The 576,716-nt window shown below is 42.6% G+C and overlaps 16 protein-coding genes across 46 annotated transcripts; 7 read left to right on the top strand and 9 right to left on the bottom strand.

Moving 5' to 3' along the window:
• Positions 1-14,295: 14,295 nt before the first annotated feature.
• LOC106572407 (chemokine-like protein TAFA-1) lies at positions 14,296-59,689 on the top strand. 2 transcript variants are annotated; one of them, XM_014146546.3, is made up of 6 exons: positions 14,296-14,755; positions 16,737-16,884; positions 54,756-54,896; positions 58,389-58,513; positions 58,678-58,747; positions 58,852-59,689. In XM_014146546.3, the coding sequence occupies exons 2-5, from the start codon at positions 16,737-16,739 to the stop codon at positions 58,711-58,713; spliced, it is 450 nt and encodes a 149-aa protein (XP_014002021.1). In that variant the 5' UTR covers positions 14,296-14,755; the 3' UTR covers positions 58,714-58,747; positions 58,852-59,689. The 2 variants fall into 2 exon arrangements, with proteins under 2 accessions (XP_014002021.1, XP_014002020.1); XM_014146545.3 differs by having other exon boundaries at positions 16,734-16,884.
• Positions 59,690-66,002: 6,313 nt separating this feature from the next.
• On the bottom strand, positions 66,003-68,346 carry LOC106572409 (chemokine-like protein TAFA-4). The gene is made up of 4 exons (XM_014146548.3): positions 68,247-68,346; positions 67,609-67,764; positions 67,277-67,401; positions 66,003-66,014 (listed from the first exon to the last, which is right to left on the bottom strand). The coding sequence occupies exons 1-4, from the start codon at positions 68,344-68,346 to the stop codon at positions 66,003-66,005; spliced, it is 393 nt and encodes a 130-aa protein (XP_014002023.1).
• An 8,455-nt stretch (positions 68,347-76,801) lies between these two features.
• Positions 76,802-102,331, bottom strand: LOC106572411 (NEDD8-activating enzyme E1 catalytic subunit). 8 transcript variants are annotated; one of them, XR_014380683.1, is made up of 13 exons: positions 101,964-102,331; positions 101,833-101,871; positions 95,553-95,664; positions 95,377-95,457; positions 92,299-92,357; positions 86,152-86,234; positions 85,904-85,984; positions 85,733-85,776; positions 80,865-80,978; positions 80,572-80,625; positions 79,287-79,387; positions 79,060-79,178; positions 78,940-78,967 (listed from the first exon to the last, which is right to left on the bottom strand). XR_014380683.1 is itself a non-coding variant. In XM_082962130.1 (12 exons), exons 1-12 carry the CDS (start codon positions 101,981-101,983, stop codon positions 78,861-78,863), a joined length of 960 nt encoding a protein of 319 aa, XP_082818256.1. In that variant the 5' UTR covers positions 101,984-102,331; the 3' UTR covers positions 76,802-78,860. The 8 variants fall into 8 exon arrangements, 3 of the variants coding, with proteins under 3 accessions (XP_082818256.1, XP_082818258.1, XP_082818257.1); XM_082962130.1 differs by lacking the exon at positions 80,572-80,625 and having other exon boundaries at positions 76,802-78,967; XM_082962132.1 differs by lacking the exon at positions 80,572-80,625 and having other exon boundaries at positions 76,802-78,967; positions 101,802-101,871; positions 101,964-102,330.
• Positions 102,332-102,360: 29 nt separating this feature from the next.
• LOC106572413 (PRA1 family protein 3) lies at positions 102,361-107,147 on the top strand. The gene is made up of 3 exons (XM_014146556.2): positions 102,361-102,606; positions 103,533-103,750; positions 105,999-107,147. Exons 1-3 carry the CDS (start codon positions 102,428-102,430, stop codon positions 106,175-106,177), a joined length of 576 nt encoding a protein of 191 aa, XP_014002031.1. The 5' UTR covers positions 102,361-102,427; the 3' UTR covers positions 106,178-107,147.
• A 2,738-nt stretch (positions 107,148-109,885) lies between these two features.
• LOC106572414 (FERM domain-containing protein 4B) lies at positions 109,886-135,015 on the bottom strand. Of its 2 annotated transcripts, XM_014146557.3 has the most exons (23): positions 134,774-135,015; positions 124,515-124,580; positions 124,273-124,367; positions 122,007-122,102; positions 121,708-121,792; positions 121,367-121,423; positions 121,251-121,273; positions 119,695-119,778; positions 119,427-119,492; positions 118,925-118,982; positions 118,693-118,779; positions 116,883-116,959; positions 116,646-116,784; positions 116,334-116,475; positions 116,015-116,148; positions 115,623-115,739; positions 114,692-114,920; positions 114,525-114,581; positions 114,152-114,422; positions 113,184-113,953; positions 112,802-112,940; positions 111,688-111,812; positions 109,886-110,646 (listed from the first exon to the last, which is right to left on the bottom strand). In XM_014146557.3, the coding sequence occupies exons 2-22, from the start codon at positions 124,578-124,580 to the stop codon at positions 111,710-111,712; spliced, it is 2,895 nt and encodes a 964-aa protein (XP_014002032.1). In that variant the 5' UTR covers positions 134,774-135,015; the 3' UTR covers positions 109,886-110,646; positions 111,688-111,709. The 2 variants fall into 2 exon arrangements, with proteins under 2 accessions (XP_014002032.1, XP_014002033.1); XM_014146558.2 differs by lacking the exon at positions 111,688-111,812 and having other exon boundaries at positions 134,774-135,014.
• An 8,396-nt stretch (positions 135,016-143,411) lies between these two features.
• Positions 143,412-185,571, top strand: LOC106572415 (microphthalmia-associated transcription factor). Of its 6 annotated transcripts, none has more exons than XM_014146560.3 (10): positions 143,412-143,637; positions 164,165-164,429; positions 178,165-178,368; positions 178,643-178,738; positions 179,194-179,308; positions 179,524-179,616; positions 180,097-180,150; positions 180,295-180,370; positions 182,253-182,400; positions 182,615-185,571. In XM_014146560.3, exons 1-10 carry the CDS (start codon positions 143,531-143,533, stop codon positions 183,035-183,037), a joined length of 1,581 nt encoding a protein of 526 aa, XP_014002035.1. In that variant the 5' UTR covers positions 143,412-143,530; the 3' UTR covers positions 183,038-185,571. The 6 variants fall into 6 exon arrangements, with proteins under 6 accessions (XP_014002035.1, XP_014002034.1, XP_014002038.1 ...); XM_014146559.3 differs by having other exon boundaries at positions 180,094-180,150; XM_014146561.3 differs by lacking the exon at positions 143,412-143,637 and adding an exon at positions 161,728-161,877 and having other exon boundaries at positions 180,094-180,150.
• A 7,717-nt stretch (positions 185,572-193,288) lies between these two features.
• LOC123727330 (2-epi-5-epi-valiolone synthase) lies at positions 193,289-196,959 on the bottom strand. The gene is made up of 5 exons (XM_082961502.1): positions 196,751-196,959; positions 195,101-195,323; positions 194,396-194,620; positions 193,993-194,266; positions 193,289-193,350 (listed from the first exon to the last, which is right to left on the bottom strand). The coding sequence occupies exons 1-5, from the start codon at positions 196,957-196,959 to the stop codon at positions 193,289-193,291; spliced, it is 993 nt and encodes a 330-aa protein (XP_082817628.1).
• A 5,021-nt stretch (positions 196,960-201,980) lies between these two features.
• LOC106572418 (forkhead box protein P1-B) lies at positions 201,981-219,651 on the bottom strand. Of its 8 annotated transcripts, none has more exons than XM_014146572.3 (16): positions 219,509-219,649; positions 213,255-213,410; positions 209,451-209,582; positions 209,146-209,235; positions 208,882-209,008; positions 208,545-208,686; positions 208,338-208,445; positions 208,114-208,201; positions 207,917-208,000; positions 207,529-207,745; positions 207,337-207,395; positions 207,123-207,224; positions 206,841-206,968; positions 206,422-206,479; positions 202,976-203,058; positions 201,981-202,867 (listed from the first exon to the last, which is right to left on the bottom strand). In XM_014146572.3, exons 2-16 carry the CDS (start codon positions 213,399-213,401, stop codon positions 202,711-202,713), a joined length of 1,722 nt encoding a protein of 573 aa, XP_014002047.1. In that variant the 5' UTR covers positions 213,402-213,410; positions 219,509-219,649; the 3' UTR covers positions 201,981-202,710. The 8 variants fall into 8 exon arrangements, with proteins under 8 accessions (XP_014002047.1, XP_082818252.1, XP_014002048.1 ...); XM_082962126.1 differs by having other exon boundaries at positions 202,976-203,055; XM_014146573.3 differs by having other exon boundaries at positions 208,882-209,005.
• Positions 219,652-219,716: 65 nt separating this feature from the next.
• Positions 219,717-227,988, bottom strand: LOC100194507 (eukaryotic translation initiation factor 4E family member 3). The gene is given in 7 exon segments (NM_001139593.1): positions 219,717-221,160; positions 221,306-221,461; positions 225,284-225,350; positions 225,471-225,531; positions 225,645-225,739; positions 225,917-225,989; positions 227,730-227,988. Coding segments are annotated over 7 exon segments (663 nt in total). The 5' UTR covers positions 227,894-227,988; the 3' UTR covers positions 219,717-221,113.
• A 12,073-nt stretch (positions 227,989-240,061) lies between these two features.
• On the top strand, positions 240,062-248,611 carry p4r2a (Serine/threonine-protein phosphatase 4 regulatory subunit 2-A). Of its 2 annotated transcripts, none has more exons than XM_014146449.3 (9): positions 240,062-240,256; positions 240,682-240,791; positions 241,071-241,241; positions 241,384-241,477; positions 241,700-241,737; positions 242,819-242,893; positions 244,827-244,967; positions 245,096-245,361; positions 245,524-246,493. In XM_014146449.3, the coding sequence occupies exons 2-9, from the start codon at positions 240,694-240,696 to the stop codon at positions 245,871-245,873; spliced, it is 1,233 nt and encodes a 410-aa protein (XP_014001924.1). In that variant the 5' UTR covers positions 240,062-240,256; positions 240,682-240,693; the 3' UTR covers positions 245,874-246,493.
• A 1,656-nt stretch (positions 248,612-250,267) lies between these two features.
• LOC106572426 (guanylyl cyclase-activating protein 2-like) lies at positions 250,268-251,564 on the top strand. The gene is made up of 4 exons (XM_014146603.3): positions 250,268-250,548; positions 250,705-250,854; positions 250,959-251,073; positions 251,329-251,564. Exons 1-4 carry the CDS (start codon positions 250,345-250,347, stop codon positions 251,475-251,477), a joined length of 618 nt encoding a protein of 205 aa, XP_014002078.3. The 5' UTR covers positions 250,268-250,344; the 3' UTR covers positions 251,478-251,564.
• A 2,242-nt stretch (positions 251,565-253,806) lies between these two features.
• Positions 253,807-255,908, top strand: LOC106572424 (ADP-ribose glycohydrolase OARD1). The gene is made up of 5 exons (XM_014146602.3): positions 253,807-254,365; positions 254,605-254,770; positions 254,963-255,021; positions 255,118-255,230; positions 255,330-255,908. The coding sequence occupies exons 1-5, from the start codon at positions 254,195-254,197 to the stop codon at positions 255,502-255,504; spliced, it is 684 nt and encodes a 227-aa protein (XP_014002077.3). The 5' UTR covers positions 253,807-254,194; the 3' UTR covers positions 255,505-255,908.
• Positions 255,909-257,447: 1,539 nt separating this feature from the next.
• Positions 257,448-346,952, top strand: LOC106572421 (synaptotagmin-1). Of its 6 annotated transcripts, none has more exons than XM_014146591.3 (12): positions 257,449-257,593; positions 257,725-257,780; positions 298,096-298,157; positions 325,983-326,083; positions 329,612-329,827; positions 331,074-331,234; positions 334,752-334,883; positions 335,571-335,738; positions 338,048-338,215; positions 339,689-339,806; positions 340,447-340,580; positions 341,009-346,952. In XM_014146591.3, the coding sequence occupies exons 5-12, from the start codon at positions 329,638-329,640 to the stop codon at positions 341,222-341,224; spliced, it is 1,287 nt and encodes a 428-aa protein (XP_014002066.3). In that variant the 5' UTR covers positions 257,449-257,593; positions 257,725-257,780; positions 298,096-298,157; positions 325,983-326,083; positions 329,612-329,637; the 3' UTR covers positions 341,225-346,952. The 6 variants fall into 6 exon arrangements, with proteins under 6 accessions (XP_045552133.2, XP_014002066.3, XP_014002065.3 ...); XM_014146590.3 differs by having other exon boundaries at positions 334,746-334,883; XM_045696177.2 differs by lacking the exon at positions 325,983-326,083 and having other exon boundaries at positions 257,448-257,593; positions 334,746-334,883.
• A 232-nt stretch (positions 346,953-347,184) lies between these two features.
• LOC106572423 (protein phosphatase 1 regulatory subunit 12B) lies at positions 347,185-386,824 on the bottom strand. Of its 3 annotated transcripts, none has more exons than XM_014146597.3 (11): positions 386,301-386,817; positions 383,230-383,320; positions 382,814-383,032; positions 382,508-382,622; positions 382,058-382,182; positions 356,587-356,603; positions 356,218-356,347; positions 355,161-355,265; positions 354,795-354,845; positions 354,434-354,484; positions 347,185-348,495 (listed from the first exon to the last, which is right to left on the bottom strand). In XM_014146597.3, exons 1-11 carry the CDS (start codon positions 386,504-386,506, stop codon positions 348,409-348,411), a joined length of 1,197 nt encoding a protein of 398 aa, XP_014002072.1. In that variant the 5' UTR covers positions 386,507-386,817; the 3' UTR covers positions 347,185-348,408. The 3 variants fall into 3 exon arrangements, with proteins under 3 accessions (XP_014002072.1, XP_014002074.1, XP_045552132.1); XM_014146599.3 differs by lacking the exon at positions 347,185-348,495 and adding an exon at positions 353,796-353,911 and having other exon boundaries at positions 386,301-386,810; XM_045696176.2 differs by lacking the exon at positions 347,185-348,495 and adding an exon at positions 353,822-353,914 and having other exon boundaries at positions 386,301-386,824.
• A 2,468-nt stretch (positions 386,825-389,292) lies between these two features.
• Positions 389,293-397,653, bottom strand: LOC106572422 (uncharacterized). 2 transcript variants are annotated; one of them, XM_014146592.3, is made up of 5 exons: positions 396,890-397,653; positions 393,706-394,172; positions 393,442-393,601; positions 392,311-392,695; positions 389,293-390,160 (listed from the first exon to the last, which is right to left on the bottom strand). In XM_014146592.3, exons 1-5 carry the CDS (start codon positions 397,166-397,168, stop codon positions 390,156-390,158), a joined length of 1,296 nt encoding a protein of 431 aa, XP_014002067.1. In that variant the 5' UTR covers positions 397,169-397,653; the 3' UTR covers positions 389,293-390,155. The 2 variants fall into 2 exon arrangements, with proteins under 2 accessions (XP_014002067.1, XP_014002069.1); XM_014146594.3 differs by having other exon boundaries at positions 393,451-393,601.
• A 2,349-nt stretch (positions 397,654-400,002) lies between these two features.
• Positions 400,003-439,681, bottom strand: LOC106572420 (immunoglobulin-like and fibronectin type III domain-containing protein 1). The gene is made up of 30 exons (XM_082961501.1): positions 439,518-439,681; positions 436,493-436,595; positions 433,093-433,128; positions 428,542-428,664; positions 427,970-428,109; positions 427,786-427,885; positions 427,646-427,690; positions 423,162-423,204; positions 421,882-422,071; positions 421,455-421,568; positions 420,834-420,996; positions 420,449-420,721; positions 419,685-420,176; positions 418,634-418,753; positions 415,526-415,642; positions 414,283-414,390; positions 410,655-410,762; positions 406,134-406,241; positions 404,814-404,938; positions 404,578-404,719; positions 404,068-404,361; positions 403,495-403,791; positions 403,126-403,305; positions 402,887-403,015; positions 402,417-402,725; positions 402,169-402,254; positions 401,861-402,053; positions 401,330-401,626; positions 400,737-401,063; positions 400,003-400,615 (listed from the first exon to the last, which is right to left on the bottom strand). The coding sequence occupies exons 2-30, from the start codon at positions 436,539-436,541 to the stop codon at positions 400,611-400,613; spliced, it is 4,713 nt and encodes a 1,570-aa protein (XP_082817627.1). The 5' UTR covers positions 436,542-436,595; positions 439,518-439,681; the 3' UTR covers positions 400,003-400,610.
• Positions 439,682-576,716: the final 137,035 nt, after the last annotated feature.

Below are 576,716 nucleotides of genomic sequence, written 5' to 3'. Positions count from 1 at the left end.
ATACCATACTACTGTTTGAGGAGAGCGCACAGTTATGAACTTGAAAATGTGTTAGCTCACAGATCACTGCACCTGTACATAGCCCATCTGTAAATAGCCCATCGAACTACCTTATCCCCATATTGTTATTATTATTATTTTTTTGCTCCTTTGCACCCCAGTATCTCTACTTGCACATTCATCTTCTGCACATATATCACTCCAGTGTTTAATTGCTAAATTGTAATTACTTCGCCACTACGGCCTATTTATTGCCTTACCTCCATAATCTTACCTCATTTGCACACACTGTATATAGATTTTTTTCTATTGTGTTATTGACTGTATGTTTGTTTATTCCATGTGTAACTCTGTGTTGTTGTTTGTGTCACACTGCTTTGCTTTATCTTGACCAGGTCACAGTTGTAAATGAGAACTTGTTCTCAACTGGCCTGATCACCGACAATGATCAGGCCTTTCATATCCAGATGCTACTCTTGTTTTGTATCGTTCCAAGTTTATTGCATTATTAAACTCAACCCCTGCACCTTCTTCTCGACTCCCAGTGTCTCTGTCACAGTAATATTGGGATGCAAACTCAAAATGGAATACATTTCAACCCTATCTGAAATGGTACCGGTGTCTTTTTAAGCCCATAACCATGTGTGTGAGGTGTATACTTTTGTTTGAATGTTGATTTTGTTTAAGACTACCAAGAAACACTATGTGACCCTGATTTAGCCAACTGCAGTAAAAGGTTAGTGAATGACTTTTCCCAAGTACAATGCTTTTAGTTTTTGAAATATTTAGGATTGATATATTTCTTGCCTCCCATTCTGAAACTGAATGCAGCTTTTTGCTAAAGATTATCGATGTAGAAATTGCTCCACCATTTTCTGGTTGCTAAAATTTTAATAGTTCGCCTGTTTGTGACAAAACAAAGTTTAGTGTAGAGAATCATTGTACCATCTAAATTGCTGTGAAATATATTTTCCCTAACCAAAAATAAGAATTTTCTGCTGTTTGAAGCAGGTGTACAAAACCGAAAGTGAAAGACACAAACACAACTTAAGAACGAGAAGCATAGAAACAAACAGCGCACAGAACAGATCTACCACTTCTTAGACTTGCTTTCAATTAGAATGACAGATCTTTAACTCAGATTTCTATATGAATTTGGTCGGGTCGCCCAAAAAGTTAACGCTGCAATATGTAAGTGTTTCAGTGATTTCACTTGCTGTGGTAGCTGACGTGTATAGTGTTGAGTCATCAGCATACATAGACACAAAGGCTTTACTCAGAGCCAGTGGCAGATCATTAGTAAAGATTGAAGAAAGTAAGGGGCCTAGACAGCTGCCCTGGGGAATGCCTGACTACCTGGATTATTTTGAAGAGGCTTCCATCAAAGAACATTGTCTGTGTTCTGTTAGACAGGTAACTCTTGATCCACAATATAGCAGGGGATGTAAAGCCATATGTTTTTCCAGCAGCAGATTATGATAGATCATGTCAAAATCTGCACTGAAGTTTAACAAAACAGATCCTTAAATCGTTTTATCAATTTCTCTCAGCCAATCATCAGTCATTTGTGTAAGTGCCGTGCATGTTGAATGCCCTTCCCTATAAGTGTGCTAAAAATCTGTTGTTCATTTCTTTATTGTGAAATAGCATTGTATCTGGTCAAACACAATGTTTCCCAAAAGTTTGCTAAGGGTTGGTAACAGGCTGATTGGTCAACTGTTTGAGCCAGTAAAGGGTGCTTTGCCATTCTTGAGTAGCGGAATTACTTTTGCTTCCCTCCATGCCTGAGGCCACACACTTTCCTGTAGGCCTAGATTGAAGAGATGGCAAATAGGAGTGGTAATATTGTCCACTATCATCCTCAGTAATTTTCCATCCAAGTTGTCAGACCCAGGTGGCTTGTCATTGTTGAGAGACAACAATCATTTTTTTCCACCTCTTCCACACTCACATTATGAAATTCAAAATTACAATGCATGTCACATAATTTGGTCAGATATGCATGGATGTGTAGGTTCAGAATTTGTTGCTGGCATGTCATGCCTAAATTTGCTAATCTTGCCAATGAAAAAAGCAGCTGTATATCTGGTTTTGTGATGGCTATCCGTGCTAGGATTTTTTTTATTATTTTTTTTGCTAAGGTGCTATGCTAAAATAATCTAATGTTTTGCTTTCACCGTAAAGCCTTTTTGAAATCGGACAATGTGATTGGATTAACGAGTAGAGTATCTTTAAAATGCCGTATAATACTTGAATTTTAATTTTGAGATTATTTTGTTTTGAATTTCGCGCTGTGCTATCGCACTGGTTGTTGTCCAACCAATCCCGTTAACGGGATTTTATCTCGAAGGTGTCCTCAAGAGGTTATTAAGTAGTTGGCAATATCAGTGAGTTTTGTGATGAATGAGCCATCTGATACAATGTTCAGAGTTTGACTTTTTGCCAAATCATTTCATGCTCCAAAGCTTTTTTTTACTATCATTCATCTTTGTTTCATAGTACAGTTTCTTCTTCATTTTGTTCAGTTTAGTCACATGATTTCTCAATTTACAGTACGTTTGCCAATCGGCTGTTCAGCCAGACTTATATCCCATTCCCTTTTCCTCATCCCTCTCAACCACACAATTTTGAAATTCCTCCTCAATCTCCAGGGATTTAACAGTTTTTACAGTCGTTTTCTTAATGGGAGAATGTTTATTAGTAACTGGAATAAACCATTTTATAAGTGCAGCATCTAGTTGCTCCTCATTACACACCACAGAACAGCAAATATTATTTACATCTTCAACATAGGACTAATGTAACGACTGTCGTCGCAATGAGACCAAGGTGCAGCGGAGGATGTGTATTCATATTCAAGATTTTAATCAACCGAAAATAGAACACTATACAAATAAACAAAAAATCGACAGCCGACAGTTCTGTCAGGTACTCACAACGAAACAGAAAGCAATCACCCACAAACCCCAAAGGAAAAACAGGCTGCCTATGTATGACTCCCAATCAGCAACAACGAACTACAGCTGTTCCTGATTGAGAGCCACATACGGCCAACCAAAGAAACAAACCAACATAGAAAAATAAACATAGAACGCCCACCCATGTAACACCCTGGCCTAACCAGTCCCTGCCGATGAAAAACATCCCCACAGCATGATGCTGCCACCACCATGCTTTGCTGTGGGGATGGTGTTCTCAGGGTGATGAGAGGTGTTGGGTTTGTGCCAGACATAGTGTTTTCCTTGATGGCCAAAAAGCTACATTTTTGCCTCATCTGACCAGAGTACCTTCTTCCATATGTTTGGGGAGTCTCCTACATGCTGTTTGGCAAACACCAAACGTGTTTGCTTATTTTTTTCTTCAAGCAATGGCTTTTTTCTGGTCACTCTTCGGTAAAGCCCAGCTCTGTGGAGTGGACGGCTTAAGGTGGTCCTATGGACAATTACTCCAATCTCTGCTGTGGAGCTTTGCAGCTCCTTCAGGGTTATCTTTGGTCTCTTTGTTGCCTCTCTGATTAATGCCCTCCATGCCTGGTCCGTGAGTTTTGGTGGGCGGCCCTCACTCGGCAGGTTTGTTGTGGTGCCATATTCTTTCAATTTTTTTATAATGGATTTATTGGTGCTCCGTGGGATGTTCAAAGTTTCTGATATTTTTTTATGACCCAACCCTGATCTGTACTTCTCCACAACTTTGTCCCTGACCTGTTTGGAGAGTTCCTTGGTCTTCATGGTGCTGCTTGCTTGGTGGTGCCCCTTGCTTAGTGGTGCTGCAGACTCTGAGGTCTTTCAGAACAGGTGTATATATATACTGAGATCATGTGACACTTAGATGTCACATTGGTGGAATTTATTTAAATAATTATGTGACTTCTGAAGGTAATTGGTTGCACCAGATCTTATTTAGGGGCTTCATAGCAAAGGGGTGAATACATATGCACGCACCACTTTTTCATTTACATTTTTTTTAATTTCCCTTCACCAATTTGGACTATTTTGTGTATGTCCATTACATGAAATCCAAATAAAAATCCATTCAGATTACAGGTTGTAATGCAACAAAATAGGAAGAACGCCAAGGGTGATGAATACTTTGCAAGGCACTGTACCTTATCATGCATTTCACACATATTATCCAGATATTCACTGTTAGCACTTGGTGGTCTATAGCAGCTTTGGTCAATAATGGCCTTTAGGTGTGGCAAGTGAACCTGCTGCCATATTACTTCAACAGCATTTGACAGAGGAAGACATGACAGTGATATTTATGTTTGAGCTGATAGTGCAGGGTGAGCTGCACACAGTGGACTTCCTACTAGGGCCAACTGCCTCAGTGCTAACAGTATAACTCAGGTTCATAGGCACATGATTACTGCATACTGATCTGTTTGAGCTGTCTTTGTGCTTGTCTCCACCCCCCTCCAGGTGTCGCCCATTTGCCCCATTATCCCCTATGTATTTATACCTGTGTTCTCTGTTTGTCTGTTGCCAGTTCGTCTTGTCTCGTCTACCAGTGTTTTTCCCATACTCCTGTTTTTCTCTCTAGTCCCTGTTTCCCCAGTTTTGACCATTCTGCCTGCACTGAGCCTGCCTGCCGTTCTGTACCTTGTGACACTGCCCTGAATTATTGACCTCTGCCTGTCCTGAGCCTGCCTGCCGTTCTGTACCGTTCGGACTCTGCTTTGGATTACTGACATCTGCCTGCCCTTGACCTGTCATTTGCCTGCCCCCTGTTTTGTAATAATCTTTTGTTACTTCGAACTGTCTGCATCTGGGTCTTATCCTGAGGTCTGATACATACAATAGCTGTAGGATTGACAGAGGCATTCAGAGGAGTTAAAGGGACATAAAATAGGTTACTTTACATTGTGACTGCCAACGCCCCTGGGACAATGTACATTTGCAGCAGCACTACGACAACTCAGCAACACAATGGGAGAGATTATCTGAGCAGGGCTTGGGTCACTGATAAGTCATTGTCTCAATTCAGCCTTGAAATGCACGGACAGGGTCAAGGAGTCAAGATGATTTTGATGTACTTTGCATTCCTCTAGAGCATCTTCTGTTTCTTAAAGGTGTCAAAGTTATCTATAAAAAAGATAGACCAACAAAGCTACAGATACATTGTTAAAAGCAAGAAAATAATATACTGTATAATTGAATATTTTCCGCACCTGGTTGCAGGAAGAGAATAATAGAGAGTTGTTATAGCAGATCTGGGGAGAAGCAGAGGCACTTACTGAGATGGAACGGTGAGGCCCTGGGCCAGAAGGCAAAGCATCTGCTCTCCCAAGAGACTGTCATCAGCAGTTTGGGATAAAAGAATGGTGAGTTATGAACAAATGCATCTGTATGTCCTTTATTTTCTGCCTAAGATTGCACTACTGTATTCATCACTTTCAAAATTGCATGTGCATGCATTGATGTTACTACTTAGGTGTAAAAGGGTAAAGATGTAAAAATGGGGGAAATTGTCCCATAATGATCTCAAAAAGATGACTTATACAGATAGGCTTTGCATATTGCTCAGTCTTTTTATAGATCTGGGCCCTACTAGAAACCAAAAACCAGAGCGTATATTATGTAAACATCTTAAAGAGCGACTCCCCCTATAAAACAACTAATCTCTTTGAAAACGACCTATGTGGAATCAATATGAGTCAGAAACATTTAAGATTAGGAAGTATGTTATTTATAAGGATTGCCTGCTGCAGTTGTTTGAGAGATGTCCAGTTTGCAGCCAAACATGCAACATAGAGAAGACCAGCAAGAAGACCCTCTGTATCATACAGACATGCCCTCGCTGTGAGCATTCCTATAAATTGAACAGGGAGGACACTTTAATGAAGTTGGTGACATTTAACCTAGTCAAAGGTCAAATAAGTTTTGACTTTTGTCCCAATTCACCTTCATAACCTAGCCTGGTGGAACCAGCCTGATTGCTGTGTTTATCATTCTATTTCACTTCATATATCACGATATCTGAACTGAACTAGAAAGGTGAATACAGCGATCAGGTTGGTTCCACCATGCTAATCATAACCATCATTGATAATGTAATCAGTGCTCTGTGTGTGTGACCTACCAGTATCTTTGATGAGGGACCAGGAGCTGATCTACGCTGTCCTGCCCATAAAGGGGGCACTGGCAAAGACCTTACCTTCAGCCTCACCTCTTGCCTGCTCACCAAGGTCGTCGATAGGGAGACCAGAATTAGGTAGGTTTAGTCTGACTTGTTCAAACTTAAACCTAGTATATGATTGTTTGTCAGATATCACCTATCCTAACTGCCATTGGTGATTGAACATTGACTGTGTATGTGTTCACAGATGCATCTATGGAGCCAGCACTTGGAGACTTGCAAGATGATGTGATGAACTCCAAACTGATGGGCTTGATATTGATGTCTCTAAATTTGTGAGCAACCTAGCATTTGGCATTGCAATTTTACTAGACAGAACTTTTACTTATATTGTCTTTTTTTAGTATTGAATTCAATGGTGTCAGTCAATATGGGGAGTGAGAAACCCTGTGTATTCTGCACCAGGATCAGGGACCTCCTGTTGTATACAGGACACCACACAGGAAGGTATGACCACTCTGACATGTTTGCCAGTGTAGCCCCATTACCACCAGACAAAAGTATCTGTATCGGCTGGGAATGACAATGAAAGCTGAAAGGTGCACATTGTAACATTAGCAGAACACTGATGCTATGGTATTATGTAAAGGGTTGTTTATTCTACATGGACCTGTTACTACATTTGAAAGTTCTCAAAACACTTAGTTTAGAATATCTAAATAAATTCAGCAATCTCATATTACTCTGTAGGCTACTGACCTATTCAAAGCTTCCTCTGGCATGTCATCATACATCGATCTGCCTGTAGCAATTGAACTCAACCTTCAGGAGGTTTGTTTGTTGTGGTTGAGCGCGGGAAAACAGCCTCCGGCAAGGTTCTGACAGATGGGTGTGTCTTGGTGGTGGCAAGGACACACCCAAGAAACACCCACATCATACCACCACCAAGCCAACTCACGTTTGGTTTCTGTCATGGCCACAAGCATTTCTTGAGGAGCAAGCCAAAAAAACAAGGCCAAATCAGCAGGTGCAGTTCCCCTTTAAACTTCTGTGTCTCAGTTTCCAACTGAAATCACGTCGGGGTAAGAATAGTGAAGTTGTGCCTGGTAAGTTAATGAAGTGTTTGCTGGGGGAAAGATTACAACTGTGTCTCACTGTCATCCATAACAAAAATCTATTAAATGTTAAGATCATCAGGTGTAAAATGTGGAGACACTCAATTTCCATTAAACACGAGAAGGCAGTACATTTAAAAATACCCAGCTTCCTCAGATCGAGACCAAAGTTATTCTAATAGTGGTTTGATGGGATCCTACCCAACATTAGCGCACCACAATATAAGATACAAGGCTTTGGCTTTCAGACTTTTAGATTAGGTCTCCCTTTAAAGATAATCATATTTCTTACTTGGCTGAACCTGCAAGAGGGCTCATGCAGATGGACCAGCCCCTAACTGTTTACCATTGACCCCTAAAAGAAACAAGCCGCAATTGCTGCTTAAAACAGAATCACTCAATGAAAATGCTAATGATTGGAAGTTGAAAAGAATCCCTCATCGCCTCATGCTGTCTTCCCAGTGTGGTTTATTGGCACTGGTGACTGATATGCCTCTGAGAAAATGCATTTAGACCAAACAATAAAGGAAAGGCTTTTCCCCCTCTTTAAAAAGTCTTGAGTGTTTTCTCAGCATTAAAACGGCTTTTAAATGATACTCTTTATTAATGTCAGTTGAGGAAATTATAATTAGATTATGAACAGCAGAGCCTTGTAGGGTGGCCGGCACATTCACAGCTCAAGACTGCAAACATGTCTGTGTCCGTCTCGGTGTCTGTTTTTGTCTCTGAATCCGTATCTGTCTGTCTCCATGGGCAGATTCGATTATGCTAAGCCGTGGGGAACCGGCCTATGGCCCATTACGTCATCGGGCAAAAGCAGGGAGGGTGGAGCTCCCTTCTCAAATGGAACAGTAATCTGTGCCAATCTGTCATTTTGTCAATAAGGCAGTATGGTGCATCGTCCAGAAACATCTCTTTTCCATAAAATAAATGTTTAAATTTTCTAACTATATTTTACATTGGAAAGGCAGATAAAGCATTTTGCATGGGAAAACATTGAATCCTAATCATACTTAATTGCATCACTTCTGTTTTGAGCGGACTTCACCTTGGGCTTTGAATGGGGCACCTGTTTCACACACGGGAGGCAGCCCGGTTCCAAATCGAATGCAATCAACTTTCAGCTGATGCAAACGCGCCTACACGGGTACCCGGGGCAGGATTAATCGAACCCCCTCCATCTGTCTTGGGAAAGACAGAGAAATGAATGCCCATTCCTGTTGCAAAAACAAAACACACACCATGAGGTTGGGAAAAGTTGGGTGTGCCTGAATACACAGGTGACAATGAGTAAACCATACAACCAAGACTCAAAAAAACAAGTTCACAGAGCCATCAGGCAAGTGGTGGCTGAAGATCCTACCCGTTTGGCTTCCCTTACTAAGGCAGCGTCTTGGCTTCTTCGAAAGTGTTAAAATAAGTTATCCTTCTGAGGAACCTACAGAGAGGGACCTAAAACACAATTAGTGGGTCTGCTGGCGTGCTGTGGTTGTGTCCTTCCAACTGCACCACTGGTGTGGAACCTTCATGCCACTGTGTTGACTAGAGAATGCCTTGCAGGTGTGTTGATTATTAATTCTATACAGGTATGTTGAGTGACAAGGCGCCGTCCTTTGCCAGCATGGTGCTGTAGTGATTGGGGCTGTAGCTGTCCAGGTTGCTGAAATTGGGTTTCTTCACTGTGATGCAGCGAACAGAGCTGTCCATGGAACTGAACTAGAGCATCTTGATAGTGCTGTAGTGAGTAGACCTGTCTATGGTGCTGAAACAGGAGCTGTTCAGTCACGCCTATGCCCCTCACTGAGCTACACATGTGGAATAGCAATACATTTAATGGTGTGAAGATTTACAATTGTTAAAGTTTTTATTTCAGTGTAAAGGTATCAAGCTTTCCCACTATGAACTCTTTTAGTAGGTTCGACATGTTGTATTGTTCTGAATGAACAACAATACTGGTATAATTAAGAATTTTGACACACTCCATGAAGTCTTAAAACAATGAGCCTTCAGGAGTAAATGTCAATGTCAGCATTAATATAATTTCCAAATGTCATGTGCAGTTTTTGGAACACCAAAACCTTTCAGAATTTTGGTCACTCACGACAGCAATAGACATTACTGTTGCTGAGGGGAAAATGTGAACTAGTTTGGGATACTGCAGGTCACAATTGCATCAGTGTATATGCACTGTTCACTTTAGACACATGTGCATTACTGCCACCATCTCACGGAGAGGTTTTGAGATATAGGTAACTGACAAAACAATGGAAACACTTGAGTAAATGAGGGATACAAAGTATAATGAAAGCAGGTGCTTCCACACAAGTGTGGTTCCTGAGTTAATTAAGCAATTAACATTCCATAATGCTTAGGGTCATGTATAAAAATGCCCACTTGCCCATTATTTTGGCTACCATGGCTAGAAGAAGAGATCTCAGTGACTTTGCAAGAGGGGTCTCATAGGCGCATAGGGGGTTTAAAATGTGTGTGTGTGTGTCTCAGTCACCAGATCTCAACCCAATTCAACACTTATGAGAAATTGTGCAGCGGCGCCTGAGACTGTTTACCACCCCCAAATTATGGAAGAGGGGTGTCACATCCCTCCAATAGAGTTCCAGACCCTTGTAAAATCTATGCCAAAATGCATTTAAGCTGTTCTGGCATTTTATGTTTGTGTTTCCTTTATTTTGGCACTATCATAGTAAGGGACAGACCAAGGCACAGCGGGTATAGTGCTCATCTTCTTACTTTATTTAGAGAGAACACTCAAACAAAATAAACAAACGACTAAACAGTTCCATAAGGCACACAGGCTATACAGAAAACAACCACCCACAAACCCAAAGGAAAAAAGGGCTGCTTAAGTATGGCTTCCAATCAGAGACAACGAAAGACACCTGCCTCTGATTGGAAACCATACTCGGCCACACATAGAAAACGAACATAGAAAATGAAAACTAGAACAAATCCCCTCTAAATAAACCAACCCCAAAACACACAAAAACAACACCCGCTGCCACACCCTGACCATACTACAATGATAAAAGACCCCTGTACTGGTCAGGACGTGACAGTACCCCCCCCCCCCCCCCCCCCAAAGGTGCAGACCCCGACTGCACCTCAAAACAAAAAAAAACACAAAAACAACCCCAAACCTAAAGGGAGGGAAGGGAGGGTGGTCATCGTCAACGATGATCCCTGTGCTACACCCCCTCTTCGCCAATTCTCCCACTACGAAGGTGGCTCTGGGCGTAGCTCCCGTTCTGAAGACTCTTGGCTGCAGACCACCGCTGAAGGCTCTTGGCTGCAGACCACCGCTGAAGGCTCTGGGTTGCAGACCACCACTGAAGGCTCTTGGCTGTAGACCATTGCTGGAGGCCCCGGGCTGCGCGGCGTCGCTGGAGGCTCCGGGCTGAGAGGCGTCGCTGGAGGCCCCGGGCTGAGGAACGTCGCTGGAGGCCCCGGCTGAGAGGCATCGCTGGAGGCTCCGGGCTGAGAGGCGTTGCTGGAGGCTCCGGGCTGAGAGGCGTCGCTGGAGGCTCCGGACTGAGGGGCGTCGCTGGAGGCTCCGGGCTGAGAGGCGTCGCTGGAGGCTCCTGACTGAGGGGCGTCGCTGGAGGCTCCGGGCTGAGAAGCGTCGCTGGAGGCTCCGGGCTGAGGAGCGTCGCTGGAGGCTCCGGGCTGAGGAGCGTCGCTGGAGGCTCCGGGCTGAGGAGCGTCGCTGGAGGCTCCGAGCTGAGGAGCATCGCTGGAGGCTCCGGGCTGAGGAGCGTCGCTGGAGGCTCCGGGCTGAGAAGCGTCGCTGGAGGCTCCTGAGTGAGGAGCGTCGCTGGAGGCTCCGGGCTGAGGAGCGTCGCTGGAGGCTCCGCGCTGAAGAGCGTCTCTATAGGTTCCGGACTGGGGACCTTCACTGCAGGCTCCGTGCCATGGGTCATCACTACTGGTTCCGCGTCATGGATAATCACTGGAGGCTTTGTGCCATGGATCATCACTGGAGGCCCCGGGCCATGGGTTATCACTGGAGGCTCCGTGCCATGGATCATCCCTACAAGCTCTGGGCCATGGATCATCACTGGAGGATTCGTGCCTTGGATCATCCCTTGGGGCTCCGGGCCATGGATCATCACTGGAGGCTTCATGCCATAGATTATCGCTGGAGACGTCGGACCATTGACCATTATTAGAGGCTTCCTTCGGGGCGCTGGAACTGGTCTCACCGGACTGGGGAGACGTACTTCGGACTGTGTGCTCACAGCGGGCACCTGCCTTACTGGGCTATGGTGGCGCACTGGAGGTCTGCTTCGTGGGGCTGGCATAGGAGGCGTCAGGCTAGTCACACACACCTTCAGGCTAGTGCGGAGAGCAGGAACAGGATGTACTGGGCTCTGGTGACGCACTGGAGGTCTGCTACGTGGGACTGGCATAGGAGGCGCCAGGCTAGTACCACAAACCTTCGGGCTAGTGCGGGGAGCAGGAACAGGGCGTACTGGGCTATGGTGGCACATTGGAGGTAGAGTGCGCGGAGCAGGCACAGGGTCCACTGGGTCTTGGAGGCGCACTGGAGGTCTGGAGCGCACGGCCTGCACAACCTGCCCTGGCTGGATACTCAACTCCGCTCGATCACTGTGGGGTGCGGGCACAGTTCGCACCAGCCTTTGTATGCGCCCTGACGACAGAGTGTGCGTCACCGCAAAATACTGTGTCTGCTCCATCACTTGCTCCTCATAGTAAGCCCGGGAAGTTGTCTCAGGACTCCATCCTGACCCTGCCCAACTTCCCTTGTGCCCCCCCCTAAAAGTTTTTTGGGGCTGCCTCTCCGTCTTGCCTTTAGGTGCATTTAGAGCCTCCTCTCGTCGCCGCTCTGCTCTGGCTGCCTCCACTTCTTCCCATGGACGGCGATTCCATCCCTCCTGGATCTCCTCCCATGTCCAGGATCCCTTGTCGTCCAATATCTGCTCCCATGTCCATTCCTCCTGCTGCTCCTTCTTCCGCTGCTTGGTCCTGCTTTGGTGGGTGGTTCTGTCATAGGCGTCGTAAGGGACAGATCAAGGCACAGCGGGTATAGTGCTCATCTTCTTACTTTATTTAGAGAGAACACTCAAACAAAATAAACAAACGACTAAACAGTTCCATAAGGCACACAGGCTATACAGAAAACAACCACCCACAAACCCAAAGGAAAAAAGGGCTGCCTAAGTATGGCTTCCAATCAGAGACAACGAAAGACACCTGCCTCTGATTGGAAACCATACTCGGCCACACATAGAAAACAAACATAGAAAATGAAAACTAGAACAAATCCCCTCTAAATAAACCAACCCCAAAACACACAAAAACAACACCCGCTGCCACACCCTGACCATACTACAATGACAAAAGACCCCTTTACTGGTCAGGACGTGACAGGCATTTACCTGTATATCATAAAGATATAGTCATATAAGTCATATAGTCACAATAAAGAAAAATAATAGTCCCTCAGAGATTAGAGAATTTACTTCCCCGGAGACTGAGCATTCAGAGCTGCAGAAACTTAACGTGTGCTTGGTTGATGCCAGGACTTATTGTTTTTCAATGAGATCCTTGCATTTTTGCACTGCTTTGACAAAGTAGCTTAATCCAATGGAGCTTTGAAGCATATCGTTCGCTCCTAACGCTGTCAAAGACAAATCTCATTCATTCAATGTTAAAACAGCCCTGTTGTGGGCTGCATGCTGAAGATGTCTGAGGCTGGGAATGATTGTCTAACTCTGATTCTGCTCCAAGATATTTAAGTTGTCTCTGTTTGTTTCTCTGTTTTCCTCTTCTTCACATCGTGTCTCCTCCATCCCCATCAGAGTGTTGATTATTACATAGCCTCGCAGCAGAGACGCTCATTCAAAGTGACATTATGCCCATAACCCCTGAGAGGAGTGTGTCACACTTTCTCCTCTTGCTCCAAGTTTTTATTCCATCCTTGGCCTCCATGGGAATGAACCTCACCTTTCCAATCAAGCTGAAAATGTTTTCACCACTTTTAGAGCAGTGTGATTTCAGGGCCAGGGGCGTGTTCGGTATACCAGCGATAATGCAGTGGAGGAGTGGAGCTGGCTTTCAGTCATACCGTGGGTATAGAGGAGGGAGGACAGCCTCTCTCAGCCTTACTGTCTTCCACACATACTGATCAGGGCTGACTTACTCCCTTTAACGGCACTTACCTCTCCCTTATTTCCTATGATAGCCATTAAACCATCACGTGACTGATGAACTTGACTATTTGAATATCCCTCTCAGACGTCCAGTTTATGGTTAATGATCCTTCACCAGAAGGTTGATTTCAGCTCTCTTCTTTAAACTTCTTATTTCTATTGGGTGGCGATTTGGTTATGAATATATATTATCTGCAGTCACCATGAAGAGGATCAAGCATATGAAATGTACAGGGCAATTAGATGGTAACAGAGTGATACTGAGACTTAGATTTTTCACAAAATGAATGCCAAACAAAAACCAATGATTACAAAGTTAAACAAAACAGCCAACTCTATGCAGATGCAAAGTTTGGTGACAAAATGATGGCACAACAACAGCACAAACCATCACAGCACAACGTTGCATCTGCACCGTTCTTCAAGTAAATGTGTTTTGGTAAAATATTCAGTGGAAATTGTCAAAAGTAGCCCATGTGCATAGAGTTTTATGGTTTGTTCAACTTTTCAATCATTGTTTGACATTTTTTGACATACATTTTAAAGTGAAAATCTGAGTCTCATCATCACTCTCTTTGCGTGGAATTGCCCTACATGAAATGTAGCCTGGTTTGTTTGCACCCACTTGCGTGTCATATTACCATGTTATGCTGTGGGGAGAAGTGCATCAAAAAATCTGTGTAAGATGTACTAGGTAAATATAATCTATGTAAGTGTCTATAGGTGTTCTTAAGTGGGTGTTCCTATGTGAGACCACCTGTGTTGATTTCCAATGGTAAGAGGCTGATAATCAGGACTGACCATAAGGTACCTTGCCGTTTCAGTGTGATACTGGGGCAATCTTGCTTTAAGACCTGATAGTCTTTACACTCAGGCAGGCTGTAGAGGAACAGTCATTACTTAGTGCTCGCTGAGGGGGACAGAGCTAGAACGTGTGCTCAGAGACTGCCTGTCAATGGGAGGAGGACGCAGACGGACAGAGCGAGAGAGAAAGAGAAAGAGAGAAAGAGAGAGCGAGAGGGGAGATTCTACAGCAGTTAATTAAGGATCACTCTGTATGTGCCTGTAAACGCAAAGAGGCAAATCTATTCTGTGTCAGTGCCAGGGTCTCCTCGAGGGAATACAGTGATATTTCAAAGGAGGAAATGGCAAGGCTCTAAATCTGTTTCAGTCTCTGTGCTCATTGCCGTTGGTCGTCCTCAGACAAAGTGAAGAAAGGCAAGCCGTGAAGTGTCAGAGGAGTTTGGTAGTCTCTTCACCTAAATCAAGGATAAAGTTGTGGCGGGATTCACATCAGCTTTGGGATGGATGGATTTAAGATAATGTGATAGAACAATTATTTACTCTACCAGGATTACCAGGATCTTTACTCAGGTAGGAGATTTACTGTATAAAGGAGAAAGAGATGTTTAGTGTTTCGATGGAAGTAGAAATAAAACTGTACCCAAGGGACTTTAAATGAACAAATATGGAGACAGTTTCATAAAATCTGCATCACTTATATGTTTAACTTGTTCATAAAGATTTAAGTGAGTTTGTACGTAGTTATGCGTTGAGTAAATTCCTTAAAAGTACTGTGCTCTGTTTTTATGACATACTTTTGCTTGCTATTTGTAGTAACATTACTTTTACAATATTTACTGTTTGCATAATCTTGTGGATTTCGTGTTCCTCTTTTATCCCAAGGCTGATTTATTCCAAAGGTTACATCCAGTCTGTTGAAATACATAATGTATTGAACTATTAAATGTACTGACAGTTTTTTGGAAATTTTCTGGACCAATTATGTTATGTACAGTGCTTTACTGTACATGAACACACACGAGAACATCGATAGTGCATCAGAAAGAAAATACATGTCATGTGTTTTGCAGACTATGCCACCTTTTAACAGACGTAAGGTCCTTTAAACAGGGAAAACAGAGACTTTAATATCTAGGCTGAACTACGATAGGATCTTAATGTGATCACCCTGTTGAAGGAGAGTTTCTCCTGCAATGCAGGAAATGTAACACTTGTAATGTATTTAAGGTTTTAAAAGGCTTCTGAAGTTTTTCATTTGGACTTAGACATTTCAGTCTTGATTTTCCCTTATGAAAAATTTAGCAACCCCTACAAAAATGTTCATTAATTATAATCCACATAATAATTACATTTCCTGTTACTGCAGGAATTTTTTATTGTTGTAGCAAACTGGCTCAAATGAAGATCCTATACCTATACTGTAGGACATGTGGAATGAATAACAAAAGGCCAGCTACATTTTTTTTCTCTGAAGCACTATCATTGAAAGCCAATCCAAGGCGGAAACACACTCTAGTCAAATTTCACACAGACACAGTACGCTACATTCAAAAAAATATCTAAAACCTAATCTAATACAAAATCTCATTACCTATTAAAGACACCTGCATAAAAGCACATTTTCCGTTGACATGCTCCTTGAAAGAAATTCACATTTTGTAATTTGTTGAACAGAAACACTGCTTGCAGGCAACACCTCTAGTATGTTGACGTAAAGATATGTTGACGGTGGTAATAATTTCGATTATAACTGAGAAAAAAACAACACTGAAACTGAATCTAATTACATGACAAAGACACCTGCCCAAAAGCTATTTTCTCTTTCACAAGCTTCACTAAAAATGAATACATTTGTAATCTGTTGAATACAATCACAATTTAATGCTATCACCAAAACGTTTGTTGATGTCAATATATTTTTACAGAGGCAATTATTTAAAATATTGACTCATTCTCAACCCAACCCTAACCTTAACCTAGGATCTGTATGTGTCTTATCTAAACAGCTTTGTGAGAGACATTACATGATTGTTGATTCCCATTATGGTTCTGTCACTTTCACAGCCTTGTGACATCCAAAAGACACCCATAGAAAAGAGTTGGCAGCTAACTGCCTGCGAACCAGGAGAGAAATCTTATCTTTTTTATTTCTAATTTTGGTTTAAAGGCAGGCAAGAAGAGATAGTCAGGAGTTGAAGAGGGGGATTCAGCCTGTCAGGGGAAATCTCAGCTGCATGGAATAAGTCTCCAGGGACCATTCCACATTTGCTGCTGTGCCGTGGCTGACGGACAAAATAGGGCAGGAATAAAAAGATCACAAATGAGCAGTTGATTATCACGCTGAATGATACACTGTTTATTATGAGGTTTATGTGGAAGTTCATTGGGTCAATGTGCCAGGACCTGGTTATCTCTGTGTGTTTCTGTGTGTGTGTGTGCGTGTGTGTGTGCTTTCATTTGGTCATGAGTGCATCTGTGCTTGCGTGTGTGTTTCTGTGTGTGACATGATGACCTATGACATTGACTGTGCCCCTCCCCCCCGCTATAGCAGATGTGTGCTGTCATGTCCTGGCTACTTTGCCTGGTCCTCTGGGTCAGTGGGACGGCCATCCAGCTCTGCCAGGCCACCTTCTATGAGACCATACAGCTACAGCAGCACCATGTGACACGGCCTGGAAGGACTTCCATTCACATGATTGGTGAGTCATCAACAACACCCTCCTCCACTTCTACCTCTGCTTTGTTCCACTTTTGAGCTGTGTAAATGTAGGTCTAATGGAACATTGCAAAAGGTTTTGTCCCTTTTTATAGCCTTTGTATGGATAATTGCGTTACAGAGTAATGGTTGTTTACTAGAACAAAACAAGATAGGGAGGAGGGCTTGGGCAATATACGTATATATTCTATGTAGAACTTTGTGTGTTCTTTGTAAATAGTCACTGAAAAAAATGACCAACTTTCCCTAACCTCTTGCAGGTTAGTGTTTTTCGTCATGAATCTTGTTCTGGAGGCAGCTCTGCAGAGTGGTCACTAGCTGGTACAGCCACTAAGTCATACAATCTGATTTTAAACCTAACTTTAACCCTAACCTTAACCCAAACCTTAACCACATTGCTAACCCTAATACCTAACCCTGACCTTAAATTAAGCCCAAAAAGTGAACTTCTGTTGTCATACATTCTTACAATATAGCCAGTTGGCCCATCTAGCGGAAGTCACTAAGTTCTGCCTCCAGGACAAGACATCCCAATAAACTTCAACCTGCTAACCACTTTAGAAAAGGTTATGGTGCGTGTGGTGTCTGTGGGGGCTTCTTTTGACAAAGCCATTATTTTCTAATGGATGACAGGCTAATTAGCTATGACTAATCACCCATTAGCTAACTAGCATGCACATTGCACTGTGTTACATTTGTCTTTTGTGTACAGAGGGTTTGCTTCAAAAGTCCAAACCAACGTGGCAAGACTGTGTGTTTATTCATTTTGAGCTACAGTTTGCAGGATCTGGCGGAAATATTTACTCTTGGGTCCACCTCAGCCCCAATAACTCTCATGCTGATTTATGAGTTAATTTACCAACAAACGATTCTCCTCCTTTTGGTTCGGGTGATTACAATCTTTATGAAATTGTGCTGAATTGAAATTGGACTACCGGTACTTTTGTTTTCAGGAGGCCTGAGTTATGGATATTGTGAATGGAAGTATACATAGGAGAGAATCATTCAAAAGCTGCATAGTGAATCTTGTCAAGGCTTTGCAAAGAAAGCTGTGCCAGTGCTTTTAACTGAACGTGCAGCACTCTTCAGTGGCTGTTCTATTTCCAACGCCCTAGTAGTGATAAAGCAGGTCAACTGCTTCTTGTATTCAACATTTGATGTCAGTGTCAGGACAGTAATTCTCGCTACACCACCTTTGTTTCATCGCTCAGTCACACGTGAGTATGATATAGTATGTGCTATCAAATGTGGACAAATGCAGCCCAACCAAATCCCAATGCATTATAACATGTGGAAAAATGCAGCCCAACCAAATCCCAGGGCATTATAACATGTGGACAAATACAGCCCAACCAAATCCCAGGGCATTATAACATGTGGACAAATGCAGCCCAACCAAATCCCAGGGCATTATAACATGTGGACAAATACAGCCCAACCAAATCCCAGGGCATTATAACATGTGGACAAATACAGCCCAACCAAATGCCAGGGCATTACAAGAATATTTGTTTTTTTAAATAAATATATAACATAAAATGTGATAAAACGAATAAATACTTGAAATATGACTAAGCATAATTTCTTTCATTGATGCGGAGTGCAACTTTTAGTCTTTAATACAGCCCAACCAAATCCCAGGGCATTAGAACATTCCATGTTCGTGTCCTGGTGCCTACAGAGGCTACTGAGGCAGCAATAATGACTGGTTCAAAAGACACTGTGTCACAATATAGCCTCGAATGCACAATTTCAAAGGTTTTATACAGTACATCCTCCTACTGTATTTTTAGAATACTAAAAGTACATTTTGTGTGTTAATTATATGTTTTTCTTGGGTGAATGTAATGTCAGCACAACATACAATAGACTAAATGCTTATTGGGTTTTGTTCTTTTCCACTTTAGTGAGATGTATTTGGAGAAAGCTGGGAGCCTGATTGGAGTTACTGCTCTCTTGTGAGTCTTTGTTGTTTAGATGCCCCTGATCATAGGCTTTCCTGAAAAGATTGATTGGTCTAGCTGCTCCAATCATAAAGCAATGATGGAGGAGTAACACAACATGGATGTCATATTAGTACAGTGGCTTGAGAAAGTATTCACCCCACTTGGCATTTTTCCCATTTTGTTGCCTTACAACCTGGAATTAAAATTTATTTTTTGGAGGTTTGTATCATTTCATTTACACAACATGCCTACCACTTTGAAGATGCAAAATATTTTTTCTTGTGAAACAAACAAGAAATAAAACAAAAAAACTGAAAACTTGAGCGTGCATAACTATTCAACCCCACAAAGTCAAAACTTTGTAGAGCCACCTTTTGCAGCAATTACAGCTGCAAGTCTCTTGGGGTATGTCTCTATAAACTTGGCACATCTAGTCATTGTCCTGCTGGAAGGTGAACCTTAATCCCAGTCTCAAATCTCTGGAAGACTGTGAACAGGCAGTGGCTCGGGTGGTTGTTGTCCTTGATGATCTTTTTGGCCTTCCTGTGACATCGGGTGGTGTAGGTGTCCTGGAGGGCAGGTAGTTTGCCCCCGGTGATGCGTTGTGCAGACCTCACTACCCTCTGGAGAGCCTTACGGTTATGGGCGGTGCAGTTGCCGTACCAGGCGGTGATACAGCCCGACAGGATGCTCTCAATTTTGCATCTGTAAAAGTTTGTGAGTGTTTTTGTTGACAGACGAATTTCTTCAGCCTCCTGAGGTTGAAGAGGCGCTGCTGCGCCTTCTTCACCACGCTGTCTGTGTGGGTGGACCATTTCAGTTTGTCCATGATGTGTACGCCGAGGAACTTAAACTTTCCACCCTCTCCACTATTGCCCCGTCGATGTAGATAGCGGGCTGCTCCCTCTGCTGTTTCCTGAAGTCCACAATCATCTCATTTGCTTTGTTGACATTGAGTGTGAGGTTATTTTCCTGACACCACACTCCGAGGGCCCACACCTCCTCCCTGTAGGCCGTCTCGTCGTTGTTGGTATTCAAGCCTACCACTGTAGTGTCATCTGCAAACTTGATGATTGAGTTGGAGGCGTGCATGGCCACGCAGTCGTGGGTGAACAGGGAGTACAGGAGAGGCTGAGAACTCACCCTTGTGGGGTCCCAGTGTTGTTACCTACCCTCACCACCTGGGGGCGGCCTGTCAGGAAGTCCAGGATAATAAATGCTGAGGTGTAGTCGATGAACAGCATTCTTACATAGGTATTCCTCTTGTCCAGATGGGTTAGGGCAGTGTGCAGTGTGATTGCGATTACGTCTTCTGTGGACCTATTGGGGAGGTAAGCAAATTGGAGTGGGTCTAGGGTTTCAGGTAGGGTGGAGGTGATATGGTCCTTCACTAGTCTCTCAAAGCACTTCATGATGACGGAAGTGAGTGCTACGGGGCGGTAGTCATTGAGCTCAGTTATCTTAGCTTTCTTGGGAACAGGAACAATGGTGGCCCTCTTGAAGCATGTGGGAACAGCAGACTGGGATAAGGATTGATTGAATATGTCCGTAAACACACCAGCCAGCTGGTCTGCGAATGGAAACACTTTGAAGTTTGTGGAAATGTGAAAGGAATGTAGAACAATATAACACATTAGATCTGGTAAAAGATAGTACAAAGAAAAAAATATTTTTTGTATTTTTTTTGTACCATCATCTGCAAGAGAAAGGCCATAATAGATTATTCTAGCCCAGGCGCAATTTAGACTTTGGCCACTAGATGGCAGAACTGTATTTGCAAAGTTTTAGAGTGATCCAGTGAAATCTTGCACATCTATACAAAATGTTGTATCAAGACTGCCCAAATGTGGCTAATTGGTTTATTCATACATTTTTGAAGTTCATAATTGTGCACTCTCTTCAAACAATAGCATGGTATTCTTTCACTCTAATAGCTACTGTAAATTGGACAGTGCAGTTAGATTAACAAGAATTTAAGCTTTCTGCCCATATCAGATATGTCTATGTCCTAGGAGTATTTTTTGTTTCTTACAAGCTCATGCTAATTGCATTAGCCTATGTTAGCTAAACCGTCCCGTGGACGGGACACCGATCCTAAAGAAGTTTTTAATGAAAGCCAGTCAATATTTAGGTCACCCAGAAAATATACATCTCTGTTGATATCACATACAGTGGCTTGCGAAAGTATTCACCCCCTTTGGCATTTTTCCTGTTTTGTTGCCTTAAAACCTGGAATTAAAATTCATTTTTTGGATGTTTGTTTCATTTGATTAACACAACATGCCTACCACTTTGAAGATGCAAACTCTTTTTTCTTGTGAAACAAGCAAGAAATAAGACAAAAAACTGAAAACTTGAGCGTGCATAACTATTCACCCCTCCAAAGTCAATACTTTGTAGAGCCACCTCTTGCAGCAATTACAGCTGCAAGTCTCTTAGGGTATGTCTCTATAAGCTTGGCACATCTAGCCACTGGGATTTTTGCCCATTCTTCAAGGCAAAACTGCTCCAGCTCCTTCAAGTTGGATGGGTTCTGCTGGTGTACAGCAATCTTTAAGTCATACCACAGATTCTCAATTGGATTACAGTCTGGGCTTTGACTAGGCCATTCCAAGACATTTAAATGTTTCCCCTTAAACCACTCGAGTGTTGCTTTAGCAGTATGCTTAGGGTCATTGTCCTGCTGGAAGGTGAACCTCCGTCCGAGTCTCAAATCTGGAAGACTGAAACAGGTTTCCCTCAAGAATTTCCCTGTATTTAGCGCCATCCATCATTCTTTCAATTCTGACCAGTTTCCCAGTCCCTGCCGATGAAAAACATCCCCACAGCATGATGCTGCCACCACCATGCTTCACTGTGGGGATGGTGTTCTCGGGGTGATGGGTGGTGTTGGGTTTGTGCCAGACATAGTGTTTTCCTTGATGGCCAAAAAGCTAAATTTTAGTCTCATCTGACCAGAGTACCTTCTTCCATATGTTTGGGGAGTCTCCCACATGCCTTTTGGCGAACACCAAACGTGTTTGCTTATTTTTTTCTCTAATCAATGTTTTTTTTCTGGCCACTCTTCCGTAAAGCCCAGCTCTGTGGAGTGAACGGCTTAAAGTGGTCCTATGGACAGATACTCCAATCTCTGCTACGGAGCTTTGCAGCTCCTTCAGGATTATCTTTGGTCTCTTTATTGCCTCTCTGATTAATGCCCTCCTTGCCTGGTCTGTGAGTTTTAGTGGGTGGCCCTCTCTTGGCAGGTTTGTTGTGGTGCCATATTCTTTCATTTTTTTTTATAATGGATTTAATGGTGCTCCGTGGGATGTTCAAAGTTCCTGATATTGTTTTATAACCCAACCCTGATCTGTACTTCCCTACAACTTTGTCCCTGACCTGTTTGGAGAGCTCCTTGGTCTTCATGGTGCCGCTTGCTTGGTGGTGCCACTTGCTTAGTGGTGTTGCAGATTCTTGGGCCTTTCAGAATAGGTGGTGAATACATATGCACGCACCACTTTTCCGTGTTTTTTTTCTATAATTCTTTTAAACAAGTTTTTTTTCTTCATGTCACTTCACCAATTTGGACTATTTTGTGTTTGTCCATTACATGCAATCCAAATAAAAATCCATTTAAATTACAGGTTGTAATGAAACAAAATAGGAAGAATGCCAAGGGGGATGAATACTTTTGCAAGCCACATCACGGCACCATTTAAAACCATACAGAGCGCCATTTAAACCTACACGGAGCACCATTTAAACCTACACAGAGCGCCATTTAAAACTAAACAGGGCACCATTTAAAACTAAACAGGGCACCATTTAAAACTACACAGAACGCCATTTAAAACTACAGAGAGTGCTATTTAAAACTACACAAAACCCAATTTAATGGGATGGCCTTGTACACAGATACACAATGCATAGATACACACATTAGATGGGACTAATATAGGACTGTAATGCTGAATGTTTCAGTTGTGTGTCTGTCCCATAAACATTTCTAAACAACAATAAAGGGGAACATGTTTTCTGAGCTCGAGATTCCCAGCTATCGAGTAATGACCTTATGAAATCTCCTCTGAGACATCAGTGCTTACTGCTGTTCTATGAGCTTTGTGATGGTACAGACCATAATTACATTCTCCCATTGAAGAATCAATCACTTGGGATGTTGGCATTCAGCTGTAAAGACAATACACTCGACAAACACACATTTCCGACAAGGATTTGAGAGAGATTTCAAATTCAACCAAAAATGTGAATACTGGTTAGTTCATCTTGTAGAAAGCATACAATCCTTAATTTTCTGTATCAGGGGAAAGAGTAAAAACCTTGTTATTCCTGAATACCATAATTTGTCTTGTCCTCATGCCAGGATAAATGGGATGGCAGTGTTATGAGAGCAGAATGGGATGCCTGGATTGACTGTGACATCAGGGCATTTGTTCTGCGTTGTGTGTTGTGTGGCTGTTGGATTGGTAGCAGTATTGAGGTTGACGGGTCATGAATTGGTGGCAGGAAGGACATTGGCTGTAGACCGTTGGGCCAATCATTGAAGCCGGTGACATGCCTTAAATTCTCAGTGACTGGTACTACCACAGGAAATTGAGATCACAAGGGGCTGGAGATCAGTTTTTTCCTTGCCAATGAAAAGTGTTGGGCTGTAGAGGTAAACAGGTTCTCTAAGCAGGATAAATGGTAGGCATAGTGCAATGAAAGGTTTTAATATGCTGATTACAGCTAAATGCAACTCACATGGTCCAATATGAACACGAACAACACCTTATTCCAAACAACAGACATTGATTTCGAAAGCCTTGAACAAAGGTAGGTCTATGTGTATAATTGCCTTGAGCCAATTTGAAATGTATTGCAAAAACAACACAAAGCATCCCAAGGGTCCCAAGTGTCCCAGGCCCAGCACGCACTAACTCTAGCTGGAGGTAGGATTCCTGAATAGATGATTATGTATGTCCAGTGAATCAGGAGGAGGTAGTGTACTCCTCTCCACCCTTCAGCTGTACTTATAGGTTGCAGCAGCAGCCGGAGCTTCACTCTCAGACGTGCTGTGGGCTGTTTTACGCTCCTCTGGTGAAGACGAACAGTGCAGTTTGCTGAGCTACGGGTTGCATGATTCACAAGGTGCCGTATTTATTCCATGCAAAGAGCGTGAACAGCAGCAGGAACAGATTGTGGTTGTCGTGCATGCAAAAGGGGCATCGGCTTTGTTTTTAGGGTCATGAGTTGACATGCAACCATCCACCCCCAACAGGGATCACAGGAAACACACTAGAGCACTCAAACGTAAAGCCCTCTTGCCACTGTTACAACGTTTTATTGTGTTTTTCTGATCACACTTTATCTCTAGAACTCATACACTTTAACTCATACATAAGGCTTTGTCCCATGGTTTGAACTTACTTTACAAACTGAACCATATTGCTCAAAACAAACAAACAATGCTAACTACAATTAATCTATAGTGATATGGTTATATAAATGATAAGGTTACATAGTATTTTTAAGTGTATGAAAGGGGTGTGTTGACAGGGACTTTTAAATGCTTAATGCTATCTGTCAGACAGTCCATTTTCCCATGTGGTGTGTGTGCACATAAGAGTGATGTATATAGAGAAGAGGGAAACATAATGCTATCTTAAATTAATCTGGAGTGATTGTATTGTAATTTTGTACTATCTTCAAATAGGAGGAAAGATTTGTTTTTAAATGGTAAGAATTCTATTGAGTGGTTGGCCTGAATCTCAGTTCCATCTGAAGATGTCAACAGAGCCGCCTCTTCCTATACGCAGACTAGGCGCTGCGTGTAGGGCCCCACACAATCCAGGGGGCCCCAACCTCCCGCACACAAAAAAAGGAACTCAGTCAAGGTCTCAACTTACTGTTGAGAGTTAGAAAAGTAGAGCACACAAGGTAGTGCATCAGCAGTTTTCCACTTGTTATGTCAGTCCCTCAATTAGCCCATGGCAGCTACATTTTGTGGGGATTGCTAGGTAATTGCTAGCCCTGGCCAAATCTCGCTTGGGGCCCCCAAAAGGCTAGAAGCGGCACTGGGTGTCCACAGAGAGACAACAAATAGGAGTTAGGAGGACACAGAAGTCTGAGGTTGTCTCACTCATCAACTCCCTCTCACCTACACTACGGCTGGCAGGGTTTGAACTCAGACAATACTGGATTGAACTTCACTCGGCTGAATGGTTCTTTCCTAATTGCCCTGAAAATACATCAGCATCTGGTTTGTGTACTGGACTCCCAGTATGTTCATTTGAATTCTCAGTGCAAATACGTACTTAAATTTACAGACACCCAAACATTACACCCCAAATTATATAGAAATCAGACACACACGTCAACATATAATAAGGGGCAGTGGGTATACGTAAGCTATACCATAATGTTGCTTGCAAGCTACATATTTTTCATTGTGTATCTTTCTGTAAAAGAGAGTGAGAGAAAAAAGAAGGAGCAAAAACATTTCCCCATGCTCTCTAACAAAGGAGAGACATAGTACAGTGCTACATCCTCGCCAGAAACAAACATGAAAAATTGATTTTCAGCGGTCGCAAACAAAGGTTGCATCCTTCTAGACAGTGACAGCTTAATAGCCTTATATAATGCCTCTCGCAGGCACATTCTTTTGACTTACATGTCGCTCATCCTCCCCTCAGACCTCCTCTAAGGAGGCTTGGGTTCAAATACTATTTGAAATCTGTCATATACTTTGAGCGTCTGCATGGAGCGCCAGATGTTAGAGGTTTGCACTTTTGAGACTTTGCATTCCAACAGGAAAGGTTAATCAAGCACAGGTACAATATTTGAGAAAAAAAAATCCAATATTATTTGAACCCAGGTCTGCCTCTGAGCCAGGAAGCCATGCTTTCACTAGGTCTCATCCCAGCCTACCTGCAGTGTCTATGGGAAGTGGCATGCAGCCTGAGCCTCAGGCTCTACTACATCTAGTGCCTGCCAAGCCCACTTTGTCCCAATATTCTCCATACATGCCAGTGTGACCCCAGGGGACCAACACTCCATACAACTCCATTATGCAGTGGTGGAAAAATTACTCAATTGTCATACTGGAGTAAAATTAAAGATATCTTCATAGAAAATGACTGAAGTCAATCAATCAATAAATCAATCAAATGTATTTATAAAGCCCTTTTTACATCAGCCGATGTCACAAAGTGGTATACAGAAACCCCGCCTAAAACCCCAAACAGCAAGCAATGCAGATGTAGGAGCACGGTGGCTAGGAAAAACTCCCTAGAAAGGCAGGAACCTAGGAAGAAACCTAGAGAGGAACCAGGCTCTGAGGGGTGGAGATTATAACAGTACATTGCCAAGATGTTCAAATGTTCATAGATGACCAGCAGGGTCAAATAATAATAATCATAGTGGTTGTAGAGGGTGCAACAGGTCAGCACGTCAGGAGTAAATGTCAGTTGGCTTTTCATAGACGAGCATTCAGAGTTAGAGACAGCAGGTGCGGTGGAGAGAGAGAGTCAAAAACAGCAGGTCCGGGACAAGGTAGCATGTCCAGTGAACAGGTCAGGGTTCCATAGCCGCAGGCAGAACAGTTGAAACTGGAGCATCAGCATGACCAGGTGGACTTGGGACAGCAAGGAGACTTCAGGCCAGGTAGTCCTGAGGCATGGTCCTAGGGCTCAGGTCCTCCGAGAGAAGAGAGAAAGAGAGAAAGAGAGAAAGAGAGAGAATTAGAGGGAGCATACAGACACCGGATAAGACAGGAGAAATACTTCAGATATAACAGCCCCCCGACACATAAACTATTGCAGCATTAATACTGGAGGCTGAGACAAGTGAAAGTCACCCAGTAAAATACAACTTGAGTAAAAGTATTTGGTTTTAAATATACTTAAGTATCAAAAGTAAATGTAATTACTAAAATATACTTAAGTAATTAAAGTAAAAGTATGTGTTTAGTGATTAGTGAGTCTGCCAGATCAGAGGGAGTAGGGATGTCATGTGAACTGTGTGAATTGGACCATTTTCCTGTGCTGCTAAGCATTCAGAATGTAACGAGTACTTTTGGGTGTCAGGGACAATTTATGGAGTAAAAAGTATAGTATTTTCTTTTGGAATGTAGTGAAGTAAAAGTAAAGTTGTCAAAAATATAAATAGTAATGTACAAAACAAAACAAAAATACTTAAGGACGTTACACCACTGCCATTATGCTAAGGTACCTTCTTAGACTAATTTCCAGTCTATAAAGTAGTATTTCCATGTCATTTGACACATTTTTATGAATTTTTATTACTTATGTAACCTTTATTTAACGAGGCAAGTCAGTTAAGAACAAATAATTTTTTCCAATGACGGCCGTATTTGTGGTAATTATTATTAATATTTTTTAAATGTATTTCACCTTTATTTAACCAGGTAGGCTAGTTGAGAACAAGTTCTCATTTACAACTGCGACCTGGCCAAGATAAAGCAAAGCAGTGTGACACAAACAACAACACAGAGTTACACATGGAATAAATAAACATACAGTCAATAATACAATAGAAAAAGTATATATACAATGTGTGCAAATGATTTAACACAAGGGAGATAAGGCAATAAATAGGCCATAGTGGCGAAATAATTCAAATATAGCAATTAACCACTGGAGTGATAGATGTGCAGAAGATGAGTGTGCAAGTAGAGATACTGGGGTGCAAAGGAGCAAAATAAATCAAATAAATAACAGTATGGGGATGAGGTCGTTGGATGGGCTATTTACAGATGAGCGATGTACAGGTGCAGTGAACTGTGAGCTGCTCTGACACCTGGTGCTTAAAGCTAGTGAGGGAGATATGAGTCTCCAGCTTCAGTGATTTTTGCAGTTCGTTCCAGTCATTGGCAGCAGAGAACTGGAAGGAAAGGCGGCCGAAAGAGGAATTGGTTTTGGGGGTGACCAGTGAAATATACCTGCTGGAGCGCGTGCTACGGGTGGGTGCTGCTATGGTGACCAGTGAGCTGAGATAAGGCGGGGCTTTACCTAGCAAAGACTTATAGATGACCTGGAGCCAGTGGGTTTGGCGACGAATATGAAGCGAGTGCCAGCCAACAAGAGCATACAGGTCGCAGTGGTGGGTGGTATAAGGGGCTTTGGTGACAAAACGATGGCACTGTGATAGACTGCATCAAATTTGCTGAGCAGAGTGTTGGAGGCTATTTTGTAATTGACATCGCCGAAGTCAAGGATCGGTAGGATAGTCAGTTTAATGACGGTATGTTTGGCAGCATTAGTGAAGGATGCTTTGTTTCGAAATAGGAAGCTGATTCTAGATTTAAATTTGGATTGGAGATGCTTAATGTGAATCTGGAAGGAGAGTTTACAGTCCAACCAGACAACCAGGTATTTGTAGTTGTCCATATATTCTAAGTCAGAACCGCTGACCACCTGCCCGCCCGTGCTGGACGGGCGGGCAGGTGTGGGCAGCAATCGATTGAAGAGCATGCATTTAGTTTTACTTGCATTTAAGAGCAGTTGGAGGCCACGGAAGGAGAGTTGTATGGCATTGAAGCTCGTCTGGAGGTTAGGTAACACAGTGTCCAAAGAGGGGCCACTGTTGTACAGAATGGTGTCGTCTGTGTAGAGGTGGATCAAGAATCACTAGCAGCAAGAGCGACATCATTGATGTATACAGAGAAAAGAGTCGACCCGAGGATTGAACCCTGTGGCACCCCCATAGAGACTGCCAAAGGTCCGGACAGGCCCTCCAATTTGACACACTGAACTCTGTCTGAGAAGTAGTTGGTGAACCAGGCGAGGCAGTCATTTGAGAAACTGAGGCTGTTGAGTCTACCGATAAGAATGTGGCGATTGACAGAGTCGAAAGCCTTGGCCAGGTTGATGAATACAGCTGCACAGCATTGTCTCTTATTGATGGCGGTTATGATATCGTTTAGGACGTTGAGCGTGGCTGAGGTGCACCCATGACCAGCTCGGAAACCAGATTGCATAGCGGAGAAGGTACGGTGGGATTCAAAATGGTCGGTGATCTGTTTGTTAACTTGGCTTTCGAAGACCTTAGAAAGGCAGGGTAGGATAGATATAGGTCTGTAGTAGTTTGGGTCTAGAGTGTCTCCCCCTTTGAAGAGGGGGATGACCGCAGCAGCTTTCCAATCTTTGGGGATCTCAGATGATACGAAAGAGAAGTTGAACAGGCTAGTAATAGGGGTTGCAACAATTTTGGCGGATAATTTTAGAAAGAGAGGATCCAGATTGTCTAGGCCGGCTGATTTGTAGGGGTCCAGATTTTGCAGCTCTTTCAGAACATCAGTTGTCTGGATTTGGGTGAAGGAGAAATGGGGAGGCTTGATCAAGTTGCTGTGGGGGGTGCAGGGCTGTTGACCGGGGTAGGGGTAGCCAGGTGGAAAGCATGGCCAGCCATAGAAAATTGCTTATTGAAATTCTCAATTATCGCGGATTTATCGGTGGTGACGGTGTTTCCTAGCCTCAGTGCAGTGGGCAGCTGGGAGGAGGTGCTCTTATTCTCCATGGACTTTTCAGTGTCCCATAACTTTTTGGAGTTTGTGCTGAAGGATGCAAATTTGTGTTTGAAAAAGCTAGCCTTTGCTTTCCTAACTGCCTGTGTATATTGGTTCCTAACTTCCCTGAAAAGTTGCATATTGCAGGGGTTATTCGATGCTAATGCAGTACGCCACAGGATGTTTTTGTGCTGGTCAAGGGCAGTCAGGTCTGGAGTGAACCAAGGGCTATATCTGTTCCTGGTTCTACATTTTTTGAATGGGGCGTGGTTATTTAAGATGGTGAGGAAAGCACTTTTAAAGAATAATGGGTTTCTGACAAGACATCGAGGTCTCTTTCAGGGGAGAACTGATGTGCCAGTTTTGGATTTTGGATCTGGGCCACATTTTGTCAGTTATTTTGTGTGAGCAGTAGTCATATTTTGATACAACACCTTGCACATGCCTGATTATGTTCAGTATTGGTGTGATATTACTACATGAATACTACATGAATACTACATGTTCTCTCTTGGACTCCATTAATAATTCTGTTCACGAGACCCACGTGTGCTTAGTGCTTGTAGATATTGGTTTATACACCATGTTTATAGAAAACGTACATGCAGCAGCATTGTGCAATGGGCTATGGTTTTGTGTGTGCAAAATGAATTTCGGAGGCCTAAAGCTTAATTAATTACACAGCACTCACTGTCCTCTGACTCTGCCAGCTGTTATCAGCCTTAGATACTCTGTATGAGGATCCTCATGCATTAATAACCATGCTACATCACTCCCACCAGGCTCAGCGGCTGCTGGCACAGGGGGTTCTCCAAGAACACACACACACACTTGCACACACACACACATACACAATCACACACATACACACCCCCTAAATAGTGTAGAGTGGAGGGGAATTGTTTTGTTTTGCATGTTGGAGTCAAGGCCACCAGCCGCGGAGAATAGTAATCCATCAACACAGTGTCAAACAGCCCCCACATTCAATTTGATCATTCTCTATTCACTTTTCACAATTTCTTCTCCACAACATACTGTGTGAGGATGTAGGGCAGAAGAATACTGTTCATCCTAACCTTGGATAAGATCTGATTCTGAAACAGAGTAAAGTGATAATCCTTCCATTGAATTGATCATGCCTCAATGACTGACAGAGCAAGTTGACCCACAGGTAAATGGCTTCCACATGACATGTCAACATATGTTGTCAGCTATAGCAAATTCACTACACAGTGGTTGATGTGATTGGGTAAAAAGGAATGCAGCCCTTACAACAACAAAAAAACACAAAAAAACTTTGTTATCAGACACGTGTGACCTTATATCAAACATATTCACATTTTCACGAGTCAGACGTGGTTTTCAGACACGTGTGAAGCTTCACATGTTGTATCATTTTTCACATGTTTTTTCCCTTCACATGTTTTTCCCTCACTTCCAGCTACATCTAGTCTCCCATCCAGGGATTGACCAGGGCCAACCCTGCACTCAGGCTCCTAAGTGGTGCAGCGGTCTAAGGCACTGCATCTCAGTGCTAGACATGTCACTACAGACACCCTGGTTCGAATCCAGGCTGCATCACAACCGCCATGATTGGGAGTCCCATAGGGTGGCGCACAATTGGCCCAGTGTGATCTGGGTTTGGCTGGTGTAGGCCATCATTGTAAATAAGAATTTTGTTTTTAACTGACTTGCATAGTTGAATAAAGGTTAAATTAAAAATAAATAAAATGGAGGCAAACCAGCAGAAGAACTGTAATATCCTATGTTTCTCAGAGGCTGAACAAGAACGTGGATAATATACATCTAGCTGTTTTTTCTATGCATTGGCAGGACAGAACGTCTGCGTTGGGTAAACTCAAGGGGGAGGTGTCTGTCTCTTTGTTAACAACAGATGGTGTGCAATCTCTGATATTAAGGAAGTCTCGAGTTTCTGCTCGCCTGAGTTAGAATACCTAATGATAAGCTGTAGACCAAACTATTTACCAAGAGACTTTTCAGCTATATGTTTTATAGCTGTCTATTTACCATCACAAACCGATACTGGCACTAAGACTGCACTCAATGAGCTGTATAGGGCCATAAGAAAACAAGAAAATGAAATGCTCATGCGGAGGCGTCGCTCCTAGTTGCAGGTGATTTTAATGCAAAGAAATTCAAATCAGTTTGCCTCATTTCTACCAGCATGTCTCCTGTGCAACTAGAGGTGAAAATATCACCTTTACTCCACACACAGAAAGGCATACAAAGCTCTCCCTCATCCTCCATTTGGGAAATCTGACTATAACTCTATCCTCCTGATTCCTGCTTAGAAGCAAAAACTCAAACAGGAAGTACCAGTGACGCGCTCAAAATGGAACTAGTCCAATGAAGCGGATGTTAAGCTACAGGACTGTTTCGCTAGAACAGACTGGAATATGTTCTGAGATTCATCCGATAGCATTGAGGAGTCACTGGCTCCATTAATAAGTGCATTGACGACGTTGTCACCACATTGACCGTACGTCCATACATATCCCAACCAGAAGCCATGGATTACAGGCAACAACCGAGTTAACTTCTTTGGGCTAGGGGGCAGTATTTTCACATCCGGATAAAAAACGTACCCGATTTAATCTGGTTACGACTCCTGCCCAGTAACTAGAATATGCATATAGTTATTGGCTTTGGATAGAAAACACCCTAAAGTTTCTAAAACTGTTTGAATGGTGTCTGTGAGTATAACAGAACTCCTATGGCAGGCAAAAACCTGAGAAGGTTTCATGCAGGAAGTGGCCTGTCTGACAAGGTGTTGTTGTTCTTGCTTCTGTGTATTGAAGAGTCAGGATCTTAGCTGTAACGTGACATTTCCTAGGGCTCCAATAGGCTCTCAGAGCCCGGGAAAAACCTGAACGATGACGAGGCAGCCTCAGGCTGAAACACATTATCGCCTTTTCCAAGTGGCCCATCAGAGGACAATGGAATTAGGCGCGTGCCCGATTCGACCCCGTGCAGTATTTTCCTTCGGCTGTTTAGCTAATTGCAGATTCCCGGTCGGAATATTATCGCTTTTTTATGAGAATAATGGCATAAAAATTTATTTTAAACAGCGGTTGACATGCTTCGAAGTACGGTAATGGAATATTTAGAATTTTTTTGTCACGAAATGCGCCATGCGCACGACCGTTATTTACCATTTCAGATAGTGTCTGGGACGCACGAACAAAACGCCGCTATTCGGATATAACGATGGATTATTTTGGACCAAACCAACATTTGTTATTGAAGTAGCAGTCCTGGGAGTGCATTCTGACGAAGAACAGGAAAGGTAAGACCATTTTTGTTATAGTAAATGGGATTTTGGTGAAGGCTAAACTTGCCGGGTGTCTAAATAGCTAGCCCTGTGATGCCGGGCTATCTACTCAGAATATTGCAAAATGTGCTTCATCCGAAAAGCTATTTTAAAATCGGACATATCGAGTGCATAGAGGAGTAATGTATCTATAATTCTTAAAATAATTGTTATGCTTTTTGTGAACGTTTATCGTGAGTAATTTAGTAAATTGTTAGTAAATTCCCCGGAAGTTTGCGGGGGGTATGCTTTTTCTGAACGTCACATGCTAATGTAAAAAGTTGGTTTTTGATATAAATATGAACTTGATTGAACAAAAAATGCATGTTTTGTATAACATAATGTCCTAGGTGTGTCATCTGATGAAGATCATCAAAGGTTAGTGCTGCATTTAGCTGTCTTCTGGGTTTTTGTGACATTATATGCTAGCTTGAAAAATGGGTGTCTGATTATTTCTGGCTGTGTACTCTGCTGACATAATCTAATGTTTTGCTTTTGTTGTAAAGCCTTTTTGAAATCGGACAGTGTGGTTAGATTAACGAGAGTCTTGTCTTTAAATAGCTGTAAAATAGTCATATGTTTGAGAAATTGAAGTAATAGCATTTCAAAGGTTTTGAAAATCGTGCCACAGGATTCAACTGGCTGTTACGTAGGTGGGACGAATTCGTCCCGCCAGTCCCATAGAGGTTAAAAGCTTGAGCTGCCGCTTTCAAGGATGAGACACTAATCCGAACACGTATAAGAAATCTCGCTACGCCCTCCGACGAACCATCAAACAGGCAAAGCATCAATACAGGACTAAGATCGACTCCTACTAAACCGGCTCTGATGCTCGTCGGATGTGTCAGGGCTTGCAAACTATCAAAGGGAAACCCAGCTGAGAGCTGCCCAGTGACGTGAACCTACCAGACGAGCTAAATGCCTGAGCTATGCATGAGCGCACCAGCTGTTCGGGACGACTGTGTGATCACGCTCACCATAGCCAATGGGAGTAAAACCTTTAAACAGGTTAACATTCACAAGGCCACAGGGCCAGATGGATTACCAGGACGCATACTCAGAACATATGCTGACCAGCTGACATTTTCAACCTCTCCCTGACCCAGTCTGTAATACCTACATGTACATGTTTCAAGCAGACCACCATAGTCCCTGTATCCAAGAACGCCAAGGTAACCTGTCTAAATTACTATCGCCCCATAGCACTCACATCTGTTGCCATGAAATGCTTTGAAAGGCTTGTCATGGCTCACATCAACACCCTCATCCCAGTCACCCTGGACCCACTCCAATTCGCACACTGCCCCAACAGATCCACAGATGAAGTAATCTCAACTGGACTCCACACTGCCCTCTCCCACCTGGACAAGAGGGACACCTATAGTGAGCTCCAAAAGTATTGGAACTGAGGCACATTTTATTGAGGTTAAAGTGCAGATTAACAGCTTTAATTTGAGTATATTTTCATCCATATCGGATGAACTGTTTAGAAATTACAGCACTTTTTGTACATAGTCACCCCCATTTTAAGGGACCAAAAGTATTAGGACAATTTCATTTATTTGTTTTAAATTAGTCAGAAGTTTAGTATTTGGTCCCATATTCCTAGCACACAATGATTACATCACGCTTGTTACTCTGATGCATTTGCTGTTTGTTTTGGTTGTGTTTGAGATTATTTTGTGCCCAATAGAACTTAATGGAAAATAATCTATTGTGTCATTTTGGAGTAACTTTTATTGTAAATAAGAATAGAATGTGTTTGTAAACAGTTCTACATGAATGTGGATGCTACCATAATTACGGATAATCCTGAATGAATCGTGTATAATGATGATAGAAAAAGTTACAGAAGTATAAATACCATACCCCAAAACAAATGCTAACCTCCCCATTATTGTAATGGTGAAAGGTTAGCATGTCTGTGCATCTGTAACATTTGTGCGTCTATCATCTTCTCACTATGAAAAGGTGAGACTCTCACGAACACGATGGTGTTCTCCATTTTGCTCTATGACCCCCACAAGTGTCACGGGACTCATCTCAAGTAACCCATACAAATGAATGGAAGTATATAGGAAGTTTTTTGCCAACAAAAATAAGGGAACATGGACAAGTGCAAACAGTCCAGCTATATCCTCCGTAAGGCAATCAAACAGGCAAAACGTACGGGCCTCCCGGGTGGCGCAGTGGTCTAAGGCACTGCATCGCAGTGCTAGCTGTGCCACCAGAGATGCTGGGTTTGAGCCAAGGCTCTGTCGCAGCTGGCCGCAACCGGGAGGTTCATGGGGTGATGTACAATTGGCCCAGCGTCGCCTGGGTTAGGGAGGGTTTGGCCAGTAGGGATATCCTTGTCTCATTGTGCACTAGCAACCCCTGTGGCAGGCTGGGCGCAGTGCATGCTGACCAGGTCGCCAGGTGTTTCCTCTGACACATTGGTGTGGCTGGCTTCCGGGTTGGATGTGCATTGTGTTAAGAAGCAGTACGGCTAGGTTGGGTTGGGTTGGGTTGGGTTGTGTTTCGGAGGATGCATGGCTCTTGACCTTCACCTCTCCTGAGTCTGTACGGGAGTTGCAGCGATGAGACAAGACTGTAACTACTACCAATTGGGGAGAAAAAAGGGGTAAAATAATAATAAATAAAAAAAAACAGGCAAAACAAGTACAGAAACAAAGTGGAGTTGCAATTCAATGGCTCAGACACTAGATGTATGCGGCAGGGACAATTACAAAGGGAAAACCAGCCATGTCACAGACACTGATGCTTTGCTCCCGGACAAGTTTAAAACCTTCTTTGCCTGCTTCAAGGAAAACATAGTGCCGTCGCTGCCAGTCACGAGGACTGTGAGCTCTTGTTTTCCATGGCCGCTATGAGTATGACATTTAAGTGTATTAACCCTCGCAAGGCTGCTGGACCAGACGGCATCCCTAGGCATCCTTTATTTTCAATGACGGCCGGTGTCGTGTCTCTGACTTATCATTAAATGTGAAGACTGTTATTTTATCAAATCTATTCTCTGTAATTATTATTACGTGATAAACTATTCATGTAAATTTTATTAACTAGGAAGATGGGGCACCACTGAAAATGTTGGTTTACAGAGTCATAATTTTCTGAATATAACTCTTCAGACATTTTAATATGTGATCAATTAGTCTTGTATTAATTTATTATTATTATTACCTTCCGTCCGTCTCATCTGAACGTCGTAAAATTCTTGGTTATCTGCACAAACCCAGCCTCTACTATGAATCATTCATACACCAATTGGCTCAATTATTTATTTACTAACTAATTAAACAATTACAGAATATACAATACATAATAACATTATACAGTAAATACCATCCCTAGTGGACTAAACAAAAACAGCTTGGTTATAACACGTTAGATTCAGGGAGAAGAGAAAGGGGTTTTGGAAGGAAGACTAAGGAATATGGGTCTCTATCGGACCTGGGAAGCTATTCTCACGTAAATACCTATGCCACTAATGATCGCTCATTCGGAAAAGTAATGTATCGTATTTATGTGAAGCTGGCTTCGATAGTTGAGCTGGTGATGTGAGGCGCTGGTTTGCCCAGTCGATGTCGCCATTTTCCTTTGTAGATTCTTCCGCGTTTTCATGTGACAGGTTCACGTGGTCTGAAAGGTTCATCTCACTGTTGAGATTCCTCCGGTTCGGTCAGTGTTCTCGTACTAGATTTGCTACCTTTCCAGCTGCAGTCTGTTAGGTTGTAGTCTAGGACTCACTTCTTCTTGAGTGATCAATAGTTCACAGTTCATACCATTTCACATGTGGCGCAAGCACTCTCGTTTCCTGCCCTGTATAGTTGAAATTAGCCCTTTTCAAAGTGGAGGACAAGTCCTCCCGTTATTTGGAACTGAGTTGACTTTTCGTCACGGAGGCTTTTATTCAAGAATAGAAAAGGGGTTGGTTCATCATTTCTAACCAATGTCTATTCACTTGGGCGTGGCTACTGACTTAGTTAAACTTTACATTGGAGGCCAATTCTCTCATTTTAAAGGTTAACATCACATTACATCATTTCGCAAAAATAGTTTAATCTTTACTCATTAATTTTATACAAGAATTAGATGCAAGCCTCACAACTGAGGAACCTGTGTAAACAGAGTTAGGGTAATGTGGCTGTATTGTCTTTCATGAGGTCACAAACATGAAACAAAATTGACCAGGTCGTAGCTGGCTTCTCCACCGAACGTTTACACATTCTCCAAAATAGGAATATTGTTCAATTCTCAAATTCTGGGACGTAATAGAATTTGGCAGGAGAGTTCTTTTGTTCTACTGTGACCCTCTCTCTCTCATACAGCATGGTCAGGGAGACAAGAGTCTCTGCCACCTAACAGGAGAGGGGGGGTTGTTCACATTTCTGCTAGCCAATTCACTGAAAGGGCTAGCGTCATGACACAGGCCAAACCCGGACGATGCTGGGCCAATTGTTCACCTCCCTATGGGACTCCCAATCACGGCCGGTTGTGATACAGCCTGCATATCGCCCCAACAGATCCACGGATGACGTAATCGCCATCGCACTGCACACTGCCCTTTCCCATCTGGACAAAATGATTACCTGTGTAAGAATGCAGTGGTAGGCCTGATCACCGATGACAATGAGACAGCCTATAGGGAGGAGGTCAGAGACGTGGCAGTGTGGTGCCAGGACAACAACCTCTCCCTCAACATCAGCAAGAGAAAGAAAATTATTGTGGGGAACAGGAAACGAAGAGCCGAGCACGCCCCCATTCACATCAACAGGGTTGTAGTGGAGCGGGTCGAGAGCTTCAAGTTCCTTGGTGTCCACATCACTAACGATCTATCATGGTCCAAACACACCAAGACAGTCGTGAAAAGGGCACAGCAACGCCTCTTCCCCCTCAGGAGGCTGAAAAGATCCTCAAAAAGTTATACAGCTGCACCATTGAGAGCATCTTGACTGGCTGCATCATCACTTGGTATGGCAGCCACTTGACATTTGACCACAAAGCACAACATAAGGTAGTGCATGCGGCCCAGTACATCACTGGGGCTAAGCTCCCTGCCATCCCTGACCTCTATACCAGGCGGTATCCCTAAAAATTGTCAAAGCCTCCAGCTACCCAAGTCATAGACTGTTCTCTCTGCTACTGCATGGAAAGCGGTATCGATGCACCAAGTCTGGAACCAACAGGACCCTTTAACAGCTTCTATCCCCAAAACGACTAAATAGTTAGCTAAATAGTTCACCAATAGCTACACAGACTATCGGCATTGACCTTTTTTGCACTAACTTTTATGACTCATCATACACTTCTGTTACTGTTTATTATCTCACTTTATTACTAGTTATATGTACATACACTATATATACAAAAGTATGTGGACACCCCTTCAAATTAGTGGATTTAGCTATTTCCACAACAGGATGACATGGAGAAGGGTACGAGTAATGGAGGATTTGAAACTCCCTGTATGGCTCACCAGCATACTCATAGCTACTGATGAGCCTGGTCTTTTAATGGACAGGTAGATATGTAATGTCCTGTAGTTCCACAATACAGACAGCTCTTGGCGCTCAGTCTGCATAAACGTTCAGCAGGAGACAATCTAGCCCTGCCCAGTTGCATCGGCTCCGGAGAAGGCAAGTCGACAGCCCTCTGTGATTCCCGAGGGAACTCGGGTGGCATCGGATTCTCTTTAACCACCTCTGATAATCCACGAAGGAAAATGTCGAACAGAGACTCCGGATTCCAGGCACTCTCAGCGGCCAAAGTGCGAAAATCCACTGTGTAGTCTGCCACACTACTTGACTCTTGACACAGTTGAAGTAGCTTCCGAGCAGCCTGTCTCCTGGAAAACGGAAAATCGAACACCCTTCTAACCTCCACCATGAACTCCTCCAGACTGAGGCAAATGGTGGATTGTTGCTCCCACACCTCCGTAGCCTAGGCTAGTGCCCTCCCGGACATCAGCATTATCAGTTACGCTATCTTTGAGCAATCTGAGGGAAACGAAGAGGGCTGCAGCTCGAAGATGAGGGAGCATTGGGAGAGAAACGCCAGACAGGTTCCTGGATCTCCAACGTAGCGTTCCAGAGGAGGTAAGCGGGGTTCTCTGGAAGCCGGGGTAGGCTAGGGAGAAGCGCCGCAGGTAGCAGGGTTATTGAGAGTCTGGAGGGTTACCGTAGTGACTTGGTGCCTATTAGATAATCTGCAGAATTTCTCCAGCAATGCATTGAAAGTGAGATCCTGGCGTTCCGCCAAGGTCGGGAGTCCTATCATAACGTTTTGAAGTAGCCCCTCGTGCCTTCCAATGCTGGCTGCTTGGGAAGAGACAGCATTGCGAAGCTGGTCTGAGTCTGCTGGGTCAGTCATGGCCAGTTTGTACTATTACACCTCAGGATATGACCCAGATGCAGACACAGGAGGCGGATAGTTTGATTCTCAGAATATTTAATATAATAAAGGGGCAGGCAGAAAGGTCATAACCGGGAAGACTAGAAAACAAAAACTTGAGAACAGGAGAAACGGGAAACACGCTGGTAAGACCTGACAAAACAAGACTGTTCCTCCAAGACATTGGTGCGGCTGGCTTCCGGGTTAAGTGAGCAGTGTGTCAAGAAAAAGTGCAGCTTGGCGATATCGTGTTTCGGAGGACGCATGGCTCTCAACCTTCGCCTCTCCCAAGTCCGTATGGGAGCTCCAGCAATGAGACAAGACTGTACTAACAATTGAATATCACGAAATTGTGGAGAAAAGGGGTAAAAAATACAAAAAATAAATAAATAATTAAATAATGGTTTGCCAAAATCGGTGTGGAAGAACTTGACTGGCCTGCACAGAGCCCTGACCTCAACCCCATCAAACACCTTTAGGATGAATTGGAACGTTGACTGTGAACCAGGCCTAATCTTCTGTGGCACAATGGATGTCCCCGCAGCAATGTTTCAACATCTAGTGGAAAGCCTTCCCAGAAGAGTGGAGGCTGTTATAGCAGCAAAGGGGGGACCAACTCCATATTAATGCCCATGATTTTGGAATGAGATGTTTGACAAGCAGGAATCCACATACTTTTGGTCTACCTCAATTACCTCATACCCCTGCACATCGACTCGGTACTGGTACCCCATATATTCACGTTATTGTTAGTCATTGTGTATTTATTATAACTTTTATTATTACGTTTTACTTTTCTACTATTTCTGTCAATTGTTGGGAAGTGCCCGTAAGTAAGCATTTCACTGTCTACACACCAATTTTTTTATTTATTTCGATTTGGGATACAGAGTACTATGTTGCTGGAATGAATGTGCCTAAACGTGCACCTGGAAAAAGGTAGTGAAAGCAAAGTCCAGGGTAACATAACCAAAGATGTGGAATATTGCAGGAAAGAGGGAGGCATTTCATTTATTTGTATTATTGTAACATATACCCTAAGAATCGGGAAACAAGTACAGGGAGTGAATTTACTAAATAACGGAACACGGAACAAAACAAGAAACACAAGTAGCGTACAGACATGAAACACAGGAACAGAGTCAATAATGCCTGGGGAAAGAACCAAAGGGATAGACAGATATTGGGGAGGTAATCAGGAAGGTGATGGAGTCGAGGTGAGTCTGATGAGGCGCAGGTGCGCGTAACGATGGTGGCAGGTGTGCTTAATAATGAGTAAACTTTCGACGTTGAGCGCTGGAGAGCGGGAGCGGGAGTAGACGTGACAGTTATCATTAAATAAAATCACTGAAAAGTCCATTTACAATTAATTTGCTCTCACATAAAAAAATATAGTTTTTCTATCAATACCTTTGAGTCTGTTTTGCTTTCAATTTCATTCAAATGTAATTTTCACATGTGAAAGTGAGATTTTCACACGTGGAGTTTTCTTACATGTGAATCTGCAAATTTCACGTGATTGATTTTCACATGTGATTGATTTTCTGGTCACACTTTATTTGGATAGTCCGGATAGTCCATACTATCAACAAACTATCTGTTGTTAAGCAACTACTTACTAAGGTTACGGTTAGGGTTAGGTTTTGAATAAGGGTTAGGATAAGGGTTAAAGTTAGGGCTAGACAAGGGTTAGGGTTAGTAAGTAGATGGGAAGTTGAAGTGTTACTGATAGTCAGTAGAGCACCTACAGATGGACAATCCAAATAAAGTGTTACCGAGTTTCCTTACATGTGATTGATTTTCACGTGAACTTGCATATCCACATGTGAAAGTGATATTTTCACATGTGGAGTTGTTTTACATGTGAAAAGGCAAATGTAATTTTCACATGTGAAAACACAATTCCACATGTGAAAGTGGGATTTTCACATTTGGAATATTCTTACACGTGAAACGTAAAATGTGGTTTTCACATGTGAATGTTTTTCTGATGTGAAAATGCAATTCCACATGTGAGTTAGATTTTCACGTGAACATTTTTACATGTGAAACTGCTTATCCAAATCTCACGTGAAAGTTTTTAACATATGAAACCAAAAATGTCACATGTGAAACTGCAATTCAAATGTGAGGTGAAAACATGTTATTCTCCTCACATGTGAAAAGGTGGTGTTAATGTTAACATGTGAACTATGGTTTCATATGTGAAAATGCGATTTTTATATGTAAAACTGCAAACCTTTTTTTGTAAAGGAGGATATGCTGTATGAATGATTTACACGTACACCATATTCATTTGAATATCTGATAAACTGCTACTAAAGTGGCATATTAACAGTGATACCTTTCACACCACCCGACCAGTTGATGCGAGTTTCTGAATAACATTAATTTGTCATTATACCAACATCAGCTCTAAATCAAATCAAATTATGTTTGTCACTTGCGTCGTAAACAACAGGTGTAGACATACTTATGGGCCCTTCCCAAAACAAAACGAAAAAACTATTAGAAATAGTAGAAAAATTGAAAAATAATAACACAAATAATAAATAGAAACATTATAGCACAAGGAATAAACACACAATGAGTAACGATAATTTGTCTATACACACTGGGTATCAGCACAGAGTCGATGTGCAGGTGTACGAGGTAATTGAGGTGGATATGTACATATAGGTAGTAATAAAGTTACTAGGCAATGGAACAGATAATAAACAGTAACAGCAGCGTATGTGAGTCAAAAAAGGGTCAATACAGATATTCCGAGTAGCTATTGGTTAACTATTTAACTAACTATTTAGCAGCCTTTCAGCTTGGGGTTAATACTGTTCAGGGTGCTATTGGTTCCAAACTTGGGGCATCGGGACCGCTTGCCATGTGGTAGCAGAGAGAACAGTCTCGGACCGCCTGCCATAGAGCTCGGCCCCAGTGATGTACTGGGCCGTATGCACTACCCTCTGCAGCGCCTTGCCGTTGCCAAGCAGTTCCCATACAGTTGCCATACCAAGCGGTGATGCAGCCAGTCAACATGCTCTCAATGGTACAGCTGTAGAATGTTTTGAAGATCTGAGGGCCCATGCCAAATCTTTTCAGCCTCCTGAGGGGTAAGAGGCGTTGTTGTGCCCTCTTCATGACTGTGTTTATGTGTGTGAACCATGATAGTTCCAGAGTGATGTGGACACCGAGGAATTTGAAGCTGTCAACCTGCTCCACTACAGCCCCGTCGTTGTGGATGGGGGCCTGTTCGGCCCTCCATTTCCTGTAGTTCACAATCTGCTCCTTGGTCTTACTGACGTTGAGGGAGAGGTTGTTGTCCTGGAACCACACTGCCAGGTCTCTGACCTCCTCCCTGTCGGCTGTCTCATCATCATCAGTGATCAGGCCTACCACCGTCGTGTCATCTGCAAACTTAATGACGGTGTTGGAGTCCTGCGCGGCAACGGAGTCGTGGGTGAATAGAGAGTATAGCAGGAGACAAAGCACGCACCCCTGAGGAGCCCCTGTGTTGAGGGTCAGCGTGGCAGATGTGTTGTTGCTTACCCTCACCACCTGGGGGCAGCGCTAATCAGTATTCCAATTTTAGTGTTGTTTGTCTGGTGTGTATCTCAGTGAGTCAGGACCCTTAGGCCTTCCTCAAAAAATACCCCCCCCCCAATCAGATTCTGTTTGGGATATAAAAAAAATACAGAATTTGGGATTCTCTTATGTATTTTTAAATCTGCAGTGTATTTTCTTGCCCTTGTCCTTGTCCTGCCTATCCCTTGCAAAAAAAGGTGTTATGCTATTTAACCCTAATCCCCAACCCTAACCTAGCTTCATGTCCAGACCCCGGCTCAACCCCAACCATTGGCATAACCCTAACCCTCGCTTCATGTCCACACGACGGTTCAACCCTAACCCTAGACATAACCCTAACCCTTACCTTAATCCTAACCCTAGCTTCATGTCCAGACCACGGTTCAACCCTAACCCTAGACATAACCCTAACCCTTACCTTAATCCTAACCCTAGCTTCATGTCCAGACCACGGTTCAACCCTAACCCTAGACATAACCCTAACCCTTACCTTAATCCTAACCCTAGCTTCATGTCCAGACCACGGTTCAACCCTAACCCTAGACATAACCCTAACCCTTACCTTAATCCTAACCCTAGCTTCATGTCCAGACCACGGTTCAACCCTAACCCTAGACATAACCCTAACCCTTACCTTAATCCTAACCCTAGCTTCATGTCCAGACCACGGTTCAACCCTAACCCTAGACATAACCCTAACCCTTACCTTAATCCTAACCCTAGCTTCATGTCCAGACCACGGTTCAACCCTAACCCTAGACATAACCCTAACCCTTACCATTTTTTTATTTTTACTTTTATTTAACTAGACAAGTCAATTAAGAACAAATTCTTATTTACAATGGCGCCCTACAAAAAAGGCCTCCTGCAGGGACGGGGGCTGGGATTAAAAATGGAAAAATATAGGACAAAACACACATCACGACAAGAGAGACACCACAACACTACATAAAGAGAGACCTAAAACAACAACATAGCATGGCAGCAACACGTGACAACACAGCGTGGTAGCAACACAACATGACAACAACATGTTAGCAACACAACATGGCAGTAGCACAACATGGTAGCAGCACAAAACATGGTACAAACATTATAGGGCACAGAAAACAGCACAAAGGGCAAGAAGATAGAGGCAACAATACGTCACACAAAGCAGCCACAACTGTCAGTAAGAGCGTCCATGATTGAGTCTTTGAATGAAGAGATGGAGATAAAACTGTCCAGTGTGAGTGTTTTTTGCAGCTCCATCCAGTCGCTAGCTGCAGCGTACTGAAAAGAGGAGCAACCCATGACTGTGTGTGCTTTGGGTACCTTTAACAGAATGTGACTGGCTGAATGGGTGTTGTATGTGGAGTATGAGGGCTGCATAGGTATCTCAGATAGGGGGGAGTGAGGCTTAAGAGGGTTTTATAAATAAGCATCAACCAGTGGGTCTTGCGACGGGTATATAGAGATAACCAGTTTACAGAGGATTATAGAGTGCAGTGATGTGTCCTATAAGGAACATTGGTGGCAAATCTGATGGCTGAATGGTAAAGAACATCTAGCCGCTCGAGAGCACCCTTACCTGCCGATCTATAAATTACGTCTCCGTAATCTAGCAAGGGTTGGATGGTCATCTGAATCAGGGTTAGTTTGGCAGCTGGGGTGAAAGAGGAGCGATTACAACAGAGGAAACCAAGTCTAGATTTAACCTTAGCCTGCAACTTTGATATGTGCTGAGAGAAGGACAGTGTAGCCATACTAGCCATACTCCCAAGTACTTGTATGAGGTGACTACCTCAAGCTCTAAACCCTCAAAGGTCGTAATCACACTGGTTGGGAGAGGGGCATTCTTCTTACCAAACTACATTACCTTTGTTTTGGAGGTGTTCCGAACAAGGTTAGGGGCAGAGAAAGCTTGTTGGACACTAAGAAAGCTTTGTTGTAGAGTGTTTAAAAACCTCTTTTAAGGATCCGTCCCTTTTTTTTCCAATTTTCACCTAAATGTATGTCATACATATGTCATACTCAAATCTAACTGCCTGTAGCTCAGGACCTGAAGCAAGGATATGCATATTCTTGATACCATTTGAAAGGAAACACTAAATGAATGTAGAATAATATAACACATTAGATCTAAATAAATAAGATCTAAATAAGATAATACAAAGAAAAAACAAGAAAAAAACATGCATTTAAAAACAATTGTACCATCATCTTTGAAATGCAAGAGAAAGGCCATAATGTATTATGCCAAGTTCATAACTGTGCACTCTCCTCAAACAATAGCATGGTATTCTTTCACTGTAATAGCTACTGTAAAATGGACAGTGCAGTTAGATTAACAAGAATTTCAGCTTTCTGCCAATATCAGATATGTCTATGTCCTGAAAAATGTTCTTGTTACTTACAACCTCATGCTAATCACATTAGCCTACGTTAGCTCAACCGTCCCGCGGGGGACCCACCGATCCTGTAGAGGTTTCAGAGTCACTCTCCCCAACAGAGCAGAGAGGGGCGGGGGTACCTGTACCAGACAGGGGGAGACAGGCCAGGGCAGACGGTGAACAGATCGGCAGGTGGAATCCAAGCAGCAGTGCAGCAGGCATCGGGAGTAGGTGTCACACCCACTTGGGAGAAGCTTTTTTCAGGAGGCAGATTCCTTGTAGAAAATCCCAGCTAGCTAGCTAACGTAGCTGTCAAGTCTCTGTCCACCATTTTTTTCCACATGGAAAAGGAGGTCGTTAGTTGGCTATATCTCTTCAGTTTCAGCGAATGGTCCTTTACGATGTCCAAACAAAGTTGTCCTGTGGCTGTTGTATTTTGGAGATTGCGAGGAGGATATCTTCTGATGTGATCAAAGCAACAATATTGTTTCTTATTGAGGTAATTTACAATTGAAGTGTCATTGCTGCATATCAGTTCAAAATAGAGATGAATCCAGGGGGTACTGTATTGTTACAACCTCTGCACCGATGGGGGGGCTTCAAAGACCTCTGCCTTTGGGTGGGAGAGGATGTGAAACTCTCCTGACATTGTTGGGCTCAAGGGCTTTGACACCTCTCACTTACAGCCGGATCTGTGCTGTCCTTAGCTTAGAATTCTGTCCTCATAAAGTAATATATATCATTGTAATTTATTTTTCTTCTTGGCTTTAAAACTAGCTTCAGACTAACATTACTCACTCAGTTCCAGGTTGGATGGTGTTTTCAGGTTTCTTGTGCTTCTTTTAGTGGTTGTTCGTTTGGTAGTAGGAATCCTTCAAGGTATTTTGTCCAAAATCAGGTTGTAGGTTTGGAGGTTTGATTTGGAGTGAAGGTTATGTTGTACCCTTACCCTAGCTTCATGTCCACATCGTTCAACCCTAACCCTAGAAATATATATATTTTTTATTTAACCAGGCAAGTCAGTTAAGGACAAATTGTAATTTACAATGAAGGCCTACCCCGGCCAAACCCGGATGGCGCTGGGCCAATTGTGCGCTGCCCTATGGGACAGCCGGATGTGATTCAGCCTGGATTCGAACCAGGGACTGTAGTATTGCCTCTTGCACTGAAATGCAGTGCCTTAGACCACTGCACCACTTGGGAGTCCAATAACACTCACCCTTACATAAAAATGAATGACTTGTCAATAAGGGTAACTACAGTGGGGCAAAAAAGTATTTAGTCAGCCACCAATTGTGCAAGTTCTCCCACTTAAAAAGATGAGAGAGGCCTGTAATTTTCATCATAGGTACACGTCAACTATGACAGACAAAATGAGAAGAAAAATATCCAGAAAATCACATTGTAGGATTTTTTATGAAATTATTTGCAAATTATGGTGGAAAATAAGTATTTGGTCACCTACAAACAAGCAAGATTCCTGGCTCTCACAGACCTGTAACTTCTTCTTTAAGAGGCTCCTCTGTCCTCCACTCGTTACCTGTATTAATGGCACCTGTTTGAACTTGTTATCAATATAAAAGACACCTGTCCACAACCTCAAACAGTCACACTCCAAACTCCACTATGGCCAAGACCAAAGAGCTGTCAAAGGACACCAGAAACAAAATTGTAGACCTGCACCAGGCTGGGAAGACTGAATCTGCAATAGGTAAGCAGCTTGGTTTGAAGAAATCAACTGTGGGAGCAATTATTAGGAAATGGAAGACATACGAGACCACTGATAATCTCCCTCGATCTGGGGCTCCACGCAAGATCTCACCCCGTGGGGTCAAAATGATCACAAGAACGGTGAGCAAAAATCCCAGAACCACACGGGGGGACCTAGTGAATGACCTGCAGAGAGCTGGGACCAAAGTAACAAAGCCTACCATCAGTAACACACTACGCCGCCAGGGACTCAAATCCTGCAGTGCCAGACGTGTCCCCCTGCTTAAGCCAGTACATGTCCAGGCCCGTCTGAAGTTTGCTAGAGAGCATTTGGATGATCCAGAAGAGGATTGGGAGAATGACATATGGTCAGATGAAACCAAAATAGGACTTTTTGGTAAAAACTCAACTCGTCGTGTTTGGAGGACAAAGAATGCTGAGTTGCATCCAAAGAACACCATACCTACTGTGAAGCATGGGGGTGGAAACATCATGCTTTGGGGTTGTTTTTCTGCAAAGGGACCAGGATGACTTATCCGTGTGAAGGAAAGAATGAATGGGGCCATGTATCGGGAGATTTTGAGTGAAAACCACCTTCCATCAGCAAGGGCATTGAAGATGAAACGTGGCTGGGTCTTTCAGCATGACAATGATCCCAAACACACCGCCCGGGCAACGAAGGAGTGGCTTCGTAAGAAGCATTTCAAAGTCCTGGAGTGGCCTAGCCAGTCTCCAGATCTCAACCCCATAGAAAATCTTTGGAGGGAGTTGAAAGTCCGTGTTGCCCAGCGACAGCCCCAAAACATCACTGCTCTAGAGGAGATCTGCATGGAGGAATGGGCCAAAATACCAGCAACAGTGTGTGAAAACCTTGTGAAGACTTACAGAAAACGTTTGACCTGTGTCATTGCCAACAAAGGGTATATAACAAAGTACTGAGAAACTTTTGTTATTGACCAAATACTTATTTTCCACCATAATTTGCAAATAAATTCATAAAAAATCCTACAATGTGATTTTTCTGGAGAAAAAAAATTCTCCTTTTGTCTGTCATAGTTGAAGTGTACCTATGATGAACATTACAGGCCTCTCATCTTTTTAAGTGGGAGAACTTGCACAATTTGTGGCTGACTAAATACTTTTTTGCCCCACTGTATATGTCCAGTACACCTACAGTATTTCTGCAGGATGATCCCTTACTGAGTTGTTACCCTTCATTCTTACTTATTTCAAATGCTCGACAGGGATATTCAATTCATTATCATGACTTAAACCTCATTAGAATTCCTAATTGGGTCCAAGGGGGAGAGTTGGTATGATAAATAAGCAAGGTAATTAATACTGTGAGTATCAGGCTCTATTGCAGATTTCAGCTTCTTATGCCTCTAATACCTTCTTGGTTTGCCACAAATCACTTTGCATATTTAAACCACAGATCCAATTACAGCAGGTTCAGAGTTGGTGATAAGCATGCAGCATGCCGAGGTAGAGTGGTGTGGTATGATAGAAATGACTGCTCTGTTGCAATAATGAGAACCCTATCATAGGATGAGTGATGGAGTTAGGCTGGAGAGCATCAATTGGGGCAGAGAATGAGTAGTGTGTTGTTCTCACATGGGACATGTGATAAGAAAACACCTACACTATGTTAATAGAGATGATGACTGGTGTACTGTCCCCTCACAGTAACCAAGTGGTATACTAATAGCAAGCATAAAGAGTGCAATTATTGTACTTTCATACAATAGGCTGCATACGTCACCAACACCCACATATCTAGTCTATTATCAATGCACAATAAAGATGATTGAAAGTGATCATTACCTAAGACATCTCTGCACAACACCAGCATATTGGATTAGTAATTAACCATTTCCTTCAACTCCCATTACCAGCCCTGTCACCCTGCGAAACTTAGGTAAATCATTACTACCCAACCCAGGAGAGCACATGTCTTATTGAATGACAGGTAATTTAAGCATTCTACTATGCTGTACATTATTTACACAGAGCAAATGTTGCAGCAGAGTGCATTTGCAGGGCAGCCAGACACACTTGTACCCTGCACCAGACTACTGCAGCGTCCGTCCAGCACTGAGAGGAGAGGACCTACACTCAAACAAAAAAAGTGATATCTAGAACCTAAAATGGTTCTTCGACTGTGCCCCTTTGAATAACTCTTTTGGGTTCAATGTAGAACCCTTTCCATAGAAGGTTCTACATGGAACCCAAAAGGATTTCCCTGCAACCAAAAAGGGGGACAGCCGAAGAACCCTTTTGGAACCTTTTTTTCTAAGATTGTAGCTACAGATACAAGCTCAGCAGCTTTCCACTGACAACTCTTTGAATAGTGCCCACCTTTCATCTTCCCTCTTTTTTTAATTTCTTTTTTTTTAATGCAGACTGGAAGTGTTTCATCTGGGAAGGCTATATACTGATATTAAATACCTGGAAACGTAGAAGGCAGCGAGAGCTAGGGAAAGATGGATAGATAGGCAGACAAAGCATTGACATTACATTTTTGGAAAAGAATAAAGAAGAATAGAGACTCATGTTCAATGTTTCTTGTCCTATTTTTACCAAATGGAACGTTTTTGTTTCATTGCATGATTGCTGCTGTAGTTTGCTGTCACGCCCAACAACACATACAGTATATCCATAGCAAATCACCATGGGCATTTTGTCACATAAGGATCCTCCTCCTCAAGACTGAGAATATGATTTTATGCCCTTGATCAATACCAGTTTTACAGCAGCCTTTGCGTCCCTGTGTGACAGCTGTGGAGACAGGTTTTGAGGCTCAGATGCAAATAGAAAAACCCATTCCCTTTCTCTCTCGGATTCCTCCCTTTCTCTCTCTCATTCCTCCCTTTCTCTCTCTGGTTCCTCTCCTACCGTTCCCTCTCGGATTCCTCTCTCTGGTTCCCCTCCTCCCTTCCTCTCTCTGGTTCCCCTCCTCCCTTCCACTCTCTGGTTCCTCTCCTCCCTTTCTCTCTCTGGTTCCTCCCTTTCTCTCTCTGGTTCCTCTCCTACCGTTCCCTCTCGGATCCCTCTCTCTGGTTCCCCTCATCCCTTTCTCTCTCTGGTTCCTCTCCTCCCTTCCTCTCTCTGGTTCCCCTCCTCCCTTCCACTCTCTGGTTCCTCTCCTCCCTTTCTCTCTCTGGTTCCTCCCTTTCTCTCTCTGGTTCCTCCCTTTCTCTCTCTGGTTCCTCCCTTTCTCTCTCTGGTTCCTCCCTTTCTCTCTCTGGTTCCTCTCCTACCGTTCCCTCTCGGATCCCTCTCTCTGGTTCTCCTCATCCCTTTCTCTCTCTGGTTCCTCTCCTCCCTTCCTCTCTCTGGTTCCTCTGTTCCATGCTGTTTTCATGCATCTTTAACACAGGAGGGTAAAAGATATGGTCAGGTGCAACGGGCCTCTGAGAATGGACAATACTTTATTGAAATGCAAAATAACTACTAAGAGGACGGAGATGCTACTGCTGTTAAGTGACAGTGCTGCCAGTCATATATTTCATAAATGTCCTTGCTTATATTAATTTTCTCATGGGCCGTACTTTTTCTGAGTAGCAATTTATATTTTTCTTCAGCCATGTGTAAATTGTGCATGCTGTGAAAAAGTACTTTGCTAAATCCAATTCAGAGGGGGAGAGTAATTCTTTCTGGTCTGGGAGGGTAAAAGTAAACACACACACCCTTACACACCACACACACACAAGAAGGGACTGTCGAATCCCGATTTAGCCTTCTTGATCAGTGCGTTATTAGGACTTCTTAGCGCTTTTCAAATCCATGTTATTTGCTCTAAGAGAGAAAAGAAAACATTGATCTTACATTGTTCATAACATTCAGCTATTCCGTTTTAGTTTTCTCTCCCATGACTCACACGATTCATCTAGATGTCATTTATGATTGGCATCATATCATGTTATCATCCGTTTTTCTTTTTTGCAGAAACAAATTTGTCATGATTGGCACACAATTTATCATGCAATAGTTCTCTCCATGTTCTTCCCAAGCATTTGAGACCAGAATAACAACAGCCCTGCAAGGACTTTACTGGGTTGAAAAACCTAGTCTTTCAATTTGACACCATGCAGGCTTGTGTTTTGTGACTCTCACTGTCTTCCATCTGCATTAATTTGACATTCTCTAATCTGGTTGTCTCATTTCCTGCCAGTGACAGGGCTGTGGTAGCCTGCTGGCATGGACACAGAGAATGAACTGTGAGCGCGGCCTATTACAGGTCACCTTGAGCGAATCTTCTATTTAATGGTGAGAGGCTGGCTACTTCCATTCCAAACATGGGCTGTGGTTTGCCAGAACTCGTGGAGATGTGTGTGTATATGGGAAAGAACCATTCACAACGTAGTACGTGTGCGTCCACAGAACCTCGGAAAAGAGCCATGTTACCTGCTAAATTGAGCGTCTAAGGCTTTCCAAGTGGATGGCAGTGTGAAACACAGCAGAGAGAGCACAGTACATTCAATTGGAGGTTCATATTTTGTTTTAGACTAGCGTGCACACACACACACACACACACACACACACACACACACACACACACACACACACACACACACACACACACACACACACACACACACACACACACACACACACACACACACACACACCTGCTGGAGAGGGAAAGATTGTACCCACTACCCATTGAGATAGAATACATGCGGTCAGATCCTCTGGAGACTACTTTACACGTGTTTATTACAGTAGACAACAAGTCTTGGCATGCTTACGGCATATAGTGACATTTCTAGTGAGATGTAGCGAACATTTGCATCTGAGCAATAGCAGCTTCATCACTGGTGAATAGCCATTTATTGGTCCCATATGGCCCCTGTTCACATCCATTAGGCACAGAGAATCTTAGATCCACGCAATTGTAGAATGTCAATGTTGTGTGTAATTGTCATGCATGGGTTGACACTACAGTATGAACCTCTATAGCAGGGGTAATAAGTCCTAATTCCTCATTTCTACTGGCTTTCATTTCGCTTTCCAGACCCCTCAAACTGATTTACTCCTCTGTTACTCCTCAGAAACTGATTTACTCCTCTGTTACTCCTCAGAAACTGATTTACTCCTCTGTTACTCCTCAGAAACTGATTTACTCCTCTGTTACTCCTCAGAAACTGATTTATTGTGGCCACCAGGTGTTGTGACCTGTCCAAATCATGGGTTCCTAAAACATTAAGAGCCCACACAAATGTCTTTCTCTGCAGCCCCCACAAACCAGGCCACCCAAGCCCCTTTTCAAAAGGTCGATGTCTCTAGCTAAATAAATGTGGCCCAGACCTATTGGGTTGCAGGTTGTATGGCACCTGTGTTCTGACAAACCCAATGTTTAGATTACTGTACAGACAGGAAGAGGGCACTGGCAGAAACATGGCATGGTATGGCAACTAAAATAGTGCGTTACTAGCAGAAGCCCTCCTGTTCCTGCCTGCATTACCCCTCTACCCCCTGGAACGACTGTCTCAGCAGGATTCCTGTTCTCTGCCAGTCAACACAATAGTGGGAGAAACAATAAGGAAAGAGATCAGGAACTGGCTCATGACCTGCTTAACATAATGTGCTTTTCAGGGAGAGATGGGATATTTTGTGCTTTCAGAAAGCACACCATCCCACCCAACCTTTATACAATATCACAGCTTCCATGAGACACATAACTACACAAACACACACACACAAGTTCTGAAGCCATTTGTCATTAGGGCAGCTGACTTTGTTCTCAGTGATTGATAATGGAAGAGGGAATGGAAATACAGAAAACAATTATATCCTGGCATGGCTCCAGCAGCCGTCACCTGATGAGGCACTATTCATCTCCAGCCATGTTATTCTCCATCTCACCCTGATATATTCCTGACGCAGAGATGTGGTCTCTGAGCATGCAGCGTGTGTGCGTAGAGATGGAGTCTCGGAGCATTAAGAGTGTGGCAGTCACAAACTGAGCCACACCGACTGAGCTTAAAGAACGCTCATCAGTTTCACATTACTTTTGTTTAAAGCCACCGAATACACCTACCAGCTGGAAATAACCAAGCCTATTTGCATTTTTATTTGATTTTAATATATTCTTCAGAGGTGACGATTTCCAAATATAGAGTATATCCAGACTCAAACTTCTCCTGTTCTCGTTGCTGCTCCTCTCAACAAGCAACGTAAGCAACGAACAAAGTGGATTCTGTTGAGTAGTGTGGTTTTTAATAGATCAAAGGATTCATCTGGGTCTTGTCTTATGCAATTAAGAAGATGCATTAAAGAGAACTAACCCCTGTGGGCTGTTGTTGTTTTAGCTGATGGCCTACTGCTTCCACTGCTAAATAAAATCTGGATTATCATTGTGCAAGCATGCCCCGTTGTCATACAGGTTCAGAGATAAAGTTTGTCTCCCCTCAACTCCTGCCAAAGGCCTCGAGTCATGAAAATCCCACTGAAACCACACGGTATTATTGAGAAATCTGGTCAGACAGAGAGATTTGGAAAGCTAAGGTCTTTAATTTATTTCCTCCCATTCAATTAAACTTAGTCAATTACCATTGTTTAATTATTCTATTACAATTATTTCTGCCAATTAAACCTCTAGGCTGTCTCCAACGGAGCTTCCAATCTCTATTGCTGTTATTTGCAGTCACTTCTCAGTCAAGCTAGGCTCAAACAACACTTCAGATAGCTGACAGGGTGATGTACAATGCACACTCTGAAAAACACAATGTTATGTATAAAGGCAGTGTGTGGGTGAAGTATATAAAAAATCCTAATTAAACCCTAACGTATAATGGTAACGTTTGGCAGTCTCTACAATTCTTTGCATGTTGTATTGAAAATGTTTAAACTAAATCCTCTTGCTATTGAGATGAGGTGGTGGAATGAGTGAGTCAGTCATTAGTAGAGGAGAATGGGCTGTGTGGTGTCCTTTCAATCAGGGGTCAGGAGGTCATCCAGGGTTCAGGAGAGGTCGTGTTAGATCATCTCTCCAGGCTTTAACATGATCACTGAATTATAGCATGAAGCTGACACCGACTCCTCTCCAACCTGAATTGAAACTCTTTTAAATGTCTATCTGGGTTTTGACTCCAAATATGGGTCTCACTTGAAATCGTACATCTTAGAAGACAAATCTACATTTCTATCTAGTTGGGAAAAAGTCATTTGACTGTATTTGACTAATCTTTGGATACTGCACAGGGTAAGGTGATAGCATTATTATTCAACCCAGTCTCATAGGTTATATGTTCCATAGTATTACTTTCATCAGCAGGTGATATCCACTGCTGCTCTGCAATTACATTCTCTAGTCGTAACACATTTTGAAAACGTAATGGCATATACGTTTCTCTCGAAAAACTCCACCAAATGGGAAACATTTCATATTTACCTCCTGATTCACATATAAACTTTCCTTGTCTTTGGTCGGCAGACAGGCCTAATTATTGGATTGGTCATACTTGTGTTGTTAGTGTTAGTTGTAGGGGCAGACCGCTGAGGACAGCAGGTGGGGCATCCTGATAGGGAGATGTTCCGTAGGCAGAATAAGACAGCCAGCCTGATGAGGGGGGTGGCGGGGGACGGTGTCCTGTAGGCAAAGTGAACCAACCTCCTGATAATTACATGAAGGGACATTATTCAGACTGAGACGGAGGGAGGGCCCCTGGAGGCCTTCTCATCCTGATAATGTCTTTATCTAGTCTCTCACACAAGCTAGGGACCTCTGGGGCCTCACTCAATCAAAGCACAAAACGCACGACAGACATTGCCCTTGTTTATGGTAAACATATTAATAGCTGTCACATGTAATACACTTGTGATATCTTGCATAAAGAGATACCATCTACAGTATGTTGATATTGAGATAAAGCCTAGAACATACACAGGAATTTAACATGCCAACAAAGGGCCTACCAACATACAGTAGCTACATAAATCTAACTTTGCCATTGACTAACCTAAGAAGTTATTTTGAACAGTTTTTACTTGTTTGCTGTTGTTTATCTTTCCTAGAAGGAGGAACATGTGAAGTGATTGCGGCTCACAGATGTTGTAATAAGAACAAGATTGAGGAGCGGTCCCAGACAGTCAAGTGTTCCTGTCTACCAGGGAAGGTGGCAGGGACCACCAGGAACAGACCCTCCTGTGTCGACGGTGAGTAGACGAAGACTAGCATCCCAACCCCCATTGGCAATGCAGGTGCAAGGGAAGGGTGTGCCCTATCACTGATTGGACTCGCACACACCGATGCTGCTTATAGAACCAGTTCTTGAATATTTTTTTTATCAGGGTTGCATAAAAGTAGTACAATATATAACTTGGATTGTATATGATGCTTCAGCCTTTCCCAATAGATCTGGGATAGCATTTCACACAGCAGGTGGCCAGTAGAGACAGAGATGCACCATCCCTTTCTTTTGATTAGCTCACTGCAGAAGTATTAACCTGAGAGAATGTATAGAATGTTTTATAGAACATACGCTTTCATCAATGGCATACAGTACATTCCCTAGAGAAGTTGCAATGGTTCTTTGTGTATTATGCATCTTGTTTTGATTCGTGCCAGGTCTAAGACAGAGCAGCCTAAGGAGTTGTTGTTTAATAGATGCACTATAAACTTTGTTCGATCAGACTCCTGGCAACAAACCACGGTGACCCTCTTCACCGTAAGGAACAGGTCCAAGTGGAAAACCACTTAGACTAGGACAGCCAAGAACACTCAGACAAAACTTTTACTGAAGTTGTGGCCATACTCAACTACCTAATTTTGTACTGTGGAAATCTACTGTTGCTTTATGAATTGTATGTATTGGCTTTTTGACAGATGAGACACAATTTTAGCATCTCTAGTAAAGATCCAACAGAAGACAGTAGTAGCCTATATTACTGTCTATATACTGTATTTCTTCCTATGCTGTGGGGTAGAGAGAAAATGCTAAAATTGTATACTCATTTTGCCATGTGGTGAAGCTACATTTTTTGCAGTTTTAAAGCTAATCTCCTGCAATTCTCCACATTTTGCAATGACTTATGCCATGTTAATGATCTCTGAGTGAAAGTGACTAACAAAATAGTACCCAGTTGGTATTTGTCCGTAATTACTATAGTTAAGTGATAAAGCCCGAGAAGCCGGTTTTGGAGGATATATTGGCATGAGTGTTGTTTTGTGTCGGGCTGGCAAACGGTGCCAATATATTCTCCAAACACCAGCTTCAAGGGCATTATCACTTTTATACAACAGGTTACCAACATATTCAAATAATGATTGACATATTTTCATTAAAAAGGTTATTTGGATACTATTTCATCCTTCCATGAGATATAGTCCCGACACAAATCTAAGGTTTCTACCCAGGTTCTTCACACTCAACAGTTTCCCATGTGTATCAAGAATGGTCCACCACCTAAGGGACATCCAGCCAATTTGACACAACTGTGGAAACGCTTTAGACACCTTGTAGACTCCATGCCCCAACATATTGAGTCTGTTCTGAGAGCAAAAGGGGGGGGGACAACAACTCAATATTAGGAAGGTGTCCTAAATGTTTTGACCACTGTTTTACATTTTTTGGGGTCACTTATGTCGCTTATGCCTGGGGCCGGCCCTGACAACAAGCATCACTTCTCACCTGCTTGTATGCTTCTTTAGATTCTAACCATTAGGAAATGTTTCCACAATTACTGAGCAGAGTACACAGACAGAGTGAGGGAATTTGAGTTCTCTTTTGTCTGTCAGGACTGACAGGGTATTTTTCTCTGTCAGACGTCCAAGATGTGTTGGACATTTACCCTGTATTTAAGGCAATTTTCTCTTTCCAGAGCAAGAATATGTCCTGCATTAGTTACAGCTATGCCCCCTCTTTCAATTAACATGTCTAGACGTCTAGCTTTCTCTTTGATTTGAAATATATGTAAGAAATGCTTTACAGTGCCTTGCAAAAGTATTCATCCCCCTTGGCGTTTTTCATATTTTGTTGCATTACAACCTGTAATTTAAATAGATTTTTATTTGGATTTCATGTAATGGACATACCCAAAATAGTCCAAATTGGTGAAGTGAAATAATAATTTAAAAAAAGTGAAACGGAAAAGTGGTGCGTGCATATGTATTCACCCCCTTTGCTAGGCCCTAAATAAGATCTGGTGCAACCAATTACCTTCTAAAGTCACATAATTAGTTAAATAAAGTCCACCTGTGTGCAATCTAAGTGTCACATGATCTGACACATGATCTCAGTATATATACACCTGTTCTGAAAGGCCCCAGAGTCTGCAACACAACTAAGCCAGGGGCACCACCAAGCAAACTGCGCCATGAAGACCAAGGATCTCGCCAAACAGGTCAGGGACAAAGTTGTGGAGAAGTACAGATCAGATTTGGGTTATAAGAAAATATCAGAAACTTTGAACATCCCACAGAGCACCATTAAATCCATTATTAAAAAATGGAAAGAATATGGCACCACAACAAATCTGCCAAGAGAGGGCCACCCACCAAAACTCACAGACCAGGCAAGAAGGGCATTAATCAGAGAGGCAACAGAGACCAAAGATAACCCTGAAGGAGCTGCAAAGCTCCACAGCATAGATTGGAGTAATCGTCCATAGGACCACTTTAAGCCGTTCACTCCACAGAGCTGGGCTTTACGGAAGAGTGGACAGAAAAAAGCCAATGCTTAAAGAAAAAAATAAGCAAACACATTTGGTATTCACCAAAAGGCATGTACTCTAGGCAGATGAGACAAAAATTTAGCTTTTTGGCCATCAAGGAAAACGTTATGTCTGGCGAAAACCCAACACCTGTCATCACCCCGAGAACACCATCCCCACAGTGAAACATGGTGGTGGCAGCATCATGCTGTGGAGATGTTTTTCATCGGCAGGGACTGGGAAACTGGTCAGAATTGAAAGAATGATGGATGGCGCTAAATACAGGGAACTTCTTGAGGGAAACCTGTTTCAGTCTTCCAGAGATTTGAGACTGGGATGGAGGTTCACCTTCCAGCAGGACAATGACCCTAAGCATACTGCTAAAGCAACACTTGAGTGGTTTAAGGAGAAACATTTAAATGTCTTGTAATGGCCTAGTCAAAGCCCAGACCTCAATCCAATTGAGAATCTGTGGTATGACTTAAAGATTGCTGTACATCAGCGGAACCCATCCAACTTGAAGGAGCTGGAGCAGTTTTGCCTTGAAGAATGGGCAAAAATCCCAGTGACTAGATGTGCCAAGCTTATAGAGACATACCCCAAGAGACTTGCAGCTGTAATTGCTGCAAGAGGTGGCTCTACAAAGTATTGACTTTGGAGGGGTGAATAGTTATGCACGCTTTTTTTTTCATTTTTTTTGTCTTATTTTTTTCTTTACAAGAAAAAATATTTTGCATCTTCAAAGTGGTAGGCATGTTGTATAAGTCAAATGATACAAACCCCCCAAAAATCCCTTTTAATTCCAGGTTGTAAGGCAATAAAATAGGAAAAATGCCAAAGGGGGTGAATGCTTTCGCAAGCCACTGTAAATACACCTAAGGTTGCTTCAGTGCTAGTCACCAATCCATCTTCAAGTGGTATACTGCTATCTCATATTGCCTCCGTTTCCACTGGGTAAGACATACTCAGGTCACCTTATGGTTTTGTTGCCTGCAGCATCCATAGTGATTGGTAAGTGGTGGTGCGAGATGGAGCCCTGCCTGGAGGATGAAGAATGCAAGACGCTGCCTGACAACTCAGGCTGGATGTGTTACGCTGGGAACAAGATCAAAACCACCCGGGTAAGATTAACCTCTCATTACAATTTGAATCAGAGTTATATTGGAGGAGGGATAGGTACAGTCATGGGAGATTTGCACCAACAGACCAATAGAGTTTTATATTGACAGACAAAGGCACAAGGTATTGACTCAAGAATATGAGAACTGTCTCTTTTCTTTTTTAGAACACCCAACAACCTGCAAGCAAAGGATACCTCTAACTCTAGATGTTCCATCTTCCATGGAGCTGTTAATGTATACCATCTTACCATAAACCATCTAATAATCAAGACTATTTTAGCTGCACCTCAATATACTGTATCGCAATATCTGAGTGCTCTCCCTTTTGTTTGTTTCAGATCAATCCAAGGACCCAGACATTCAGCTTACCTTACAGTTATACGTGTGAACTTCCCTGTATAGAAAGGTGTGAATTCTCAAAGAAACTGCTGCTCAAGGGCACTGAGGAATGATGCAGCTGAAGCATAGCAATGGGAAACCCAGTGATTTCACAATGTTGTAATTTGATGGAACACTGCATTTGGATGTACAGCACATCTGAACTGCGTCTGATATTCGTCTGAGAATCTACTGCCGCCACTGTCCCAGCTCTTCGTTCTCTGGTATCAGCAGACTCAGACAGACTCGGCGAAAGAGAGAGACATTTCTGGGTTACTTTGAGGAAGTACTTGCCGTGGGGACTCAGGATTCTGTATTATACCATGTTTCAGTCTCTTCATGTGAACAAGAACATTGTCTACAGTATGATGGTGGTGAGATGTAAATGATTCCAAACCCTGATCTGTTCTGTTCTTGTCCATGTGTTCCAGATTCCAGACCACAGCCAAAGGTCTAGTGTTTCTTAAACATACAATAACCTATAGGTGTAGATCATGTGAGGATGAAAATGTACATTGGGATCATTTGGCCAATAACAAGACATGTTTCTTTTATCAAAACTGTTTTTGTACTTGAATTCCTTAGGTCATCTCTGTTGCTTTCTTTTATAGTTCAGTTATCCATCAAACGGTTGAGTGTTCACCAAAAAACACAGTAGGCCGACGTTTTTTTGTTGTTGTACTTCTTTAGATGCCTTGTGTGTCAAATTCTTCAACAACATTCAAGGTCTACCATTGCTTTGTGCATAAATATTAAATTAAACTATGGTGTGTTGTGTAATTAAATATCTATTTTGCATTGGCTGCTTGAAGTATCAACAAAATCAGCTTATCGTAAGTGATGAAAGCTGGATAATAATTGCCTCCACAGATGTCAGAAATCCCAACGATCACAATCAACTAGCCTGCTAACTGGGTTAAGTAAGTAGAGGAAATCACATGACCAGAATACCAATGTTTAATTTGTACATTCAGAGGTGAAAGTATATTTATTTTCTTACCGCCCAAGTAGTAGTGAAATAAATGACAGTCCCTATACTTTCAATGCATTTTTCTGCAAAAGGTGGGTAAACTGTCCAGTCCTCTAAAAATGTGGGTAAACTGCATTGTTTACCCTCCACTACACCACTGTGGTAATGTTAAATAATGTTTTAATAGCCTATAGTTTTATTGGCATTTTGTGTTAATTATTGTGATAGACTCACATTTTACCGGTATAGCGTACCCCCATTATTTATTTTGCCGGGGCGCCATAATGGACCGTACCGGCCTACGTTCACCCGTGTACATGCATCTTTTGTATTGGGTAGCCTACTAGACCAGTTGAATCCATAAAACAGTAGCTACAGAGCTGCAGCACTCTGGGAATTCTACCCTAACAGACTGGGGTTTTGAAGTGTTCTGCTCGCATTGTAAAGAAGAAATTAACTTGACGAATAAGGACAGTCAATAAAAAACAGATTTACTCTGAAGTCTTCCGCTCAACAAAGGATACCCAATGGAGCATGAAGCAGATTATATAAAAGATTTTTATATTACAAAGCACCAGGAACCAAGCAGTCAGCGGGGAGATGTAAAACCACCAGACACCCTGAAGGGATTTTCTTAGTAGTGTTGCTCTCTGGCACATGTTGTCTGGAATCTCCATCTGTGCTTGTGGGTCAAACACAGCGTATAAACACACACTGAAATCACATCGCACCAGCACACGCAAGGCTAGTGGCAGCACAAAGTAACATGCAAGTAAAGGCACTGTATCCTAACTGTATTCTGAAATCTGTTCTAAAGTGTATTCCAATCTGAACAACTATTGATGAACTGCTAGTGTACATACAGTACCTGTGTAAGCACACAGCCTAAGGAAGCAAATTAATTACTAAACCACTGTTTAATGGAGGTGGTGCTTCCTTTAAAGGCTCCCTTTACAATCATGCTGCAGATGAAAAGATTAAGCTGGTGGGACTGGGCTACTGGGATTCTGTGAAAAAGATAAATGAGACAGAGGTGAACAGTAGTTGAAGGTGAAACCATGGTATGCAGCATTGTGTCTCATGGAGGGAATCATCGGCTAAATTGAAGCACTCTGAAAAGTTATCATCTTCAATTATCTGTGGAAGAGCTGTTGAAACTGAGGTCTTGACTCAGTGGTCATTAAATATCTTGTGGCTAGAACAGGGGTGATAACCCCGGTGCCCTGGCCTGGATAGATTCCCAACATGGCTGCTCATCCTACCAATGGCTACTCAACCGCAGCTTCCAATTGTCTCATTCAGCTCTCCTCTTACCCAGAATCTGACATTCAGCCATATTCTGTTTCTAACTAAAGTCGTTTGTTTGACAGTAAAACAGATCCTCCATCACACTACCAAACACTATGACACTAATGATAATTTAATGTTAGCTAACTGCAGGAGATTCTGAAGAAGCACCAGCTCCATAAAAATCAGACACACTCTAGGCTGCTCCCGCAGGGCCTGATGGCTCACATTTGGGTGCAGAACTGTGACAAATACGTGGCAACTGTTGTTGATCCACCTTGACTTTCTGTCAGGACGTAAGTGAGGCATCAGGGGACAATCGTGAGGTACCCATAGGACCCCTTCTCTGCTGGATCCCAAGGGGCCAGGGTTCTGATCTAGAAACAGTTTTGACTACTCCTACAGTTTTGCTTCGGTACTGCAGTTTAACTGATGCCCGCCCCAGAAAGACAATTTCCATAAACAGCCACATAGAAAAGTCCGATTTGAAAATTCCTAATGAGACACTTTAGTCATCACCTTTGTGCACAAATCCATATATTTTTTTCACATCACAAGATATTAACAAATTATATTCATCCAATGTCTGCCTTGTTTTTGGATGATGTGATGATGTCGTCGCTACTTGCGCTGCTTCATGTGCGCTAGTGCACATGTGATGTTGGTCGGTATAAACCGGATGCAACCCGGATGTAGACGGTCCATGAATCGACGTCTACGAGCGTGAGTAGATTACCTTGAAAACAATAGTTGAACATCTTGGATGCAGTCTCCAGTTCTTATTACACCTCAGTGCTGGATCCCCATGGGATATTCTAGATATAAACATATTCCAACTGGGTGACACTGACAGTGCTCATGCTCAACACCTGCACCAACCCATTTACGCATTTTGTACGTCAGTCAAACTCAATATCATGATGGGTAGTGTCAGATATTAAGTCAATGATTGTACCAAGATGGAGTCAATTAATAAGTGTGTACCACCACTTCAGCCACCACTACATTAGGTGAATGTGCCATGTACAGTAGTTTATGTGGACAACTGGCAAGAAAACTAAGCTCGGACCCCGTACATAGCCTACAGTAGAGTAAAACAAACTGCTCTAGTGTTTGCCATTCTCTCCAAGTACAACAGGCAGCAGCCAGCCACCAAGATATTACCAAGTCTAATCACATCCTCTCAAACCAGGCACTGTCTCCCTGTTTCCCTGTGGGATGCAGGGATTTCAAAGTCAAGGTAATGCGGACCAAACTCGATTCTAATTAAAGTTGACATCAGGTTCCTCTCCCGGCTCCTCCAGCGTTCATCTAAATCATTCATGCTGAGAACGCTGGTGCCGCCAAACCATTTGGGCTCCATCAATGATTAAAGACTTGATCAGGCAAACAAAAACAATAACACATTTACAAACAGTGATAAATCTACAGGGTTGGTAGTGTGTCAGTGGTGACCTGCTTTGACATGTGTTGAAACTGACTGACTATAGCCTCACTTATACCTAGTTCTAACATGAGTCACTTGTCCTGATCTTATCCACATTCTGATTGTGCCCACATTGTAGCCGTTGCATCTACACATGGTATTAAAATGTGTCTCTTGGCCTCCCGAGTGGCACAGCGGTCTAAGGCACTGCATCGCAGGGTTGCGGCGTCACTACAGCCTGAGGTTCGATCCCAGGTTATGTCATTACCGGCCATGACCTGGAGTCCCATAGGGTGGCACACAATTGGCCCAGCGTCGTCCGGGCTAGGGGAGGGTTTGGCCGGGGGGCTTTACATTGCTCATCACGCTGTAGTGACTCCTTGTGGCAGGCCAGGCGCCTGCAGGCTGACTTCGGTCATCAATCAAACTGTGTTTCCTCTGACACATTGGTGCAGCTGGCTTCTGGGTTAAGTGAGCGGGTGTTAAGAAGCGTGGTTTGGCGGGTCATGTTTCGGAGGATGCATGACTCGACCTTCATCTCCTTAGCCCGTTGGGGAGTTGCAGCAATGAGACAAGATTGAAATCACGAAAAAGGGGTTAAAAGATAATAAAAACATTTTTTTAATTGTCTCTTATCTGTCCACTGTATCCACATTGTGACCAGATTTCCTGGGGCCTCCCTGTATGCAGATTATTTAACACATATCCTTTCAAAATAATATGCATTTATTTACTTTAAGACAATTATTGATGCCATAAGTCAATGGTGCTACCTGTCAATGATTTTAGAGACCAGTATAATTATGATTTAAATGGTTAGATCATCCAGATCTGTTTCAAATTGATTGATATCCAGATACAAATGGTCCCTGACTACCTCTGGAGGTGGTCGTCTACACTTGTCTAAAAATGTGGGCACATTCAGAATGTGGATAAAATCAAGACAAAGGATGCATGTTAGAAGCAGGTATAAATGGGGCTAATGTGTTGTGGGCCTGTCTCATTGACCTTGTAAACTCAGTGTACCTTACATCAACATTACCCCGCTGATGTTCAGGAGGCAAAACGTTTAAACGCACAGTTTTCCCCTTGTAAAGTAAACCCACGGAAGACAAAGGTTAATAATTGATTAACTGTAAAATGCATGTTGAGGGATTTTCTGGAGAAGATACATCTTGCTGTGGATAGCATACTCATGTTTGGTAACAATAGGACATAACGTTACACCAATATTACTCATGAAAACAGGCAGTGCCTGAGTCTTTGTGTGCTCTCCCTATCTGTTGTGTCTTGCTGTGGGGTTATTTTCCTCTGTTGTGAGCTCAACATGTTTACTTTAAAAGAGTGTGACAGTAAATTACAATTATCCACAAGCAAGATACTTTCAAAATAGTTCAGGAAATTAGGCTGTACTAATAGGACGGTTGCTTTATAAGTCAAAGTGTATTTTACATCATGCATTTTAAATATGAAATAATTTATACCCATGTTAACTTCAGAAAATGTCATAGTTACCATATGATATCATTAACATCACAGCACAATGAAAACAGGGAGAGACTAAACTATGGTTTTATGTATTTGATTACAAGTAGCTCCAGTATGCATCAATCTGCCTACAGTACAACTATGACGCATGACCATGCATGCACTATACATGAATTAAACACAGGCAGATGAACCAACATTGTTATTCCAATTAATATTATATTCATTAAAATATAATTGTTCAACTCTCTAATTATGTTAAATGCAATTTCAATTCTAGACATCATGCACATGACAAGACACATGGAACATATCTTTGAGCCATAACCAAATTACACTCAGTCTATCGCACTGAGTAAGTTGGAGGCATTTTAAAACCAGTGGGATTTTAATTATTGTCTCCCCAGGCAAAACACGCACACCCACATGCATGCACACAAACACACAGCGCAATAATGGCTTGTATTTATCATATTCACACTTTATTAATTAGCTGTGTCCTCTCTAGGTCATTAAGAGAAAGTTGTGCTGAATAAATTAGGAAGATAAATATTTGTGTTGAGTAAAACTGTAGGTTAGGCATCATTTACACTAGCATTAATTATTATGTCATAAACACAACATTACATCTGATCCTTTGTGACAGCTCAGAAGATATAATTGCCAAATCATTTTACAGGGTAATAATTTTGGCGGTGGTGAGCAAACACCTCTTATGTTAGGCTTGACAAGCTGAATTTGAATGGCTGTTTGGCATGTTCTGATGGGATGTTGTTTTGGGAATAAGTAGGTTTTTATCAGTGAAGCTCTGTAACATTTCTGCATTGTCATGTTAAACTGTAAAAACTCTCCTGCTTTCTCAAACTACTTTAAAAGAATGAACAAAAGAATGTCAATTATTATGAGTAAGCATAGATGTACAAAAAGTGTTGAGAGGACAGAAACTGAGGAAAGTAAATGACAGTAGAGTGAATGTTCTATTTTGCTTGTAGCCACAATTTGCTTGAAGGCACAGGCAATTCTGCACCATTTCACATCATTACTATAACAGAGGTCCTCTCAACAGGAGACAGCAGTTAGAAAGACAAACAAATGCGTGATGTAAATACTGTCGGCATTGAAGAAGCCCCTTTCCTCTCTCCTCCTCTCCTAGTGATTAGCATTTCAAACAGCCGTTGTTTTGCATCTGAGTTCCATGTTCATTTCCATGCCATCACATCCTTGCATGTGTGAGTGTGTGTGGCTGAATCTGGAGTATCTCGAGGAGCAGCCCAGGCATGTCAGGCCCTTTCCTCCAAAATGTTGGACAGGACAAATCAAATGACAGTGTCTCTAAACAAAAAGTATCAATAAGAATGCCCAAAACAAATGAAGACAGCGTCTCTCCACAAAACATATTGATAAGAATGCCCAAATCAAATTAGCTTCCACTCATCAATAGCAGGGCACATTGCTTCATTGAGACAGTCAAGACAAGAGCCTCTGTTCATAGTCATTGGTCCAAGTTCACAATCTATTTCAAATGTCCAGTTGTCTCTCTGGGTGTGACTCATCCAAACAGACAATGCATACAGCAATCATCAGCTCAGCATTTATCTCTCACTGAAAGACAATGTCCCTCTGACAGAACACAATATGGAATCCAATTGAGAGATGATGTTTTTATCTGCCCCCCATCTCTGTCTCTCAGAGGACACAGGCAGGGGAGTAGGGATACATACTTTATTGCACAGGCTCCTTGAGTTCCTTTTGAGTTATCCTTTTCATTCACACCAGTCACTTTATTTATCTGGTAGGGCTGCTCATTTGCTAGTGTATTCATAATTGTATCCCAGGAACTGCACGAGATCTTCACTTTGTTCAAAGAAAAAAACGAGTGAGATTTACTGTAGGCCAGGGCACATTCAGGGTCTCAGTCGATTGGCTGAGATGGGTTTTTGCTACCGCGCTACCTGGAAAAGGTAAAAGGAAGAACAGATGTAGAATCTTAGAGTCAGTTTGCCACAGCAGGAAATTAATCCTGCAGCAACAGGAAAAGTGAATTATTATGTGGATTCTAATTAATGGACATTTTTGTAAGGGTTGATACATTTTTCATAAGAGAAATTCAAGTCTGAAATTTTTAAGTGGAAATTACAAACTGCAGAAGCCTTTTTAAACCTCAAATACAGTTAAAGCAACAACAACAACAAACCCTGCAACAGGGTGCAATCCAGGAACTTCTGAAAGGTCTATTAAATGCTGGGTCACCCTGTATCAACAGCCTTCACTAGAAATCATTATTTCTACTGCCTGATCCAAATCTTAGACATAGTGTATGTAGTGGACAGGGAAATGGCAGAACAGAGTTTCTTCCTGGGGCAACTATAAAATCAGATGGGTATAGAATACCTGTCCAGAAAGATTCATGTTGGAATGTTTGTTTCAGTTTTTATTCATTAATTACTTTATGCAGTATATGTTCAGCTGTTTTTCTATTCCCTTTGACTTGACTCATGATAGGTTTCCCTACTGCATATATATTTCAAGCTGATAAAAGGCAAGACATCACAGATTTGCACATTCCTAAAGGCAGCAGTTTGTCCACTGGCATGAAAGGCTGTCAGATTGAATTACATTCCATTTAGATCTCTGTATCAGCTGGTTTACATGTATAAAACGGTCTCATTTCATGTTTGTCCTTTTGGCCCCATCTTACACAGAATTACCAAATAAAGCTTGCTTAGCCCTCTGTGACTGACTGGGAGCAGTAATCATGCCAGATTGTGGGATATTTTATCATCAAAGCAAGGCTTATTGCATGTACTGTAAACGCATGTGATGATTCTGCACAAACGCTGTCATTCAATCTTTGCATTAGCTAGATGTGCAAACATAATTAAGCTTCATGGGGGAGGGGTGCAGAGAGAGAGAGAGAGAGAGAGAGAGAGAGAGAGAGAGAGAGAGAGAGAGAGAGAGAGAGACACAAAACAATCAATAATTTCATTAGGTTATTTATCATCATCTTTACACAGGGACCACTTTGAAGCATGTATGTATCATTGGTGCCTTTTCCCTGATGTAATACTAGTTGAAACAGATGTATAGTTTTCTTGTCATTTAATGATTGTTTTCTTAATAGGTTGGTTTCATTGCCTTCCAACTGTACTGTAATAATGCATGAATTCAAAGTCCTTCATTTAATTTCCTTTGCTGTCCCTTCACATAAACTCACCTTGGTGGTCTTGACTTTGTTTCCAGAGCTGCAGGACCAGCCATTGAGATCAGGCAGTACTTTACTCTCCTCTCCCTTTAGACAGGGCTGCATCTGGCACCACCACTTCTGAAGCATGATGGATGCTGAAAAGAACAGGAGAGAACACAGCACAGTGGGCAGTCAGTCACTTGAAATGAGATGAGTTGCAGCGTGTTGTTTGGAGAGCACTTCAATAAACACTGATTTCCGCCTGGAAAAACGGGCGAGATAACTGTAACATTGACAATATGTTGTTGTAATAAAAACCCTTGAAGTACTGAAACTCTACCATCTTATATGAAGCATCCTACCTTCAACACAAGAGGGCATTGCCCTTGTTTTCCCAGCGACCTGGCCAGGGAAGCAGGAACACTTGACAGTTTGAGAGCGCTCCTCAATCTTGTTCTTATTGCAGCAGCGATGGGCGTCCACCACTTCACAGGTACCTGTCTTTACCTGTGATGAATCTGAGACAAAGGGTTTAGGAAAGGTGGTAACCTGACTAGCATGCATAGACATAGATGAAAAAAATTAAACCAGTCCTTAAAATCTGTCAAAAAGACACGTCCCTGCCTTCACATACAGATGTAGGATCTTCATTTGATCACTTTTTTGTTGTTGAGCATTTTCTTGTAGTGTTTTTGAACACTTGGTTATTAAAGGGAAGAGAATAAATTACTGACAATTACCTGTTTGTTATTTATGAATGTGTAGCTGATTATTGTAGTATTTTGTAGTATCTTCCTACAGTCGCTGTACAGTAATTGCAGCATCAGCATATGCTGTGTTTAAATTCTACCATACAGACCAGACCAAACATCTCTTTTCACCTCATTAGTATTGGCCGTGCTCAGTTCCCAGTAGAGCTAGGCATACTGGTGGCCAGGAGCCATAATGAGTCTTTTGGGGGCCAGGGGAGGGGCTGGTGTGGGCTGGCTCTGGTACCTACCCGACTGCCCCAAGGGGCTGTGGTTGCCGGTGGACATTGGTTGGCAGTAGAGGATCACTATGCAGAGCAGGAGGCCGCCCCAGTGTACCGGCCACGCCATCTCTCAGCTAATAACCTTCATCCTGTCAGCCAAGCAACAACAGAGAAATATGTTGTTAGTGGGAAGGTATGATACATCAGCCATCGCACAGTATGGGGGATGGGGTCTGAAACGTCTGTTAGAATATTCAGTATTAGTTCAAATACTTTGCTTACAGCTACTTCAAATATTTGATTTCTTAAAATAGAAAAATGTTAGTTTAACACTTTTATATCTACATATTGTGTCTACATTTCATCATGAAGTTTTATGAAAGCTTGATAAAAGACACAATACAATACGACATACAATTACTGCCACCCAGTGGTTAAAAAAAACAGTTATTGGGACAAAAGGTGAGAAGAGCTAAACTCATGAGGGACATGGACCAAACATTTGTATTCAATCAACAGTTAGCCTATCTGACTGCACCCATGAGTGGTGTTAGACCCAGCTTGCTGAGACCACCAACGGTCAGACTGAGCCACCAACTGGTATAGTGTTTACAGTGCTGCCATAGTATAGGCCCATTCAGCGCTGCAGGTTCTTGAACTTTTGATGTCTGATGGCCTGCTCTGTAGCCAATTCCGTTGTCTGTCTCGTTTATATATAGGTTATTTTAAAGTGATTCCACATTCAAACACACTATGTTACACGAGTTTTCAACTTTAATATATATCTTTATACAGTATGTAAGGATTTCCTGACCCAATAACCTAGGCCATACCACCCTTTCACAACCCTCTGAGAACTTCTACCTCACAAACCCCCTCCCCAGTCCACAACAATACCCTAAATAACCGCAAGTATTTCCAACACAACCAAGTCGTCCCAGAAAAACTAGGACAAGGATTTCTTCTTTTACATTTAATTACAGTGCTGAATAATGCAGAGAACATTGGGAGAAAAAAAGTTAACCTACTGCTGTTGCTCAGAGATTCTCCCAGAAGAAGGATATCAGGAGTATTAACTACTGTATTTTTAACCAGCATCTGTTCTTCAACAAGGTCTTAAACCCGTCACTGTGTCTGTATGCAGTAGGTAGCCTACCTCAGTGATGCAACCTACTAAGGTGATCACATACTGTATCAAACACCACAGACAAGACTAGCATTAGATAGACAAGAATGTGTTTGAATTCATGTGGATTTATGGCAAACATATCTAATAATTATTTCCCCCTTGGTCCATAGTGTATCTGCTCCCATTGTAATAAAAAACAATCTCGGCCACCCGTCAAACTCAATATTAAAGAGAAAATCTGCTTTGATATTAGGCCTACAGTATCTAAAAAAGATTGTGTTCTTCAACACCTGGTGAAATAGAGCTACGCTACATGACCAAAAGTATGTGGACAAATGCTCATCAAACATCTGATTCCAAAATCATGGGCATTAATATGGAGTTGGTCCCCCCTTTCCTGCTATAACAGCCTCCACTCTTCTGGGAAGGCTTTCCCCTAGATGTTGTAACATTGCTGGGACCTGCTTCCATTCAGCCACAAAAGCATTAGTGAGGTTGGGCACTAATGTTGGCGGATTAGGGCTGGTTCGCAGCCGGCATTCCAATTCATCCCAAAAGTGTTCGATGGGGTGGAGGTCAGGGCTTTGTGCAGGCCAGTCAAGTTCTTCCACAACGATCGACAAACCATTTCTGTTTGGACCTCGCTTTGTGCACGGGGACATTGTCATTACGAAACAGGAAAGGGCCTTCCCCAAACTGCAACAAAGTTGGACGCACAGAATCGTATAGAATATCATTGTATGCTTTAGCGTTAAGATTTCCCTTCACTGGAACTAAGGGCTCTAGCCTGAACCATGAAAAACAGTCCCAGACCATTATTCCTCCTCCACCAAACTTTACAGTTGGCACTACGCATTGGGGGGGGGGGGGGGTAGCATTCTCCTGGCATCCCTCAAACCCAGATTCGTCCCGTGGACTGCCAGATGGTGAAGCATGATTCATCACTTCAGAGAACTCATTTCCACTGCTCTAGAGTCCAATGGTAGCGAGCTTTACACCACTCCAGCCGATGCTTGGCATTGCACATGGTGATCTTAGGCTTGTATCCGGCTGCTCGGCCATGGAAACCCATTTCATGAAGCTTCAGATGAACTGTTCTTGCGCTGACGTTGCTTCCTGGACCAGTTTGGAACTCGATAGTGATTGTTGCAACCAAGGACAGAAGATTTTTACATGCTATAGGACTCGGTGGTCCCATTCTATGAGCTTGTGTGGCATACCACTTCGCGGCTGAGACGTTGTTGCTCCTAGACGTTTTTGTTTTGTTTATACCTTTACAGTCTTGTCTTATTGCTGCAACTCCCCTTCTAGGCAGAGTTCCTCTGTCCAGGGTCTGTGTTCTTTTGCCCATCTTAATCTTTTCTTTATATTGGCCAGTCTGAGATATGGCGTTTTCTTTGCAACTCTGCCAAGAAGGACAGCATCCCGGAGTCGCCTCTTCACTGTTAACGTTGAGTGTTTTGCGGATACTATTTAATGAAGCTGCCATTTGAGGACTTGTGAAGTGTCTGTTTCTCAAACTAGACACTAATGTACTTGTCCTCTTGCTCAGTTGTGCACAGGGGTCTCCCACTCTTTCTATTCTGGTTAGAGACAGTTTGCGCTGTTCTGTGAAGGGAGTTGTACACGGCACTGTAGAAGATCTTCAGTTTCTTGGCAATTTCTCGCATGGAATAGCCTTCATTTCTCAGAACAAGAATAGACTGAGGAGTTTAAGAAGAAATGTCTTTGTTTCTGGCCATTTTAAGCCTGTAATCAAACTCACAATACTCAACTAGTCTAAAGAAGGCCAGTTTTATTGCTTCTTTAAATCAGCACAACAGTTTTAAGCTGTGCTAACATAGCTGCAAAGGGTTTTTCTAATGATCAATTAGCCTTTCAAAATGATAAACTTGGATTAGCTAACAACGTGTCATTGGAACACAGGAGTGATGGTTGCTGATAGTGGGCCTCGGAACGCCTATGTACAGTCGTGGCCAAAAGTTTTGAGAACGACACAAATATTAATTTTCACAGTCTGCTGCCTCAGTTTGTATGATGGCATTTTGCATATACTCCAGAATGTTATGAAGAGTGATCAGATGAATTGCAATTAATTGCAAAGTCTCTCTTTGCCATGCAAATTAACTGAATCCCAAAAAACATTTCCACTGCATTTCAGCCCTGCCACAAAAGGACCAGTTGATATCATGATAGTGATTCTCTCGTTAACACAGGTGTGAGTGTTGACGAGGACAAGGCTGGAGATCACTCTGTCATGCTGATTGAGTTCGAATAACAGACTGGAAGCTTCAAAAGGAGGGTGGTGCTTGGAATCATTGTTCTTCCTCTGTCAACCATGGTTACCTGTAAGGAAACACGTGCCGTCATCATTGCTTTGCACAAAAAGGGCTTCACAGGCAAGGATATTGCTGCCAGTAAGATTGAACCTAAATCAACCATTTATCGGATCATCAAGAACTTCAAGGAGAGCGGTTCAATTGTTGGGAAGGAGGCTTCAGGGCGCCCAAGAAAGTCCAGCAAGCGCCAGGACCGTCTCCTAAAGTTGATTCAGCTGCGGGATCGGGGCACAACCAGTACAGAGCTTGCTCAGGAATGACATCAGGCAGGTGTGAGTGCATCTGCATGTACAGTGAGGCGAAGACTTTTGGAGGATGGCCTGTTGTCAAGAACGGCAGCAAAGAAGCCGCTTCTCTCCAGGAAAAACATCAGGGACAGACTGATATTCTGCAAAAGGTACAGGGATTGGACTGCTGAGGACTGGGGTAAAGTCATTTTCTCTGATGAATCCCCTTTCTGATTGTTTGGGGCACCCGGAAAAAAGCTTGTCCGGAGAAGACAAGGTGAGCACTACCATCAGTCCTGTGTCATGCCAACAGTAAAGCATCCTGAGACCATTCATGTGTGGGGTTGCTTCTCAGCCAAGGGAGTGGGCTCACTCACAATTTTGCCTTAGAACACAGCCATGAATAAAGAATGGTACCAACACATCCTCCGAGAGCAACTTCTCTCAACCATCCAGGAACAGTTTGGTGACGAACAATGCCTTTTCCAGCATGATGGAGCACCTTGCCATAAGGCAAAAGTGATAACTAAGTGGCTTGGGGAACAAAACATCAATATTTTGGGTCCATGGCCAGGAAACTCCCCAGACCTTAATCCCATTGAGAACTTGTGGTCAATTGATAATGCAAGAATGGGCTGCCATCAGTCAGGATGTGGCCCGGAAGTTAATTGAAAGCATGCCAGGGTGGATTGCAGAGGTCTTGAAGAAGAAGGGTCAACACTGCAAATATTGACTCTTTACATCAACTTCATGTAATTGTCAATAAAAGCCTTTGACACTTATGAAATGCTTGTAATTATACTTCAGTATTCCATAGTAGCATCTGACAAAAATATCTAAAGACACTGAGGCAGCAGACTTTGAAAATGAATATTTGTGTCATTCTCAAAACTTTTGGCCACGACTGTAGATATCCCATTAAAAAAAAAATCAGCCGTTTTCAGCCACAATAGTCATTTACAACATTAATAATGTCTACAATGTATTTCTGACCAATTTGATGTTATTTTAATGGACAAAAAAAATATGATTTTCTTTCAAAAACAAGGACATTTCTAAGTGACCCCAAACTTTTGAATGGTGGTGTGTATAAAAATCAAATACTTTCCAAGGTGTTTAGAATTTAATGAACAACGCTGCAGCTTCAGATCATTCGACTGACAGTTGTTTGCAGATAAAGCAGTCAGTCATTTTCTGATCACGATAGTGTTTAATCACATTCATGAAACAATGGATTCAATTTAGATATGAATACTCACTTACCTATAGAGCCATATATCATTGTGATGACAGCTAGCACCTAGGCTACTTTCCTGATTGTTTCTTGAAGTTGCCGTCCATCAACCAGACAGTTTATCGGTCCAAGAACGCACTCACTATTGAGAGGAAAACATTCTCATGCATGATAAAGTATGCCTACACTTCACTCTGTTCGTATCTTTCTTTGCCTTTTACAGAGCTAATTTCGTATTAACCCCTAAAAACCGTGGTTCCTACATCAAAAAATGTTGTCCACATCAATGCGCAATAGGCTAGATATAATGCTGGAAATAATGGTTGAAAGAGTCCCCTCCTCAATAATTATTGATTTCCTTGAGTTTGTTTCTGTTCAGTAGCCACCTCATATTTGATCCGAAAACAGACGAAACCGCGTGATAAGTCACTCCAATTCAGACTATTAACGTTGAACAGGATACAGTCCGAGGCAGAAAAATAGAAGGGTTAGAGAGAAATATCTCTCACTGCTGTTGAAATATATTCCAGCCCATGCTTCAGAGCTATCCTCTCATCATTGATGGACTAATTTGGAAAAACACAGGTATCATATCTTCATGCAGTCGCTACTGGGGCAAAACGTATGAATGGGTATGATGTACTTCCCCAGAGCTTAATGACTACATGAGGGCACAAGACACCAGTTTTCACATGATACTGACTGTTTAGCATGCCATGCGGCTTTCTCGTCATTTAACAACTTAATCAAGAAACCATCTTTCTCCATACCACACCAAACCTCATTCAATATGACACGTAAGGACTAAGGAGCTTATGCTGATTTAACACAGTGATAGTGTGTGGGTACATTTGATCTGCTCACTCACTGCGGGGTATGAATCCTGTACCAGGGCTGCATTCAGTAATTGAACGGAAATGGTGCTGTACTGAAAGACAAGTTGAAAATGGGGATGGGTTGGGGAACGATGTCAGCATGACCACTGTCCTTTAAGTACATCACTCATTGCTTCAAGCCACCCCACACCATCAAATGGGAGCAAACCAGTGGCGGTCAGTGCATTTAAGATGAGGGAGGACGATTATATTTTAGCCTTATTTCTATTACTTATTTCTATTACAGCATATTGGATGACTGTCATTCATATTCCATTCACCCAGCTCAAAGTAATAGCGATAGGTTTAGGCTACTACCTGATACTAAAATCATAGCAGCCACATATAAACAGCATCATCCCTTTGATCGTTGGATAATTCTTTCTCGCATCTACACGCTCTCCTCCTCTCACCTTTTCCCCTAGCTTCTGGACTAAAGTGCAGAACACAACAGCGGTCTGTGACCAGACGAAAAAAACTTTCATAGTCAAACCTAAATATCATAACCACTACATACAGCATACATCGTTGTCACCATGTCAGCTAATGTCAAGTCAACATAGCTACTAGAACTAACGAGTTAGTAAACCCGCTACAATCAGGGAATACAGTGTACAGGTAGCAAGCAATTTAGCAGTTACCGGCAGGTACCAAAAGCTTACTTGGAAGAGTTCCGGTGTTGGATAGCCATAGCCAGCTAAGTAACATAGCAAACCCTCTGAGCTGGGTGTTTGAGTTGGCTAAACTAGCTAGCTACATTCACTAGCTAAGTAAGTGAAAGAAAATAAAAATATAGCCATCTCTTGCTTCTCCATTTTTGAATAAATTAATTTGTTCAAAACTGTTAACTATTGTCTTTCCTCTTTGAGTCAACTAATCTCCACATTTTATGCACTGCAGCGCTAGCTGTAGCTTCTGCTTTCATTACTAGATTCATTCTCTGATCCTTTGATTGGGTGGACAACATGACAGCATGCTGGAAGAGCTCTGATAGGTTGGACGAGGTCCTCCGGAATTGTCATAATTACTTTTTACTGGGGGAGGTCGGGTAATGTAATTATGTGCATGAGCACAAAACCCCACATCTGTAATTTTACTCCTGTCCGCATCTGCCATATCAGTAATTTTTACATGGCAGGAGTATAACAATTCCAGCCAGAATAGCCTAGTTTTTTGGGGAACTCCAAGATCTGACAATACTAGTCCTGTTGGAATTGACATCCCTGTGTTTTGAGAGAAATATCTGAGTTTGACAGGTGATGCTCGCGGTTTGAGCAAGAAAACAATAACTGATTAGATAAATTGAACAAAGTGCTAATGGCCTACATGTATCAACTTTCACAGTGAATACTTTTGTTCATATGTTTTGTGCGAATTAATTTAATATTGTGAAATGTATCAGTAAAACATATAGTGCCGATTTAATGCAACACCTAGTGGTTAGAACGTTGGACTAGTAACCGAAAGGTTGCAAGATCGAATCCCCGAGCTGACAAGGTAAAAACCTGTCGTTTTGCCCCTGAACAAGGCAGTTAACCCACTGTTCCTAGGCCGTCATTGAAAATAAGAATTTGTTCTTAACTGAAGGTGAAATAAATAAAAAAATTATAAAAATAATAGATTGCAAAGCAGCATACAACTGACCTAAACATTTGGAAATGACAGGTTAACTTCCTCATCCAAAACCTTAAAACTCAAATGCACCATTTAGCTTACATCTGAAGAATGCAGTCATTTAGGACATGAAATATCCTAAAGATTATGATCACACTTCCTCAATTCAAATATTATGGTGACACTATACCAAAGATAGTTTCTAAATCATACTAAAACTTGGGAACCAAACTCTAGTTAACAGTGTAGCCCTGTTGTCACCTGGACTTGTTGAAATACAGTATCTTCACACCTAGAAAGAAACCTCCAATAACTGTCAATTTATTGAAAAGAAAGTAAGAATTACAGGGGGGGGTAGTTTGGAAAACACTAATCCCATCCGAATTGTCCTCTGGAATAATGGACATTCTGGGGAAATAATTACATAACCAACGTTCTCTAGTAATACTAGTCCTGTGCGAATAGGGCTTACGGAAGGGGGTGAGAACCACAAGCCTCCTAGGTTTTGTATCGAAGTCAATGTACCCAGAGGAGAGAAACTAGCTGTCCTCCGGCTACACCATGGTGCTACCCTAGAGTGCTGTTGAGGCTACTGTAGACCTTTGCAAAACAGGGTTTTAATAAATTATTTGGTGACGTCTGAATACGTTTAGAGGTTTTATCTAAAAAGGATAACTTTAATGTTCCAATATTTTAATGAAATTTGGTGAAGAGGATGGTCCTCCCCTTCCTCCTCTAAGGAGCCTCCACTAGAGCAAACATACCTGTCTGTTCAATAACGTTTTTGCTCCACAATGTAGCAAACCTGAACACACCACAGAAGTATTTTATAGCCGCTAACCTCATGTGCAGACCATGGTACTAGTCCTCCTATTGTGCTTAGTAAAATAGGTGTCAACTCGTAATTTCTTTAAGTCGACTACAAAATGCCCCATTTACAATTTATTTAATTGAAATCTGGGCTAGTCTATGACTATGAAGTTTAGCCATAGAGTCCAGGAACTACTAAACCATATACAAAAAAAATCTAATGATCAATATCCTAAAAAGTTACATTAATTTGGGTTGGTGAAACCACCTCTAATCAAATCATGCTATGTCAGTGGTGTGTTGGGTATATAGCGTCGATCTAGTGCAGACTAAGGAAACCCTCTTTGCGATAACTTTCATTAACGAAACACTTTATTGCAGCACAGTTTGTCATAATTACAAACAGTACCAGCTAAACGTTTGGACACACCTACTCATTTATTTTTTCCTATATTGTAGAATAATAGTGTAGACATCAAAACTATGAAATAACACATTACAAATCATGTAGTAACCAAAAGTGGTAAACAAATTAAATATATTTTAGATTCTTCAAAGTAGCCACCCTTTGCCTTGATGACAGCTTTGCACACTCTTGGCATTCTCTCAACCAGCTTCATGAGGTAGTCATCTGGAATGCATTTCAATTAACAGGTGTGCCTTGTTAAAAGTTCATTTGTGTCATTTCTTTCCTTCTTGATGTGTTTGAGCCAATCAGTTGTGTTGTGACGTGACAAGCTAGGGGTGGTATACAGAAGACAGCCCTATTTGGTAAAAGACCAAGTCCATATTATGGCAAAAACAGCTCAAATAAGCAAAGAGAAACAACAGTCCATCATTACTTTAAGACATGTAGGTCAGTAATCTGGAAAATTTCAAGAACTTTGAAAGTTTCTTCAAGTGCAGATGAAACTGGCTCTCATGAGGACTGCCACAGGAATGGAAGACCCAGAGTTACCTCTGCTGCAGAGGATACGTTCATTAGAGTTACCAGCCTCAGAAATTGCAGCCCAAATAAATGCTTCAGAGTTCAGACACATCTCAACATCAACTGTTCAAAGGAGACTGTGTGAATCTGGCCTTCGTGGTCAAACTGCTGCAAAGAAACCACTACTAAAGGACACCAATAAGAAAAAGAGACTTGCTTGAGCCAAGAAACTTAACCAGCAAGGCTACCAAAGCATTCTACAGCGATACACCATCCCATCTGGTTTGCGCTTAGTGGGACTATCATTTGTTTTTCAACAGGACAATGACCCAAACACACACATCCAAGCTATGTAAAGGCTATTTGACCAAGAAGGAGAGTGATGGAGTGCTGCATCAGATGACATAGCCTCCACAAATCACCCAACCTCAACCCAACTGAGATGGTTTGGGATGAGTTGGACCGCAGAGTGAAGGAAAAGCAGCCAAGAAGTGCTCAGCATATGTGGGACCTCCTTCAAGACTGTTGGAAAAGCATTCCATGTGAAGCTGGTTGCAAAGCTGTCATCAAGGCAAAGGGTGGCTACTTTGAAGAACCTAAAATATATTTTGATTTGTTTAACACTTTTTTGGTTACTAGATGATTCCATATGTGTTATTTCATAGTTTTGATGTCTTCACTGTTATTCTACAATGTAGAAAATAATAAAAAATAAACAAAAACCCTGGAATGAGTAGGTGTGTCCAAACTTTTGACTGGTACCCAATATAAACGACTGCTCTTTTGAATGAGGGAAAGACAGCCGTTTGGAGCAAACATTTAGGAGTAAAACATTAAGAAACATTTTCACAGACTGATTCCACATATAGTGATATAGAAAGTTGATGGCCATCAGCTACCTCCCATAATGGGCCAATACGACAGAGAAAATGATCTTATATACATTATCAGACTAAAATATATTAAAACCATGCCACGCTGTATCACTTGCCACTTTCTCCCCAAAGGTTGTCAAATGTCTTGACAGATTCTGCATTTTAAAAAAGGTCCAATGCAGTCATTTTTATCTCAATATCAAATCATTTCTGGGTAAGAATTAAGTACCTTACTGTGATTTTAATTGAAAACAATGGTAAAAAAGAAACAAAAATAGCTTCTTAACAAAAACCTATTTCTCAAGCAATAATTTCGTTAGGACTGTCTGGGAGTGGTCTGAGAGGCACCTAATTGGAGAAGCTTAATGGGAGGGATATGTAACCTGAAAACTAGCTGTTATTGGCAGAGGTTTGGAACTCTGTTATTGGTCTATTAACACCGCCCGGTAATGTTGCCAGGCAGGCCAAAACTCCACCCATGCAAAATTACCTGAAATTTCAGGCGTTCTTTTCAAACAAGCTTACATTAAAAGGGTATTATCATAATTTTCACAGAATTATTCCAACCTCATAGTGTGGAAATATAGATAAAACATAAGAAAAATCACATTTATGACTGCACAAGCCCTTTAAAGGTGAGTTTCAACTTGAAGAGGACAGTCTGAGGTGTGGTGACATCCGCCACTGCTAGTTCCTGTCCATCAGACAATCCCAGTTCTGCAACAACACAACATTACATTTACAAGATGGCTGAAATAAACACATAGCTTTATATGATCTACCACACACATACAATGCACACATCTTACCTTTCAAGGTTTTGCAAAGGTTTGGTCTAGTTCTTTCTTCAATTGAAGCTATAGTCTGTAAATACAGTGTCTTATTTTTCCCTTCCAGGGTTGCTGTGATGGCTGGAGATTTCATTTGTCTGGAAAACAAGTAAATTTACACTTCAGTAACCATAAAAAACAGCCTCTTCTGTGTGAAGACATGACAGACATCAATATCAGTCAATCTGGTTACTAGATGTACTCACAGGGAGGCGTTCTCTGTCAAGTACTCCAGGACCTCCTGTAGCTTGGCAGAGGGTGGGAACTGTAGATCCTGGGGCACCTGGCTACAAGCTGAGCAGTTCTCCTGTCAGACCAAACAAGAGCATGAAGGCACAAGTAGCCTGAAACCACGCCATACCCTTATAGCCTTGTGTGTCAATAGCACCGTCAGTAACAATACAGTTCTCCTAAATAAAATGGGCAAACATATATCCATTAAGGACACTCATCTGGGTACATCGAAAACATTACTAACCTTTCGCTCTGCCTCAAAGGTGTAGGTGTACAGTCCATCCACAATATTAAATACCAGATAATTATTCAGTGGAATATAAGTGCTGCAAAGTCAGAGAAAGGTAATATGAATGATACCTAGTATGGATTTGACCATAGTATGACCTAGTATGGACCTAGTATGGAATCTCCAGTGAGTCCATCATGTGAAAAAGGGATGAGTCATAGTACTAACCTTGAAGCCATTTTAAAAACTTCAGTGGAACAGGCAGCTACAAAGCAACATAAAATGTGAAATACGTTACACTTTACTTTAGGATTCTTCAAGATAAAACCCAATGACAGTCATTGGCCCTGTCCGGGGGTATCATCGGATGGGGCCACAGTGTCTTCTGATCCCTCCTGTCTCAGCCTCCAGTATTTATGCTGCAGTAGTTTATGTGTCGGGGGGCTAGGGTCAGTCTGTTACATCAGTCATGTTATATCCAGTGTCCTGTGTGTATTTAAATATGCTCTCTCTAATTCTCTCTTTCTGTCTTTCTCTCGGAGGACCTGAGCCCTAGGACCATGCCTCAGGACTACCTGGTATGATGACTCCTTGCTGTCCCCAGTCCACCTGGCCGTGCTGCTGCTCCAGTTTCAACTGTTCTGCCTGCGGCTATGGAACCCTGACCTGTTCACCGGACGTGCTTGTTGCACCCTCGACAACTACTATGATTATTATTATTTGACCATGCTGGTCATTTATGAACATTTTAACATTTTGACCATGTTCTGTTATAATATCCACCCTGCACAGCCAGAAGAGGACTGGCCACCCCTCATAGCCTGGTTCCTCTCTAGGTTTCTTCCTAGGTTTTTCGCCTTTCTAGGGAGTTTTTCCTAGGGAGTTTTTCCTAGCCACCGTGCTTCTTTCACATGCTTTGCTTGCTGTTTGGGGTTTTAGGCTGGGTTTCTGTACAGCACTTTGAGAATATCAGCTGATGTACGAAGGGCTATATAAAAATAAATTTGATTTGATTAAGGGTTTCCTACCAGCTATTACAGCATTAGTTGACGCCACAGCAGGGATGATCCTTTTCACGACGCCTGAGGCAAAGCCATGTCAAAAGAAATCTTTAACTCCACTGTTCAGAGATTTCAGCAACCAATACTTGTAAGCGGGGGAGTTGGTGTCAAAACTTCTATAAAAAAAACATTTAAAAATTCTAATTGAAAATGGAATTGAGAGCAAATTGTGTGTACTATACAGTATGTATGGCTGAAAGCTGGTAAAACATGAGTTTTGCCATCTCCAGGACAGGGTGTTACAGTATGGTTCTCCTCACCTTGTGAGAGTCTGTATGTGACTCCTGTGATGCTGTAGTCAGCAGCTCTCTCCTGGGCCCTCTGGAACACCCACTGGATGTGCTCAGGGTTATCCCCATCCAAACCAACACCATCTGAGGGACAGACATGAGCCGGACTGTCATTAGCTGCCATTATCTATTATAAATGGGTATAATGTTGATCATTATGATAGTGTTATGAAGAAATTATGACCACCAAAAGGCACATTGTGCAATGCCACAGTTTGGGGAGGGGTGGGTGGGAGAGGTTGAGGGTAGCTGAAGGCTGGGACTAAAAACAAACAAAAAGATAACTAATGTAAAACATACTGTCCAGCAAATGTACATAGCATGTATAAGCTGTATTGTTGTCCATGAATTTACTCCAATTAGGGGAGGGAGGTAGGTTTATGGGAAAATAACAAAGAACAAAAATATATTTATTTAGTTTACTCCAATGAGGTAGGGTTATAGATATATACACACACACAAAAGTTTGAGGTTACTTAGAAATGTCCTTGTTTTTGAAAGAAAAACTTTTTTTGTCCATTTAAATAACATCAAATTGATCAGAAATACAGTGTAGACATTGTTAATGTTGTAAATGACTATTGTAGCTGGAAACGGCTGTTTTTTTTTTAAATGGAATATCTACATAGGCGTACAGAGGCCCATTATCAGCAACCATCACTCCTGTGTTCCAGTGGCACGTTGTTAGCTAATCCAAGTTTATCACTTTAAAAGGCTAATTGATCATTAGAAAACCCTTTTGCAACTATGTTAGCACAGCATAAAACTGTTGTCCTGATTAAAAAAGGAATTTAAAAAAACTGGCCTTCTTTAGACTAGTTGAGTATCTGGAGCATCAGCATTTGTGGGTTTGATTACAGGCTCAAAATGGACAGAAACAAAGAACTGTCTTCTGAAACTCGTCAGTCTATTCTTGTTCTGAGAATGAAAGCTATTCCATGCGAGAAATTGCAGAGTGACTGAAGATCTCGTACAACGCTGTGTACTACTCCCTTCACAGAACAGCGCAAACTGGCTCAAACCAGAATAGAAAGAGGAGTGGGAGGCCCCAGTGCACAACTGAGCAAGAGGACAAGTACATTAGAGTGCCTAGTTTGAGAAACAGACACCTCACAAGTCCTCAACTGGCAGCTTCATTAAATAGTACCCTCAAAACACCAGTCTTAACGTCAACAGTGAAGAGAAGATTCCGGGATGCTGGCCTTTTAGGCGGAGTTCCTCTGTCCAGTGTCTGTGTTCTTTTGCCCATCTTAATATTTTATTTTTATTGGCCAGTCAGATATGGATTTTTCTTTGCAACTCTGCCTAGAAGGCCAGAATCGCCTCTTCACTGTTGACATTGACACTGATGTTTTACAGATATGCATGCATGCATGTATGTATGAGCATGACTAGCGTGCACACACACACACAAAATATAATTATAAACTGGGTAATTTGAGGGCTGTATCCAGGCACTCTGCGTTGCGCACATGAACAGAGTAGCCGTGGTATATTGGCCATATACCACACCCCCTTGTGCCTTATTACTTAAATGCAACAATTAACGATTTCACTGAGTTACAGTTCATATAAGGAAATAAGTCAATTAAAACACATGAATTAGGACCTAATCTATGGTTCAGGGCCTAAGGGGGCATAGGCCCACCCCCTTGGGAGCCATGCCCACCCACTAGGGAGCCAGGACCAGCCAATCACATTAGTTTTTCCCCACAAAAGGGCTTTATTACAGAAGGAAATACTCCTCAGTTTCATCAGCTATCTGGATGGCTGGTCTCAGACAATCCAGCAGGTGAAGAAGCCAGATGAGGTCATGCAATGGTTACACGTGGTCAGCGGTTGTGAGAAATTAACAAGAAATTCTCTGGCAACAGCTCTGGTGGACATTCCTGCAGTCAGCATGCCAATTGCACACTCCCTCAAAACTTGAGACATGTGGCATTGTGTCGTTGTGTCGTGTGACAAAACGGAACATTTTAGAGAGTGGTCTTTTATTGTCCCCCGGCACAAGGTACACCTGTGTAATGGCTCCCTGTGGCTCAGTTGGTAGAGCATGGTGTTTGCAATGCCAGCATGGTGTGTGCAATGCCAGGGTTGTGGGTTCGATTCCCATGGGGGGCCAGTAAAAATTTTAAAAAATTAAATGTATGCATTCACTACTGTAAGTCGCTCTGGATAAGAGTGTCTGCTAAATGACTAAATTTTTTAAAAAATGTAAAAGGTAATGATCATGCTGTTTAAATCAGCTTCTTGAGATATTATCTTGGCAAAGGAGAAATGCTCACTAACAGGGATGTAAACAAATTTGTCCTGAAATAAAAGATTCCAGAAATGTTCCATATGCACAAAAAGCTTATTTCTCTCAAATTCTGTGCACAAATGTGTATGGTGTGTATGGTGTTTCCTCCAACACATTGGTGTGGCTGGCTTCCGGGTTAAGTGGGCATTGTGTCAAGAGGCTGGGTTGTGTTTCGGAGGACGCACGGCTCTCGGCCTTCGCCTCTCCCGAGTCCGTACGGGAGTGGGACCAACACTTTACATGTTGCGTTTATATTTTGTTCAGTATATATGGGGGATTGGAAATGATGCAGATAATTACTTTGGTAGAAGCCACAATATATCTGCCATATTAAAAAAAAAAATAATAATATATAGATTCCTGGCTGTTTCTGCTCTATCTTAAAGCAATCAGCAAGGGCAGAAACGGCTAAAAAAACAATGCTGTATTGCAAACTGTATCATTAGATAGTCATATTATAGGACCTCCCGAGTGGCGCAGTGGTCTAAGGCACTGCGTCGCAGTGCTAGCTGTGCCACTACAGATTCTGGGTCCGAGTCCAGTCGGCCATGACTGTCGCAGCCGGCCGTGACAGGGAGACCCATGGGGCGGCGCACAATTGGCCCAGCATCGTCCGGGTTAGGGGAGGGTTTGGCTGGGCAGGGATGTCCTTGTCCCATCGCGCACTAGCGACTCCTGTGGCGGGTCGGGCACAGTGCATGCTGACATGGTCACCAGGTGTATGGTGTTTCCTCCAACACATTGGTGCGGCTGGCTTCCGGGTTAAGTGGGCATTGTGTCAAGAGGCTGGGTTGTGTTTCGGAGGATGCACGGCTCTCGACCTTTGCCTCTCCCGAGTCCGTACGGGAGTTGCAGCGATGAGACAAGACTGTAACTAACAATTGGATACCACGAAATTGGGGAGAAAAAAAGGGGTAAAAATAAAAGATATTATGACTACCTATTATAACAGCTGTGGAGGTATTATGACTATGTCAATCTTTATGATAGTGTTATGGCGGTATTATGACGGTCGATACAGCATAATCATTTTCATCCAGCCATTCATCCAACGCCTGGCGATGATGGAATCTAATCCACAAACAATAATATGGAATTCTACAAATAAGAGAAGAAAATGTGTCAGAGCCATTGTTTTACAGTGCATTCAGAAAGCATTCAGACCCCTTGACTTTTTCCACATTTTATGTTACAACCTTAATACCGCATAATGACAAAGCAAAAACTGTTTTTTCGCTAAGTTATTCAAAATAAAAAGCTGAAATATTACATTTACATAAGTATTCAGACACATTACTCAGTTCCTTTGGCAGCGAATACAGCCTCAAGTCTTCTTGGGTATGACGTTACAAGCTTGGCACACCTGTATTTGAGGAGTTTCTCCCATTCTTCTCTGCAGATCCTCTCAAGCTCTGTCATGTTGGATGGGGACCGTCGCTGCACAGCTATTTTCAGGTCTCTCCGGAGATGTTTGATCGAAGTCCGGGCTCTGGCTGGGCAACTCAAGAACATTCAGAGACTTGTCCCGAAGCAACTCCTGCGTTGACTTGGCTGTGTGCTTAGTATCATTGTCCTGCTGGAAGGTAAACCTTCGCCCCAGTCAGAGGTCCTGAGGGCTCTGGAAAAGGTTTTGGGTTCATCAGACCAAAGAATCTTGTTTCTCTTGGTCTGAGAGTCTTTAGGTGCCTTTTGGCAAACTCCAAGCGGGCTGTCATGTGCCTTTTACTGACGAGTGGCATCCGTCTGGCTACTATACCATATAAGGCCTGATTGGTGGAGTTCTGCAGAGATGGGATAATCTTCCAGAAGGACAACCATCTCCACAGAGGAACTCTTGAGCTCCTTCAGAGTGACCATCGGGTTCTTGGTCACCTCTCTGACCAAGGCCCTTCTCTCCCAATTGCTCAGTTTGACCAGGCAGCCAGCTCTAGAACGAGTCTTGGTGGTTCCAAACTTCTTCCATTTAAGAATGAATGCACTGTGTTCTTGGGGACCTTCAATCCTGCAGACATGTTTTTATGTCCTTCCCCAGATCTGTGCCTTGACACAATCCTGTCTTGGAGCACTACAGACAATTACTTCGACCTCATGGCTTGGTTTTTGCTCTGACATGCAATGTCAAGTGTGGGAGCTTATATAGACAGATGTGTGCCTTTTCAAATCATGTCCAAGCAATTGAATTTACCACAGTTGTACTCCAATCAAGTTGTAGAAACATCTCAAGGATGATCAATGGAAACAGGATGTAGCTGAGCTCAATTTCGAGGCCCATAGCAAAGGGTCTGAATACTTATGTAAATAAGGTATTTCCGTTTATTAATTTAGCAACAATTTTGAAAAAAAAAAAAAACAGTTTTCGCTTTATTATTATGGAGTATTGTGTGTAGATTGAGGAAAAATATTTATTTAATCAATTTTAAAATAGGGCTGTAACGTAACAAAATGTGGAAAAAGTAAAGGGGTCTGAATACTTTCTGAATGCACCGTAGGTACAAATGATTTTAGAAAACTCCATAATGTACACAAAGTTTGCACTTACGTCTGTAGAAAGATTAATCAAAGTCTTGGATTTTGTTGAAATGTCTGAGCAGGATACTATTTAAGAAAAATAGTATCCTACAAATGTTCACATGCTCAAGCTTAGTAATGCAATAATGTGTATGGGGTAATCCTACATGCCGGTATTCACCACGTCAGTTGTAAAGGATACGGGACGACTTGACATCCAGGGACGCGACCATTGACAAAGTCAGCAGCCACATCTGCTTTTGGCCGTCCAACATCTTTGGTCCTAAACAGGGTATACAGATGAGATGTGTGTGTTTAACAGTAAACTCTTAAGACTCTTTTTCTTTCAGTAGATTTTTTCTATCAACCGTGAACACACTAAGGTTGGTATCCATCATAAAGTAATAGATTAATGGACATAGGAGAATGTGGGAAAATGGCAAGCCAAACCTGAAAAGGAACTGCCTGTTGAGATTGGAGATATCAATGGTATCCATGTCAACAACATGAATGTGACGAAAACCTGACAGGGCCTAGAACAAGGCAAAACCAAACATTAAAGTGGAACTGACAGCATTTCAGCAACATTACATTTTATTCATACACAACCCAAGGAATAATATGAGGCCTTTTACATTGTCTGACAAGCGAGCAATTAGATATGATTATTTTCATAAATGCATAGAATGTTTGGGAAATACGTAAATACCACAGGAGTCCTCTAACATTTGAGAACTTGACAGTCCTATTGATCAAACAACCATGAAAAGGTAGACTCTCTCCCTCAGTTGCCTATGTACGTCAACAACTAATGCTAGCCAGAGCGAGATGAGCTCAAATCTAACGAAGGAATATTAGATAAACACTCACACTTTTTCAGCTAGTTGGCCGTCAAAATTGCACTGATAAACGATGGGGGAATAGTAAGTAGCCTGCTCGTCCTTCTGCAGCTTACCTGCTAATGCATGCTTGTCACAACCCATGTTTTGAAAACTGAATAGGAACTTCCCTGCCTACCCGCCCATTTGATCAATGCCAAATACATTTGATCACAACTAAGAGATATACTAACTGTGGATAACAGTCGTTCAAGTTCAGCTTTGCGAGCTAGCAAAGCAATTCACATTTCTCGCTAACTAACCAAATGACAGCTGCATCTCTAGCTGTAGCCACCGAAAAACGATCAGGGGGAAAAAGTCGGTCACTCACACACTCGTCCAATAACATGACATCCTCCTAACAGCTAGCTAGCTAACGTTAGGCTCTGTGTTTTTAGCTTGCTAAATAAATACGCTAGCCCAAGGGTGTCAAACTCAATCAGTGCACGGGCCATATTGAAAAAAACTACGAATTTGCGGGCCAGATATAGCCTACTTGTTTTTACAACAAATAATAAAAAAAGTGAAACTGGGACGCAAACTGGCCATTGTTTTATCAGAAAAAAAAAGATGTCCCTTTATAAAATGTCCACTTATGTACATAGAATACGGTATATAAAATTGTTACATATTAGAACAAAATATAAATATGTGTACAGCCTTTGCTGCTATGCATAATATACTGCGACCCTAATCCAAAAAAGTACTGTAACGACCCGGTATTGTGTTCTGTGTTTGTGGGTGTGTTATGGTTCTCATGGCTACTAGCAGGGGTTAAATATGTCAGGACAGAGGGAAAGGTTGGGGGGGTATGATGGGTAATCCCGCGGGATTTGGAAATGCATAAATAGGGATTACTGTCTCATTTTATCTCTTTTTCTGTTCGGGGCCTTGATCTGTTCCTATGGGAGTAACCCTCAATTAGACTTGGTATAATTGTGTACGTTCGGCATTTAGCGGCGTGGGCTGTGGCCTGAACAATAGCCCAGTTTAGGAATAAACCTGTGTTCTGACCTGCACACCTAGAGTCCGTCTCTTTTTCCTTTATGACCCAGCCGGGTCATTACATTGGCGTCAGAAGTGCTTTCGAACTACGGGATCAAGACTAGGCGAGTTAGCTGTTCAGTATAGGCCGGGTTAGCTTTAGCGTGACTCGCATCTACGGTCATGATGCTTGGGGCGAGGCGGAAAATTAAGGAAGAGTCGGACAATGTGTCCGTTGTGGGCTCGGGGGTACCCGGTCGGGAGGGTCGGGCGGCGACTGCCGTAGAAGAGCTGGAGGGCCACATGGCGGGAGTTAAATTGTCAGTCAGCAAGATGGCAGAACTGGCGGGTTTTCCTTCACACCGCTCGAGAGCAGACGTCACGGCGACGGGGATATCGACGTCACCGGGTGCGGAAATGGCAGGGCCTGCTTATGTAAACAGAGATGGCAGCGGCCTATTGCCATTAGCCACGGTAGCAGCTAAACTACCAAAGTTCAATGGACAAGGTAAATGGGAAGTTTTTTTCACTCAATTCGAGTTGTTGGCTAGAGCCGGGAGGTGGTCTGACGAGACGAAAGCGTTACAGCTTGCCCTGAGCCTGACAGAGGAGGCGTCGGAATGCCTGTTAACGCTAGCCCCGGACGAGAGGGGCGCCTACGGTGCGCTAGTGGAGGCATTGGGGAGCCGTTTCGGCAGCGACGCGCAGCCCAACATGCTGCGGATTGAACTGAGTAACAAAAAGAGACTTCAGGGGGAATCATTAAAGGCGTTGGCAAGTGGTATTCTGAGCCTGACCAGGCGGGCTTATGCAACTATGCCAATTGGGGTGCAAGACGAGCTGGCACGGGACAGTTTTATTAGAGCACTCTCTTCCACCGAACTGGGTAAGCATGTTCAGATGGCGGACCCACCATCTCTGCGGGCTGCAGTGGAGGTAGCCAGGAAGAGGGAGCTGATCTGGGGTGAGGGAGTGAGAGTGGAAGTCGCCAGTCAACCAGAGGTGAGAGCAGTGGTGGCTGGGGTGCCAGGGGTCACGAAACCAGAGTGGGTCGACGAGTTGGGCGGGCTAGTCAAGACTGCTTCGCTTGTCATGGAGAGGGGCTCCAGGCAGCGTCGCAGTGTCAGCTCAACTCCTATTGTCTGCTGGGGTTGTGGCCAGCCTGGCCACATTCAGCGGGAGTGTGGCAGATTCCCCCGTCACCAGGGAAACGACGGCGGGTTCTCGCGCAGGGGGCAGCGCGGACCCACCCCCCCGCCCCCGAACCCACTGTAAGCAAAAGAGGTACCCAGCAGCGCAGACAAGAGGGTGGGGACCTGCTCCCCCAGGGTGTAGCTGCCGCCGTGTTTCCTAGTCCGGTAGTTGTGGTGGGACGTACCACCGTTGGGGACTTCTGCAATGTCATCGTCAAGGTAGAGGGGGTGGAATGTTTGGCCCTGGTCGACACGGGCTCTACAGTAACCCTGGTGAGACCAGACATACTACCTGTTGGGGTGCGGGTGGAGCCGACCCTTGTCCAGCTACGGACTGTCACGGGAGAGCTAGCCCCCATGTTAGGGAAGTGTCAGCTATCTGTGACTGTGGGGGGGAGAACTGTGGGGTGTCTGGCGTGGGTAGCAGCGGTGCAGGACCCCTGTATACTGGGAATGGACTTTTTGAAAAACTGTGGGGCTCAGTTGGACTTAGCGTCGGGCACTTTGAGGCTGTCGGGGGGGCCCACAGTGGGAATGTCGCCTTCGGGAGAGCCAGCAGGGGGCAGGGCTCTCCCTCAGTCTTCCTCCAAGCTTGCAGAAACTCCACCGGTCATCCCGGCTGCTCCCTTGGTCGTTGTGCCATTCCAGCAGCTGTCTCCGGCGGCGACGGCCTTCACTCCCCATCATGGTGCAAGCACAGGCAGCTCAGTAGCCCAAAACACACTGGCTCCTTCACCCCATCAGCCCGACGGGGGGAAGGAGGAAGCTATCGACGCCGTCGAGGCTGTGTGGCTGAAGAACTGTCAGGGTCTGGATGAGAGACAACAGAGACAGTTAAAGCAGCTGCTGTTGGACTTTAAAGATAGCTTCGCTTGGGGGGAAGATGAGGTAGGACAAACGCACCTAGTTCAGCACGAAATAGACACTGGGGACGCCCGACCCATTAAAATTCGTCCCCGTCGTATTCCCCTTGCCAGGAGGGAAGCAGCAGACACAGCTATTGTTGACATGTTGCGGGCTGATTTCATTGAGCCATCAGATAGCCCATGGTCCGCGCCGGTCGTCATGGTGCCTAAGAAAGGGGGTAAACTTAGGTTTTGTGTTGACTACAGGGGCCTAAATTCTGTCACCACTAAAGACTCTTATCCCCTACCGAGGATTGATGAGTCGCTAGACCACGTGAGAGGGTCCTCGTGGTTCTCCTCCCTTGATCTGCGCAGTGGCTACTGGCAGGTGCCCCTCTCGCCAGGCGCACGTGAAAAAACGGCCTTCTCCACAGATAGGGGCCATTGGCAGTTCAAGGTGCTGTGCTTCGGGCTCTGTAATGCTCCTGCCACCTTTGAGAGGCTCATGGACAGAGTGCTGGCGGGGGTTCCGAGAGACGAGTGTGTTGTGTACCTAGACGACATATTGGTGCACGGCACATCGTTCGAGGGGGCACTGGGGGCACTTAGGCGAGTGTTGGAGAGGATCTCGGGGGCGGGGCTAAAATTACATCCGGGAAAGTGCCATTTCATGCAAAGGGAGGTGGCGTTCCTGGGGCATCAGCTGGGTGGTGAGGGCATCAGCACGATGCCAGACAAAGTAGAGGCTGTGAGGGGGTGGCCAGTTCCAGGGGGAAAAAAAGAGGTTAAGAGCTTCCTGGGGCGGGCATCCTACTATCGTAGGTTTGTGAAGGGGTTTGCGGGGGTAGCGGCTCCTTTGAACCACCTTCTCAAGGAGGACACTGTTTTTCAGTGGACCGAAGAGCACCAGCGGGCGTTTGAGGCTCTCAAACGTGCCCTGATGGAGGCCCCTGTCCTGGCCTCACCAGACCCGAACCGTCCGTTCATCCTGGACACCGACGCAAGCAATGAGGGTTTGGGGGCTGTGCTGGCTCAGCGTGGTCCGGATGGGGAACACGTAGTAGCTTATTACAGCAGGACTTTTGATAAGGCTGAAAAACGCTACTGCGTGACAAGGAGAGAGCTTTTGGCTGTCGTGGCAGCAGTACGCCATTTCAAGTACTACCTGGGGGGCCTGCCGTTTGTGGTCCGGATGGATCACTCCGCCCTGCAGTGGCTTCTCTCCTTCAAGGAGCCAGAGGGTCAGATTGCCCGCTGGCTGGAGGAGCTGCAACCCTACGACTTCCAGGTGGAGCACAGAGCCGGCCTTCGCCACAGCAATGCAGACGCCTTGTCCCGCCGCCCGTGTGCTGAGGATGGCTGTGGGTACTGCGCCAAACGCATGGAGCGAGAGAGAGAACTGTGCAGGGAGGAGGGAGTCACCGCCACGGTGAGTCAGCTGAGTGTGACAGAGTGCCGGGAGCTTGAGGCTGTGGACGTTGGGGAGTGGAGGCGTCGCCAGGAGGACGCAGAGCTGCGTCCTGTGCTGCGGTGGGTGGAAGAGAGAAGACGACCGCCGTGGGGGGAAGTAGTCCCTCTATCACCAGTCACCAAGGGACTGTGGGCTAAATTCACAGTCCTTAGAGTGGCTGAGGGAGTGCTCCAGAGGGGGTGGAAAAAGCCAGCGACTGGAGAAATTACGTGGCAGGTAGTGGTGCCCAAAAGGCTGCAGGGGAGCGTGTTACAGCAGCTTCATGGGGGAGTTGGCGCAGGGCATTTTGGGGTCTCCAAAACGTTAAAGCGCATGCGTAAAGGCTTCTATTGGGCCAGGCACAGGAGGGATGTTGAGGACTTTGTAGGCAGTGCGACGAGTGTGCTGCTAAAAAAGGACCTCCAGGTCAGTCACACGCCCTCCTACAACAATTCCCAGTAGGGGAGCCCATGGAGAGACTGGGGGTAGACATAGTGGGGCCGTTTCCAACCACAGACAGAGGTAACAGGTGGATTCTAACCGCTATGGACTACTTCACCAAGTGGCCGGAGGCTTACGCTCTCCCAGACCAGGAGGCAGAGACAGTAGCTAATGCGTTGGTGGGGGGAATAATCAGTCGGTTTGGGGTGCCACAGTCTATTCACAGCGACCAGGGGAGAAACTTCGAGTCACGGGTGTTCTCAGAGTTGTGTAGACGGTTAGGCGCGGAGAAGACGCGCACTACTCCGCTTCACCCCCAGAGTGATGGGCTGGTGGAAAGATTTAACAGAACGTTAGCACAGCAGCTGGCCATCGTTACCTCAAAACACCAGAGAGATTGGGACACCCACTTACCGTTTATTCTTATGGCATGTAGGTCGGCTGTTCAAGAATCGACTGCGTGCTCCCCAGCGCTACTAATGTTAGGTTGTGAGTTGCGCACCCCAGCCGAACTGACGTTTGGCCACCCTCCTGATAATGACGACGGGGTTTTGCCTGGCCCGAACTATGTGTGTCGTCTGCAGAACCGGTTAGAAGCGGCTCACACCTTCGCAAGAGAGCAACTCGAGAACGCAGGGGTGCGCCAAAAGCGCCACTACGACTCGCGCGCTAGGGGGAGGCACTTTGGAGCGGGAGAATGTGTGTGGCTTCACAACCCCACGCGCAAGAAGGGGCGGTGCCCAAAGCTGGACAGTGCATGGGTGGGGCCGTGTCTGGTGATAGAGAGAGTGGGGGAGGTTACGTACCGGGTGGAGGTCCCCCCACGGAGCAGGAAGGTGGTGGTCCACCGGGACCGATTGGCACCCTACAGAGGGAGGAAAACGGTAGGAAATGGGAGTGAGGTCTCTGATGTGAGCCCACGGGAACAGTCTAACGAGGAGACTCTAGCGCAACCTGAGCCTGGGATGGGGGCTGCTTCTTCGGAGGGCGCTGGAAATGACATTGGGGCAGATGAGTGTTCTGGGGGTTCACCGGTGAGAGCCACGGGGAGGCCCAAGAGACTGATGCGACCTCCGGGTCGTTTTAAGGATTTTGTTGTGTAACCCTAGGGGCTAGGGTTTAGAAAGGGGGGGGCTATGTAACGACCCGGTATTGTGTTCTGTGTTTGTGGGTGTGTTATGGTTCTCATGGCTACTAGCAGGAGTTAAATATGTCAGGACAGAGGGAAAGGTTGGGGGGGTATGATGGGTAATCCCGCGGGATTTGGAAATGCATAAATAGGGATTACTGTCTCATTTTCTGTTCGGGGCCTTGATCTGTTCCTATGGGAGTAACCCTCAATTAGACTTGGTATAATTGTGTACGTTCGGCATTTAGCGGCGTGGGCTGTGGCCTGAACAATAGCCCAGTTTAGGAATAAACCTGTGTTCTGACCTGCACACCTAGAGTCCGTCTCTTTTTCCTTTATGACCCAGCCGGGTCATTACAGTACTTTAAAAAACGTAGCAATAAGTTGTAACATTTAAACTTAAAACATGTTTTCATTTTTTTGCACTGCATGGATCACGGGTGCAGTTGAATACAGCATTGCTGTATGGTGACATACAAATGTGTTGTAGTCAGTAGCCAACCTAGCTTACTGCTCAAAATTGCTGTAATAGGCCTACATGTTTCTCCTTTGCGTGGAAGTTTGTTGCAGGTTTTTTATTTTTTATTTATTAATTGAGCACAGTTACACGCACACAACAATGCGATTATTGTGGATAGTCACGGCAATATAATAGTTTGTTTAAAAAGTTGACATGGTTTGCAAGAAGAACGATTTCCCTAATAATCCTGTTTACATGGACACATCTGAAATCAGGCTACTGATGCAACTTTTGAGAAATACAGAAATTCTCTAATAAAAAGTAACGTTCTACCACAGTGACAATGTTATTTTTGCGAATTGTTCTTGATTCTGATTTTGGACATGTACCTTTTTTATGTAAAAACGCTGGAACGCCGATTATGCTGCTTACATGTTTTAGTAATTAGCTAGATTGCTTAGAAAACCAGGTGTTAATCGGCATATGCTTACTTCGATTATGACTTTACACTGATTAAGATAAGCAGAGTTAGGTGTTTACTGATGCCATACTCTACCTTCTGCCACAATCAGTTTAATATCAAATTACTAGTGTACATGTAAACGTACTCACTGTCAAGCCTTAAAAACCAAAGGCAGACTGCAACATTTTAGTAGCCTAACTAGGCATGTGTCTGTCTGTAAACTTTCCCATTCGCTACGCGCTGTAAACAAGGAAGCGCATCAGGCAGTCATTTCATAAAGTAGATGATTCAATTTGACTCATTTATATTCGCTTGTGTATGACACGTGCGCTAGCCAATTTGCCACGTTATGACTGACTTTTGATCATTGATAGTTTGATTGTATTGACATTCCAAGCCTTAGTTACAGTCGTCCATTTTTGGTCAAAATATTGAGACATTTAAACTGAAACAGTGCATCCAATGGGTGGAGGCAGCAAAACATGGGCCAGACCATCTGTGATTTACAACCTGATAGCAATATTTTTTGGACTACCAAGAAATGTATTGGTGAATTATATTAATAATGCATTGAACTCCTTCGATATACAGTTGAAGTCAGAAGTTTACATACACCTAGTTGGAGTCATTAAAACTCGTTTTTCAACCACTACACAAATTGCTTGTTAACAAACTAGTTTTGGCAAGTCGGTTAGGACTTCTACTTTGTGCAAGTAATTTTTCCAACAATTGTTTACAGACAGATTATTTCACTGTATCACAATTCCAGTGGGTCAGAAGTTTACATACACTAAGTTGACTGTCCCTTTAAACAGCTTGGAAAATTCCAAGAAGCTTCTGATAGGCTAATTGACATCATTTGAGTCAATTGGAGGTGTACTCAGTGCCTCTTTGCTTGACATCATGGGAAAATTAAAAGAAGTTAGCCAAAACCTCAGAAAGAAAATTGTAGACATCCACAAGTCTGGTTCATCCTTGGGAGCAATTTCTAAATGCCTGAAGGTACCACGTTCATTTGTACAAACAATAGTACGCAAGTATAAACACCATGGGACTATGCAGCCGTCATACCGCTCAGGAAGGAGACGTGTTCTGTCTCCTAGAGATTAACGTACTTTGGTGCGAAAAGTGCAAATCAATCCCAGAACAATAGCAAAGGACCTTGTGAAGATGCTGGAGGAAACAGGTACAAAAGTATCTATATCCACAGTAAAACGAGTCCTATATCGACATAACCTGAAATACCGCTCAGCAAGGAAGAAGCCACTGCTCCAAAACCGCCATAAAAAAGCCAGACTACGGTTTGCAACTGCACATGGGGACAAATATCACACTTTTTGGAGAAATGTCCTCTGGTGTGATGAAACAAATATATAACTGTTTGGCCATAAAGACCATCGTTATGTTTGGAGGAAAAAGGGGGAAGCTTGCAAGCCGAAGAACACCATCTCAACCATGAAAAACGGGGTTGGCAGCATCATGTTGTGGGGATGCTTTGCTGCAGGAGGAACTGGTGCACTTCAGGAAATAGATGTCAGGAATTGTGAAAAACTGAGTTTAAATGCATTTGGATAAGGTGTATGTAAACTTCCGACTTCAACTGTATTCTGCCAACAATGCCTTATTATAAGTCATGGAATTCTGATTAAAATATAACCTATTTTTAAAACTGCTTATAAAGTTGGTTTTGAAGCATAAACTGGGAATGTCATATATGCAAAGTAGTTCAAACGCTGTCAGTTCCACTTTAAGATATTGATGTGCAGAAACAGACAAAGAAACAAAAGGCTTGCATGCATTTGCACCTGGATGCTGGACATAAACTCTCATACCAGATTTTTGAGCAGCTCACACCCAAGTCCTCCAGCTCCGATGACCAGGATCTTGCATGTCTCCAATAAGAACCCAAGGGACTGAGAACATAAAAGAGTTGGTTTGGTGAATGATTATCTCTATCCCCTAAATAAAGGAAATGTTATTAGTTATCTATTTGTTATTCCTTCCTTACCTCAATGCTTGGCTCAAAGTCAGGATGAGTGAATGGGCCGGGTCTCTCGAGGAACTTCTTCACATGGTTCCATCGGCCATCCCAGTCTCTACTGTCTCCATCTACAGCCATTCTGCACACAGAGAACACACGGTGCTCTTCTGCACATATCAATCAGAAATCATTCAAACCTTTACCACAAGTGTGATGAGTCAAAATGAGAGAGCTAGCTAGGTAGACACAGGTCTGTAACTTGTACATTAACATCATGATGATTTCCCTAGTATAACTAGCTAGCTAGTACCTAAACAATTTTTCGATTATCATATGTGAAAATTCAGGCTGCAGATTTCATCATTGGCAGCAGATGTTGCTGCTGCTAACTAGCTAATGGAAACTAGCTGGCTACCATAATAGCTCTCCAAAACGCTAGGTGGCATTCTGCATTATCCCTACTACAGTTCTCAGCGGTTAGCGTCTCCCACGACTGGCTCATGTGAAACTACAATCCTGACGCTGTTTTAAAAGGTGTACTAAGCAGAATTCGCTCCGCCATTTCCTGGTTGCTAAAATTCTAATAGTTTGCCTAATTTCAGTTTGTGTGACAAACAAAGCAAGTATAGTGTAGAGAATCATTATACCATCTAAACTGCTGTGAAATATTTCCCTAAGCCAAAATATTCAGGTTTCATACAAACAGTGGCAAGTCAAATTCAAGGACTTTTAAGTACCTTGAGCTAGCAAGACGTCAGACTGAAATATCAGCAACTCTTTAACAGTTGTACAATCATTCTCAGAGAGTCGGGGGGTTGTTTGGGGGGGGGGGGGGGGGTTGTCTATTGACACGGCAGGAGTCGAGGGATTTCAATTTTTTTTTAGCGGTCTCTCTGACACTTGCCACTTTAGGTCTGGGCTGAGGTAGTTCATTTCACGTCTCAGCTTATGTCGTGGGCGGAGTTTCCCATTGGACAGTGTGGTGAATGAAAGCGCTGCTAACCGAGGGAGCAGGTGAACATAACGAGCATATATGGGGGGGTGATAAGGGACATATATATATATAAGCCTTGGCAACTGTACCACCTGACATGATACCAACGCCTTACTAACGTCTGTGTGACACCTGCATTGCGTGTTAATGACAGTCATAATGTGCATAGTTTACATTTATATTAATTAAATCTCAACCATAGACGTTACAAATGTACAATTTTCCCCGTGCAAGCAGACATTCCGACATAGCCACCTTGGACTATAGTGTAGCCTACGGCTTGTGTATTTCCTGTTATCGCTAATGGCCTAGAAATGATGATGTGGGTTCGATTACAGGCATAAAATGGCCAGAAACAAAGAACTTTCTTCTGAAACTCGTCAGGCTGTTCTTGTTCTGAGAAATTAAGGCTATTCCATGCGAGAAATTGCCAAGAAACTGAAGATTTGTCACAACACTGTACCACAGAACAGCACAAACTGGCTCTAACCAGAATAGAAAATGGAGTGGGAGGCCCAGGTGCACAACTGAGCAAGAGGACAAGTACATTAGAGCGTCTAGTTTGAGAAACAGACACCTCACAAGTCCTCAACTGGTAGCTTCATTAAATAGTACTTGCAAAACACCAGTCTCAACATCAACAGTGAAGAGGTGACTCCAGGATGCTGGCCTTCTAAGCAGAGTTACAAAGAAAAAGCCATATTTCAGACTGGCCAATAAAAATAAAAGATTAAGATGGGCAAAATAACACAGACACTGGACAGAGAGACTCTGCCTAGAAGGACAGCATCCTGGAGTCACCTCTTCACTGTTGACGTTGAGACAATCTGAAGGTAATTATCTTTGCACACAACACAGCAGTGTCCAGGCCTCCAGACTATTCACTCTATCACCTGCTATATGGAGGGGGGCTGCAGCAGTTAACTGATGTAAACAATGCAATTGTATATAACATTATTGCATATACTGTAGTATACTTTTTTTGATTGACTTAGTGTTTTTCTTTTGCTGTTTTTTGTATTAACGCACTTTGAGGTCACTAATACTCCACCTGATGTGGTAGAAGTTGTCGAACCAGATTAGAACTCCTTCAAAGACCACCTTCAGGCACGGACTGAGAAGGATGTGGAGGTTTTTGACCAGGTAAAAATTGTCCGCTGTTCATTTATTTTCTGGCCTTCCAAGAGATATATAAGAGATGTATTTGTAATAATATTAAATATAATTGCATTTATTTTAATTATCAATCAAGGTGAGACTGAACATGGACTGGGTGCATGAGAAAAAGAAGAGCCACCTGAGAAGAATCAAGGGGACCAAGTGCTTCGACATCTAGGTGAATGACTTGGCTTGGAAGAAGGACGAAAGGAAGGTGAGACCCGGGAAAGCTTGGTGCTCTTTCGCTCCTAGCTGGGGTCAACATCCGTTAAGGGGAATATAAAAAATCTCAGATGGTAACTATTTGCCTTTGCTGCCTCGTGGTGGATGGCATCGCTATGCTGTCAGCAGTACCAACACTGGCCTAGGTGTTTCTCAAAATAGTCCATCTCAAGGCTAACCACTGGGTCACGTTAAGTAACCGCCACTTCCAGGTAGGTACTGTTAAGGTGTATGACTCCAGTGGTCATGACACCACCCTGGAGTTTCTCTCAACTCATCTCTCCATCTTTCCCAGGGACCATCCCTTCCCAACCCCACTGACATCAAAAATAATAAAGGTATCCTTTATTTTCTGTCTTCCATTAACATTAATCCATGTCTAATCAAACATTTAAAGTAAATAATTAAATAACTATTTTTACATACCTGACAATCATTTAACCTGTGTGTTTGCTTGTTTACGTCTGTCTCCTACCCTGTTCCCTTTACTCTGCTCCTGGTCTCCAGGACCTAGGGGTTCTGCCTAACACCCAGACATGGATCCACCTGATGTCCTCCATTACCAACCACCCTCCAACTTTTCATTACATCAGCTACTGTTATTGTCAAGTTGTCATTATCTGCTAAGAAAGAGCAAGACAGCTATCATACTGGGCACATAATGTGAGCTGCACAGATTAGCTAAAAACACTAGCACTGCAAACACCCAGAACAGAGGGCAGCAGCGCCTGAACTTTGCAGTTTCCCTCTTCGAGTCCACTACCTGTTTAAAAAAACAAGTGACAGGCAGAACCTCCCATCCACACAAGACCCACCTCCTCTCTATTCGACACACCAGAATTCTGTATTTCAGTCTATGATTGCCATGTGAGTGTACAAAAAATCTGAAAGTAAATTGACACACATGTACCAAAAGAATATCAATGGTTATGTATTTAAATCTAAAATATTGCTAAATTGGTTTTCACAGCTGTTTCATAAGGTGTTTGTTATTGTAAATTGTAATGCATCACTTGATGGTATTTGTTAGTTCAACATTATTATTTGTATCATAAGACATACAATAGATATATATTCAACCACAAGGGTGTACTAATGAGCTATGACTTTTTAAAATCATTATTGAGGACTAAAATTATTTCAGTGTAGGTAAGGGAATGCCTGTTTAAAATGAAAACATGCCAGCCAGACAAGCCAGTGTATGAATCAAATGTATTTGCATATTAATGGTGTGGAAATTGGTTCACTTTGTGATCTGTAAGGTAAGTAACATTAATGTGTGTGGGGGGGGGCATTGAAATTATATTATGTTTACCCTGATGCCTGTTTACTCATAAAAGCAGAAGATGGTAAATATCATTAAATCGCAATGGTTAGCCTATGCAAATTAATAGGAATACATTTACCCTAATTGGTAATATGACATGGGGGAAAGTCAGGATCCTAGTCAGGCTTTTGTTTGTCAATTCCAGATTAAATATAGGTCTTCATGTGTATCAAATCCTTAGGCAATTGTGGGCTAAATCAATGACAAACAGCTTAAATGTTCAGGCTTCATCATGATCTGTGATCAAAACAGGCTGGGGTGTTTACGATTCCGTTTAGTCTAAGGATATGCGTAAGAACGTAACTGCACTGAAATGAATAGCCTGATTCAAATGGATTCTCCTGAATAATAAATGATCTGTTCAATCAAATGTATTTATAAAGCCATTCTAACATCAGCTGATATCACAAAGTGCTGTACAGAAACCCAGCCTAAAACCTGAGGCATGGTCCTAGGGCCTCTGTTAAGCTGTTTGGTCTATGCATAGATCCATACCGATTCTAACTTTTGGGTATTTTGCATTAGGCATAGCTCTACATTGCAGAGCATTTAATAAACCAACCACATTTTCCTGGGATGTTTAGGCTGCGCAAGACCTTCAATAGACCAGTAGACTGCGGAAATAATCGTGGAGTTTATCATTGTTATAGCCTAGATCGCTTTATAAAATCTGGACTGTTGCTTTTCCTATGGCTAAGCAAACAAGTGGTAGCATATGCTTTTTGCACGTCTCTACAACAAGGCCTATATTCTCACATAGCCCCTCAATTCGAACCCTGCTTTTAACCATAAGACATCTCTACAGAAATGTATAGACGAAGGATTGCATGGTGACAGTGACTGTGACTGTTAATCCAGTAAACTGGGAAGTGGGGGGAAAACAAGGTCAAATCATGACATCAGTGATTTTCAGGTCAAAGAAAGATGCCAGAGATTCCGAGTTGGATGACTGTTCAAAACAAAACTAAAATCCCAGTCTGAGATAATTTTTCCCCCCCCAGAGTTCCCAGTTGTCTTGAACGCACTGAAGTCGAAAGTCAGATTGCAGACTTCCGAATTGTTTTGAATGCGCCAATAGGGACCTAGACTACCCCAACAAAGAAAAGGGGGATACCTAGTCAGTTGTACAACTGAATGCATTCAAATTAAATGTGTCTTCCGCATTTAACCCAACCCCTCTGAATCAGAGAGGTGATGGGGGCTGCCTTAATCGAAAATCCACATATTCGTCGCCCGGGGAACAGTGGGTTTACTGCCTTGCTAGGGCAAAACGACAAAAAAAGTTTCTCTTGTCAGCTTTGGGATTCGACCTTTCGGTTACTGGCCCAACGCTCTAACCACTAGGCTACCAAGAAGCCCTTGTGTCTGTATTAATGCGAGAAATAGGCATATCTACACGGTAATGGTGGCTGCAATATCAACTAGCCTAATAAGTTTTGCATTGAGGTGATAGGCCTATTTTAGCTAAATCGACAAATGAACTTGCTATACTAAACAGAGACTTTAACACATAACACATGTAGACGTTTTTAAATTGTTCGTTGTAAAATCATTCATAATAAACTTACACGCAAACTGACACATGACGTATCAGTGACACGTTACGCAACGTGAACACTATGTCCACATGACGTGTACATGTCGTGAACGCGTCGGCAGTTTGAAGCCTTAAAAACAAACTTGTCTCCATTGACAGTCCATGTTAATTCATGGCGCTAGGAAGACGTTAGTAGACTTGGTGAGAGGTATCAGTAGCTTCATGAGGCTTAATTCTGGCATGTATCACTCCCCATAAGCATACATGAATCCACTCGTTAGCACAGGTAGGCGCGATTAGAACTCAGATCAATAAGCCTTCTGAATGTTGACCAACGCAATAATAAGTGTGTAAACGATAATTAACTAAATTAAAAAGGTGCGTAAACGTCGTTTATCCTCCACTACATCCCTGGTTGTGTCTGGCAAAACCCCATTCATAAACGTCAATATCCTGCCAGACTATTTAATAAATGTAAACAAGCGCTGTAACATGTAGATATGGCCATGTGTGTACTCTAACCCTATAAACAGGTGTGTATCAATTTAACCTTTTGTTTTCTGAAAATGGTTTCTCACTGATATGAAAGATAAGGTCATTATGCTTCCAAAATCGTACCACAAGCGATGCGTGTTCAGACCGAGCGTCGGGCTGTTAACAAAACTCCCGCATACCGAATACGCCTTCGTCCAATGTTGACTCTTATGTGTAATGTTCCAGGCTGGTAAACTAGATAAGTTACCTATCCGTTACCCGATTTTCATCTGTGTGGAACTGCGAGTCATGATCAAGGGCTAGCTAACGTTACCATAACTAACTGGTCTTCTTTGATATTGCAGAGCTAGAGCCTCTGGCCGAGGTTAGATTTGGTACACTTTGACTAGGCCTATAATTCCTTGCTAATATGTGCCAGGTCGTTATAGTAAACTAGCTAACTACTTGAATTGGTCCAATTTCCAAAACTGAAATTGTTGAATGAATGAATTTCCACACTCCATGCTAACAGGCTAGCTAACTAGTTGTGCAACTCAAACCTACTGCTGACAGTTTCAAGCATTTCGTCACTAACGTCTCAGTCAGCTCCTCTATTTTCCTTATTTTCTTCTCCCTAAAAATGAGAGAATAAAAGAAGGTTCAATGCTTGTTTAACAGCAGCATATTTATGTCAGCTACAAAATCTATTTTGGTAATGTTACTTACGGCTCTTCAGCATCCGCCATACTTTCACGCTGCCATGTCCCCAGTGCCTGTACTGTATATTCACACAAATCAAACCTGCGTTAGCATTATGTGCTCAAATTTTGCAGTTATAATGGTGCTTTCAAGACAACTGAGAACTCAGGTAAAACGAGGTCAACTCATCACGTCAGTGATATTCAGGTCGGAGCTCGAGATTCCGAGTTGGATGACCGTTCAAAACGATATTTCGTTTTTTCCGAGTTCGTTAATGCTCGGAAGTCGGAGATTTCTGAGTAACCATTTGTTTTAAACGCGGCATGTGAAGCCATAGACTGTTTTAAAAAATAGGGTGAAGCACAACGTAATTTTGATTCACATCAACGTTACTGTGCTTGTCCTACGCTCGCGAGAAGCTGAACTGCTAAGAACGAGAACTGATTTGATCAGGTGATCAGTCAAAAATACTCGCGCAGTGAAACTCAGAGATGGCGAGTATGGAGCTTGCACCACTTAGACCGTGGGATGACTTCTTCCCAGGAGCTGATCGATTTGCAAAACCCGACTTCGGAGATTTAGCTAAATGGAACAACAGGGTGATCAGCAACTTGTTATACTATCAGACCAATTATTTCGCCGTGGCCATTGTGGTTTTCCTGATCGTGGGGTAAGTCAACATGACAGCGCGAGCTGCCTAGCATTTTCCACCCAGCTGCTATAGCTAGCTAGCTAGATAACTCGTTTCTTTGATTAGCCTGCAATCCGATCCACGCGCCAGTCGTGGGCATTTATTCATAGTAATGCGCAGTCCCTATATACCTTTTCATATTACTGCAACGACAAAATAAGAGATCCAGTCATGTCATGGAATTCGAATGGAGTCTGGCATTAGCTACTGTAGTTGGCCTGCTAAAAACAAATCTCATTGCACCACTTTTCCTGAATCAGCTGCCAGCAACTGTGTGTGACATTTTTTTAAATCATGGGAGCCATGATGAACATAGTAATTACAAGGTCATGTAGGGCTTAGGCTAATAGTAACCAATTTCGTTATAGTCTAATTTTCATTTGAGTACTTGAGTACCTTTTTGTCTTTTGAAATAAAGATAAATGGTACTCAAAATATAAAAAGGTACTCAAGTACGAAACTGAACTCTGTAAAATTTGACAGAGATGAGTTTCCTGTCACATTTCTTTTCTATTAATAGTCTCTTGAGTCAACCTGACAATGACAACACATGGATGATGCTGCAAGTTGTCCCAGCTGTTGGGACCTTATCTCAGCCACACACTGATCCATGTCAAAGTATGCTATTAATACAATTGATAAGATACCTGAGGAACAGCTTTGTATGCGTCCTAATTACTAAATTGCAGCTACAGTAGCTTGAAAGTTATGATATTATTTTAGAAAATGGCTCAGATAAAAATAAATCAATAATGTAAAGGTGTTGATCATATTCCAGCCACCAGGTTGTGCTCATCATTACATATATTATGTTTTAGAGGCCTAATTGTTGTTTTGCATTGCCATGTATAGCGTTTGAGTGGATTTAGAGGTTGTGTAATCTGTGTTTCCCTTGTGTTGTGTAGGTTTCTGAACCCTCTTGGCATGTTTCTGGGCGGTGCGGTGGTCTCTCTGGTCTTCATGGGCTCGGTGTGGGCAGGAGAGAACAAGAATTTCATCAAGAACTTCAAGAAGAAGAACCCCACTCTGTTTGTCATCGCTGTCATGGGAACGAGCTACTTCCTGCTGTCGCTGTGTGGTGGAGTGATGGTCTTCATTTTCGGAATTACTTTTCCCTTGATGTGTGAGTCTCAAAAATTGTACACTCATAAGGCCAGCTTTTTGGACACAGATTAAGATCTTTGTACAAGACTAGGCTTTATCTGTCTGGGAATTCAGCCCATAGGGTCAGAATCCTGATAGTCACACAATGCACAAGTATGCACACAGTAACTAGCATGTAGATTTATCCTAGCTTCCAGGCCTTTTCCAATGGTAACTCCATTGGAATATGGTGCAAGCTAGCTACATTGTACACAAAATAATGTGATATAACCAACGTTTTTGGTGTCCATTACTGGCTGTTACAGGAAAGCCCCATACAAACTGCCACCATAGATTTTTCAACTAAGCTGTCCTTGACGATACTTTCTTCATTTTCGATTTGGTGTAAGAAGTATCTTAGAAATGTCAGTTTCCAGTTGCAGGTGGTTCTACAAAAATCAATGGAACCCCCCCCCCAAAAAAATATGAAATCCATGTTTTGTTCCTCACCATCTTAGCTGCCGCACATCTAGCACTTCCCAGCATCTTTGCAGGAACTATTCATTTCTATGCAACACGCCCACCATCTACACACATGCAAGAGGCATATCTCATACAAAACATGGATTAAATATACACTGAACAAAAATATGAATGCAACAAGCATACTCATCAGATATGTCACCCATTGAGCATGTTTGGGATGCTCTGGATCAAAGTGTACGATAGCGTGTTCCAGTTCCCGTCAATATTCAGCAACTTCGCACAGCCATTGAAAAGGAGTGGGACAACATTCCACAGTCCACAATCAACAGCCTGATCAACTCAATGAGAAGCAAATGTGTCGCGCTGCATGAGGCAAATGGTGGTCACACCAGATCCACGCCCTACCTTTTTTTTAAAAGGTATTTGTGACGAACAGATGCATATCGGTATTCCGAGTTGTGAAATCCATAGATGAGGACCTTATGAATTTATTTCAATTGACTGATTTCCTTATATGAACTGTAACTCAGTAAAATATTTTAAATTGTTGCATTTATATTTTTGTCCAGTATAGATAAATGCAAACATTTTTTTTTACCATAATGGGCCTTGTGTTCTAAAAATATACTCCCCAAAAAATCATGAGTACTCGAATAATCAAAACATTAAACACCCATCCCTACTGTAAACAGACATTTCTAAGATCTTTTCTTCCGTCTGTTTTCCGTAAACAAGTGCTGTAACATGGAAATATGGCCATGTGGGAACCCTAACCCAATAAAGGTGTGTAGTAATTTAACCTTTTTTTGTTAAATCTTTTCTCGCTGATATGAAAGATACATTCCTAATGTTTCCAAAACTGTGCCGCAACACAAGAGATGTGTGTTAATGTTTAGAGCAAGAGTCTGGGCTCTTAACATAAGTCCCCTGGTCAGCAGATACTATCGTCAATAGATGCTAAAGCAGTTAGCATCTATGAATGGGGTAGGTGAAAACATGGGGGATGAGTCCCAGAAGATGGAGCAAACAGATTTTATTTAGATTTTTTTATTTAACCTTTATTTAACAACTCTCACTGATTTAATGGGTTCAATATGGAGAATGCATGTGCCACTGTTTGAAAAGAAATAGCCTACACCAGTGTTTCCCAATTCCAGTCCTCGAGTACCCCAAACAGAACACATTTTAATTGTAGCCCTGGACGAGCACACCTTATTCAACTTATCAACTAATCATCAAGCCCTCGCTAAGTTGAATCAGGGGAGTTTGTCTGGAGCAACAAAAGTGTGTGTGGTGTTGGAGTAGACTGGAGTTGTGAAATGCTGGCCTAGACAAACTGCTACATTCTGAAATACACAGTACAGAACACAATGTTTAGGGTAATTGGTGGTTCTGAGAAAAGTACAGGCAACAACTAACATTGTGGTGAAAAAACAGGAGGCAGTCAGTATGTGACACAGCCTATCCCAAGAGGGCTGTCCTGTGGCTGCCGACGTGGTTGCTATGTACTGTCTGTACTATAGACTCCACTACGTTTACTGGCTTACATCATGCAGTCGGCATCTCTGACAAGGGAAGTAAAGATGCCTCTCCTTAACCCGTTAGTCAATTGTATTTCATAATAACATACCTGGAAAATAATTATCCTTCTCAGTTGAAGCTGCGTAAGAGTAAGGCACACCTGTGTACTTTTACAACATGTTTCCAGCTGACAGAATGGGAACATACTACCATGGGAATCTCCATTGAGGATAGCACATCCTGAACGGGTAGGAAACTAATCCTGCCTTTCTTCCCTATAGTGATCCTGGTTCATGCGTCTCTGAGGCTGCGCAACATGAAGAACAGACTGGAGAATAAGATGGAGGGAGTGGGCATGAAAAAGTCCCCGATGGGCATCATCCTGGATCTGCTAGACCAACAGGAGGAGAAGATCAACAAGATCCAGGACTTCCTGGAGTCAAAGCTAAACAAGGATTGAGGGGAGAGAGCCAAAATGACACCCGCACCCTCATTCTGATTAAATTCAACATGGTTTGCTTTTTCCTTTAACACCAAAATCAAGTGTGTTGATTTGTACCCCATATAATGTCAGTAGTGTTGTATTCCCCCTATTTATCATTCTCACTCCATTTGTTTTGTTATATTGAAACACCTTTGTACAATTTGTGTCACACAGCCCCTGATTTTCTTTGGAGCATTTCAGAAAGATTTGTACTGTTGTGTATGGATCAGATGTTGGGGGGAAGGCACTTGGCACAATGAAATGAGGCATGAGCATTCCTGTGTATATTGTGTGTCCATTCAAATAAACACACAATACACATGTCATTATGTAATTGCAATATGTATCCAGGCACATTTGACTTTTGAGCGTGTGTGTACAATGTCAACAATAAAAAAAGCTGCATGCCAGAATGCAATAACTATTGCATGTTAAACCAATTGTGTTCAGTAGCGTAGCATTTTGAATTATCTTTTTTTAAAGATATCAAAGCATTTAATCAATTAGAACCAATTTATTTGCTACCTCAGAAGAATAACCATCGCTGTATTTCCTCTTAAGCTGAACTGGTGTCACTGGGCTCCCCCTTATGTTCACTGGACCAGCGACTGCTTATTGACAAGTAGCAATAATGTCCCTCTTGTTACTTCAGACCCTGTGGGTTGGGCTTGAGATGAACATTATCAGATCACAGTTATGCAATATGGGAAAATGAATGGCAAATGCAGCTTTATTAATTGAAGTAGTCATGTTGTATATGTTAAAGTTGTGCTTTCATGTATCACCACATTTTCTGTACTTGTGTGTTCAGCATAAAGCATAAAGCATGCAGAAAACAAATGTTTGCATTACACAAAGGACAGGGTAAGGCACCAAAGTATTGATGGAAAAATTATTAGTGCAAGAATGTTACCTCTGTACTATTAAATATTACACACATTTTGAATGTTTGGTGTATTTTTGTTGTGTATTTGAAAATAGGGGTTCTGATTGTATTTTCCTGTATTTCCCAGATGTTTGGAGATTTTTTTTGTCATATTAAAATGCCTATCCAATTCCAGGGATCACCATTGGTAATTCATATAAAACGATTAAATAGATTGTAAGACGCTATTCAGATCCCAGAATGCAGTCAAAAACATGATTTCCTGTGTTTTATATATAAACTCAGCAAAAAAAGAAACGTCCTCTCACTGTCAACTGTTTATTTTCAGCAAACTTAACGTGTAAATATTTGTGTTTCAGGGACGCCCTGATGTCCTCCACCAACTGTTGCTTTCAGATCTCACAGGTTTGCACACATCTCAAGACGGATTTTGTCCCACTCCTCTTTGCAGATCTTCTCCAAGTCATTAAGGTTTCGAGGCTGACGTTTGGCAACTCGAACTTTCAGCTCCCTCCACAGATTTTCTATGGGAATAAGGTCTGGAGACTGGCTAGGCCACTCCAGGACCTTAATGTGCTTCTTCTTGAGCCACTCCTTTGTTGCCTTGGCCGTGTGTTTTGGGTCACTGTTGTACCCATTTTCAATGCCCTGGCTGAGGGAAGATTTGATGGTACATGGCCCTGTCCTTCGTCCCTTTGATGCGGTGAAGTTGTCCTGTCCCCTGGAGACTGGCTAGGCCACTCCAGGACCTTAATGTGCTTCTTCTTGAGCCACTCCTTTGTTGCCTTGGCCGTGTGTTTTGGGTCACTGTTGTACCCATTTTCAATGCCCTGGCTGAGGGAAGATTTGATGGTACATGGCCCTGTCCTTCGTCCCTTTGATGCGGTGAAGTTGTCCTGTCCCCTTAGCAGAAAAACACCCCCAAAGCATAATGTTTCCACCTCCATGTTTGACGGTGGAGATGGTGTTCATGGGTCATAGGCAGCATTCCTCCTCCAAACACGGCAAGTTGAGTTGATGTCAAAGAGCTCCATTTTGGTCTCATCTGACCACAACACTTTCACCAGTTGTCCTCTTGAGTCATTCAGATGTTCATTGGCAAACTTCAGACGTACATGCATATGTATTCTGAGCAGGGGGACCTTGCGGGCGCTGCAGGATTTCAGTCCTTCACGGCGTAGTGTGTTACCAATTGTTTTCTTGGTGACTATGGTCCCAGCTGCCTTGAGATCATTGACAAGATCCTCCCGTGTAGTTCTGGGCTGATTCCTCACCGTTCTCATGCTCATTGCAACTCCACGAGGTGAGATCTTGCATGGATCCCCAGGCCGAGGGATATTGACAGTTCTTTTGTGTTTCTTCCATTTGCGAATAATCGCACCAAATGTTGTCACCTTCTCACCAAGCTGCTTGGCGATGGTCTTGTAGCCCATTCCAGCCTTGTGTAGGTCTACAATCTTGTCCCTGACATCCTTGGAGAGCTCTTTGGTCTTGGCCATGGTGGAGAGTTTGGAATCTGATTGATTGATTGCTTCTGTGGACAGGTGTCTTTTTTACAGGTAACAAGCTGCAGTTAGGAGCACTCCCTTTAAGAGTGTGCTCCTAATCTCAGCTCGTTACCTGTTTAAAAGACACCTGGGAGCCAGAAATCTTTCTGATTGAGAGGGGGTCAAATACAATTTATAAAATTTTTGACATGCGTTTTTCTGGATATTTTTGTTACTCTGTCTCTCACTGTTCAAATAAACCTACCATTAAAATTATAGACTGATCCTTTCTTTGTCAGTGGGCAAACGTACAAAATCAGCAGGGGATCAAATACTTTTTCCCCCACTATATATTGTAATTACTTCACCACCATGGCCTATTTATTGCCTTAACTTACCTCCTTTGCACTCACTGTATATAGAGTTTTTGTTTTCTTTTGTTCTACTGTATTATTGACTGTATGTTTTGTTTATTCCATGTGTAACTCTGTGTTACACATGTGTTGAATTGCTATGCTTTATCTTGGCCAGGTCACAGTTGCAAATGAGAACTTGTTCTCAACTAGCCTACCTGGTTAAATAAAGGTGAATCATTTTTTAAATTTTTATTCAAGAAAAGTGCAAGGGTACCATTATTTTTTGACGCAACTGTAAGATCATACAAATGTATGTTAATGAAGGAAAGATTGACATCTGAAACATTTTGTATGTACACTGATTTGTTATGTGAATACAGTTATTATTCCAGTCCCTCAACCACTGATCCACAGTGTTTTACACAGTAAAAGACTAAGGGCTGGATTCAATCCGTATTGCCAAAGTATCACGGAAGATCCACATTATAGCTCATTGAAATTTAGGGCTTTATTTCAATCTGTATTGCTAAAGCCTTAAATATTAAATATTTATGGTGCAAGAGGGTCAAGGGAGACATACTAACATATTCCTTTTTCAGCAGCTTGAGTCAGCTCAACAGGCTTCATGATCTTTCAGCATGGCAGTTGATTGGGAGACAGGAAGAGGGGGAGATAGACAGTAACAGGTGGATTGTTTTTTTACAGGCCTGGGAAGGAATCCTAGGGTCCACTGCGTAGAGGGCTCCGCCCAATCCCCCAGAGTTCCCTGAAAAATGTAATAATATCTCCCTAAAGTGATGCACAACAATGAACAGCTGATATAAATGAGAATATCTGATATGTAGGGGGTTGCTATACTCAATGGGAATGTCCTGTTATCAGTATGACCCCCTGTAGCATGTAATTGAGAAAGTCTTGTTTATCACACACAGGGCTAAAGAAGTCACACTACAAATAAAGTCTCACACTGGTTTTTATTAATGTCCCAAATCCAAATGGGAGATATTCACTCAGAGTAGGAGAAGACAAACAACACATGGACAATGTAGAAATATGTAGAGAAACAAATAAAGGAATATTATTTGAGAGTTATCCAGTTCAAAGACATATCTTTTTACATCATACAAAAAAACCTACTTATCAAAAGTTTATGTTCTCCACATGCAAACAATTTACACCACAATAACACATTCACAAATAATAATAATCTATAAACATGTACATTCAGATTCATACTTGGGAGAGGAGAGAGTGTCAGTCCATGGATTGACAACCTGGGACTAAAGATGGGTTAATTTATTATTTTGTTATCACATTTTGTGAATAATAACTCCAAAATGTATACCTAAATGTTTTACAAAGATATTAAAGTTGATTTACAATATGTATAATGTCATAATACAATATGTTCAATATATGTGAGTCAAAGATATCCCAGGGTTTGAAATTCACAATGATGAAGTTGCTTTTCCAGATCAGCAAAACTTTGCATTTGTGCCATCACCACATCCATGTCTTCCTGAATAATATCAATCTCCATCCAATCCAAGGCACATGGGAGAGTCATTCTCAAGCTTCATAGTATGTATAGAGATTGGTTAGTTGACATCCTTCCAGAGGTCTGTGCTTCCAGTGTCAGGGTCATTGTGACAGATTTCAATCCAGTCCTCTTACCTTCAGTGGATGCTCATGTAATTTCCATCCATGTATATTCTCCTGTAATGAAGAGATGAAAACATACACATTTGAGTCAAGGTCAATATAAAAGACTCCCATACTTTAGGATAGCATATTACTGCATGAAACCCCCTGCATGCTGCAACAGCTGAGATTATAATCTACTGTACAGGCATGAAAATGGAACAGAACAAACCAGGGAAACACCATGAAAAAATATGTTATTAGAAAGGATGTTTAACAAAAGCAAACGACCTACTGTCTTGTCAAGCATGCCATGCAATAATATAAGGAATGTAAAATGTGAAATTAGAACTTTCCACTTATATGGATCACAATTTACACTAATGAGAGGCAAGGGAAAGTAGGTGAATTCTACTACTGGTGCTATGAGGTACAGTATGTGGAGGATGTGGTGTGTAAACTGTGCATGAGAAGGTAGACAATGTGAAAGTGGGGTTTCTAGCTACAGGATGTAATGTAACATTTGCTTCACATTTCACTGGGCACAGACGTCAGTTCAACGTCTAGTTTTGATTTAAATGGTTGAGTTGTCAACTAATGTGAATTCAACGTGAAATCAACAAAACATTTCACCATGTCATTGGATTTAGGTAAAAAGTTGGATGTAAAAAATGCTAAATTCCCTTACATTGATGACATTTTGAAAATCCAATCAGTTTTACATGATGATTCAACGTCATCACATTTAATTATTTTGTTGAAATGACATGGAAACAACGTTGATTCAATCCATTTTTCCTAGTGGGATGCAGCCATACTGAATTTGTGAGCCTGCTAATAGACCAAGATAATTTGGCAAAATCTTTGATCGAGCGGGTAAGGCATGGTCATCCATGAGCTAGAAGTATCTGGGTTGGCCTTGGCAGAATGTGTTACCACTGCTCTGGCTGTACATTTAATGGATGGTCTACATATTGATTTCACCTTGATTTTCACGCCACTAAATGAGCTACACTATATTGATCAATATGACAAATGATGAGACGCAGATGGAAACTGTAAACAGTGGCACTGATGGAAATGGATTACCACTACCACAGCCTATTTGCATCTCACCCTTCTGTGTTTGAATGGCTGCCTAATGGTCTTCCTCAGTGCTATTGGCCACAGCACCAAACATCTCTACTGACTCTACCGGCATCGTATCAGACCTCTTCAACACATTGCATTCTGGGGGAAATCTATGTACATGAGGATTGAGGATGGACAGATCGTGAAAGGAGAGAAAGATAGGAAGAAAGTGAAAAGACCACCAGTTCACATAGAACACACCCACACTCATTAGAGACTGCTTCGTTATTGGGGTTTAGTTTCACACCAACAGGCCAAACACACTGATGTCACTTACTATGAAAGACTGTTCATAGATAAGGATAACATTTTAAAGTCTATCTGACAGCCAAAATGACCTGTCCAATCATGAGGAACAGGATGAAGGTGGAGAAGAGGAGAATGCAGGAGTATTAAGAGCAGGTGGAAGGATAGCGGCAAGTGGTGACAACGAATGCTAGGATGGTCCTGAGGCTCAATGTCATTACGGGCAAACACAGAGTCAACAGAGATGACATCCACAAGAATACCTGCCATTGTGCATAGGGAGGAGAAAAATATGAGCATGTTTTTACCTGGTAAGTTCACTGAGAACACATTCTCATTTACAGCTTCAATCTTGGGCATAGTTACAGGGGAAATGAATGAGTTAATTGGAAACTGGGGATGATTAGGTGGTATAAGGACCAGATTGGGAATTTATCCAAGACACCCCAACTCTTATGTTAGGTGCCATGTGATCTTTAGTGACCACAGAGAGTCAGGACACCTGTTTAACATCCCACCCCTACACAGGGCAATGTCTCCAATCACTGCCCTTGGGAATTTAGATTTTTTATTTTGACCAGGGGAAAGAGTGCCTCCTACTGGCCCTCTAACACCACTTCCAGGAGCATCTGGTCTCCCATCCAGGGACCAACCCTGCTTAGCTTTAGAGCCAAGCCAGCAGTGGCTACAGGGTGGTATGCTGCTGGCTAAGTAATCCTCATAAGACTGGTCTTGATTGAACCATTTTATTTCCCTTAGTTTAGGTCACACAATTAGTGCTACTATTTCCTCTAAAATCATATGGGATATATAGATGACTACATGTAGGTGTGGGGCTGTGGTAGGTACTCACCTGATATGGCTGGGGCTCCGGTTGTAGGTGCCATGGGCTCCTGGGTGATGGTGCTGTGGTGACTCTGCCATGTTATCATTGTCTGTTAGACCCACAGTTAGCTGGCTGCGCCAGTTTCCTGTGCTGGTGGATGAGGAAACTAGAAAGAGAACACTTTTTAGTTGCACTAAAGAGACAGAAACATAAAGGGGAGTCTCAGTGAATGACACCCTAATCCTAACAATCAATACAGAATAATATTTTCATACAGTATGTTAGGAATGTATGAATTGTATTAATCAGAAAAAAACCATGTCCCTCCGTGTTACTGAGGGTGAACAGACAGAGTATGGTTTCTGAGGTGACCTGTTGCAGTATGATGAGAAGCAGGATCAACCCCTACCTGAGGAGTAGGAGGTGGTTCGGCTGGAGTGGCTGAAGGGGGCTGGCATGGTCTGGTATCCAAGGCTGAGCTGAGAGCCATTATCGTAGTCATACCCAGCCAGACCTCTACCTGCCTCTATGTGGCCCCCACTGCGGTGGTACCAGCCTCTCAGGTGCTCAGCCACCATGGCCTTCTGCATGTTCTTCTGTAAGGGCTCATTACGGGGCCCATGTCTGGTCCGGGGCAATCTCATGGTAGCGTAGGGGTTCTGAGCAAGGCTGTCCGCCCGATCACTACTGTAGGTCCTGTATCGCTCGTGTCCGTAATTGTGGACTTGGTAGGAGGGGTTGACATTGTAGTGGCCCTCCATCTCGTTCTCATAGACGTAAGCACCGTTGGAGTAGGGCTCCATGTCTGGACAGGGGTAGCCTGCCACATAGTAAGCAGTTGGCGCGTAGTGTGCCTGGCGCTCGTAAGTATCACTAAAGCCGATATGGTTCTGGACCAAATTGGGCATACTGCCTGTATTACCGTAGACCTCCACCCTCCTGTGCAGCTGATGGTTGCGGGTCCGAGAGTCCAGGGTGCAGTAGTGGGGGTTACCTGCGTAGTCCAAGCTGGACTGGCTGGTGTAGGAGGAGCAGTCCTCCAGGGCTTCTGTGCTGTTGTTCCTGCAGGCAGGGGACTGGGTAAACACTGGCTTCTCTGAGTCAGTATCCTTTAATAGCCGTTGCTGTGACTCCAGACTCCCACTGCGGTGCCTGAAGGACTGAGAGTTCCCATCCGACCTGCAAAAGTCACACAAAAAAAAAGAAGCAAATAGTATGGTTAAGAAATCCAGATGTACAGCATACTAAATTACAATCGTTTACTGTTAAACAGTGGGATGCAGGTAAGGTAGGAGAGTATAGGTTAAATGTTCAGGGTCGGGGTGAGAGGGTAAGGGTTTGGCTAGGCATGGTCTGAGGGGGGGTGGAGGGTCTCACCTGAGCTGGCTGCTGCTGTAGGCATTGCGGGTCATAACGGGGGTGGAGGGCATGCTGCGTGCGTCCCGTGGAGGTCTGGGTAAGGTTCTGTAGGGGCTGCTGTGTGTGGATGACACCTCTCTGGGGTGGTAGTGGTGTGAAGCATCCTGGCCGTCAAACGCTAACCTGTTGAGACTCTTGTTGTTGTGGTGATCTAAGGAGTGCGCGGGGCTGAGCTGAGGGGAGCACTGGACAGACCGTGACCGGGGCCTCTGAGCACCATCAGAGTCATCTAGACCAAAATACAAAACTCATGGTCAGATGGGATTGGTAAAGCAGCTGTGCAACAAAGGTCACGTAGCTACTGTATGACTGAACTCTGTGTCCCACTCACCGTCATCCAGAATCTGACTATCTGACAGGGAGCTGGTCTCTACACGGATAAATTCATCTGGGGAAGAGGAAGGAAAGTATATAATAGGCTACAGATTACAGTACAAATGTATAAAGTCATATTGTGGAATGTGAGTGCATGTGTTTGTCGATCTTTATCTCCAGTACCTGCGATAATCACAGAGGCTCTTTGGGTAGGCTTCTTGCCTTTCTTGATTCTGTACTGGTTCATCTCGTCTTCAACCTGCTGCAGTTTCCTCATGGCGTCCTGACAGTTCCTCCTCCTCTTCCTCTTCACCGTCTTACAGAGCTCTGCCTCTGAGGCCAGCTTCTTAGCTGCTTCTACGATCTTCTGCTGCAGAGCAAACCTGCTCTCCAGGTTCCTCAGATAAGGGTCCTAAAGGTCAGAGTACAGACAATATTATAGACAGTATTACAGCAGCAAATGGCAGATCCATTTCAATTTCCACTGAGCACTTTACATGCAATATCCAATTGTAAATTACAGTATAATGTAGTCATATCAACAACATAATATTTTGCAGTATGTGCCTGTATTGGGAAATGCATCTGGCAACTCATCAACACGTGATCCATACGAAACAGGACAGGACATGATGCTAAATTCATCACGTTCCATTCATGACACCATTTTTTTTCAGTGTACGGTACAAGTGTTTCTCTGCTTAGAGTATTATCCTAAAACCCCAAGTTCAAATCCCTGAGGAATTCATGGAATTCATGTTATGTCATATTCTGCAAAATATTAGTCTTGTTACAGACTTAACAAGGCCAACATGTACAACGGACGTCACACTGCTTGCACAGCAGGTACCGCTTCCTGATTGGGCACACACAAAGGCTGGAACACAGGACCTCTGCCTTGCTAGCACACATGACCGCCCTCTTGAAGTGTATTACCAGTTCGGCACCACCGAAAAGCTAATAATTCGGCAGCGCAAGTGGCGGCATTTCAGGCTGAGGAGTAAATTTCACACATCCCCATGTGCTACACATGAACGTGAGATTTGGTTCTGGGTTCCTAGATTAGTTAGCAAAATATATGTCATATACTGAACAGTGCAGTTTCAATACAGACCTCGTTGTATGGGAAGAGGTCATCCAATTTGAAGGTCGTTCCAACACGTCGTCTGACATGAGGAGGTCTCTCGCCTGCAAACAAGGGATACTCTTTTGGCAGTTTGCCCGTGAGCTCCTGGAAACACACAACAAAACATCCAGGTCAGTTAGCTTTACAGAAAACAACGTGAGAAAACACAAAACAGACACTCTCTGTGGCACACAGGCTCGTACTGTTACACAGTGTTTCACTCCAATAGTCTCAGTTGCCCAAACTAAAGCAATTTGTACAGTAGCTTGACTGGTGTTTCACTGACTGACCCTGACTGAAATGAATTGCTGAAGTCTATCAGCCTAGCACCTCCAGAAATCAATGTAAGTCATTGTCTAAGAGAAAAATGGGTCTCTCACCGCCTCCAGCAAGCAGATTTTCTTCAGCTCCTTTGTTTTCTGGGTCAAGACGTCTTGGATCTCTTGTTCCTTCTTCTTTAGCTCAGAGATCTTCTCCTTTCTCTGCTCTTCGTCCACCGCTGAATCAGCAGACCCTGTAGTGGTGACATTGTTTACACTATAAATGTACCGTAGGCCTATGTGTTAGTTTTGGTTGTACTTTTTCTAACACAAAGTGCATACAAATAAGGGTATATTTTTCCTAGCCCTTTATACAGGTATTTCAAAAGAGAAACACTTAGCTAAATAGAGACTTTGAGCTACCAGAATGCTGACCTACCTGTTGACGCCAGGCTACCAGTGCTAGCCATAATGAGGTTGTGCTTTAGGTTATCTCCTAGTCTGGTTATCTTGGTTCCTCCTCCATGCTCTGTTAGATCGACGGCAATATCACCCAAACTTTTCGCTGCAATTATTTTACCCTGTTGGATTAGGGATTTATGGGGTGAATACATACTACAAACCTACACTGTCTACATGTAAATATCAGCATTTAATCCTACATGAATACATTTATTAATTTAGGGACGCATGAAGGTACAGAACACAGGTACACTGATTAGGTCATAATATGACATGGTAGCTTGCTTACCTTGCTTTGCTTCCTGTCCAAGTAAAACTGGTGCTGACTGATGGCCATGACCCAGATAGTTTTGATCAGTGAATGGCTGGCGTACCATGTGTGGATGACCAAGCCGGTCTGGCCGAATGTACGCTTGGTCACTGCCCGCCTGTTTAGAGGTAATACATTAGGCTCAGGAAGAAGAGCTTCTTTAGTTGTCTAGGAAATGTAGTTGTGATAAATATTTATAGTTTGACTTGCCCTCACCTGTGAGGGTCATTCACCTCAACAGCAAATTTCTTCTCCCGAAAATACAAGTTCTCCAGTTGCTTCCACTGATACAGCTATGGTGGTAAACACAGAGAGACACAGAGAAACAACTGATTAATGATTGGTGAAACATTTTCCTTGAACTTGGTGAAACATTTACTTGTATCCTGCATATGACACCTTTATATGTACCCATATAAGGTATATGATTAAATAATAAGCATCTGTAATGATGAATCACAACAGATATATTACAATGACCTTATACTGACCTGGCTATGTCATAACACATGCCCACATAGTCAATCCCATGATGTAATAACTAGCAAACCGCAACCTTTAATCAAGTAAGTTAAATCACAACTATAACTTGAACTGCCATGAAACAGGCAAGGGCTGTCAGGTCTATGATAGCATTATATCATTATGCAGGTGCTAGTCCAGAGTAAATAGCATTTTGCTACAAAGGGGCATACCACAAAGACAAATAACAATGTGTAACAGCTTCCATGGCTCATCACATTGCTTAGTAACCCCTCCAGGTGCTGACTGTTTACAGTAAGATATGAAGAATCCACAGAGGTGCATGACTCATCACCATGTCTAGGTTTGCCACACGAGGCAGGCAGATACAGCCTTGTTACAGACCCAAACTAACGGTTGGATTTTATAATCCACACCTCTCTCTCCTATTAGTTCTGTAGCCTATCTGGAACATTTACTAACACTATTGTACCTGTTGCATAATATCAGGGGCAGAAAAAAAACAATAACCCAAATTGTGCTACCATTAAAAATCGCATCATAAAAAAGCATGATATCATCATATATGTAGTTGTTTTTCATTTGACAAAATGTTATTGTCAACATCCAATATTTAAAACTGTTGCTTTATCTCTTACCAGTAGAGGTCCAGATAGTGAACAATCCTGTTTCTATAGTAATGCTGTCTCTAATCCTTTTTGTCAAGCTCAAACAACTCCTTCTCTCTGCTTCCAACATGTCTCCTCAGGTACTCAGCACTCTGAAGGGTAACGCCCAGTACCCTGCCTTCCTGTCTTTGACATCACATACACACCATCCTCCCTCCTCTCAATACTAAATGTCTGCCCAACCAGATCTCCTTCTCTCTCCGTGTTCAAACTCATTCGCACATAGATCATTAACTTAATACCGTGATCATGTAGAGGCAGACCACAAAGCTTGGTGTTTGTCCAGGAGAACAGCAAGCTATAAAACATCCACTCAACCAGAAGAGCGGGTTACACACTTGACACTTTATGTAGGACTCTCAGAATTATGAATATATCTACATGTATTAACTGATCTGGTAAAAGTTGAGCAGGCATACCTCTGTTATAAGTGATAGACAGAAATATTATAAATACAGGCCTCCAAAGTAATGTTTACCTAAAGGGATTGATCACAGAGTTGTTATAAACTATATATTCAAGTCTGGCCTTCTTCAGCTGTATTGAGGGCCTAACCCCGATCAGATGAATAGGTGATGAATGTGTGTGAGAGTTTAGTGAATCGTGATAGTGCTACGTGCTGGAGATATCTTTATCCCTGCCATTTTCATCTTTCCTCAAACAGCCTGCTGAAGCTCCTAGCGCTGTCAGGTATAATACTACAGTAGCAGGCAGACATCTTATCTGCAAAATGAATCTCCTATATGCCTGTAAAGGCTATACTGCAAAACAACCGCTGTACGCTGCCAATAAAATATCTCATGCAAAACTAATGCTGTACTCCTCCATACTGTAAGTAGAGAAGAACACAAATGGGAACAAACAAATAACTGTACCTTCCTTGGTTTCAATTTGTCCTGCAAATCATATTGGCCAATTCCTTTGTAGCTGATCCCAAGCCACCATGGGATACCTTGCTTGTCCTGTGAGGCAAAAGCATAGTTTCATGACTGAACTGCATACATCCATTCCCTTATAGAAATCTGATTTATAATTTTATTTATTAGGATGTATAAGTGCAATACACAGCTGTTGTTTTGTGCATAATGCAATATACTGTATTATTACCTTTACTTCATAATAATGAACACCATACGTGGGTAAGGATTCCACTAGAGTCAAATACCTGAAATAAAATAATTTTCTGTTACAGTAACATCCCCGAATCACTCTTTAACTTCCAAAAGGTGGTTTGCCAGGGATATAATAGATGGTACAGGACAATGAGAGCATGATATGTTAAAGGTGCCTACAGTGAATCACGCTGGCCAGACAGTAACTGAACTGGGTTATTGATTTCTATCAGACCTTGGCTGCGAGAAAGGAGAGTGTGAGAAAGAGAGAGAGAGAGAGTAAGGGAGAGAAGAAAAAGAGAGGGAGAAGAGAGAGAAGAGAGTAACGAGTGAGTATTTGAGAGAGAAAACAGAGAGCGAGAAAGGGAGTAAGAGATAGAAAGAGAAAAAGAGAGAGGACTGAGAGATAGCCAGGGCCTGATGTTTTCAATCTTATGGCTTGTGGTAAACAGGCGTGTGTGAGGGGAATGAGGGATCATTGTTTTTCCAATACTCACTGCACTATGGCATGTCCGCGGGAGACTCCTTTCAGCTGTTTGTAGTGCTCTATCACTCGATCCTCACTATAATAAGCATTGTAAAAATGCATGATGATGACACCTTCAACTTCTAAGTTATGGGCTGCATCCCTCCTCCCTCTCAGGAATGAATCATTCATCCTAAATTATTGTCTGATATAACATTGCTTTTGAAACTATTTTAATTTTGCAGTTTTGTAAACTAAAAAGTTACTAAGGATGCACATCATATTCAAGGTTATTTTACCAGTATGTAAGTGATGGGTGTTCCTTTAGCACCTTGTTGGGAAGAGTTGGGAGCTTCTTCAGATCCATTCTGGTGGTTTCATCACTGATAATAATGATAAAACAGAATGTGGATGGTGAAATACAATATACTGTAGGCCCAATGCAGACGTTTTTATCTCAATATCAAATAGTATCTGCGTAACAATTAAGTACCTTACTGTGATTGTTTTCATAATTTTTTCTATCCAAAATAAACAAAAATTGTCACGCCCTGACAATAGAGATCCTTATTATTCTCTATGTTTGGTTAGGTCAGGGTGTGACTCGGGTGGGGAAGTCTATGTTTTCTGTTTCTTTGTTTTTGGGCGAGTGTGGTTCCCAATCTGAGGCAGCTGTCTATTGTTGTCTCTGATTGGGAATCATACTTAGGCAGCCTGTTTTCCACCTTTGTTTGTGGGAGGTTATTTTCTGTTTAGCATTCTGAGCCTGACAGAACTGTGCACTTTTGTTTTTTCGCCGTTTGTTATTTTGTTTGAGTGTGTCTTGAAATAAATTATCATGAACACTTACCACGCTGCGCCTTGGTCCACTTCTCCTTCTAACGATGAGCGTTACAAAAATAGCTTCTTAGCAAAGAGCATTTCTCAAGCAAGACATTTACTAGGACTGTCTGGGAGTGGTCTGTGGGGAGGGGAACACTGAAAACTAGCTTTCTTGGCAGAGAGGTTTGGAACTCACTTTCTTATTGGTCTATTAACTAATGTATCACCTGGTGATTTCACTAGACAGGCCAAAACTCCATCCCACCAAAACATCATAGTGTGGAAATGTATATAAAACACAGGATAATCACGTTTTTGCCTGCACCAGGCCTTTAACTAATATTATGTACATAACAGTTAGCAAATTACCATACAGAAATTATGTAGAGAAACCAGTGCAATGAGATCTTCTAAAGTACAAACAACTTGGAATGAGCTGCTAAAGGATATCACCCCTATTTAGTCAGACGGTCTGACCTGACCCACAGGTGCAGAAACCTCATTGGCAGACATGTTCCAGGTGCATGGCCACATGCAGAGGAAGGTTCTTCATAATGAACTAACTGAAGCTCCGTTCTCTGGCCATCTAACCCCTGTAATTTCTGTTAATTTGGAATGAGACAGGTGTAAATGCAGACAAAGATCCACAGTGTTCCATAATTCTCTGTCTACAGTATGGTTCCAACTGAATGCTCCCTGACAGTAAAGAGGGTGCTGCTCTTGCAATATAAGCTTTATTAAAGGTGGTAGAGCTTTGATGTTAGAATGCAGCCCTGCAGAATGTAGTAGCCTTGGCCGAGCTGTCAGTGGTATGATACTCATTCGAAGGCCTGTGTGAGATTTCAACACACCGTGGCAGGCCTCACAATAGACAACATCTCTGCCTTCCCTCTTATAACTGCCTTCGCTGTCATTGATTTTACTGTTTTGTCTGGAAAAACAGTTCCAATATTTAAAGTCTTTGCTAAATGTGTGATGTCTTGTTGCTTAGATAGCTGTTGTGTTCGATACTCATTAGAATGTATGTCCTTACCTTGAGTAATCCCCCTTTGCTTCCTGAATTGATATAAAAACAACATGTCAGAAGATGTATGCTTTAGAGTGGCCAATTAATATACAGTACAATTCCCAAGCAAATAAGAAACTAACCTGCAAGGCGTTTGCTGCTAATTTGAATACATTCTCACTTTCCACCTCTATATCCCCCTGTAAGAAATAAAGCATCATCATAAATGTGTTAATGTACATATGGGCTGCTGAGACACTTTGCAGATGTCTGTATCTGAGCTCTGTTCCTATGACTAACACATATTCATCAAAATATAATTCTCTTGGACTAAACAGCAATCTACTCTTTCTGACTGTCTCATCTCATTCCAACAAAACAGTGTCTCACGGCCACAGTCGGACTGAGGTTTGGTGGTTTATGACAATGAGACGGTGAATTACCATTTATCTCAACACACAGCAGAATAAGATAAGTAGCTTACATTGTAGACGGCAACTTTTGCATTTAGGAAGAATAATTCTACTGTTGTGTTGTCTTTCAGCAGTGTTATACTCTCGATGTAAAACCTGCAGGGATACATACAAAGAAGTTTCAAAGACTATTTGTTGAATTGAATTCTAAAGTACATATTCCATGCATAATCAGTAAGACATCTCATCACCCACTACTAGATATTCCCTAATGTAATAAAACTCCTTCCGTCATATCATCTTAAACCAATAACAGGAGTGCCCTACTGGTAGATATGTGGTACAGATATGGACCTGGTGCAATAACTACCTGACCAGGAAGTTGAGGGCGATTGGCCCAGTAGCCTTCTTAGAGAAGTCATGTTCTAGAACTCTCCGGTCCAACTGCAAGTATTTACACTGGCCACTGCAAGAGACAATGAAGAAAAGTTTTAAGTTAACAAACAGCACTGGTAAGACACATACAAGCATACATTTATCAGTAGAGGCTCCTCAGGGGAGGAAGGGGAGGACCATCCTACTCAGTGAATTTCCCCAAAAATGTAAATAGATAAAACATATACTAAATATATTATCGGCAATATATTAACGTGTGATTAAAACACACTGTTTTTCAATGAAGGTTACAGCCTCAACAGCACTCTCTGGGGTAGCACCATGGAGTAGCCGGAGGACAGCTATTTTCTGTGTACATTGACTTCAATACAAACCTAGGAGGCTCATGGTTCTCATGCCCTTCCACAGACTTGCACAATAAATATGACGACTTCCGGAGGTCATCCTCCAACCTATCAGAGCTCTTGCAGCATGAACTGACATGTTTTTCACCCAATCAAAGATTCAGAGAATTAATCTAGTAATGAAAGCATAATCTACAGCTAGCTAGCACTGCAATGCTAAAATGTGGTGAGTAGTTGACTCAAAGAGAGAGAAAGACAATAGTTGAACAGTTTTTAACTAATTTATTTCTTAAAAAATTAAGGAGAAGCACCAGAGAGAGAGAGAGAGATTTCATTGTATTTTTTTTAACTTATACTTTCACTTACTTAGCTAGCTAATGCAGCTAGCTAATTTAGCCTACTCAAACATCATGCTCAAACAGAGAGGAATGCTATTTATTTTTGTTGGCTAGCTAAGGCTATACAACAATAGAACTCAAGGTCAAGGTAAGCTTTCGGTTTTATGAATTTATTGCCACTGGGGCCCACCGGTGTAACTACTAAACTGCTTGCTGTACACTGTACTGTGTGATTGTAATGGGTTTACTAACGTGTTAGCTCTAGTAGCTATCTTGACTATGGAGTTAGCTAATATGGTGACAACGATGTACGCTGTGTGTAGCTGTTAGCGGTTATGATATGAAGGTTTGGCTCGGAAAGGCTTTTTCGCCTGGTCACAGACAGCTGTTGTGTTATGCACTGAAGTCCACAAGCGAAGGGAAAAGGTGAGAGGAGGACAGCGCTTAGATGCGAGAAGGAATTATACAACGAGCAAAGTGCTGATGCTGTTTCTATGTGGCTCCTATGAAAGTGAACTGTGTGTGCGGGTGTATTCCTTCCACCGATTCTGTTGAAAAACTTTTCTTAAACGGAAGCACACAGAACGAAACGGGGATAAACCTACCTGAATTTGTCCAATAGAACCTCTCGTTTGCAACTGTTGGTGTCATACCCTGATCGGTTTCAGCTGTCTTTGTGCTTGTCTCCACCCCCCTCCAGGTGACGCCCATCTTCCCCATTATCCCCTGTGCATTTATACCTGTGTTCTCTGTTTGTCTGTTGCCAGTTCGTCTTGTCTTGTCAAGCCTACCAGCGTGTTTTTCTTACTCCTGTTTCCTTGTGCCCGTTTTCTAGTTTTCCAGTTTTTTCATCATTCTGCCTGCCCTTACCCTGAGTCTGCCTGCCACTCTGTACCTTTTGGACTCTGCCCTGGACTACCGACTCCTGCCTGCCCTTAACCTGTCCTTTGCCTGCCTCCTGTTTATATAATAAACGTCCATTATTCGAACTGTCTGCATCTGGGTCTTTTCCTGAGCCGTGATAGTTGGACTAATGATTACACTCTAGATCAGCTAGATGCAGGCAAGAGTGTGCAAGGCGGTATTTGATGTGTCACTGTCTGTCACCTTGATTACTCCAATTTGTCTCTCGACCTGTGCACCTACGTTATAAACTTTCATTCATAGGCTAGTTTGTAGCAATCTCATGATGGGTATAGGGAAAAATGTGGTATCATGTAGTAGCCTAAACCTATCAATGTTACATTGAGCTGGGTGAATGGAATATGAATGACAGTCATCCAATATGCTGTAATAGAAATAAGACCATGCTCATAAAATGTTTCATTGTCCTCCCTAATCTTAAACAGCCACGACCGCCACTGAGCACACTCAAGCACTCACACACACTGGCACAAACACACACACACACACACACACACACACACACACACACACACACACACACACACACACACACACACACACACACACACACACACACACACACCACACACACACACACACACACACTGTATGCTCTAACACCCATATACTTACAAAATAAGCAGTGTCTTACCTGTCATCAACAAATGTTAGGCCGAAGTATTCCTTCTCTTTGAGGTTAAAATGGGAGGACACCAGATCTAGCAGTTCACGGGACAACAGCTTGGGCTGTGGAATAGGAAATTGTTTGAAGAGGGCATTAGGCCTATCTATTTGAGGGCATTATCATTTTTGGTCCAAATTATTTGAAATTCATAATAAACTAAAGTACTGTTACAATAATCTCATAAAATTATTTAAGATATTGTACTGTACCTGAACCAGCAGCTCAAGTTTCCTGTCGTCAAGGAGATGCACCTGGCAGAGTCTCCCCTCCGTCATCTACAATGGTGTACAGGAAGTAAATACTGAGTATTGGATTTGTTCATACTGTCAATCAACACCAACCCTGCTTAGATAATGCAATTAATGACAATTGTAGGACATTTCAGTTGTGTAGAAATCTTGTCTCTGTCAATATAAATTGACAAAATCAAACATCAGCCAAGGCTTTCTTTATTTTTGTAAAACCTTATATTTACCCCTTTTCTCCCCAATTTAATGATATCCAATTGGTAGTTACAGTCTTGTCCCATCACTGCAACTCCCGTACGGACTCAGGAGAGAGCCATGCGTCCTCCGAAACATGACCCTGCTTAGCTGCACTGTTTCTTGACACACTGCTCACTTAACCCAGAAGCCAGCCGCACCAATGTGCGGCTACAAAGGAATTGGCCACAGTGCAGCTACAAAGGAATTGGCCACAGCTGGCGACTGAAGTCAGCGTGCGTGCACCCGGCCCGCCACAAGGAGTCTCTAGAGTGCGATGGGCCAAGGACATCCCGGCCAGCCAAACCCTCCCCTAACCCGGACAATGCTGGGCCAATTGTACACCCCCGCTTCATGGGTCTCCCAGGCGCGGCTAGCTGCGACACTGCCTGGGATTGAACACGGGTCTGTAGTGACGCCTCATCACAGTGCCTTAGACCGCTGCGCCAATCAGGAGGCCCAGGGCTTTCTTTTTAACAAAGGCAATGCACAGGACAGAGAGCTCAATCCTGTTAAGGAAATAATAACTTATGTTGTTTTTAATCACAAGGACTCCATTGTCTCATGGATTTAGCACTATGGTAACCCAAGGAGGATTTGTTGTTCTGAAGGTTTTGAAGTAATTCTGTAGGGGAGAGTGGGGTAAGTTGAGACATTTTTTACATTCAGCATCACTCCACCAAGGGAAACATGGTATTCCTTCTAACAAAGATATCTACACATATTTCAGTATGTTGTGTATCCCTGAAACTAATCAGAATTCATGTACATTTCAGTTTTGAAAACATAGCTTATCAAAAAAAAAGTGGTCACTTGGCACAAATTACACCGGGTATTGGGTAAGTTGAGCCGCAGGTAGGGTAAGTTAAAACCTCTACAGGATTGGTGGGTCCCCCGAGGGACGATTGAGCTAGCCTAGGCTAATGTGATTAGCATGAAGTTGTAATTAACAAGAACATTTCCAAGGACATAGACATATTTGATAATGGCAGAAAGCTTAAATTCTTGTTAATCTAACTGCACTGTCCAATTTACAGTAGCTATTACAGTGAAAGAATACCATGCTATTGTTTGAGGAGAGTGCACAGTTATGAGCTTGAAAATGTATTAATAAACCAATTAGGCACATTTGTGCAGACTTGATATAAAATGTTGAACAGAAATGCAATGGTTCATTGGATCAGTCTAAAACATTGCACATACACTGCTGCTATCTAGAGGCCAAAATCTAAATTGCGCCTGGGCTGAAATAATACATTATGGCCTTTCTCTTGCATTTCAAAGATGATGGTAAAAAAAACTGCATGTTTTTCTTTGTATTATCTTTTACTAGATCTAATGTGTTATATTCTCCTACATTCATTTAACATTTCCACAAACGTCAAAGTGTTTCCTTTTAAATGATATCAAGAATATCATATCCTTGCTTCGGGTCCTGAGCTACAGGCAGTTAGATCTGGGTATGTCATTTTAGGTGAAAATTGAAAAACAGGGGCGGATCCTTAAGCAGATTTCAGTACTGAATTAAATATTAGCATTACCTTTTAAAAAACATGTCTATCTTTATTTCCAAAACACAAATAAACTAAATCACTAAATCATCGCTTTTTTTGTCTTTTAATCATTTGAAGCATCTTTTAACACAGGCTTAACAACTATCAAACACTGTACTTTTTTTTACATAGGCCAGGCCCTGTTGTTTCCTCATATCCAATCGATAATGCCTTGCATTACGCCTGTGAAGTAAACTTTAATTTGCTCAACTTGCCATGGGCTCAACCATTGGCTTAACTTATCCCATGGCTATTGGCCCAATTTATCCCAAAGCAAACATTTTGACTATATTAGCCCACACAGCTACAAGGATGCATTTTCATGCTAGGTTTAGAACTTCATACTGAAGCTTACAGAAACCCCAACTGAGGTTTACAGCAATTTTAAAATGATCTACTTTGGTTTAGATACAAGCATCATGAACCCTCCAACACAATACATTCATTTGACTTGGCGAAAATCAATTTTTTGGACCTAACTTTCTTACCACTTTTTTCACGTGATTTCTTCCTTCACAGACTCCATGAAATGATGACATCTTCCTAAATATTTGGTCAAATTATACATTTTTTGTATGGTTTCCTAGAAATAAGGGTGGCTCAACTTACCCCTCTGGCTCACCTTACCCCACTCTTCCCCAACAGCCTTTTGTAACATTTAAAAACATAAAATACATACACATACTCCCAAAACAATCAACACCACACCTGACTCTAATCTGTGTCCACCTACCAAATTATGGCATAAAATATAGAATATACAACCTGCAATGGCTCACAAAACATTCTCAATATCACATATAGTAGTTACAGGTAACACTAAAGCAGGCAAAGACACACACTTCCACCAGCCCTGTCCTCTAACGTCCCTATATTGTAAATGACAGAAAGGGGTTGACCAGATGAAGTCCTACTGATCTATAGAGTGCTGCTGTACCTGGTAGAGCTCCCCTGGGAGGACACACGTCTGAACACATCCCTGTCCAGAGCTCATCATCCCTAGCATGTAGCCCTTCTTCCTCAAGATCCACACACTGACATCCAGCACAAAGCGAGCACCTCTGACCAACAGCTTGTCCATACTGCACACTAGCTAACACCCACCCGGGCTTTGGCTTGGCCGTCCCTGCCCTGCAACGCCTGATACCAAACCCAAGTCTGGCTGGGTTGGTTTGCGTAACAACATCATTGATATGTGCTGCTAACCCATTGAGCTAAGGCACGTCTGGGTCAGATGCTAGACTACAGACTTTTCTTTCAGAGCACTGCTTCTGCTAAGCCTGAGGGAACATGGGTCAGCCTGGAGACGTGGTGCAGGTGACTCCTATTGTAGCCAAATCATTTATGCTCTAGGAAACATAGGGCATGAGGAAACCGAGGTGTTGAATACCAGACAGTAATACCGCCTCTGTCTCAGACAAGTCTAATAATAATAATACATTTTGTAGAGCGCTTTTCATTACATAAAATAATCTCAAAGAGCCTAAAAAGCTAAACCAACAACCAACAAATTTAAATTGAGATGGTAGAGATGGAGATTGAATGTCTCTATTTGGCTTTGGATGAAAGGCTAGGAGTTGAAGCAATTCAGATAGGAAAGTCATAATTAACAAATCACCCTCTGTTAATTATGCTAATTAACAATCATTCAATTAAGGGGTCTGATTTAAAGGCCCTGTAACACTGACAATGTGATCAATTAAAAAATATATAATCTAATGTTAAATATGCACATTCAATGGATCCAATTAATTTTGCATGACTGCATGTCACTCACAGTGAACAGAGACCTACAGTACTTGGCACAGTGCACTGACATTGTTATGCCAGTATTATAGCAGCAGGATGTCTAGTGTATTTGTGATGACAATGCCATCATGGTTTACTGTGTTCAGATTGCAGAACCAGCTGCCAGGAGCAGGACAGTTGTAGCTATTACATTTTCAGCATTAGATGGGTCATGGTGATTTGTCACTACAGTGAGTATTCTATGTGGGGCAGAAAATGTCAAGAAAATGTTTCTTACTTAAGGCCCTCATGTGCCTGAACATGTGAGGATTCATTTCCAATGTGTACTTAGAGTATCAGCCAATTTAATTGAATGAGCGTTTTGTGATTGGTTTGCCCACATTTAACATTTGGACAATGGGAAATGTCAAATCCTCTCAACATGATCTATTTTTATCACTCTGGACAGAGCTTTCCACAAGCTTTTCCAGATGCACAGATCTAGGAGCTAAACCCTAACTTCTATGTCACTTCTAAATTCTATTTCACTTTTCTTTAAGGATGTTTATAGCCAACCCATCCTCATATCAAGCCCCATTGAGATTCAGCCTGTACATACTGTAGCAATAATATTTGCACGTATAACTATATAAAGTCCATTTATACTAATGCATGAGATGATAATGATATTGATTGACTGGAATACTGATTCCAGTTCTCCAGTGTTGTGTTTATCCAAGACCACTGACACTGCTTAGTCAACCAAACACATTCCATTCAACAGCTTTCAATAAAACACCACTTGCCTTCAGGGCCGAGACATGCAATTAATCCCACATGGCAGAGATGTAGCGGGACATGATGAAAGAAATGTAAAGGCTTTCTGTGTGTCTCTGGAGCCTGACTGCTGTCTGAGAAGTGGGCCACAGGCAATGGGCATGGGACTATAAGGAATAGGGCCTAGGGGCCTGGGTGATATGGAGAGTTTGTCATGGATGGCCTGTTACGGATTGGCGCTGGCCCTCTGCACTAATACCAACTGTGTTAAGTGGATTTAAACATTACCCTCTTATAATGCTTGACTTGCATATATGTCATCATAAATGTCTTACTTCACATAACGTTATCAACAATGGCACTTTCACATGGCAGTTTGTAATGATTATAGACTACGTGACAATGATAATGAGATTTAATGACAGGCTAAGTATTCAGGCATATTGTTGCATGAACCAGTATCTGGGCAAAAGTGACGATGAATGTGACGAGATCTCCTCTCTGCCCAGGAAGCTTCCATTCATCTTGCCATTAGACAGCTCTGCAAGCGTTATAATGTTAAAATAAGTTATTTACACACCAAATATGCCTGCCCTGCCTGCAACTATCATCATTTACTGCCGTCACGCCCGGCATGTACTTCCAAGAAAGGTCTAAATAAAAATGGTCAAGCAACCCCCCAAAAAAGGTATAGATTGTTTTTGACCGGAAGAGGTGCATCTTCCGGTCAAAAACAATACATTCATGTTTTTCCGGTTGCTTGTACATTTTTATTTAGACCTGTTTAAAAAGTACATACCAGGTGTGACAGCAGTAAATCACATGAAACGGTTGGTTTTGTCATCATGGCCTGGCTGCACCCCATCTTATCTCGGTTTCCTGGCTTCATGCATTATTGATGAAACCTGGTCTCGCACGCCAGCCCATTTCTGCTCTTTAGACTTACATACATGTCCTCTGCACATGGTTTAGACATGTACTGTGATGCAGGGCTAAATGATCTCTTGATTCCTTTATACACATTTCTATGATCAGGTTGACATTTCCTGGAGTCATACTGCAAAGCAATGTATAAGACTTAGTCTATGTTTTTGTGGTAATTAGCCTTGATGTGTCAAGGGTGGATTTAACAACTTTAGTTCAGTAAAAACTCATTAGGAACTGAACTAGTTAACATCAGGGTTCCCGCTCCAAAAGAAAACCAAACACTCTTAAGCAGCCAAAACTATGTCTTCCTGTGATTTCAGGTGTCTGTAAACAGCCTACTAAACAGGATACCCAGCTCCAATTCTATCAAGCCAGGGTGACCTCAATGTAATCAAGTAGTTTTCCATTCAGTCACAACACTCTTTTCAGTTAGGGCACCACAAAACCTCTCCAGTGTTGTGACACGAGACCACTTGTTGGTTGCTTGCGAAGGCAATTACCCTAAGCAACTTGTAACTTGCATCTTTGACTTCTGCTGATGACTGGTCATGACCTCCAGCACCATAGCTAACCTCTAGGTAAGGCTACACAGAGCAGCAGTATTTGAGGGGAGGGTGGGACACTTGTTCCCCCAGGCTTAGCGCCTTCTGGGATCCTGAGGCAGTGAGCTGATAGGAGTGGTGTTTGGAATTCTACCATATCTGATTTCTCCTTTGGCCAAATTTTGTCATTGGTAAAATATAATGATCATGGGCTTCAGCTAGCTGGAAACGGAAGATTTTTTTAATGGAATATCTACATAGATATAGGTCTGTAACAGTTTGGGTCTAGAGTGTCTCCCTCTTTAAAGAGGGGGATGACCGCGGCAGCTTTCCAATCTTTGGGGATTTCAGACGATACGAAAGAGAAGTTGAACAGGCTAGTAATAGGGGTTGCAACAATTTCGGCGGATAATTTTAGGTTGTCTAGCCCAGCCCAACATTAGAATGTCTAGTTTGAGAAACAAACACCTCACAAGTCCTCAACTGGCAGCTTAATTAAATACTACCCGCAAAACACCAGTCTTAACGTCAACAGTGAAGAGGTGACTCTGGGATGCTGGCCTTCTAGGCAGAGTTCCTTAGTCTAGTGTCTGTGTTCTTTTGCACATCTTAATCTTTTCTTTTTATTGGCCAGTCTGAGATATGGCTTTTTCTTTGCAACTCTGCCTAGAAGGCCAGCATCCCGGAGTCGCCTCTTCACTGTTGACGTTGAGACTGGTGTTTTGCAAGTACTGCAATCAAAGAGCACTCAGCACTGCACACTAACCATGCTGTCTACGCTGTCTAATCATGACAGCTGTAGTAGCAGTATTTTCAGAAGTAGTGGAAGTATTAGCACTAAGTAGTGGTTAAGGTAGCAGTAGAGGTAGTAGGCTAGTAGGAGTAGAAGTAAAGTAGTAGCAGCAGTAGTAGCAGTAGTAGTAGTAGTAGTGGTAGTAGCAGTAGTAGCAGTAGTAGTAGTAGTAGTAGTAGTGATAGTAGTAGTAGTAGTAGTAGTAGTAATAGTAGTGGTAGTAGCAGCAGTAGTAGCAGTAGTAGTAGTAGTAGTAGTAGCGGTAGTAGCAGTAGGAGTGGTAGTAGTAGTAGAAGTAATAGTATTGGTATTAGTAGTAGTAGTGGTAGTGGTAGTAGTAGTTGTAGTATAAACAGTAGTAGTAGTAGTAGTAGTAATAGTAGTAGCAGTAGTAGCAGCAGTAGTAGTAGTAGGAGTAGGAGTGGTAGGAGTAGGAGTGGTAGGAGTAGTTGTAGTATAAGTAGTAGTAGTAGTAGTAGTAGTAGTAGTAGTAGTAGTAGTAGTGACAGTAGTAGCAGCAGTAGTAGCAGTAGTAGGAGTGGGAGTGGTATTAGTAGTAGTAGTGGTAGTGGTAGTGGTATTAGTAGTTGTAGTATAAGCAGTAGTAGTAGTTGTAGTAGTAGTATTAGTAGTAGTAGTGGTAGTGGTAGTAGTAGTTGTAGTATAAGTAGTAGTAGTAGTAGTAGTAGTTGTAGTACTAGTTGGAATTGTTGGAGTAATAGTAGTAGTGTAGTATTAGTAGTAGTAGTAGTAGTAGTAGTAGTAGTAGTAGTAGTAGTAGTAGTAGTAGTAGTAGTAGTGGTAGTAGCAGTAGTAGTAGCAGCAGTAGCAGCAGTAGTAGTAGTAATAGTAGTAGTGGTATTAGTAGTAGTTGTAGTACTAGTTGGAATTGTTGGAGTAATAGTAGTAGTGTAGTATTAGTAGTAGTAGTAGTAGTAGTGGTAGTAGCAGTAGTAGCAGCAGTAGTAGTGGTAGTAGTAGTAGTAATAGTAGTAGTAGTAGTAGTAATAGTAGTAGTAGTATTAGTAATAGTAGTGGTGGTGGTAGTAGTAGTTGTAGTATATGTAGTTGTAGTATTAATTGTAGTACTAGTTGGAGTAATAGTAGTAGTGTAGTATTAGTAGTACAGTATTAGTAGTAACTGTTGCTATCCCTTCACTACAGCTGCTATGCGACTAGAATGAAAAGCTGTTTCTCTATAGGGTGTCAGAAGCAGGTGCTGTAGTGAGGGGTTTGCATGCCTACTGAAAGGGACTGCAGAGTTGTATTATCTGGAGCTGCAGTGACTTTCTGCAGAGCCCTGGGGAAGGAGCGAGGCACTCAGTCACTGAGGAGCAGAGTAGAGATTGGGATATTAATGATGTTGCAACGCTTGATGTAGGTAACAGAACTACGAATCACAAAGCTTTTATAGATGCTATCATCAAAAGATAACATTGGCTGTCAAAACAATATTATCGTGACACGTAGCACTATTAATTTTATTGAAAATTAGCATTTACTATCATCAGTTATTATATGTACTAGCAAGAGCCGATAATCTGGAGTATGTAGAGTTATGGAGTTGAACAGGTGTGTAATTACCAATGAATGCTTGAGGATGAAGACTGACGTAACACTTAGGCAGTTTCATAGAATGTGTATACTTCCCTACCTATGGACTTGTAACAGTATTTATGTAACGTAACAATATTTAACTCTTCCAGGATATGAATAAATGCAGGATAACCAGCCTTTCCAAAAAGAATCCTCTCTTTAGACAGTGTGTTTCATGTAAATCCTCAGGAGACGTCAAGGTTCCTGAAAGGAAAACTGCCAACTGAGTGTTGTGGTGTGTTGCTCATCACCAGCATCAAACAGCCTCACAAACCATCTCTCATGTACTGAGGTACACTCACAAGAGGAAAAGATGTAGAGACAGTAAACTAGCTGAAGTATATGCCTACATGGTCTATGTTTATTGTTAAAGGTACAATGTATTATTTCAGTTTACTGTATATTTAGTTACCCACTTAAACAACACTTGTTTGTTATGACCCCTGTTGCTTGTTTCAAGGGGCCAGTCATTGCTTTATGTCGTGGGTTTTAAACAATGCCCCCCATCTCCAGTGGTGCTACATCGCATTAGTCACCATACTGTTTTCAACAGGATATCCTGACCACAACGGCAGGGGCCATCACAACGGGATAAGTATCAGGATAGTAAAGTTCATCCACTTCCATTTCTAAAAAAAACAGCCATCAAACTAGCAATTCCTGTTTACCATGCCGGCTGCCTAAAACTACGTCAAAAGCCTTTCTTTTCCTGAATCTCACAGAGAACATGACAAATAGTGACAACTTGTGACAAAGTCAGAGGAAAATTCAGTGATGTTTTGCTCTTCTTTCTTTGTTCTGTTCACTGCCAGATCTATACAGTGTAAAAAAAAGTTTTGAGAATTGAGTCTACTTTTTCAAATAGTTTTTAACGAATTCACTACGTAGTCAATCGGTAACATCAGGCCAGAGCTGGCCGAAACAACTGCCATTAAACATTACAATGTCTTAAACTACTGCTTCCACCACTTGCTACTGGCACTGCCACATGTACAAGGACATTATACTGTGTGCTGCTGTTTGCGTTGGCTGCTACTACACAGGTGACATGTTTCTCATGAAAATGATGGAGTGAGCCTGCTAGCTCCCTTAGAGCAGTCATTGACAACGTACAATGCAAAATAAAGGATGCAAATAATCCACAACTCTTTATGACTATCAACATGTAGCCTAAGTAGGCATACACAGAATGGACATACACAGCATGAACAAAAACAGATCGGAAAACGGATAGACAGTATACTTTCAGAGTAAATTGATGTTGCTAATTAATCAACTGGACTTCGTTTCTGATGCTAATATATGAATTGTAATCGCTTACTGTATTTACTTACAACAGGCCTAATCCTAAAGATATCCTTTATGTAGATAAATAAAGCTACATAATCATTGCCTTACTGTACCCAACCCAATTTCTGTAAGGAAGCCTTCTTTCTGCACTGTATCCTTCCTCACTGACCAAACCCCGGTCCATATCGGTCCCTAACCGATCCCTTCTATACACTGCTGTTTAGTGCAGACTAGACTGTATGGCAAGGTGTGTCAGACAGAATGCAAATGTATTGTGTGTCTTATCTCATCATCAAAAACATATTTTAGTTTATTCCATTCACATAAAGAAAAGTATTTACCAATTGTATACAGTAGGCTAATAACCCATTAAAACGTTGTATGCTAACAGTAACACGTATTTCACAATGAGGTAGAAACAATGACTAGGTTACTGTACATTGGTGGTTATGTTCAGTCAACTGACAAACCTGAGTCCCCGATTACAGAAAAAGCTAAATAAAAGTATATGAATCGGCATGATTCTTTTGTTGAAAGAAAAAACACTGATGCCAATATTGATAATACAATAACAATAATACAATTACAATAATACAATAATACAATAACAATAGGATAGCCAAGCCTACAATGATATGATAAAGCCGGTTAATTAATTGATCACTCGAGTGGGATCCCATTCCGATGCGTGAATGACCTGGTATACTTTGTTCCCTGCACAGTTCAGAGAATACTCTCCCCATGATCGTTTATTGTCACGTTGTAACGGGACAGTCTTACCTTCGTTTTGGGCGTTTCCTTTTATTTCAGCTGGTTGGTTTCTTGAATCTAACATAGGTCTCCCCCGGCATATAGGAATCGCATTCAATGCATCCCTGTTATGTTTTCAGCAAAAGGAGAGAGCCAGTGAACTGTATCGCAGTCAACTATTAGTAGCCTTCTCTCGTAGGGCTACTCGCGCACGCTTGCTTTCTTCCACGCTCACCACGCCTTCACCCCGCAGTTATTTATGTGAAAGGAGATTTTAGCGCTCGCTGTCCTCAGCTACGGCGGCTGTACTGAACTGCTATACACAATGGGTCACAATATGCTCATTGCTGGTTATAAAGGTTCATGTTTTAGAATTAGACATGATGCAGACCCATGCGGAATACCATTTTTTTCTACCCGGGTATTATCGCAAACCTATCTACAGGCCTATCAGGGTTTTTCAAATAATAATAATAATAATTGTAGCCAATTGTGGCCATTGTATAAATGAATGCATGTCCAATATACTGTGTGTTGGCTGTGACATAAACCGCACCCACCCATTGCCTTCAAAAACATCTATTCATCAGCAATTAATAGGATTAAACTAAAGTGACATAAACTGCTCTATATTTCAGAAAATCTAAAATGTAAATCTCATGAAAGCAACCTGAAGAAATGTGTGGTTTATAACATGCTGCCAAGAAGAACCAGATCAAATAATCTCAGTGTTGGGAGTGATCAGCCAATGATCATTGTCATCTTTTTGGGTTGCCTAATATCCAGGAGCCAAGACCAATATTCTACCAGGACATTGGTCCCAAGATCCAGACACAGTGAGTTGAGACCATGACAATTTAAAAACCAAATGAATATGGTCGTGAGTGGTCTCAAGACCAAGACCACTGGGGACCCAGGGACCCTCCATTATATGTTAGCAACAAAAAAAAACTCACATCTTGTCTTATCATCAGGTGAATGATAATGGCAAGTAAAGGGTTTCAACATTTTAAAATGAATACGTTTGCTAGACAGTTTCATTATATATACACTACCGTTCAAATGTTTGGGGTCACTTAGAAATGTCCTGGTTTTTGAAAGAAAAGCACATTTTTTGTCTATTACAATGACATCAAATTGATCAGAAATACAGTATAGACATTGTTAATGTTGTAAATGACTATTGTAGTTGGAAACGGCAGATTTTTTATGGAATATCTACATAGGCGTACAGAGGCCCATTATTAGCAACCATCACTCCTGTGTTCCAATGGCACGTTGTGTTAGCTAACCCAAGTTTATCATTTTAAAAGTCTAACTGATCCTTAGAAAACCCTTTTGCAATTATTTTAGCACAGCTGAAAATGTTGTCCTGATTAAAGAAGCAATAAAACTGGCCTTCTTTAGACTAGTTGAGTATCTGGAGCATCAGCATTTGTGGGTTCGATTACAGGTTCAAAATGGCCAGAAACATAGCACTTTCTTCTGAAACTCGTCAGTCTATTCTTGTTCTGAGAAAAGAAGGCTATTCCATGCGAGAAATTGACAAGAAACTGAAGAGCTCGTACAACGCTGTGTACTACTCCCTTCACAGAACAGCGCAAACTGTCTCTAACCAGAATAGAAAGAGGAGTGGGAGGCCCCGGTGCACAACTGAGCAAGAGGACAGGTTCTTTAGAGTGTCTAGATTGAGAAACAGATGCCTCACAAGTCCTCAACTGGCAGCTTAATTAAATAGCACCCGCAAAACACCAGTCTCAACGTCAACAGTGAAGAGGCGACTCTGGGATGCTGGCCTTCTAGGCAGAGTTCCTCTGTCCAGTGTCTGTGTTCTTTTGCCCATCTTAATCTTTTCTTTTTATTGACCAGTCTGAGATATGTCTTTTTGTTTGCAACTCTGCCTAGAAGGCCAGCATCCCAGAGTGACCTCTTCACTGTTGAAGTTGAGACTAAGGTGTTTTGCAGGGGAAAAAAACTGTATTTAGTTCCAATGACTGTAATTTCCTCTATATTTAAGGGATAGTAAGAGATTTTGTCAATGAAGCCCTTTATCTACTTCCCCAGATCCAGATGAACAGGAACAGCTAGCACTGGTTATCATTTGCCTGTGAAACTACCTCTAACTTCTTTCATACTGGACGCAGAGACATAAAAATGGTATCCATGATGGTATTCTGTTGCAGCTAGCGATATTCATAAAATATATATTTTTTTCACATGACTAAATCCCGCAAATATTTTTTTAAATAGAGCACAATACAGAAAACTACAATACAATTACAATTTTAGCAGACACTCTTATCCAGAGCAACTTACAAGTGGGGGCTGTCCTGTCCCAATTTCATTTCATGCATTTTTTTTTCTTCGTACTGGTCCCCCGTGGGAATCGAACCCACAATCCTGGCGTTACAAACACCATGCTGGCGTTGCAAACACCTTGCTCTACCAACTGAGTCACAGGGAAGACAGTACTCTACAGTACTGTCTACATTGATTACATCCTCGTCTTCTCCCGCTCCCCCCAAGAACACGTGCTACACATCTGACAGGTTCTCCAGCACTTTCTGGCGAACCAGTTGTTAAGGCGGAAAAGTGCGAGTTCCTTCATGCCACTATTCCCTTTCTGAGCTACATCATCTCTGCCGGGAGTGTCCAGATGGATCCCGAGAAGGTGAGAGCGGTGGTGGATTGGCATCAGCCCACGTCCCGGTTGCAGCCGCAACACTTCCTGGGGTTCATCAACTTTTATCGCGGCTTTATCCGGGGTTACAACACCCTGGTCTCCCCCCTGTCTGCACTCACCTCTACCAAGGTTCCGTTCACGTGGTCCTCTGCCACTGACCGGGTGTTCTGGGACCTCAAACACAGCTTCATCACTGCTCCTATCCTGGTTCATCCTGACCCTTCCCGTCAGTTCGTGGTGGAGGACGATGCTTCGGATGTCAGAGTGGGGGCTGTCCTGTCCCAATGTTCTGCCCTGGTCCTTAAGCTACATCCCTGCACCTTCTTCTCCCACCGCCTCAACGCCACGGAGAGGAACTATGATGTGGGGAATCAGGGGCTTCTCACGGTGACGATGGCGTTGGAGGAATGGATGCACTGGCTAGAAGGGGCGGAACATCCATTCATTGTGTGGACCGACCACAAAAACCTGGAGTATCTCCGCCCCTCTCCACGCCTCGCCTCTCCGCGCCTCAACTCCAGGCAAGCAAGATGGGCCATGCTGTTTACCGGTTCAACTTTTCCCTCTCCTACCAGCCGGGGTCCAAAAACATCAAGCCGGATGCCCTGTCTCGCCGTTATAACCCCATGGTTACCACCCCGGAGCCCGAGACCATTCCTTCCCACCTCGTGCCTGGCGACGGCACTCAGCTGGCGTATAGGGAAACAGGTCCGGGAGGCGCAGCAGTCCCAGCCGAACCCTGGGGGGGGTCCCAGATAACCGGATGTTCATACCTGACGTCGTCCACTCCGTGGTCCTGGAGTGGGCCCATTCCTCCAGGCTTGCCTGTCACCTGGGCTCTTGTCAGAGCCTGGCCTTCATGCAACAACGCTTTTGGTGGCTTACTATGGTTCCGGATGTTGCTGCGTTTGTCGCCGCCTACATGGTCTGCGCACAGAACAAGACTCCTCCCCAAGCTCCGGCTGGTCTTGTCCAACCACTGCCTGTCCCTCACTGTCCCTGGTCCCATATATCCCTAGATTTCGTCATGGGTCACCCCCCGTCTGAGGGCAACACTGCCATCCTGACTGTGGTCGACTGGTTTTCCAAAGCCGCCCACTTCATTCCTCTCACCAAACTACCCTTGGCCAAGGAGACGGCCCAGCTTATTGTGCACCACGTCTTCCGGATCCACGGACTCCCGGTGGACATGGTCTCCGACCGGGGTCCGCAGTTCTCATACCGGTTCTGGAAGGTGTTCTGCACGCTCATTTGGTCGTCGGCCAGTCTGTCCTCCGGATTCCACCCCCAGTCCAACGGCCAGTCGGTGCAAGCCAACCAGGACTTAGAGAACTCTTCGCTGCTTAGTCTCCGCCAACCCCACCACTTGGAATCAGCAATTGGTATGGGTTGAGTACACCAGCAACGCCTTTCCTTGCTCTGTCACGGGTCTCTCGCCCTTCGAGTGTTCCTTGGGATATAAGCCTCCGCTCTTCTCCGGGCAAGAGGAGGAAGTCAGCAATCCCTCTGCCCAGATGTTCATCTGCCGCTGTCGCCGTATCTGGAAGAGAGCCCGGGACCGCTCTGTTGAAGACCTGACCTTGTGCTTGTTTCCACCCCCTCCAGGTGTCACCCATCTTCCCCATTATCCCCTGTGTATTTATACTTTATACTGGTGCTCTCTGTTTGTCTGTTGCCAGTTCATCTTCTTTATCAAGTCAACCAGCATTTTTGTCTCAGCTCCTGATTTTCCCAGTCTCTCTTTTTCTCGCCCTCCTGGTTTTGACCCTTGCCTGTCCTGACTCTGAGCCCACCTGCCTGGCCACTCTGCCTGACCCTGAGCCTGCCTGCCGTCCGGTACCATTGCCCCACCTGGTATACTGAACACTGCCTGCCTTAACGTGTCTATTGCCTGCCCCTGTTGGATTATTAAACCACTGTTAATTCAACGTTGTCTGCATCTGGGTCTTACCTTCATACCTGATATTTTTCTAAGAGATTGTCAGTTGGATAGGCTTTCTGCAAGGTTTTGTACATATTACCTATCATAAGAGTATCCTTTTCTGACTCAAATAGGATTCCCTCAACATTGCTCTGACGTCCAAAAGATTTCAGTCGAAATTTTGTGATAAACTTTTAAGTTGCATGTATTTGAGAATCTCTAAATTGGTCAGTACAAAATTCATAAATTCTGTCATGGAAATAATTGTCAATGTTCTTAGCTTTATCCATTTAAAATAGACACGTGACAAGATTCTGGGGATGAGCATATCTTCAATATGTACACATTGTTCCTCTTTAGTGCATTTAACAATGTTTTAAGTAAAAGCCTTGGGTGGTGATCGATACAATTCCAAGTCTGGAAGGTTAAAACCACCCTCAGACTTAGGAAGATGTAAAACTTTAATTTTTATTCGATGAGTTATAAAGAATTGGTGGATTATTTTGTTACACCTAAAATCAGGGGCACAACTTTCATTGGGGACAGGGGGGACACATAATGAAATATCATTTTTGCCCTCCCCCCAGTTTTATCATTGGAATGTGATATAAAACGAGGCAACATTATGCCTTAGGACCATGCGGACGCCTCCAAGTGGTCGGGTTAATGAAGCTGCCAGTTGAGGACTGTTTCTCAAACTAGACACTCTAATGTACCTGTCCTCTTGCTCAGTTTTGCACCGGGGCCTCCCACTCCTCTTTCTATTCTGGTTAGAGACAGTTTGTGCTGTTCTGTGAAGGGAGTAGTACACAGCATTGTACGAGATCTTCAGTTTCTTGGCAATTTCTCACATGGAATAGCCTTCATTTCTAAGAACAAGAATAGACTGACAAATTTCAGAAGAAAGGTCTTTGTTTCTGGCCATTTTGAGCCTGTAATCGAACCCACAAATTATGATGCTCCAGATACTCAACTAGTCTAAAGCAGTGGCGGTTCTAGACCATTTCAACTGGGGGGGCCAAGCTGGGGCCAGTTGCACTGTTAGAGGGGCCAGTTACATTAGACGTTATTGTTGTCATATCATTTTCTTCACTGCATTGCAGGCATTAGCAGGCAAAAGACCATGTTCATAATCATCATCCTTGCCACTGTCTAATAACGGATGTAAAAAAAGAATGATAGCAATAATTGGTTATGTTAAAAGTATTTCATACTCCACATTTAGGGGTGCCAGAAGGGGTCCAAAATTGTTGTGTCCCCCCCCTTCTTTAATCAGAACAACATTTTCAGCTGTGCTAACATAATTGAAAAAGGGTTTCCTAATCAATTAGCCTTTTAAAATGATAAACTTGGATTAGCTAACACAACGTGCCTTTGGAACACAGGAGTGATGGTTGCTGATAATGGGCCTCTGTAAGCCTTTGTAGATATTCCATTAAAAAACAGTTGTTTCTAGCTACAAAAGTCATTTACAACATTAAAAATGTCTACACTGTATGTCTGATCAATTTGATGTTATTTTAATGGACAAAAACATTTCTAATTGACCCCAAACTTTTGAACGGTAGTGTACAGTCGTGGCCAAAAGATTTGAGAATGACACAAATATTAATTTTCAAAGTCTGCTGCCTCAGTGTCTTTAGATATTTTTGTCAGATGTTACTATGGAATACTGAAGTATAATTACAAGCATTTCATACGTGTCAAAGGCTTTTATTGACAATTACATGAAGTTGATGCAAAGAGTCAATATTTGCAGTGTTGACCCTTCTTTTTCAAGACCTCTGCAATCCGCCCTGGCATGCTGTCAATTAACTTCTGGGCCACATCCTGACTGATGGCAGCCCATTCTTGCATAATCAAGAGAGAAGTAGCTTTTTTGCTGCCCTTCTTGACACCAGGCCACCCTCCAAAAGTCTTCGCCTCACTGTGCGTGCAGATGCACTCACACCTGCCTGCTGCCATTCTTGAGCAAGCTCTGTACTGGTGGTGCCCCGATCCCGCAGCTGAATCAACTTTAGGAGACGGTCCTGGCGCTTGCTGGACTTTCTTGGGCGCCCTGAAGCCTTCTTCACAACAATTTAACTGCTCTCCTTGAAGTTCTTGATGATCCGATAAATGGTTGATTTAGGTGCAATCTTACAGGCAGCAATATCCTTGCCTGTGAAGCCCTTTTTGTGCAAAGCAATGATGACAGCACGTGTTTCCTTGCAGGTAACCATGGTTGACAATGATTCCAAGCACCACCTTCCTTTTGAAGCTTTCAGTCTGTTATTTGAACTCAATCAGCATGACACAGTGATCTCAAGCCTTGTCCTCGTCAACACTCACACCTGTGTTAACGAGAGAATCACTGACATGATGTCAGCTGGTCCTTTTGTGGCAGGGCTGAAATGCAGTGGAAATGTTTTTGGGGGATTCAGTTCATTTGCATGGCAAAGAGGGACTTTGCAATTAATTGCAATTCATCTGATCACTCTTCATAACATTCTGGAGTATGTGCAAATTGCCATCATACAAACTGAGGCAGCAGACTTTGTGAAAATTAATATTTGTGTCATTCTCAAAACTTTTGGCCACGACTGTATACATCACAAACTCAGCTTTTCAGCAAAATGAACGTGTGTAAATATTTGTATGAACATAACAAGATTCAACAACTGAGACATAAACTGAACAAGTTCCACAGACATGTAACTAATATAAATGGAATAATGTCTCCCTGAACAAATGGGGGGGGGGGGTCAAAATCAAAAGTAACAGTCAGTATCTGGTGTGGCCACCAGCTGCATTAAGTACTGCAGCACACTCCTCCTCATAGACTGCACCAGATTTGCCAGTTCTTGCTGTGAGATGTTACCCACTCTTCCACCAAGGCACCTGCAAGATCCCGGACATTTCTGGGGGGAATGGCCCTAGCCCTCACCCTCGGGTCCAACAGGTCCCAGACGTGCCATGGCAGAACTCTGACATTCCTGTCTTGCAGGAAATCATGCACAGAATGAGCAGTATGGCTTGTGGCATTGTCATGCTGGAGGGTCATGTCAGGATGAGTCTGCAGGAAGGGTACCACATGAGGGAGGAGGATGTCTTCCCTGTAACGCACAGCGTTGAGATTGCCTGCACTGACAACAAACTCAGTCCGATGATGTGGTGACACATTTTATTTTATTTGTCACCTGCAGACTCAATGGTGATGATGATTGTCCTAGCTTTACACTGCCGCCCAGTGGTGAATAAGGGAGTTTTAAACGGGGACAGTGCAGATTGCAAGGCACAGGAGAGTCGCCTGTGGTGATCATGGCTTTTGCTTTTAACCTTTCCACGGTACAGCCTGTAATGAAACACTATGCTATCGCAATACCTAACTGGTTGTAAATTAAACTTTATGTTCAGACTCCAGTACCATTGCTAGAGTGCAGTAGGGTACAAGCTCAGATAATAATAACCTACATTAATCAACATAGTACATAACCTACCCACATTTGAAGATCACATTTTCTCAATGTTATTCTCCCATCATCATAAAAAAAAAAAACATAAAACAAACATTGTCAATATTTGGGTCAATGCTATTAACAAGGCAATGTAGTCTACGAAATGTAGAAATAGTCAACTCCTCTGATGGTTTGCAATGTGATTTGTACATGGTAGTTGGCTCGTAGTTACAATGTAATTACACTATAGGTATACAATGTTGCACAATAGGCTTATAGTTGTAGTTACACTGTAGCCTACCTTTCATAGACAGAAAAGTAGGGTATGTGTGAAAATGATGGAGCTGTTAATAAGGCTATTATTTTTAAGAACGAATACTGATATTTGTACATTGAAACAATGTAGCCTGCTATGGTAATTTACCTGAGCAGATTTGAAGGTAAAATGTGGTAAAATCCCATCGGATGTTGCGACCAATGAAAAAGCTGCTGACATTGACAGATCAAAACACCAAACGTGTGGCTTATGGTGCTTGTAGTTTTCCATACCACAAACTCCCATTGCTACGAGCGTCATTCCCTGCTCTACAGAACTACATATTTTTTGCATTGTTTGCGCGCTGGGTCTTGGAGCAAGACGGGTTTGCGCTTTCAGTGGCTGTTACAGCGAGTGTTTTAGAGAGGTGGCCATAACATCGTTCGTTTCTTTATCATTTGAAATTACCAAGAAGTTGACAGCCGCAAGTATGCAAGCGGAATCGGGTATAGTTCCCGACTTCGAGGTTGGAGAAGAGTTTCAAGAGGAACCAAAAACGTATTATGAATTGAAGAGTCAGCCCTTGAAAAAAAACAGGTCAGTGTTTTGACTGTGCACTGCTATTTTATGCGGTAAAGAGGAATTTGATATTCGAGGGATGTTTGCAAAAGTTTTAATTATTGTGGAAATGTTTTTTTTTGTGTGGGTATAATTACATTATTTCCAATGAAGGCGATTCCACAAGGATGTTATCCTATAGCAAACTGTCCTATCCTATTGAGGACTTTCTAGGAGGGATTTGTTTGCTTCCCATTCCTTATGTCTCTTCTATATTGCACATTTAGTTATGCAACACTTGGGTGTTGTCTTGTTAACATGCAACTTCAAATATTAGCTTGTGAAGAATACAGTTTGTTTGTGTATTTTGAACAGCCATACCAGGGAGTAAACTATGATGTCTTCTTCACTGTGATTACCATAGCGAACTAAACTCCACTCCATGGTGAACTTCCTTCAGTTTATTCCGCTGCCATAGTTCTTTTCCACATGTATAGTCTAAATGCATTTTCTTTTGAAATAAATATATTTCATGCATTGTAAATGTCATTACAATATCAAGAAAAAATGTCATGTTAAATGGTGTTGTAATGTGTGTTCAAATGTGTGTCACATTTCACTGGTGTGTCAGTTTGTGCATCAGCTGTAGGGATATTTCTAGTGCTCAGTGAATTCTTAATATTATTGATATCAATATATCAATAGAGACCTAGTAAGAAAATGTGTTATAGATTCTAAAATTAAGTAAATAAATATTGTAGGAGCCATGTTACTTTCCAATATAGCTTATTGAACTACATAAAGGAAAATGTATAGATACTTTCCTAAACAGTTGACAAATGACTTAATAAAGAGCTATTTGCATCCATATTGTGTCCTCTGTCCCTAGCGCTGAATAAAGAGCAGGGAGCTGAGTCAGGTCTGTTCGCTGGACATGACCTTTTACCCCCTTTTGCCGCCTGGGGTCCAGGCCTCCGCTGAATTGTTGTCACTTTGGTTATGTCTCTCTGTGTAAGATTAGAATGTACAAATAACTGGGACTTTTCTATTCTAAAGACTTATGCATCAGTGGGGTCTGCTGAGGGGATGACGGCTCATAATAATGTCTGGAATGGAGTCAATGGCGTGGTATCAAAAACATCAAAGATGAGGTTTCCATGTGTTTGATACCATTCCATTGACTCCATTCCAGTCATTATTATGAGCCGTCCTCCCCTCAGCAGCCTCCACTGTTATACATTTAAGTCCTTATACCATAATATTGCCTTCTGTGTAATTGCGTAGTTCATGGGGTTGCCGACTGTGAAGCTTGATTGACTGAGACAAGCGTTACATTGAGCAATGGTCTAAAATGCCTGTCAATACTGTGTGCTTGGCTGCATGCCTATTGCCAGGAAGTAGTTCAAAGCAATATTGTCTCTTTTCGTCTGTTAATTATGTATGACTTCATTATTGTGCTTAGTGGTGGAGGCATGTGACCTTTCTAAACATGACAGTGCTCTTCTGTGTCTAGATTTCCTATAGCATACTTGTGGTGGACCCAATCAGTCTTTCCTTTCTGGATCTTTTTTTCCCACTTCTTTTTTTAGGGGATAGATCAGCTATGAAATGATCAGATAGAATTGAAGTCTATCAAATAACATTACCTGCATCATTTCTAATCCCCTTCTTTAGTATATATATTTTATATACACTACCGTTCAAAAGTTTAGGGGCACTTACAAACGTCCTTGTTTTTTTAAAGAAAAGCACATATTTTGTCCATTAAAATAACATAAAATTGATCAGAAATACAGTGTAGTCATTGTTAATGTTGTAAATGACTATAGTAGCTGGAAATGGCAGATTTTTTATGGAATATCTACATAGGTGTACAGAGGCCCATTATCAGCAACCATCACACCTATTTTCCAATGGCACGTTGTGTTAGCTGATCCAAGTTTATCATTTTAAAAGGCTAATTGATCATTAGAAAACCCTTTCTCAATTATTTTAGAACAGCTGAAACTGTTGTTCTGATTAAAGAAGCAATAAAACTGGCCTTTAGACTAGTTGAGTATCTGGAGCATCATCATTTGTGGGTTCGATTACAGGCTCAAAATGGCCAGAAACAAAGACCTTTCTTCTGAAACTCATCAGTCTATTCTTGCTCTGAGAAATGAAGGCTATTCCATGCGAGAAATTGCCAAGAAACTGAAGATCTCGTACAATGCTGTGTACTACTCCCTTCACAGAACAGCGCAAACTGTCTCTAACCAGAATAGATAGAGGAGTGGGAGGCCCCGGTGCACAACTGAGCAAGAGGACAAGTACATTAGTGTCTAGTTTGAGAAACAGACGCCTATCAAGTCCTCAAATGGCAGCTTTATTAAATAGCACCCACAAAACACCAGTCTCAACATCAACAGTGAAGAAGCGACTCCGGGATGCTGGCCTTCTAGGCAGAGTTGTAAAGAAAAAGCCATATCTCAGACTGGCCAATAAAAAGAAAATATTAAGATTAACAAAATAACACAGATACTGGACAGAGGATCTGTCCCATATATTGAGCATTCTTTTTGTGGTGAGAATTTTATATAGTAGTTTAAATGGAAAAGAACGGATGGATCCGTCAATTGTTGTTTTGTATATCAGTTCATTAATCCGATGCCTTGGTATTTCCTTTCCGGAACTTGGGATTTTGTCAGCAATTTGTTCGATATTTTTTGCAATGAAACATTGCTGTGGAGTTTTTTGCTTTTATTTTTCCCAAAATTCCACCTAAATGTCAGAGAGAGCGAGAGAGCAATCACCATCTTGTGCAGCCCTTTAACGTAATTCATAATTTAAAACCTCCTCCCAGCTGCCCACTGCACTGAGGATAGGAAACTCTGTCACCACCGATAAATCCACTATAATTGAGAATTTCAATAAGCATTTTTCTACGGCTGGCCATGCTTTCCACCTGGCTACCCCTACCCCGGTCAACAGCACTGCACCCCCCACTACAACTCGCCCAAGCCTTCCCCATTTCTCCTTCTCCCAAATCCAGTCAGCTGATGTTCCGAAAGAGCTGCAAAATCTGGACCCCTACAAATCAGCCGGGCTAGACAATCTGGACCCTTTCTTTCTAAAATTTTCTGCCGAAATTGTTGCAACCCCTATTACCAGCCTGTTCAACCTCTCTTTCGTGTTATCTGAGATTCCCAAAGATTGGAAAGCAGCTGCGGTCATCCCCCTCTTCAAAGGGGGGGACACTCTTGACCCAAACTGCTACAGACCTATATCTATCCTACCCTGCCTCTCTAAAGTCTTCGAAAGCCAAGTCAACAAACAGATTACCGACCATTTTGAATCCCACCGCACCTTCTCCGCTATGCAATCTGGTTTCAGAGCTGGTCATGGGTGCACCTCAGCCACGCTCAAGGTCCTAAACGATATCTTAACCGCCATCGATAAGAAACAATACTGTGCAGCCGTATTCATTGACCTGGCCAAGGCTTTCGACTCTGTCAATCACCACATCCTCATTGGCAGACTCAACAGCCTCAGTTTCTCAAATGATTGCCTCGCCTGGTTCACCAACTACTTTTCTGATAGAGTTCAGTGTGTCAAATCGGAAGGCCTGTTGTCCGGGCCTCTGGCAGTCTCTATGGGGGTGCCACAGGGTTCAATTCTTTGGCCGACTCTTTTCTCTGTATACATCAATGATGTCGCTCTTGCTGCTGGTGAGTCTCTGATCCACCTCTACGCAGACGACACCATTCTGTATACTTCTGGCCCTTCTTTGGACACTGTGTTAACTAGATGAGCTTCAATGCCATACAACTCTCCTTCTGTGGCCTCCAACTGCTCTTAAATACAAGTAAAACTAAATGCATGCTCTTCAACTGATCGCTGCCTGCACCTGCCCGCCCGTCCAGCATTACTACTCTGGACGGTTCTGACTTAGAATATGTGGACAACTACAAATACCTAGGTGTCTGGTTAGACTGTAAACTCTCCTTCCAGACTCACATCAAACATCTCCAATCCAAAGTTAAATCTATAATTGGCTTCCTATTTCGCAACAAAGCATCTTTCACTCATGCTGCCAAACATACCCTCGTAAAACTGACCATCTTACCGATCCTCGACTTCGGCGATGTCATTTACAAAATAGCCTCCAATACCCTACTCAATAAATTGGATGCAGTCTATCACAGTGCCATCTGTTTTGTCAGATGGCACTGCGACCTGTACGCTCTCGTTGGCTGGCCTTCGCTTCATACTCATACCCAATCCCACTGGCTCCAGGTCATCTACAAGACCCTGCTAGGTAAAGTTCCCCCGTGTCTCAGCTCACTGGTCACCATAGCAGCACCCACCTGTAGCACGCGCTCCAGCAGGTATATCTCTCTGGTCACCCCAAAGCCAATTCCTCCATCGGCCGCCTCTCCTTCCAGTTCTCTGCTGCCAATGACTGGAAAGAACTACAAAAATCTCTAAAACTGGAAACACTTATCTGCCTCACTAGCTTTAAGCACCAGCTGTCAGAGCAGCTCACAGATTACTGCCCCTGTACATAGCCCATCTATAATTTAGCCCAAACAACTACCGCTTCCCCTACTTTATTTATTTATTTTGCTCCTTTGCACCCCATTATTTCTATTTCTATTTTGCACTTTCTTCCACTGCAAATCTACCATTCCAGTGTTTTACTTGCTATATTGTATTTACTTCGCCACCATGGCCTTTTTTGCCTTTACCTCCCTTATGGCACCTCATTTGCTCACTTTGTATATAGACTTATTTTTCTACTATATTACCGACTGTATGATTGTTTTACTCCATGGGTAACTCTGTGTTGTTGTATGTGTCAAACTGCTTGCTTTATCTTGGCCAGGTCGCAATTGTAAATGAGAACTTGTTCTCAACTTGCCTACCTGGTTAAAAAACAAAAAACAAAATCTTCATTAGTTCATTTCATTACATTGATACTAAATCAACACTATATGGGCTTGCTGTAGCAGATGCTTTAAGTTGTGATTTAATTTCATTTTTTTATTGTGACTTCTATGTGTCTCCAAAATTATCTGACATGCATGAATTAAAACACTTTTCTGCTTTTCCTCTGAACCTGAGAATGCCCTGCTAAAAGCAGTGCATCCTAATGGCTTTGCAACCATGACAGAAAGCCAAACATTGAGTGCAGTCGTTTTAACCATGCGTATCCTTACATACCCTTGTGGTTATTACACTATGGTTCATTAGTTTGATCAAAATAAAATAAAATTGTATTTTTAACATGTGTGTCACAACTGTCATCATGGAGAGAAGAAGTGGACCAAAATGCAGCAGAGTTAGTGTTCAGCATCATTTAATTCAAAAAAAGATCACTGGAACACTACAAAACAAGAAAATAACAACAGCTCAACAGTACTGACAGCATAACACACTGAACAGAAACAATTACCCACAACCCCAAAGAAAAACACACACTCCTATATAGGACTCCCAATCAAAGGCAACTCAACACACCTGCCTTCAATTGGGAGTCCTAATCACCAACATAACCATTCACACACACAAAAACCCTGCCACATCCTGACCAAAACGAATCCAATTGCTCCCTCTGCTGGTCAGGATGTGACAGTACCCCCCCTCAAGGTGCAGACCCCGTAATGCACCTTACAAAAAGAAAACACAACAAAAAATCCCCAATACCCCAACAAAACCAATAAACAATAACCCCTAAACAATAAGGGAGGGAAGGGAGGGTGGCTGCTGTCAACGACGGCACTGTGCTACACCCTCCCTCCCCAACCCACCTATCCTGGAGGTGGCTCAGGTGCGGGACGTGGACCTCTCTCCACCTTCGGCGTCGCCCACTTTGGTGGTGCCGATAGCTGCGCCGGGCAGACGGGCCACTCGGGCTGACCCTGGCAGACGGACCACTCGGGCTGTGCCGGAGGGCAGGCGGGCCCCTCGGGCTGGGCCGGAGGGCAGGCGGGCCGCTCTGGCAGACCCGGGCAGTCGGGCCGCTCTGGCAGACCCGGGCAGTCGGGCCGCTCTGGCAGACCCGGGCAGTCGGGCCGCTCTGGCAGACCCGGGCAGTCGGGCCGCTCTGGCGACTCCTGACTGGCAGGCCGCTCTGGCGACTCCTGACTGGCAGGCCGCTCTGGTGACTCCTGACTGGCAAGCCGCTCTGGCGACTCCTGACTGGCAGGCCGCTCTGGCGACTCCTGACTGGCAGGCCGCTCTGGCGACTCCTGACTGGCAGGCCGCTCTGGCGACTCCTGACTGGCAGGCCGCTCTGGCGACTCCTGACTGGCAGGCCGCTCTGGCGACTCCTGACTGGCAGGCAGCTCTGGCGACTCCTGACTGGCAGGCAGCTCTGGCGACTCCTGACTGGCAGGCAGCTCTGGCGACTCCTGACTGGCAGGCAGCTCTGGCGACTCCTGACTGGCGAGGCTGGGCTGACACACTAGACGCCTGATGCGTGGGGCTGGTACTGGACGTGCCAGCCTGGAGACACGCACCTCCATGCTAGTGCGGGGAGCTGGCCTGGGGCTCCATTCTTGCCCCGCAAAACTGCCCTTGTGCCCCCCCCCAATTTTTTTTTTATTGGGGCTGCCTCTCGAGTTTACTAAACTCTTCCATCGCCCTGGAAACGCTCCTCCTTATCTCTGCCCACGTCCATCCTTCCTCCTCGTTCCTCTGCTGCTTGGTCCTGGTTTGGTGGGTAATTCTGTCACAACTGTCATCATGGAGAGAAGAAGTGGACCAAAATGCAGCAGAGTTAGTGTTCAGCATCATTTAATTCAAAAAAAGATCACTGGAACACTACAAAACAAGAAAATAACGACAGCTCAAAAGTACTGACAGCATAACACACTGAACAGAAACAATTACCAACAACCCCAAAGAAAAACACACACTCCTATATAGGACTCCCAATCAAAGGCAACTCAACACACCTGCCTTCAATTGGGAGTCCTAATCACCAACACAACCATTCACACACACAAAAACCCTGCCACATCCTGACCAAAACTAATCCAATTGCTCCCTCTGCTGGTCAGGATGTGACAATGTGCCGAATACAACAGGACCTTACAGTGAAATGCTTACTTAGAAGCCCTTAATCAACAATGCAGTTTTAAGAAAAATACCTAAAAAAAAAGAAATAAAAGTAACAAATATTAAAGAGCAGCAGTAAAATAACAATAGCGAAGCTATATACAGGGGGTACCGGTACCGAGTCAATGTGCGGGGGCACCGGTTAGTCGAGGTAATTGAGGTAATATGTACATGTAGGTAGCGTTATTAAAGTGACTATGCATAGATAATAACAGAGAGTAGCAGCAGCGTCAAAGGGGGGGGGTCAATACAAATAGTCTGGCTAGCCATTTGAGTAGATGTTCAGGTGTCTTATTGCTTGGTGGTAGAAGCTGTTTGGACCTACACTTGGCGCTCCAGTACCGCTTGCCGTGCAGTAGCAGAGAGAACAGTCAATGACTAGGGTGGCTGGAGTCTTTGACAATTTTTAGGGCATTCCTCTGACACCGCCTGGCATAAAGGTCTTGGATGTCAGGAAGCTTGTCCCCAGTGATGTGCTGGGCCATACGCACTACCCTTTGTAGTGCCTTGCGGTTGGAGGCCAAGCAGTTGCCATACCAGGCAGTGATGCAACCTGTCAGGATGCTCTCGATAGTGCAGCTGTAAAACCTTTTGAGGATCTGAGGACCCATGCCAAATCTTTTCAGTCTCCTGAGGGGGAATAGGTTTTGTCCTGCCCTCTTCACGACTGTCTTGGTGTGCTTGGACCATGTTAGTTTGTTGTTGATGTGGACGCCAAGGAACTTGAAGCTCTCAACTTGCTCCACTTCAGCTCTGTCGATGAGAATAGGGGCGTGCTCGGTCCTCCTTTTCCTGTAGTCCACGATCATCTCCTTTGTCTTGATCCCTTTGAGGGAGAGGTTGTTGACCTTGCACCACATGGTCAGGTTTCTGACCTCCTCTCTATAGACTGTCTCGTCGTTGTTGGTGATCAGGCCTACCACTGTTTTGTCATCGGCAAACTTAATGATGGTGTTTGAGTCGTGCCTGGCCGTGCAGTCACAAGTGAACAGGGAGTACAGGAGGGGACTGTGCACGCACCCCCGTGTTGAGGATCAGCGAGGCGGATGTGTTGTTACCTACCCTTACCACCTGGGGTGGCCCGTCAGGAAGTCCAGGATCCAGTTGCAGAAGGAGGTGTTTAGTCCCAGGGTCCTTAGCTTAGTGATGAGCGTTGAGGGCAATATGGTATTGAACGCTGAGCTGTAGTCAATGAATAGCATTCTCACATAGGTGTTCCTTTTGTCCAGGTGTGAAAGGGCAGTGTGGCATGCAATAGAGATTGCATCATCTGTGGATCTGTTGGGGCGGTATGCAAATTGAGTGGGTCTAGAGTTTCTGGGATAATGGTGTTGATGTGAGTCATGACCAGCCTTTCAAAGCACTTCATGGTTACAGACGTGAGTGTTATGGGTCGGTAGTTATTTAGGCAGGTTACCTTAGTGTTCTTGGGAACAGAGACTATGGTGGTTTGCTTGAAACATGTTGGTATTACAGACTCAGACAGGGAGAGATTGAAAATGTCAGTGAAGATACTTGCCAATTGGTCAGCACATGCTCGGAGTACACGTCCTGGTCATCCGTCTGGCCCTGCGGCCTTGTGAATGTTGACCTGTTTAAAGGTCTTACTCACATCGGCTGCGGAGAGTGTGATCACACAGTCGTCCAGAACAGCTGATGCTCTCATGCATGTTTCAGTGTTGCTTGCCTCGAAGTGAGCATAGAAGTAATTTAGCTCGTCTGGTGGGCTTGTGTCACTGGGCAGCTCTCTGATGTGTTTCCCTTTGTAGTCTGTAATAGTTTGCAAACCCTGCCACATAAGACGAGCATCAGAACAGGTGTAGAACAATTCAACCTTAGTCCTGTATTGCTTTGCCTGTTTGATGGTTCTTATAAGCTTCCGGGTTAGAGTCCCGCTTGTTGAAAGCGGCAGCTCTACCCTTTAGCTCAGTGCGGATGTTGCCTGTAATCCATGGCTTCTGGTTGGGGTATGTACGTACAGTCACTGTGGGGACGACGTCATCGATGCACTTATTGATGAAGCCAGTGACTGATGTGGTGAACTCCTCAATGCCATCAGAAGAATCCCGGAACATTTTCCAGTCTGTGCTAGCAAAACAGTCCTGTAGCTTAGCATCTGCTTCATCTGAGCTTAGTACGCGTCTCTGTGTGTGGAGTAAAGGCGGTCTGGAGTTTTATCCTTCTGATTGCACATTTAACATGTTAGTAGAAATGAGGTAAAACGGATGTACGTTTTCCTTCATTAAAGTCCCCGGCCACTAGGAGTGCTGCCTCAGGATAAGCGTTTTCCTGTTTGCTTATGGCCGTATACAGCTCATTGAGTGCGGTCTTAGTGCCAGCATTGGTTTGTGGTGGTAAATAGACAGCTATGAACCTGTTAGGGCTAGGGGGCAGTATTTACACCGCCGGATAAAAAACGTACCCGATTTAATCTGGTTACCACTCCTACCCAGTAACTAGAATATGCATATACTTATTACATATGGATAGAAAACACCCTAAAGTTTCTAAAACTGTTTGAATGGTGTCTGTGAGTATAACAGAACTCATTTGGCAGGCAAAAATGTGAGAAGGTTTCATTCAGGAAGTGGCCTGTCTGACAAGGTGTCGTTCTTCTTGTCTCTGTTTATTGAAGAGTGAGGATCTTAGCTGTCCCGTGACACTTCCTACGGCTGCCATAGGGTCTCAGAAGGCGGTAAAAAGCTGAATCGTGGCTTTGCATTCTCTGGCTGAAAAAAAGTAGCGCGTTTGGGTAGTGGCTGGTTACAGTACTGTGAGACTCAGGCTCGTGCCCGCGTCGACCGAAAGCTTTGTTTACTTTCCTCTGTTTAGCTAAATGGACATTCCCGGTCGGAATATTATCGCTTTTTTACGAGAAAAATGGCATAAAAATGGATTTTAAACAGCGGTTGACATGCTTCAAAGTACGGTAATGGAATATTTAGATTTTTTTTGTCACGAATTGCGCCATGCGCGCAACCCTGATTTACCATTTCAGATAGTGTCTGGGACGCACGAACAAAACGCCGCTATTCGGATATAACGATGGATTATTTTGGACCAAGCCAACATTTGTTATTGAAGTAGCAGTCCTGGGAGTGCATTCTGACGAAGACAACAAAAGGTAATCAAACTTTTATAATAGTAAATATGATTATGGTGAGTGCTAAACTTGCCAGGTGTCTAAATAGCTAGCCCGTGATGCCTGGGCTATGTACTTAGAATATTGCAAAATGTGCTTACACCAAAAAGCTATTTTAAAATCGGACATATCGAGTGCATAGAGGAGGTCTGTATCTATAATTCTTAAAATAATTGTTATGCTTTTTGTGAACATTTATCGTGAGTAATTTAGTAAAATGTTAGCGAATTCCCCAGAAGTTTGCGGGGGGTATGCTAGTTCTGAACGTCACATGCTAATGTAAAAAGCTGGTTTTTGATATAAATATGAACTTGATTGAACAAAACATGCATGTATTGTATAACATAATGTCCTAGGGTTGTCATCTGATGAAGATCATCAAAGGTTAGTGCTGCATTTAGCTGTCTTCTGGGTTTTTGTGACATTATATGCTAGCTTGAAAAATGGGTGTCTGATTATTTCTGGCTTGGTACTCTGCTGACATAATCTAATGTTTTGCTTTCGTTGTAAAGCCTTTTTGAAATCGGACAGTGTGGTTAGATTAACGAGAGTCTTGTCTTTAAATAGCTGTAAAATAGTCATATGTTTGAGAAATTGAAGTAATATGATTTTTAAGGTTTTGAAAATCGTGCCACAGGCTTCAACTGGCTGTTACGTAGGTGGGACGAATTCGTCCCGCCTAGCCCAGAGAGGCTATGAAGTATATAGATAAAAACTCTGTAGGTAGATAGTGTGGTCTACAGCTTATCATGAGATACTCTACCTCAGGCGATCAAAACGTTGAGACTTCCTTAGATATCGTGCACCAGCTGTTCTTTACAAATATACATAGATCATCACCCCTTGTCTTACCAGAAGCTGCTGTTCTATCATGCCGATACAGTGTGTAACCCACCAGCTGTATATTATTCATGTCGTTATTCAGCCACAACTCGATGAAACATAACATATTACAGTTTTTAATGTCCCGTTGGTAGGATATACGTGCTTGTAGTTCATCCACTTTATTATAAAGCGATTGTACGTTGGCCAATAGTACCGATGACAAAGGCAGATTAGCCACTAGTCGCCGGATCCTCACAAGGCACCCCGATCTCCTTCCGCAAAACCTCAGTCTCTTTCTCCTGCGAATGACGAGGATGAGGGCCTGTTCGGGTGTCTGGAGTAAATCCCTTTCGTCCGACTCATTAAAGAAAAATTCTTCTTCCAGTTCAAGCGGAGTAATTGCTGTTTTGATGACCAGAAGCTCTTTTCGGTCATAAGAGACAGTAGCAGCAACATTATGTACAAAATAAGTTACAAACAATGCAAAAAACAAACAAATGCTACACACCCTGACTACTACAGTAAAGCAAGGCCAAAGATAAGACATAGACTGACTGGCCTGATAGGTGTAAAATGCAGATTTCTTCATTTGAAATCATGACGTTGATAACATCATGAATTAGCTTGTTTTTACTGACAGAGGTTACTTCGCTTTCTTTCTGTCTCAGAAAGCTTTTGGCACAGACAGCCGAACGATCCCCTGCAGAGTCAGAGCCAGAGCTGTGTGTTCTTAATATAGACGTGAGACAGACGGTGGAACTTGTCTTCTATGCGGTGTAAATTAGCTCTGTAAATTTAGCAATGGATATGTCACCTCCAATGCAAAGCAGGCCTGGCGTTGTTTGTTGCTGGGATTTTTTAGCAAGGTAACCCATGGAGTCAGCTTCACATTTTAATTAGACTGTCAATATTCTGCACGTTTCTTGACAGGATTTGTTCACGTCTCAGCTCATATATTTTGCTTCTTGTAGGCCCAGAATCAGGATTGGTCAAAGTATGTGCTGCACCATTTGTAGGGCCAGAGAACTAAATGGTGAAATTTACATGAAAATAGTAATGACATAGTTAAAAGCAAAAATGTAGATACAGTTTAGAGAGATATTCCATGTCACATTATGAATAAAAAATATGTAAAGTCACTGTCCAATGGTCACATACCTGGCATACTGTATCTTTCATCTGTCAAAGATGTGGATGAGAGGTAAAGTGTCAATGTAGCATGAACCTCATCAAAGCATGTGGCATGGGCTCCTGAGTGGCGCTGCATCTCAGTGCTAGAGGCGTCACTACAGACACCCTGGTTCGAATCCAGGCTGTATCACAACCGGCCGTGTTTGAGAGTCCCATAGGGCGACCCACAATTGGCTCAGCGTCATCCGAGTTTGGCCGGTGTAGGCCGTCATTGTAAATAAGAATTTGTTCTTAACTGACTTGCCTAGTTAAATAAAGGTTAAATAAAAAAAATTACAAATAAAATGTCTGTAAGTCAATTGTCAATGTTGCGTCCTTTTTCCACCATGGATCTTCCCGTTTATGTAATATGATGACTCATTGAGCGGTTAAGGATACACTATTCATGCAGTCAAACACTACGTAGAGTATATGACGCTTTCAAGGAGCAGAGATGTCCCAGTTGTCCTCCAGTGACCATGCACTCCATGCCCCCGAACTGGTTTTATAGATTCCCTACAAGTCCCATTTGACCTAGAAATTAAAGAATATCAAAGAGCAGAGGTTGTCTTTATTGTGTTCAATGCTCTTCCCAAGCCACATCTTGGCCTAGGCATTGAAGTACATATATGGTAACGTGTATTCACAGAAAGTACATACTGCATTGCATTATGATATGGATTTTTACATGAGCATCCAGTATCCAGTGCTGGTCTCAATGTGGCCTTTGTAAGGGACACTCAAAGTCTCAGGGAGCGCTCTGTCCTGTTCTGTTTCTGGGAGTCCATATCATATACCAAAGAGGGAGGTCAGGACCAGGGTGTTTTTCTACCGATCCAGGATGGGGATCTGATGGGGTCTGAGTGACACATACAGGTGCTAGAGTGGAGTGAGATACTACACAACCCAATCTTACGTAATCACTCTGACCGCATCCTTATTCCCACTTTGGCTCTAAACACATTCACTGGACAGTGGCCACGAAGGTGTTAATTTCATTTCTCCATAATTCCAGTTAGATCTGATAGTCTGAGTAAACAGATGTGAGACTGGCAAAGGATTTTCTTTATCAATCAATCAAATGTATTTATTAAGCCCTTTTTACATCAGCTGATGTCACAAAGTGCTGTACAGAAACCCAGCCTAAAACCCCAAACAGCAAACAATGCAGATGTAGAAGCACGGTGGCTAGGAAAAACTCCCTAGCAAGGCCAGTACCTAGGAAGAAACAACATTATGGTAGCCACTACATTACCAAGAGTATGTGGACACCTGCTTGTCGAACATCTCATTCCAAAATCATGGGCGTTAATATGAAGTTGGTCCTCCCTTTGCTACTGTAACAGCCTCTACTCTTCTGGGAAGGCTTTCTTCTAGATGTTGGAACATTGCTGTGGGGACTTGCTTCCATTCAGCAAAACTGTCGCTACAAAAATTGGAAGCACAGAATCATCTAGAATGTCATTGTATGCTGTAGCGTTAAGATTTCCCTTCACTGGAACTAAGGGGTCTAGTCCGAATCATAAAAAACAGCTCCGGACCATTATTCCTCTTCCATCTAACTCTACAGTTGTCACTATGCATTGGGGCAGGTAGCATTCTCCTGGCATCCGTCAAACCCAGATTTGTCCGTTCGACTGCCAGTTGGTAAAGTGTGATTCATCACTCTAGAGAACGCATTTCCACTGCTCCAGAGTCCAATGGCGTCCAGCTTTACACCACTCTAGCCGATGCTTGGCATTGTACATGGTGATCTTAGGCTTGTGTGCGGCTGCTTGGCCATGGAAACCCATTTTATGAAGTTCCCGACAAACAGTTCTTGTACTGACGTTGCTTCCAGAGGCAGTTTGGAACTCGGTAGTGAGTGTTGTGTGCTCGATTTTATACACCTGTCAGCAATTGGTGTGGCTGAAATAGTAGAATCCACTAATTTGAAGGGGTGTCAACATACTTTTGTATATATAGTGTATTTTCAAATAGAGAACACATTGTTGCTGTCAAGGATAATTTGAAGAGCATGCCTGTAGTAGGGCACGACTTATCACACATTATAGCCACCCACCATTCTGTATGCAGCAGCAGCAATATTACTGCAATACATTAATAATCTGTGTGGTTGTTTTTTGATGTGCTTCAGAGTGCTGTCCTAGTCATAGCATGCAGAGAGAGGAAGGCAAGCTGGACTGGAGTAGGCCATACTACTGTAAACAAGTGATGAGACTCATGAAAAGCATTAAACCTAATTACAGAAATAGGACCCGGCAAGTTCAAATTATCCCAACTGGACCTTCTCTGCCCGTAACTACAACAACAAAGAACCCCATTATTTGTTGTGGTAGTTGGCAACTTGCTGTTTTGTTTTCCTTGCATAACATACACTGAGTATACAAAACATTAAGAACACCTGCTCTTTCATGATATAGACTGCCCAGGTGAATCCAGATGAAAGCTATGATCCCTTATTGATGTCACTTGTTAAATCCACTTCAATCAGTGTAGATGAAGGGGAGGAGACAGGTTAAAGAAGCCTTGAGACAATTGAGACATGGATCGTGTAAGTGTGCCATTCAGTGGGTGAATGGGCAAGACAAAATATTTAAGTGCCTTTAAACGGGGTATGTTAGTAGGTGCCAGGTGCGCTGGTTTTGTGTCACACTCAGCTGTCTCCTGTGTGTATCAAGAATGGTCCACCACCCAAAGGACATCTAGCCAACTTGACATAACTGTGGGAAGTATTGGAGTTAACATGTGCCAGCATCCCTGTGGATGCTTTCGATAACTTGTAGAGTCCATGCCCCAACGAATTGAGGCTGTTCTGAGGGCAAAAGGAGGGGTGCAACTCAGTATTAGGACGGTGTTCTTAATGTTTTGAGAACTCATCGGATACAATTATACCTAAATTGTATTTATTTGTGACCCGAGCGCTCTTAACTTGTCTTACTTAACCAAAGCACTGCATACAGAGTCTTTCCTCACTGTGAGTGTTCTTCACAGTTATGTCATGGTCCATTTTATCTGTGTTAATGTGTCTCTTTCCTTACTGTAGTCAATGTTTTAGTTTACATGACCTTTTAACCAGTTAACCTTTAAATTGATTGACTTGGGTCAAATGTTTTGGGTAGCCTTCCACAAGCTTCCCACAATAAGTTGGGTGAACTTTGGCCCATTCCTCCTGACAGAGCTGGTGTAACTGAGTCAGGTTTGTAGGTCTCCTTGCTTGCACACGCTTTTTCAGTTCTGCCCACAAATTTTCTATGGGATTGATGTCAGGGCTTTCTGATGGCCACTCCAATACCTTGGCTTTGTTGTCCTTAAGCCATTTTGCCACAACTTTGGAAGTATGCCAGGGGTCATCGTCCATTTGGAAGACCCATTTGCAACCAAGCTTTAACTTCCTGACTGATGTTTTGAGATATTGCTTAAATATAGCCACATAATTTTCCTGCCTCATGATGCCATCTATTTTGTGAAGTGCACCAGTCCCTCCTGCAGCAAAGCACCCCCACAACATGATGCTACCACCACCGTGCTTCACGGTTGGGATGGTGTTCTTCGGCTTTCAAGCCTCCCCCTTTTTCCTCCAAACATAACAATGGTCATTATGGCCAAACAGTTCTATTTTTGTTTCATCAGACCAGAGGACATTTCTCCAAAAAGTCCGATCTTTGTCCCAATGTGCAGTTGCAAACCGTAGTCTGGCTTTTTTTATGGCGGTTTTGGAGCAGTGGCTTCTTCCTTGCTGAGCAGCCTTTCAGGTTATGTCAATATAGGACTAGTTTTACTGTGGATATAGATACTTTTGTACCTGTTTCCTCCAGCATCTTCACAAGGTCCTTTGCTGTTGTTCTGGGATTGATTTGCACTTTTCGCACCAAAGTACGCTCATCTCTAGGAGACAGAACGTGTCTCCTTCCTGAGCGTATGACGGCTGCATAGTCCCATGGTGTTTATACTTGCGTACTATTGTTTGTACAGATGAACGTGATACCTTCAGGCATTTGGAAATTGCTCCCAAGGATGAACCAGACTTGTGGAGGTCTACAATTTTTTTTCTGAGGTCTTGGCTGATTTCTTTTTATTTTCCCATGATGTCAAGCAAAGAGGCACTGAGTTTGAAGGTAGGCCTTAAAATATATCCACAGGTACGCCTCCAATTGACTCAAATTATGTCAATTTGGCTATCAGAAGCTTTTAAAGCCATGACATCATTTTCTGGAATTTTCCAAGCTGTTTAAAGGCACAGTCAACTTAGTGTATGTAAACTTCTGACCCATTGGAATTGTGATACAGTGAACTATAAGTGAAATAATCTGTCTGTAAACAATTGTTGGAAAAATTACTTGTGTCATGCATAAAGTAGATGTCCTAACCAACTTGCCAAAACTATAGTTTGTTAACAAGAAATTTGTGGAGTGGTTGAAAAACTAGTTTTAATGACTCCAACCTAAGTGTATGTAAACTTCCTACTTCAACTGTATATGCTAGAGGCACCAGGCAGCAGTGTTCTGAGCAGAGGGGGTTGGTTGGGTAGGTCAAGGTTCTGAGCAGAGGGGGTTGGTTGGGTAGGTCAAGGTTCTGAGCAGAGGGGGTTGGTTGGGTAGGTCAAGGTTCTGAGCAGAGGGGGTTGGTTGCGTAGGTCAAGGTTCTGAGCAGAGGGGGTTGGTTGGGTAGGTCAAGGTTCTGAGCAGAGGGGGTTGGTTTGGTAGGTCAAGGTTCTGAGCAGAGGGGGTTGGTTGCGTAGGTCAAGGTTCTGAGCAGAGGGGGTTGGTTGGGTAGGTCAAGGTTCTGAGCAGTGGGGGTTGGTTGGGTAGGTCAAGGTTCTGAGCAGAGGGGGTTGGTTGGGTAGGTCAAGGTTCTGAGCAGAGGGGGTTGGTTGCGTAGGTCAAGGTTCTGAGCAGAGGGGGTTGGTTGGGTAGGTCAAGGTTCTGAGCAGAGGGGGTTGGTTGGGTAGGTCAAGGTTCTGAGCAGAGGGGGTTGGTTGCGTAGGTCAAGGTTCTGAGCAGAGGGGGTTGGTTGGGTAGGTCAAGGTTCTGAGCAGTGGGGGTTGGTTGGGTAGGTCAAGGTTCTGAGCAGAGGGGGTTGGTTGGGTAGGTCAAGGTTCTGAGCAGTGGGGGTTGGTTGGGTAGGTCAAGGTTCTGAGCAGAGGGGGTTGGTTGGGTAGGTCAAGGTTCTGAGCAGTGGGGGTTGGTTGGGTAGGTCAAGGTTCTGAGCAGAGGGGGTTGGTTGGGTAGGTCAAGGTTCTGAGCAGAGGGGGTTGGTTGGGTAGGTAAAGGTTCTGAGCAGAGGGGGTTGGTTGGGTAGGTCAAGGTTCTGAGCAGTGGGGGTTGGTTGCGTAGGTCAAGGTTCTGAGCAGTGGGGGTTGGTTGCGTAGGTCAAGGTTCTGAGCAGAACAGCGTGCAGTAGTGCTGCTCTAACTCCACCTCCAGCAGGGAGACTGTGTAGTGCTGTCGGGAACACCTGATCCAACCAGGAACCAAGACACCTGCAGACTGCAGTCACTGGACTCTGGGCTCTTTGTGTCTCAGAAGGTGATTGTGAAGGTGAGCCCAGAGGAAGAAGTGTACCTTATGGTGGGGGAAAGGGGCGGGGCCAGGATAACTCCTTGTATTTACTTGTGTCCTTCTGCACACATGGCTACTCATTGTTTGACCAGGGTCAATCTTTCCGGTCTGAGGATCTTGATGTTGATGCAGTAAGGAATGTAAGTAGCTCAGTTAGTGTACAACACCTCCTGTTAGTGTACAACACAGCACTGCTCCCGTGCTCTAGCCCACTCTCTCTCTCTCTCTCTGTCACTGTGTGTGGATTGGTGTTGACCGGACGGGGCTGTTCCTCCCTGGGTAGCTCTATGTAGGGATTGGAGTTCCCAGGCCTGGCCCAGGAGCCTCCCCCTTGTGACACACTTACAGGGCTGCATTGGCAACATGACTTTCACTGCTCTCCAAGGACAGCTGTCTGATGCACCTTCAGGAAAAACGAACAAACATGGAGGCCTTAGGAGTCCAAGTGCACAGACCCTGCTCCTTTTACACTAACCACCTGTGAGTAGCATGCTGCTATGTGTGCATGCAGGTGTGTGTTTATGTTTGAGAGTTGAATGTGCGTGTGTTAGAAAGAGTGAGATAGAAGGTTTATGTGGGTGCAGAGTGAAACGTGCATTTGGACTATAAATACAATACATCTATATGGCTATTAATAGCACTCTCTCTAGGCAGTAACTTTAGGTTGCAGTTTGTTTGCTGCTCAGGGTTTTACTTGCCAATGCAGTGTTTTGATTTTGGACAGATGGGTCAGAAGCTTTTGCATTGGAATTCAAGAAATGTATGTGCAATTTAGGCTAAGTACTATAGCCAGAATGCATTTAATGCTTTGGTGCATTATCCTTTTGTTTGGAACTCATATGTAATTATACAGATATGTAGATCTTGAAACGTGAAAGATATTCAGCCAAGATTGAAGGACAATTAAAAGTTGACTAGAGAAATACTTATTTAAATGTTTTGTCTAATAGCATTGTTATGATGTTTGGAGACAGAATACAAAGCACATAGATATGATATAACATGAATTGTTTATTGTGTTGTCATTATCACTATTTGTTTTTTATAGGTATTAGTATTGTTATTGAGCTGTTATTGTGCCATTGTTCATTGTGAGGCTAGATTGATGGCTCTCCCACTAGGCCAAGCCATTCTTTATCCAGCAGGTCATTAAGGTGTGTGAGGGTGGGCTGCAGCCTCCTCTCCTAAGCCATTGAACCACCTCCAGTCCAGGAGCTCTCTCTCTCCATTAAAAACCTCTCGGCCAGAGGGTGTGGCCATGCGAGACTGTGCAGCCATTGTGTTTCCTGATACATATGCACAGAGAGGAGGTGTGTGCACACACAATAGTGGAAAGTTGAACCAGACAAAAGGTCTTTTTTATGGGTTTCAGTATTCTGCTTAGGAACAACTGGGCAAAAAGCCATCTGGCAGCCAGTCAATGTGTTAGTGAGGGCAGAACCTACACACACAGTGGTCAATGGTTGTAATCTTGAGTCTGCCTCAATACAGTTCTGCTTATTCTACTATGTAAGATGATAGAGGTATACCATATACACAAGGGTTTACTGGTTATGAAACTTTTTCGGATGCATTTTGTAAATACCACAAGTGCAAGAGTTGAGAATCAACATTTGCTGATCTTTGTCTCTCTTGAATGCATGTTAGGGAATGTCCTACATATGAACTTAATGAAGGGCCACAGAAGCACAACAGATCGATATTATCTGGAGATTCCAAAATGTAAAGTGAGGATGAAAATTATTTTGAATCCACCACAGGAAGCATTTTGGTCTTGTGTAAGTCAGGTCTCTCAACCGATGTGTGTCAAAAGAGATGATTCACTTGCCCCAGACAAGCCATAATCAGTTTGCAAAAATGAGGAAAAGGCACCGACTGAATTTCCTCCATGTTCTAGACCTCAGAGATGTATATTAATCATTGTGGTTAAAGTGTGGAAAATGGCATTTGGTGTCAGGCTTCTTCAAGTTTATGAACATTTTGGGGCCTAAAATCTAGTGTTCGTACGATTACATAAAAAAACGTTATATAAAGTATGTAGACCTATCTTTAATGCATCTCAGTTGTCAGAAATATGATGCGTAAGATCACGTTTTTATTTTATGAGGGGTTGACATGAGCTTATATAAAATAAAGGGAAAGCTCAGTGCGGAGGGATGGCTGTAGACCAAGGTTGCGATTGACCAGACTGGCTAATTAGTCCGATTACTACACAGCTTGATTGGCAAGGCGTTTTTCTGAGTTTTTTTTATCAAATCACTCACTCAAGGAAGGCTTCATCCAGACAGCTTCTGCTCCAGCACACCCTCTATATTTTAGGCCTACAGCAAGATTCTGTCTGGAAAACAGCAAGTGTCTACATTTGAGAACATAGGGAGAACTGAAACTGTGTGAAGAAAAGTTCCCCTTTCTGAGTCATTGTTTTGATCCAAGTATGGGATGTTGGCTACATTTAAACACTATACAGACAAGACTAGAAGGAGATACGTTAGGGTTAAGATTCCTCCTCAGGGATGGTGTTCAGTATTCTGCAGCAGACACAACTTTCTGGCTTGCAGACCAGCAGGAGACATTTAGAAGAAATCTTTAGGTTTTCTCACTGTGATGTGGCGTCTTCCTGATCCCAGTACTGTAGATCCTAATGCTCCAATGCCTCTCCCTTTTCCTTGACCTCTCTTTCACTCCTTAACGCTCACTCTTACCTCCCTAACCCCCCCTCCTCCTCTCTCCTGATGCCCTGCCTGGTGTTTGTCTCTCCGTCCTGCAGTAATCCGTTAGACCAGAAATGCTCGTCTTCCAAGCCCCCGTTGGGCTCTTCCGCCATGACATCACGAATCCTGCTGCGGCAGCAGTTGATGCGAGAGCAGCTCCAGGAGCAGGAGCGGCGGGAGCAGCAGAGACGTCAGGCCTCCTCCACCTCGTTGCACCACCAGACCACCGACGGCCACATCCACACCCAGACCCCAGCCATCAACGTCAGCGCGCCCCCCAGCCTTCCCCCCGCATCCCAGCTGCCCATGGAGGTGCTGAAGGTAAGCAATAAGTATTGTCAGTTCTCACACCTGATGACACAGGTGACACACCCCCTCTCTGGCTGGCTGCTTCACTGTGATCTGCCAAACATGCCAATCCTCAAACAATTCCAGAGGTCTCACTATCACCTCTAGATGCAGGCTTTCACACTCAGATGTTGTTTGAAGAAGTTACTGTGGGTTGGATGACTCTATATTGGCAACTTGATCATGAATCTTCTGGACAGTCGAGCAAGCAAGGTTTACTATGATACGGTGTAAAACACGTGGAGGTGAGAAGTGTTTTAAAACGCATATGGGGATGATCTTTCCTGAGAGAATTCCTCTTTAATGCATGCTGTGCTTCCATCCATTTGGATTTAGCCATCTTTAATCCTGTTTGCTGAGCTACATTCATATCTTTTCATAGCTTTGATTCATTGTTAATCTGCTCTGGGTGACTAGACTGTTGCAAATTTTCTGAAAGCTAGGGGAGACAGAGATTGATAACTACCACAACGCACTACTATACTATAGTACATCCAGCAAAACAAAGATCATTTGTTAAGTTTTTTTTAGATTCCTTTATATTTGTTTGTCCTTCTTTAGAAAAAGTATAACTAAATATAAAAATACTAATAAAAAAAGGTAAAGATTAAGTGTTGAAGTGTATCCCAAACTTCATATCTAAAGCATGACTGGATAGATATTTCTCCTTTGCGTTTTCCTTTGAATATGACAAATTTCCTGTTGTTTCCAACATTGTCACTGCAACATTCTGATTGATTGTTATCACTGGAAAAAATTGAATGTTTTCATTTCTTAAGAAAATTCAGAGAATATGAATCATAAACAATACAGATAATAACACAATGATACCGTTTTATGACACAATGATACAGGACGTGGTAGCTTCATAGCATGAACTGCCTGACAAGCATTTCTTAAGAGCATACTGCCACCCATTAACAAAACAGTGAGGGTATGTTTTTACAATGTATGCATTATTTTTTAAGTTTTCACACTTTTCTGAGGCACAACCTAATTTTAAGGAGATCAGGCGAGACTGAGTCATTTCTGATTATGACTGCTTTAGGACTTGTTTATTTCTGAACCCTCTGAACATGTAGATTCACTGCAGATTTACTAGAAGTATTGTAGTAATTTAGCAGTAGAAAAGCCCTAGTCCATGTTTTACTGCAATTTGTGTAATTGTTGTGATTGAAGTTTACGCTGGTAGGATTTTGCCATCTGGGTAGTCCATTTATAACCATTTCGGTTTGTTAAAGTAGGTTGTATGTGTGCAAGTGTTCTATATCAATGTAATATTTCATTATAGCAAGTATGTTTAATATTCTATTAATTGATAGCTTTTGTGGAAATATAACACAGATTATATATTTACAGTTCATTTGGAAAGTATTCAGACGCCTTTACTTTTTCCACATTTTGATACAGTACGCTACAGATTTATTATAAAATGTATTTTAAAAAAATTAAAAAATCCCTCATCAATCCACACCAATACCCCATAATGACAAAGCAAAAACACGTTTTTAGAAATTGTTGCAAATTTAATACAAATAATACACCGAAATATTACATTGACATAAGTATATAGACCCTTTACTCAGTACTTTATTGAAGCACCATGGGCAGCGATGACAACCTCTAGTCTTCTTGGGTATGATGCTATAAGCTTGGCACACCTGTATTTGGGGAGTTTCTCCCATTCGTCTCTGCAGATCCTCTCAAGCTCTGTCAGGTTGGATGGGGAGCATTGCTACACAGCTATTTTCAGGTCTCTCCAGAGATGTTCGATCGGATTCAAGTCCGGCCCACTCAAGGACATTAAGAGACTTGTCTCGAAGCCACTCCTGCGTTGTCTCGGCTGTGTGCTTAGGGTCGTTGTCCTGTTGGAAGGTGAACCTTCACCCCAGTCTGAGGTCCTGAGCGCTCTGGAGCAGGTTTTCATCAAGGAGCTCTCTGTATTTTGCGGCGTTCATCTTTCCCTCGATCCTGACTGGTCTCCCAGTCCCTGCCGCTGAAAAACATCCCCACAGCATGATGCTGTCACCACCATGCTTTACCGTAGGTATGGTGCCAGGTTTCCTCCAAACGTGACGCTTGGCATTCAGACCAAAGAGTTTAATCTTGGTTTCATCAGACCAGAGAATCTTGTTTCTCATGGTCTGAGTCTTTAGGTGCCTTTTGGCAAACTCCAAGCAGGATGTCAGGTGCCTTTTTCTGAGGAGTGGCTTCCGTCTGGCCACTCCACCAAAAAGGCCTGATTGGTGGAGTGCTGCAGAGATGGGATTACCTTCCAGAAGGCCAACCATCTCCACAGAGGAACTCTGGAGCTCTGTCAGAGTGACCTTCGGGTTCTTGGTCACCTTGCTGACCACGGCCCTTCTCCCCCGATTGCTCAGTTTGGCGAGGCAGCCAGCTCTAGGAAGAGTCTTGGTGATTCCAAACTTCTTCCATATAAGAATGATGGAGGCCACTGTGTTCTTGGGGACCTTCAATGCTGCAGAACCTTTTTGATACCCTACCCCAGACCTGTGCCTTGACACAATCCAGTCTCGGAGCTCTACGAACAATTCCTTTGACCTCATGTCTTGGTTTTTGCTCTGACATGCACTGTCAACTATGTAACCTTATATAGACAGGTGTGTGCCTTTCCAAATCATGTCCAATCAATTAAATGTACCACAGGTGGACTCCAATCAAGTTGTAGAAACATCTCAAGGATGATCAATGGAAACAGGATGCACCTGAGATCAATTTTGAGTCTCATAGCAAAGGGTCTGAATACTTATGTAAATAAGGTATTTCTCTTTTTTATTTTTAATACATTTGCAAAAATAAAATAATGTCATTATTGGTTATGGTGTGTAGATTCATGAGGAACATGTTTTATTTAATCAATTTTAGAATAAGGCTGTAACGTAACAAAATGTGGCATTTTTTTTTTAAGGTAAAGTTAAAGCCTTAATTCCATTATGTAAAATTCCATTCCATATAGTATAAATTATTAGGATAGTAGTAGAAATAGTGCCCCCCTCTTGTCATCATACTGAACATGTGTGGCATGGGTCCAACAATTGAAACCATTGCCCTCCACATACAGCATAAACATTACTTATCCTATACTCTGTAAAATCGTTAGCTCTTTGAAAGGTTTAGGATAACCCCATAAAAGAGTACAATACGACAAGCTGGAAGACATTTCTGTGATTCAAGTTTGGAGCTTATGGGCATTCTTCATTGACTGAAATTCCCCCATATGAAAGGCCTGTTCCTGTCTAGCACTAAGCACTGTAGACCAGGGTTTACCTGCTCGCCTGTCTGTGACTAGATTAGCACAGTCCACACACAAAGCTGCACAAAATTAGCTTAGGGGTACCAGGCGGGGCTGCTGGACCTTAAAGGTGAAAACATTAAGCTCAGATGAGTTTGTCTAAAGACAGATTGGGTCCTTAATTAACAAAGTGACCACTGACCTTTGGAGGAATATGTACGGTATCAGTTTGGGGATCAGGACAAAGGCAAGCAGTCTTACTACACACCCTAACTCTAATTCAGCGAAGAATGCTCATAATTAGCCCCACTGCTTTCATTCCATGGCATAAGGGGAAAAAAACACTAGCTTTGAAATGTATTTTGGATCCTTTCCTAAAAGGGTTCAACATGATTTCTAGATTTAGTGAAAAGGAATTTAGCGTATTATGAGAAGAACAAAGCACTGTGCATAGTGTTCAGCTCTGAAAATGACAGGATGTGTTCTTTTGTATCGCGCTGCATCAAAAGTATGCATTAATGAAACATGTACAGATGTAGGATCTTAATTTGAGCCAGCTTGCTACAGCCGGAAAATAATCCTGCAGCAACAAGAAATTTGAATTATAATGTGGGTTATAATTAACCTCTCTAGGGTAGGTGGCACCAAATCGTCCCACCTACGTAGCAGCCAGTGTAATCCCGTGGCGCGTTATTCAAAAAACCTAAAAAATGCAAAAACTTCAATTTTTCAAACATATGACTATTTTACACCATTTTAAAGACAAGACTCTCGTTAATCTAACCACACTGTCCGATTTCAAAAAGGCTTTACAATGAAAGCAAAACATTAGATTATGTCAGCAGAGTACCCAGCCAGAAATAATCAGACACCCATTTTTCAAGCTAGCATATAATGTCACATAAACCCAAACCACAGCTAAATGCAGCACTAACCTTTGATGATCTTCATCAGATGACAACCCTAGGACATTATGTTATACAATACATGCATGTTTTGTTCAATCAAGTTCATATTTATATCAAAAAACAGCTTTTTACATTAGCATGTGACTAGCATGTGACTAGCATTCCCACCGAACACTGCCGGTGAATTTACTAAATTACTCACGATAAACGTTCACAAAAAGCATAACAATTATTTTAAGAATTATAGATACAGAACTCCTCTATGCACTCGATATGTCCGATTTTAAAATAGCTTTTCGGTGAAAGCACATTTTGCAATATTCTCAGTAGATAGCCCGGCATCACAGTGCTAGCTATTTAGACACCCAGCAAGTTTAGCACTCACCAAAGTCAGATTTACTATAAGAAAAATGTTATTACCTTTGCTGTCTTCGTCAGAATGCACTCCCAGGACTTCTACTTCAATAACAAATGTTGGTTTGGTTCAAAATAATCCATTGTTATATCCAAACAGCGGCGTTTTGTTCGTGCATTCAAGACACTATCCGAAAGGGTAAATAAGGGTGACGAGCATGGCGCAATTCGTGACAAAAAAATTCAAAATATTCCATTACCGTACTTCGAAGCATGTCAACCGCTGTTTAAAATCAATTTTTATGCAATTTTTCTCATAAAAAAGCGATAATATTCCGACCGGGAATCTGCGTTTAGGTAAACAGACGAAAGAAAATAAAGCATTCGGTCGACTCGGGCACGCGCCTAAGCCCATAGTACTCTGATCGGCCACTTGCCAAAAGCGATAATGTGTTTCAGCCAGAGGCTGCCTCGATATCGTTCAGCTTTTTCCCGGGCTCTGAGAGCCTATGGGAGCCGTAGGAAGTGTCACGTTAGAGCAAAGATCCTCAGTCTTCAATAAAAAGAGCCCAGATGAAACACAACTTGTCAGACAGGCCACTTCCTGCATGGAATCTTCTCAGGTTTTGGCCTGCCATTCGAGTTCTGTTATACTCACAGACACCATTCAAACAGTTTTAGAAACTTTAGGGTGTTTTCTATCCAAAGCCAATAATTATATGCATATTCTAGTTACTGGGCAGGAGTAGTAACCAGATTAAATCGGGTACGTTTTTTATCCGGCCGTGTCAATACTGCCCCCTAGCCCTAACAGGTTAATGGACATTTTTTTGTAGGGATTGGTAAATTTCGTGCGGCACCTCGCTCTGCGGGTAATATTACATTTCATTACATTACATTGGAACGATTTGATTAGTGTATTGTTAGCTAGCTACACAGTTGTATCTGCTGTCTTTGTATCAAGGATACAGGTGTAGCTCTGCGGAACTAACAAGGTTAGCTAGCCAGCTGTATTCGTTCGTTCGCGCCGTTTTCGAAACGGCGTCAACACCACAACGCCACTGCTAGGTAGCCGACTTTACCAATTAGCAGTACAGTAGAAACGATATACATTACAACGGAACGATTTGACTAGTGTAACGTTAGCTAGCTACATAGTTGTCTTTGTATCAAGATAAAGGCGTAGTACAGAGTAACTATCGAGGTTAGCTAGCCAGCTACATTTTCTAACAGTCTACAACGCGCCCACTGCTAGCTAGCTAACCCTACCAGCCAGCTGTATCATTTTTAGTCAATCAGATTTTTGCAACGTAATGTAACGACCCTGGATTTATAAGCGCGGAAATCGACTCTGCCGGACGAGCATACTTTTGCGGCACAGTCGATAGCGCGCCGGACTTCGGGCTTGAACGTCGAGGGTTCGAGACCTGCTCCCTGCTGCCTGTTTCATTACAGTAAGCTTAACTTTCTGAACATTCGAGATGTGTAGTCCACTTGTGTAGCTAGCAGGACTGACTTTGTGTTAGCTAGCCAATGTTTAATTACTTCTGCGTTATGAACTAGACACGGACACGAATGATCCATTGGTAGCTTGTTGTTACCAAGTAATGGTGCTAACCGTGTGTTATAGGATGCTAGCATGCTAGTTAACTAGTTAGCTACGGCGTCATAGGACACGGTGCGCTAGGTTGGTTTTCACGGAAGAATACTGTACCAAGTTATCTAGCGGAATAAACTAAGTTTGAGCCTATTCCTGGAAACATTGAACCTCTGTAGTTTACATCAATTTTAATTTCTAGTGGTAGCTAGAAAAGTTATATTTTAGCGTTTTAGTGTTTCAGTGAATTGTTAGTGATGGAGGCCCTGCTCTCTCGCTTCCCCAGTTGTTTAGTTAATTTTTCATGCCAATCTCCTTTGCATTAGCGTAGCCTATCAACTATGTGTCGGTCTATCCCTGTTCTCTCCTCTGCACAGGCCATACAAACGCTTCACATCGCGTGGCCTCTGCCACTCTAACCTGGTGGTCCCAGCGCGCACGACCCACGTGGAGTTCCAGGTCTCCGGCAGCCTCTGGAACTGCCGGTCTGCGGCCAACAAGGCAGAGTTCATCTCAGCCTATGCTACCCTCCAGTCCCTCGGCTTCTTGGCGCTGACGGAAACATGGATTACCACAGAAAACACTGCTACTCCTACTGCTCTCTCCTCGTCTGACCACGTGTTCTCGCACACCCCGAGAGCATCGGGTTCAGCGGGGTGGTGGCACGGGAATCCTCATCTCTCCCAAGTGGACATTCTCTCTTTCTCCCCTGACCCATCTGTCTATCTCCTCCTTTGAATTCCATGCTGTGACAATCACTAGCCCATTCAAGCTTAACATCCTTACCATTTATCGCCATCCAGGTTCCCTTGGAGAGTTCATCAATGAGCTTGACGCCTTGATAAGTTCCTTTCCTGAGGATGGCTCACCCCTCACAGTTCTGGGTGACTTTAACCTCCCTACGTCTACCTTTGACTCATTTCTCTCTGCCTCCTTCTTTCCACTCCTCTCCTCTTTTGACCTCACCCTCTCACCGTCCCCCCCTACTCACAAGGCAGGCAATACGCTTGACCTCATCTTCACTAGATGCTGTTCTTCTACTAATCTCACTGCAACTCCCCTCCAAGTCTCCGATCACTACCTTGTATCCTTTTCCCTCTCGCTCTCCTCCAACACTACTCACTCTGCCCCTACTCAGATGGTATTGCGCCGTCGCAACCTTCGCTCTCTCTCTCCTGCTACTCTCTCCTCTTCCATCCTATCATCTCTTCCCTCTGCTCAATCCTTCTCCAACCAATCTCCTGATTCTGCCTCCTCAACCCTCCTCTCCTCCCTTTCTGCATCCTTTGACTCTCTATGTCCCCTATCCTCCCAGCCGGCTCGGTCCTCCCCTCCTGCTCCGTGGCTTGACGACTCATTGCGAGCTCACAGAACAGGGCTCCGGGCAGCCGAGCAGAAATGGAGGAAAACTAGCCTCCCTGCGGACCTGGCATCTTTTCACTCCCTCCTCTCTACATTTTCCTCCTCTGTTTCTGCTGCTAAAGCCACTTTCTACCACTCTAACTTCCAAGCATCTGCCTCTAACCCTAGGAAGCTCTTTGCCACCTTCTCCTCCCTCCTGAATCCCCCTCCCCCCTCCTCCTTCTCTGCGGATGACTTCGTCAACCATTTTGAAAAGAAGGTCGACGACATCCGATCCTCGTTTGTTAAGTCACATTGCCCTACCCTATGCTTTGACCTCTTTCTCCCCTCTCTCTCCAGATGAAATCTTGCGACTTGTGACGGCCGGCCGCCCAACAACCTGTCCGCTTGACCCTATCCCCTCCTCTCTTCTCCAGACCATTTCCGGTGACCTTCTCCCTTACCTCACCTCGCTTATCAACCCATCCTTGACCGCTGGCTACGTCCCTTCCGTCTTCAAGAGAGCGAGAGTTGCACCCCTTCTCAAAAAACCTACACTCGATCCCTCCGATGTCAACAACTACAGACCAGTATTCCTTCTTTCTTTTCTCTCCAAAACTCTTGAACGTGCCGTCCTGGCCAGCTCTCCTGCTCTCTTTCTCAGAATGACCTTCTCGATCCAAATCAGTCAGGTTTCAAGGCTGGTCATTCAACTGAGACTGCTCTTCTATGTGTCACGGAGGCTCTCCGCACTGCTAAAGCTAACTCTCTCTCCTCTGCCCTCATCCTTCTAGACCTATCTGCTGCCTTTGATACTGTGAACCATCAGATCCTCCTCTCCACCCTCTCCGAGTTGGGTATCTCCGGCGCGGCTCACTCTTGGATTGCGTTCTACCTGACAGGTCGCTCCTACCAGGTGGCGTGGCGAGAATCCGTCTCTGCACCACGTGCTCTCACCACTGGTGTCCCCCAGGGCTCAGTTCTAGGCCCTCTCCTTTTCTCGCTATACACCAAGTCACTTGGCTCTGTCATATCCTCACATGGTCTCTCCTATCATTGCTACGCAGACGACACACAATTAATCTTCTCCTTTCCCCCTTCTGATAACCAGGTGGCGAATCGCATCTCTGCATGTCTGGCAGACATATCAGTGTGGATGACGGATCACCACCTCAAGCTGAACCTCGGCAAGACGGAGCTGCTCTTCCTCCCGGGGAAGGACTGCCCTTTCCATGATCTCGCCATCACGGTGGACAACTCCATTGTGTCCTCCTCCCAGAGTGCTAAGAGCCTCGGCGTGACCCTGGACAACACCCTGTCATTCTCCGCTAACATCAAGGCGGTGACCCGATCCTGTAGGTTCATACTATACAACATTCGCAGAGTACGACCCTGCCTTACACAGGAAGCGGCGCAGGTCCTAATCCAGGCATTTGTCATCTCCCGTCTGGATTACTGCAACTCCCTGTTGGCGGGGCTCCCAGCCTGTGCCATTAAACCCCTACAACTCATCCAGAACGCCGCAGCCCGTCTGGTGTTCAACCTTCCCAAGTTCTCTCACGTCACCCCGCTCCTCCGCACACTCCACTGGCTTCCAGTTGAAGCTCGCATCTGCTACAAGACCATGGTGCTTGCCTACGGAGCTGTGAGGGGAACGGCACCTCCGTACCTTCAGGCTCTGATCAGGCCCTACACCCAAACAAGGGCACTGCGTTCATCCACCTCTGGCCTTCTGGCCCCCCTACCTCTGCAGAAGCATAGTTCCCGCTCAGCCCAGTCAAAACTGTTCGCTGCTCTGGCACCCCAATGGTGGAACAAGCTCCCTCACGACGCCAGGACAGCGGAGTCAATCACCACTTTCCGTAGACACCTGAAACCCCACCTCTTTAAGGAATACCTGGATTAGGATATAGTAATCCTTCTAACCCCCCCCCCCCAAAAAAAGATATAGATGTACTATTGTAAAGTGGTTGTTCCACTGGATATCTTAAGGTGAATGCACCAATTCGTAAGTCGCTCTGGATAAGAGCGTCTGTTAAATGACGTAAATGTAAATGTTAGGGCAAATCAAGTCTGACATTTTAAAGTGGAAATTACAAACTTTAGAAGCCTTTTTACACCTCGAATACACTACAAGTTTGCATTTCCTGCTGTTCGGGAAAATTATCTGCAACAAAGGAGTGATCAAATTAAGATCCTACATCTGTAATTATCCATGGGTGTCACATACTGTAATTTTCGTATTTACTAGTTTACAGATGGTCACTTTGGTTTAGCTTCAAAGAAACCATTGAGTTAAACTTGAGAAATTCATCAAATACAATTATTGAACCTTTGAGACATTAGACATTGTTTCATAATATAATGAAATTAATAGATCAGGAAAAATTGCATTATGTTTCATCTCATGGATTAGATCAGGGGTTCCCAAACTTTTTACTCATCATTGGGTATTATGTATTCATGTGATATGAGTGACTAAAACATTACAACAAAATCTATGGGCTAAAAAAACCTAGCTAAAAAAATAGTAATTGACTTTATCGAGGAGGAGTTGCTTGTTGCCTCAGGACTGTGTTGGCCTGTCTTATTTTGGAAGTCAGATTATTTATTGTTTCTTTTATCCTAGTAATATCCCATTAATCAAGTTTGAGCTAAGACTAAATTCAAGACATGTATCTTCAGACTTCACACTCGTTACTTGCATTTCTCTCATGGAAGTTATAAACACCAAATGAGAACCGAAAGGCAAAGAACATGTAGTGTGGTTTGGAAGAACTTCTAGTTCAGTTACTAAAGGCATAAAGTTCAATCTGTATTGAGTGAAATCAATTCGACTAAGCCTGCATTCTGTATTCTGGCCAATTCTAATGCTTATTTTATATAATGTACAAGTAGTGTAGATTTTTTGTGTGCTTCTTGGCTCACTATATTGAGGTAATCCAGTGTTATAATCCATGTTATTATTCCAATTTAAATGTCAATCAATCAATGTAAAAAAAATAACAAACAATTGCTGATCTTGTTCCATTGTCTCAATAACATCCTGGTACATATCAATTCAAACCAATTCATCATAACAAAAGCAGTATTTACACACCTTCCATATTCAATATTAGCAGAAGGAATTTGACCAGGTCATGAAAATACTGAGGCAGATTGGTCCCGTGTGGCTCAGTTGGTAGAGCATGGTGTTTGCAATGCCAGGGTTGTGGGTTCGATTCCCACGGGGGACCAGTACGGGGGAAAAATTTAAAAAAAATAATGAAATGTATTCACTATTTGGACCCCTAAATGACTAAAATGTAAATGTAGATTGTCTGGAAGTATGTCTTGGTATTCTCTGATGGGAATGGATGTAGGACTGGTGTGAGAAATTAGAAAGATAAGTGTAAGATGTAGAACTCTGAAATATACAGGAAACATAGTGTCAATGGATTCTAACTTATGTTTTCCATATGTCAGATTTGCAGCAACATTTGCCTGTTCTCTGTACTGTACAATTATGAAATGTATCGTAACTGTCGGAGGTTGTGCATGTAGCCGTCATATTAGTAGTTATAGTAGCGTTAATTGCATGTTAAGACGTTAAGAGACTTGTTATCAGATTGTTCAGCATGCTAATTATTTATATTTTTTAAGTGAATAATCGAACACCTGTGTACACAAACAGTGCAACTAGTACTTACTCCTCAATTACAGCTCAGAGGCTAATTACGTGTCTAGGATTGTTGGATGATTATTTGGCGTGCCATTTACAGCACATGAACACTATATAGATACAAATCAGGGATTGCCTCCACCTCTCTGACATTTAGAAAATATTATTTGAACGGTTCCATTTGTTTAGGATGCATCTAATTATACACAATTCCTCCACCTCATATTGTTGACAAACAGTGCATTTAAAGGACATTTAAAGCTGGCCCAGAAGGTTTTATTGCCTAATTGGTCAGGATGTATTCTCAACTTTGACCCCTTCAGTTATCACATGGTCGACATGCCTGAAATAACTTTCGACTCTCCCCAGGGGAATTCCCAAAATACCTCAGAGAGCTATTAATAGACCTGCCAGTTAGGATACATTCCTTATGGAATGACTAGAAATAGGGAATGACAATTTACATTGAGCAATACACATCTATTGAATTACCTTTTTAGTTTTTGTTGCATAAAACAAATAGGCCTACCAGTAAATGCTTATTACCATGTTATAGTAGAACAGTGTATGATATTCTCTATTGATGCTAGTGTGGTGTCAGTTGTTACTGTAGATACTATTTGCAAGGTTAAATAACCCCAACCGTCTGGTTCTGTTGCTGTGTTGTTGAGCCAAGAGTTCAGGAGGTGAATGGGGTTGTGAGGAGCTCCATCTGCCTCAAGCCTTTCCAAATAACCAGACTCTGTCATCCACACTTGGTTATCCTGAGCTCATTAACCACCTCACCAGTGAAATCAACTGCCATTCTGTAAGGCTGTCATTACGCTTTTAAAATGCACATTATGAACCCCCTTACTATCCTTACAGAAAAGTAGTTTGTATATTCTGTTGCTGTCAAAGCTGTTGCCTTTTGTTTTTTGGTGGATAAGAGTACAGCTGTAAATGCTCTCTAACAGTATTTGGTTTAATTTGAAGTTATTAACATTTGATTGCCTTTCACATTTACCCCCTGTTTTGTCACGCTTTTTGTAACCCAGGATTCTTGTGAAGGGCTTGAAAAGGAAAGATTAGATAGTTACAAATTTGTACTTTTGATGGTAAGACATACTTTCTTTATCCAGAGCTTGTCTGGTCTTGGCTACAGCCAATTTCCACACGTGTTGGATAAACACACATGCTTCAGTACAACCGATTCTAAACTGAATTCTATCCCATTACTGGTTTATAATTAGTAATTTATCAGTTGGTCATCTTTGCTGTTGTTGGAACCCTTGAAAGCAGTGATGTACTGTCCTGTTAGGATTCAGGAATAACTTCATATTAGAGATAATGTTACAGGTAGCTGAAATCACATGTTTAGAAACATCTTATTACAATCTGCTTTCTACTCAGGTTTGAGTAAAGAATTAATAAAGTAGCCTCCCTTCAGCAACGTAATCACTTTATTGATTTTTTGTTTCAATTAAGATGTTTAGACAAACAACAAAATACAGTATATATTTTACTATATTATGAAGCATGTAGTTTACAAGAATAGTTTTAGCTCAGTGAGCCTATCATCCAAAAATAGCAGAGGAACCAGCCAGTGTGCAACAGCCATACATGTGGTTAAAGAGGAGATGAGAAGTTATCTGGCCTGGGGCAAGTGTCAGTAGACAGGGTGACCTGGTATAGGCTGTAGAAAGAGCCTCTTTGTAAGACTCCCACTCTGATGTCAAACTAGCACCATAAAGGCATAAATTCATATTTTACATAAAGCATCACAATCTTTAAAAGGTTCATTGTGTCTCACTTAGACTTGTTAACATGCGTAGCTAATTACTTTTTTCTGCCTTTTATAAGCTGAACTAGAGGTGTTCCTCCCCATATTATCAGTGTTGAAAGCAGCGGATGAAAGAGGAAGACAACCTCTCTGGTCTTGCATAGACTTTGAAAGGGAATATAATTAGGTTTTAAGGATCTCTTATTTGTAGTTGGAATATAAATTGTGCAATATGTTGGAGATGCTTGAATACCACCATTATTAGGTAGGTCCAGTATTGTGTTGATTGAAATATATTTTATTTTCCCCCCTTTTTCTTTTGGGGTATGGTAAGATAAACATAACATTTATTCAGATGGTACGTGTGACATGAATTGTGAATACATGTATTTATATCTAGGGATTATTTAGCTATCAAGAGATAGCACAGAAAAAAAATATAAATGAAAAGAAAAGCTTACGGCTTACTGCTTTGGGATTTGCTAGTAATATTGATACATTCTAACATTTCAACCCATACTTGACTTTCTCTGGTCAAGTCAAGGACTCTTATCGCTAGTTGAGCTGACGTATTTTATTTTGATATTAATTAGTAATCCGGTTCTCTTTATTATTATACATGTATGGAAACATTTTCAACGCTGTTTCTTGCTTATTTAGTAAGATAATATTCAGTGAGATATGAGAGCTCTTTTCTTGAGTGCACAGCACAACTGCAACATGACCAACGATCATCAACCCATCATAACAACATTTGAGGATTCTGACTCTCACTTATGTCTCTCCCTCTCCTCTCTCCCTCTTTCACTCCATCTCTCCCTACCTCCTCCAGGTGCAGACTCACCTGGAGAACCCCACCAAGTACCACATCCAGCAGGCCCAGCAGCAGCAGGTGAAGCGCTACCTGGGCAAGCTTGGCTCCCTGCCCTGCCCCAACCAGTCCTCTGACCACAGGGGCATGGCTCTGGGGCCGGGCAACAGTGCCCCCAACAGCCCTATGGCCTTACTCACCCTCAACATCAACTGTGAGAAAGAGGTAACGCAAAATGTAACATGGCCATAGGTGCCGAGCTACAATGCAGTGTGTGTAAATTCAGTGTGCTTTTCACACCATGATATCTGCCAATTTTTGATTACTTCTACTTCAAAGCAATGTGTATTTGAGTAATGAATGGTAGTAGCACCATGGAGTTGGATAATACATATTCATTGATAAGGAAATGTGATTTTCTGTTGATTAACCCTTAATTGAATCACTGTCTGTTAGAAAATATGTTATCTCAAATTCAATTTTTTTATTTTTATTATAGATGGATGATGTCATTGATGACATAATTAGTCTGGAATCGAGTTATAACGACGATATCCTTGGATTAATGGACCCAGGGCTTCAGATGGCCAATACGGTATGATTGCCTTAATTTACTGTCTGCTTGCATGAGGCCAGTAACTGAAAGGCTGCTGGTTCGAATACCTGAGCTGACAAGGGGAAATCTGTCTATGTGCCCTTGAGCAAGGCACTTAACCCTAATTTTGTCCAGGGGTGCAGTACTATGGCTGACCCTGTAGAACAACACATCTCACTGCACCTATCCGGTGGAGGCCTATGTGACAATTCATAGTAGATGTGTCTACAAATACAGCAAAGTGTTTGCTTCCAGATCATTGTTCCTAGGCCGTCATTGAAAATAAGAATTTGTTCTTAACTGACTTGCCAAGTTAAATGAAGGTAAAATAAAAAATTAAAATTGTGTAAACACATTTTTAAAGTGTTAACTACTCATGTGTCAAGCACCACCTGTGCCAGGTATATTTGACCCTGCTAACATTACTATTGTCTGTGGTTATCTTTTCTCATCAGATCGCTGTCAACACTAATCTCTTGGACATTTATGGTAACCAGGGCATGCCCCCTCCAGGCCTGGCCATCAACTCCTGCCCTGCCAACCTGCCCAACATCAAAAGGGAATACTCAGGTGAGCATGACCCCATTACATGGAAAACATCCAGATTCAAACATGGGGTTACAAATTACTCTCCAGACCTTTGTGACTGAGCAATATGTCTAAAAGGGTCAGGGAAATGTGTATGCATGTGCTTTGCATTGATATTGTTTTTGATTATTGTAAACTTTGTTATTTTATCATTCAAAATAAAGAGAAATGCATTGAAAATTGTATGTGCCAAATAGTTTCCCAATCTCCAGCCATCATGCAAATGCTGGACAAGTCTGGATCGTGTAGCAAGTTTGAGAACTATCAAAGGCCTGAAGGGTTTCCTGTAGGTATGTCTGCATAGTCATATTTACTTTAGCTAACTGTGAGTTTGAGTTAGGTTACACGGGTGCATATTGCTTAGCCTATAATGTGCTCAGCACAGTTTCATTTATTTTCTTCCCGAAACTAACTAAACGTTTCTGGCATAACTGTTTTGTTGTGTGTCAACATCAGTGTTTTGCCATTGTCTTACAGATGTAGGATCTTAAATTGATCCAGTTTGAAAATAATCCTGCAGCAACAAGAAATGTGAATTATTATGTGGATTATAATTAATGGGCATTTTTGTAGGGGTTGGTACATTTTTCATAAGGTAAAATAAAATCTGAAATTTCAAAGTGAAAATTACACATTTTAAACCTCAAATACACTACAAGTTTTACATTTCCTGCATTGCAAGTATGTTCTCCTGCAACAGGGTTATCAAATGAAGATCCCACATCTGTAGTCATTGTCCATACCTAATGCTAACTGCTTTGTTTCAGAAGCAGAGGTCAGGGCAATGGCAAAGGAACGACAGAAGAAGGATAACCATAATTTGAGTGAGTTTTGTTATACAGTAATTATCAGCTATCTAGTAATATCATGTGGGTTGTTTAGATATGCTGTGATATTACCTTTTCATTATTACATTTTGCATGATTGATTGTTTCTTATTGTTCTCTTCTCGTCCCTATTTCCTGTAGTTGAGAGAAGACGGAGGTTTAACATCAACGACCGGATCAAAGAATTGGGGACCATGATTCCTAAATCAAATGATCCGTAAGTTGCGTATGCTGACGTGGATTTTAAGTCTTTCTATCAGATACAGCGCAGTCTGGAATTATTGGGTCTCTTGATAAAGATGAGCAAAAAAATTTATAAAATCAGTAACACAAATACTGGGCTATATTGTATACTCCAAAAATTAGAACAATTATATTATTTAATACTAATACAATTGCTCGGAGAACGAGATTTTGTGTAACAAGTAATTAAAACAAATCTCAAAAAGATATGGGTCAAAATGATTGAATCCCATTTTTGACATTTTAGTCATTTAGCAGACGCTCTTATCCAGAGCGACTTACAGTAGTGAATACATACATTCCATATGTTTTTTATTTATTTTTTTTATATTTTTTTCTCCGTACTGGTCCCCCTGTGGGAATCGAACCCACAACCCTGGCGTTGCAAACACCATGCTCTACCAACTGAGCCACACATCCCCTGTTTCCAATACTCCAGTAAGGGAGTTGTACACCTGAATACATTCAACTGAAATGTGTATTCCGCATTTAACCCAACCACTCTGAATTAGAGCTGCCATAATCGACATCCACATCTTCGGTGCCCGGAGAACAGTGGGTTAACTGCCTTGCTCAGAACAACAGATTTTTACCTTGTCAGCTCGGGGATTCATCGGGTATTCAATCCAGCAACCTTTCGGTTACTGGCCCAAAGTTCTAACCACTAGGCTACCTGCCGCCCCCCTCCCCTTGTAAGGATAACGACAATGAGCCTTTTTCTAAAATGTTTTATGTGATTGGGGAACACACTAGGAGGGATCTTAGACCATTCCTCCATACAGAATCTTTCCAGATCCTTGATATATTTTGTCTGCGCTAATCAATTGCCCTCTTCAATTCAAACCACAGGTTTTCAATATGTTTCTGAGATGGCCATTGCAAAATGTTGATTTAGTTTTTTTCTTTGTGGATTTTGATGTTTACTTGCTGGAATATTCACTTGCTGGAATATTCACTCCTGGCAGAGGCAACCAGGTTTTTGGCTAAAATGTCCTGGTACTTGGCAAAGTTCATAATGCCGTTGACCTTAACACGGACCCCAGGACCAGTGGAAGCAAAATAGCCTCATAACATCAAAGATCCACCACCATATTTTACAGTAGGGATGACGTATTTTACTACATATGCATTGTTCTTTCGAAGGCCAAAACCACCGCTGGTGTGTTTGCCAAAGACCTCAATTTTCGTGTCAATTTTCGTGTCATATGACCATAGCACTGGTTCCAATCCAAGTGCCAATGACGTTTAGCAAACTCCAGGCGGTGCTATGGTCAGATGACATGAAAATAGAGGTATTTGGCCACGGGTTTGGCCTTCAAGGATCTGGAAAGATCCTGTATGGTGAAATGGTCTAAGATCTCTCCCAAAGTGTTCTCCAATCTCATTAAACATTTTAGAAAAAGGCTCAGTATTGTTATCCTTCCAAGGGGAGGGTACTGGAGTATTGAAAACAGGGGATCCAATGCTGACCCCTATCTTTTAGCATTTCTTTAAAAATTACTTGTTCAATAATATCTCTTTCTCTGAGCAATTCTATTAGTATAAAATAATATAATTGTTCTTTTTTTAAGCATACAACAAAGCTCAGTATTTGTATTATTTATTTCATACAGTCTTTTTTGCTCATCTTTATCAAAGGATCCAATAATTCCGGACCCCACTGTATATATAATGGGTCAGACATTGACCCTAGGCTAGAGTTTACGATAATTATAGATCAATGCCTCACTTTATTTTCAGTGCATCCATATCCTTGAGAATTGTGTGAGTTAGAACGTTGTCAGTGTACTCTAGAATGCTAACAGTTCAGGCTGATAAAATCTTGCTGGCCTGCCGTGCCCCTCTCTGGTCCTCAGGGATATGCGTTGGAACAAAGGCACCATTCTCAAGGCATCAGTGGACTACATCAGGAAGCTACAGAGGGAGCAGCAGAGGGCCAAAGAGCTGGAGAACAGGCAGAAGAAGCTGGAGCACGCCAATAGACACCTGATGCTGCGGATACAGGTACAGCATGGTAGGCCGTGGGGCACTGGGAGAGATAAGGAGCTTCTAGCCATGCCTTCAAAATGTCACATACTGTATTAGCCAATCAAAGTAGGATTGAATTGAGATGAGGCTCTTCTATATTCTGGATGGTGTCAGATATGCAGCATGCAGACAGACAATGTTGATAACACTCTCTTTCCTTTCTCTTTCTCCCTCCCTTGATGGGGTTCAGGAGTTGGAGATGCAAGCTCGTGCCCATGGTCTGACCACAGACACATCTGCCCTCTGCTCAACTGAGCTCTCAGCCCGAGGCATCAAGCAGGAGCCAGCCCTGGGAGACTGCCACCAGGATCTGTACCATGTCCACTCTCAGCACCAACACCACCCAGCCTGCACTCCAGACCAGGTTCAGTACACCACCTTGGAGCTCAACGATGGAGCATCTCCCTACACCAAGGGCCACGGGGGAGTCTCAGGTGACCAGAGGCCTTACGGCGGTCATCTTAAGGGGGCCTTGATGGACATCCTGATGGACGACACCTTGTCCCCTGTGAGAGGGGGAGACCCCCTGCTTTCCTCTGTCTCGCCCGGGGCTTCTAAGGACAGCAGCTGCTCAGGCAGCAAAAGCATGGAAGAGAACGACCAGAGCTGTTAGCACTCACTGCTGCCCACTCCACTCACCTGCATCTTTATCTCCACCCCTTCAACCTGTTCTGTGTTGTGTTGAGGCCTCCTCAGACGTCTCCCGTCAGTAGCTATCTTCAGCCAACTGCTGGTTAGTTCGTTTGTTTTCAGGTGTTTACACATATTACATTTTTCATTGTTATTCTTTTGTTTGTTTATTATATGGTATCATTGGGTTCTGAAAGCCGTCAAACTGAATTTAGTTCAGTTTCGATTATAAATTACATTTTAATAGATCATGCTCTGATTTTATCTATACTTTTATGACAATGAGTCAGGGAGCGATATCTCACACATACTGTACCTGTGTATAGTCATCATGGTATAGGGCAGGCTTATAACAGTTATATGTACATAGTTATAAAACCCTGATTATAGTGTGACACAGTCACACTACTTGCTTTATAGCATGTCTATTCAGCGCAATATGACAGAAGCGATAATACATTATTTTGATTACTTTTGTTTGTGCTTTACTTTTGTGCTTTTGAACTTGAATGAGATAACGTCTTAGTCAGGAGATTTGTAAACATTTCACATATAGCACAGAACATACCAATATTGGTAGAAATGCAACATTGATTTCCATACAGGCACATTTGGTTTATGAAAATAAGATTGACTTGTCCATTTTCTAAATTATTATTGTTTTGTTGTACACTTAGGATTTGCCTGTCCATCCATTTCGTGTTTAAGAGATATTCAGGATATTTTTTTCAATTATGTGAATGTTTATATTGCTAGGAATATAAGGAGATGTACATGTATAAAGTTGTTTAAACACTGGAATGACTTCCATAATTTTTTTTTTTTTAATATATATATTTACTAACGATTATATTTAGGTTTTTCAAACTATTGATTGTAGTTAAAACTATAAGCTGTACTGTTAATGTATATTTCTACTGTTTAACAACTGTAGCAAAGTACTTAAATATGCCTTTGATAATAACTATCTACTGTACATTACACCACTGTATTGAGAACATGGTTACAGTGCACCCTCAAGTCTGTGGAACTATGCAATGATTACAGTCGTGCCTGTTTTACACAGAAGACAGACACATTAGGCTGGTCATATAATATGTTGTAATGATTAGTAAGAAGCACCTAGCAGAATGATTTACATTGAAGTGAAGTGCCTTACTGTTAGTTTTTTGTTTTCCACAGATCTAGGAAGACTACTAGACACTGGTTTGTTGTTCTTGTTTCTGGTGTTTGGTTCTTCATGTATGAAGTGTTGAGCTGCAAGGTCCCTACAGGAAGCAGTAGGGAAGGGCCTATTGTCAGACAGAGTAGAAAACCATGTTACGGGCCTCCAAAGTCTCTCTAGGCCATCCATTTTGTTTGGGATGTTTTTGATGCTAGAGTTCTGTTTTGAGGTCAGAATTCCACTCGGAGGGCAATAATCAAATCATTGCTTTACTGAATTCTCAGCTTCTTTTTTGAGACCAATTATTTTTCTGAATGTAACGTAACTCAGTGTTGACTGCCAAAATGTGTTGCCAAAATCAAAGTGAAGTCTAAAATATGCAAAGAAGGAATTAACGTTGTTATTTTCTGATGTTGTACTTTTGTGTACGGATGTTTCTTCTTTATTTATAGAGCAATAATTTAAGAATAATTACTATCAGGCTGCACGTAAAGCTAAGCACAAAGTAGTCCATGCACTTATAGGCGCATTCTCTGCAGTACAAATCCACTGCAGAATGGCCCTCATGGTCAAACTGCACCCAGGTCTGTCTGGTAATATCTAGACACAGGCCTGTCATTCACTCACTGTCCTTTGACTGAACCCAGATCAGCATATCATTTCCCTAGACAATGTCACCCTCTTGTGTTGATGACACCACTATGCACCAAGATTGGTTTTCAACCACAGAACTTAAATGCATAGAACTAACATTTCAATTTAAAGCAATGGTGACAGTTGATTGATGCCCATTATTTGTAAATAAACATATTGATCGGTCCGCTTGTTACCATGGCACAGTTTGGGTATACCACTAACATTTCAAAGAGTCATGTTTGTTCACACATTGAACACCCCAGGCTGACAGGTCTATTAATTGTATTTACATGGTTCAGATAGACGCCTCTGCCGAGATTGCCACTGTAATATGATAATGACTCTGTTGCCAGGGCAGATGGAGGTAGTGATGGTCATACACTGGTTAGGGATGGATCAGTGATGTCAAGGCCATTCATTGGAACAGTGTGGAAAATAGCTTTTGACAAACAAAGACAATGAAATATTTTTACTTGTGTTATTGCAGGAGTATTTTTCGTTCTATGATTTATTTTTATCAAAGTATTTCACTAATTGTCTCTGAACACTAATGATGGGTAAATAATATGAAAATAGATAATGCTCCCTGTGGCTCAGTTGATAGAGCATGGTGTTTGCAATGCCAGCATGGTATGTGCAACGCCAGGGTTGTGGGTTTGATTCCCACGGGGGGCCAGTCCAAAAAAAATAAAAAAATAAAAATACATGAAATGTAATGTATGTATTCACTACTGTAAGTCGCTCTGGATAAGAGCATCTGCTAAATGACTAAAATGTAAAATGTTCAAAGACACTCCAATATAATGAATGATAATATTTTATTGGTAGACTTCCAGGGCTCTATTTAATCCGCATTGCGGAAGTTCAGCTTTACAGCATGATTGAAATTTAAAGGCTATGTTCCCGCATTAGCAGAGACTGCATTCACGGTAAACGCTGCATATGTCGGCTCAATCAAAAATGACCTTTACATTTCTGTCACGGAGTCTGTAACACTTCAGTTTAACAGATTAAGTAAAGCCCCAAGTAAATGTGTTTTGACTGAAACATATTGAATATGAAACACAGTATTTCATCTTCACCCGCTCATCATGGTATGGATATTATCACCAGCCTTCGAGAAGAACCGAGGTTATCACACAGAGACCTACTAAAGCAGCACCGGCCCCTCAAGATTCTGGTCCTGCAAAGCCAAAGCCCCCTGATGGGAGAGCATAATATGCAAGGAAATTCTCAAAGCTACTAATTAGAACCTCAACGACCTTTTACCTAGCCGATGGGGATTCCGGTGGGGTGCCCCCACCCAGGTAGTGGCAGCGCTGGCATGAAGAGCTGCAGTAACCCATGGGGAGGGGGTCATACTCAGACAATCAGAGAGGGGGCATATTATTGTGGCCCTGGTAGCCCAAAATAATCAAAGGTCTGACTGTACAGAGATGCTTGGAAAATGGTCACAACGGGGGACCAGCGTGTGTGTGTGTTTCAGAGAAAGGGGGTGTATCTGATCTTCATGTGTATCTGATCTCCATCACCTAGGACTTAACAATGGTTAATGAAATCTCCAAATTTTTCCTATTTTTTGCTAAATGTTGCATGCCTTCTCAAACAGCTGCAACTGTATATGCATTCGTAAAACAAGTCCTTGAGTTGGGCTCAGGGATGGAACAACTGTTGAGCGTCTGAGCTTATGGTAGTTTATGGGGAAAAGGGGTTGAGTGCGTGTGTATGAATGTGTGTGTGTATGTAGCCCACATCTGTAGCTAGGGGATAATGATGTTAGGGACAATATAGGATGAATCACAATAAATGTGTGCTAAAATAATAATTGCTTACCAAAAATATTATTTTGTAATGGAAATCCTGGTTATCGGTAATAATCCTTTGCATGAACAGCCTACATTATTACACATATTATTTGTTAATTATGGAAATTAAGATACGCAGGATTTTTAATATACAGTGCATTTCGGAAAGTATTCAGACCCCTTGACTTTTTCCACATTTTGTTACGTTACAGCCTTATTCAATTGTTTTGTTTTATCAATCTACACACAATACCCCATAATGACAAAGCAAAAACTGTATAGACATTTTTGCACATTTATTTAAAAAAATTCCAAAACTGAAATCTCACATTTACATAAGTATTCAAACCCTTTACTCAGTACTTTGTTGAAGCACCGTTGGCAGTGATTACAGCTTCGAGTCTTCTTGGGTATGACGCTACAAGCTTGGCACACTTGTATTTGGGGAGTTTCATCCATTCTTCTCTGCAGATCCTCTCAAGTTCTGCCAGGTTAGATGAGGAGTGTCGCTGCACCACTATTTTCAGGCCTCTACAGAGATGTTCGACCGTGTTCAAGTCCGTTCTCTGGCTGGGCCACTCAAGGACATTCAGAGACGTGCTCTGAAACCACTCCTGTGTTGTCTTGGCTGTGTGCTTAGGGTCGTTGTCCTATTGGAAGGTAAACCTTCGCCCCAGTCAGGTCCTGAGCGCTCTGGAGCAGGTTTTCATCAAGGATCTCTCTGTACTTTGCTCCGTTCATCTTTCCCTCGATTCTGACTAGTCTCCCAGTCCCTGCCACTGAAAAACATCCCCACAGCATGATGTTGACACCACCATGCTTTACCGTAGGTATGGTGCCAGGTTTCCTCCCGACGTGACGCTTGGCATTCAGGCCAAATAGTTTAATCTTGGTTTCATCAGACCAGAAAATCTTGTTTCTCATGGTCTGAGAGTCCTTTAGATGCCTTTTGGCTCCGAGCAGGCTGTCATATGTGCCTTTTTCTGAGGAGTGGCTTCCGTCTGGCCACTCTAGCAAAAAGACTAGATTGGTGGAGTGCTGCAGAGATGGTTGTCCTTCTGGAAGGTTCTCCCATCTCCACAGAGGAACTCCGCAGCTCTGTCAGAGTGACCATCAGGTTTTTGGTCAGCTCCCTGGGGTATCAGGGATTGCTCAGTTTGGCCAGGCGGCCAGCTCTAGGAAGAGTCTTGGTGGCTCCACACTTCTTCCATTTAAGAATGATGGAGGCCACTTTGTTCTTGGGGACCTTGAATGCTGCAGACATTATTTGATACCCTTCCCCAAATCTGTGCCTCGACACAATCCTGTCTCGGAGCTCTACGGACAATTCCTTCCATCTCATGTCTTGGTTTTTGCTCTGACATGCACTGTCAACTGTGGGACCTTATATAGACAGGGGTGTGCCTTTCCAAATCATGTCCAATCAATTTAATTTACCACAGGTGGACTCCAATTAAGTTGGAGTCTCATAGTGAAGGTTCTGAAAGCTTATGTAAATAAGGTATTTCAGTTTTTTACTTCTAATAAATTTGAAAACATTTCTACAAACTTGTTTTCGCTTTGTCATTATGGGGTATTGTGTGTAGATTGATGAGGATTATTTTTTTAAATCCATTTCAGAATAAGGCTGTAACGTAACAAATTGTGGAAAAAGTCAAGGGTTCTGAATACTTTTGAATGCACTGTATATACAGAACCAGTCAAAAGTTTGGACACACCTACTCATTCAAGGGTTTTTCTTTATTTTTACTATTTTCTACATTGTAGAATAATAGTGAAGACCTCAAAACTATGAAATAACACATATGGAATCATGTAGTAACCAAAAAACATGTTAAACAAATCCAAATATATTTGAGATACTTCAAAGCAGCCACCCTTTGCCTTGAAGACAACTTTGCACACACTTGGCATTCTCTCAACCAGCTTCATGAGGTATTCACCTGGAATGCATTTCAATTAAGAGGCGTTCTTTGTTAAAAGTTAATTTGTGTTATTTCTTTCCATCTTAATGTCTTTGAGCCAATCAGTTGTGTTGTGACAAGGTAGTGATGGTATACAGAAGATAGCTCTATTTGGTAAAAGACCAAGTCCATCTTATGGCAAGAACAGTTTAAATAAGCAAAGAGAAACAACAGTCCATCATTACTTTAAGACATGAAGGTCAGACAATTCAAGAATTTCTTCAAGTGCATTCACAAAAACCATCAAGCACTGAAACTGGCTGTCATGAGGACCGCTACAGGAAAGGAAGACCCAGAGTTACCTCTGCTGCAGAGAATAAGTTAATAAGAGTTACCAGCCTCAGAAATTGCAGCCCAAATAAATGCTTCACAGAGACACATCTCAAAATCAAATGTTCAGAGGAGAATGCGTGAATCAGGTCTTCATGGTCGAATTGCTGCAAAGAAACCACTACTAAAAGACACCAATAAGAAGAAGAGACTTGCTCGGGCCAAGAAACACGAGCAATGGACATTAGACCGGTGGAGATCTGTCCTTTGGTCTGATGAGTCCAGATTTGAGATTTTTGGTTCCACCCGCCGTGTCTTTGTGAGACGCAGAGCAGGTGAACGGATGATCTCCGCATGTGTGGTTCCCACTGTGAAGCATGGAGGAGGAGGTGTGATGGTCTGGGGGTGCTTTGCTAGCGACTCTGTCTGTGATTTATTTAGAATTCAAGGCACACTTGGCTACCACCAGTATGACTACCACAGCATTCTGCAGCGACACGCCATCCCGTCTGGTTTGCGCTTAGAGGGACTATCATTTGTTTTTCAACAGGACAGTGACCCAACACACCTCCAGGCTGTGTAAGGGCTATTTGACCAAGAAGGAGATTGATGGAGTGATGCATCAGATGACCTGGACTCCACAAGAATCTAAAATATATTTTGATTTGTACAATGTAGAAAATAGCACAAATAAAGAAAAACCCTTGAATGAGTAGGTGTCCAAACTTTTGGTGTGTGTATATATATATATATATACACACACTGCTCAAAAAAATAAAGGGAACACTTAAACTACACATCCTAGATCTGAATGAAAGAAATAATCTTATTAAATACTTTTTTCTTTACATAGTTGAATGTGCTGACAACAAAATCACACAAAAATAATCAATGGAAATCCAATTTATCAACCCATGGAGGTCTGGATTTGGAGTCACACTCAAAATTAAAGTGGAAAACCACACGACAGGCTGATCCAACTTTGATGTAATGTCCTTAAAACAAGTTAAATTGAGGCTCAGTAGTGTGTGTGGCCTCCACGTGCCTGTATGACCTCCCTACAACGCCTGGGCATGCTCCTGATGAGGTGGCAGATGGTCTCCTGAGGGATCTCCTCTCCTCCCAGACCTGGACTAAAGCATCCGCCAACTCCTGGACAGTCTGTGGTGCAACGTGGCGTTGGTGGATGGAGCGAGACATGATGTCCCAGATGTGCTCAATTGGATTCAGGTCTGGGGAACGGGCGGGCCAGTCCATAGCATCAATGCCTTCCTCTTGCAGGAACTGCTGACACACTCCAGCCACATGAGGTCTAGCATTGTCTTGCATTAGGAGGAACCCAGGGCCAACCGCACCAGCATATGGTCTCACAAGGGGTCTGAGGATCTCATCTCGGTACCTAATGGCAGTCAGGCTACCTCTGGCGAGCACATTGAGGGCTGTGCGGCCCCCCCAAAAAATGCCACCCCACACCATGACTGACCCACCGACAAACCGTTCATGCTGGAGGATGTTGCAGGCAGCAGAACGTTCTCCACGGCGTCTCCAGACTCTGTCACGTCTGTCACGTGCTCAGTGTGAACCTGCTTTCATCTGTGAAGAGCACAGGGCACCAGTGGCGAATTTGCCAATCTTGGTGTTCTCTGGCAAATGCCAAACATCCTGCACGGTGTTGGGCTGTAAGCACAACCCCCACCTGTGGACGTCGGGCCCTCATACCACCCTCATGGAGTCTGTTTCTGACCGTTTGAGCAGACACATGCACATTTGTGGCCTGCTGGAGGTCATTTTGCAGGGCTCTGGCAGTGCTTCTCCTGCTCCTCCTTGCACAAAGGTGGAGGTAGCGGTCCTGCTGCTGGGTTGTTGCCCTCCTACGGCCTCCTCCACGTCTCCTGATGTACTGGCCTGTCTCCTGGTAGCGCCTCCATGCTCTGGACACTACGCTGACAGACACAGCAAACCTTCTTGCCACAGCTCGCATTGATGTGCCATCCTGGATGAGCTGCACTACCTGAGCCACTTGTGTGGGTTGTAGACTCCGTCTCATGCTACCACTAGAGTGAAAGCACCGCCAGCATTCAAAAGTGACCAAAACATCAGCCAGGAAGCATATGAACTGAGAAGTGGTCTGTGGTCCCCACCTGCAGAACCACTCCTTTATTGGGGGTGTCTTGCTAATTGCCTAGTGTATATATCACACACACACACACACACACAGTTGAAGTCGGAAGTTTACATATACCTTAATCAAATACATTTAAACTCAGTTTTTCACAATTCCTGACATTTAATCATGGTAAAAATTCCCTGTCTTAGGTCAGTTAGGATCACCACTTTATTTTAAGAATGTGAAATGTCAGAATAATAGGTCGAAAGAATGATTTATTTCAGCTTTTATTTCTTTCATCACATTCCCAGTGGGTCAGAAGTTTACATACACTCGATTAGTATTTGGTAGCATTGCCTTTAAATTGTTGAACTTGGGTCAAACGTTTCAGGTAGCCTTCCACAAGCTTCCCACAATAAGTTGGGTGAATTTTGGCCCATTCCTCCTGACAGAGCTGGTGTAACTGAGTCAGGTTTGTAGGACTCCTTGTTCGCACACACTTTTTCAGTTCTGTCCACATAATTTTCAATAGGATTGAGGTCAGGGCTTTGTGATGGCCACTCCAATACCTTGACTTTGTTGTCCTTAAGCCGTTTTGCCACAACTTTGGAAGTATGCTTGGGGTCATTGTCCATTTGGAAGACCCATTTGCGACCAAGCTTTAACTTCCTGACTGATGTCTTGAGATTTTGCTTCAATATATCCACGTCCTTTTCCTGCCTCATGATGCCATCTATTTTGTGAAGTGCACCAGTCCCTCCTGCAGCAAAGCACCCCCACAACATGATGCTGCCACCCCCGTGCTTTACGGTTGGGATGGTGTTCTTCGGCTTGCAAGCATCCCCCTTTTTCCTCCAAACATAACGATGGTCATTATGGCCAAACAGTTCTATTTTTGTTTCATCAGACCAGAGGTCATTTCTCCAAAAAGTATGATCTTTGTCCCCATGTGCAATTGCAAACCATAGTCTGGCTTTTTTATGGCGGTTTTGGACCAGTGTCTTCTTCCTTGCTTAGTGGACTTTCAGGTTATGTCGATATAGGACTCGTTTTACTGTGGATATAGATACTTTTGTACCGTTTCCTCCAGCATCTCACAAGGTCCTTTGCTGTTGTTCTGGGATTGATTTTCACATTTCGCACCAAAGTACGTTCTTCTCTAGGAGACAGAACGCATCTCCTTCCTGAGCGGTATGACAGCTGCGTGGACCCATGGTGTTTATTCTTGCGTACTATTGTTTGTACAGATGAACGTGGTACCTTCAGGCGTTTGGAAATTGCTCCCAAGGATGAACCAGACTTGTGGAGGTCTACAATGTTTTCTGAGGTCTTGGCAGATTTCTTTTGATTTTCCCATGATGTCAAGCGAAGAGGCGCTGAGTTTGAAGGTAGGCCTTGAAATACATCCACAGGTACACCTCCAATTCACTCAAATTATGTAAATTAGCCTAACAGAAGCTTCTAACGCCATGACATCCTTTTCCAAGCTGTTTAAAGGCACAGTCAATTTAGTGTATGTAAACTTCTGACCCACTGCTACAGTGAATTAATCTGTCTGTAAACAATTGTTGGAAAAATTACTTGTGTCATGCATAAAGGTCCCGTGTGGCTCAGTTGGTAGAGCATGGTGTTTGCAACGCCAGGGTTGTGGGTTCGATTCCCATGGGGGACCAGTACGGATACATTTTTTTAAATGAAATGTATGCATTCACTACTGTAAGTCGCTCTGGATAAGAGCGTCTGCTAAATGACTAAAATGTAAAGTAGATGTCCTAACCAACTTGCCAATACATTTTTGGAGTGGTTGAAAAACTAGTTTTAATGACTCCAACCTAAGTGTATGTGAACTTCTGACTTCAACTGTATATATAGTTACAAAATAATATTTGGGAGATTGGAAATGATGCAGACAATTACATTGATGGAAGCTACAATCTATCTGAAATATTAAAGCTGATCAATATTAAAGGTAATCACAGCTGCTCTTGAAAGTCTGTCACAGAATATCATCACTGATGTCATGGAAGATTTCGGTAGAGATGAGACTGTACAGTAAATGTGCTTGTGTAGCGGACGCACTGTAACATTGCTTGCTTAGCGAGAACCACTTCCTCTTAATTCACTCAAACACAGGACCTCTGCCTTGCTAGGACATGTAACTGCCCTCGTGAAGCGTATTACCAGTCGTGGCACAGGGAAAGCGAGTTATTCGGTGACACAAGTGGGGACACTTCAGACCGAAGAGTGAGTTTCACACATCCCCATGTGCTACATTCACCCCTCAAACTTACTCCACAGTGACCCCAGTGTTGAGCTGAGCGCAACTGCAGATCCAGGTCACGGCACCATCTGTAACGGATGTCACATTGCTTGGTTAGTGAGTACCAATTCCTACTGATTCAGCTCACACAGAGGCTCGAACCCAGGACCTCTGTCTTGCTAGCACACTTGACTGTCCTCCCGAAGCGTCTTACCAATCGGGCCACGTGAAAAGCTAGCTATTCTGTGACAAAAGTAGGAACACTTCAGAGGATTGAGTTTCACACATCCCCATCAGATACATTTACTTGTTTTGGAAATTCCAAATCTCATACTGTATGGAATGTCTAGAATGTCTGATTTAAAAAGGCAGTTCGATGGTGTTCTTAAAGCGTCAATCAGCAGTTGAGACAATAACAAAGTGGCCTCCCCACCCTTATTTTGGTAAAAAGCTGAGGGATGGGGTGGGAGAAATGTAACCACTCAAATTCATAGAGGGAGCTATTGTTGCAAGGACAGACCATCGATGACATTACAATTATTGATATAACCATGTTTTGAGGCTGTTTGTTTACATTTACTTTGTTTACAAAAATACGAATAAAACAAGCTTATATTTTGGGTTCTGATGGGGTAAGACAGTTGAACTTAGCTCATGAGGCATTTATAAGTTATATTCTTCAATTATCAATGGGTACATATCTTTCCCCTTTAAAGGAAAGATGTCCAGACCTGCACAGCACAGTCCTGTGTGAAGAGGCATCCTCAGGGACCCTGCAGAGTGTTTCAGACGTTCACTCAGAGACTTCTGCACCAGAACCAGAGTGCAGTCCTGGTGCCACACAGGCAGCTCCAGCTCCATCATGCAGTGGCTGATCCGGGCCTTCTCCTCTTCTGTCTGGAGCCCTTTCTGGTGGGCCACGTACACCATGAAGGACATGTCGATGTTCACGCCTCCCCGTGGAGCAGCACAGTCAGCACTTTCTGCAAAGAAGGTCAAGTTATACTGCATGCATATTTGCCAAATTGTCTCTTCACTTGTCAAAAATATATCTGAGCATTCACACCTTCCCTGATGCCGTTTTCTCCATCCTTTCATATCCCTTCCATATTAACTCAGTGATAAACGTTTTACCATTCTTAGCTCAGGGCTGACTAGGTGGCCAAAGTCCACCAGTCTGTCCAGAGTCAACTCATCTAGCATGGTTTCTATGGCAATCCGTGGGGATGTAGTGGCAGCATCCTCCAGGTCACAGCAGCCACTGGTCTTCTGGTCACAGGACTGGAAGCTGGAGTCCAGCAGGTCCCCACCTTCAGTCTCCAGAAGTTCAAACAGGCCCCTGTGTATCATCAGGGCCATCTAGAACACAAAGGATGATGGCCATAGCTGATTTATTAGCTCCATACAGAGTTTGGAAACACAATGTAAGTAAGACACTATCAATGGGGTGGTTTAGGCTTGTAAAAAGTGTTTGTTCATTAGTAATGGTGATTAGTAAAGAGTGTAATAGACATGTAATAGAGAGCAGACAAATACAACCATATCTTGCTGTTAAGGGACGCTTGTCCCGTTGTCCAGATAGGTCTCGAAATGCACAGAACAGTGTTCAGTCATTTTAGAAAGATGATATGCTCAGTTTGTAATGCTGACACATATTCAACCCACATACATATTGTGATGAGTACCTTTAACATTTCTGCCATCCCGCCATCCCAATAGAAACCTGCCGGCGAGGAACAGTCCAGTCTAAAAACGTTGCGACCGGGGGGGGGGGGGGGGGGTGTAACTCCCCAGCTTGTTCTTTCCATTGACAAAGTTGACTCCAGTTTTAGCCCCCACACTGGCATCAATGTAGAAGAGCAGGGTGGTCGGGACACGGATATAAGGGGTTAGTCTCCGGTAGAAAGAAACAGCTAGGCCCACCACATCCAGACACACCCCTGCTCCAATAGCAATGAGGGGCTCAGAGCGCCTGTCTATGCCAAACTTGTGGACCTCCTCCAGAATCCTGGTCATGTGCTCCATGGACTTGTTGTCCTCTGTAGTGGGCAGTGGGAGGATCCTATAGAGAATATTTAATGGACCTGTTCTCCTCTGTAGTCTGGCCCAGGGGTGTGAAGGTGAACGGAAAGGCTGGAGCAACGAACCGCCTTTGCTGTCTCTGCCTGGCCGGTTTCCCCTCTTTCCACTGGGATTCTCTGCCTCTACCCCTATTACGGGGGCTGAGTCACTGGCTTACTGGTGTTCTTCCATGCCGTCCCTGGGAGGGGTGCGTCACTTGAGTGGGTTGAGTCACTGACGTGGTCTTCCTGTCTGGATTGGCGCCCCCCTTGGGCTGTGCCGTGGCGGAGATCTTTGTGGGCTATACTCGGCCTTGTCCCGGGATGGTATGTTGGTGGTTGGAGATATCCCTCCAGTGGTGTGGAGGCTGTGCTTTGGCAAAGTGGGTGGGGTTATATCCTACCTGTTTGGCCCTGTCCGGGGGTTTCATCGGATGGGGCCATAGTGTCTCCTGACCCCTCCTGTCTCAGCCTCCAGTATTTATGCTGCAGTAGTTTATGTGTCGGGGGGCTAGGGTCAGTCTGTCACATCTGGAGTATTTCTCTTGTCTTTTCCGGTGTCCTGTGTGAATTTAAATATGCTCTCTCTAATTCTCTCTTTCTCTCTCTCTCTCGGAGGACCTGAGCCCTAGGACCATGCCTCAGGACTACCTGGCTTGATGACTCCTTGCTGTCCCCAGTTCACCTGGCCGTGCTGCTGCTCCAGTTCCAACTGTTCTGCCTGCAGCTATGGAACCCTGACCTGTTCACTGGACGTGCTACCTGTCCCAGACCTGCTGTCCCAGACCTGCTGGAACCCTGACCTATTCACCGGACGTGCTACCTGTCCCAGACCCGCTGTTTTCAACTCTCTAGAGACAGCAGGAGCGGTAGAGATACTCTCAAAGATCGGCTATGAAAAAGCCAACTGACACTTACTCTTGTGTTACTGACTTGTTGCACCCTCGACAACTACTATGATTATTATTATTTGACCATGCTGGTCATTTATGAACATTTGAACATCTAGGCCATGTGCTGTTATAATCTCCACCCGGCACAGCCAGAAGAGGACTGGCCACCCCTCATAGCCTGGTTCCTCTCCAGGTTTCTTCCTAGGTTTTGGCCTTTCTAGGGAGTTTTTCCTAGCCACCGTGCTTCTACACCTGCATTGCTTGCTGTTTGGGGTTTTAGGCTGGGTTTCTGTACAGCACTTTGAGATATCAGCTGATGTAAGAAGGGCTATATAAATACATTTGATTTGGTTTGATTAGTGGGCAGTGGGAGGATCCTATAGAGAACATTTAATGGACCTGTTCTCCTCTGTAGTGGGCAGTGGGAGGATCCTATAGAGAATATTTAATGGACCTGTTCTCCTCTGTAGTGGGCAGTAGGAGGATCCTATAGAGAACATTTAATGGACCTGTTCTCCTTTCTGGCATCAAAGTACCTGGTGACCTGGGAGCCATAGAGCTGATTGACTGTCTCATCAATGACAATGAAGCCGTTGATGCGCTTGGTGTTGCTTCTGATGGCCTTGAGCTCCTCCTGGTCCTCCATACGACCACACAGCAGTGGGTCGTTCCCATCATCCAGCAGGTTGTGGCATTGGATCACTCTGTAGGTGAACACAATGGGGCTGACCACTGTCCAGGACATATTGAGATGCTCTGGATGCTGAGTAGCCAGCAGAAATGGTAAGTGATCACAACAACAGTCACAGAGTGGCACATCTGAATGGTAACAGAATTGCCATCAGTTACAACCCATGGCTTTATAAAGCTTTACTATTTTTGCCAGGCTTGTCTATAAATACTTAACATCTCAAATCTTTAATAATGAAAACAATATTATGAAAATTACACCGCCAACAAGAACAGTAGTTTCCTATTAAAGTTGGGATGCAAAGTATAAGTGTACAGACAAAATTGAAAGTGTTAAACAGCTTTTCCAGTATACTGGTCTAAAGTACACCTACAGAACCACAAGCTGAAATGGCAGCTGCACCCAAAATAGAAATTCTGTCTTCCAGTAAAATAAGTCACGGCTCTATGAAAAACACTGCTGACCCACATTTAGTCAACAAAAAATTATGCATCTCATAAGATTAAAATAGGCCCTGTTCTAAAATAACAAATATAGTTTAAATGAACACTAATCAAATGTATTAAATCATTTATTGTTTACTAAGATTTGGCAACAGGAGGTATACTGCCCTTTTTTACACTGCTGTTCAGCAAGATCATAATTTTGGCATGCTTATGACTAGATGTGATAAATCCTTCAATTTGTTCCACAAGGAAAAGACAACATGTAAATGATACTCACATTTTAGCAGCTGACAACCATCCCTCCTGAGACTGTGCACCAGTCTGTCTGTTCCATGCCCAGTTCACTTGCACCAGACTGAACTCTGTTTGTTGGCTCGTACCACTATCAGACTCGTCATGTCAGTGCACACCCTCATTTACTGAATGGGACACAGTTGGCTCTGTCATTTTGGAAGGATATGTACTGCGTCCCAATTCTCCACCTTTCTCCTGTAGTGTGCACTCAGTTACTCCTCCTTCTGTATTTGTATTTTATTGCCAAGGCAACTACTACTCTTGTTGGGGTCCAGCAATACTAAGGCAATTTAAATACAGTTAAAACATGCTCAACGGGTGACATGTCTGGTGAGTATATAGGCCATGGAAGAACTGGGACACTTTCAGCTTCCAGAAATTGTGTACAGATCCTTGCGACATGGGGCCGTGCATTGTCATGTGGAAACATGAGGTGATGGCGGCAGGTTAATGGCTCGACAATGGGCCTCAGGATCTCGTCACAGTATCTCTGTGCATTCAAATTGCCATCAATAAAATGCAATTTTGTTCATTGCCCGTAGCTTACGCCTGCCCATACCTTATCCCCACTGCCAGCATGTGGCACTCAGTTCATAACAATGACATCAGCAAACCGCTCACCCTGCGTGACTGTAAGGCTGGTTGGACATACTGCCAAATTCTCTAAAACGACAGCTTATGGTAGAGAAATGAACATTCAATTATGTGGCAACAGCTCTGGTGGACATTCCTGCAGTCAGCATGCTAATTGCACGCTTCGTCAAAACATCCGTGGCATTGTGTTGTGTGACAAAAGTGCATATTTTAGAGTGGCCTTTCATTGTCCCCAGCGCAAGGTGCACCTGCGTAATGATCAAACTTTTTAATCAGCTTCTTGATATGCCACACCTGGATTATCTTGGCAAAGGAGAAACGCTCACTAACAGGGATCTAAATACAATGAGAGAAATAAGCTTTTTGTGGGCATGGAACATTTCTGGGATCTTTTATTTCAGCTCATGAAACAAGGGACTAACACTTTACATGTTGCGTTTATATTTTTGTTCAGTGTAATTTGTATGGGGTATGGTGGCCATTGGCTCAACTTACCCCAAGGTAAACATTTTTAAAACAGAGTCTGGTGCTAATGTGTGGATAGGCCACTAGGAGTAAACGGATACTGGACTGCACTCTGGTAAAAGAGTGATGACAGACACAGAAGCCCAGTCTAGGAGTTTAATGATGAAATAGAGCATACATGTGCTATTTGGTCAAAAACTGACAAATATCCCTGAAAATGGAAATTGTCTGATCTCCACGACAGCCAACCAAACTGAGAAATAAGTTTCGTTTTTATACTAACAAGTGGTTGCCATGGTGACTAATTCAATAATAATTGGTAGAACACATGAAAGAAAACAGAGTTTACCAGAATTTCTAAATGAAAATACGGGTAGATCAATAAAATGTCATTGTAGATCTAATTAAACTTAAAGGAGACTAAATAAATATCTAAGGGGCTTTTATACAATTTTGACTAAATTAGTCCACACCGCTACAAGGATGCACTTTCATGCTAGCTTTAGGACCTTATATTGTAGAGACCCCAACTGATGTATAAAATCTTAAAACGATCTACTTTAGTTTAGATACTGTACAAGCATCATGAAACCTAGAACACAAATGAATTTGCCTTTGTGAAAAATCTTTTTTTTAACCTAAATTACTTGTCATAATTTCCTGGAGTCTGTGAAGGAAGAAACTACATGGAAAAAGTGTTCTCTTCCTAAACATTTGGTGACACGATTTATTTCATGTATGGTTTCTTAGAAACAAGGGGTGGTTCAACTAACATTTTGGCTCAACTTACCCCACTCTCCCCTACAGAATACAAGTCTGCAGCAGTCAAGGTAGAATGGGACCACATTTGCTTTAGCACTCTTGCAATGGAGATACATTCCCCACTATGATACTTGGCTCTACCATTAACCAGTAAATACAAAGATGACCCTAACCAGAAAAATAGAAGATAACCAATTTTTAAAAAAAGCTTTTTCTCTCTAGATTCAGTTATTAAAAATGTTTGATAAAATTACCACATGCCCATGCAACCTAATAATATACTGCTCAAAAAAATAAAGGGAACACTTAAACAACACATCCTAGATCTGAATGAAAGAAATAATCTTATTAAATACTTTTTTCTTTACATGGTTGAATGTGCTGACAACAAAATCACACAAAAATAATCAATGGAAATCCAATTTATCAACCCATGGAGGTCTGGATTTGGAGTCACACTCAAAATTAAAGTGGAAAACCACACTACAGGCTGATCCAACTTTGATGTAATGTCCTTAAAACAACTCAAAATGAGGCTCAGTAGTGTGTGTGGCCTCCACGTGCCTGTATGACCTCCCTACAACGCCTGGGCATGCTCCTGATGAGGTGGCAGATGGTCTCCTGAGGGATCTCCTCTCCTCCCAGACCTGGACTAAAGCATCCGCCAACTCCTGGACAGTCTGTGGTGCAACGTGGCGTTGGTGGATGGAGCGAGACATGATGTCCCAGATGTGCTCAATTGGATTCAGGTCTGGGGAACGGGCGGGCCAGTCCATAGCATCAATGCCTTCCTCTTGCAGGAACTGCTGACACACTCCAGCCACATGAGGTCTAGCATTGTCTTGCATTAGGAGGAACCCAGGGCCAACCGCACCAGCATATGGTCTCACAAGGGGTCTGAGGATCTCATCTTGGTACCTAATGGCAGTCAGGCTACCTCTGGCGAGCACATGGAGGGCTGTGCGGCCCCCCAAAGAAATGCCACCCAACACCATGACTGACCCACCGCCAAACCGGTCATGCTGGAGGATGTTGCAGGCAGCAGAACATTCTCCACGGCGTCTCCAGACTCTGTCACGTGCTCAGTGTGAACCTGATTTCATGTGTGAAGAGCACAGGGCGCCCAGTGACGAATTTGCCAATCTTGGTGTTCTCTGGCAAATGCCAAACGTCCTGCACGGTGTTGGGCTGTAAGCACAACCCCCACCTGTGGACGTCGGGCCCTCATACCACCCTCATGGAGTCTGTTTCTGACCGTTTGAGCAGACACATGCACATTTGTGGCCTGCTGGAGGTCATTTTGCAGGGCTCTGGCAGTGCTTCTCCTTGCACAAAGGCGGAGGTAGCGGTCCTGCTGCTGGGTTGTTGCCCTCCTACGGCCTCCTCCACGTCTCCTGATGTACTGGCCTGTCTCCTGGTAGCGCCTCCATGCTCTGGACACTACGCTGACAGACACAGCAAACCTTCTTGCCACAGCTCGCATTGATGTGCCATCCTGGATGAGCTGCACTACCTGAGCCACCCGTGTGGGTTGTAGACTCCGTCTCATGCTACCACTAGAGTGAAAGCACCGCCAGCATTCAAAAGTGACCAAAACATCAGCCAGGAAGCATAGGAACTGAGAAGTGGTTCCCACCTGCAGAACCACTCCTTTATTGGGGGTGTCTTGCTAATTGCCTATAATTTCCACCTGTTGTCTATTCCATTTGCACAACAGCATGTGAAATTTATTGTCAATCAGTGTTGCTTCCTAAGTGGACAGTTTGATTTCACAGAAGTGTGATTGACTTGGAGTTACATTGTGTTGTTTAAGTGTTCCCTTTATTTTTTTGAGCAGTGTATAACCTATGCGCCTATATAATATTTGCAGATCAGATTCCATTCCTTTCACGTATGCATATTTATGGTAAGATACTTATTCTTAATTATAAATCAAATTGACTTTCCCTGAAACAAAACTTCACAAAGGCTAACAACAAAATGATTTATTGTCCACAAAGGGACAGAACCATCCAATTCTTGTAAAGCTGCTGGATCCTCCTGTGTGGATGAAGCGCAGCTTGGATCGCAGTGCTCTGTAAACGTGTAGGACAGGACACACCCCCATCTGGATCCGAGCCATAGCCAACCAGACAGCGCAAAATGTTTTGGCAGGAAGAGTTTTTGTCAATTGTAAGTATATTTTATCACTCTGATGACCCATCTATTCAGTCAGATAGGTTATCACGGTATGAGCCTATATAGATGCCACAATAGGTTACTTACTCATCTCTATGCAGTGTGCACACATCCAGGCTGGTTGATGATGATGTGGTCTGAACTGAATGAAGGGAGTATATTTACAGTAGAACCTTCTCCTGCCAAACAACGTCTTCTTCCCATTGCCTGCCATCCATTAGATATCCACATTATATCGACAACTGAAGTATGGCCATTACCACACTGTTAAAACAAACTCAGGTCATAACTCAAAACCTGCACATAAACACAATAATGAATGCTTCAAACCAGACATTCGCCACACACTTTTTATACGGAATGTATTAGAGACAGCTTTTAGTGCACAACTATGGGAATGTATGATACAACACTAAATAAGTCCAAAAAGCCATGTTTGGGATAGTGGGGGAAAAAAATACGATTAGTAGGCTACATAAATAATAATATCCCAACAGATCGGTTACACATAAATCATTTTTGGCAGTGTACAGCTCCCTTTTAAAAGTAACCAATTCTCAAGGATATCATGTCAAACAAAACAGCTTGTTACAATCCGGTGGTTGTCTGGTACTCTCATGTCAAAATTAATTAGGGGGAGAAAACAAAGATTCATCTTCATGAAGTGCCGTCCATAAATATTGCCAATGCTCTGGTTATTGATATACACATTCTTGAACGAAAATTTTGAAATATCTCTGCATCACTGAGCCAGCTCCCCATAGGGCTTCGTCATTGGTTGCACAGCCTCACAATAAGCCAATAGGGATGCATTATTTGAGGACAAGGGGTGTTACAATGCTTCCGCCATCAGCTCTCGTCTTCAACGTGAGCTCCGGTGGATAAAACCCAGTACAACAGTGAGGACAATATATCCTCAATAAATAAAATAGTAATTTATTTCAACAGAAAATGTGTGTTTTTCCACTTGATATGAAGCAGTTCTATATTAATTTGGTATATTTCATAGTTGTCCAATGTGGGAGTCTTGCAGTGGAGAGTGACAGATTTGAAAACAGTCCCTCTTTCACTGCGAAGGCACATGAGCCAGCTGCAGGTTGGGTCTCTCTGGGCTACCTCCGTCTTGGTCCACCTCTGAGCTGTGCTCATCAGAGCTCTCAGTCTCTGAACAGTCATGGGGCACATTCTCATATGCCTCCTCGTCCATTAGCTCTTCTTTTACGCTGAGAAGAGAAGTAATGATAAGGAAAAAAATTTACTTATAATGAATTATGAAACTAAGAACCATTTCTCCTCTATCAAATCTAGTTTTGAATGGTGATAGAACTCACAGAGGGTGCATTGGGTACTGCTCTTCACTGCTGTCACTGTAGGATCCATTCCCATACCAGAGAGCTGCATTCATCTCCTCCTGCTGGAACAGAGAACATAAAAGGGAGCTCCTATAGAGGCTGGGTTGAATGGAGGTATACTACTCTCTAGCCATTCAGCCTGAAAAGACACGCCATAGGTTTATCCAGGGCCGGTGCCAGAACGAATAAGTTGGACGGGCATTTGATTTCCATAGGCGGGGCACCTTAAATATATTTACGGGACCTCCCATGTGTGCACGCGCTTGCAAATTATTTTTTTCATGGGTGTTAAAGACCATAGGCAGCTCGTGAGTTTCAAGTTTGGGGAAGCTAATAATTTATCATACCATTTCTACCGATCTGCATGGTAGTTATGATTATTTGTATATACGGTATGCGCATTTTCATGAAACAGTTTAATTTCGATAATAAAGTTTTCGTTTCTCAAAATCATTGTCATGTGGTTAATCACAAAAATCAGATTTAAAATGATAAAAATCTAAAAGTTAAAATTCAACTAACGCAAGAACACCAGCCTCTGCCATATGGATACAATGATACACCGTGGTCCATTGGCGGCTAAAGAAATTAGTGCATGGAACTAGCCTATAGGCCAATGCAGTAGTAGGGCTACAATTTCCATCGTCAACCAAGTAAAATACATAGACCTAAAGCCGAGAAATAAAAACATCCTGATGAATGCGATTGAAAGAACTTGAATTTTCATCTCTACTCCACCTGTATGCCTCCCTTTCTATTTAATTAGCCTATTCCGGGCCCTCAGTGTTTTCCGTACCAGTGAGCACCGTACAGACAGCAGGGGTTTTTTTATATTACGTTTCCACTGAATATATGGGGTCACCAGATCATGATATATCTGCTCTTTCACACAGAGGCTTGATGATTATCGAGGCCAGGAGACTGTTGGAAAGATTTTTCAAATACTGTGAGGAACTACTATCCTTTGCAATGGCTGTAGGTTTCGTTGCCTTACTGTGTGAGCAAAATGTTCTTTTTACTGAGAAGCTCAGTTTATTATTAGTAGTGGACGTGGTGAGTTAAGACAATCAGAAATCAAAATGGCCACTTTTCTACATTCGCACACAGCAAATTATTACATGCATTCACAGAAATGTATGTAACCAAATGACAGGGATTCCCAGTATATTCACTAAGCCTACTGGTGACATACAGTTGAAGTCAGAAGTTACACCTTAGCCAAATACATTTAAACTCAGTTTTTCACAATTTCTGACATTTAATCATAGTAAAGATTCCCTGTTTTATGTCAGTTAGGATCACCAATATATTTCAAGAATGTGAAATGTCAGAATAATAGTCGAGATAATGATTTATTTCAGCTTTTATTTCTTTCATCACATTCCCAGTGGGTAAGAAGTTTACATACACTCAATTAGTATTTGGTAGCATTGCCTTTAAAAATTGTTGAACTTGGGTCAAACGTTTCAGGTAGCCTTCCACAAGCTTCCCACAATAAGTTGAGTGAATTTTGTCCCATTCCTCCTGACAGAGCTGGTGTAACTGAGTCAGGTTTGTAGGCCTCCTTGCTCGCACACACTTTTTCAGTTCTGTCCACAAATTTTCTATAGGATTGAGGTCAGGGCTTTGTGATGGCCACTGCAATACGTTGACTTTGTTGTCCTTTACCATTTTGCCACAACTTTGGAAGTATGCTTGGGGTCATTGTCCATTTGGAAGACCCATTTGCGACCAAGCTTTAACTTCCTGATTGATGTCTTGAGATGTTGCTTCAATATATCCACATAATTTTCCATCCTTATGATTCTATCTATTTTGTGAAGTGCACCAGTCCCTCCTGCAGCAAGGCACCCCTACAACATGATGCTGCCACTCACATGCTTCACGGTTGGGATGGTGTTCTTCAGCTTGCAAGCATCCCCCTTTTTCCTCCAAACATAACGATGGTCATTATGGCCAAACAGTTCTATTTTTGTTTCATCAGACCAGAGGACATTTCTCCAAAAAGTACGATCTTTGTCCCTATGTGCAGTTGCAAACCGTCGTCTGGCTTTTTATGGCGGCCTTTCAGGTTATGTCGATATAAGACTCGTTTTACTGCGGATATAGATACTTTTGTACCGGTTTCCTCCAGCATCTCACAAGGTCCTTTGCTGTTGTTCTGGGATTGATTTGCACTTTTCGCATCAAAGTGCGTTCTGTCTCCTAGAAATGAACGTATCTCCTTCCTGAGCGGTATGGCGGCTGCGTGGTCCCATGCTGTTTATACTTACGTAATATTGTTTGTACAGATGAACGTGGTACCTTCAGGCATTTGGAAAATGCTCCCAGGGATGAACCAGACTTGTGAAGGTCTACAATTTTTTTTCTGTGGTCTTGACTGATTTCGTTTGATTTTCCCATGATGTCAAGCAAAGAGGCACTGAGTTTGAAGGTAGGCCTTGAAATACAGCCACAGGTCCACCTCCAATTCACTCAAACTATGTCAATTAGCCTATCAGAAGCCATGACATCATTTTCTGGAATTTTCAAAGCTGTTTAAAGGCACAGTCAACTTAGTGCATGTAAACTTCTGACCCACTGGAATTGTTATACAGTGAACTATAAGTTAAATAATCTGTCTGTATACAATTGTTGGAAAAATTACTTGTGTGATGCATAAAGTAGCTGTCCTAACCAACTTGCCAAAACTATATAGTTTGTTCACAAGAAATTTGTGGAGTGGTTGAAAATTTGTGGAGTGGTTTTAATGACTCCAACCTAAGTGCATGTAAACTTCCGACTTCAACTGTGTGTGTGTGTGTGTGTGTGTGTGTGTGTGTGTGTGTGTGTGTGTGTGTGTGTGTGTGTGTGTGTGTGTGTGTATATATATAGTTGAAAAAAAATATATGGGGGATTGGAAATGATGCAGACAATTACATTGATGGAAGCTACAATCTATGTGCAATATTAAAGCTGATCAATATTAAAGGTAATCACAGCTGCTCTTGAAAGCCTGACACAGAATATCATTGGGCTTATTCTGGACAGAGTTTGTGGCGAGAGTGAGCCCTCATGTCACCTCTTCCTTTCTGCTGAAACTCTCACCGGAGAAAGTATCTGAGCAAGCGAAACAGCACTCCTCTGTCTTACTATATGTAGACCATCTATCTGACGCTGTCTGGACAGAAATAGTATGACATGCCATATTGTTTTTGTCCAGACAGCATCAGATACACGGTCTACACATACTGAGACAGAGAGGAACTGTTTCACTCGGATGCTTATCTGAGATGAATGAGTCTTTCTGTCGGCGTACTTCTCGGCCCAATAAATTATCATTATTTCAATATTTTATTTGGATGGAAAAGGAGGTACAGTATGTGGCCAGGCCCCTTAACGCCGGTCCTGGGTTTAGCACTCAAAGTAGTCAAAAAAGCATTTACCTTAGGAGTAAGAAAAGCGGAGCTGTGACCATGGTCAGTGTTCTCCCTCTTGAGAGACCTGCAGTTACAAATAAACACATGTTCATCTATTCAACACACACTGGGAAATAGAGGGACAACATATCCTCACAAGACACTTTTATTTTAGTTACTAGTGTTGAGCGAATAACCGAAATATCAGTTATTTTCCATTTTTTAAACAACTGATTGACCGATGTTGATTGAATTATATGATTCCATTTAGTTCGGGTTTTTCTGTGAGCTCAGTGTGCACATTGCTCTGCAGTTTCTCTAGAGATAAATCAGATCATGCCCAAACTTAGTTACATGGTATGTATTAGTATAATACAGGTTTAACATGTTGAGAAACAGAGACATACATGGAGCTATACTGGAGATACCGAGCATGTTAAACATACCCTTCACCAGCAGGCTTCTGGGGTCTTCTCCTCTGGAACTCCATCTCATCAACTGTCCACACAGCTCCTTTTACATTCTCCACTCGCACAAAACACTTGTGGAGGCTGAGGTTGTGTCTCACTGCATTCTGCAGAGTCAGAAAGAAGAACATTATTCCATACAAGTTGATCTAATACCATGTAACATTCCTAAAAAACGTAATGAATATGGCATGGCAACTAAACATAGGACAAGGGTATTCATATACATGTAAATTACCCTTTAAATAGACAACGAAATACCTTCCATGTTGCAGCGTTGCGTCTAAAATAGGCAAATGTTCGTGTGAACCAATTGTAGATTTCATTTAGTGTCAGCTGCTTATAGGGCGATTCAAATATTGCCTGGAGAAATGCAAACATTCAATTAGCAAACAATAGACTCACTCCTTACGAATAGCTAACATTTAGTCATCGGAGGGTAAACCAGGGTGAAATAAAAGAAAAGATTCCTTACCTGTCTTATTAGGGCTGCATATGTAAATGGCGGTCTAGCTTCTTTATTCTGAACAATATCTGTTAAGGAATTTACAAAATGTGTTTTATTAAAATCAATGATTGAAGCCATTTCAAGTAGATAAACTACCACAGGTATCAAAACATGTACCCTACTACCCTCATTAGGTTCAGCATCACACTGCTAACTCACCTTGATTCATGGTCTTGCTGTATTTCATGGTCTTGCTGTCTGAGTACCATCTCCTTCCAGGGCTCACAGTGAGCAGGGTGTGGGGAGGGAGGATAGAGGAGGTTGGGGGTGGTGTCAGGGGTGTAGAAGGAGCAGTGGCACTTTGAGACAGGCTCATGGAAGGAAGCACCTTGGGAAACGTCACCTGGGAGAAGGAGACATTGGGCACAAGATTCCCCTAGAAAATAAAAAGTAAAGATTCATTTAAAACGCAATACAAAGAACACAGCTGTAGGGAATGCAAACTTGAAGGGTGATTATTTTACCATTGTGGCTAATACTCGTCTTACTCTGTTAGTAACATGATTTGAATTTAAGACATGCCCACTTTAATATTCCAGAGACTTACCGTTGGGGTTGCTGGTTTGGACTTTTGCTCAGAGGATTTGAGGTGAGACATCATGGCTTGCAGACGCTCTTTGTCTTTTTTCAACTTCATTGAGGAGAAGATAAAACAACAAAGATGTCATGTGAAGTTGATTACAGTGAGAAGGTACTGTACAATGAATGGGCTTTATTTAAGCAAATGTCTTGTCTATTGTGTACCTGCAGTTCTAGCTGCTGAACAACCTGCATCTGCACGCGACACTGTGCTGTACTCTTGTCATCCAGTGCATGTTCACTGTTCAGATGCCTGGGGGAAAAACACATTCTATTAGAAAACAAGAAAACACTGAAGAAGCCACTAGAACCCAGTGTTGCTATTACAGTAAGAGAGATAGACCTTAATTTGTCTCTCTGAGAGATTGAATAGATGAAGAGAAACTCACTTGAGAAAAACTTGAAAGTCTCCAAAGACAGCCTCACAGCCAGACCATTTGCACATGCCGTGTCCATAGAGAGGGTGAGTGTTTTGTGTGTGATTATCCACAGGCCCACTGCAGAGAGACATACATATATATATCATGAATGTAACACTTCAGGAAGAGGTTGGACAGATGAGAATGAATAAACACTGTTCCGAAATGACTAATCACCTGTCTTTCTTCTTTAGGATCTGTGATGGATGATTCCCATTGGTGGTGGACTGCTGACTATGGAGCAGGTTCTTCTGAAGAGTGGCTAGATTCTCACCACCAGAGAGCAGGCTGGTGCCATTCTCACACCCTTTCATTAAACCTAGGAGAAATACACAAGTACATATATTAATTCAGCCAAATAACTATAATATTCTTGCCCAACAACAACCAAAACAAAATGTCGCTGCCTTGCAGCCATGGAGGAGGACAGCAACAACAAACTAAGCATGGGGCAGATACTTGATGGGGGAGGGTATGTTAGATTAGGGTTGGGGCTGGGGGGGTAGACACTTACCCTGAGCTGCAGAGGGGCTTATGGAGGGCAGGACAGACAGGAGACCCTGTCTCTGGAGGCTAAGGAGGTGCTGCTGTTGGACCTGCAGGAGCTGCTGCTGGATGGCCATGTGCTGAGCGGCTAGCTGCTGTAGGGGAGTGGGGAGGAGGTACACATTAGGCCTCAGCAATACTATAATAATACATTGATTTTATATAGCGCTTTGGAACATTTAGATGACAGCAAAATACAGACGTATGACAAACAATAAGTACGTCGGCCGACCTCTGGACCTGACTTCTCAGCATGCTTCTGCTGTAGGAGCTGGGCGTTGAACTGGTCCTGCTGTTTCTGGCAAAGATCCTGTATGTGTTGCTGTAGAAAAATAAAAAAACACCTTGAGTTAATGGAAGGCCATGAGGAAATACAGTGGTCACGTTCAAGCCATCAGCATCTCACTGGAAGATCCACATGAAAAATAGGTGACGTACAGAGAAATTAACAAAAATTCCTGCTAATATTACAATTTTGAAACAGAACACAATAAAGCATTTACATGTAGATTTGTGTGGCGAATATGATGTAATTACCTGGTGTAACATGAGTGCTTTCTGCTGCTGGAGCAGGGCCTGGATCTGCTGTGGATTGAGGACCTGCTGCTGCTTTAGTGTCTGCTGAGGAGTCTCCACCGGAGGGGTCATCATAGACACTGAGACTAGAACCTGCCAACACACAAATACAGATGAGCACAGATTAGACATCGCCATGCCTGAAAATAACAGAAAAACAAAATGCCAACAACACCATTGAAGTGTTTTTTTTTTACATTTTAAAACCAAAACATATGAACAGCCTTTGCTAGGCATCCAGCAATTACCCCTCCCTCTCTGCCTAACACCCACAGCTCTGGTGATGTTTACAGTAAACATAATAAGTAAAGCCAAATAAATATACTGAACAAAAATATAAATGCAATGTGTAAAGTGTTGGTCCAATGCGTCATGAGCTGAAATAAAAAAATCCCAGAAATGTTCCATACGCACAAAAAGATTATTTCTCTCAAATTTGGTGCACAAATGTGTTTACATCCCTGTTAGTGAGTATTTCTCCTTTGCCAAGATAATCCATCCACCTGACAGGTGTGGCATATCAAGGAGCTGATTAAAACAGCATGATCGTTACACATTGGGTGGGCCTATGCTCTCGCAGGCCCACCCATGGCTGCACCCCTGCCCAGTCATGTGAAATCCATAGATTAAGGCCCAATTTATTTATTTCAATTGACTGATTTCTTTATATGAAAAGTAACTCAGTAAAATCTTTGAAATTGTTGCATGTTGCGTTTATATTTTTGTTTAGTATAGATAAAAAAATGAATACAAAAGCCAGGGATGCATGGCAAGAGTTGCAAAAACAGAACTGCATTGCAGTTTAGAGCCTTGTCACACTTACAATACTTTTTGTAAAAATATCGTCGGATACACATATTATTCAAATGTAAACTTGCGTACTTGCAGGAACTTGGGGGTTCCTGAGGCCCAGAGTTATACCTGATCTGATAGTAGGCTAATCTAACTGGACCCTAGTTGTAGTGTATGACATAAATCAGCTAGAAAAAAAAAACTCTTTTATATGGGCTATGATGGGACCAGATTAATTAAGTCATATGGTTTAAAAATTTGACAAACATTTGACAAAAACTAACAGGGCTGAGCTCGCTGTATGGCTGGTTGCATCGTGTAGATACTCATATAGCATGTCATCACTATTGTATTGATTGATTCATTCCAGTCAATCATTTTGGATTAAAAAGACCTACACTACATAACCAAAAGTATGTGGACACCTGCTCGTCGAACATCTCATTCCAAAATCATGGGCACTCGGAGGTCCTGTTCTGTGAGCTTGTGTGGCCTACCACTTTGTGACTGAGCTGTTGTTGCTCCTAGACATTTACACTTCACAATAACAGCACTTAAAGGTGACATCCTATGAAAGTTGAAAGTCACTGAGCTCTTCAGTAAGGCCATTCTACTGCCAATGTTGGTCTATGGAGATTGCATAGCTGTGTGCTCAATTTTATACACCTGTCAGCAACGGGTATGGCTGAAATAGCCAAATCCACTATTTTGAAGGGATGTCCATATACTTTTGTATATACAGTGTAGGTAGCCTTGCCACCCGAAGTGTGAATATAAAATCACTTTCTCAGAACACAAATAAATTGACCTATTTTAGGCTATAAAAACATGACATGACGTTTCCCCTGGCCAAGCCCAGATGGGATCAGAGCGCGTAGGCTTCTCTGGCTACCTGCAGCTGTGGTTGTTGTCAGTAGGCTGTAGTTGGTCAGACTGAAGCATAGACTAATTGGTCACGTTGACAAATCATGAGGCTTTTTATTAAACAAATTTGGTGGCGGGTATGGATTTCCATGTAAAACAGCTTGTCGTGGTGAATTCAGTTATACTCACGTTTCCTGTCACAATTCGCTTTTACCACATTAAATAATTTTCATGATATTGATCAAAATGAAGCCTGGTTTGTTGTAATGTAGGCCTACTGTACTTGTATAATAATATGAGAGGGTTAAATCATCCATTTTTGATAGGCTAACGTTACTTGATGAAGACATTTTGTTAGCTTTAGTTAGCAGTAACTCTGTGCTTTTGTCTTGAAGCTAAAATGTATTGAGTGTAGCCTACAGACGAGAAAATAAACCCTTTAAATTGTCTGCACATACATGCTTGTGAATTGTTGCAGTGTAATATGGTTTGGTTGCATTATTAAACAGTGTAATATGTTTTAGAAGAAACGTTTGTCAATGTTGAATAGTTTGTGCTTTCTGGCTAGTGGCTACTGTGATATTTACGGTCAATTTGAGCTACGGACCAAGATTGTCATGTGGCCAGCCACAACGAAAGGTATGGCAAGGATGTAATGTGAATTGAAACGTTGAATTCTCTTTCGCCACCCCGCTCCTTAGAGTCTTCTTCATATCTCCTAGTGGGAATAGGGACTTAATTAAGGTCTGAACCACAAACAAACAATTCCCACTAAGGCTGGCTCTGTTTGGGATCCAGTAAACAAACTGCTAGAGGATGTCACAGACGCTCTAGGCTAACAATAACAGTGGATTGCCAAGGAGATGGCCCTTTCCCACACGGACTAAACATGCTCTGATGCTCAGTGCTCATCAAGATCCTTATAGACCTATACCCTGGAGCAGATACTGAGGATAAACTCATGGCTTACATGACTTAAAGCAGAAGGTAAAATAATTGCATCAGCTGGACTTAAAGTCTGCAGTACAGAAGAAAAAAAGCTTCAGAGAGCCAGATAGTCACTGTATATGCTATGGGAATGGCTCATCTTCTGTATGCACAACATCAGCAAAACCTAATCCTTGTTTCCATGACGTCAGGCCAGACCAGCCCAAACATCTTTTGTTATTATTATTGTTGATGTGACAGAAACCCACATACCCATGAAGGACAAAGTAAACACTGGGCTAGTCCTCAAAGAGAGGTCTGTGCTCTATGACTAATGTTGCCAAAAACAAGTTGCATCCCTTTTCTGAAACCTAGAAAATATAATCACTTTTCATATAACAGACCCTTATACTTAAATCTCTCCCTGAACTGAGATTTAACAAACCGCATGTAACCAAACTCAACTGAGACACACACACAAACCATCAATGCACAAAGGAATATAAACTATAAGACCAGAGTAAGGAAAATGCTTGGAAGAGGCAATAAAGAGCTAAGGACATTTTCATATGATTTAAGTAAATTACCTTTGATTATACAGTACAATAACATTATAAATATGTTAGGTAGTAGTGACATGCAAATTCACTTTAACACAGACACAATTACTATCTTGGTCCTTAGTTTACACAGATATGTGATGACCATTGTTTCACTTTAACATAGTCCTTTTCATCCAGCAAATTCTACCAATGTAAATACCAGTAAACAAACGAGTGTTATCTATCTACATGTAGAAATAGGCTAGTTGACCAAAATACAATAATCAAGTTCACAAACCTGACCATGTCCATTTACAGTGGTCGTCTTTGGCAGTTAGAGACGCAGGGTGGAGAAAGACATAGCAGTAAGCCGAGCACAACATTACACTGTCTGGCAGTGTGACAAAGTGCTTGTGTGCATAAACAAAACGAACCAATAACACAGATCTATCCTTCTCCACCAATCACAAAGTGTCTCAGCAGTCTCTGTCTGCAGCACTACAGTTGGCTCAAAGCTCAGTGAGAGATATCCTACCTATCATACAAACAAAGAAATATGCTAAATGTGACAATGAGAACCCATATGCTTTAGTTGTGGAAAGTAAGCATGTGGCACACTTTATAAAATACATTTGGTAACCTGGTTTTGCTGCTGGCTGTCAGCCCCAGAACCCTCTGGAGTTAGTGGCTGAGCACTCAGACAATCATCCTTCTCAGCACTGTCCCCATTCTCCGTCTGATTGGCTGGACTGGTGCAGGCTGTCTGTTCTGACCCAGACTCATGCATCTGGACTCACTGACATGAGAACAGAACAAGAAAGCTGTAAACCTCATGTAAATTCACAGTGACTTTCCACAATACTGATTTTAGGCTACATTTATTTTTGGAACAATTACATATGCACATGGGCAATTCCACGATAACAGAATTAAGCTTGAATTCAGATTGTCCATATAACTACATGCACACAGACTACGTTGAACAATTTACACAGAAATGTCACAAAAACACATTTACTGAACAAACTGTGCAGATGCAAAGTTTGGTAACAGAATTACGTTAAAATCTCCCTCAGTTTTTTTGTTCAACCACATTCTCCAAAACGCTTAAATATCAGCTCTGAATTAAGATTCAAAGAGGTCTGCAGAAAGAATGGGGTGTCAGCTACATGACATGACACCTTGAGTTTGAAAAATATATATTTTGGTTACTGAACTAGAGTAGGGGAAGTGGATTTACATCCGGTAATGGAATTACATCCTGACCTGTACTATACAGAAATGCATAATTATGGACATGAATATCACTCTCTTCATGGTGATGTATCCTGAATAGGTACATAAAAGTAGAAATATGCAATATCCTTATTTTGCATATTTGGGTATTATGCTACACACTAGCTATTATTGTAATGAGCGCTGCCCCCAAACAAGACCACATCTGAAACAATCAGACGTCTTCGTTTTACAAGTTTGGACGTCACAGTACAGCACAGTAGAGTACGGTAGATATGTTCAGTACATTATATTGTACTCTACTCTAGTGTGCTCTACTTTTCTGTACCGTTTTGTCCAAACTTGTGAAATATAGAAGCTTATGATTGGTTCAGATTTGGTCCGGCCAGGGCGGACTGACCAAATGTCAACGTCCATTGATCTTTGGTATCGGTCGATGGTCAGTGGGTGAGGATGCTTGTTACACTAAATGGAAAGTGGGTAGGTGGTAGAAAGAGTCGGAAGAGGTGGCATGGACAGACAGACTTCACAGTTTTGCTTTGACCACCAGACAAAAGGTATGAGCTGAACAGTATGACAGTGGAAGGAAGGACAGTAGCAGGTGACCCAGCTGTGGTTTATGAATAGGATTTCCAATTGTTGCCAATTCAATTGCAGTAATTACATTAATGATTTGGTTACAGAATTACATGTTTTAATCACTTAATAATTCATAAACAAATAAAAACACTATAACTAATTGGTAGGTCTGCCTTTACTTGTTATTTCTGTGAACATTCATTATCCCCTCTCATAAGGGAGAGAAATGAGAAAATAACTTGAAAGATATGGGGTTTTGGTAACAGAATTACAAGGCATAAGGCAATGTTTCTTACATTTAAAGAAGGCAAATAATGTCCAACTATAAATTATAGAAGGCTTTCATTTGACATGCTCCTACAAACTTCACGTTAGTGCTCATGGTTCCTTTTACATGGAAATGCCCACATGCGGTTTCTTACTGAAGACAATCTGTCTTATCCTAGAAACAGCTTCAATATTGTTGCAGATCAGAGAAAGACAAGATGTTACTCTGCTTTAACTAATCAAGGCAACAGTTTCCCTCTTGCCAACATAAACCGGAGATATTTGTTGAGTAGCTGATTGCTGCCATGGCTACGGTAAACAAAGGGTCCTTGGGTCGGTGTTTATGAGTAAACATGTCATCCTTCTGGAGCAATTTAACATTTACCAGGTGGTGCGATAAACAGATCTGGCAGGTAGCACAATACCGCATTAAAGGGAGGGTCGTGTGTACAGTTGGGGAAGCGTTCGACTCAAAAGCAACACAGCTAAAATAAACAGCAAATGTCCACTTAGCTGAAGATGTAGATACATTTTATGAATGTATTTATGACTTATCTACTTCTGGAGAAAGCTGAAACATAGGCTAACCTACTGTAAGATACAATATTGCATTGCCTATCAAGTCTGACTTCAGTACCTACTGCCCTTTTCATTCCACAGCAAAACTGATTCCTGTTTATTTTAGGCTACAGCAGCCAAGGGTGTATTTGCACACAAAACAGTGTTTCATCCTAATGCCCTTCAACATTCCCAATGTCGGATCCAGTGCTGCTAGCAAAGCAGACAAGCAACACAAACATTAGGTTTTTAGGGTAGAGGGGAATCCTCTGAATACCTACTTCAACAGTAAGGACCGAAAATATAGGCCTAGTCTATACCACAATGCAACAATGCATTTCAATCCTGACTCTTAGATATAGCCTAGCCTACCATAGATCTGAAATACAGATCAATGAGAAAGAAAAAACACATTAAGAATTATAACAAAACGGACTATAGAAAGGTCAGATTAGTAGAACAATCATCAATGAGAGATTGGGGTACTAGTCAAAATATCAAACCAACTGTTATGCATATCTTTACAATAGTACACCATCCTTACCTTGGCAGAAAAGGCACAGCGCTGTAGGTGTTCAACTGAGTTCAAAGCAGTAGCGTAAGAAGTGTGTAGCCTATGTGGACTGTGAACACATGAACAGGTGCTGTGGTTTATAATGCAGGAGTACGCCTGTTTGCATAAACACGAACACTCTGCAAATAGAACAAGGGCAAACCATATGCCCACTGCAATTCCTGTCTGTCCAGGCATACACAATGAATACCTACATTCTGTTAATTTTATTGAATGCACATTGCATTGTCTAATGTTCAGCTCCTTGCTACTTTTTGGGGATCAACATTTCCCCCATGTTTCCATTGGGAGTTGTCACTCTTTTTAATCAAAACTATAATTCAGAGCCACAAACAAAAGGCATTGTATGCCTGCACCAAAGCAGACATTTTTATTTTTGGGTGTAGATAACCTTTAATGCAAGTGTGCACCAGCAAGAGACCTTTGGTTAGTGATGTTTCTGTAGTGCTCATGTGATTGCAGAGTTTGTTAAGCAAATGGCCTGTGGATTGATGCATATAATCATGGTATCATTCTGGCAGATAGGCTAATTGAGAAGGTTTTCGGGAAAGCCTTTCCATCTTTACCAGAAGGTAATCATTAGCATAATTGCTAACAGTTACAAAGTGTAGACATGCGCGCACCCCACCCCCACCCACCCCCACACACACAACATTTCAGAAAGTTGCAGTAAAATACAAATCACTGACGCATTTTGTTCATGACATGATTCATTTGGGCAAATTAATGAATCGTCTAATAAGTTCAATACATTTAGTTGATTTCCTACAAAGTTCATTTTTTTAAATATTGTTGAATTACATTTTAATGTCTGGATTCCGTGATTCTGTCCGCATTCTCTGCAACGTGGATATTATAGGGCCCTACATACTGTAAGGCTATCCTTTATAAGTGAATGTGTGTTAATCAATCACTTGCATGCTAAGTTTACCACTCTGGGGACCAATTACCGGATAATGCAAATAGAAATAAGCAAATATGAAATTCAATCAAATGTTTTCGTTTAACATTTGCATAGCTGACTCGCAGGAAGTTTAGTTTTATTGCCATTTTCATAAACCAGGTGGATGATACTAGACTAGGCCTATATCATCATCTTCTTTGTTGCTGTGGGAGAGACACCACAGGATAGTGATTCTGAAAAGAATATCCACTCAAACCCATCAAACTCTATCATGGATCAGCTTGAGCAGCAGTGCAACATTAAGCATAGGTTCTGTCAGCCAGGTCATAATATGCTGTATGCCAGGAATCATCAATTAGATTCAGCCGTGGGACGATTTTTTCTTGAGCGGATGGTCGGAACATAATTACAAATAATTTGTAGACAGCAAATTGACCGCAAGAAGCACAAACAGATAAAAAGTTTGACTAAAACATAATAATTTCAAACCTTGCTTACATTTGAATACGATCACGTCGTGTCTCTCTATTATCCGTGGGAATACTTGGGAACAGATTTTTTCAATTAAGATCACTTGAGGTTTTTTTACAGTCTTATGTTCAACAATGAAAATTCCACCCCCCAAAATACAACAATTTCCTGTAAAGATGTTGGGAAATGCAAGATGTCTGGAAGCTAAAATGGAGAGTGAACTCATCACTAGGTGCAAAACGTGGATCTTTCTGAGTTTTCGCAGTTTTTTGTAGAACCACCTGGACATGGACATTTCTAAGATATTTTTCTATTCAATTTTTCTATTATATTTTTTTCTCCACAGAATTGAGAAAATATCATCAATAATAGGTTAGTTAAAATTCCTTGTATGAGGCTTTCCATTAGCAAACCTGTAAAGGGTATGGAGAATCACATATCCTGTAGCAATTTCTAGCCTAAATAACTACATTGGAAACCATGCAAAAATATACAAAACAGCCTGGGGTGATAACGTTTCAGCGCATTACATCTAATGTGAATGCTTTAAATGACAGCACACCTGCCAGACATACACCTGCCCAACTGAAAATTCTTTGCAGTTGTTATAAGTAAGCTCCAGGTTTGGCACAAGATGCTATGGGCATAGTATGTGTGGGGGCCACATTCATCCAGTTTATGGGGCCCACATCCATCCATGAATCAGATTGCCAAACACATGGGAACAGAAGAGGGACAGTCAATTGGTCTTAAGAGGCTACAAGTTCTTAGCTGGTGTTGTTGAAATGGGGCATTTCGGGCATTTCACAGCGAGAAAAAAGGAAATGCCAGTGGTGTAATGTACTTAAGTAAAAATACTTTCAAGTACTACTCAAGTCGTTTTTGGGGGTAACTGTACTTTACTATTTATATTATTGACAACTTTCACATTTGGTACCTTTATTTAACTAGGCAACTTCCCTACATTCGTAAATAATTGTATTCTACTTTTTACTCCATTCATTTTCCATGACACCCAAAAGTCCTCTTAACATTTTGAATGAATAGTAGGACAGGAAAATGGTCCAATTCACACTCTTATCATCCCTACTGCCTATGATCTGGTGGACTCACTAAACACAAATGCTTTGTTTCTAAATTATGTCTGAGTGTTAGTGTGCCTCTGGCTATCGGTAAATTATTATTATTTTTTTTAATTGTGCAGTCTGGTTTGCTTAATATAAGGAATTTGAAATAATTTATACTTTTGATACTTAAGTTTATGTAAAACCAAATACTTTTAGACTTTTACTCAAGTTGTATTTTACTGAGTGAATTTCACTTCTACTTGAGTCATTTTCTATTAAGGTATCTTTACTTAAGTATGACAATTGAGTACTTTTTCCACCATTGGGAAATGCATTGTTTTAGCTAACGTTATCTAGCTAAGACAGCAAAATATCTACAACAACATAACTACGGACCATGGAAATGTAATTTGCTAGCTAACGTTAGCTAGCTAGCTAGTATTAACACAGAACAAGATATTTCACCGGATGTATAGATGTGAAGCGTCCGCTTGGCGTTTCCACTTACTACCAAATTTGGTAGTGAGAGGAAGCCTAGTGGCCAGCAGTGGTACAAGATGGAACAAGATGTATTTTGGGAGAAATTCTGCACATTTTTTCATTGATGAAACCTTTGATCTCAATACAGTTTTCTGTTGCCAAAACTACAATGTTACAAACAGTGTGTAAACTTTACCCTTTGCTAAAGTAAAAACAAAATTGCGTTGCTGAGGAGTACAAAGACGAATTGAGTTACTGCACACGCGCAATTCAGAGTAGGCGTTCCCTAACGGAAATATGCAAATGTAGGCTACAACGCGCCAATAGGATCTCACTAGCTCGTGCATGACTCTGCCCAACTCCTTTATTGTTCTGTCCACTATGACTCATTTCTTGCCGTTTTTAACGACTGGTTGTGGTCTATCTTGGTTTATTTATAAATACATATTTGGTATTAAAGCTAACGTTAGCTAGCAAGTAAATGTAGCGAACAGCTAGCAGTCGTAGATAGGCAAGTTACCGAACAACATTGGAATTAGTTAGCGTTAACTAGTTATCCAAGAGAACATCAAAAATATTGGTTAGCTAGCTAGCTGTTAAAAGCCACTTCGTCGTTGTTGTATAACGCTAATGTTATTTAGCTAAACGGGTTGATGTGGTTGTTTACCGCCTATGTTGGCTAGTAGCTGGCTAGGCTAGCTAACGAGATGAATAAATGGCATCAGCTATCCAATAACAACATACTACCATTTACTTACCAGGGCATCAATGTGTAGCTCATGAGCTACTAGCTAGCTATTTGGCACGTCTTGTTGAGCAAGATAAGAAGCGATTGACATGCACTCACTCAGCAACCACCGTTAGCAAACGGATAAACAGTTGACACTGGACTGTGCCTTTGATGACATCACAGCCACCTGATTAAAAAACAAACAAAAAACAGCACCAACGACAGATAACAAGGCATGATTGTTTAGCATTTCATTTTTTTCCCAACATTTCAAAATCTATCAGCAAAAATATCGATTTTACATGTTGACTGGTTCAATATGTTAAAAATAAACAACTTTCAAGACTGAAACCCTTGGAAAACACAAGGCACCATTCCAAAGATTAACAATCAGTTGAGATCTCACCTTGACTGGGCGCTATAGTAAAAACTGCCAGAAAGTCCAGCTACATTATGTACGATTATTTGTTTCTTTCAACAAAAACGTCACTAATTAATATGCTTAGTGTTTGAACATGGATGACCTGAGTCACAGAGAAGCTTATCAATCAACTACAGAGACCGCATCTGATGACAATTACAAACAACAGGTTACAAAGCTTAAAAAGCTTGGCAGGGAGCATGCACATACACACATGCATGCTTGTGCACACACACGACAGAGAGAGAGAGGGTTAGAAAGGTCTTTGGTAAAGATAAGTACTCATTCAACCCAAATCACGGTTCATACATCATATCGTTTTTTGAATTTCAAAATGGTTTTCTTTTAACGTTTGTAGGTCATAAATGAGAATAATATTCATGATAGAAATGTAATAAACACAAAAGTGAAGATTTTTTTTGGAATGAACCAATTGATATTCTTCAGAAAACTGATACCCATCTAGGCGTAGTCTATATTCCTTGATTAAACCACAATTATGTAGTTTATAATAAATGAGGGCACAACTTAGAAAATCAGCATTAGTGAACTGAAGATACTGTAATAGTAATCCTGTTCATTACAGTAAAAATGAAAAAGGCCTGTTGTGCATTTCTGAAACAACAATTGAGTGTGTTTGTACAATGACCCACTGCTAATTACCAAAACACTCAGGGTAAACTAAACTATAGCATTTATCTGGTACCACGCAGAGTGGCGATTTAGTTTTTGTAAAAAAGTTGGTGTTATTTAACAAATCTAACAACCAGTAACAGTTAATAGATTTCTTTCCCCCACCCGCCAAAAATAACTATGAACCCCAAAAAATAAATAAATAATTAGAATGTGCAACATTTTTGCATAAAACTGTATGAATAATACTGGCTTGAGGAAAATACTCTCCATTCATTCTAGAATCAGGGAACAATGTAAATTCAATGTAAGATCAGGAAACTGTGAAAACAACTAAAAGGCTCTGGTAAAAGTGCACTGTTGAGATAAAATGTGTGGTTTAGCTAAATATCTTTGTATAAAAAAAACTAACACTAAAGAACATGTATCAGTCATCCTAAAATGAAGCCCAGCTATGACATTTTCTGTCTGCCCAAATTGAAGTAATTGTATAACACATTTACAAAAGACAGTAGAGCTCAGAAGATTCTGTCAATTTCCAAGACCAAAAACCACAAAGTGTCAAATGTGCAAAGCTTGCTAATGTCTTGGGCGACCTCCTTCGAAGGCATGGTGCTCCTCATGTGCTGAAATAGAAACAAATACATTAATCTCATGAGTTATCAATAGGCTCATTTATAGTAAGGGAAGAGTAACATTGTTTTGATGGAGTGAACTAGCACATACTCTACTCTTGTTTTTATCATGTCATACAAGATTGAAAATACTCACGCTTATAAAATACCGCTTTAAAAGTTATCTGTGGAAGAAGTTCATAGATCCTTCCTAGGATGTTTGCTTCGTTAGCAAAAAAGGCATTTCCATTCCAGATTTGAACAACATCTTCTCTGTCTCGAACGCTGACACTAACACCAACCACCTCATCCTCTGAAACATAACCAAGAAGAAAAATATTTCAGATAAACACATCCATACCTTTAAGTATTTTGAGGTAAAATTTTACAATGGAATATTGTAAAGCTGTAAACTTTTTACAACTTTACATTTAGTCATTTAGCAGATAACCTTAATTGCTCATGTAAGTCACTCTGGATAAGAATAAGTGTCTTGCTCAAGGGCACATCAGTAGATTTTTCACCTAGTCAGCTCAGGCATTTGAACCAGTGACCTTTCAGTTACTGGCCCAATGCTCTTAACCGATAGCTGACTACATTATATTACAAACACACTCTGTAATACATATAGGGTATTTCATCTTATACATCCAAGTAAAATAATTATATATTAATAATAACATCCATTCAGAACAAAAATAACACAAGCCATCTAATATAAAATGATAGACAGATGTAAAATTAATTCTCTTTACAAACAATCAAGTAAACCATCTTCATAAAGACCGAAAGTTGATATATAGCGTGACAACAGCAGGGTTTTTGAAGCGATTCTCACAGTAATCTCATATGTTGTCACAAGAAGGTAACATCTAGCATAACATCGGAGGAGTGTAGTTGTCATTTAATACTACCCTTCTGTTTGTGCCAAGGTTTAGAGAAATTGCTTTTGGGGTCTTCATCACCACCACCATTATCAAATCAAACTTCATTTGTCACATGTGTGGAATACAACAGGTGTAGACCTTACCATGAAATGCTTACTTACAAGCCCTTAACTCTCTTGAACTGCATTGTTGGTTAAGAAAATATTTACCAAAAAAACTAAAGTAAAAAAATATATAAAAAGTAACAATAAAATAACAATAACTAGGCTATATACAGGGGGTAACGGTACTGAATCAATGTGCGGGGGTACAGGTTAGTCGAGGTCATTTTTACATGTAGGTAGGGGTAAAGTGACTATGCATAGATAATAAACAGCGAGTAGCAGCAGTGTAAAAACACTAAATCAAATAGTCCAGGTGGCCATTTGATTAATTGTTCAGCAGTCTTATGGCTTGGGGGTATAAGCTGTTAAGGAGCCTTTTGGTTCTAGACTTGGTACTCCAGGACTTGCCGTGCAGTAGTAGAGAGAACAGGCTATGACTTGGGTGACTGGAGTCTGACAATTCTTTGGGGCTTCCTCTGACACCGCCTAGTACAGAGGTCCTGGATGGCAGGAAGCTTGGCTCCAGTGATGTACCGGGCCGTACGGACTACCCTCTGTAGCGCCTTACGATCAGATGTTGTGCAGTTGCCATACCAGGCGGTGATGCAACCGTTCATACTAAAAGCAAATCCAGGAGATTGAAGTACAGAGTTGAAGGTGAATTAAATATTTATTTGTGCAGAAAGAAGAATGTCTCCAAACAGAATCTCACACACACCTGTTTAAAACCGCTACTTAATCCATGCAAGACGTTACTACTAGAAGGTCTGGTCGTGAGACATGCAGAGTTAGAGGGTTAGGGTAAACAAAACACTGGTTTATTCTGAATTGGACCCAACTACATTGGAGTGGCTACACACACAGTATGTGATTGACTCAAGACAGATATAGTCACTAGCTCCACCATTAGAAATGTCCCCTGAGAGAAGATCTACTCATCGCTTTTGACTACTGGACACACACACCACACACACACACTTAGTATGTGATTGCATCAAGACATTGATGACCATGAGATTTGCTGATTGTATTGGAGTTCAGTTAGAGGTTGTGTGATTGGTTAGTGTGATTTCTCTAGTCTAGTATAACAGCTCTTGGTCAGGGTCCAATTAGGTGGGTGAAATACAACGATCGATAAAGTGCACAAGTTGCTGGATGCTAGCTAGCTAGCTAGCAAGCCGAGGATAATTACTTTCTATATAGGACATCCTCTGACCAGACAGACAGAGACAGACTAAAGCAGAGGTTACCGCATATATAGAGAATAAGGACTCATATCAGACAGGTCTCAGGTCTTCAGTATGTGATACTACTGCAGCAGGTCATTAGTATGTGATTTGGTTCTGGTAATACTGAAGCATATCGTAGGTCTTGCTCCTGCTGCTGAGGAAGCAGCTCTGGGTGACCTTGAAAGCAGCAACTGAGGTTGAGTCGCTGCTTGAGCAGTTTGATGGTCTGTCCTCTGAAGCATGGTAGTCCAATGTCCACCATCAGAGTGACTAGAGACACAACTGCATCCATGTAGGCCCGGACAGACAGGTACCCCCTGACACACACCTCAATAAACCACTTGAAAGGTATGGCCTCCATCATGATCACCACCATCGCATCAGTCAGCTTGATGTCTGGCTCCCAGCCCAGGTTACCACCAGGAGAACTCTCAAACATGAAGCCAAAGTTGATGTGGATAAGGCATCCCTTGCTGTCCTGTATGATGTTCCTGTTGTCCATCTTTGATTTGTAGCAGGAAGAGCAGCAGGGTGTAAGCAGCCATATTACAGATGAAGTTATACCTCGCCTTCTGGAAGGCTAGAGTGGACTCATCTTCATACTGGTTTCTGAAGTACTCATACATCCCAAAGTCTGTCTGTCTGCCCATCTGGTCACGGGATTTACAGTCTGGGATACACTCGATCACACCACACCCAGGGTCGGTAGCCACCACTCTGTTGGGAAACACAAACAGGTCCAGTCCCGCCAGTTGGAAGATGTTCTTAAACAGACAAATGATCTGGAGAGCCAGCACGTCCTGTCTGCAGTCATCTTACTTTAAAGATGGCGACCTGCCCGACGATCCTGCAAGTTACGTCTTCGCCCAGCTCCACGCCCTAGGAGTCAGTCTGACAACGCAGACCCTTCCTCTCCAGCTCACTGACCCCACAACACTTCACCTTAAACTTAGCCAGGTACGGGGCCTTGGCAGCACTCTGTATGGGTGTTCCAGACTCATAGTCAACATCCAGTACAATGGCCTCTGGGTTACTGGGCAGGTAGCAGCCTTGCTAGACCTTGTCAGACAGAGCTTTGAGATATGCCCTCTTCCTCTCATCTCCCGTTGGTGATTTTGTTTAAGAAGTCAAACTCTCTCTGGTAGATGTATTTAAATGCACCAGACTGAGAGCCTATTTTCTCCTCAATCATCTCCAACAGATCCCCGATGTCATGGTCTTTGTGGTGTGCCTCTGTAACTGATGTCAAATGGCTAGTTAGTTAGCGGTGGTCCGCGTTAATAGCGTTTCAATCAGTGACGTCACTCGCTCTGAGACTTAAAGTAGGGTTTCCCCTTGCGTTGCAAGGGCCGCGGCTTTTGTGGCGCGATGGGTAACGATGCTTCGTGGGTGTCAGTTGTTGACGTGTGCAAGGGTCCCTGGTTCGAGCCCAGGTTGGGGCGAAGAGAGGGACGGAACCTACACTGTTACACCTCCTCATTCAGGTAGATGCTAGTCTTCATGTTCCAGATGAACTGGTGGGCCAAGAGCTGAGACCTCTGGGCCGCCCACTGGATGTACTCTCTCATAGCCCATCTTGTCATAGTGCAGGACCTGAACAATCTGAGGAATGTACAACAGGATGGCATCCGAAGGAAAGGCCCAGAAACCGTTAGATGAGCATGGCATTTCACAGAGTTATTCTGTATGGTTGACTGACTCATTCGACATGACTGTACAAGCTGACAATAGACCATGTAAACCAAAACCCGCAGTTGGAGTCTGAAAAACACTGCACACGATGCACTCTCCTCACACTCTCTCTCTCTCCACACTCTCTCGCTCTCCTCACACTCTCTCTCTCTCCTCACACTCTCTCTCTCTCCTCACACTCTCTCTCTCTCCTCACACTCTCTCTCTCTCCTCACACTCTTACCTGAAGCACAGTAATCAGTGAATTGCTCCCCAATAGTGGCCAGCAGTAACTCCTTCCATACAGCAGGCTGGGGAAATGAAGACACATTGAGTATGTAACCAATACTACACACATTTACTCAACAAACATGATAAATTACATTTGCATGAATGATTAAAACATAACAGATTACTTGTATCATACTTACAGTGCTTTCTTTGGGTACTTTCATTTTCCAAACTCCCCCCTTTGCATTACTCTCTTCTTCCCTGGATGAAATAGAAAGACAAGAGAGTAAATGAAAGGTCATATAATATAATTTACACATAGAATTATGCATAGACTTATGTGTTTATGTATGAATTAGGTGAGTTAGGCTCACCAGAGTGGTCTTCTCTCCCCTCTCATTAGGTGATAACTACATCTCAGTGGTAGGCTGGACACTCCAGGTATATTGTTGTACACACTCCAAAAGCTCTATTCAAAACGATGTGAGGAAAAATAGGTTATTTACCATGATTATCAAATTCATATTATTGCTGCATTATTATTGATAAACACAAAGCCATAACATAAAGAAGTACAGTACATGTGTATTTATAATGATGTGATGCAGGCAGATCTTAAAACTCTCAACTAACACGCAAACCTTACCTGAACTGTTTGCACAGTGTAGATTTTTTTCAGACCTGATTCACATTCTGCTGCCGTTGTTCCTGGTAACGACCTGGAGGAAAGATACAAACAAAACATTAGTGCTGAGCGATTAACTGAAATGTTCTTCGTTGACCGATGGCGTTTCTCTAGAGAGATTTCTCTCTGAGACATGTTATCCAACTTAAGCGCAAAAAACGTGGTCCTTAATAACTACAATGATCAGAATACATTGCGCATGCAGCTGCTTGTTTTCATTGGTTCTTGCCAAGCAAGCCTGTGGGGCCCAAGCACCGTGGTATAATAAAAACTGGAGACTCATATTAGACTACGCCGATTCATGAACCGTCTATATCCGGGTTGCATCCTGTTGATACAGACCAACATCACATGCGCACTAGCACTCAGTCGACGCCATCACGTATTCCAAAAACATGACAGACATTGGATGAATCTAACATGTTAGATGCAGTGCTTTAGACGGCTGCGCCACTCAGGAGCCCAATAAGTCATAGTAAATGGACAGTCATTACCATCAACTGGTTTATTCTGTGTTGTTACAGCATTGAACCCACATAATGCATTTTTTTATTTTTTTTTATCGAAACCTAAATTGAAAACTGTGACTATTTTTTCAAAAACGAAACCGAACTAGTAATCACTCAGCAATACAAAACATTAATATTTAAACCAATTTATAACTCCGCATCTGGCATGATCTATCAGTCCTAAAAAAATCCCAAAACGAAACCGAACTCGGAATCTCCCAGCACTACAAAACATCAACATTTAAACTAATTTATCATCTATCTATCAGTCCTAAAATAACCTATTTAGTTTTGTACATATAGCAAGCCTTTCTCCCACTCTGTAAACAGGCCTTACTAGATAACTCAGCCAAAAGAGGTTGTGCTCAAAGCAGGGCTCAAAGCAGCCAGGTCGGAGATCAGGTGTCAATCCCCTTTCCACTGGACTCTAGCCCAGCAGTAAACAAGACTGACCCCTTTAAATTGTCTGCGTTCTCCCTTGGCCAGAGCAGTACATTGATGGATATAAATAATTTCAATAAAAACACATTGAAAGGAAATATCTGTATATGCACAATGATAATCTATGGCCATTATTGTGACATCCGTCACAATGCACATGTTTTTACTAGAAAAAAGCTAAATCTAAATTGAAACCAAGACAGAGAAAAATGGCCCACATTAAAGTGTCAATGGATGGCAGTAGCCTAAACAAAAACAGACCAGCCTATGATTTGACTTTTAGTCTTGAGATTGGAAATAAATACTTCCACCACTAGGCCGATGTTTCATAAAAAACATGTTTACAACAAATCAGAGGGCCAAGTGCTTTCCCCAACCCAAGGTCTTAACAGACTATGCCCCAATACAAGCACTCACAGTGTTCATGAAAATAGACAAAGTCAAATTTCTGCAGATCATATTTACAAATACAGTGAAGCAGTGATCTTAAGTTTTAAAATAAATCAAAGACTGAGTTTGAGAACATGTTATATCTAATGGTGCGCATGGTATCAACTCAGCTGAGGAATAAGAAACAATGTATCGTGATTGCGAAAACACAGACTTATAGTCAAGTGTAATAATCATATAATGTATAATGAATATGGTAGTCATCTTGCCTTATTGCGGCGGTATACGCATAACTGATTGCAAGGCCTACTCCTTTGTTTTGGCAAGAAGGCTTTCTAGCTATCGCAAATGCTATTTTGTGACACAAACTCATCCCATGAAAGCATAGAAAGAATCACCATTAAATCCACGTAATGATAACATGGTGAGCTTACCTATCAAGCCAAAAAGTCCACGGAGAATGTAATGGGAGAGTGTCGTTTCCATCGTTGTTCGTGATGTTCTCCAATTCTCTTTCGTCAATATGGATGTTACGTTCTGGGGAGTTTTGACTTACTGTTTTGTTCAATTGCAGATTCGGGACAGCAGGAACTGCCATTTCCTTGCTTGTAAAAAATTATCGATTTGATTGTTTTTAAAAGATCTCGTTTCCCCTTTTGATTGTATAGGAAGTGCCTACTCTGCTGACTCATTCGTCGCTTCACTGGTCTGCCGCCACAACAACAGTAAAATGATGACGTCTTGCTGTCTGCAGACCAAACGTTCTTGTCAAAAGCGGCAGGCGCGATGCTGTAGAGTAGAATGGAATATAATACAATGTATTTGTTCTATAATTTTCACAGTCCATTACACATAACACATAAATATGTCTAAATCAACCAGAATTATCATAATATTCAATCATCAGCATCATGACCTTAAACATCTATGGCCAGCATAGGTACCAGTCTGTTTATCTAACATTCCACTCCTTGAACTCGATGTCATTATGCAAAAGTTTATCATGACAGGAGTGGCAAAGGGTAGAATGAACTAAACAAACTGGTACTCAGACTAAAACATCTAAGCATGACATTGATATTTTCAGTGACAATTGCATCTGCCAATATAAAAGAGATTGATGATCTGAATATGTGAATGAACATTATAAATGCCCTTTAAAATCAAATCAAATAAAATAAAATGTCCATTGTCACATGCTTTGTAATCAACATGTGTAGACTAACAGTTTCAATGCTTACTTACTGTCCTTTCCCAACAATGCAGAACACAATAAAAAATATACAATAAGAAATTGTAACACAAGGAATAAATACACAATGAGCAATGATAGCTACCAGTACCAAGTCGATGTGTAGGGGTACGAGGAAATGGAAGTTGATATGTACATATACAGTGCATTCGGAAAGTATTCAGACGAACCCTTGACATTTTTCACATTTTGTTACGTTACAGCCTTATTCAAAAATTGTTTAATTGGTGTTTTTTTCCACCTGATAAAACTACACACAATACCCAATAATGTCTCGAGATATTGCTCCCCTGAGGTAGAGTACCTCAAGATCAGCTGTAGATCATACTATCTACCAAGAGAGTTTTCATCTATATTTTTTGTAGCCGTCTAATTACCACTGTTGCTGGATCAAAGACCGTGCTCAATAAACTGTATTCCGCCATAAGCAAACAGGAAAACTAGTGGCCGGGGACTTTAATGCAGGGAAACTTAAATCAGTTTTACCTCATTTCTATCAGCATGTTAAATGTGTGGGGGAAAATATTTATAATTATAGACCACCTTTACTCCATACACAAAGATACGTACAAAGCTCTCCCTCGCCCTCCATTTGGCAAATCTGACCATAACTCTATTCTCCTGATTCCTGCTTACAAGCAAACATTAAAGCAGGAAGCACCAGTGACTCAGTCAATAAAAAAGTGGTCAGATGAAGCAGATGCTAAACTACAGGACTGTTTTGCTAGCACAGACTGGAAATGTTCTGGGATTCTTCCGATGGCATTGAGGAGTACACCACATCAGTCACTGGCTTTATCAATAAGTGCATCGAGGACGTCGTCCCCACAATGACTGTACGTTGTAATATAATAAATGGGTCAAACAAAACCCGGTAGATACCAGCATACAGTGCACAAGCACTACAACAAACAATTACGGACAAGGACATGGGGGGGGGGGGGGGGGGGGCAGAGGGTTAAATACACAACATGTAATTGATGGAATTGGAACCAGGTGTGATGGAAGACAAGACAAAACCAATGGAAAATGAAAAGTGGATCGCGATGGCTAGAAGGTCGGCAACGTCGACCGCCAAACGCCGCTCGAACAAGGAGAGGGACCAACTTCGGCGGAAGTCGTGAATGTACCCCCCCCCCCCCCTTGACTCGTGGCTCTAGCAGCGAGTCGACACCGGCCTTGGGGACGACCTGGAGGGTGAGGTGCAGGGCGATCCGGACGAAGACGGTGGAACTCCTGCAGCATTGAAGGGTCCAACATGTCCTCGACCGGAACCCAGCACCTCTCCTCCGGACCGTACCCCTCCCACTCAACGAGATACTGAAGGGCCCTCGCCTGACGCCTCGAATCCAGTATGGAGCGAACGGAGTACGCCGGGGCCCCCTGATGTCCAGAGGGGGCGGAGGAACCTCCCGCACCTCAGACTCCTGGAGCGGGCCAGCCACCACCGGCCTGAGGAGAGACACATGGAATGAGGGGTTAATACGGTAACCGGGTGGAAGCTGTAACCTATAACAAACCTCGTTCACTCTCCTCAGGACTTTAAATGGCCCCACAAACCGCGGACCCAGCTTCCGGCAGGGCAGGCGGGGGGGCAGGTTTCTGGTCGAGAGCCAGAACTGGTCCCCCGGTGCGAACACCGGGGTCTCACTGCGGTGGCGATCTGCGTTCTTCTTTTGGCGCTTCACGGCCTGCTGAAGGTGGACACGGACGGCTTCCCATGTCTCCTCCGCGCGCCTGAACCAGTCGCCCACCGCAGGAGCCTCGGTCTGACTCTGATGCCAAGTCGCCAGAACCGGCTGGTACCCCACTACGCACTGGAAGGGAGAGAGGTTAGTGGAGGAGTGGCGGAGCGAGTTCTGTGCCATCTCGGCCCAGGGCACGAACGCCGCCCACTCCCCCGGCCGGTCCTGGCAATAGGACCGCAGAAACCTACCCACATCCTGGTTTCCTCTCTCCACCTGCCCATTAATCTCGGAGTGAAACCTTGAAGTAAGGCTGATCGAGACCCCCAGACGTTCCATGAACGCCTTTCAGACCCTAGACATGGTCTGGGGACCCCGATCAGACAGTATATCCTCAGGCACCCCGTAGTGCCGGAAGACGTGTGAAAACAAGGCCTCCGCAGTCTGTAGGGCCGTAGGGAGACCGGGCAGAGGGAGGAGACGACAGGACTTAGAGAAACGATCCACAACGACCAGGATCGCGGTGTTACCCTGTGAGAGTGGAAGATCAGTCAGAAAATCCACCGACAGGTGCGACCAAGGCCGCTGTGGAACGGGTAATGGGTGTAGCTTACCTCTGGGCAGGTGCCTAGGAGCCTTACACTGGGCGCACACCTAGCAGGAGGAAACATAAAACCTCACGTCCTTAGCCAAGGTAGGCCACCAGTACCTCCCGCTCAAACAGCGCACTGCCAGACCGATCCCAGGATGACCAGAGGAGGGTGACGTGTGGGCCCAATAGATCAACCAGTCACGAACAGCAGACGGGACGTACAGACGCCCAGCGGGACACTGGACGGGAGCGGGCTCTGCACGTAACAGCTGCTCTATGTCCGTGTCCAGCTCCCACACTACCGGCGCCACCAGGCAGGAGGCAAGGAGTATGGGATTGGGATCCAAACAAAACGGGTGAAAAACATGGCCCACCTTGCCTGGTGAGTGTTCAGTCTCCTCGCTGCCCGGATGTACTCCAGATTGCGGTGGTCAGTCCAGATGAGAAAGGGTGTCTAGCCCCCTCAAGCCAATGTCTCCACGCCTTCAAGGCCCTGACGACAGCCAACAGCTCCCGGTCCCCCACATCATAGTTTCGCTCCGCCGGGCTGAGCTTCTTCGAGAAGAAGGCACAGGGGCGGAGCTTCGGTGGCGTACCCGAGCGCTGAGAGAGCACGGCTCCTATCCCAGCCTCGGACGCTTCCACCTCCACTATGAATGCCAAAGAGGGATCCGGATGGGCCAGCATGGGAGCCGAGGTAAACAGAGCCCTCAGGTGACTAAAAGCCCTGTCTGCCTCAGCCGAGCACTGCAAACGCACCGGGCCCCCCTTCAGCAGTGAGGTAATGGGAGCCGCTACCTGATCAAAACCTCGGATAAACCTCCGGTAGTAGTTGGCAAACCCTAGAAACCGCTGCACCTCCTTTACCGTGGTGGGAATCGGCCAATTACGCACGGCTGAATTGCGGTCACTCTCCATCTCCCCCCTGAGGTGGAAATGCGATACCCTAGGAAGGAGACGGATTGCTGGAAAAACAAGCATTTCTCAGTCTTGACGTAGAGGTCATGTTCCAACAGGCGACCAAGCACCCTGCGCACCAGGGACACATGCTCGGCGCGAGTAGCGGAGTATATCAGAATGTCAACAATATACACCACTACACCCTGCCCGTGCAGGTCCCTGAAAATCTCATCTACAAAGGCTTGGAAGACTGATGGCGCATTCATCAACCCATACGGCATGACGAGGTATTCATAGTGCCCTGAGGTTGTACTGAAAGCCGTCTTCCACTCGTCTCCCTCTCGGATACGCACCAGGTTGTAAGCGCTCCTGAGATCTAGTTTGGTGAAGAAGCGTGCCCCGTGCATTGACTCAATCGCTGTGGCTATGAGTGGTAGCGGGTAACTATACCTCACAGTGATCTGGTTCAGACCCCGATAGTCAATACACGGGCGCAGACCTCCCTCCTTCTTCTTCACAAAAAAGAAACTCGAGGAGACGGGTGAAGTGGAGGACTGAATGTACCCCTGATGCAGGGATTCGGAGACATATGTTTCCATAGCCGCCGTCTCCGCCTGTGAGAGGGGATACACATCACTCCTGGGAAGTGCAGCTTCTACCAGGAGATTTATCACACAATCGCCCTGTCGATGGGGTGGTAATTGAGTCGCCTTCTTTTTAGAGAAGGCGAGAGCCAAATCGGCATATTCAGGGGGAATGTGCACGGTGGAGACCTGGTCTGGACTTTCCACCGTAGTAGCACCAACGGAAACCCCTAAACACCTCCCTGAGCACTCCCGCGACCACCCCGTGAGAGCCCTCTGTGGCCAAGAAACAGTGGGGTCATGACAAACTAACCAGGGTAGGCCTAGCACCACGGGAAACGCAGGAGAGTCAATAAGGATGAGACTAATTCTCTCCTTGTGACGCCCTGCGTCACCATGCCCAGAGGAGCGGTGGCCTCCCTGATCAAACCTGACCCTAATGGTTGACTATCTAAGGCGTGAACGGGGAAGGGCACAGCCACGGGAACAATGGGATCCCTAAACTATGGGCGAAAGATCTACCCAAGCCGCGCCTGAATCGACGAGCGCCTTATGCTGGGTATGCGGGGAAAACGCAGAAAAAGTGACATAGACAAACATATGAGCAACAGAGGGCTCTGGGTGAGAATGGTGCCGGCTCACCTGGTGTGACGCCAGAGCGCCCTGCCTGCTGCCTCACTCCCCAGAGGAACCAACCTGCACCGACTGGAAGTGTGACCTCTGTGGCCACAGATGGTGCACGAGCTGGAACCCCCTCCGGTCTCCCTGCGCACTGCCCCTCCCAGCTCCATATGTATTGGAGAGGGGGTGCGGGGGGATGGAACCACCAGACCCCGATCTGAATGTCCGCGGGTAGCCAGCAGGTTGTCCAGCCGGATGGACAGGTCCACCAGCTGGTCAAACGTGAGGGTGGTGTCTCTGCAGACCAACTCCCGACAGACGTCCTCACGCAGACTGCAGCGGTAATGGTTGATCAAGGCCCTTGCGTTCCATCCCGCGCCGGCAGCCAGGGTCCTAAACTCCAAGGCGAACTCCTGGGTGCTCCTCATCTCCAGCCTCAGATGGAAGAGGCGCTCACCCGCCACTCTACCCTCGGGCGGGTGGTCGAATACTACCTGGAAACAGCGGGTGAACTCCTCAAACTGGTCCAACGCCGCATCTCCCTCTCTCCACACGGCGTTGGCCCACTCCAGGGCTTTCCCGGTGAGGCACAGAGCCGGGTGGACGGTGGCGAGGTATAGGTCCAGTTGTAGAAGGAACCCCTGGCAGTTCGCAGCCTTCCCATCGTATTCCTGGGGCAGAGAGAGACGAATCCCACTGGGACCAGGATGAAGAGGGCGCTCAGTGGAGACCCCGGTTGTGCTGGTGGAGAAGCTGGAAGAAATCCCTCTCTCCCAGCAGTCCATTGTCTGGAAAACGCGGTCCATGGCGGTGCCAAGATGTTGTAGCATTGCTGCGTGCTCCCGGACGCACTCCTCCACCTCTACACCCGGGGTACCTGCTCCTGCTAACTCCATATTATTGTTCCGTAATTCTGTAATGCGATGCTACTGGCGCAGGAGAGCGGAAACTGATTTACAACGGTTGTGTTTAATAGCCATAAACCACCGTCAACCGAATAATACAATAAATGGGTCAAACAAAACCCGGTAGATACCAGCATACAGTGCACAAGCACTACAACAAACAATTACGGACAAGGACATGGGTGGGAACAGAGGGTTAAATACACAACATGTAATTGATGGAATTGGAACCAGGTGTGATGGAAGACAAGACAAAACCAATGGAAAATGAAAAGTGGATTGGCGATGGCTAGAAGGTCGGCGATGTCGACCGCCGAACACCGCCCGAACAAGGAGAGGGACAACTTCGGCGGAAGTCGTGACATACGTACATACCCCAAACAGAAGCCATGGATTACAGGCAACATTCGCATTGAGCTAAAGGGTAGAGCTGCCGCTTTCAAGGTGCGGGACTCTAACCCGGAGGCTTATAAGAAATCCCGCTATGCCCTCCGATGAACCCTTAAACAGGCAAAGAATCAATACAGGACTCAGATCGAATTGTACTACACCGGCTCCTATGCTTGTCGGATGTGGCAGGGCTTGCAAACTATTACAGACTACAAAGGGAAGCACAGCCGAGAGCTGCCCAGTGCCACGAGCCTACCAGACGAGCTAAATAACTTCTATGCTCGCTTTAACACTGAAACATGCATGAGAGCCTCAGCTGTTCCAGACGACTGTGTGATCACTCTCTCCGCAGCCGATGTGAGTAAGACCTTTAAACAGGTTAACATTCACAAGGCCGCTGGGCCAGATGGATTACCAGGATGTGTACTCCGAGCATGTGCTGACCAACTGGCAAATGTCTTCACTGCCATTTTCAACCTCTCCCTGTCTGAGTCTGTAATACCAACATGTTTCAAGTAAACCACCATAGTCCCTGTGCCCAAGAACACGAAGGTAACCTGCCTAAATGACTACCGACCCGTAGCACTCACGTCTGTAGCCATGAAATGCTTTGAAAGGCTGGTCATGGCTCACATCAACACCATTATCCCAGAAACCCTAGACCCACTCAATTTGCATACTGCACCAACAGATCCACAGATGACGCAATCTCTATTGCACTCCTCACGGCCCTTTCCCACCTGGACAAAAGGAACACCTATGTGAGAATGCTATTCATTGACTACAGCTCAGCGTTCAACAACATAGTGCCCTCAAAGCTTATCAGTATACTAAGGACCCTGGGACTAAACACCTCCCTCTGCAACTGGATCCTGGACTTCCTGACGGGCTGCCCCCAAGTGGTAAGGGTAGGTAACAACACATCCGCCATGCTGATCCTCAACACGGGGGCCCCTCAAGGGTGCGTGCTCAGTCCCCTCCTGTACTCCATGTTCTCTCATGACTGCATAGCCAGGCACGGCTCTAACACTATCAGTAAGTTTGCTGATGACACAACACCGACAACAATGAGACAGCCTATAGGGAAGAGGTCAGAGACCTGACTGTGAGGTGCAAGGACAACAACCTCTCACTCAACGTGATCAAAACAAAGGAGATGATTGTGGACTACAGGAAAAGGAGGACCGAGCACGCCCCCATTCTCATCAACGGGGCTGTAGTGGAGTAGGTTGAGAGCTTCAAGTTCTTTGGCGTCCACATCACCAACAAACTAACATGGTCCAAGCACAGTTCATGCTTGGACCAAGTCGTGAAGAGGGCACGACAAAACCTATTCCCCGTCAGGAGGCTGAAAAGACTTGGTATGGGTCCTCAGATCCTCAAAAGGTTTTACAGCTGCACCTTCGAGAGAAACCTGACGGGTTGCATCACTGCCTGGTATGGCAACTGCTCGGCCTTCGACCGCAAGGCACTACAGAGGTAGTGCGTACGGCCCAGTACATCACCGGGGCCAAGCTTCCTACCATCCAGGACTTATATACCAGGTGGTGTCAGAGGAAGGCCCTAAAAATGTTCAAAAACTCCAGCCACCCTAGTCATAGACTGTACATTCTGTTACCGCACGGTAAACGGTACAGGAGCGTCAAGTCTAGGTACAAGAGGCTTCTAAACAGCTTCTACCCCCAAGCCATAAGACTCCTGAACAGCTAATCAAATGGCTACCCAGACTATTTGCACCTCCCCCCCCCCCACGCTGCTGCTAGTCTCTGTTATTATCTATGCATAGTCACTTTAATAACTCTACCTATATGTACATAATTACCTCAATTACCTCGACAACGGTGCCCCCGCACATTGACACATTGACTCTGTACCGGTACCCCCTGTACATAGCCCAGCTTTTGTTATTTGCTGTTGCTCTTTAATTATTTGTTATTCTTGTCTCTTACTTTTTTGTGGTATTTTCTTAAAACTGCATAGTTGGTTAAGGGCTTGTAAGTAAGCATTTCACTGTAAAGTCTACACCTGTTGTATTCGGCGCATTTGACTTTTTTTTTAAATTGTGTTTTATTTCATTGGTGTCATGACTTCCACCGAAGTCGGTTCCTCTCCTTGTTCGGGCGGCGTTCGGCGGTCGGCGTCACTGGTCTTCTAACCATTGTCAATCCACTTTTCATTTTCCATTTGTTTTGTCTTGTTTTCCAACACACCTGGTTCTCATTTCCCTTATTAAGTGTTGTGTATTTAACCCTCTGTTCCCCCCATGTCTTTGTGTGGAATTGTTTGTTTGTAAGTGCTTTTGCACATGTTTACTGGTGCGCGTCGGGTTTTGTACCCATGTCGGTTATTTCTTTATGCTGTTGGTTTTGAAATTAAACTGCTCCGGCTATTACCTAGATCTGCTCTCCTGCGTCTGACTTCACTGCCACCAGTTACGCACCCCTTACAGAATTCCACACCCACACCATGGAGTCAGTAGGAGCAGGTACCCTGGTTATAGGAGTCGAGGAGCGATGCGGGTGAACGTCTTTTCCACCTGAGGCAGGGGACGAGGAGCGCCCAGGAGTTCGCCCTGGAATTTCAAACCCTGGCCGCTGGAACGACAGGGCCCTTATCGACCACTACCGTTGCAGCCTGTGCGAGGATGTCTGTCGGGAGTTGGCCTGCAGGGATACCACCCTCACCTTCGACCAGCTGGTGGACCTGTCCATTCGGCTGGATAACCTGCTGGTCACCCGCGGACAACCAGAGAGGGCTCTGTCGATTCCCTCTCCCAGCACCACCGCTCTGGTGCCATAGTGCCATAGAGCCCTCTGTTGTACACCTGTTTGTGCATGTTAACTTTCCTGAGTTTTCCCCGCATTCCCAGCATAAGGCGCTCGTCGATTCAGGCGCGGCTGGGAATTTTATCTACAGAGCATTCGCCCATAAGTTAGGGATCCCTATTGTACCAGTGGTTAGGCCTTTCCCAGTTCACGCTTTGGACAGTTGACCATTAGGGTCCGGGATAATTAGGGAAGCTACCATCCCCCTGGGCATGGTGATGCAGGGGGGTCACGAGGAGAGTATCAGTCTCTTCCTCATTGACTCTCCTGCGTTTCCCGTGGTACTAGGCCTTCCCTGGTTAGCTAGTCATGACCCCACCATTTCATGGCAACAGAGGGCTCTCACAGGGTGGTCGCGAGAGTGCTCAGGGAGGTGTTTAGGGCTTTCTGTTGATGCTACTACGGTGGAAAGTCCAGACCAGGTCTCCACCGTGCGCATTCCCCCCGAATATGCCGATTTGGCTCTCGCCTTCTCCAAAAAGAAGGCGACTCAATTACCACCCCATCGACAGGGAGATTGTGCGATAAATCTCCTGGTAGACGCTGCACTTCCCAGGAGTCACGTGTATCCCCTGTCACAGGCGGAGACAGCGGCTATGGAAACATATGTTTCCGAATCCCTGCGTCAGGGGTACATTCTGTCCTCCACTTCACCCGCCTCCTCGAGTTTATTTTTTGTGAAGAAGAAGGAGGGAGGTCTGCGCCCGTGTATTGACTACAAAGGTCTAAATCAGATCACTGTGAAGTACAGTTACCCACTACCTCTTATCGCCACGGCGATTGAGTCAATGCACGGGGCGCACTTCTTCACCAAACTAGATCTCAGGAGCGCTTACAACCTGGTGCGTATCAGGGAGGGAGATGAGTGGAAGATGGCTTTCAGTACGACCTCAGGGCACAATGAGTACCTCGTCATGCCGTACGGGTTGATGAATGCTCCATCAGTCTTCCAAGCCTTTGTAGACGAGATTTTCAGGGACCTGCACGGGCAGGGTGTAGTGGTGTATATTGATGACATTCTTATATACTCCGCTACACGCGCCGAGCATGTGTCCCTGGTGCGCAGGGTGCTTGGTCGCCTGTTGAAGCATGACCTGTACGTCAAGGCTGAGAAATGCTTGTTCTTCCAACAGTCCGTCTCTTTCCTAGGGTACCGCATTTCCACCTCAGGGGTGGAGATGGAGAGTGACCGCATTTCAGCCGTGCGTAATTGGCCGACTCCCACCACGGTAAAGGAGGTGCAGCGGTTTCTAGGGTTTGCCAATTACTACCGGAGGTTTATCCGGGGTTTTGGTCAGGTAGCGGCTCCCATTACCTCACTGCTGAAGGGGGGACCGGTACGTTTGCAGTGGTCGACTGAGGCGGACAGGGCTTTTGGTCACCTGAGGGCTCTGTTTACCTCGGCTCCCGTGCTGGCCCATCCGGATCCCTCTTTGGCATTCATAGTGGAGGTGGATGCGTCCGAGGCTGGGATAGGAGCCGTGCTCTCTCAGCGCTCGGGTACGCCACCGAAGCTCCGCCCCTGTGCCTTCTTCTCGAGGAAGCTCAGCCCGGCGGTGCGAAACTATGATGTGGGGGACCGGGAGCTGTTGGCTGTCGTCAAGGCTCTGAAGGCGTGGAGACATTGGCTTGAGGGGGCTAAACACCCTTTTCTCACCTGGACTGACCACCGCAATCTGGAGTACATCCGGGCAGCAAGGAGACTGAACACTCGCCAGGCAAGGTGGGCCATGTTTTTCACCCGTTTTGTTTTCACAGTTTCTTACAGACCAGGTTCCCAGAACGTGAAGGCAGACGCACTGTCCCGGCTGTATAAAACAGAGGAGCGGCCCATGGATCCCACCCCCATACGGGGTGCCTGAGGATATAGTGTCTGATCGGGGTACCCAGTTCACTTCGAGGGTCTGGAGGGCGTTCATGGAACGTCTGGGGGTCTCGATCAGCTTTACCTCGGGTTTTCACCCCGAGAGTAACGGGCAGGTGGAGAGAGTTAACCAGGATGTGGGTAGGTTTCTGAGGTCTTATTGCCAGGACCGGCCGGGGGAGTGTGAGGCGTTTGTGCCCTGGGCAGAGATGTCTGAGAACTCGCTCCACCACTCCTCCACTAACCTCTCCCCCTTCCAGTGCGTACTGGGGTATCAGCCAGTTCTGGCTCCTTGGCGTCAGAGTCAGACCGAGGCTCCTGCGGTGGACGACTGGTTCTGGTGCACGGAGGAGACATGGGAAGCCGCTCATATTCACCTTCAGCGCGCCTCGCTGCACCAGAAAGCCAGTGCAGACCATCACCGCAGTGAGGCCCCAGTGTTCGCACCAGGGGACCGAGTCTGGCTCTCGACCCGAAACCTGCCCCTCCGCCTGCCCTGCCGGAAGCTGGGTCCGCGGGTTTGTGGGGCCATTTAAAGTCCTGCGGAGACTGAACAAGGTGAGTTACAGGTTACAGCATCCCCCGATTACCGTATTAACCCCTTGCTCCATGTGTCTCTATTTAGCAATCACAAAACAGAATACTTTTTTTGTAAGGGATTTTATCCCGTGCATCGATCATTAAAGGAAGAGGTGGGGAGTGTGGGATGTAGGAGAGAGGAGAGAGGAAGTTCTGTGGAGTAGACTATGGTTTGGGCAGACAGGTTTGAATGCCACACTGTGGATGATGGGGAGACATGAAACAGGTCTGTGTGGTGAGTGTTAAGTGGAGGAAACGGTGGAGCATGTGTTGATATTTTGTGAACTGCATTATGTAGACAGGGATAGATTGTGTGAAAGGGTTAGAGACGCTCGACGGGGTTAGGGTTTGTGTGGTGCAGTGGGGGAGAGTGGTGTTTAGGGCTCTATTTCACTTTCTTAGAGGTACAGGACTAACGAAGATAATTTAATGTAGGTAGGCTGTGACTGGCCTCACACTCCAGTGCAGTAGGTGGCGTGAAACGCACCTTAAAAGTTGGATGCGATCCGCCAAACCAATCCCAAAGAAGAAGCCCGGTTTGCCAGACATACTCAAACTGGACATGCCCAGTTGAGTGGGTAGCTAACGTTAGCTAGCGAGTGTGTGACAAACGGCGCCATAAACTCACTGGGATGCATTGTTGCTAGCTAGCGGTAGCTAGCTTCTTCTGATTTCCTGTCGCTGGTGTGTTGGCTACTTCGGAAGCCATAAAATAGCTTACGTTACAACCATGGAAATCGACACACTTTTGGAGGGTTTTACGGGTAAGTCAACTCGCGTTTGCTGATTTTCCGTATATGTACATGGTTAACTAGCTACACTTGAATTTACAAGCGTAACGTTAAGTAGCTGCATATATTATACTCATTGGACGGCTAACTAGCTTGTAGCTATCAGTCGAAATGGTTAGCTAGCTAACTCGCGCTAGGCCTATTTTATTTAGATAACGTTTCTGTACTTGTATAATTCAAAACGTACGTGAATAGATGTATTGTGTTGAAGCTATTTACCCACATTGTAGTTACATAGTTATCCGGTCGCTGTAACCTAGTTTATGTTGTCCATGGATGGTTAATTCGTTTTCTAACTAGGTACTGTTAGATCGCTAACGCTGTGGTTTCCGTGCAGTTAATTATTGGTGCCTGCTAACGTTACCCTGCACTGCAACACTGCACATAACTTGAAATAGTTTCCTATTTTCATGCATCTACGTTCAGACTTCGACAAGAAAGGGAAGAAAGATGCCTGCCCTGCCCTGGATCAATTTCTGTGTCATGTCGCCAAAACGGGAGAAACGATGTGAGTGTCTGATAAATGATCCCAACCGTGCCAGTCACTTTTCTAATGAGAAGACAATGTGTCATACAGGATATAAATAAAACGACTGGTAAATTACAACTCGTGGATAGTCATATTCCAGATATCTCTATATGCTACCAAATCCAAAGTTGTTTGAGGAGACATGATTGTGTGGTCCCAAGACTGGTAGTTATCACAGCATCAAGGCTGCATCTCTGTTGGATAGGTTACAAGGTGCCTGATCTAGAGAGGATAACTTTTTGGTCTCCTCTTTTCCAGGATTTCATGGTCACAGTTCAAAAGTTATTTCCTGTTTAAACTTGAGAAGGTAATGGATGACTTCAGAGCCTCGACACCAGACCAGCGAGGGCCAGCCAATCCTAATGTGGAGTACATTCCGTTTGAAGAGATGAAGGAGAGGATTCTCAAAATCGTAGAAGGATACAACGGGTGAGTATCCTCTACTAACCAGTGTTGAACCGTCTAATAAAACTATCCTTTTTCTTGTTTTACCAGTAGGTCTTTGTGTAGCCCTAGTATACAGCCACGGTGAGGAAAGTATACCTTCTTGACAAATATCCCTATTTTCCAGGATTCCGTTCACCATCCAGCGTCTGTGTGAGTTACTGACTGAGCCAAAGAGGAACTACACAGGAACAGAGAAGTTCCTCAGGGGAGTGGAGAAGGTAAGTATCATCACTTTTACTGACATATCTCATAAAGGGTGTTTGAATGAGGGTATTAAGCCTAGTAAGAATACCTATGTCACATATACATGTCCTTGTGTTGATTTGAGTGAGTAATGTATTCTCGCATGGCCCAGTTGAATTTTTTATAAACAAGTTAGAATTGCTTGTATTAATATACAATATAAATGCTTGGGGATTGATGGTGTTTATGTTTTGCAGAATGTGATGGTGGTCAGCTGTGTGTGTCCTACATCAGAGTAAGTATTCTGTCATGTTTCTCTGCCTACCCCTTTAGCTTCTACCTAAAAGTGTTGTTGTTTTTTATAGCAAAACATACTTTAAAGGTGCTAATGTACACAGGATTTTTTTGCATTGTAATTACAGAAAATATCTGGAATAGTGGAATGATAGCGTTTCAGAGTATTACAGTGTTGCATTTTGATTCACTGTGATATTCACTTGTTGATTTCTTCCGCCAGTGCGGCATCTTTTGTCAAACTGGGAAAGCTGTTCTGACTTTGGCTGTGTTATCTAGTGGAAATCGCTAATTTCCTGGTTGCTAAAATTCTACACTGTTCGCTCAATTTCCACTTATGTGAGAGAACAAGCACTCAATATTGTAGGGAATCATTGTACCATCTAAATTGCTGTGAAATGTATTTTCAGCAACAACAAAAAAAATCATATTTACAGCTGTTTGAAGCTGGTGGACCAAAAAACTAAAGTAACAAACAGCTGAAAATATGATTTTTTTGTTGTTGTTGATTTAGATGATACAATGATTCCCTACAATATTCAGTGTTTGTTTTCTCACAGAAATTGAGAGAATGTAACAATACTGCTTCCGTCCCTCTCCTCGCCCCTACCTGGGCTCGAACCAGGTACCCTCTGCACACATCGACAACAGTCACCCTCGAAGCATCGTTACTCATTGCTCCACAACTACTTCAAGGTCTCAGAGCGAGTGATGTCATTGATTGAAACGCTATTAGCGCGCACCCCGCTAACTAGCTAGCCATTTCACACCGTTTACATGAACAGTGTAGCATTTTAGCAACCAAGAAATTAGTTTCCACTAGATGACAAAGTCAGAACAGCTATCCTAGTTTGACAACAGATGCCGCACCGGCGGGCAAAATCAATAGGTGAATATCACAGCCAATCACAACACTGTGGGTAAGCAATACTGTGAAACACTATCCTTCCACCATTAGCGCCAAATATATTATGGAAATGTACTGAAATTACAATGCAAAAAAACAAAAAACAATCCTATCTATAGCACTTTAAAGCTAACATTCACTTGGATTTGTTGACTCACTCTGCCTCTTTTTAAAGGAAAAATGGGGCAACCAGTGTAAACAGAATGAATGGAGTGATGTTCCCTGGCAATACCACTATTTATTCAGAAAGGTGAGAGATACCTACTTGTCAATGGTTAACTTTCAGTTATGCTATTAAAGAAACAACAACCATAAAACGGGGATAAGGAATCCAAATGAAACCCAGCAGTCTTTCTTTCCAGGGATCCCTGAACATAGGGGGAGAAGGTTAACTCATTTACTCATGCGAAATACACTGGGGCAAAAAAGTATTTAGTCAGCCACCAATTGTGCAAGTTCTCCCACTTAAAAAGATGAGAGAGGCCTGTAATTTTTATCATAGGTACACGTCAGCTATGACAGACAAAATGAGAGAAAAAAAATCCAGAAAATCACATTGTAGGATTTTTTTAATGAATTTATTTGCAAATTATGGTGGAAAATAAGTATTTGGTCACCTACAAACAAGCAAGATTTCTGGCTCTCACAGACCTGTAACTTCTTCTTTAAGAGGCTCCTCTGTCCTCCACTCGTTACCTGTATTAATGGCACCTGTTTGAACTTGTTATCAGTATAAAAGATACCTGTCCACAACCTCAAACAGTCACACTCCAAACTCCACTATGGCCAAGACCAAAGAGCTGTCAAAGGACACCAGAAACAAAATTGTAGACCTGCACCAGGCTGGGAAGACTGAATCTGCAATAGGTAAGCAGCTTGGTTTGAAGAAATCAACTGTGGGAGCAATTATTAGGAAATGGAAGACATACAAGACCACTGATAATCTCCCTCGATCTGGGGCTCCACGCAAGATCTCAGCCCGTGGGGCCAAAATGATCACAAGAACGGTGAGCAAAAATCCCAGAACCACACGGGGGGACCTAGTGAATGACCTGGGACCAAAGAGAGCTGGGACCAAAGTAACAAAGCCTACCATCAGTAACACACTACGCCGCCAGGGACTCAAATCCTGCAGTGCCAGACGTGTCCCCCTGCTTAAGCCAGTACATGTCCAGGCCCGTCTGAAGTTTGCTAGAGAGCATTTGGATGATCCAGAAGAGGATTAGGGGAATGTCATATGGTCAGATGAAACCAAAATATAACTTTTTGGTAAAAACTCAACTCGTCGTGTTTGGAGGACAAAGAATGCTGAGTTGCATCCAAAGAACACCATACCTACTGTGAAGCATGGGGGTGGAAACATCATGCTTTGGGGCTGTTTTTCTGCAAAGGGACCAGGACGACTGATCCGTGTAAAGGAAAGAATGAATGGGGCCATATATCGTGAGATTTTGAGTGAAAACCTCCTTCCATCAGCAAGGGCATTGAAGATGAAACGTGGCTGGGTCTTTCAGCATGACAATGATCCCAAACACACCACCCGGGCAACGAAGGAGTGGCTTCGTAAGAAGCATTTCAAGGTCCTGGAGTGGCCTAGCCAGTCTCCAGATCTCAACCCCATAGAAAATCTTTGGAGGGAGTTGAAAGTCCATGTTGCCCAGCGACAGCCCCAAAACATCACTGCTCTAGAGGAGATCTGCATGGAGGAATGGGCCAAAATACCAGCAACAGTGTGTGAAAACCTTGTGAAGACTTACAGAAAACGTTTGACCTGTGTCATTGCCAACAAAGGGTATATAACAAAGTATTGAGATAAACTTTTGTTATTGACCAAATACTTATTTTCCACCATAATTTGCAAATAAATTCATTAAAAATCCTACAATGTGATTTCCTGGAATTTTTTTCTCTCGTTTTGTCAGTCATAGTTGAAGTGTACCTATGATGAAAATTACCGGCCTCTCATCTTTTTAAGTGGGAGAACTTGCACAATTGGTGGCTGACCAAATACTTATTTGCCCCACTGTATGATTGTCAGACAGTGGGTGGCACTGTAGTGTTGCTTGAATTAATCTCCTTGTAATTAATTAAATTAAATTGCAACATGGATTCAGTTGCAACAACATTTGATTGTATGAAAGTGTATTAGATTATGCAGAGATTATTTCCTCTCCTTACGGTAGGAATGTAAATGGACCAGGCACGCCAAGGCCACTGAACAGACCAAAGCTATCACTATCCACTTCTCTGGAAACAAACGGTCTCCCTGACAGCACAGACGATAAGGAGCCACTCACAGAACAAGAGGAGGAGCATGTTGTCAGGTAAATAGCATTGTGTGAAAGCCAGGTGACTGTCAGCAGAAAGATAATGCACTCATAACACGTGTAAATGTTTTATAAGACATATATAATTAGAGCAACTGGTTCTGATGTTTTGACACTTCCTTTAGTGATTCCTCGGTATCGGAAAGTGATGCCACACAGAGCAGTCCGATGAAGACCAAGCATCCGGAAGAGGATGCAACGGAGGCAGAGAGCCACGAAGTCAAGAGGCTGAAGTTTGACAAAGACATGGATGAAGAGGAGGATGAGGTAGACAAGGAGATGTCATGTCCTGCACCTGCCCAAAGTTCATCAGACATGCCAGAATCATCAACAGATATTGTTGAGGAAGAAAAAGAGAAGTCTGCCGATATGCTCACCACAGATGATCGTGGTATGTATTTTGCACAATGGGACATTTGGCATTTTCAAATCACATTATGTGATTTGTGAAAGGGAAAATATGACATGAATCTAAAAATAACATTGCTAAAATGGATTAATTGATTTATGGAAGGATGTAATGGTATTATTGTTCTTGCCTTCTGTCCCCCAGAGCCCTCCAGTACTCAGACAGAAGATCCCTTTGATGACGAGGAAGAGACATCAGAGAGGGAGGCTGAGTATGGCCCCAACCACAGTCTAAAGAGTGACAGCACCATGGACCAGTCAGAGGAGCAGCTTGCTCAGTCAGGGAATGATCTGAGTTTAGAGGAACAGGAGGAAGGAGATTGCAGTGACCCAGTAAGTAGCAGCAGTAGCAGCAACGGGGAGGGAGCACCCAGTGAAGAGCCTGTCCCCTCTGCCTCTCCCAGCAGTACAGCTGAGTCGTTGGCAGAGGGCGCTGCTGCAGAAAACTGTTCGGAAAGCTCAGAGACGGCAGATGAGCCCATGGAACAGGACTAACCTGAGGCCGAGGGGCCCCCCCAACATTATTTTACACTGTATATTGATACTGTACCAAACCCAGGAGATCTCTGTACCACCATGGACCTGTAATCTCCCAGCACAGGGAGGCTTTTTGTGAGGCCTCAGAGGATTTTCACCCTCAGGTCTCTTCACGCCTTGTATGACCCACCCACCAGTCTGTTTTTAAAAACTGGAACTTATCATTTAAAGTTCCCCTCCAGCTTGTTTTTTTTAAAAGCCTGTGGCATTCAAAAAAACGACTCAGCTATACTTTTTTTTATCACCTTGATAGTTTTTATTTCTCTCATGGATCACTGTCATTTTAGTATTTACTGCTATTTTAGACACCAGTTCTAAAGCTGCTTGGTTAACATTGTGATAAGGAATGAATCAGCCACTTCTGTGTGTTTGTTGTGATCTCAATCTGTGGTGAACGTATCATGTTTGCCGGCCCAGTTAGGGTCTCCTCTGGATCTGTGGGATGCCTTGGGTTTTCCCTTGGTAAAGCTACTGTTCACATCTGTTTCAATTTTTAGTGTAGTTGTCCATACCTTGGAATGTAAAGTATGAAGCATTGTCCATGACACACATCTGTTCCATAAAACCACTGGAAGCCATTGCCCTGAAAGTTTGGTAGTCTGTCTAAGTAAACATACCGAAACCATGGATCGCAACCAATCCTCATGTACTATTGCACTCTGATTGAACAAAACAGATAGTGCTTTCAGAAAGTATTCATACCCCTTGACTTATTCCACATTTTGTTACAGCTTTAATTCAAAATGGCTTAAATGTTAACACACAATACCCCATAATGAAAACACATTTTTAGAAGTCTTTGCAAATTTATTGAAAATGAAATAAATATCTAACTTAGAGGTATACACACCCCTTATGCAAACTGAGCTCAGGAGCAGCCAACTTCCTTTGAGCATCCTTGAGCTGTCTTTACAACTTGATTGGAGTCCACCTCTGGCCAATTAATTTGTTTGGACATTATTTAGAAAAACACCTGTCTATATAAGGTCCCACAGTTGACATTGCATGTCAGAGCAGAAACTATACCATGAAGTCCAAGGAACTGTCCGTAGAGGGCCCAGACATGATTGTGATGAGGCATATATCTTGGGGAAGGGTATAAAACAATTGTAGTGTTAAGTTTTTGCGAGCACAGTGGTCTCCATCATTGGGACATTGAAAAAATATAGAACTACCCAGACTGCCTAGAGCTAGCTGTCCGACCAAGGCAAGAAAGACCTTTGGTAAGGGAGGTGACCAAGAACCCAATGACCACTCTGACAGAACTACAGAGTTCCTTGGTTGAGATGGGAGAACCTGTCAGAAGGACAAGTCTTTACGCACTTCACAAATCTGAGCTTTATGGGAGAGTGGCCAGACGGAAGCCGCTCCTAACAAAAAGCCACATGATGGAAGGCCTGGAGTTTGCAAAATGCATATGAAAGATGGAGCATAAGGCAAAAGATTCTGTTGTCTGATGAGAGACAAATTGGCCTGAATGCAAAGTGCTATGTCTAGAGAGAAACAGGCACAGCTAATCACCCATCTAACACCATCCCTACTGTATAGCGGTGGTGGCAGCATCTTGCTATAAGGATGCTTTTCAGTGGCAGGGACTGAGAGACTGGTAAGGATACCGCGAACAATGAATGCTGTCAAATCCCTGATGAGAACCTGCTTCAGAGTGCAAATGACCTTGGACTGGGGTGAAGATTTACGTTCCAACAGGACAATGACCCCAAGCATCTAGCCAAAGCAATGCTGGAATGACTTCAGAACAAGAGTTTGAAAGTCCTTGAGTGGCTCAACCAAAGCCCATTGAAAATCTATGGAAAGACTTGGAGATTGCTGTTCACCACCACTTCCCATTTAACATAACAGCTTGAGAAAATCTGCAAGGAAGAATGGGAGGAAATCCCCAAATCCAGATGTGCAAAGCTGATGCAGACGTACCCAAGACGACAGAAAGCTGTAATCACCACCAAAGGTGTTTTTACAAAGTATTGACTCGGGTGTGAATACTTATATAAATTAGATGTATTTATTTTAATACATTTGCAAAAATGTCTAAATGTTTTCACTTTGCCATAATGGGGTATTTTGTGTTGGAAAATTGAATTCAGGCTTTAACCCAACAAAATGTGGAATAGGTTGAAGGGAATGAATACTTTCTGACAGCACTGTATAGCTGTGAACCAATTGCTCTAAACATTCCAGGAGCACTCTATCCCATCGTTCTCCACCTTCTCACCTGTTGCTAAGTCTTCCAAAACATCAGAAGACAATAATATTGGCAATTTCCTGATTTCTGTTGTCTGACAGTATTGAGTGAATGCTTTTGTCGGTTGACCACAGTTACTGTCAGTTTTTGTGTCCGATTTACTCAAATGGTAAGAAAACATGGTGTACTTTAGTTCTCACAATCTTTTCAATTGAATAAAACTACATTTGTCAAATTGAAATGTCAATTTCAGCACTAAATGTCATTGATCACAAGAATCTTGTTTGATTTTATTTTGAGAGTTTACTGGCTGCCATATCTTTACCAGTTTCTGCAACTGTCTTTTTATATATTAGGATAAACATTTCTGTAAAGTAGATTTTGTAGATTGTAATATGTGTTTACTGCCTTTGTGAAACCGATTGACATCTCTGTAAATTGAATGATTGGCTTTCAGCACAGTATTCATATGAAGCAATAAATGCTAACATTTTAAGTGTGGGGTTTGCTTAATTTGTATCAGTATGTTTTTCAAGTAACTTTTGCCAACTATGAATACATCTTTGAATATATTATGTCCTTATCTGTACATTTTCAGAGAAAGTTATGAGAGTATCTCCAGGTGGCCTTGACACTCAGGCTAATGATACTTATCCGTGTCCCTATGAAACACCTAGTCAGCAGATTACATGAGCCAAGATGTGCTAGACGGGGGTGTTCAGTCAACACACTGGGAATATCTCAATTGCATATTCCTCACGTCCTCAAAATCCAATGGCGGAGGTCAGAGGGGAGGGACCTCTGGCTTTCTCATCCAATTGGTTTTGAGAAGGAGCCGAAGAGAGAGGACACAAGGAGTATGCAATGGAGATCTTCACACTGTTCAACTATAGGAAACAAGGACAGTCAGTCCCACAAGTATGTTTTTCCAACCTCTGCCTCCTGCAACCTGTCTCTTTAGTGTATATAAATTTGATAAATGTTTCTCATATCGATATCAGGATTTTCACGTCTTCCATACAAAAATGTAACAAGGGGTATTTGGAGACAGTCAACTGGTAAAATGTTAGGCCTACTACTGAGCCATGGAATACAATAATAAATGTTGATCATAAAGTTGATGTACTTATGACATAATTATGCTGCAACAGAGACACAATGTGTACATTCTGTCACACAGGTTATCAAGGGAGGTCCTAGAAATAGCATCACCTTAAAGAGGGATTACCAAATGCCTGGCCTTTATGAGTCATCAGATTTGCAAACAAAAAGGAGGATCCCATGTAAGGGACATTGTGTAACTAACCTTTGGCAAGACATGGACTTCATATTTCACCACGGGAATATACTGGGTGCTTCCTGTATATGGCTCAATCTCTGTAGAGATGACATGGGACAGTTTCCTGGACCCTGATTAAACCTAGTCCTGGATGAAAAAAATCATTTTCAATTGATAGGTCTGGGTCTGGGAAACTGGCCTTGTACCTTTTCTCCAATGACTTGTATGCTGATTTAAATTTCCTCATGTCACACTATTACCATGATAAAAGAAAAATGTCAACTCAAGGGCTCTTCCTTTTAGGTTTAGTAGTCTAAATTAGCAGTTCATTTAGCAGTTTAACATCTTTATACAAATTATTTTGTTCACCGCCTGTCTGTTGCAGTAGTTCTAGCAGGTTCACTTGCCTTGGACTGACTGGACTTCTTACACTGACGCTTGAGCAATAGAAGATGGACAATAGCAAATCTTCTCGAGAACTCACTATGAACTAATTGATCCAGACAGTAGGAATGTATTCCTAATCCCTTGTGTCATGTGATCTATATCAGTCCTTGCCCAGTCTCTACCATCAGTGGAGAATTATCAGACAAGGGGTAATATCGTAACTCACTGTTTCTGTCCACAGTGTTTTTGTTTATATGTGGTACCTTTATGGAAATGTAATATTTTTTTCAGTAATAGTACAGACACATTGGACTGATTAAAAAGTTGCAGTTGTGATGGAAATGAGCACATAGTTGGAAGAGAAAAATAATTTGTGGAATGTCCAAAGAGTAGAGCTACACCCCTGACTGACACAACTTTCAACCATGAGAGACAACTTCTTCAACTAAGGAGCCCAATCAAACATGAGAGACAACTTCTTCAACTAAGGAGTCCAATCAAACATGAGCGACAACTTCTTCAACTAAAGAGGCTCATCACAGTATTTGAGAACGATTTCCGTGATGGGTCAGCGACTGAGCGAGGTCAGTGATTCAGACCAAGAAATTGATGTTGCAGAGCTGCAGGACTGGTATAAGAAGTTTGTGGTGGAGTGCCCAAGTGGAACACTCTTCATGCACGAGTTCAAGAGCTTCTTCGGTGTTACTAACAACAAGGAGGCGGCCGATTATATTGAGAATATGTTTCGCGCATTTGACAAGAACGGAGTGAGTAGCCTACAGATTACAGTCATCTGATGGGGGCCTTTGACGGCCACAGTGTCCATGTCCTTCAAGTGATAACTGTTGAACATCACTTTCTCTTCATTTCTGTATTTCTTGATGAGTATCATAAAATTATTTTATCATTTCTTTCCTTTGCAGGACAATACAATTGATTTTCTAGAGTATGTTGCAGCCTTGAACCTGGTCTTGAGGGGCAAGTTGGAACATAAACTGAAATGGACTTTCAAAATGTACGACAAAGATGGAAGTGGCTGCATTGACAAGACAGAGCTGCTGGAGATTGTAGAGGTAACAGACGTTCAAAGATTATTATAGGATTACATAAAATACAGTTATGATATCCCATACATATATGGGATTTCATTCCAAAATCTGCTTGTTTTCTCTCTCAGTCCATCTACAGACTGAAGAAAGCCTGTCATGAAGAACTGGATGCAGAGTGTAACCTCCTGACCCCAGATCAAGTGGTCGACAGAATATTTGAACTGGTTGATGAAAATGGAGATGGTGAGGATGCTTTCTTTACCCTCTTACTGTTCTCTGACAGCTTGATCTGTGGTTTTAATAATGTAATGATTTAGCAGGTTCTCACTGTAATTCCATATCATTATGACTGTGTGTAACACATTATTGTGTGTAACATTCTAAAGTATTTAGAAAATTGGACCAATGGACAATGGGTGTTAGTAATGTTTTTCCCTCAGTGTAAACAGTGTTTGGTTTCAGTAGTTAGTGAGTAATGCTAACTGTGTCTTCCCTCAGGGGAGTTGTCTCTGGATGAGTTCATTGACGGGGCCAGGAGGGACAAGTGGGTGATGAAGATGCTGCAGATGGACGTCAATCCTGGGGACTGGATCAGTGAACGGCGATGCAAGAGCTCTGGAGCGAACTCTGAAGCTGAACCTCTGTAATAAGTTTATAGACTTCTTTCGATCAAAATTTGAATCCATCTACCAGCAGCTTCAGCTATCCTGTGCCCTGCCCCTGTGCCCAGGTGGTGGCTGACACTACCACCATACCCATGGGGATTATGGACTCTTATGCAGAGGGGGCAACCGTTGCTGTAATACCCTCTCTCCCCACAACCTGCACACCACACACCATAACTTGTTGCTTCTTTTATAACTTTCTTTGTTTTCTCTTTTGAAATCCCTAATGTGTACATATCTGAGTGTTTCTGTTCCCATTGATGGTTATGTGTGTGTTCTACTGCCCATGATTTCATTTTGTATGTGCAGTGTAAAGTAAAAGTGACCAGTTTTCTCCATCTCTATATGGTTGAAAGACAACATGTAGTGGCAGATCGTAAAGTTTATTTTGCAATTATGTTTTGCTAGGGAAAAATGTCAATGGTTAGAGCTGACAATAATATAGTATTCCGGTAGCAGACTTGGTTGTTACATATCTGGCACAATTTTTGCATTTATAGAACAACTCTTTTTGTGTATGTTGAACAGTAAATGTGTATGAAGATGTATAATAAACACACCAATGTTGACCTATTTTATGGAATGTAAGTCTATTATATAACCCTGAATAAATGCACTATCAATTTCAGAGTATATGAGGGTACATCACAATATCATAAATAACCCGACAATATGGAAATCATACTGCCCATCTTTGACAGTATTCACTTCATCACATTCCAGAATGGATGGTGGAGGTAGGTACTGGAGCAGGAGCAGAATCAACCTTCAGCTCCTCCTACCTCTAGGTACTTGTAGATGTTAAATGATTGGATAGGTTTAAGCAGCTTCACCTTGGGTAATGGCGGTAGGCGGCAGATAATTGCGGCTGGTAGAGCTTTATGAGTCGACGAGACATGGCGGCAAATTCAAGATACAAGAACCATTTGAACCATTTGCTACTACAGCGGATGGAGTGGAAAGTGCGTGGAGGTTTGTGGAAATGGACATCAAGGAAGAAGGAAAGGAGCTAAGTGTAGAGGGAAGCAGTGTGGTGAGGAAGATTTTAGTCAAGTACAAAGAGATAAAATGTAACCTGACAAGAGTGAGGATGAATTACCTGCGGTGGCATATGCGGGTTTGAGCCTTTTTTGAGAGAACGGATTCTTTCCTTCTTGTGGATCCATATGTGATGTCAGGTTGGGTGGAGAAGAGGTTGGGGACTGTTGAATCGGTGAAAGTAACTCGAAGTGGACTCGTGATGATATTTGTGTCTTCCGCCAAAAGGGAGCGGGCACTCTGCACCACGCACCTTGGGACAAGACCTGTGACTTTCTTTGCTCCCTGGAGCAGGGCGCCATTGAAAGGAGTGATAACTGGTGTGGCGTGAATGTTGAGAAGGATCAACTGAAATGGAAGATTCCCGGTGTTTGTGACGCACAGCGGTTGGTATGACGCAGACCCGGTGGAGAGCGTGATGAAACAGAGAAGACACTGTCTTTACCCAACAAAGTCAAGTTAGGATATTTACAGTATTTTAGGTGTCAAACTTATGGTCATGTTGCAGCAGTGTGTAAGAGGGAGATTCCTAGATGTGAGAAGCGTGCAGGAGGGCATGAGACAAAGGAATGTGTAGTATCGGTGGAAAAAGCTGTGTGTTAACTTTAGGGGTACCCATGTTGTTGGAGATCAGAAGTGTCCGGTGAGAGAAAGGCAGGTCGAGGTTGCCAGGGTGAGAATAGTACAGAAGGTGTCGTATGCTGAGGCAGTGAATAGAGTAGTAGAGGAAGATGGATCCAGGGCGAGGGATCCTAAGAGGATACCTGTGAGTAGCCCGAGGCCAATAGAGAGTGATAGGAATAACATGTGCTTCAGTAAGGTTAGCTTCTTACATTCATACCCATGGTTATCAACTGTACCGCAGAAATGGAACATAAATTACAGAAAATAGATGTTGTGGTGGCAGCTGCAGAAAAGTACTTGGCTGTACAAAATGTTACTGCAAAAGAGTTACAGCACGGTATGTTGAACAATGCCCTCTCAGGCTGACGGCCTGGCATAGGATCAGATAGAGCCAAAGTAGTGGAATTGTGGTGAGGTTTTAATGGGTGTAGGGTAATTTTTAAAACATTTTATTCGTTCTTATTTCCCTCCTCTTTGTGTGTCACAGTGTAATTAATTCACAATCCAAAACAGTAGGCTGACACAGCAGGGGGCAGCATGCACCTCTAACGTTTATATTTGCGGACCACGATAATACCATCGAAGAAGAAGAAGCGTCAACATCACCTTGCTTTCTGATAGGCTTACTTACACCTTGTGGCAAAGAGGAAGTAGATTGCTAGCTCCATAATAGAGGGTATATGCTAGAAGGGATACAGCTTTTGTCGAATTAATGTCAAAAGTTGGTTATTTTTTTCATTTGATCTAACTCTAACCCTTTTACTAACCTTAACCTAATCATTCCAACCTGCTGCGTAAATTGTAACCTACGAAAAGTCAAATCTGACAAAAACTGGATCCCATCTAGTTCTAACCCTTATAATACCTACGTTGGTGAAATTGAAAGAGAAATTGAACGACTTCGACACTAGCTAAATTGATACATTTGGGACAATGCACCATAGCTAGCTAGTTGCAGTGTGCAATTTTCAGACAAATGTGCCGGCTCTGTAGATGCTAAAGCTATGGTCATGTGACTGTAGTGATATAACTAGCTAATGCAGCTTCAAATAATCAATGCACTTTCATTTTCTCGCAGTAGCATTGCTTTCCCTCGCAGATTAACAAAACAGATTGCCTATCCGTCCCACCTGGTTGACTACAGCTCACCTGCCAAAGTAATGTCAACTGCATCTGTGGAGCCAGTGCGCTCTATTGGCAAATCGAAGGTAAGTGGCCAGCATGAAAACGCCTTAGTTAGCTAGTAGGTAATGCTGCCATACCGTTGAATGGCATGTAATCAATGGCTATAATATGTTGTTACTTACTGTCAACAGTCCTATTTAGCAAGCTAGCCACTTACCTGGAGCTGAAGAGGACGGGAAAACTATTTGGCATAAATAATGTATCTAAGGTTTTGGATAGTGGTGACTGGTTCTGTGGTGTAATGCTGCTCTCTCCTGGCCAGCCTGCAGAAGGCATCTGGAGCCTACATCATGTGAAGGGGGACTTGTTCTCCGGTCCTGAAGATGAGGCCCTGGCCCACTGTATCAGCAAAGACTACCACATGGGAGCTGGCATCGCAGTTATGTTCAAGAAGAAGTTTGGTGGAGTGGCTGAGCTAAAGGAACAGAGTGAGTTGTTCTGTATAATGTAGTATAATGTATTATTAATGTATTTGTTATGCACTGCATGCTATGGAAGTCTGTTGTGATGTGCCCTTTTCTTTTTAAAATGGGCCCTGAATTTGGAAAAGCATGGCTTATATCATAAGCCCATGTCATTGATCAAGATCACTGTTCACTGGTTTTGCTTTTACTTCACAGAGAAGGTGCCAGGACAATGCGCTGTACTGAAAAGACACAAGCGTTTTGTGTACTACCTGGTAAGACAGTTGCCTTGTTAGTTTCATTCAACCAACAAACATTTTAAAGCATTTAAAAAAATGTTTTGTCTCTGGTTGTGTCTTGCTCTATTACAGATAACAAAGGAAAAGTACAGCAACAAGCCCACCTATGACATCCTGAGGCAGAGCCTTGAGGACATGAAGTCTCATTGCTTGAAAAACGGAGTAACTGCAATATCAATGCCTCGGTTTGTATGAATACATTCTACACATAAAGGTGTCATTAAATTATTTTAACATGTCAATCATTTCCATTTCACTGAATGTTCTATCCCTCTATTCTACAGCATTGGCTGTGGCCTTGATCGACTGAGCTGGGACAAAGTGGAAAAGATGCTTGAGAAGGTATTCCAGCCCACAAGTATCAGTATCACTGTGTACACCCTCCCTGTAAAACCCACAGAGAAACCAAGTCCACGGGGAAACCAAGTTTCCAATGATGTTTTCTGTAAAACAAAATGAAGTTAAACTCACAGACAATATATCAGCATACTCGTATGCATCTGTACAACGTTTTCCCAATGCTGTACTTTTGAAAGAGAATAAACACACTTTTCCATGAAATCATACCCCCTCCTCATCTCTACTTTACCCCTGTGTTTAATTGTTCTATGAAATTACATGTTCATATTTTGCACTTTAATTACTGTCCTATATAGTAGCAATATCATATTCATAGGAATTCTCTCCACCAGAAGGGGGCACCAATGATTGTTTTCTCCACATCACTTCAGTGGCTTGTTCTGTACTGCTTTTTGTCAAATGCAGATTTTAAATACCCTGTAATGCACAAGTACCTTACATGAGCATGAATAAGAAAAAGTAAATTGTGATTTTAATTTCACAAGATAAAATAATCTGTTTTACACCTTTCACTGTGGTTCTTGTGTAATATACAGAAATTGACTGCTTAGTGTAAATGGTGTTATGTCATCATTGGATCATATTCACCTTATGACTAAATGTAGCTATATCACCCGTCATACAATACAGGGGGACATATGATCTTCACAAATACATCTAGTCACTCCTACCTATCTCTTCATTTACTGACTATGCTTAATTCACTGTGCTGTGATTCAGGCATTGTTCATGAGTCACAAGCTTGATGCTTGGGGCGGAAGGTAGCCTAGTGGTTAGAGCATTGGACTAGTAATCGAAAGGTTGCAAGATCAAATCCCCTGAACGAGGCAGTTAACCCACTCTATATTTATAACCAAATGTTTCATGGTGGCCGTCATTGAAAATAAGAATTTGTTCTTAACTGACTTGCCTAGTTAAATAAAGGTAAATAAATACAAATGCTGTTGACTGAAAGCTACCTTGAATGTGATTCTAATTCTATGACTGCAGGATGCAGATATGGCCATGGTATTGTATGATGTAATATTGATCTTGAGTATATTGCACTCTAAACGCAGCTGAAAGACAATGTAGACACCAGATGTAATGGAGAGTGGGGGTGGGGAATCTTCCACCACAATTTCAAACCCACAGATCTATTTTATGTGTAATATGGGAAAGCCCTCCTGTACATCATGAAACTTGATTCGAATCTACACCAAACCAGCTATCCTTTCGATGGATTGCCTGTAGTAACATTACTTGAAACAAAGAGCATATTAAGTTAACAATTATAAATATACATTTGGTTGTGATAACACAAGCTTACAGTAGTTAGCTAGACAGTGTACAGTCTCAGTCTTTGCCCCCTGGTACCCACTCCCTATACTTTCTTCTTTGGTGCACCAATAATTCATGAGGAAAATGCATTAGCCGCTGTGTATACTGCGGCTGCCTCCCTCTGTATTCCTGGCTGGAAGACTGTGCTTCGGCATCACTGCATCCGACCCCCTCCTCCTCCCATCCCCCTTTGCCCAGCAATTAGACTGCACACTGCAGCAGAGCCACCTAGTCGCTCCGCTAGCCCCGGAAAATATCCCTTTTATCTGGCCTCAGACTCCTCTGACACCCCACTGTACTGCAGAGGTTCATCACAGACAGGAGACATGCAGAGGTGGTCCTTGCTTATGTCTCAAAAATCCGCCTAACCCTGGCAAAATGCTGCATCCTATCTCAGTGTGCCTGTGTTTGTCCTATGGCATTGATTGCTTCCTTAGCTCTCCCTCCCTCCTAACACTCAATCTCAGTTTTTTTCTCATGTCCTCCCTCCTTCCATCCTCCCTTCCCCTTCTTTTTTACGCTCTGCGTATGAATTTGCAGAGCTCAGCACTCTTCTCCACGGGAGCTTCAGAGGAAAAAAAAGAGAAGAGCTAGGCGGGAGGGGTCCTGATGCACCATGAAACTGCCCCCTCCCAATTAAAACAGAGAGCTTATGTTATTGAAGAGCATCTTAGCCAATGAGGTGGCGGCGCAGGCAGATACAGCAGTAAAAAAAACAGAAGAACGAGTGGACAAGAAAAAAATTGCAGTGAGCGTGTAGTTTTTATCCCTCCCAAGAGCTGATTTTTATCAATTTACTGTAGTACTCCAGTCTTAGGGTGATTGTGTATAGATGTGAGGCAAGAGTCCACAGAAGGACTGAGGAAAGGTGTGTTCTAGGACTATACTGTAGTAGTCCAGGCTTATTCACTCTAACACTGGAAATAAGAGAAAGTAATTATTGAAGGAATATTCATTCTCTTTTCTTCATTGTCTTTTTTTGTTCTGTGTATGTCAAAGTGCCCTGAAGCCGCTAGAGAAGGTTTTCCTGAGGAGGAAGCGACCTAGCACCCAAGGTATGCTGCTTTTCACATCTACTGTTGGGCTGGTGGGATGCTTTTGAAGTTATCTATTTTTTTCTTCAATATCTAATTTATATAATTGAGCGTATGTTTCTCACACTGGGTTATGACATGAAGTGATATGGGAACTAAATCAATGGTAATTAATTTTTAGATTTTTTTCTTTTTTAATTTTAACATAATTGAGACTTGACAGGGAAGGAGAGAGAGGGTGGGGGAAGGCTAGAGCGGGACTCTAATGCTTCCAGGCAAGTTACTCTCTGTGCACACGGCTGTCAAGCGCTGCAGTATCCCATTTCAGTCCATAGCGGAGCTTCCCCAGACCTCAGCATCTTGCTGGTGTGTGGTAGGGGGACTGAATATAACCATGTAGTTTTGGTGAATTCAGAGCAAACTCGAAGTTTCATGGGACATCTTAGGCTTTTGACAGAATGTACTAAAAACATTTTATAACAGTTTGATGGTTCAAATTTGCGGTCATGTGGGGGACAGGACAGGGGCATCATTTCACTGTGAAATATATGTAATGCAAAATGATAGTCCCGAAATGGGATGGTGTGTGCACTCATATGTGTGGACTCTCATTTTGTGTGCAGCCGTATGTGAATACTCTGTGATGTGATGCATGCATTTGGGTTGCTTAGATAACACATGTATTAGGAATGGTGTGTAGAGCTTGATTAGTCTTAATCGGGTTCACTGCTGTTCAGGGACTTTCCTTAGTCTGTGCCTGCAGCCACAGGGAACTATCTAACAGGGAGGGTAAGCTGGGCTGTAGGAGTCTCCTTCCAGGGAAAGAGGAGGGCTTCGCTCTCACCCCTCAGTGGTCAAACAGTAGGATCCGCAGAGGAAAGTGAAGGCCAAGGGCATTTTAAAGATTTTATGAAGGGCTACTGGAAACATTCTGTAACAGATGGATGAAGTGTTTTCTGAATATAAAATAGATTTTCATCATACTAACATCTTTCATGAAGTGTATTTACACTTTTTTCTTTTGGTCATTGTAGGGTAATTTGATGTTTTTATGACCTTCAAATGTTTTGGTTTGAATAATTTACACCTGCCAGCAGTGGGCGCTGTTACTTTCATCTGTTAGCCTTTCTAAAAGATTTGAGATGTGTCTGATATCATTATAGATAGTACTGTAGAATGAGTGAAGATTATATTTGAATGATTTGCTGTTTATTTTGAAGGGGCAGCTCTGCTATCCACAGTTGTTGGCTATTTATCTGGAAACCAGGTTCTGTGTTAGTTTGGGAGAGCAGTGTGAAGAATCTGTGTTTTAAAATGATTCACAGACCATGTCCTCATTCTGTCATTGAAAAGCAGCTGCAAAAATCTTATGTGGAAAAGCACTCTTCTTATACTGCTAAAAGGAATTGGGGGGGGGGGGGTTATAACCATAGATGAAGACGGGCTCCAGCACTTAAAACAAGCCCAAGTCCTCATAAGTGGAAGGTACCAATGGTAAGGACAGTAGGCAGGAAGGGAGGAAAGCTAGGGAGGGTAAGGGACCCATTCTCTCCTGACCAGAGCTGCTAACCCCTAAATCCTGGCTCTATAGTAGTCAGACCCAATCTCCCATAGACGCCATAGGAGCTTTGTGAGCTTATCCACTCTAATATGGCAGTTGTGGACCAGGCAGGGAGAAAACCCAGTTTATTATCCAAGTATCTTTGCCTTTCTAGAGCATGGTGGCTCTTACAGCGAATTACTTTTGCTCTGAGAGACAGCAGAACTATTTTAGTGTGTCCCGTCCTCAGCATTTTGTTTTGCACTACCTCTGCCAGCCCAGTACCATAGTGAGAGACGATTGCACCTGACAAGTAGTACCTACCCAATTCTGTGAGCAACTTCAACAATCATCACATCCCTTCCTGTGCTTGCCAGTGGCCACAATGAATCACACATGAAAACACAGTCAGAGCAATAATCTTCAAATGGAAAACATCATAACCATGTAGTTTGTGAGGTAGGCCTACTACTGTGTAGGCTACACTTACAGTGAGTCTATCATTAATTTAACAAAAATGACCAAATTATTCATAATAAACTTAGATTTAGCATTCTGGAAAATGAATAATGTATGAGTAATGATGTATATTTTGCAGATGAGGTGAATTATTATGCCAACAACACTTTAATGACGTTGCCACCCATGGCATTATGGAAGACTGTTCCTCTTCACATTATCCTGGGGATGAGGTGGAGATACTCCCAGCAGGGTAGAGACACCATGCTGAGGAAGACACTCAAATAGAACAGGCGCCTAATGGCAACACTGCAATGATACCCCTCACTGTGCCCCAGTATAAGCTGCTGTCCTCTAAGACTGAAACTGTGAGAAGTTGAGAACCACTGAAATTTGAAGGAGCCTAAAAGTACTTATCGGAAATTAGCATAGTTGGATTTGAAACATCGGATATCTCGCTGTTGGCCAAAATCTTAAGAATATATTGTAATCAGGGTAAAACAGCTGGTGGAATCAAGGAGGTATTCAGTCTTCAGTCAGAGGACCAATCACAACAGCAGCTAGAGAGAAACTGATTGCAGAGTGAAATAGTATGGCACCAACTATCCAATCACCCTTATGGAAGAGACAGGTAATGGATAACCAAATCATGCATGTCGGAATATCAGTAGATTCAATATTCACGGGTAGTTTCTACTTAAATACCCAATGAGAATTTGGTAATTTAAGGGTAATGAAAACAAACCTTATTGAATTTTGTAGTTTGTCATTGAGGCATTATGCTATTCTTCCTGGGGTCTAAGCAGGAATAAAGTAATACATCATAATAAAACAATACATCATACAATACATTGTGCATAATACAAATGTAATATAAATACAAAATGCACAATATTACAATGTGTGTGTGTCTCTTCATAGTCCGTGATGTTCCCGTGAGGTGTTGTTTTATCATTTTTTTTAAATAAGATTTTACTGCTAGCTTGAGTTACCTGAGGTGGAAGAGAGTTCCATATAGTCATCATGGCTCTATATAGTACTGTGTGTTTCCTAGCCTCTGTTCTGGACATAGGGACTGTGAAGAGAGGCCTGGTGGCTTGTCTTGTCGGGTATGTATGGGTGTCTGAGCTGGAAAATGATGTGGATATATTGAAGCAACATCTCAAGACATCATTCAGGAAGTTAAAGCTTGGTCGCAAATGTGTCTTCCAAATGGACATTGACCCCAAGCATACTTCCAAAGTTGTGGCAAAATGGCTTAAGGACAACAAAGTCAAGGTACTGTAGTGGCCATCACAAAGCCCTGACCTCAATCCTATAGAACATTTGTGAGCAGAACTGAAAAAGTGTGTGCGAGCAAGGAGGCCTACAAACCTGACTCAGTTTCACCAGCTCTGTCAGGAGGAATGGGCCAAAATTCACCCAACTTATTGTGGGAAGCTTGTGGAAGGCTACCTGAAACGTTTGACCCAAGTTAAACAATTTAAAGGCAATGCTACCAAATACTAATTTGGTGTATGTAAACTTCTGACCCACTGGGAATGTGATGAATGAAATAAAAGCTGAAATAATTCATTCTGTCTACTATTATTCTGACATTTCACATTCTTAAAATAAATTGGGGATCCTAACTGACCTAAGACAGGGAATTTTAATATAATTAAATGTCAGGAATTGTGAAAAACTGAGTTTAAATGTATTTGGTTAAGGTGTATGTAAACTTCTGACTTCAACTGTATATGCGCGCTTCAAGGCAAGCAACACTGAGGCATGCATGAGACCACCAGCTGTTCCGGACGACTGTGTGATCATGCTCGCCATAGCCAATGTGAGTAAGACCTTTAAACAGGTCAACATTCACAAGGCCTCAGGGCCAGACAGATTACCAGGACGTGTCTTCTGAGCATGCGCTGACCAACTGGCCAGTGTCTTCACTGACATTTTCAACCTGTCCCTGGCCGAGTCTGTAATACCTACATGTTTCAAGCAGACCACCATAGTCCTTGTCCTCAAGAACACCAAGGTAACCTGCCTAAATGACTGCTGACCCCTAGCACTCACGTCTGTAGCCATGAAGTACTTTGAAAGGCTGGTCATGGCTCACATCAACACCATAATTCCAGAAACCCTAGACCCACTCCAATTTGCATACCGCCCCAACAGATCCACAGATGACGCAATCTTTATTGCACTCAACACCGCCCTTTCCCACCTACGTGAGAATGCTGTTCAATGACTACAGCTCAGCGTTCAACACCATAGTGCCCTCAAAGCTCATCACTAAGCTAAGGACCCTGGGACTAAACACCTCCCTCTGCAACTGGATCCTGGACTTCCTGATGGGCCGCCCCCAGGTGGTAAGGGTAGGCAACAACACATCTGCCATGCTGATCCTCAACACGGGGGCCCCTCAGGGGTGCGTGCTTTGATTTTAATTGATTTACAAGATTTAGTTGAGGTTTAGTCTTTAGCGAATAATTTGTCCCAAATGCAATGCTTTAGTGTCCATTAGGAGCACCTCCTCAAGTAAATAATCCTCAGGGACTGTAAAGCACCTCAGGAAGGGGTAGATCTGGTATAAAGCACCTTAGAAAGGGGTAGATCTGGTATAAAGCACCTTAGAAAGGGGTAGATCTGGTATAAAGGACCTCATGAAGGGGTAGATCTGGTATAAAGCACCTCAGGAAGGGGTAGATCTGGTATAAAGCACCTCAGGAAGGGGTAGATTTGGTGTCAAGCACCTCATGAAGGGGTAGATCTGGTATAAAGCACCTCATGAAGGGGTAGATCTGGTATAAAGCACCTCAGGAAGGGGTAGATCTGGTGTCAAGCACCTCAGGAAGGGGTAGATCTGGTATAAAGCACCTCAGGAAGGGGTAGATCTGGTGTCAAGCACCTCAGGAAGGGGTAGATCTGGTATAAAGCACCTCAGGAAGGGGTAGATCTGGTATAAAGCACCTCAGGAAGGGGTAGATCTGGTATAAAGCACCTCAGGAAGGGGTAGATCTGGTATAAAGCACCTCAGGAAGGGGTAGATCTGGTATAAAGCACCTCAGGAAGGGGCAGATTTGGTGTCAAGCACCTTAGGAAGGGGCAGATTTTGACTGGAGTCTTGTCCTCGCTCATCCTCTCAGTGTGACACCCCCTGTCCCAGATTGTGTGATACGGGGCATTTAGTGCGCCCCTGGTACTGATGGCGTAGGCAATATAGCGGAGCCAACACTGCTGTCACCCTGACACCACAGTTAGCAGAGTGCTTAGCTCTGCATGTCAGCCATAGAGATGCACTGTGAGCCATTTGTCAAACAAACTCAAAACTCTATTAGATATGGATCACAATGATAAGACTACATTAGAGAGAGGAGTCTGAGTGACTGAATGGATCCGGAGCCATATACTGAGAAAATATCAGGCTCTTAATGGATAAAAGTGAATGTAGAAGGACACAAGGAATGTTCAGGACAGTGATGTTCTCCACCCATTCTGTACTGCTGCCAGTCTTTCAGAAAGAGTACAGGAGACAATAGAGGAAAATAGAGGACATAACCAATGATTAAGGTGAACATTCTCCCCTGGATGAAGTGTCAGCCTGATAAATACACTGGCGAGGAGAGAACAGTAGAGAACAGTAGAGAACAGGAGAGAATAGGAGAGAACAGGAGAGAATAGGAGAGAACAGTAGAGAACAGGAGAGAACAGGAGAGAACAGTGGAGAACAAGAGAGAACAGGAGAGAACAGTAGAGAACAGTAGAGAACAGGAGAGAACAGTAGAGAACAGGAGAGAACAGTAGAGAACAGTAGAGAACAAGAGAGAACAGTGGAGAACAAGAGAGAACAGGAGAGAACAGTAGAGAACAGTAGAGAACAGGAGAGAACAGTAGAGAACAGGAGAGAACAGTAGAGAACAGTAGAGAACAAGAGAGAACAGGAGAGAACAAGAGAGAACAGCAGAGAACAGAAGAGAACAGCGGAGAACACTGCAGTTGTACCGTGCTAGCAACCAGGACCAGGGTACCTCCTCACACACCACAGGGAAATGTGTGTGTAGGATATTGTATGTATGTGTGTGTAAGAAAAGGAGGGGGAGGAGGACGAAAGACAGTCAAAGACTGAGCACGAGAATAGGATAGAAAGTGGGTGGTGGAGGAAAGGCAAAAATAGAGGGGATTATTAGGAAGAAGAGAACAAAAGGGGAGAGGATGGGGACATAAGAAAAAATTCAACAGAATAAGGGAGACAGATGATGTAAGTATGACAGGGAGATAGAGTGGGAGAGAGAGAGGAGAGAGAGTAAGAGAGAGAGAGAGAGAGAGAGAGAGAGAGCTGTACAAAGCTCAGAGCACTGCAGCACATTGCAGTGCCTAGCCGCTGCTGTGTTCTTGCCATCCGGTTCCATGCACTGAAAAGACCCCTATAGCAGAGCCACATAGAGGGTTGCCTACCTGACTGCATGCTGACGAACAGTACATCAACCAAAAAAATCAGCAACCCAATGTTCCTCCATTCCACTTGAGCTGATAGATGTTTTCTATTGTGCTGTTTTTTGGGTGCTTGAAGTGTGTTATTGAATGTTCAGAGTTGAATGGACAACAAGACAATACATCTCATGTGAAGGCTTTTCTGGATTATATGAGCCAATCATGACTACACATTCAGTTCTACCCAATGTTACCTGTTGTATTCAGTCATAAGATTTAGTCATTTTTTTCCTCTACATACTTTAACCATATCATAGCAAGCCAAATGTAGCTGATAACCCCAGTACTGCTGTATGGTACGGTACATCATCTTTCAGATCCCCCTCTATGTTTTTCCTTTTAGGAACATTTGCACATATCACATGCTTTTGTCCCTGGATAGGCTAGCCTAATGTCTTTCAAATAAAGCCAGCTCCCTTACGGGACATGTTGAAATGACTACAATAGAGGGATAAACACATGGCTAGAAAGGACTTGTTTGTCTACTATCTGTCTGTCGCTTTGTTGACATGCGCTGTTCTTTTGGCTTTTTAGTTCAGTATACACTGAGCCCAGTGGTCAACTTTCCACTCTACACATTAATACATGTTGAATTAAAACAGATGTAGGCTAGTTATGGGATACCTTGTCCAGGCAACCGCTTCACACAGTTGCGATACACAAGGTTGCTATTCTAGGAAATGAAAGATCCAAGTTATTTCTGCATGACAGGCTTATCTGCTGTATTTTATCTTAGTTACTATCATGATGGTGTAACACTTTTATCGTATCACTGACTGTGTATTTGGTGTTGTTTAGAGTTATCAGTTCCAATGAGGGGTTTGATGTTCAGTCAGCGTTCCTCTATTTGAGGAGGGCTTGAGTCTGCTATGCCTAGCTGGGTGAGTGTTTGGACTGTGAAGTTTGTTTCCCTACAGCACACCACACTAAGCTTCTCATTTCTGTTGAATCTGTTACCTCAGATTTACAATGCAAAGAGCAAACAGGCAGGTCTGAACACATCCTAGGTCGGAAATGTATGTCTGGAAAAGCCTATCCGATGCTGGAAATGAATTATTTAACTTGGTGAAGTCTTGAGGGGAAAGTAGTGTAGTTTGTAAAACACGTTTTTACCCGCTGTATATCAAAGGGCTTTCTTTTAATAGAGTGGACTCTCCCCAGTCAGTCCTCAAATAAATTGGAGATCAAAGCATTAGAATACACAGGGTTCTCTTGGTCCAATTATGTTTAGGCTATTCAGGTGTGTAATTGCTGCTTTGCTAAGCTTTGTGTGTTTTAGAGCATCCTGGTCTCTCATAAATTCAAATGAGGGCTCTATTTTAACAAACCTACCACAATGGTTAATCTAAGCGCAGGCGGTATCGCTATAGGTTCAGGGGTGTGTCATATTTTAGCTATTTTCACCATCACAATTATTGGGTTTTGATGAATCAACAAGTTTGTGGGCGTGTAGAGGCTTAGCCCCCCCCCACTGGCCAATCAAAATGTGCTCCATGATGAAATATGTGGATGCTTCAAGTTGTGTATTTATGTTTTTTTATGTATTTACTTGGAATCAACTCCAATGCCAATGTCAGTCCATTATAGTTAGATTGTTAAATGGCTCATAGAAACTAAATAACAAAATGTAGACTATCTTTGCTAAATACGTTAACTTGAACCCATTTGCAGTCCACATTGTTCTAAGTAATTGCATGTCTTCAATAGTATTCCCACTGATATAGGGGATAGGCCTAATGTAAATTACATTATGTCTGAGCATGGACATACCAAACATTGTCAATAAGCAAGATTAAATAAATTATTGATAAGGCCGAAAAAGAGAACTAATAATTCTAATAAAATTCTAAACAAAACAAAACAACAACTTGTTTTAAATATGCTATGTCACACTTACACTATAATATTAAAACAACGCAGACTATGGAGGGTTTTACACACATCCAAACTTTTCACAGTAGCTGGACAAAGATCCAATATAAATAGAAAGGGAGAATGTCCACTCACCATTATACTGCTCCGAAATAGGTTTATGTTTTATGAACATAATCGGAACCATTTTACAGATCAGATCGCATTCACACATGACACATCTCTAGAAGTTGAATTGCAAGCGTGCCACGGACGTTCTCACCATGAAACCATAAAGGTGAATCATTTGAATATGTTTGGGGGTAATAAAATTAAATGAAAAACAATGTAAAATGTAATATCATAAAAACACCAGGGTAAAAAAGACACACATTGCTGTTGAACCAGCCTTCGTTATAGTAGGCCTGAGGGAGGGCTTGGGTTTTGAACATATGAAATGGAAAACAAGCAATTTTTACAGGTTATAGATAACTTCTAAATATGAGCTTCACCGGTATTCACCAATATTCTAATCTCTCGTTTCATGATGGGCATGGACACCTAGCTGACATCACGGAGGTGGTTTTATGCACGTCCAAAATGGGACCCGCATGGCTAAAATAATGTGAGCCACCTACAAGGCATAGATAAAAAGGAAATGTCAGTACACTGTTTTACTCCTCTCAAACTTGATATTTTAATAAAGCTTTGGTGATTAAGATTTATTTCCAAGGGGTCTCAGGAGTCAAACCCTTTATCGACAGTCTTGACTACTGTGGGCAGACAAAAAAAAAGTCTTAATTGAGAGGAGGTGAGGCTATGCTTGGTTTTTAATCAAATGAAACGAAATGGGGAAAAAAACATTAGTTTTATATGTTTCTAAATGCGAAGTATACATGCACCAAAAGCACATTAGGCTACTCTTGTTCCATGCACATATGGGCAGTGTGTGTCACAGCTGGATAGGCTGAGTTTCCGCTGTCAAAATTCATGCCATAACCAACTGCTTTACCGCTAAAACCACCTTTTGGTTGGTCTTAAATATCCCTACCAGTGCTGCCTGAAATTAGCACCTTGGATCATGTTTTTAAGGATACCCCTCAAATATTACCACCCCCCTCATCTGAGTGCAAGCGAGTTGATATAAGACAGGTAAATTGCCGAACCTTGCGTTAGGCCTGGAAAATGCCAGTGCGCCAGTTTTTAAATGATAAAATTGCAAACTAACGTTCGTTTGACACTAGCCCCGCCTTAACGACATACAGAAATAGAGGCCATAGGATTAAAATGATAAATGAATGCCATATGGCAGTATCAACATTTTTCTTATAGCTTGACAAATGAGAGCGATAGAGATAGCATCAATCTTAGCATGAGTCTTATATGGCATGTCAGGCTACCCGCACACTGTCGCTTGAAGCAAGCACTGTCATGTGCATGTGTGCGTGAGTAAGGGTGTGTTGTGTGTATTGGCACTCTTCCAGCGAAGAATGTTTCAGCCTTGGTCACGACACAAGGGAAGAATTAAAGAAAAAAGAAAGAGAGAGGGAGAGTGAGATAAAGGGAGAGAGTGACAGAGTGAGATAGAAAGGGGGAGACGAGAGGATATAGTGTATTGTAGTAGTGGTGTGAAGGGGTGAATCGGGTGAGCAGAGCTGCACCCGGGACTCTGAGTGCTGCATTGAGCTGCATAATTAATCTAGAGGGGGAGGAGAAAGAGGAGGGGCTAAAGGAAGTGTGAGCGGTATAGTGAGCGGTAGAGACAGTAATGCTACTGGAACGGAGCCAGCCTATTCTTGTGTGAAATATCTCTTGAGGAGGCGTGCTGAGCTCTGAGCAGATTATAAGGAGGACATATTTTCCTGCAAAAGCAAAGAAGGCCCAGGGCCCATTGTGTTTCTGTTTCTATCAGACATATTCAATCAGAGAGACGCAAAACTGCTTGGAGAAGGAAGCAGAGCCAGGGAGGGAGAGAGGGAAGGGAAGAGGGGATGAATATTCAGAGGAAGCACACTCAGCTGTTTGGTCCAGCTCTGCTCTACTCTGCTCTGTTATGCTCTGTGTTCCTATCCCATCTGTTCTCTCGCCCTCAAAGCCAATCACCTTCCACTATACTGCATCCCAGAATGCACTGCTTCTTCTATGCAGTGCCCCCTTTCTCTGACTCAGTCTGTTAATAATCAGCCAACTGACTGTAAAATGCTTTCTTATTTAACCATCTGGTGATAACACACAGATCCATTCTCTGAACGGGGGCATGATACCGTGGGTGTTTCTCTGATGTGTTGGGACCTTTGTCTAGGCTAATCCTCCCCTTTTTAGAAGGTTGTTCTTGAGATGGTGACGGGACCTTGAGTCTTACGTAAGGTCCCCGTCTTTCTGTGAGGAGTGTGCAAGAAAAGCTTCCAAGGTTTCCTCTTCTCTCTTTTATTTATAACCGCTGTTTCCCTGCAGAGGAGACTTTCTGCCAGATAAGCCATGCGTGCTGCAGCTCTGCAGTTTCACACAAGCAATATGAACGGTGTGTGTGTATGTGTGTGTATATTTGCGTGGGTTCGTTTGTGTGTGAGAGTGTGTGTGTGTCTGTCTGTCTGTCAGTCTGTGTGGCAGGTCTTGGTCAAAATGGTCAAGAAGGTGGTGGCGTGGTTTTGGAATATAGGTCCATACCCCTGTCAGAGCTTGCTCCCCCCTAAGCCTCTGCTGTCACTGGGAATTGTATAATCTGGCCCGAGCCTTCACCCATATCATACCACCTGGCTGCACCTCTGTCACCTCACCTACCCATCACCGTGGCTCTCCCCATCTCATCCATTTTAAAGTGCTGTAACATGCTAAATTCTCAGTGAGTCTTCATTGCTCTGAGATATGTGGATGTGTAGGTGTGGCGTGACTGTGACACTATAATTTAAGACACTCTAAAAGCCGATTTAGGTTGTTTTTGTTTAATCTTTACCTGTTATTTTGTTGCTCTTTGAAAAAACACAATTAAAGAGCCCTTTCCTGTCAGTCCAGTATTATTATCCCAGGTAACATTTTGATTGAAAATGCTAAGAATCATTCTAGCTTTCTTAAGATCCGCCTGCCAACGTATGTCGGTATTGGTTGGGCTCTATTTCTCTACCTGGGAGCTGAGGGGGAGCACAGAGGCATTTGAAATGCACCGTGTCAGCCTTGAACCTCCCAAAGCACAGCTGGAGAGTTTGTAATGTTTGCGATCTCATTTCCATCTCCTGAGAGCCACCAGACCAGACCTAAATTACAACAGTGACATTACCCTGAATACCCACTGCAGCAGTGCAAAGCTGAAACCAAGCATGGAGGTGTGGTCCCTCCCTACAGTATGGGAGCTCACAGGTGATGGGGGTCAAATAGGTTTTCCACTAGTTACCACAGCCACGAAGTCAACATTTCTGAAAACTAAAATTAGCTTTTTGGTATTTTTTTTAAGGTTAGGGTTAGGCATAAGTGTTGTTAAGTTTATGGTTAAAATTATGCTTAAGTATGATATTACATTTTAAGAAGATAAATTGTAGAAATTGCAGGGTTTATGACTTTGTGGCTGTGGTAACTAGTTAATGACCGTCATAAATCTTTTATGCTTCTGGTTTCCCATTTATTTTCTGCCTTGATGATTCTGCAAAGGGCATTTGGCATATATTCAGCTCCCCATATACACTCCCAAAACAAGTGGCAAAGCATTTCTGTTTAAAAACAATGCCTATTAACATTTTCTGTCAACCAAAATATGAAAAATGAAGAGACATATTCTGGCCCAGTTTTTATTCGATTCCCAGGGGCTTTGCAGTGTAAAAAAAAAGTTGCCATTTCCCAACATTGCTGAGTTATAAAACCGCCCATCTGACATTAAGAATGCGGGGAGTGATGTTTTTCCCAGTTCGAAGAATCTATAATTCAATATCTTCCCCGAAATGTTGTTACTGTATACTCCCACACATCATGAGCAGATTTTATGGTACCACCTCACACTAAAAAGCAATTAACCTTTCTATTCTGTCTTTCTATTCAGCTAGCTCTTGTACTCTGGTGAAGTACGCCTTTGAGGTCCTCTGGGATATCTATTTGAATGGCCAAACAGCCAGACTTAAGAGTTCACTGAAGGAACACACACAGGTGCCAAGACATTAAAAAAACTGTCAGGGGAGGTTCTCTTCTGCACTGTTCAACCAATCCAGCAATTGGGGAGGAGGAATTCATGTTGAGAGTTTCACCTTGTTAATATTCCGGATAGAAACAATTTCAGAGAGCAAGCTAGCAAAAATGCCATAGCTCATCCACTATATGTTTCACCGGAGACAGTAAACAGCAAGCCCACATCCAAAAGCGGAAGTCGCGTCACAGGCTCTTTTCCCCTGAAAACCGTATGTCTCCCAATTTTTGCCAATGGCGCTGAGGGTGCCTTCCCTTTGGTGTTAGAACTCACAGAGAGACAGAACAATAACAGCAAGGAAACCTCAAGCAGACACAATAACAAATCCCTCCTGTTCTGCAGAAAGAACAAAAATGGCTTTTATGGAATTACTTTTCTTGTATTGTGGCATAGAATATATTTTGGCATATTCATTTTCAAGAAATGTATGATATTTTGCTGAGGTAAAACAACCAACACATTTTCCATTTAATAACACAAATTTGACTTTGAACATATTTGAAGAGTATAAACCTGTATGGACATAGTAAATTAGAGGATATTACTCATGCTGATGCTGTAACGTCTTACCTTCTTACCTACAATAGGTGCTACATTCAACCTTGATTTGGTGTTCCCCAATCAAAGTGTTTGAGTGGCAGGTCACTTAAGATTATTTAGATTAGAAGAACTCAGTATAGTGTGATCATCTCCTCTCTGGCCATTGTGCAGATGCCACCCCTAAAGCAATATGAGTTTTTTACGAGATAAGGGGGTGAAGTTAATTTATTCTCAGTGCAACTTGAATTATGAGTCACACCATATTGTTAAGAAGTATTTCTCTGCAAGCAGGGCAATCAATTGTGCTATTCTGTCAAATTGTGGTACTCTCAAGTTCCAAATAGGATTCATATTTTGTTGTTCAGTTAGTTAACCTTGGAGTGCTTAGGGAACGTATACAATATAATAGAATGTATTATATTTCTGTTGTGTGACATGGTTTTTGTGTGTCTGTGTGATTGCGTGTCCTGCTCCATGGGCTTCTCAATTAAAGTCCAAGCAGTTTGCAGAAGCGTTTAGATTTCTACATCTCTTCCAATAGGGCCTAAGTAGTGGCAAAAGGTGAATCACTCAAGAAGAGCTTAACTTGACAATATTTGCCACTGTTCTTGAGATTTCAAAATTTTCAAACAGAAACCCTGATTGACTGTCATAAACGGTTCATCCACAGTCTGCAAGCCTGTCATTTGCAGAGGAAGAGGGTGTTAGGGGCTCCTTGCTCCACTCTTACATATCTCTAACAAGGCCTTTGAAGTCAGGTTTGATCTTTCCCTCTCATCCCTCTGTGGTTTGTGAAGGAAACCCTAGACACAGTGGTGGACATTAGTTAGAGAGCAAGGTGAATTATTATTCATCTCACTCCTTTATGAAATTATGGTGATTCAAGCAGTGAGCTGCTTCGTACTACTCAGTATCCGTGTGATATTGCTGTGCATAACACTGTGTTGTAGACTATCTGTGTGATTGGATTGATGTGACTGTCGGGGTAGGTGTGTATGCGCCTGCACCACTCGTAAGGTAGCAGCAGGCAAACAACTCTTCCCTTTCCACGTAATAGATGTCCCGCTTTCTTTACATCACGTATTTTCTTTCTCTGTTGATTTGTCCTCTGCTTAGATCACTAAGCATTGCATTGTTTTATATGACTCTATAAAGCAGGAATTACCAGTGAGATGAATGTTCTGCACCAAGGCAACAGAGTGTAACATGGTAGAGATAGGGCTGTTGTGGTGTCGGTATTACTGCCACACTAGCAGTCATAAGTCATGACTGCAGTACAATTCCACGTAACTGGTAATCTCCTTTTATGCACTCTTGACATGCTTTGGTAGTACCCAACTTGCTAACTACCATCAGTTCCTAATGGCCTGGTACTCAGGGCTTTATTGTCCTTCTAACCACTCTTACATCAATGCAAATGAAATGGTAAATCATATCCAACACTTAGCATCAAAACAGCAGGCCTATCTTACTTTTAAAACTCACCTTACTGTTATGATCATTCTGAAGAAAGAAGTTCAACAGCAGGTTGAAACTGTACAACATGGTTTGGCTGCCGTTTTACGGGCTCCTAACCAATTGTGCTATTTTGTGTGTTTTTTTGCTTTGACGGTAACTTATTTTGTACATAGTGTTTCTGCCACCGACTCTTATGACCGAAAAGAGCTTCTGGACATCAAAACAGCGATTACTCACCTCGAACTGGACTAAGATTTTTTCTTTAACAAGTCGGGCGCAAAGGATTTACTGCTGATACCGGACCAGGCCCAAATCCCCATAATTCGCATGAAGAAGAGACGCAGATACAGGGGACGCAGGTCCAGGTGCCTTGTGAGAATTCATCGGTGAGTGGGTAAGCCGCCTCTACCATCCATCCTATTGTTCAATGTGTAATCATTGGAGAATAAACTGGATGAGCTCCAATCAAGACTATCCTACCAACGGGACATTAAAAATTGTAATATCTTATGTTTCACTGAATCATGGCTGAACGACGACATGGATAATATATAGTTGGCTGGGTTTTCCGTGCATTGGCAAGACAGAACAGCTGCCTCCGGTAAGACAAGGGGTGGTAGTCTGTGTCTATTTGTGAATAACAGATGGTGCGCAATTTACCACCACAAACCAATGCTGGCACTAAGACTGCACTCAACAATCTGTGTAAGAAAATGCTCATACAGAGGAGGTGCTCCTAGTGGCCGGGGATATTAATGCAGGGAAACTTAAATCTGTTTTACCTAATTTCTACCAGCATGTAATATGAGCAACCAGAGGAAAGAAAAGCTCTAGAACACCTTTACGCCACACACAGAGACACGTACAAAGCTCTCCCTCATCCTTCATTTGGCAAATCTGACCATAATTCTATCCTCGTGATTCCTGCTTACAAGCAAAAACTAAAGCAGGAAGTACCAGGGACTCACTCAATACGGAAGTGGTCAGATGATCAAGATGCTAAGCTACAGGATTGTTTAGCTAGCACAGACTGGAATATGTTCTGGGATTCATCCGATGGCATTGAGGAGTATACCACATCATTCACCAGCTTCATCAATAAATGCATCGATGACATCATCCCCACAGTGACCGTATGTACATACCCCAAGCAGAAGCAATGGATAACAGGCAACATCCTCACTGAGCTAAGGGTAGAGCTGCCGCTTTCAAGGAGCAGGACACTAACCCGGACACTTATAAGAAGCCTCGTTATGCTCTCAGATGAACCATCAAACAGACAAAACGTCAATACAGGACTAAGATTGAATCCTACTACACCGGCTCTGATGCTCGTTGGATGTGGCAGGGCTGGCAAACTATTACGGACTACAAAGGGTATCCCAGGCGCGAGCTGCACAGTGACACGAGCCTACCAGATGAGCTAAATTACTTCTATGTGTGCTTCGAGGCAAGCAACACTGAAGCATGCATGCAAGCAACACTGAAGCATGCATGAAAGCAGGATGACTGTGTGATAAGGTGGTAAGAGTAGGTGGTTCCCTCAGGGTGCGTGCTTAGTCCCCTCCTGTACTGCCTGTTCACCTATGACAGTGTGGCCAAGCACGACTCTGACACCATCATAAAGTTGGTGGTAGGACTGATCACAGACAATGATGAGACAGCCTATAGGAAGGAGGTCAGAGACCTGGCAGTGTGGAGCCAGGACAACAACCTCTCCCTCAACGTGATCAAGACAAAGGAGATGATCATGGACTACAGGAAAAGGAGGGTCGAGCATGCTCCCATTCTCATCAAATGGGCTGTAGTGGTGCAGGTTGAGAGATTCAAGTTTCTTGGTGTCCACATCACCAACAATCTATCATGGTCCAAACACACCAAGACAGTCGTGAAGAGGACCCAACAACAACCTATTCTCCCTCAGGAGACTGCAAATATTTGGCATGATGCTCAGATCCTCAAAAAGTTCTACAGCTGCACCATTGAGAGCATCCTGACAGGTTGCATTAGCGCCTGGTATGGCAACTGCTCGGCCTCCGACCGCAAGGCGCTACAGAGGGTAGTGCGTACGGCCCAGTACATCACTGGGACCAAGCTTCCTGCCATCCAGGACCTGTATAGCAGGTGGTGTCAGAGGAAGGCCCTAAAAATTGCCAAAGACTCCAACAACCTTAGTCATAGACTGTTCTCTCTGCTACCGCATGGCAAGCACTACCGGAGTGCCAAGTCTAGGTCCAAAAGGCTTCTTAACAGCTTCTACCGCCAAGCCATAAGACTGTTGAACAGCTAATCAAATGGCTACCCGGACTATTTGCATTGATTGACCCCACAGTTTTTTTCGCTGCTCTTACTCGCTGTTTATTATCGATGCATAGTCACTTTACCCGTACCTCCACTACCGTTCAAAAGTTTGGGGTCACTTAGAAATGTCCTTGTTTTTGAAAGAAAAGCAATTATTTTGTCCATTAAAATAACATCAAATTGATCCGAAATACAGTGTAGGCATTGTTAATGTTGTAAATGACTATTGTAGCTGGAAACAGCAGACTTTTCATGAAATGTCTACATTGGCGTACAGAGGCCCATTATCAGCAACCATCACTCCTGTGTTCCAATGGCACATTGTGTTAGCTAATCCAAGTTAATCATTTTAAAAGGCTAATTGATCATTAGAAAACCCTTTTTCAATTATGTTCGCACAGCTGAAAATATTGTACTGATTAAAGAAGCAATAAAACTGGCCTTCTTTAGACTAGTTGAGCATCTGGAGCATCGGCATTTGTGGGTTCGATTACAGGCTCAAAATGGCCAGAAACAAAGACCTTTCTTCTGAAACTCGTCAGTCTATTGTTGTTCTGAAAAATGAAGGCTATTCCATGCGAGAAATTGCCAAGAAACTGAAGATCTCGTACAACGCTGTGTACTCCTCCCTTCAAAGAACAGCGCAAACTGTCTCTAACTAGAATAGAAAGAGGAGTGGGAGGCCCCGGTGCACTACTGAGCAAGAGGACAAGTACATTAGAGTGTCTAGTTTGAGAAATAGACGCCTCACAAGTCCTCAACTGGCAGCTTCACTAAATAGTACCCACAAAACACCAGTCTCAACGTCAACAGTGAAGAGGTGACTCCGGGATGCTGGCCTTCTAGGCAGAGTTCCTCTGTCCAGTGTCTGTGTTCTTTTGCCCATCTTTGTCTTTTATTTTTATTGGCCAGTCTGAGATACTGTATGGCTTTTTCTTTGCAACTCTGCCTAGAAGGCCAGCATCCTGGAGTCGCCTCTTCACTGTTGACGTTGAGACCGGTGTTTTGCGGGTACTATTTAATGAAGCTGCCAGTTGAGGACTTGTGAGGCATATGTTTCTCAAACTAGACACTTGATTGTACTTGTCCTCTTGCTCAGTGTGCGGTGGTACCTTCCCTGTACCTCCGCACATTGACTCGGTACAGGCAACCTCAGTATATAGCCTCGTAATTGTTATTTTATTGTTACTCTTTTATTTTTTTACTACAGTTTATTTAGTAAATATTTTCTTAACTCTTTCTTGAACTGCACTGTTGGTTAAGGGCTTGTAAGTAAGCATTTCACGGTAAGGTCTACACTTGTTGTATCCGGGCATGTGACAAATGACATTTGATTTGATTTGATTGTTGTGGATGTTGTTTCACAGCCTAACACAACAAAATGGACAGCGCTTTCTAAGGTGATGAGGATTAATTCAAAACACCCTTTTTAGAGTTTATGCATATAAAAAAACGGAATAAAAATGATGAGTGTGCCATTATGCAATACATAGACTACTACATATTACATTACACATGGCAGAAAAACACAAAACAAAACTGATTTAAGATGTCTTTGGTACATAATTGGTCTAGCCTATACAAAAACATTTAACAAATTTGTGTAAAATGCCTTTGAGTGTGGACTATATTATTAATGATGTACTGGTTACCTTATGCTCCAAAATTTCGATCCATGAGTACATGAGAATGTATAGCCCTAGGCGATGCTGTTGGTTCATTGATTGTGCCAGGCGGCTTAGAGTTAGCCTACAATTAGTGAATTTGTATTTGATTTTGAATAGCCTAGTAATAGGGAATTTTAAAAATGTTCATAATGAATTGAGTGACACATTACCTTCAGCTATACATAATATCTCAACACCATGCATTTCCATCTCCTCCTCTCTCTCCTTTATTCCTTCCTTGAGCAGGCAGAGGGGCTGTCAACAAATATGTTTCTTTGCGAAAACAGATTTCAGTTGATTTCCCAAATTAAGCACTGGGTAGCTGCAGCAACAAGGTTTGAGAGCCCATGACTTACAGAGTTTGGGTGGAATTACACCTGTCCAGCAGCGAGAGCGTGCTCCTCAAACAGTGGTTATTCGTGGAGTGAAATAAGTGTTCTTATATTTATTTCTCAGCTGCTCATATGAATCACATGCTCCACTATAAAACGGATCGGCAGGAGTGTGCGCTGGCTCCCTTCGCTATTTGAGTGCATACAGATGACATGTATTTTTTCCCCCTGCACCCTGTTCCTGCCCATTTAATAATGGGCCATTTTAAATTGAAACTCAATTGACATATTAGTAAAGACAAGATTAAATTGGACCATTCTAAATTAAAACTAATTTTTCATATTAGCAAAGACAAGATTAAATTGAGAATAGTCTGTTAGGGAAAATATGATCACTTGATGAGAGAACAGCTGTGCAGCCTGAGTTGAGGAACAGAGCCCAAGCTTTTTCTGCTACTTCTTCAAATCATCAATAGTCTATAGTCGCGCTATACAGCCCATAGGCCTATATGTTTTGATTTCTAAGACATTCTAAGGTTTGTATCATTCACAACTAAAGTTGCCAAATAACTCTAAATCTAGCATATAGGACCTGTTTCAAATAATCACTTTTACGCTCGACATAGCCACTCGTTCTGTAATGGGAAAAATATATTTTCTATTTCATTCAGCTAAATTGAATTATATTCTTCTTACTATAAAATCAGATAAAATAAAATAAGGGCACGGGACTTATAAGCATATCTTGTCAGCTAAATGAACAAGCCTACAGCCTATTGCATGGAGCATAGCCAGAAAACATAGGCCTACAGTAGGCCAACTCATATTCTGATCTTCTGAAATATATTTTCTTCATATGATAATGTTTCTTTAGATCTGACTAAAATAAATAATGGATTTGTTGTGACGGTGTATATTAAGTTGATTTATTCTACTTTTTTTTAAATGAAGATGTTCCAAAGCGCGCATCAGCTGCTTGTATGCATGGCGGCCTGGAGATGTTAAACATGTTTATGTTAATTAGCTGTAAATTACTGTGAGACCAGCAGTCTTCAACATGACAATAACCAGCGGACAAAATGTTACAACTGCCACAGCCCTAGGTAGAGATTCCTTTATTCACATGGGTAACATTAAGAACAACCCATTGGTGTGTATTTCATATTCTTATTATAAGAATTAGCTGAAAAACGGGTATATTAAAGGTGAAACAAGAGAGGATAATACATTCGAATTAGATGATATGCATGGTCCCTCTTATTTGGAATTCGTGTATTTGAACTTGTTCTTTTTTAATCTACATTGCTCTCCATTTTGATCACATTCCCCATTAAATTACTTAGCCATGAATTCTTCATTGCTCTCAACCTTTTAAAAATGCAGCGCTGCTTTAATTTCTTATCAAAGAGGCTGGAAATAGTATGACACAAAGCAAGCAGGAGGACAGAGGAGAGGAGATACAGACTCATTTGATTAGGCAACAAAGCCTCTCTCACCTCCCCATTGGCCTTTTGGAAAAGCTGGTTGTCTCTATCCCACAGTGTTCAGTCTAGTTAACTCAGATTTATAGGGCGGTTATATTTGGTGCTTCCAGCCCAGAATCCACCTATTTTGTGGTAGCCAGCTGCCTCACTAATTCACTGGGGTCTGAGACAATATTTTGGGAATTTAGCTGTATGCATGGGTTTCAATGTGTTTGTTATTGCCTGTGTATCTGTTTCTGAGTGTGTGTGTGTGTGATGCATCTATAATGGTGATTGTTTTCCGCCACGCTTACAACAAGCCCCCATTTGCCAGCACAATACACTGAGTATAAAAAACATTAAGAACACCTGCTCTTTCCATGACATAGACTGACCAGGTGAATCCAGGTGAAATCTATGATCCCTTATTGATGTCACTTGTTAAATCCACTTCAATCAGTGTAGATGAAAGGGAGGCGACAAGGTAAGGATTTTTAAGCCATGAGACAATTGACACATGGATTGTATGTGTGCCATTTAGAAGGTGAATGGGTAGGACAAAATATTTATATGCCTTCAAACGGGCATGGTAGTAGGTGCCAGGCGCACCAGTTTGTGTCAAGAACTTCATTGCTGCTGGGTTTCACACTCAACAGTTTCCCATGTGTATCAAGAATGGTTCGCCACCCAAAGGACATCCAGCCAACTTGAGACAATGCGAAGCATTGGAGTCAACATGGGCCAGCATTCCTGTGGAAAGCTTTTTACACCTTGTAGAGTCCATGCCCTGACGATTTGAGTCTGTTCTGAAGCAAAATGGGGGGTGCAACGCAATATTAAGAAGGCGTACCTAATGTTTGGTGTACTCCGTGTACACCTACATGTATATTGGATTTCAAGTCCATGAAGACTAGGACAATAAAGCTGCATAGCTGCACAATTGCATCTTACTTATGCCCACAGGAATTTACATTTTCTCCTTATCTATTCACTCAGTGTGCTGCTGAAAGGTTATGGAAACTCTTATCAAGTATCTCCTCCTCACTTCAGCAGCTACGCCTATAAAGAATACTAATGGGAAAAAAAACGTTAGGGTTTATTATGCGTCGGTCTGAAAGACTCCATAATGGAATACTGAGCAGTACAAGTTAGCTGTTCTGTATCTATTGAACTACCTAGTATTAGGTCTACATCTATTCTAATGCATAGGTAGAAAAGTCATGAAATGCCATCAGAGTGTTATATACCAATAATTAGATCAGTCATTAGATCAGTCATTCTCCTGCCCACGTGAATAACAGACAGCCTAAAGGATGACAGTCTCAATTGCACATTATCAACAACATAATGAAAGCAGTCTGATTGTTCTTGTGACATATCCATCATGAGACAAGGCGAGACCCAGATGCAGACACAGAAGGCAGATGGTTGGAGTCTTACAATGTTTATTAGTTCCAAAAGGAGTAGGCAAGAGAATGGTCATGGACAGGCAAAAGGTCAAAACCAGATCACAGTCCAGGAGGTACAGAGTGGCAGACAGGCTCGTGGTCAAGGCAGGCAGAATGGTCAGGCAGGCAAGGGTCAAAAGCGGGAGGACTAGAAAAAGGAGAATAGCAAAAAGCAGGCGAACGGGAAAAACGCTAGTTGACTTAGAAAAACATACAAGACGAATTGGCACAGAGAGACAGGAAACAGGGATAAATACACTGGGAAAAATTAGCAACACATGGAGGGGGTGGAGACAATCACAAGGACAGGTGAAACAGATCAGGGCGTGACAATATCTGTAATATCAGGACATATTAATGCCCACTAAATGAGCCCTACCAGTTAACAGTGGTTAACAGTGGTCCCCCACTTAAAAAACAGCTAGTGAATGTTAATGTCATTCACAAGGCAGAGGTCAATTGATATTTTAATTCTGAATGTCTTATTTTTAATGTTTGAAATAACTATTGAACCCAGCCAGCCTTCCAAAGGCAAATCATTAGCGAAATTGGGTGAGCTATGAAAACAGTGATTTCATCATAGCTATCACCAATTTAAGACCCTTGAGAGGTCATGTTTAATTTTTTAGAGGTTTAGTCAGTATTGAGAGTGAGTCTCAGGGGTTCCTCTTATCTAAATACATTATAATTATTTAACCTCAGGAGTACTAGGTAATTGCAGACCGTTGACTAAGATTGTTTTAACCAACGCAAAGGTCTGAAACCCCCATCAATGATTGCAGTAACATTCAGTTCTACCCAGCATCCCAATTCACCTTGATTATAACCTGGGAAGACAGGAGTGGTCAGTCTGCAAATTTCTGCTCTCCTCTCTTTGTACCAGCTGCAGTGAAACGATACCTCCTCATATTATATATTTTTTAAATAAATAACATCCTGAACTTAATCCATTGTTTGTCTGCCTTTAGGCATAGCTTACAGGATCCCAACATTACGGACCTTGAGGTGACGTACAAGTAACTGCAAAAATAATGGAAACACTTATGTTGGTGTATTTAGTCAGTTACGTGTATTATTTAAAGGTCCTGCACAGTCATCCTATTTCCCAAGTAAAAATAGCCTTTGAATAACCAAAACATCACCCATAAAATTTTACACTATTAAAATGCTCAGAATTTAAGAAAGTGTACCTTTTCTCTCCTCTCTAACTATCAGGAAGCCTGAAAGAACAGTCTGAGTGGGCAGGGAGCTTATATTCATGAGCTCGCCTGGACTGACAGCTCTTTGAAACTCCCTTGTGGTTCATTGCCAGGTAACAAGGTAAACAATGGGCCACATGTCATTGATGACCAGGTAAACAATGGGCCATATACCTAAATAGTATACCTCATCCAATTTTCTCTGTAAAATGTTGTCATGGTCAACAGAGCTGATCATGGACTGCTGGATATCAGACAAACAGCAGCAATACACAATTACGTTTCTATTGTTTTGTAACTAATTACAGAATACAGTTCACTGATACACTTCTTCTTAAGATTTAGCAAAGCCTGAGTTGCCTTAGAAGCTTAGACGTAAGGGAATGTACATGAAACAGCATACAGTAAATGTACTGGACAATTTATTGGTGCCTCTTCATTAGCATTATAAATGACAATATGTTCAGAATTGCATGTATTTATCAGACATTTATTTGATCATTCACAATAGGCCAGCATAGCCAAAATATTGATCAACATGAACACTCATGAGAAATAAAGGTTGAGTAATAAAGGTGAGACATCATTTGATAGAAAAACATATTTTAGACCCATAAGCCTAATATAGGCACCTGGCCACCCTACAGCAGGACCCCATTGATTCTTTCAATTTGTAACACTGATCTCCAGTCCAAATGCTTAAAAAAAAACTATACAAAGTAACAATGTGACATCATATCACGCTTTAGGAAATGCAACCAACTACAGAGATTGATGGGGATGGGAGCGGGAGAGGAGGGGGACCCATGTACCCCGCTTCAATCAAGCAGGCTTCAGTCACCCGCTTGGCTACAGTCATCCCCAAGATTGAAACGGTAGACAAATCCTACTATGGCCTCCTCCTTGTCAGGCCTCTCACACTAGGCAGACAGGGGTCCTTGGATGGACAGCTCACACAGCTTCCCCACATATGGTGCTGGATCAAGGGTGACCACATTGAAGAGGAGATCCAGGAGCCGGTACATACACTCTTAGAACAGCAGGTGCTATCTAGAACCTAAAGAGTTCTTCGGGCTGTCCCCATAGGAGTACCCTTTGAAGAACCCTTTTTGGTTCCAGGTAGAACCCTTTTGGTTCCAGGTAGATCCCTTTTGAGTTCCATATAGAACCCTTTCTACCTGGAACCAAAAAGGGTTCTACCTGGAACCAAAAAGGCTTCTCTATGGGGACAGCCAAAGAACCCTTTTGGAACCCTTTTTCTAAGAGTGTAGCCTCTTTTTCTAAGAGTGTAGCCTGTAATGTTTTTGAAAAGGGAAATGTTTGTTAAATGGGTGTGAATTTAATTTAATTGTAGTTACTGTTCTGAGTTATGATGCTATCAATTAGTTTATCTAGTGATCTACTCATTCTACAATGTGTTTTTGGGTATTTCTTGAAGTACTCAATTGAAATATGCAATATTTGGTCATGTACTTTTTGGTGAAGCTTTTCATTGTTTGTGTTTGGAATGTGTGTTCCTGAAATGCTCAATTGAGTTGAAATGAATAACTTTACAGCATATCCCCTCTTCTTTGCCTTTGGGAAAGCAGATTTTGTCACAGCATTCCTGCTGCAGTGGTTGCCTGGGAAGCTGTACAGACAGAGTAGATGTTGCATTTTCTAATGTCTACCATTACAGCTTGATGATAGTTGAAAGACAAAAGGAGATGGAAAGTGAAAAAAGAATACCCACCCAATCATCATGATTAGCCCCAATGACACAAGCTACATCAACTGTAAGACAACAACCTACACAATGGAATGGCAAAATATAATTTTCAGGGGTAAATTACAAATACTATACACACTGCAACTCCTTTTGTGGACAACATTACTTCTTGTCAGCTGTGTGCTGGAAGTTATCAGACTCAATACAATGGGGATGGAAGAACCAAAACCATATAGTGACTATCAGGTGTGTTTCAGAAAATAAACTATTCACAAGTCAAAGCAGCCACAGTTACAGCCGCCGTGTCAGACTCATCAAACTCTGATACTTACACTTGCAAGATTTACTGTTAAGGATGGTACTGTATCCGTCTTCAGGATGAACTTCCTGGCAAGACCCATCGAATGTTCTCCCCAATTGATAAAGCAACTTAGCTTGAAATGTGCACTGCACACTTGTGACATGATCATTTTTATTGCAGCCTTTCCACACGAAATGCAGAGTAGCCACTGCTGTCAGATGTCTTCATTCTTCGGTAAATAGTGTAACATTAATTTAACACTATGGCATCCAGCCACAACACAGTGTGCTTTTCCCAGCATGCTGGTAAGTAGCTTGTTAGCTAAAAGTCACAGCACAGAGGGGTTAGTTACCAGTATAGCTCTGCCACGTTCTGCTTGAGTTATGTTACGGTTTGTAAAACAAGCCGCATGATGCGTACATGTAATGACAGATTTAAGGCTTTACAAATTTAAATTAGTTAAGATTATAAGACGCTACCATTGGTGTATAAAATGCCCGGCATTATGTGACGTTACATAATGCCAGAAGTAATGCCTGCCTTCTGAATCCAAGCATTTGACATAGGGAGAGAGGACCAGTAACTTTATGATCAATTTTGTCAATGTACCAGCTACCGTCATCTTTTCATACTTGGGTCAACCTACTATGAACAGGTTTCATCCAAATATCATCCAATTTTATGGAAAACATGATTTTGACTTTGGGACCTTTATGCCTGAAAGCAGGACATTCTGTTTCTTCCCTCCCCAAAATGGACTAAGGGGCTAAGCTTGGGGCTAAGCTCAGGATAGTAACTCAGTAACCCTACAAGATAGATACAGGATTTGTGGACCAGAGAAACTTACCTTTGCCTATTAAGTCTGAATATTTTGAGGCAGGTGGGTTTTGATTAACCGCCAAGACAAATGTTTCCTGTGGGTGGCTAGTTGACCATATTTCTACACGAGTTAAGGCAAAGAAGGATGGAGATATTTTTACAAACCTCATATAAACACATAAAGTATATACTACGCTGCTCTGGGATTCAGTATGTACAACACTATCATATGCCTTGAAGTCTCAGGAGGGCAATGTCACTGCAGCTGTGTGGTGCTAAATAACCTATCCTGATACCTGAAGACTTGCTTTAGCTCTCTGGAATATATGTTTTAGCTTAGAGGGCTATAGTGGCCTTTAGGTGTGCACCCAGGATTGGTCACCCATGCTCATATGGATACACATTTACACCTCCAAACAAACAAGTCTGAATCAACTGAATTGCATAGTACTCATTTTGACTTCCTGTCAGGATAGACTTGCTTTTCCGACACAAGTCATTTTTGAGGTACTTGTGCTCCTCTCTGCATTCTGATTTAAATAGTGTATCAGTGATCAATGTTTCCCCAGTGCTGCTGTGCACACAGTGACCGTTAGCTTTGACAGGTAGCAGATGGTGGGCTGTACACAGATTTATCACAGCATAGCCTTGGGTTCTGTATTTTTTCTAGCTTTTCACAATAGGTTTTCCTCCTGAATAATTGATAACATACTGCCAGTTGTATGTATGGGTTTGCCTGTATTGTCAAAGCAGAGGATAGTTATTTGCTCATATTCTGTGATGTTTTATGGCGCCCTCATCATTCTGAATAGATCACTGTGGTTCATGGTTAGCCCTGGTAACGTGTTGACATGGTGTTTTTGATCGTAAAAGGGAGCTGAGAAACGTTGGTTGCACAGGAGGTTGTTGGCACCTTAATTAGGGAGGACGAGCTCATGGTAATGGCTGGAGCGGAAAAGGTGGAATGGTATCAAATACATCAAACACATGGTTTCTATGTGTTTGATGGTATTCCAGTTGCTCCGTTCCAGACATTACTATGAGCCGTCCTCCCCTCAGCAGTCTCCACTGGTTGGCTGAATGGTGCACTCCTCTCTCCTGAGATACAGGTAACTGACAAAATAAAGGAAACACAAGTAAATGAGGGATACAAACTATATATTGAAAGCAGGTGCTTCCACACAGGTGTGGTTCCTGAGTTAATTAAGCAATTAACATCCCATCATGCTTAGGGTCATGTATAAAAATGCGCAGTTGCCCATTATTTTGGCTACCATTGTCAGAGGAAGAGATCTCAGTGACTGAAAGAGGGGTCTCAAAGGAGCATAGGGGGTTTAAAGGGTGTGTTTGTGTGTGTGTGTGTGTGTGTGTGTGTGTGTGTGTGTGTGTGTGTGTGTGTGTGTGTGTGTGTGTGTGTGTGTGTGTGTGTGTGTGTGTGTGTGTGTGTGTGTGTGTGTGTGCGTGCGTGTGTGTGTATGTGTGTGTGTGTGTGTGTGTGTGTGTGTGTGTGTCTCAGTCACCAGATCTCAACCCAATGGCGAAGGTGCATAAAGATGGAGGAATTCAGATATGTAAAAATGTGCTTAACAAGTCACATAATAAGTTGCATGGATTCACTCTGTGTGCAATAATAGTGTTTATCATAATTTTTGAATGACTAACTTATCTCTATACCTCACACATACAATTATGTGTAAGGTCCCTCAGTCGAGCAGTGAATTTCAAACAGATTCAACCACAAAGACCAGCAATGTTTTGTTTTCCAAGGGGCAGACATTGAATATCCCTTTGAACATGGTGAAGTTATTAATTATACTTTAAATGGTGTATCAATACATCCAGTCACTGCAAAAATACAGGCATCCTTCCTAAATCGGTTGCCGGTGAGGAAAGAAACCGCTCAGGGGTTTTACCATGAGGTCAATAGTAACTTTAAAACAGTTGCAGAGTTTAATGACTGCGATAGGAGAAAACTGAGGATGGATCAACAATATTGTAGTTACTCCACAATACTAACCTAATTGACAGAGTGAAAAGAAGGAAACCTGTACAGAATAGAAATATTCCAAAACATGCATCCTGTTTGCAACAAGGTACAAAAGTAATACTGAAGAAAATGTGGCAAAGCAATTAACTTTTTGTCCTGAATACAAAGTGTTATGTTTGGGGATAATCCAATGCAACACATTACTAAGTAACACTCTCTATATTTTCAAGCATGGTGGTGGCTGCCTCATGATATGGGTATGTTTGTAATCGTTAAGGACTGGGGAGTTTTTCAGGTAAAAAAATTATAAATTGGAGCTAGACATCCTAGAGGAAAACCTGGTTCAGATTAATTCACCTTTCAGCAGGACAATAACATAAAACACAAGGCCAAATCTATACTGGAGTTGCTTACCAAGAGGACAGTGAATGTTCCTGAGTGGTCAGGTTAAAGTTTTGACTTAAATCTGTTTGAAAATATATGGCAAGACTTGAAAATGGTTGTCTAGCAATGATCAACAACCAATTTGACAGAGCTTGAATCATTTTGAAAAGAACAATGTGCAAATATTGCACAATCCAGGTGTGAAAAGCTCTTAGAGACTCACAGATGTAATGGCTGCCAAAGGTGATTCTAACATGTACTGACTCAGGGGCTTGAATACCTATCTAATCAAGATATATTAGTGTTTTATTTTTCATACATTGTTTGCAACTGTTATAATTGTTCTTCTACTTTGACATTACAGAGTATTTTGTGTAGACCTTTGACAAAAAAAAGACAATTAAATCCATTTTAATCTCATTTTGTAACATAACAAAATGTGGAAAAAGTCAATGGGTGTGGATACTTTTTGAAGGCCTTATCACCAGCCACTGTTATCACCATGCAGCCACCTCTACTCTATAGGTGCAATTAATATACTATGTTATATCCCGTGCAGAGACATTAAGGAGTACTGAATACCCTTGATACTGTTTAAACTGTTCATGGACATTACAATAAAGATAAAGTGACCAAATTTAGATGCTGATGCTGTTTGGGATCTAATCACTGTACAATACTCAAAATATGCAGTTTTGATACTGTTTATACTATTCATGGACATTACAATAAAGATAAAGTGACAACTGATGCTGTTTGGATTCTAATCACTGCAACACACAAAGATACAGTTTTGAAAATGACAAAACTGAGAAAAAAAATGTATTACAGGAGAGGCCCATGAAAGATAACAACGACGGTTCTCATTTTAATAATACATGTGTGTTAAAGTACTTGTCCTTGCCTTTCCTCTAGTCTTCCCTGTGATGGTATGCTTGGAAGGTCAGTGATTCATTTGGTTTGTAATGAAAGATAAATTGAAAATGACTCCCTTCTACTTTACAGTTGATCTCACAGTTAATTATCACTAGGCTCTCAGGTCAATGCAGTCGCATCACAGCAGGAGACACTGAGCCTTAAGGCGTGTGCATGCTTAGCATCCGAAACAGTTCAGAACAGTTTGTACAAAATGTTGTGATGTTTTGTTCGTTTTCGTCTTCGGCAAGGTTTTGTTTGGCTGTTCGTGCACACAAAGGCAAACTGAAGTTTGGAGCCGAAGTCATTCAACGATTGACGACTCATTTTCATGCACATTTTGTCACTTGAGAAATACTGCACCAAACATCTTAGTTAGATGTAAAATTGGCTGACTAAGATCTCTGCGGCAAAAACATCAACATTAATGACAGATTTCTTGAGTTATCTTAAATTAATTCAAACTATTTTGAGGAAGTATATATTGGCTACGGTGTCTCAAGATGGACAAACTGTACTATTGCCGCTTTTTCTCATTTTTCAAGCGATGGTATTTTAAGGGAGTATGCGAGCGCTCTTGTTTGGTTTGCCTAGGCGAGTTCAGAAGCCAAAAGCAGACACCATAGAAGACACCGATGAGTCCTGCGAAATGGCAGTTAGCTATTTTGAAAGGTACCTTTTAGAAAATACAATACCTTATCTTTGCACTGACTCTTCATAATAAGTGCTTTATTATAACTTAATTCTGATCTTTTTTCCACTAAATCACATCAGATCTTTTTCAGAGCTGCTCTTATTGCGATCTCTCACTTGATAAGGCTGCGTTTACAGGGGCAACCCAATTCTGATATTTTTACCATTAATTAGTCTTTTGACAAATCACATCAGATCTTTTTCAGAGCTGATCTGATTAATTAAAAGGCCAATTAGTGAAAAAAAGGTCAGAATTGGGCTGCCTGTGTAAACACAGCCTTAGAAAAGTAATTTGTCCAAGAGTCAAAAACTGTTCTTGTAATATTAGGAGACAGATGTTTTTGCAGTATTTTGTGCCCACGTAAGGACACTCAGATGTTAGCATAGATTAGATCAGCTCTGAAACATATCTGATGTGAAAATATCTGATGTGATTGGTCAAATTAGTGGAAAAATATCAGAATTGGGCTGCCTGTCTAAACGCAGCCTAATAGGCTCCAAACATTGGCAGTCTGTGCCATTTTAGATGAGGGATGCTGATCATTCTTTATGCGCACGGCCCTATTTGTATTACAGCATATTGAATGACTGTCATTAATATTCCATTCACCCAGCTTAATGTAACATTGATCGGTTTAGGTTACAACAAGATACAAAAATTTGCCCTATACCCATCATGAGGTTGCTACAACCTAGCCTATGAATGAAAGTTTATAATGTAGGTGCACACAGGTCGAGAGAAACATTTGAGTTATCAAGGTGACACATTCAATATCGCCTTGCCCACTCTTACCTGCATCTAGCTTATCTAGGGTGTAGTCATTAGTCCAACAGTTGCAAACGAGAGTTTCTGTTGGACAAATTCAGGTATGTTTATCTCTGTTTCGTTCCGTTTGCTTCCGTTTAAAAAACACTTTTCAACAGAATTGGCAGAATGACTACACCCCTGATCACACGGGAACACAGTTCACTTTCATAGCAGCCACATATAAACAGCATGATCCCTCTCTGTTTGAGCCAGGTGTTTGAGTGGGCTAAATTAGCTAGCTGCATTCGCTAGTTAAGTAAGTGAAAGTGAAATAAAATGTTTAAAATACAATGAAATATAGCTAGCTCTCTCTCTCTCTTGGTTCTCCTTCATTTTTGAAGAAATGAATTTGTTCAAAACTGTTCAACTTTTGTCTTTCTCTCTTTGAGTCAACTACTCATTATGCTTTCAGTACTAGATTAATTCTTTGATCCTTTGATTGGGTGGACAACATTTCATTTCATGCTGCTAGAGCTCTGATAGGTTGCAGGACATCCTCCGGAAGTTGTCATAATTACAGTGTATGGAAGCGGGTGAGAACCATGAGCCTCCTACAGAGTGCTGTTGAGGCTACTGTAGACCTTTGTTGCAAAACAGTGTGTTTTAGTAAATTATTTGGTGACGTGAATATTCTTATGTTTCACTATTTTTATTTTTATGGAATTCAATGAGGAGGATGGTCCTCCCCTTCCTCCTCTGAGGAGCCTCAACTGGCTCCAAATGAGACCCCATTACTGTGGGCTGATTCAAACATAAGTACAAACATCCCTGTTGACTATCTGGTGGGAGTCATCCTCCAAGTTGCATATTCATTGTCTCAAACCTTACTTTGGAATTCAAGGAGATGCGTCACGTCAGATTCTAAGTAAGTTGCCTGGTGTATTTTGTCTGAGGACTGTAGTCAATCTGAAAGAGACTAAATTAGTCAGTTTTACATGTCATGGCACAATCATCTGATCCCCTTTAGTTTGCGTGACCCTTTAGGTTGCGTGACCAAGTGAACCACTTGGTTTGGTTCACAGAGAGTGTGAAGGTGATTGTCTGCTCACGGGGACCAGTCTGTTCACCCCAGACAGCTTGTCTGTCTCATGACCTATATTAACACCTACTGACCACTCAACAATAGGTTCAGGCAGAAACAGAAACCCCCTTCGTGGGTAATGCCAGGATACAGACCAACAGTCTCTTGAAGTAAGCATTTCGTTGGACGGTGTATACCATGCGTATCCTGTACATACGACTAATAAAACTTGAAACTTGAAGGTGGGTTTCATTCCATCAGCCTCTGACTATAGAAGGACTTGGTACTTGTAATGGGGGTAATATTGCTGGAAGGGTTGTATAGCTGCTCACATAGTACAACATGACTAAAACTTACTTGACATTTATGAGACTTTATAAGTCCCCTGGTGAGTTGTTGTTACTTTCTATGCTTAGGTTGCCACTGTTGCTTGATGACATTGAAGTCTGGAGGGTGTCAGTTCCTCTTGTTATAGACATATACTGCAGCTTAAAAGAAAGCAGATGAACTACAGTGATCTATGACTCATTATGCAAAACAAGTCATTATGTATATTTTCATTCTTTCCTCTTTATCATCCTCATTTTCTTGTTTTTCTATTTAGTGCAGATTTGGGGTGTTCTGGTACATTAGTTGGCAGCCACCACAGAGTGAAGTAATTCATCTTAAACTGCATGCTCATTTATTCCAGTCCGCAGCTGACCGCTTGTTTCTGTGGCACTGGGTGATGGATGGCCTTATTTCTCTACATAAACACAGATTTGTCTCCCAGGGAAGCAGCCAGATAGCTAGACTAGAGGAAGTTCTAAAAGGCTGCCCTCCATCCACCAAGGATTTATGGCCTGCTGCTTGGTGAAAAATTGCATTTTGTTCAAAGAAGTGAACTGTGATGATCGGTTTATTACAAGTGTTTTTGAACTTGACCAAAAAGTGAATAAATAAAAACATAACAAAAGGGTGTTAGAGGGTGCAGTGTAGTCGCCATATGTTTCAGGAATTGAAGACTTGATGTAAAAGCCATATTCAGTCACTGAACCTTTGTTTTTGAACATAAGATCCCCATAATGGAGTTGTGGTCTCTGGGGTCTTACTGATAAACTGGAAGCGTTTACAGTTTAGAGGGACAGGGGAGAGGATTAACTCAAGACCAAGGGATTCTCCTCAAGAGAGTAGTTTCTGTAGAATAATCAAACATAGAGATGAACACTGTGTGTGATGGTAAATTCAGAAACAGCACATAGAAAAACAGAATAGTTGCCCTTTATAAAATGCATTGAAAATCCAATATTTAAATGATTACACTTCACTAATATTGCAACATACATAGCCTACTACAAAATGAACTATCTCTTTGAATCTTTTCCCAGTTGAAATAAGCTCAGTTGATTAGTTTGTAAACCCATGAGGTATACAGACAGTATATGCTCACTGAATTGGGCTTCTATAAGCAGTCAGTGTATCAGCTATGATTGACCGTATGGTGTTTCCCCTCGCTGTACTGTTCTGTACTGCCTATATCAGCAGTGTAATAATTGGAGCCAGAGTGTCATTATGAAGGGTTGTTTCTGCTGACTAGGAAAGACACCCACAGTCAGTCATCTGCCATGTAGCCTAGCCTACACAACTATACTGTCGACTACTGCAGTCACAAAATTAGAAAATTCACAGTACATTTTTAATGTAAACTATACATTATCCGGTTAAGGTAAGGGCTAGGGTTAGGGTTAGTAGATAGTTAGTTGAAATGTTACTGATAGTCCATTTGTAGATGCTCTACAGACTATCCAAATAATGTGTTAATTCTTTATACCCTATTTCTATTCATAATACACTATATTTCTACTCTACCATGTTGTTGAGGCCAACTGGAAAGACAGATGTGGAATAATGTAAAAGGAGAGATCAGCTTAACCAGCCACCATCAATATAATTTGTATTTATATCTCTCTTGTTTCTTTTTATTCGTTCTCCCACCCCCTCTTTCTTTGTTTACAACTCTTTTGTCAGCTGTTATCTCAGCGGTTGACTCTCTCCTCATAGAACTGCAAGCTTCAATTCCCTGGCCTCTCTGCCGTCTCGCTAACAATTTTCCTGGAGAAGACTGCTCTATAAAAGTGGCCTGTGCCAGCACATCGGGGTGTGATGCTGTGGTCTTATAGAGGATATAAACCTGGACAAACACTTACCTCTGATGTGAATGAACCTAGCTTGGCCCAAATGGATTTTCTTTAATATGAAGGGGGGGACAATGAGACAGTATTGAATATTTATGTGAAGCATCAACATGATATAGGAATTGCTGTGTGCAACATTGAAGCACAGTGCAGAGTCCCTGCAAGGCTTCCAGTTCATACACGGTAGTATATGTGTGTATCTATTATCTAGTGTATATGTGTGTAGGCATGTCATGGCATGTGTTCATATCTCCATGTTAAACCCCTGCATTGCAGTAGTGCAAGTAGGATTTGAGCAGACAGCCTCAGCCCTTTCTTCTCCAACCCTCTCCACCTCACAATAGAAGGATTACATTTGGGCCAGATCTCTCCAGTGTGCAAAGCTCCACTACACACACTCTCTCTCTCACACATACTGTACACACACATCTCCCCGTGTGCATACACTAGCTATGCTCCAGAGAGCTCGGGGGCATCTGAGAGCCCTAAAAGTCTCCTGTAATCCGCCACTGCCCCATATGAATTCACCCTCCTGGTTTGTGTGGAAACTGTAGAGTCATGGAGAGCCACGTGTCTGTGTGTGTGTGTGTGTGAGAGAGAGAGAGAGAGAGAGGGCTAGTTAGGAAGAGCACGGGGGGATCCGGAGGGGTTAGTGATTCAAGGGGCTGTCTCAGCTGCTGCACAGTAACCTTTTTAAAGAATAAAAAGGCTACCTATACTTTGATGGTGAATGACATTTTCAGTTGTGGTGCTTGTGTGTTCCCCTTCCCCTTCTCCAACACAGTGAAAAATAATATGACGTAGTATTGGAGGGATCTTGCTGATTTAGTGATGTTGTGTATGACGTATTACAGATCCATGTACACTGAACAAAAATATAAACGCAACATGCAACAATTTCAGCGATTTTACAGAGTTACAGTTCATATAGGAAATCAGTCAATTAAAATAAATTAATTGGACCCTAATCTATGGATTTCACATGACTGGGCAGGGGCACAGCCATTTGGGAGCCAGGCCCAGACAATTAGAATGAGTTTTTCCCCACAAAAAGCCTTTATTACAGACAGAAATACTCCTCAGTTTCATCAGCTTTCTGGGTGGGTGGTCTCAGATGATCCCACAGGTAAAGAAGCCGGACTTGGAGGTTCTGGGCTGGCGTGGTTACACGTGGTCTGCGGTTGTGAGGCCTGTTGGACGTACTGCCAAATTTTCTAAAATGACGTTGGAGGCGGCTTATGGTAGAGAAATGAAAATTAAATTCAGCTCTGGTGGACATTCCTGCAGTCAGCATGCCAATTGCATGCTCCCTCAAAACTTGAGACATCTGTGGCATTGTGTTGTGTTACAAAACTGCACATTTTAGAGTGGCCTTTTATTGTCCCCCAGCACAAGGTGCACCTGTGTAATGCCACACTTGTCAGGTGGATGGATTATCTCGGCAAAGGAGAAATGCTCACTAATAGGGATGTAAACAAATTTGTGCACAAAATCTTAGAGAAATAAGCTTTTTGTGCATGTGGAACATTTCTGGGATCTTTTATTTCGGCTCATGAAAGATGGGACCATCTTATAAACCACCAAACACATGTTGTGTTGATATTTTTGTTCAGTATAGTAAACACAATACCACTGTCACCATACAGCAAGTAAATTAGATAGGGATCACACTTTATTTCCCTTATAACCATTTAATAAAAAATAAATGCCAATCTTGTTTGCCGATGGAATTGTACATGGTGACACATATGATTCATTCAGTTTCCTGGCTTAACTGGCTTAGTATTGACCATTTATTATTTTCGACATTGAAAAACTATGTTGGCTGATCGAAAGACCAAAGAGAAGTATTACTCCTATGTTGACAGTTCATTAAGACTAAATCCTTCCTTCGCTCTGCCTTGGGCTCTGGGAGTCCACCTCTAAATGGTTGTTAAACCCTCTGGAGGATTGGTATCCAGCAACCAAGCAAAGTGAACTTGTTCTTGTTACCAATAACCAATTAAAGACAGTCTCAGTCTCATGCCGATCCTTGCTTGCTTTTCTCTGAGTTGTTGTCTTCCCCGAGGCTACAAATAGGAGAGAAAGATATATTTATACTCAGTGGCAGAGAATGATGGAACAATTCCGCTTTAAAGAGATTGTCTCACAGATCTGCCACATTAGGATTGGTTTTGCCAAGATCTGTTGTGGATCAACAACTAACGTAATTTCATCAAGGTGATTCTAGCTGGAGGCACTTGTGGCCATATTGGCTATTGGGTAATATTGTGATTTTGGCTCTGTGTGGGCGAAATAGTTGTGCGTGTGAGAGAGAGAGAATACATCAATCATGTCCCCTCTTTACTTTGCTCTACTGCAGCCCATCTTTTTTGTGATATAATGAATGGCCCTTTAGTAGTGATGTGGGACAAACCCATACAGTTACCATATTGCAATATTATTTATAATAAAAAATAAAATAAATATATATAGACCTATATTTGCAAAACATTAGGAACACCTGATGTTTCCATGACATATACTGACCAGGTGAAAGCTATGATCCCTTATTGATTTCAGCTGTGAAATCCACTTCAATCAGTGTCGATGATGGGGAGGAGACTGGTTAAAGAAGGATTTTTAAGCATTGAAACTATTGAGACGAATTGTGTATGTGAGCTATTCAGAGGGTGAATGGGCATTCAAAAAGATTGAAGTGCCTTTGAACGGGGTATAGTAGTAGTAGGTGCCACGTGCACCGGTTTGAGTGTGTTAAGAACTGCAACGCTGCTGGGTTTTTCACGCTCAACAGTTTCCCGTGTGTATCAAGAATGGTCCACCACCCAAAGGACATCCAGCCAAATTGACACAACTGTGGAAAGCATTGGAGTCAACATGGGCCAGCATCCCTGTGGAATTGAAGGTGTACCTAATGTTTGGTACACTCAGTTTATATTTTTTGTTACTGTAGGTAGCGTTAGCTAGTGCTAGTCGGCTGTACCTGCACCGAAACACCGGTGTTTTTTATCATATAGCTTGTTCTTCATCTTATTTTTAAATAGGAAGCCAGCATGTTTTCAGCACTTTAATTTCCATGACTGATCAAAACTCGTTTTCTTATGGCTCTCTCTTGTCCCTCTGCAGCAGACATAGGTGAGCAATATGTTTGGAACATCGAATCGCAATAAAATTGCAGTATCGAATAGCAATAAATATAGAATTGTGAAAATCGCAATACATATCGTATCGGAACCTACCATGATAATAATTCCCAGCCCTACCCTTTAGCCAAAGGAAGTCTGAATCTGGTCTGGGCTGAGCTTTAAGCTAATGGTATGCATTGTTTTTCACCTTGCTGTCACTCAGCACCTCTAGCTAGCCAGAAACACCTAGGACAGTTTCCCAGGTGGCTGGGGCACCACCATGGGCCTGCAGCAGAAGGAGGACACTGGCTCAGTCATAACTCACTGTACTGGAACCTGGAGTCTACGGCCCATAAACTCGCTGTCGACAGCAGCACACCACAGACTGACCCTGGCTGCTGTTCCTCACCACCATAAAATTACTCCTCATGAAGGCATTCATTTCTCTCATACATTTGTGATATCATATTCAGAAAAGTTTGTTAATTTGGGTGTATTAGGCTAGAGTTTGCGACTTCATACTATCTTGTTCTTGATGCTTTTCTAACTAGCGGAAACAAACACAAGCTGTTTGCTCTCTTGCTGCAGTGACAGGTAGAGAGAGACACTGGAGTGATGACTAAGGAAATATTCAACACAATTATTTTCTCAACAAATTGCACAAAATAAGATGGGATAATATGTCCCTGTGGATGTCTTTATGATACACTTAGGGCAATTAAATCCTACAAATCATGGAATGAATTGTTTAGCGAAATAGTGGAGGAAAATACACTCTCCAAAACGCCAATTTGGCTGATTGACTGTTCATTCAGACAGATCTTTAGGTGGCTGAAAATGTACAGCTGCAACCATTGAGAAACCTTACAAAGGGCCTGGGCTATGCATATGCTAATGTAGGCCTAAAAGTAAGTAATAAGGCCCGAGGGGGTGTGGTATATAGCCAATATACCACGGCTAAGGGCTGTTCTTATGCACGACACAACCCTTAGCTGTGGTATATTGGCCATATATCACAAACCCGCGAGGTGACTTATTACTATTATAAACTGGATACCAACGTAATTAGAACAGTAAAAATAAATGTTCAGGGCTCGAACCACCCAGTTTATAATATACAGTATATCTCTTACACTGCATTCAGATGGTTTACACATAATTCATAACCTTTTTTCCTTTTACAATGCATGGAACCCACATAAATAAACAGGGCTGCTTGTGCTTCTTAGGAACTAATCAATCATTCCAAGTGTCCCTGGAATCTCGCATTGACAGTTCCCACAAGTCGTAAGAAATGTGTGTCTGTGTGAATAGCTCTGGGGTATGGATTATTGTGTTTATAATTAAACCCAGGCCTGAAAAACGTGCCCATTCAGATTTACATTCAATGCCAAATATATATTCCTATACATCCCTGTACATGACTCTTGAGGGGTATTGGAGAACCCGTAAGTTAAAGACCGAGTGCAGTCAAAAACTTGATTTTCCTATCTTTTATATATATTTCCACAGTATGAGGTTGGAATAATACTGTGAAATTGTAAAAAAAAAAAAAAATATTAAATGATAATGCCCTTTTAGTGTAAGAGCTGTTTCAAAAGACAGAATGACATTTCAGCCTGTTTTGGCTGGAGGGAGATTTGGCCTTTAAATTAGTTAATAAACCAATAAGAAAGAGAGTTCCAAACCTCTCTGCCAATAACAGTAACTTTTCAATGTTCCCCTCCCCACTCCAACCACTCCCAGACAGTCCTAGCAAAATTCTTGCTTGATAAATTGTTTTTTACTAAGAAGATATTTATGTTTCTTTTTGACTATTTTAATTGATAACAATCACAGTAAGGTACTTAATTGTTACCCAGAAATGATTTTAAATTGAGATAAAAATGGCTGCATTGGACCTTTAAATGTCAGCGGCACTGTCCAAAAGCCTGAGCGCTGCAGAGGCTTTGTGGGAGTCTTCACACCGCCCTGTTGTCTCAACTAGATGTAGATTAATGGAACAATCACTTACTGTACCTCTATCAAAACACCACATAAACATTGAGCATATGTACATGCAGCTGAAATAATGTGTGTGCATACAGATGTATGATCTTAATTTGATCACCCTGTTACAGGAAAACGTTAATGCCATTCAGGAAATGTAAAACATGTAGTGTATTTGAGGTTTAAAAAGGCTTTTGAACTTTGTAATTTCCATTTTGACATTTCAGACTTGATTTCCCCTTACAGAAAATGTATCAACCCATACGAAAATGTAATCCACATTATCTTCCTGCTGTAGCAAACTGGCTCAAATTAAGATCGTACACCTGTATGAGTGTGACTGTGCATGCTTGCTTCCGTGCATACTTGCGTCAATGCATGTATTACTGTAAGTACGTCATCAGCCAACTAAATTATTTATGCATGACTAATGTAGTTAATTTTACAGTGGACAGAAAAGTGTTTCTCTCATCAGAATGTGTGATCGTGTAGTGCATAGTAACTTGAACCATATTTTCTGCAGGGTGTGTTGTAAACCTGGATCGTGTTCATTAGGGCAGGCAATGAAAAACGAAACTGAGTGTTTCTTAGTGAAGAACTCCAGGTAGACCCTTTCAGTCAGTTTTCTTCTGTCTGGTGCTTAATGAAATCGACCCTGTGCCCTCCTCCATTAGGTGTGCAAGCTTTTGTTCTGGGACAGGTTGGGTTGTATTGGGCTGGTGTTACTGGGTCTGTGGTACTGGAGATATAGCTAAAACAGGTCTATCTGGGCCCTAACCTTCAGCCAGTCACAGGCCTCCTCATATATACGAGATCACGCCACCAGGAAATTATTCGGCATTAATTAAATAAATTCAGAGAGCTGTAATCAGAGGAAGGAGTAGCTTCCAGCAACAGCAAGCACTCATTAGTCCGCCTCTTTGTGGCCTCCAAGCATACATCAGCATGTCCTGTGTGGGAGTGAGACAACTGTCAGAACCTCTTAGAGTTCATTTAGGTTGCTTAACTGTGCCAGAGTGTATGCAGCAGTCCAAATCATTAACAAAGAACGGGAGCAATTTGTGAAATACACATGTTTTTAGTAACCCTCAGTTGCTCTTAAACCTGTGTAGTTACACTGTCATTAATAAAGTAACACTATTTTATTAACATATTGCTATGGTAATTTCTTTGTGATAAACAGTTGGGGAATCTCAATCATACAGTAGAATATGGTGAGGGTGATTGGTGATTGTGTAGTCATCTTATTCAGATATGGACCAATCCTTTTATTCAGATATGGACCATACTGAGCAGATAGCCACACTGGATGTCCTGCCATTTAGCTTGCCACGCACTCAGTTACTTCAAATAGTGTTTCATTAGTTTTCATCTGATTATTTACCTAGTGCAAAAATGGAGCTGTCCAGGGCTGAAGTAGACGGTATTTTACATTGTTTCACTCTGATTTCAGTGTGATTTTCAGTCTATCCATACGGTCATAAAATTGATTATTTTTCTCTTCTAGATCACCCTGATATTGACAACACTCTCACTGTGATCGCGAGGGCCACCTATCAAGATTTGGCTGTGAGTATCATGGCTTAGAAGGCAAATTAAGATATAAGTGTATTTGCACATGAGCTGTAATCTTTGATAAGGTGATATCTGTTGGAATGAACTTGCCAAAAGGATTGCTTAGAGAAGAAGAGAGAGAGAGAGAGAGGAAAGAGAGAGGGGGATACAGAAAGAGCAAGAGAGAGAGAGGATTTGTTGAGTGAAGTCCTTGCTTTTTTCCACATCAAGAGGTAGCTGTCACTTTCATTGCTGTGATTGGTCCTGACCTCTTTAACCAGAGACTGTTCACTTGAAACACATCGTCACATGCTGCCTTTCCCTCCGCTCCAACCTCCCTCAGAAAGATCATCATCCCTGTAAAGAAACACATTCTCATGTTTCTTTAATTCACATTGTAGTTGTTGTTTTTATTTGATTTGATTAAATGTTGAATTATTATCCTTATTATTATTATCTACATATTTATTATTATTATTAACACTGCATTGTTGGAAAGAGCTCTCAAGGGTAGAATTTCACTGTACTGTTTTTCACCTGTTCTATCCTGTGCACGTGGTGAATAAACATTGAAACTTAATCAATAGGAAGCTGCCTTTAGCCTCACGTCTCTGCTGTAGGCTTCACTGTGGGCACAGACAGTGGCCTGTCTTTGACTGGTAACAGTATGCCAATAGTTACTGCCAATGTCACAGGGTACCCGCTGTCACCTGGCATAGTGCTCTGATCAAGTCTGGGGCGAACCACTGTTAACCAATCAACGTCATTTATTCATGAACCTACTAGAGAGTGACTGATCAATTCGTCTTCACATACAGTATTAATCAGTTAAGTCGTTTTCTACAGTCTACATCAGTGAGGGGATAGCAGGGTTTTCTTGTGTCAATGCACGTTTTTATTCCATTTTAAAAGCAACCGTATATTATCCCTGGCATGTTACATGGTTATATAATGTCACTGAATAATATGACCTTCTGGGAAATATGCATGATCTAATGCATTAGCTGGTGTGGCTCAGTTGGTAGAGCATGGTGTTTGCAACGCCAGGGTTGTGGGTTTGATTCCCATGGAGGACCAGTACGGAGAAAAAATGTATGAAACGTATGCATTCACTACTGTAAGTCGCTCATGCTAAATGACTAAAAATGTAAAATGTAAAATGTAGATGGTTTTCACCACAAGATAGTCTAATGTATTCTACAGATCATCATCGATCCTAATTGATGAATGGCTCTACAACACTACCAATAGAAAACATAATCTACAGTACGACAGACAGGCGTAGTCAAACCAAGCCATGAATGTGTTGGACCCCATTAAACTATCTTTCAGCATGATAAACCCAGAGAGGCTGGGCCTCCCCAGAGTGCCATCTGCTCTGACATAATGTCCATGTTGATCACTGAGGCACAGAGAGGAGCCACACTGTGGTGTTGTGAAGAAGGGGAATAGGCGTGGCGATGCGGGGCAGGCCACTGTGTGTGTGTGTGCCTGGGTGTGTGCTTGTAGAGAGATAGGAGAACATGATTTACTATAGGATGGGGCTTTTGTGTGCTAGTCTCCTCTCCAGCAGACACGCACTGCCCTGATTGCCTCTCCCCATCTCTAGCACTCACCTGATTAATCAGCCATTTCCTTGTGTGATGACAGCCTGGAGCCACAGGGGCCCAGCGAGGGCTAATAAAGCCAAGAGGAGAGCACCTCCTGGGAGAACAGATACTGCCCTCTGCCCACCCCTCTGTCCTTTACACCAGATGAAACACAGGTGGCCCTGTGTGCAGTCTAATCAACATTGATCAATTTAACATTTATTGAATGGAAATTGATACCGCAGGGAATAGATATTCATATGTAGGTGGATGCCAGAAAGGCTATTGAATATTGTATTTGTAAGTTTGCTTTGTGAATCTGTAATATTATTGACGAGAAGGGTATGCTCAGAACAGATGTTATTTGGAATGGAATAGAAACCCTGTATTTACATTGAATGTGTAGGCCTATTAGGTCATCTATAATATCTTTAATGTTATTGATTTTCTGTTGCCAGGCATGTGTACTACCAATTAGATCATCTTCTACTCTCTCTCTCTCTCCACCGCACAACGATTGTGCTGATTCAGCATCTGTTCATGTCTGTCTTTAAACAAGAGATGATTCGACATTACTTGGACATTGTACGTGGCTTTAGCTGTTCCTCCCCACATTGTGAAATAACAGTGCTCTAGGTGAAAGGGTTCCCTTCCCTTTCACTGTGCCAGATTCAAAGTGGGCCAACCACAGCTGGAAGGCACCTCGTTTCGTTTGGCAGCTCAGTACTCTATGAGAGAGAGATTCTGCAGTCACAGCCCAGTGGCGTCTCCTCAAACCCCCCACTTCCCATCCAACTCCAACCCCTCTCCGTTTCCCCTCTGTTCTGTCTGCCCACTCCCTTCCCTTCCCCTGCAAGCTGTTGGCTTGATGAATACTTATTGGGTAATCCTTTAAGAGACTGGGGAGAGATTGTCAAACTGCAAAATTGAGACACTGCTTTGCAGACATCTTGGAGGCCATCACAGACATAGTAGTATTATTAAGGGAGGGAAACCACTGGGGCTTCACTTGATTAATGGGGGGCATACATCTGTGCATCCGTGCATGTTTGTGTGTGCACTGTGCATGCACGTGTATAGGTATCAACTTCTTTATGTGTATAGTCCATGACATAGCTGCACAAGATGCTTATCTTTGTTTTTAATTCTCCAGCATTGTTGTTCAATGAGGATTTGTTCCTCTCCTGTGCTCTTTTTTTGTCTCACTGTTCAGCAGTTTAATGAGAACTATTACTGCTACTATCTCTATGAATGTCTCTCAGTATCATCACTGTGTATAAGAATTAGGAGTAGTAGTAGTAGTAGCAGTAGTAGTAGTAATAGCAGCAGCAACAACAGTATAAGTTATATTCAACTCATCTAAAGAAGGACAGTTTTATTGCTTCTTTAATCAGGACAACAGTTTTCAGCTGTGCCAGCATAAATGCAAAAGGGGTTTCAAATGATCAATTAGCCTTTTAAAATGATAAACTTGGATTAGCTAACACAACGTGCCATTGGAACACAGGAGTGACGGTTGCTGATAATGGGCCTCTGTACGCCCATGTAGATATTCCATTAAAGATCAGCCGTTTCCAGCAACAATAGTCATTTACAACATTAACAATGTCTACACTGTATTTCGGATCAATTTCATGTTATTTTAATGGACAAAAAATGTGCTTTTCTTTCAAAAACAGGGACATTTCTAAGTGACCCCAAACTTTTGAACGGTTTTGTACATGGATAAACCCTTCACGGCAGACTGGAACCATTTAACTCTGTTTTGTTTGTAGGCACAATTTGTTTTGTCAGCGTTGTGTCAAGTCACTCCGGTTCACACTGACCGTGGCGTGTGCAGAAAGTAGCCAATCACTTTTTCTATGTCGATAGCTCCCTGCTAAATTCAGGGCATCAATGTTGTTGAGAAAAGTAGCAAAACTTTTGTAGTTCTTGATGGCTAACATTATATCTTTCAAAAACGGCACAGTAGAAAGGACTGTCAACACATAGCGAACAGCTCACGTTATAGACAGAGGCACGCTACATGGCAGACCAATCCAAACTCATCTCCCGGCATGTCCAGCCCATACATTATCTCAGGCAATCATGGCTAGCGTGAACGTTTCTGACTTTTTCCGTGGCTAAACCAACTAGGCTTTTAATTTTACAATTTTATTCATATTTATGGAAGGAATACAAGTTTGTTATTAAGGCACATGAAAGTTCACATGTTCCAGAAGGTATTTCTGCCAAAAAATGCATTTTGATAAAAAATAAATGTTCACATTCAAATGCCGCTCCAGTGAAGTAGTGACGTGCGACATATACCTAGTTTCTTGAAACAAGTCACAAATGAGCCACAAATCAATACAGTGTTGTTACTGAGACACTGAGTCAGCCCTGTATTTTAGGCCACTGTGTCATAAGATACTGGATCACTACCAGGTATGTTTAGAGCCATTGCTTTAGAACTTTAGACTTACTACACTGTCATTTCAAGTACCATTTGTGACAACCAGTAAGAGATAGTTAAGAAAGAACAAACATTGTAAAATGCATACAGTACTTTTGCTTCTGAACCAACAAAAATATCTTCAGAGTAGAAGATATCTGTTCCATTTCAGTCATTCTAGTACATGGCGAATGTTGTGACAGAGTCAGTGAATTGACTTTTAAAATGATTGGATAATTTCCAAACCCCAGCCAGGTCACCCGTGATACAAGTCAGTTTTTGACGTCTATCCATGTCTGAGGACATCGGGAGATGACGTGGAAACCGGCGACTAGGGGCAACAGTGCGCACTGTCACCTTTAAGTAGGTTTTGGTTATGCCAGGGTGTTGGGGATGGCGGATGGGTGTAAACATCTGCCTCTGATTCCAAAGATTGCAAGTTAAAATCCATCGATAGAAAGTCATTTTTTAATTTTTTAATTTTAAGCCTCTTCCAAACCTTAGCCCTTACCTTAACCATTCTGCATTGATGCCTAACCTTACGATTTTGGAGTTAAGGCCTAAACTGAACCTTAAACACAATTTGCAACAACTTCAACATTTGACGTATGAGAAACATGGATGAACATCTGATTCTGACGTGAGACTGTGAGAGCTAGTTGCCAAACCAGGCATAGTAATCATCTATTAAACATGAAACCAATTGAAACTACTATTGACAGGTACGGCAGGAGCAAAAAACAAATAACACTTGCTCTTGTTTCTCCAGGCCTGGGTTGTGAAATTGCTAAAGGCCATCCCTCTTTCTTTCGTTCCCACTGATTGAGGCCTTATTGATTTCATTTAGGAGTGCATTTAGGATTGCTGGCCGCTTGGAGGCAGCTTCACTAACGGGAAGATGATCATTTTCCGCAACACTATAAAAAGCTCAGAGGACTGAATTGTCTGGCTCAGCAAAAGTCCCAATAGTACAGAGAGAGCACCATAGAAACATGCTGCAGTAGAGGACAAATACATTTATTGTCCCAATTCCAAGACGACCCAAATTAAGATCTGAAAGGGTAAGCTAAGAAAATAAATCCATGAGAAAGCTATAGTGTGCTTGCAATGTTTTCTCATTTAATTTTAGCACTACCTCCATCTTTAATGTCCTGTAGGTTTTTCTGCATCTGTAAAATTACTTCTGCTGTTGTGATTGTTGCTATGACTACATCGACTATTACTTCTACTTTACAGTGGAGGCTGCTGAGGGGAGGACGGCTCATAATAATGTCTGGAATGGAGTCAATAGAATGGTATCAACCACATCAAAGACGTGGTTTCCATGTGGTTGTTTCCATTCCGTTGACTCCATTCCAGCCATTAGTATGAGCCGTCCTCCCCTCAGCAGCCTCCACTGTGACATCATTACATCAATGATCTTGTAGAGCCTCTCTACTGCTGCTGCCACGGTGATTACCATGATCCATCTTTGCTGTTGCCACAGCGGTCAGAAAAGGTGTGGGAAAGAAAGGTTTGCTTAGTAAGACCCACTGCTGATTCACAGCTTCTGTCAATCTCCTTATAGCTACTTGTGAGATGCCAGTTGGATTTGAGCCCTTACAGCAATTCTTAAGTACAATTAAGTATAAATTGTTCCATGTAACGTTATTCATGACAATAACATTTCTGCTGCAAAGACATTAGTGAGGGTTTATGTGCGTGCGTGTGCCTTTGTGTGTGTGTGTGTGTATGTGTTTGTGTGTGCGTATTTTTACGCGCACGTGTGTGTGCGTGTGAGCCTAGTGAGCATTTGAAAGAGAATCTCTCAGCAGTCACTCCTTCAGTGTCAAACTACCTCTTCTGGCTACCGTGTGTGTGCCACACAATGGGGTCTCTCCTCTCTCATTTCTCTATTTTTTTCTAAGCTCTCTCTCTTACTCTACTCTACATCCCTTTCTACTTCCTTTTCCTCTACCCATCTGCTGTTCTACTCTCATCCTGTTCTCATGTTGTCTCTTTCCTCCTCTCCTTTTCCTTCCCTGACACATATTTTACAGATGAACTCTCTATCGTTCTCTGAGATGCTAGACTCTGTACAGTTCCCAGAGGTGCTAGTCTTCGGTGAGGTTTGTTTGAAGTACCGCTAGGTTCTTGATGTGGGTTTGACAGTATTGCATATGGATTCTCTCGGGTTGCCCTTCAGTGTTGGAGCAGGGCGGCAGAGAGGAGTGCTGCATACAGCACAGTGTGAGCAGCATCACAAATCAGGAGGCTGAGAGAGTGAGAGCGCTGGAGTGGGGGGAGGATGAAGGGAGGGGGAAGATGGAGTGGGGGGAGGATATAGGGACGGGGTGGATGGAGGGAGGGGGGGAGGATGGAGGGAGGGGGAGGATGGAGGTGAGGATAGAGGGAGGGGGTGGAAGATGCAGGGGAGAGAAGAGATGGAAAGGGGAGGGGGATCCACTCTGGGGGGAGTGAAAAAGGGAGAGAGTGGAAAGAGGGAGAGGAGGAGGGGATTGAGAGAATGAAGGGTCATGTGAGAGAGAATGTGTGTGTTTGTACGTTCATGTGTGTGTGGGTAAAGGAGAGTGAGTACTGCTGCAGTGGGAACAGTGAGAGGAGGACTGCAGTTTCTTGGGCTGATGGGCGAGCGAATCGAGGGACGTTATTAAGGCACTGTTACATTAACCCTTAAGTGCCTCTCTGGTGAATGGGTTGGCCCGTCCATTGTGGATAATAGGATCAAGGAGATTGCTCTGGTAAGGGTGTATTCCAACTATTTTTGCCTGCCTGGCTTTAACTCTTTATGGAATATGAATAGATATGGGGAGACTTTATGCTTAGATAGGGGGAACTAAATGTTGCTGTCCGGTGCTTAAGTGCAAAAACTACGCTGTAGGCTGGGGGAACTGAGTTGGTGCTGGATAAGGCTGCATTGTGACTTGATTGATCTCATCTCTACTTGTATTGCACAGATGGATAATCTTAAGTGGGACAGGTAATGTGTATGCTTCGCTTTGCATGTTATTTTCGAATGCATACTGTGCAAACTTTTGTGACAAGCTTGATCATTTGTAACAAGCTTGATCATTTATGGTAAGATTGATCATCTTGGGACATTTGTAGATTTTGAAAGATTGTTTTCTTGATTTTGAAAGATTGTTTCATGATAAGCTGTGAAATGTGCCTTTGTACTGTGTTTGGGACCTGAGAACACAGTCATTTGCTTTGGGGTCTTTGCAGGAACACTATGGTGAGTATACATTAGGTCGCTCTCATTGATATTGTCTAATTTAGCCTAGGTGGCTCGGTTTGTAGTGTAGTGGAGTAGCTACCTTTATTTTCCTGGAGTACGTCCAGGAGGCAGCCCTTCTGACAGCTGCTCTGTTTACCCCACCAGCTTCTATTAACACCTCACTCTGTCCTGCACTGTCAGGAACCATGACGTGGTGCAGCCACAAACACATGGCACCCTGCCTAACAAACACCAGCCTGTACCTGCTCAATATCAATCAAATCAATCACATTTATTTATAAAGCCCTTTTTACATCAGCAGATGTCACACAGTGCTTATACAGAAAACCAGCCTAAAACCCCAACCAGCAAGCAATGCAGATGTGACTTAGCACGATGGCTAGGAAAAACTCCCTACGAAGGCAGGAACCTAGAGAGGAACTTAGAGAGGAACCAGGCTCTGAGGCGACCAGTCCCCTTCTGATGTTCAAACGTTCATAGATGACCAGCGGGGTGAAATAATAATCACAGTGGTTGTAGAAGGTGCAACAGGTCAGCACCTCAGGAGTAAATGTCAGTTGACTTTTCATAGCCAAGCATTCAGATGTTGAGACAGCAGGTGTGGTCAGTCAGGAGTCGTCAGGTCAAGGAGTCCTGAGGCATGGTCCTAGGGCTCAGGTCCTCCGAGAGGGGAGGGAGAGAGGGAGAAAGAGAGAATTAGAGAGAGCATACTTAAATTCACATAGGACACCAGATAAGACAGGAGAATTACACTAGCCCCTCGGCACATAGACCATTGCAGCGTAGATACTGGAGGCTGAGTCAGGGGGTGTCGGGGGACACTGTGTCTGAAGATACCCCTGGACAGTGCCAACCAGACAGGATATAACCCTGTGCCAAAGCACAGCCCCCACACCACTAGAGGGATATCAACAGACCACCAACTTACTACCCTGAGACAAGGCTGAGTATTGCCCACAAAGATCTCCTCCACTGCAGGAGCCTGAGGGTGCACAAGACTGGACAGGAAGATCACGTTAGTGACCCAACCCACTCAACTCGATTATAGCGCAAAAAAGCCTAGCATGCCATGACGCACCCCTCCTAGTGACAGCATGGAAGAGCGCTATTAAGTCAGTGACTCAGCCCCTGCAACAGGGTCAGAGGCAGAGAATTCCAGTGGATAGAGGGGAACCGACCAGGCAAAGACAGCAAGGGTGGTTCATCATTCCAGTGCCTTGCCGTTCACCCTTGGGCCAGACTATGCTCAATCATAGAACTTACTGAAGAGATGAGTCTTCAGTAAGAGTTCAAGGTTGAGACAGAGCCTGCGTCTCTCACATGCATAGGCAGACCATTCCATAAAAATGTTGCTATGTAGGAGAAAGCCCTGCCACCAGCTGTTTGCTTAGAAATTCTGGGGACAATACGGAGGCCTGCGTCTTGTGACTGTAGCGTACATGTAGGTATGTACGGCAGGACCAAATCAGAGAGATAGGTAGGAGCAAGTCCATGTAATGCTTTGTAGGTTAGCAGTAAAACTTGAAATCAGCCCTAGCCTTAACAGGAAGTTGGTGTAGTGAGGCTAGCACTGGAGTAATATGATCACATTTTTTGGGTTCTTGTCGATATTCTAGCAGCCGTATTTAGCACTAACTGAAGTTTATTTAGTGGTTTATCCGGGTAGCCGGAGAGTAGAGCATTGCAGTAGTCTAATCTAGAAGTGACAAAAGCATGGATTAGCTTTTCTGCATAATATTTGGACAAAAAGTTGTTACAAAGATGGAAAAAAGCTGCCCTTAAAATATTATTGATATGTTCATCAAAAGAGATATCAGAGTCCTTCACAGTTTTATTTGAGACAACTTTACAACCATCAAGATTAATGGTCAAATCAAACAGCAGATCTCTTTCTTTCTTGGGATCTAGAACTAGCATCTCTGTTTTGTCCGTGTTTAAAAGTAAAAAATGTGCCACCATCCTCTTTCTTATGTCTGAAACGCAGACTTCCAGGGTAGGCCATTTTGGGGCTTCACCATGTTTAATTGAAATGTACAGCTGTGTGTCATCCACATAGCAGTGAAAGTTGACATTGTGAAAGACATCACCAAGAGATAGAATATATAGTGAAAACTATAATGGTCCTTAAACAGAACCTTGAGGAACACTGAAACTTGTCAGAGGACAAATCATCCACAGAGACAAACTGATATCTTTCTGACAGATAAGATCTAAACCAGGCTATACTGGGGCAGGAGCCTAGGGGGTACCCTGTAGTCTTCCCTCAGGTCTGTGTAGGCTAGGACAGGACAAAGAAGGAGCAGATAAGACAGAGGCTGACAGATACGCTGAGGAGTATGGAGAGGGGAAACCGGAGAGAGGCCATGGGGGTTTTATGAAGAGCTACAGGATGCACTTTTTTTTACGATGTGTCCTGTGCGCCGTGTAGGTAGAGCAGGCAGGCTGGCAGGCAGAGCTGTGAGGGGACAGTTCCAAGGACATAGCTGGCTATCTCGGGCTGGTCACTTCACACCTCGACAGTGCTGCTGGGTCTCATTGTTGGGCTCTGCTCCAAGACAGTACACTGATGTAGTTCTGCACCAGAACAAAGGATATTGATGATTTCATACAGCTTTCTCGAATGAAAATAAAAAGCGCCTTTGAATCAGGATACATGTTTTTATCGGTAGCTTTATATCTCATTGAGATGAGAGCCATAAATGTACATTTTTATTGTATGGAATTGAAATAAAGCAACAAGTGTAAGCATTTCCGCCATTCCATCGGAAGTAGAAGTGAAGTGTCTTAGATTAGTCTTTGCCCCTCACCAGACTCTGTGTCCTGAAGTGACTTCCTAAAGTGCAAACAAACCAACTACGTTGATCCTGTCCCTGGAGACATTGGCCATGTTCAAGAAGATGAAAACTGGAATGTATCATAGATAAATAGTGACTGACTGATCAACAAATAATAATGAGTAGTTATTTATGATGCAAGGTTCTTTGCAGATCAGTCAGTAGGCAGTCGCCTGCACTGTTGACTGCAATATTGTACAAGCCCAGAGTCTCTGTCTCTGCTTTTGTACCGCTCACTCCCAGCCAATAAATTTCAGGAGTGGGGGTGGAGCAGTCACATGACTATCACAGTCTTGTACTCAGATGAAAACAAATGAGCATGTCTGTGTTTGGGGGGAAAGCACCCTCATGGACTGAAAACAAATCATTGACTGAAATCTTTCCCATCAGTAAAACAACACCCACCACATTCTTATTGTGGTTAATAACTGCTTTAAAATGACCTACATTGCTGACTGTTGGATGTTAGAAGATAACTCTCAAAACTGTGTCATTTTTCAGCCTCCAAAACATTCAGGCAGGCTCATTCGGGCCTTTTTACTCCCATAGCTCAGCCTGCCAAATCCCTTAGTGACTACATCCAGATAGTTTGTCTCAGTCTCTGCTTCTCAAGTCCAGCAGCTGGTGAATTGACAGCTGGTGTCCCACTAAAATAAATGTAGAAAAGAGCCTCATTTGAACTATTCTGTGTCCTGTCCCCCTATCTCACAGTAGACACACAGTGTCCACTGCGCTCCTGCCATTTCTACTTGCCGATGTTTTGCCATATTCATGTTTGTAAAGAGACAGTCCAATACTGTGAAATCCCTTTCACACACAGACAAAAATCCCATGTTTTTAATATCCCACCTTCTTTTTTTGTGTATCTGAAAGGTGTAGGGGATAAAAAACGCGGTATATTAAATCCCACCTCAAGACCTAGTCATATAACCTGCATTTTCATAGACTGTGTGAATGGTTCTTCAGTGACAATTGTCAGATACACTACATGACCACACCTGCTCGTCGACCATCTAATTCCAAAATCATGGGCATTAATATGGAGTTGGTCTCCCACTTGCTGCTATAACAGCCTCCAATCTTCTGGGTAGACTTCCCACTAGATGTTGGAGCATTGCTGCGGGGACTTGCTTCCATTCAGCCGCAACAGCATTAGTGAGGTCGGGCACTGATGTTGGGCGATTAGGCCTGGCTCGCAGTCGGTGTTCCAATTCATCCCAAATGTGTTCGATGGGGTTGAAGTCAGGGCTCTGTGAAGGCCAGTCAAATTCTTCCACACCGATCTCGACAAACCATTTCTGTATGGACCTCGCTTTGTGCACGGTGGCATTATCATGCTGAAAAAGGCAAGGGCCTTCCCCAAACTGTTGCCACAATGTTGGACGCACAGAATCGTCTAGAATGTAATTGTATGCTTTAGAGTTAAGATTTCCCTTCACTGGGAAATCCTGAGGGGCATAGCCCGAACCATGAAAAACAGTCCCAGAACATTATTCCTCCTCCACCAAACTTTACAGTTGGCACTATGCATTTGGGCAGGTATCCCTCTCCAGGCATCCCTCAAACCCAGATTCATCCGTCGGACAGGCAGATGGTGAAGCGTGATTCATCACTCCAGAGAAAACGTTTCCACTGCTCTAGAGTCCAATGGTAGCGAGCTTTACACCACTCCAGCCGACGCTTGGCATTGCGCATTGTGATCTTAGGTTTGTATCCGGCTGCTCGGCCATGGAAATCAATTTCATGAAGCTCCCGACGAACAGTTATTGTGCTGATGTTGCTTCCAGAGGCAGTTTGCATCTTGGGAGTGAGTGTTCCAACCGAGAACAGATGATTTGTATGCACTACGCCCTTCAGCACTCGGCGGTCCCGTTCTGTGAGCTTGTGTGGCCTACCACTTCACGGCTGAGCCGTTGTTGCTCCAATACGTTTCCACTTCACAATAAATACACTTACAGTTGACCGGGGCAGCTCCAGCTGGGCAGAAATTTGACAAACTGACTGTTGGAAAGATGGCATTCTATGACGGTGCCACGTTGAATGTCACTGAGCTAGAATCCACTAATTTGAAGGGGTGTCCACATACTTTTGTATATATATAAATCGAGTGCATTTGGCAAGTATTCAAACCCCTCCCCTTTTTCCAAATTTTATGTAACAGCTTTATTCTAAAATTGATTAAATAAAACATGTTCCTCATAAATCTACACACAATGCCCCATAATGACAAAGAAAAAATAGATTTTTTAGAAATGTTAGCAAATGTATAAAAATATATGAACATAAATACCTTATTTACATAAGTATTCAGACCCTTTGCTATGAGACTCGAAATTGAGCTCTAGTCCGTTCTGTTTCCATGGAAAATCCTTGAGATGTTTCTACAACTTGATTGGAGTCCACCTGTGGTACATTCAATTGATTGGACATGATTTGGAAAGGCACACAACTCTCTATATAATTCCCCACAGTTCGCAGTGCACGTCAGAGCAAAAACCAAGCCATGAGGTCGAAGGAATTGTCCGTAGAGCTCCAAGACAGGATTGTGTCGAGGCACAGTTCTGGGGAAGGGCACCAAAAAATGTCAGCAGCATTGAAGGTCCCCAAGAACACAGTGGCCTCCATCATTCTTAAACGGAAGATGTTTGGAACCACCAAGACTCTTCCTAGAGCTGGCCGCCCAGCCAAACTGAGCAATCAGGGAAGAAGGGCCTTGGTCAGGGAGGTGACCAAGAACCTGATGTTCACTCTGACAGAGCTCTAGAGATCTTCTGTGGAGATGGGAGAACCTTCCAGAAGGGCAACCATCTCTGCAGCACTCCACCAATCAGACCTTTATGGTAGAGTGGCCAGACGGAAGCCACTCCTCAGTAAAAGGCACATGACAGCCCGCTTGGAGTGTGCCAAAAGGCACCTAAAAGACTCTCAGACTATGAGAAACAAGATTCTCTGGTCTGATGAAACCGAGATTGAACACTTTGGCCTGAATGCCAAGCGTCACACGTCTGGAGGAAACCTGGCACCATCTTTACGGTGAAGCATGGTGGTGGCAGCATCATGCTGTGGGGATGTTTTTCAGCTTCAGGGATTGGGAGACTAGTCAGTTTCCAGGAAATGAGGAAAAGTGCAAAGTACAGAGAGATCCTTGATGATAACCTGCTCCAGAGTGCTCAGAACCTTGGACTGGGGCGAAGGTTCACCTTCCAAAAGGACAATGACCCTAAGCACCCAGCCAAGACAATGCAGGAGTGGCTTTGGGACAAGTCTCTGAATGTCCTTGAGTGGCCTAGCCAGAGCCCGGACATGAACCCCATCGAACATCTCCGGAGAGACCTGCAAATAGCTGTACAGCAATGCTCCCCATCCAGCCTGACAGAGCTTGAGAGGATCTGCAGAGAAGAATGTGAGAAACTCCCCAAATACAGGTGTGCCAAGCTTATAGCGTCATACCCAAGAAGACTCGAGGCTGTAATCGCGCCCAAAGGTGCTTCAATAAAGTACTGAGTAAAGGGTCTGAATACTTATGCAAATGTGATATTTCAGTTTTTGAATTAGCAAACATTTCTAAAAAACAGTTTTTGCTTTGTCATTATGGGTTATTGGTGTAGATTAATGAGGGGAAAAAAACGATTTAATCCATTTTAGAATACGGCTGTAACGTAACAAAATGTGGAAAAAGTCAAGGCCTGAATACTTTCCGAATTCACTGTAGAGGACTTGCTGCTTCCTTAATAGTATCCTGGGTGGAATTAATCATTATTTTCACATGTTTTGGTGAGTGATTGCCTATTTTGTATCTTGGTTAATGTGTGTAATTGAGTTTTAATGCATACTTCCTCATTCTTCATGTTTCCAGTGCAATGTTTCAGTCTTCAGGCCAATGTGCAGTGGGTTCATTAGGTATAGATCCGTTTGTTGTGAGAAACAAGGGATAATACCATTCTCCCGTCACCACGGCTCTAGTACTGCATGAATGACTAGCTACAGTAAGCAGATCATGGGAACAAAAATCAAAGCCACAAAGCAGGCTGAATTATAACCCTCCCAATTTAATTTTCTCTTTGAACTTGGAATATTTTAGTTGATTCGACACTAAAACATGTTTTTCAAAGGCTGAACCCAGAGCATGCATTTTAAATTTGTTCTCAACTATGCTGATTACAAAGCAACTATGTGCCTATGATTAGCTGTTATGTTATGATTACTGTCACTCTTTCGTCTGATACATCAACCCAACAACACTAACAAATATGATTTCTCAGCTGTCAACTGTGTCACGCAGGCCAGGTGAGAGAGAGAGAGACGGTGAGAGAGAGAGACGGTGTGAGAGAGAGAGAGAGAGATGGTGAGAGAGAGAGAGAGAGAGATGGTGAGAGAGAGAGAGAGACGGTGAGAGAGAGAGAGAGACGGTGAGAGAGAGAGAGAGATAGAGAAAGACGGTGAGAGAGAGAGAGAGAGAGAGAGAGAGAGACGGTGAGAGAGAGATAGAGATGGTGAGAGAGAGAGAGAGACGGTGAGAGAGAGAGAGAGAGAGAGAGAGACGGTGAGAGAGAGAGAGAGAGAGAGAGAGACGGTGAGAGAGAGAGAGAGAGAGAGAGAGAGACGGTGAGAGAGAGAGAGAGAGGGAGAGACACGGTGAGGGAGAGAGAGAAAGGCTGGCTGGCTGGCCTTGTGGTGTTCCGCTGAATGCCAGGTAGACGTTTGGAGAGAGTGGCAGGTCCAGGCCCTGCCATCAGTCCCAGCCTTCCACAACCGCCCTGCTGCTGATAAGACATTTTCAACAGTTTTTTATCTGCAAAGGTGAACGATAAGCCCCATGCCGCTTTTAGATGCTGTTTTTTCACCCGCTTTGTAGCAGTTAGCTCTGGGTTGTCCTCCAGAAGTAACTTGGGATTGAAAGTAAGTCGTAGAAGTACTAAAGGGGACTGAGTATATGGTAATAAGATTGTTAGAGTTTTCCAAATATCGTTTCAAATCATAATATAGCAAGCAATATGTTCACATAAAATGGCTTTCATGTCAGGGCCTCATCAGATATCCTTTAGTAAATGTGAGACTACATCTGACACAGAAACCTTTAGTTATCATTGTAGGAGCATCCATTGTATTTGTCCTCCATTTTGAAACGAGAGGCTGTTGGGATCCCAATAGATGTCGTCCTATCTGCATTGCTGCAGAAGCGCGGCTCTTTCTCTGTTTTCACTACAGCTTCACATGCAGATTGGCTCACTATCTCTGTGGCAGTATGATTAAACGGCCTATCTAAGGACAGGCTGGGGTATGTGGTTGGGTAGGGTGGAGAGAGAGGGAGCCTAGCTGTAAATGATCCCAGGTCTCATTGGACATTCAAACAGCAACCCTGTCGCCAAGCCTTCTGAAGGATCCCTCAGATAACAGCTGTGTCACAATCAGCTGCAGGTAGGAGTTAGCTACCATTGTTTTATCCATGCCACCCGGTTTGTAAATCTTCCCTTTAGGACTGTCAGGGCACAATGTTACACGTTAGAGAAATACTTTTCTTTGGCTCAGTTCAACCAGATCATCCACAAGGCTTTTCCTTTTCTTTGACATCCTTATCCTGAGCTCTTAGGACAGAATCCATTCATTTATTGGGTTTTCCGATATTCTTGGGTTGGACCACTGAAATGATTTTGTGACAATTAAAATTGAAGTGACATGAGGGAATTCAATTATACAAGCTATCCACTGTGACAAGACTTGACATGAAGTGGATTGCACTGTATTGCAAGTTGATTGATCTCTAGTTGGACTGTCAGGTGTCCACAATACATTTCACAGTAGAGGTTTGCATAAGGGTGTGTGGGTGTGTGTGCAATTAACTGTACATGTCTGTGTAGTGTGTGTGTGTGTGTGTGTATCTGTTTGTATGTGTATGCTGTGTGTATGTGACTCACTCCATATCACTGTAAATGTCCTCTCCTGGGGAACTGCTCAAGCAGTACTGATGACAAAGTAGTGGCAATCAATGCCTGTGTGAATGTGCAACTGTCACCCTCCCTTGCTATATGTCATTAAGCAGGAGAGACCCCTGTCCGTACAGGAATGGGAGAGTTGGGGATGGGGAAGGATGTTCTTACCTACTGTAGGCATTGGTGTGGATACCTGATAAGCTGAAACCTTTCCAGACCACTCCTGATGCATTACTGTACGTCTTCTTGCTATCAAATGTTTGGCTAATGTCCAGTGATTAGATTCCTCATTTCACATCTTTCAGAGTTAAGATCACAACCCAATGACATGTTGTATTCCTGATTCTTAAACCACTCTTGAATCCTTGGAATCTGTGGTGGTCTTGGGTTAGATGACACAGGGCTTGGACCCCGATGAGTCAGCTGGATACTGCCACTCAATGACTATTCATATAATTACTTCAATTAATTAAAGGATATTACAGTTCCCTGACTGCAGAATTAGACACTACTAGACTATTGGGGGCATTCAGTGTGGCACAAGCCCAGAAGGCTCCAGGTCAGAGTCAAACTGCAGTACACCAATTTTATCTTATCTTGATTAATACCCAGTCATACGGTCAGGTGCTGCAAAGAAGGACCTAGAAAAACTGCAGCTGGCCCAGAAGAGAGCAGCACGTCTTGCACTTGACTGTAATCAGAGGGCTAATATCAATACTATGCATGCCAGTCTCTCTTGGCTAAAAGTAGAGCAAAGACTGACTGCGTCACTTAATGTGTTGAAAATTCCAAATTGTTTGCAAAGTCAACTTACACACAGCTCTGACACACATACGTATCCCACCAGACAAGCCACCAGGGGGTCTTTTCACAGTCCCCAAATCCAGAACAAATTCAAGAAAAAAAGGTACAGTGTTATATACAGCCGTTACTGCATGGAACTCTCTTCCATCTCAGATTGCTCAAATGAAGAGCAACCTAGTTTAAAAAACAAATAAAGCAACAATTCACGGCACAACGCCTCTCCCCTATTTGACCTAAATATTTGGTGTATATGGGGATCCTAATAGAATATCACCTAAAATATAGACTGAGCTAAGAACTCTAAAACCTGCTGTGACAGTGACTGCTGTTTTCTTCATGATGGTTGATGGCTGTGTTAGTAAAAAATCTACTGTCTGAAGTTCTCAGCTTTATTTAGATCACATTCGCTTAAAATATTGATTATTGGAGACCGAGAAATTGATGCTGCAGATTAACTGACTACAGATACTGTGTAGGAGGTTGCAGCTAAAAATACTGTCAAAGAAAATAGGGCATGTGATATGTGAGATGATTGCCTGTGAGGATGTCTCTCTCTGGCAGATAACACTTCAAATACAACCTTTAGACATCATCCACCAAACATAGCGGACATTCGTTAAATTGTGCTTTGTGACATACAGTATTCAGCAGCCAGCAGTCTTTGAAAGATACTCCAACCCATATTAAGTACCACAGTGTAGTTTTCCACAGTCTATTTTACTGATATCAGGAATGACTACACTCAACAACAACCAAATAATGTAATTTTCGAAGCCAGTCAGTCAGTCCAGATCAGCCTCTCCATCTCTTACCACCCTCAGATGGTAAATAAGCAGAAAGGCAGCAGCCATTCTTGTAGTTTCATAGTAATCCTATTAAAACTTGTGCAATAACGAGGCCATTAAGGTTCTAGGAGTCCCCAGTCCATTTCAGGAGGGGTAGATTGCCATGCCAAGGGAAGTAAAGAGTTTAGGAAACACATCTGCACATTATCTCTAATTGAAACTGCATCCCAAGCCTTGTTTTCAGCTCAACAGTTGATTGTGTGGAAACTCAAGTTGGCACATTCAGCTAGCATTCTAATGCAACAAAACATTGTCATGAAAACAAATCACCCAAAGTAGGCCTATAAAGCTAGTAAGTATAAGAGTTGTTCTAAAGAGGGAGTGACTTAATATGTTTAAAGTGAAGGCTTGCATACTCGGTCAACTAAAGAACAACCACAATAGGCTATATCCAGTAAGGGTGTTCTGTTCAACCTAACAATGTCCTAATATGTTTTATTTTACCTTTATTTTACTCATTTACAACAATGGCCTGGGGAATAGTTACAGGGGATGAACGAGCCAATTGGTAGCTGGGGAGGATTAGGTGGCCAGATTTGGAATTTATCCAGGACACCGGGGTTAACACCCCTACTCTTACGATAAGTGCCATGGGATCTTTAGTGACCACAGAGAGTCAGGACACCTGTTAAAGTCCCATCCAAAAGACAGCATCTTAAACAGTGCAATGTCCCCAGGAAACAACACTTCCAACAGCATCTGGTCTCCCATTCAGGGACTGACCCAGACCAACCCTGCTTCGCCTCAGAGGCAAGCCAGCAGTGGGGTGCAGGATGTTGTTATACGGCTGGGATGATCAGCTCAAATAGACTAGGGGGAGGGGCATCGGTCAGGAGTGACTTACACTTATTACAGACAATATTTTTTTCTATTCGCATTAGCGTAACTAAGACGTTCATGTTCCTTTATGATAAGTGTCACCGTGCTTGGTCGTGTCATGCCTTGGAGCAATTATTTAAAAATTCATTTCTTTGACAACTTATTGCAATTAATTTGTGCCTAGAGTCGCTCTGTGCAATTTGGATGGATATAATTCCTCGGTGTTAAAATGGAAAGGGCAAATTTGTACAACATTTATATATTAAGAAAATACCTCAAACTAAGGACTATCTAAGTAAAGGTTGCCTTGAAAAACAGACAGAGTGCTTTTGGTTTACTTTTTCACTGCTCAGTACAATTTCACTGCTCAGTCAAACCTAACCTAACTGACAAACAACAAACCAACCAACCATGGCTGTCCTTAGCTAAGCTAATGTTCCTTGTGAATATAACAACATTTACAAAGAGGAGTATAATCAGAATGTTAGCTCACGTCCGGACACAGACTGGGCACTGGCTAACAGCTGTGCAGAAGTGGGATGGAGGTGAGGTTGTCAGGGACCAGCGTAAAACAGAGGACGTGTCTGTCTGTAGGAGTGTGTTAATTAATTATAGTCAGGGAACTTGATGTTGTGAAGCTAATGAAACAGCTGCACTGCTACTGCACAGTACTCACTCTCCTCAGGTTATTTGCTACCAGGCCTAACCGGCGTGCTAATCAGCCCTCTGAGAAACAACAGAGTGCTATGATGCATGGAGATGGAGCTACATGGATAATGTTGTTGTCACACTGCCAGTACTGTAGTATGTAAATCACATCCACTTCCCCCATACCTCATCAGCATACTGTACATGTAGGTCGCGGCAGGTTGCCTAGCGGTTAAAAGCATTGGACCAGTAACCGAATGGTCGCTGGTTTGAATCCCTGAGCAGACTAGGTGAAAAATCTGTGTGTGCCCTTTGAGCAAGGCACGTATGTCACGCCCTGATCGGTTTCACCTGTCTTTGTGCTTGTCTCCACCCCCCTCCAGGTGTCACCCATCTTCCCCATTATCCCCTGTGTATTTATACCTGTGTTTTCTGTCTGTCTGTTGCCAGTTCATCTTGTTTGTTCAAGCCTACCAGTGGTTTGTCTCAGCTCCTGGTTTCACCAAGTCTGTTTTTTTCTCGCCCTCCTGGTTTTTGACCTTTGCCTGTCCTGACCCTGTACCTGACCACTGCCTGCCTCTGAGCCTGCCTCTGAGCCTGCCTCTGAGCCTGCCTCTGAGCCTGCCTCTGAGCCTGCCTCTGAGCCTGCCTCTGAGCCTGCCTCTGAGCCTGCCTCTGAGCCTGCCTGCCGTTCTGTACCTTTGCTCCACCTCTGGATTACCGACCTCTGCCTGCCGTCCTGTACCTTGGCCTCTGCTCTGGATTATCGACACCTGCCTGCCTTGACCTGTCGTTTGCCTGCCGCTGTGGTTACAATAAACATTGTTATTTCACACAGTCTGCACTTGGGTCTTACCTTGATTCCTGATAACGTAACCTTAATTGGTCCTGTAAATCTATCTGGATAAGAGTTTATGCTTAAATGTAATGTCTAAAGTACACATCCACTGATGGCAAAGAATGATCTCTGTAGCTATGTGAATACCGTATGTTTCGGTTTGTCTATGCAATGCTTGACTGTGGTAAGGTAAAACGTTAAGCACGTTGCCTGTGGGCACCTTTTAAAGGGATCAGTTTGGATTTCTTTGCCATTGACCAGTCTGGCCCATAATTAGAAGGAAGTACAAATTTCACTTTTGTTTAAGCTGGATAATATGTTAGCCAAGACAACACCAGAACACACAGGAGAAGCACGCTTTATAGAGTCCACATTGAGGTGTGATTAGAATCTGCTTTATCATGACTCATTTAGCATGACTCCAGGGCTTAAAACCCCCCCAAAAAATCTATGCTAAAACAAAAGTAATGCGATTCGATTTAGTATTTATTAGGATCCAAAATTAGCTCCTGCCGAGGCTACTCTTCCTGGGGTCCAAACAGGAAACAACACAAATATATACTTAATATACAGTACCAGTCAAAAGTTTGGAAACGCCTACTCATTCCAGGGTTTTTCTTTATTTTGACTTTTGTAGAATAATAGTGAAGACATCAACACTATGAAATAACACATATGGAATCATGTAGTAACCAAAAAAGTGTAAAACAAATAAATAGATTTTAGATTCTTAAAAGTAGCCAGCTTTGCACACTCAACCAGCTTCATGGGGTAGTCATTAGGAATGCATTTCAATTAACAGATGTGCCTTGTTAATTTGTGTAATTTCTTTTTTCTTTTATCTTGTTTTATTTAAACGTTAACTAGGCAAGTCAGTTAAGAAAAAAATGCTTATTTACAATGACGGCCTACCTTTGCCACTCTTAAACCATTTGAGCCAATCAGTTGTGTTGTGACAAGGTAGGGGTGGTATACAGAAGGTAGCCCTATTTGGTAAAAGTCCAAGTCCATATTATGGCAAGAACAGCTCAAATAAGCAAAGAGAATTACTTTAAGACATGAAGGTCAGTCAATATGGAACATTTCAAGAACTTTGAACTTTTCTTCAAGTGCGGTCCCAAAAACCATTAAGCGCTATGATGAAACTGGCTCTCATGAGAACCGCCACAGGAAAGGAAGACCAAAAGTTACCTCTGCTGCAGAGGATAAGTTCATTAGAGTAACCAGCCTCATAAATTGCAACCCAAATAAATGCTTCATAGAGTTCAAGTAACAGACACATCTCAACAGCAACTGTTCAGAGGAGACTGAATGAATCAGGCCTTCATGGTCGAATTGCTGCAAAGAAAGGACACAAATAAGAACAGACTTGCTTGGGCTAAGAAACACGAGCAAATGGACCGGTGGAAATCTGTCCTTTGGTCGGATTTGTCAAAATGTGAGATTTTTGGTTCCAACTGCCGTGTCTTTGTGAGATGTAGAGCAGGTGAACAGTTGATCTCCGCATGTGTGGTTCCCACCATGAAGCATGGAGGAGGAGGTGTGATGGTGTGGGGGCGCTTTGCTGGTGACACTGTCTGTGATTTATTTAGAATTCAAGGCACACTTAACCAGCGTAGCTACCACAGCATTCTGCAGCAATACGCCATCCCATCTGGTTTGCACTTAGTGGGATTATCATTTGTTTTTCAACAGGACAATGACCCAACACACCTCCAGGCTGTGTAAGGGAAATTTGACCAAGAAGGAGAGTGATGGAGTGCCTTATCAGATGACCTGGCCTCCATAGTCACCCGACCTCAACCCAATTGAGATGGTTTGGGATGAGTTGGACTGCAGAGTGAAGGAAAAGTAGCCAACAAGTGCTCAGCATATGCGGGAACTCCTTCAAGACTGTTGGAAAAGCATTCCTCAGGAAGCTGGTTGAGAGAATGCCAAGAGTGTGCGAAGCTGTCATCATGGCAAAGGCTGGCTACTTTGAAGAATCTAGAATATATTTTGATTTGTAAAAAAAAATTATGATTCCATGTGTTATTTCATAGTTTTGATGTCTTTGCTATTATTCTCCAATGTAGAAAATAGTAATATAAAGAAAAACCCTTGAATGAGTAGGTGTGTCCAAACTTTTGAATGGTATTGTACATATATACATTGCGTTCGGAAAGTATTCAGACCCCTTGACTTTTTCCACATTTCGTTAGGTTACGGCCTTATTCTAAAATTGATTAAATCGTTTTTTCGCCCATCATCAATCTACACATAATACTCCATAATGACAAAGCAAAAACAGTTTTTTATAAATGTTTGCTAATTTATTAAAAATAAAAAAATAAAAATATCACATTTACATAAGTATTCAGACCCTTTACTCAGTTCTTTGTTGAAGCACCTTTGGCAGCGATTACAGCCTCGAGTCTTCTTGGGTATGCTGCTATAAGCTTGGCACACCTGTATTTAGGGAATTTCACCCATTCTTCTCTGCAGATCCTTTCACGCGCTGTCAGGTTGGATGGGGAGCAATGCTGCAAGGCTATTTTCATGTCTCTGCAGAGATATTTTATCGTGTTCAATTCCGGGCTCTGGCTGGGCCACTCAAGGACATTCAGAGACTTGTCCCGAAGCCCTCCTGCATTGTCTTGGCTTTGTGCTTAGGGTTGTTGTCCTGTTGGAAGGTGAACCTTCGCCCCAGTCTGAGGTCATAAGCGCTCTTGAGCAGGATCTCTCTCTGTACTTTGGTCCATTCATCTTTCGCTTGATCCTGACTAATCTCCCAGTCCCTGCTGCTGAAAAACATCCCTCCCAGAATGATGCTGCCACCACCATGATTCACCGTAGGGATGGTGCCAGGTTTCCTTCAGATGAATCGCTTGGCATTCAGGCCAAAGTGTTCAATCTTGGTATCATCAGACCAGAGAATCTTGTTTCTCATGGTCTGAGAGTCTTTTGGTATCGTTTGGTGAACTCCAAGCGGGCTGTCATGTGCCTTTTACTGAGGAGAGGCTTCCGTCTGGCCACTCTACCATAAAGACCTGATTGGTGGAGTGCTGCAGAGATGGTTGTCCTTCTGGAAGGTTCTCCCATCTCCACAGAGGAGCTCTAGAGCTCTGTCAGAGTGACCATCGAGTTCTTGGTCACCTCCCTGTCCAAGGCCCTTCTCCCCTGATTGGTCAGTTTGGCCGGGTGGCCAGCTCTAGAAAGAGTCTTGGTGGTTCTGAACTTCTTCCATTTAAGAATGATGGAGGCCACTGTGTTCTTGGGGACCTTCAATGCTGCAGAAATGTTTTGGTGCCCTTCCCCAGATCTGTGCTTCGACGCAATCCTGTCTCGGAGCTCTACGGACAATTCCTTCGACCTCATGGCTTGGTTTTTGATCTGACATGCACTGTCAACTGTGGGACCTTGCATAGACAGGCGCGTGCCTTTCCAAATCATGTCCAATCAATTGAATTTACCAAAGGTGGACTCCATTCAAGTTGTAGAAACATCTCAAGGATGATCAATGGGTATAGGATGCACCTAAGCTCAATTTCGAGTCTCATAGCAAAGGGTCTGAATACTTATGTAAATAAGGTATTTCAGTTTTTTTTTTTTACATTTGCTAAATTTGTAAAAACCTGTTTTCACTTTGCCATTATGGGGTATTGTGTGTAGATTGATGAGGATTTTTTATTTATTTAATCCATTTTAGAATAAGGCTGTAAGGTACCAAAATGTGGGAAAAGTCAAGGTCTGAATACTTTCCCAATAAACTGTATATATACACTACATGACCAAAAGTATGTGGACACCTGCTAGTCAGACATCTCATTCAAAAATCATGGGCATTGATACGGAGTTGGTCCCCCCTTTTCTGCTGTAACAGCCTCCACTCTTCTTGGAAATCTTTCCCCTTGATGTTGGAACATTGCTGCGAGGACTTGCTTCCATTTAGCCACAAGAGCATTAGTGAGGTCGGGTGCTGATGTTGGGCGATTAGGCCAGGCTCATCCCAAAGGTGTTAGATGGGGTTGAAGTCAGGGCTCTGTGCAGGCCATTTAATTTCTTCCACACCGATCTCTACAAAACAGTTCTGTAGGGACCACGCTTTGTGCATGGGGGCATTGTCATGCTGAAACAGTAAAAGGGCCTTCCCCAAACTGTTGCCACAAAGTTGGTTGCACCGAATCTTCTAGAATGTCATTGTATGCTGTATAGATAAGATTTCCCTTCACTGGGAAATCCTAAGGTGCCTAGCCCAAACCATGAAAACAGCCCTAGACTTTTATTCCTCCTCTACCAAACTTTACAGTTGGCACTACGCATTGGGGCAGGTAGCATTCTCCTGGCATCTGCCAAACCCATATTCGTCCGTCGGACAGGCAGATGGTGACTCCAGAGAATGTGTTACCACTCCTCCAGAGTCCAATGGCGGCGAGCTTTACACCACTCCAGCCACGCTTGTCATTACGCATGGTGATCTTAGGCTTGTTTGTGGCTCCTTGGCCATGGAAACCCATTTCATGAGACTCCCGATGAACAGTTCCTGTGCTGACATTACTTCCAGAGGCAGTTTGGAACTCGGTAGTGAGTGTTGCAACTAAGGACAAATGATCTTTACACGCTACGCGCTTCAGCACTCAGTGGTCCTGTTCTATGAGTTTGTGTGGCCTTCCACTTCGCTGCTGAGCCATTGTTGCTCCTAGACATTTCCACTTCACAATAACAGCACTTACAGTTGACTGGTGCAGTTCTAGCAGGGCAGGAATTTGACGAACGGACTTGTTTGTTAGGCGGGATCCTATGACGTAGCCCTATGATCCTATGACGTAGTTATTCAGAAAGGCCATTCTATGGCCAGTGTTTGTGTATGGAGATTGCATGGCTGTGTGCTCGATTTTATACACCTGTCAGCAACGGATGTGGCTGAAATAGTCTACATACTTTTATATATATAGCAATACATTTGCTTTACAATTTAGCCATTCAGCAGACTCTCCCAACCAGTGACCCACAGCTAGTGCATTCATCTTAAGACAGCCAGGCGAGACAACCACATATCACAGTCATATCTTAACCACATATCATATACATAATACAATACATAATACAATGCAAAATACAATGCAAAATACAAAACAAAATGCATACAAATGCCTGTCTCTTCATAGTCTCTGATTTGCCATAAGGAGTTATTTTTTCTGTTTTTGTTATAATCTGCTTAAATTTTTATTATTTTTCTAAGATTTTATTTGATATTTTATCAACAATACAAAACATACAGCATACAAACAATGACATCATACAAACATCAACTACATTACATCTGCACAGACCACTAGCCGTCACCACTATCTCCAGCGCCCGAATCCCTTTCCGCCACATGGCCTCATTCTGTTTGAATCTGGTTTTATTGCTAGCTTGAGTTTCATGGGGTGGCAAAGAATTCCATTTAGTCATGGCTCTATTTAATACTGAGTGTTTCCCAGCATCTGTTCTGGACTTGGGTTCTAATTACTGTAATGCCTTCTCTCTTCCATAGCAAGATATACACCTCCATTACTAATGTACATGGTAATGACAATTGAACTGAGTGCTTGTATAACACATTTATTGGAGTTTTCTGCCTAAAATAGCTTTGCCATGATTCGTTAGGCAAACAGAGCAAATATTGAGCTTTAGATAGATAATACAACTCTCCAACATTATGAGACTACCAAAGCATTGTTGATTTCTAACAGTAATCCCCTAGCATCCCCATCTCAGCTGGTAGTTAGAAAAAATCCTGCAAACCAGAAATAAGACTTATTATCTCTTACCTTTTGTGGTGAGATTATTTGAAGTCAACAAAACAGTGTCAGTGAGCTGCGTTTTATTCCAGTGTGTTTATATGCAGATGAAGAATACAGACTAAAAGCCCTTGATACCTGTTCAAGTCTGAGCCAATGTGCTTAGTGATAAGCACCAGATCATACCAGGAGCCGTGTTGCTCAGGGATGTGGAGCACAGCCATTTTGTTTGAAGTTATAAGGAGAACTAGAGGAGTCCCTAACTAACAAAGTGAGAAGCACACTGAGAGATGGGGCTCTAAAGCGCATACTGTTTCTTATCATGGATTTGTAGCTTGTTGTTAAGTTGGTAAATGTGTCATTTAAGCAGGTAAAGTAAGTATTTGCTAATGTTTTGCTTATCTGTTATGCTGCCTCTAAGGACATGTCTAGACAGAGTCAGTTTTACTTTAGCATTGTAAGCGTTAGAAAAGCGCAGACCAGTTGTGTAGGCAAACAAGGTTATTCATGGCAGATTGCATTTCATTTAGGGATATGATATCGACCAGACTATTGTACAAATAGTTAGGGCATTAAGGCAGAAGAAAGACTTCAGACATTCTAAATATTGATATGTTTCTTTGGCTGTTTACTGGCTTGTGTTGAAGAGGTGGTATTTCGTGTTCAATTTAAGGCTTCCTTCAAAGGGAAAACACCATGTATAATTAATTTCCCAGGAGTGAGTGGTGAGAACTGATCATAAAGCAGGGGTAATGGCTGCCATAAAGCAGTAGACTAACCCTGGTCCTCCGAGCCCCTCCAGGGCCCACTACCCCGCTGCCCTTCGAGAGGAGAGGAGATAAAACGCTCCTCCACGCCATCTCTGCCAATGTTAATTCAATTCTGCCTGGCTTAGTCTGCCGTGAGGGTCAAACAGAGGGATAAATCTACCCGCCTTAGAGCCTGGCTGGCTGGTGATTATCACTGGGTTGTTGTTAATACAACCCAAACACCCAAGACTAAGGTTGCTCAGCCAAGAAATGGACAATGATGACTGTTGCTATACACATACCTCATGTTTAATGACGTCTCCCCCCTGATATAGTCCATCACACTTTTGGCATGTTTTGTAACAGACATGTTTTGTAACAGACATGCCCCACACCCAATCAGTGGCAGCAGGCCATTATTTTGTAAGAATTTGAATGGTTTGCCTACACAGATGGATAATCGACACTGTGTTATTCACCCAGTGTCTGGATGTCGTTAATTACTATACATTTTGGGAAGAGCAAGTACAGACAGTTCATCCCCCTAGCATTCCTGGTTTACAGGCCGGCGGAACATTCAAGGTCTTTCAGGTTATCTTGTCTAAAGATTGAATATGTTTACATGCAAAAGCAATGAAATCTAGACAGTTTCTGCCTCAACACTCTTGAGACAGAGCATTAAGGCTGAGCAAGATCGGGGGGAATCGATTAGGCGAGATCGATTAGGAAAACACTGTGACATAGATGGCATGATGGTACAGCATAGCGCCTGTCAGTAGACTGAACATCTTCCCTAGAGAGAAAATGTACATGTAATGTGATCTCTCCCCAAACCAATACAAGTTATTTATCCAAACTTTCTTAAAAAATATTACTATAGAGTATGTGAAAAATGTCCCTCTTCACTAACCTTTATTTTTTAACTGAAATGTTCCAGAAATGTTTGTTTTTTAAATACACAATTAACTATGTCTGATGATTCACTGCAAAGAGAACACATGATTTCAACGTTCATCATTTGTTATCCCCTTATGGTGTTCTTTCACTTTAGTAGTTGTGGTCTTTCCACAAGCCATTTGTCTTACACAACATTAACTTGCATAACGTCGCCATACTACATTTATAACTAGTCTTAGTCCATTTGAATAATATAAAGCTTATCCTTTCTGTTGTCAGCTTCATTCAATTATTCGCATGCAGCAATAGAGACAGACAGGATCTCCGTCAGTGGAGAAGAGAATTGGCGTTTGAGAAATGAAAAATCCTTTTTGTTTGCCCATATCCTCATGGCTTTAATGAAATCAGAAATAATTTTAATGAACTCATTATGTGTTTCTACCTTCAAAGCCCCTCTTCGAAGCCCCTTCATCACTAAGCTAAGGACCCTGGGACTAAACACCTCCCTCTGCAACTGGATCCTGGACTTCCTGACGGTACACCCCCAGGTGGTAAGTGTAGGCAACAACACAATCGCCACGCTGATCCTCAACACTGGGGCCCCTAAGGGGTGTGTGCTTAGTCCCCTCCTGTACTCCCTGTTCACCCACGACTGCGTGGCCAGGCACGACTCCAACACCATCATTAAGTTTGCTGACAACACAACAGTGGTAGGCCTGATCAATGACAAGACAGCCTATAGGGAGGAGGTCAGAGACCTGGCAGTGTGGTGCCAGGACAACAACCTCTCCCTCAATGTGAGACAAACAAAGGAGCCGATCGTGGACTACAGGTAAAGGCGGGCCGAAAGGCCCCCAACAACATCAACGGAGCTGTAGTGGAGCGGGTCGAGAGTTTTGAGTTCCTTGGTGTCCACATCACCAACAAACTATCACGGTCCAAACACACCAAGACAGTCATGAAGAGGACACGACAACACCTTTTCCCCCTCAGGAGACTGAAAAGATTTGGCATAGGTCCCCAGATCCTCAAAACGTTCTACAGCTGTACCATCGAGAGCATCCTGACCGGTTGCATCCCAGCCTGGTACGGCATCACAGATGGTAATTGGAGCCAAGCTTCCTGCCATAACAGGACCTATTTACTAGGCGGTGTCAGAGAAAGGCCCAAAAAATTGTCAAAAACTCTAGTCAACCAATTTGTAGACTATTCTCTCTGCTACTGCAAGGCAAGTGAAACCGGAGTGCCAAGTCTAGGACCAAAAGGCTCCTTAACAGCTTCTACCCCGAAGCCATAAGACTGCTGAACAATTAATAAAATGGCCACCTGGACTATTTACATTGACACCCCCCCAGCTACTCGCTGTTTATTATCTATGCATAGTCACTTTACCCCTACCTACATGTGCAAATGACCTCGACTAACCTGTAACCCCGCACATTGACTCGGTACCGGTACCCCCTATAAATAGCCTCGTTATTGTTATTTTATTGTGTTACTCTTTTTATTATTTTATATTTTTTTACTTATTTATTTACTAAATATTTTCTTAACTCTATTTCTTGAACTGCATAACTAAGCATTTCACGATAAGGTCTACACCTGTTACACCTGTATCCGGCGCATGTGACAAATAAAGTTTGATTTGAATCTGGCTCTAGCTCAGTCTATCATTATTTTGACACATGGAGGATCACACTCAGCTGCTGTTTGTCGCAGTTTGATTCCTTGCCCTGGTGACAGCTTTGTTATTGAAATGTGGGTGGACAAATGTGCATGGGATGCGTGAACACAGAGTAAGTTGTTGTTGTTGTTGTTGTTTAGCTTGGCTTTGTATATCACTACGTATCTCATACAATGTTATATGCTGAAGTTGATATTGGTATTGGCTATTATTACCTTTAGTGTCATTTCCATGTGTAATATTTGCTATTTATGTTGCCCATATGTATAGTTTCATTGTATGGTATTAGGTAAGATGTTTGCGTTAACTCTGCTGTTGTTATTATTGTACTATTATGTAATACCTGGTTATTAGATACAGTCCTTACCTATTGTGCTATTGCAGTTCTGTTCCATTTTTATTCTCTGTTGTAGTCCATTTAATATGCCTACATTCATCCTGCTCGATTCATTGCATTCCATTTGTATATTCATTATCTGTCTGGTTCTGCAACTTTACAGAACCATCTCCATGTTCATCCCCATGTCCATCCCATGTACATCTCCATGTTCATCCCCATGTTCATCTCTATGTTCATCCCCATGTTCATCCCATGTACATCTCCATGTTCATCCCCATGTCCATCCCATGTACATCCCCATGTTCATCTCTATGTTCATCCCCATGTCCATCCCATGTACATCCCCATGTCCATCCCATGTTCATCCCCATGTTCATCTCTATGTTCATCCCCATGTCCATCCCATGTACATCCCCATGTCCATCCCATGTTCATCCCCATGTTCATCTCCATGTACATCCCCATGTTCATCCCTATGTTCATCCCCATGTTCATCTCTATGTTCATCCCCATGTTCATCCCCATGTTCATCCCCATGTTCATCTCCATGTACATCTCCATGTTCATCCCATGTTCATCTCTATGTTCATCCCCATGTCCATCCCATGTACATCTCCATGTTCATCCCCATGTTCATCTCTATGTTCATCCCCATGTCCATCCCATGTACATCCCCATGTTCATCTCTATGTTCATCCCCATGTCCATCCCATGTACATCCCCATGTTCATCTCTATGTACATCCCCATGTCCATCCCCATGTTCATCCCCATGTTCATCCCCATGTACATCCCCATGTTCATCCCCATGTTCATCTCCATGTCCATCCCCATGTACATCCCATGTCCATCCCCATGTACATCCCCATGTTCATCCCCATGTTCATCTCCATGTCCATCCCCATGTTCATCCCCATGTTCATCCCATGTCCATCCCCATGTACATCCCCATGTTCATCCCCATGTTCATCTCCATGTCCATCCCCATGTTCATCTCCATGTCCATCCCCATGTCCATCCCCATGTCCATCCCCATGTTCATCCCATGTCCATCCCCATGTACATCCCCATGTTCATCTCCATGTCCATCCCCATGTTCATCCCATGTCCATCCCCATGTACATCCCCATGTTCATCCCCATGTTCATCTCCATGTCCATCCCCATGTTCATCTCCATGTCCATCCCCATGTCCATCCCCATGTCCATCCCCATGTTCATCCCATGTCCATCCCCATGTACATCCCCATGTTCATCCCCATGTACATCCCCATGTTCATCCCCATGTTCATCCCCATGTTCATCCCCATGTACATCCCCATGTACATCCCCATGTCCATCCCCATGTACATCCCCATGTTCATCCCCATGTACATCCCCATGTTCATCCCCATGTTCATCTCCATGTTCATCCCCATGTTCATCTCCATGTACATCCCCATGTACATCCCCATGTTCATCCCCATGTTCATCTCCATGTCCATCCCCATGTACATCCCCATGTTCATCTCCATGTCCATCCCCATGTTCATCTCCATGTACATCCCCATGTTCATCCCCATGTACATCCCCATGTTCATCCCCATGTCCATCCCCATGTACATCCCCATGTTCATCCCCATGTACATCCCCATGTTCATCCCCATGTTCATCCCCATGTTCATCCCCATGTTCATCTCCATGTTCATGCCCATGTACATCCCCATGTTCATCCCTATGTTCATCCCCATGTTCATCTCCATGTTCATGCCCATGTACATCCCCATGTTCATCCCCATGTTCATCTCCATGTTCATCTCCATGTTCATCTCCATGTTCATCTCCATGTTCATCTCCATGTTCATTTCCGCGTTAACTTTTGGGATGCTTTATTCCCCTCTAACCGGGGCGGTGTCAGTGAGTCACAAACCAGTCAAATACTTAGATCCGGGTCACTCTCTTTCACTAGATATAAGCTTACTATGCTTATAATCAATACTTTTGGAGTCCAGAATGTTATGTACCTGTAGGACTCATTTACAACTCTGTGTTAACAGCCCTCTCTCTCTATTCACAAGGACTGTGTGTGGCCTAGCCGTCTAGGATGAAGTGGAACCTGTTCAAGAAGAAGCCTGAAGCCATGGTCGGACCGGAGCCCACTGGGGCCGCTGTCTTAACTGTTGCCCCTGGCCCCGTGGCCTCCACCACAGCTGACAACTCCACAGAGGCCGTCAAAAACGGCGATTTTGACGACATCAAGAATAAGTTCCTCAATGAGATCGACAAGATCCCATGTGAGTGCCTGTCTGGTGAGAGCCTGGTCTGGACGTTGCACAGTACCTAACACCCAGACCTGTCCAGATGAGATTGCATGACTTTTATTGATAATTACGCTGAACAAAAATATAAACACAACATGTAAAGTGTTAGGCCCATGTTTCATGAGCTGAAATATAAGATCAGAGAAATTTTACATGTGCACAAAAAGCGTATTTCTCTGAAATGTTGTGCACAAATTTGTTTACATCCCTGTTAGTGAGCATTTATCCTTTGCCAAGATAATCCATCCACCTGACAGATGTGGCATATCAAGAAGCTGATTAAACACATGATCATTGCACTGGTGCACCTTATGCTGGGGACAATAAAAGGCCACTCTAAAATATGCAATTTTGTCACACAATACAATGTTGCAATTGGTATACTGACTGAGGGAATGTCCACCAGAGCTGTGCCAGAGAATTTGATGTTCATTTCTCTACCATAAGCCGCCTGCAACGTTGTTTTCGAGAATTTGGCAGTACATCCAACCGGCCTCACAACCGCAGACCATCGTAGGGGCGAGCGGTTTGAGATGCTCTGGATTGACGTGTACGACAGCGTGTTCCAGTTCCCTCCAATATCTGGCAACTTCGCACAGCCATTGAAGAGGAGTGGGACAACATTCCACAGGCCACAATCAACAACCTGATCAACTCTATGCGAAGGAGATGTGTCGCACTGCATGAGGCAAATGGGGGTCACACCAGATACTGACTGGTTTTCTTATCCACACCCCTACCTTTTTTTAAGGTATCTGTGACCAACAGATGCATATCTGTATTCCCAGTCATGTGAAATCCATAGATTTGAGCCTAATGAATTATTTTCAACTGACTGCTTTCCTTATTTGAACTGTAACTCAGTAAAGTCTTTGACATCGTTGCATGTTGCGTTTGTATTTTTGTTCACTATAGATCTGTTCTCCCCCTGAAGGCATTGACATCCACTTTAGGCCCTGATTATGTATCGATCAGGCGGTATTGTTGCGAATGGCATTCTCTGAAAATCTAATTTGCACCAAATCTAATTGTTAGCTAATTGTTTTTTGTTTGTGTGTGTTTGTGTATGTGTCTGTGTGTGCATATGTGTTTGTGTGTGTGTGTGTGTGTGTGTGTGTGTGTGTGTGTGTGTGTGTGTGTGTGTGTGTGTGTGTGTGTGTGTGTGTGTGTGTGTGTGTGTGTGTGTGTGTGTGTGTGTGTGTGTGTGTGTTTATTTTAGTGCCATCATGGGCCATCATCGCCATTGCAGTGGTAGCTGCTACCCTGATTCTCACCTGCTGCTTCTGCATCGTTAAGAAGTGCTGTTGCAAGAAGAAGAAGAACAAGAAGGGCAAGAAAGGGAAGGGTGAAATGGGCATGACGAACATGAAAGGAGGAGAGGTATGTTCAACCCAGGGGGGGTAATTGTATAGTTATAAATCTGAATAAATACATTGTGAACTAACACCCAACTTAAAGCTGTTCTTTATGTAGAATATTTGCCAATAACAGCATAGAGAACCTATTGTCCCATAATTGACAACCACATCACTCAGTGGATGGCATAGTGAAAATAGAGCCATGTCTATCCATTTAGAATTCATAACATTGTATATACTTAGTAAGTCATTTAGCCCAACATTGAACTGTAAAAATCTCTAGAAAATACCCCCCCTTCCTTCATTTCTTGTTGTTATATATTGTATTTGTCAGACATGTTAGTGGTGCTTTCTGTTGTGCTTTGGGACCTGGGTGAAAAATGACACAGCTGAGCTCTTTTGCATGGGGGAATTATACTATTGTTGATGGAATATATAATGCTTACCAATTAGCACAGAATAGCCATGCCAAAATTCTAATTCTAAACAGCCCGTAGCGACATTGTGGGGCTAAATGTTCTACTCTAGTGCATAATCGATCATTTTACAGATTACATTTTGGTTCAATTGAACATTCTTCAACAACAACAACAGCAATATCCCCAAACTGATAGTTAATTAAAACACAAGGCCCCTAGTTTAGAGCTTGCCTTAGTGGGGTTCTAGCACTGTGTCATTTTTCCTGTCGTTGACTCTGCCTCTGCTCTAATTTCCCTCTATGGTGTCTGCTGTGAGTTCAATCTCTTCCTTTCTCCCTGCTCTCCTCCTTCTTGCTTTGTGTCTTATGTGTGCTCCGTGTATCTTGACTGTGGTGGACTTCTCTGTCTACGGTAGGTCTGACGGCACGAGGCGCCCCTCTCTGGCCGCTCTGTTTAAGCGTAGGGCAGGGGAGAGGTGGGGGTGGGCTGGGCTTGTGGAAGGGGATTGGCAATTATTACAATGGGTGCTATGGCTTTCTTAGTCTTGCAAGCTTAGGTGCTGTGGGTGCTTGAGGGTGTAGCTATGGGAGCGATTAAGCTGCTTCGCAAGTCCACTGATTTGATATGCTACCGCACCGACTGCCATGATGATGTCTTGAGTATCCATGAAGAGGTTGCAATTTTGGGCAAAAGATAAAACAAACAAACTATAAGACCTCTGAAAGTGGAAATGTTTTAAATGTTTTTGAAATGAACGTGGAACTCATCCTACGGTTGAGCCTCTGAATGATGACGAGTGCACTGAGGCAACCCACTAGAGATCACTAACATGCATGTGCAAAGGGTGAGGTTGGCTATTGTCAAATAATGGGGGAAACTTTACCCACTGAGATTTTTGAACATGTTTCCACAATCGAATTACCTAATGAAGCACATTATTGTTCATAGTCTCTTACAGTAACTATAATACTAGTCTTTTCCATGCTTTCAGTGTGAAATTCATACATAATTTCTACGTCATAAATTCAGCTGTGCAAACATGCTCAGAGATCAAGGTGAGACAAAGTGGTTTGTATCTCTTGGCAAAGACCAACACAAGCCTTTTCAGAAGGTATCATTGAATGGCCACAACTTGACATGAGAGTAACTATCCTGGATGACCCACGATGATGCTGACCAATTAGGTTATAATCAACATTTCCCTTTCTCCCTGGAGCAGTGGTGTTAGTGGAAAAGAACGGGGTCAGAAAGTTTGCTTACTGGTAATAATGTGAGCCACGTTTGAATTCTCTTTAGACTGCATGATTCAAATTTAAACCCTGGTACTTCAATTGGCTGCCTACAGTTTGATTTCAGAATTCCTTGCAGAATGTGGGCTCACAAATGAAAAGTTATTGTAGTTTTGATGATGGGGACATACTTTTGAACATGCCTTCCTGTAATCTTTGAATCCCACTGCATGTATGGTATGATTTAGACTGGAGGGTTCCAAAAGGTTTCTTTGGCTGTCCCCATAGGAGAACCCTTTTTGGTTCCAGGTAGAACGCTTTTTGGTTCCAGGTAGAACCTACATGAAATCCCAAAAAGTTTTTCAAAGGGTCCTCCTTTGGGGACAGCCGAAGAACCCTTTAAGGTTCTAGAAAGCACTTTTTTTTTCTAAGAGTGTACACAGAATTTTTCAGGATTGCAAAGCATGCAATCTTGACTAACAAAATATTACTGACATTGATACATTACTTTAATGCATATCAGGAGTCATTATTGAGACTATAGGAGACTGAAAACAACTGAATCATTTCATTCACATTATATAAAGACTACTGTATTTTCCTGCATTGATTGACCTGGCATGCTCGAATGTAAAGCATTTACCGCAACAAATGTACAGAATGCCACTATAAGGAGATGGTGAGTGTGTGTGTGTGTGTTTGTGTTTGTGTTTGCACGTGTGTTTGAAGAGTGGGTGAGTTTTTCTGCAAGCCTGCATGCGAGAGCTTTTGCGTGTGAGAGTGTGCGGGCGTGCATGTGTGCTTACGTGTGCTTGTTGTTGGTTAAATGTTTGCTCAGTAGATGTGAGGTATATTAAGAATGTAAGGCTGTGTATGCAAGGGTGAATATAGTATGTAGAATATAGTGTGTCTGTGTGAATGTGTTAGTAATTGGGTGGGTGTGTGTGTGTGAATGGTGTCTTGGTTTTAGAATACAACATAGAATGAGCTGCAGTCTGCCCCGGCTCTGCGATAAATAGCATGGCCCTACTAATTGACATTATTGAGTAATGTACAGTATGTGTCGTGGACAATATAAAAGAAATGCATTAGAAGGTAGGTAAAAAATCCCTTAAAAGGGTCAGTAATTCTACAATGATGTCATGGTTAGCTATTTGGCTAATTATATTATCATATGAGCTGACACTGGGATTTGTAAATGTTCCTTATAACTAGAGATACTGTACAATACATCTGTAACACGCAATGTGTATTAGCAGGAGTTATTAGCTCATATCTGCTGTAGATTAGTGTCGATTTTTCAGTAATGAAAGTAATTACGATGATTATGTCAGTGGAGGTGTAATCTTAGACAGTAATAGTGCAAACAGATTTTTGGGAGGTTGGAGTGCAGTTACGGCAACAAGGACAAAACAGAATACAAGCATTATATTGTTTCTGTAGACTTTGACACAAACCTTTATCAATGTCAAAATGCCAGGAGGAACAAAAACATTTGTCCTGTCTGGGGCTAACCCCGTAGCAAACCTCGACTACATCTTGACTGTTTTACTGTCCTTTTTTTCCTTTTTACATTCAGTATACTTATCTCTTTCTATGTTATGTCAATGAATATACAGTAAACAATTAATTATGAATATAGAGTGTGAAAGAAAAATGGTGTCACTCAAGGAATGGTGAAATCAAGTCATGTTGCAACCAAGGTGATCGATGAAAAGATGTGCACTAGTAACATCTGGGTAAGCAAGCATTGGGAAAGTGGCAGGTAGATGGCTGCCGTGACTAACCAGACTGCTGAAGAAGAATCTATAGGTGTTTTTGACTCTTTGTTCAAATATCTGACGCCCACTCTGCCCCCTCCCCCTCCTCCCCCTTGTCATTCCAGAAACAGGACGATGATGATTATGATGAAGATGATGCTGAGACTGGTATGACTGGAGACGAGAAAGAGGAAGAGGTGAAGGAGAAAGAAAAGCTTGGGAAGCTTCAGTATTCCATAGATTACGACTTCCAGGACAACAAGGTGGGTGTTTTGACTTGAGCAGATGGCTTTCTGATGACCCCGGAGCTTAATAAATAGACACATTTACTGTGCTGGAAAAAAGACAAAACAAAGCTAACTGCCTAAGCCTCTAGTCCAAGGTAGTTTTCCACATGACGGCTTTCAAAGGCAATGGACTTTTGCCATTTGCTGAGAGTTTTCTATCTTTCAGAAATGCAGTTTGAGTTGATCCAAAAGCCAAGGACAGCTGTAAATGTGAATTTGCTGACACTAAAGGATTGATACAATCCATTGTTCTACGGTTATGCTTTCAAGATCAAATCAGTCAAACTTTTACAAAGATTCCATTCCTTGTTTGTGTTATATATGCAGCGTATGAATGGATTTCCTTGACCTGTTATGCAGCATTTGCTCCGTCATCATACTCTTCTGTGGAGAATATCTTTGTTCACTGATACTTTGAGGAGCAAAGGCAGACAGACAGACCTCACCACACCAAAGCATCTTTATCATGTTCATCGTAATGTGTTATACAAGCATAAAGTAAGGGCTTTCTTTGATCTGTTCAAAGAAACATCTGTTCAAAGAACTGTGGGTTGTCTCTGTGGAACTGTGCGAGGACACTGTCTGGGTACATTGAAGCTGATTGACTGACCCATGCATAGAGCAAATTGACTGACCCTTTTACCCTTGACCTCTGACCCCTAGCTCACAGTGGGCCTCCTCCAAGCAGCTGATCTCCTCTCCATGGACAGCGGCGGCACTTCTGACCCCTATGTCAAGGTCTATGTCCTCCCAGACAAGAAGAAGCATTTTACCACCAAGGTGCACAAGAAGACGCTGAACCCTACCTTCAATGAGACCTTTGTTTTCAAGGTAGGCTACTGTATCTCTCTCTGTCTCTCTGTCTCTGTCTCTCTTTCTCTCTCTTCTATAACATGTATCAGAATTATAAAGATAATTCTAATAGACCTAAGCTGTGATGGATGGCCAGACCATAACTCCTGCCAGACAGCCAGTTACCCAAAGCCTGATGCATTAGCTATGCTCTCTCTCTCTCTTCTGATCCATCCACTGAGCTGGTATTCAGATAACACCTCATAACAGAGATTCCACAGTCCACTGCAGACTCCCTGCATCTGATATCAACTAGCCTCCACCACTGAATCTCCTCGGCCGTTAATAGAGTCAGACCCTTGACTTGCATTTGTAGATGCTCAGATGCATTTCCTTAAAACAATCTCTAATTTGTTTAATAACATTTCGGACATGTACTGTACATCATAAATCCCTATCGTATAAAGCCATCTTATAAATTGAATTTATATGGTCATATCTGAAGTTCAAAGAAATGATTCAATATTGCATTTCAAAGAATGAATTACAAACTATTCTTCAGATATTGTGTAACTACTGTCTAATGTATACGGTGTATATTAGACTGTATTCCATCAAGTATAAATAGCCTCAAGCTTCCCATTGTCAGAATCTAATTAAAGCTACAATCTGTTCCCATGTGCTTTCATTTATGTTATTTTAATTTTATGTTCGTGTCTCTCTCTGTGTGTGTGTGTGTGTGTGTGTGTGTGTCTCTCTCTCTCTCTCTCTCTCTGTGTGTGTGTGTGTGTGTGTGTGTGTGTGCATCTGTGTGCATTCGAAAGAGAGCAGCAATATAGACTAGTCTAGCTGGAGAATGCGATTGGAAATCAGAGCTTGGCCAGTGATAAAGCATAGCAATAGAAACCTCAGAGCTGACCTGAGCAGAGCAGAGGAGGGGATAAGAGGGATGGCAATCCAGTTAAAGGAGAACGCCACCTCCCTCCCTCCTGTCTGAGTGCTGACACAGCTCTATGAGAAAGGGATCAAACCTGCTATACCTTCCCAAGGACAGGACAGGACTGTACTGTTCAGTTCTGCTGTGGGAGCAGCGCACTATGCAGGCGGATTCTGGCCCTCTGTTCCTCTTCTCCCACTAATCATCCCACACGCCCATAACTCCTCTGGGGACAGATAGAGCTTCTGCTCCCAGTGCAGGGAAATACAGCCCAGACCCATTCTAGCGATGTCCAGAGAGGTCCAAGATACTCTGTTCTCATTTAATGGCTATTCATATTCAGGTTTCTGTATACACCTCCAAATTGTGAGATTCTTTGGATACTGCATACAACTATTTGTGCATGTCTGGCTCTGATCATTCATGGTCAATGTATGTATATCAGGTCAAAATAATGCTATGGTTGTTCCACCAATTCGGTGCCTTTTGAGAAGTGTAACTTGTCACGCCCGCTCCCCCTCTCTGGCGCTCGAGGGCGCCAGGCTGCCCATCATTACGCACTCCTGTCACCATCGTTACGCGCATCAGTGCTTCATTGGACTCACCTGGACTCCATCACTTTATTGATTGCCTCCTCTATATCTGTCTATTCCTCAGCTTGATCCCTGTGTCAGCACTAATGTCGTTATGTTTCCCTTGTCCAGACACTGTCCGTGTTTTGTTTCATGTCTGTTATTTACTAACTATTCACTCCCTGTACATGCTTCTTGTCTCCCTGAGTCTGTCCTCACATAACTTTGTCAGACAAAAATGTTTGATTTCACCTACTCTTAACATTTTGTCATAAAGAGCACATGGTCAACTTCATTAAAAAAAAATCCCATCTCAAGAGGTTAAATAAAAATGTACTTTAGAAAGTGCCTATTAAGTGCAAATTAAAGAAACAGGGTTGACGATTTCACCTTAAGTCAGCCATAAATCCCTTGTGATGACGGGAATGGAAACTTGTTGTGTGCAACAGGGAGTGGAAATTCAATGAAACCTTAAAAAAGTTGAATTGTTAAAAAATGTCTAACCTGTCTATCTGTGGGTAACAGGGTTGGCGTGTCATGCTCGACCCGCTCAGTTTTCCACCACAAAACCCCAGAAAATGTCCAAATACAGTAGAACCAGCTCATCTGCTTTTACACTATGATTTTACTATTATATGTTTAATCTTTCTTTTGGAAACAATATTTAAAAAGGAATAGTTTCACCATATTACAATTGAGAGTTCAGTTCACGTAACATGGTTGACCTTAAAATGAGGGGCAGACTAAATTCATCACTAATCACATTAGAGAGGCTTCAGAGGCTAATATTTATAAAAGAAAGTGATATTAATGTTGATGGGGTTTTTGATGTTTTTCAGATTCCATTCCAAGAGATGGGTGGCAAGACTTTGGTCATGCAGGTATTTGACTTTGACCGCTTCTCTAAGCATGACGTCATTGGAGAGGTAAAACTACCCTTGCACAAACTGGACCTGGCCCAGCCATTGGAGGAGTGGAGGGACCTGGACAGTGCAGAGAAAGAAGAGGTAAAATGTTGAAGACCATCACCCCACTTTTATTCAGTCCTTTGAAATACGTATCGCGTTGTACAGTTCAGAACGATGTTCATCCTTGTAGTGTGAATGGTTCCCTATATTTAGTGCTGCTTAGTGTGAATGGTTCCCTATAATTAGTGCTGCTTAGTGTGAATGGTTCCCTATATTTAGGTGTTGCTTAGTGTGAATGGTTCCCTATATTTAGGTGTTGCTTAGTGTGAATGGTTCCCTATATTTAGGTGTTGCTTAGTGTGAATGGTTCCCTATATTTAGGTGTTGCTTAGTGTGAATGGTTCCCTATATTTAGGTGTTGCTTAGTGTGAATGGTTCCCTATATGTAGTGTTGCTTAGTGTGAATGGTTCCCTATATGTAGTGTTGCTTAGTGTGAATGGTTCCCTATATTTAGGTGTTGCTTAGTGTGAATGGTTCCCTATATTTAGGTGTTGCTTAGTGTGAATGGTTCCCTATATTTAGGTGTTGCTTAGTGTGAATGGTTCCCTATATTTAGTGCTGCTTAGTGTGAATGGTTCCCTATAATTAGTGCTGCTTAGTGTGAATGCTTCCCTATATTTAGGTGTTGCTTAGTGTGAATGGTTCCCTATATTTAGGTGTTGCTTAGTGTGAATGGTTCCCTATATTTAGGTGTTGCTTAGTGTGAATGGTTCCCTATATTTAGGTGTTGCTTAGTGTGAATGGTTCCCTATATGTAGTGTTGCTTAGTGTGAATGGTTCCCTATATGTAGTATTGCTTAGTGTGAATGGTTCCCTATATTTAGGTGTTGCTTAGTGTGAATGGTTCCCTATATTTAGTGTTGCTTAGTGTGAATGCATCCCTATATTTAGGTGTTGCTTAGTGTGAATGGTTCCCTATATTTAGTGCTGCTTAGTGTGAATGGTTCCCTATATTTAGGTGTTGCTTAGTGTGAATGGTTCCCTATATTTAGTGTTGCTTAGTGTGAATGGTTCCCTATATGTAGTGTTGCTTAGTGTGAATGGTTCCCTATATTTAGTGTTGCTTAGTGTGAATGGTTCCCTATATGTAGTGTTGCTTAGTGTGAATGGTTCCCTATATTTAGGTGTTGCTTAGTGTGAATGGTTCCCTATATTTAGTGTTGCTTAGTGTGAATGGTTCCCTATATTTAGGTGTTGCTTAGTGTGAATGGTTCCCTATATTTAGGTGTTGCTTAGTGTGAATGGTTCCCTATATTTAGTGCTGCTTAGTGTGAATGGTTCCCTATATTTAGTGCTGCTTAGTGTGAATGGTTCCCTATATTTAGTGTTGCTTAGTGTGAATGGTTCCCTATATTTAAGTGTTGCTTAGTGTGAATGGTTCCCTATATTTAGGTGTTGCTTAGTGTGAACGGAGGACATGCACACAATGAGGATGAACATTGAGGAGGAATATTATTAGATTGAACAAGTTTTGCTCTCCCCTTTACCCTCTTCTCCCATCCCACACGCAGCAAGAGAAGCTGGGAGATATCTGCATCTCTCTGCGCTACGTGCCCACTGCTGGGAAACTTACCATCTGCATCCTGGAGGCCAAGAACCTCAAGAAGATGGACGTGGGAGGACTGTCAGGTAAAATATGGAAACATAATGATCACTGTGAATAAAACAATGGAACAGATGAACAGTGGAGTTTAAGCCGCCCATATAGTATCTCCCATATCCTGGCTCAATGTCCTCCCCTTGGTCAAGGTCAACGAGGCAATACCTCTATTCAAACAGTACGACACCCAAATCTATATTCCCAAATCTATATTAATACAGCTATTTCAGAGTGTTTCTTTGTGCATTATTCTGTGGTAAAGGCTAGGCTATATAACATGAAATAGGATCCAGTAAAACCTTGTGAACCGACCATATGATTTTGATCTGTATGGTGAGCTGCTGTAGGCTACATTGCAAGGGGCCATTCAGTTTGCGCTCACATGCTGACTCTGATGTACCCACGACTCTTCACTCCCTTCAGCTAAACTGCACTGCAACCATCTGCTGGCAGTTTACTGCATTACAACCACTGCTGAGTTCCTTTTGTTACTGGAGCCCTGATGGTAATGAAGTATTGTGTTTTAATGACTGAACTCTGCTGAAACAATGTGACAGGGGCAATAAGATACATCTATTAAATTACATAATGTCTGTTAATCCCAATAGTGAGTCTGATACCAGGCCTGTTTTAATACCTGGCTGTGTGTATCAATCCCTCTGTGTGCAGATCCCTATGTGAAGATCAACTTGATGCAGAACGGTAAGCGTCTGAAGAAGAAGAAGACCACGGTGAAGAAGAACACTCTGAATCCATACTACAACGAGTCCTTCAGCTTTGAGATCCCTATTGAGCAGATGCAGGTAGTGTACAGCTTTGAACAAAACGCTCAAAGACAGACACACGCACACACGCACGCACGCACGCACGCACGCACGCACGCACGCACGCACGCACACACACACACACACACACACACACACACACACACACACACACACACACACACACACACACACACACACACACACACACACACACACACACACACACACACACACACACACACACACATACCTGACTGCAGCACAGCCATGCTAAAACCAGAATGAATCATGCCCCCTTGTGTATCCTTGAATTAGCTGATGTAAGAGCGTACAGCTGGGAGGGGACAAAGTACCAAAGGCATACATACTGTACACCATGGAATTACAATTCAATTATGCAATTATATTCTGTACGATCTTTCTAAATGTCAATAATATAACACTTGCTTTTTCTCATTCCCTAGAAAATCCAAGCTGTGGTCACAGTGCTGGATTATGACAAGATCGGTAAAAACGATGCCATCGGGAAGATCTGGGTGGGCAGCAAGGCGACTGGCACCCAGCTGAAGCACTGGTCCGACATGCTGGCCAACCCTCGCCGCCCCATCGCCCAGTGGCATCCACTGCAGCCCGAGGAGGAGATTGATGCTTCGCTGGCAGCCCTGAACGCCAAGAAGTAAACTCCTCTACCCACTAACACCCATACCCAAACCTACCCATCCTCCTCACCCCTGGTCCTACACATCTCCCAATACTACATTCCAAACCAACACACCAACCAATTCTACACCCTATACCACAAAAGATACCTACCTATATCCCAATTGACATGATCAAAAAATTATAGGAAAAAAAAGCATCATTCCAGTCACAAGATCACTCAATTGATGTTTATATTGGGGTTGCAGTTAGTTACATTGCGTCATGAGGATAGGAGCCTAGAGTGTGAAAACAGCGGTCCAATGTGATGGAGGATTAGGGAAGTAAAACCACACATTCACTCATTTTGTACCTTTTCATCCCCTCCCCTTAGAGACACCGTTGCTTCAATACTGCTTAATACTTAAAATGCTTTATACTGCCATGTAATAGAGGAAAAACACAAGCAGGTTCATTCCTTGGGTGTATTGTTGCACCATGCTCCACACCTGCCAGTTACTTACTTACTACATACTAGATACGATTCCATTAGTTTGAACTACATTCCTAGAGTTGGGTAAAGAGTAGAGATAGACAATATCCAGTTACCCCACACTGTTAACACACTGCCTTTTTGATTATTAGCTCATCTGCTCACCCATATTCTCAGGTACACTGAGAGAAAACTCAAACTTCATGCCTTTTTTTCTAAACGGGTTGTTATTCAAAATGCTCCGCAACATGATCAGAGAATAATGTTTTTGATGATTTTAAAATCTCAGTCTGGTGCTGGATTGGTTTATTTTTCCATAATCTAAGACTAGTCTAAATGTATCACTGAAAAGGCAACAGGAGAGTCTCTCGAGTGTCTCTCAATAACACCGTTTGTGGCTGTCAGTCAACAGAGTTGAGATGTGAAATATATTTAGGATAAAGGGACCATGAGCCACTGTAAGTGTCTACCATGGCCTATGCTGGGAAAGCATGCAAGAGAAAGAATATCTGTGTGGAAACTCCAAGGACTGAATGGAAGGTCCCATTCAGTCCTTGGAGTTTCCGCACAGATATTTCTCTCTCTTGCATGCTTTCCCAACATGGGCCATGATAGACACTTACATGCATGCAAGAGAGAGCATATCTGTGAGAATATCTTTGTGGAAACTCCAAGGACTGAATGGGACCCTGGTTGACACAATGTTGTTTGTCAGGTGTCTATTCTACTGCCTGCAATCTACCACCTTCCCCTCCAATGCCTCCACTATTTAGGATCTATCTCCCTGTTCAGTGCTACTGCCATTAGTCATGGACTCACAACAAGGATTTCACTTGTTCAAACGAATCCCTGTATTCGTCTTACAGTCATAAAGGAGACAAGCCTTCCAAGTAATGAAATAAGCAATTCTCAACTACCAGGGACGCCTTCCAATTAGCTGTGTTGTTTTTTTCTCACCCTGTTCTTTTCAATGTCGAACTATTTTATTCCTCAAGCACTTTAAATCAAAATGTTCTGTTCTAATTCTACTCTCCGAAAACCAGAGATTTAACAATTTATTTTATGATGAATAATTTCTGGTAAAAAAGCAAGAGAGTGAATTTATGAGTGAATCATTATTTTTGTAGTTTTGTTTGATCATTTTAACCTTGTTTTTCTTGTGAATGCACTTTGATTGCTCTGAGACAATTGTTGTTGTTAAGTTTGATTGAAAGGATAAGATCTGGAAGGTTCCCGTTTTGTGTATGTTATACACAGATTACCAAAGTGCTGAATCTAATTGCACTATACTGGATATCTCTGTGTTACGTGGTTATAGATTGTTCTTTGATCTAGGGCGTTTTTGTGATGAGATGTCGTGACTTTTAGTCAGGTCACATATTCCAAAGTCTTCTGATTGGGAATAAGACACATTTCAATTAAATGCTGTTCCTCAGATCCTTTGCTGAATAAGTGATTTTACATTTTGACTTTCTCTTGAGATAAATTTGAGTATAAAACTGATCATATGACTGAATTAAATTGACAATTAAAAAATGTAAAAGTCGTAGCAAAATGCCATTAGACTTTCGAGCCACACTAGTAATTTAATGGGACATGAACTGTCTCTGTGCACCATCTTGTTCCAAACAACAAAATATTACAAAGCAAAACAATGTATTTCAAGGACGGCAAAAAGTACTTGATTGTGTTGAAGAACAAGCAAAGCAGTTTAATGTTTTAACAGTTTGACAACTTTTATACTTTTGGGAATTACAGTAGTGAATGTTGGTTAATGTATTGCTTTTCTCTATTGGACAACCATATCTTTATGTATATGTCCAGTAGGGGTCAGATTAGTTATGTTTTATATTTAATTTGATTTAGTTTCTTCTATATGTTCAAAAAGCAACACTAAAGAAAAGACAAAATGCAAGCAATCAAACAACCCATCGGTGTGTAGTTTTGCCTATATACATAGTTCATACAGGTTGATACTGCATGTTTCTACAAAATACTGTACAAAAGAGCATGTTTTAGAGATTAAGCAAAAATATCTTGTGTACGTATGTGGGTGTCATTTGTCATTTTAATACTGTAACACAATGCAGGAAAAAAGATACACTGTATATTTTCTAAATTAAACAAATATGTATTTATTTTCCATGAATGGGTTATTGGAGAGAATGTCATAATATATTAGAATAATATGATTCTGTCCATGCCTAAACTTTTAAGCAAGTTTGTCGTCAAGTACTGTGTGTGAGTTCATGTCGGATAAAAATGTAGCCGCATGCTTGCTATCTAAATCCTTGTGATTTATTTGGATTGATTATAATTTATTTCAAATGTATTTATTTATGTACTTATTTCTTTGTTCATACATTGTTTCCTTTGAGATTATTTAAATCTATGTTGGTCTTCTTGACAAATATCAGTCATTGTAGAGGAGCTCCAAGTTCAAGAAATACAGCTATTCCAAAGTGGAACTCTTCAATGATCAATGCCATTGCTGAAACGTTTCCACCATTTGGTTAAAAAGACAAGAAAAAAGATAAACCTGATCTTTGGACAAACATGTATTACAAGCCTACTATTTAGGATGCTAAAGAGCCCACCAGAACTGAATCCACACACCTCCACACAGGACATAAAGCTTGGAGTCCCCTACTGTACATTCAACTTTTTGGGGGGAGTTTTACTTTGCGTTGGTTTAATGACCTGACACCCTTTGCAATTATATGTATTTTACAGTGCTTATTACACAAATATATGTGTATGTGTATACAGATAGTTGAATTAGATAAAAACTAAAGCCATAATACTCAAGCACTAACTCTTTAGAGCTCTGCTGTATAACTAGTTATTGATTTGTAAAAAAAAAAAAATAATAACACTTCTTAATCTTCCTAGGTCAGTGTTTCTCATGTACATTCTGTTCAGAACTCTGTACTCATCTAGATTCTAGAAGGCAAAATATTGAGCACTGAGAGCAGTTGTGAGTTTAGTAGAGTGGATGTGATTTTGTTTTCTACTTTGAAGATGTTAAAGCTGTCTTTATTTTATATATGTGTAGCTAATATATTCCAGTGGTGTAATTTGTATATGCCTTGTTTTGATAGTATGAATCATGATTCTTCTTATCTCACAAGATGTTATCAAAAATACCTGAAGAAGTCATCCAGAACATTTAAATTATTGAAATGTGAGTGTCAGGCTGGTCTGTTGGTGATCCTTGGGCTGAGTGCAATTCATTTAGGACCCTGACTGCGATGTATGGATCCCTCTATTTTCATCCACAGTGGCTTTACAGACATGACATAACATTGTGATGAAAGTTATGGCAGAAATATCTATCTATCTTGTAACAATGCCATGTCTCAGCATTATTGTCTGATCAACATATGTTGCGTTCATGGTAAACAGGAAAGTTAAGATGAATAATCTACAGTCTAATCTTAGCCACTTTGATGGAAACCAGCTGTTTCAAGTCAACAATTCCTCTAATAGCAACACTATTGAAATAATAATCATAGTGTTGTTTGATGTTTGCAACAATTTTATAATGGGATCATTGATATTGCTTCTCAATGTCACAATCAACCTTTTGAACTGTGACCAAACCGATGCACATGGAACTTCATCCAGTTGACGAGTTCAGTGTCTTTACAAAATACTGCCAGTATATCCATCTATATTTACAATTCCATGAAATCATCATCAGTAATCTGTTTGAATCTATTTCAGAGCCCAAATAATTCCACTGATGCCGATGCAGGTTAGATGATAAAATAACTGTGATTAAAGGGTCAAATATAGCACATTTTTATTAAAAATAGTTGATTGTTTCAATGCGTTTTACACTGCCACGGTCATTGGACAGTTCGCTATATGGGGAAAAAGACTGACAACTGTGTGTTTGTGTGTATGTATGTATGTTACAAGAACAAAAAGCATAGGCCCTTTATAAAGTTAGAGGTTGCAGTGCTAAAACACAGTACTACTGCAACTTACTATACCTAAACGTATATATCTGCATGCCCAGAATACATAAACCGTTCTTAAGTGTACATTTAAGTGGTGATGAAAATAATTAACAAAGATGTTTTTATTTACAATGGTTTAAAATGTTGATATTATAGGATGACCTATTTTTTTGAAAGCCTAACTTGATATATCTACTTTATGCACAACTGCTTTAGAAACTAACTGCAGGCTATATTTCAGCGGGGAAGAAATAATGGATTGAGAGCACGATGATTCACACACTACATTCTACAGTTCTGTTGTACTACTAGCTGTTTTATTTCTATCAGGCTTTTTAAATTAGTTATTCAAGTACTTCATAAAAAAGGCCAATGTGATTTTCAAAGGGATACCCTCCAAACTAGAACATCATATCAAATCAAATTGTATTTGTCACATGCTTCGTCAACAAAAGGTGGAGACTTACAGGGAAATGTTTTCTTACAGGCCCTTCCCAACAATGCAGAGAGAGAGAAAATAGAGAAATAACAGAAAAGTCATACAACTTCCATGTCAATAATGTGTTAAGGAGTGTCTCAGTTGGCCTCGGTCACTCACCACCTAACAGTGTGTTCTCCTGTCTCTGTTTGTGTTGCTCGCTTTGTGTTTTCTCTTTCTACTGTAATAATCACTAGGTTGGTCTTGTGTTTCTATTGTATTATATTTAGAATGCAAAACTGCATTAGGACCAATGGAAAAGACAATGATTGAACTTTTCCACCATGAATTCAGTTTTTCTGTCTTAGCATTAATGTGCTGTTGTTGTGGAACTGGACTCGCTGGGGGCTCCTTTGGATCCAGAATGATACGGATTTTCAGAGGAACGTCGTCCATCGCGTTTACAACATGGATATATATACTACCAAAACATGGAGAATAGTACCAACCCTCTCTCTTGAACTCTTCCTTCACTTCTCATTTTCCATACTACAATTGCATTCCAAAATACTTTTTTCTCCTCTCTTTCTCCTCATCTTCTTTTTAAGCCTCAGAGGACCATGAGATTGCGTGTCCTCTGGCTGTGTTTCTTCGTGTCTTAGTGTTGTGGTGCGCGTGTTCATGTCAGTACTTGTGCCTACTGTGGATCGCATGCTTTAGCCCTTGACTGGACACAAAACGTTGCTCCTATACAAACTGCCCACGGCCCGTCAGTGGATGAGCATCGAGTATCCTTGTAAAGTTATCGAGGGAACCAAATAACTCAATACAGATCTATCATAAGTGTTACCAGCTCTGTAAGAAACAAATAGGAAATAAAGGCCTTTTAATAAGCTTGGACTCATGTATTGTCTGTGCATCATGGCTCTATTCTTTATTCTGTAACCTCTCTACAAGGGGATTTTAACTTCAGCATCAGAGTGTTCATTGGTTGGATAGCAGTTTTTATCGCAAGATATCTGGAATTTAGCGCTCAGTACTGAACAATTCCTTTGAGAAGCACTTAATGCCAAGTGATAAAGATTTTGGTAGAGTGAGAACACACATAATGACAGTTCTCACACATTTAACCATCTACAGTTTATTGAGCAAGTGATCAAACCACAGACGTGTACAAGTAGCATTTCAGTTTTTTCAGTCTCTTATAATACATACATACATGGTAAAGTTGTTTCAACGTAAAATACTGTCTTTAAATATACTTACAGTACATGTGTAGACAGATAGCTGTATTGTTCTTTCAGGAAAGGCACATGTAGTATACATAAAGAGCAGTGGAGGCTGCTAAGGGGAGGACGGCTCATAATAATGGCTGGAATGGAGCGTATGTGTTTGATGTATTTGATAACATTCCTACTGATTCTGCTCCAGCCATTACCACGAGCCCGTCCTCCCCAATTAAGGTGCCACCAACCTCCTGTGATAAAGAGGCCCTGTGTTGTGTCCTGTGCTATCTGCATTACAAATCATGTACAGGTTTCACTTGAAAAAAAAGCAATGCTGTCCATCTCATAACGTGAGGCACTATGTGGACTAATGGTACTGTTTCATAAAATGCTTAAAGAGGATACATATTAATAATATTGGTAAATTGGTAAAAATATGGTTGAGTATAGGTATAAATATTAGAGAAAAAAAAATCATAAATTATATAAAAATATCCAACAAATGTGACAAGTGTGACATCTGTCTCGCCAGAGACCATGGTACAGTACACCACACTAAAATCAAAGCAGGAAATGGTTAATGAGCAGCTCAGAGAAAATGGTCTGTGATGGAAATTTGGACATCAATTGAAGTACAAACCATAAAGACTAATGCTATAAACACCTCATAACAACTGACAATGTGTAATGTTATCAATGTCATAAAAGTTATACCTATGATTGTTTTTTCAGTCGTTTTTTTCAGCAGTGCACACTGAAGCACAAAATCAACATACGTTTGTGATGTATAGGTAAAATATGTGGATGTGATATTGATTAGAGTTTTCGGAGTTTACTGTACCCCAGATCACACCCTCTTTGAGCGGACGCTGTGTGTTCTTCTTCTCACCTTTGACCTCCTGGTATGAAGTGAGCCAATGAACATGGAGGTCAAGGGTCAGGCCAGGGGTCATCAGGAATTTGACGGTTCCTCACCATGCCTCTGAGAACAGTTGGCAGGTAAGTGTCACTGAGCACCATGGTACAGTCTCAGGGTGGGAGGGTGCCGAAGGCCAATGATAGTGACACACAATGCAAGCTTGAGGGAAGTATACTATGACTTTGGACAGAGGCTTCCAACCTCTTACTTGGATAGCTTGCTGATGACACGGATCAGAGCCCCATTCTCGTCCTTCAGTCTCTGGTTGTCTGATTTAAGCTCTGACAAGACCTACAGGAACAGAGAGAGCAGCATTAGATTGTCATGGTAGCTAATTTGCAACAGGGAACAGTGGTGACACATAATGCCCTGTAGACAGAAATATGTGCAAGTGACACTGCCTTGTCTTTTGTCTTCTTATTTAAGGGACATTGACAGACACATTTCATACACATTGTTTATCATTTTCAGGCAAAGTAAGAATGATATGCAATATTTAATCACCAGAAACACGTTGCTAAATGATAGAACACTACAATCGCTATAGTCACTACATGCAAAGGGTGGACAGAAGGGTGGAGAAAAGGGTGGAGAAAAGGGTGGAGAAAAGGGTGGAGAAAAGGCAGGCTTTCAGCAAAATATGATGTAAAGCAATGAGAGCATGCAGATACAGTATGATCGTGGAAAAGGTTGGGACATGATTAGGCTTATGGTTCTATGTGCAAACTACGAGCCGAGAGAGAACCGAAACAGAGAGATAGAGATATGCAAGGCGGTCAGCTTCCGCAATCTAGGTCACCTCCCACAGCATGAATAATGACTAAAAATAACCACAATCTTTGTCAAAATCTCCCCCATCCCCCACAGACAGTGCAGTGAACAATAACGTTTTGTGCTTGCCTGAAAAAGTCTACCTTCACAGATGATGGTGAACTCATCCCCCCACTCCTGTCTATTCCAGTTACCGCAATTAAATAGCAGCATATTGTTATGTATTATATTTGACGATGCATACTGCACATTTTTGGTCCAACTGTTTGTCTAGTTCTGCTTCTGTCTCAGACAGAGCAGACACACACACACACACACACACACACACACACACACACACACACACACACACACACACACACACACACACACACACACACACACACACCTATTGTGCACATGTTTTTTGGCCAGTGGAAAAGGGTTTAGAGTCGACGGATGCCAATGAGATCACACATTCCACTCCCACTCCAACATGATTGAGACAAACGTAATAGTTTAAAATGTCAGATTCCCTATCAGCCACTTTGCATTGGACACTGTGGCAAAAAATTAGCAAACAATGAAAATGTCAGGTTTGTGAAATGGAAAATTGCAATCATGTTAATCCCTACAAGGTTTCCTTGGCGACTTCAGCACTCTGCCTTCCATAAGTCTCTCAAGGAGCGTCCAGACTGTTTGTGAGTTCGTTCAAGCTGAGGATTGAGTGACCTGGCTGACTATACTTTAATGATAACCACTGGAGAAACGTCAGGCTGCCACCACTACTGTACTGGTCTCTACACAGCCTAGTAAATAATATCACCCATGCAGCATGGATGTAGCTAAAATAGATGAGGGAGTTTAAGGGGGCTGCCCTTCATTGGCCTTATGGGAGAGTGAGTCAGAGAGAGGCATGCCACACAAGTGAGAGAGGCCTTAAGGTGGAGGAGTGAGAGTGGGAGGTGGGGGGTGCAGCAGCAGGACCTGCCTGAGAAGAGCGCAGCAGAGAGGAGGGAAGGAGGTGCAGCATCAGGAGAACCAGAAGGAAGACAGATGAGAGGAGGTGTGGCTGAAGACTCAGGGAGGGGAGAGCAAGGAGGGGTAGAGAGGTGGAGGCGTGTGGGACAGGGGGGTTAGAGATCCTCTGTCTCAGGCAGGAAGGCCATCTGGGAGAGGCGGGTGAGGACACGCAGCATGGCCCTGTTCTCAGCCAGCAGACGCTCCTTGCCGCTCCGCAGTGCCTGCAGCTGAGCCAGAACAGGGAGGGCCTGCAGTAAACACAGGAATACAGAGACAGTGATAGAAAGAAAGAGAGCAGGAGGACGGGCCAGTGGAAAGGAGGAAGCAGAGCTATAAACACACACACACACACACACACACACACACACACACACACACACACACACACACACACACACACACACACACACACACACACACACACCTTAGGAGCTCCTTAATGACATTCACACACAAAGAGATACTGTAAAAGGAAGCAAGAAAGAAATCGGCAAAAGAGACAGCTATGCAAAAGAAAAGAAAAGCACAGCAGGGTGCTATCCTTAAGTTTGCTCTCCGCAAACCTGGGCAGTTTTAAAAGGCAGTGGGTAGGGAGATGCTGTATGGTTTACACAGCTTGTCAGTCGTGCTGAGGAGAGATGGGGAGAGATGGGTGTGGGGGACTTTCAATATAACCTTCAATTTTAGCCTCATTCAGAGAGCCCCATAGGTCATAGAAAATGGAAATGATTAATTTTCCTGGGTTCCCTGGCAGGCTTTAGAGGTTAACCTCAGTGCGGTTTAGTGGAGATGTCTGTGGTTTGACAACGTTCATGGGGGAAGCCACAGGCAGGCAAGGAGGCAGCACACACATTGACAGAGGAAAGCTGAGCCCCATGTGGCTCAGAGAGTGGCCTCAGAGGCTTCCCCCCAGAACCCCAGAGAGGAAAGGAAGGCTGGGTAGAAAGGGAAGAAATGAAGGTGAGCCTGGAGGAAAGGGAAAGCCGGGGAGAAAGAGAAGAGAGAAGCCCAGTGAGGAGAAGAAGGCTAGAGAGAAAGAGAGAAGAGAAGCGAGGAAGGCCAGGAAGAAAAGAGATGGAGGAGATCCAGCTGCTAACATCCCAGGAAACCATTTGAAGTCTGCCTTCACTCGGACTGAAGAATCCATGGATATGTTAGACTGTTTCTCTGTGCTGTCTCAGTAAGCCTTTCACAGCACACTGTTCTGAAGAACAACTATTGACAAGTTTATCTTGGAGTAGAGAGAGACACAGTAGAAAGGAGAGAGAAAGAGTGGAGGAGAGAGAAAAAAGAGAGAGAGTGGAGAGGAGAGAGAGGAAAGGAGAGATAGACTGGAGAGGAGAGAGAGGAGAGAGAGTGGAGAGGAGAGAGCGAGTGGAGAGGAGAGAGAGAGAGAGGAGAGGAGAGAGAGAGCGAGTGGAGAGAGAGAGGGGAGAGGCGAGAGAGGAAAGGAGAGAGAGAGTGGAGAGGAGAGAGAGAGAGAGGAGAGAGAGTGGAGAGGAGAGAGAGAGTGGAGAGGAGAGAGAGAGAGGAGAGAGAGGGAGTGGAGAGGAGAGAGAGAGCGAGTGGAGAGAGAGTGGAGAGGAGAGAGGGAGTGGAGAGGGAGAGGAGAGAGAGGAGAGAGTGGAGAGTAGAGAGAGAGTGGAGAGTATAGAGAGAGAGAGAGCGAGAGAGAGAAAGAGAGAGAGAGAGGGAGAGGAGAGGAAAGTGGAGGAGAGAGAGAGAGTGGAGAGTAGAGAGAGAGTGAAGAGTAGAGCAAGAGAGTGTTAAGTAGAGAGAGAGTGGAGAATAGAGAGAGTGGAGAGTAGATAGAGAGTGTGGAGAGTGAAGAGTAGAGAGAGAGTGGAGAGGAGAGAGAGAGTGGAGAGGAGAGAGAGTGGAGAGGAGAAAGAGAATGAGTGAGTGCAGAGGAGAGAGATTGGAGAGTAGAGAGAGAGTGTGGAGAGTAAAGAGTAGAGAGAGAGTGGAGAGGAGAAAGAGAGAGAGTGAGTGCAGGAGAGAGTGAGTGCAGAGGAGAGAGAGAGGAGGATGTAGCCAGAGGGGTGAGCTTGAGAGAGAATGCTTAATTATTTATTACTCATGATGTTTTAATGCTCTTGAACTCTTTGATATTTAACCAGAGCTGAGTCCTATAGATAAATTCCCACATTTTGCCAGTGCTGGAGTTTCAGAGGCTGCCAGGAATAATCCTAGCCCATTATCCCAGAGAGACCCATCCCAATGGGCACACCCTGGTTTTAATCAACTTTGTTTCCACGTCATTTCAATGGAATTACGTTGAACCATAGTGGAATAAACGTTGAACTGACATCTGTGCCCAGTGGGATATCAGAGAGCCATAAAGTAACCAGAATTGTAAAACATCGGACAGACCCTGTGGCAGAAGAAATGTGTAGAATCACATCAGACCTGTGTGAAAAGAGGAAAAGCATGTCTGTATAATGTTGTATGTGCATATATCTATCCCAGTGGGCAAAACCGGTTGCAATGACATCAAAGCAACCTAGTTTCTGGTTTTAATGATATTGCAGCCTGCCTGCTTTACAAACAGTTGAAGTCGGAAGTTTACATACACCTTAGCCAAAAACATTTAAACTCAGTTTTTCACGATTCTTGACATTTAATCCTAGTAAGGTCGCTCCTAACTGACCTCGCTTAGGTCAGTTAGGATCACCACTTTATTTTAAGAATGTGAAATGTCAGAATAATAGTAGACAGAATGATTTATTTCAGCTTTTATTTTTTTCATCACATTCTCAGTGGGTCAGAAGTTTACATACACTCAATTAGTATTTGGTAGCATTGCCTTTAAATTGTTTAACTTGGGTCAAACGTTTCGGGTAGCCTTCCACAAGCTTCCCACAATAAGTTGGGTGAATTTTGGCCCATTCCTCCTGACAGAGCTGGTGTAACTGAGTCAGGTTTGTAGGCCTCCTTGCTCGCACACACTTTTTCAGTTCTGCCCACACATTTTCTATATGATTGAGGTCAGGGCTTTGTGATGGCCACTCCAATACCTTGACTTTGTTGTCCTTAAGCCATTTTGCCACAACTTTGTAAGTATTCTTGGGGTCATTGTCCATTTAGAAGACCCATTTGCGACCAAGCTTTAACTTCCTGACTGATGTCTTGAGATGTTGCTTCAATATATCCACATAATTTTCCATCCTCATGATGACATCTATTTTGTGAAGTGCACCAGTCCTTCCTGCAGCAAAGCACCCCCACAACATGATGCTGCCACCCCCGTGCTTCACGGTTGGGATGGTGTTCCTCGGCTTGCAAGCATCCCCCTTTTTCCTCCAAACATAATGATGGTCATTATGGCCAAACAGTTCTATTTTTGTTTCATCAGACCAGAGGACATTTCTCCAAAAAGTACAATCTTTGTGCCCATGTGCAGTTGCAAACCGTAGTGGCTTCTTCCTTGCTGAGTGGCCTTTCAGGTTATGTCGATCTAGGACTCGTTTTACTGTGTATATAGATACCTGTTTCCTCCAGCATCTTCACAAGGAAAAATTACTTGTGTCATGCACAAAGTAGATGGCCTAACTGACTTGCCAAAACTACAGTTTGTTAAGTGGTTGAAAAAAGAATTTTAATGACCCCAACCTAAGTGTATGTAAACTTCCGACTTCAACTGCACATGCACATCTAGTGTGTATGTGTTCTAATGTGTGCCAATGTGTGTGTATGTGTGTGGGCAATGTGTGTGTTTGTCTGCGCAGGCATGTGTTCATGCCCAGGTCTCTAGAGGTGAGGTGACAAGCGGGTGTCAATCACTTCTCGCTCCCATTCAAGACCACTCACCGTCAACCCCCCCCCCCCCCCCCCCCCCCCCCCCCCCCGTCCTCCCTGGCCTTGAGCCAGCCTGCCCCATGGTCAGCGTTCAGGGCTGGTACCCACAACGGAAATTTCTCACTCGGGCAGCTTCCTGCTGAGGCAACATGGAGTCACAACATGGGGTCAAACACTCTGTTCCGTCTCACATCTCTGTGTCACATACTGAGTTGTCATCATAACCTTTGGCTATTGCTAAAAGTGGTTTGCACTTGCATGAGGTTCACATCTATTCAGTCCTGAATGATATTCTGCTGCTGTTTTTCTCTCGCCCCTCGCTCTTCGAAATGCTAAATATGCACAATTAGTGCAGGAATGCTTAACATAAGCAGGTCCTTTGCTCTTGGATGGAGCCTGGTATTCAGCTGGATCTAGGTCAGTCAGTGTGTAGCCAACAAAAGACAACAGTCTGCTTGGTGTGGGACAGAACAGACTGTCTCTCTCACTCTCTCTCTCTCTGTCTCTCTCTCTCTGTCTCTCTCTCTCTCTCTCACAACAGACGGCAGGCTGTGCTGCTTGGTGTGGGACTCCCTCAACCTCATCATCACTTGTTTGCCTATAATAACCAAGCAGGGCCATGTAGTGACTTCCCTCCTTGTTGCAGTGGAGACCTTACCTTGAGCTCTTCCTCCATGTCCGTTACCCTCTTCTCCAGAGCCTGTTTTTCCTGAGGAGAGGAGGGGAAATGTTTTAGCAGGTAGTTCAGGTCAGAATCACAATCGACTTTAAGATTATTTTTCATTCCCACACATGATGATGAGCCCATACTGGAATGAACAGACAGACACCAACATGACATGGAAAAGATCAGAAAAAAGAGACTGAGATCAGAAAAAAAGCGTGAGTGGTAGACATGTAGATATCAAGCTGTCAGGATTGAAAGAGAATTGGAATGTTGATATCAAGGATATGAGGCATATGGCTTTGAGAAAACAAAGAAAGAGAAGCCCTCAAGATATATAACAAGTTATAGATACCCTTTTCTCTGATTCAAGTACAGTGGATCTTTCAGATATTCTGTCCTGTTTCTGTAAGACAGAGTGCACAGTTATCACAAAGTGAACAAAAATATACAGTGGGTTGACTTAAAATGGGATAAAACTTTGAAAACTTTGATGGGGATACACTGGCTCGTTTTCTTATCACCTTGCGGTCGCCTTGAACAATTTATTGTTCAAATGCAATATGCATGCTGTTGAGACGTGTGAACTATACTGAACTTAATTAAGATGGTCGACAGAAGGCTATGCGGGACTGTCTCAGTGTTGTGCTCAGTACTGAGCTTGGGAAGGGACTCTACTGGACTCTATCAGCCAATCAGACGCACTCCTACTATACTGTACCTGGGTGACTTTGTCCAGCTGGGTGCGTATCTTGGTCAGCTCCTGTTTGCTGTCATCCAGCCGGGACTTGAGCTTGTCATTCTCTGCCAAAGCATCTTCATACATCTGAAAGAGAACAAATCAAAAGGTTAATGCTTATGTCACTTGGAGATACAGTACCTTGTCATGTGGCAACATTTTCCCCACAATAGGTCAGCTCTGATATCTCTGCATCAGGTGAATCAACAAGAAGTGGTATTGATCACTTTTTGCCCCATACACAACTCTCTCCTGATTAAAACATGGATGACACTGTATGTGGGAGAAAAAAAACGTACATATGGCATCTATTTATTTTATATTGAACAAAAATATAAATGCAACATGTAAAGTGTTGGTTCTATGTTTCATGAGCTAAAATAAAAGATTTTAAAAAAAGCTTATTTCTCTCACATTTTGTGTACAAATTTATTTACATCCATGTTAGTGAATATTTCTCTTTTGCCAAGATAATCCATGCACCTGACAGGTGTGGCATATCAAAAAGCTGATTAAACAGCATGATCATTACACAGGTGCACCTTGTGCTGGGGACAATAAAAGGCCACTCTAAAATATGCCACAGATGTCTCAAGTTTTGAGGCAGTACGTCCAACTGGCCTCTAAACCGCAGACCACATCTATGGCATCGTGTGGGCAAGCGGTTTGCTGATGTCAACGTTGTGAACAGAGTGCCCCATGGTGGTGGTGGGGTTATGGTATGGGCAGGCATAAGCTATGGACAACGAACACAATTGCATTTTATCGATGGCAATTTGAATGCACAGAAATACTGTGACGAGATCCTGAGGCCCATTGTGAGGCCCATTTGTGTAAGGTATCTGTGACCAACAGATGCATATCTGTATTCCCAGTCATGTGAAATCCATAGATTAGGACCTAATGAATTATTTAAATTGACTGATTTCCTTACATGAACTCTAACTCAGTAAATTCTTAGAAATGGTTGCATGTTGAGTTTATATACGTTTAGATAAAAAATAGATATCTTCTGTTTCCCTTCTGGGTTCTACAGTACCTTCTTGTAATCCCTGGAGCTGGTGTCGTCCTCATGCTTGTTCAGCGCTGCCAATCTGGTTTCCCTGCGTGTGTAGGAGCTGGTTCTGCCCAGAGGTTCAGCCCTGCTGTCCCCACCACCAGAGTCCAACCTGGGAGGAAGGAGGAAGCACAGCTCCTTAAGTGGGTGGTGGTGTACAACATCCAGAAACACAGCTGACATTACAACAGTGTTGGAACACTGACATAGATGACATATAAACATTGATGGAACACTGACATACAAATCTTTTTTTGGAGTGCTGTATGTGTTTCTCATGAAGCTAAAATACTAAAATAGCAGTCTGGTTTAGAAGAAAGCAAGAGAAGGAAGATCTGAATCTGTACATACCTTGATGCCCTGTCATGCTGAAAATGAACAGAGAAAAAACATGTTAGTGAAGTGTGAAAATGTATCACAAATAGCTCTTAGTGCATCTGTGAAATCATTTTGACTTATTTACAATACCATACTGGTTAGAACCAGCACAGTGGCTGAATCTGAGACATTTCATTTGTATGAAGTATCAACCAGAGACTTCAGACAGAGTAAAACATTTTCCATGAGGACACCATGAAGAAGAAAATAGAAACTTTATGTGACATCCAACCCACAATGTGTTCAGATGATTTGCATCCCAAAGGACAGGGATTGCATAGGCCAACACAAGTGATCTGCTTGTGATATATAATTCACCGGGACCTTGCATGCTCTTTTCTCCTCCTCTGACAGAGTTCACATAGGTAATCCTCCTGTAAACCCTGTTCATCTTTTAGTGAGTGCTTGCCACGCAGATGCCTGCAGCGCAGAGATGACATCATGCGGCTAAAGGCCCCAGTTTACTGGGTGAGAGACTCCAAGTGATGACCTCAGGGTACATCATGCTGCTGATATCATACTGGCTGTGTCTCAAATGGCACCCTATTCCCTATATTGAGCTCTACTTTTGACCAGAGCCCTATGGGGACATAGGGAATAACGTGCCATTCGGGACACATACTGGCTTGGCGTGATCTGGTCTTGACTAGATGACTGCATGGCTGCAAAGGCCTAGTCTGAGATGTACACTGCCTTTCCATTGGGTAAATTGTGTACAGATATGAGGCATTTACTTAAATAAAGTGTAAAGTCTAGACTATATTAGGTCCAAAATGTTTATCTTCAGTTTCCATCTGTGCGCTCCGTTCTTAGTGAATCAGGCACCAAATATGGTTGTCTGCACTCAATAATGACTAGGCCTATCTGATAGCATGGAAAGAGCCCTCTATGACAATCTGTTACGTGCTGGGAAGTTCCTTGCCAAGAGTCGATATACATGACCCATGGTGGCTGATCTTTGATCAGTGCACATTACGACATGACACGGTACAGACTAAAAAGTGAAATTGTGAAAAAAAAGAGAGAGATCGTGTTTGATCTCCTTGTGATCTCTGCGTAGATATCATGTTCTCTTGCATTCTTTGAGATTAGGAGCTGTTCTCCTGCCTGGGTGAGAGACTCCTTTAAACACATAAAACAACAGATCAGCTTATTCCCTGGACACTAGATCGTATCCTGTTTGGAAACACTCTGGATGACACTGGTCTGTCAGTGTTGGGGAAGCTGCTCTGAAAATATAGTTTACCAAGCTACCAATTACTCCACACTGGAAGAAGTTGAGCTGCACTAAAGCTAAGGGGAAAAATAGTTTAGAAAACTAAAGCTACTTTGAAAAAGTAGTTCATTACATCAAAACTACATTGTGAAAAACAATTATATTAGCTATTGCACATGCAGCAGCTACACTACCTGGAGTCCACATAACATGTAGAATACAGAACAGAGTACAGAACAGTTATAGACAAGAACAACATCAGATAATATTTCATGAAAGTAAAAATAAAATAAATATATTGACAACATGAATTCCTCGGGACATGGAAACGTTGCTCAATTAGTATCAAGGGACCTAACGTGTGCCAGGAAAACACTCTCCACACCATTACACCACCGCCACCAGCCTTTACCGTTGACACCAGGCAGGGTGGGGCCATGGACTCATGCTGCTTACGCCAAATCCTGACTCTGCCATCAGCATGACTGGGATTTGTCGGCAATAGCCCATCCGTGACAAGGGCCAATGAGTTGTGCGTTCCGAGATGCCGTTCTGCACACAACTGTTGTATTGCACCTTCATTTTCCAGTTTGTGGTCTGCCTGTTGGCTTGCGCGATTCTTGCCATTCTCCTTTGACATCTCATCAACAAGCTTTCTCCGTCACCCAAATCCAGATAGCTGATGTTCTGAAAGAACTGCAAAATCTGTATCCCTACAAATCATCCGGGCTAGACAATCAGGACCCTCTCTTTCTAAAATTATCCGCCGAAATTATTGCAACCCCTATTACTAGCCTGTTCAACCTCTCTTTCGTATCGTCTGAGATCCCCAAAGATTGGAAAGCTGCCGTGGTCATCCCCCTCTTCAAAGGGGGAGACACTCTAGACCCAAACTGCTACAGACCTATATCTATTCTACCCTGCCTTTCTAAGGTCTTCGAAAGCCAAGTTAACAAACAGATCACCAACCATTTAGAATCCCACCATACCTTCTCCGCTATGCAATCTGGTTTCCGAGCTGGTCATGGGTGCACCTCAGCCACGCTCAAGGTCCTGAACGATATCATAACCGCCATCGATAAGAGACAATACTGTGTAGCTGTATTCATCGATCTGGCCAAGGCTTTTGACTCTGTCAATCACCACATTCTTATCGGCAGACTCAACAGCCTTGGTTTCTCAAATGACTGCCTCACCTGGTTCCCCAACTACTTCTCAGACAGAGTTCAGTGTGTCAAATCGGAGGGTCTGTTGTCTGGACCTCTGGCAGTCGCTATGGGGGTGCCACAGGGTTCAATCCTCGGGCTGACTCTTTTCTCTGTATACATCAATGATGTTGCTCTTGCTGCGGGTGATTCTCTGATCCACCTTTATGCAGACGACACCATTCTGTATACTTCTGGCCCTTCCTTGGACACTGTGTTAACTAACCTCCAAACGAGCTTCAATGCCATACAACTCTCCTTCCGTGGCCTCCAACTGCTCTTAAATGCAAGTAAAACTAAATGCATGCTCTTCAACCGATTGCTGCCCACACCTGCCCGCCCGTCCAGCATCGCCAATCCAAAATGAAATCTAGAACCGGCTTCCTATTTCGCAACAAAGCATCCTTCACTCATACTGCCAAACATACCCTCATAAAACTGACTATCCTACCGATCCTTGACTTTGGCGATGTCATTTACAAAATAGCCTCCAACACTCTACTCAGCAAATTGGATGCAGTCTATCACAGTGCCATCCGTTTTGTCACCAAAGCCCCATATACTACCCACCACTGCGACCTGTATGCTCTCGTTGGTTGGCTATCGCCTCATATTCGTCGCCAAACCCACTGGCTCCAGGTCATCTATAAGTCTTTGCTAGGTAAAGCCCCGCCTTATCTCAGCTCACTGGTCACCATAGCAGCAACCACCCGTAGCACACGCTCCAGCAGGTATATTTCACTGGTCACCCCCAAAGCCAATTCCTCCTTCGGCCTCCTTTCCTTCCAGTTTTCTGCTGCCAATGACTGGAACGAACTGCAAAAATCACTGAAGCTGGAGACTCATATCTCCCTCACTAGCTTTAAGCACCAGGTGTAGAGCAGCTCACAGTTCACTGCACCTGTACATCGCTCATCTGTAAATAGCCCATCCAACGACCTCATCCCCATACTGTTATTTATCTGATTTATTTTGCTCCTTTGCACCCCAGTATCTCTACTTGCACACTCATCTTCTGCACATCTATCACTCCAGTGTTTAATTGCTATATTTGAATTATTTCGCCACTATGGCCTATTTATTGCCTTATCTCCCTTGTGTTACATCATTTGCACACATTGTATATATACTTTTTCTATTGTATTATTGACTGTATGTTTATTTATTCCATGTGTAACTCTGTGTTGTTGTTTGTGTCACACTGCTTTGCTTTATCTTGGCCAGGTTACAGTTGTAAATGAGAACTTGTTCTCAACTAGCCTACCTGGTTAAATAAAGGTGAAAAAATGGGAATAAAAGCTGTTTTCACCCACAGGACCACCATAGTCCCTGTGCCCAAGAAAGCCAAGGTAATCTGTATAAATGACTATCGCCCCGTAGCACTCACATCTGTAGCCATGAAAGGCTGGTCATGGCTCACATCAACAACATCATCCCAGACATCCTGACCCACTCCAATTTGCATACCGCCGCAACAGATCCACAGATGATGCAAACTCTATTGCACTCCACAGTGCCCTTTCCAACCTGGACAAAAGGAAAACCTACGTGAGAATGCTGTTCATTGACTACAGCTCAGCATTCAACACCATAGTGCCCTCCAAGCTCATCACTAAGCTAAGGACCCTGGCATTAAACACCTCCCTCTGCAACTGGATCCTGGTCTTCCTGACAGTCCGCCCCCAAGTGTTGAGGGTAGGCAACAACACAACTGCCACGCTGACCCTCAACACGGGGACCCCTCAGGGATGCGTTCTTACTCCCTGTTCACCCACGACTGCGTGGCCAGGCACGACTCCAACACCATCATTAAGTTGGCCGATGACACTGCAGTGGTAGGCCTGATCACCGATGACGAGACAGGCTACAGGGAGGAGGTCAGAGACCTGGCAGTGTGGTGCCAGGACAACAACTTCTCCCTCAAAGTCAGCAAGACAAAGGAGCCGATCGTGGACTACAGGAAACGGAGGACCGAGCACTCCCCCATCCACATCGACAGGGCTGCAGTGGAGCAGGTCAAGAGCTTCAAGTTCCTCGGTGTCCACATCACTACGGAATTATCATAGTCCAAACACACCAACACAGTCGTGAAGAGGGCACAACAACACCTCTTCCCCTTCAGGAGGCTGAAAAGATTTGGCATGGGCCCTCAGATTAAATAGTTCTACAGCTGCACCATTGAGAGCATCTTGACTGGCTGCATCACCTCTTGGTATGGCAAATGCTTGACATCCGGCTGCAAGGCGCTACAGACGGTAGTGCGTATGGTCCAGTACAGCACTGGGGCCAAGCTCCCTGTGTCAGAGGAAAGCCCAAAAAATGTACAAAGACTACAGCCACACAAGTTGTACGTAGAGTGTTGTCTCTGCTACCGCACAGCAAGCGGTACCGATGCACCAAGTCTTGAACCAACAGGAGGCTGAACAGCTTCTACCCCAAAGCCATAAGACTGCTAAATATTTACTTAAATAGTACACCAATAGCTACCCAAACTATCTGCATTGACCCTTTATGCACTCTCTTTTGACTCATCACATACGCTGCTGTTAATGTTTATTATCTATCCTGTTGCCTAGTCATTTTATCCCTACCTATATGTACATATCTAACTCAATTACCTCGTACCCCTGCACCTCGATTCGGTACTGGTACCCAGTATAGCCAAGTTATCATTAGTCATTGTGTATTTATTCCTCTTATTTTTTTTTTTTTTATTATAGATGTAAAAAATGTCTCTGCATTGTTCGGAAGGGCCTGTAAGTAAGCATTTTACTGTTGTTCACGAAGCATGTGATAAATAAAATTTGATTTGATTTAACTGAAGGCCTCGATGCCGGTCGGCCTGCTTTATATAGCAAGCCACGGCCACATGACTCACTGTCTGTAAGAGTGAACCATTTTCGTGAACTGGGTAGTGTACCTAATAATCTTGCCGCTGAGTGCATATACATATTCATATTCTTATATACTGTACAGTTAAATTAGATCTTTAGAAAGAGTAGAGGCGTTGTGATACAAGATGTTGTTCATCTGATTTTTAAAGCTTTGTTGTGAATCTATGCAGGACAAACCAAGAGCAGAAGCAGACCTAAATGCCTGGTCTTTATTAGGAGGCTCATACACTGTAACAGCCACATGGATTTTAGAGGGGGAGTAAATTCTAGGCGCACCATGAGAGACGTTCCTCTCCTCTGTGAATGTTTATACAGCACTGCTAAAGCTGCCTGGCCTTATGCGGTCATGTGTTAGTCTCCATCCAGGGACAGAGAGACCCAGTAAACTCTGATGAAGAAGGTCCAAGGATGGAAAAGGCCGGATGAGCGCTCTGATAAACTGTTCATACAACACTAACACTGGATGGTTTCATGTCTTTGACAACCTATACACAGTTTCACTGACAGGCTATTCTATTCTATTCGACCTTGACCGGGACTGCAAGTCTCCATAAAGATTCTTACACTGTGAAAAATGGCTTGATAATCACTTAAAACACAGTAAGACATTACATGCAGTAGTCCTTTTACCACATGGAGCTGGCTTGGAGATTTTTTTATAGTTTTTTTTTCTTCATCTTTTTAACCTTTATTTAACTAGGCAAGTCAGTCAAGAATAAATTCTTATTTACAATGACGGCCTACCCCGGCCAAACCCTAACCCGGATGACACTGGGCCAATTGTGTGCCGCCCTATGGGACTCCCAATCACAGCCGGTTGTGATACAGCCTGGAATCGAACCAGGGTCTGTAGTGCCTTAGACCGCAGCACCACTCGGGAGTCGGGGGACCCGGGAGCTCGGGAGCCCGAACATGTACCATAGTTTGGAAACCACAGATCTAGGTCATGCAGAAACATCCATTGTGACATTTCTAAATCTCCTTCCATTTTAGCTCCATTAGCCTTACAGTGAGCCAGGCCAGGCTCGGACGTCAGACAAGTGGGATCTATTTCACAGAGCAGGATTTAATGAATTACAGAGAGGAATTTCTTAAATGTCTTTTGGACCGCTTTCCTTTGCGGTGCGTACCGGCCTTGATTTCCACAGACGTTGATTTTTGGTCCAGTCCGGTCTGGATCAGCCTTGATTTGCCCAAAACATAGACGTCTATGTTTGGTTCAGAGTTGGTTCAGTCTAGACCGGCCTTGATTTGGTCCAAACATTGATGTACTGTACCAGTCAAAAGTTTAAACACATCTACTCATTCAAGGGTTTTTCTTTATTTCTATTATTTTCTACATTGTAGAATAATAGTGAAGAGATCACAACTATGAAATAACACATATGGAATCATGTAGTAATCCAAAAAGTTTTAAACAAATCAAAATATATTTTATATTTGAGATTCTTCAAAGTAGCCACCCTTTGCCTTGATGACAGCTTTGCAAACTTTCAGCCAGAAATTAAAATGAATATGATTTCAACGTCCGGAAAATATGTATTTTCAACATCCGGAAAAGACGTCTTTTAACCTTTCATTTAGAAACTAAAATGAACCTATATTTAACATCCAGAAAATATGTATTTTAGAGCAGGAGTGGACAGGACTATTCTAGGTTTGCGGGGTATACGGCCGCAGAACGACCACGACCAGGCCAGCAAGTCTCCATAAAGATTATTACATTGATAAAAATGGCTTGATAATCACTTAAAGCACAGCAAGACACTAAATGCAGTAGTCCTTTTCAAGTACCCCCTGTTGCTGGCTTGGAGATAGCTGGGGTACCCGAACACAGTACCACAGATCTAGGTCATGCAGAAACATCCATTGTGACATTTCTAAATCTCCTTCCATTTTAGCTCCATTAGCCTTACAGTGAGCCAGGCCAGGCTCGGACGTCAGACAAGTGGGATCTATTTCACAGAGCAGGGTTTAACGAATTACAGAGAGGAATTACCTAAATGTTTTGTTTCACTCTTGTCAAATACATTTATTTCTAATTGATTTACAATGTGTTTGCATCATGAAACATTGTAAACTTACAGAAACCTACTCTATCTTCTGACTTACCAGGAGGCAATCCTGAAAGGGCAGCAGATAGAGATATGATGGGCACCTGCTGGCACTGCGCCTGGTCAAAATTCTCGCTCTATTTATTTACAAAGCACCAGAATCTACATTTGAGGCTCCATAAGGCCTAGCAGTTGACTGGGGAGACATTCCACCAGGGTAGAAATAACAGCACAGCCTTAGATTAATGGAACTGGCCTGTGCTGAACGGGTGCGTGCCTGAACTGCACTGTGGGCTCTGTGTAAACACATGGCCAATTGGTTTACGACTCGTCACGACCAACCACCACACAGCAAGCTGGGGATGTGCTGCTGTACTGGACAGTACATGCGTTGGGTGTTGACTGGGATCCTTAGTACACTCCCAATATAAACAATCCCCAGTTAACAGCACTCCCTTCTATGCAGCCTGTAAAACCATCAGCATCACTCCCTCCTACACACTACCTATGCTTTTTAATCAGCTCCTGACTGAGTCCCAGCTCTGATGCAAAGCCTATCACAGACAGACTGCGCTTGATCTTATTGCTCTGAAAAGTGTTTCATTTCTTGAAGGACCCCTTTAATGGTCAGCCCTCCTCTCTCTTCTTTCTCACCCTCTCATCCCATAGGCCGCCTGCCTGGACTACTGCCCATTCACCCCACTGGAAAATATGAGTTAGTTTCACCCCAACGGAATGACCATGGGCTACTGTACTGTACACACAACCATAAAAGCCTATATTGCTTTCCCAGCAATTCACTGCAGATCTCTACCTTTTTTCACTCCCCCTTCCACCTCTTCATTCTCTCCAGCCATTTCTGGATATAATTAAGGAATTACTGATATGAGTAAACAACTAAAGAACCTCCCCATTTTGGGTTATTATTCATCTCACTTGGAAGAGTTTTCCTCATCCAAGTACTGAGAGGAGGTAGGACTTCTGGCCAAATCTCTCGTCTTGTCCGAAGTGTGACATGAAGCATTGCCTCTGAGGAGGCAGATGTGCTTGCTTGTTTACAGTCAAGGCCTGTTGCTTAATGTCTGCAGCTGTGCTGCACACAACACTTTTGCAGAAAGAAATACACCAGGTTTTCATCCTAAACAATGAGGAGAGTTCTAATATCACACCAACAGCGACGTGCCCTTCTGGAGATTTTTATCTCTCGCTTCCATTTTTCTCCCAGGAAAATATTGCCAATATGGGCTTTTTGCTGTGCTGACATCATGGACACTTAATGCCTGAGCTCACTGTGGATATATATGAGAAGGGAAAAGTACAGTTAATGAAAAGAAAAGGATGGACAAAACAGTGACTGTATTCTTTGGAGTTCTCCTGACAGCATTGGAGGACTGTGATTGTGGGGGGTCATGATACGGTACTGTCAGTACAGTGGTAGTGGGGGGTCATAATACGGTACTGTAGTAGTGGGGGGTGGGGGGGTCATGATACAATACTGTGGTAGTGGGGGGTCATGATACGGTACTGTAGTATGGGGGGGTCATGATACGGTACTGTCAGTACAGTGGTAGTGGGGGGTCATAATACGGTACTGTAGTAGTGGGGGGTGGGGGGGTCATGATACAATACTGTGGTAGTGGGGGGTCATGATACGGTACTGTAGTATGGGGGGGTCGTGATATGGTACTGACAGTACTGTGGTAGTGGGGGGTCATGATACGGTACTGTAGTAGTGGGGGGTGGGGGGGGTCATGATACAATACTGTGGTAGTGGAGGGTCATGATACGGTACTGTAGTATGGGGGGGTCGTGATATGGTACTGACAGTACTGTGGTAGTGGGGGGTCATGATACGGTACTGTAGTATGGGGGGGTCGTGATATGGTACTGACAGTACTGTGGTTGTGGGGGGGTCATGATACGGTACTGTCAGTAAAGTGGTAGTGGGGGGTCATAATACGGTACTGTAGTAGTGGGGCAGGGGGGGTCATGATACAATACTGTGTTAGTGGGTGGTCATGATACCGTACTGTCAGTACTGTATCATGATACGGTACTGTAGTGGGGGGGAGGGGGGTCATGATACGGTACTGTCAGTATTGTGGTAGTGGCGGGGTCACGATACGGTACTGTAGTAGTGGGGGGGTGGGGGTCATGATACGGTACTGTCAGTATTGTGGTAGTGGGGAGGTCACGATACAATACTGTAGTGGGGGGGGTCATGATACAATACTGTAGTGGGGGGGGTCATGATACGGTACTGTAGTGGGGGGGGGTCATGATACGGTACTGTCAGTATTGTGGTAGTGGGGGGGTCACGATACGGTACTGTAGTAGTGGGGGGGAGGGGGTCATGATACGGTACTGTCAGTATTGTGGTAGCGGGGGGGGTCATGATACAATACTGTAGTGGGGGGGTCATGATACGGTACTGTCAGTATTGTGGTAGTGGGGGGGGGGGGGGGTCATGATACGGTACTGTCAGTATTGTGGTAGTGGGGGGGGGGGGGTCATGATACGGTACTGTCAGTATTGTGGTAGTGGGGGGGGGGGGGGGGGTCATGATACGGTACTGTCAGTATTGTGGTAGTGGTTTCGTAGCTTCAACCCTGCAGCACACACACACACCAATTGATTAATGTACTGTTGAAAGTATATTTTTTTCTCTTGCTTTGTTTGCTCTTTTCAGTATTATGTCAATCTCTGATAAGCTACCCAGGAAAGGGCTGAAAATAGCCCAGATTAATATATGTATCCTTCGAAATAAGGTTCATGAAATCAATAACTTGCTAACATTAGATAACATTCATATATTAGCCATTTCTGAGACTCACTAAAATAATTAATTTGGTGACACAGCAGTAGCAATACAAGGATATAACATCTATAGAAGAGACAGAAATGCAGGTAGGTGTTGCGTATATATTCAGAGCCATATCCCTGTAATGCTTAGAGAATATCTTATGTCAAGTGTTATTGAAGTGTTGTGGTTGCAGGTTCACTTGGCACATCTAAAGCCTTTTCTTTTGGGGTGATGCTATAGGCTACCACGTGCTAACAGTCAGTATCTAAATAATATGTGTGAAATGCTTGATAGTGTATGTGATGTAAACAGAGGTCTACTTTCTTGGGGACCTGAATATTGACTGGCTTTCATCAAGTTATCCGCTCAAGAGGAAGCTTCTTACTGTAACCAGTGCCTGTAATCTGGTTCAGGTTATTAATCAACCTACCAGGGTGTTTACAAACACTACAGGAACATGATCATCCACATGTATCGATCATATTTTTACTAATACTGTAGAACTTTGTTCTAAACCTGTATCCATACCCATTGGATGCAGTGATCACAATATAGTGGCTATATCCAGGAAAGCCAAAGTTCCATAAGCTGGGCCTAAAATAGTGTATAAGAGATCATACAACATTTTTTGCTGTGACTCTTATGTGGATGATATTAAAAATATTTGTTGGTCTGATGTGATTAATGAGGAGCATCCAGATGCTGCACTTGATACATTTATGAAATTGCTTCTTCCAATTATTGTTGAACATGCACCTGTTAAGAAACTGACTGTTAGAACTGTTAAGGCTCCATGGATTGATGAGGGATTGAAAAACGGTATGGTTAAAAGAGATGGGGCAAAAGGAGTGGCTAATAAGTCTTTTAATTTGAGCCAAGAGGAAAGTCTTTGTCCTCAGGCCTGGAGGGAAGCCAAAGTACTTCCGGTACCCAAGAGTGGTAAAGCAGCCTTTACTGGTTCTAACAGCAGACCTATAAGCCTGCTGCCAGCTCTTAGCAGACTGTTGGAAAAAATAGTGTTTGACCAAATACAATTCTTTCAGCATGCTTATATAGAAGGGCACTCAACATGTACTGCACTGACACATATGACTGATGATTGGTTGAAAGAAAAGGATAATACAAAGATTGTGGGAGCTGTACTGTTAGATTTCAGTGCAGCCTTTGATATGATTGACCATAACCTGTTGTTGAAAAAACTTATGTGTTATTGCTTTTCAACCTCTGCCATATTGTGGATTCAGAGCTATCTATCTAATAGAACTAAAAGGGTTTTCTTTAATGGAAGCTTCTCTAATGTCAAACATGTAAAGTGTAGTGTACCACAGGGCAGCTCTCTAGGCCCTCTACTCTTTTCTATTTTTACCAATGACCTGACAAATCAAATCAAATCAAATGTTATTAGACACATGCGCTGAATACAACAGGTGAAACCTTACAGTGAAATGCTTACTTACGAGCCCCTATCCAACAGTGCAGTTTCAAAAATACGGATAAGAATAAGAGAAAAGTAACAAGTAATTAAAGAGCAGTAGTAAAAAATAACACTATATACAGGGGGGGTGGCGGTACAGAGTCAATGTGCGGAGGCACTGGATAGTTGAGGCATTAAACAAATCTAATCAAATGTTATTAGTCACATGCGCCGAATACAACAGGTGCAGACCTTACAGTGAAATGCTTACTTACGAGCCCCTAACCAACAATGCAGTTTAAAAAATACGGAAAATAATAAGAAATAAAAGCAAAAAGTAATTAAAGAGCGGCAGTAAAATAACAATAGCTAGACTATATACAGGGGGGTACCGGTACAGAGTCAATGTGCGGGGGCACCAGTTAGTTGAGGTGAAATGTACATGTAGGTAGAGTTATTAAAGTGACTATGCATAGATGATAACAACAGAGAGTAGCAGCGGTGTAAAAGAGGGGGAGAGGGGGGGCAATGCAAATAGTCTGGGTAGCCATTTGATTAGGTGTTCAAGAGTCTTATGGCTTGGGGGTAGAAGCTGTTTAGAAGCCTCTTGGACCTAGACTTGGTGCTCCGGTACCGCTTGCCATGCGGTAGCAGAGAAAACAGTCTATGACGAGGGTGGCTGGAGTCTTTGACCATTTTTAGGGTCTTCCTCTGTCACCGCCTGGTATAGAGGTCCTGGATGGCAGGAAGCTTGGCCCCAGTGATGTACTGGGCCGTTCGCACTCAACCTGCTCCACTGCAGCCCCGTCAATGAGAATGGGGCGTGCTCGATCTTCTTTTTCCTGTAGTCCACAATCATCTCCTTTGTCTTGATCACATTGAGGGAGAGGTTGTTGTTGTGGCACCACACGGACAGGTCTCTGACCTCCTCCCTATAGGCTGTCTCGTCATTGGCGGTGATCAGGCCCACTGTTGTGTCATCGGCAAACTTAATGATGGTTTTGGAGTCGTGCCTGGCCGTGCAGTCATGAGTGAACAGGGAGTACAGGGGGGGACTGAGCACGCAGCCCTGAGGGGCCCCTGTGTTGAAGATCAGCATGGCGGATGTGTTGTTACCTACCCTTACCATCTGGGGGCGGCCCGTCAGGAAGTCCAGGATCCAGTTTCAGAGGTAGGTGCTTATTCCCAGGGTCCTTAGCTTATTGATGAGCTTTGAGGGCACTATGGTGTTGAACGCTGAGCTGTAATCAATGAATAGCATTCTCACATAGGTGTTCCTTTGTCCACGTGGGAAAGGACAGTATGGAGTGCAATAGAGATTGCATCATCTGTGGATCTGTTGGGGCGGTATGCAAATTGGAGTGGGTCTAGGGTTTCTGGGATAATGGTGTTGATGTGAGTCATGGTCGGTAGTCATTTAGGCAGGTTACCTAACAAAGCATGTGTCTCCATGTATGCTGATGATTCAACCATATACGCATCAGCAACCACAGCTAATGAAGTCACTGAAACCCTTAACAAAGAGTTGCAGTCTGTTTTGGAATGGGTAGCCAGTAATTAACTGGTCCTGAACATCTCTAAAACTAAGAGCATTGTATTTTGTACACATAATTTCTTAAGTTCTAGACATCTGAATCTGGTAATGTTTGGTGTGGCTGTTGAACAAGTTGAGGAGACTAAATTACATGGCGTTACCTTAGATTGTAAACTGTCATGGTCAAAACATATAGATTCAAGGGTTGTAAAGATGGGGAGAGGTCTGGCTGAAATAAAGAGATGCTCTGCTTTTTTGACACCACACTCCAAAAAGCAAGTTCTGCAGGATCTAGTTTTGTCTAATCTTGATTATTGTCCAGTTATGTGGTCCAGCGCTGCAAGGAAAGACCTAGTTAATCTGCAGCTGATATACAGTTGAAGTCGGAAGTTTACATACACTTAGGTTGGAGTCATTAAAACTAGTTTTTCAACCACTCCACAAATTTCTTGTTAACAAACTACAGTTGTGGCAAGTCAGTTAGGACATCTTCTTTGTGCATGACACAAGTAATTTTTCCAACAATTGTTTACAGACAGATTATTTCACTTATAATTCACTGTATCACAATTCCAGTGGGTCAGAAGTTTAAATACACTAAGTTGACTGTGCCTTTAAACAGCTAGGAAAATTCCAGAAAATGATGTCATGGCTTTAGAAGCTTCTGATAGGCTAATTGACATAATTTGAGTCAATTGGAGGTGTACCTGTGGATGTATTTCAAGGCCTTCCTTCAAACTCAGTGCCTTGTTGCTTGAAATCAAGGGAAAATCAATGGGACCACGCAGCCGTCATACCTCTCAGGAAGGAGACGCGTTCTGTCTCCTAGAGATGAACGTACTTTGGTGCAAAGAGAAGCGCAAGACAATCCCAGAACACCAGCAAAGCATCTTGTGAAGATGCTGGAGGAAACAGGTACAAAAGTATCTATATCCACAGTAAAACGAGTCCTTTTTCGACATAACCTGAAAGGCTGCTCAACAAGGAAGAAGCCACTGCTCCAAAAACGCCATAAAAAAGCCAGATTATGGTTTGCAACTGCACATGGGGACAAAGATTGTACTTTTTGGAGAAATGTCCTCTGGTCTGATGAAACAAAAATAGAACTGTTTGGCCATAATGACCATCGTTATGTTTGGAGGAAAAAGGGGGATGCTTGCAAGCCGAAGAACACCATCCCAACCATGAAGCATGGGGGTGGCAGCATCATGTTGTGGGGGTGCTTTGCTGCAGGAGGGACTGGTGCACTTCACAAAATAGATGGCATCATGAGGATGGAAAAGTATGTGGATATATTGAAGCAACATCTCAAGACATCAGTCAGGAAGTTAAAGCTTGGTCGCAAATGTGTCTTCCAAATGGACAATTACCCCAAGCATACTTACAAAGTTGTGGCAAAATGGCTTAAGGACAACAAAGTCAAGGTATTGGAGTGGCCATCACAAAGCCCTGACCTCAATTCTACAGAACATTTGTGGGCAGAACTGAAAAAGCGTGTGCGAGCAAGGAGGCCTACAAACCTGACTCAGTTACACCAGCTCTGTCAGGAGGAATGGGCCAAAATTCACCCATCTTATTGTGGGAAGCTTGTGGAAGGCTACCTGAAACGTTGGACCCAAATTAAACAATTTAAAGGCAATGCTACCAAATACTAATTGAGTGTATGTAAACTTCTGACCCACTGGGAATGTGATGAAAGAAATAAAAGCTGAAATAAATTATTCTTTCTACTATTATTCTGACATAAAATAAAGTGGTGATCCTAACTGACCCAAGACAGGGAATTGTTTTACTAGGATTAAATGACAGGAATTGTGAAAAATGAAGTTTAAATGTATTTGGCTAAGGTGTACGTAAACTTCCGACTTCAACTGTACATACTATGCATGCCAGTTTCTCTTGGCCAAGAGTTGAGGAGAGACTGACTGCATCACTTCTTTTTATAAGAAAAATTGTGTTGAAAAACCCAAATTGTTTGCATAGTCAACTTACACAAACTCTGACACACACACTTATCCCACCAGTTATGCCACCAGGGGTCTTTTCACAGTCTCCAAATCCAGAACAAATTACAGTATTATATAGCGCCCTTATTGCATGGAACTTCCTTCCATCTCATATTGCTAAAATAAACAGCAAAAAGCAACACCTCACAGCACAACGCCTCTCCCCTATTTGGCCTAGATAGTTTGTGTGTATGCATTGATATGTAGGCTATGTGTGCCTTTAAAACAAATGTATGTAGTTCTGTCCTTGAGCTGTTCTTGTCTATTGATGTTCTATATTATGTCATTCTGTATTATGTTTCATGTTTTGCGTTGACCCCAGGTCGAGTAGCTGCTGCTTTTGCAACAACTAATGGGGATCCTAATAAAATACCAAATATGGTACTGTGGTAGTGGGTGGTCATGATATGGTACTGTCAGTACTGAGGTAGTGGGTGGTCATGATACGGTACTGTCAGTACTGAGGTAGTGGGTGGTCATGAAACGATACTGTCAGTACTGAGGTAGTGGGTGGTCATGATACGGTACTGTCAGTACTGCGGTAGTGGGTGGTCATGATATGGTACTGTCAGTACTGAGGTAGTGGGTGGTCATGATACGGTACTGTCAGTACTGAGGTAGTGGGTGGTCATGATACGATACTGTCAGTACTGCGGTAGTGGGTGATCATGATACGATACTGTCAGTACTGAGGTAGTGGGTGGTCATGATACGATACTGTCAGTACTGAGGTAGTGGGTGGTCATGATACGGTACTGTCAGTACTGAGGTAGTGGGTGGTCATGATACGGTACTGTCAGTACTGAGGTAGTGGGTGGTCATGATACGATACTGTCAGTACTGCGGTAGTGGGTGGTCATGATACGATACTGTCAGTACTGAGGTAGTGGGTGGTCATGATACGATACTGCCAGTACTGCGGTAGTGGGTGGTCATGATACGATACTGTCAGTACTGCGGTAGTGGGTGGTCATGATATGATACTGTCAGTACTGAGGCAGTGGGTGGTCATGATACGGTACTGTCAGTACTGAGGTAGTGGGTGGTCATGATACGGTACTGTCAGTACTGAGGCAGTGGGTGGTCATGATACGATACTGTCAGTACTGCGGTAGTGGGTGGTCATGATACGATACTGCCAGTACTGCGGTAGTGGGTGGTCATGATACGATACTGTCAGTACTGCGGTAGTGGGTGGTCATGATATGATACTGTCAGTACTGAGGCAGTGGGTGGTCATGATACGGTACTGTCAGTACTGAGGTAGTGGGTGGTCATGATACGATACTGTCAGTACTGCGGTAGTGGGTGGTCATGATATGATACTGTCAGTACTGAGGCAGTGGGTGGTCATGATACGGTACTGTCAGTACTGTGGTAGTGGGGGGGTCATGATCGTTTAGCACCTGATTCTGTGCCTCTCTAATATGGAATCCCATTACTTCCCCCTGAAAACCCATTTCTTCTTGTTTTTTTTATTATTTAAACGAGCATATATTGCTACTAAAGGAAAGACAACACCATGAAATAATGCAATAATAAATAACACAAAAGTAAATGTCAATCATATCAATAAATAAAACATGAGAATTAGACATTTGGAAAAACAACAACAGGAAATGGCAGATGGAATGTCTCAATCCAAAAGTATTTTCCAGAATAAGCGGCCATGTGCACAGCACTTCACAGCATACTCCCTCCTTCCCTCTCTCTCTTTCAAGGGTTGTGAAACACTCAAGTGGTTGGAACAGTGACCCGTCCAATCATGTGTTAAGGAGCCTCCAGAGCACACATCTAAATACATACAGTACCAGTCAAAAGTTTGGACACACCTACTCATTCAAGTTTTTTTTTTTTTACTATTTTCTACATTGTAGTGTAATAGTGAAGACATCAAAACTATGAAATAACACATATGGAATCATGTAGTAACCAAAAAAGTGTTAAACAAATCAAAATATATTTTATATTTTAGCTTCTTCAAAGTAGCCACCCTTTGCCTTGCCTTTGCCTTGCTTTACATCGTGCCTAAGAACAGCCCTTAGCCGTGGTATATTGGCCATATACCACACTCCCTCGTGCCTTATTGCTTAACTAACACCCATGTACTGTAAGGTGTTTAGTTTAGGTTTAATGAAAATGGATTAGCACACTACAGATGTGACAATTCCAATAGGAGCTGGGAGTAAACCGGCCACAACTTAATCAGCATTTAAGAGCCTTTGATAGCTACAAGTCACTTTAGAGTCACACACCCACACACAGTTAATTAGGGATTATCAGTGATACTCTGAGACAGATGCAAAATCTTAGGAATTCATAGGAACAGAAAGCGCTTGTTTCTACAGTTTAAATAAGTTTACAGCGGAAAAACCATGACTACTCTGAGGTTCCGACAAAGAGAAAAAAGTTGTGGTCTTACTCTGAAGTTCTTGGCGGTAGGAGAGGGTGAAGAGGGTGGTGAGTCGGACAGAGACTTCCTAGTCCTGGACAGCTCCTTGGTGCGGGGGTACATAGATGACATCTCCACACTCTACCCAGGACACAGAGGCAGGTCTGGTCTCACCTCTACAGTAACATCCACAGACAGAGGCTTCCAATCCAGAACAGAACAGCTGCACAGATCCACAGATCTCCTCTTAGCCTACGACTGTGCAGACACCTATGGCTGTTGTTGCTGCTGCGCTCACCCTGACTGGGGATCCTGACCAACAGGTGTGTGAGAGGAGCCCGCTCCACAGTCCAGAGGGCTGGAGAGAGAGACCGCTGCTAACTTTAGAAATATTGCTGCTGATATGACCTACCTTCCCTTCTTCCTCCACAAAGTAAAGACAGCAAAGTGATCATTGGACAAGAATGAAAACAACCAAAATAGCTATTTCTCCTCTTGGCTAGTACAACTCCTACAAAGACATGCACCTCTGTTTTTCTGAAGTAGACAAATCAACTTAGTTGAGGATTGTTAGACCACAGCTTCAGCACTCCGAGACCCTTTCGTACATCAAAGTCGACACAACACACTAAGTCCTCACATCCAAAGATAAACCCAACCACAGTGAAAAGTTTGTTCCAGATGATCTCTTATCCCATGTTTCTCTAAATATCCACTCTCTCTCCTTTTACCTCCCCCTCTTTCTCTCTTCCCCAACTCTCCTCTCTCCTGTCCCAACTCTCTCTCTCACCCTCCTCCCCTCTCTCTCTCGCCTTTCCCTGCTCACTCTAGCTCTGGCAGAACTCTCTGGCAGGCTGCTAGAGGCTCTGCTGTGTACAAGCTCTGGGCTAAAGCTGTCCATTGATGTGGATAAGGAGAGGGGGAAGTAGACAGACAGAAGTAGGGGGCTGATACTGAGGTTCCAGAGGTTCAGCTTTAACACTCGGGGGGAGTCAAGATCAACAGTGACCCATCAAGTAACCCTGTCCTCCCATGATGCTCTTGGAAGAAGTAATGTTAGTATGAGTTTTGACATTTGGATGTAGAGCCACTGTGTCCGAGCCCTCTCTCCTTTTCACAATCTGTTTCATAGTACTTGCCATGCTGCACTGTAAAGTGAGCTAATTTTAAGGCAACACTCCACTCCATAGTGGTTTTGATTTCTTCCTGCATTATCGGTTACCTCACACACACAGAGGCCTGTCAACAATGACTCAATCTGTGGCAACTGCATTGGGTTCTAGAGCACTGAAGTATTAAGTTGCTGCTAAGTTTCTCTTTCTATCATACACAATCCCCCATCCCTCTTTCCCTTCCTCTCAGATTCTGCACACACAGGTCAGAGGCTCACTGCTACCTTCTTTTTAAAGAGGTTTGCAGTGCTGTGGCTCTTCCTGAACTCTTTTATCCTCTTCGCTCATCAACTGAAAGAGACAGACAGACAGACAGACAGAGAGAGAGAGAGAGAGAGAGAGAGAGAGAGAGAGAGAGAGAGAGAGAGAGAGAGAGAGAGAGAGAGAGAGAGAGAGAGAGAGAATGAATGAATGAATGCTGGCCTGGCGGTCTTGTGTTGAGCCCTGGCCTGGCACGCTCCCATCACCTTGCTTTGAGTCATACTGAGGACAGAGGTCTGTCTCTCCTGTTTCCCTCCTTTTTAACGAGTGGACCCAGTGACCGTTGCACATGGCAAATACAACCATTCAACTGCAGCAAAGAAATTAGACACAATAAGAGAAAAATTAATTTTCAAACTGAGATTTTTTTTTTTAATGTACATTGATTTTGCACATTAGATCTCTCTGTGATTTAAAACATTGGTGTGCAGGCAGAATGCTTATTTTTCCTGGAGTTTTGACTTGTCATGTCATATCAATGATACATTACGTGTGCTTTATGGCCCATAGTTTAAGATAAGCACCACAGAAGTTTCACGTAATATAAATACTGACATATGAGATTCCAATCTGTCCATATGGATTGTTCCACTACATATTCAACCAGCTTCACAGACCATCTGTGCGAGTCTGCTGGACAGTCTGAGTTCCTACTAGCTCATCAGGAAGTCCAGTGGCTTCCCTGTGGCAGTGAACTGCACTGGCCCTGGCTGTGGAGATAGGCCTGCTGAGACCTATATAAAGAGTTGATTTCAGCTGAAGTTCCACACACTGGATCTGGGGCTTAGGTTGAGTAGACTGGCTCTCTCCTTTATGACTTTCAATATGGAACATTCTCATACATCACTTGGCTAGGGTCCCCTCCTCTCCTCTCTCTCCCCTTCCAACTCAGAATAACTCTGGTCCTTCAACACTTACTTTGGAGTAAAGTCCTGGTTACTGTCATTTGTGTTTTGTCATATGTTACTCTGACAGGTGTAAAAGAAAGAGTTTTCAAGAAGTGGATAGTGGTTGCTGAACTAGTGTAGGTGTTCCTGGCAGAGACAGGTCCCTGGTGTGTGGTCATTCTGCAAGTCACATAGAGGCCAAAACCCAAACAGTCACAGAGAGACAAAAACACATATAATAAAACATACAGATACCTGCAGACAGACATACTCTCTCTCCATCTGTTTTCCTGCCTTCACTGGTCTAGTGATCTTTAGCATCTTTATGGGGGTTGAGCTGTGCCTTGGCCTAGTCACAGCTGAGAGATGATGAGTTCTGAGAGAGGTCACAGATACTCTGGGGTTCTAATACTACCCTGAACCCTCCTAAGCCAACCTGCTAACTGCAGCAGCAGAACTGCTGAATCTCTGTAGCACACACAGCTAAGCTGCATGCCGTGATGGGCTATCCAGAACTATCTCTCCTTACATTGAGAGTGGGTCTATCAAACAGTCCTGTGTTTAGCTCTCAGAGCTGTCATGAATTCTGAATAAGTGAATAATCAGGTCTGTGACGATAGAGGGAACAGAAGGCTCTCTCTGATAACATAATCTAAACATCAGGAGCAGGAGAAAGTAGTAATTATGCCTGGCAGCAAAGTCTCTCGCTCTATTTTTCTCTCTCTTTCTCTCCCTCGTTCTTTCTCTCAGCCTCCCTGTTAATAATCCCCTTTCAGAGCAGTGAAAGCCGTGAGGTCTTCAGCTGAGATCTACTGCACCTGTCTCTGGGCTCTGTTCTTGAAAAGCAGAGAGAGAGAGGAGAGAGTCTGCTCAGATCATTATAGAGGCAGGCAGAGGTCATCGTTGGTAATGGGGCCTGCGGGCACCTTTCCATCCTTTCCAGATGAAACCATGCTCACTGGATGGGGGGTGGGGGGGCATTATCACAGTCAGATTTAGGTCCTTGGTTAACGCTGAGGAACGCTCATGTTACTGACCGTCCATGTCTGGGATTCCACCTTAGGACAGCAGGACAGTGATAGAGACGGTGAGCTCAAAAAGCTATCACTACCCCTTTCACACTATAGTATACAGTATGCCATCCTCATGTTAATCTACATTCTTCTCTGTGACTCCCCTCCACGCCCTGGCATCCACCAAATTGCCTTAGCCCACTCCCATTAATAAAATGGCAGCAGTTTTACAGACGCCAACCAATTGTGCTATTTAGTGGGTTTTTCGCGTTATTTGTAACTTATTTTGAACATAATGTTTCTGCAACCATATCTTATGGCAGAAAAAAGTTTCTGGATATCAGGACAGTGATCACTCACCTCGGATGGAACAAAGATTTTTTCTTCAAAAAGCAGGACACACAGGATATTCTGTGAACACCTGACAAGGCCAACATCCCCGTAATTGGCAAGAGAAAGAGACGCAGGTACAGAGGACACAGAGCGGGGTGCCTCGTAAGAATCCGCAGAAGGTGAGAGAAAACTGCCGTTACCGTCAATATTACTCGCCAATGTACAATTATTGGACAATAAATTAGATGAGGTACGATAACGAATATCAAAAACTGTAACATCTTATGTTTCACGGAATCGTGGCTGAATGATGACATGGATATTCAGCTAGCAGGATATACGCTGCACCGGCTAGATAGAACAGCACACTCCGGTAAGACGAGGGGGGGCGGTCTGTGCATATTTGTAAACAACAGCTGGTGCACGAAATCTAAGGAAGTCTCTAGCTTTTGCTCGCCTGAAGTAGAGTATTTTATGATAAACTGTAGACCACACTATTTGCCAAGAGAGTTTTCATCTATACTTTTCGTGGCTGTTTATTTACCACCACAGATGGATGCTGGCACTAAGACCGCACTCAGTCAGCTGTAGAAGGAAATAAGCAAACAGGAAACCACGTACCCAGAGGCTGTGCTCCTAGTGGCCGGAGACTTTAATGCAAGGAAACTTAAATCAGTTTTAACTAATCTCTATCAACATGTTAAACTCGCAACCAGAGGGAAAATAATTCTAGATCACCTGTACTCCACACACAGAGATGCGTACAAATCTCTCCCTCGCCCTCCATTTGGTAAATCTGACCACAATTCTGTCCTCCTGATTCCTGCTTCCAAGCAAAAATTAAAGCAGGAAGCACCAGTGACCCGGTGTATAAAAAAGTGGTCAGATGAAGCAGATGCTAAACTACAGGACTGTTTTGCTATCACAGACTGGAACATGTTCCGGGATTCTTCCGATTGCATTGAGGACTACACCACATCAGTCACTGGCTTTATCAATAAGTGCATTGAGGACGTCGTCCCCATAGTGACTGTACATACATACCCCAACCAGAAACCATGGATTGCAGGCAACATTCGCACTGTGCTAAAGGGTAGAGCTGCCGCTTTCAAGGTGCGTGACTCGGGGCTAAGATTTAACGGGGCTAAGATTTAATCCTACTACACCGGCTCTGACGTTCATCTTATGTGGCAGGGCTTGCAAACTATTACAGAAAGCAAAGGGAAGTGCAGCCGCGAGCTGCCCAGTGACACGAGCCTACCAGATGAGCTAAATCACTTATATGCTGAGTCTGTAATACCAACATGTTTCAAGAAGACCACCATAGTCCGTGTGCCCCAGAACACTAAGGCAACCTGCCTAAATGACTACAGACCCGTAGCACTCACGTCCGTAGCCACGAACGCCCTAAAAATGGCTCACATCAACACCATTATTCTAGACCCACACCAATTTGCATACCGCCCAAACAGATCCACATATGATGCAATCTCTATTGCACTCCACACTGCCCTTTCCCACCTGGATAAAAGAAACACCTATGTGAGAATGCTATTCATTGACTACAGCTCAGCATTCAACACCATAGTACCCTCAAAGCTCATCACTAAGCTATGGATCCTGGGACTAAACACCTCCCTCTGCAACTGGATCCTGGACTTCCTGACGGGCCGCCCCAAGGTGGTGAGGGTAGGTAGCAACACATCTGCCATGCTGATCCTCAACACTGGAGCCCCTCAGGAGTGCGTGCTCAGTCCCCTCCTGTACTCCCTGTTCACCCACGACTGCGTGTCCAGGCACGACTCCAACACCATCATTAAGTTTGCAGATGACACAATAGTGGTAGGCCTGATCACCGACAACGTCAAGACAGCCTATAGAGAGGTCAGAGACCTGGCCGGGTGGTGCCAGAATAACAACCCTCAACGTAACCAAGACTAAGGAGATGATTGTGGACTACAGGAAAAGGAGGACCGAGCATGCCCCCATTCTCATCGACGGAGCCGTAGTGGAGCAGGTTGAGAGCTTCAAGTTCCTTGGTGTCCACATCACCTACAAACTAGAATGGTCCAAACACACCAAGGCAGTCGTGAAGAGGGCATGACAAAGCCTATTCCCCCTCAGGAAACTAAAAAGATTTGGCATGGGTCCTCAGATCCTCAAAAGGATCTACAGCTGCAACATCGAGAGCATCCTGACTGGTTGCATCACTGCCTGGTACGGCAACAGCTCGGCCCCCGACCGCAAGGCACTACAGAGGGTAGTGCGTACAGACCAGTACATCACCGGGGCTTAGCTGCCTGCCATCCAGGACCTCTACACCAGGCGGTGTCAGAGGGCCCTAAAAATTGTCAAAGACCCCTGCCACCCCAGTCATAGACTGTTCTCTCTACTACCGCATGGCAAGCGGTACCGGAGCTCCAAGTCTAGGACCAAAAGGCTTCTCAACAGCTTTTACCCCCCAAGCCATAAGACTCCTGAACAGGTAATCAAATGACTACCCAGACTATTTGAATTGTGCCCCCCCAACCCCTCTTTTACGCTGCTGCTACTCTATGTTTATCATATATGCATAGTAACTTTAACTATACATTCATGTACATACTACCTCAATTAGCCCGACTAACCGGTGCCTGTATTTAGCCTCGCTACTGTTATTTTTCACTGTCTTTTTTTTTTATTTCTTTACTTATCTATTGTTCACCTAATACCTATTTTTTACATAAAAATTGCACTGTTGGTTAGGGCCTGTAAGTAAGAATTTCACTGTAAGGTCTAAACCTGTTGTATTTGGAGTGTGTGACAAATAAACGTTGATTTGATTATCCTTCCCCTCTCAGTATCTATTTCTGGGCATCTCCATTTCACTGTAAGCCCATTCAAGTTGGAATTCCTAATGGTGAAACTGCCACGACTGTATGCAATATTACAACAACAAAGAAGTTACTGCAAACAACCAACACTGTTATTTCCCCTCTGACATCATTGCACGCACGATAGAAGAGCACTATATGTACTGCAATTTGTTTACCATGCTCCTCAGTTCGGCAATAAAAACAATAACAATGCTGGTGGGGCGGCCAATGGCGCTGTTTCCCCCCTACTGAGGATTCCATCTTTAAGGGAAATGAACAGAATTAGTAACTGTGAGCTTTTTGCTGAAACATATTGTTTTGAATGGATTTCCAGCCTCATAGGGTCATTTTGCCCTGGGAGGAAGGTACACCTTGGGCTGCATGGAGACAGTCTGTGCAGATACCTAACCTACAGGTGGAAGGAACACACCATCATAGACAGAGAGAGACAGAGAGAAACACAGAGAGAGAGAGAGTTGAATTGACTACAGTATAATTATGGCTGTAGAATTCAACGCTGAGAAGCAGAAGAGGAGCTCCCTGTTTTGCCCAATATGGTATGGAATGTCGAGATACCTCGAGCATGTATGATGTGGTAGGAGAGGGAGAGAGAAGGGAAGAGAAGGAGAGGGGGTATGTGGGTACTCCAGCCTGCCCTGGACTCTCTCCCACTGTGATAGCAAAACAGCCCTATCACAAACACTCCCAAAGCAAACTACACTAACATTGCAGTACATCTGTAATCATTGCATCACAGATCCTATTTCATGGTCTCTGTGTGCAAGGCTATTGTTATTATGTGAATCCAAGAAATGCAGCTTTGAACACACACAACTAATCACACACCACACACACACACACACACACACACACACACACACACACACACACACACACACACACACACACACACTGAATTGCAATACAATATGATATTTCATTTACATTTACATTTTTACATTTACGTCATTTAGCAGACGCTCTTATCCAGAGCGACTTACACATTGGTGCATTCACCTTATGATATCCAGTGGAACAACCACTTTACAATAGTACATCTATATCTTTATTTCAAGAATCATAGGAATCCCCCGCTATGACAATAGAATCTGTGAGGTGTGTAATATCATATAATAATAAAATTGCCCATTGCAAACGCATCTAATGTTCATCAACAAATGCCCCATCATCTGGGAGGAAAATGGTACTGTACTGAAATCAGTGTTTTTTTGCACCACCTACTGGTAGCTTAAAATTTCACAGACATTTCTTGAAGTAGTTTGCTCACTATTTAGATTTCGTTTTTATTCACCTTTAATTCTGAAAAATGTCAAATCTATAAGATCCTATCTTTGACATTGTTAGTAGATGTGCTGCTTTTAGTAGGCTCCCATACACCACATACCTCAAAATTCTGGTAGGCTTCATCTGACTCTTGGTCACAGAATCGAACTTGTTTCTCTCTTGTGGAGAGGACATGTTTGGAGGGATCCTCAATTGGGTTCTGGTTTTCATCTTTCCATTCAACAACTACAGTATTCACATGATAAGAAACAATCACTAAACAGTTACTGCACCTTACCATGACAAGTTATTTATCCTATAGAGATCTTGCAGTAAAAAACTAAAAAACTAAAAACAACAACTGATCCACTGACTGCATAAAGTCTTACATAAACTGGGTGTCAGGTATAACCTGTTATTCCTATGGTACAGTATGTCACATGACAAGGATATTCGGGAAGAGTAACATTAATGTAACAAAGCAACTTCCTTAACATGGTTGAGCAGAAAAATTTAAACATCTGTATTCAGTCATAACTGTGTGACTGTGTACAATGGTTGGGTTTCTGACCTCTGGAAGATGTGCGGTTGGCCAGGCTGGTGGAGGTGTAAGACAAGGTATAGGGCCCACTGGCAGAGGAATACTCTGCCTCCATGGTCCCCAGCCTTGATCTATGATTTCCGAGCTTGAAATGAGAAAAAAACTGCACTTCAATGCTTGGCTCATCTGAACTTCAAACTACACAGCTACTATAGTACAAGATGATCTCTCACAAAATTACAGTATCATAGATTATCTATTGTAACATTAACCAATGACAACAATACGATCCTGAGGGGAAAGGCTAATGCAAAATTATTAAAGTATTATCCCCACCTCATCTATCTCCCTGCTCCATATGGGACTGTGATCCTCTGTCTCCATAGACTGAGCCAGTTTGGTCCTGGTCTCTCCTCTGTCTTCTGCAGCCCATTTCCCCCGCAGACAGGACCTGTCAGTCAGTCTGCTATGTCCATCCTCTGTCTGTCTGTCTCTGTCCAGGGGAGACAGGCTGTTGGTCCTCTGAGCTTCCTTCAGTTCAGCCAGGGTCACACCCTGAGGAAGACACAGACAGTACATCCTAAGATCAACAAGATACTACAGATAAATAGTCCAACAAAATCACATTGATACCAAAGAATATCTTGGGGCCAGTTTCCCTATCTTGGGGCCTAGTCTTGGATTCGTAATAAAGAATTTCCATTTAACATGCATTTTCAGTCCTGGCCCGTGGAGTGCGTTTTGTTTAGTACCTGTGTGGATCTGCGGGTTTGCCTGGCTTGGCGGGATCTGGCCTTCCTCTGAGACTCTGCCTCCTCATCTCTCACTGGGGTTAGATAGGACCTGCACAGGTTGGAAACAGGGAAGCAGCACTTTGCAGGACATACAGTGCATTCAGGAAGTATTCAAACCCCTTGACTTTTTCCACATTTTGTTACATTACAGACTTATTCTAAAATTGATACAATTATTTATTTTCCTCATCAATATTCACACAATAACGCATAACGACAAAGCGAAAACAGGTTTGTAGAATTTTTTGCACATTTCTAAAAAAAACCAGAAATAACTTATTTACATAAGTATTCAGACCGTTTTTCTACAACTTGATTTGGTAACTTGTGGTAAATTCAGTTGATTGGACATGATTTGGAAAGGCACACACCTGTCTATATAAGGTCCCACAGTTGACCGTGCATGTCAGAGCATAAACCAAGCCATGAGGTTGAAGGAATTGTCTGTAGAGCTCAGAGACAGGATTTTGTTGAAGCGCAGATCTGGGGAAGGGTACCAAAAATGCAGCATTGAAGGTCCCCAAGAACACAGTGGCCATCATTCTTAAATGGAAGAAGTTTGGAACCACCAAGACTCTTCCTACAGCTAGCCGCCCGGCCAAACTGAGCAATCGGGGGAGAAGGGCCTTGGTCAGGGAGGTGACCAAGAACCTGATGGTCACTCTGACAGAGCTCAAGAGTTCCTCTGTGGAGATGGGAGAACCTTCCAGAAGGACAACCATCTCTGCAGCACTCCACCAATCAGGCCTTTATGGTAGAGTGGCCAGACGGAAGTCACTCCTTAGTAAAAGGCACATGATAGCCCGCTTGGAGTTTTCCAAAAGGCACCTAAAGGACTCAGACCATGAGAAATAAGATTATCTGGTCTGATGAAACCAAGAGTTACGTCTGGAGGAAACCTGGCACCATCCCTATGGTGAAGCATGGTGGTGGCAGCATCATGCTGTGGGAATGTTTTTCAGTGACAGGGACTGGGAGACTAGTCAGGATTGAGGGAAAGATGAACGGAGCAAAGAACATAGAAATCCTTGATGAAAACCTGCTCCAGAGCCCTCAGGAAATCAGATTGGGGACGAAGGTTCACCTTTCCAACGGGACAACGACCCTAAGCACACAGCCAAGACAACTTAGGAGTGGCTTCAGGACAGGTCTCTGAATATCCTTGAGTGGCCCAGCCAAAGCACGGACTTGAACCCGATCGAACATCTCTGGAGAGACCTGAAAATAGCTGTGCAGCGACACTCCCCATCCAACCTGACACGGCTTGAGAGGATCTGCAGAGAAGCTTGTAGTGTCATACCCAAGAAGACTCAATGCTGTAATCGCTGCCAAAGGTGCTTCAACAAAGTACAATTTTTTTATTTTTAATAAATTAGCAAACATTTCTAAAAAACAGTTTTTGCTTTGTTATTATGGGGTGTTGTGTGTAGATTGATTATAATTTTTTAAAATCAATTTTAGAATAAGGCTGTAACGTAACAAAATGTGGAAAAAGTCAAGGGTCTGAATACTTTCCGAATGCATTGTAGCTGTCATGCCCTATAAATAGCTTCAATGAACTCTGGCCATGCTCTGGTCACATACTTGTCACCTTGTACTGGAGCACAGCACGAGGTGACGACATATCAGGGTGAGGTGACATTATGCTCAAATTATCAACAAAACCTTTCAAGATAAGAGGGTGGCAGTGCAATTAAGTGATCGTTTTGAAAGGTACTGCACCAAAACAAATATTCACAGGAGATTACATATAATAACTATGTGTTACATGCAATGACTTGGGTGAAGCTGTTTTTACTACATACTATTTATTTCTCACAAGTAAATGCATGCAGAATTTGTTCAGTTGTGCATACAGTGCCTGATGTAATCACAAAACAACTATGGATTGTAGAAAGCACACAATAAGTTCACAGTAAATAACCCCCCTCAATCAATAGTACAATGCTCTTAGGACATTATGTGGTATTCCTTTCATGATCATGTTTAATGCCTCTAGCGTGGACAATAGCCAATCAATGACCTCTAAGAGACAGCCATGTTAGCAGCCATTGGGCTCCATAGAGAGGGGAAGAGTCGAGTAAGCAGCATTCAATCTAATGGCTCGTTGTTCCCACTAGTCCTGGCTGCCGGCTGCACTCCCTCTTTCTGTACTGAGTGTTGATCAATATACTTCTGATTGGCCGGAGAGGCACCATCCACACCCTCCTTGTGAGAGAAAGCTTAAGTCGACCGACGGTCAGGACGTCAGTCTACTGCATTATTTAACACTGACTACAGGGCTGTGGATGGCTACATTACTATCAACTGTGATGTAGCCAGGTAGCCTACCAGTTAAGCACACTGGGCCAGTAACCGAAAAGTCACTGGTTTGAATCCCCGATCAAAATCTGTGGATGTGCTACGGCACTTAACCCTAATTGCTCCTGTGAGTCGCTCTGGATAAGAATGTCTGCTAAATAATTGTTATGTAAACTGTGATTCTACAGCAACATTATAAATCATATTTCTACACAGTGGAATGACTTGAGGCAAACGTGATACAGGAGAAATCCTACAAAACATACAGTACATTTGCTTATGTTGCAGGATATAAAAAACACTTGATTTAAGCATGTCCAATTTGATTTAAGCATGTCCAATTCGATTTAAGCATCTCCAATTTCCATACCAAATGCATTATATAGGATACATTTGTTGGGGTTGTAATTTAAACACAGTGATGGGAAGTATTTGAGTGCCAATGCATTTAGTATACTAAATATGTACAGCACTATACACACACTCACACTCCAAGAAATTCAGCTAACACACACAACCCAGTGGCACCAACTTCCCACACAGTACAATTCAAATACCAGGGAAGGGTATACCTTCCACATGTAGGAAATCCCAAACAACACCAGTGAGAGGCCACACCACGTTCACTCTCAGATCAAAGTAAAATACATATATTCTCACATTCTGCACAGGGAAGTCAGGCAGATAGGGGGATAGGATAGGGTTCAGGGTAGGAATTAGTTCCATACCTGGGCAGGCAGGCTTGCATGGTCCCAGGCTGCTGAAGGTCAGAGACCGGTGGAGAGAGACTGCAGTGGGAGAGGCCGGATACGATCCTGAGAGAGGGAGTGATTGGAAGAGAGGGAGCGATAACGGGGAACGTGGGAGGAACAGAAGAGTGGGACAGGGCGGGAGGGAGAGAGAGAGAAAGAGAGAGAGACTGTATCCTCCCCATCGTTCAATACAGACTCATAGGCGGGCCGCGGGGCACTCTGAGCCAATTGCGTCTCTAAGAGCCTGATGCAAGCAATGCAGTTTATACACCACACGGCACACAACAAGCATGCTCGATTGGATCGACATTAGCAAGTGCTGCGCAGATTTGCCAAACTTGATCACATTATGAGGGTAGAAGATGATTTGTAGATCAGTGATTCTGTGCTGGTCTTCAGGCCGATCTTCTCTAACATGCAGAAAATGTTCACATACAGCAGTCTTTACAAATGTAGAAATAATTGTATAACATGATACTAATCCATTGTGAATTATCACGTTAACTTCCTGGGGCCTTACCCTTTAACGTGTAACAATAGAATAAAACATAATGGATGGGTGTGAACAAGTTAGACAATATTTCTGGTCAGTTGAACGATTTTCAAGTATGCAGTAGGTCATCAACTTAGCTTAATAGATAAAATAATAGCAAACCATAGTGTTTGGCAGTACCAAACCAGCAAATGCAGACAAAGGCGTTTGCAACTATACACACACGTCTTATCTATGCTTTTCAGGATTTCATCGTGAGTCATTCCTTACATTAGTCCAAGGGCCACAGAACAAAAAAGGCCTCCGAAAAGGTGAGGTAATTTTATAAAGCTGAAGAATTTCTGATCTACAACTTGTAAAAGTTGCACATTAACTAAATATTATAAATAAAAGGTAAGATTTTGAAATCAAAACACATTTTGGGTAATTTCCCCTTGCAACATTATGAGGTTGCCATGTTACATCTTGGTTACAATTGTTACACACTTGTTTCTAGCCTAACCGGCGCCAGAGGGCACTATTATTCCTTTTACATTTTTTGTCATATTATGCGTCCAACTTTAACCCAGCTGTCTATACACTCCCCGGCGACCGCCTCGTACATTAAAAATCCTTCATTCAGGAAGCAGCATTAGCCACTCTAGCATGGTGGTGGAAAATTGGGCTTTATTAAGACAGTACGCATATTTTCGATATTTTGTTAGGCCGGTGGGCCATTAAATCGCATTAAGGATGAAATGACGCCTTTGCAGCCTGAATGAAGGATGTTTCATGTACGACCCGGTCACCGGGGGTCACAAGTGTATAGCCTGCTGGGCACATTAAAGTCGGATGCAGATGGCAAACGATGTAAAAGGACTAATAGTCCCATCTTTTGAGAGCTGTGTTAGCTAGCAAACGTTGTACTGTCTTTAGTTTGGCTAGCAGGCAAGAGCAATGATGGCCCTTGTAGGCTAAACATAGCTGCCAAAACGTCTTATATGAAATGAGAAAACCACTGTGGTGGTTAAAACATATTTCCTCATTTCAAGGTTCATCTGGATCAGTGATGATGCTTTAGCTGTTGCAAGGAAACTGAACGCACAATGTTATATACGCCAGTGTGCAACAAAATGAACCAAGGTGAAACATAGCAACGTTGGAACGTTCCTATGGAAGTTACATTACATTTTACATTTAAGTCATTTAGCAGACGCTCTTATCCAGAGCGACTTACAAAATGGTGCATTCACCTTATGATATCCAGTGGAACAACCACTTTACAATAGTGCATCTAAATCTTTTAAGGGGGGGGTTAGAAGGATTACTTTATCCTATCCTAGGTATTCCTTAAAGAGGTGGGGTTTCAGGTGTCTCCGTGATTGACTCCGCTGTCCTGGCGTCGTGAGGGAGCTTGTTCCACCATTGGGGTGCCAGAGCAGCGAACAGTTTTGACTGGGCTGAGCGGGAACTGTGCTTCCTCAGAGGTAGGGGGGCCAGCAGGCCAGTGGTGGATGAACGCAGTGCCCTTGTTTGGGTGTAGGGCCTGATCAGAGCCTGAAGGTATGGAGGTGCCGTTCCCTTCACAGCTCCGTAGGCAATCACCATGGTCTTGTAGCGGATGCGAGCTTCAACTGGAAGCCAGTGGAGAGAGCGGAGGAGCGGGGTGACGTGAGAGAACTTGGAAAGGTTGAACACCAGACGGGCTGCGGCGTTCTGGATGAGTTGTAGGGGTTTAATGGCACAGGCAGGGAGCCCAGCCAACAGCGAGTTGCAGTAATCCAGACGGGAGATGACAAGTGCCTGGATTAGGACCTGCGCCGCTTCCTGTGTGAGGCAGGGTCGTACTCTGCGAATGTTGTAGAGCATGAACCTACAGGATCGGGTCACCGCCTTGATGTTAGTGGAGAACGACAGGGTGTTGTCCAGGATCACGCCAAGGTTCTTAGCACTCTGGGAGGAGGACACAAGGGAGTTGTGTTACCCAAGATGCACTGCGATTTCTTTGATTAATGAAAAAACATTTGCAAGTTTTGAATCACACAGTATTCATGTTTATAGAATTATCTCCCTGGTGTTGCTGAAATTTAGCAGGTCTATTTTCTTGGTTATGGAACTACACATTTTTTTGTGTGTGGCCCTTGGACTACATGGCATGCACTGACATGCGGACACACATTACAGACACTCACTCTTCCACAATACATATATGCTGCTAAGTAGTACTAAGTGGGACTACCGTTCACAGCAGTAAATGAATAGAAATGTAAAAATGTAAACGCAACTGGGGACTTAGATGCAGTACAGGCTACAGAGTTGATTGTACACGGAGAATAAGTGTGTCACTGCCACCACATGTTCACTCCCTGTCCCTGGAATGAAGGCATTTTCTGCATCTGTATAATTACAAGACTGTATCCAACACATTCACTTCAGTTCATATGAGATACTACTCAATCAATCATAAAAAAATATTTAAAAAACATGGAGACAGAATTCAGTTTAAAAATAACGGAGGAACCAGGGTTTATTTGATTAAAGATGTATGACAGAGATCTGAGATGAGCGCGGTACGTTGTGAGAGATAGAAGACGAACCCATGCCTTGGCAGTAACAGTGCACTTTGCGTATTGACAAAAGTCAAAAAGAAAAGTAAAACAAAAATAAAACTACTAGACTAACATAATCTTTAGTGAAGCTGCATGAACATTTGAGAATTTCATAGATATGGCGCTTGCTACCCCCAATGCTTTTCCTGTAGTAAGCGGTTTTGCCTGTGTAAACAAATAGGATACAGTAACTTATGTTCAGTAACTTTCGTTCTGTATCACTTATCAACATCCCAAGACACATTTCAGACAACGACAAAAGGAAAGCCCTTCTCATGTCAACAAGACAGGCACATTTTGTCTTTGTTTGATTGTGTGTGACAGTGTGTGAGTGAATGAGTGTTTTTTCTGTTGACTTTTTGTTTTCTCCCTGTCACATTGAACTCTGACGGTTAGAACTGTGCTTGCAGAAAAAGTGTGACAGTTTGGTGTACAGAAAATAATCTATAGAAATACAGCTGTGTTGTTAAAATAGATGAAGGCTTCTTTGAGGTTGGTATTGGCAGGTGAGTCCTGAATATTATTAACCATTGCCTGACCAGGTAGCCTTCTCAAACACACATTCATTGAGGTAACAATACTGATTCCAGAGAGTTGTGTGGATTCTATTGACCAGCCATTTCCCTTGGAGAGATAAACTAAATGTTTATTGCACCTCAACATCAGCAATGCCTTCCCCATTTGTCACGATGCAGACTGAACGTGTCCATTATCCTCTGTGAGTGTGGGGGCTGTCATTGCTGCTTACATTCACACTGTAATATAGAATAACATTACAGTTAACATTACAGTTATTAGACAGGTCAATGGCAATGTTCTTCACTAAAGGCCTTAGAGCTGATCAGGCAAATCAGAAAAACAACATTTCATATACACTGCTCAAAAAAATAAAGGGAACACTTAAACAACACAATGTAACTCCAAGTCAATCACACTTCTGTGAAATCAAACTGTCCACTTAGGAAGCAACACTGATTGACAATACATTTCACGTGCTGTTGTGCAAATGGCATAGACAACAGGTGGAAATTATAGGCAATTAGCAAGACACCCCCAATAAAGGAGTGGTTCTGCAGGTGGTGACCACAGACCACTTCTCAGTTCCTATGCTTCCTGGCTGATGTTTTGGTCACTTTTGAATGCTGCCGGTGCTTTCACTCTAGTGGTAGCATGAGATGGAGTCTACAACCCACACAAGTGGCTCAGGTAGTGCAGCTCATCCAGGATGGCACATCAATGCGAGCTGTGGCAAGAAAGTTTGCTGTGTCTGTCAGCGTAGTGTCCAGAGCATGGAGGCGCTACCAGGAGACAGGCCAGTACATCAGGAGACGTGGAGGAGGCCGTAGGAGGGCAACAACCCAGCAGCAGGACCACTACCTCCACCTTTGTGCAAGGAGGAGCAGGAGGAGCACTGCCAGAGCCCTGCAAAATGACCTCCAGCAGGCCACAAATGTGCATGTGTCTGCTCAAACGGTCAGAAACAGACTCCATGAGGGTGGTATGAGGGCCCGACGTCCACAGGTGGGGGTTGTGCTTACAGCCCAACACCGTGCAGGACGTTTGGCATTTGCCAGAGAACACCAAGATTGGCAAATTCGCCACTGGCGCCCTGTGCTCTTCACAGATGAAAGCAGGTTCACACTGAGCACATGTGACAGACGTGACAGTATGGAGACGCCGTGGAGAACGTTCTGCTGCCTGCAACATCCTCCAGCATGACAGGTTTGGCGGTGGGTCAGTCATGGTGTGGGGTGGCATTTCTTTGGGGGGGCGCACAGCCCTCCATGTGCTCGCCAGAGGTAGCCTGACTGCCATTAGGCACTGAGATGAGATCCTCAGACCCCTTGTGAGACCATATGCTGGTGCGGTTGGCCCTGGGTTCCTCCTAATGCAAGACAATGCTAGACCTCATGTGGCTGGAGTGTGTCAGCAGTTCCTGCAAGAGGAAGGCATTGATGCTGGGACATCATGTCACGCTCCATCCACCAACGCCACGTTGCACCACAGACTGTCCAGGAGTTGGCGGATGCTTTAGTCCAGGTCTGGGAGGAGAGGAGATCCCTCAGGAGACCATCCGCCACCTCATCAGGAGCATGCCCAGGCGTTGTAGGGAGGTCATACAGGCACGTGGAGGCCACACACACTACTGAGCCTAATTTTGACTTGTTTTAAGGACATTACATCAAAGTTGGATCAGCCTGTAGTGTGGTTTTCCACTTTAATTTTGAGTGTGACTCCAAATCCAGACCTCCATGGGTTGATAAATTGGATTTCCATTGATTATTTTTGTGTGATTGTTGTCAGCACATTCAACTATGTAAAGAAAAAAGTATTTAATAAGATTATTTCATTCATTCAGATCTAGGATGTGTTATTTTAGTGTTCCCTTTATTTTTTTGAGCAGTGTACTATTGCCCACAACAACCTTTAGTGAGGAACATTGCTCTACCAATGAGAGAAGATATTGATACCCTAAATGGTCTGTTGTCATACTTTGTAAGTGGAGTCGGTAACACTTCACATTATATGGAGTACAGGTTACATTAATTGCACTTTGCTCCTATACCTGTGTAATAACACTGCAATTAGACTAGTAACAACATTGTATTACCACATTAGTGCTCCTCACTTGAAACAACAATTTCTGTAAGGAGGTCAGGCCAAAAGAGGTCACAGATAAATTGTAAAAGCCTTGAAATAAAGATTGATAACCTCACAGTGTGCACATAACATCAGCCTGATGAAGGGCTGACGATGACTTTGAGTTGAAATGTTGCACAATAACAATGCGAGAGCATTCATCGGTGTGCAGGGATCCATCTTTATTTCTTCGTTTTGTACCCTGCACCTTGCAGTAACTGGAGGTTTGTACTCTAGTTTGAAATGGATTTTAAGACAGACTTACATTCCTCCTCAGTAGAGGCCTCATCTTCTTCCAGTTGTTCCTCCTCTTCCTCCACGGCCTGCTCCTCCTCTTGCTCCTCTTCTGCTTCAGAATCCTCTTCTTCCGCATGCTCTTCTACATTCTCTACTGCCTGCACCTCCTCCACCACCTCCTCTGGTGCTGCCTCTGCCAAGTCCTCCTGCTCCTCCTCCACCCCCTCCTCCTCTGCAGGAGCAGACTGTTCCTCTGTGACAGCCGAATCCTCCTGTACAACAGACTTCCCATCTAAGTGAGCCGCCTCCTTCTCTTCCACCTCCTCAGCAGGAGCAGCCTGCTCCTCTTCCGCAGAAGCAGCCTCTTCCTCCACCTCCTCTGAGGGCTCATCTGCTTGACCCCCTCCTTCCAGCTGAAACATACATCATTATAGTTAGTACTTAGGGGAAGTACAGGGCCTACGGTTACTTTGTAATCACATTGATGTAATTTATTTGGCCTACATTACAGTATATGAATGGGAATACAACATTTAACCAGAATTCATCAGAGAATCCACAGCAGGCAATTAGCCTCTACACACTAATGGGTTAGCAGCAATCTCATAAAAGTTCCCCATGGGCACATGCTGGGCAAAAATAGTTACGAGAATGTGCATGCTCCTCTGTACAAAATACACCAAAACATTTCACATTAGGAACACTAATGTTTAGATGAGAAAATGTGATGAAAAGATTTTAAAAGGCATTATAAACTGGGTGGTTCAAGCCCTGAATGTTGATTGGCTGACAGCTGTGGTATATCAGACCGTATACCATAGGTATGACAAAACATTTATTTTTACTGCTCTAATTATGTTGATAACCAGTTTATAATAGCAATAAGGAACCTCGGGGGGTTTGTGGTATATGGCCAATATACCACGGCTAAGGGCTGTATCCAGGCACTCTGCGTTGCGTCGTGCTTAAGAACAGCCCTTAGCCGTGGTATATTGGCCATATACCACATAACCTCGGGCCTTACTGCTTAAATAACCTGTGACCAGTCTTAACGTACCACTATATAAGACAATTCATAAAAGGAAGTATATTTGAGGGTGACCCAGTCTCGTTCTACCACAATATTCTAAACCCTGGCATGTGTGAGACTAGGCGTTACCCGGGCGACCTGTTTCTGCACGACCTCCAGCTGAGCGTGGAGCTCAGAGTGCAGACTGTGAGCCGCTGAGTTCTGCTCCTGCAGACTTTGTTGTACTGTCACCAGCTGCCCCTCTCTGGCCTGCTGGACACTCTGAGACTGCACTGTCTCAATCAGTTCTCTGAAACACAGGTATGCACACACAGTGAAACCAACCAATACAATGGAAGATACAACAACACCAAACATTTCAAACCTCTTTCCAATTCCCAATACACTACATACCTGACACTTGTGATCTCCGCTGTACTGGCCTCCAGTTGAGCCTGGTTGGCAGACAGCTGTTCCTTCACCCCCAGGAGGTCTGATGCCTGGCCCTCCACGGTGGCGCTCAGGGTGCCCAGCAGCCCTGCCCTCTCGGCCAGGCTCCCTGTCAGGCCCTCCACGCTCTGGGCCAGCTCTGTGCTCAACCCCGCCAGGCCCTCCACCTGCAGCCGGACAGCCTCAAACTCCTCGCTCTTCCCCTTCAGCATGGCCTGCAGCTGAGTCAGCTGCTCCGTGGACACAGTGGCCTGCTGTATCTCAGCCAGCTGGGCCTTCATCTCTGTGTGCAGGGAGAGGACCTGGGCGGGCAGGTCTAAGGTCTTTAGCTGCTCAGCCATGGCCAGGGCCATGACTACCTGCTTCTGGGCCAGCGTGTAAGACTCTTCCAGGGTGTTGAGGCGAAGCTCGAAGCCACTGGAACTGTGCTGCTGCAAGGACATAAAACAGAAATAGCTCAAAGTCAGCGCATAGTGCAGCCAATAGCAAGTAAGTGAGCTCTCTTTATCAAGTATTTTACCTCTCATGCTATTCATCCTGACAGAAAACGATCTATTGGTTGAGACAGTTACAGTAAGTGGGTGTAAAGAAATGAGAACAAGATATTGACCAGGTACTGCAGTGGCTGTAGGATAATCCTATGATTTAAGTAGGCCAATTTAATTCTGTCAGCAGTTTAAGTGAATCCACATCCTGGCCCCATCAGTGACAAAGTCCCACTGTGTGAAGGCTAACCTGTGATCTTATAAGTTAAGGATGGCCTCCCTTCCTGTGCCGGGGGTAATACCACTTTAATGACTCTCCCCACAGTATGAGGACAGAACACTGTGGCTGCTTTCTAGCAATACTGACACTATTCATAGGATACTAGTTCAAGCATTCACATTTTACACATTAGTAATTTAGCAGATGCACGTATCCAGAGCAATTTACAGTTAGTGCATTCATCTTAAGATAGACAACCACATATCACAGTCATAGTACGTACATTTTTCTTCAATAAAGTAGCTATCAGCAAAGTCAGAGTTAGTAAGGGGGAAAAGAGTGAAGTACGAGTGTTAGTTCACCAAAAGCTTACTTCTTCTGAATTCCTGCCTCTCAACAATATGGACTTCACCTTACTCTGCATGCAGAAAGTCTCTGACTCTGGCCTCTCAAGTGTTGCACAATCCCTAGCCTCAAATGGAATTTACTGAACTGGGGGCAAACAAACCTTCACTCATGGGTGTAACAGCTACATAGGTTACTCACTTTTTATATTTGCTGTGACCCACAAGGTCAAATTGTGGCATAGTGTGTGTATGATGAGGTCAATGTGCAAACATGTTAAAATGCTAAGGATTTTTATGTGGAAAATCACATGCCTGTATTTAGCCCTGCAACCAGTTGTTGACAGCCAACTTTTTGCCTTGTAAAAGAACTTCAACAAACGTGTGAATGCTGGTTTCTTATCTCTCAACAGTGTGTATGAAGTACCTGTAATACCTGTATGTGGGGCCATAGTTTAATACTACAAAATGACTTCTCATTGACGCAGGGTATTTTAGTATGTATAACATATGTTCCAAAGTAACTTAGAACATGCATTAAGCATGTGCAGATACTAGTGCATATACCTCCTCATCCTAATTGGGAAGTAAATTGAGCCCATAAACGGGTTCAATTAGTCTACAAATTCCCCTTGGCACTTATTGTTTTGTTTTGGAAACACTCACCCGGGTGGCCACGTCTGAATCTCTAGAACATGTTCTATGTATGATTAAAGACCAGCCAGGGAACCAGTGCAATGAAGCTGGAAAACTAATAGGAGTACATGTTACAGGGACTCACCACAAGTAAGGTCAATATCGAGTGTTGTAGCAGGCTATTTTTATCCCCATATAGACAACTGGCTTCTTTATTTGAGCCACTGCACAGTGCACACTGGAATCAGTACCATGACTATGTGAAGCATGGTTTCAAGCAGGGTCAACTGCTGTAAAACTGTAGTCGAATTGGAAGTGGAATGTGTTTATTTCAACCCGCTTATACAGTTCATCTTTTATTGAAATATGTCTATATTCTTGGGACATTTAGTGGCTTATGTTATGTACCCTAACAAACTATTGGTGCAGTCAGTGTTCCCACATTGTAGGTCAAATTTAATCCCCATTACAAATGGCAACAGCTGCATGATGTGCACCTCAACCTAGTCTCTTAGCATTTCGTCTTATTCTGTACATAAAACTGAGACACACCATTTAGTATGATGTTACATTTCGTATGGTACAGTATGTATTAATTTGTGGATGTCCATCACCATTTTCCTATAATATGTTACGAATTACAATTAGTATCATATGTTATGCATTCGAAAACGTACAATATGTTACGAATTTGCAGAACATGTATGTGATGAATTGTAGCTAGGTGGCTAGTTGGCTAACATTAGCTAGGCTAGGGGTTAGGGTTCAAGGTTAGGGTTAAGTTTAGGAGTTAGGGTAAAGGGTTAAGGTTAGGGGAAGGGTTAGCTAAAAGGGTTACGGTTAGAGTTGGGGGAAGGGTTAGCTAACATGCTAGGTAGTTGCAAAGTAGCTAAAAAGTAAGAAGTAGTTGAAAAGTTGCTAATTGCTAAAATGCTAAACGTTCGTGTTATAAGTGTTATACGTACAACCAACCGCCCTCATGTCGTTTTTGCCTTAAGTAACTATCTGTGTTATGTAACCATTCCAAACTTAACATATCATACTAAATTCTGTGTCCCTGATATACGTACAGAATAAAACGATATGCTCTGAGACCAGGTTGCGCACCTTGACGGGGGTTAGAAATAGAATAATTTGCGACTCACTTCGGTTCAGTGTCTTGGCAGTATTACATCAGTTCAGAACTATCATATCCTATCCTGAAATTTTGCTGACAACTGCAGGCAGGCTATAGGAAGGCATATACATACCGACTGCTAGAGCTTTCCATAGTACTGAATGCAAAATAAATTTGGACGGTCGGAATAGTATTGCAATGGGTCTAAACACAGAAGGATTTTGATCACAAAAAACGTTGCACAGAATGTTATTTTGACATTTTGCTGACGCATGGAAACTTCAAAGCTTTTGTAATGCGCCTATTATTTTTCCCATGTTCTTATTACGCATGGTTAACTATTTACCTTTTCATTTGTCTGTCGAATGTCTTCCTGGGAGGACTGAAGCGTCACCATCTTCATCTGCATGCCCATGAAGTTGTCTGATAAGTAGGTTATACTTTGGTGCTGCTGGAAACAGAACCATGCCCCGGTGGCACCTCCGACCACAATCATAAGGAATAAAATGAACAATAGCACATTCCGGTTTCCACCTCGCGCCTCCGGTTCTGAAGATCCATGATTCAAATGGTTAAAGTCTTCGTGATTGTGTTTGTTCTTCTTCCCTCGGTGCTTTGCTGTCATTTTAACACAGTAGCGTAGTAGTTCCAACAGTATAATGGCCAGAGGTGGTGAAAGACCGGTGGTGGAAAGATGGATGTTTGCTCCGGTGCTGCGGTGACTTCTCCAGACACGTCTTTCTTGTATTAATTAATTGATATTACAACGCGTAAATTGGTCCTCATTCAATACCAGTACACGAAGTAGCAAAAAGAGAGAGTTCTTAGTGAAGGGGTGGTTTGGGCTGCAAATAAGAAAATAAAGAAGCGTGTGGTACCCCGTTCCAGAAAGAGAAGAGTGCGTGAGGGGCGTTTAGTGCCCGAGAGTGGCTAGTCTCGCTGTAACGTGTGCTGCTCAGTCTTACGTATTCAGTCCCTCCAGGGTTCCACGATTATTGTGTTCAAATTAGTCGCAAAATGCGAAATGCAGTGACGAGAAAAAAAGTTTGTTGACTTCTGGCTTCATTTAACGATTTTATGCGATACATGTGCGTTGATTGGTTGAAATTGCCAGCCCTCTTTTTGTAATGCGGCGATGGGTCAGTTTTGTGAGAAAAATATTGCTACGAATTGACTGTTTAATTTGCAAGTCCTTGCTTGCATAATATGCGGGGAATTGTTGATTTTGCAACTAAAACATTTTGATAGCAGAATCCTGAAGGGACTGAAAAATACAAAGTCCAAACGTGTGCCTATGGTAATGATGTACAGTGCATTCGGAAAGTATTCAGACCGCTTGACTTTATCCACGTTTTGGTTAAGTTACAGCCTTGTTCTAAAAGAAATGCATTTTTTCCCTCATCAATCTACACATAATACCCCATACTGACAAAGTGAAAACAGGTTTTAAGAAATGTTATTAAAAATAAAATGTATTACAAATAAAAAACTGAAATACGTTATTTACATAAGTATTCAGACCCTTTGCTATGAGACTCGAAAATTGAGCTCAGGTGCATCCTGTTTCCAGTGATCATCCTTGAGATGTTTCTACAACTTGATTGGAGTCCACCTGTGGTAAATTTAATTGATTGGACATTATTTGGAAAGGCACACACCTGTCTATATAAGGTCCCACAGTTGACAGTGCATGTCAGAGCAAAAACCAAGCCATGAGGTCGAAGGAATTGTCTGATCTGGGGAAGGGTACAAGAACATTTCTGCAGCATTGAAGGTCCCCAAGAACAGTGGCCTCCGTCATTCTTAAATGGAAGATGTTTGGAACCACCAAGAGTCTTAGAGCTGGCCGCCCGGCCAAACTGAGCAATTGGGGGATAAGGGCCTTGGTCATTGAGGTGACCAAGAACCTGATAGTCACTCTGACAGAGCTCCAGAGTTCCTCTGTGGAGATGGAAGAACCTTCCAGAAGGACAATCATCTCTGAAGCACTCCACCAATCAGGCCTTTATGGTAGCGTGGCCAGACAGAAGCCACTCCTCAGTAAAATGCACATGACAGCCCACTTGGAGTTAGCAAAAAAAGCACCTAAAGGACTCTCAGACCTGAGAAACAAGATTCTCTGTTCTGATGAAACCAAGACTGAACTCTTTGGCCTGAATGCCAAGCGTCACGTCTGGAGGAAACCTGGCACCATCCCTACAGTGAAGCACGGTGGTGGCAGCATCATGCTGTGGGGATGTTTTTCAGCGGCAGGGACTGGGAGACTAGTCAGGATCGAGGGAAAGATGAACAGAGCAAAGTACAGAGAGATCCTTGATGAAAACCTGCTCCAGAGCGCTCAGGACCTCAGACTGAGGCCAAGGTTCACCTTCTAACAGGACAACAACCCTAAGCACACAGCCAAGACAACGCAGGAGTGGCTTCGGGACAAGTCTCTGAATGTCCTTAAGTAGCCCAGCCAGTGCTTGAACCCGATCGAACATCTCTGGGGAGACCTGAAAATAGCTGTGCAGCGACGTTCCCATCCAACCTGACAGAGCTTGAGAGGATCTGCAGAGAAGAATGAGAGAAACTCCCCAAATACAGGTGTGTCAAGCTTGTAGCGTCATACCCAAGAAGACTCGAGGCTGTAATCGCAGCCAAAGGTGCTTCAACAAAGTACTGAGTAAAGGGTCTGAATACTTATGTAAATTTGATATTACTGTTTTTATGTTTAATACATTTGCAAAAATGTCTAAAAAAACAGTTTTTGCTTTTTCATTATGGGGTATTGTGTGTAGATTGATGAGTATCACGACTCAGGTTATGACCCAAATGCAGACACAGGAGGCAGATAGTACAGTTCTCAATAATTTATTATAACACAGGGCAAAGGGCAGGTCGAGGACAGGCAGAGGTTCGTAATCAGGTCAGAGTCAGACAGGTACAGGACGGAAGGCAGGCTCGGGGTCAGGGCAGGCAGAAAGGTCAGAACTGGGAAAACTAGGAAACAAACACTTGAGAAACAGGAAAACGGGAAAGAATGCTGGTAAGACCTGACAAGACAAGATGAACTGGCAACAGACAAACAGAGAACACAGGTATACATGCTCAGGAGATAATGGGGAAGATGGGCGAAACCTGGAGGGGGTGGAGACAAGCATAAAGACAGGTGAAACTGATCAGGGTGTGACAATGAGGGGGAAAACAATTTAATCAAGTAAATAAGGCTGTAACGTAACAAAATGTGGAAAAAGTCAAGGGGTATATGAATACTTTCCGAATGCACTGTATATAATTTTCTATGCATGCCTTAGTTCGGCACCACCATGTCATGTAGCTTCTTAATGACTGAGTAGGCAATTATCAGTATGTAGCCTAAAATATGAATGGGCTCTATAGAGGTGGGGGGGATGTGTGTTATAATTCTTCATTTTGTGTCTTTCAAAAAGCCTTTAAAAAACATTTCACAATTACAACAACTTTGCCAAACCCTTTATTTGCATTGCATCTTACAAGTGACATAGTTGAGTTCTCAAAAAAATTGACAGCACAGCTCAGTTATTTTCTGTGGTCATATTTTGTATTTCATGGGACCTACAGTAATCTGTCCACTGCATTCATGTCTATTGCCATCACTTCCACAGGCTTTACACAACACTTTCTGTATGTGTGTGTGTACACTTTCAGTCACTTTCTAGGATGTTTTTATTCGGAATGTCAACATTATTCAGTATGAAATTAGTATGTTTAACATTACAACAAAATTGGAGAGGGTTTTGGTAATCTCAAGTGATTTAGAATCAGAATTAATTTAAGTCTAGGAAACTCCAACTCCCAGGTTGGGTCAATGCCATCTCGATTCGGGTCCTTTTAGGTCGTGAAATATCCACATCAAACATAATGATCAAAAACGATCACTCTTGTCATTTTTACTTACTAGCCTCAACAAACACAGTGCATGTCTTACAAGCAGTACAGTCATGCATTTTGGAAAATAACTTAATTCAATCATATAACAAAATTGACATTTTCCACCTTGATACATAATAACGCCTCTACACACTGAAGCACTGTAAAATGTTTCTTCATTCTGTGAGCAAGAGAGAGAAAGAGAGAAACAATATTACCCTATTTTAATTACATTAAATCATATTCTAACTCACACCGAGGTACTAAACATATTTATCAGAGCAGGTCAGTGGAGTTCTCACCTCTGACTGTGAGTTTGGTGGAGGACTCGGCCCTCCCCAGGGCACTTTCTATTTGGATGTTGTACTCGCCCCAGTCTTTGGGGGTCACACGGAGTATCAGCAAGGAGCAGACACCACAGATGTTGGTGATCAAGTAGTTGGTGTTAGTGTTGAGGCTGATGTTGTTGCGGTACCAAGTGACGCGAGGCTTGGGATTTCCCTTTATGGCACAGCTCATATAGCACTCGTAGCCTTTGGGTGCTGTGTGCTGTCTCAGTGGCACAAGGAAGGCTGGAGCGGTCCGCAAATCACACGTTTTGTAGGCTGGCATGTTTACCACAAATTTGTCTAGAGAAGAAACATGGCAGAAAGGTAAAATGCTCATCTTACATGTCATGTAATGCTTAAGTTAAAATGGCAGCATTTTATAAAGGGTTCATAGATTGTTCATACATTTGTAATAAACCGTTATAATAGCACATTAGTACTTGTCAAATGTTGAGCTTAATGACTGCTATTGATTATACTGTTATTAGTACCTGTCTATCCATAAAAGCTGATTTATATGACTTATTTATATGGCAAAGTATCTCTCTCTGCCTGGCTTCTAATACCTTTCCTCCTCTCGCTTCCCCAAGTGGGAGACTCAGACGGAGCAGACATGCCCATGTCATTCTTGGCGTAGACCCTGAAGTGGTACTCCCTGCCAGGCATAATGTTACAAGCCGTGAACTTGTTGTTGAAGAGCCTGTCGGCCACCGTGCTCCATGAGCCTTTGGTGGAGTCCCGTTTAGACACAGAGTAGTGAAGGTGGTCGTCACGCTTCTCATCAGGGGATGGCTCCCAAATCACAGTCACAGTGCTTGGGACGTTCTCCTCAAGTTCTACTGGTCCTGGAGGCTTGGGATCATCTACAGCCAGAGTCAGAGATGATAGTCAGTAGGATGTTACACTTCGGGAGGCCATTCTATCATTAGGTGGTAATTGTTGTTCATTCACTTATGGCCGATGTTCATTGTGACTGCTGATATTTAAAATACTTTCTTTGTGAGTGCGGGCCCTGGCTGTCTTTTTCATCTTGTGCAAGTTCCAATCCCTTCTCAGTCTGAAACACACTAGGAGAGCTTTACTGTATGTAACTGTACCTGTAACCCTGACCTCCACGCTGAAGCTCTCCTGGCCCACTAGATTTTTGACCACTATGGTGTAGATCCCTGAATCAGAGCGCTCAGAGGAAGTGATCAGAAGTTGAGATGACGATTCAGAGTTGGAGATATTGACCCGCTTCAGCAAAGGAACATCGTCCTTCAGCCACGTGACTTCTGGCCATGGGGATGCCTGTTAATAACAAGATGATTAAAACATAATCAGGATTTAAAACATCAAGATAGCATGCATTGCACATGCTCTTAAAGCATATGCCAATTACCAGTTTCACCTCTTACCCTCTTACCTCAAAGTTTAAGAGGATCCTGACAGAATTTCCAGCTCTCACCACCATGAAACTCTTCATCTTATTATCGGTGAAGCATGGTCTCACTGAAAAACAGTGACAAAAATAAATGAGGACATTTGAAACTCATCATATGTAAGTCTTATTTACGTAGGCTTATAAGGACTCTTGGGAGATTATCCCCAATGTAGGCTAAAACAGACAAACAATCCAACACTATTCCCAATGAAAGCATCATCGTCACCCACCAGGTGGAGGCATGGCCAGGATATAGTTGTCCAGATCCTGGGGCACTCCTTCTCCTCCGTCATTGATAGCGATCACCCTGACCCAGTACATGGCCATGGCCTTCAGGCTTTTCACAGTGAAAGTGGTCAAGATGATGGGGGTGACGTTACAGCGGGTCCAGTCTATGCACTCAGCCTGCCTGACCTCTATAAAATACCCTTTGGCCTCATCCTGGACCCCCACTTCCTCTGTGGGTTTGTTCCAGGACAGGGAGAGGGCGGTGTAGGATGTGTCTGCCACTTTCAGATCTTCCACTTTCCCTGGGGGATCTAAAACAAACACATAATCGTAAATCTAATGGCCATACATCATTGACTTCAAACAAATTAACAGTAGAAACAAGCACCTAAATAAACAGTTATTTCAGAAAATATGATGTTTTATTATAGTTTTACATGTTGCTCACACTTTGAAAGGATGTATGACTTACTCTTTGGGTCCTTTGCGAAAATAAACTCTGAAGGGGAACTGGGCTCGCTGAGTCCAGAGACGTTGATAGCATAAACTCTGAACTCATATTCGTTCCCTGCTACAACATCTGTCACTGCACGTTTCTTTTCTAGTAGTGAGGAGAAACAGAATCAGTCATAGAAAGTCCAATACAATTGAATTCACTAAACCAAAGAAGCTGTGGTATACTAACGCCCCTAATTCACTAAAAGAAGAGACCTTGGATAGGCTCATCTGTAGGGTTGACAGGACTCCAAAGATTACTCCCCTTCTTGCGTTTTTCCAAGTTGTAGCCCAGGATGCGAGACCCGCCAGTGTCGGTCGGGGTAGACCATGTCAGGTTGATGCAGTTGTTAAAAGCACTAGCCACTTTTGGTGGGGCAGGGCTGCTAGGAAAGGCTGAGATATTTCAGGGAAATTATGTAACATTTCATGTTTGGGTAACACTTTTCAAAATGTTCTGTCATAATACCCAAATAAGGTTATCGTAAGCACAACTTTTGAAGTAGATTCTAATGACAACATATAACAACTTACGTGACATTGTTGATATCCACTATAAACCTACTAAACCTACAACTAGCTCACCCAAGGTGCCAGCTGTGAGGTCATCAGTCTCCATCATGTCACTGACGCCCTCCTCGGTGACCACCCTGATACGATAGCAATACTTCCTGCCGTGTTCCACGTCGTTATCCTTGTATTCGGGCACGCCAGGGATGTCCCCCAGCTTCTTCCAAGTGTTGCGGCCAACTTGCTGGCGCTCCAGGTTGTAGTTTATTACTGGGCAGCCACCGTCGTCCTTTGGAGCTCTCCATTTGATATGAATACAAGAGGCTGTGCTCTCGAGGACCTCCACAGGGCCCTGGGGCGGGGTGGGTTTGTCTACCAGATCAGACAGAGAGAGAGAGGTCACATTACCCTAGCCAAAACATTTACATTTACGTCATTTAGCAGACGCTCTTATCCAGAGCGACTTACAAATTGGTGCATTCACCTTATGATATCCAGTCTGCAGTCATGTCTCTGCATTGTAATTTAAGAGAGAGAACTGACTGAGATACACCTGAATATCTCTGAACAATGATTGAACTGAGACAGTTCTTACCTTGAATTCTTGAATTGAACTAATTCTAACATTGGTTCCATTTCTCAACTCACCGAGGACGATGAGTCTTGAGATAGCCTCCATGGTACCATGTTCGTTCTTGAGCTTGATCTTGATCTCTCCAGTGTCTTTGCGCTGGCACTTGCTGAGGAGCAGGCGGCTTTGGGTGAAGGATTTCTCTATCTTGGTGGTGTTATCGTCCAGGAGCTCCTCTCCTTTTCTATACCACTGGATCTTCATGGGCTCGCGGCCCACAAAGGGCAGTTTGAACGTGGTGCTATTCCCCACTTTGACTATGACCGGCTGACAGAACGCAGACAGGTCATCAGGGTCAAACCTGGGAGGGTCTGAATAGGACACAGATCATGCAATGTAACTGACAATTGACTCAACTGCAATTATGTTATTTTTTTAATCTGAATACTAAAAGTGGATATAACTTTTTTCAAATGCATAATGATTTTATAATTTGAGTATTGTGAAATGGCTACTTAAATTATGTTGAGACAGTGTAGACATTGCATTGTACATATAATCAAAATTAATGCATTTCGTTTTCTAACCTTCCACATTCAGCATTGCCTCAGTTTTACGTCCGTCTGCCTCAAAGCGGTATTTTCCAGAGTCTTCCTCCTGACAACGGTTGATGACCAGCTTGTGGCTTGCACCATCTCTGGACATTATGTGTCCATCGTCTGCTGTCAACTGTCAGGAAAGATATATATTATAATTTATCTTAAGATATTATCAAATAAAAATAAATCTGGGGGTGAGCATGACAAAGATAATTCAGTCTAACCTTCTTGCTATCTCTGTACCAGGCCCCTTCACAATTATCACTGCTCAGCTTACACATCAGTTCAGCAGGCTGGCCGATGAGGGCATGGACATTTGACAACCCGCTTACAAACTGAACTCCTGGATCTGGCATACACAACAGCAAACAATTAGGGACTTAAGACTGGTTTTATTACATTTGGATCAGACATACTTACCAGATGTGATGTTAACATCTAATGCCATTTTGTAGTGCTCTGAATAAATTATTATTTGGGCTGTCTTGAGTAGGATAATGGTTAGACCAGATGATGTACAGTTGAAGTCGGAAGTTTACATACACTTAGGTTGGAGTCACTAAAACTCGTTTTTCAACCACTCCACACATTCCTTGTTAACAAAGTATAGTTTTGGCAAGTCAGTTAGGACATCTACTTTGTGCATAACACAAGTCATTTTTCCAACAATTGTTTACAGACCAACAATTTCACTGTATTGGATTTTCCCATGATGTTAAGCAAAGAGGCACTGAGTTTGAAGGTAGGCCCTGAAATACATCCACAGGTACACCTCCAATTGACTCAAATTATGTTAATTAGCCTTTCAGACGGTTGTAAAGCCATGACATCATTTTCGGGAATTTTCCAGGCACTGTCAACTTATTGTATGTAAACTTCTGACCCGCTGAAATTGTGATACAGTGAATTATAAGTGAAATAATCTGTCTGTAAACAATTGTTGGAAACTTGTGTCATGCACAAAGTAGATGTCCTAACCAACTTGCAAAAACTACAGTTTGTTAACATGATTTTTGTGGAATGGTTGAAAAACGAGTTTTAATGACTCCAACCTAAGTGTATGTAAACTTCTGACTTCATCTATAAATTACAATAATGCACACAAATGCACAAGAATTTCTATGGCATCAGATCTTCTTTTTTTAAGATACCAGTAATTAGAAGTTAATTTCCTTAGCTCCATCTACAGTATAGTTAGAAGAGTTCTATGGAACATAGAAGAGTTTCATAGAACATCTGCCCAGAAGAACACATTGCATGGAAAATTCTATTGTTGTTATTATAGGTCTACATAAATCCATTCTCAAAAATGAACATACCATTGGTTACTTTGAGATGTGCACATACAGTATGGTAAGAGATGAGATTCAACATTCCCCTTTAAGGTACATGTATCTTCTCAGTATCATCTCTTGTCAGTGTAACAGATGACCCTATTACAACAGTATCATATTTCTCCAGTAATTTCCCAAACTTGAGTGATACTCATGTGAATGCCATCTCCTCCATGCAGTCAGTACATGACGTTACGTGTGGTCTCTTACCAATCACTGTGTCCTTCAGCAGTGGGCCTTGCCTTGTGCGCTCTGAACGCTTGCCAGACGCATCAGTGTACTCCTCAGTTTCTCCTGTACCACTTTGAGCATTGGGATCTGTGATTTGGCCATAAAATAATGAAAACATTGCAAGCAATTTCCAAAATTACTTAGCATTTTGTTAAATTATGAAAGGAAACCATCAGCTGTAAGGTTAGGGTTGGAGGAAAGCATTACATTTATTGTGAATAGAACACAAAAAGCATGACAGAGATACAAAAACACACAACACAAAAAGCCACTCTGTGAGATCAGGGATTTTATATACTGTATAAATATAGAGTACCAGTAAAACGTTTGGACACACCTACTCATTCAAGGGTTTTTCTTTATTTTTACCAAATAGGGCTATCTCCTGCATACCACCCATACCTTTTCACAACACAACTGATGGCTCAAACGCATTAAGAAGGAAAGAATGAAAGAGTGTTTAAAGCTGTCATCAAGAAAAAGGTTGGCTACTTTGAAGAATCTAAAATCTAAAATATATTTAGATTTTTTCAACACTTTATTGGTTGTTGCATGGTATCATGTATGTTATTTCATAGTTTTGATGTCTTCACTATTATTCTACAATGTGGAAAATAGTAAAAATAAAGAAAAACCCTTGAATGAGTAGGTGTGTCCAAAGTTTTTATTGGTAATGTACATATACCCTTGATAAAGATGAGCAAACGTGACTGTTTAAAATAAATAATACAAATACTGATCTATATTGTATGCTGCAAAAAATAGGGACATTCTATTTTTTTATACTAACAATTGCTCAGAGAAAGAGATTTGGTCACACTTTATTTGGGTTATACTGTCAACAAACTACCTGTTGATAAGCAACTGCTTGCTAAGGTTAGGGTTAGGTTAGGTTTAGAATAAGGGTTAAGCTTAGAGTTAGGGTTAGGGAGGTTAAGGGTTAAGTTTAGGTTTAGGATAAGGGTTAAGGTTTGGGCTAGGGTTAGGGTAAGTTGAAATGTTATTGATAGTCTGTAGATAATCTGTAGAGCAGGGATAATCAACTAGATTCAGCCACGGGGCAATTGTGGTCTTGAGCGGATGGTAAGATGGCAGGAACATAATTACAAATAATTTGAAGACTGCAAATTGACCGCAAGAAGCCCAAACAGATATAATATTGAACTAAAACATAATAATTTCAAACCTTGCTTACATTTGTGTAAGATCACATATACAGTGCCTTCGGAAAGTATTCAGACCCCATGACATTGTTCACATTTTGTTAGGTTACAGCCTTATTCTAAAATCGATTAAATCTACACACAACACTCCATAATGACAAAGCAAAAACTGTTTTTAGAAATGTTTGTTTATATAAAAAAATATAAAAACTGAAATATCACTCTTACATAAGTATTCAGAACCTTTACTCAGTACTTCGTTGAAGCACCTTTGGCTGTAATTACAGCCTCGAGTCTTCTTGGGTATAACGCTACAAACAAGGCACAACTGTATTTGGGGAGTTTCTCCCATTCTTCTCTGAAGATCCTCTCAAGCTCTGTCAGGTTGGATGGGGAGTGTTACTGCAGAGCTATTTTCAGTTCTCTCCAGAGATGTTCGATCGGGTTCAAGTACGGGCTCTGGCCGGCCCACTCAAGGACATTCAGAAACTTGTCCCAAAGCTACTCCTGCTTTCTCTTGGCTGTGTGCTTAGGGTTGTTGTCCTGTTGGAAAGTGAACCTTCACCTCAGTCTGAGGTCCTGAGCGCCCTGGAGCAGGTTTTCATCAAGGATTTCTCTGTACTTTGCTCTGTTCATCTTTCACTCGATCCTGACTAGTCTCCCAGTCCCTGCCGCTGAAAAACATCCCACAGCATGATACTGCCACAGCAATGCTTCACCGTAGGGATGGTGCCAGGTTTTCTCCAGAAGTGACAAATCTTGATTCTCATGGCCTGAGAGTCTTTAGGTGCCTTTTGGCAAACTCCAAGCGGGCTGTCATGTGCCCTTTACTGAGGAGTGGCTTCTGTCTGGCCACTCTACCATAAAGGCCTGATTGGTGGAGTGGCCAGAGATGGTTGTCAGGGATGGTTGTCTTTCTGGAACGTTCTCCCATCTCCACAAAGGAACTTTGAAGCTCAGACCATCGGGGTGTTGGTCACCTCCCTGACCAAAGCCCTTCTCCCCCGATTGATCAGTTTGGCCGGGTGGCCAGCTCTAGCAAGAGTCTTGGTGGTTCCAAACTTCATCCATTTAAGATTGATGGAGGCCACTGTGTTCTTGGGGACCTTCAATGGGACAGAACATTTTTCATACCCTTTCCCAGATCTGTGCCTCGACACAATCCTGTTTCTGAGCTCTACAGACAATTCCTTCAACCTCATGGCTTGATTTCTGCTCTGACATGCACTGTGAACTTTGTGACCTGATATAGACAGGTGTGCCTTTCCAAATAATGTCCAATCAATTAAATTTACCACAGGTGGACCCCAATCAAGATGTGGAAACATCTCAAGGATGATCAATGGAAACAGGATGCACCTGAGCTCAATTTCTAGTCTCACAGCAAAGGGTCTGAATACTTATATAAATTGCATTTACTTTTTACCTTTATTTAACTAGGCAAGTCATTTAAGAACAAATTCTTATTTTCAATGATGGCCTAGGAACAGTGGGTTAACTGCCTTATTCACGGGCAGAACGACAGGGGATTCGATCTTGCAACCTTTCGGTTACTAGTCCAACGCTCTAACCACTAGGCTACCTGCCGCCCCAGGTAAATAAGGTATTTAAGTTTTATATTTTTAACCCGTTTGCAAAAATAAATAAAAAACAGTTTTTGCTTTGTCATTATGGGGTATTGTGTGTAGATTGCTGAGTATTTAAAAAAAAATGTAATACATTTTTGATTAAGGCTGTAATGTAACAAAATCCGCAAAAAGTCAAGGGGTCTGAATACTTTTTGAAGGCACTGTGTCTCTCTATTATGCATGGGAATACTTTGGAACAGATTTTCCAAATTAAAATCACTTTATAAAGATGATTTGCTGGTGTCTTTAGTCTTATGTCCAACAATAAAAAATACAAATATTTTTTCAGCACTTTCAGCAATTTGTTCTTAAATAAAATCATCCACTGGACAAATTCGGCTCGCGGGCCTCAAGTTGGGGAACCCTGCTGTAGAGCATCTACATACAAACTATCCAAAAAAAGTGTTACCCAATACTCTAGAACCATCCCTTTGTGAGGACAATGACACCAAACTTTTTTCTAAATTGTTTTATGAGATTGGAGAACATGTTGGGAGGGATCTTAGACCATACTTCCATACAGAATCTTTCCAGATCCTTGATATCCTTTGTGTCCTCTTATGGACTGCCCTCTTCAATTCAAACCACAGGTTTTCAATGGGGTTCGAGTCTGGAGACTGATAAGTCCATTGCAAAATGTTTAATTTGTGGTCAATTAAGCATTTCTTTGTGGATTTTGATTAGTACTTGGGGTTATTGTTTTGCTGGAAGATCTACTTGCAGCACAATGTCAGCCTCCTTGCAGAGGCAACAAGGTTTTTGGCTAAAATGTCCTGGTACTTGGCAAAGTTCATGATGCCATTGCCCCAGGACCAATGGATGCAAAATAGCCCCATAACATCAAAGATCGACCACCATATTTTAACGTAAGTATGAGGTACTTTTCTGCATATGCTTTTGTTTTTCAACACCAAACCCACCACTGGTGTGCGTGGCCAAGGAGCTCTAGTTTCATGTCATCTGACCATAGCGCCACCTGGAGTTTGATAAATGGCATTGGCATTTGGATTGGATCCAGTGCTATGGTCATATGACATGAAAATTGAGCTCTTTGGCCACATATACCAGCGGTGGATTTTGTCGTAGATAAAGACTCATTATCATTATCCTTGCATGGGGATGGTGCTGGAGTATTGAAAACAGGACATCCTATTATTACTTGTTCAACAAAATCTTTCTCTGAGAAATTGTTTTAGTATAAAAATATAAAATGTCCCTTTTTTTTGCATGCAATATAGCTCAGTATTTGTATTATTTATTTTATACAGTCATTTTTGCTCATCTTTATCAAGAGTGCCAATAATTATGGACCTGACCGTACATATACTGTATAAATAAGCCCCACCAGGTAAAATTTTGTTAGAAGAGTTCTATGGAACATAGAAGAGTTTCATAGAACATCTGCCCAGAAGAACACATTGCATGGAAAATTCTATTGATGTTATTATAGGACTACATAAATCCATTCTCAAAAATGAACATACCATTGGTTACTTTGAGATGTGCACATACAGTATGGTAAGAGATGAGATTCAACATTCCCCTTTAAGGTACATGTATCTTCTCAGTATCATCTCTTGTCAGTGTAACAGATGACCCTGTTACAACAGTATCATATTTCTCCAGTAATTTCCCAAACTTGAGTGATACTCATGTGAATGCCATCTCCTCCATGCAGTCAGTACATGACGTTACGTGTGGTCTCTTACCAATCACTGTGTCCTTCAGCAGTGGGCCTTGCCTTGTGCACTCTGAACGCTTGCCAGATGCATCAGTGTACTCCTCAGTTTCTCCTGTACCACTTTGCCCATTGGGATCTGTGATTTGGCCGTAAAATAATGAAAACATTGCAAGCAATTTCCAAAATGTTATTTTGTTAAATCTGAAATTAACCCATCAGCTGTAGGCTTGGAGTTCTTAAAATGGTCTTGACATGGAGATACTGTTTCCATGGTTTGTTTTACAATGATTTGTTAAATATTTGGAAATCAAGGAAGCTTTCAATGTCTTTTGAATAGAACACAAAAAGCATGGCTGCGATAACCAAACACACAACACAACAAGCCTCTCTATGTGATTAGGGATTATATCTCCATATACACTGAGTGTACAACACATTAGGATCACCTTCCTAAATATTGAGTTGCACTGCCCTCCCTCTTCTGCTTTGCCCATTCACCCTCTGAATGGCCCACATAGACAATCCATGTCTCAATTGTCTCAAAGCTTAAAATTCCTTCTTTAACCTGTCTCGGCCCCTTCGTCCACACTGATTTAAGAGGATTTAACAAGTGACATCAATAAGGGATCTTAGCTTTCCATCTGGATTCGCCTCGTCAGTTTATGTCATGGAAAGAGGTGTTCCTAATGTTTTATACACTCAGTGTATAGACACTACATGACCAAAAGTATGCGGACACCTGCTCGTCAAACCTCTCATTCCAAAATCATGGAGTTGGTCCCCCCTTTGTTGCTATAACATCCTCCACTCTTCTAGGAAGGCTTTCCACTAGATGTTGAAACATTTCTGTGGGGATTTGCTTCCATTCAGCCACAAGAGCATTAGTGAGGTTGGGCACTGATGTTGGGCAATTAGGCATGGCTCGCAACTGGCGTTCCAATTCATCCCAAAGGTGTTCGATGGGATTCAGGTCAGGGCTCTGTGCAGGCCAGTCAAGTTATTCCCAACCGATCTCGACAAACCATTTCTCAATGGACCTCGCTTTGTGCACGAGGGCATTGTAATGTCGAAACAGAAAAGGGCCTTCCCCAAACTGTTGCCACAAAGTTGGAAGCACAGAATAGTCTAGAATGTCATTGTATGCTGTAGTGATAAGATTTCCCTTCACTGGAAATAAGGGCCTAGCCTGAACCATGAAAAACAGCCCCAGACCATTATTCCTCCACCACCTTTACAGTTGGTACTATGCATTGGGGCAAGTAGCGTTCTCCTGGCATCCACCAAACTTAGATTCTTCCGACGGACTGCCAGATGGTGAAGCGTGATTCATCACTCCAGAGAACGTGTTTCCAGGCTTGTATGTGGCTGCTCGGCCATGGAAACCCATTTTATGAAGCTATGAAGTTATGAAGTTGCTTCCAGAGGCAGTTTGGAACTCGGTCGTGAGTGTTGCAACCAAGGACAGACAATTTTTACGCGCTACACGCTTCAGCAATCGGCAGTCCCATTCCGTGAGCTTGTGTGGCCTACCACTTCACGGGTGAGCTGTTGTTGCTCCCAGATGTTTCCACTTCACAATAATTGCACTTACAGTTGACCAGGGCAGCTCTAGCAGGGCAAAAATTTCACGAACTGGCTTGTTGAAAGTCACAGAGCTCTTCAGTAAGGCCATTTTACTGCCAATGTTTGTCTATGGAGATTGCATGGCTGTGTGCTCGATTTATACACCTGTAAGCAACTGGTGTGGCTGAAATAGCCAAATCTACTAATTTGAAGGGTTGTCCACATACTTTTGTGTGTATATATATAGATACAGTACCAGTCAAAAGTTTGGACACACCAACTCATTCCAGGGTTTTTCTTTATTTTGACTATTTTCTACATTGTAGAATAATAGGAAAGAAATCAAAACGATGAAATAAAACATCTGGAATTATGTCACCAAAAAAGTGTTAAACAAATCAAAATATATTTTATATTTGAGATTCTTCAGAGTAGCCACCCTTTGCCTTGATGACAGCTTTGCACATTCTTGGCATTCTCTCAACCAGCTTCATGAGGTAGTCACCTGGAATGCATTTCAATTAACAGGTGTGCCTTGTTAAAAGTTAATTGGTGGAATTTCTTTCCTTCTTAATGCGTTTGAGCCAATCAGTTGTGTTGTGACAAGGTAGGGGTAGTATACAGAAGATAGCGCTATCTGGTAAAAGACCAAGTCCATATTATGGCAAGAACAGCTCAAATAAGCAAAGAGAGACGACAGTCCATCATTACTTTAAGACATGAAAGTCAGTCAATGCGAAAATGTTCAAGAACTTCGAAAGTTTCTTCAAGTGCAGTTGCAAAAACCATCATGCGCTATGATGAAACTGGCTCTCATTAGGGCCGCCACAGGAAAGGAAGACCCAGAGTTACCTCTGCTGCAGAGGATAAGTTCATTAGTGTTAACTGCACCTCAGATTCCAGCGCAAATAAATGCTTCACAGAGTTCAAGTAACAGACACATCTCAACATCAACTGTTCAGAGGAGACTTGAATCAGGCCTTTGTGGTCGAATTGCTTCAAAGCAAACCACTACTACAGAACACCAATAAGAAGAAGAGACTTGCTTGGGCCAAGAAACACGAGCAATGGACATTAGACCGGTGGAAATCTGTCCTTTGGTCTGATGAGTCCAAACGTGAGATTTTTGGTTACAACCGCCGTGTCTTTGTGAGAAGCAGAGTAGGTGAACGGATGATCTCTGCATGTGTAATTCCCACCGTGAAGCGTGGAGGAGGAGGTGTGATGGTACTTTGCTGGTGACACTGTCTGTGATTTATTTAGAATTCAAGGCACACTTAACCAGCATGGCTATCACAGCATTCTGCAGCGATATGCCATCCCATCTTGTTTGCGTTTAGTGGGACTATCACTTGTTTTTCAACAGGACAATGACCCAACACACCTCCAGGCTGTGTAAGGGCTATTTGACCAAGAAGGAGAGTGATGGAGTGCTGCATCAGATGACCTGGCCTGCACAATCACCTGACCTCAACCCAATTGAGATGGTTTGGGAAGACTTGGACCGCAGAGTGAAGGAATAGCAGCCAACAAGTGCTCAGCATATGTGGGAACTCAAGACTGTTGGAAAAGCATTCCAGGTGAAGCTGGTTGGGAGAATGCCAAGAGTGTGCAAAGCTGTCATCAAGGCAAAGGGTGGCTACTTTGGTTACTACATGATTCCATGTGTTATTTCATAGTTTTGATGTCTTCACTATTGTTCTACAATGTAGAAAATAGTAAAAATAAAGAAAAACCCTTAAATGAGTAGGTGTGTGAAACTTTTGACTGGTACTGTACATAGATATATAGCTATATACATATATATTTAAGCCCCATCATGTAACATTTTGTCAGAAGAGTTCTATGGAACATAGACGTTTCATAGAACATCTCCCCAGAATAACACATCACAAGGAAGATACTGTGGATGTTATCATAGGACTATGGAAATCTATTCCAGAAAGTGATCATACTATTGGTTATTCTTAAATCTTTTCCTAGTAATTTCCCAAACTTGAATGACATTTGTCACTCATGTTAAAGCCATCGCTATCTCCTTCATTCAGTCAGTGCATGACGTCACGTGTATGACATCACGCATGGTCTCTTACCAATCACTGTGTCTTTCAGCAGTGGGCCTTGCCTTGTGCGCACTGAACGCTTGCCAGCCGCATCAATGTACTCTTCAGTTTCTCCTGTCCCACTTTTCGCATTGGGATCTGTTGTTTGGCCGTAAAATAATAAAATCCTTGATGGCACTTTCCACAATCACTTTTCATTTGATTGAATATGAAAATAAACCATCCGCTTTATGATTGTAATGGAAACAGTGACGAGACAGAGCAACAATGAACAATACATGACAAAATAACCACATATGTACACAGATTAATAGAACAAAAACACACTCAGACATATTATTGTGAACAAAACATACATTGGGACATACAAGCAGACCAGTAACACTTTACATTAAGGCGTACTTAAAATGATTTCTGAAGGGGTTTATAAGTAGTTTATAAAGAGTAAATTATATCTTTAATGTTTATGTTTTTACAAACCACTTATAAACCCATTTTAAATCCTTTTAGGTAAGTATTCGTTAATGTGAAGTGTTACCAACAAACACTGTTCTACACATATGAACAAACTTGAACATGTCACAAAGACATAAAGCAGAAAGTTGTGGACAGACAAACATGTTTGACCAATTGTTTGCAAGAGAGGTCATTCTAAGTAATACTTTGTCTTCTAATCTGAATTTGGATAAGAACAGATGTTGTGTTGGTGTCTATTGACGTCTTTTCATGATGAACATATCCTCAACCATGCTGTTGGCATGGAGATTCTGGTATCAGAGTTATTGGAATGGTCTTGCCATGCAGATACTGTTTCCATGGTTTGTTTCACAAATATTTGTTGAATATTTGAAAATCAAGGACGCTTTCAAAGTCTTATGAATAGAACACAAAAAGCATGACAGAAATACACAAACACACAACACAACAAGCCTCTACAGGATTCAGGGATTAGATATATTTTTGTATTATTGTAGATATGTAAAGTTTAGTTCGAGTTTTATGGAACATAGAAAAGTTTCATAGATATTCCATTGAAGATACTACTGATGTCAGAGGACTGCATACTGTACATCCATTCTCAAAAATAAACAGACATGGATTATTTTGAGATACTGTATGTATGATTAGATTCAACATTCCCCTTGAATGAACATTTCAGTATCATCTCGTCAGTATCATACTTCTCCAAGTCATTTCCCAAACTTGAGTTATATTTGTAGGAACGTCATGTCCTTCGTGCAGTCAGTACACAATGTCACATGTGATCTCTTACCAATCACACTGTCTTTCAGCAGAAGGCCTTGTCTTGTGCGCTCTGAACACTTAGCAGACTCATCAGTGAAGTAAGTTTCTCCTGTCCCCATTTTCGCATTGGGATCTGTGGTTTGGCCTTAAAGTTAGAATAATCCTGCTGACACTTTTCATAATTACTTTTTGTTTGGGTAAATATAAAACGAAACAATCCATTCATTCCTTGATTGTAATGGTAACGACGACAAGATAGATCAACAAATACAAATATATGACAAAACTGCCATATATGCAGGTTAATTAAACAAATACACAGTCAGACATATTATTGTGAACAAAATATGCACTGGGACATACAAATAAACCAGTAAGGCTTTACATTTAGGCATACTTAAAAGGATTTATATAGGGCTTGACAAGTAGTTTATAAACCGTTAATTAGTAGTTTACATAGAAAGTTTATGATTCTGTAATACAGTTATAACACAATGGTTATTTTGGTACTGGCCAAATAATGAGCTAATATATGACTGCAATGTTATTTATTATTATTGTGAGTAAAGCCAGTGCTGTCATATAAGCTCAGTATTTGGCTAGCAGATAACTGAGAAGCACAATTTCCACCAATGTGTCATTAGTGTTTATTACAGATTTATAAACTAACTACTTAAAAACCTTTTAAAATACCTTAAGATAAGTATTCCTTAACCTGTTCAACTTTGACACCCTCTGGTGGCATTTTCTAAACTACACAATATTGTATACTACATGCTTAGTACTGTTAGAAAGGTAATAACTGTGGGATTCCAATTGTCAAATGTTGGAGAATAATACATTTGAAAGTCTAGGTTTTTTTCATAAATGTCACCAATTACTGTTCCAAAAGGATAAATAGGAACACAGCCATTTCAAAAGTGCAGGGCTTGTGCAATGTAATTTTTCATCTTAAAGGAATAATTAGTCGTCTTATTGGAATGCTATACATATGAGGAGAAAGCTGAAGCCTCTACCTATCCATTGATGTAAATATATCCCCTGTCTGATTCCCAGTTCGTCCACTAGATAGCAGTAGGTGATCACAAGACGTCTCTTGGCCTCTTGAAATCAGTTGCGTCTGGTTTGGGTAGTGTGTCACTGTGCCAAAATGGCCGAACGGATTTTCAAGCCTGACATATTAAAATGACCCAAGCAATCACGGCTTTCAGGAATAAGACAAACAGGTGAGGAAACTTCAAACTTATTTTCCCATTCACTTTTCCTATTGTAAACGAGTGAGAGAGATCAAAAGCGCATGCGGAGGATGCATATAAGATAATGTGGATGGAGAAGGAAATGCATTGCTTTACAACAGTGGTCACCAACCTTTTCTGAGTCAAGATCACTTTCTGAGTCAAAATGCATGCCGAGATCTACAGCTATGATTTTTTATTAACATGACTTAAAAAATGTAAGCCTATGCAACACTAACCAATTAAAAACAGTACTGTAGCAATGAGGTTTGTGCAGTAAACTCTAGGCCCAATACATTATCACCGCATACTGGCTTTGCTTGAATTTACCTGCATTTACCTACAATGCATTGTTGTTCAGGACATTTAAAAAATATATATATTTCAAAATTTGAGGTAGGCTATATGATCACACTGTTAATAGAGCCATTGCTGTATTACTTTTGAGGCACAGCTGAGTGAGCATACATTTTAAATAATTTGCTTTTTATTTTTATTTTACTGGGCTGATGGTGCCTGCATCTGATGGTCAGTCTCAGCGGAGGGAGAGAGTAGCAGACTAATAAAACACGGAACCCACGGAACCCAAACCTGCTGCGCGCGTGCGCCATCGTGCATACATTTATTTTGTCCCCCCACACCAAACGCGAACACAACACGCAGGTTAAAATATCAAAACAAACTCTGAACCAATTACATTCATTTGGGGACAGGTCGAAAAGCATTAAACATTTATGGCAATTTAGCTAGCTAGCTTGCACTTGCTAGCTAATTTGTCCTATTTAGCTAGCTTGCTGTTGCTAGCTAATTTGTCCTGGGATATAAACATGAGTTGTTATTTTACCTGAAATGCACAAGGTCCTCTACTCCGACAATTAATCCACACATAAAATGGTCAACCGAATCGTTTCCTCCTTCGAGTCTTTTTCTTCTCTTAACTTTATATTGCGATCAGCAACTTTCAAAAATTAGGCGATCTTCGCGATCGATCGGTTGGTGACCACTGCTTTAAAATGATCATTAGGGTGTTCCTTTTCCATACATACTAAAAGTTTGCGCTTTAGGTGACTTTACCTACAATGCATACTCTATGAATATGGCCAAAGCAAGGAGTGGGGGAACTGTCTGGACCCGGTACCAGGTCCAAAACAGCACCTCAGAGTTAAACAGGTTTTTAAAGTGTTACTAATAAGAACAAACTGTTCTACACGAACAGACTTGAATAAGTCACAGAGAAATAACATACACATGTGAACAGAATAGCTTGTTAGAAAATAATGCATGAGATTCAATATTTTAACTATTTACTATTTTTAGGGGGGTTTTATAAAATACATTTTGCTTGTTAAAACTAAGTAAACTGCATACTGGTTAATCACTTGATGTCAAGTGGAATACAAATGATACTGTAACTGTATTACTGCATGTTACTCTAAGTTAAATTACTGTACGTTTAGTTAAAATGTTGACAAATTAAAATCAAGTTGTACGTTTTTTTGTTTTTATAATTAATGAAATCCCAAGGTGACTTGTTAATTCATTAAGATGCATTTGAGATTTTAGAGACTACCTCCAAGCAGTAGCCAAGGTGTCTCAGTGTGTTTCTTACCAATGACTGTGTCTGGTATAAGTGGACCAGTATGGCCCTTACGTCCCTTACTGTCTCCATCGCCTTCCCCATTTGCATTTGGGTCAATGTCATCGTTTGATGTTCCTATCAGTAATTATTATATCAGTTTGAAATATTGTAAAAAATGCATAAACCATTATACAGTAGACCTGAATACATATTGTACATTCTTATTAATGTAGGATGTTGTGGCAATGTGTTATCCTTTTCATTATACATAATTTTTCTAAGTCGTCTATATACATTTTCTTTTTCAAGTACAGTATATAACATGTGTCCAATGTGTTTATAATCGAGATATCATTTGTCTTACCTTTGCCTTTGTCCGAATCATCAGTGGATTTCTTGTTCTTGTCATCTCTTTCCTTCTCAGCATCTTTGATTTTACATACTTAAAATGATATAAAAAAAGGTGTTTACAAGTTGTTTATTAATGGTTAATTATTTGTTTATATATATAATATAGTATAAACTACTTATACAACCTTTAAAATACTTTTATTTTAAGTATTCCTTCATGTAAAGTGTTACTAACAAGAACAAATGTTCTACACAGACTTGAATAAGTCAATGAGACATAACATACCATTGTGGACAGAAGAACCTGTTAAACAAATGTTTATAATTTCATGCATGAGATTCAATATTTCAAGTATTTACTATTTTTGACATTAGTGTACTATTTTAAGGTGGGTCTTATCAAATGTATTTTGCTTGTTAACTGTGGTTAAGTAAACTGCAGACTGGTTAATCACTTGATGTCAAGTGGAATACAAATGATACTGTAACTGTATTACTGCATGTTACTCTAAGTTGAATTACTGTAAGTTTTGTTAAAATGTAGAAAATGTAAATAAAGTAAACATTTTTTGTGTGTTTTTTAGTATCGTTTAATGCAATCCTAAGGTGACTTGCTAATTCATTAAGATGCATCTGAGATTTTAGAGACTACCTCCATGCAGTAGCCAAGGTGTCTCAGTGTGTTTCTTACCAATGACTATGTCTGGTATAAGTGGAACAGTATGGCCCTTATGTCCCTTAATGTCTCCATCGCCTTCCCCATTTGCGTTTGGGTCAATATTGTAATTTTATGTTCCTATCAGTAATTATTGTATCAGTTGTCAATTTGAAATATGGTCAAAAATGCATAAACCAATATACACCTGAATACATATTGTACATTCCTATTAACGTAGGATGTTGTGACAATGTGTTATCCTTTTCATTATACCTTATTTTTCAAAGTCGACCCTATTACTTTCCTTTTTCTTTATCAGTATATAACTCCAATGTGTTTATAATAGGGATATCATTTGTCTTACCTTTGTCAGAATCATCAGTGGATTTCTTGTTCTTCTTGTCATCTCCTTCCTTTTCAGAGTCTTTCATTTCGCCAACTGATTTGCCAACTGATTTGCCAATTGACTCGCCAACTGATTTGCCAACTGATTTGCCAATTGACTCGCCAACTGATTTGCCAACTGACTCGCCAACTGATTTGCCAACATCTTTGGATTTGTTTGATCCACTTTTAGACTTGTTTTTTCCATCTCCGGTGTCTTTGCCTTCCCCACTGTCTCCATCTTCCCCACTGTCTCCATCCCCAGTATCAGGAGGGGGAGCCAGGAGTGCCTCTCGGGCAAGCCTCTCCTCCTCTGCTCTGGCCTTGTTTGCAGCGTCGATCTGCTCCTGCCTTTCCTTCGCCAGTTTTTCCTGCTGCTCTTGAGCCAGTTTCCCCAGATCCAACCCTGTTCCACCAGCCTGGGTTGTTTTACGGGTCTTCTTTTTACCATGGGAAGCAGGATCGCTGTCAGCTGAGAGAGAGAGAGAGAGAGAGGGTGAGAGAGAGGGATAGATAGGGGAATACTGTACAAGGTGCTCAGTGAGCATGGTTATTAAAATGATTATTGATATGGAACACTTCGATAAGAGTTGAGAAGACATAGTACCTCGCAAATCTGTCATGAGACCAGAACTGAGTTACTGAGGTGAATAGTATATGTTGTTCATCCAAAAATGAACCCTTCTGCTGTCTCCTTCATCTGAAAAATTACATATTGTGCAAGATATGAAGATGTAATGTTACCTTCCACTATCAGCCAGGCACTGCATGTCTTGATTCCTGCCGCAGCAGAGTAGATGCCCTTGTCCAGCTGGCTACAGTCCTTTATTAGCAGTCTGTGGATCAGCTTGTCTTCTGACACAGTTATTGTGTATTTCTCTCCCTCCTCCAGAGTGGCATTCTTGCCCATCCATTTGATTCTGGGCCAGGGATGTGACAGCACACACTCAAACATAGCATCCTCTCTCTCTTTGGCCTTCACCTCTTGGATCTTGACAATGAAATCCACTGTGGGAACTGGAAGGAAAAGGGCAAATGGAACAAGCTCATGGGAATAAATAAGGAACGTTTTTTTTTAATCTTCTATCAAAAAGGAATGCTATTCATAATCATTCTGTGCTCATCTTACTCCTGAAGTCTGTAGAGAAGAGATTGACCTCCTCGACATCCACCTGATAGAGCCCAGCATCCTCTGCCTTAAGGTCCCGCACACTGAAGATTAACTTCTTCCCAACAGTCTTTAAGCTGTGTTTCATTTCTTCTTCATCACTATAGGGAATCATTACACCATCCTGCAAGATGATACAGAGTTCACACAGTGACAGCTACTATCAGATATGAGTTCAAATTCAGTTCATTTCAACATTTTCTAAAAAGAAAAAACTAAAATCCTCATAGTTGATGGGATGCATGACAATTGACATGTTTTGACATGGATATGATGGCAAAATGATAACAGGGGATGAAGTTACTCTGGAACCATAGAAAATGTAATTATATGCCTGGAACTTTGGGTGATAGGTAGAAATTTAAAGGAGATACTACTGCCATACAAGAAAGAAGGTGACACATTCTGTTCTAATTGTGCAATGTCAGTCTTTCCTTTAAGGCAGTTGTCATCCATTAAAATGCTGTACAATGTTGAATGACAAGGTTGTTGTGTAAAGTTGAGATAAAAGCTAAATGATGAATGATGATACCTTTGCCTCATGTGGAAACTGAATCAGAGGTCAACTTCTAGATGTCTCACCTTGTAGAGGAAAATCCTACTGGCGGGGTCTTTGAGCTCAAGGTCAAACTCAAACGAAGCAATGCCTACTCCTTTAATATCAATATGTTTCAGGTTATTGATGGTCTCAATATACTGAGGAAGGGATGGCAGATGGTTTGGAAGATCACCATGAGGAAAAGGGTGGAGAGAAAATAATGGATGAGAGGGAGGGGAGTGGAGAGAAATGGAGTTTAAAATCACGAGGATGAAATGATAGGTTAAGGCTATTGCCACAATGACTTAATGTAGTTAACTAGTTACACTCAAATTCATTTCAGACATTATGAATCCTGAGGTTCATAGTGGTCATGTAGGTTTTCACACTAGCCATTAGCTACATTAAATGACCAAAAACAGTACACACAGAAGACGTTTTGTACATACTGAATGTGCCCAATTCTCAAACCTTGGCCTGTTCCTCCTGTCTCTCCTTTTTCTTCTCACTGAGTTTCTTCAGCATCACACGGAAGTCTTTGACACCAAACTCAGCGCAGATTCGTTCATAGTCCTTCCTGTCTGCACTCATGATGATTTCCCAGAACCTTTCATCGATTTCTCCAGGTTCTTTCACAGCTTCCTGTTTGTCCACTCCCTTCCTGGTTGAAACATGACAGAAGCATTGCTTGAGTATTGGTACAAAACCATATACCATATACTGTAGGATCTTCGGTAGTGGTGGTCGTTGCCATTTAAGATGAGGGAGGATGATTTTTTCTTTATTAGCATGGCCTTTTTTCTATTACAGCATATTGGATCATGACCGTTACCCAAACCTTCATATCATGACACACAGCCTACATCATTGTCATGATGTAGGCTTTCCAAGCCAATCCGTTACCTAATCATTGTCAGGTCATAGTCAATATAGCTACAAGAACTATCATGTTAGTAAAGCCGCTACAATCATGCAGTAAAGTGTACTCAGCAGCAATCAGTTTAGCAGTTAGACTCGACGGGCCCCGGTGGCAATAAATTAATAAAACCAAAAGCTTACCTTGACTTGGAAGCGTTCCAGTGTTGGATAGCCATAGCCAGCTAGCTAACATAGCATCCCTCTCTGTTTGAGTAGGCTAAACTAGCTAGCTACTATGGAAGAAATTCATTTGTTCAAAACTGTTCAAATATTGACTTTCTTTCTCTTTGAGTCAACTACTCACCACATTTTATGCACTGCAGGCCTAGCTAGTTGTAGCTTATGCTTTTAGTACTAGATTCATGCTCTGATCCTTTGGTTGGGTGGAAAACATGTCAGTTCATGCTGCAAGAACTCTGATAGATTACTGTGGAAGTCTATGGAAGGGGCTGAGAACTATGAGCCTCATAGGTTTTGTATTGAAGTCAATACCCTACAGAATGGCGCTGAGGCTACTGTAGACCTTCATTGCAAAACTGTGTGTTTGAATAAATGATTTAGTGACGTGATTATATTTAGTATAGTTTTATCTTAAAAGGATAACTTCTTAATGTTTCACTATTTAAATTTTTCTGAAATTCACTGAGGAGGATGGTTCTCCCCTTCCTCCTCTGACGAGCTGCCACAGAGCTTAGTTCCCAATTTGTATGCATTGTGGTCATCCCATCACACTGTTTTGTCAGGCACAGAGGTCCCTGTTTACAAAGACATGTAATGTAAATAGAAGGATCTGGTAACTGATATCATGATATCATGATCGTCTCATATCTTACCTTTTTCTGAGCAATTTCCTGAACTCGGCTGGATCTACTGAACCTAAACAAAATAAAGGACACTCAATGTTACCCAACTTAATGTAAAGTGACAGGATACCATTGGAGTCTGGTGGGAGGAGCTATAGGAGGATGGGCTCATTGTATTGGCTGGAATGGAATAAATGGAACCGTATCAAACACCTCAAACATATGGAAACCACTTTCCATTTACTCCATTCCAGCCAGTACAATGAGCAAGTCGTGCTATATCTCCTCACACTAGCCTCCACTGCAGAATACCCACTGGACAAAAACTAGTTGAATCAACGTTGCTCCCACGTTATTTTGACAAAATAAATCAATGTGATGATGTTGAATCAACATGGAAAACTGATTGGATTTGCAAAAATGTAAGCGAATTTCATCTTTTTGGGGGGATTTCCTGTTGAATTCACATTAGCTGACAACTCAACCAAATGTAAATCAAACTAGATGTTGAACTGATGTCTGTGCTCAGTGGGTAGTCACATTAAATATCTGGTTCTAGTAAGACCTTATTTGGATAGACCCAAATAGATGTTCAACTAACTGTCAACAAACTATTCAACCAACTACTCACTACCCGGAGTTTGATAGTTTGAACATCTACAGTATAGATGATCTATTGGGGAGTATGTATCCAAATGTCTAAAAATGGTGCTATTGGTGGTGGAGGGTTCAGTAAGGAGGAAACTAGATGGTAACAGGGCAGCTAAACCAGATTCATGTTTGCAGAGCAGGATACATCATAATCATTTAAATGAAACCAGGTGTAAGCCCGTCGGCTTCGCAAGATTACGCTTTGATTCTAGATTTCAACATGCAGCTCACGCCCGAGAACAACAGGATAAAATGTCTCACTCTACTCACGTCAGCAAAAAGTAATGATTCCAATGTAGCAGATAAAAAAACGTACTGTTTTCTTAATGCCCCAGTGTAGCTTTAGTGTAGTTGTGCAATGCCCATGGTGAGGCGATTACTTTTTAATGTGATGTAGGTAAATAAGCAGTAGCAAATGTATGTACAATATGTACAAAGTAAATACAGTGCATTCAGAAAGTATTCAGACCCTTTGACTTTTTCTACATTTTGTTATGTTCTTCCTTATTCTAAAATTAATTAAATTGTTTTTTTCCCCCTCATCAATCTACACACAATACCCCATAATGGCAAAGCAAAAATAGGTTTTTCGATTTTTTTGTGAATTTATTAAAAATAAACAACTGAAATATTACAATATTACATTTACATAAGTATTCAGACCCTTTACTCAGTACTTGTTGAAGCACCTTTGGCAGTGATTACAGCCTAGAGTCTTCTTGGATATGACTCTACAAGCGTGGCACACATGTATTCTCCGCAGAGTCTCTTCAGAGATGTTCGATCGGATTCAAGTCCGGGCTCTGGCTGGGCCACTCAAGGACATTCAGAGACTTGTCCCGAAGCCACTCCTGTGTTGTCTTGGCTGTGTGCTTAGGGTCGTTGTCCTGTTGGAAGGTGAAACGTCGCCCCTGTCTGAGGTCCTGAGCGCTCAGGAGCAGGCTTTCATAAGGATCTCTCTGTACTATGCTCCGTTCATCTATCCCTCAATTCTGTGTGACGACCCTCCCGCTCTGTCTGCCAAATTCTTTCTCTTTGATCTTGTTTTCCTGAATAGGATGTCGGAGTGCGGAGCTGGGAGTGTCGTCAGTGAAATGGGAAGTGTGTCCCGGGGATAAATTCCCCCATACATTGAGGAGACTCTCTCCATGCAGACACACTGTTGTTTTTGGTTGTGGCATTTTGGGGCTTCTTTGTGTTCATTTGTTTTGGCATCTCTCAACACCCCTCATTATCACCATCTATTCACTTACACTACTGACTACACACAATTGTTACTTGGATATAGTTCACTTTATTTAATAAACATGTTTGTAATTTCTTTATCTCCTTGTTGTCTCCCTCTTTGTTACGGGCTATGAGCCGATTCGTAACACCTCCCTGTCCCTGCCGCTGAAAAATATCCACACAGCATGATGCTACCACCACCATGCTTCACCGTAGGGATGATGCCAGGTTTCCAACAGATGTGAAGCTTTGGGAGAGGCCAAAGAGTTCAATCTTGGTTTCATCAGACCAGAGAATCTTGTCATGTGTCTTAAAGTGAGGAGTGGCTTCCGTCTGGTCTCTCTACAATAAAGGCCTGATTGGTGGAGTGCTGCAGAGATTGTTGTCCTTCTGGAAGGTTCTCCCACCTCCACAGAGGAACTCTGGAGCTCTGACTGAGTGACCATCAGATTCTTGGTCACCTCTCTGACCAAGGCCCTTCTCCCCCGAGTGCTCAGTTTGGCAGGGCGGCCAGCTCTAGGAAGAGTGTTGATATTTCCAAACTTCTTCCATTTAAGAATGATGGAGGCCACTGTGTTGTTATGGATCTTCAATTCTGCAGAAATGTTTTGGTACCCTTCCCCAGATTTGTGCCTTGACACAATCCTGTGTCGGAGCTCTACGGACAATTCCTTCAACCTCATGGCTTGGTTTTTAGCCTTACATGCACTGTCAAATGTGGGACATTATATAGACAGGTGTGCACCTTTCCAAATGATGTCCAATCAATTTAATTTACCACAGGTGGACTCCAATCAAGTTGTAGAAACATCTCAAGGATGTTCAATGGATACAGGATGCACCTGAGCTCAATTTCGAGTCTCATAGCAAAGGGTCTGAATACTTCTGTAAATAAGGTATTTATGTTTTTAATTGTTAATACATTTGCAAAAATGTTTGAAACCTGTTTTTACTTTGACAATATGGGATATTGCATGTAGATTGATGAGATTTTGTAAAAATGTAATCAATTTTAGAATAAAGCTGTAACATAACAAAATGTGTAAAAAGTCAAGGGGTTTGAGTACTTTCCGAATGCACTATATACACAAAGAAAAGAGGGATCGTCAAGGATTCTTTGGGAAAGGTGTGGAATCGTAATGACTCAAATAATATCCCTTTGAGCCCTGAAATGATTCTTTGCAGTTCACAAAAGTGTTCTTTGCTCTATGAGTTATAATTCAAATGTTGGGGCGGCGACTCATTCGAATATTGTTGGGTGCAGTTTGCGCACAGCTCTTTTTGTGTAACCATGAGTGAGAGTATCATTCCAGTTAATGTAATCTATTGTGTTATGCCATTACATGTTATACATGACTATGGCCAATGTCAGAGTCTTGTGAAAGAATCACACAAAATGGCCTTGTGAGAAGTGATGTCTAAATCAGTGGTACGCAAGCCGTTCCAGAGCTGGTGTATGAAATCTTTGTCTTCTTCTCTGTTTTTTAAATTCAAAATCTAAAAATGTCATCCACAACCACAAAAATACTTTTAAAGAGCTAATGCAAGTCCCACAATTTTACTTAATTTAAAATTACCATTTTAGTTCATATTGAACAATGGTTTGCATTTCTCAATGAGCCAGAAGTTGAAAGACAAATGTGTTTGAATTGCTTTGGGCTACATGACGTTAATACAAAACAATAAACTTGACGATGAACAGACAGGAACATAAACTGGACAGAAATCAAATAATAAGTAAGCCTAAATCTAAACCAAGATTATAAGGACTTAATAATGCCTGATAATAGCCATGTAGCAACCTGCCCCCTGTCTGGCTGCAACAGGAATGACAGAGCTTACATATGTTTCCATCAAGGCCTCACGTTTGAATATAAGCCTACCATTGCAAAAATCAACAAATAATGGAATGAAAAAATTGATTTTGTGGCCCATAAGAGGGCCACAAAAACACATTCAGGAAATACAAGCACACACAATTGCCAGAAATACACACTTAAATTATTAGTGTAGAACCATGCCTACGTATTGAATAAAACAGGGTACACATTGCTCTCCCACTGGGATTTAGCCAACTGGGCATTACCCAACACAAAGGATGGACGAACACATGGACGAACGATGTTCTGGTTGACACGCCCCCTTCCTGAGCACGACAAGAGAACAAATATTTCACCTCTTAAATTACGAGGGATCAAAGGTAAGTTCTAATCATTACTTTTAACATAGGAATAGCCATCCTAATAATAACATTTGTGCACTTTGTAGGAGTAACATTAAAACACAAAAAGCATGATTAACAGAGTGAAACTAGTGGAGCAGCAAACAAATGTTTGGTGCCAAAACCAATTAAATGGCTGCATCCTACAAATGTCCCATACATTTCTTTCTCTTTTAAAAAAGTTACTTGTTGGCAAATGATCAACAGTACCACATGACATGGTAAGCAAACACATAAATGCAATTATTAAATGTGCTTTCATCATTAAAAAATGGTTTCCATAAACAATGCTATTTTTTTAGAGAGCAGGTCAAAATATTACGTAACGGATTGAAAAATCTCCTCCTCCAAATACTCTTTTGTAGGTTTTTTACTTTTATCATGGATGGATGGATGAATCAATGAAAATACCCACCTATGTCTTCTAACTGCTCCATGGCCCTCTTCTTCTTGAATCCAACTAATAACAGACGTTTAGGATTAGCACCAAAATACGAGGACTCAACTGATCATACAAGTAAGTTACATGAAGTGTAAAGAAACAAACATTCTCACCCTCAATCACATTCAATGCTGCAGTGCAAATAGCCTTGCCATATTCATTGATAGCATAGCATTTGTAAGTGTCTGCCTCCTCTCCAGACACTCTGTGAATCTGGTGAAATAAATTAACTGTTTAATCACAACTGAACAGATTCATGGGTTATATGCACACTCTTGTGCATAAGATTAGACTCACCTCTAAAGTGTATTCACCAGTAGCTTCATCATATTTCTTTTGAAATCTTTCTCTGTCTGACATATCCCCCTTAGCTCTTCCCCATGTCACCTCTGGTTTGGGATCACCACACACATTGGCTTTGAAAATTGCTAATTTACCTGTAGGATGTGCAAAAACATTGATTCATTATAACATACCCCAATCCCAACGTGAAAAAGGATTGAAAGGAATGTGAGTCTTATTTAGTTATTGCTTGCTTTTTTCAAGTCTACCAACCTTGCCAGCAGGCATGCTAGCTAAGATAGTTAGACAAGCTAGCTACTCTAACTTGACTGGTAGCCTGAAAAAGCTTCTTGGTAGCTAGTTATGAGTTTGGGAGATGGGGAATCTATCTGGACTAGCTAAAGCCAACTTCATATAAGCTAAGTGTAGTATTACAGAGAAAAAAAAAAGTATTTAAAAATGTTTGACAAATCTTAGGGGACATGTGCCCCTGTGCCCCCTATGGGCATGACGCCTCTGAGCACATAGACCAACACTGAGAGGGCCTAGGCCTGATACAGATCTCCTAAAACATCCTGGGGGCTCACCCTCTTGAATGGTTAGAGCGATGGGTTTGCGAAGGAAGTCTGGGGTGCTCTTGCCCTCTGGTAGAACCTCTATAAACTGCGTGATCATGACCCCAGGGACCTTGGACCTCTTCTTGATGCCAGCTGGAGAAAAGATGAGAAGTAAGAGGAAAATAAGTCTGATTAAGCCCCAACAAATGTTTTACAAAAACATAAATCCAATCAATGAATCAATACATGAACTGCACTCAAAAATGGCATGAATCAATTATCAATTATTCAATCATGATATATAAATACAATACATTCGGGATGTATTCGGACTCCTTGACTTTTTCCACATTTTGTTATGTTATAGCCTTATTCTAAAATGGATTATATTATCAATCTACACATAATACCCCATAATGACAAAGCAAAAGAAGGTTTTTAGATTTTTTTTGCACATGTATTTAAAATAGAAACTGAAATATCAAATTTACATAAGTATTCAGACTATTTACTCAGTATTTTGTTCAAGCACTTTTGGCAGTGATTACAGCCTGCAGTCTTCTTGGGTATGACGCTACAAGCTTGGCACACCTGTATTTGGGGAGTTGCACCTATTCTTCTGTGCGGATAATATACTTTAATCACTGTCAAGGGTGCTTGAAAAAAGTACTGAGTAAATGGTCTGAATACTTATGTAAATGTGATATTTAAGTTTTTATGTGTCACGACTTCCACCAAAGGTGGCTCCTCTCCCTGTTCGGGCGGTGCTCAGTGGTCGTCGTCGCCGGGCCTACTAGCTGCCATCTATCTATTTTTCCTTTTCGTTTGTGTCTGTCTGTTTTATCACACCTGTGTTCATTTAGTTGATTTCGGTGGGTTTTCATTTCATTCGGTAGTGTTACCGTTTCGAGATTTTGTTTAGGAGTCGAGGTTTCTCCTCCGTGTGTGTAATGAGTTTCCCTGTGTGTGGCGACTTCGTTTTGTGCGTGTTTTCCCCCATGTTGTTGTTGAGTCGGGACTACATTAAATAACGTTTGTGCCACTGGAACTTCCTTGCTCTCCTGCTCCTGATTCCTGCACCTCCCTCCTACTAGGAGGCATCGTAACATTATGTTTAATACATTTGCAAAAATGTCTAAAAACCTGTTTTTGCTTTGTCAATATGGGGTATAGTGTGTAGATTGATGAGGGGGAAAAAATGATTTAATCCATTTTAGAATAAGGCTGTAACGTAACCAAATGTGTAAAAAGTCAAGGGGTCTGAATACTTTCTGAATGCACTGTATATATACAGTACCAGTCAAAAGTTTGGACATGCCTACATTACTCATTATAAATGCATGCTTTTCAACCGATTGCTGCCCACACCCGCCCGCCCGGCCAGCATCACTACTCTGGACGGTTCTGACTTAGAATATGTGGACAACTACAAATACCTAGGTGTCTGGCTAGACTGTAAACTCTCCTTCCAGACTCATATTAAACATCTCCAATCCAAAATGAAATCTAGATTCGGCTTCCTATTTCGCAACAAAGCCTATTTCGCTGCCAAACATACCCACGTAAAACTGACTTTGAATTACATCAACTTTGTTGATGTAATTTACAAAATAGCCTCCAACACTCTACTCAGCAAACTGGATGCAGTCTATCACAGTGCCATCCGTTTTGTCACCAAAGCCCCATATACTACCCACCACTGCGACTTGTATGCTCTCGTTGGCTGGCCCTCGCTACATATTCGTCGCCAGACCCACTGGCTCCAGGTCATCTATAAGTCTTTGCTAGGTAAAGCGCCGCCTTATCTCAGCTCACTGGTCACCATAACAACACCCACCGGTAGCGCTCCAGCAGGTATATCTCACTGGTCATCCCCAAAGCCAACACCTCCTTTAGCCGCTTTTCCTTCCAGTTCTCTGCTGCCAATGACCGGAATGAATTGCAAAAATCGCTGAATTTGGAGACTTATATCTCCCTCACTAACTTTAAGCATCAGCTATCTGAGCAGCTTACTGATCGCTGCAGCTGTACACAGCCCATCTGTAAATAGCCCATACAACTACCCAACTCATCCCCATATTGTTTTTATGAACTTTTTTTCTCTTTTGCACACCAGTATTTCTACTTGCACATCATCATCTGCACATCTATCACTCCAGTGTTAATTTGCTAAATTGTAATTACTTCGCTAATATGGCTTATTTATTGCCTTACCTCCTTACGCCATTTGCACACCCTGTATATAGACTTTTTCTATTGTGTTATTGACTGTACGTTTGTTTACTCCATGTGTAACTCTGTGTTGTTGTTTGTGTCGCATTCCTTTGCTTTATCTTGGCCAGGTCGCAGTTGTAAATGAGAACTTGTTCTCAACTGGCCTGCCTGGCTAACTAAAGGTGAAATAACAAATGTTAAAAAAAATCTAAAATTACAACTTTGCACACTCTTGGCACTCTTGGCTTTTCCAACAGTCTTGAAAGAATTCCCACATATGCTGAGCACTTGTTGGCTGCTTTTGCTCCACTCTGGGGTTCAACTCATCCCAAAACATCTCAATTGGGTTGAGGTTGGGTGATTGTGGAGGCCAGGTCATCTGATGCAGCATTCCATCACTCTCTTCTTGGTCAAATAGTCCTTACACAGCCTGGAGATGTGTTGGGTCATTGTCCTGTTGAAAAATGAATGATAGTCCCACTAAGCGCAAACCAGATGGGATGGAGTATCACTGCTGAATGCTGTGGTAGCCATGCTGGTTAAGTGTGTGAATTCTAAATAAATCACAGACAGTGTCACCAGCAAAGCACCCCCACACCATCACACCACCTCCTCCATGCTTCATTGTGAGAACCACACATGCAGAGATAATCGGTTCACCTACTCTGCGTCTCACAAGACATGGCGGGTGGAACCCAAAATCTCAAATTTGGACTCATCAGATCAAAGGACAGATTTCCACGGTCTAATGTCCATTGCTTGTGTTTCTTGGCCCAAGCAAGTCTCTTCTTCTTATTGGTGTCCTTTAGTAGTGCTTTCTTTGCAGCAATTCGACCATGAAGGCCTGATTCATGCAGTCTCCTCTGAACAGTTGATGTTGAGATGTGTCTGTTACTTGAACTCTGTGAAGCATTTATTTGGGCTGTAATTTCGAAGGCTGGGAACTCTAGTGAACTCTGGTAAGTCTGGGATTTCCTTTCCTGTGGCGTTCCTCATGAGAGCCAATTTCATCATAGCGCTGAATGGTTTTTGCAACTGCACTTGAAGAAACTTTCAAAGATCACATTTTCTGTATTGACTGACCTTCATGTCTTAAAGTCATGATGAACTGTCCTTTCTCTTTGCTTATTTGAGTTGGTCTTGCCACAATATGGACTTGGTCTTTGACCAAATAGGGCTATCTTCTGTATATCATCCCTACCTTGTCACAACAGAGCTGATTGGCTCAAACGCATTAAGAAGGAAAGAAATTCCACCAATGAACTTTTAACAAGGCACACCTGTTAATTGAAATGCATTCCAGGTGACTACCTCATGAAGCTGGTTGAGAGAATGCCAAGAATGTGCAAAGCTGTCATCAAGGCAAAGGGGGGCTACTTTGAAGAATCTCAAATCTCAAATATATTTTGATTTCTTTAACACTTTTTTGGTTACTACATGATTACATATGTGTTATTTCATAGTTTTGATGTTTTCACTATTATTCTACAATATAGAAAATATAAAAAATAAAGAAAAACCCTGGAATGAGTAGGTGTGTCCAAACATTTGACTGGTACTGTATATATTTATGTATATTTACTTCCATTTTGTTTAACATACTATGCACCTGCTGCATCTCTGGCCAGGTTGTTTATTTTGCATGACCGACATTTAGGTTGGGGCTTTATCTGACTTCTTATCCTCACCAGCAGATGTCAGTCATGACGTGCTTTTCCACATGTGAGGTACTGGAAATGGTTTGTTTCAATGCCTTTACTGTTCACATGACATGACAATAAACATCGAAAGTGCACTGGGCAGTCCATTTTTTACAAATTATTCTTGTCCTTGAATGTGAAGAGTATTTTACAATTTCACACAGGAAAATGGCTCTGAGTTTTTGGAAGTGTTTTGTCACGAGTTTTTGTATTTTTTTATATTTTCGTAACAGAATGTAGACATCAAAGGTAAACCAACCTCTTTATCCTGAAGTACATTGATTACAGTTTACCTTTATGTTTTACAATATTTTAAGAAAATAAACATTTATATTTCCCGGTATGTGCATTCCAGAAGAATGTGTATGAATACTACATACTACACAATCTTCTAAAACATGAATACAACACAAATACTATACCACTGATGTTTGAATCCAAAATAGTTGAACATTTTGTTTGTTTGTGTTTTTCATCTTCAAATATGTCCAGAGGTCACATCTGACCTGAAGACAGCATGAGGGTAACTGATTTAATTAATTGCCCAGAATATTTAAAATCTCAGGACAACCAATCGAAATCAATTTACCTCAATGTATGGAATTTGAAAACCAAAACACCAGTGAGTGAAAAAGCGAAACTTGCTTTTTGATCATCACTGTCCTACCTTTTTTCTCTTCTTCCTGTTCAGCCTCTGAAGGGCCTGGGCGTGCAAAGACAAAAGGATGACATGGAAGCAGATGGGACAAGAAACATTAATCCTGGTAAGGACTTGGAGAGAGGGAGAGGAGAAGTACCTTTCTGGCAAAGACATGGTTTAGGCCTAGTACTTTGAGACATTAGAATCCTCATACATTACGATATGTATGGTAAAGACAGGATATATTCCAACATAGGGACATACAATACATTTGTAACACTTTAGTAAAAGCCATAATTTAATATTATGTAACATATTATGTAAGCCTTATAATACATCATCATAAAGGCTCATATATGCCTAAAACAAGTAATGAAGGATTGTTGGCTTAAAGTAAAGTGTGACCAATTTAATAAATGGGGTGAAAGACAAATACAGGTACAAAGACATTTCGCTACATTTGTAATGTAGTTTTGTACATTTAAGGACAATAGTTAAAGACATAACTAATATAACTTAACTAATGGTACTACAAGGACCAAGTTAGTACGGCAATACAACTTCATTCATTTCTTGCAGATGTGTCTGAATCTCAGACAATTTAATGTTGTAGAGGTTCTTTTTCTCTCCTGTGAGACATGGTACTAGACCCTAGAGCTTGATTTCATGGCCCTCCCTCCCCATCCTCAGGGCAATCCCAATGTTCTCGTGTTTATGTTCTACTCAACTCTGATTGAATGGCTATATTTCAAAGAGCTGCGTTGTGTATAAAGGAGACAACCCTCGGGCTCATCTGCAATGTTCAATATTCAATGAGACTGAACATTCATTTTAAACCGAGTTCCATCTTGTCTTGTTCATTGTCTTGGGTCTTAGTCACCTCTTCTGAAATTGGTGATCACTTGAAACAAGATGTTCTCATTTTCTTTGTTGTGGTTTTTCTTGGGGTGGTTCATCTCCCGAATGGTGCAGTGGTCTAAGGCACTGCATCTCAGTGCTAGAGGCGTCACTACAGACCCTGGTTTGATTCCAGGCTGTATCACAACCAGCTGTGATTGGGAGTCCCATAGGGTGGTGCACAATTGACCCATCGTCGTCCGGGTTAGGGTTTGGCCGGGATAGGCCATCATTGTAAATAAGAATTTGATATTAACTGACTTGCCTAGTTAAATAAAGGTTACATTTAAAAAAATTATACAAAAAATCTCATAATAGACTGATCAGGCACCTTGGTACATCCATAGTGCCTGAGAATTAAGAGTTAGCAGGAGCCCTGATATTGCCATTCTGTGGTCCTCAGTAGTGTCTTTTTATGCATTACCATAAAGCAAATATCTGAAATGTTAGTCTCATCAGTTCCTTTATTGTAATTCCACAAGGTACTATTAAACAATCACACTAGGACCCACTAGCCACAGGGCATGAAAAAAATACCAAAGTACAATTTCTTCAATCCATTGAGTTCCCTAAGGACAGCCTTTTCTCAATATGAAAAAAGGTCAAACAAATTCTCCTGTTCATAATGGGAAAATAATTGGTCCCAGAGAAAAATAGTTTGCATGATTAAAGCATTTTTGTAACCTGGCTATTATGAAAAATAGTTTTACTTGGCCAGTATAAGTAGCAATGCTAAAGTAGGCTTTCCGCCAACATACACTATACCGTGCCGTGAAAAAGTATTTCCCCTTTTCTGATATTCTCTATTTTTGCATATTTTTGACACTGAATGTTATCAGATCTTCAATCAAAACCTAATATTACACAAAGGGAAGCTGAGTTTACAAATTACAATTAAAATGAATTGCTGCCGTACACTCAATAACTGGTTGAGGCACATTTAACTGAAATGACTGCAACCAAATGCTTTCTGTAGTTGTTGATCAGTCTCATTGCTGTGGAGGGATTTTGGCCTACTCTTCAATGCAGAACTGCTTTAACTCAGTGACATTTGTGGGTTTTCAAGCATGAGCTGCCCATTTCAAGTCTTGCCAGAACATCTCAATTGGGATTAGGTCTGGATTTTGACTAGGCTATTCCAAAACGTCAAGTGTGTTGCTTTTTAACCAATTTTCATGTAGACTTGATGGGTGTTTTGGATCATTGTCTTGCTGCATGACCCAGCTGCGCTTTAGCTTCAGCTCACAGACAGATGGCCTGACATTCTCCTGTAGAACTCTATGATACAGAGTAGAATTCATGGTTCGTTCTATTAAGGCAAGTCGTCAAGGTCCTGAGGGAGCAAAGCAACCCCAAACCATCACACTACCACCACCATGCTGAACTGGTCAACCTGGTTAAATAAAGGTAATAAAAAAATAGACAAACATTGGCCGTAGAATGGCCTTACTGAAGAGCTCAGTGACTTTCAACGTGGCACCATCATAGGATGCCACCGTCCCAACAAGTCACTTCATCAAATTTCTGCCCTGCTAGAGCTACCCTGGTCAACTCTAAATTCTGTTATTGTGAAGTGAAGACGTCTAGGAGCAACAATGGCTCAGTCGCCAAGTGATAGGCCACCCAAGCTCACAGAACGGGTTCGCAGAGTACTGAAGCGTGTAGCGTGTGGAAATCGTCTGCCTTCAGTTGCAACACTCACGACAAACTTCCAAACTGCCTCTGGAAGCAACTTCAGCACAATAACTGTTCGTCGGGAGCTTCATGAAATGGGTTTCCATGGCCGAGCAGCAGCACACGAGCCTAAGATTACAATGCGCAATGCTAGGCATCGGCTAGAGTGATGTAAAGCTTGCCGCCATTGGTCTCTGGAGCAGTGGAAACGTGTTCTCTGGAGTGATGTTCTCTGGAGTGACGGGTTTTGCGGATGCCAGGAGAATGCTAACTACCCCATCCCCTACTCCAGGCCCTTTCGTATTTCAGCATGACAATGACCCTGTGCACAAAGCAAGGTACATAGAGAAATGGTTTGTCGAGATCTGTGTGGAAGAACTTGACTGGCCTGCACAGAGCCCTGACCTCAACCCCATCGAACTCCTTTGGGATGAATTGGAACGCCGACTGCGAGCCAGGCCTAATCGCCCAACATCAGTGCCCGACCTCACTAATGCTCGTGGCTGAATGGAAGCCAGTCCCTGCAGCATTGTTCCAACATCTAGTGGAAAGCCTTCCCAGAAGAGTGGAGGCTGTTATAGCAGCAAAGGGGGACCAACTCCATATTAATAGCCATCATTTTGGAATCAGATGTTCGACAAACAGGTGTCCACATACTTTTGGTCATGAAGTGTTTGCTGCCAATATAGGCTACTGCAATCCCACAGTGCACCACAAGGTATTACCATCTTTATTTTCTCTGGCAATCATTGGGGGCTTTGTGAAGATAACGCTTGATGTTTGATGTCTTCTCTGTCTTAGTATGTACTGTACTGGGATTAGGAAGGAGAGAAAGGAACACTCATGTATACAGTACCTCCTTGGCCAGTGGCCGTCTGGTCTGTGACCTTTGACTTCTTCCACATCTTGGCAGATGTGTGTGTGTGTGATCCAAAAAGCTCAGTCAGTCAGGGGGCTCTCTGTAAATGAAAACATCATGTAAACATCAACTGATTGATTACTTAGGAATTTTTATATTTTTTATCATTTTTCTCTATTATACTTTATCTATTACGAGAATGTCTTTCCAAAAGAGGTGGCAGAGTCCAAAGTTCCTGAACACAGCTGAGCTGTATGTCTGTCTCTAGAAGGCAATGTTGACATGTCATCTGTAAAGTCTTGCACTTGCTGAGGTGTCCATTAAATGTGGAGTGTGAAGGATGCATGTTTTGTTTGAACTCTAGGCTGATGCCCTTTTCCTGTGTGACTGATAGTGACCACAGCTCATAACAGTGACAATGACACCTGCTCAGGGTGCACAGTGTGCTGTACCGTAGACTGTATTTAATCTAAGAGATGAAAAGTTCCTTGTTTGCTGACAATATTCATTATTTATGGGATGCATATGATTGTGTATCTTGAGCAAGGCAAAGTGTGTGTGTGTGTGTCTGTGTTTCTCATAATCTGATAAAGATACAGCATACAGTACATTGCCTTTCATCTTTTTGTGTGGTGTTGTCATTTTAAACTGTCAGAAGCCAATTTAATTACATGGGATTCAGAAGATCTATTACCTTTCATTAAACAGCCAAGACTAACCCTGTGCATGTGAAAGGGCACATACCTCATAAAACTATGACCATGCTATCACCAAGATTGTGCAAATGACTGGAATGGTTATACTTGAATGGGTACGCAGATAGAAATGGCAAGGTCAACAAAGGTTTTTGATATAAGAATGCAAACAAGTATCTAGTTTGTAACAGTTTTTGGCAAACGATCTGATCTGTTTTAGAGAAAAAAGTAAAAAAGGCAAGTGCCTGTGTAAACTCAGTCTAAGAATTGTCTAGCCAAAAAGTGGCAGACTTAAGGTGATTGCAGTAGAAAAGCTTAAGGGGCTTGGTTAGGGTTGCAAAGGGAGGGTATAATACTGGAAACATTAGTTTTCCACTAAACTACCAGAATGTTGTTGTCTTTCAAAGATTTTATGTAATCTATTACATAAAGTACCCGTTTGAGTACTTCAGATTATCACAGGTGTCGGTAATAATCACTGGCCTTCTGTGTGGCCTTATCACATGTCAAATAAATTAAATAATTGAATAAGATGATTTTAAAATAAAAAATATGTCAAAGCTGTAAAACATGATCCTAAATATAAACCATCAATCAATTGAATACCATAGGTGTTTAATATGGGGGTTTCAGCATGAAATATCCTTTATATATAGAGCCATCGGAAAGTATTCAGGCCCCTTGACTTTTTTCACATTTTGTTACATTACAGCCTTATTCTAAAATTTATTAAATAGTTTTTTCCCCTCATCAAGCTACACACACTACCCCATTATGACAAAGCAAAAACAGTTTTTTGAAAATGTGCATATAAAAAAAATACAAAAAACGGAAATATTATATTTACATAAGTATTCTGACCCTTTACTCAGTACTTTGTTGAAGCACCTTTGGCAGCGATTACAGCATCGAGTCTTCTTGGGTATGACGCTACAAGCTTGGCAAACCTGTATTTGGGGAGTTTCTCCGATTCTTCTACTTCTACTTTCCGAATGCACTATATACACAAAGAAAAGAGGGTTCCTCAAGGATTTTTTGGGAAAGGTGTGGAATCGTAATGACTCAAATAATATCCCTTTGAGCCCTTAAATGATTCTTTGCAGTTCACAAAAGTGTTCTTTGCTCTATGAGTTCTAATTCAAATGTTGGGGCGGCGACTCATTAGAATATTTCTATAAAACAGTTTTCTTGTTTTGCCATTATAGGGTATTGTGTGTAGATTGATGAGAAAAAGGCTAGAACGTAACAAAATGTCGAAAAAGTCAAAGGGTCTAAATACTTTCCGAAGGCACTGTATATATTTTTAATACTTTTATTTGTTTCACTGTCAACATGTATTTGATGTCAATGTTTTGGAATCAAACTGGTAGCAGTTGTGGAAAAAGTCAATAGTTGGACAGGTTGCAGAAGATAGCATTCTTTGTCAATAACGCACATGTTGTTCTAATTGAGTGTTTCATGCTCTAAGTCTAAACCAATTGAACTTCACTTGCATGTGTACCTGCCAACTGATACATAGTGAGAGGCTAAGCATGACGAAATATGGCACAGACAGTTGAGTTTTATAAATCAATCAGAGTGCTGGGCTAGTTTACCCTCACATGTCCTCACAAGATGATCTGAGAGATCGTTGTTGAGTACAGTATTTTCTTTGAAACATTCCAAATAAAGAAGTATATGCTTAGCTGATGTGAGTACAATAAATCAAATCTGCTGAACAAAATGGCAAACTCTGAACCTTAATGTTTAGAAGTTCCTAAGAGCTACAGTAGTTTGAATTAAAGCATTAATGCTACATGGAAAGTGTCCCAAAGGGATTTGAGGGTCACCACTTCTTGGCAGTCAGAGCACCATACTAAATAAAAAATATATGACTTTAATGAACATCAGGGTGCCAAGCATTCCCTTCTTGCCCTGTTCTTTCCCGTCCCATGAGTCATAACAGTAGCAGGACAAACACTGACAGTACACACTTCGACCGCTATAGTTAGCTGTGACCCTGCTGGTAACCTACTGCTAGACCTGGGTTCAAATGCTATTATAAATAATTGAAAATACTGTATATGTGCTTGATTGAGATTGTCTGCTGCAATGCAACCAATAGAAAAGTCTCAAAAGTGCTAACACCTACCACCTGGCTCTCCAGGCAGCCTAAAGCAAACACTCAAAGTATTTGAAAGATTTTAAATAGTATTTGAACCCAGGCCTGCCTACTGCAATGACTTCATGTGTCTTTACCATGTGTGTCTTTATCGTCCCAGGAAATTACATTTCTCCGGTGACCTTACTCAGTATGATCTTGCAATAGTCAGTTAAAGGAAGCTTACCTGCCTGTCGCCTGTCTACTGTTCACGTCCTGTTAGTCCAACTCAGACTGTATTTGAGGGCTTGGGTATTTCTTGGGGTATTTTCTCGCTGCCCTCAAGGTTTTGCTTTGTAGTAAATCCTTTGGAGGAAACGGGTTTGATTTCTCTGCCAGCCAGTTAGTAACCAGACACAGTGATTCTGATCAAGAGGAGGCTCTCCCTGTATTTAGGCAGACGGTTCCTCAAAAGGGGAGGAGGGTGGTCTGGGGGTGGGGGGCTATATGATGAAAAGGATGATGGAGTGAGGGGTATCAACAGATACTGAGTTTCTCTACACCACATAATGACTGGTGACAGTCTAGCCATCTTTACAGAAACATTTGCTGAAAATAACATGATTGGTGTGGTGGTCTCCATTTAAAGTTATGTAGACATTAGGTTGGTATTCAAATCTTGTCACGCATACAGTGCCTATATCACTCAATCAGAGAGTAGATTTATCTTATTCATTAGCTCCTTTAATTCAAACAGAAAATGGGGATTGTTTCAAATGCAAGAAATGTACATGAAGTTATTCACATTATTTGTTTTCATTTCTTATATGCCACTATTCAACGGTCAACTAGTGTTACTGCTAAAAAGCACTTCAAAGAATATTGTAGTCATTTCATCAAGGGGAAATGACAGAAACACCATATGCTTCCCATATACTGTAGCTTGACAAACACAACGTGGGTTAATATTGATCTTACATAGCTGACCTCTCGTAGCGCTAATGGTCATCAGCTGTGATGATACTGAAAAGTAAACTTCAGAGGTTGAGGTTAAGGAGTCACTTGTCCCTTTCATCATGCTAAATGCATTATGTAACATGTTATATGTAATGAAGAGTACCTTATTTTTATTGTGTCATATCTTTTTCTCATCCTGTTAGTGCTCCGAGACAGTTGTTGTTGGAGGACTCTTATGAGTCTTTTAAAAGGAAAACCCATTGACTTAAACTAAAGTTAAAGGGCTTTGAATAACTTTTGTGAGAACTTAACTTTCAATCAACACAAGGATCTCAGTTTCAGCATTGTTCTAATATACAGTGATGTGAAAAAGTATTTGCCCCCTTCCTAATTTTCTCAACTTTTGCATATTTTTTATACTGAATATTATCAGATCATCCAAAACCTAATATTAGATTAAGCAAACCATAGTGAACAAATAACACAACAGTTGCATACTTATTTCATAAACAAAATGATGCAACACCCAATGCACTTGTGTGAAAAAGTAATTGCCCCCTTGCACTCAATAACTGATTGTGCCACCTTTAGCTGCAATGACTCCAACCAAATGCTTCCCGTAGTTGTTGTTTCCTCACAGTTGCATAACTTAGTTTGAAATAAAATAAAATAAAAATTTGAAATAAATAAATACAAAAATGTAAACTCAGGTTCCCTTTATCTAATATTAGGTTTTAATTGAAGATCTGAAAACATTTAGTGTCAAAAATATGCAAAAATAGAGAAAATCATAAAAACTTTTGTATATACAGTGCTGTGAAAAAGTATTTGCCCCCTTTCTAATTTTCTTTACTTTTGCACATTTTTGATACTGAATATTAATGGGATAATGGGACCCAAAAAGTTTGGGCTCATCTGTCCATAGAACATTCTTCCAAGACTCTTGATGATCATCCAGGTGCTTCCAGGTGCTTTTTGGCAATCTTCACTCAACTGTTTAGATGAGATGGGTCCCATTATGTCTGGCTAAGAACAAACACTGCATTTCAGAGTAAGAACCTCATACCAACGGTCAATCATGGTGGTGGTGGTTTGGAGATGATTTCCTGCCTCAGGACTGAATGACATGCCTTAATAGAAGGAACCATGAATCCTACTCAGTATCATAGCCTGACATTCTCCTGTAGAATTCTATATGTCTGTGAGCTGAAGCTGAAGCGCAGCTGGGTCATGCAGCAAGACAATGATCCAAAACACACAATCAAATCTACATGAAAATTGGTTAAAAAGCAACACACTTTAAGTTTTGGAATGGCCTAGTTAAAGTCCAGACCTAATCCCAATATAGATATTCTGTCAAGACTTGAAATGGGCAGTTCATGCTTGAAAACCAACAAATGTCGCTGAGTTAAAGCAGTTCTACATGAAAGAGTGGGCCAAAGTTTTTCCACAGCAATGAGACTGATCAACAACTACAGGAAGCATTTGGTTGCAGTCATTGCAACTAAAGGTGGCACAATCAGTTATTGAGTGTAAGGGGGCAATTCATTTTTCACACAGGGGAATTGGGTGTTGCATAACTTTGTTAATTAAATCAATAAAATAAGTATTTTTTGGTTGTAAACTCAGGTTCCCTTTATGTAATATTAGGTTTTGATTGAAGATCTGATAACATTCAGTGTAAAAAATAGTCAAAAATAGAGAAAATCAGAAAGGGGGCAAATACTTTTCCACAGCACTGTACATTATAACTTCTTTGAAAGGACACAGATAGCATAAAGAAGTCAGGAAACTAAGCATAAAAACACCACCCTTGATGTTTGCGTCAAAACAGCCTAGTCAAAACCTTATCTCATCTGCCTGATAGTCGTGTCTGACAGTTTGTTTTTGCAGTTGTTCCTGCATTTCCAATGGCAGACACTTGCATGAGGAGGACTGAGTGTAATGCCTGTTTGTACTCGGTCCTCTCCATGGGAACGTGTCTGTTTCTGATATCTCTGAGATCTTAATCCTTCACACTCAGAGTGGCTTCTATGTAATTACTGCTGCTTTGACAGTCTGGTCATGATCCAAAGGAGAATTCCGAATACCGACTGGGGGATACAATATATTGTGCTTGTGCAATGTTGTTTGCATCATTACTGTTCGCACAGACACTCTACTAGTCTTTCTGTAGTTTGTTTCTATGTCACCATCCTATATACTGTAGCGGCATAAATAATCAAGAATATGAACTTGTTATGCTGAAGGTTGCATGTCCCCAAAACTTGATATGACAAATGCGGTCACTTGACCATGATTGATGAAAGGACAAAGAGGATATTTTAAACTGGGTAATAAAACATCCAACATTGCGCTGCAAATGAAAACACAGGGAGCAAGAGGTTTGGACGCCTTGGTGATGTTGTTGTAGTACGTGAAAGCGAACTTTCAACTGACACACCACAATGCAGTACATGCTTTCCAAGCTGTTTGCTGCTAGTGAAATGCGTACAGACCATAGTACCTTTTCCCAAGCATTGATATTTGTTTACATCAAGAAGTGAATATACATGGCATCTAAACATGTTCGCTATCATTCAAATCTGTGTAGACATTTTTTATGTTTCTCATCTAAGCAACATTAACATATTTGTAAGTTCAATGAGTTCACCTAGCTTCCTCTTCTAAAGTGAGCCATCCTAAAAGAATGAAATACTAATCGTCTGGAGGTACAAATATCATAACAAGCTGCAGCTGACCAGAACGCCGGATGTGTTTATTTCAAAAAGACTAGCAAGTTTCATGTGGTGCCAGTCTCCTGCCATGTTCGTCCTTCCACGTACAGTTCCCCTAGTGGAACTAAATAGCCTCCAGAGTAGGCATAATCCCACATAAACCTACTGGATTAGTCCCTTCGTCGATCCTTTTCCATATTGATAAAATGTCATGGCACATAGTGATCATTCCAGCCATGGACAAGTACTGAGGGGAGCCGCCTGGGTGCTAACAAGACAGCAATGGCCGGCCCCTCATTGGAGCATGGCGGCCTTTGGGTTATGTCACCAGTGCCTGGTCATTCAAAATACAACAAGAGACAACCAGATCTCGATGAGGAAAACAGGAAGAAAAAACAAGTGAAGTTTACTTTTTTGTTTGCAGTTATCTTGTCATTTTAAACGTCAATATGTCAGCGATCTCTGATGTAGCTGGTGACGAACTCGGGAAAATAATTTTGATAAATATATGCAATGATGGGTAATATCTTCTGAGAAAATAAAATAATACATTTCATATATCAAAATGTATATGGTAAGCATGGCCTCTTGCCTAGATGAGCCATACCTGTACTATGTGCAAGAGACAGGACTCTAAATGGACATAAAGGGTCTTCAACATGTGCAGGGTGTTCTGCCAAGTGGTCACTCAAATTACCTGCCATTCATCAAACGTCTTCTTCAAAAGTTGTACATATCATTTTGTGAGGTCGTGGTGCGGTGACCCTTTGTAAGCTTCTAGAAATGCTTGTAAAAGTCCTGAATCAGCCTCTGGAGAGTAAATACATGTTTTAGCTGACATGCCTGAGGTCAGTGGTGTAAAGTACTTAAGTAAAAATACTTTAAAGTACTACTTAAGTAATCTTTTTAGGTATCTGTACTTTACTTTACTATTTATATTTTTGACAACTTTTACTTTTACTCCAGTACATTCCTAAATAAAATAATGTACTTTTTTACTCCCATACATTTTCCCTGACACCCAAAAGTACTTACATTTTTAATGCTTAGCAGAACAAGAAAATGGTAACAAATGCTTTGTTTGTTCATTATGTGTGAGTGTTGGAGTGTGCTCCAGGCTATTCGTAAATTAAAAAAAACAAGAATATCTTGCCATCTGGTTTGGAATTTGAAATTATTTATACTTTTACTTAAGTATATTAAAACCAAATACTTTTAGACTTTACTCAAGTAGTAGTTTACTGGGTGACGTTCACCTTTTACTTGAGTTATTTTCTATTAAGGTATCTTTCATTTGACTCAAGTACGACAATTGGGTATTTCCACCACTACCTGAGGTAATACAGTATATTGAGAAGTTGGGTAAACAAGTGATCCCGTTCCACTGAAGAGGCATGGAGAGTGACAGGAGCGTCTCTGGCGGAGAGACCGGATTTATCTCTCAACGTGGGTATGCTATGCACAGCCAACCTGTTCAGGTCACATATCAAGGCCACATAAATAAATCAAACGCTATTCTTAAAGCATACATCATAAAATAATTGGCTACAGAAAGGCCACAGTAAGGTGTTGTCTAGTCAGTATTATCATAATTCGATTCAACTAATGATGAGCTTGGCAGGATCTATCAATGTAATGTGAATGGGGAATATCCTTCATCTCTGCTAACATGTACTACTGTACCTTCTGCCGTATGTTTCAACCAGGCAGCGATCACATTGTTTTATACCTGTTGGGCCCACTTGTTCATTGTTGCCATTCAGTGCACGCTGACTAACTCACTGAGCTATGATATGCCCGAGACAAATAGCATTTCCACATGGCTGATGACCTCCGAGACCTCGGAGACAATGATAAATCACATGATCACACGATGAAACCAAAACTAGCCAGTGACAGTAATAAAGTACAGGATGGGGGTGGCTGTAATTCTAATACAGTGACATTTATTGTAATGCTTATAATGCTATTCTCATCTCCCCTCACAAAGATTCACATTGCTGGGTTAAATGTTGCACCCTTGCCATTTGATTCTCCCATGTTTGGATATATCTGGAGATACCTGAGAGATTATATTCGTGTAACTCAGGGTTATGCCATCATGTTCTCCATTTTCCATACAACTGAACTCTTCTAACATTACAACTAGGCAAGGTATTAGACTAGTACAGTGGAGCCCCACATTTTTAGCTAAAAAATGTAAATAATTAAATATACACATTTTATGGGGGGGGCTTACCTTTTTTGCATGTTATTTTAGCATTAATACGTGTCACATATCAGTTTGCAAACAATGTAAAAAAAAAGTCATTGAGTTAATAAAGATGCATACAAACATGGTCTCTTTTTTGCTTTCTTGAGTAAGGCAGCTCCAAAATGCAGGTGTTCCAGCCTTGCTCAGTGCTTTCTGTAGAGGTGGGTCAGCCAGTGTTGGTAATGTTCTCTAGTTGCGCCATGATTAGCTCAGTGTTCTGTCACTCGTGGGGACAATACGTCACCGCCAAGCCTAAGGGCAGACCTCGGAAGTTCAAGCCCCTTGGGTGCTGCCATAGAGTTACATTAGAAGTGCCCATCGAAGAAAGCTCAAGGTCATTGGCCAGAGATAAAATGACTTCAAATCACGTTAAATCTACTGTAGCTTTGATTGGACTGATATACTGATATACATACTTTCAACATTTTAGCTAGCAGTCATCATTATGAATCAAGTTGACAATCTACTGGCAAATCCTTTTTATTCCTTGTCATATGAAGATAAATAGTGAAGAGAAATAGATAAAACGTATCGGTGCTCATCGGCCATTGGACATAAACATAACACAACAAGTTGGAAATCGCAAAATCAACAATGAGTGGTTTGGAAGGAATCAGTGACAGTGGCTAACTGCAACCATTGCAAAGCAATCACTAGCCTGATATTCAGTGGAGTGGCTGTGTGGTCCCAAATCTGGGTTTGAGTGTCTCATTTCCAAGTTTAAAATGATAAACATTCAACATTGGCCATGCTGTCAATGAAGCATGATTTGTGCCGTGCTCAAAACAACTGTTAACTTGGAACTGCGAAAACTTGACTTCGAGCTCCGACTTCGAGCTACGAGCTCCAACTGGGAAATATGTTTTGAATGGTCATCCAACTCGGAATTGTAAATCGGGAACTCGGGCCTCTTTTCTAGAGCTACGACATGAAGATCATTGACGTCATCATGATTCGACATTGTTTTTTTCCCAAGTTCCCAGTGAAAGCACCATAAATGCCAGACTTTGATGACAAAATTTGCCCATAAAGGACTGTCGTGCCACCATCCTGTTCAAGTGAGCACAGCACAAAAAGGTGAGTCCAGAAATGTATTGTATGCTGCTGCATAAATTATGTAATATGCCAGGGAGATACTGTATGTATACTGTAGCTAAGAAAGTAATACTAAGTGTATGTTGTGTAGTAAGCTGTTAGTAGCCCATGTGCCTCACCCTAATAATTTGGTCTACCTTTCTTAATTTCACCTACTGTTCTGACTTGGTGGTGGACATTTAGCCAATAACCTGTTTTAGAGAAATGTAATCATCAAATTTTGCAAGAGCTTTCATTGTCTGCTTATGTGCCTCCTTTATTTATCCTACAGTTCTGACTTAGTGTACAGGGAGAACACTGTAAGAATGGCCCATGTTCTGAATTTCTGTTGCTGTACATTTCAAAAGTGCTAAACAAATAATTATATTGACAATGTCTGTCCTAGCTCGCTCATTAATGTCTTAATTTAAATTACGGATTGCCTCTTATCCACTTGTCGTCCCCTTATGCCATAGTTTGTACATCTCAATTAGAAACCATATTTGTTTTAGCAAGTCAGCCATATCAGCTATGTTTTTTTAAAAGGCAATAAATTAGGCTGAATGAACTGTTTCGCTGCCAGACAAGGCTCCGCTGATAGCCAGATGCAGCAGTGATAAGATGTTGGGACAGCTTTATGTAGGCCCTAAAAGTTTGTGGGCACCGTTTGTTACTGTTTAGTGTTGTGTTGTGTAGTGGCTTTGCTGACATGCATCCCACTTATATATTGTTTTTGGCCCCACCAAGATTTACATGCTAAAATCGCCACTGGACTAGTATCAAATCTAATCTCTCAGCCACTCCAGTATTATATTCCAGTTTATACATACCGGTATACGAAAAACCTTTGAATGCCAATATTGCAATTCTAATGGGCAAATCAACGAAGTGAAAGCTAGTTACAAGTCATCCTGATCTTTACAAAAATGTAACCAATTTAGAAATCCACTAGAAATGGCTCTTCAAACTTGGAGGCTGCTATTGCTCTAAAGATGAGATCATTTCTCGAAGAGTAGATGTGGTTCAAAAGCCATTAGTTGAGGGATTTACCAATGAAAGTACATCCTTCACAGCTGCTGTACAGCTGAAATATATTGGCAGAGCAACTTGATTCCTCTATAAAGCCTCAGAGACTGAGATGATCACAGGACCATAAGTTACCATTTTGGAGTCCACATATTGTTGTCTTTTCCAAGAACACCATGAAGACTTTATAGTGGGTTTATACATCATAATCCAACTAGATATTATCTGGTCCACTGTCTGGCAACATTGTAACAAATGTCTGGTTTAATAATGCTTGGTACTTAACGGGTTGACAACAATGAACAGCCTACCCAGCAAACCGGCAACATTCCCAGAACATTAGCTAAGAGTCCCATTAAGTTACATTTAGGGTTTAGGGTTTAACTAACATTTGGATGACAACTTCCAAAAACATAGAATGTTTTTGATAACAAAATATTTGTATTCTTCAAAAAATGTTTTAAATTAAATATCCTTGGAATAATCTAACATTCACTAACATGTTGTGCACAACATCAGTAACAACATCCACAGAACACTCAAAAATTCTCATCAGGTTTACAGTTAATGTAATAACACAATGTACCAGTAATGTTTATAGCTAAGAGTGCCTTCAGAAAGTTTTCAATTAAGGTTCCCAATCCATCCGTTCCCCAGATGTACGGTGCATTCAGCAAGTATTCATACCCCTTCACTTATTCGACATTTTGTTGTGTTACAGCCTGAATTCAAAATTGATTAAATATAACATATTCTCACTCATCTACACACAACACCCGTAATGACAAATGTTTGCATATTTATTTGAAAATGACACAGAAAAACAGTTGAAGTCAGAAGTTTACATACACCTTAGCCAAATACATTTAAACTCAGTTTTTCACCATTCCTGACATTTAATCCTAGAAAAAATTCCCTGTCTTGGGTCAGTTAGGATCACCACTTTATTTTAAGAATGTGAAATGTCAGAATAATAGCTGAGAGAATGATTTATTTCAGCTGTTATTTCTTTCATCACATTCCTAGTGGGTCAGAAGTTTCCAAACACTCAATTAGTATTTGGTAGCATTGCCTTTAAATTGTTTAACTTAGGTCAAACGTTTCGGGTAGCTTTCCACAAGCTTCCCACAATAAGATGGTTGAATTTTGGTCCATTCCTCCTGACAGAGCTGGTGTAACTGAGTCAGGTTTGTAGGCCTCTTGCTCGCACACGCTTTTTCAGTTCTGCCCACAGATTTTTTATAGGATTGAGGTCAGGGCTTCGTGATGGCCACTCCAATACCTTGACTTTGTTGTCCTTAAGCCATTTTGCCACAACTTTGGAAGTATGCTTGGTGTCATTGTCCATTTAGAAGACCAATTTGCGACCAGGCTTTAACCTCCTGACTGATATCTTGAGATGTTGCTTCAATATATCCACATAGTTTTCCATCCTCATGAAGCCATCTATTTTGTGAAGTCCACCAGTCCCTCCTGCAGCAAAGCACCCCCACAACATGATGCTGCCACCCCCATGCTTCACGGTTGGGATGGTGTTCTTTGGCTTGCAAGCATCCCCCTTTTTCCTCCAAACTTAACGATGGTCATTATGGCCAAACAGTTCCATTTTTGTTTCATCAGACCAGAGGATATTTCTCCAAAAAGTACGATCTTTGTCCCCATGTGCAGTTGCAAACCGTAGTCTGGCTTTTTTATGGCAGTTTGGGAGCAGTGGCTTCTTCCTTGCTGAGCGGCCTTTCAGGTTATGTCAATATAGGACTTGTTTTACTGTGGACATAGATACTTTTGTACCTGTTTCCTCCAGCATCTTCACAAGGTCCTTTGCTGTTGTTCTGGGATTGATTTGCACTTTTCACACCGAAGTACGTTCATCTCTAGGAGACAGAACGCGTCTCCACCCTGAGCGGTATGACGGCTGCGTGGTCCCATGGTGTTTATACTTGCATACTATTGTTTGTTCTAAAGCCTTCTAAAGCCATGACATAATTTTCTGGAATTTTCCAAGCTGTTAAAAGGCACAGTCAACTTAGTGTATGTAAACTTCTGACCCATTGGAATTGTGAATTATAAATCAAATAATCTGTCTGTGGGCAATTGTTGAAAAACTACTTGTGTCATGCACAAAGAAGATGTCCTAACCGACTAGCCAAAACTATAGTTTGTTAACAAGAAATGTGTGGAGTGGTTGAAAAACGAGTTTTAATGACTCCAACCTAAGTGTATGCAAACTTCTGACTTCAACTGTATCTAATTTACATAAGTACATAAGTCAACACTTTGTAGAAGCACCATTGGCAGCGATTACAGCTGTGAGTCTTTCTGGATAAGTCTCTAAGAGCTTTCCGCACCTGGATTGTGCAACATTTGCCAATTTATTATTGAAAAAATTCTTCGAATTTGTTATTGATCATTGCTAGGCAACCATTTCCAGGTCTTGCCATAGATTTCAAAGTAGATTTAAGTCAAAACTGGAACTCAGCCACTCAGGAACATTCACTGTCTTCTTGGTAAGCAACTCCAGTGTAGATTATGCCTTGTTTAAGGTTATTGTCCTGCTGAAAGACGAATTCATCCTGTGTCTGGTGGAAAGCAGACTGAACCAGGTTTTCTTCTAGGATTTTGTCTGTGCTTAGCTCCATTCCATTCAATTTTTTTTATCTTGAAATACTCCCCAGTCCTTAACGATTACAAGCATACCCATAACATGATGCAGCCACCACTATGCCTGATAATATGGAGAGTGGTACTCAGTAATGTGTTCTATTGGATTTCCCCAAACATAAAACTTTGTTTTCAGGACAAAGTTAATTTCTTTGCCACATGTTTTGCAGTATTACTTTGACCTTGTTTTGGAGGTCCTCAGAACATTTAAAACATTTTATATTTAAGTCTGACCTAATATTACCACAACATTCTCAGCATGCAAAATTAAAGCATATGATAACAGACTGAAATACATCTCCTTTGTGTTTCTCTCTAGATGTAATGGCAATTCACATTTGAGGACTATATTGTAGGAACATTTTAGTTTCACCAGCATTTAATCATTAAAGCCCATCTTTTACACTTCATACTGTATGTCGACAGTCTGCATATTATTTTCTTCATTAGATATTTGAACAGCATTTAATCATACTTTTTACACTTCATATGTTGACAATCTGCACATGTGGGGTTTGAACCTGCAATGTGTGGTTGCCAACCAGGTCTTTTGTCCTCTACGCCACCAGTGAAGCTCTTTTGCAATTTCTTTTCTCTCGGTATATAGCAATGGCACTATGGTCAATCAGGAATTCCACGCTTCCATTTTAGCCTTCTTAGACATAACTAACCCAGGGAGATACTGGTAACTTTTCACCATCACTTCACCCATCTTCTTTATATGCTGCATACTTCTGGGCCCATATTTACAAGGTATCCAAAACTAAGAAACATTGTAGAATCATCCACACAACTGGACAGTTTTTGTGTTTTGGGAACATATATTTTGTAAGGTCCCCACATTGTTCTCACCAGACTGTTCCCACAACCTAATGAAACATTCTGGGAACATTTAAAAACCAAATTAAATGTGTTCTAGGAACATTCTTGCAACGTCAGGTGAATGTCATACAATCATTCTATAATCATCACCACAGACTGGACAGTTTTTGTGTTATGAGAACATTTGCTGCGACCTTTCACATGTTTTTGTTTGCTGTGTAGTCTCATAAAGATCACAAACAACAATTCATGAAAACAATGATAAATGTAATTTAATTTCAGATTACTCACACACACAGCTTGTTTAAACATGCCAAGCCTTCTCGCACATGCTCCACATTAAGGTTGATCCCAGAACGGTGTACATCATATCAACTGTAATATCAAGTCTCCTGACCAGGGCTTGGTCTTGTGATTTATCCCCGGCTGGAAGGATGATTTAGGGGAGGACCAGCTGACACTTGGCCTTTCTGGTATATACCTTACATCATATGGTCCCCAGCCCATCGGTTTAGGGTATTCGGATGGAGAGAGATCATCTGGCTAAGATGTCTCTAGTAACGACCTTAGATGATCTGTTATTTCTCATACAATGGAGAGCTGAGAACTAATTTTCTCTTTAGAAGGCCACTTTAGGCCCTCGTCACTTTATCCCCTTGCTGCCACCTCCACCCTACTCACCTCAAGTGGTCGCTGGCAGTGGTGTAAAGTACTTAAGTAAAAATACTTTAAAGTACTTGAGTCATTTTTGGGGGTATCTGTACTTTACTATTTATATTTGACAACTTTTATTTTTCCTTCACTACATTCCTAAAGAAAAGAAAAGGCATTTTTACTCCATACATTTTTCCTGACATCCAAAGGTACTCGTTACATTTTGAATGCTTAGCAGGACAGGAAAATGGTCCAATTTGCTCACTTGTCAAGAGAATATCTCTGGTCATCCTTACTTCCTCAGAACTGGCAGACTCACTAAACTGCTTCGTTAGTAAATTTAAAATGCATTGTTTGTAAATTACTGTTTTATATTTTTTCTTTGATAAGTATATTTTTGCAAATACATTTACTTTTGACACTAAAGTATATTTAAAAACAAATACAGTATCTTTAGACTTTTACTCAAGTAGTATTTTACTGGGTGACTTTAACTTATACCTGAATCATTTTCTATTGAGGTATCTTTACTTTTACTCATGAAGCCCTAATCTATGGATTTCACATGACTGGGCAGGGGCTCAGCCATGGGTGGGCCTGGGAGGACATGAACCCATCCACTGGGATTGTAGCCCAGCCAATCGGAATTTGTTTTTCCCGACAAAATGGATTTACTACAGACAGAAATACTACTCAGTTTCATCTGCTGTACAGATGGCTTGGTCTCAGATGATCCCGCAGGTGAAGAAGACAGATGTGGAGGTCCTAGGCTGGCGTGGTTACACGTGGTCTGCGGTTGTGAGGCCGGTTGGACGTACTGCCAAATTCTCTAAAATTACATTGAAGGCGGCTTATGGTAGAGAAATTATCATTAAATTCTCTGGCAAGAGTTCTGGTGGACATTCCTGCATCAGCATGCCAATTCCACTCTCCCTCAAAACTTAAGACAACTCTGGCATCGTGTTGTGTGACAAAACTGCACATTTTAGAATGGCCTTTTATTGTCCCCAGCACAAGGTGCACCTATGTAATGATCATGGTGTTTAATCAGCTTCTTGATATGCCACACCTGTCAGGTGGATGGATTATCTTGACAAAGGAGAAATGCTCTCTAACAGGGATCTTAACATTTTACATTTACATTTTAGCCGACGCTCTTATCCAGAGCGACTTACAGTAGTGAATGCATACATTTCATTTTTTTTCATTTCATACATTTTTTCATACTTGGCCCCCCGTGGGAATCGAACCCACAACCCTGGCATTGCAAACACCATGCTCTACCAACTGAGCTACTGGGAAGGCATAACAAATTTAACAAATTTGTGCACAAAGTTTGAGTGAAATAAGCTTTTTGTGCGTATGGTAAATGTCTGGGATCTTTTATTTCAGCTCATGAAACATGGGATCAACACTTTACATGTTGCGGTAATATTTTTGTTCAGTATAGCTAGAGTCTGAAAGGTGAAAGTACACCTAGCGATGTCTTGGCTCCTTGTCAGGCTGGGATCAACACCATGCCACAGTGATGTCAAAGAACCCCAGATTGATATAACCCTGGCACACTGCAGGGTCTGCATGGACCACCATTGGTGGCAGGATTTCACAAGTCAAATTAAAATAACATGGATGAAAGTATTTTCCCTGTGCAATAAAAAATGATATGGGAAATAATGGTGTATCATACACTGTAGTTGGAAGAAACATGGGAAAGTTATGCTGCTTTGAAAGTGGATGACTTGCAAACACACTCAGGTAACAAGTAGGAGAAAATTTGAGATTTTGCTGAGATATTCACATTTGCTAGAGAACTCTTCTTTTTTTACACCCACTCAGCATTGTTCACACCCTCTTAAGCCTTAGCCCCACCCATCTCTTTAAGAATTCACATCTAAACGCATGGGAGTCAGCATGGCATTGGGTAACACTTTATTTGGATAGTTCATCTGTAGATGATCTACAGACTATTTTCAGACTATCAGTAACATTTCAACTAACTATCTACTAACCCTAGCCCTAACCTAACCTTAACCTAACCCTTATTCTAAACCTTACCCTAATTGTAACATTAGCAAGGAGTTGCTTATCAACAGATAGTTTGTTAATAGTATGAACATCGGTAGACCATCAAAAGTGTGACCTGGCATTGTCCTCCAGAAAGTAGTCTCTGTACACCATTATACTTTCCCACAGTGAGCTTTGTCGATAGCACCAGCTAAATTCAGGCAGCTATTTTTTTGAGAGCTGCACCAACACTTTGGCAGTTGTCCATATTTATACATTTCCACCCAATGTTAGTTTTCCAAATGGCCCTATTGTGAAATAGGAACTGGTGTCAAACACCTAGGATCCTGTAGCAAGTCACATCACATATACTATATACACTGTATGCTACCGTATAAGCCTATTATCTACTCCCATATAAACCCATTACCTACTCCCATATAAACCCATTATCTACTCCCATTAAAAGCCCATTAACTACTCCCATACAAGCCCATTATCTACTCCAATACAAGCACATTTACTACTCCCATATAAGCCCATTGCCTACTCCCGTGAAGATTATTGACAGACAATAATTTGACCCTTAGATCTTCATTAGGTGTCATACTGTACACTACCCCAATGTTTCCCATCTCCAGTCCTCGAGAAACCCAAACAGTACACATTTTTGTTGAAGCCCCGGACAAGCACACCTGATTAAACTTGTCAACTAATTATCAAGCGGTCAATGAGTTGAATCAGGTGAGTTTGTCTGGGGCTACACCAAAAATGTGTGCTGTTGAGAAATGGAGTTGGAAAACACTGCTCTAGACTACTGGAGAGTGTGTATAAATAGAGGAAGCCTGGTTCTGGAACCAAGGTGTTGGTCATGTCCATGTGGTCTGTGAGCTGTAAATATGACGCACCCTGGACAGCTGGTGGGTGGCAGCACAATCAATCAAACTGTGTCATAATTACAATCTTCCTGGATATGGTCTTATTAATAGTTATTTTCTCTAAGAACATGAAGTCTTTCTCATAAAACTAGGAAATAAGGTAGATTATTTACTGAAAAATGCATTTGCTAGCTTCCTACCACCATGGCACATGGAAAAGGACATGTACTACGTCTTCTCTGATTCATGGCGATGAAATGACATTTAAATCTCTTGCAATGTAAAATGTAAATCACAGGTCTTGTGATATTTTGATGTTTGACCTATGGCCTCAGATCCTTTTCTTGTATCCGTCTCTTCAATAGGTCAATCACACACAGAGAACTGCTGTAACAGAGGTCTTCCTCAAATGTCATGTCATTATAGTCTGGGCCCTTCACTGAGGTGATTAAACTCCTTGTCAACAGGTTCGCTCTGCGTTTCTTAAGATGGATTGTATCCTGGTGACAGCCTGTTGACCCCATGGTAACTTGATGCTGTTGCCGTGGTAGTGATAGGCTACATTAGGCTATTCCCCATGACCAAAACTAGGAGAGTGGGTTTCTTTTCCCATGGCTTCCACAAGGTGGTGGTATAACGCTTTGATTCTGTTGCAGTTTGAAATAAGACCAATTATGATTTTGGTTGGGAAAAATCATAATAAAAATAAAATCATAACCCCCTCCCAATCTGCAACAATGTCTTTCACAGCAACACACTACTTTCACCAGAATTATGTTTAATAACAGAAAACGCGTACTAATCAGAAATGTGCATGATTTCAGAACTTTCTGTAGAATAATGAGCTATATATTCTTTATGTAATCTCCTTGTCTGATGCTCTATAGATCACATGAATCCCTAAGGTGTATTTGATTCTTGTTGCCAACAAACATAACCTGTTATTAAATGTTTTGATAAGTTAATGATCAGGTAAGCTGAGTTGTAACACACTGCCCGTGCAGACTACACAAATGATTTACAGTATGCTCATCAATATCTCTAAATGGGAAAAATCTAAGACTAAAGGGAAATTCCAAAGTCCCTTTGGTCCCTCAGATGGCCTTACAATGTGCTTTACACTTGACAATACAGGGCATGCTATCTTATGTCACAAGAGTCCCTTTACCACATCACATTTTCCAGTTCTGTGGTATCGTTGAATAGCTGCAAAATGGCAAGATTTATTTTGTAAAAATAAATTAAATTGGAGAGCTGTAAACACAAAACACCAAGGTAGGCTTGGTGTTTGTAAAGCTGAAGAAAATAATTCCATATAGGTTCTGCCCTGTATTGCACTTTCCCATCCAATATTTCCATTCACTGGTTATTTCATTTGCAGGATATGAGTGGGGGACTTCACAATGAGATGACAAGGCTATCTCGTTGAAAGTAAATGAAAAAGCTTCTTTGGAAGGATGTGTGCCTGTCATCCGTTGATTGTCACCAAGCAACCGCAACAAGAAGCAAAAGCTTAAAACCATCTGACCTATTATCCCGCAGGCTTTCAGTGCTGCTGATTCAAACGCTGTCATACACTGCCTTTCCATCACTGACTCTCTCTTCTCTCCCCGGCCTTCAAGACAATCCCCCTCTACCCACACTTATATACACACAAACACCACTCTGTTCTCTTATCTTGAGCAAACTAACATTTTTATTAATCTAAAGGCTCAGCTTGACATCCATTTTCTCTGAAAATAATCTGTAAAGATATCTGATCTTAATTTAATATCAAGGTTGCATTTGGTGTAGGTCTGCAACCCTTCCTCTATACGTGGACAATACAATTATAAAAATGTCTTCTAACCATTAGAACAGTTGTTACCTTGAGGAGAATATGAATGTCTTTGCCCAGAAGTTAGTTCTCTGAAACGTCTAAATTACTTTGGTTTGCATCTTAAGGGAAGTTGATTGTTTTGTAAGGTATTTGTCTGTCAATGAGGCAGGCCAAATTAAGAAACTCTGGTAGTTTCCTAAAATTAGTTTGTTCTCGATTCAGTCTGGCACATGATGGAAGTGTACAGTAATGAGTCTCTAAGGAAAATGGCCGCCATTCTTTGAGATCCCCAACATCACTCAGAAGAACCACTACATAAGACAGAGAGCGAGGACCGTACGTCTCTCAGTGGTAAGAGTTCTCCCCCTCTGTAACAACACGCCCAACATGCCTCAGACTCTGAGTCACTTTTTCCCAAGTTACAGTTTCAACGTTTCAAAGTTTATTTGCCACGTGGATACAACTGGTGTAAAACAGTACAGTGAAATTTTTACCTTGAGAGCTCTTTCCAACAATGCAGTGATAATAATGATTTAGATAAAAATAGAAAATTGAATTAAAAAAGCACACAAGAACTATTTACATATTCATATATAATTTTGTGATCTACAAATCTCAAAATTAATATTTTCTTTGTCCTTTCAACGTGAGCCAGCTGCATGGCCTCCTATAAACAGCCCCTCAGGGTTCATTATCATGCCTGCTCAGGCTCTGTTGTCTGTGACCTGTCTCAGACCTCTGCATTGCATTACTCCTTCACAAAATTGATCCTCAGCAATCAAGGGCTTGATGATTTGCAAATCAGGCCTAATGGTAATCACCTGTCTATGTGAGTGGGTTGTACCCTTTTTTCTTCAGTTTACCCCTCTACATCCATGAACACTTAGCGCTCTCAGGCTTGATTCATGTTTTTTATCAGCCAGATTATTGGGCCTTACACTCAGGCTAGTTTCCTAAGGACGCGTCGAGTCTTTAAGAAACTATGCAGTATTTTTTTTTTAATGTATTATTTCTTACATTGATAGCCCACCACTTCTGAATATACTACTAGCCAATGTCCAGTCTCTTGACAATAAGGTAGACGAAATTAGAGCAAGGGTTGCCTTCCAGAGAGACATCAGAGATTGTAACATTCTCTGTTTCACAGAAACATGGCTCTCACGGGATACGTTGTTGGAGTCGGTTCAGCCACCGGGCTTCTTCATGCGTCACACCGACAGAGATAAACACCTCTATGGGAAGAAGGGTGGGTGTGTATGCTTCATGATTAATGACTCATGGTGTAATCATAACAACATACAGGAACTCAAGTCCTTCTTCTCAACCGACCTAGAATTCCTTACAATGAAATGGCAGCCATATTATCTCCCAAGAGTATTCTCATCAGATATCGTCACAGCTGTGTATATACCCCCTCAAGCAGACACTTTGACGGCCCTCAAGGAACTTCAGTGGACTCTATGTAAACTGGAAACCATACATCCTGAAGCTGCATTTATTGTAGCTGGGGATTTTAACAAAGCAAATTTGAGAGCATTATATCAGCATTTTGATAGCAGCACTCGCTCGAGCAATACACTCGATCACTGCTAATCTATCTTTGGCGATGCATACAAGGCCCTCTCGCACCCTTCCTTTGGCAAATCCGACTATGACTCCATCTTGCTCCTACCGTCTTATAGGCAGAAACTCAAACAGGATGTACCTGTGAGTAGAACCATTCAACGCTGGTCTGACCAATCAGGATCCACGCCTCAAGATTGTTTTGATCATGCGGACTGGGAAATGCTCCGTGCAGCCTCAGAGAATAACATCGATCTACACACTGACTCGGTGATTGAGTTTATAAGGATGTGCATTGGAGATGTTGTACCCACTGTGACTAGTAAAACCTACCCTAACCAGAAACCGTGGATGGATGGTGGCATTCACGCAAAACTGAAAGAGAGCAAACCACTGTATTTAACCATGGAAAGAGTACTGGGAATATGGCCGAATATAAATAGTGTAGTTATTCCCTCCGCAAGGCAATCAAACAAGAGAAATGTCGGTATAGGGACAAAGTGGAGTCGCAATTCAATGGCTCAGACACAAGACGTATGTGGCAGGGTCTACAGGAAATCATGGACTACAAAAAGAATACCAGCCACGTCACAGACACCGACGTCTTGCTTCCAGACAAACTAAACACCTTTTCCCGCTTTGAGGATAATACAGTGCCACTGTCGCGGCCCGCTAACAAGGACTGCAGCCTCTCCTTCTCTGTGGCCAATGTGAGTAAAGCATTTAAATGTGTTAACCCTTGCAAGGCAGCTGGCCCAATCAGCATCCCTAGCCACGTCCTCAGAGTATGCGCAGACCAGCTGGCTGGTGTGTTTACTGACATATTCAATCACTCCCTATCAGAGTCTGCTGTCCCCAAATGCTTCAAGATGGCTACCAATGTTCCTGTACCCAAGAAGGCAAAGATAACTGAACTAAATGACTACTTCTGTCATCATGAAGTGCTTTGAGAGACTAGTCAAGGATCATATCACCTCCACCTTACCTGCCACCCTAGACCCACCTCAATTTGCATACCGCCCCAACAGGTCCACAGACGATGCAATCGCGTTCACACTGCACACTGCCCTATCCCATCTGGACAAGAGGAATACCTATGTAAGAATGTTGTTCATTGACTAAAGCTCAGCATTTAACAACATAGTACCCTCCAAGCTCATTAAGCTGGAGGCCCTGGGTCTCAACCCCGCCCTGTGCAATTGGGTCCTGGACTTTCTGGGCCGCCCCCAGGTGGTGAAGGTAGGAAACAACATCTCCACTTCGCTGACCCTCAACACCAGGGCCCCACAAGGGTGCGTGCTCAGCCCCCTCCTGTACTACCTGTTCACCCATGATTGCGTGGCCATGCACACCTCCAACTCAATCATCAAGTTTGCAGACGACACAACAGTAGTGGGATTGATTACCAACAACGACGAGACAGCCTACAGGGAAGAGGTGAAGACACTCGGAGTGTGGTGTCAGGAAAACAACCTCTCACTCAATGTCAACAAAACAAAGGAGATGATCGTGGACATCAGGAAACAGCAGAGGGAGCACCCCCTATCCACATCAAAGGGACAGTAGTGGAGAAGGTGGAAAGTTTTAAGTTCCTCGGTGTACACATCACAGACAAACTGAAATGGTCCACCCACACAGACAGTGTGGTGAAGAAGAGCAACAGCGCCTCTTCAACCTCAGGAGGCTGAAGAAATGTGGCTTGTCACCTAAAACCCTGACAAACTTGTACAGATGCACAATCGAGAGTATCCTGTTGGGGTGTATCACCGCCTGGTACGGCAACTGCACCGCCCTCAACCGCAGGGCTCTCCAGAGGGTGGAGTGGTCTGCACAACGCATCACCGGGAGCAAACTACCTGCCCTCCTAGACACCTACAGCACCCAATGTCACAGGAAGGCCAAAAATATAATCAAGGAAAACAACCACCCGAGCCACTGCCTGTTCACCCCTCTACCATCCAGAAGGCGAGGTCAGCACAGGTGCATCAAAGCTGGGGCTGAGAGACTGAAAAACAGCTTCTATCTCAAGGCCATCAGACTGCTAAACAGCAATCACTAACTCAGAGAGGCTACTTCCTACATAGAGACTCATATCACTGACCACTTTAATAAATGGATCACAAGTCACTTTAACCCTCCTGCTGTGTTCCGGTCGAATTGGACCGATTTACAAGTTCTCTCTGAAAAATGTAGTTCATTTAATCTGTTTGTCATAAGATTCCATGACTTTGTCCACACAGGGCATCTGAACACGCAAAGTGCATTTTGATGATTTTCATTACATTTTGGGTGTTTTATTTAACTTTTGTACATCTATGGTGTTCCCGGTCAAAAATTCCTGGTCATTAGGAATGAATGGGTGAGACTACAATAAGTGTATAAAATTTAGTTCGGGCACATGCCCATTCCTCAGATGGACATACTTCCTCTTCCAGACCCCCACATGCATGTATGTTTGAGCACATACACACACCTCACTCCCCTTTTTGGCTTCCATGGCAACCACCACAGGAACCTTTACCCAATAGAATCTTTCCCCCACGGGAACCAGCCCTGTTGGCATTCTCATAAACAATCACAACATTGTTTCAATAATACATAGAACTTTTCTCGTAGCTCTGGTATATGAAGCTTTTTTGAGGCCTTGCTCACAATTCATTCTGTGGTAGCACTATGACTAAACGATATACTGTATGTGAGGCTCTTGATCATATCTTTGATCATTACACTGGTGAGGAGGAAAGAGTCCTTGTTAAACTCTATGATAAATAGCACAATATGTTTCATCTGAGTATTTGTTATTATCATGATACTAGGCGAGACCCAAATGCAGACACAGTAGGCAGATGATTGGAGTTTAAGATGTTTAATAAATCCAAAGGGAATAGGCAAGAAAATGGTTGTGGACAGGCAAAAGGTCATAACCAGATCAGAGTCCAGGAGGTACAGAGTCCAGAATAGGAAAGGGTCAAAACTGGGAGGACTAGAAAAAGGAGAAGAGGCAAAGCAGGAAAACGGGAAAAACTGCTGGTAGGCTTGGACATACAAGACAAATTGTCACAGAAAGGCAGGAAACACAGGGATAAATACATTGGGGAAAACAAGCGACACCTGGAGAGGGTGGACACAAGAATGAGGACAGGTGAAACAGATCAGGGTGTGACAGTTATAGCCAAAATAATTCATACATTAAGCTTTTTTTTACTCAAAAACAAGTTGTATGAGCTCAGGTCAATGAGGCCTACAGGCCATAAATAGCAAATAGAAGTTCAAAACTTGTAATGTTCACAAGAACTTAAGTTGATAAAAAGATCTAACCCAACATTAGGTGATAATATATGTATTATTATGGATTTATAACTAGCTATAATGAGGCGGTCATTTTGGACCGGGAACACAGAATTAATTAACATGAAACGAACACAACAAGAGGGTTAAACAATGCCACTAATAATGTGAACATATCTTACATTACTCATCTCTGTCACGTCCTGACCAGCAGATGGAGCTGTTGTAGTAGTTTTGGGGTCAGGACGTGGCAGTCTTGTGTGTGTGAATGTTCTGTGTTGGTCTTGTGACTCCTGATCACGAACAGCTGGTGATCGTTGTTCCTGATTGGGAGTCATATATGTAGGAGTATGTTTGTCACTTGGTTTTGTGGGTAGTTGTTTTTGCACTGCGTTTGTGAGCCTGCAAAACTGTTCGTGTCGTGAGTACTGTCTATTATTTTGTTTTTCCTGTGGATGCCCTTTCGTTTTACCATTAAAAGCATGAGTATCCACAAACCTGCTGCGCCTTGGTCCTATTCTCTCCCATACGACATTTTCTGTGAGGAGTACAACATTTTTTGTGACAGAACTACCCACCACCAAAGGACCAAGCAGCGGATGAACGAGGAGGAAGGAGGGACCTGGTAGGACAAGTTAAGGGAGCTAAGGGAACCTGAGAGGCAGCCCCAATAATTTTTTAGGGGGGGGCACAAGGGCTGTTTGACGGGGCAAGGATGGAGCCCCAGGCCAGCTCCCCGCACTAGCCCTGAGGTGCGTGTCTCCAGGCTGGCACATCTGGTACCAGCACCACGCATCAGGCGTCTAGTGCATCAGCCCAGCCTCGCCAGTCAACAGTCGCCAGAGCCGCCCGCCAGTGGTAAGTCGCCAGAGCCGCCCTCCAGTCGTAGGTCGCCTGAGCCGCCCGCCAGTCGTAAGTCGCCAGAGCCGCCCGCCAGTCGTAAGTCGCCAGAGCCGCCCGCCAGTCGTAAGTCGCCAGAGCCGCCCGCCAGTCGTAAGTCGCCAGAGCCGCCCGCCAGTCGTAAGTCGCCAGAGCCGCCCGCCAGTCGTACGTCGCCAGAGCCGCCCGCCAGTCGTAAGCCGCCAGAGCCGCCCGCCAGTCGTAAGCCGCCAGAGCCGCCCGCTAGTCAGGAGCCGCCAGAGCGGCCCGTCTGCCCGGAGATGCCAGAGCGGCCCGTCTGCCCGGAGATGCCAGAGCGGCCCGTCTGCCCGGAGATGCCAGAGCGGCCCGTCTGCCCGGAGATGCCAGAGCGCCCCGTCTGCCCGGAGATGCCAGGGCGGCCCGTCTGCCTGAGCGGCCCGACTGTCCTCCGGCCCAGCCCGAGCGGCCCTCCGGCCCATCCCGAGCGGCACTCCGGCCCAGCCCGAGCGGCCCTCCGGCCCAGCCCGAGTGGCCCTCCTGTCCTCCGGTCCAGCCCGAGTGGCCCGTCTGCCCGGCGCAGCTATCGGCACCACCGAAGTGGGCGACGCCGAGAGTGGAGCAAGGTCCACGTCCTGCACCTGAGCCACCTCCAGGATAGGTGGGTTAGGGAGGGAGGGTGCAGCACAGTGCCATCGTTGACGGCAGCCACCCTCCCTTCCCTCCCTTATTGTTTAGGGGTTATTGTTTATGGGTTTTGTTGGGGATTTTGTTTGTTGGTGTTTTCTGTTAGGTGCATTCCGGGGTCTGCACCTTGAGGGGGGGGGGGGGGGGGGGGGGGGGGGTACTGTCACGTCCTGACCAGCAGATGGAGCTGTTGTAGTAGTTTTGGGGTCAGGACGTGGCAGTCTTGTGTGTGTGAATGTTCTGTGTTGGTCTTGTGACTCCTGATCAGGAACAGCTGGGGATCGTTGTTCCTGATTGGGAGTCATATATGTAGGAGTATGTTTGTCACTTGGTTTTGTGGGTAGTTGTTTTTGCACTGCGTTTGTGAGCCTGCAAAACTGTTCGTGTCGTGAGTACTGTCTATTAGTTTGTTTTTCCTGTGGATGCCCTTTCGTTTTACCATTAAAAGCATGAGTATCCACAAACCTGCTGCGCCTTGGTCCTATTCTCTCCCATACGACATTTTCTGTGAGGAGTACGACATTTTTTGTGACAATCTCATATGTATATACTCTACCTTATACCATCTATTGCGCCTTGCCAATGACACTCAGCCATCACTCATCCATATATTTGTATGTACATATTCTTATTCCATCCCTTTAGATTTGTGTGTATTAGGTAGTTATTGGGGAATTGTTAGATTACTTATTAGATATTACTGCACTGTTGGGAACTAGAAGCACAAGCATTTCGCTAGACTCGCATTAACATCTGCTAATCATGTGTATGTGACCAATAAAATGTGATTTGATGATGCACGCTTGTGTCCTTGCATTAATTTCATTTTTTTGGACATACCTGCTACATCCATGCAGTGACTGCCATGATAACGATGGGTAAAGAGCCACTTCTATAATGAGTCCAAGTTTCATATCACATTTTAATTACCACTATGGCAATATCAATAAATCACGGTAATGCTATATTGATCCCCATGGTTGTCATAGTTATGAAAATGCTGGTATTGTTGGTGTTGGTACTCTAAAGATGATATTTGGCCTGTTACATTCTCTTCACTTGTCAAGAGTATAAGCTATATTGTATGCGGTATAGGCTGATGACTGACAAGTGATTCAGCTCTGTTGGCAAGAGCCACTGTGTTCGTGAACATGATCCTGCAGAGAGATAGCAGCCAGAGCTGTAGCTTATTAGTGATAATCCACTCAGGAGTAGGCCTACACAGACAGACCTATCTGGGTTGTTCAAGGGCAATATGTATGTATGGCTCGAGCCTCTGGGAAATCTGTACTCATTTGCTTTGTCAGTCAGTCTTCAGGGGGGAAGGGTGCTTTAGAATGGGTGTAGAACAAAAACATTCTAATAGATGCAACTCTGAAGCAAATAGCAAAGTTGATAAGTTTACATACTGCATATTCACTGAAGTAGATTTGAATGGAAATATATGGAGGACTTTAGAGCGATATGCTGAAGTAGGTACTTCTGTCAGACACAACTAAGTTTATAGAGTAACTCTCAGGAATGATGCTCTCCCATTTGCATACAGTATTGCTCTCATTTACTATCCTACCAATTAATGTAGCGTATCATCTCAGACATAGACTCTGTTTGAAATATGATCCAACAGCATCAATGATAAGATGGTTATCCTGCCAGATACAATGTAGGTCACAGTGAACGATACAGCATAGTTTTTTAAGGCAGGGATGAGAGAAGGGGGTGGCAGCAGTGGTTTTGACTGTGACAGCTGGTTGAACAGCCAGCTTAATGGAACTATCTGTTAGCAGCCTTACAGTTGTACGCCTGTCACTCTCATCAGGCCGCTGTGACACCATGATGCTGGTCACAGATTATAGTCATCCAAGCCATAGCCTGGTACCTTTTATTTATTTTTATTGAATTTTAAAACATACAATCTACTTGCAGTGAAGCCACTCAACATCTTCATCACATTCAATCATTTAACCGTCTCCCATCCAGAGCTACCCACAGAAGCAAACAGGGCCAACTCCCTGCTCAAGGGCACGTCGACAGATCTTCCACAAGGTCAAAAACGGGGACAAGCCACCGGCCCAAGCTCCCAACCACAAGCCCTCCAAGATCCCCCCCACAGTTCCCCGAGAGCTGCCCCTCAACCATCCGAGACCCCCCCCCCCCCAAGAAAAGTAAATGAATTCCATGTTGGAGTGTGCCCCTGTCTATCCGTATATTTAAAGAACAAGAAAATGGTGCTGTCTGGTTTGCTTAAATAAGGAATTTGAAATTATTTATACTTTTGATACTTATGTATATTTTAGCGATTACATTTACTTTTGATACTAAAGTATATTTAAAACCAAATACTTTTAGACTCTTACTCAAGTAGAATTTTACTGGGTGACTTTCACTTTTACTTGAGTAATTTTCTATGAAGGTATCTTTACTTTTACTCAAGTATGACAGTTGGGTACTTTTTCTACCACTGTGTATATGCATGTGTAAAAACACCTGTGCGGCATCAGCCTCAGGCAAGCAGGCATTAGCTGTAACAACGTTGCCCCTTAGTGTCATTCAAACTTACTTTTTGTTTTGTTTTATTTGACTTAATATGTTATTTTTTATTTTTGACCGTCATTCTATCCCCTGCCCAGCAACTCCACTCCCACTTGTCTCCAATTCCACATCCCAACCCTCAGCTTCCCTCAGCCCATCCCACCTATCTCTGCTGGCCACCCTCTTTGGCTTTTAATGCACCATACCATTTCAATGCACGAAAGTATTCACCTCCCTGGCATTTTTCCTATTTTGTTGCTTTACAACCTGGAATTAAAATAGATTTTTTTGGGGTTGTATTATTTGATTTACACAACATGCCTACCACTTTGAAGATGCAAAATATTTTTTATGGTGTTTATACTTGCGTACTATTGTTTGTACAGATGAACGTGGTACCTTCAGGCGTTTGGAAATTGCTCCTATGGATGAACCAGACTTGTGGAGGTCTACAATTTTTGGCTGATTTGTTTTGATTTTCCCATGATGTCAAGCAAAGTGGCACTGAGTTTGAAGGTAGGCCTTGAAATACAGTCACAGGTAAACCTCCAGTTGACTCAAATGATGTCACTTAGCCTATCAGAAGCTTCTAAAGCCATGACATAATTTTCTGGATATTTCCAAGCTGTTTAAAGGCACAGTCAACTTAGTGTATGTAAACTTCTGACCCACTGGAATTGTGATACAGTGAATTATAAGTGAAATAATCTGTCCGTAAACAATTGTTGGAAAAATTACTTGTGTCATGCACAAAGTAGATGTCCTAACCAACTTGCCAAAACTATAGTTTGTTAACAATACATTTGTGGAGTGGTTAAAAACTAGTTTTAATGACTGATGCGCGGGGCTAGCACAGGTGGCGCCAGACTGGTAACACGCCCCTCAGGGCGAGTGCGGAGAGCAGGAACAGGACACACCGGACTGGACAGGCGCACTGGAGGCTTAGTGCATGGAGCCGGGACAGATAGCACCAGACTGGTGACACGCACTTCAGGGCGAGTGCGAGGAGCAGGCACAGGACGCACTGGACTGAGGACACTCACTTCAGGGAGAGTGTGAGGAGCAGGCACAGGACGTACTGGGCTGTGGAGGCGCACTGGAGACCTGGTGCGTAGAACCGGTGCAGGATATACTGGACCGGGAAGGCGCACTGGAGGTCTGGAGCATAGAGCTGGCACAACCCGTCCTGGCTGAATGCTCACTTTAGCACGGCATGTGCGGGGCGCTGGCACAGGACGCACTGGGCTGTGAAGGCGCACTGGCGACACAGTGCGTAGAGCTGGTGCAGGATATCCTGGACCGAGGAGACGCATCGGAGACCAGGAGCGCTGAGCCGGTACAATACGTCCTGGCTGAATGCTCACTTTAGCCACGCAAATGCGGGGAGCCAGCAACGAGCGCACCGGGCTGTGAATGCGCACTGGAGATACAGTGCGCATCACCGTATAACACGGTGCCCGGCTGGTCACATGCTCCCCACGGTAAGCACGGGGAGTTGGCTCAGGTCTCAACCCTGACTCTGCCAATCTCCCCGTGTGCCCCCCCCTTCGGATGGCGATACTCTCCGGCCTGCCTCCAGGGTCCTTTCCCGTCCAGGATTTCCTCCCATGTCCATTGGTCCTGACCACGCTGCTTGGTCCTTTGGTGGTGGGTAGTTCTGTAACGCGCATCTGATTTTAATAGCTAGCATTTCGATGGCCATAACGAATAGATATGATAATTCAAAACGCTCTGAGAAGTAGCCACTATTTACTATTTTACACCTGGGGTGGCTATACATTACTTTTACCCATTTTATAGGAGAATCACCGAAATTGAAAAAATGTAAATCAAATCCAGTCTTACTTATCAAAGGCCTTTTCAAAATCCACTATAAAGGACAGGCCTGGCTTCTTAGATGTTTCATGTTATTCTATTATGTCTGGTAGTTGTCATATTATCTCCAATGTAAAAAACCTGTCTGATTAGGTTGAACAATACCTGGTAAAATCTTTTTAATTGGGAGTGCTATGCGTTTCGCTAGTATTTTTCCATCACAACATTGAAGGGTAAGAGGCCTTCAGTTTTTTAGATAGACTGGATCTTTATATTTGGGTCTTTTTTTAATAATAGTGAAATCAGAACTTCTGTCACGCCCTGACCTTAGAGAGCCGCTTTATTTCTCTATTTGGTTAGGTCAGGGTGTGATGTGGGGTGGGCATTCTATGTTATCTATTTCTTTGTTTTGGCCGAGTAGGGTTCCCAATCAGATGCAACTGTCTATTGTTGTCTCTGATTGGGAATCATACTTAGGCAGCCTTTTCCCACCTGTGTTTGTGGGTAGTTGTTTTCTGTTTTTGTATTCTGTACCTGACAGAACTGTGCGCTTTTCATTTATTGTTATTTTTGTTAGAGTGTTTCATTGAATAATAAAAATCATGAACACTTACCACACTGCACTTTGGTCCACTCCTTCAACTTCCGCCGAAACCCGTTACAACTTCCTGCTGAGTACCTGACAGACTATAATTTCTATAGGAGTAGTTAAAACAAACTAATAATGGACATTTGAGTATATATATAAAAACAAGCCCTGGGGTTATTCCAGACTGAAAGTACTTCCTCTGTAATTTGGCCTTCGCACTGATCTTTTTGTACATTTTGTTAATTTTCATTTTTTTGTATTAATTGGAAAGAATTACTTACAGTAATCGTCATTCAGAGGGGGAAGATGAGATGGAAAAGAAAACATTTGCTTAAAGTATTTATCTTTTAAAATATAAAATATAAATATAGAATCATAGATGACTCCGTCTTTAGTAATGAGTTCCTGCAAATTCTTTTTTGGTATCGTTCTTGTGTTGGAGATTCAGGAAGAATTTGGTGCATTTTCACCATATTCTACCCAGTTTGCTTTATTTTTGTAATAGATTACATTAGAACCTTCTTGAAAAGTTCCTCCAGCTCTTTTTGTTTTTCCTCTAACTTATTTTGTATCTCTGAATGTATCGTTTTTATTGCTATCTACCTGTACTATCAGTTAATGTATTCTCTTGTTAGTCATGTCTCTTTAGTCAGAATCTGCTTTTTATTATTGATGAATATTGAATTGAATGACCTTTGAAAGTACATTCGAAGGTATCCCAAACAATAAGTGGATTTGCTGAACCTATATTGTACCTGCCAACTCCTATAGTCATTGGCACAAGACAGCACAATCAGGCTACTCAAGTCAGGCCAGCTGCAAGTAGCAATTTGAAGAGAACGAAGAACATTGCAAAGGGGTGCCTATCAGTCTTTGAACTTTGCTGCTTGCTACTGCAAATGCTGCAGAAGTCAAACTTAATAGAGTAGATGTCAGATAAAGCTAATGAAATGCTTAGGCTGCACTAAAGTTGAATATATTAGATTTATGAGTTCAGCAGAACTGGAGGCAGAGAGAGAGAGAGAGAGAGACATCTTTCTCACAATAAACTTGTGGTATAAATGTTCAACGGACCTTCACACTTCAAATAGACTACAGAAAATAACTGAATGGTACATTTATAATAATAAAATAAAAGCAACATCTTTGGTGTCTAGTGTTTGCATGGATGGCTCTAAAAATTGGATTTTTTTATAAAAAATATAATAATGCATCAGTACAGGAGATGAAATCCCAACAAAATATCCTCTCTACATCTGCCAAATCATGTGCTCTCCACATGAAATGGACTGGTAAATGTCATATAATAGTAATGAAGGTGATTGCAAATGGATTTTACCAATCAATTCCCTCACCTATTACCAAGGAGAGTCATACTTTATCCCACCCCCACATTATGCTATTTTCTCATTTTCGTCCTCCATAATCTCCAATTTAACTTTCCAATGAATCCAAAGATACCACAGCCTGCTCAATTCTCTTATTGATTCATCTAATTCACAGGCCTAATGCAGGATTGACTGAAACAAATAATTCTTAGCCAAAGCAGGCTAACTGGGCATGAGGGGCCAACTGCAACCATCGATGGCCACCAGATCATTGCCAGCTGATCTCTTGTTAAACCATCAATACGCACTAAATTCACCCGCACAGCTGATATCAATTACAACCATTATTAGTCACTTCATTACCGCTCCTTAAAAGCTGATGTTTGTGTTACCTTAGTCCTGCTTGCTACCAAAGTCTTTCAAGACATATACGCCCTGCAGTCGGTATTATCATTTGAACAACTTAGTCCTACTTTTTAAGTAGACTAAGGGCAATTTTATCTATTTGACAATCATTCCGTGCAACTGAAGTAAAGTATTTCCTCATCTACCACAACAAATCTACTGTGGCAATTTACTCGACATGTTGTATGGATAGGAAAACTAATGTTGGTGTAGCCTATTCTTGTTATTTTATTAGATTCCAATTTATGTAATCTATTAAATACAATTGTCCTTACAATTGTTTGTTAAGGTAAATTCTTATTAGATCGGGGGTAAAATATCCCTGAACTGTCCATACCTTGTTACTAAATCAAGTCAATTGTGATTTAGATCAAATGACAATGTAGGCTAATAATGTTTTTTTTAAATGGCTTAAATAATATTTGCCATTTTAAGGTGAAATATTTTTATGAAATATAGGCTTACTACTTCTATATTCTTACACTACAATTAAGCCATAAGGCCCAAGGGGGTGTGGTATATGGCCAATATATCACGCTAAGGGCTGTTCTTACACATGACGCAAGACGGAGTGCCTGGATACAGCCCTTAGCCGTGATATATTGGCCATATACCACAAAACCTCAGAGGTGACTTATTGCTATTATAAACTGGTTACCTGTAATTAGAACAGTAAAAAGTGATATTTTTTAAATTCCTGTGGTATACGTTCTGATATACCATGGCTTTCAGCCAATCCGCATGTAGGGCTCGAACCACCCAGTTTATAATAAGTATTTTTACATTCATCAGCCTTATGGTTTCTGATGCTCCTGATATGTCGATATTTCATAAGGGGAGGGAGTAGAGAACCTAGACGCTGCTGTCTGGTATCATAACCACTTGACACGGTAACGAGAGACCCACTCATTGGCTGGTTTATTTTCGTGGGTTTTTGGTTGCAACCAAGTTTGCTTTAGCACACAGGTGCATGTTATCTCCTGTTAGTAGCGTTTTAAGAAAACCAGCGGTAAAGTGTAATACAGCTCTATTGCCTGTTGGTTGCAATGTACTTGAGGAATATATCTCTGAGGGCTATCTGGGATCCCCATCATATACCTCTCCTCTCACAGAATGGTAGCTAGCCACCTGAAAGATATGCCCCTGTAGGTCTTTGTCATGGTTTATAGATAACATACAGTACTCATGTGAGCCAAAGACTACATATAGCTGAGTTAGGTCAGAGTGGTGCACTACGTTGCGAGATAGACAGTTATTGGGGTAACTTTGATCAAATCTGAGTTTAACTCAGGATAACCGGTGACACGAGTGGCTCACCTTTTAGCCAGGTACATTTCTATGGCAATGAATTCTTCAGAACAAACTAATGTCAAATGTGACTTTAACCCACTATGTCCAATATGACATAAACCTGTCCTTTGTAAAGGGTGACATAAGCACCGCTTAATAAAGGCTTTATGAATAATTTTAAATGTATAGGCTTCACAAAGCATCTATAACCTTGTCAAGCGATACTCTCAAACATTTCTAGGATGGCCAAACCTCTTTCCCTCTTGGGTGCATAGCCAATATTGGACCTGACCTCAACTTTCCCTAAAATGTTATGCTACATTTATAAGCCCTTTAATCAGGCTAGGGTCTTTTTTTCTCCACTTCCTGTCTGACTGACGTGCCCAAAGTAAATGGCCTGTTACTCAGACCCAGAAGCCAGGATATGCATACAATTGGTACCATTGGATAGAAAACACTTTGAAGTTTGTAGAAATGTTAAAATAATGTAAATAATGCGCCTATAACACAATTGATATGGTAGGAGAAAATCCAAAGAAAAACCAACCAGAATTATTTTTTTGGAGAGCCCATGCTCTTACAATGGAAAGCTATGGGGCATATGCAATTCCAGCTCCCAGATTGCAATTCCTATGGCTTCCACTAGATGTCAACAGTCTTTGTTCAAGGTTTCAGGTTTGTTTCTTCCCAAACGAGGAAGAATTTTGAGTTTTAGTACGGGGAGTCAGAGTTGGAAATCAGTTTAGGGTTCCTGAGGATTAAATAGAAACGTATTTTGGTAGATTCCTTTCTCTGCATGTTGATCGAGTGGATTACTCAAATTGATGGTGCCAACTAAACAAACTTTTTGGGATATAAAGAAGGATTTTATCTAACAAAACGACCATGCATGTTGTAGCTGGGACCCGTTGGATTGCAAATCAGAGGAAGATTTTCAAAAAGTTAATATTTAATCGCAATTTGTGATTTTATGAATCCTGTGCTGGTTGAAAAATATTTTGATGTGGGGCGCCGTCCTCAAACAATTGCATTGTATGCTTTCATTGTAAATCGGACAATGCAGTTAGATTAACAAGAATTTAAGCTTTTAACCGATATAAGACACTTGTATGTACCTAGATGTTTAATAACCATAATCTTTATGATTATTTATTTGAATTGCGCGCCCTCCAATTTCACCGGAAGTTGTCGACAGGTGTCCCGCTGGCGGGATGCCTAGCCCTAATTAATAGAGCATGACATACGGTTATAGATGACTTGTGACACAGTTTATGAAACCTTAAGTTACACTTGATACATGGGCGGAGAAGCATGGGGCAGTTATCTTTCCAAGGAAATGTACTTCCAAATAGGCCTATGATTAGGCTATAGTTTACTACACTGCCTAAAAACAGGCCTAAATATTGTTTACCCATATTTCTCCATCTGAAAATCTTCCCACTCCTTAAAGGTAGGCTATAAAAAAAGCTCAAGAGAAAGTGCAAGTCTCTCCAACTCTGCTCTCTTCAAACTACATCTAGCATATTGGCTGATACAGCCCAGTAATACAATGTAAGGGCCATGTGAGAATCTCTGGTAATTTAACCTATTTCTTAAGTTATTTTTGCACATTTCATTTTGCCTATAGGGCGCAAAATTGCTGGGACCATGGCTGGCAAGTGAGCTGTGTCACATACGCCTAAAATAACATTGCTGGACTCGGGTTTGGGACCAGTGCTTGTGATGGCGAGTCAGACAGAAAGCCAGTAGCTAATGTAAGCAAACTTTTGGCCAGCTGTCTCTCTAACGGTACATCAACTGGTGAAAGCTTTACAAGTTAATTTACTTCTGAAATGTGACAAAACAAAGGCTACAAAACATTTCCACACAAACAACTGCTGTTAGATAGTAATAATAGCCACCTCATATCGCTATCTGAAAGATAACTAGAGGTTAAAGCTGACCTGGCTGTGGTAGCTACTCATTAGTGTAGCTTATTCATTTACCTCAGTCGAGAGGGGATGAAACATTAGCTAACGTTACATGTCAATTCCAATACTAGCTCAGCACTGCGAATAAACACTACTTTCATTTTTTCTGTTAAGTTAAACAGCAGTTAACTTGCCAGCTGTATCAGTCAACTAAAGAGTAGCCAGTTTCTGTTCTGCTTTTTTTACAACTTGGTGAAAGAGCGCAACACGTACGCACTGAACAATGTTTAACTCTTCTGTGCTGGTCCAGCCAGCCTTCCAGAAGCTTCGCCTTCACACAACCTGTCAGCCCATTCTGTGGTGTCCGCACGGTCCTAAATCCAATCGGATAAACACTCCAAACAGCAATGGATTGATGGTTCAGCATTGTCTCACTGAAGAGTTTAGAGTTTAACAAGTTGGGGTGTCCATGTGCGGCATGCACGCGCAGTAATAAGCCTGGCTCGAGTTCTGCTCGAGTTAACGGCAGCTGCAAGATCATCCACCTTTGTCACATGGATGAAGCCTGAGCTGGAATGTGAAGCTAACTGAAGCTGACTAGCTTTAGAAACCCCTGAGTAGATTTAGCTTGCATTGTAGTATACCCCTCTGGTGTTCCACTCTATGGTTCCTAACTACCTATAAATACAGTTTCTTGTTTTGAAATAAGAATAGACATTTCTTTTTTACTTAAATTACCTTAACTAAGAGCAGTATACTAAACACTGACTACGGCAATTACTGTGCAATAACACAGGTATTAGAGTTACCAAAAGTAATTCTAAAAATATAATAATAGAAATAGAAAAATTAACAGCCTTTATATGATTAATACTTTCTAATTGGTAAGCCAGACCAGGCCTGGAACGAAGCTGGAATCTATTCTACCAGCTAGCTTTTGGCCTGACAGGTAAACATATCACCCAGTCTACTGCACTGTGTCACCTCCTTTCCCCGGCTCAACTGTACCTTTATCAGACTGCTTACAGCAACTGGGCCAATCCAACACTTTTCAATCAAGCGGTCACCCTCAATCATCTCCCAATGACAGCTTTAAGTAGCTATAAATAAGCTACAGGCCTGAGCTCCTCGTTTGTCATGCGAGACGCGGACTGCTGTAGATCTCCCCTTTTAGAGACCATAGCTCTTCATTTACAGCTGCTTTCTTCATCAAGGCAATGCTGCATGGGGAATGACGGAAACACAAAGCTCTGGGACAATAAAGGGGCCTTGCTCCTCGGTAATGATGGAAGAGCCCCACACGTAAATAAAAAAAAAAAAGTAAGCTTTCATTTGATTTAACAACAGAATCTTCAAAGTAGCCACCCTTTGCCTTGATGACAGCTTTGCACACTCTTGGCATTCTCTCAACCAGCTTCACTTGGAATGCTTTTCCAAGGAGTTCCCACATATGCTGAGCACTTGTTGGCTGCTTCTCCTATACTCTGCGGCCCAACTCATCTCAAACGGGTTGAGGTCGGGTGATTGTGGAGGCCAGGTCATCTGATAAGGCACTCCATCACTCTCCTTATTGGTCAAATAGCCTTTATACAACCTGGAGGTGTGTTGGGTCATTGTCCTGTTGAAAAACAAATGATAGTTCCACTAAGCGCAAACCAGATGGGATGGAGTATCACTGCTGAATGCTGTGGTAGCCATGCTGGTTAAGTGTGCCTTGAATTCTAAATAAATCACAGACAGTGTCACCAGCAAAGCACCCCCACACCCTCACACCTCCTCCTCCATGCTTCATGATGGGAACCACACATGCGGAGATCATCCGTACACCTACTCTGCGTCTCACAAAGACACGGCGGTTGGAACCAGAAATCTCAAATTTGGACTCATCAGACAAAAGGACACATTTCCACCGGTCTAATGTCCATTGCTCGTGTTTCTTGGCCCAAGCAAGTCTGTTCATCTTATTGGTGTCCATCAGTAGTGGTTTCTTTGCAGCAATTCGACCATGAAGGCCTGATTCACGCAGTCTCCGCTGAACAGTTGATGTTGATGTGTCTGTTACTTGAACTCTGTGAAGCATTTATTTGGGCTGCAATTTCTGAAGCTGGGGAACTCTAATGAACGTATCCTCTGCAGCAGAGGTAACTGGGTCTTGCTTGAGATTGTTACAGCAATAAAAAAAATAATCCCGTAGTTCACAACCTGGTACTACAGAAAGACTTCAAACACAAATTACAATGCACAGGAAAGAGAACACAATAGATTTTCTACAATGGCACATACATTAAGCCCAATCAATTCAATGGAAAACAAAACAAGTATTTAACCTGGTTATAGAGCCATTTTCAACCAGGAAGTGAGGTGAATAAGTACCATTAGTGGCAGATACTACAGTAAATCAGAGGGGGTTTGTGTGGCAGCAGTTGTCTGACACTATGATTGTGATTTATAACAAGGTCACAGGTACACAAGTTCTCCTCTCCACACCTAATGGATGACATTTCTCCAGACTGCCATCGAGGATCACTGGGAGAGGAGGTTAAATGAATTCTGATTGCACTCTGGCTGACGGGCAGATATATGCACAGGCGGTGGGTGGTGGGTTGAGGCGGGCCTGGCTCTTCAAAATAAATGGAACTGATATACCACTGGTGTTCACTGTCACTGAGAGCACTCCAACAGCGGAGGAATGTGGTTTTGTGGTCTTCCATGTAGTCACTTTGAGTGGGCATCTGCTTCCACAACACATTTACCTCTCCAGTCACCTCTGCTGTTGGTGAGTTTATAATGCAGGCCTATTTTTAATGGCAACAGATCAACCACCTGGAATAAATCAGAACAGCAATGATACTATGCCTCATAGACTGAAAGGAAATGAATGGAGAGAATCTGTAAAATGTATAAAGCTATTCATGGGAAGTGCCCCCGCAATTCATACACTGTAGGTACATTTTCTGACAACGTCTCTAGCCCCTCCATGCCACACAACATGTCAGCAGCATGCAACCCTGCAGCCCATTGCTGGTTTGACTCTGAAACTAAGCAGGGTTGTTCCCTGGATGGGAGACCAGATGCTGCTGGAAGTGTTGTTGGAGGGCCGGTAGGAGGCAATCTTTCCTCTGGTAAAAAATAAATAAAAGATCCCAGGGCAGTGACATTGGGGACATTGCCCTGTGTACAGTCGTGGCCAAAAGTTTTGAGAATGACACAAATATTAATTTCCACAAAGTTTGCTGCTTCAGTGTCTTTAGATATTTTTGTCAGATGTTACAATGGAATACTGAAGTATAAGTGTCAAAGCCTTTAATTGACAATTACATGAAGTTGATGCAAAGAGTGAATATTGTCAGTGTTGACCCTTCTTTTTCAAGACCTCTGCAATCTGCCTTGGCATGCTGTCAATTAACTTCTGGGCCACATCCTGACTGATGGCAGCCCATTCTTGCATAATCAATGCTTGGAGTTTGTCAGAATTTGTGGGTTTTTGTTTGTCCACCCGCCTCTTGAGGATTGACCACAAGTTCTCAATGGAATTAAGGTCTGGGGAGTTTCCTGGCCATGGACCCAAAATATTGATGTTTTCTTCCCCGAGCCACTTAGTTATCACTTTTGCCTTATGGCAAGGTGCTCCATCATGCTGGAAAAGGCATTGTTCGTCACCAAACTGTTCCTGGATGGTTGGGAGAAGTTGCTCTCGGAGGATGTGTTGGTACCATTATTTATTCATGGCTGTGTTAGGATAAATTGTGAGTGAGCCCACTCCCTTGGCTGAGAAGCAACTCCACACATGTATGGTCTCAGGATGCTTTACTGTTGGCATGACACAGGACTGATGGTAGCGCTCACCTTGTCTTCTCCGGACTAGCTTTTTTCCGGATGCCCCAAACAACCGGAAAGGGGATTCATCAGAAAAAATGACTTTACTCCAGTCCTCAGCAATCCAATCCCTGTACCTTTTGCAGAATATCAGTCTGTCCCTGATGTTTTTCCTGGAGAGAAGTGGCTTCTTTGCTGCCCTTCTTGACACCAGGCCATCCTCCAAAAGTCTTCACCTCACTGTGCCTGCAGATGCACTCACACCTGCCTGCTGCCATTCCTGAGCAAGCTCTGTATTGGTTGTGCCCCGATCCCGCAGCTGAATCAACTTTAGGAGACGGTCCTGGCGCTTGCTGGACTTTCTTGGGCGCCCTGAAGCCTTCTTCACAACAATTGAACCGCTCTCCTTGAAGTTCTTGATGATCCGATAAATGGTTGATTTAGGTGCAATCTTACTGGCAGCAATATCCTTGCCTGTGAAGCCCTTTTTGTGCAAAGCAATGATGATGGCACATGTTTCCTTGCAGGTAACCATGGTTGACAGAGGAAGAACAATGATTCCAAGCACCACCCTCCTTTTGAAGTTTCCAGTGTTATTCAAACTCAATCCGCATGACAGAGTGAACTTAAATCACCAGATGAATCTTTTTTTTAAACTTTTATTTAACTAGGCAAGTCAGTTAAGAACAAATTAAACTTAAATCACCAGATTAGTCTTTTTATTTTTTTTACCTTTATTTAACTAGGCAAGTCAGTTAAGAACAAATTCTTATTTACAATAACAGCCTAGGAACAGTGGGTTAACTGCCTTGTTCAGGGGCAAAACAACTGATTTTTACCTTGTCAGCTCAGGGATTTCATCTAGCAACTTTTCAGTTACTGGCCGAACACTCTAACCACTAGGCTACCTGCCGCCCCAAATGATTGAGTGAGCATTGGTAATTATCTGTTAGATATTAATGATGGCATCTGCTAATGTATGGCCATTCGTTCTTGGCTATTGTCTCAGGGCTTGCTCTAATTGTCTATCTGCTGTCCAAATGTTTTCCCCAAAGTCTCATCCTCAGCAATTAGTGGATCTTACTCAGCTTTTGTGCCTAATGCCCTCCAGTAAACCACTGTGGATTCATCCATGCTGATCGAACTAACACCCTTTCAAATGAGCAGGAGATCAGAACGATAAATGCATTGGAAGTGATTTTAGGGGACATCATTCATTGTCCTGAAGAGTGGCTGTGTCTGAAATCTCTTCCCTACTATTAACTTAAACTGCATGTGTTCTATTTGGCACGTACCGTTTAGTAAAAAGTATGTCATACTAAAATTTACTGAACTTGACCCCCCAAAAACAACAGGGTCAGATGGTTTAGACCCTTTCTTCTTTAAGGTTGCCAAGCCTATCTCCAACCTTTTTAACCTGTCTCTCCTTTCTAGGGAGGTTCCCATTGCTATGAAGGCAGCCACGGTTCATCCTTTATTTAAAGGGGGAGATCAAGCTGATCTTAACTGTTATAGGCCTATTTCTATTTTGCCCTGTTTTTCAAAAGTGTTGGAAAAACTTAATCAATAATCAACTGACTGGCTTTCTTGATGTCTATAGTATTCTCTCTGGTATGCAATCTGGTTTCCGCTCAGGTTATGGATGTGTCACTGCAACCTTAAAGGTCCTAATGATGTCACCATTGCCCTTGATTCTAAGCAATGTTGTGCTGATATTTTTATTGACTTGGCCAAAGCTTTTGATACTGTAGACCATTCCATTCTTGTGGGCCAGCTTAGGAGTATTGGTGTCTCTGAGGGTTCTTTGGCCTGGTTTGCTAACTACCTCTCTCAAAGAGTGCAGTGTATAAAGTCAGAAAATCTGCTGTCTCAGCCACTGCCTGTCACAAAGGGAGTACCCAAAGGCTCAATCCTAGGCCCCACGCTCTTCTCAATTTACATCAACAACATAGCTCAGGCAGTAGGAAGCTCTCTCATCCATTTATATGAAGATGATACAGTCTTATACTCAGCTGGCCCCTCCCCGGATTTTGTGTTAAATGCTCTACAACAAAGCTTTCTTAGTGTCCAACCAGCTTTCTCTACCCGTAACCTTGTTCTGAACACCTCCAAAACAAAGGTCATGTGGTTTGGTAAAAAGAATGCCCCTCTCCCCACAGGTGTGATTACTACCTCTGAGGGTTTAGAGCTTGAGGTAGTCACCTCGTACAAGTATTTGGGAGTATGGCTAGACGGTACACTGTCCTTCTCTCAGCATATATCAAAGCTGCAGGCTAAAGTTAAATCTAGACTTGGTTTCCTTTATCGTAATCGCTCCTCTTTCACCCCAGCTGCCAAACTAACCCTGATTCAGATGACCATACTACCCATGCTAGATTACGGAGACATAATTTATAGATCGGCAGGTAAGGGTGCTCTTGAGCGGCTAGATGTTCTTTACCATTCGGCCATCAGATTTGCCACCAAAGATCCTTATAGGACACATCACTGCACTCTATACTCCTCTCTAAACTGGTCATCTCTGTATACCTGTCACAAGACTCACTGGTTGATGCTTATTTATACAACCCTCTTAGGCCTCACTCCCCCATATCTGAGATATCTACTGCAGCCCTCATCCTCCACATACAACACCCGTTCTGCCAGTCACATTCTGTTAAAGGTCCCCAAAGCACACACATCCCTAGGTCGCTCATATTTTCAGTTCGCTGCGGCTAGTGACTGGAACGAGCTGCAACAAACACTCAAGCTGGACAGTTTTATCTCTATCTCTTCATTGAAAGACTCAATCATGGACACTCTTACTGACAGTTGTGGCTGCTTTGTGTGACGTATTGTTGTCTCTACCTTCTTGCCCTTTGTCCTGTTGTCTGTGCCCAATAATGTTTGTACAATGTTTTGTGCTACCATGTTGTGTTGCTACCATGTTGTTGTCATGTTTTTTTTCTACCATGCTGTGTTGTCATGTGTTGCTGCCTTGCCATGTTGTTATTTTACGTCTCTCTTTATGTAGTGTTGTCTCTCTTGGCGTGATGTGTGTTTTGTCCTACATTCATATTTTATTTTATTTTTTTCATTTTAACCCCAGCCCCTGTCCTCGCAGGAGGCCTTTTGCCTTTTGGTAGGTCATCATTGTAAATAAGAATGTATTCTTAACTGACTTGCCTAATTAAGTAAAGGTTCAATATTATATATATATTTAAATGTCCCTTTCCATCTTTGGAGGATGCATGCATTCAAAGACTTGGTCTCTGCTGATTGACCTAGCCAACTATATCTTGTTTACTCATGACGGTATATAGCTTTTTTTTTTGTTGCTTTTGATGCACTTTGAGATTGTTATGAAAAGTGGTATATAAATTAAATAGATTATTATTATACTATAGATGGTTTATTTAGTTTAGTAGAGCAAAAAGCTCTGACGAAGGCCAAGAGGCCGACATGTAAACTTCAATAAAACTTCAATAAAAAAGTGATACTAGCAAAAGCAGTGTGCAGGTTTTTTTTCTTTCAACTTATATAATTGTTACCATGCACCTGCAACAAGATAGGTCAGATGTGCGAGTGCATTTTTTTAAGTGCATTTTTTTAATATGTTGAAATGTTAAAAGTAAAACACAACAGTAGACACCACATATGAGAATAGAAATTTACTTTGGCTTTAAAAAAAGGACAAAAACAGTACAAAATAAGTAAATAATTGCTACAAATGAAATGCATACAAAATACATACATCTATTTCTTAATCATGGCCTTTAAAATGGCCATAAGGCGTGCTGCCCTGGCAATCACCTTCTCCAGCCTCCACATCTGGAAGAGAGAGGAGCCCACAGTTGCACCTAGGGAGGATAAGGAAATAATGACGGGAGTGGCAGCCCCCAGCACCGCATCCATCACCATATACCACTTCCAGGTTGCGCTGTGGCCTCCCCTCCCTCCGTGTTGACTCTGTGGGTGGAACTTTCAACTCTGTAAAAATATGGGAAAGGATAGCTTTCAGCATCAAACATACTACATGTAAAGCCCTGTACAAGGTATTATGCCAATTGCAGTACATTTCTCTGGAATACCTTTTTAACATGTATATGCATCTTCACACTTACATGAATGTGCCGGTGAAGCATAGGAAATAGATGGGAAAGTGTTGTTGCTCTCAGAGGAAAAGGAAACTTTATTAGCCAAGTACAGCACAGCAATAAATGTCAAGATAACATGCAGTAGTGTACCGTGTATTTTTGCTTATTGTTCTCCCACTTCTATTTCACCCATGCCTATCCAGCTCACACTCCTTCATGTAGATCCTGAAAAGGATGTACTTCATCATCATCATAAGATGAAGTACAACCAGGGGTGAAGGTAAGGCGTTCTGGTCTGGTACGGCGTCCCGGCAAAATAAATAGTGGGGGTACTCTGAACCGGTAAAACGTGAATCTATCACAATTAATAGAACATGCCCAAAAAACGATAGGCTACTACAACATTATTTAACATTACTGCATGTCAGCTGTGTGAAACATGAGCTAATTGACTGGAAATGGGGTGATATACGCTCCAAAATGCATTGTGGTTTGAGAAGAACACTTACAAGGCGGAGATGAGTGGCCGAGACCAAAGTGCTTGTGGACAACAGTGGATGCATCAGTTCAGGCTACAAGTGTAGGCCTAATGACAATCACAGAATAGCATTACAATACATGTAGGTGTTTTGTAACAGGTTGTGTTTATGCCATATTAAAAAGGCATAGGCGGCATGTCCATAAGGATAGGGGAAGCTAAACTCCCTAAAGTAAATTGAATTAAATTACCAAAATTATATAGCCTAATTAGCTTACTCCTGTCTATACAGAAATAAATAAAACCATTCAAAATAGGCTACACACCAGAAAGCGTGATTTGGCCACAGAGGATCATTAGCTTCTTAAAAAAAAATCTGTGGATCTGTGACAGGGGGGTGTTTTGTGTTTTTCTATGTTTTGTATATCTATGTTTAGGATCTAGTTTTCTATTTCTATGTTGTTTTTTGGGGTGATGATCTCCAATTAGAGGCAGCTGGTCCTCGTTGTCTCTAATTGGAGATCATACATAAGTAGGTTTTTTCTTTTCCCCACCTGTGTTTGTGGGTAGTTGTCTTCTGTTTAGTTTTATGTACCTGACAGAATGGGGGCTTTCGTTTTCTCTTTGTTATTTTTTTTCTTTAGTGTTCTGAGTTATAAATAAATATTCATCATGAGCAATCAACACGCTGCGCTTTGGTCCCCTCTCTACGACAGCCGTTATAGGATCGTTTTAAATCGCATAGCCTACAGTCGGAAGGGCCCGCACAGCAAATACCAAGCAGATGATTGTTGAGTTGCAACTGTCAGTGAAAAGCTGAGAGACCCAGCCAGGCATATCAACAATATTTATAAATTCAATCACTGAAAAAACTGTTTGGAAAGCAAATGGCTATTGCAGTAAACAGATGACAACTAAAAATACTTTTCATTATCAAAATTCGTAACTTAATTGAGCGAACAGCAGCCCATCTTATTGGCACTAGCGGAGAACATTGGCCATATCCCCGGTGAGTGTTCATATTCACTGTCTTTGTCAATGGGTCAGAGCCACTTTTGTTTGTTTTTGGACAATAATTTCCTCCCCCAGGTTAGATGGACGTCATATTGTATTTGTGTCTCCCCTTTTTGTAGTCCAACTTATATGGATCAGACAACATTATTTTTTATTGATCTGTTTGTCAGTGTCAGCAGAGTAGGCTACCCTGTAATTTTTGTAGTAAAAAAAAAAAATGCGTGTGTGCACTTGGGTGTTCTGTAAGAAATTAAATCTACTTTCACCCCTGAGTACAACATTAACCAAAACATGAGCAAAGTAGATACTGTAGCTAGACTGCCATATACCTTATCAAATTGGAGTGCCGAGGTGAAACAGTAACGAGGGCAGCTTACCATTACTTTCACCATAACAGGTTATGTGCAATGAAACTTGCTAGACTAAACCCATTCAGGCTGTTACCATTCAGGTAGAAACTAATATTGCATAGCATGAACATTACAATCAGCTCAACACAGATTTACCGACGTGACAAATCAGGAGAACTTGAACGAAAATAGAAGTGTTGGGACCAAATAGGAAGGTGTAAAATAGGAAGGTAGGCTACCGCAGTGGCAAGGCGGCTAACTATGGCCACATGGCTTATTTAAAACCTTTTTTTACTGTTTTTCTCCTGCCGTGTTCACCACTGAATTAACTGCCTGCTATTGTCATCAGAGCCTGCAACAGTTTGCCCTGGTATTAACAACAAGTAGCTAGCTAGCTAGATAGATAACTAGACTAATGTTAGATGTAACATTACGATGAAATAGTCATGATCATTTTAAGGAGAAAAAAACTACTTCCATTTGAACACCACCGCAGAAGCTTCCCTATCTTCCAAGCTGTTTCGTTGTTTACTTGAAGAGATCTAGCTATCAAAACTTGCTGAAACCAGCTCTCTGTCTCCCATCGTGTTCATTACACTGCCATTTAAAGCATACTAGAAAAACATTCTGACTATAAAATGTCCTGTTTTTGCATACTGAGAATGCATTAGCTTTGTTTCCTGCCATTCGTTGATTTCGGTAGTGCATCCCCATATCTAATTGATCAGCTGTTGTCAAAGCCGAAATTAGTATTTAAAGTATACTTGATTTTTGAAAATGTCACATACTATATAACATTACATTTTTTCACATACTCAAACGGCCTACTATTTAGGATGCAAGTGTGGATATTCAGACATGGCCAGTGTCTGTTTGTTAGGGATCATACTGAAAATGGATACTGGATATCAAGGGAAACATGTTTTGCATCATTGTTATTATTGATGTTGCAGGGTATGAATTTAGTAGCAGCCCACCACCCAAATGCAGGTAAAAATCATTGGCCTCTTGTAAATGTCAACCTCAGACGCCACTTTTGAGGTTAGGCTAACAGTCTAAATAGAGTCATAGTACGGTATCTGGGGCCTCATTTATAAAAATGTTCTTAGATTTATACTTGAATTTAGTTTGTTGATCATTTGACGGTGTGCTTACGTTTGATTCATAAAAGATACTGAGCATAAAAGACCTTGCTTACACAGGTTCTAAGAAGCCCATTTGTAACTTACGCACTTGTGATCTATACATATCAAATTTACTTCAAATTGACGGCACAAAAACGTGCCTTACAATCAGTGACTTCCCCTTATAGAATAGTAGCACAAATTAGGGTTTAGTCAGGAATAGCCATGAACCAAAAGAGAAAAGCTATGATGTGAAAAAGAAATTGTCTGGCCTTAAACTGCAAGGGAAAAAAGAATAGCCATACATAACCAGCAGGAAAATCACCTACATCAAGTCTAGACTTTGCGTAGAGATAAGATAATTTCCACGTCAAAGTCAGGTTTCATAAATAACTACTTATACATGGTTTTCTGCGTAAGTCAGACTTAAGATCAACATTGATCGTAAGTCTGTTTTATAAATGAGGCCTCAGGTGTAGACAGCAGTGAACATAGTGCAGTGACACACTACAGTCGTACTTGACATTCCCTCTGACACTATCACATGGAAACACAAACATTCTCTCTTATCTATTGCATTGCTTCCACTGCCCAATAATAAATAATCATGCTTGCAGCGAATACTGCAACGAGATGGTGGGAAATGGTAGAACATGTCTAACTTCGCTTACAGTAGTTCGGAACCAATGGCTTACAGTATGTAGAGGAAAATGGAACTCAATGCATCACTCTGATTGGGACTGTAGTCTTGTTAACATTATGGGGGCAAACCTGGGGATAAGGTGACCATTCAAAGCTGCCAGGCTACCTTACAAATGCCATAGGAAGTGCCTTCCAATCTTATACTTGTCCTGAACATAATTTGCTCATCAGCAAATGTCCCACTGCCTGTACAGCTTTTGACCTTGGAGGCAACAGTAGACTCAGCAAACTAAACAAATGTGCTGTACTGTCCATCACTTTCTATTGCATGGCTCATTAGTTTACTCACACAATCTCCGATGGGCACTTTCATTATTACTGCCTGAAAACCCAAGAGGAGGGATTATGACAAATTAAAGTAGCATGTCACAAAGTATAACCAAGCCATCTCTCAAAACTTAGATCAACAACATCGCTACACACCAGGAGAAACACTCAAGACATTTTCAAACCTGTTAAAGATTCCACTTTTACGGGTTAGACACCCAGCTGAGTTTCCTAGTACATCTGCACAGAAGAGTAATCCTGCAACACTGGTAACAAATTAATCTAACCCAAATGACCTGCTCAAATTTAAAAAGACTCTTCTACTGTTCAGTGTGTCTCATTTGCATTTTGGGGTTTTTCTTTTCCTTTAGTTTGTCTGATATCAGGCAAATCTAGTGGGCGTCCATGGTGGGTGTTAAGACCCTACTCGAGTTTGCTTGACCAGCACACAGTGAGTAGGCCCCCCATGGATGGCTTTCAGAACCCATTTTAAAACCCCACCTGTTTTCTGTGGTTGTCAGTGGCTCATTTGTTAGTTCATTTTTCTGTTGAGAGATGATTTTTGGTTTCTTATTGGGGAACGTAACATACCTACAGATGCACAGAGAGGACATTTTGTCACAATATACACATTTATCTAGGCACTATGACCCATTACTGTTAGACGTTACAAGAATAGCTAGAAGAAGACATTTGTCATAAAAAGTTGACAATTGATGGAGAACATTTTCATAATCCAACAACTGGCTCAGGTTCTGCCCTTGCGAGAACAGCAGTGGGAGGAGTGGGAGGAAAAGGACACAGCCCTCCACCATGGTGTAATTATTGTTTGAAAGTGAATCTTAACATGCTTTACTGCCATCTATTTGTGCAGGGCGCAACACCCACTCCTGATCTAGCACAAGGTCGCACAGCAGGATAGATACCTCTAATTCAAATGAGAAATATTTCACAAGAACCAACTGAAGGTCATCTAGACTATAGGAACCTGTTACACACAGCGTTCTGGAAATATTTCTTTATAAAAGTCAACAAGGTACACCCAGCACACCGTTAACCATTTGAATATCTCCCATGTAGCATAAATATTTTATGTTTACATTCATATCAATTTCCCTTGAGACTTTGATAATGAACAGGGTTGGATGTAGTATTGTATTTATACCAGTACTTCTGTGTCAGTAATAACCTTCCCACATCTCCTACTTTTAAGTTTTGATTCTGTCAGCCAACTTCCCAGACTCTTGCAAAACTATAGGATTTCTAAATGATTCCTATTAAATGTGATCAAAAAAAAGTATGATTGTTGCACTGCTTTTTATCTAGGAGTTGTGTTTGAATTAAATAATTGAGAATGCTATTAGAGAACATTTTAAACTTTACAAAGCAATAACAGTCAAATCAACATAGCACAAATGTATCTAAATGCACCCTTGTACAATGTATTTTTTAATTGAGTCATATTATTCATAATTACTGTACAATGAATTGTCTCATACTGTACTCAAGGCTGTTCATAGTTCTCAATTTCATTCAAATATTTTCAAAGATTATTTTCAATATTTTTGAACCACTCTTCAAAAGCATAAAATGCTTTTTCAAAAGACTATTCCTAGTGCTGTGATTCACAAAGTAAAGACATAATATTTATATTCAATAGATACAGTATAGCGTATAATGTTAGCCCTTAACCAGAAGTACTTGCAGTTTCTATGTTGGTGGGGCATCCAGGCATACAGCCACTTGGAAACACCTTGCAGAGTAAGCGCTCCCATGAGGAGCCTTAGCTCAGGTGTTAAAACCAATCAGGATCAGAGTAGTGCCCAGCCATTGCTTTCTCAGTCCAAGCAAAGCCAACATTCTCAACCTGATGGTCTGTCCAATCCCACTGCTCCATTTAAATGGCTTACAAACAGTCAGTCTCGAATGAGCATGACAGGAGGAAGTTGCATCTGCAGTTGTTTGATTAGGTGTAAGCACCATCCTAACACCTCTCTCTTTTTCCCCATTGGCACATGATTGCTAAGAAGCTAGACAAGGTTGAGTAGTTTTGTTTGTCTAAAAAACATCTTATTGGAAAAACAGAGTGCCTTGTTAAACATGCAATGTGGTATAATTGGGTGCATGAGATTATGATTTTGGTCAGTCAGGAGTTTTTTTTGTTGAAACTTTGGTCAGGGCCAGATACTCAAAATGTGTTGTTTACTCTACTACAGCACCACTGAGTTGAGTCCTGTACTCTGGTGATAAAGAAGATACAGTATTTAGTGGATATGCCACCAAACCTGCTAATGTAACTAAGCCTACTGTAGCTTTTCATAACATAAACCTCACAAAATAAAGCCCAAGCTAAAAGAGATGAGTAAAAACCCTTTATGCCTGCCATCCTGTCAGTGCATTGTCTCTGTATTTGATTCAATATGCAGTTTTGTTTGACTGTGCTCACACTAGCCTCCTCAAACTGACTCACATGTAAAGAGCAGCACAGAAGAAGACGGTCAGTAGCTAGTGCAAAACAGTTTGTATTCAGTACTTATTGTGCATGGACAGTTTAGGTGTAGGGTCAAGGATATAGCCTTATGTGAATACCTTCAGTCTAAGCATCGCTGGCTAGAGGTGACTCACTGCAACAGGAGGTGCGGTGAGGGGGTTCTTCAACACGTGGTTATGTAGACCAATTAAACCTATTGTAAATGTATTCTATTTTACTGTTGAATAATGACAATGTACGGTTTTGTGATAGCTGCTGCAGAACATTTGCATGCTGCTGTGAACCAAACATTATTGTAGAACACTTCCCTTTTTGTTCCAAGGCAGAGGATAACAATGCTTATCTGCATCCACTGCTAGAGCTCGAGAGATGGCCTGTGTTTGAGAGCATAAACAACAACTCCCTTCACTCTCAGGAGTAGTGGACAGACAGACAGGACAGAAGTGTTTCTATCCATCATGTCTGAGTGAATAAACATGGTGGAGCTCAGAGAGCTGACTGCTCAGTCATGCATCCTATGATTAACCTCCATAAGACAGGGGAGGCCAGAAGGGCCCAATAAGCCACACTCACTAGATAACCACATCATAGAAAGGCCATATCCAGTCAGTCTAGTCCAGGCATGAGAGAGTACCCACTTACCTGAATGGAGTAGACCTTAGTGCAAAGACAGGAAAGAGAGGAGAGCCCTCATATAGCCACATGTCAACAGGAACGAAGTGATGCCACCAAGTAACTGTGCTAGCTAAGACATGCGGCACAACTCAACAAACACTGTCTGATGGAGTGTGTGTCAGGGAGCTGGTGTCCTCTTGGTGATTCAATTATATATTAGGCTATCATCAGTGCACTACTAACCATCAATCAATTAATTAAATAATTACGTCTTCAAAACAAGATTAGCTTTTTTACATAATCTGTCTGCTGACTGTTGCAAATGCAAAATGACACATTTATTAAAAATTAAGTATTCAGACCCTTTGCTATGAGACTCAATTGAGCTCAGGTGCATCCTAGAACATTGATCATCCTTGATGTTTCGACAACTTGATTGGAGTCCACCTGTGATAAATTCAATTGATTGGACATGATTTGGAAAGGCACACAGTTGACAGTACATGTCAGAGCAAAACCCAAGCCATGAGGTCGAAGGAATTGTCCGTAGAGCTCCGAGACAGGATTGTGTCGAGGGACAGATTTAGGCAAGGGTACAAAAACATTTGGTGGACTCCATCATTATTAAATGGAATAAGTTTGGAACCACCAAGACTCTTCCTAGAGCTGGCCGCCTGGCCAAACTGAGCAATCGGGGGAGAAGTGCATTGTTCCTGGAGGTGACCAAGAACCTGGTGGTCACTCTGACAGAACTCTAGAGTTCCTCTGTGGAGATGGGAAGACCTTCCAGATGGACAACTATCTCTGCAGCACTCCACAAATCAGGCCTTCATGGTAGAGTGGCCAGACGGAAGCCACTCCTCAGTAAAATGCACATGATAGCCCACTTGGAGTTTGCAAAAACACACCTAAAGATTCTCTGGTCAGATGAAACCAAGATTGAACTCTTTGGCCTGAATGGCAAGTATCACGTTGGGAGGAAACCTAGCACTATCCCTACTGTGAAGCATGGTTGTGGCAGCATCATACTGTGGGCAGGGACTGGGAGACTATTCAGAGATTGTTGATTGAAATCTGCTCCAGAGTGCTCAGAACCTCAGACTGGGGCGAAGGTTCACCACCAACAGGACAATGACCCTAAGCACACAGCCAAGACAATGCAGGAGTGGTTTCGGGACAAGTCTCTGAATGTCCTTGAGTGGCCTAGCCAGAGCGCGGACTTGAACCCGATCGAACATCTCTGGAGAGACCTGAAAATAGCTGTGCAGCAACACTCCCCATCCAACCTGACAGAACTTGAGAGGATCTGCAGAGAGGAATGGGAGAAACTCCCCAAAGACAGGTGTGCCAAGCTTGGGAGAAACTCCCCAAATACAGGTGTGCCAAGCGTCATACCCAAGAAGACTCTAGGCTGCAATCGCTGTCAAAATGTGCTTCAACAAAGTACTGAGTAAAGTGTCTGAATACTTATGTAAATGTGATATTTCAGTTATTATTTTTAATACGTTTTCCCCAAAAATATAAAAACCTGTTTTTGCTTTGTCATTATGGGGTATTGTGTGTAGATTGATGAATAAAAAACAATTTAATTTTAGAATAAGGCTGTACTGTAACAAAATGTAGAAAAAGTTAAGTGGTCTGAATGCACTGTATGTTGTACTGCATTTGCCTGTGAAAAACAAACTAACCATAAATCGTAGGATATAGGGGGCAGTATTTTCACGTCCGGATGAAAAATGTGCCCAAATTAAACTGCCTGGTACTCAGACTTAGAAGGTTGGATATGCATATTATTAGTAGATTTGGATAGAAAACACTCTGAAGTTTCTAAAACTGTTTGAATGATGTCTGTGAGTATAAGAGAACTCATATGGCAGGCAAAAACCTGAGAAAAATCCAACCCGGAAGTGGGAAATCTGAGGCCTGTAGTTTTTCAATTGAATTTCTATTCAATTTGTAGTGTTTACGGGGTCATGTTGCACTTCCTAAGGCTTCCACTAGATGTCAACAGTCTTTAGAACGTTGTTTCAAGCTTTTACTGTGAACAGATAGCCAACAAGAGCTGTTCCAACCAGGTGTCCCAGGATAAGGCACGAGTTCAGTCACGCGCTCAGCCTTGGGAGCGAGCTGACTTCATTTTCATTCCTAAAGAGAACGCAATCGTCCGGTTGGAATTTTATTGAAGTTTTATGTTAAAAACATCCTAAAGATTGATGCTATACATTGTTTGACATGATTCTACAAACTGTAGTATAACTTTTTGGACTTTTCGTCTGGAATAGCAAGCGCGCGCATGGGATAGTGAACCTAACACGCGAACAAAATGGAGGTATTTGGACATAAAGTTTATCGAACAAAAATAACATTTTATTGTTGAACTGGGATTCCTCGGAGTGAATTCTGATGAAGATCATCAAAGGTAAGTGAATATTTATAATACTATATCTGAGTTTTCTTGACTCCAAGATGGCTGGTTTCTGCTTGGCTTGTGGTTGATGGCTGAGTGCCGTACTCAGATTATTGCAAACGTGTTATTTCGCCGTGAAGGTTTTTTGATATCTGACACAGCGGTTGCATTAAGGAGACGTTTATCTATAATTCTTTCATTAACTGTTGAGTATTTCTGTAAATTGATGTGGCTCTCTGCAAAATCACCGGAAGTTTTGGTGGGAATACATTTTCTGAACATCACGTGCCAATGTAAAATGGGGTTTTTGGATATAAATATGACCTTTATCAAACAAAACATGCATGTATTGTGTAACATTGAGTCCTGGGAGTGTCATCTGATGAAGATCATCAAAGGTTAGTAATTCATTTTAGCTGTATTTCTGGTTTTTGTGACGCCTCTCCTTACTTGGAAAATGGCTGTTTGGCTTTTCTTGTTTAGGTGGTGTCCTAACATAATCTAATGTTTTGCTTTTGCCGTAAAGCCTTTTTGAAATCGGACAATGTGGTTAGATTAATGAGAATCTTATCTTTAAAAGTATGTATAATACTTGTATGTGTGAGAAATTTGAATTATGAGATCTTTGTTTTTTGAATTTGGCGCTGTGCTATTTCACTGGCTGTTGTCAAATTGATCCCGCTAACGGGATTCGCGTGTTAAGGGGTCACTAAGAGGTTAAAGTGGTGGAAGTCAGTGGATGACAACACAGTGTGGCAAAATCCCAGAGACCATCACCATTCAGGTGGCATTTGCAGAGTATGATATGCCAAGCACTGAGTTAATGAGTCTTGCACTTTCAGCGGACTTCGACACATGCAGCTTTATTCATGTGGAAAGGTAAAGGGTTTGCACTAAAATAGGACGTGATAAAAGTTTCAAACAACATGTGCACATTTCATTAATCAACTGGAGCTAATCAGAAAGCCTTAAAGCAAATGAAGAAGTGAAAATGCTTTATATTACTGGTATTATTCACATGAGACAGGTAAATTGGGGTAAGCCTAGAGATTTGAATGCAGATTAATGTAGCGTGTCTGTCAGGGTCCAGGCCAGGCTGGAATGAAGTGTTATTAGCACTCTGATAAATTCACTTAATTAGGTTTTAAGTTGGGGAGTAGAATGACCTCTGTGGCTAAAGGAATAATGTCATCATAGATTTTGATTTCTGAATCATACCATGTGAAATGTGGGGATATTGTATAGATGTACATTACAGACTTTGTTAGTGCACAAATTCATAGAGTTCAGATTTGTTTGTGTTTGATACATATTTCCAATTAAAAATGTCATATCACTACAAATATTTTGCCATTCAATATACAGTTTTTCATAGGCAGCTGAAAACATTTCCCTAAGCATCAATATACCAGCGTTATTAAAACTTCTAATGGTTTGGCGGGTACCCTGCTTTGGTATGGGAGTAGTGCCCAGCAACCCTGTGCTTCTCACTCTGGTTGAACCTTGTAAAACAGTTGTCTGATATCATCTTATCTCCTCTGACCAAACAACTGTAATCTCTTCTGGAGTAATGGTTAGTGTGACGTTATTACCAGTAAGGTCCACTGTGTGGAGTAGGAACACCAGCAATTAATTTTGCATCAGGACCCAATCAGATAATTCATACAGATGTAAGATCTTAATTTGAGCCAGTTTGCTACAGCAGGAAAATAATCCTGCAGCAAATGGAAATGTTAATTATTATGTGGATTATAATTAATGGACATTTTTGGAAGGGGATGATACATTTTTCATAAGGGAAGATCAGGTCTGACATTTCAAAATAGAAATTACACACTTCAGATGCCCTTTAAAACCTCGTTTAAACCTAGTTTAAAATTTCCTGAACTGCAGGAAAGTTCTCAAATTTTAGTAGCCACGTGCACAGGACACAATAGGTGTAAAACAGTACAATTCAATTCTTACCTTGAACGCTCTTTCCCAACAATGCAGTGATTTATATAGAAAATAATACAATGAAATAAAAAATACAAATATAAAAAACAGTGTTAGATAAAGACACACGAGATTGCAAGTATATACAGGATAGTGCCAGCACCTTATTCAATGTGCTGAAGTACTGGGGTGGTTAAGGTGGGTTTATACATAAAAAGTGACTGGTAGTAGGATATACATGTGAACAGGGCTGATAATTGACTGGTACAAGTAATATATAAATACTTCTGGTAAGATACTAATGGTAATACACTGCTTTCGGAAAGTATTCGAACCCCTTCCTTTTTTCCACATTTTGTTGCGTTACAGCCTTATTCTGAAATGTATTAAATGAAATGTTTTCCTCATCAATCTACACACAATACCTAATAATGACATTTCTGGTTTTTAGAAATGTTTGCAAATTTATAAAAAAATGACCTTATTTACATAAGTATTCAGACCCTTTGCTATGAGACTCAAAATTGAGCTCAGGTGCATCCTGTTTCCACTGATCATCCTTGAGATGTATCTACAACTTGATTGATTGGAGTCCACCTTTGGGGAAATTCAATTGATTTGGAAATTATTTGGAAGGGCACACACCTGTCTATATAAGGTCCCACAGTTGACAGTGCATGTCAGCGCAAAAACCAAGTCATGAGGTCGAAGGAATTTTCCGTAGGTCTCCGAGACAGGATTGTGTCGAGGCATAGATCTGGGGACGGGTACCAAAACATTTCTGCAGCATTGAAGGTCCCCAAGAACACAGTGGCCTCCATTATTAAATGGAAGAAGTTTGGAACCACCAAGACTCTTCCTAGAGCTGGTCGCCCTGCCAAACTGAGCAATCTGAGGGGAAGGGCCTTGGTCAGGGAAGTGACCAAGAACCCAATGGTCACTCTGACAGAACTCTAGAGTTCTTCTGTGGAGATGGGAGAACCTACCAGAAGGACAACCATCTCTGCAGCACTCCACCAATCAGGCCTTCATGGTAGGGTGGCCAGACGGAAGCCACTCCTCAGTAAAAGGCACATGACAGCCTGCTTGGAGTTTGCCAAAACACGCCTAAAGACTCTCAGACCATGAGGAACAAGATTCTCTGGTCTGACGAAACTAAGATTGAACTCTTTGGCCTGAATGCCAAGCATCACGTCTGGAGGGAACCTGGCACCATTCCTACAGTGAAGCATGGTGGTAGCAACATCATGTTGTGGGGATGTTTTTCAGCTCTAGGGACTGGGAGACTAGTCAGGATTGAGGGAAAGATGAACGGAGCAAAGTACAGAGAGGTCCTTGATGAAAACCTGCTCCAGAGTGCTCAGAACCTCAGACTGGGGCGAAGGTTCACCACCAACAGGACAACGACCCTAAGCACACAGCCAAGAGAAAGCAGGAGTAGCTTTGGGACAAGTTTCTGAACGTCCTTGAGTGGCCCAGCCAGAGCCCGGACTTGAACCTGATCGAACATCTCTGGAGAGACCTGAAAATAGCTGTGCAGCGACGCTCCCCATTCAACCTGACATAGCTTAACTTCATCGGGGTAGGGGGCAGTATTTTGACGTCTGGATGAAAAGCGTGCCCGTAGTAAAATGCCTGCTTCTCAGGCCCAGAAGGTAGGATATGCATATTATTAGTAGATTTGGATAAAAACACTCTGAAGTTTCTAAAACTGTTTGAATCATGTCTGTGAGTATAACAGAACTCATATGGCAGGCAAAAACCTGAGAAAAAATCCAACTAGGAAGTGTGGGAATCTGAGGTTTGTAGTTTTTCAAGTGATTCCCTATCCAGTATACAGTGTCAATGGGGTCATTTTGCACTTCCTACGGCTTCCACTAGATGTCAACAGTCTTTAGAACATTGTTTCATGCTTCTACTATGAATGGGGAGAGAATAAGAGCCATTGGAATCAGATGACTGAGAAAATGACATGAGCTCAATCGAGGGCTCTCACGTGAGAGTTAGTTGTGTTCCTTTTCTGAAGACAAAGGAATTGTCCAGTTGGAATATTATGGAAGATTTATGATAAAAACATCCTAAAGATTGATTCTATACATCGTTTGACATGTTTCTACGAACTGTAATATAACTTTTTTGACTTTGTCTGAACTCACTGCGTGAGCACAGTGGATTTGGATTACTCAACTGAACGTGCGAACAAAATGGATGTATTTGGACATAAAGATGAACTTTATCGAGCAAAATGAACATTTATTCTGGAACTGGGATTCCTCGGAGTGCATTCCGATGAAGATCATCAAAGGTAAGTGAATACTTATAATGTAATTTTTGTCATTTCTGTTGACTCCAAATTGGCGGGTATCTGTATGGCTTGTTTTGATATCTGAGCACTGTACTCAGATTATTGCAAAATTTGCTTTCGCCGTAAAGCTTATTTGAAATCTGACGCAGCGGTTGCATTAAGGAGAATAATCTATAATTCTTTGAATAACAGTTGAATATTTTATCAACGTTTATGATGAGTATTTCTGTAAATTGATGTGCTCATTCACCGGAAGTTTTGGGAGGCAAAACATTTCTGAACATTACACGCCAATGTAAAATGGGGTTTTTGGATATAAATATGACCTTTATCGAGCAAAACATACATGTATTGTGTAACATGAAGTCCTATGAGCGCCATCTGATGAAGATCATCAAAGGTTAGTGATTAATTTTAGCTGTATTTCTGGTTTTTGTGACGCCTCTCCTTGCTTGGAAAATGGCTGTGTGGTTTTTCTTGTCTAGGCGCTGTCCTAACATAATCTAATGTTATGCTTTCGCCGTAAAGCCTTTTTGAAATCGGACAATGTGTTTGGATTAACGAGAAGTGTATCTTTAAAATTGGATATAATAGTTGTATGTTTGAGAAATTTGAATTATGAGATTTTGTTGTTTTGAATTTGCCGCCCTGCTATTTCACTGGCTGTTGAATAGTGTGTCCCGCAGGTGGGACGCTAGCGTCCCACATACCCCAGAGAGGTTAAGAGGATCTGCCTAGAAGATTGGGAGAAACTCCATAAATACAGGTGTGCCAAGAAGACATACTCAAGAAGACTCGAGGCTGTAATCACTGCCAAAGGTGCTTAAACAAAGTACTGAGCAAAGGGTCTAAAAATGTATGTAAATGTGATATTTCAGTTTTTATTTTTAATACATTTGCAAAAATGTTGACCTGTTTTTGCTTTGTCATTATTGGGTATTGGGTATAGATTGATGAGGAATTAAACAATTTCATTAATTTTAGAATAAGGCTGTAATCTAACAAAATGTGGAAAAAGTCAAGGGGTCGGAATACTTTCCAAATGCACTGTATACATGTAAACATGAGTAACTGTGACCATTAGCAACTATTGTGATAATTTTCCCTACACTGAGTACATTCCAAGTTAATTGCACCAACCATATACCTTCCTCCTACAGATAACCATTAACTTCTGGTGTAGACCCTCTAAACCATAGCACTCAATATTTCAATAGATTACCTGATAATTAACCCTATTTCAAGTTTAGGAGTTAAAACCCAGAATCCATCTGTTCACTTTTTTGAAGATTTACAGTGGCAAGAAAAAGTATGTGAATCCTTTGGAATTACTTGGATTTCTGCATAAATTGGTCATCAAATTTGATCTGATCTTCATCTAAGTCACAATAAACAAACACAGTCTGCTTAAACTAATAACACACAAATTATTGTATTTTTCTTGTCTATATTAAGTACTTCATTTAAACATTCACAGTGTAGGTTGGAAAAAGTATGTGACCCCTAGGCTAATGACTTCTCCAAAAGCTAATTGGAGTCAGGAGTCAGCTAACCTGGAGTCCAGTCAATGAGACGAGATTGGAGATGTTTGTTAGAGCTGCCTTGCCCTATAAAAAACACTCACAAAATTTGAGTTTGCTAATCACAAGAAGCATTGACTGATGTGAACCATGCCTCAAACAAAAAAGATCGCTGAAGACCTAAGATTAATAATTGTTGACTTGCATAAAGCTGGAAAGGGTTACAAAAGTAACTCTAAAAGTCTTTATGTTCATCAGTCCACAGTTAGACAAATTGTCTATAAATGGAGAAAGAGACAGCACTGTTGCTACTCTCCCTAGGAGTGGCCGTCCTACAAAGATGACTGCAAGAGCACAGCGCAGAAAGCTCAATGAGGCAGGGGCGAAAATCTGATATCCACTTTGGAGGGGACAATGACATGAAATTTTCTCAAGAGCAATTCCTGAGGGGGACACCAAAAGTAGTGCTGTAACACATAGCCTACATTGTAATATGGTAAATGTATATCGAGGAACCAAAGAAATAAGGTGTTTGCCATACTCCTAACTACCAGTACCCAAACTACACAACTAATCACAACAGTAATACCATTGCCTTTAACAAATCTTAGTTCAGTCACCAGTTTAAGTTGAGAGTGGGGGTATCCATGGCATTTTCCAATTATGTTCCTATTTTACAAGTCAAAAAAATTGAGAACCTTTCATAATGTTGCCAAACAAAGACTCAACAAACTTACCTGAGACTCCCTGTCTCTGCCAGTCTGTCCCTGCATATCTGTCCCCAACTCTGCTGTCTGTGTGCCATCTGTTGCCTGCTCTGCCTAATGACATCATTGTGAAACATTTCCATTAGAATTTCATTTCTTTCTTATGAACATTTTATCAACTAGTCTTTGAGATATTAGGCTACTAGGGTTTTTACTATGCGTTTTGGTGTATTGAAAAATACTCTGAGGTCCGTCTTTAATTTTTCTGCCATTTTTCTACCTGGCTGGCTACACACACAGTGTGTAGGTTATTTACAGTAGGAGATGGGCTTCTATCATCTTCAATCATTCTATATGGGCTTCGATCTAAAAGGTAGCTAGCAAATGTGAAACGGATTAAAATGACAAGAGTTGACAGCTGTATGAGTTCACCATTTACACAACATATGCTGCAACCTTTTGTAATTTTAATAGTTTGTTTCATGTTGGCTGGCTTCCAACAATAGCTGAATTTGCAAAGCTAGCGAGCACCAATTCAGTTTCAGTGGTGTTTGCTATAATCTTTGCTACCCGGGTTAAATAAAGGTGAAATAAAATAAATAAATAAAAGTTCCCTTGTGACAATTTAGCTTTTGCAACGAGACCATTAAATATATTTAAGACAATGGTAGATGAGAGTGTAGTTTTGTTCAGTTTGGACTTCAGTTTATCGCTAACCTTATCACAGGGACTTTGAAGCACTAACTTTCTGCATGCTGATTCCATCTTTGACGACGCCACATAAATGGAATAGGTACTAGCTAGCTTAATAGTTCATATTTGCGCGCTAGCTCTGCATATTCAGCTAGTGTGTGTGTGCGCGATTGACTGGATGAACCTCACGGCAGTTACGTGCAAACTAAGGAACTGGCAGTGGATCAAACCATTGTGAGGCAAAGGGCGGGGGGGTCGCAATCTTTTGAAACTCAAAAACGCGCTATTAAGTGTCTATAATCAGCACAATTGCTTTCATTGCGTATTATTAATATTATTTAAATTACATAGTTATGTTTCAGTAATATATTGGGGGGGACAAATCATATTTTTCCCAGGATGGGGGGGTCGTGTCCCCCCCGTTCCCCCCGGGATTTCCGCCCCTGCAATGAGGTTAAGAAGAATCCTAGAGTGTCAGCTAAAGACCCTTTGGCATTTTTTCTATTTTGTTACCTTACAACCTGGAATTAAAATGGATTTTTGGGGGGTTTGTATCTTTGGATTTACACAACATGCCTACCACTTTGAAGATGCAAAATATTTTTCTTGTGAAACAAAAGAAAAAACAGAACTTGAGCCTGCATAACTATTCACCCCCCCAAAGTCAATATTTTGTAAAGCCACCTTTTGCAGCCATTACAGCTCCACATCTTTGTTGTATGTCTCTATAAGCTTGGCACATATAGCCACTGAGATTTTTGCCCATTCTTCAAGGCAAAATTGCTCAATCTCCATCAAGTTGGATGGGTTCCCCTGGTGTACAGCAATCTTTAAGCCATACCACAGATTCTCAATTGGATTGAGGTCTGGGCATTGACGAGGCCATTCCAATACATTTAGATGTTTCCCCTTAAACCACTCGAGTGTTGCTTTAGCAGTATGCTTAGGAAAGCAGTATGCTTTCCTGCTGGAAGGTGAACCTCCCTCCCAGTCTCAAATCTCTGGAAGACTGAAACAGGTTTCCCTCAAGAATGTCCCTGTATTTAGCGCCATCCATCATTCCTTCAATTCTGACCAGTTTCCCAGTCCCTGCCGATTAAAAACATCCTACAGCATGATGTTGCCACCACCATGCTTCACTGTGGGGATGGTGTTCTCGGGGTGATGAGAGGTGTTGGGTTTTCGCCAGACATAGTGATTTCCTTGATGGACAAAAAGCCCAATTTTAGTCTCATCTGACCAGAGTACCTTTTTCCATATGTTTGGGGAGTCCCCACATACCTTTTGGCGAACACCAAGCTTGTTTGCTTATTTTTTTCTTTAAGCAATGGCTTTTTTCTGGCCACTCTTCCGTAAAGCCCAGCTCTGTGGAGTGTACGGCTTAGTGGTCCTATGGACAGACACTCCCATGTCTTGTTAGTCCTGCTACTCTGTCCTGGACCCCCCACTCCACTGAGTCCTTGGATTCCTCTCCGAACCTGCTTACCCAGTCCCAACTCCCCTCACTCCAGCCTCAGCCTCCGCACCATGCTTCCTGCAACCCCGCCCAAGCTTCCCCTGGCCTGCACCCCATCTTCCCCCTGTGTTTCAATAAATACCTTGGTTACCTCATCCAGTCTCCTCATCTGAGTCTGATGCTGGGTTCACCTGTTCCGCTCTGCGTGACAGTACGATCTGGCCAAGATATGAACCCAGCAGACTCAGATCCTCTCCACCAAACCCTCGCCAGCCAAGGTGTCCAGCTCGAGCAACATGACCAAGCCCTGAAAACCCTTCTGGAGCACATCAAGGAGTTTCGGACCTGCAAGGCCGAACCTTCGCCCAGAGCTCACAACCAGCCCTGAATAACTCTCCTCTGCCTGGTGAGCCATTTGTTCTGACCCCTGAGCGTCACTATGGCAACCTCAGAGCTGGCAAGGCCTTTTTGGTGCTATTATTATTATTTATTTTTTTACACTTTTATTTAACTAGGCAAGTCAGTTATGAATTCTTATTTTCAATGATGGGTTAACTGCCTTGTTCAGGGACAGAAGAACAGATTTTTACCTTGTCAGCTCGGGGATTCGATCTTGCAACCTTTCAGTTACTAGTCGGCGGTGAACGGTGGGAGAGGGCGTCAGGCTTGGTATTCCTAGAACCGGGGCGATAAGTGTGTGTGAAGTTGAATCTCCCAAAGAACAATGCCACCTGGCTTGCGTGTTGCTGGTGAGCCTCAGAGTCCTTCGAAAAAATCTGAATGTCATCCACATAGACAAAATCGAAGCGTCCAATCACATCCCTCTGTACATTGTTGTCTAGGCTCTGGAAAACAGCAGGGGCATTAGTGAGACTAAAAGGCATGACCAAATAATCAGTGTCCAAGTTGTGTGTTGAAGGTCGATTTCCACTCGTCCCCCTCTCTAATGAGGACCAGATGGTAGGCATTGCGGAGGTCTAGTTTGGTGAACACCGTGGCACCATGGAGGGGGCAAAAGCAGAACTGATGAGTGGCAATGGGTACTTGTTCTTCACAGTGATGTTAATCAGCCCATGGAAGTCTATGCACAGCCTCAGCGACCCATCCTTTTTCTTTACAAAGAAAAACCAGCACCCACCGGAGAGGAAGAAGGCCTGACATGTCCTGCAGCCAGGGAAACCTGGATGTACCCCTCCATGGCCTCCTGCTCGGGGCGAGAGAGAGGAGCTGGAGGTCAATGGTGCAGTCGTATGGCCGATGGGGCGGCAGCGACAGAGCGTGGTGCTTGCTGAACACAGGAGCTAGATCGTGATACTCAGGAGGAACTAATGACTTATCTGGAGGTTCTGGAATGGACTGGGTCACAGACAAGGCAGGGGCAACGGCAGAACAAAGACAATTTGAGTTTCAGAATGTACTCCAAGTGTTTACCTTTCCAGTGGTCCAGTCGATCTGTGGATTGTGCAGCTTTAACTTCTTATGGCTTGGGGGCAGTATTTCGACGTCTGGATGAGAAGCGTGCCCAAAGTAAACTGCCTGTTACTCAGGCCCAGAAGCTAGGATATGCATATAACACTCTAAAGTTTCCAAAACTGTTAAAATAATGTCAGTGAGTATAACAGAACTGATATGGCAGGTGAAAACCTGAGGAAAATCCATCCAGGAAGTGGGATTTTTTTGTTGTGGGTATTTTCAATTGAATGCCCATAGAGTATCTAATGGATTAGGACCCAGATTGTAGTTTCTCTGGCTTCCACTAGATGTCAACAGTCTTTAGACATTGTTTCAGGCTTGTTTTCTGAAAAATTAAGAAGAATTAGACCTTTCTGTCTGTGGACTGAGGAAGAATGCAGAGCTGGTTGCGTGCGTGACTGAGTGCGCGCCCTTCGTTGTTTTTCCTTTCTATTGAAGACGCTATTGTCCGGTTGAATTATTATCGATTATTTAGACAATTGACAACCTGAGGATTAATTATAAACATTGTTTGACATGTTTCAACGAACTTTACCGGTACTATTAGGATGTATTCGTCTGCATGTTTTGACCGCCTTTGAGCCAGTGGATTACTGAACAAAACTCGCCAACAAAACGTGGGATATAAAGAGGGACTTATCGAACAAAACAAACATTTATTGTGTAGCTAGGACTCTTGTGACTGCAACCATATGAAGATCATCAAAGGTAAGTGATTAATTTTAACGCTATTTCTGACTTTTGTAATTCCTTTACTTGGTTGTAACATTTTTGTAGGCTTTTGTAAGCGGGGCGCTGTCCTCAGATAATCGCATGGTATGCTTTTGCCGTAAAGCCTTTTTGAAATCTGACAAAGCGGCTATAAGACTTGTATTTTTTATGAATGTTTATTATGATTATTTCTGTATTTTGAATTTGGTGCTCTGCAATTTCACCGGATGTTGTCGAAGGTGGGTCGCTAGCGGAACGCCTGCGCCAGATAGGTTAACCTCTTGACGGTCACCTAGGATAGGGGGCGCTACAGCGATTTTTGAAAAAAATTGGCCTCCTACTCAAACTCAGAAGCTAGGATATGCATATAATTAATACTTGTGGATAGAAAACACCCTAAAGTTTCTAAAACTGTTTGAATGGTGTCTGTGAGTATAACAGAACTCATATGGCAGTCAAAACCCCAAGACCGATCGTAACAGGATGTGGAATTCTGAATTGCGGACTCAACTTCATCACTTTGCCTATAAATCACACCGTGAGCAATGGTTCATTGAGGACTTCCTATTGCTTCCACTAGATGTCCCCAGTCTTTACAAAGTGGTTTGAGTCTCCTACTGTGAAAACTGACAGAATGAGAGGCTGTGGAAAGTGGTCACATGAGGAGGGCCATCACCATTATGACGCCGGGGCCCCTGGCTACCCTCCCATTTCGAAACGTTTAGAAAGACAATGCAATCGTCCCCCTTGAATCTTATTGGAGCTCTGGTTGAAAAAGGCCCTAAAGATTTATGTTATACAACGTTTGACATGTTTGAACGAACCTAAAAAAAAAAGCATTTTATTGAAAGAGGAGTCCCGCGGCCGATGGAGCTTTTGGAGCAGCCTTCAGAACGCGCTAACAAGAACAAGCTATTGGGACGTAAAGGATTAACTTTTTCGAACGAAAATACATTTGTTGTGGACCTGGGAATTCCTGGAAGTGCTTTCTGATGAAGATAATCAAAGGTAAGGGATTATTGACAATAGTATACAAGAGTAGATTTGATATGCGATTGTTCCAAGATGGCGCTGACCTGTAACGGTAGCCTATTTTTCTGAGTATCGCATCCCCTTTTATCGCAAAGTGTGATTACCCAGTAAAGTTATTTTTAAATCTGGCATTGCAGGTGCTTTCAAGAGATGCTAATCTATAAATCTTAGAATGACAATATTACATTTAAAAAATGTTTTCGAATAGTAATTTAGTAAATTGTAGCGCTGTTTCACCGGACGCATTTGAGGGAAAATAGTTAGTCAACGTTACACGCCGATGTAAAATGCTGTTTTTATATATAAATATGAACTTTATCGAACAAAAGAATGCATGTATTGTGTAACATGATGTCCTAGGAGTGTCATCTGATGAAGATTGTCAAAGGTTAGTGCTGCATTTAGCTGTTTTTTGTGATGCATGTGGTTGGTCGGAAAATGGCTATGTGGCTACTTTTACGATATACTCCTCTAACATAATCTAATGTTTTGCTTTTGCTGTAAAGCCTTTTTGAAATCCGACAACGTGGTTCGATTCAGGAGAGGTGTATCTATAAAACGATATAACATAGTCCTATATTTGAAAAAATATATATATTCACTTTTGTTATGCTAATGGCGATAGGATTTTTCGCTGGATGTCCGTCCCGCATATGGGACGGAGCCCGACCAGGGGTTAACCAAGGATGGCCCAGGACCGGGGGAGAGCGAGGGGAGTCGATTATGTGGAGACTGATTCTTTCCGGGTGATTCTCAGAGAGAAGCAGGATGACAGGGACAGTTCTCTCACAGACACGAGCAAAGAGCTGTCCATTGAGAGCGTTGGCATCGAGGGGTGAATCGTGTGGAACAGTGTCCAGGCCCAACTGGATAACGACACCTCGGTCCAGGAAACTCTCGTCAGCGCCCGAGTCGATGAGGGCAGGCAGAGGAAAAGCCTGGCTTTGCCATACAAGAGTGCCGTCTAGCAAAGGTCTGGGGGGGAGATGGGCTGGTGATTTGGCTCAGCAGTATATCCCCCACAACTGCCGAGCCACCTCCCTTTGCTGGCTGCAGGGAACAAGTTGAGACAAAGTGACCAACCTGGCCACAGTTTAGGCAGCTCCTAGTGCTGATTCGCCACTGCCTCTGTTCTCAGGTGAGAGACGGGACTGGTCGAGCTGCATGGGTTCAGGAAGAGACTTATGAAGGGAGGCAGTCGGAGGACCAAGCAAAGAAGCAGATGTAGTGATGGGGCATGCAACCTTACCTGCCCTCTCCCTCCGATGCTCACCGAGACGGTTGACGATGCGGATGGTGAGGGAGATGAGCTCCTCGAGTCCATCCGGTTCTTCCCTGGACACCAACCCATCCTTGATGGTCTCAGTGAAAGCGTTCTGGAATGCTCCCTTTAGGTCCTCCTCATTCCAGCCGCTCTCAGTGGCGAGGGTGCGAAACTCGATCGATCTCTTTCACACTATGGGAGCCGTGGCACAAGAAAGCGCTGCTCCACAGAGGATGCCAATCAGGAAGGAAATCTTGGCCCGTTTGCTCGCATAAGCGTAGGGCTGTTTCTCGTATACCAGTGAACATTGTACCAAAAAAGCACTCCAAGCTCCGAGGTTGCCATCGTAACGCTTGAGGGACGGAACAAACGGCTCATGGAGCGGAGGAGAAGAACTAGGGGCTGGTTGCCAGCTCTGTGCGAAAGGTTGGCCCTGCAGGTCTGAAAAGGCTCTGTGAAAACTCCTTGATGTGCTCCAGAAGGGTTTTCAGGGCTTGGTGAAGTTGCTCGAGCTGGGCACCTTGGCTGGCGTGTGTTTGGTGGAGGGGATACGAGTCTGCTGGGTTCATATCTTAGGCCAAGAGCAGACTCAGACGAAGAGATTGGGATAAGATATTCAAGGTTATTTATTGAAAAGCAGGGGAAAGATAGGGTGCAGGCCAGGTGAAGCTTGGGCGGGTTGCAGGAAGCCAGTTTCTGAGGCTGAGGCTGGAGCGAGGGGAGTTGGGGCTGGGGAAGTAGTTCCGGACTGGAATCCAAGGAAGCAGTGGAGTGGGTGTTCTGGGCAGGGTGGCAGGACGGACGAAATGTGGGGCTGGAGACAGGGACCAAAGTCAGAGTGGACGGAACTGTAGCGAAGAGAAAACATCCTCTAGCTCCGCTTCACAGGGAGAATCGGGGCCGTCTGTCGCCATTTCAATAGTTATTATTCCGAAACCTCTCCCGACGTTGTCCAGGGTGTTTCGATTTCTTCACTCCCGCCTCTAATACATACCTTCTATTAACTATTTTCCAATGTAGCGCTACCCACTTCCCTGGAGAATAGATATGGTATTTGTGCCTATTAATTGGTCACGGCACGTAATACCTTGAATGAGAACCAATACTATAGCGTCTGCAAATGTATTACTGGAGAATACGTATGACCTAAGATCTTATTCCAGTGTTGCGCCTCAAATATCACTTTTGTTGAGAACACACACTACCAAAATTATTCACACTTGTCTTCCTATTTCCACATAATCTGTCATGGTTCCCCACCCCAACAGGGCATAAAACCAACCTCTCTTTATTGCTACTGCTAATACACCCAAATCCAAATATCTTATTGGTTTTCTTTTAACCCTGAATGGCAACCTTTTATCATATTTATCAGGAACTATCCTGCTTGGGACTGACTCTCTATCGTTAGTCTTACCCTATACAGGAACTATACTGTTCTGGACTTACTCTATATCTATTAGTCTTACCCTCCACAGGAACTATCTTGCTATAGACTAACTTTTTGAGTCTTCCCTCTATAGGAACTATCCTGCTCTGGACTTACTAACTTCAAATCTATGACCGGTCGTAATACAATGGGCATAATGAATAAACTCAGGCTTTCTTGGTCTGTATCCTGTAATTGTTAAGCCTACGATTCTCATCTCCCCAAGATGTCAAAATGAGTGGAAACAGGTGTAGGAACTGTGCCTACCTTGTTTGTTGCCAGAACCTGCTCCACTGATCTAGACTCTCTGGTTTGACTGCAAATCATGGTGAACCCTGCTCGCAGCGCCAACTGTTCTAATTATAGGTTCTAATTATCAGAGTAAGAACTCGACGGACACTATGAAAGCTTAAACCAAGTTTATTCTTCCCAAAGGATCGAACAGCTGAATCGACAAAAATGGTTACAATAGTGGTGGTATATGCACCCCACTTTGGGTGGAGTCTCCTCCTCGCCTAAACATTTCATCTTTATTGCTAGGCAAGAAACTAAGTGATACGGGCAATAAACTTTTCCTTCTCCCTTAACGTGACCTGACCTGACCTCGACCCCCTTCATCACTAATCCATGACTCTCTCCCCTTATCAATGCCCGCCACATATGATCGAGTACATTCCAAGCTTAATTGCACCCACCATATACCTTCCTCCTACAGATAACCATTAACTTCTGGTGTAGACCCTCTAAACCATAGCACTCAATATTTCAATAGATTACCTGATAATTAACCCTATTTCAAGTTTAGGAGTTAAAACCCAGAATCCATCAAAATCGAATCAATTTTTTTTGTCATTAAGTAAATTTACGAAAAACGCTATTTATCAAGTTTTTTTTCAGTCATATCCAATACCAGGTGTGTCAAACTCCATTCTTTGAGTGATGCTGTGTCCGCATGTATGTATTACAACTATACACTTCAACAGTGTTTACCACTCCTGCCCCTGGGACATCAATGATTACACATTATTGCATAGTTACAGACTAGAAACATGATTTAATTAAGTAAAGGCTGATTTGTAATTCATATATACAGAATAAAAAACAATACATCCTGCCAGCACACCCCCAAGAGAGCCACTTAGGCGGAGAATGACGCGTGGAAGAGAGCGAGGAATGAGATGGGAGTACTATTTGCTCTGAAATTGGCATAATAATGTAATGAAACAAGCAGGGAGCAGGTTTTGAACCCTCAACATTCTAGCCCTAAGTCCAGCACGCTATTGATTGTGCCCAAATGTATTAATTGGGGTTGGTGCCGAATGTGGCTAAAAACACCATCAATTGGAATCTAACATGTGGAAAGGGGAAAAAGTATTATTATTAGTTGTTCACAAGCGTAGCAGGATGGGCTATTAGCTGAACAATAGACTATTCAACCTTTACTAAAGAATTGTCAAATAGCAAAGATAGGTGTGAAACCCCCCTCAACTTGAGCTAGGTGTGAAACCTCCCCCTGCCGCCACAACTTGGAACAAATCATTTGAATATATCTTTACACATCTACCTACACACGTATCTACCTACACACGGTTAATATTTTATATATACACTGCTCAAACAAATAAAGGGAACACTTAAACAACACAATGTAACTCCAAGTCAATCACACTTCTGTGAAATCAAACTGTCCACTTAGGAAGCAACACTGATTGACAATAAATTTCACATGCTGTTGTGCAAATGGAATAGACAACAGGTGGAAATTATAGACAATTAGCAAGACACCCCCAATAAAGGAGTGGTTCGGCAGGTGGTGACCACAGACCACTTCTCAGTTCTTATGCTTCCTGGCTGATGTTTTGGTCACTTTTGAATGCTGGTGGTGCTTTCACTCTAGTGGTAGCATGAGACAGAGTCTACAACCCACACAAGTGGCTCAGGTAGTGCAGCTCATCCAGGATGGCACATCAATGCGAGCTGTGGCAAGAAGGTTTGCTGTGTCTGTCAGCATAGTGTCCAGAGCATGGAGGCGCTGCCAGGAGACAGGCCAGTACATCAGGAGACGTGGAGGAGGCCGTAGGAGGGCAACAACCCAGCAGCAGGACCGCTGCTGGGGAGCAGGAGGAGCACTGCCAGAGCCCTGCAAAATTACCTCCAGCAGGCCACAAATGTGCATGTGTCTGCTCAAACGGTCAGAAACAGACTCCATGAGGGTGGTATGCGGGCCCGACGTCCACAGGTGGGGGTTGTGCTTACAGCCCAACACCGTGCAGGACGTTTGGCATTTGCCAGAGAACACCAAGATTGGCAAATTCGGCACTGGCACCCTGTGCTCTTCACAGATAAAGCAGGTTCACACAGAGCACATGTGACAGAGTCTGGAGACGCCGTGGAGAACGTTCTGCTGCCTGCAACATCCTCCAGCATGACCGGTTTGGCGGTGGGTCAGTCATGGTGTGGGGTGGCATTTCTTTGGGGGGCCGCACAGCCCTCCATGTGCTCGCCAGAGGTAGCCTGACTGCCATTAGGTACCGAGATGAGATCCTCAGACCCCTTGTGAGACCATATGCTGGTGCGGTTGGCCCTGGGTTCCTTCTAATGCAAGACAATGCTAGACCTCATGTGGCTGGAGTGTGTCAGCAGTTCCTGCAAGAGGAAAGCATTGATGCTATGGACTGGCCCGCCCGTTCCCCAGACCTGAATCCAATTGAGCACATCTGGGACATCATGTCTCGCTCCATCCACCAACGCCACGTTGCACCACAGACTGTCCAGGAGTTGGCGGATGCTTTAGTCCAGGTCTGGGAGGAGAGCCCTCAGGAGACCATCCGCCACCTCATCAGGAGCATGCCCAGGCGTTGTAGGGAAATCATACAGGCACGTGGAGGCCACACACACTACTGAGCCTCATTTTTACTTGTTTTAAGGACATTACATCAAAGTTGGATCAGCCTGTAGTGTGGTTTTCCACTTTAATTTTGAGTGTGACTCAAAATCCAGACCTCCATGGGTTGATAAATTAGATTTCCATTGATTATTTTTGTGTGATTTTGTTGTCAGCACTTTCAATTATGTAAAGAAAAAAGTATTTAACCTGTTGGGTCTAGGGGGCAGCATTTGCACGTCTGGATAAAAAAAATGTACCCGATTTAATCTGGTTACTAATCCTACCCAGTAACTAGAATATGCATATACTTATTATATATGGATAGAAAACACTCTAAAGTTTCTAAAACTGTTTGAATGGTGTCTGTGAGTATAACAGAACTCATTTGGCAGGCAAAACCCTGAGACATTTTCTGACAGGAAGTGGATACCTGATGTGTTGTATTGACTTTAAACCTATCCCATTGAAAAACACAGGGGCTTAGGAATATTTTGGCACTTCCTATTGCTTCCACTAGATGTCACCAGCCTTTACAAAGTGTTTTGAGTCTTCTGGAGGGAGATCTGACCGAACAAGAGGCATGGAACGATGATGTCCCATTAGACACCTGGCGCGCGAGTTCATGTTGGCTACCCTCGTTCCAATACGTTATAAAAGAGTATGCATTCGTCCACCTTGAATATTATTCATGTTCTGGTTAAAAAAGGCCCTAATGATTTATGCTATACAACGTTTGACATGTTTGAACGAACGGAAATATATTTTTTCCCCTCGTTCATGACGAGAAGTCCGGCTGGCTTACATCATGTGCTAACGAGACGGAGATTTTTGGACATAAATGATGAGCTTTTTTGAACAAAACTACATTCGTTATGGACCTGTGATACCTGGAAGTGACATCTGATGAAGAGAATCAAAGGTAATGGATTATTTACATAGTATTTTCGATTTTAGATCTCCCCAACATGACGTCTAGTCTGTATCGCAACGCGTATTTTTCTGGGCGCAGTGCTCAGATTATTGCAAAGTGTGATTTCCCAGTAAGGTTATTTTTAAATCTGGCAAGTTGATTGAGTTCAAGAGATGTAAATCTATAATTCTTTAAATGACAATATAATATTTTACCAATGTTTTCTAATTTTAATTATTTAATTTGTGACGCTGACTTGACTGCCGGTTATTGGAGGGAAACGATTTCCTCAACATCAATGCCATAGTAAAACGCTGTTTTTGGATATAAATATGAACTTGATAGAACTAAAAATGCATGCATTGTCTAACATAATGTCCTAGGAGTGTCATCTGATGGAGATTGTAAAAGGTTAGTGCATCATTTTAGCTGGTTTTATGGTTTTGGTGACCCTGTCTTTGACTTGACAAAACATTACACACAACTCTTGTAAATGTACTGTCCTAACATACTCTAAATTTATGCTTTCGCCGTAAAACCTTTTTGAAATCGTAAAACGTGGTTAGATTAAGGAGATGTTTATCTTTCAAATGGTGTAAAATAGTTGTATTTTTGAAAAATTTGAATTTTGACATTTATTTGGATTCAAATTTGCCGCTCTTGAAATGCACCTGCTGTTGATGGAGTGCACCACGGGTGGCACGCTAGCGTCCCACCTAGCCCCAAGAGGTTAATGACCATTCCACAGGTGCATGTTCATTAATTGTTTATGGTTCAGTGAACAAGCAAGGGAAACAGTGTTTAAACTCTTTACAATGAAGATCTGTGAAGTTATTTGGATTTTTACGAGACAGGGTCCTGAAAAAGGGACGTTTCTTATTTTGCTGAGTTTGTATACAGTTGAAGTCGGAAGTTTACATACACTTAGGTTGGAGTCATTAAAACTCGTTTTTCAACCACACCACAAATTTCTTGTTAAAATTAATTAACAAACTATAGTTTTGGAAGTCGGTTAGGGCATCTACTTTGTGCATGACACAAGTCACTTTTCCAACAATTGTTTACAGACAGACTATTTCACTGATCATTCATTTTATCACAATTCCAGTGGGTCAGAAGTTTACATACACAAAGTTGACTGTACCTTTAAACAAAATGATATCATGGCTTTAGAAGCTTCTGATATGCTAATTGACATCATTTGAGGCAATTTGAGGTGTACCTGTGAATGTATTTCAAGGCCTACCTTCAAACTCAGTGCCTCCTTGCTTGACATCATGGGAAAAAATTGTAGACCTCCACAAGTCTGGTTCATCCTTGGGAGCAATTTCCAAATGCCTGAAGGTACCACGTTCATCTGTACAAACAATAGTACGCAAGTATAAACACCATGGGACCATGCAGTCATCATACCGCTCAGGAAGAAGATGCGTTCTGTCTCCTGGAGATGAACGTACTTTGTTGCGATAAGTGCAAATCAATCCCAGAAAAACAGCAAAGGACCGTGTGAAGATGCTGGAGGAAACAGGTACAAAAGTATCTATATCCACATAACCTGAAAGGTCGCTCAGCAAGGAAGAAGCCACTGCTCCAAAACCGCCATAAAAAAGCCAGATTATGGTTTGCAACTGCACATGGGGACAAATATCGTACTTTTTGGAGAAATATCCTCTGGTCGGATGAAACAAAAATAGAACTGTTTGGCCATAATGACCATCGTTATGTTTGGAGGAAAAAGGGGGACGCTTGCAAGCCAAAGAACACCATCCCAACCGTGAAGCATGGGGGTGGCAGCATCATGTTGTGGGGGTGCTTTGCTGCAGGAGAGACTGGTGCACTTCACAAAATAGATGAAATCATGAGGGAGGACAATTATGTGGATATATTGAAGCAACATTTCAAGACATCAGTCAGGAAGTTAAAGCTTGGTCGCAAATGGGTCTTCGAAATGGACAATGACCCCAAGCATATTTCCAAAGTTGTGGCAAAATGGCATAAGGACAAGAAAGTCAAGATATTGGAGTGGCCATCACAAAGCCCTGACCTCAATCCTATTTACAAATTAGTGAGAATGTCTCACCCCATGTTCAAGAATTGCCTTTTTAAATGAATATGAAATCTCCAAAACATAGTTTTTAAACAAAGTGATTATTATTATTCATTAATTTCACATTTTATAAAAGCCCCTTAGATATTCTCACAGATCCTGATGGAAAATCCCCCTTTGATATGAATAAATAGTCCTCCAATCTTCTAAATGTAATTATTTGCGGAGAGTTTCGTCATTGAAAAAATATTTTAGATATACTGGAGGCCTACCATAGGCAAAATGAGTTTCACTAGTATTGAGTAATGTGCTTTTAAAAATGGTGTAGGTCTTATTTATTTAAAGAGCATATTGAAGTTAGAATCAAAAGCCTACAACTATTTTAGCACCGTTTTGCGCATGGGGACTGGTCTTGATAAATCAATGATATTTTTATTTTCACTTAATCTCCGTTTGGAGATGGTTTAGACAAGAATTAGAAAATGAGGGTTCTGAAATGTTATGCTCTTAGTGTAACCTTTATTTAACTAGGCAAGTCAGTTAAGAACAAATTCTTATTTACAAGGACAGCCTACTCCTTCCTCCCCATTGGGGAATTGAACCCGGTCTCCCGCGTGCCCTGCGGGGATTCTGTAGCTAAATAGCCCAGTACTGTACTGCCAACCGTCACGTTGTACAGCGCCATATTTTCCGTTCCATCCTAATGGAAACCCAGAGGGTTTTTTGTTTTTCTTGGTATAGAAAAACCTTAATATTAATCAAATTAATTAAGCAAGTACTAGTCAAAAGTTTGGACACACCTACTCATTCCAGGATGTTTCTTTATTTTTTACTGTTTTCTACATTGTAGAATAATAGTGAAGACATCACAACTATGAAATAACACATATGGAATCAGTTAACCTCTATGGGCTAGGTGGGACGCTAGCGTGCCACCCGTGGTGCACTCCATCAACAGCAGGTGCATTTCAAGAGCGGCAAATTTGAATCCAAATAAATGTCAAAATTCAAATTTTTCAAACATACAACTATTTTACACCCTTTGAAAGATAAACATCTCCTTAATCTAACCACGTTTTACGATTTCAAAAAGGTTTTACGGCGAAAGCATAAATTTAGAGTATGTTAGGACAGTACATTTACAAGAGTTGTGTGTAATGTTTTGTCAATTCAAAGACAGGGTAACCAAAACCATAAAACCAGCTAAAATGATGCACTAACCTTTTACAATCTCCATCAGATGACACTCCTAGGACATTATGTTAGACAATGCATGCATTTTTAGTTCTATCAAGTTCATATTTATATCCAAAAACAGCGTTTTACTATGGCATTGATGTTGAGGAAATCGTTTCCCTCCAATAACCGGCAGTCAAGTCAGCGTCACAAATTAAATAATTAAAATTAGAAAACATTGGTAAAATATTATATTGTCATTTAAAGAATTATAGATTTACATCTCTTGAACGCAATCAACTTGCCAGATTTAAAAATAACCTTACTGGGAAATCACACTTTGCAATAATCTGAGCACTGCGCCCAGAATAATACGCGTTGCGATACAGACTAGACGTCATGTTGGGGAGATCTAAAATCGAAAATACTATGTAAATAATCCATTACCTTTGATTCTCTTCATCAGATGTCACTTCCAGGTATCACAGGTCCATAACGAATGTAGTTTTGTTCAAAAAAGCTCATCATTTATGTCCAAAAATCTCCGTCTTGTTAGCACATGATCTAAGCCAGCCGGACTTCTCGTCATGAACGAGGGGAAAAAATATATTTACGTTCGTTCAAACATGTCAAACGTTGTATAGCATAAATCATTAGGGCCTTTTTTAACCAGAACATGAATAATATTGAAGGTGGACGAATGCATACTCTTTTATAACGTATTGGAACGAGGGTACCCAACATGAACTCGCGCGCCAGGTGTCTAATGGGACATCATCGTTCCATGGCTCTTGTTCGGTCAGATCTCCCTCCAGAAGACTCAAAACACTTTGTAAAGGCTGGTGACATCTAGTGGAAGCAATAGGAAGTGCCAAAATATTCCTCAGCCCCTGTGTTTTTCAATGGGATAGGTTTAAAGGTAATACAACACATCAGGTATCCACTTCCTGTCAGAAAATGTCTCAGGGTTTTGCCTGCCAAATGAGTTCTGTTATACTCACAGACACCATTCAAACAGTTTTAGAAACTTTAGAGTGTTTTCTATCCATATATAATAAGTATATGCATATTCTAGTTACTGGGTAGGATTAGTAACCAGATTAAATCGGGTACATTTTTTTTATCCAGACGTGCAAATGCTGCCCCCTAGCCCTAACAGGTTAAGAACAAATTCTTAAGGACAGCCTACTCCTTCCTCCCCTTCGGGGATTTGAACCCCGGTCTCCCGCATGCCCAGAATTCAGACATGGCCTGCTCTCCCTTATGTAAGGAATTAGTCACTTTCCCATGTTTACTACAGTATGTATTGTAGACTGCACAGTAGCCTAATAAACAAATGCAAATGGCTTATATCTTCAAAATGTATTTGATCCCCTGCTGATTTTGTACGTTGCCCGCTGACAAAGAAATTATCAGTCTATAATTTTAATGGTAGGTTTATTTGAACAGTGAGAGACAGAATAACAACAAAAACATCCTGAAAAATGCTATAAATTGATTTGCATTTTAATGAGGGAAATAAGTATTTGACCCCTCTCAATCAGAATGATTTCTGGCTCCCAGGTGTCTTTTATACAGGTAACGAGCTGAGATTAGGAGCACATTAGGAGTGCTCCTAATGTCAATTTGTTACCTGTATAAAAGACACCTGTCCACAGAAGCAATCAATCAGATTCCAAACTCTTCACCATGGCCAAGACCAAAGAGCTCTCCAAGGATGTCAGGGACAAGATTGTAGACCTACACAAGGCTGGAATGGGCTACAAGACCATCGCCAAGCAGCTTGCTGAGAAGGTGACAACAGTTGGTGCAATTATTCGCAAATGGAAGAAACACAAACGAACTGTCAATCTCCCTCGGCCTGGGGCTCCATGCAAGATCTCACCTCATGGAGTTGCAATGATCATGGGAACGGTGAGGAATCAGCCCAGAACTACACGGGAGGATCTTGTCAATGATCTCAAGGCAGCTGGGACCATAGTCACCAAGAAAACAATTGGTAACACACTACGCCATGAAGGACTGACATCCTGCAGCGCCCGCAAGATCCCCCTGCTCAAGAAAGCACATATACATCCCCGTCTGAAGTTTGCCAATGAACATCTGAATGATTCAGAGGACAACTGGGTGAAAGTGTAGTCAGATGAGACCAAAATGGAGCTCTTTGGCATCAACTCAACTCTCTGTGTTTGGAGGAGGAGGAATGCTGCCTATGACCCCAAGAACACCATCCCCACCGTCAAACATGGAGGTGGAAACATTATGCTTTGGGGGTGTTTTTCTGCTAAGGGGACAGGACAACTTCACCGCATCAAAGGGATGATGGATGGGGCCATGTACCGTCAAATCTTGGGTGAGAACCTCCTTCCCTCAGCCAGGGCATTGAAAATGGGTCGTGGATGGGTATTCCAGCATGACAATGACCCAAAACACACGGCCAAGGCAACAAAGGAGTGGCTCAAGAAGAAGCACTTTAAGGTCCTGGAGTGGCCTTGCCAGTCTCCAGACCTTAATCCCATAGAAAATCTGTGGAGGGAGCTGAAGGTTCGAGTTGCCAAACGTCAGCCTCGAAACCTTAATGACTTGGAGAAGATCTGCAAAGAGGAGTGGGACAAAATCCCTCCTGAGATGTGTGCAAACCTGGTGGCCAACTACAAGAAACGTCTGACCTCTGTGATTGCCAACAAGGGTTTTGCCACCAAGTCATGTTTTGCAGAGGGGTCAAATACTTATTTCCCTCATTAAAATGCAAATCAATGTCTAACATTTCTGACATGCGTTTTTCTGGATTTTTTGTTGTTGTTATTCTGTCTCTCACTGTTCAAATAAACCTACCATTAAAATTATAGACTGATCATTTCTTTGTCAGTGGGCAAACGTACAAAATCAGCAGGGGATCAAATACTTTTTTCCCTCACTGTACATATGTACACTACAGGGAAAAGTAGGTTGTTGTGGAATTAACTGCAAGTCAGAGAATGTGATGAAGAGATGAGGCTTCAGATTTTGGCACCAAAGGAAGGGGAAAAGGAAGGTTAAGGGGAGGGGAAGAGGAATGGGAAAGGAAGCACATGTACTGTATGCGACTACAAAACAATGAATAGATTACTATGTAAGTACATGTTAAAACCTCTTAAGGATCTGACCCTTTTTTTAAAAACATTTTTTCCAAAAATGACATACCCAAATCTAACTGCCTGTAACTCAGGACCTGAAGCAAGGATATGCATATTCTTGATCCCATTTGAAAGGAAACACTTTGAAGTGTGTAGAAATGTGAAATGAATATAGGAGAACATAACACATTAGATCTGGTAAAATATATACAAAGAAAAAATATGCATTTTTTTTCATCATCTTTGAAATGAAGGGAAAGGCCATAATGTATTATTCCAGGTTAGGTGCAATTACAGATTGTGGCCACTAGATGGCAGCAATGCGTGTGCAACGTTTTAGACTGATCCAATAAACCATTGCATTTCTGTTCAAAATGTTGTATCAAGTCTGCCCAAATGTGCCTAATTGGTTTATTTATCCATTTTCAAGTTCATAACTGTGCACTCTCCTCAAACAATAGCATGGTATTCTTTTACTGTAATAGCTACTGTAAGTTGGACAGTGCAGTTAGATTAACAAGAATTTATGCTTTCTGCCCATATCATATATGTCTATGTCCTGGAAAATGTTCTTGTTACTTACAACCTCATGCTAATCACATTAGCCTATGTTAGCTCAACCGTCCCGCGGGGCAGACACAGATCCTGTAGAGGATAAAGCAGCCTGTGTCGGTCCGAGCCCGATCATCATCAAGAGATATGCTGGACCCTATGTCAGAGAGGTGTTTTTGGGACCACATCGTGTCGATTGTCCTGCTAATAGCCCTTGTGAAAACATGTTTTCAAAAGGCCTCCAGGGCCGACAGAGAAGTTCCTTACTTTTCCCCGCTTCCACTTGCCTCTTCCATTTATTCCCATATTGCAAATCAGGGCATAAACTGGGTCAAGATGCCAGCAGAGTAAGTAGACCTTTATGTAGTAAAATAAAGGTTCAATAAAAATAAAAAAGACCTACAACACTTAACAGCACATTACTCAACACTAGTGAGACTCATGTCACCTACGGTAGGCCTACAGTATATGTAAAAAAAAAAATTCAATGACGTGACTCTCCGCCAATAAAACCATTTTGAGGATTGGAGGATTCTAAATTAATATCGAAGGACAAATCTGATTTGTGAGAATATCTAGGGGGCTTTTATATAATGCAGGGTTAATAATAATAATAATAATAATAGCTTTGTTTAAAAAATAATGATATTTTGGAGATGATTTTGTTTTCAAATAACTGAAAGTGAGCGATTGTAATCTGAATTAAGGGAAAATGGACATTCTTGAATATGGGGTGAGACATTTTTACTAATTTGTAAATAATGGCAGTTTGTTATTTAGAATTATTTATTTATGTTTTTAGAGGGAGAGAAACCAAAAGCTCACCGTGCCTATTGTTTGGACAAGGACATCCCGGCCGGCCAAACCCTCCCCTAACCAGGACGACGCTGGGCCAATTGTGCGTCGCTTTATGGGACTCCCGGTCGTGGACGGCACGGGTATCAAACCAGCATCTGTAGCAATGCAGTTTGCACTGCGATGCAGTGTCTTAGCCTGCTGCGCCACTCCGGAGGCCCCATCCACAAAGTTTTTAATGCTGATCAATTGCCTTGCACAAAGTATCAAAATATTAAAGTACACCTTAAACTGAGACATTCAATGACATCAGCAAGAGATATGCTGGACCCTATGTCAGAGAGGTGTTTTTGGGACAACATCGTGTCTATTGTCCTGCTAATAGCCCTTGTGAAAAACAAGTGTTTTTGTTTTCAAATAACCGAAAGTTATTGGCTGTACTAGAGAATTTAAAACCTCTTTTTGTAAGAACATAATATATCTAACCCGATTCAGGAAACTAGGCATATGTCGCAAGTCACGACTTCACAGGTGAGCCGTTTGATTAAAAAAATGATTTTTTATATTCAAAATGGGGGGACAATTTTTTTGGTGGACAAAAATGCCTTCTCGAACATGTGAACTTTCATGTGCTTTATTAACAAACTTGTATGCCATCTAAAAATACGAAAACAATTGTTGAAATATGAGCCTTGCTGGTTAAGCCACAGAAAAAGTTGGCAATCTTCCCATTAGCCATGATTGGTTGAGATAATGACTGGGCTGGACATGCCGAGAGAGGAGTTCGGATTGGTCTGTCATATTGAAGGTGTCTGTCTATTTGAGCTCATCAGTCTGTGTTGGTAATGCTGTCGAATGCTGCTTTTTAAAAAATGTATTGTGTAGTGGAGCTGCATAAGAATTGCTCTCCACTTTCTGGAGGATCAAGTTTTGAAATCAGTGGAATTAGAGTATGATAGCTAAAGAGATGGAGAAAACACCTGTATCCGGTTACATCTTCAAACTGAGGGCAACCGCGGTATGGCATTCCTGACAGGGAGACGCGTATATCATGCATGATGATGTATAAAGGTAAGATAGTCTAACGTTAGCTACACGTTTCTAATTTTGACAGAAAGTGGTTTCATTTCAACCTAAAGTGTATTGTTAACTAGCTAGCTAACGTTAGAAGACTGGCTCACTAGCTGACATTATTTGTTTCCCAGAGCTGTTTGCTTTTCTAGTTAGAGCCTAATGTTAGGCATTTTTGGCACTTTGTTCATTGTTGTTTAACTAGCTAACGTTAGCTGGCTGGCTCATTAGCTAACATTACGTGACGTGTGTACAACACCCGTTGAATATGGCCAGTGTCAGTAAACGTCTGCAAAAAAGCTTAATGAAATTGTTGCCAGCAGAGCTGGTTAGGCTGTTTCCATGTTATCCAGAGGTAAACAGATCATGGGGCTGAAGCTTAAAAGGGTGTGAACGATGCTGAATGGGTGTAGACAAAGAAGAGCTCTTCACTAGATACCAAAACATTCAAAGGCGATTGTCTCAAAAGTGAGTCTACAAATTGATCAACTTTCAAAGCAGAATTACTTTCCGATTCTTCCTCAAATGCAGTGTACGATATACCATTTTGTAGCTGTGAGTCTCTACTTTTATCCAATGTAAAAAACACCATTTCACATTTTGCCACATCCAGGTTGTGAGTCACGTATGGGATTGCTTTTAAGAAATGTATCTTAATTAATTTGATTCATTTGATGGTGTTTCTATTCCAAGAAAAACCAAACCCTCTGGGTTTCCATTAGGAAAATATGGCGCTGTACAAAGTGACCTTTATTTAACTAGTTCAGAATAAATTCTTATTTACATTGACCGCCTACACCGGCCAAACCTGGACGACGCTGGGCCAATTGTGTGCCACCCTATGGGACTCCCAGTCACGGCTGGTTGTGATACAGCTAACCTAACTAAGAAATACATTTGCTGATACAATTCTCCCCCTTCCCACCTTCTTGGGAAGAGTCTATTGTCCTGCTAATAGCCCATAATGGCGCTGTACAACGTGACTGGACAGGAGTAGGATACAGTACTACAGTAAGAGCAAAATAATCCTAACATTGCTGCACCCTAATTGTTGTTTAACCAATACCCAAACGGAAATCTCAATGATTTATCAAGACCAGTCCCCATGCTTGTCTCAGAGCAGCGCTCGCTTTACCTCTGAATGCTGTCATTTGAAAGAGTATTTTCCAGTAAGCATAATCAGTGCTCTAACTCCCCCTTGCGCTGGTCTGGAGCAGTGACACAGTGACGCAGGGTACCGTACTAAACCACAAATTACCTCTAAATCCTGCAGCCTAATCTCAAAACTTTTCGTTTTTAGGGCTACTTGATGTTAGATCCCTCACTTCCAAGGCAGTTATGGTCAATGAACTAATCACTGATCATAATGTTGATGTGATTGGCCTGACTGAAACATGGCTTAAGCCTGATGATATTACTCTGCTAAATGAGGCCTCTCCTCCTGGTTACACTAGTGACCATATCCCCCGCACATCCCGCAAAGGCGGAGGTGTTGCTAACATTTATGACAGCAAATTTCAATTTACCAAAAAAAACTACGTTTTCGTCTTTTGAGCTTCTAGTAATGAAATCTATGCAGCCTACTCAATCACTTTTTATAGCTACTGTTTACAGGCCTCCTGGGCCATATACAGCGTTCCTCACGGAGTTCCCTTAATTCCTATCGGACCTTGTAGTCATGGCAGATAATATTCACATTTTTGGTGACTTTAATATTCACATGGAAAAGTCCACAGACCAACTCCAAAAGGCTTTCGGAGCCATCATCGACTCAGTGGGTTTTGTCCAACATGTCTCCGGACCTACTCACTGCCACAGTCATACTCTGGACCTAGTTTTGTCTCGTGGAATAAATGTTGTGGATCTTAATGTTTTTCCTCATAATCCTGGACTATCAGACCACCATTTTATTATGTTTGCAATCGCAACAAATAATCTGCTCAGACCCAAACCAAGGATCATCAAAAGTCGTGCTATAAATTCTTGGACAACCCAAAGATTCCTTGATGCCCTTCCAGACTCCCTCCGCCTACCCATGGACGTCAAAGTACAAAAATCAGTTAACCACCTAACTGAGGAACTCAATTTAACCTTGCGCAATACCCTAGATGGAGTCGTACCCCTAAGAACCAAAAACATTTGTCATAAGAAACTAGCTCCCTGGTATACTGAAAATACCCGAGCTCTGAAGCAATCTTCCAGAAAATTGGAATGGAAATGGCGCCACACCAAACTGGAAGTCTTCTGACTAGCTTGGAAAGACAGTACTGTGCGCTATCGAAGAGCCCTCACTGCTGCTCGATCATCCTATTTTTCCAACTTAATTGAGGAAAATAAGAACAATCCAAAATGTATTTTTGATACTGTCAAAAAAGCTAACTAAAAAGCAGCATTCCCCAAGAGAGGATGGCTTTCACTTCAGCAGTGATAAATTCATGAACTTCTTTGAGGAAAAGATCATGATCATTAGAAAGCAAATTACAGACTCCTCTTTATATCTGCGTATTCCTCCAAAGCTCAGTTGTCCTGAGTCTGCACAACTCTGCCAGGACCTAGGATCAACGAAGACACTCAAGTGTTTTAGTACTATATCTCTTGACACAATGATGAAAATAATCATGGCCTCTAAACTTTCAAGCTGCACACTGGACCCTATTCCATAAACTACTGAAAGAGCTGCTTCCTGTGCTTGGCCCTCCTATGTTGAACATAATGAACGGCTCTCTATCCACCGGATGTGTACCAAACTCAATAAAAGTGGCAGTAAAAAAGCCTCTCTTGAAAAAGCCAAACCTTGACCCAGAGAATATAAAGAACTATCGGCCTATATCGAATCTCCCATTCCTCTCAAACATTTTTGAAAAAGCTGTTGCGCAGCAACTCACTGCCTTCCTGAAAACAATGTATACGAAACGCTTCAGTCTGGTTTTAGACCCCATCATAGCACTGAGACTGCACTTTTGAAGGTGGTAAATGACCTTTTAACGGCGTCAGACCGAGGCTCTGCATCTGTCCTCGTGCTCCTAGACCTTAGTGCTGCTTTTGATAGCAGTGATCACCACATTCCTTTGGAGAAATTGGAAACCCAAATTGGTCTACAGGGATAAGTTCTGGCCTGGTTTAGATCTTATCTGTCGGAAAGCTATCAGTTTGTCTCTGTGGATGGTTTGTCCTCTGACACTTCAACTTTAAATTTCGGTGTTGCTCAAGGTTCCGTTTTAGGACCACTATTGGTTTCACTATATATTTTACCTCTTGGTGATGTCATTCGGAAACATAATGTTAACTTTCACTGCTATGTGGATGACACACAGCTGTACATTTTGATGAAACATGGTGAAGCCCCAAAATTGCCCTCGCTGGAAGCCTGTGTTTCAGACATAAGGAAGTGGATGGCTGCAAATGTTCTACTTTTAAACTCGGACAAAACAGAGATGCTTGATCTAGGACCCAAGAAACAAAGAGATCTTCTGTTGAACCTGACAATTAATCTTGATGGTTGTACAGTCGTCTCAAATTAAACTGTGAAGGATCTCGGCATTATTCTGGATCTCTTTTGACGAACATATCAAGACTGTTTCAAGGATAGCTTTTTTCCATCCACGTAACATTGCAAAAATCTGAAACTTTCTGTCCAAAAATGATGCAGAAAATTCTACCCGGATAAAGCACTAAATAAACTTCAGTTAGTGCTAAACACGGCTGCTAGAATCTTGACTAGAACCAATTTTTTTTATCATATTACTCCAGTGCTAGCCTCTCTACACTGGCTTCCTTTTAAGGCAAGGGCTGATTTCAAGGTTTTACTGCTAACCTACAAAGCATTACATGGGCTTGCTCCTACCTTTCTTTCCGATTTGGTCCTGCCGTACATACCTACACGTACGCTACAGTCACAAGACACAGGCCGCCTTACTGTCCCTAGAATTACTAAACAAACAGCTGGAGGCAGGGCTTTCTCCTATAGGGCTCCATTTTTATGGAATGGTCTGCGTACCCATGTGAGAGATGCAGACTCGGTCTCAACCTTTAAGTCTTTATTAAAGACTCATCTCTTCAGTAGGTCCTATGGTTGAGTGTAGTCTGGCCCAGGAGTGTGAAGGTGAACGAAAAGGCACTGGAGCAACGGACCACCCTTGCTGTCTCTGCCTGGCCGGTTCCCCTCTCTCCAGTGGGATTCTCTGCCTCTAACCCTGTTACAGGGGTTGAGTCACTGGCTTACTGGTACTCTTCCATGCCGTCCCTGGGAGGGGTGCATCACTTGAGTGGGTTGAGTCATTGACATGATCTTCCTGTCTGGGTTGGCGCCCCCCCTTGGGTTGTACCGTGGCGGAGATCTTTGTGTGCTATACTCGGCCTTGTCTCAGGATGGTAAGTTGGTGGTTGAAGATATCTCTCTAGTGGTGTGGGGGCTGTGCTTTGGCAAAGTGGGTGGGGTTATATCCTGCCTGTTTGGCCCTGTCTGGGGGTATCGTCGGATGGGGCCACAGTGTCTCCCGACCACTCCTGTCTCAGCCTCCAGTATTTATGCTGCAGTAGTTTGTGTTGGGGGGCTCGGGCCAGTCTGTTATATCTGGAGTATTTCTCCTGTCTTATCCGGTGTCCTGTGTGAATTTAAGTATGCTATCTCTAACTCTTTCTTTCTTTCTCCCTCTCGAAGGACCTGAGCCCTAGGACCATGCCTCAGGACTATCTGGCCTGATGACTCCTTGCTGTCCCCTATCCACCTGGCTGTGCTGCTGCTCCAGTTTCAACTGTTCTGCCTGCGGCTATGGAATCCTGACCTGTTCATCGGACGTGCTACCTGTCCCAGACCTGCTGTTTTCAACTCTCTAGAGACAGCAGGAACGGTAGAGATACTCTGAATGATCGGCTATGGAAAGCCAACTGACATTTACTCCTGAGGTGCTGACCTGTTGCACCCTCGACATCCACTGTGATTATTATTATTTGACCCTGCTGGTCACCTATGAACATTTGAACATCTTGGCATCTTGGAACATCTTGGGGTTTTAGGCTGGGTTTCTGTACAGCACTTTGAGATATCAACTGATGTAAGAAGGGCTTTATAAATACATTTGATTTGATTAGTTGATCAACCACCTCTACACCTACTGGAGAGCTCTTCTTTGTCTACACCCATTCAACATTGTTCACACCCTCTTAAGCCTTAGCCCCACCCATCTCTTTAAGGATTCACGTGAGGCCTTGTGGTAAACACATGCTATATCAAATCAAATCTAAGTTTATTTTTCACATGCACAGGATACAGAAGGTGTAAAAGGTACAGTGATAGTACTTGCATACCTGCATAGTAGCAATATTAAAAACAGAAAGTCACCAGACAAAAATATCTTATTGTTATTAGATTACGCTTATCTGACACAATTGTCTAAATTGATGGGTAATGTGAAGGAAATGCAATAACCACTCTTCACCCACATCTAGCTAAGTGGATGGGTCACTATTGTCTAGACATGTACACATGTTCATGAAATACAATCAATGGCCATAATCACCCCTATACATGGATGAATGCTTCGCAAGCGTCCCACCTAGCCCATAGAGGTTAACTCTGTTTTCTTTGTAGCTATATCTTGTTTGGCCAGCTTTGTGTCAAGTCACTCCGGTTCACACTGACCGTGGCATGTGCAGAAAGTAGCCCATCACTTTTTCTTACTGATCTGTCGATAGCACCTGCTAAATTCAGGGCATCAATGCTGTTGAGAAAAGTGGCAGAACTTTTGTAGTTCTCGATGGCTAGCATATCATTCAAAAACGGCGCGGTAGAAAGGACTGTCGACACATACTGATCAGCTCATGTTATAGACAGAAGCGGCTACATGGCAGACCAATCCAAACTCATCTCCCGGCATGTCCAGTCCATACATTATCTCAGCCAATCATGGCTAGTGGGAAGGTTATTGACTTTTTCCATGGCTAAACCAACTAGGCTTGTAATTTAACAATTTAATTCATTATTTATGGATGGAATAATTTGGTTATTAAGGCACATGAAAGTTAATATGTTCCAGAAGGCATTTCTGCCCAAAAACTATAATAATAATAATATCATAAAAAAATAAATGTTTACGTTCAAATGCTGACCCTGTGAAGTAGTGACATGCGACATACACGTAGTTTCCTGAAACGAGTCACATATGAAATAGAAATCTCAAACCAACTGTAATATATTCAGGGAACTCGCTAATCCACAGCAATTACGTTGTATTTTTTTACTTTCAATAAATTACATTTTGTAATAAAAAAAATCTATAAAAAATATAATTCACTTGCATGAATACAACCAACTGTGATTTGTTCAGGGACCTTGCTTGTACACTCTACGGCAATTAAATTAGAATTTTTTGACTTTCGCTATTTTCTATACATTTTATTTCACTATATTGACCAAGTCCCTAAACAAATAACAGTTGTTTGAATTCATGCAATTGATATGGAGTGGATGTCATGCCTTTTTTATTCTCTATTTTGTTAGGTCAGGGTGTGACTTGGGTGGGCATATCTATGTTTCTATTTCTTTGTTGGCCTAGTATGGTTCCCAATCAGAGGCAACTGTTTATCTTGTTTGTGTGTAGTTGCTTTCTGCACTGCATATAGCTTTACGTTCGTTTTTGTATTTTGTTGTTTTTTCCGTTGTCATTTTTATTAAAAGTAAAATGTACGCCTACCACGCTGCACCTTGGTCTCATTCCAACAACGGACGTAACAGCGGAAGCTATTTAAGCTTTAAACAAGTATTTTTAATGCATTAAGAAAGTAAATTCTTTGAAAACTGATTTAGAATATGTCATTTATATCATCCAGACATGCTCCATTGAAGAGGTATTAACGAGCTAAGTCTGAATCTTTAATACAGTATAAAGCTAACTTCACCGCAATGCTAACAAATGCATGCGTGTCACAACCCATGTTTTGATAACTGAATGAGAACTTGCCTGCCTGCCCGCCCACCCATTTGATCAAAGCTGTTGAAGTTTTTTGGAAGTATTTCTCTGTAAAGTGATTTAAAATAAATAGACAACATAAAAAAAAGCTAAACCAATAGCTGTGGATTCGAGAGAAGCTTAGTGGCGATTTTAGCATGTAAATCTAGGTGGGGCAAACATCCCCATTTTTTTTTAATGCATGCCAGCAAAGCCACTACACAATACAACACTAAACTATATGTTAATTGCACTATAACAGTGACAAACGGTGCCCACAAACTGTTAGGGCCTACATTAACTTGTTGTTAATCCAGCCGCCATGTCAGATTTCAAAAAGGCTTTACGGCGAAAGCAAACCATGAGATTATCTGAGGACAGTGCCCAGCACACAAATGCATAACAAATCATTTTCAACCAGGGAGGTGCGACACGAAAGTCAGAAATAGCGATATAATATATGCCTTACCTTTGAAGATCTTCTTCTGTTGGCACTCAAAGGTCCCAGTTACATTACAAATGGTCCTTTTGTTCGATAATATCCTTCTTTATATCCATAAAAACTCAGTTTAGCTGGCGCACTTCAGTTAACAATCCACTCGGTTTCCCTCCTTCAAAATGCATACAAAATGAATCCCAAACGTTACCAATAAACTTATCCAAACAAGTCAATCAATGTTTATAATCAAACAATAGGTACCCTAATACGCAAATAAACTATACAATTTAAGCCGGAGAATCGTTATTGTCTTTATCAGAGAAAAATACCAAAGAACGCGCTCTTATTTACGCGCTTGGAAACACTACAGCCAAAATGGGAGCCACCTAGAAAAACTACAATTTCTGGCTCATTTTTCCAAAAACCAGCCCGAAACACTTTCTAAAGACTGTTGACATCTAGTGAAAGCCCTAGGAACTGCAATCGGGCACGATTTCACCCTATTATAAAAGGGCCAGCCATTGAAATCAGAGGTAGGATGAATTTTCTATTTTTTTGGGGGGGGGGGGGGGGGGTTTGTTCTTGGGGTTTCGCCTGCCATTTCAGTTCTGTTATACTTAATATATATAATTATATGCATATCCTAGCTTCTGGGCCTGAGTAGTAGGCAGTTTACTTTGGGCATGTTTTTCATCCAGACGTCAAAATACCGCCCCCTATCAAAAAAAAGTTAAACAAATGTGGTTTCTATTGACAATTGAGATGTACAAATTATGGCATAAGGGGACGACGAGCGGATAAGAGTCAATTCATAATTTCAATTAAGACATTAATGAGCGACCTAGGACGGACGTAGTCAATAAATATTTGTTCAGCACTTTTGAGATGTACAGCAACAGAATTCAGAACATGGGCCATTCTTACAGTATTGTCCCTGTACACCAAGTAAAACCGTAGGATAAACAAAGGGGGCATATAAGCAGACAATGAAAGCTTTTACAATATTTTGATGATGACATTTATCTAAAACAGTCTATAGGCTACATGTGCACCACCAAGTCAGAAACGTAGGCTAAGTTATGAGGGGAAAAGGGACCAAATTATTATGGTGAGGCACATGGGCTACTAACAGCTTACTACACAACACTGGCATATTACACAATGTATGCAGCAGCATACACTACATTTTCGGACTCACCACCTGAACAGGAAGGTGACGCGACGGTTCTTTGTGGGCAAATTTTGTCATCAAAGTCTGTCATTCTCTGGATGTACGGTGCTTTCAAGACAACTGTGTCATTACTCTCTCTCTCCTTGGTGAGGATCAAAAGGACCCATCAGCTAGGCAAATGTTGAGGATAGCCAGAGTTTGGCCTGTTTTATTACTTAAATACCTTGCAGAAACTCTCCCTTTGGCTCTGCAGAAATGCTAGGCTGAAAATCCTTTGTTACACAGAGACTTTGCCGCCAAAACTCCAACATCCAAAAGTGGATAATGGAACAATATTTCTAACATAAAGAATGTGGGAAATGGTCGTGGGGATTTAAAATCTGTTAGGGACAGACGTTCCGCTAGCGAAATACAAATACCTCAAAAATGCTATAACTTCAATTTCTCAAACATATGACTATTTTACACCATTTTAAAAACAAGACTCTCGTTAATCTAACCACATTGTCCGATTTCAAAAAGGCTTTACAGCGAAAGCAAAACATTAGATTATGTCAGGAGAGTACCCTGCCAAAAATAATCACACAGCCATTTTCAAAGCAAGCATATGTCACAAAAACCAAAACCACAGCTAAATGCAGCACTAACCTTGGATGATCTTCATCAGATGACACTCCTAGGACATTATGTTATACAATACATGCATGTTTTGTTCAATCAAGTTCATATTTATATCAAAAAACAGCTTCTTACATTAGCATGTGATGTTCAGAACTAGCATACCCACCGCAAACTTCCGGTGAATTTACTAAATTACTCTCGATAAACATTGACAAAAAACATAACAATTATTTTAAGAATTATAGATACAGAACTCCTTTGTGCAATCGCGGTGTCAGATTTCAAAATGGCTTTTCGGCGAAAGCACATTTTGCAATATTCTGAGTACATAGCCCGGCCATCATGGCTAGCTAATTTGACACCCACCAAGTTTGGCCCTCACCAAACTCAGATTTACTATAAGAAAAATGTTATTACCTTTGCTGTTCTTCGTCAGAATGCACTCCCAGGACTTCTACTTCAACAACAAATGTTGTTTTGGTTCCAAATAATCCATAGTTATATTCAAATACCTCCGTTTTGTTCGAGCGTTCAAGTCACTATCCGAAGGGTGACGCGCGAGTGCATTTCGTGACAAAGAAATTCAAAATATTCCATTACCGTACTTCGAAGCATGTCAAACGCTGTTTAAAATCAATTTTTATGCTATTTTTCTCGTAAAATAGCGATAATATTCCAACCGGGCGACGTTGTATTCATTCAAAGGCTGAAAGAAAAAAATGCAGTCGTCTCGTGGACGCGCATCTCCAGTGTCATTGTTCTCTGCCTGACCACTCACAAAAACTCCTGCTGTTTTTCGCCCAGAGACTGCAGAGACGTCATTCCACTTTCTGGCGCCTTCTGAGAGCCAATGGAAGCCTTAGAAAATGTCACGTTACAGCAGAGATTGTCACGACTTCTACTGAAGTTGATGCCCCTCCTTGTTCGGGTGGTGTTCGGCGGTCGACGTCACCGGCCTTCTAGCCACCATTGATCAGTTTTTCATTTTCCATTGGTTTTGTCTGGTCTCTTTACACACCTGTTTCATATCCCAGTAATTATATGTTGTGTATTTAATCCTCTGCTTCCCCTCATTTCTCTGTCGGTGATTGTTTGTTATGTACGTGTTGTTTCTGTATCGGTGTGCGACGGGTTATTGTTTTACCCGGATTCTTTTTCTACGTTGGTTTTGGAAATAAATATTCAATTTTTAAACCACTCTGTTTTCTCCTGCGCCTGACTTCCCTGCCACCTACATACACGGACTATGACAGAATCACCGACCAATTTTTTGAAGTCAGCAGGAGAAGAGATCCCGGACAGGGAGGTGGAGGAGCGCATCCAGAAGAATGCAGAGAGACTATCACATCTATGCGCTGCTATGGATTGCGCTGTTCAGCTGATGGACCGCTTAGAGAGACGGGAGATTCAGCCAGCGCCTCCACCAGCCCAACCGGGGTCGATCCAAAACACCCCTTGCCTCGAAAAGTACTGCCAACTGCCGGGGTTTCCTGCTCCAATTAGAACTTTCTCTGGCCACGGTCCACCCAGTCCCATCAGACCGAGAGAAGATTTTCGCCCTCGTCTCGTGCCTCACCGGGAGAGCCCTGGAATGGGCCAGCGCTATGGTTGAAGGAGGAGATACGGCGTTGGACCGATATGTGGAGTTCATCCGCTGTTTCCGGGCAGTCTTCGACCACCCACTCGAGGGCAGAGCGGCGGGTGAGCGCCTCTACCATCTGAGGCAGGAGACGAGGAGCGCCCAGGATTTCGCATTGGAGTTCAGGACCCTGGCAGCCGGTGCAGGATGGAATCACGGGGCCCTGATAGATCATTATCACTGCAGTCTGCGGGAGGACGTCCGTCGGGAGCTGGCCTGTAGAGACACCACCCTAACCTTCGACCAGCTGGTGGATCTGTCCAACCAGTTGGACAACGGGCTGGCTGCTCGTGGACGTCCAGATCAGGATCTGGTGGTTTCATCCTCCTGCACCCCCTCTCCTATAACCATGGAGCCAGGAGAGAGGGTGCACAGGGAGACTGGAGGGAGTTCCCGCTTGCGTACCGTGACCGCAGAGGACACACTGCTGGTCGGTGCCGGGTAGGTTCTTCTGGGAATCGAGGTAACAGGCAGGGCGCTCTGGCGCCACCCCAGGTGAGTAGGCACCATTGTCATCCAGAGCCCTCTGTTGCTCATATATTTGTGTCTGTCACTTTTCCTGATTTTTTTCCCCTCATTCCCAGCATAAGGCACTAGTAGATTCAGGTGTGGCTGGGAACTTTATTGATCAAACGTTGGCTCATAGTTTAGGGATCCCTATTGTACCGGTGAAAGCACCTTTTCCCATCCACACCTTAGATAGTCGACCATTAGGGTCAGGGTTGATTAGGGAGGCCACGGCTCCATTGACTATGGTGACGCAGGGGGGTCACAAGGAGAAAATTAGTATTTTCCTTATCGACACTCCTGCGTATCCGGTGGTGCTGGGTCTTCCCTGGTTAACTAGTCATAACCCCACTTTTTCTTGGCCACAGAGGGCTCTTACGGGGTGGTCGCGAGAGTGCTCAGGTAGGTGTGTAGGGGTTTCCGTTGGTGCTACTACGGTGGAAAGTCCAGACCAGGTCTCCACCGTGCACATTCCCCCTGAATATGCTGATTTGGCTCTCGCCTTCTGTAAAAAGAAGGCGACTCAATTACCACCTCATCGACAGGGGGATTGTGCGATAAATCTCATGGCAGACGCTGCACTTCCCAAGAGTCACGTGTATCCCCTGTCGCAAGCGGAGACGGTGGCTATGGAGACATATGTTTCCGAATCCCTGCATCAGGGATACATTAGGCCCTCCATCTCACCCGTCTCCTCGAGTTTCTTTTTTGTGAAGAAGGGATGGGGGTCTGCGACCGTGCATTGATTATCGAGGTCTTAATACAATTACAGTGGGGTACAGTTACCCGCTACCTCTGATCGCCCCGGTGATTGAATTAATGCACGGCGCGCGCTTCTTCACAAAACTGGATCTCAGGAGTGCGTATAACCTGGTGCGTATCCGAGATGGAGACGAGTGGAAGACAGCATTTAGTACCACCTCAGGGCATTATGAGTACCTTGTCATGCCGTATGGGTTAAAAAATGCTCCATCAGTCTTCCAATCTTTTGTCGATGAGATTTTCAGGGACCTGCACGGGCAGGGTGTAGTGGTGTATATCGATGACTGTCACGTCCTGGCCAGTATAAGGTTAATTGTTTTGTAGTTTGGTCAGGACGTGGCAGAGGGTATTTGTTTTATGTGGTTCGGGGTGGTGTGTTTGTGTAAAGGGTGTTTGATTTAGTATTTCCGGGTTTTTGGTTGATGGTCTATGTGTTTGTATTCTATGGTTAGTCTGGTGTGTGTGTTTCTATGTTTGGTTAATTGGGGTTGGGACTCTCAGTTGAAGGCAGGTGTTGTCTATCTGCCTTTGATTGAGAGTCCCATATATTAGGGTGTGTGTGATTTGTGGGTGATTGTTCTGTGTTGAGCCTATGCTTTGCAGACTGTCAGTTTATCGTTCGTTTTCTTGTTTGTTGTTTTGTATTCATTTTGATTTAATTAAATGTTCAAAATGAACAACTGCACACCTGCTGCGTATTGGTCTACATTCTCAGATGACGATTTCGCATTATCATCAGAAGACGAAGATACTTGTGACAGAATCACCCACCACTCAAGGACCAAGCAGCAGAGGAAGGAGCAGAGGGAATTCGAGTTGGCCTGGCGGGAGAAGTGGACCTGGGAGGAAGTTCTGGACGGGGCCGGACCTTGGCACCAGGCTGAGGATTATCGCCGCCCGCAGTGGGAAATTGAGGCAGCCAAGGCAGAGAGGCGGAGGTACGAGGCCAAGTACGCGCTGAGGGAGAAGCACGAGAGGCACCCCCAATAATTTTTTTGGGGGGGGCACACGGGTAGTTTGGCTAGGCGTAAGAAGAGCCGGAAGCCAGCTACCCGTGGTTATATGGAGGAGCGTATGGGGTGGAGAGCGCTATGTTTCGCTGAGGAGTGCACTATTTCACCCATACGCACGCACAGTCCGGTGCGCGTTATTCCAGCCCCTCGCAGGTGCCGTGCTAGAGCGGGCATCCAGCCTGGTAGGAGGATGCCTGCGCAGCGCATCTGGTCGCCGGTACGCCTCCGAGGACCAGGCTACCCAACTCCCGCTCTACGCACGGCTACCATCAGGCCCCTGCACAGCCCAGTCTGCCCTGTACGAGCACCACGCTCGTACAGGGCTACTAGTTCCATCCAGCCAAGACGGGTTGTGCAGGAGGTAAGATCGAGACCGACTGTGCGCCTCCATAGCCCTGGGTTTCCAGCTCCTGTCTCTCGTGCGGACCCGGAAGTGCGTCAACCCAGTCCGACTCGTCCTGTTCCCGCTCCCCGCACTAGCCTGGAGGTGCGTGTACATAATCTGGTAAGCCCAGTACCAGCACCACGCACCAGGCTACAAGTGCGTCAACCCAGCCACGCCAGTCAACAGTCGTCACCAGAGCTGCCCGCCAGTCAACAGTCATCACCAGAGCTGCCCGCCAGTCAACAGTCGTCACCAGAGCTGCCCGCCAGTCAACAGTCGTCACCAGAGCTGCCCGCCAGTCAACAGTCGTCAGAGCTGCCCGCCAGTCAACAGTCGTCAGAGCTGCCCACCAGTCAACAGTCGTCAGAGCTGCCCGCCAGTCAACAGTCGTCAGAGCTGCCCGCCAGTCAACAGTCGCCAGAGAGGTCAGACTGCGCTGAACTGCCGGAGTGGCCAGACTGCGCTGAACTGCCGGAGTGGCCAGACTGCGCTGAACTGCCGGAGTGGCCAGACTGCGCTGAACTGCCGGAGTGGCCAGACTGCGCTGAACTGCCGGAGTGGCCAGACTGCGCTGAACTGCCGGAGTGGCCAGACTGCGCTGAACTGCCGGAGTGGCCAGACTGCCCTGAACTGCCGGAGTGGCCAGACTGCCCTGAACTGCCGGAGTGGCCAGACTGCCCAGACTGTCCCGAGTTGCCAGACTGTCCCGAGTTGCCAGACTGTCCCGAGTTGCCAGACTGCCCAGACTGTCCCGAGTTGCCAGACTGCCCAGACTGCCCCGAGTTGCCAGACTGCCCCGAGTTGCCAGACTGCCCAGACTGCCCCGAGTTGCCAGACTGCCCCGAGTTGCCAGACTGTCCCGAGCTGCCAGACTGCCCAGACTGTCCCGAGCTGCCAGACTGCCCCGACAGCCTGGAACGGCCTGAGCCGGAGCCACCTCCAGAAATAGGTGGGTTGGGGAGGGGGGGTGTAGCACAGTGCCGCCCTTCCCTCCTTTTAGAAAAGGGGAATTTTTTTTGGTGTTGTTTGGGGTTATTTTTTGTTAAGGTGCTTCTGGGGTAGCACCTTTAAGGGGGGGGGGGGGGGGGTACTGTCACGTCCTGGCCAGTATAAGGTTAATTGTTTTGTAGTTTGGTCAGGACGTGGCAGAGGGTATTTGTTTTATGTGGTTCGGGGTGGTGTGTTTGTGTAAAGGGTGTTTGATTTAGTATTTCCGGGTTTTTGGTTGATGGTCTATGTGTTTGTATTCTATGGTTAGTCTGGTGTGTGCGTTTCTATGTTTGGTTAATTGGGGTTGGGACTCTCAGTTGAAGGCAGGTGTTGTCTATCTGCCTTTGATTGAGAGTCCCATATATTAGGGTATGTTTGTGTGTGTGATTTGTGGGTGATTGTTCTGTGTTGAGCCTATGCTTTGTAGACTGTCAGTTTATCGTTCGTTTTCTTGTTTGTTGTTTTGTAGTCGTTTTGATTTAATTAAATGTTCAAAATGAACAACTGCACACCTGCTGCGTATTGGTCTACATTCTCAGATGACGATTTCGCATTATCATCAGAAGACGAAGATACTTGTGACAATGACATTCTGTTTTACTCCGCTACACGCACCGAGCATGTGTCCCTGGTGCGCAAAGTGCTTGGTCGCCTGTTGGAGCATGACCTGTATGTCAAGGCTGAGAAATGCTTGTTCTTTAAACAGTCCGTCTCTTTCTTAGGATATCGCCTATCTACGTCAGGAGTGGAGATGGAGAGTGACCGTATTACAGCCGTGCGTAATTGGCCGACTCCCACCACGGTAAAGGAAGTGCAGCGATTTTTAGGGTTTGCCAATTACTACCGGAGATTTATCCGGGGTTTTGGTCAGATAGCTGCTCCCATTACCTCACTGCTGAAGGGGGGTCCGGTGCGCTTGCAGTGGTCAGCTGGGGCGGATAGGGCGTTTAGGAAACTGAAGGCTCTGTTTACCTCGGCTCCTGTGTTGGCTCATCCGGATCCCTCTCTGCAATTCATAGTGGAGGTGGACGCATCTGAGGCTGGGATAGGAGCTGTGCTCTCTCAGCGTTCAGGTACGCCACCTAAGCTCCGCCCCTGTATCTTCTTCTCTAAGAGGCTCAGCCCGGCGGAGCAAAACTATGATGTGGGGGACAGGGAGCTGTTGGCTATCGTCAAGGCTCTGAAGGTGTGGAGACACTGGCTTGAGGGGGCTAAACACCCTTTTCTCATCTGGACTGACCACCGCAATCTGGAGTATATCCGGGAGGCGAGGAGACTGAATCCTCGCCAGGCAAGGTGGGCCATGTTTTTCACCCGTTTTGTGTTTACCCTCTCTTATAGACCAGGTTCCCAGAACGTCAAGGCAGACGCACTGTCCCGGCTGTATGACACAGAGGACCGGTCCATGGATCCCACTCCCATCATCCCAGCCTCTTGTTTGGTGGCACCAGTAGTCTGGGAGCTGGACGCGGACATTGAGCGGGCGTCATGTGCAGAGCCCGTTCCCCCTCAGTGTCCAGCCGGGCGTCTGTACGTTCCGTCCGCTGTCCGCGACCGATTGATCTACTGGGCTCACACGTCACCCTCCTCTGGTCATCCTGGGATTGGTCGGACAATGCGCTGTCTTAGTGGGAAATACTGGTGGCCCACCTTAGCTAAGGACGTGAGGGTTTATGTTTCCTCCTGCTCAGTGTGCGCCCAGTGCAAGGCTCCTAGACACCTACCCAGGGGTAAGTTACAAACCTTACCCGTTCCACAGCGGCAGTGGTCGCACTTGTCGGTGGATTTTATAACCGATCTTCCACCATCACAAGGTAACACCACGATCCTGGTCGTTGTGGATCGCTTTTCTAAGTCCTGTCGTCTCCTCCCTTTGCCCGTCTCCATACGGCCCTACAGATGGCGGAGGCTCTGTTTACACACGTCTTTTGGCACTACGGGGTGCCTGAGGATATAGTGTCTGATCGAGGGCCCCAGTTCACGTCAAGGGTTTGGAAGGCGTTCATGGAATGTCTGGGGGTCTCGGTTAGCCTTACCTCGGGTTTTCACCCCGAAAGTAACAGGCAGGTGGAGAGAGTTAATCAGGATGTGGATAGGTTTCTGAGGTCTTATTGCCAGGATCGGCCGGGGGAGTGGGCGGAGTTTGTGCCCTGGGCAGAGATGGCTCAGAACTCGCTCCGCCACTACTCCACTAACCTCACTCCGTTTCAGTGTGTGTTAGGTTATCAGCCGGTTCTGGCCCCTTGGCATCAGAGCCAGACCGAGGCTCCTGCGGTGGACCACTGGTTCCGGCGCGCGGAGGAGACCTGGGACGCAGCTCACGTCCGCCTTCAGCGTGCCGTACGACGTCAAAAAGCTGGTGCAGAACGTCGCTGCAGTGAGTCTGGCTCTCGACCCGAAACCTGCCCCTCCGCCTGCCCTGCCGGAAGCTGAATCTGCGGTTTGTGGGGCCGTTTAAACTCCTGAGGAGATTGAACGAGGTATGTTATAGGTTAAAGCTTCCCCCCAATTACCGCATTAGCCCCTCGTTCCATGTGTCTCTCCTCAGGCCGGTGGTGGCTGGCCCGCTCCAGGAGGCCGAGGTGCGGGAGGTTCCTCCGCCCCCTCTGGACATTGAGGGGGCCCCGGCGTACTCCGTTCGATCCATCCTGGATTCGAGACGTCGGGCAAGGGGTCTTCAGTACCTCGTGGACTGGGAGGGGTACGGTCCGGAGGAGAGATGCTGGGTTCCGGTAGAGGACGTGTTAGATCCTTCCATGCTGAGCGAGTTCCATCGTCTCCATCCGGATCGCCCTGCGCCTCGTCCTCCGGGTCGTCCCCGAGGCCGGTGTCGACGCACTGCTGGAGCCGCGCGTCGGGGGGGGGGGGGTACTGTCACGACTTCTACTGAAGTTGATGCCCCTCCTTGTTCGGGTGGTGTTCGGCGGTCGACGACACCGGCCTTCTAGCCACCATTGATCAGTTTTTCATTTTCCATTGGTTTTGTCTGGTCTCTTTACACACCTGTTTCATATCCCAGTAATTATATGTTGTGTATTTAACCCTCTGCTTCTCCTCATTTCTCTGTCGGTGATTGTTTGTTTGTTATGTACGTGTTGTTTCTGTATCGGTGTGCGACGGGTTATTGTTTTACCCAGATTCTTTTTCTACGATGGTTTTGGAAATAAATATTCCATTTTTAAACCACTCTGTTTTCTCCTGCGCCTGACTTCCCTGCCACCTACATACACGGACTATGACAGAGATGCTGTATTTTTGATAGAGATGCCACAGAAGGAGAACAAATTGTCAGACAGGGCACTTCCTGTATGGAATCTTCTCAGGTTTTGGCCTGCCATATGAGTTCTGTTATACTCACAGACACCATTCAAACAGTTTTAGAAACTTTAAAGTGTTTCCTATCCAAATCTACTAATTATATGCATATTCTAGTTTCTGGGCAGGAGTAGTAACCAGATTAAATCGGGTACGTTTTTTATCCGGCCGTGAAAATACTGCCCCCTATCCCAAACAGGTTAAGTTGACTCTTTGTGTCTCCCTTTCCTTACATACCCTTCCCCTTCCATTGCGTAACCAAACGGTCATGCTTTAGTTAGTCCAGTAGCGACCAGTTTTCATTGTATTATGTATGTAATCGATAAACTATGCTGTGTGTGTTTACGTATTCTGTGTGATGATTTAGTTAGTTAGTAATTAATTAAGCCAATTTCTGTATCGCTGATTCATCACTTAGCCCTCTATGGCATGGTGTTGCCCTCAGGCAACAAACAACTTTTTTGGACCTCACACCGTCCCTTTCATTTTTTTTTAAATAAAAAGATTTATATATATAATATCACCTGAAATGTCTGTGTCCAATGAAATGAGGGGCTGAAGTGGGTGTGGCCTTAAGTCTGGGGGTGGAGCAGTCCTTTCAGGAAGCAAAGCTGCATGGGACACAGTGCCACCAATTGGTAAGATAAAATTACTTAACATGTTTAAATTGAAATAACTTAATATAAAAAAAATGCATGTGCATGAGTATGTAAAGAAGTATGTTTGATTGTTTTTAAATATGTATTTTGTTTTTATTTATATACTAAAACAGATTTTTGGTTCGTTGCCTCAGTGCAACATTGTTTAGTTAGACCAATTTTGTTCAGGCAATATCATGTTAAAGTGTGGAGATGTGCTCGGATGCATAATTATGACCATAGTCAATGTTTTTACTTTACTATCTACTGATACTTACAGGAAATGGACACAAGAACATTTTATGGGCGGAAGGAACATGATCGAGCCGTTAGGGTCATTCCCTCTGACAGTGTGGACAGTGAGCTTGAAGAGAGTCAGGAAGAGTGGATCCCCAAATCAGGTTTGAGAGACAGATCTGGACATTCTGGAAGTTATTGTAGGGCAGTCAAGTCTATATGCGATACAATGTAACGCAAGCGAGCCCCTTAGCCTCACTTCAAAAGAATTGGAGCAGTTCCTGGGAATTGTGGTGTACATATCATTGTTTGGTTTACCAGGCACCCGCATGTTTTGGAACAAAGCCTGCCAAGTGTCCCAAGTTGCTGACACCATGATACTGAATAGATGGGAGGCCATCAAAAAATCCCAGCACTTCAGTAACAATGAAGAGAGACAGAAGGAAAATGATGATCCACTCCACAAGATCTGACCACTGGTCACTCATCTAACCTCAAAACTGATGTCAATCCCAATGGGTGAGAAGCTGGCTGTTGATGAGCAGATGGTCCCATTCAAGGGAAGAAATAGATTGAAGCAATAACTGCCATCAAAACCAAAGAAACGGGGCTACAAGATACTCGTCTTGGCTGGCTCTGATGGTGTCCAGCACAACTTAGAAATCTACACAGGGAGAGTTGTACAACCCTCTTAGCTAGCAGATGTGGGAGCAAGTGGCAACGTTGTCCTCCGCCTGACCCAGCCTATACCCAAGCAAGAGAACTACAAGCTCTTCTTCGACAACTGGTTTACGAGTGTCCTTCTTGTGCTCACACTGGCTCAGCAGGGAATTCACTGCATTGGTACTGTTTGTGGCAACAGGCTACCAGGCGTCAACTTGATGTGTGATGCTAAGCTGAAGAGAACAGGACGTGGATCTTTTGAACAGAAGATGGCCATGGTTGGAGAAACCACCTTGCACGTTGTGAAGTGGTACAATAACCGCTCAGTGACCCTTCTGAGTGATTACACTGGACCCTACCCAGTCACCAAGGTTGACAGGTGGGATCGCAAGTGAAAGATGATCACCAAAGTCCCCTGCCCTGCTGTGGTGAAAGAATACTACCAGAATATGGGTGTGGTGGATCTGATTGACTCACTGATTGCACTGTACCAGAACAAAATCAGATCAAAGAAGTGGTACCACCGGCTGGTGTTCCACATCCCAATATGATCATCGTGACCACCTGGCTGCTCTACCGAAGAGATTGTAAAGGCACTGGCATGAGAAATAAGGAACAAATGAAGAAGGTATACAGCAAGTCATACATCGCTGAAGGCCAATGCAAAAGTGGAAAGAGTCTGGAGTGCAAGAAAGGTTGTCCCAGTTCCACAATTGCTGGTGAGTATGAGAAGAGGAGAAAAGGACCCGCTGCTCCAATTCCAGTCCCTGATGTGCGCCTGGATGCAACAGCCCACTGGATGATTATGGCTGAAAATAAGGGTAGATGCAAGGTACCAGGATGCACAGGTACACCAAAAGATTTTGCGGTGACGCAGTGACAGAACACTGAGCCAATCACGGCACAACTGAAGAACATTACCAACCCCTACATTCCGAATTTTCCACTGGCTGCTCCACCAAACAGAAAGCACTGAGCAAGGCTGAAAACACCTGCATTTTGGAACTACTTTACTCAAGAAAGTAAAAAAGAGACCATGTTTGTATGCGGCTTTATTAAGTCAAGGGTTTTTTGGGGGACATTATAAACGGATATGTGACATGTATTAATAACAAAATAACATGCAAAACAGGCACCTGCCCTGAATGACGGGTCACCACTGGAGAAGAGGTCTCTGAACAATGTCAAATTCATTTGAGAGCTATATGTCATGTGGTTGAGAAGCTGTTGACATTTTTCATTAAAATGCAAAAGTAGGCGTTTCAGTTTTAAGACAGTCCCTTAACCCTGAGCGGAGGAGAGCAACGTTTTGGCTACATTTTGCCAGCGAATTGCAAAAACAAGGGGTGTAACTTGTTCGCTACAGTCAGCTTATTAAGAATTTAATTCATATCATTATTTCACGTAGCTAGCTAACGTTAGGTTACCTCTAATTGAGAATCTTCCGCTTGGTTGGTTAGGAAAAAAATAGATGTTATTGCATCACTTCTCCGCTGTCGTCAATAATCTTTGGTCACTGTATCATTCTTGATAGCCGCAAGCCACTGGCAGAATCGGTATACATCTCTGGTAGGTAGAATGGTGAAAGATAACTCATTGTAATTAGCACAACCAGGCACAGAACACCACATGAGCATGATGACAAACAGTGAAAAACAAACATTTAAGGCCTCTGGAGTGGCACAGCAGTCTAACGTACTGCATCGCAGTGTTGCGGCGTCACTACAGCCTGGTGTTACAACCGGCCGTGACTGTGAGTTCCATATGGCGGCACACAATTGGCCCAGTGTCGTCCGGGTTAGGGGAGGGTTTAGCCGGGGGGGTACTTGGCTCATCATGGGGGGTACTTGGCTCCTCGTGTTTTAGCGACTCCTTGTGGTAGGCCGAACGCCTGCAGGATGACTTCGGCCGTCAGTTGAACGGTGTTTCCTCCGACACATTGGTGCGGCTCACTTCCGGGTTAAGCGGTGGGTGTTAAGAAGCGCGGCTTGGCGAGTCATGTTTTGGAGGACGCATGACTCGACATTCGCCTCTTCTGAGCCCGTTGGGGAATTGCAGTAATGAGACAAGATCGTAGTCACGAAATTGGGGAGAAAACGTCAGTAAAAAAATTTAAACATTTTAAAACAAATCTTGCCTATAGATATTTTGAGAGTACTGTGTGTTGGTCGTTTGAAGTAAACAACTCCATTATTCAAGTTTGTGGGCACGCGCCTTCTACCTAGCGGGCAGTATCAGCATTTGCAATGAATGCCAGACTTTGTGGTTCACTATGAGCAGACAAATACACAGGGAGTCGAAACTTCTCAATTCTACCAGTGAAATGAAAATATGCTAGTTCTAATTGTGATGTTTATGATAACTTAATGTTGTTAATATAGTAATGACTATATGCTGTGGAAAAGCCAGGGTGAAATTCCCCTTTAATAACATTTCGTGTTGCTAAATGCTGCCAGTTCCACTTTAAGTGAGGTATGGAAGATGAAGGGTTAAAGTCGATTTTGTGGGTCTTCCGAAGAACCCCACCATTGATTGTTGTTATTAATTTGCTTACGTGTCATTGTACTTATGCTCACTGTATAGCTGAATATTGAGACCTCTGTCAGTGTCTAGCTCTCTGACAAAACCCGCAGCCCCATGTCTGTGAGAAAAGGTGAGAAAAGGGACTGTGGGTGATAGCGAGACACAGAAAGACAGCGTCTGTTTTCTCTGAAACAAGGGCAGATTTGCATACCGCTGAGACAGGTTCTCAGAAACCTTGTGTTAAGAATAACTTGTTCTTTTAGCTGCACATGCAGGTTTTGACATAGGCGATCACACCAGAAGGTGTGATCTCGGGTATATAAGATCCTTTCTTTTGTTCAGGGCAGAACTCAGGAGAGACATCAGTTGTATGTTTGATCTTTGACTTCTGTCTAAAGCTGTATTTAGATTAAAATTGTTATGATTTATAAGTGCACATTGAGTATTCCTTATTTGTTAAGTAAATAATGGAGCCCAGAAAAGCCCATAAATTAAAATTACATGGTTCTCCTGTTGTCACCAATGATGAAAAACAGTATGCTGTATGTTAGAGAGAACATCTAGTAGAAAAGATGCCCCCATTTTTACACCATGAAAATATGTTGGAAAATTGGTTTAATTTGCTTTTTTTTGCATTTCCTGAAGATATTGACTACTTAAAAAGTAGCCACTCAACAGCTTGCTTTGGTGTCTTTATCCTTGACTCTGGATATTGGTCTCTCGGAAGGAACTCCTCTTGTGTGGTGTGATTCTCTTAGGTCATGGGTTGTGTTTGATGTTGTAAAGACAGCGTGTGTCAGAGAGTGTCTCCTTGTTCTTGCCTGGAGGCTGTGGGACAGAACGTCCACCACGCAATGCCCCCGACTGAGGAGCAATACTGCACTGGTAAGATAGCTAGTCTCTCTCCCATTCTGGTTCAGGGTGATCACAGCTAGCTCCACAGCATTGCTGTGTGCCTCCCACAACCCACAACAAATATTATTTTCCACTTTCAACAGAATCAAAAGTGATGTTGTATTTCAAAGGCCAATTCAGACGTGAGTGCCATTGTTGTGTGTCTTCCTGTTTACATTTGTTGTCAAAAATGCTTTCTCATTTATAAATATGTAGTTGATTGCATATCACTGCTTTTATGACTCATTGTTTTTCATTCTGCACCACATTTGCTAGCCATCCAAAGCTGGATATTACAAGTACAAAATATGCGCTGTAATGTTGGTTCATATAACAGGACAATTGATTCAATGCTCCAGAGTTTTCATATAAATAAATAACCTCACTGCCTGAATGAATAGGTGGTTTGTTATAGGGTCATATTCTTACCACACCCTCAGGTAATTGAATGAATTAAACAAACAGTCTGACCAGTTCCTGACACCATGAATGTCGATTACAGCAACTTTTAGAAGTATTATCAGAGCCCACAATGCTGGTCTACCAAGACACACCATTCCCAAAAATATTATGCATAGTATATAATAATACCTAAAAATTGATACCTAACTGCCCTATTTTGCCAATTCTCATTACAGCCTGTCCAGCTTTTCAAGGCTGTCATCTTTGAGACTGCTTTTACAATCCGTTCCATTTAATTTCGCTTCTGCTGGGGCACTTTAATTGTATCCTGTCCCTGTCGGCTAGCCGTGATTCATTTACTCTCATCATCCCCTGAGTTAGTGGCGTTGGTCCCAAGATGTTCGGAGTAAGGGTTGTGACTTTTCTGATAATGTAGACATCAGATTTTAAGATACTTATCTTTTTGGTAAGATTTTTTGTTGTTGTTGTGCAAAGAACTATTGTATTGGTGCCTCAACACATGGCCTACTCCCCCAGTAATAATTATTTAATTTGTTGATGTTTTTGGTTATAGTACAATAGTTGAATGCCAAATTCCTCCCTGTAGTTTGCTTTTCAGGGTGTTCCAGAAACTGGTTATGGATTTTTATTGAATGGGAGCCTGTGTATCAATATTTATATTCACTTGAATAAACATAGTTCCTCTAAACCCACATGTCCAAATATAAATTTGATTTGATTTGATAAAGGATTTTAGGTTGGTATGGCATTACATTTTTACAAAATGTGCTTATTTTTTAGGAGTTGGATGTTATTACTGCTGTGTCTTTCTGAGACATTTTATAGTAACATCAATTGCTTAGTGACAGCTTGTCTCCTGCAGTTTGGGAAGCATCAGATGATCATTTATCCAGCCTTCCTTTACCTCCTGCTGCTAAAGCTTGCCTGAGGACAGGCTTACTATTTACAGATGCCTTTAATGAAGAGGGATATAATTGTTTAAGGGTCCTTCCTGTCAGTCAAATCATGTCTCCCAGAAACACCAAACAACAGAATGGATCCTTCTGAAAGCACTGACGCTATGCCGCCACCCCCTAGCGATAATTGTCCAATTTGCTGATCTTTTTGGTAATGCTCGTGATAGAATAATTGAATGGCAAATTCCTTCCGGGAGGTTGCTGAAATATTTCTTAATGCTTAGGGAGTTTTAAGTAGTAATTAATCCAATCTATCGTGATGAAAGGCAACTTGCCATTACAGGTTCCATAGTGTGGGACAATAGCAAAACTATTAAACCAACAAGATTAAAATAAACAAAAAACATAGGGGGAAAAAATTACATAATGGCTGTACAAAAAGACATGTAAGCAAGTTAAATGAACATTTATCATTAAATTGCTACCTGGTAGTTGCAATATCTGAGCGTAAGGGCTTGGATTAAATGCTATATCTCAATACTTAACTGTCAGAAACTGCAAATATGTACTAATAAATCTACTACAAATATTGCTATTCAAAACAGGAACATCCAGTAATAGGGCAGTTCGATTGAAAAGAAGCAATCTGTAAAATGCAGAATTATTTTGATGGACAGTGCACATTTAAAACAGTGCATGTAGCCAGTGGTGTACTTTGGTAAAAATACTTTCAAGTACTACTTAAGTAATTTTGTGGGGTATCTGTACTTTACTATAAACATTTTTGACTACTTTTACTTCACTACATTCCTCTGCACATCCTTATCATTTATCGCCCTCCAGGTTCCCTTGGAGAGTTCATCAATGAGCTTGACGCCTTGATAAGTTCCTTTCCTGAGGATGGCTCACCCCTCACAATTCTGGGTGACTTTAACCTCCCTACGTCTACCTTTGACTCATTTCTCTCTGCCTCCTTCTTTCCACTCCTCTCCTCTTTTGACCTCACCCTCTCACCGTCCCCCCCTACTCACAAGGCAGGCAATACGTTGACCTCATCTTTACTAGATGCTGTTCTTCTACTAATCTCACTGCAACTCCCCTCCAAGTCTCCGACCACTACCTTGTATCCTTTTCCCTCTCGCTCTCCTCCAACACTACTCACTCTGCCCCTACTCAGATGGTATTGCGCCGTCGCAACCTTCGCTCTCTCTCTCCTGCTACTCTCTCCTCTTCCATCCTATCATCTCTTCCCTCTGCTCAATCCTTCTCCAACCAATCTCCTGATTCTGCTTCCTCAACCCTCCTCTCCTCCCTTTCTGCATCCTTTGACTCTCTATGTCCCCTATCCTCCCGACCGGCTCGGTCCTCCCCTCCTGCTCCGTGGCTTGACGACTCATTGCGAGCTCACAGAACAGGGCTCCGGGCAGCTGAGCGGAAATGGAGGAAAACTAGCCTCCCTGCGGACCTGGCATCTTTTCACTCCCTCCTCTCCACATTTTCTTCCTCTGTTTCTGCTGCTAAAGCCACTTTCTACCACTCTAAATTCCAATCATCTGCCTCTAACCCTAGTAAGCTCTTTGCCACCTTCTCCTCCCTCCTGAATCCTCCTCCCCCTCCCCCCCCCTCCCTCTCTGCGGATGACTTTGTCAACCATTTTGAAAACAAGGTTGACGACATCCGATCCTCGTTTGTTAAGTCAAACGACACCGCTGGTCCTGCTCACATTGCACTACCCTATGCTTTGACCTCTTTCTCCCCTCTCTCTCCAGATGAAATCTTGCGACTTGTGACGGCCAGCCGCCCAACAACCTGCCCGCTTGACCCTATCCCCTCCTCTCTTCTCCAGACCATCTCCGGAGACCTTCTCCCTTACCGCACCTCGCTCATCAACTCATCCTTGACCGCTGGCTACGTCCCTTCCGTCTTCAAAAGAGCGAGAGTTGCACCCATTCTCAAAAAACCTACACTCGATCCCTCCGATGTCAACAACTACAGACCAGTATCCCTTCTTTCTTTTCTCTCCAAAACTCTTGAGCGCGCCGTCCTTGGCCAGCTCTCTTGCTATCTCTCAGAATGACCTTCTTGATCCAAATCAGTCAGGTTTCAAGACTGGTCATTCAACTGAGACTGCTCTTCTCTGTGTCATGGAGGCTCTCTGCACTGCTAAAGCTAACTCTCTCTCCTCTGCTCTCATCCTTCTAGACCTATCTGCTGCCTTTGATACTGTGAACCATCAGATCCTCCTCTCCACCCTCTCCGAGTTGGGCATCTCCGGCGCGGCTCACTCTTGGATTGCGTCCTACCTGACAGGTAGCTGCTATCAGGTGGCGTTGCGAGAATCCATCTCCGCACCACATGCTCTCACCACTGGTGTCCCCCAGGGCTCAGTTCTAGGCCCTCTCCTATTCTTGCTATACACCAAGTCACTTGGCTCTGTCATATCCTCACATGGTCTCTCCTATCATTGCTACACAGACAACATACAATTAATCTTCTCCTTTCCCCCTTCTGATAACCGGGTGGCGAATCGCATCTCTGCATGTCTGGCAGACATATCAGTGTGGATGATGGATCACCACCTCAAGCTGAACCTCGGCAAGATGGAGCTGCTCTTCCTCCCGGGGAAGGACTGCTCGTTCCATGATCTCACCATCACGGTTGACAACTCCATTGTGTCCTCCTCCCAGAGTGCTAAGAGCCTTGGCGTGACCCTGGACAACACCCTGTCGTTCTCCGCTAACATCAAGGCGGTGACCCGATCCTGTAGGTTCATGCTCTACAACATTCGCAGAGTACGACCCTGCCTCACACAGGGAGCGGCGCAGGTCCTAATCCAGGCACTTATCATCTCCCGTCTGGATTACTGCAACTCCCTGTTGGCGGGGCTCCCTGCCTGTGCCATTAAACCCCTACATCTCATCTAGAACGCCGCAGCCCGTCTGGTGTTCAACCTTCCCAAGTTCTCTCATGTCACCCCGCTCCTCCGCACACTCCACTGGCTTCCAGTTGAAGCTCGCATCTGCTACAAGACCATGGTGCTTGCCTACGGAGCTGTGAGGGGAACGGCACCTCCGTACCTTCAAGCTCTGATCAGGCCCTACACCCAAACAAGGGCACTGCGTTCATCCACCTTTGGCCTGCTCGCCTGCCTACCTCTGAGGAAGCACAGTTCCCGCTGAGCCCAGTCAAAACTGTTCGCTGCTCTGGCACCCCAATGGTGGAACAAGCTCCCTCACGACGCCAGGACAGCGGAGTCAATCACCACCTTCCGGAGACACCTGAAACCCCACCTCTTGAAGGAATACCTGGGATAGGATTAAGTAATCCTTCTCCTGACCATTACATATTGAATGCTTGTCAGTAATGGAAAATAGTCCAATAAATAAACTTATCTAGAGAATGTCCATGGTCTTCCCTACCGCCTCTGATCTGGCTGACTCACTAAACACAAATGCTTCGTTTGTACAGTGCCTTTTGACTTTTTCCACATTGTTACGTTACAGCCTTATTCTAAAATTGATTAAATCGTTTTCCCCCCCATCAATCTACACACAATACCCCATAATGATAAAGCAAAAGTTTTTTTTAAACATAAAAAACTGAAATATGACATTTACATAAGTATTCAGACCCTTTATTCAGTACTGTGTTGAAGCACCTTTGGTAGCTATTACAGCATCAGGTCTTGGGTATGACGCTACAATCTTCGCACACCCATTGTTCTCTGCAGATTCTCTCAAGTTCTGAGGTTGGATGGGGAGCATCGCTGCACAGCTACAGTGGGGCAAAAAAGTATTTAGTCAGCCACCAATTGTGCAAGTTCTCCCACTTAAAAAGATGAGAGAGGCCTGTAATTTTCATCATAGGTACACGTCAACTATGACAGCCAAAATGAGAAGAAAAAAATCCAGAAAATCACATTGTAGGATTTTTTATGAAATTATTTGCAAATTATGGTGGAAAATAAGTATTTGGTCACCTACAAACAAGCAAGATTCCTTGCTCTCACAGACCTGTAACTTCTTCTTTAAGAGGCTCCTCTGTCCTCCACTCGTTACCTGTATTAATGGCACCTGTTTGAACTTGTTATCAATATAAAAGACACCTGTCCACAACCTCAAACAGTCACACTCCAAACTCCACTATGGCCAAGACCAAAGAGCTGTCAAAGGACACCAGAAACAAAATTGTAGACCTGCACCAGGCTGGGAAGACTGAATCTGCAATAGGTAAGCAGCTTGGTTTGAAGAAATCAACTGTGGGAGCAATTATTAGGAAATGGAAGACATACGAGACCACTGATAATCTCCCTCGATCTGGGGCTCCACGCAAGATCTCACCCCGTGGGGTCAAAATGATCACAAGAACGGTGAGCAAAAATCCCAGAACCACACGGGGGGACCTAGTGAATGACCTGCGGAGAGCGGGGACCAAAGTAACAAAGCCTACCATCAGTAACACACTACGCCGCCAGGGACTCAAATCCTGCAGTGCCAGACGTGTCCCCCTGCTTAAGCCAGTACATGTCCAGGCCCGTCTGAAGTTTTGCTAGAGAGCATTTGGATGATCCAGAAGAGGATTGGGAGAATGACATATGGTCAGATGAAACCAAAATAGGACTTTTTGGTAAAAACTCAACTCGTCGTGTTTGGAGGACAAAGAATGCTGAGTTGCATCCAAAGAACACCATACCTACTGTGAAGCATGGGGGTGGAAACATCATGCTTTGGGGTTGTTTTTCTGCAAAGGGACCAGGATGCCTTATCCGTGTGAAGGTGAAACGTGGCTGGGTCTTTCAGCATGACAATGATCCCAAACACACCGCCCGGGCAACGAAGGAGTGGCTTCGTAAGAAGCATTTCAAAGTCCTGGAGTGGCCTAGCCAGTCTCCAGATCTCAACCCCATAGAAAATCTTTGGAGGGAGTTGAAAGTCCGTGTTGCCCAGCGACAGCCCCAAAACATCACTGCTCTAGAGGAGATCTGCATGGAGGAATGGGCCAAAATACCAGCAACAGTGTGTGAAAACCTTGTGAAGACTTACAGAAAACGTTTGACCTGTGTCATTGCCAACAAAGGGTATATATAACAAAGTACTGAGAAACTTTTGTTATTGACCAAATACTTATTCTCCACCATAATTTGCAAATAAATTCATAAAAAATCCTACAATGTGATTTTTCTGGAGAAAAAAAATTCTCGTTTTGTCTGTCATAGTTGAAGTGTACCTATGATGAACATTACAGGCCTCTCATCTTTTTAAGTGGGAGAACTTGCACAATTTGTGGCTGACTAAATACTTTTTTGCCCCACTGTATTTTCAGGTCTCTCCAGAGATGTTCGATCGGGTTCAAGTCCGGGCTCTGACTGGGCCACTCATGGATATTCAGAGACTTGTCCCAAAGCCACTCCTGCTTTGTCTTGGCTTTGTGCTAAGGGTTGTTGTCCTGTTAGAGGTGAACCTTCGCCCCAGTCTGACGTCTTGAGCACTCTGGAGCAGGTTTTCATCAACGATCTCTCTGTACTTGCTCCGTTCATCTTTGCCTCGATCCTGACAAGACTCCTAGTCCCTGCTGCTGAAAAACATCCCCACAGCATGATGCTGCCACCACCATGCTTCACTGTAGGGATGGTGCCAGGTTTCCTCTAGGCGTGATGCTTGGCATTCAGGCCAAAGAGTTCAATCTTAGTTTCATCAGACCAGAGAATCTTGTTTCTCATGGTCTGATGGTCTTTACATGCCTTTTGGCAAAATCCAAGTGGGCTGTCATGTGCCTTTTACTGAGGAGTGGCTTTGCCTGGCCACTCTACCATAAAGGTCTGATTGTTGGAGTGCTGCAGAGATGGTTGTCCTTCTGGATGGTACAGCCATCTCCACAGAGGAACTCTGGAGCTCTGTCAGAGTTACCATCGGGTTCTTGGTCACGTCCCTGATCAAGGCCCTTCTCTCCTGATTGCTCAGTTTGGCCGAGCGGCCAGCTCTAGGAAGAGACTTGGTGGTTCCAAACTTCTTCCATTTAAGAATGATGGAGGCCACTATGTTCTTGGGGATCTTCAATGCTGCAGACATTTTTTGGTACCCTTCGCCAGATTTGTGCCTCGACACAATCTTGTCTCTGACCTCTAAGGACATTCCTTCGACCTCCTGGCTTGGTTTTTGCTCTGACATGGGCTGTCAACTGTGGGACCTTATATAGACAGGTGTGTGCCTTTCCAAATCATGTCTAATCAATTGAATTTACTACAGGTGGACTCCAATCAAGTTTTAGAAACATCTCAAGGATGAACAATGGAAACAGGATGCACCTGTTCTCATTTCCAAGTCTCACAGCAAAGTGTCTGAATACTTGTGTAAATAATGTATTTTTGTTATTATTTTAAATACATTTTGCTTTGCCATTATGGGGTATTGTGTGTAGATTGCTGAGAATTTTGTTTTATTTGATACATTTTAGAATAAGGCTGTAACGTGGAAAATGTCAAGGGGTCTGAATACTTTCCGAAGGCACTGTAAATTATGTCTGAGTGTGGGAGTGTGCCTCTGGCTATCTGTGCTGTACATTAAAATAAAAAAATTATGCCGTCTGGTTTGCTTAATATAAGGAAGTTGATGTTTTTCATACTTAGTTTTAATACTTAAGTATATTTAGCAATTACATTTACCTTTGATACTAAAGTATATTTAAAACCAAATAATCTTAGACTTTTACTGCAGTAGTATGTTACTGGGTGACTTTCACTTTTACATGACTCATTTTCTATTAAGGTATCTTTACTTTTACTCAAGTATGACATTGGGTACTTTTTCCATCTCTGCCTGTAGCTCACCAGTAAGGACAGGAAATTCATTCCTTTCTTCATCTGAATTTCTCACCTGTCTGTGCAGGGATCAGAGCAAACCTAAGAGGTAATAGTCTGTGAGTACACATCCGGCAGACACTACAGGCTTATATATTGCACATAAATAACTCCATGTAATACAGAACAGTCTAATTAAGCAATAATGCCTTAGAACCTTTGTGTGACAACTCCCGACAAAGGCTGTTCTGAGGCCCGAGGCAAAGCAATTAAGGTTGAACTCGGCCATATTTTGGTCTTGTTTGTAGGCTGGAAGCCGCAATGCGCTGGTTAATACATTTATGGAATTCTGCATGTTTACTGTTTCCAAGGGGAATTCTTAGTTTCACATTCATTTTTGAGCCAGCTAGCTTACCGACACAGGAGAGATTGCATTTGTAAAATGCTACATTGTTTCACAGGTCGTAGAGGCAGACAGGTAGGTTTATTCAACCCCCAACTGTTGCAAACCAAATAGTAACATGAGAAAATAATGTGTAGATGCTTTTTTCTAGAGGGATTTCCTGCCTGGGCTATGGGACATTGGAATTATGACATTAACATGTTATGGTATTTTTCATATCAACCAATCAGCATCCAGGATCCAAGCAACCCATTTAATAATGGGCCTTGCACATCAACCTACTTGGCAGCTCACAGTGGTGCAGTAAGATGGAGTGGCAGTATTTGTAGTGGTCCGTATAAAACACAGTCAAAATCAAGCCATTTCCTCCTGTTGGGATTTCCACAGGCTTGTCCCTAAGGAGAAGCTGAGGGTATGCCCTTCAGAGCACATCAAGTGACTGGACTTCCCTTTTGTCAATGGTGTGTGTACTGGAGTCAGGTGCAGGAGAGCAGAGAGTTGTGAACAGGCGTACACTTTATTTAGGCAGGAGAAACCAACAGATGGACGCCACTGCGTCGAAACCTCCATCCAATATGCCAAAGTGCAAAAACGCGCAAACAGTCACAATAATAAAGTACAAACAAATAAACATACCTCGTGATATTAAACACGGAATAAACGCACACCAGAAATAGCGCATCAAAAATGACACGTAACACAAAACAATTACACACAAAGACATGAGGGGGAACAGAGGAATAAATACATGTAGTGTGATTGGGGAATGAAAACCAGATGTGCAGGGAACAAGACAAAACAAATAGATAAATGAAAAATGGAGCTGTGATGGCTAGAAATCCGGTGACGTCGACCGCCTAATGCCACCCGAACAAGGAGAGGAGCCGACTTCGGCGGAAGTCGTGACACCTTTAGATAAATATCAACCCTGATCACCCATAATCACGGAATCCTCAGACACACTGCAGTAACCAAAGCCTACAGTATACCATACCATGATACTAGATAACAACCCTCTCCCACTGACAAACTGCATAAGAGCTGATTTGTCCTGTTCTTCCATATTCAACATTGGGTTGGTTAAAACAATGATGCAAGCCTATGACGCAAAAATGGGCATCCTTTTTCTGTTCCATCTGAGAAATTCCTGCGCATCCACTGCCCCATCAGCCTTGCCAGACAATTAATTAACTTTGTCTCCACTGTAAAAAGCATCTAGACAGTTATTTCCCCTTGCTACTAGCTTAACATTTGGTTTGGAACAACGGGGGGTTGTACAAACGTTGCTGTCTTTTGCAACATTGAATTTCAATATTGAAACAATCTCCACTGTCCTATTGAGAATTTATTAACATTTCAGGACAAGTTGGAAATCTTTTCTCAGCCAGTCGAAATCATGAATCAGCATAATTTTTGGGATATGTAGAAAGAAATGTCAATAGAAAAACTGTCCAAACAACATGAAATGCAGCTAACTTGCTGGCTTCAGCTTGAAGTGATTGCTTTAGCTGTGTTGTTGGCTAGCTCCTCTTAACAGTGTCCTGACGAGAGAGCACATTTTCTATGCCAGGCGAAATCGCTCATCATTAACTCATTGTTATGGATGTATCCAAAACAGCAAACGCAAATGCAAATACTTTGCTGTTATTCTAGCTGCACTGTTTGCCCTGATTGTGTTAGCCATAGTTGGCTAGCTAGCAAGCAAGGGATAGGATGCGAACATTTAGAACGAATGACTGGGTCGTGTCCATAGATATAGAAAAAAAGACAATGACTGGGTCGCGTCTCTGGCAACATAAACAGAATGAACGGCCAGCTGGCCTGGCAAGCAACCATAAATGTGTCGAGACTAGGCCTATATTTCCATTGAGAGATGAAAAGGCAGCCTATTAATATCAAAATAATGTTTTTTATTTAATTGGTAACCCGTTGTAAAAAGCAATTATACACTTGAGGTTGTGCAAAAAAACTTTTATAGCACAGCTGTGCTGATCTACGTTACTCGCCTTAATATCAAACTTGTATGCCATCTGTAAATACGAATATAATTGTTCAATTACGAGCCTAGTTGGTTTAGCCACAGAAAAAGTGAGCAACCTTCCCACTAGCCATGATTGGCTGAGATAATGAGTGGGCTGGACATGTCAAGAGATGAGTTTGGAATGGTCTACCATATAGCATGCGTCTGTCTGTTGGAGCTGGTCAGTATGTTTAGGTAATCGTGTCGAACGTGGCTTTACATTTTTTTTTTAACCGCAAAGTAAAACTGCATAAACCTAATGTCAAGTTTTAAAGTGTACTGTTAGCTAGCTAACGTTAGCTGGCTGGGTCGCTAGCTAACGTTATGTGTATGATCTTAGTCTTTGTATCTCAGACATTTTCTTGACTAGTTATAGCCATAGAACCTGGTGGTTAGCTCCCTGCAGATTCATGCAGGGTGTTACGCACACCTCTAGGAAGAGGGAACGCAACACCCTGCTACAACTCAACATGGTGTGAAAGAGGTATGGACTGTACCTGTGAGTAAGGATGACAAAAGGCAGAGATTTACCGTTTTCAGGGAATTTATTCCATCGCACGGTCATTTTGGGGAAAAGGGGCTGAACGGAACCAAAGCAAAGAAAGTAAATATCAAAGCCCCCTCTCCTACCTACCCACTGCTTAACTAACTAGCACCACCTGGTGCACTAACCAAAATACAGGGGATGGTCCACCCAGGTCTTTCCTAGTGTGCATAGACAATAAACTACTATGGGTAATGTATGCCCGCGGGCCTCTTGCCTAGCACTCCCTAGGTGCCTTCCCCTTCCCCACTGGGAACAAATGAAACAGAATAACACAAATGTAAGTAACAATTCCAATAATCAAAAACACAGTTCTATTGGCACACACACATACCTCAAAATAGCAGCTACACAATACTTAACAAAACTCTGATCAACACAGAATTTACCAATCAGCTCCCCAGCAACAATCAACACAGGACACACTCATGTCTGTTAGCAACAACCAATATAATAACCCTCAGCCATTAGCCTCCTCTCTCAGCAAATATCTCTCTCTTCTGAGGAACAGAACACTGGCTTATAAAGCTTCAGAAGGAGTTGTTAATGGGATACAGCTGTTTCCTGACGAGGGGGCGGGGTCAGCTCTCCAATCATCAATGGGGGCCGACCAATCAGCTGCTTGTAGAGAATTTCAGGAAACCATTTCCTGAAATACATACATGAAAAAACACAAACCACAACACAGAAACTGGGGAACGTAACACGCCCACCACAAAAAATGCAAACCTACAGTTTGCAATAACAAAACCTAACGCATCCCCAGTTACTAAACCCATGATAGAGCGTCAGCAACCACATTGACTGACACGAGTTGAACTTACGGGAGAAGAAACTGACTTGCCGATCCACTCCATCTTCATCTTCTTGCAAGAGAACTGCACCCACCCCCACAATACTAGCGTCTACCTCTAACATAAAAGGTTTGTCAAAGTTGGGGGCGACAAGCACTGGGGCACTACAAAGTAGCGCTTTAGCGGACTCAAAAGCATAGTTACAGTCTTTGGACCACTTAAATGGTACCTTGGGACTAAGCAGAGATGAAAGGGGAGCTACTACCGTCGAGAAATTCTTACAGAATGTACGATAGTAACCTACCATCCCCAGGAATCTGCGCAACTGGCGGCGAGTCGTGGGAGCAGAAAAAGCAACCATTGCTTCCACTTTGCCAGTTACTGGGCGCACTTGACCTCGTCCCACTTGTTTCCCTAAGTAAGTCACAGTAGCCTTCCCAAACTCACACTTGGCCAAATTGAGGGTTAAAGAAGCATTCTCCAACCGCTGAAACACACTTTTCAAGGTGGCGAGATGATCAGACCAAGTAGACGAATGAATCACCACATCGTCAAGATAAGCAGTACAATTTGGTACATCTGCAAACACAATGTTAACTAGGCGCTGAAAAGTAGCAGGTGCATTACACATTCCAAAGGGTCCCTAAGTGACACTTAAGTGTTCCCTAAGTGTCCGGACCACGCCTGGTCATGGACGAGTGACAACACCTGCTGTCGGAACAGTGTAGGAACAACCACTTGACACACTTTACTCCAGTCACTAACGGTGTCATGAGCTGCCCATATACGCATCAAAACTCCTGCTTCCATAAAGTAGGCAGTCTCCTTAGTTTTAGCTTCCTCAATGGAAATTAACGAAGCAAAACACTTGCGAAGACTGGTGTCTCTCTTTTGACATTCAATCACCTTCTCGGGGGTGACAGACAAAAGAATTCCATGTAATTGGGGCGCAATTTCGCTTTTCCCTGCCTTAGTTTTTACGGGGGTAAAAACTGTCGGCATTGCAGAAGGAATACTCGGTGCATTGTCTTCTACTTCAACCTTCTCAAAAATGGAACTAGCCAAATCCACCACATCTCCTAGCTTGCGAGATTGTGCCCTCGTTAACACACAAGCTGGAAAAACATGTGGAAATGCTTGAACCAATTTATAATCTGCAATTCTGATTTCTGGGTTGTCTACTACCTCTAACACAGGAGTGACGTTATCACCAGCGATATCATTCCCTAGTAACAATGTAACTCCTTTTACTGGCAGTGTAGACACTACCCCAACACGGAAACGTCCTGATACCAAGTCTGACACTAAGTGGACCCAGTGTAATGGTACAGGTACTGTTTTTGTCTCTATCCCCTGTAATGACATGCGAGCCACAATACGTTTCAGAGGACCAGGGTAAAGCATCAGTAACGATTACTGACTGCGCTGCCCCGGTGTCTCGTAAGATTCGTATAGGCTTTTGATCAGCTTGTTCTCCAGTTAAGGAAACACAACCGGCAGAGATAAACGGAGCATAGACAGGATCCGGTTTCTCAAATGCTGAATCAATAACTCGGTCCAACGGACGAGCCATAGACTTAACTAAACCCACACTTTTCATTTTTGGGGATGGTGATAGGTACTGTTTCGGTTTATTTTTCAAAACCGGGCAGTCCGCAATCACATGACCCTTTTGGTGAAAGTAAAAACATTCACAGATTTCATGAAAAGGCTTAGGGTTGAAAGAGGAAAAGCGACCTGAACGAGGCACTAATGACGTAATCGTTCGGCCTTCAAAACGAGGTGCACCAAAGACAGACTTGTGTGTCAAAGCGTACTCATCTGCCAACACTGCTGCCTGGGCCAATGTCACCACTTTCTGTTCATTTAAATGAACTACTATTCTATGAGGGAGGTTGCTTTTAAATTCCTCCAACAGCATTAACTCCCGAATATCAGCAAAGGTGTAGCTTTGCTGGCTGAACACCAGCGATTAAACAGAGACTCTTTGTCCCTTGCAAACTCAACAAAAGTACGGTGAGGTGTTTTTTTTGTGGTTCCTGAAGCACTGCCTATAAGCTTCAGGCACCAACTCATAAGCCCGCAACACGGTAGTTTTAACTGTATCATAGTGTAAACTGTCTTCCAGGGAGAGAGCAGCTACTACTTCCTGGGCTTTCCCAGACAATTTACATTGTAACAGGAGCCGCCAAACCTCGAGTGGCCAATGCAGCGCAGCGGCCACACGCTCAAACGCAGAGAAATAGGAATCAACTTCCGACTCTCGGAATGGAGGGACTAAAGCTATATTTTTACTTACATCAAAGTGGGCTTGATGATAAGCAGCTTGTGGAGACGCACTGGAGCCAGCGTCTAGCTCCAGTTGTCGGATCCTCACCTCCTTGTCAATTTCCATTCTCCTAATTTCAAGTTCAAACTGCATCTGTCTCTCTTTATCTTTTTGCTCCATTTCTAACCGGGCCAGCCTCACCTTCAGCCTAGCGGTCCCGCCTGAATGACCTGAAGTAGACGATAAAGGATCGAATCGGGGCAATATAAAGGGGGTACGAGCAAACCCTTCCTCCGCCCTGTCCTCCGACTTGGCATCGGAAGGTCTACCCGTCTCCTCTCCTGAAGCCTCCCGCTCCTCATCTTGCAATGAGAGAATTTGTTTTCTCACTAAACCCTCCCTGACTAGCACCAAAAGCTCAGCCTTTAGGGCTTTCTCAGGGACGAAGAGTCCATAATGGTCAGCTACAGCAAAAAGGTCTGCTTTCCGAAACCTCACCAAACTATCAACAGAGGGCGCTTCAAAAAACTTGGAGATGGCTGAGGCAGCCATCTTGTACACAGAAGTCCACTGAACACACACAAACTAAACAAGTCATCTAAACTCACAACCTACCATCACACCTCAATCACAAATCACAGAGAGCTCAGTGCAGCTGGGTCCGGTGGGTTTAATGGAATCCCGGATGAGCCCCCATTATGTTACGCACGCCTCTAGGAAGAGGAAACGTAACACAGGGTAGTAACGTCATGAGTTGTGATTATGGTTCATTGTTTAGCTAGCTAGCTAGCTACATGTCTTAACAAAAGACTCCACTCTAATTTTGACAAAGTATTTTCATTTCAAGTTAAATGTACTGTTAATTAGCTAGCTAACGTTAGCTGGCTGGCTTGCTAGCTAACGTTATGTCATGCGTTTGAATTCATTGTTTACCTAGCTAGCTATCTAGATACATTTCTTAACAAAAGACTCACGTCTTAGTGTGCCAGAGTGCAGAATAACTGATGCATTTTTGAACGCTCAACACCCGTTGAATATGTCCGGTGTCAGTAAACGTCTGCAACAAAGTGTAATTCAATTGTTGCCAGCAGCACAGGTACAGTCACCAATGCTCTGGATAACGTGAAAAAAGCCTAACCAGCTCTGCTAGGGCGAGTAAAATGATCATAGTGGGGTGTTCTCTCATTATGTGTCTGGAAGTAGCTAGCCAATGTTTGTCAGTTAGCTTGGGTGCTTGACTGTAGTTGTGAGGTCAGAGCTTTCGGAACAACCCTACTTATTGGCCAGAACGAACGTACTATTCCCAGCTTATTGTTCTACATCACAATGCCTGCTTTGCTATTGTTGGCGATGAGACCTGCCCACGTTGTTTGTAGTTAAAATGTAAACAACAACATGAAATTACTCACGGAACTCTGAGGTCGTCCCATTGTTTCCGATAGGGAAGTACAGGTAGGTCTGTCTTTTTCGCCAAATATCTCGCATGTGTATATATATATATTTTAAAATTGGACACCATTTCAATCATGACAATCTCATCTTTCTAATTATGTAAGTCTGGGCAGTGTATTCCGTTGTCATCAAACTCTAGCCACAGAATAACTTTTGCCCTTGGAACTCTGAGCTCCCCCCATTGTTTCCCTATGGAGAGGCATGCTGGTATATTTCACCAAATATACTTTCTACACAAGTTGTTATTTTTCAGTTTCGTCCTAAGAACAGGTTGTTGTGGTAAAATAAAAAGGAATACATTTTTTGGTGCCATTTAGGCAAAATGGAATTCTAAGCGTCGCTCCAGTCAAAACAAGCTCTGCGAACGTTCGATTCCATTCATTTGCTATGGGCTCGCGCTAGTGTTCCAGCTTAACCAACGTTCTTTTGCCATTTTTTAGCCTTGAGTGAATTTTGACTTGTTCTATTGTTCAGCCTAGTTCAGTGAGCTGTTCTCTCTCTCTTAGATGTCTGGCAATAGCTGGCAAGTTAGTACAGAACGGTTGGATCAACCTTTAAAGAGATGGGTGGGGCTAAGGCTTAAGAGGGTGTGAGCAATGCTGAATGGGTGTAGACAAAAAAGGGCTCTCAAATAGTAGTACCAAAACATTGAAAGACAGTTTTCTCAAAAGGGAGTTTACAAGTTGATCAACTTTCAAAGCAGAACTACTTTCCCATTTTTTTCCTCAAATGCATTGTATGATATCCTCTATGGGCTAGGTGGGACGCAAGCGTCCCACCCGTGGTGCACTCCATCAACAGCAGGTGCATTTCAAGAGCGGCAAATTTGAATCCAAATAAATGTCAAAATTCAAATTTTTCAAACATACAACTATTTTACACCCTTTGAAAGATAAACATCTCCTTAATCTAACCACGTTTTACGATTTCAAAAAGGTTTTACGGCGAAAGCATAAATTTAGAGTATGTTAGGACAGTACATTTACAAGAGTTGTGTGTAATGTTTTGTCAATTCAAAGACAGGGTCACCAAAACCATAAAACCAGCTAAAATGATGCACTAACCTTTTACAATCTCCATCAGATGACACTCCTAGGACATTATGTTAGACAATGCATGCATTTTTAGTTCTATCAAGTTCATATTTATATCCAAAACAGCGTTTTACTATGGCATTGATGTTGAGGAAATCGTTTCCCTCCAATAACCGGCAGTCAAGTCAGCACCACAAATTAAATAATTAAAATTAGAAAACATTGGTAAAATATTATATTGTCATTTAAAGAATTATAGATTTACATCTCTTGAACGCAATCAACTTGCCAGATTTAAAAATAACCTTACTGGGAAATCACACTTTGCAATAATCTGAGCACTGCGCCCAGAAAAATACGCGTTGCGATACAGACTAGCCGTCATGTTGGGGAGATCTAAAATCGAAAATACTATGTAAATAATCCATTACCTTTGATTCTCTTCATCAGATGTCACTTCCAGGTATCACAGGTCCATAACGAATGTAGTTTTGTTCAAAAAAGCTCATCATTTATGTCCAAAAATCTCCGTCTTGTTAGCACATGATCTAAGCCCGCCGGACTTCACTTCATGAACGAGGGGAAAAAATATATTTACGTTCGTTCAAACATGTCAAACGTTGTATAGCATAAATCATTAGGGCCTTTTTTAACCAGAACATGAATAATATTCAAGGTGGACGAATGCATTCTCTTTTATAACGTATTGGAACGAGGGTACCCAACATGAACTCGCGCGCCAGGTGTCTAATGGGCCATCATCGTTCCATGGCTCTTGTTCGGTCAGATCTCCAACCAGAAGACTCAAAACACTTTGTAAAGGCTGGTGACATCTAGTGGAAGCAATAGGAAGTGCCAAAATATTCCTCAGCCCCTGTGTTTTTCAATGGCATAGGTTTAAAGGTAATACAACACATCAGGTATCCACTTCCTGTCAGAAAATGTCTCAGGGTTTTGCCTGCCAAATGAGTTCTGTTATACTCACAGACACCATTCAAACAGTTTTATAAACTTTAGGGTGTTTTCTATCCATATATAATAAGTATATGCATATTCTAGTTACTGGGTAGGATTAGTAACCAGATTAAAATCGGGTACATTTTTTTATCCAGCCGTGCAAATACTGCCCCCTAGCCCTAACAGGATATACCATTTTGTAGATCTGAGTCTATTCTTTTATCCAATGTAAAAACAGAAATTCAAATGTTGCTACATAAGACCATATCCAGGTGATGAGTCAAATATTTGGAATGGAAAATGCAGGCGTATTGTGTCTCACTGGTGATGTGGTGCATTCTAGACAACCAAATTAAACAGGGTTTTGGAATGGGAACCTTTTTATGAGGGGTTTCATTATATTAACTCAATTCACCCTGTTCTGCAATTATGAAGAGAAACTAGAGGAGCCCCAGAATTTGTTAACTATCGGACCATTGCAAGATTGAACTTGTTACAAATAGATGGTATTGAATTCCAAGAAGGCAAAGATAACTGAACTAAATGACTACCACTCTGTAACACTCACTTCTGTCATCATGAAGTGCTTTGAGAGGCTAGTCAATGATCATATCACCTCCACCTTACCAGCCACCCTAGACCCACTAAAGTTTGCATACCGCCCCAACAGGTCCACAGATGATGCAATCGCCACCACACTGCACATTGCCCTATCCCATCTGGACAAGAGGAATACCTACGTAAGAATGCTGTTCATTGACTACAGCTCAGCATTCAACACCATAGTACCCTCCAAGCTCATCATCAAGCTGGAGGCCCTGGGTCTCAACCCCGCCCTGTGCAATTGGGTTCTGAACTTTCTGACGGGCCGCCCCCAGGTGGTGAAGGTAGGAAACAACATCTCCACTTCGCTGACCCTCAACACTGGAGCCCCACAAGGGTGCGTGCTCAGCCCCCTCCTGTTCTCCCTGTTCACCCACGACTGTGTGGCCATGCACGCCTCCAACTCAATCATCAAGTTTGCAGACGACACAACAGTAGTGGGCTTGATTACCAACAACGACGAGACAGCCTACAGGGAGGAGGTGAGGGCACTCGAAGTGTGGTGTCAGGAAAATAACCTCTCACTCAATGTCAACAAAACAAAGGAGATGATCGTGGACTTCAGAAAACAGCAGAGGGAGCACCCCCCTATCCACATCGAAGGGACAGCTGTGGGGAAGGTGGAAAGCTTCAAGTTCCTCGGCGTACACATCACAGACAAACTGAAATGGAACACCCACACAGATAGTGTGGTGAAGAAGGCGCAACAGCGCCTCTTCAACCTCAGGAGGCTGAAGAAATGTGGCTCGTCACCCAAAACCCTGACAAACTTGTACAGATGCACAATTGAGAGCATCCTGTCGGGCTGTATCACAGCCTGGTACGGCAACTGCACCACCCTCAACCACAAGGCTCTCCAGAGGGTGGTGTGGTCTGCACAACACATCACTGGGGTCAAAATACATGCCCTCCATGACACGGGCAGCACCCGATGTCACAGGAAGTCCAAAAAGATAATCAAGGAGAACAACCACACAAGCCACTGCCTGTTCACACAACTACCACCCAGACGGCGAGGTCAGTACAGGTGCATCAAAGCAGGGACCGGGAGACTGAAAACAGATTCTATCTGAAGGCCATCAGACTGCTAAACAGCAATCACTAACTCAGATAAGCTGCTGCCTACATTGACACCCAATCACTGGCTGCTTTAATAAATGGATCACTAGTCACTATAAACAATGCCACTTTAAATAATGGCACTTTAATAATGTTTACATATCTTACGTTACTCATATCATATGTATATACTGTATTTTATACCATCTAGTTCACCTTGCCTATGCCACTTGGCCATCGCTCATCCATATATTTATATGTACATATTCTCATTCACCCCTTTAGATTGTGTGTATTAGGTAGTTGTTGGGGAATTGTTAGATTACTTGTTAGATATTACTGCACTGTCAGAAATAGAAGCACAAGCATTTCGCTACACTCGCATTAACATCTGCTAAGCATGTGTATGTGACCAATACAATTTGATTTGTTTTGATTTAAAGTTCTCATTCATTCATTGCACTCCAACTTAGCTCGCTCACTGGAACACCCCATCCCCCTACACCACCACCAAGCTCATATAGGTGTTGAAAAATGGTGACCTACCGAGGAGCCTGGCCAGTAATGAAAATGCTGGCATGGATTCCATCTATACAGAAGTTGTGCTTCTGAAGCTCTAGGGAATCCACTTGGCTTTATATGTACCCTTTCCTGCAGTAAAATGACCAAATTGCCCTCTAGTGGCCTCCTGGGTGGAATGTTATACATTTTTTTCATAATTTCATAATTCATTAACATCATTTCTAAAAACCCACTGAAAATCCAGTGTTTCTATTTCAAACGGTTTTGCAATATTTCAGTCTTCTGTGACATATATAGAGTAATATTGGGATGCAAACTCAAAATTGAATACATTTCGACTCTATATCTGAAATGGTACAGGTGTCTTCTTTTTTTTAAGCCCATAACCATGTGTGTGATGTGTATACTTTTTGTTTCAAAGTAGATTTGTTAAAAACTACCAAGAAATACTCTGTGTGACCCTGATTTAGTTCACTGCAGTTAAAGATTTTATGGTCAGCCACTAATAGTCACTCACTCACTCACTCACAAACATAAACATACAGATGCTAACCCTGGAAAAGTAGCAACAGAAGGATTACCTTGGCTCTTCTGTAGGGTACAGTAAAATGATCAAGCACCCGCAAGGTTCTCTCTAATCAGTAATACCCATTACACAAAAGACAGGTCAGAGGCCTTGTACATATTGTATTGTAGAGGAACATACTATAACATACAGTTGAAGTCGGAAGTTTACATACACCTTAGCCAAATACATTTAAACTCAGTTTTTCACAATTCCTGACATTTAATCTTAGTAGAAATTCCCTGTCTTAGGTCAGTTAGGTTCACCTCTATATTTTAAGAATGTGAAATGTTAGAATAATAGTGGAGAAAATGATTTATTTCAGCTTTTATTTCTTTCATCACATTCCCAGTGGGTCAGAAGTTTACATACACTCAATTAGTATTTTGTAGCATTGCCTTTAAATGGTTTAACTTGGGTCAAATGTTTCGAGTAGCCTTCCACAAGCTTCCCACAATAAGTTGGGTTAATTTTGGGCCCATTCCTCCTGACAGACCTGGTGTAACTGAGTCAGGTTTGTAGGCCTCCTTCCGTTCACACGCTTTTCCAGTTCTGCCCACACATTTTCTATAGGATTGAGGTCTGGGCGATGCTTGGAGTCATTGTCCATTTGGAAGACCCATTTGTGACCAAGCTTTGTCTTCCTGACTGATGTCTTGAGATGTTGCTTCAATATATCTACATAATTGTCCTTCCTCATGACGCCATCTATTTTGCGAAGTGCACCAGTCCCTCCTGCAGCAAAGCACCCCACAACATGATGCTGCCACCCCCGTGCTTCACGGTTGGGATGGTGATCTTCGGCTTGCAAGCTTCCCCCTTTTTCCTCCAAACATAATGATGGTCATTATGGCGAAACAGTTCTATTTTTGTTTCATTAGACCAGAGGACATTTCTCCAAGAAGTACAGTCTTCGCCCCCATGTGCAGTTGCAAACCGTAGTCTGGCTTTTTTATAGCGGTTTTTGAGCAGTGGCTTCTTCCTTGCTGAGCGATCTTTCAGGTTATGTCGATATAGGACTCGTTTTACTGTGGATAGAGATATTTTTGTACTTGTTTCCTCCAGCATCTTCCAAAGGTCCTTTGCTGTTGTTCTGGGATTGATTTACACTTTCGCACCAATGTACGTTCATCTCTAGGAGACGGAACGTGTCTCCTTCCTGAGCGGTATGACGGCTGCATGGTCCCATGGTGTTTATACTTGCGTACTATTGTTTGTACAGATGAACGTGGTACCTTCAGGCATCTGGAAATTGTTCCCAAGGATGAACCAGACTTGTGGAGGTCTACAATTTTTTTTCTGAGGTCTTGGCTGATGACTTTGGATTTTCCCATGATGTCAAGCAAAGAGGCACTGAGTTTGAAGGTAGGCCTTGAAATAAATCCACAAGTACACCTCCAATTGACTCAAATTATGTCAATTAGCCTATCAGAAGCTTCTAAAGCCATGACATCATTTTCTGAAATTTTCCAAGCTGTTTAAAGGCACAGTCAACTTAGTGTATGTAAACTTCTGATCCACTGGAATGGTGATAATAATCTGTCTGTAAACAATTGTTGGAAAAATTACTTGTGTCATGCACAAAGTAGATGTCCTAACTGACTTGCCAAAACTATAGTTTGTTAACAAGACATTTGTGGAGTGGTTGAAAAACGAGTTTTAATGACTCCAACCTAAGTGTATGTAAACTTCCTACTTCAACTGTACGTGTGTTTAAATCCTGCTGTGTCCTCTGGCCCTGCAGACATTTCCCACCTGTTCTGCCCTCCCCTGGCTGCCACTCAGAATCCATGCTGTCATTTGCACAATAAGGTAATAAGGTAGGCAGAGCGCAAAGGAAGAACTAGACATGGCAACAGGTGGTCTTACACACCATTAGCAGATATATGATCTGGCAAAGCTCTCTTCAGGACCCCTGGAATTCACCAAAGCAGTCAGACTGAATCATAATTACTGTGATTCAAGAATGCATCTAAATGTGTCTACTCTCACCTGACTCAAACCTTTATGTTGTACACTGCACCTTTAGTGTATATAAGAGAAGCTTTGAGATCCAACAGAAGCAAGTGAAGACAGATCCCTAAAGCTGACAACAATAGATGCTCTTCAGCACAGGAGATTCACATCAGTGTAAAAATGTCAGATTTGGGAAAGACTAGTGCCTGTGCATTCAGTATAGACGCACACAGACTGCTGATTGCAGTAGCTCTGGTTTGGCTACAGTCAGATGCCAAACAGCAACTGGGGAATAATTTCCTGGGTGAACTCATATTCTTCTAATGAATATGTCAGCCAGGCTCACACAGGGCAGAAGGTAGACAGGGAGGAAAAGCCTTCCAGGACCCAAGCTATACACATTTGCAAGCTGTCAGATTGGCATTGAATAACTGTTTCCAAACACAAACACTGCATAACCAAAACAAGCCAAACCAAATGGATTGCAGATTTGTTTTGTCCCACACTGATCCTGAAATTTCAGGGTCTACCTGGGTCCCGGTTGTAAGTAAATTACTGCCCATGAAGACAAATGGCGAGCCATTACAGTAGATGTTGAGCTGAGGAACAGGTTTATTGACTGTTTATTGCAATGAGAGAGAGAGAGAGAGAGAGAGATGGAGAGAATGAAAGTGAAATAGAGAATTAGAATGAAAGTGAGAGAGAGTGGAAGGTGAGACTTATGGCAGGCCTCTCATTTAATCTGAATTTGGAGGCAGTAGTTGATCAATAGCAGATTTTCCCCCTCAAACGGCTTCATACCAAAACCATGTTTAAGACTGCCGCACCATAAAGCCATCAATGGGCGAGTCCATCGATCCTGGAGCAGCACTTCACGCCAAATAATAAATAGCATTGAATGCTACGCGTTAAGATAAACGAGTTACAACCCCAGAAGAGTGAGAAATGCTGATGGTCATGCATTAGGAGTGCAGAGTGATGTTGTCGTAAACAAAATATATGGAAAGAATTTAATGGCCGCCAAGGTACAGTAACTTGATTGAAATAATTGGAGAAGTGATCAACAAACAAACTGTACTCACTGCTAGCCAGTTTATCAGTCTACCAAGTGTGTGGTTGCCCAGTGGGTGGATAGTACAAAACCATTTTCCTAAATGCTTGTGCTTGTTGAATACCCACTGTGCTTGTTGAATAGCAATGGCCACATTATAACAGCTCTTACCTTAGAGATCGAGACATCAGAATGCCGAGCAACAATGACACATGGAGGCACCAAGGTTATTTCTTCACATAGATAAGGGGGGAATGAATTTGTCTGCATACATGCTCATTTTAGTGTCGGTATGCATCCAGCTCTCTCCTCTGCTGCCATCTGACTTCAACGAAAAAGCAATCTTATTTACAGATTCCAACATTTGTATTACTCATCCATTTTTTGGACATCCACTGTTGTCGTACGATTGAAATTAAGCCCATCTCAATAGCTTAGATAAAACGGAAACAGTTAAACACACAGCAGCTCTCGAGATAGGGCCCTACAGTAGAGAGAGGTATGATTCAAAGACCTCCGTAACAGGAATTCCTGTCCTGGAATTAAACCGATCTCTGAATAGGGTTGACCTGCTGTATAATTGGACAATGGCCCCTACAGGCTCATGAAGACCAAATATTTCCTCTGCTTCTGAGGTGATTGAAAGGTTACTGACTTTACCCTCAGTCGGTTACACAGTATCCACTGTGTTCTGATGCTGATGATGTGGAGGGCAGCTACATGAATACAGCATGCCAGGAGTTAAGCTTGACTTGCTGTATCTGTCTGACGGGAGCAGTAGACATGCTGTAGGTGGCATTTTAACATGGGGTTTAAACTGACAGGAGATAAGTAGGGTGGTGGTGATCCATGTCTGTAGCAAGGTTTCCATCCAATTAGCAACAGATTTTCTTGCAACTATTCTAAATTCTGCATAAAAATAATATACTCACATTCCCACCAAAGGTGTCTTTCCATCAAACTGACTTGTTTCAGATAAAAGGTTCTGCATGATGACATAGTGCACATACAAAGCATGTCTGCACCTAATTCCCATGTACAGAATCAAAACAATTAAGTTCAATATGTTTCCGTTGCATTTTTAACTCTTCCGATGGTTTTGTCACAAAAACTTTGCTTTAAATAACAAACTTGCCCATTCAGGATTTGGCACAGGCTTTCTCTAGACAGAGTTTGCTGATAGTGGATGGGGTAGGTTAAATGAGTGTCACAAAAAGAGCCGTGTTGAATAGACCAAACTGCAGCGGGAATATGGATGCTCATGTTTTAATTCAAAAAAAGGAGTAACGCATCCACTGGAAAACAATATACACGACAGGAACAGTTTTGCAGGCACACAACACGCAGTGCAAAAACAACTACCCACGAAAACCAAACAAACACACACCTACTTATGGGACTCCCAATCAGAGGCAACTAGAAACACCTGCCTCCAATTGAGAGTCCAGCACCCAAAACTACACATAGAAAAACAAACCTAGAACCTATACCAAACTAATACACCCCACTACACCACACACAAAACCCCATAATACAAAACAAATATACCTCTGCCACGTCCTGACCAAATATAATAGAAATAATACCTAAATATTGGTCAGGACGTGACAATGAGGAGATATAAATAACAAAAAACAAATTTTATTTAATGATTGGCAGCCGAGCACCTATCATCATGTCACCAGCATTTAAATAATAGCCTTCCCTCAATTGTTATTGCAAATATGCATGATCACTGTGCACTTAATTAGCACCTTGTTAAGTTCATCATAACTTAATGAATTTGCTGATAATCTCTTCATGCTTTTCCACCTCATGGTGGTAGGCCTACAACGTAACATATCATCGCTTGACTCCAAGTTTAATTCGATATGATGGTTGTTATATCAATATTTGCGCATGAAGGCGTTTCCACTGCAATTGTCTCAATCATTTTCACAGATCAAACATTGATCCACCTTGTCTAGCATATTTTATTTTGTCGACATTTTACAGACAAAATTCCTGTTTCCATCAGGTCTGTTGTGAGTTCTTATGTGTCATGTAATTCATCCGCATGAAATGGTTGGACAGAAACCTTGTTTGTGTCTGGGATGACTCCACAGCAGGAGCATACGTTTGCTGTTATTTTCTCACATGCTGAATATGTTTGTTCGTCCAACTATAAAGGATGAATGTGTCTGTGAATGAGGAACTATTGGTTTATGGTGTAATGGTATTCATGGTCTACAGGATGCACTGCACAATGTACCAGGCATACAATCTGCTAAACCAACTTTTTCTCTGGCTTGTTTGTCAGTAGCATTGTTTCAGTGCTCGGTAGTGTATTTTTTATTTTATTTGTATACAGCAAAATACTTGTATAAACTCCTTTGATTACCTCTCGTTCTGACCAACACCAACTCTCTCTGTTATCAACAAATGCCAGATACAGCCAATCAAATCACCATATATCCATTACTTGAAATTGCATGGTTTTGCAAACAGATCAAAAACCATCAGATGGAAGAATGGTGGATTTTTTATTTTCACAGGCCACCTCTCGACCTCTGACCTACGGTATTGACCACGAGCTGAAACCATGAGGTTTCCCTGCTGTGCCTACACCTGCTTAGACACCTCCACGATGATGGAGCGACAATCACCTTCATGCAGTGATCTGAGTTCTCGGAGGCGCCTCATTAATATAGATGGGTTTTTTATAAGAATGGCTGTTGGGATAAATTATTCCGACGGTTCAGAGAGACATGTGGCCCGTCCCCTCCGGTAGCACAGCCAAGTGAACATGTAAATACTACACTGGGGTGGCTGGAGCGGAGATAAAGGGAGAGGGAGCAGAGAATCTGAAGAGCCGCCTCCCTCCTGACTGAAACACGCATAGACATGCACACACAAATGGTTTACTCATACTCGTTACATTCCTATATTCTCAGATATACATTACCAGTCAAAAGTTTGGACACACCTACTCATTCAAGTATTTTTCTTTATTTTAACTATTTTCTACATTGTAGAATAGTAGTGAAGACATCAAAACTATGAAATAACACATATGGAATCATGAAGTAACCATGATTCCATAGTTAACTTATCCTCTGCAGCAGAGGTAACTCTTGGTCTTCCTTTCCTGTGGCGTTCCTCATGAGAGCCAATTTCATCATAGCGCTTGATGGATTTTGCGACTGCACATTGACCGACCTTCATGTCTTAAAGTAATGATTATCTGTCATTTCTCTTTGCTTATTTGGGCTGTTCTTGTCAAAATATGGACTTGGTGTCATAATCGTCATAGTGAGTGGACCAAAACGCAGCGGGTATATGTATGCTCATCTTCTTTTATTGAAGAAAAAAAAAAAAACACATACTAAACAATCGACAAAAAACAGTCTTGTAAGGTTCATTGACAATACACGGAGACAACTACCCACAAAACCCATGGAAAAACACCCCTACTAAATAGGATCTTCGATTAGAGCCAACGAGGAACAGCTGCCTCCAATTGAAGGTCAACCCAAGAAACTAAACATAGAAATAGACTAACATAGAACATAAACCAAAACCCCCGAAACACATAAAACAAACACCCCCTACCACACCCTGACCAAACTACAATAACAAATAACCCCCCCCCCCCAAAGGTTCAGACCCCGTATGCACCTCAAACTAAAAACCCAAAATTAACCCCAAATAAAGGGAGGGAAGGGAGGGTGGCCACCGTCACCGACGGTTCCTGTGCTACACCCCCCCTTCCCAAACCTCCCCCCACGGAGGTGGCTCTGGCTCCGGGCTTAATCCCCACTCTAACCTGTCCACCCCTGCTGAAGGCTCAGGGCTGTAGCCCACCGCTGAAGGCTCTGGGCTGAGGGGCGACTCTGGCTGCGGTTCTGGACTGGCGGGCGACTCTGGCTGCGCAGGACTGGCGGCCGACTCTGGCTGCGGTTCCGGACTGGCGGCCGACTCTGGCTGCGGTTCCGGACTGACGGGCGACTCTGGCTGCAGTTCTGGACTGGCGGGCCGTCTCTGTCGGTTCCAGACTGTGGGCCGTCTCTGTCGGTTCCGGACTGTGGGCCGTCGCCAGAAGCACTGGACGGGGCACTGTCACCGGAATCTCTAGATGGTGCACTGTCGCCGGAAGCTCTAGACAGGGCACTGTCGCCGGAAGCTCTGGACGGGGCACTGTCACCGGAAACTCTAGACGGGGCACTGTCGCCGGAAGCTCTAGACGGGGCACTCTCGCCGGAAGTTCTAGACGGGGACTGCGCACTGAAGGCCTGATGCATGGGACTGGCTTTGGAGGTGCCAGACTAGTGACACGCACCACAGGGCTAGTGCAAGGAGCAGGAACAGGACGTACTGGACTGGGCAGGCACACTAAAGGCCTGGTGCGTGGGACTGGCTTTGGAGGCGCCAGACTAGTGACATGCACAACAGGGCTAGTGCGAGGAGCAGGAACAGGATACACCGGGTCTTGAAAACGCACTGGAGGTCTGGAGCACACAGCCTGCACAACCCCTACTGGCTGGCTTCTCAGCGTAGCCCTGCACGGGCGGAGAGCTGGCACAGGGCGAACTGGGCTTTGCTGAGGACTGATGGCTGCCGTGCGTAGAGCAGGCGCAGGGTAGCCTGGTCCTTGGAGATGCACTGGTGGCCAGATGTGCTGCGCCGGCGCAATTCTCCCTGGCTGGATGCCCACTCTTGCATCGGCCGCACCGGGCTATGACTGCGTCTGGGCAATACAGTGTGCATTTCCGCATAGCTCGGTGCCTTCTTGATCAGTTGCTCCCCATAATTAGCACAGGGAGTTGGCTCAGGTCTATTGCCTGACTTAGCCAATCTCTCTCTCCCCCCCCCTCCTCTCCAGCCTTCCTCCATGGTCCTTCTCCAGCTAGTATCTCCCCCCATGTCCAGGACTCGAGATAGCTCTCCTGTTGCTCCTTCCTCCGCTGCTTGGTCCTTTTTTGGTGGGTAGTTCTGTCATAATCGTAGTAGTGAGTGGACCAAAACGCAGCGGGTATATGTATGCTCATCTTCTTTTATTGAAGAAAACAAAAACAAAAACACTTATACTAAACAAACGACGAAAAACAGTCCTGTAAGATTCACTGACAACTACCCACAAAACCCATGGAAAACACCCCTACTAAATAGGAACTTCAATTAGAGGCAACGAGGAACAGCTGCCTCCAATTGAAGGTCACCCCAAGAAACTAAACATAGAAATAGACACACTAGAATAATCATATAAATATACTAACATAGAACATAAACCAAAAACCCCGAAACACATAAAACAAACACCCCCCTGCCACGCCCTGACCAAACTACAATAACAAATAACCCCTTTTACTGGTGAGGACGTGACACTTGGTATTTTATCAAATAGGGCTATGTTCTCTATACGACCCCTACCTTGTCACAACACAACTGATTGGCTCAAATAAATACCACAAATTAACTTTTAACAAGGCACACCTGTTAATTGGTATGCATTCCAGGTGACTACCTCATGAAGCTGGTTGAGAGAATGCCAAGAGTGTGCAAAGCTGTCATAAAGCCAAAGGGTGGCTACTTTGCAGAATCTCAAATATAAAATATATTTTGATTTGTCCAACAATTCTTTGGTTACTACATGATTCTATGTGTGTTATTTCGTAGTTTTGAGGTTTTCACTATTATTCTACAATGTAGAAAATAGTACAAATAAAGAAAAACCCTTGAATGAGTAGGTGTGCCCAAACTTTTGACTGGTACTGTACCTAAACATTAAATAATTTGCTGAATGGGCTTTTGTTGTTCAAAATTATTTTACAATATGTTTACAATGATAATGTCAACTGGGAGTTGTGTATGCAAACTCATACAAAACACATTTTGAGACTATCTACACTCTGAGAATGAGTTAGTAAAGGTACCTTTTTTGTCATTTCAGACAATCTTTCTAATGTTTTATGTCATTTCAACCTTGAAAGACAGGTAAGGGGCTCTTGATTGCCTTCCTGAACAGCTCATACTGATTCCTAAAGAGGGGGCCTGGAGCTAAGGCCAGGGAATATTAATCTCTCATATAGCTACTGTATCAGCTCTTATTATGCTGCCTTGTGGTTTGTTAAGTTTATTTGAGGTCCAGAAAATGCTGTTATTATCCACAATGAATTTCTGCCTGGGTGATTTAGATTGCTTGTGGTAGGGATGTGCCGCTTGAATTTCAATCATTGAATTCCGGTTCAGTGAAAATGTTAATGTCTATGAATATTTGATGGACTGCATTCATGTACTGCACGGTGTGTAAGACATAATCAACACTGAGCGAAAGATCCAATATTATACGTGTTATATACACATGCATGATAAGTTGAGACATTGACGTGATAAGTGGATTCTAGCTTAGCTGTTCATCTAACACGGATACCTCTCTCCCAGATGAGCTAAATACTTTCTATATTCGCTTCGAGGTAATCAACACCATCCTCCTACGAGGGCACACGCTGCTGTAGAGGACTGTGAGCTTTCAATCTCTGTGGCCGACGTAAGACCCTCAAGCATGTGAATACTCACAAAGCAGCCGGCCCAGACGGTATCCCTGTCCCAGTCTGGGATCCCCACATGATTCAAGATGTCCACCATTTCCCCTGTACCCAAACAAATGAAGGTAACCTGCCTAAATGACTTGCCCTGTAGCACTCATTTCTATCATAATGAAGTGACACCCTGGACCCACTCCAATTTGCATACAGCTCCAACAGATCCAAAGGGTGGTCGGGGGGTGGCTTTATCACCGCCTGGTATGGCAACTGCATTGCCCTCAACCAGTGGGCTCTACAGAGGGTGGTCTGGATGGCCCAATACATCACTGGAACAAGCTCCATGCCCTTCAGAACATCTACTCCAGGCGGGGTCTGAGGAAGGCCCGTAAGATCATCAAGGACTCCAGTCATTCGAGTTACAGACTATTCACTCCGTTACCATCTGGCAAGTGGTATTAGAGCATTTGGTCTTGGACCAACAGGCTCTGAGACAGCTACTAACACCAGGCAATCAAACTGCTGAACAGCTAACCATAGCTGTATCCCTGCACCTTAGAGACTATTTGCACCTCATAAACACACACACACACACACACACACACACACACACACACACACACACACACACACACACACACACACACACACACACACACACACACACACACACACGCGCAAGCACTATACACGCACTCAGAATTCACACACACACACATACACACACAGTCAACACTGCTGTTCTATTATATACTGTTTATTCCACTGCATGACCAAGTCACTACCCAGTTTATATTTGTAAATACAGTCCATTATAACTATGCACACTACCTCTCCTATTACTTGGTATTTTTGACTTGACTCTTTTTATTGTTATTATTGATATTGACTAATGTACTGCATTGTAGAGGGAGCTAGCACACAAGCATTTCACTTTTATACCTGCTGTAAACTGTGTATTTGTATGATCCTTGTGAAAACATTCTCGTAACAATCATACTTAATCATGTTTATTTCAATTTGCAATCAAATTAGTGCTGAAATTGAACATCATTGAAGTAAACCTTCAGGGAAAAAAATGGGATGTGTTGTCCATTGGTTTGCAAGTTATTTCAAATTCCTTTATTCATTCACGTAATCATGTTTCATCAACGTTGTTATTTGGATGAATTAGCAAAAATTCATCAACGTATATATTTTTGGGGACTCATTTTAAAGTTTGTTTTATCTCAATTTGAGAATTTTTTTTGACAACTCCATCCAATATCAAACAAAATGGAATGTTCATTTGACTTTGTCAAGCCTTTGCCTGGTGGATTGACTCTCTTGAAATTAAAACTATTCAAGTTGTGCCTGCAGAGAACAAAGACTAAATAACTCTACGACTGACAGCACCAGACATGTATTGCCACTTTGAGTTTCATAACGTCTCAGTCCCCATCATCAGAATGTATTTATGTTGCCTTTCTGTAAGGTAAAGCAAAAACAAGAAGTAATAAAGAGTACCACTCATTCCTCAAGAGAAACACACTTGAGAGGAGATAGAGATATTCTGTTAATGGCTAACTCTTTTCATCTCTGGGTAATAAAAAAGAGGCATCTTGGAACGATTCATCCTGTGATTATAGGTTCTACTAAGCTGTCATATGGAATTATTTTAACCTCTTGACGTTACCCTAGGATGCCACAGCGCATTTTGGAAAAAATTCGTGCCCATTTTCAACGGCCTACTAATCAAACTCAGAAGCTAGGATATGCATATAATTAATACCTGTGGATAGAAAATACCCTAAAGTTTCTAAAACTGTTTGAATGGTGTCTGTGAGTATAACAGAACTCATATGGCAGTCAAAACCCCGAGACCGATTGAAACAGGAAGTGGAATTCTGAATTGTGGACTCAACTTCACGTCGTTGCCTATTAATCACACCGTGAGCTATCGTTCATTGAGCACTTCCTATTGCTTCCACAAGATGTCGCCAGTCTTTACGAAGTGTTTTGAGCCTTCTACTGTCGAAACTCAGTGAATGAGACGCGTTGGAAATTGGTCACAGGGGGAGGGCCATCACCATTATGACGCCGGCGGCCCTGTCTACCCGCACCTTTGGAAACGTTTTGAAACACAATACAATCGTCCCCCTCGAATCTTATTGGCTCTCTTGTTGAAACAGGCCCTGAAGATTTATGTTATACAATGTTTGACATGTTTGAACGAACCTAAATGGGAAAAAAATGTTTTATTTCGAAACGGCTGTCCCACGACCGGCAGAGCATTTGGATACAGCATTCAGACGCGCTAACAACAGCAAGCTAATGGAACATAAAGGATGGACTTTTTCGACCGAAAATACATCTGTTGTGGACCTGGGATTCCTGGAAGTGCTTTCTGATGAAGACAACTAAAGGTAAGCGATTATTGACAATATTATACAAGATTAGATGTGATATGCGATTGTTCCAAGATGGCGCCGAGCTCGGTTTACTAGCTAATTTTCTGAGTATCGCATCCCCTTTTATCGCTAAGTGTGATTACCCAGTAAAGTTATTTTTAAATCTGGTATGACAGGTGCTTTCAAGAGATATTCATCTATAAATCTTAGAATGACAATATTACATTTTAAAAATGTTTTCGAATAGTAATTCAGTAAATTGTAGCACTGTTTCCCTGGATGCATTTGACGGGAAAATAGTTAGTCAACGTCAGACGACGATGTAAAATGCTGTTTTCATATATAAATATGAATGTTATTGAACAAAAGAATGCATGCATTGTGTAACATGATGTCCTAGGTGTGTCATCTGATGAAGTTTGTAAAAGGTTAGTGCTGCATTTAGCTGTTTTTTGGTTATTTGTGATGCATGTGGTTGGTCGGAAAATGGCTATGTTGCTGCTTTTACGATGGACTCCTCTAACATAATCTAATGATTTGCTTTTCCTGTAAAACCTTTTTGAAATCGGACGACGTGGGTCGATTCAGGAGAGGTGTATCTATAAAACGATATGAGACAGTCCTATATTTGAAAAAAAATATATATTAAATTTCGTTATGCTAATGTCGCTAGGAGTTTTCCCTGGATTTTGATCCCACAGACGGGACGGGACGCTGGAGAGGTTTTAAGATGGTCAAACAGTACCAAGGATCATTTATCTATTTAATTTTTTATTTTAGGGCCCCTTTATATACACTACAGTTCAAAAGTTTGGGGTCACTTAGAAATGTCCTTGTTTTCGAAAAAGCAATTTTTTGTCCATTAAAATAACATCAAATTGATCAGAAATACAGTGTAGACATTGTTAATGTTGTAAATGACTATTGTAGATGGAAACGGCTGATTTTTTTAATGGAATATCTACATAGGCGAGTTTTAAAATAAAGTTACTTGTTCTGGCCATTTTGAGCTTGTAGTCGAACCCACAAATGCTGATTCTCCAGATACTCAACTAGTCTAAAGAATGCCCGTTTTATTGCTTCTTTAACTAGCACAACAGTTTTCAGCTGTGCTAACATAATTGCAAAAGGGTTTTCTAATGATCTAATGATTAGCCTTTTAAAATGAAAAACTTGGATTAGCTAACACAACGTGCCATTGGAACACAGGAGTGATGGTTGCTGATAATGGGCCTCTGTACGCCTATGTAGATATTCCATAAAAAATCTGCCGTTTCCAGCTACAATAGTCATTTACAACATTAACAATGTCTACACTGTATTTCTGATCATTTTGGTATTATTTTAATGGACAAAAAATGTGCTTTTCTTTCAAAAACAAGGACATTTCTACGTGACCCTGTCACGACAGTGACGGATGGTGGCGCCCCTCCTCGGCCGGGCGGAGCTCGGCGGTCGTCGTCGCCGGCCTACTAGCTACCATCGATCCCTTTTTGTTTCACTTTCTGTTGGTTAGGTCTAGGTAGGCACGCACCTGTTTTGGGTTAGTCATTAGTAGGGGGGGGTTATTTAGTTTAGCGTAGGATGTATGTGTTTGTGCGTGATTGTGTTTCTTGTCCGGGTTTTTTGTGCTATAGGAACGTGTACTGTTTTTTTTCCCTCTGCCTGTGGTTTGTTTTCATTGTGTACACCACCGCAGAATAATTTAAGGGCTGCGCCCCTATACTTTTTGCGGCCACATCCAGTTGCTTTGAATAAAGAAGTGTGGTCAAGAACTCTCTGTCTCCTGCGCCTGACTCTACCTCTCCTGTTGTTTTTTCGAGCCAGCCCTTGACAGAAATCACGCACCTCAACTTGATGGAGTCAGCAGGAGCTTCAGCGCCAGCCCTGTCCATGGAGGAAACCGTTGACCAACACTCACCCTGCTCCACCGTCTGGGGAACGCCATGGATCAGGTGTTGGCGCGCATGGAGAGCTGGGACCGACGCGCTCTCGGCCCCCTGAACGCGGCAGGTCAACAGCCTGCGCCCCCACCAGCACCCAGTACCAGTGGGGTGAAACTCGCTCCCCCCAGGGAGTACGATGGGACGGCCGCTGGGTGTAAGGGCTTCTTACTCCAGTTGGAGTTATACCTGGCGACCGTTCGTCCCTCTCCCTCGGGGGAGGAGAGCGTCAGCGTCCTCGTCTCCTGTCTCACGGGTAAGGCCCTGGAATGGGCAAACGCCGTGTGGGACAGTCCAGACTCAGCCAGGGACAACTACCCAGAGTTCACCCGCCGCTTTCGGGCAGTATTCGATCATCACCCGGAGGGGAGAGCGGCGGGTGAGCGGCTGTTTCACCTGAGGCAGGAGACGAGGAGCGCGCAGGATTTTGCTCTCGAGTTCCGGACCCTGGCCGCGGGAGCAGGGTGGAATGAGAGGGCCCTTATAGATCACTACCGTTGTAGTTTGAGGGAGGACGTCCGCCGGGAATTAGCCTGTCGGGACACGACCAACACACTGGACCAACTGGTGGATCTGTCCATCCGACTGGACAATCTGCTGGCCGCCCGCGGACGTCCGACCCGGGCCCTGCTCATTCCACCCTCCAGCCCTCCTGCTCCCACGCCTATGGAGATAGGGGGGGGCAGCAGCCAGGAAGACTGGAGGGGGAGTTCGCTCCTGCACCTCATGTGGTCGCAGAGGGCACACTGTGGACCGGTGCTGGGGAGACTCCCCTAGGAGTCCAGAAGGCAGGCAGAGCGCTCCTTTGACACCTCAGGTGAGTCAGCACCAGCCTCACCCAGACCCCCCTGTCCGTCACATGTATGTGTCAGTGTCTTTTCCTTGTTTCTCCCCTCACTCCCGGTTTAAGGCGCTAGTCGATTCAGGCGCGGCGGGGAGTTTTATGGACCGTGGGGTCGCGGCTAAGTTGGGGATTCCCCTGGTCCAGTTGGACCAACCCTTCCCCGTGCACGCCCTAGACAGTCGACCACTAGGGTCAGGGCTGGTCAGGGAGGTCACTGTGCCACTGATCATGGTAATGCGGGGGGGTCATGAGGAGCGGATTAGTCTTTTTCTCATTGATTCCCCAGCGTTTCCAGTGGTTCTAGGGATTCCCTGGCTAGCCACTCACAACCCTAAGATTTCGTGGGGACAGAGGGCTCTTAAGGGGTGGTCAAATGAGTGCTCGGGCAGGTGCATAGGAGTTTCCATCGGTGCAACTACGGTGGAGAGTCCAGACCAAGTCTCCACCGTGCACATTCCCTCAGAGTATGCCGATTTGGCTATCGCCTTCAGTAAAACGAAGGCGACCCAATTACCACCTCATCGACGAGGAGACTGTGCGATAAACCTCCAGGTGGGCGCTGCACTTCCTCGTAGTCACGCCCCTGTCTCAGGAGGAAACTGCGGCTATGGAAACATACGTCACTGAGTCTTTGAGGCAGGGATACATTCGGCCATCTAACTCACCCGTCTCCTCGAGCTTCTTTTTCGTGAAGAAGAAGGAGGGAGGTCTGCGCCCGTGCATTGACTATAGAGGTCTAAATGCCATCACAGTGGGTTTCAGTTACCCACTACCTCTCATCGCCTCGGCGATGGAGTCATTTCACGGGGCGCGCTTCTTCACGAAATTGGATCTCAGGAGTGCATATAATCTGGTGCGTATCCGAGGAGGGGACGAGTGGAAAACTGCATTTAGTACCACATCTGGCCATTATGAGTACCTCGTCATGCCGTATGGGTTAAAGAATGCTCCCGCAGTCTTCCAATCCTTTGTGGACGAGATTCTCCGGGACCTGCTCGGTCAGGGTGTAGTGGTGTACATCGATGACATTCTGGTCTACTCCGCTACACGCGCCGAGCATGTGTCTCTGGTGCGTAAAGTGCTTGGGCCCTTTGGAGCATGACTGGTGGAGCATGGTGGACTGGTGGAGCATGACATATACGTCAAGGCTGAGAAATGTGAGTTTTCCAAACCAGCCGTCTCTTTCTTGGGGTATCGCATTTCCTCATCAGGGGTAGTGATGGAATGTGACGGCATCTCAGCCGTGCGTAATTGGCCGACTCCCACCACGGTGAAGGAGGTGCAGCGGTTTTTGGGATTTGCCAATTACTACCGGAGGTTTATCCGGGGATTTGGTCAGGTGGCGGCTCCCATTACCTCACTGATGAAGGGGGGCCCGGTGCGGTTGCAGTGGTCCGTGGAGGCGGACAGGGCCTTTAGTCGTCTGAAGGTTTTGTTCACCGACGCTCCGGTGTTGGCGCACCCGGACCCCTCTTTGCCCTTCATAGTGGAGGTGGACGCGTCCGAGGCTGGGGTAGGAGCCGTGCTGTCCCAGCGCTCGGGCGCCCCCCCCAAGCTCCGCCCCTGCGCCTTCTTCTGTAGGAAGTTGAGTCCGGCGGAGCGTAACTATGATGTGGGGGACAGGGAGCTGTTGGCTGTGGTCAGAGCCCTGAAGGTGTGGAGACATTGGCTTGAGGGGGCGCGTCACCCTTTTCTCATCTGGACTGACCACCGCAATCTGGAGTACATCCGGGCGGCGAGGAGACTGAACCCGCGTCAAGCCAGGTGGGCGATGTTCTTTACGAGATTTCGGTTTAACATCTCGTATATCCCAGGTTCCCGGAACACTAAGGCCGACGCACTGTCTCGTCTCCATGACGCCGAGGAACGGTCCACCGATCCCACGCCCATACTTCCAGCCTCCTGCCTGGTGGCACCGGTGGTCTGGGAGGTGGACGCGGACATCGAGCGGGCGTTACGGACAGAGCCTACTCCTCCGCAGTGTCCAGTGGGTCGTAAGTACGTTCCGCTCGGTGTTCGCGATCGTCTGATTCGGTGGGCTCACACGCTTCCCTCCTTGGGTCACCCAGGGGTTGAGCGGACAGTGTGTGGTCTTAGTGGGAGATACTGG

The sequence above is a fragment of the Salmo salar genome, chromosome 15 (genome assembly GCF_965601325.2).
Source record: "Salmo salar chromosome 15, fSalSal1, whole genome shotgun sequence".
Taxonomy (NCBI): Eukaryota; Metazoa; Chordata; class Actinopteri; order Salmoniformes; family Salmonidae; genus Salmo; species Salmo salar.
The sequence above is the reverse complement of the archived record's forward strand: the minus strand, read 5'-3'. Positions and strand labels throughout refer to the sequence as shown.

Excerpts from the sequence above, each read along its gene's own strand:
- LOC106572422 (XM_014146592.3), bottom strand. The coding sequence starts at position 397,168 with ATGACAGCAAAGCACCGAGGGAAGAAGAACAAACACAATCACGAAGAC. Across the intron at positions 394,173-396,889 it reads TTCGACAGACAAATGAAAAG|CAGCACAGTTCCAGTGGCTT; the intron begins GTAAATAGTTAA and ends ATGTCCTTGCAG. Across the intron at positions 393,602-393,705 it reads GCGGAGATCACAAGTGTCAG|AGAACTGATTGAGACAGTGC; the intron begins GTATGTAGTGTA and ends CCTGTGTTTCAG.
- p4r2a (XM_014146449.3), top strand. The coding sequence starts at position 240,694 with ATGCATCTACGTTCAGACTTCGACAAGAAAGGGAAGAAAGATGCCTGC. Across the intron at positions 241,478-241,699 it reads TCCTCAGGGGAGTGGAGAAG|AATGTGATGGTGGTCAGCTG; the intron begins GTAAGTATCATC and ends TATGTTTTGCAG. Across the intron at positions 241,738-242,818 it reads TGTGTGTGTCCTACATCAGA|GAAAAATGGGGCAACCAGTG; the intron begins GTAAGTATTCTG and ends CTCTTTTTAAAG.
- LOC106572423 (XM_014146597.3), bottom strand. The coding sequence starts at position 386,506 with ATGGGGAGGATACAGTCTCTCTCTCTTTCTCTCTCTCTCCCTCCCGCC. Across the intron at positions 382,623-382,813 it reads GGAGCAGGGAGATAGATGAG|CTCGGAAATCATAGATCAAG; the intron begins GTGGGGATAATA and ends TCTCATTTCAAG. Across the intron at positions 354,485-354,794 it reads TACTTGAATCAGAGAAAAGG|GAAAAACAGGCTCTGGAGAA; the intron begins GTATCTATAACT and ends TCCTCTCCTCAG.
- LOC106572409 (XM_014146548.3), bottom strand. The coding sequence starts at position 68,346 with ATGGCGTGGCCGGTACACTGGGGCGGCCTCCTGCTCTGCATAGTGATC. Across the intron at positions 67,765-68,246 it reads CAGCCCCTTGGGGCAGTCGG|ATTCATCACAGGTAAAGACA; the intron begins GTAGGTACCAGA and ends CCTTTGTCTCAG. Across the intron at positions 67,402-67,608 it reads AATGCCCTCTTGTGTTGAAG|CATCCATCATGCTTCAGAAG; the intron begins GTAGGATGCTTC and ends TGTTCTTTTCAG.
- LOC106572413 (XM_014146556.2), top strand. The coding sequence starts at position 102,428 with ATGGCGAGTATGGAGCTTGCACCACTTAGACCGTGGGATGACTTCTTC. Across the intron at positions 102,607-103,532 it reads GTGGTTTTCCTGATCGTGGG|GTTTCTGAACCCTCTTGGCA; the intron begins GTAAGTCAACAT and ends TGTGTTGTGTAG. Across the intron at positions 103,751-105,998 it reads AATTACTTTTCCCTTGATGT|TGATCCTGGTTCATGCGTCT; the intron begins GTGAGTCTCAAA and ends TCTTCCCTATAG.
- LOC106572414 (XM_014146557.3), bottom strand. The coding sequence starts at position 124,580 with ATGACGGAGGGGAGACTCTGCCAGGTGCATCTCCTTGACGACAGGAAA. Across the intron at positions 114,582-114,691 it reads AGCCTCTGTGATTATCGCAG|ATGAATTTATCCGTGTAGAG; the intron begins GTACTGGAGATA and ends CCTCTTCCCCAG. Across the intron at positions 111,813-112,801 it reads CGGAGCCCCAGCCATATCAG|ATTTCCCCCAGAATGCAATG; the intron begins GTGAGTACCTAC and ends TCATGTACATAG.
- LOC106572418 (XM_014146572.3), bottom strand. The coding sequence starts at position 213,401 with ATGCATGAGTCTGGGTCAGAACAGACAGCCTGCACCAGTCCAGCCAAT. Across the intron at positions 208,687-208,881 it reads AAGCCCCTCTGCAGCTCAGG|GTTTAATGAAAGGGTGTGAG; the intron begins GTAAGTGTCTAC and ends TATTTCTCCTAG. Across the intron at positions 208,446-208,544 it reads ATCCTAAAGAAGAAAGACAG|TGGGCCTGTGGATAATCACA; the intron begins GTGATTAGTCAT and ends GTCTCTCTGCAG.
- LOC106572421 (XM_045696177.2), top strand. The coding sequence starts at position 329,638 with ATGAAGTGGAACCTGTTCAAGAAGAAGCCTGAAGCCATGGTCGGACCG. Across the intron at positions 334,884-335,570 it reads ACGACTTCCAGGACAACAAG|CTCACAGTGGGCCTCCTCCA; the intron begins GTGGGTGTTTTG and ends TCTGACCCCTAG. Across the intron at positions 340,581-341,008 it reads TCCCTATTGAGCAGATGCAG|AAAATCCAAGCTGTGGTCAC; the intron begins GTAGTGTACAGC and ends CTCATTCCCTAG.
- LOC106572420 (XM_082961501.1), bottom strand. The coding sequence starts at position 436,541 with ATGTGGAAGAAGTCAAAGGTCACAGACCAGACGGCCACTGGCCAAGGA. Across the intron at positions 406,242-410,654 it reads GCTGAAGGACACAGTGATTG|ATCCCAATGCTCAAAGTGGT; the intron begins GTAAGAGACCAC and ends GCCAAATCACAG. Across the intron at positions 402,726-402,886 it reads TTTCGCAAAGGACCCAAAGA|ATCCCCCAGGGAAAGTGGAA; the intron begins GTAAGTCATACA and ends TGTTTGTTTTAG.
- LOC106572424 (XM_014146602.3), top strand. The coding sequence starts at position 254,195 with ATGCAGCTTCAAATAATCAATGCACTTTCATTTTCTCGCAGTAGCATT. Across the intron at positions 254,366-254,604 it reads GCTCTATTGGCAAATCGAAG|CCTGCAGAAGGCATCTGGAG; the intron begins GTAAGTGGCCAG and ends TCTCCTGGCCAG. Across the intron at positions 255,022-255,117 it reads AGCGTTTTGTGTACTACCTG|ATAACAAAGGAAAAGTACAG; the intron begins GTAAGACAGTTG and ends GCTCTATTACAG.
- LOC106572411 (XM_082962130.1), bottom strand. The coding sequence starts at position 101,983 with ATGGCGGATGCTGAAGAGCC. Across the intron at positions 92,358-95,376 it reads GTGAGCTGCTCAAAAATCTG|GGTGCCAATCGGTCCCGGTG; the intron begins GTATGAGAGTTT and ends CTCCCTCTGTAG. Across the intron at positions 85,777-85,903 it reads CCTGGATGTCAAGTCGTCCC|ACATTTCAACAAAATCCAAG; the intron begins GTATCCTTTACA and ends TATCCTGCTCAG.
- LOC106572407 (XM_014146546.3), top strand. The coding sequence starts at position 16,737 with ATGTGTGCTGTCATGTCCTGGCTACTTTGCCTGGTCCTCTGGGTCAGT. Across the intron at positions 16,885-54,755 it reads GACTTCCATTCACATGATTG|AAGGAGGAACATGTGAAGTG; the intron begins GTGAGTCATCAA and ends TATCTTTCCTAG. Across the intron at positions 58,514-58,677 it reads ACAAGATCAAAACCACCCGG|AACACCCAACAACCTGCAAG; the intron begins GTAAGATTAACC and ends TTTCTTTTTTAG.
- LOC106572415 (XM_014146559.3), top strand. The coding sequence starts at position 143,531 with ATGCAAGCGGAATCGGGTATAGTTCCCGACTTCGAGGTTGGAGAAGAG. Across the intron at positions 178,369-178,642 it reads ACATCAACTGTGAGAAAGAG|ATGGATGATGTCATTGATGA; the intron begins GTAACGCAAAAT and ends TTTTTATTATAG. Across the intron at positions 178,739-179,193 it reads GGCTTCAGATGGCCAATACG|ATCGCTGTCAACACTAATCT; the intron begins GTATGATTGCCT and ends TTTTCTCATCAG.
- LOC106572426 (XM_014146603.3), top strand. The coding sequence starts at position 250,345 with ATGGGTCAGCGACTGAGCGAGGTCAGTGATTCAGACCAAGAAATTGAT. Across the intron at positions 250,549-250,704 it reads GCGCATTTGACAAGAACGGA|GACAATACAATTGATTTTCT; the intron begins GTGAGTAGCCTA and ends TTTCCTTTGCAG. Across the intron at positions 250,855-250,958 it reads AGCTGCTGGAGATTGTAGAG|TCCATCTACAGACTGAAGAA; the intron begins GTAACAGACGTT and ends TTTCTCTCTCAG.
- LOC123727330 (XM_082961502.1), bottom strand. The coding sequence starts at position 196,959 with ATGTCCTGGACAGTGGTCAGCCCCATTGTGTTCACCTACAGAGTGATC. Across the intron at positions 194,621-195,100 it reads TCTTCTACATTGATGCCAGT|ATGGCCCTGATGATACACAG; the intron begins GTGGGGGCTAAA and ends TTTGTGTTCTAG. Across the intron at positions 194,267-194,395 it reads TCAGCCCTGAGCTAAGAATG|TATAACTTGACCTTCTTTGC; the intron begins GTAAAACGTTTA and ends ATATGCATGCAG.